The sequence below is a fragment of the Phalacrocorax aristotelis genome, chromosome 4 (assembly GCF_949628215.1).
Source record: "Phalacrocorax aristotelis chromosome 4, bGulAri2.1, whole genome shotgun sequence".
Taxonomy (NCBI): domain Eukaryota; kingdom Metazoa; phylum Chordata; class Aves; order Suliformes; family Phalacrocoracidae; genus Phalacrocorax; species Phalacrocorax aristotelis.
In genome coordinates, this window is record NC_134279.1 from 64126259 (window position 1) to 64692964 (window position 566706).

General features: G+C 40.9%; 2 protein-coding genes across 3 annotated transcripts; both read left to right on the forward strand.

The window, feature by feature from the left end:
* Positions 1-14556: 14556 nt before the first annotated feature.
* DHX15 (DEAH-box helicase 15) lies at positions 14557-63740 on the forward strand. Its single transcript, XM_075091754.1, has 14 exons — positions 14557-14832; positions 20825-21173; positions 25623-25816; positions 26943-27102; positions 27511-27729; positions 41581-41748; positions 45789-45875; positions 47388-47537; positions 47714-47822; positions 48967-49158; positions 52184-52306; positions 54610-54800; positions 61789-61958; positions 63175-63740. The coding sequence occupies exons 1-14, from the start codon at positions 14765-14767 to the stop codon at positions 63290-63292; spliced, it is 2298 nt and encodes a 765-aa protein (XP_074947855.1). The 5' UTR covers positions 14557-14764; the 3' UTR covers positions 63293-63740.
* A 13839-nt stretch (positions 63741-77579) lies between these two features.
* On the forward strand, positions 77580-445193 carry PPARGC1A (PPARG coactivator 1 alpha). Of its 2 annotated transcripts, none has more exons than XM_075091755.1 (13): positions 77580-77879; positions 386683-386862; positions 416307-416501; positions 417456-417578; positions 418500-418704; positions 422797-422842; positions 422951-423024; positions 430796-431708; positions 432263-432367; positions 432504-432624; positions 441324-441445; positions 441800-441951; positions 444744-445193. In XM_075091755.1, exons 1-13 carry the CDS (start codon positions 77793-77795, stop codon positions 444845-444847), a joined length of 2427 nt encoding a protein of 808 aa, XP_074947856.1. In that variant the 5' UTR covers positions 77580-77792; the 3' UTR covers positions 444848-445193. The 2 variants fall into 2 exon arrangements, with proteins under 2 accessions (XP_074947856.1, XP_074947857.1); XM_075091756.1 differs by lacking the exon at positions 77580-77879 and adding an exon at positions 381435-381609.
* Positions 445194-566706: the final 121513 nt, after the last annotated feature.

A 566706-nucleotide genomic window follows, 5' to 3' on the forward strand; every position in this document is an offset into this window, starting at 1 on the left:
AATCCCTCTGGCAGCAGAGTGCAGGCCACAGTTTGCTTTTACTTGGAGGGGTGCCCAGTACACCTGGAATCGACTGCCCCAGGGGTGGAAACACAGCCCTACCATTTGCCATGGACTGATCCATAATGCTCTGGAACAAGGTGGAGCTCCCGAATACCTACAATACATTGATGACATCATCGTGTGGGGCAATACAGCACAAGTTTTTGAGAAAGGGAAGAAAATAGTCCAAATCCTTCTGAAAGCTGGTTTTGCCATAAAATAAAGTTAAGGGACTTGCAGAAGACATCCAGTTCTTAGGAACCAAATGGCAAGATGGCCGTCGTCAGATTCCAATGGATGTGATCAACAAAATAGCAGCCATGTCTCCACCAACTAGCAAAAAGGAAACACAAGTGTTTTTGGGCGTTGTGGGTTTTTGGAGAATGCATATTCCAGATTTCAGTCTGATCGTAAGCCCTCTCTATCAAGTCACCTGGAGGAAGAATGCTTTAAAATGGGGCCCTGAGCAACAACAAGCCTTTGAACAAATTAAACAGGAGAGAGTTCTGCAGTAGCCCTTGGGCCAGTCCGGGCAGGACAAGATGTAAATAATGTGCTCTACACCACAGCCAGGGAGAATGGCCCTACCTGGAGCCTCTGGCAGAAAGCGCCAGGGGAGACCCGAGGTCGACCCCTAGGGTTCTGGAGTCATGGATACAGAGGGTCTGAAGCCCGCTATACTCCAACTGAAAAAGAGATATTGGCAGCATATGAAGGGGTTCGAGCTGCTTCAGAAGTGGTTGGTACTGAGGCACAGTTCCTCCTGGCACCCCGACTGCTGGTGCTGGGCTGGATGTTCGAAGGAAACGTCCCCTCCACACACCATGCAACTGATGCTACGTGGAGTAAATGGGTTGCACTGATCACCCAGCGGGCTCGAGTAGGAAACCCCAGTCGCCCAGGAATCTTGGAAGTGATTATGGACTGGCCAGAAGGTAAAGACTTTGGAATATCACCAGAAGAGGAGGTGACACGTGCTGAAGAAGCCCCACTGTATAACACACTGCCAGAAAATGAGAAGCAATATGCCCTGTTCACTGATGGGTCCTGTCGCCTTGTGGGAAAGCACCGGAGATGGAAGGCTGCTGTATGGAGTCCTACATGACAAGTAGCAGAAACTGCTGAAGGAGAAGGTGAATCGAGCCAGTTTGCAGAGGTAAAGGCCATCCAGCTGGCCTTAGACATTGCTGAATGGGTACAGTGGCCAGTGCTCTATCTTTATACTGACTCCTGGATGGTGGCAAATGCCTGTGGGGCTGGCTGCAGCAGTGGAAGCAAAGCAACTGGCAGCACAGAGGCAAACCCATCTGGGCCGCTGCATTGTGGCGAGATATTGCTGCCCGGGTAGAAAACCTGATTGTAAAAGTATGTCATGTGGATGCTCATGTCCCCAAGAGTCGGGCCACTGAAGAACATCGAAACAACCAGCAGGTAGATCAGGCTGCCAAGACTGAAGTGGCTGAGGTGGATCTGGACTGGCAACATAAGGGTGAATTATTTCTAGCTCGGTGGGCCCATGACACCTCAGGCCATCAAGGAAGAGATGCAACATACAGATGGGCTCGTGATCGAGGGCTGGACTTGACCATGGATGCTGTTGCGCAGGCTATCCACAAATGTGAAACGTGCGCTGCAATCAAGCAAGCAAAGCGGGTAAAGCCTCTGCAGTATGGGGACGATGGCTGAAATACAGATACGGGGAGGCCTGGCAGATTGACTATATCACACTCCCACAAACCCGTCAAGGCAAGCGCCATGTGCTTACAATGGCGGAAGCAACCACCGGCTGGCTGGAAACATATCCTGTCCCCCACGCCACTGCCCGGAACACTATCCTGGGTCTCCAAAAACAAGTCCTGTGGTGACATGGCACCCCAGAGAGAACGGAGTCAGACAACAAGACTCATTTCCGAAACAACCTTATAGACACTTCGGCCAAAGAGCACGGCATTGAGTGGGTGTATCACATCCCCTATCACGCACCAGCCTCTGGGAAAATCGAAAGATACAATGGACTATTAAAGACTACACTGAGAGCAATGGGGGGATGGAACATTCAAACATTGGGATACACATTTAGCAAAAGCCACCTGGTTAGTCAACACGAGGGGATCTGCCAGGCGAGCCGGCCCTGCCCAATCAGAACCCTTATGTACTGTGGAAGGGGATAAAGTCCCTGTAGTGCACATAAACAATATGTTGGGGAAAACAGTCTGGGTTCTTCCTGCCTCAGGCAAAGGCAAACCCATTCTTGGGATTGCTTTTGCTCAAGGGCCTGGGTGCACTTGGTGGGTGATGTGGGAGGATGGAGGAGTCCAGTGTGTACCTCAAGGGGATTTGCTTTTGGGTAAAAACAGCCAATGAACTGAACGGTATGCTGTTAATTACTGTATAATGTTGTATGTCATCACTGCTATGGTTGCTATACGCCATATCAGTGGTATCATGGTGGGAATCTCCCAAATTAACAAAAAATTAACTTTCATTGAAGAAGAACTAACAGTGCAGCAGTGATGGAACCAGGACTGACTTCAGCACGCAACAATCCAACACCACACACAGCACCTCTCTGAAAGACTTGTACAATAGATGGAACCCAAAGTCATGGACTAAATGAACTCAATGGACATTTCACAGGCATTTTACAGGGGTGGTCCATACACTAGGGGATTGATAAATGAAATCTGTATATTCTGTTAAAGGATGAGAAGGCGGGTAGGGGTTATTGAAATTGTATTGGATAGTATGGGACCTGAGCATGATGTAAATGATATGGAATAAGGGGTGGATACTGTCATGGTTTTAGCTGGGATAGAGTTAATTTTCTTCACGGCAGCTGGCATAGTGCTGTGTTTTGGACTTAGTATGAAAACAATGTTGATAACACACATGTTTTAGTTGTTGCTGGGTAGTGCATGTACTAGTCAAGGACTTTTCCAGCTTCCCATGCTCTGCTGGGTGCACAAGAAGCCGGGAGGGGAGGGGGCACAGCTAAGAGAGCGGATCCAAACTGGCCAAAGGGATATTCCATATCATGTAACGTCATGCCCCGTATGTTAACTGGGAGGAGCTGGCTGGGGGAGGGAGACAGCAATCATGCCTCAGGGACAGGCAGCATTGGTCAGCGGGTGGTTAGCAGTTGTATCGTTTGTGTTTGGTTTTTTTTTCTTTTTTTCCCCTTTTCCATTTTATTATATTATTATTATTGTTGTTATTATTATTAAAATTGTAATTATTAAACTGTTCTTATCTCAACCCACAAGTTGTTTTTTTTTTGTGCTTTTGCTCTTCCTATTCTCTCCCCCATCCCACAGGGGTGGGGGGAGTGAGCGAGCAGCTGCGTGGTGTTTAGTTGCCGACTGAGGCTGAACCACGACAGAGATCATGTGGTCTAACCTCCGGTGTGACTTGGGACTCTTGCCAGTGCTAGATCAGATCAGCCATGGCTTTATCCATGTGAGTCTTGAAAAGCCCAAGGATGGACTTTTCATTGTCTCCCTGGGGAAACAACAGTATGAACCTGTTCCAGTGCTGCACTGGCCTCCTAGTGAGTCCAAACTTTGCAAACTGAAATTTGTGCCCATTGCCCCTTGTTACACTGTCTGTTACTACAGAGAAGTGTTTTGCTCTGTCACCTTTATGACTCCCCTTCAAGCATTGTAGGCTGCTAATAAATTGCTGCTTAGCTCTTCTTTGCCAGGCTTTAACAAGCCCAGCTCCCTCTTTGCTCACTGATGGCCAATGACCAACCACTCCTCCTTGATGCCCCAACTGTCCTGGTGGCCCTCAGATGGACCCTCTCCAGTTTCTCCATATCCCCTTCCAATTTGGACACAAACTCCAGATATGCCCTGGCCAGCACACCTCACCGACAGTAAATGAATCACAATCTTCACAGCTGACTTAAGAAAACAGGTACTGTTTAATACTGTCAGCTACTGAGTTCTTGCAGTACTTTTCCTGTATTAGGACTTTGAACAATCAAGATCTATAGTTCTTAGAGAACTATTGTGGAATACATAACTTCTGGTACAGTCTTGGCTTTGCTTCTTGACTGTACTGGGGCTGCTTACAGTCTTCAAGAAAATCATTCCTGTAGGAAGTTCACCTGGTAGCATGAATACATTGCCTTTATTCCTCCTTCAGCCTAAGAGGAGAAGGTAGCAGAGTCAATTTGCAGGCCAAGGCACCATCACTTGAGCACACTTCAAATAAATATCAAGTAAAAATACAGTCTTTTGCTCTGTTGTTTTGATAGAGATGGGAAAGAGCTGGAGGTTTGGGGAATTTGGAGGGAGGGTGGGTTGTAATGCTAGTTTCAAGAGCTAAATTTAATAATGTGGTAAATTTTTTTGCCACATAATATGTACATATTTCTGTCAGTTAAGACCTACCCAGAAATACAGAATCCACACTGTGAGGGAGTCTTAATGTTGAAGGTATAAGAACACTGTAATAAGTGATAAAGAAACCCTTACTTATCTCCTCCTCAAAATTAGAAGCCCTTGTTAATATTCCAGCACAGACCTGGTTTATGCAGCTGCAGATCTATAGCAGCAGATCTATATGAATCGAAATGAAAGCTGACAAAAGAAATAAAAAACACAGTGCAGCAGCCCAGTGCTGATAACCATGTATGGTACACACCACATTGAGAAATGGGCAGGAAGGAAGAGGCACTAAAAGTAGCATCAGTGCAGACTGGGCTGTATTGCATCACACATGTCTTGAAAGAAAATATGATGAAACTCAGAAAGCTGCATTCACTGAACAGCAGCAAGGTCAGAATTTAGGCTAATGCTTAGTTCTGATGTTGACTTAGTGTAGGGTAATTAGATTTATGTGGCATTTAGCACTAGGGTTTTTTCTCTTCCTGTTCCTTCTTTCTTTCTTATTCTCACCTGCCTCAGTGACAAAGTCCCAGTTGCATTCCACATAGCATCCGGGCTCATCTCCTGGGAGATCTCCAACATTGAACCTAGAACACATGGCCACTTTGTGCGTTCCCCGACCAAAGTTTCACCTGCAGTCTTCTCTCTTAATTTGTTCTATATTCTTCTTTTTCTTCCAATGAAGTATTAGCTCTGCTTCTCTCTCCTTTGTGGTTTAGAGTTGATTTCTCAACGTCGGTAACTTGCAAATTATTTTTAATTGAAAGTAAATGTTGGTGCGTGGGAGTACATAGACAGCCTATGCAAGCCCGTGCGTGCGTGCAGCACGGAGGAAGACTGCTGAGGACAGGCAGGGCTGTGTAGCCACAAGCTGTACATATTTTAGAACATTAGGATAAAGGGGGAACAATGGGTAATAATGAGGTCTGAAGTTTGCGATTTCGTACTAATGTGCTGGTGAAAAGACACAAGCTTGCACATTAAATGTTTGATGGAGGCTTTAAGCCAAAAGAAGGTAATACCCTTCCTTTTCCTTAAGTAATTTATATTTCAGTCTTACTTCCTGTGACCCTTCCATCTTCACTTTAAAACTTTATCCGTTTAGAAAGTCTGAGAAGAGGCTCTGTTCCTAAGGCTGAATTTGTCTTCATCCTTATTCTGTTTCTGCTTCTCTTTCTCTTGTAACTGTCAGCTCTTATGCTCTTCTGTTCCTTTACCACTACTGGCTTTTTCCTTGGCATTTTCATCTTTTATACACCCTGTTCTTTTTCCTTCCCCCACAGGGGAACACAATGTTGGGGCTGAGATAAACCTAAAGAAGTAGTATTTCTCCAGGGAACATCCAGATGATAGGCGTGAGCAGAACTGGATGATTTTGTGAATGCAAGAGTGCATAGGACAAACTATAGCTCAAAAACCTCATGCTGGAATAAATTAGCATTCTTCATACTGACCCTATGAAACAGCACAATTTTCAGATCAAGTCAGCAGATGTTTTTTAAAGCATTGACACCAATCTCAAGCTTAACTATTGTAGAGTCAGTATAGGAAAGCGATTTGTTGTTAAGATATGACAAAGCAGATTATGAACATAGCTATTTCTTAGTATTAACTACTGGGAACATTTTAATTCAATAGTATTAATCACCATGGCATTAGCCAGGGGCGCCATTTACTCTCAGGCAGAATAGAGATGGGAGATGATGTGGTCACAGATAAAGCTACCATAGACCACCTACACAATCTGTACTGGTTATTGTTCAGTGGTAGCCTTAAAGCACAAAGCAGCAAACCTCTCCTAGATCCATCCCTGCAATTACAAGACATTATTACCCTCAACTTCCTAGCAATGTCCCTCTGCTGGACTGTTAATACTTCCCTGCTACCCTAATCTTCCAAGAAAGCAATTTATGTAAGTGCTTCCTAACTCATTTCTGTCCAAATGAGAAAGGTTAACTTAAAACCGTTCAAAAATCAGTTCTTTGCTAATGCGGCGTATTTGACAAAAGAAGATCAGAAAGCTTATAAAAACTACACCTATGGGAGAATTTTAGAGTTAAAGGATGTGTAGGAGGGATGTTAGAGCTTTCTGTTTTATGAATGTCTATCAACAGACAGGCAACAGAGCTACTTAAGTCTTGTTCTGGTTATTTTATTTTCACGTGTCCAAATAGATACACTGTTAAAAAGATGAGCACATAAGAGTCTAATTTGATTTAACATCCTCCACAAGGTCCACAGTGTTTCAGCTATGTCTTGAAGGACTTGAACTATATTTGTCGTCTTTACTGTTCCAGCAGACCAACATGCTTCACTGCAGAATACTGCATGCTTTTCATAGAATATGAAAGCTTTTCAGAAAATATTTGTGCTGAAGATTTAGTCTCTCCCCGTGACTCTCCCACACAGGGTGCTAAGCAGCACTGCCTTCTTTTAAAGGAAAGAAAATTCTCTAGGATTCTCCAGTCTAAAATTGCTCCAATGCATTAATTAATTTCCACTAGAATCTATGGAAAAATAAAGCTTATGTCAAATATATGAATATTTCTGCAAAAAATGCTGAATAAGTGTTATTCTAAGAAGAGCTAATATTATTCATGTTGATCCAAATCAATCAGGATGTCACTTCAGTGCAGGATCAGTCATCTGGTACATAAAAATGCATATTAAAAAATAGCTTATACAAGAAAACACAAAATTCTTTGCTCCTGATCTTCCAAATAGATATTCAAGTACTGAACATTATTCACTATGAACAGCGTCAGGCTGTTACGTCATGGATTTCTTTCAGGCAATCTGGCAGCTGACACAGTGTCCCGTCTCCAGTTGCTTGTCTGATGTCCTCATTAGGAAACCAAACAGGCTAAGAAACTGCTTTTATGATGTTGTTGCTAGGCTGTATTTTTAGCCATATCAGTTTCACAACCATGCCACAGCAGGGAAGAGGGTACTGCAGAGATGGGACTGAGCACTCAGGATTGGGAAGGTCAGGGCCAGCTTAGGCAGCGCTGCAGCACAATCTTGAAAAACCTCATTTACTCCCATGGAACTACTTGCTGCATGTTAAATAGAACATAAGACTGGACTGTGTGTTACATATTTCACATATAATTTTGTGGACAGAAGGTACTTAAAAAATGTTAAAATTGCAGAAGAAAGCACTTCTTTACCTGTGATAACTTTAATTCTGCCTCCCTTATTAATATAATAATATTACAGTAATAGTACAGTACTGCTATAATAGTATTACACGGTCATATAGTATATGAAAATACTATACACAATGCTATGCACAATACAGTAATATTTCATATTCATAGAAGACAAAAAGAAGTTTGAACGAGCATTGCTTTATTTAGGCCATGTAAGCTGCATAACACCCAACAAGCACAGATGAGTCCCAGCCATTCTCTTTCCTGGAGGCATCTCCTACAACAAGGAAATAATGACATGATGCAAGATGGGGCCCAAGAAAACAAAGCCTGAAAGCAAGCTGCAGCCTTCAGAACAAGTTAGCTGCTTTGCAGTCTAGGTCCAAAGAGTCTGAGCAAGACTATGGCAATGACATGCTCCTCACTATCCTCTTTCCCAGTACTTTCCAGATCTGGGCAGAAAAGCAGCCCTAACTTACACAATAAATCCAACCTGCACATGTATAGATCAACTATCCTATGTACCTAGGGCAGGCCCAGTTGTTAGACAAGAAAGAGGCCATGCATATGGTTCATCTTTGGAAAGGCAGAATTGTGTATAAGACAAGGACATCACTATTTTAAATACAAAAATGAGCCTCAAGGCACATGAGACAGTTGTCTATATTAACCTAGATAGGGCTGTTACAATTTTTTAAAATGCTGCAACTAAAGCATTCTCCTGTTTTCAGTTGAAGGACAAGTTGCTCTATCTCTACAAAGAAGGTCACCCACCAGAATATTGTTATCGGTTCTTTTGTTTTTACAAGAAGCAGCAGTTTTAGCAGCACCCTCTCCTTTCCTTTCGGGAACAGTCTTGCTCATTAGAGAGGAGAATATCATTACAGAACATGCAATGTAATATAATACTGCGTTAATCCCCACCCCCCAAAAAGCCCTCCCCAAACTTCTTTCAGCTCTTAGAGCTCTCATACTGGTCTTCAGGTTATACTAAGGTTGTTACTCCCACCTGTGAGCTGAGGGTAGAATGACACACACTAACAAATAACCTCACATCTACAAGGCTGGGGCCTTATGGTAATAAGTGGTCAAGAGGGAGGTTACACAGCTGCAGAAGTTTAAATCTGCTTTCAGTGTTTTCATTAGCTGCTGTGGATTTTTCTGCAAGTGGTCTTTTAATACAATTGGGAGAAAAAAGCTTTGATCATCTGGGGAAAGAATAAGGAAAACTGTTGCTTAAAAAATTGGGTCCAGCTGGGAAAGGTATGATTGTTAACGCTTATGGTTTGTTACAAACTATTTCTAGAATATGATGGCTTTTTAGTCTGTATTTTCTACCGTTATTATTTTGTTAAGTAGTCTGGAACTTATTATGAAGATAAGGATTAGTACCTACCATGTTAGATGTTAGCAGCCCATGAAGTAGAGGTTATTAGATCAACTACTTCACTGCTCACTAGCTTCTTCTGTCATCTTAGCTTGTTGAAACTGTGTATGCTCTATATAGACAGCAGAAACTAAGCAAATAGATTTTCTAATACTTGTGATGTACCACTGGTAGGTCCAGCATGCCTAATCTTAGGCATGAATATGAATGTTTTATAGATTGTATGGAGAGGACTTTAAAAAAAAAGTCTTAAGGAGCTAATGCAGTAGTGAATAAGAGATGATTGTACTCAATATAAAAGGAATGAAAAATATATACCACTGTAGTACATTTTTTTCCTTCTGCTCATGTGAAAAATTTGCAAAGAAAATGCAAGAAAGAATCAGACCTTGTATTTGCTCTTCTTCCAATATTCTAGCACAAGATCAAACAACAAGCTTGAAATTGTGGTTTTCTCTAACTTTAAACAGTTCCCTGTGAAATCGTTACTATTCTCTAAAAACACCTTATACTTAGGGAGCTTCTCCCAAGATTTCAGACTTGGCCTAGAAAGCAATCAGATTGTAAGGAGCTTAAAAGATAAACTGCCTTCACATACAACACATTAGCCTGTAGTTTCAGACGTTTCCAAACATGGAAGGCATTAAAACAATGCCACTTTAACTACAAAGATCTAGAGGTTACCAGAACAATATGTAAATTCAGTGTATAATAACTGTAAATTAGACGTATAACCTAATTTACTTGGGGTGATATTTTGTATTTACATTGTCTCTCCAAATTCTATTCAAAGTACATAATGAATACTTGCTCTTGCGAGGTTTCTCAGAGGGTACTACAGGTTACCATAAGGCCTTAGCAGGTGACTGAGGGGCAGCTGGTTGTCTACAGTAATGTATTTCCTTCTAGGGAATGGGGTTTGTTTTAAAAAAGTGATTTGTCACTCTGGTTAATGTTCTAGTACATACAATAACTGCAATCTCTCTCTCCTCTCCTCTCTCTCTCTTCTTCTTCTTTATTAAACTTTACCAAAACCATTCAGACCTTTCTGACCTGCAGACTCAGTTACAGTGGCATGGTCTATATGGAATAATGTTTAATAACCATTCACAAGATCCAGATAGTGCCTGTATACCTGATAAAGTATGCTGTCATAGCAATACTGCTGTTGCCATGCTGGCTTCCTGCAGTGTACTTCCTAGAGCAATTCAAAGTGTTGATTTATATATATTTGAAGTGTTGCAAAGTTTAGCTTCTGTAATTACAGAGAAGCTGCCTCTTTTCTTCACTGCAGAAATTGAGATTCGTTCATGTATTCATCTTCATATTTTTAAATATGAAAAATGTGGAAGTCTGACATTTTTAAACATACTCTGATTGTGGGTTCTTGTCTCAAGTATTCTTTCTCTGATGATATGTCAGAACATGAGGATAAGATCCATTTATTTACATGGGCTTGGTGGGGGAGGACAGAATGAGAGCTTGTCTGTGATAAGCATTTGCATTTAAGGCTGCTGTGTAATTTTTGAAGGGTATTACCCATTTTTTATATATATACACACACACATATATTTGTTTAAAACAGTACTTGCAATGGTAATGATCAGAAATACTTTGAGTTTTAATACCTTTAAATTAGTTTGCAGGAAATTATTTAATATGTTTTGTAGATTAATAAAAATAGGCGTTAGACTTGTTTGTAAAAAGCAAACTATTAAACATATTAGCAGCACAAGTGTGGCCATAGCATTGGGAGCATACAGACTACAGCTTAGGGTCTATGGCCAGCCAGCCATAAAAGAAATATGCAGTACAGAGGTTTTAGAGCTCTAACACATAAGCTTTAGCAGATTTAACTTCCCCTAGCTGTCTGTCTTACAGCTCTGCTCATTATTGTGGCTTCCATTACAGCTGTGGTTTGTGGTTTAACTTCACCATCCCCTGTTCTAGCTTAAGCCAGTGAAGAATCTGTGTTTCAGCCAAGATGGGATAGATTTCATTTTTCTGCCCTTTATAGACTTTGTAATCTCTAGCAAAGGGGTGAAGATCAATTAGCTACAGGCAATAATATCCTAAACTGTGACACTAGACTTCTCTATCAGAAACCTCACCTGATCCAGGGTGGGTCTTTGAATCACAGCTTGTCTGAGACCTATGTTTATTTTTGGGGGGAGAAGGCAATGCACAATCATTAAAAAAAAATAATATTTTAAAGACAATGTTATTCTTCTAAGCCATTGTTTCAGTTTTAAATGTTAATGCTCCTTTCAATCCAAAGAGACTAGTAAATATTATGCCCACACCACAAGCAGAGAAATACTCCCTGGAAATTGGCTAAAAGGATTTTTATACCATTGAGTACACTTTTAAAAACTAGGGTAAGAAATGGAGAGTAGATGAGTAGATAGCCAAATGGCAACTGATATAAATGTCTCCTGTTTCAGTAATCTGAGATTTTCATTTTTATAGATGGATATAAAAAAACTTGGTGGTGGAGGAATATAAAAACCTCTTATTTAACAAATGCCTCTGAAAAAGCAGAAAATATGCTTAAATATGCCCTATTTTACACATTCCTTTCATCCTTTAGGCTTTTGATGTAATGCTTATCACTTTGTCATTATGTCAATTTGTGCTTACCAATCTTTTTTTCTCTTGTCTCGTCTTATATTTAGGCTGTAATCCTGAGAATACTTACCTACGTGCTTAGTTTTGCTACTCTTAGTAATCCCTTTGAAGTTAAAAGGATTATTTGCATTAGTAAAATAAGGCATGTGTGTACTTGCAGGACAAAGGCCTTACATTGTGAACTCTTTGGGATGGGACCAGATTGTTTGTTATGTAGTCCTACAGCTCAAAGCACAGTTGGGTGTCAGATGAGTTCAGGAGTTTGCAAGGTATTGTTAACAGAGTGAACTAGTATGTGGGACACCAGTCTGGGGCACAGCACTCAAGTAGCTGCTCACCCCAACTAACACACAATCTTCTTCCCTTCTTTTTTGCAGGTATAGCCTAAGATCTCATGCCTGCCGAGATACTGGCTCCTTTTTTCCTACCTCCTAAAGCAGAAACTTCCCTGGTGTTGGCCATGTAGGAACCTGGAATAAGACCATAAGTAGCTTTATGTTGCTGTGGTCAGGAAGAGGCAATCAAGGTCTGGAATGTACAGCTGCAGAGCTCTCCGGGCTCCTGATGTTGGACAGTTGCTGCCTTCCGAGAACCGCACAGCAGTAGCTGCTCATCCCAACTAATGCATGTAAAGCTTTTATCTTCTTCCCCTGTTTTTGCACTTTCCAGGGATACCTAGCCACTATTTTTTTTCTCCCTTCTCTGAAAACCAAACAGTCTATTTCAATAATAATTTGTTTTTAAGACAGCCATCATTTAAAATCCACTTGGGAAGATGTGTAGGAAGCCTTCCCTTAGCTGCATTCTGAGAATGCAGCTCTATGTATGCTACCACAGCATCAGAAATAATAAGCTTGATATTTGGGATAGAGAGAGACACCCTGTAACACTGATCCTCTGGTTGCTTCTGACAAAGATATTCCAGTGGTTTTTTTGTACTATAACTTGAAAAATTAATTCCAGTTTCACATGGAAAGCTCAAAATCCAGTTTTCCAGGAATATTTGTTTCAGTTGGAAACTCTAAGCAGACAAATGTTATTTTCATTACAATAGCATTTAGAACTCTGCAGTTGAGCAGTGGGTGCCATTTTGTTATATCACCTAAATTAGGGACAGAAATGCTCTTCTACTAAAGAGCATACTCTAAGGACTTGTCTTCATGAAATACTTTAATAGTTATACTGATATAATCCCAGAAAATCTTTGGAACATGAAGCTATGGCCAAACACCCACTTGCTGAGCTGGCTGTACTTGTGGAACAGGTCACTGCTGCTAGATGATCTTTCCTGGCCACTTTTGCATTGGTTAGCTGAGCCATTTATGTGAATGCTCCCTTGCTCCCACAGTCAGACTTAACAAAAATTTGCTATTTAAAACATCTGAACTAACCCAATTCCTTTGACCAAAATGTTTAGGCAGCAAGTGCTCATGCAAGTAGCTGAGTAAAGGTTGTGGTAATCTCTGGCAGAAGGGCTGTGACAGGGAGCAAGCCTCGCAAAGTGCATGTTTTCAGCAAATGTACGTAGATGAAGACAGACACTGATATGATGGTAGTGCTTTTAATGTCTACCTTAAAACTACTTGTCTATGATATGAATTTAAATCACTACAGTGGTGCTGAAGGAACGTGAAATACACTGGGAATGGAGAGTAGACTGGGAATGGAGAGGAGAGGAATAGACAGCAGAATGCCTGATGATGGTTGATGTTCTCCAAATAGCTGTCAGAAATATAAGGAACAGTGCCTCTTGCTTTTCCAGAAGCTCTTAGAGACTGGCTTTTATAAGCTGTGCTGAAGTATCAAGTGACTGCACTGGAAAGTGAGGCAGCTGCTGAGACTTAGTGCTGGGAAGGAGCAGAAAAGGCTGAAGAGTGTTGCGTGAGAGCAGAGGCTGGTCATTTGAGCACTAAGTGTGCTTCTGACCTGAAGACACGGTCATTAGAGGCATCTTACTGCCCAACTTCGTCTTCTGCCCAGGCTAATCTGTGCCTTCAGTTAGAGGACAAGTTCTGTCTGTGTGGATGGTTAACCCAGTTCTTAAAAGGTGCTGGGGGAAGGTAGGAGATGGGGAACGCAGCTCAGGGGTACAAGAAACAACTCTGAGGACCAGCTCCTCTGGACCAGGCTTCTGCTGGCAGTCATGCTGGTTGGAAGTGTGAAAAATAACTAATTACAGCTGTAACTGTTCAAGCAAAACCTAACTGCAGTAAGGAAACGTCACTTGAACACGTTTTGTTTCACTTCACGAATTGTGTTACTAAGTGCCACTATAGCCATGCTCACACTTCAAAGACTTTGATGTGGCAGAACTAAACAGGCCTGCTGGTGTTTGTGCTATGAACGTGAGCTTCCCTTGTACTGGTAATCTTACATATGCACGGTAGGCAACCTACAAGAGAAACTGTCAAAAACTGGTAACTGCATTTCTGGGTCTTTGAAAGACAGTTAAATTTTTTCTTCATGAAATATACTGCCATGAATACTGTTGTTGACGCTTGAGTAGTTAAAGGCTGCATGTGGTTATACACCACGTGGCACTAACATCCCTGGTTTTCTAATATTTTTGCTCCTACAGGTGCAAGACTACCCTTTTCTGCACGCACGGCTAGCATACCCAGGGAAACCTGTCACAGCCCCGAAACGGGGTTGCCATGACAGTTACCCTGGTTTAACCCCCTCTGTGCAGGCTCCAGTGCACGCGTGCCCGGCGGGACAGACAGGCCGCTGGGAAGGGGCTTTTCTTGCAGGGCATCAGCGGAGGCGGCCGGGCCCTTGCTGGGCAGGAAAGCGATGAAGCTCCTCGAGTACCCCCGTCCCTCGGGCTCCTACCGGCTGCCCCACCCTCCGCCATCATGGCTGGCCCCTCGGGCGCGCGCCGACGGATGGCTTTGGCGGGCGGACCCACGCGCTCCGCGATCGCGCTCCGCCCTCTTCCCCTTTCCCGGCGCGCGCGCCAGCGTCTCGCGCACCTCCGGCGCTTCCTTCCGGCCGCCATTTTAATCGTTGTACTTGGCCTCGCGGCGCCGCCGCTGCCGCTGCTGGAGGAGCGGAGAGCGCGACCCGCCGCGCCCGGCCCGGACCCACCCACCCACCCACCCACCCATCGACCGACCCACCACCTCACCGAGCGGCTGCTTGCCGCCGTCCCGCCCGCCGCCGCCATGTCCAAGCGCCACCGCCTAGATCTGGGGGACGATTACAGCTCCAGCAAGAAACGCACCACCGAAGGGTAAGGGACGGCTCGGTGCGGGGAGCGCGGCCTGCCGGGGTGGGGGTGGGGGCATCGTGGCGGCTGCCGCGCAATCCGCTCTCCGCCCAGTCTTGCTCACCGCCCCGGGCTCTGGCCGCCCCCCCGCGGGGCTGCTCCGGGCTGGGCCTCCTCGGGGAGCGGGGTGGCGGGGCGGGAGGAGGGGGTTGGAGCGGGCGAAGCCCCAGCGGCGCCGCCTCGGCGGCGAGGCTCCGGCGCCTCCCTGGAGTGCTAGGCCTAGGCCCGGGATCGGCCCTTCTGGCAGGGCCGGGCCCACCGGTGGGGGCGGAGGCGGCGGATGGCGGCAGCGCGGTGGCGGGGAGCGGGCGGGTAGGGCCTCGTGCGTCGGGGTGGGGGCAGGGGGGGAAGCCGCCGGGCTCGCCGTTTGGGCGAGCCGGGCCGGGCCGGACCCCCCCATCGCGGCGGAGCCGGGTGCGGCGCGCTGCTCGGCCCGGTCCCCCGCGCCCGGCTTTGTCTGCGGCTCTTCGTTCTTTATCTTCTTCTTGCTTTCTTTTTTTCTTTTTCCTTCCTTCCTTTTTTGTTTGTTTTCTTCTCCTCCTCTCTACCTTGAGAGGTCTGGCAAATGTGGTCCTGGAGGTCAGTGTGAGGCTTGTTCCGCCTGCATAATTAGTGCCTAGCCCGGTAGGAACGTTATTCCTTTGTTAACGTCTTTCACTCAGTGACCGGCAGGGATATGCCTGACTTGAATTGGGAAGCGATGGTGAAGTAAGAATCGATGGTGAGGTGGCTTTTGGAGTAGGGGTCAGGGGAGGGGTTGTGTTTTTCCCTTAGTTTTGCAAAGGTTAAATTTTAGGCCTGTAGTGCTTTAGGAGACTGTCATAAAGGTTAATGGAATTGCGGGAGCACAGACGATACACTGGTGTTGTCCTTTTATACACAGTTGTCTTAGAGCTTTCTCTGTATAATTTCTTAGCCTCTAATTGAGGGGGGACACGTGGGTGGCTTTAAACTAGATTTCTGAAATCTAAAGGAACACAGATAAATACTGTGGTTATCTAGTCTGTCCTTTTTGGCGCAGCACAAAAGAATTCTGTGAATTAACCAATTTCTAAAGTCCAACAGCATTGTTTTGAACTGGAGTATTTATCTAAGAACAACATTGAGCCTTGTTCTCAAAGCTTGCAATAACTAGCAGTCTACTATAGCAGCTAGTGTTCACTGATAAACAGTCTTGGCAAAACTTGTGGTTTTTTTTTAAAGGTGAGCTTGTATAGCTTTAGTTTTTAGCCCCTAGAGTTCAATACAGTTTTCTGTGCTAAACAAAAGTGATTGTTTATTATTGAACGTAATTTTCCTGTATGTAGGATCACCCTAATAATATTTTTTTAAAATAAATGTATTGAGCTATTTGCCGCCTCTAATACATTTTTGCAGATTCTCCAGAAGTTGAAATAGCTTTTCTGTCTATACAGAAAAGTTTTACATACGCAGCTTTTTTTTGTACGTAGAGATTTTTGTAAAACTTTCAAATGGCTATGCCAAAACTGGGCATTACTTAAATGTGGTACAGCTGTTAAGGTTGATAGTAAAGATAATCACAAGTCAGCATTTCCTTGTTTGTATGTTGGTGGATTTTGTAGTTTTGGTATGGTTGCATTTGGCATTGCTTTTACTGATTATCTACCGTCATCCTGAACTCTTAGTCTTACCATTTTGTATATACTGTAATGAGGTCCCATCAGTGATAAAACTTCTTAACCAGAAGTCTTTGACGTTTATGGCACCTAAAAACTGTACAAGTGCTGGTCTCCTGCCCCTTCTTTGTCCCCTCCTCCTCTGCCAGTAAAAGCATTAAATGGCATATGACTGAGAACAAGTCACTCTAAGCAGAATTATTGAGTGTGATTATTTCTAATATTACTTGAAATCCCAATTCGTGTAGCACAAGCCATACTAATGTTACATCGTCTTGATTTATTTTAGGGTAGTTTGGTTTTACAGCTTATGGAAGGCTGTAAGGAAGATGCAGAGAGAGATTCTTGTTAATAGCATGTATGTATGTGCCTTACTCTGTGCGACAGTGCCTTTATGCATGGTTTTGGAGCTGGATTAAGCCAACTAGCTCCTTGGATGGTTACCACTTCACATGCACAATAGTAGTTTCATTCAAACTGGATCAAACTGGATTGCCTGACTAATTATGAAAGTTGTCTCAAGTTACCCTGTGATTTTTTAGCTGCTTTTTAATGGAGGCCTGTGTTAGTGTGTGTGGCTCTACATGGCAATGATGCTAGGACAACACGCTTGTAATTATTGATGTAACCTTAAGCATCAGCATGACATTCGTTTTCTTTCAGTCTTGAAGTATCATCTATGAAGTAAAAAACTTTTTTGGAAAAAGGGGAATTGCATGGAAGGGTTTTGGTTATGTGTTTGTGTGAATTGCACGTACTTTTTAAAACCTGTTAACTTTTTCCAAACATACTTCAGTTATGGTTGTGTAACATCACAGTTACTGTGACAGTAATGGAGAAATAACACTGATATTCTTAGATGTACTTAGACTTTCACTGTGATGATCAGTGGTTTTACTTTGTGCCCTTTGTTTCATTTTTGTATGCTTTTCATCCTCTGACTTAGTGATTGCTACAGCATTTCTTTTGTATCTGTGTGTGTATATATGTGTGGGCGTAAGGAGGTAAAAACAGATAGCAGACTGGACTACTTCACTTGAAAAACAAAGCAAAAAAACCTCAACCCTCTTCTGATTATGGAGGCGGTTAGGGCATTCAGGCACAAGACAAATGTGATTAAGTTATGATTCTTTTATTGTTCATTTCTGGGTTTGAGATGAATTTTCTCTGTGCAGTAATGAAAAGTAACTTAAATGTGACAGTTTATAAATGAAGAACTGCCAAGTTGCAGTTTTAGAAAGCTTAGTAAATTCATACGGCAACACAACTGTCATTCCTCTTCACTCTTGTTGACCAAAGGAGTCTGGTTGTGTCTGCTAAGTTTCAGTATTAATAGGAGACTGGGAAATATTTTTTTGGTCGGGGAATTCTGGGGGTGTGGCGGGGAAAGTGCTGCTATAAAATGATAATATTAGAGAGTGAGTTCAAGGGCATATGTTATGTCTTTTTTTATGCCAAGATCTGGTTGCCCTGTCTCTTTTTTTTTTTTTTAAACAAGAGAGTCACAACTTGCTTGATTAACCTCTAATTAGGTTTTTTTACTTCTGAAATGTAGGTAGAATTTGATAGGTTTGTTTTCTTATTTGCATGATTAAACAGCACTAAGAGTTCAGTGAAGAAACTGAGAAACGGGGGATTAACAGGACTTCCCATTCTGGATGGTATTTGTAGTCCTCTTAATCCACTGTCTTGTTCTTGAGGTTGTATTTTTATCTATGCTTTAAGCCCACACAAATTGCTACCAACACAGAAGAAGACAGCGCTGCCGTCTCCCTTGTGCTGCAAGTGAGTGTTTGGGAGACCAGATCAGAGAACTGATCTGATCTAGAATTAGTGTTGGTGGAGGGGGTCTAGGGAGGCCTTGTTCTTCACAAGGCCTTGTACCAAGACACAGGAAGGGTTGGCAACAGTGTGGGTCTGTTCATCTTAGCAGTAGTGCTGGTTTACGTGAAGCTGAAGCATACCTGAAGATATACTTGATGATCTGCGATGTAGAAACTTCTGACATCGTACTGTTTAAGTAAATGGTAATGGAATAGTTTTTGTTCGGGTGGTTTTTTACACTTTGACTAGATACCAGTGAATAAACAAGTGCAGGCACACAAAAACCAAACCAAAACTCAAACCAACACCCCACCCCCTCCACCCCCCGTTAGTAGTGTGTCTTATTCTTCCCTTCAGTGAAGTGTGCATGGTTACCAGGTTGTTGCATTTTACCCTGGCTTTACCATTTTAAAATTGCTTTTATACCTTTGTTTTCTTATTAATGATGTTACTGTCTGACCATGCACTCATTTATCCCAACACCTGCAGATATTTAAATATCTGATTGTGAACAGCTTGTTAACTACAAGTCCAAAGCTTCATTCCTCTTTGATACATGCTATTAGACTCTTTTATCATTAAGTGTAACATAATGGAGCCTAGTTCCCTACCTTTGTAACAGGGGTAACTTTTCTATACCAGAGAATATGAACCTATTAGGTCCTGTGGTATTTGCCTGCCATTTTACAGTAAGAAGAGATTTCTAGCTTGTATAATATTTGACCATGTTAGAAGTAATGTTGAAACTGTGGTATCTCAGATTTTAGAAAATGGTCTAAAAGGGCCTTAATTTTCAGACAGTTCAGCTTTCAAAGGTTTAGGAAAATCTATAGAGAAGTGAGTTAGGTAAGTGACGGTGAAGTGTATGTTTTGTAATCCTTTATTTTCAATGGGTCTGTATTAAAAGAAGTCTTTAAAAAAAACTTACTGTGACAATGTCTGAAGCTATAATATGTTGAAGTATTAATGGGAAAAAACACGGCCTGCATAATTACATTCATTTATATAAGAACAAGAATGGTGGTTGTCTCCAATGTGCGGCACATTTTGAATTAAAAGTTATAGAATCTACTAATATAGTCTTACTTACTTCATCTTTCCTGTAGGTAGGAATTTGCTTATTACTTCACCAGTTACATTTGAATGTAGCTGCATGTTTTAAAAGGAAAAAAAAAGCTGTGGAGAGGAGTGTTGGCCAACAGTTTTCTTTAGAAATGCTCTCTACACTTTCAGGCATGCCTGAGTGCTGGTAAAGAAGAGGGGGAAGTTTTGGTTTTCCCTTAATGACTATTCCTGAAAATGTTTATATGAACATTTACTATAAAGCTGGTGTTGACTTAGCTTGTTGCTTTGCCTTTTTGATGGGATTCCAATTAACATAACGCATGAAATAAGCTGAGGATACCCTCAGTTTTTAGGCAAAGATGCCACTAACTTTTTGACTTACACTAGTTTAAAATGTGATGGGGTATTTTTCTAAAGTTGGGCTTATTTTAAAGTGCTGAATTAGGGTAAGTTTGGGTTTTTTATTAAAAGCACGTAGCTATAGTTCTTTGCCTCAAACTGGGGATTTCTTTGCAAGCGTCTCTGTTTGCAAGGAGAGTGAGATTATGTGCAAGAACAAATGTGTGGATTTGCAAAAAGGCTGAGGCCAGAGACTGAAATTTGAGTGGATAGCTATGGTTGAAAATAATTCTGTTTTTCTTTTGCAAGTGCAAGGAACTTTTTTACTTAATATTTGGAACAAATAGGAATACTTAAATGCTGGTGGTTTTAAGTTTGTAGTATGAGGTGATACCTGAGAAGATGGTACAACTTGGCAGCATTAGGTTAACAGTTGGACTTGGTGATCTTAAGGGTCTTTTCCAACAGAAATGATTCTGTGAGCTGTAGTGGCTCATTTTAAGTCTAAGTTCCAGACTTAAAAACCTGTATATCAAAGTTGATTGAGTCAGAATTGTATAGAAGACTTTGGACAGGAAAAAAGAAGTTACAAAGTAATTGTGGGATGTTAAACTTTTCTTCCAGGGCTTGCTTATTATCTTGAGGTAGTTTTTTGCTGGTTAGCATAATTCCCTTGCTAGGTAGGCAAAACGACTATTTAGTGTTCTCTTATTTTTCTGCAGCAGCAGCTAGTAGTGATGGGAAGAATTGTGGAAAAAGTCTAGAATGTACAGCTCATTCTTGAAAATCATTAAATGGAGATGATGCTCTCTGTGATGGCTGCCTTCAGTATTGCCTATAGTGAGAGGAACTGTGCCAGTGCTTATGTACCCTGAGTGTAACTGTGTGTGCTTAATTATTCAGTATGTATCATATACTGTTACTCTTTGATGCTTATTCTTCCAGGTAGCTGTTTGCAAAGATTTTGAAAAGATTTGGTTTATAGCCACATTGTACTAGGTACTTTTAAAGTTGCTTTGTATTTAAATTACTACTCTGCATTTAAATATTCAAGTATTTAATTTTCTGCTGTGTCTCTTAACTTATTTTAGGAAAGATCGTGACCGGGACAGGGACCGTGATGACCGTTCTAAAGATCGTGACAGGGATCGTGACAGAGATAGAGATCGTGACAGAGAACGGGACAAGGAAAAAGATTTGCGACCTACATCTAACTCTACGTATTATGCAGCTGCTGGGTTACCAACTATAAAACCAGCAATGATTCCACACAGTATCAACCCTTTCACAAATCTACCACACACACCACGATATTACGACATCCTGAAAAAAAGGTTACAGCTTCCTGTCTGGGAATATAAAGAAAGATTCACAGATATTTTGATTAGGCATCAGTCATTTGTGCTGGTTGGAGAGACTGGGTCTGGTAAAACAACACAGGTGAGTTCTTATCTATATGATACTGCAGTTTATTTTTCAGGTTGAGACGGTTCCTATGTGTGTGCATGTGTGACACTTCCTTTGGTTTCTTGAAATTCATTGTGTAAGAACACCTCACAAATTGTGAGAAAACTAGTTTGATCAATGTTTTGTTTGCTTAATGAATATGACAGTGAGAAGACTATTTCAGCATCTTCCCCTTTCATGATGCAGTTCTGTCCCCTACTTCTGTTAGGCTTTATGATTGGTAGTTATCTTTTTTGGTAAAGGAAGATCAGAGGTTTTGGTGGCTAGACAGAAGTGTACTAATCCACAAACCGAGGTGATAGTTCCAAATTTACATTTGCAGTTTATTTAGCTGTTTGTGTAGATATCAGCTGGAAAGTGGGAAAAAATTACTGAAATAGTGACTTGTAGCACTAAATTTCATAAGGCACTAACAAATACTAACTTAAAGGGAATTGAAATGTCAGATACAATCCTGACATGACCTGATCAGATGAAGTGTTTTGGTGATTTTCAGACTTAAGAGAAAGTGCTTGTGTTTCCTTTGTACTGAAACTTCTCAGAGGTCATATAGCTTTCCAGTGCTGCAGTTAAAAGCAGGTGGGTTTTTTTGTAGATTCATGGCTTTAAAAAGCTTCCTCAGTGGTAGAGATCTGCAGAGCTTCCTTAACCCATAAGAACAACTTTGGGGACCAGTAAACAGGGAATATGTAAGATATAAGGAACACCACTATGTATTGATAGCAGGACAAACTTGCTCAAAACTTTAATCTGTCCTCTGGTTTGCTGTTTAAAATCTGTGTGGAAAAGTGATGTAAAAAGGTTCTTTGTTCTGTAGCCTGATAAATGCCTTTTATCTAGGCAGAAAATAAAAACTGAAGGATATTTTAGTCTTTATAAAATGGATTATAGCTAACTTACAGTAAGTCTTGCAGAAATAAATTTTTAGTCATAAAATAAAATTCAGATGTCTAGAAAACGTGAAGGACATTGTAGTACATTGGATACCTTTTATAGCTGTACCTGTACTACTTGAAGTTATATGCCATTCTTGCTGCAAATTTTAGGAACCAATGTCTTGTTCAGAAAGTACCTTACTGCATTACCTGTATTGCTTTTTTGACATGTATAAGCTGAGACCAGGATTTTATAGAATTCTGCAGAAAAGTTTATGTAGTTACTCTGAACATTATGTAAAAAAAAATGGTACTTATATACGAAGACAAGATTTCTCGTTGCATGATCTGAGAATTTGAAGACTTAAAGGGTGTGTGTTCTTAATATCGATGACTTCTACTTCAAATACATCTCACTATCAAGTCATTCCTCGGGCATAAAGCTTTTCTTGAATTCTCTTACTACTTTACCCCTTATTTTCTGGAAGGGCTTAAGAAACCTAAGGCATCTTCCCTAAAAATGAGATTTAAGCTACCAAAAGCACATCAGCTGTCTTGGAAGCCTCACTGCTTCCTCTGAATTCTCTCCCTTGGAGACTGCAGATATGTTCTGAAACAATTAAGAATGTCTCTGTAGGAACATATCACTGAAAATGATCCTGCTGCCGCCTAATGAAAACCTTGTTTTGCGTATGATGGTGTCGCATCCTTTTTGATCAAATACTGTCTTAAAACCACTTGGGGGGTGGTTGTTTTTCTTCTTGCATTCATTGATGAGACACAAAAAGTCATTGTCTGTGGTTAAGAAACCCTCTAATACTCAAACTGAAGGTGTACGTGAACTATTGATGCTTGCTTTTATTGGTATGAAGTTGGCATTATTTGAGATGTGTAATGAATTGTTCTTCCAAAATCATTATCTTCCCTTTCTTGGTGATAGTAGAAGGCTATGTAGTAGTAGGTAATCTTTTTGAGCTGCTGCCTCTCAAGTCCCTTCTGTGATATTATGTGCACATTTTTCCTTCAGTCTGGTAGAGCACCCAGGTTTGGGAATACTTGGCTTTGACAATGGAAACAACAGGAGATAAAACTCTTCTGAAAGTCTTGTTCCACATAGATATAAAAAATCCCAGAGCACTGAAGAAGTATTTTGGAAGCCAAGACCACTAATTTTCAAGCCTTTAGTATTTGCAATGGCTTTATTTGTAATTTAAACTTAGAAGGTTAACTGTTTTCTTTAAATGCTCTCAGAATATGCTCAGTGGTGGAACGGGTGTGCTGAATTTTTTAGAAAGAGGTTAAGTACTTGCTGTAATAGCAACGTGTGCTCTCTTTTAAATGTGGGATCATATGTGGTGCTGGTATAATAAACTTCTTCCGTAGATGGAATAGTAAGTAGAGTAGCATCTGCTTTCAATTGGGAGTCTTAACTATACAGGGCAGGATGTTTGTTGACAATAATATAAGAGATGTTGCTTTATCAGCAAGTTTTCTTGGCAGGTGAAGTTCAGAAGCAAGGTGATTCTGAGTATAGCTCCATTTCCTGCTGTCTTTGCAGTCCACAATAGAATTGGTATGGGTAAAAGTCTGGCTCCTCTTCAACTAATGAAAATTCTGAGGATTCTACCATATAACTTCTAACAGAGAAGGTGCTTTTCCCTCTCTTACCCTGCATCCCTTCGAAAACATGACTTTCCTTTGACTTTTGAATAGTCTTTGACAGCCCTCAGAGCATTTATCTTTGATCTTAGAGGCTCCTGTATGTGTAGACCCTATGTCCTCATATTCATGGCACTTATATTTGAAAATCTCTCTTTATTGAGAAAGTCCTTGAGGTTAAGGGGACTGCTAACCAAAGCTATTCCTCATGCTTTGATATTGATAAGAGTGTTGTTTTTATGGTTTTTTTAAGGAAAGTCAAGAGTTTTGGTGATTTGTAGGGTTTTTGCATCAAGTGGAGTTGAGTTAACTTTGTTGGTCTTTGCAAGAACTAGGTAAGAAGTGTTCAGTATAAGCCCAGTCATACTGAAGGAGAAAATGTAGTATGGCACAGTTCTTTTCCCTACTGTTTGTATTTTTTTTAAAGCTGGACATGAAAAGTATTCTGGTGGTCATCTAAATCAGCTTCACACATTGAAGTCTAGGCAGCCCTTTTGTTTAATTTGACACCTGTGCTGTTTTACTGTTTACTGGAACCCACTTCTAAATTTGTTTTCATGCTCTGTGGTCCAACAGACCTCCTATTTTAAAGTTTATTTTAGGACTTGCTCAGTTTAAAGTCAAGAAACCTCACCTAATATGCTTAGAGTTGAGTTTTTATTAGTGACTTGGGAAGCAAATTCCTTTCTCTACACTGCACAGTAGAATGTGTATGTTCATGTCTTTAGTGTTCAAGAACAGCTATTATTTTTAGTTTTGACTAGGATTTCCAGAAATTTGAGTTCTTTTCTTAGCAGTCTATTAGTCTCCTGTCATCTTCATAGTCTTGCTTTCTTTTTTCTGTCTTTATAATGTAAGTATGCTCCCCATTTAAAGAAGTCATTACAGTCAACACTTGTCTGCTTGTGGGTGTATTCAGTGTTCAGTTATGTCCATTTTGCTGTGGAAATACAGTATTTTAGAAGAAAAATTTCCCTGGTTTAAATTGTACTGCTTTTCCTGTTCTGCATTAGTGCAACGTACAAATGTTCTTTTTCCTCTGTAAACGTGAGCTTTCTTTTAAGAGTGCTTTGGAAAGCAGTTACTGAGGAGGAATGGATTTTATTTGATCTGTAGACTTGGAACTAGTTGTGCCTGGAGATGTCTCCTCCTGAAACATCATACTGAGAACATGTTAAGAGTATTCGGTGTTCATCAGACTGTTACTGACCTTAGAAATTCTTCTGAATTGAGCTTCTCGTTTTAGGTGATTCTTGCTGTTCCCAGATTCCTAACAGGAGCAGAAAACTGCTGACTGACAAATAAAATGAGTGCTAACATAGGAAGGAAAACATAAGTGTTTCACATGTGGTTGATAAAATTTCAAAAGAGCAATTATTAACCAAATAAACATAACTATTTTTAATCTTATTTGTTGTTATTCCTGGCTAAGACAATTTTTTATATCACTAAAATATTTTTTCTTAAGGTATTAATAAGCAATAGTTTTTAAAGCCACAAAGTATAATCTGCTTACTCTAAAACTTAAAACAACAAACTGTGCTGCAGATCTCAAAATTCTGAGTAATAACTTCAGTTTTGGTTGCTTTGGAGCATTTTGGCTGCTGTTAGATATCTGTATAAGGTACTGATCTAACAGTGCTTAAGGGTACCGTGAGCCTATGTATCTCCTTGATAACTTCAAAGCTAGTTATGTACATGCTTGATGTGAGCATGCTTTATTTAGTGGTATTGGGTCCAACTAGCCTACCTGTTCACATGCTTTTGATATTTTTGTGCATGCAGTTGGCATCTCAGTGGTATCATAACTAACTTTGATGTGATACAAAGGCTACTGATCACATCTGGCCATTTGAAGTGTGTTAAAACTGAATTTTATTTTTGTCAGATCCCTCAGTGGTGCGTTGACTACATGCGCTCCCTACCTGGCCCAAAGAGGGGAGTAGCGTGTACCCAGCCTAGGAGAGTAGCAGCAATGAGTGTGGCACAGCGGGTTGCTGATGAGATGGATGTCATGCTGGGCCAGGAGGTTGGTTACTCTATTCGATTTGAAGACTGCAGTAGTGCAAAAACCATTTTGAAGTAAGTATGGCAACTGCCAGGTAGAGATGTAACACAGCTGCTAGGAGGTGGGGGGGAATCATGGGGTGGTAAAGGGTGCGAGCAGAGATGTGAAAGGAGTAACGAAAAGGGGAATGAATCTGTGAACAGGCATTTTCTGTGTCTGAGTGGAGAAGAGAGGCAGGAGCATGAGCTGAGAGAAACCTGGGGTGTGGGGCTTGAGCAGAATTGAAGATCAGTCATTCCTCCTAAAGAAATCTCTGCACCCTATGGAAATTAGAATTAAGTGATCCATAAAGAAGAGGGTGGTCTGAGGAACTATTCTAATGATTAAGGTGCTATTCAGAGTAAAGCCCTTTAGTATTCAGTTTCTCTTAGTGTTACGCATTCAGCTGACTTCTTCTGTAGTATCTTCCTCCCCAGGGTAATCCTGGTGAAGTTCAGTAGCTTATCTCAGTAAGGAGAACTACCAGAGCTTCAAAACTGGCCATACCTGACTCTGGGACACATAATTCATAGTGTTTTAATTGTCAAGTGCTCTAGGTTCTTGTGCTGTGTAGGTGGAACCAGGCCCACTTATTACATCATTTGCAGGTGACATTAAGGATGCTCAGTTAAAAAGGGTTGGATCAAGGAGTAGTGATTTTCTATCACAAAGATGTCTTGTCTTTTGCTCATACCAGTAGTTGAAGGCTGAGAATAAAGTTAACGTGTAAAGAAATTGAAGTGAGACGGAAAAAGCAAAAAGCGAACAGATCATCTGCAAACAGAAAAGGGGAGAAACAATTGCAGAAGTAATATTTTTAGGATTCTGGAGGGTTTTCCCCCTTTTTTCCTGTCTCTGTAGACCTGGAAGTCTGCCAGTAATAGTCTACAAACTAGTTACAAATGTTGCTAAACCTTGTTTCCCCTTCCATTTTTTTTAAGCTTTCCTCCCCACTCCCACATTTAGTTATACTCTGCTGTAATTTATATTTGAAAACTTAAAATGAGCTGCTTAACCTTGTTGGAAAGTTTACTGATGTTTCTATTTTTGAAAAAAATTGATGAAAAGCTTAGTTCAAGCAACCTAGTGAATGATACGGAAGAGTCTGTATCAGACTCCATAAATAAAATTTGTGTTTAAATTGCTTTTGTCTCTATTCAGGTATATGACTGATGGTATGTTACTTCGTGAAGCAATGAATGATCCTTTGCTGGAGCGCTATGGTGTTATAATTCTTGATGAGGCCCATGAGAGAACACTGGCTACTGATATTTTGATGGGAGTTTTGAAGGAAGTTGTAAGACAAAGATCTGATTTGAAGGTCAGTAATGCTGAAGTTCAACAACATCTCCTTTCTAGTTGCAGGCATATGAAATAAGGTATCTCTGTGCTTACTGTTAGCCGATTTTTATAATGAACTGAAGTAGATTAAGTGTTTTTTCATCTAATGATAATCTGGATTGGAAAGATAACCATAAGAAATTCTTGATGCAGTTTGTATTGAGGAACGTACTAGAAACAGCATAACTGTGGCTTAACCTTTTCATATTTGACTAAGATTTTTCTTGGACCTTTGTAACAAAGGTACTGTATTTAGGTGATAAAAACATGCTTAAATCACAGCCAACATTTCAGTTTAGTTTCTTATTGCTACATACTGTATCCACAACATTTCACAAATTCTTGTTAACCTTTGGAGTAACTCTTTTTTTGTCCTCCAAACCTCCAGGTTATAGTTATGAGTGCTACTTTAGATGCTGGGAAGTTTCAGATCTATTTTGATAACTGTCCTCTTCTAACTATCCCGGGTCGCACCCACCCTGTGGAGATATTCTATACTCCGGAACCAGAAAGGGACTACCTTGAGGCTGCCATTCGAACAGTCATCCAGATTCACATGTGTGAAGAAGAGGAAGGAGATCTCTTACTCTTTCTTACTGGGCAGGAGGTACTTTTTTCATATTTTTTTTTCTTCCATCCATTGTTCCATATAGAAACTGTTTTAAAGTGGCTTGTGTAGACTGAAATGTTCAGTTTCCTTTTCTAGTTCACCATTTGAATGGCCTGAGGTTCTCTACCTGCCATACACTTCAGGCCCTTAATCATTTTATGTATCTGTAATATGCATGTGCTGTGCAAGCCCTCTCTAAAATGAAAATTCTAATCTTAACTCATGTACTTCTAAAATAGAAGCCTATAGTATAAACACTAGCTTTGTACTGATGTGAACTCAGAAGTTCTGAGTACCCGGTAGCGTCCATGTTTTGACTGAAAACGTAGTTCTGTGCGTTTCTGGATGTGTATTGTACAACTTATCTGAAGAATAATGCTTTGGTTCTGCTACTCAGCTGACTGTAGGAGTTCTACTAAAAATGTTTGGATTTTGTTTTTATGAATAGGTTTGAGTGTTAGTTTGTATTCTTTCTGTACCATGAATACTGGGAGTTACATCTCAGAAGTGGACTTGGTGCCTTGCAAGAGGATTGTACAAAAACTCATAAGCTAAACTACATCAGGAAATAAGAAATTTCTGGAAATCTTAAATCCTTTGCTTGAAATGAACTGGGTTTTTTGTAGTCCTACTCTTTGCTTTGACCCTCTTCTGAGTGTCCTGTTAGATTGAGATGGAGAAGAGGTAAAAAAGCCCATAAGCATTGTGAAAGTTTGCTTGACTGGATCAACCTAAAACTAATATTTGGGGGGGTGGGGAACACAGCTAGCAAAAAATGTTTTTCTGACTCATTCTTTTTGCAGTCACTCCTTGAAGAAATACCCTTCAGAGGATGTGGTACAATTCAGTGTCTTTAATCTCATCATGCCTAGTCTTAACTATGCTGAGGGGGGGAAAATGGTACAAATACCATGTGATGCTAAAGGTACACAGGCTTCTTATGTAGATTTGCCAGTCATAAAGATGTGTTGCCTCTTAGATGATTTTTAAAAGATTTGGTTAAAATGTCTTTTGGCAGGTTGTCTCCTCCCTTAGAAAACCAAAACAATGACTGTCCTGGTATAAGCAGATATTCTGGCCTTTGCATTTGTAATTCTTTGTTTGCAGTATTGCTGTGTGTTCAAGTATAGGTAGGGGAAAAAACTTTAACAATTGTGGCTTTGAAACCTGCCTGTTTGGTTTTAGTTTTAAGTTCTAGTTCAGACTAGTCTGGCAGGTAAATGTGAGAATTTGTGAAATAACTGTTGCAAGTGGGTAAATGAACCAGTGGCAACAGAAAAGACGGCTTCTTCCTTTCTTGTGTGCAGCTGTTTCAGACTTTGTTTTCTTATCAGCAAGCTAAATCAGGCTGGTCTTCAACCTTTCATGAATAATAAATACTTGCCTTTCTAATTATCAATTAAAACATACATCCTTGCTGCATCAGCTGCTATGTATTTTTTCTAAATAATCTATTAATGGGAGTTGGGGGCAGGGGGGTGGGACTGCCTTCAGATGTTGCCACTCACATTTGGCAAGTGGCTCTAGACCCAGCTGGTCTCGTACTAGCCAGTGCTACAGAGGTACTGTGTTCTATTGTATGAACAAGTTCTTTGATTTCCACTGGGTTGATTCACAGGACAAAGTATTATAAACAAATTTTTAATAAAATCATGTACATAATACATGTTCATATGTACAGATATTATATGCATAAATGCATCTAACAATATCCCTCTATTGCCTTACTGAATCACTTATGTTGGTAAGCTACCATCCTCTGTTTTGTCTGGAGTTCTCCAGTCCATGTATCCATGTATGATACTGTTTGGGGGCACTGGAGGAGTGGCTCTGCCTGGAGCTACTCTGAATTTAGCTAGCTAGCATGAAGTTGAAGTCTGGTTTAGCCCCTATAGAGGCACTTTGAACTGTTGTGTCCATTTCGATTCACCATGCTTTAGGGCCTCTGAGGTCAATCGCTGAGCCTCGTAATACAGTCTATGTGTGTACTACTGCTGAATCTAGAGTGATTGGACCTACTGTAATCTCAAGAACTGGAAAGTGCGCTCTAGGCTCCACTAGTGCTATGTGTTTTGGGTTTGGTAGGCTTAGTGGCTTGGGTCTTACCATTGATATTTTTTTTTGCTGGCTCAGGGTAGAAATGATTTGCAGTTGTTTTGCATTCTGGAAAACAATATGAACAAGGGTGCAGGATGATTTGATTTTCTTGTCAGAAAGATGAATTTATAAAGCCAGATGAAGTTATATAAAGGGTTTTAGGTGGAACCATGCAAGTGTGAACTATTTTGAGTTTGAGTCTTCAGTTGAGTAATTGCAGTGGTCTGAGGCAGAATGAAGGTCCTTACTAACTACTGCCTTCAGTTCCCACTGAATTTGAAGTAATTTTAAATGGGTAATAAGTTAATTAGTACAGATTATTTAAGATATAAGGTTGATGATGGAACCTGGAGATACTAGGGAAGATTCTGTGGTGTCAGGCCCAAAAATAAAAAGAGGTTTAAATATATTTGGAGACCAAAGGAATCTTAATTGTGTAAGCCTGTTACTGGATGAAGATAAAATTGTTGTTAACGGTGCAGAAAAGAGTGTTCAATTAAAACTTCCTGAGTTCTGAAAGGAGCAGAAGTATATGATTGTTTTGTATGAGCTGCTTTGTGGTCTGTTAGTAACAAAGGAGGATGTTTTAAAAACAACATCTATTAGGAATAAACATTTTGAAACAGGACTTGTATCCCACACTCCCTGTAACGAGGAGAGCTAATCTGTTGACTTTGAAAACAAAGAAAAATCCACTGTGGTATATCAGGGAGATTCCAGAAGATGGAAATAATGTTTGTGTTGTGCCAATATTCAAAAAAGAGATGACCTGGATAACAGTAAGCCAGCTTGCCTGTCATCAGTCACAGGCAAAATTGGAAACTGACATGGAATTCTGTTCACGAGGAAATAGTATAATTACCTTTCAGTCAATGTACCTTTCTTAGACAATAGGTTTTGTCAAACTTGTTCTCGGTCATTGAGATTACGGATTTGGTAGTCTAGTTGTGTAGATACACATTTGTTAAGCTTGACGTTAAATGTCACAGGACTTGATCACCTGGAGGTCTGAGGCAGATGGCTTATTGTCTACTGGAGTTCTGCTAAGACAGTATTAGATTTCACACTCCATTAAGATCAGTAATCTGCGAGAGTAGGTGTAAAATCCTTACAGATTAAACGTATGGGGTGGGGGAGATGGAAATAATGACACAGAAACTATAGATCTGTCTGCATATCTTGCAGTGCAGGCACTTATGAATGCAAAGTATGTTCTCTGGCACCCGACACCCTTTTCTCCATAAAGCCAAATGCATCGTTACAGATTCAGGAGGAAGAATCAAGGCTGCATCTGGAAATTTGAAGTGTAGATCAGTGCTGCTGTTCTTCATTGTAGATAAATACACTAAAAGATATTGTTGTGAAGTTCTAGTGTCAGTGTTCCGGACAGGTTTAAGATGCAGTGTTGGCTACAGGCTGCCTGACCAGGCAGACAGAGTGGATGAGGCCCTCTGTAGACAAACAGGAGCAGCCTCATGTTCACAAGCCCTGGTCCTCATGGGGGACTTCAACCACCCCAATATCTGTTGGAGGGACAACACAGCAGGGCATAAACAATCCAGATTTCTGGAATGCATTGATGATTGAAAACTTTCTTTTCCAAGCAATAGAGGAGCCAACAAGGAGAGCTGCTACGCTGGACCTTGCTGTCACCAAAAAGAAGGGGCTGGAGGGGAACATGACGCTCAAGGGCAGCTTTGGCTGCAGTGACCATGAAATGGTGGAGTTCAGGATCCTTAGGGCACTGAGGAGGGTGCACGGTAAGCTCACTGCCCTGGGCTTCAGGAGAGCTGACTTTGGCCTCTTCAGGGATCTGCTTGGTAGAGTACCATAGGATAAAGCCCAGGAGGGAAGGGGCCCAAGAAAGCTGGTTAATATTCCAGGATCACCTCCTCCAAGCACAGGAGCAAAGAGGAAGTCAAGCAAAAATGCCAGGAGGCCTGCATGGATGAACAAGATACTCCGGGACAACCTCAAACATATGAAGCCTACAGAGGGTGGAAGCCAGGACAGGTAGCCTGGGAGGAATACAGGGAAATTGTCCAAGCAGCCAAGGATAAGGTTAGGAAGGCTAAAGCCCTGATAGAACTGAATCTGACCAGAGATGTCAGGGGCAAGAAGGAAAGCTTTTAGAGGTCTGCCGGTGATAGAGACTAGTGAAAAGGTGGGCCCTCTCCAGAGGGAAATAGGTGACCCAGTTACCCAGGATACGGAGAAGGCTGAGGTACTCAATTACTTTTTTTGCCTCAGTTTTTACCAGCAAGTGCTCAAGCCACACAGCCCAAGTTGCAGAAGGCAAAGGCAGGGATGGGGAGAATGAAGACCTGCCCACTGTAGGGGATGATCAGGTTTGAGACCACCTAAGGAACCTGAAGGTCCACAAGTCCATGGGACCTGATGAGATGCATCCATGGGCCCTGATGGAACTGGTGGATGAAATTGCTAATCCACTGTCAGTCATATTTGAGAAGTTGTGGTAGTCTAGTAAAGTTCCCAGTGACTGGAAAAGGGGAAAAATAAGCCCCATTTTAAAAAAGGGAAAAAAAAGGAAGAACTGGGGAACTACAGGCCAGTCAGTGTCCCCTTTGTGCTGGGTAAGATCATGGAGCAGATCCTCCTGGAAACTATGATAAGGCACACAGAAAATAAGGAGGTGATTGGTGACAGCCAGCATGGCTTCACTAGTGCCTGACAAATTTGGTGGCCTTCTCTAACAGGGTTACAGCATTGGCGGATAAGGGAAGAGCAACTGATATCATCTACCTGGACTTGTGCAAAGCATCTGACACTGTTCCGCACCACATCCTTGTCTCTAAATTGGAGAGATGTGGATTTGACAGATGGACCACTTGGCGGATAAGGAATTGCCTGGATGGTTGCACTCAGAGTTGTGGTCAACGGCTTGATGTACAGGTGGAGACCAGTGATCAGTGGCATTTCTCAAGGGCCAGTATTGGGACTGGTGCTGTTTAACGTCTTTGGCAACATGGGCAGTGGGATTGAGTGCACCCTCAGCAAGTTTGCTGATGACACCAAGCTGTGTGGTGTGGTCAACACACTGGAGGGAAGGGATGCCATCCAGAGGGGCCTTGACAGGCTTGAGAGGTGAGCCGATGCAAACCTCATGAAGATCAACAAGGCCAAGTGCAAGATCTTGCACATGGGTTAGAGCAATCCAAGCACAAATACAGGCTGGATGGAGAACTGATTGAGAGGAGCCCTGAGGAGAAGACCTTTGGGGGGGGGTTGGTTGATGAGAAGCTCAACGTGGCCTGGCAATGTGCGCTTGCAGGCCAGAAAGCCAACTATCCTGGGCTGCATCAAAAGAAGCATGACCAGCAGGTTGGGGGAAGTGATTCTCCCTCTCTACTCCTCTCTTGTGAGACCTCACCTGAAGTAGTGCGTTTGGCTCTGGGGCACCCAACATAAAAAGGATGTGGACCTGTTTGAGCAAGTCCAGAGGAGGGCCACAAAGATGACCAGAGGGCTGGAGCACCTCTCCTATGAGGACAGGCTGAGAGAGTTGGGGTTGGTCAGCCTGGAGAAAAGAAGGCTCCAGGGAGACCTTATTGCAGCCTTCCAGTACCAGAAGGTGCATGAAAGCTGGAGAGGGACATTTTACAAGGCCATGTAGTGACAGGACAAGGGGTGATGGCTTTAAACTGAAAGAGGGTAGATTCAGATGAGATACAAGGAAGAAATTCTGCACTCTGAGGGTGGTGAGGCACTGCAACAGGTTGCCCAGGGAAGTTGTGGATGCCCCATCTGTGGCAGTGTTCAAGGCCAGGTTGGATGGGGCTTTGAGCCACCTGGTCAGGTGGAAGGTGTCCCTGCCCCCACGGTGGGGGGGGGGGGTTGGCGAAGATGGCCTTTAAGGTCCCTTCTAATGCAAACCATTCTGTGATTCTATGAAAAGAGTTGCAAAATACTTCTGAGGTTTTGGTAGAACGTTTTGTAAATGAGGATTTATTTTAAAGGTACACTTTTTTCCTCACAGTGAGGCTTGTTAAGCACTGGAGCTGAAAGAAAGTAGCAGAGACTTTCTTAAGAGGAAACTGAAGTAAAAATCAACAACTGTCTTAGACTTAGCGGTAATGATTGGGTGAGGTTAAGGCAGTAGTGTACTGGGCTGCAATGAACACAGGCTGTGTCTTGTTTAGCCTTGCATAGAAAGTATTGAGGGGTTGGGGAATATAAATCAGAAGAATAATATTAATTGCATTCAGATGCTAAAAAGGGAGGAAGCTTTTTTGCTTTTAATTCATTCAAGATAATGGCAATATTAAATTTTACGAATAGACTGGGTCATAAAGATTCCGAATATAGGAATCATGATGAGACAAATTCAGTTTTGGCTGAAGTCAAGATCAGTTCTCAGTTATGGTCAAGTGTTGACTTGTTCCATGGATGACTTCTTTTGTCTAAGTACCTCATTTTACAAAGCTTTGTTTCTCTGAATTTGTATTCAGAGCATCTCCTGAAATGGTGCAGCTCTTAAGGCTAGTTCTCATTAATGTTGTTTCCTCATTTTAGCTTGTAGCAGGTTGCTTTTATTCCTGGAGGAAGAAAGGGAAATTAGTGAAGTTCCATGTGGCTTTAAGGACAAATACAAAATTTCTAGAAGGTTCATGCCATCAAAACCAGGTGTGGCTGGCAGTGCCCCCTGTCTGTGATAGGAACTTGAAAGAGAAAGGGGAAGGTTAAGGTGTCTTGCAGATACTTCTGGTTTGGGGAGTCCTTTTTATTTATGCACTTAGTTTTTCCCCTGCATAGTCATTTTACACAAGGTAAACTGCCTTATACTTTTGGTTTTATTCTTAGTTTCGTTCAGGGTTTAACAGTTATGCCTACTTGACTCATTTATCCAAGGTGAAGCTAAATCTAACTGTATAGTGTAGCAACTGATCTGCTGTAGGTAAGACTGTCATCTCCTATTTAAGAGTTTTAAGTATGTTCTAACTGGAGCAGTCTTAAAGTTTTGCCCACCTCATGAGAGTTCTTTTAAGTGGTCCAAATACAGGGTCAGCTGAAGAAAGAGTTTCTGAAATAATGTTCCAAGGACCATGTTTACAAAAGCACTGAATTCAGTTTTGCATGCCAAGTTCTTGAATTATTCCATTAAGTGTGCTTAAAGTGACATCTCTAGTCAACATCTTTTTGTAGAAACAGTTTTCTAAGGATAATGGAATACAGTTTAGATCTTGAGTGGAGCCTGACCAGCAAGTTAAACGGATGTTTATATATACCAGTTTGGCCTGTGAGCCAGAATGAATGCCAGCACTTGAAGTACGTTGGTGGCTCGGGGTAACTTGCGGTCAGTCACTGAGTAACTGCTGTTTGGTATCAGCATAATTTCAAGCCTCATCCATGGCACCACAGATGGGTCCTGCACACAGACAAAATGGAAGGGAATTCAGGTTATTGGATTGTTAGCTTAGTGGGAGCAATTTCACTCAGTAACTTCGTTGCTGCTGGTCTTCCTGGATTTCTTTTTGTCTGAGTTTTTGACTACCATTGAATGGAACTTTTTTAATGCAAGAATCTTGACAGTATTTATTTAGCACAAACTTCCTTCTTAAAGGTGTGGTTCACTAACTCAATATATGTAACTGCTTCTATAATTCTTTTCTGTATCGTTTCTTGCTAACAGTAACCTTTTCAGTATGAGCACCTTACGTTTTACTGCAGAAATACCATCGGGGAAGAAATGAAAGTGAATTTCTACTGAGCATTGAATTTGAATAGTGTAATAAAGACTTTATTTTCAACAGCAGATAAAGGAAAAAATATGGTACATGGTAAGATGCAAAATTGGTCTCTTCTGTGGTTAATTTTGTACAGCTCCTTTTAGATGAACTGCTAATGATATGTTCAAATCCTTAGTTTTTAATGCGGAGCTAGGGAATATTAAGTATTGGAGTACTGAAATGATAAACAAGCAGTGGAGATAGGGTGTTGGAGGCAGCTGATGAGGTACTGGTTTGTGGTTCATTTATTTCTGAGTCTCTCTGTGTGTGTTCTGACACAGCCCAAGGAACCACCATGTTTCTAAATTAAACTGGCACAGACCACCTTTAAAAGTCATACCTAGAAGATTTTCTGTGATAAGGCTTTCAAAAATGAGATCTTATAGGAAAAAAAAGTTGATATTACTAAGTATGACCTAGTAATACTAAGTCCTGTTCATGTTTTCAGTCTTGTAGTATTTACTAATGCAAATCAAAGAGGGGGAGGTTGGGTGGGATTTAAGCATTAGTCCCATTTGTGGTACTCTTGAAGAAAAGCCATAGGAAAACTATGAATTCTGTCCCTCCTAGTTTCAAACGCTGACAGCTTTTCATCATGTCTTCCCAGATACTTTCTGTCAAGTTAAAGAAACAGGGTTCTTCAGGAGACTCTCCTTTTGTGCCCATCCCATGCTATCCTTTGAACAATGTGGAAGGTTTTATATTTACTTTCTGCAATTGGGGACAGAAAGGAAACTTTAGCACTGTTACAGTGATAGAATAAAAAAGGATTTAGTTTTACAAATAAGAGGGGTAGGAGTTCAACTCTACCCTCTGTGTTTTGTTCTAGCTACGTAGTTTTTTCTGCGTGTTCTGGGGAGAGGGATGCAAGCAGTACTGGGAGACAGAAGGACAGACTGTGAAAAGAGAATCTTGAGCATTAAAGAAACCTGCAGCCAGTGCTTTCTGTGGTGAGTTTAACTGTTGCAAAGGAGTAAGACGCTGTTGACTAGAGAGCAGCCATTCAATACTTGCAGTACAAACAGTAAATGCAGCCAGGTCTGTTTCCACGGTTTCAGTCCAGCAATTTTAGCTGTGAAGTATCTTGAGGTGACACTGAATACGTTTATCTCACTGAATGGTTAGAAGTTCTCAAGTACATAATTTTGATGACAACCTGAAGCATTAAATATGCATGCTTCCTTTCTGCCTGAAAAGCACCTATAGCTCTTCAGTGTTCTTCATTGAAACTGTAAGATGCACACATTTTGAAAAAGGTTATACATTTTGTGTACTGTTACTATAGTATTTAACACTGTTTGGGGCAGGCGTGACTTGGGACTGCTGTTCCCGCTTTTGAGTACTTGCATGTATAGTTATACATGCTTAGATGAAGTCTTCTCACTGTATTTCAATGGAGCTGGAGCAAAAGTTCTGCTCTGTGTTAGCTTGAATAATATAACATAACCAGTTATTTCACTTGTTGCTGTATAGATCTGCCATGAGAAGGGGAAAAGCAAGGAAAGCACTGTGCTTCTAAGTTGTTGAGAGCTTCATATGAATAGTAGGTGTTGCTGTCCCCATCCAGAGAATGCTAAAATCAAATATAGGCAGCAGTCCTGGCATTCTGAGAATTCAGGGCTCCTTTTGTCAACACGCTTCAAACTCAGAGCTTCCCTCTGGTCTGGTGGATCTTTGCATTTCTAGCTGCACAGGAAGACAGCTTCAGTGAGAGGAATAAAAATTACTGCACCCAAGGGTGGTTTGGTTTTTTATTAGGCACTGGTCATCAGCCTGCCTTTCTTTGGAAAAGTGGGTTAAGATGGAGTAAAAATCCTGTCAGATTCAGGAGGCATAAGTAACCTACTTACTGTTATGTGAAAATATAGTTGGCTGCACTACTGTTTCCAGTGAATTAGAGGGAAACTATACACCCTGTTCTTGCTTCGTTTTCTAAACAAGACACTGCTGAGCATTGGTTCCCATACAGACTTAGGTGTTGCTGAAATCAGTGGCACAATGGAAGTTTCTCTTGAAATCCTGAAGGTTTTTGGTGTCTCAGAATTGCTTTCTGATGCTTAAACTCCTGAAATCTACCTAATTTGGTAGGTATTCTAAATATTGCCTGTTGTCTACCAGTTGGTTGAAAACAAAGCAGCATGCTCAGGATTGTGTGTAGAACCAGCCTTAATCACACCAATTTCCTGGAAGGAATACCATTTAAATTAGCTTAAATTTGATGTAATAGTAATCTTGTTCAAATTATTCTCCAGTTACTGCATTTTCTTCCTTTCGGAAACTGTCTTTATTTAGATGTGGGTACAAAATAAAAATTATTAACTTCCTCACTTGGATGTTTAGATGACTTTGTTTCTCCTGGTTGAAAAAGATTCACCACCCCATTACCTCCTTTATCACTAGTATGTCCTTAAAAAGAAATATTTTCTCTTTGCTAATTCTTGCCTGTCTTTGGATCTCTTCCAAGGAGAATTGGTTACGGTGACTATGGTGTAGAAGAATGTTGAGGACTCTATTGATATTTGAAGTGTACTCTTACGGAGTTCTTCACTGCTTCTTGACTCTAGTTTCCATAGCATTTCAGCTGAACTATAGATACTGTACAAATATTGTTAACTCATTTTGATTGGATCAAGCAAGAAACTTTTGGGAATTTTGAAGTACATAATATACTGTCTGGGACAATTCTGTTGACTAGACATTGTGAAGCATAGATGTGTTGAAGTATAGATATGTTGAGTGTATGTGGCACTCCTGGCTTGAGATGAGCATTTTAGCTAGTGTGTAACATCTCCTCTCCTTGTGGTCTGTTCGCTAACTATGTTTTGGTAGTTGGCTCTTTTTAGAATGAGACAATTTAATTGACTGCAATTTTACTGAGGATTGTTTCTCAAATGATACTCCTAAGAAGTCTTCAGTTTTGTGAGGAACTAGGATCGAGTTCAATCTAGTAACTTCAGCATTGCCTGAGGCTCACGCTTCTTGCATGTTAGGCCTGATTTCTTCTTTGATTAATTCTGAAGTAGGTCTTTGCTGTTGCACTGGGCAGTCACCGGCCTAACTGTGGCTTCTCTGATCCTGCATCTGTTCCTGCTTCCAGTGCCCTGGTATCTGCTATCTCAGGTAGTCAGTGTGATAGTCAGGGCTCTGGGGAGTTTCTCAGGCATAATCTAAATGCAAGGCAAGTTGCGCTTTACCTGCCCTCTCTTCCTTCCCTCCAAGAAGGAATAAACTCCTCTTACATGTGAGTTGATGGAATAATTGCTTTTCAAGGGGTTTTGTAATGGATTTGGAGTAGATGGTGTGCAAATATTTAAGTGTGTGTGTTTTTTTTAAAAAAAACCTTTCATACTTGTCAGGACTATTGAATTAGACTTGCTGAATCTTCAGAGGATTAAAGTTAGGATTGTGCCTTCAACTGTATCTCTTCTATCTCCGGACTTAAATGTTTTCATGTGACACAAATGAATCTCTAACACTTAAATGAATCCTTAATACTTTCAGATTACTTACTCTTACTACACATATGCCTTCTAGATTATGTACCTTGGGAGACCAGTTTTCGTCTTCTGCTGGAATTGGAGGGTAGTTGTGGATACAGCAGAAGTACAGAAATAGTTTTCTGCCAGTGTGCTTAAAAAAAACCACAACCTTTTTCCTTTTTTCCCCCCTCTTCTTTTATTTCTTTAAACAATTCAGTACTAAAGAACTCTTACAGTATTTAGATGAGTGGCAGTGGTTCTTGGTGAATTACATCCTTCTTTCAGCAGTTTATGATGAGAGTTCCATAGTTACCTCTGCAAATCTGTGGAGAATAATGGTTATATATGCACTTGCCATCTCTATGTTGAAGTATCTTAATGAGTCCTGATTGGGGATACTTTGAAACTACATTGGGAAACTGTAGGGAGAAACAACACTTATCTCTTCTGAAAGATTATAGGTGGCTGTGAACACACATGGCCTGAAGAGAGTAGTGCTTTCATTTATCACTGCTTGCTTGTATTTTACTATCTCTGAAGTATAAAACTGTCCTGGAGTCTCTAGTCATTACTGTTGAAGATTAAGCATCCTGACCAGCATGGGAGCTTTCCCAATTACACAGTGTAATCTGCTCAAATTCCATGAAACCATGTAGTGACCTTCAGATCAGGAGCTAAGGTCTGTGCTGTATTTTTGTTTTAGCATTTGGCTCATGGTTTTTCAAAAGATACAATCTATATTAAATATTTAACAGGCCCAAGTATCAGCTTGTCAAGGCTTTTAAATAGGTGCAAATTTGAGAGGGAGTGTTGCTGCCTAGTTAGTCAACTATTTACTTTTAACATGTTGTCTTTTTACATAAACACCATTATTAAATTATTAATTTACTGAGCTACTATGTATGATCTGTCAGTTCAGTTAGGTTTTTCCTTTTCACTGGGAGGCTGTTACTGAGCTTAGAAATGGTGCTTATTGGCAGAACACCAGATATTGACATCTGTGCAAAGAAATTCATTCTGTATTAATAAACCGGTAGGGGGCATTCCAGCTCAGTTTCTTGTATGCCCCTTGTATTTTATGAAGGGTCTATTGGATTTGTTGGCAGAGTGCACCTTTGTTTAAAAGGTTTTTTTGAAAATATCTGCAGTACATTCAAATTGGCAAGATACTGCCAGAAAGCATTAGGCTTGCTATTAAAGGGTTCCTTGTCATCAAAGAGGAGGAGCCTTCATTTTGCCATGGTTACGTTAATTATAAATGCTGATCAATACAGACCATGAGTATTGTATTATCTGTGCTTCTTTAAAACATACTCAATTCAGTTGTGCTGGAAAATTACAAGTCTCTTTAAGAAGAAAAAAAAAGACCCAGATTTGTTCCACGATATATCTGAACTTAGAGTTTCTGAAAAGGAGGTTGCTTTTGCTTTTCTAACTATAGTTTAAAGCAGTGATTTTACACTTAACCTGTTCTCTATATTTGCTTGAGGGTCTTAACTCACCAGCTTGAAGCTGAAGTGACGCTTATTTGTGGTAAGGGAGGTCTGGCCTCTTTTCTCAGAGTAAGTTGTAGCCATTTTTTGCTTTTGCCTACTGTTGCTTCTTGTCATGATGACTTAATTGGTTCATCAGATGTTCTAGTGGAATATCGGTAGTCGGTAAGTGTGCCTCTTACTTATACCAGTGGAGGCTCTGTTGTACCTTTTAAGTTGAAGTTAATGAATTGTGTTATTCATTGACCTAAAATTCTGTGCACTTTAATCTTCATTAAATTTTCTGTTAACTAGAGGTCACTTAGCTGACTTAAGTGTAGTTGTTTTAAAATGAAATGGAATTATAAATGATGGGGGTGTGCTGGACTTTCTTGTATGGTAACCTAGTCAGAAAATAGGCTAGCAAATACTGCAGAAAATACTATGGTAAAAAAGGCATGAAAAATCTTTCTCATCTTCAGAGTATTTCACTAACTTATTCTTAAGCTTGGATGGGATTTCAGTTAAAGTAAAACCTGAAACACTGGATTGAGAGGTTTGGTTTTGAGCATCCATGTTTATACTGTAAAGGTGTTTGTTCTCATTAGGTACAATGAAGCAAATCTTCCATATAATTGCATTAGTGATATGTGACATTAAAGCTTAATTGGCTTATTTTAAATATCTTGCACATCAATTTCTTCTAGATTGTGAAAATTGAAAAGGTCATGAGTGCAGTTTAATATTCCAGGGTGAGAGATTTCAATTTTAGTACAATTTGTAGAGAATTAATTAGGAAACATGGCTAAAAGAAAAAGGATGTTGAATGCAAATTAGGCTGTTCATTAGAGTATAGAAGCTGAAGCATCTTGAAGTATTGTGGAAATTGGATTGCAAATTCAGTAAGCACCTTTTAAAAAATTACTTTTTAAGTTAGAAGTTACTGTAATTGTTCTTCAGGGTGTAGGCTTAATATTATTGTCATAAGGCACTCTAAATAAAGTGTGCTGCCTTTTTCATGGAGGTCCCTTAACCAGTATTTCTGTTTTGCAGGAGATTGATGAAGCCTGCAAGAGGATAAAACGTGAAATTGATGACTTAGGCCCTGAAGTTGGTGACATCAAAATCATTCCATTGTATTCCACCCTTCCTCCGCAGCAACAGCAAAGGATTTTTGAGCCTCCCCCACCAAAAAAACAAAATGGAGCAATTGGAAGAAAGGTACATAGTATGCTGGTTTAGTATGCTGTTCAGTAACTGGATACTCACAGTTGTGTGGGCAATTAAATATGAGTTTCAGCTGTTCTAAGTGTATTTGGACAGCAACAAGTAGCAGGGTTTTTTGTTAAATCCTTAATAACCCAGTATTTTATCACATTTCAATTTTTCGATAACTTGGAGTTTGTTTCTCAGAGCAATTAAAAATTCTGGCTTCCATCTAGAAGACCAGAATGTTCTAATAACAATTTGATTTGACTGGCATTTGTTTAGGTTTCTAATGAGAAATACAATAAGTGAGATTGAATACTGAATTTGACAACCACATGATTTACGTGGCGGGATGGGATTTTTCCCCCCATTATTCTGAGACATACCTTTTTTTTTTTTGAAACAAAAAAGAATTCTCTTCAACGGACCTTATCAGGCAGGTTTTGTCCGTTCCTCAAGGTTAATGAGAAAGTGCAAGTTAAAAGAGGTATGTTGAAGCTGGAGGTTCGTGTTTTCTGTAGTAGTAAGCAAGGAATTCTTTTATTGAGCAAAATGGATTGAGAAACAAAAAAAACCTTGAAATGGCACCAGTGAATGTTCTTCATAAAATTAGTATTGGTTTATGTGAGCATTGAGAAATTGAACATTAGAAACTAGGTGGTTGATTCTCCAAAACTGAACATTTTGAAGGAGTCTTAATAGAGCTTCCCCAAGTTAAAGTAATGCTCTATGAAACTGAAGCCATCAGAGTCAAGATTTTGAAGGTCAAAGCTGAACCATACTATCTGCTCTAGGCAGGATTTGTTCCTTGATTATTTGCTCTTTTTGTGCAGTACAGTGCATGTGGAATGCTAGTGACAACTTTCTAGTGTTCTGGAAGAATAAATCACTTAATAAATTTAGTGAATTGATCCTCTTTCCTATTGAAGTTGATTGCAGAAAGCATTCAGTCTGAAATCATGAAACTAATGCTGCAACAAGATTGTATTAGCAAATGACTTAAATGAATGAAATTGGCTTTTCAGTGATGAACGAGTGATAGCTGTGTATTGCATTAAATTTTCATTCATGCTTAAAACTGCACTTCAAAATAGGCAGTTTCTGGTTTTCTTGATAGGAGGATAATGGATGCAGTGTGTAACTTTCATTATGTTGAGCTGACAAAGCTAGTACCAGTGTCTAAAAGGAAGACACTCTTCATGTCGCACTATTTCACTACAAGAAATATTGCCACACTGGTAAGATACCAACTGTAGGCAAAAGGCGCAAAATACATAAGCAACAGATTTAGACATGTAAAGCCATTATGGATTTGGTTTTGGATAACTTTTTTTTAAGACCACATTTCTTCTTTGGCTGAAATGTTCTGGCTTCCCTGTTTTGTTTTTTATCTCCATAATAAATCTAGCAGTGAATGAAAGTGTGTTGGTGTGTGTTGTAAACTTGTTTAAATGTTGGTTTGGTTTCATTTAGTCTTACTGATCAAGATAAGTGAAGTAGGACTATGGGTTGCTGGGCCTCCACTGTCTTGGAAAATGTCTGCTTTCATGCATTTTCGGTGGGAGCTAAACCTACTTTTTAGAACTGCTGAATAGAGAGCTAGCAGGTGGTCTGAATCTTTTCAAAGGCTCTAATGGCCATAAAAACTAAGGGAAGTGCTTTCAGGATCTGAATAACTATCTCCTGAGCTGTAATTTTGTGAAAGAAAAGTAAGATACTGGAAGTTGTGTGGCATCTTGTAGTAGCAGCAGTGATGGTACGAGCTAGTACTGATACAGCTTCATAACTTAGCACTTTTTTGTGCTCTTAGGTGTGCTAGGCAAGATAAGCTTTCTTACAACAATAGCTGAAGATTAAAGATGAAAAAAACCCCCTGCTTTTACTAGTTAAGAGTTAATCAGTGTGTTTCACTTGCACTGTGGAGGAAGATGAAGATGACTTAACATCAAGCCTTTCTGCTCCTTTCCTATCTTATCTCTCCTTTCCAAACTGCATTCTGTTTTCTGTTTCAGGAGTCTTAAGCATTACTAGTTAATACATATGCAGTATAGATATATTTTTATATATAGATAATATGTGTTTTATTTAAAGTAATGTGTTTAAATTAATCTTTAAGACTCTTTGGTATATCAAACTGTAACTCTGATATTTAAAAACATTTTTAACATTTCAGTAGTTGAAAAACTGCAGTTAAAGCTAATTGGGTATTATTTATTTATTTATGTAGCTTACCACTGATTTAATTTGTTTGATTTCCAAGTAACTTTGTACTTTGATTTAGGCTTGAAAGATGTGGAATAACTTCAAGTTTTTTCTTAAATTTCTCATGTTTTTACATTCATTATGGCTTTTAAGCAATGTGACATTAACAAATGGGATCTCTACATGCAACACAATCCACTGTGTTTTTTCCTTCCACCTTTGGAAGATTCGGTTCAAATATAAGTTCAATAAATTTGAGTTTCATTGCTGAGCCTTGTGGACTAAGCATATGAACAGTACTGAGTTATTAGTATTGAAGTGTCTTAATAGAAATTGGTGATTAAAACCAGGACCGAAACCTTTTGACACTGCTCTGTAATTGGTATTTGAAGATTCTGGGTATGGATGCTTCCATAGGTTAGTAGGTCTGGAAAAAACTGAGACTTTTTAGTTAAAGTACGCTCTGTAATATAATAGCAAGCTCAATGTGGATTGACTAGGCTTTTAACATGGGAGTGCTGGTTTAATTTGCATATTTAATGACTTGCAAATTTTTATGAAAATGTATTCTGCTTTTGCATCAGAACTTAATTGCATTGATGTTTGTGGCTTTTCTCTCTGACTAGTCTGTGCAGGTTACTGGTGAATGAAAGGTATATGGGTTTTTTGTGGTTTTTCTTTTTTTTTTTTGAGGGGTTCTAAGTGGCATATCATTTCAGAGTGGAACACCATAATTCCAAATTAATTACAATTTTTTTCCCACCAAAGTATTGTTTTCAATATAGAGTAGTATTTGGGCAAGCTTAGACCTTAAGTCTTCTTAAGAAGAGACAAGCTGAGAGTAATAAGTAGCTGATTGGCAAAGTGATCAGCCAGGAGGAAGAGAAATCAGCAGGATTATCAGTCTAGTCCAGTCACTGGCATCACTGTAATTCAGAAGAAATTGTTAGGGGTCTCCCAAATTCTTATTGCTAAACTGAAAGCAGTGGTGATGGAATGCTCTGAAATGAAGAGGTGAAAGGTAAGTAGTTTTAGTGACGTGCTGAACGCGTTTTGTTTTTTTTCTGAGGTAGCTGATTAAATTTGCTAATAACATGTAATTTAATGTAGTCACTCTTTGGATAAGAGCTGATGGTATCTATAGACTATTACAGTGTTTCTCTGGACATAAAATTTGAATGATGGCAAATCAAGCCTCAGAACTTGGATATCTTCTTTGCTTTAATTTTCGCATGAGACTTAACCTCCAGAAAGTTTATAGAAATTTAAGAATGTAACCTTAAAATATGAAAGATGTTTGAATAACTTATTAATTTAAAAAGACAAAGTTGAAATTAAATATAGTGTTCAGGATTTTAGCTGGAATGTATTGATAACTGCTTTATTCGAAACAAAGAACATAGTGTGCTGGTACAGTTATATAACTTTTGTTTTAATATTATTTGGTTTACCCTGTTTAGGCTTAAAAAAAAAAGGTTAAAAAGCTGGAATTAAGAGATGATGTTAAAGGGACCCAGTGTAACTTGTAATTTTGTACTGGAGATGAGAGAAATTTTGAACAGCTGTTTCAGAAGTAAAATATTTGCTCTTCTATTTCTTTTTCTCAAAAATAACATTTGTTATGTTGTTAATAGAGACACGGGGGAGCAGAAACAGTGGACAAAAATTGCTCTGATTTCAGTAGAAGTTTATCTGGTTGATTACAGGTCAGCCTGTAAAAGTGTTGGAGCACAGCTCTGGTAGTGATGAAGTGAAGGAAAGTTTGCTGGAAATTCTTGGTTCAGAGCTGGAATCAGAGCTCTTCATCTTTAGAACAAAGTAATTACATACACTGTCTTATTTTTTGACAGGTGGTTGTGTCCACTAATATTGCTGAGACGTCATTAACAATAGATGGTGTTGTGTTTGTGATTGATCCTGGCTTTGCAAAGCAGAAGGTAAATATTACTTTTTCTCTTTCTTTATAGTAGGAAAGATACTGGAATACAGTTTGATCAGGTAGCTCTTCCCTTTGTAAACACTGATGGGAGTTTTCCCAGTTGAAAGCTTGACCTTGGTTGTTTTAGATTTGATTTGTTTTTAACTTCAGTAACTTAGTCTGCAAACTTTAGATATCTAGAGTAGTCTAAAACAGTGTAGTGCAGAAGAATTTTATTTAAAAAAAAAAAAAAAAGAGTATTTTGAGTTAGGCCTGGAGTATGGATTTCCTAGATACTTCAGGAAGGGTGGTTTTGTACTGTGTGTCTATGCTTGAGAATGCTCAAGAAATACCAAGAAATCATGTGAAAGTAAACAAAAAAGTGCTAGAAGCCACCTCTTTTTAAGTCACACAGTGCTAAAGTGAGAGAAATGATATCTAGGGTAGTGCTGTTTCTTGTCAGTTCTTAGCATGTACTGTCGCAGCCCTGATTGTCATTGAGCTTCTGTTATGCTTCTTTGGAACATCATGGGATATTGAGAGGAATTGAAGTAGCTTGCCTACTTTAGCTTTTTTGCTAACTATAACTGTCCTTATATCTTTGGTTCTTAGCCTTCCTTTAATACTTACACACCTTGTTAGCCTTTTAAACCTCTGGAAAATGAGAGGTACAGCAGAATGTAAGTGCAGTCAATGTATCTTCACACAGAAGTTTCAATCACCATTTAGGCTGATGTTTTTTCACAAGTGGTTCTTATTACAGAAAGTATTCTTCCAGTATAAGAAATCAAGTTTTTGTACATGTTTTATACCAGTTCGCACCAGGAGGATGTTAAAACGTGGACCAAAGGACATCTTCGTCTGAAACTACTATCTGACTACTGGTTTTTTTTTCCCCACAGTATGTTCTTTTCCATGAGCCTTAATGAGGTGGCAAGGCTGCTGTTTATGTATGGCTGCAATGGAAATTTTACAGTGAAATCCAGCATCTATTTTCTACTGTGACAGTCTGCATGAACCCTTGAAATACAATCTTGCTTTGTCATTGGTCTGATTTTTACAGTTGCATTCAACCTTCGTGTTAGATTTTTCTGATCTCTAGAATGTGATTATTCAACCTTATAATTGTATCAAGACAACTTTTTCATGGAATTATTTGAGCATCAAGAGTGTGTTTAGCACTCTATAGAACAAATTGGACACATTCCTTCTGCCATGAAAATCTTATCTAAAAATACACACATTTAAGGAGGACAAGAGAGCCTGGCAGGAGTTGTTGTTAACAAATGAATAAAAAGTAAATGCTGTTCTCTAGGCAGTTGTATTTGAAGCTTTTTGTCACTGATCCAAATGCATTTGTGGCCAATTTCTTTTTTCTCCTTTCAGATACATACAACTTGTGATTTCCTAGTCAGGAGCTGTGTTTGAAAATAAGTTTAAAGCAGTCTTTATTTTGTTTAGATAGTTGTCTTATCCATGAGCGTTGTTCATTCCTTTACTTCTTTCCTCCTCTGATTCCACTTCCAAATAGGTATACAATCCTCGAATCAGAGTGGAGTCTCTCCTGGTGACTGCAATTAGTAAAGCTTCCGCTCAGCAGCGAGCTGGCCGTGCTGGTCGTACTAGACCAGGCAAGTGCTTCAGGCTTTATACAGAGAAGGCTTACAAAACTGAAATGCAGGTAAGATTACTTTTTTAGATTGCATATTTAAGAACATCTGATTGATACAGGTAGTCAAGTGCCGTGCTACCAAACAATCAGAATTTGAATGCTTGTGTAGTTTAAAGTTTTTGGAGGAACAAGAGTTCTGAATTTTCTTTTTTCTCTTCCCCCCCCCCCCACCCCCCCAATCCAAGGACAACACATACCCTGAAATTTTGAGGTCTAACTTAGGATCTGTAGTATTGCAGCTCAAGAAGCTTGGTATAGATGATTTGGTGCACTTTGATTTTATGGATCCGCCAGGTATCTATTTCTGTTTTATCTTGTCTACTGAGTGTGTTATGTTTTGACTTTGAAATATTTATTTTGGTGTATATTTTAGAACAAAAACATGGGGTAGACTCTTCTATGGTTTTCCACTGTTTTTATTGTAATCCGTAAGGAGTGTCTTGTTTATCCTGAAATTTAGTGCTCTGTATTTTACCAGAGTAAGCTTTTTATGTTGCTGTCTGCGTAACAGCTTTTAATGGAACTAAGGAATTTACTGAATGCCCCTTACCTGCAGAGGATAAGACAAAATTATGAGCACTAAAAAATCTGTTACTTGATGAGGTTTTTTACCTATCACCTTGATTGCACATTCTAATTGTGCATCAGTTAAGAACTGTATGTAAGTAAAATTGGCTAGCGTTTTTAAAGCTGAATATGTGTTTTTGCCTCAAACTATAAAGTTAATGTGCATCTCCTTTCTAGCAGTGTTAAAAGTTCATATATACTTTAAAAAAAACCAGGTTATTTTGCTAACCTAAAACTTATATCAGCTATATGTAAATACGTCAAAGTTTTTTCCTCCTAAAACAAAATTGTAGTTTATAATTGTAAGCTTTTAAATAGTTCTACAGAACAAATTGAATTTTTTGTGCTATGCAGCATGTATGATATAGTTCAGCAGAAAGGCTTTTGGATTTCCTTTGTGGATGTAATGCACACTTGTTATGAGGAGTGCAGGATTAAGAGAATATTCTTACAGGCTCAGATTTGTGAAAGACTATAGATATCTGAAGTTAGACATGGCTGAGATTTGAGGGCTGTATCAATGTATTTTGTATGGAACAAGGGAAAACGCATCAGTGCATTGCGGGGAAGTGATATTACTATGAAAATGAATATTTCACAATGCCACTGCTGTCTGAATTTTGAAAAGCAGTAATCTTGAAATATTCAAGCTTTTGATCCAGCTAAAAGCTCTTCTAAATAAGTGATTCCTCCCCCAATTCATTTATGTCTGGATGTACGTAACTGTATTTGGTGACAATTCTGTATTTGGAAGTCAGTTGAATGGAGAATGAAAAATGAGATGGCTTATAATAGTCTGGGCTTCTTCATTTTTTTTCTCATTCAGAGGAGTTTGATTGATGTGCCTACCTAAATATTTTTTTTCTTTCAGCTCCTGAAACTCTGATGAGAGCCTTAGAGCTTTTGAATTATCTGGCTGCTTTAAATGATGATGGAGACTTGACTGAGTTGGGATCCATGATGGCTGAATTTCCATTGGACCCACAACTGGCTAAAATGGTTATTGCAAGTTGTGACTACAACTGTTCTAATGAGGTCCTATCTATTACTGCCATGTTGTCAGGTAATAGCAAGGGAAGAGACACTAAACAAAATGCAGATCTTCAGTTTGGGGGAAAAAAGTTTTCCATACCAAAACCATAATAATTTCTAATAAAATGAGAATTGGGTTTTTTTAAACTTCATATAGGGGTTTAATCAATCATTACGGGTTGATGTTGAGACCTTGAAACTAATGAATAGCAACTATAAGAAATGAACATGCATAAAATGGCCAAACAGTTTACTCCTAATTTCAGTTAAAAGCGTATACGTTTGAGTTGATAGAGGGGAAAAAGTCAGGCTAGTGGAGCAGAATTTTCTCTTTAGGCTCATAGTCAGGACTGGAAATGTCAGCTCAACCACTCTTTTTAAGGTAGTGAAATTTATTTTGTATCGTGCATTCTTCTGCACTTTGATAAATCCCAGTATTTCCAAAAGGATTATGGTGTAATTTATATTAAAACATAAGCTTGTACATGAAATGATGATACATTTTCGGTCACTAAGTTGCAAAGCTGGAGAACAGTCATTACTTTTAAAGGGAGGAAACAGACTCTGGGGGAGGATGTATATTTGTGAGAGTGTGTGCACAGCTGTACTTCGCTGCTGTGTTATGTGAATAGCACTGCATCAGAGCAGAGCTGCTTGTCAAGAGAGCTTGGTGAGAGAAAAACGTTATCAATCAAGCCTTGCATTTCATTTCCCAGTTAATGTAGAACTGACTTCGTTTTACAGTTAGTTGTCACAGGACAAGCAGCAAGATTTAGTCTATTACAAAAATGGGAGTGTTCTTAATCATAACTACTCTTCTGTCTTTTGGGTGTGCTATTTTACCAGGCTCTTCACAATGCAGGTGTACTGGTTACATGCTTAACTTCATTGAATAGAGAAGAAAAAGAAAAAAAAAAAAATGTTCTGGTTAAGTGTAAAATCTGTTGCTGCAGTTCAGTCTTATGGTATATTTATATGAAAGTTTTTTAAGAACAAGCTAAAATGTTTGTTGCAGAGTTATGATTGCTCAGACTCAGAGCAGATGGGCAGGGCAGAATTGTAATAATTTTTTTTAATTAAATGGTAGGCTTAATTGCGGAGGTGGTGGTAGGTTGGCGCCTGCCTTTCTCTTCCCTTTCCCCTTCCCCCCAGTCTCTACTACAGAACAGTAAGTCTAGTGTTTTTGTCTGTGGTCTTCAACTGATTTGTCTTACTCCTTTTTCTATTTGCCTTTTCCCAGACCAGGATACTTTTTTTGCTATAAGGCACAATTAATGTCATGATAAAAAGGGGGCTTTCTTAAAAAAAAAAAAAAGAGGAAGGTTGAAGCTAGTTAACGTAGGGGCTGTAACTAAAATTCTGCTCTTAAAGAACCCATAGTCCAAGTATTTGTGAGGACTATTTCCCAAAGTAACACTTTTTTTAAACCAGCAGCATGACTGTATGTTATGGTGCTTTAAGTCCACATAAAGATTGTCAGGCTCCGGATAGCAATCTGTGTATTAATAGTTTGGACTGAGAGGAAAACAATGTACCAGAAAAGAGCAGAGAACAGCATTGAATAAATGAGCAGATCAAATGATTGTACTTCATTTTACATGAGCTGTGGTCTTGCTGCGGGGTAGAAAGTGCTATTATTTATTCAAAACAGTGAGTTAAGCCAGTGATAAATAACACAGAATTTGGTTTTATTAGCCTGAGTTTGAAATTAAAATACACTTTCTTATCTGTTTTCAAATGCAGGACCCAAAATACAAGCTGTTTATTTTGCACCTGCATTTCCATTTCCTTTAATGCATTGGTATTTCTGATTTGTTACCATGTGATTCACTGTTGCAGTATCTATTTTTTTTCTTCCTCGAGTTCTATCCAGTATTCAATTCAACTTATTTTTGAGAAGTAGTGTTTTGGGGCTTTTATGAGAATTTAAGAATAAAATAAAGGAAAAGCACATAATGCCCTACAAAAAGGCTCTCATCTGTTAGGGACAGATGAGACTCAATGAGGTGTTCTCATGAGATTGGTGGGCTTCAGTTATGAGAAGGCTAATGTAGTGCCAAGTAGCTGGAGACAGATAAGGGATTTGTAGCATCTTACTTAGTATGAATTTTATTGAAATTTAACCTCTTAAAAATTATATCTACTTAAAACCAAACTGATTTTTTTCTCCTGTACCTCTCTATAAAGTGAACATCTCTAACTGCTTTCAACATTTTATGAATTAGCATCGATATTACAAACCTATAAGAATGTTGACAGACCATGAATTAAGTTGGCTGCAATACTGTTTGTGGTCTCTGGTAGCCTGTAGTTGGAAAGGGAATGTTAAAGCACGATTTCTGGAGTCAAGTCAGATTTATGTAAGAATGTAATTATAGAGAAAGCTCATCACATTGTGGTTTGGTTTTTTTTTAAAATTTTTAGTGCCAAAGGACGGTTTAACCTTCCACCACTACCGCTACCATCACAACCTTTAGACTTATTAATAACTTCATTCACATGTTTCTGTATACCAGTGCTGATAACAATACCATCTGGGGAAGAGGACTTTACTAGTGTGTTCTGTCTAGTAGCAGACTTGTGATAAAGATCATGTTTGTTTAGACTGTGCTAGTGCAGTACAGTTTCAGAACTACCTTCTTTACTCTGTCCACAGAGGTTTTCTGAGAAAGCAAATTTGCCATTAATGTGTTCTGTTACATGGGGTGCTAGCTCCTGGTAGAGCTATCAGCACTGGGTCTTGAACTAAGATCTGTTTAGCCTTCCAGTATACATAGGCAATCTTGATGGCCTTCAGACTAGAGATTTTTATGCCTACATATAGTTCTATTAAAATAATCAGGTACTCTGTAGCTTTGAAACCCTCTTGTCTTACAGATGTGGTTAGGTGTTGATGTACCAAATCAAGGTAGTAAACAGTCCAAGATGCAGTTGGAGGCCATCCTGCCCTGCCCTATGCTCTGTGAACTGACCTAGCTAGGCCTTGTTCCTCTATCTGTGAATGCGTGACTCATCGATATGGGCGTTTGTGTTGGGCCCATACCAACCTTGTTTAGTCCCACAGTGTTTTGTTCGCCCCACGGAAGCAAAGAAAGCAGCAGATGAAGCCAAGATGAGGTTTGCCCACATAGATGGAGATCATTTGACATTGCTGAATGTCTACCACGCTTTCAAACAAAGTAAGTGTGCACCTGTTTTAGCAAAATTATTTGTAATCCTCTGGTGCCAGCCTTTGTTCCTGGGTTCCAAGGACAGTTGAAAGGCTTGGGCCTGCTTTTTGAGCCGTACTGTTATGATCCCTGTTAGGTTTGGTTTTTTTAAAGTATATAACAGAGCTGTTTAAGTGCTGCTTTCCTTTGGGGTGGGGGTTGGGTAGAAAAACAAAAAACTAGCCAAGAGATCATGTAATAAACTGATGAGTATGGAGACAAGCCAGGCTCTTCAATCAATGCTGAGTAACCTTGGACAGAAGGAAGTATGTGTAGCTATAATTAAGAAATATTGGAAGTTTGTTATCTGACATTAATTATAGAAAAATCTGCTTAATTGCTTAGTAATTTTTCAGGGAGTGCAGTACAGAAAATACACTGAATTTGTAGAAGGATATGTTCCTACAACCAAAACCTTTTTAATCCTAACTTTTTAATATAGTTAGGTATTCTGTAATAAGGCCTTGGGGTGGATTGAGAAGCAAAGGGGTGACGCATCAACAAGAAGTAATTTAGAGCCATACGATAAATTTATTTCATTGACCTCATTTCTGTGCATAGATTTTAGGGAAAGTATATGGTCCTCCTTAGCATAGCTGAAGTGTATTTTAGCAGCTTGAAAAAGACGGGAAGGAACAGGTGAAGCTTAGGAGCTCTCTTGCAAAATGACTACCTAAGCGGCACCCTAGTTTAACAGTGACTTTCCCTGGTGGTAAGTAAAAAGATTGCTCTTAACTGCCAGCCAGGTTAAATTAGGTGATCTGGTTGCATTTTTCCTGTAAGCAGACAAAAAAGTAAGTCGTCTACCCTGAAGTAAAAAACCCCAGGACTTGGTGCCCTTTTCTGTAGCTGCTTTGATTTAGAAATTTTGTATTGAAACATTCTAACACTGTATCATTATGTGGCAGTCCAAAATAAAGGTATCTTCAGAGTAGAAGCCCAAACAAAAGTATTGAAAACCGATTAAAACAATAGCTGAGAAATGTCTACTAAATACTTGTGAATTGGAGACATCTGTTGCTTGTTTTTTCTGTTAGCTTTTTAGTTAACAGGCTCCAGTATGTTGTGCAGACATTTTGTGTGTGTGTGTTTCTGGAAGCCACTGCTTTCATGGTCAGGGATGGAATTACCTAGGGATGGAATTATTTGCAGGATGGTTGTTCGTTCCGTTTCACTGTGAAATTGAGAAGGATTTCTGGGATTTAGGATCAGAAGGCAAAATGCTGCTAATGTTTGTATCTAGAACAATATAAAACAGTTGTGTCATCTAAAATGTACAGTTCAAATGGCATAGAAAGTAACATACGGTATTTCAGTTATTCTACTGTATGGTGTGCGAGAGCTTCAGCATTCGTGCTTCATTTTAGATATATTCTGTAAGGTAAAGCATAGAAACAGCTTTCCTCAAATTATGTAACCTTTCCTCTTTTCAATGCAAATTGAGAATAGCCTGTCTCTGTACAAGAGATACTTTTAAATTTTAAGGCTGGCTTTGTTGGATTATTAAACTGACAAAAATTAGAAGAGAATCACTTGAAAAGTAACAGAACTGGTAGGGAGAACTGGGTTTCTTGATGTTAAGCATACAGGTTTTTATCCTGACAGAATGGCTTAGGCTTGCTGTCTTAACAGATTTCGTATTAGAGCTATCAGCTATAGAAACAGTAGCTTATGAGTACTGAGTTCTGTTCCTGATGCTGTATTTTACCAGTCACCTACACTTACTTAAACTGCTGTGAGGTACATCGTGCTTAGTATTAGGTTAGTCTGTTTGTATAGCTCTTACCTGTTACTCGACTACCTGATTTAAGGAGGGTTTGGTTTCTCAAATACAATATAATTATGTACAATCTTCCTGTATGTTCACACTACAGTTAAAGATTGTCCAGTGTTCCTTATGTTTGGTTAAGTCTTACACTGCAGGTTTGGAAGGTGATTTTTGTAGTTGCGGGGCATGATTTGTGACATGTGCAAAATTTATCAGTGTGGTATTTTCAGCAAAAGATTGGTGATTGTGTGTATATTATGTTGGTGAGGGGGTTAAAGCTGATTTTCTTCTGTCCTGACCACGTGCTTCCTGAATAGAAAACAATTTGGAAACGTTATCTGATGCAAGAAATCAACTGAATAAACTAAGAGCTGTTGTCATTTATAAAAGTTTATGGATATTTTTTCTGGTTCATCTGACCGATCAATTGGTTAGTTGCTGTTTTATTTACTTGTTATAATTGGATGAAATACTCATTTTTGATTCATGTGTTTTAATGTTGCAGATCATGAGTCGGTTCAGTGGTGTTATGACAACTTCATTAACTACAGGTCCCTGATGTCTGCAGACAATGTACGCCAACAGCTGTCACGAATCATGGATAGATTTAATTTGCCTCGTAGAAGCACAGACTTTACCAGCCGAGACTATTACATCAACATAAGAAAGGCATTAGTTACTGGGTATTTCATGCAGGTATGTGTGCATTCTTGTAGGGAACATAGTTCAATGTTTACATGGTTTTTAATATTACTGAGGTGGTTATAATTTTTCAAAACTTTATGAATGTTACTTAAATTATATATGGCTAACTATTATCACTTAGTCAGGTCGCTTGGTTATTACTTCAGTCAAACCTTATTCGGAAGAGAAGTTGTAGGCAGTCTTACTAGTATCAAAACACTGTTTCTGGCATGACCAGTCAGGAATTGACGACTAACTCCTGAATAGCTGAGGAAGTAACTTCATAAAACGTTTCAAAGTAACTACAGAATATGTAGTTGTCAAATTATTTGTAATCTGATACAAACAGGGGAAGTAAAATTGTATATAAATAATTCTATGTAATCCTTACAGAAGGGGAGTATTTTCTTTCACATACTTTTCCATATTTATATTTCACTTCTAAATTATGTGAATTACAAGTACTAGAGCAGGTCTGTAATCTTAAGGTGTATGCAGTTTAACTCATTTGCCTCTTGAACGAGGATGGTATGGAAGCAGTTCGCCACTGCTACCTCCTGGGTGCTTTGCATTTCATGGTAAGCACGCCTCCAAGCTAGAATGCAGGCTGTGCTCTGTGTGGGGATTGGTGGGGTTTTTGGGGGGTTTGTTTGGGTCTCCTTGGCATAGTCCCTATAAGCTGTGGGTTTTCCTCAGCATTCATCCCTGGGGCTAGAAGAGTCCCTTCGCTGGCTCTTACAGACTCAGGGGTACAGAACCTTTAATGGGGGTGAGTTTCCATCCTCTGGACTGTAGTGATAATCCCTTAGTGATAATAGCCTTAAGAGGCTGATCAGTGCCCATGGCATTTCCTAATTTTTCGCCTGTGCTGTGCTCTAGTGGTATTTGAGCACAACAGCTTACCAGTTGAAATAAGAACCACTGGTTAGCGCTGTGCAGTTTAGAACGGCAGGCAGCTTGACAGGCACGTGCTTAGCACATCCTGACTGGGGCACAGACTTGGATACCATGTATGTTTAACACCAGCCCCCACCGTCCCCCGGGCAACAGTGCTTTCCCCAGGACTCAGCCAGCCAGTCTGTAGAAGAAACATGTTTCTGGGTTTTCCAAACACAGGAATATGTATGTCAGCAACTGCATTTCACTGTAATGCAAATGGGACATTAAGGCTGCTGGCTGCTTTTAAATATTAAAATGGTTCTAAAGACTGACTTGCCATAACACTTCAGACAAGCAGGCTGGTCAGTGTGTTCAGTCCTTGCTTTTGGGACATGTTTTCTTCATTTGTCTTGGACACTCTAGTACACATTCCCACCTACACCTTTAATTCTGTACATCTTTTGCAAGACAAAGAACAGCCTGTGTTGGGCCCCAGCTGGTTGAGGCAGGTCTGATTGTCACAGCTGTATGTTTGGCAGAGTACCCTATGGCTTCCTTTATGTGCTTGGACCTATAGGAGGTCCTGGCCTTTGAAGTTTGCACTGTTAGTTTGTTTAATGTTACTCAGAGTGAAAAATCTTCCTCTAATAAATGTTTTCCTGCCATGGATGTAGACCTGTGCTGTTTGTGTCGCTAGCTTTTTGGTCTCTAATGCTCAGGAGTTGAAGATCGGACTTCATATTTTTGCTGTGTAGAGCAGTAGTTTCACATAGATGAAAACCTTTCCAGAAGTCTCCTCGGGCTTCCGTGGTCAATAGGTTGCTTACTGCCCCCTTCACCCAAAATGCTAATTGAATTTTTGGGCTGAATCAAGAGATAACTGTGGCAGACCTATTGAAGGCATTTGGAGTGGAAGTAATTTCAACAGTTTCTCTTCTCCTTTGTGTTTAGGTCCATTTTATTTTGAGTTCCTTTGAATCTTAAACCTCTATGACAGTGTGATACCCATTTCACCTTGACTCTGAACATTCTCACATGAATTCTATTTTGCTTTGAGTAACCTTCAGTAGAAAACTTAGGAATACTTATAACATCTCTTAAGTAATTGTAAGTTTTTGTTTGCCAGCAGCTGAAATACTTAAATCTGTAGCCTGTATGCACATTGTGCCCTCTCTAAGCAGGTACTCGGGCTCTGGCATTTGGGGGGCTCTTGTTCAGGAAACCCAAGTAATGAAATGTCTTTGTCCTCTTAGTACAGAACACGTGTTGAATTCTAAATCTGAGCCCTTGCAAAGTCTGTGCACAGACAGTAGAAAGTCTGGGTGTGTAAAGTAGTGAGGTCTATGGGCAACACATGGCAGAAGTTCAAGTTTAAAAATGCAGTGTGAAGTGGAAAAAAACAGTAGCAGCCATTCTTCTGAAATAGTTCTCATTGACTGCGTTGTTTTGTACTTCGGTACTTGCCTGTTGTCCTAAAAATAATCATAAAATGCTACTGCAGAAACTTCTTTACTAATCAAGACCCGTGGTTGATGTCAGACTGTGCGGGCCTGTATTAACTATTGAAATAGTACTAATTGTAGAATTAGTGCTAAGTACTGTAAATTTGCCTGCCTTCACTTGGGTGCCAGTGACTGAGAAACGTGGAATTTCTCCTGGTGACGAATCATCTTTTTATCCTTCAAATTTAAACACAAAGTTGAATTACAGTAAATCTGCCATAGACGAGCAAAGGGAATAGTAAAATAGTTTAAAACTGCCAACAATTCTGTGTGTAGAAAAGCTTCTGGAAGGATAGCTATTGGCAAGAGGTCTTATAAAATTTTTGTGCGATGTTCCCGGTTTCTTGTTTTTGTAATGGAAAACTTTTATTGGCTTTTTTCAGTAACTATTTTTATATCACACATCAGAACATGCAAAGTATACATAAAATAGAGCAAGAGTGGCTGCAAAATCACTAAGAAATTGCTCATTGAAAGTAAAATACATCAGAGAAGTACTACTTTCTCAATACCTTTAGTGCTAGACACATCCTGTCTTAAGGGAGAGGGATTGGAAAACAGTACAACTTAAACACAACCTTAATTTGGCAATAGAACTCCAGAACTAGGTATAGATGATTATTTACTTAAGCTTAGTTTTCATACTTCTGTTATTTTTAAAGTGCTAATAAACATGTAGCTGAAATAACTGTGGTAAAGACTAAGCAAAAAATACTTGTACTACAGGAAGTAAGCTAAGGAAGCTGTTAAAATTTTATTGGAAAAGACAAGGAAATACCAAACTATCTTGAAGATGGGTCATGTTCCTCTTAGCAAATATTTTTTTTGAGACTGGTATTACTGGGTGCCTTTAAGAACTTAGGGTTTTTTAATTGTGTTTCCAATCTAGTAGTGAAGGCAGAATGAGAATTGGTAGTTGAAAATTTAAATCAAAATTTAAAGGTGGAGCAAAGTACTGCAGTATGGGGTAGAACCACCACAGTCCTTTGGTGTCTTCAAATCAATCATGAACCCTTCTTGGAAGACGTGGCTTAGTCAAACAGGGTATATCAGGGTCACTACAGAGGATGAAATTAAATGACCTGTGCTATGCAGGAGGTTATGTGTCAGATGATTGGACTGCTAATCAAAATCTCATTTTTACTGCTACTCGGTCTTTGGGGCTGTTTTGTGTATAGAATGTTGTATATTTTGAAGTCTACTTAATCAAGCCCCTACAATAATAGAATGGTAATAAATTAAACCTATGACATGAAGATGGTCACCAGTGCATTTAATGGTATTCATTTTGCCCTTTGAGAATGCATGAGAACAGTTTAAAACTTTTTAATAGCTTCAGAAACACTATTGCATGCTCTGCAAGCTGAAATTGCAGAAATCCAGCCAACTGACTTTGCTCCTTCAGTGCATCCTAGCATTCTGTGTTCAAAAAGACAAGAAACAATCACTCCTCTAACCAGTCTGTCAAGACTAGCTTGCCAAAGTTTGTAGCCTTAAATCCAAAAAGGTTGGATCTTGTGACGCTATTCCTGCATTTGCCCTTTTACATGCATTTGGATTTACAGTGTTTGCCATCTTTGATTAAAGACCCCTGGTTGAGCCCCTCTAGGTTCAGTGACATGGTAAGTAATACATAAGCCGTAGCACACTTACAATTGCAGATGATGGTATGTCATTCTTAATAAAATTGTGATATCCTTGAAACCTCCATTATGAGAACTTGAACTAAAACCTTTTCTATGGTGGCATGTGCGATGGTGGCCACTGTTTCCATGTGGGTTTGTCATGTTGATGTTTGTCATGTTGATGTCATGTTGATGAAGGTGCTATAATTGTCTCTAAATCATCAGCAGGTGGGCTTTCTCAGCCTGCAGAGTGACCTCTTACAGAGGTGCATGGGCTGGCTTGGCTGTCTGACCCTTTTAGTGTCATGTCTGTGTAGCCCCTTATGTTGGATAGATAGTCAGTGGTGTTAATAGCTCTTCTCTCCCATTTACAGCCCTTTTCTTTGTCCAGGTGGCTGAATTCACAAGTGTTTTATAACAGATGACAAATCCCTTAGTGATCTCAGGGTTCAAGTGTGTTCCCCAGTACCTTGCTTACTACCGCTGCTTATTGGAGAATGAGCCCATTTCATAGACATGCTTTGTATGATTCTGTGGTTTCTATGGAAGCTCGTGCCTTTTGTACTCTGAAAAAATAACCATAATAACGGTTGAGGTTGGAAGGGTCCTCTGGAGGACATCTGGCCCAACCACCCCTATGCTGTATTTTACAGGCACTGGAATTGTTTGCGATAAGTGTATATGCTGCCTCCCGTGTGTCCTTGTTCGTGCCCTTGTGTCAACCTTGGTGCTTGCCCGAGCCCATTCTAAATTCTTCCAGCATAGTGATCTGGCAAGCCACTTACACCTTCAGAGAAGCAGCAGAATTGGCTCTGTCAGCTGTGCTGAAACAGCTCAGGCCAGGGGGGAGCAGGAAAATGTAGCGGCCGACAGTTAGATTGTCATTGCTTGCTGGGGAGCCACAGCTTCGCTGTGCATGTTTCATTATAGAGTGTTGCCATTACTGGACCTGAAATTCTTTACCAATCTGTGTGCTAACAAGCATCCTTAATAGAAACATCTAAAAAGGATAAATACTGTGGCTCAATGTTAGCTCAGGATCGAAATAAATCACAATAGTGTGTAACCACTTAACGGTGACTTATCCCTGATGTTTCCTTGGAACATGGATATTTTTTTCTTAATTGGGGTTATTCTAGTCCCTGGCCTTCCCTGGAAATGACAAGCTGACTGTACTTTTCTGTAGTGTCTCTTCTTTTGAGTATGCTTCATTCGTTACTTCAGAATCATTTTACTTAGTTTGAAATCAATCAAAGAAGAAATACAACTCTTTGCTATCATTATAAATGAAATGGAAAAGGAAGTTGTATGTATTTGGGAAAGCTAGATGGTAAAACTTAACTGTTTTAATAGAGCTGAGTGAGACTGAGGTGCTAAAGGTAAACTATTGATTTAAATTTAACAGCACGCTGTTCTCTAGAATGAAAACTAAAGAAATTGTTCTGTCCTTTTAGAGGAAGAACAGAAACTGATAGCACCCAAATATTGTATGCATGCTTTACTTTTGATCTGAAAAATGAAATTGTTTAAAAAAAAAAAAAAAAGGGGCATAATCCCACAGCAACATATGTGCTGCGGTTGTGCTAGATCTGTGACAGGTGAGTTTCTGGTCTAGGCTGGTTTGCAGCTATACTGCTATTTAATTTTGCAAATGTTGGATTGAGTTGGATGAAATTAAGCCTAAATTATTACAGACAGTGCACTGTTAATCTCTGTTAAAAGAACCTCTGTTGGCTCCCCAGACTTGAAATAAAGTAGCAGTGTAATCTCTCAAATCTTGGGTGATTTTATTATATTATATTATATGACACATAATGTCATATTAATGTTATAAAATAAGAGAGAAGCACACTACTCAATAAGTAATCTGTTTCTAAGGAGATATTCTGACTTTTGAGGTAGCTGTTGCTTTAGAAATCCTGGGATTTTAATCTAATAGATGGAATTTACCTTTGACTAGGCAGAAAAAAAGATGCGCTATACCTAGAATTAAGAAAATGAGGAAGTACACAGTCTGTTAGAGGAAAGCAGCTAACGATCTAATTAAAAACGTGTCTTTCAGAGATATTTCAGCCATTGTCCGTCCTGCTTAATCTTTTTATAGTATTTTTGTGTGTGTATGTAATAAGATAAGTACTGAGGTCATCTTGAATTACCATTATCAAAAGGTTAATTTTAGTTACTTGTTCTGTTAGATTATCTGTTCTTACAGAGGATATCCCTCTAAGGATAACTGTCTGCTTTACCAAGTCTTACTGAGCTAGGTATCTGAGCATCTCGGCAAGGTAGACATTATTCCCTTTCATGGAGCAAGAAGGTTGGTCAGAGAGAGGTTAATTGATTTTTCACCAAGGTCGCAGCAGAACCAAGGTGTTGCTGAACCTACATTTTCCGGCTCTGAAGCTCATGCTGTAACAAGACTGTTCCTACTTCTGACATACTAAACTCCCCCTTCTTACTGGACTGACACATTTTTTTCAGGCCTAGTGTGTGAGAGGACTTGCAGAATAATACGTGCATCAGTAAAATCACTGCTGAAACACTGCGCTAATGCAAACTCGAAAGGAAACATTATTGAAAGGATAATGTTGCGGCTTACCGGTCCTACAGTAGCTCCTGCAATGACGTGCTTGAGGCAGAGGAGTCTGTAGTAGATCACAGCTGGCTTTGTGTGATGTTACAAACCCATACAGTATTCCCTGCCAATGCATTTGTTTGCTGCTGTTCTAATAATGATCCTTCTCTTTGGGTGATAACTACTTTTGTATGTTGCTTGAATTGTATGTTACAATATGCATGTACTATGGCAGTTAGCAAAATGTCTGTGTCTTGATTGTCTATTAAAAAGCCTGAACAGCTGAAGTGGTCAAGTAATGCGCCAAGTTCAGATAAGGTGTGAGAGTTGGTGTTACGTTTTGTATAGAACACTTAACAGCTTGAAATCACTTCATTGTAAAATTGCCTGTGGTAATGAAAGAATGTCTTCTTATTTAGGTGGCACATTTGGAACGAACAGGGCATTACTTAACAGTAAAAGATAACCAGGTGGTGCAGTTGCATCCTTCCACTGTTCTTGATCATAAACCAGAATGGGTGCTGTATAATGAGTTTGTCCTTACCACAAAGAATTACATCCGGACATGTACAGACATCAAGCCAGAATGGTAAGCCAAAAGTCTTCAAACAGTCGTGATCTACTGTAAAGCTCTTGTTTTTCTTTTTCCTTTCTTAAACTCGGGTAATTCCTTCCACTTCTCATGAAGCTAATATTGTTAAAATGGTTTGGGGAATGGCAACGGCATGGACTTGAGCTCTTGCAGATCACTAAAAGTTTTCTTTGTGGATACTTGTTTGTCTTTGTGGGAGTTGTGTGTGAAGCTTGGATGCCTGGGCTCTGTGCGCAGAGATATACTTGATGTAAACCCAGGTACTTTAGTAAGCCTGTTGGGAAGGAGCTCTTGGAGGTGCTAGGTTTGGGGATGTGCCCTAGCACCTGCTTGGGTACCGAAGTTGAGATGGTGGTAGATGCCTCTGTTCTCAAGACCTAGGGCCTCTCTTGGCGGTAGGTGTCTGTAATTTTTCCAGAAGGATCTGAACAGGAGTCAATGCTTCAATATATGAAGGAAAGAGATGGTAATATTGGTACAACCTGCCTCCTCATGATACCTGTTAGTCAATAGGGTGCCTACTGAGGAAGTCAGAGGCCTGATCCTCTGCAGACATGTGGAGATCAGCGTTATCTTGCCCATTTTTAAACGGCCAAGTTGTAAGCTTTGGGGACGTGGGAGGCTCTTCAACTGTTATTGAAACTGTGCTGCAGTTCAGACAAAGTGTAAAGATTGGTAAGCTGGAAAACATAGCGTATGCAGATTATATATATTCTGTAGTATTTTAATGGAAAATGTGTTTGAATCTGCCCTCTCGAAATCTTTTTCTGACCAAGTACTGTATAGCCTACAGCAGAGTCCTGTGGTCTTGGTTGCATTTCTAAGCGTAAAACGGCTAAGGCTGAGCTGTCCTCTTGCACAAAGGGATGCGCAGGGGGACCTCTGTGGCTTGTGGGCTCTGACATTAGGCAGCGGCTGTGACTGTGTGGGCTCCTGTGGCGTGTGCTGAAGCTGCAGCATGGGTCTGTAAGGATTGTCTGGCTGAACAGGAGTGTCTCGCTGGACTCCAGGGCCTGCTTTTGGCTTTGGACCTGGGCACCTGCACAGCCTGGGAACGAGATGTCAATGTGTGCGCATGTGTGTGATCTTCCATTAACCTTGGAATCGCAGAATGAGCAGAAATGGATAACCTTTGTTTCCCTCGGCTGTAGAATTTCTGTAGGATGCATCTTAAGGTTCGCGTGTTAGTAACAAACTTTTCCTTTTTTGACAGGCTGGTGAAAATTGCCCCTCAATATTATGACATGAGCAATTTTCCACAGTGTGAAGCAAAGAGACAGTTGGATCGCATCATTGCCAAACTTCAGTCCAAGGAGTACTCGCAGTACTGAATTTATGCTTTGAACTGAAGTTATTCAGAGGACAGCTTTAAGAGATGAGAGGATTCAAAGTTCAAGTTGTGCTCTTCACTTTGGTTCAATAATGGCCTTTATTTGAAAGCTTTTTAATTTTTCTTTACAGTAAATATTCCATTCTGATTTCATAAATTAAACATTTATGCCTCCCTTTTGTGTTGACACTGTAGCTCATACTGGAAAAGCTGATCAATGTTTTGCAGTTTATTGAAAGTAGTTCTATATATAACAATGTTATAAGCATTTCTTTAGAAATGGTTGAAAATGCTTCTAAAAATGTGATTATCGACCATGGTATGCATGATCGTTGTAATTGTTGACATTCCTTTTAGAAGTTGTGAAATGTTACAACTTGTGCTTATGTAGACACAATCTTCAGCTTCAGTACAAAGGTACTGACTTCAATAAAGTCTATTTATACTAATTTTTTGCCACAGTATGTCAGTATTTCTGTTTTAATCAAAATGTGAGAAGCCAGTTAGTCTCCCGTTAAACTGCTGTTTTATAGATATGGCAGTAGTTTAGTTTAATATTTTAATATCAAAAGTTCAGATGCTTAAGCCACTGCAGGTATGGTGACATCAGTGATACATACAATGTTGATCCCTTGCAAACTTGTTTAAATTATGCAAGAAGTTGTTTGAAAAATGAAATGCATTCAGAATTTCTTGGAGACCTTTTTTCAGACATATGCCTGGATATTTCTTGGACCAAACTGTAGTGACAAGTCCTGTAAAGTGAAGTGTCTGTGGCCAGTTAGAGATTATTCTGCTGGGTGATTGTTCAGGTACAGCTTAAGATCAACACAAATAATACTTCAGTGACACTGTAGGTCAAATTACATTGCACGATTGTAATCTTGTGGTGATTTTTAGTGAAATACAACTTGACAGCATTTTCAATTTGGGAAAGCTAATCCCATGTGGAATTTATGCTAAGATTTGACCAGAGGGCTGGAGCACCTCTCCTATGAGGACAGGCTGAGAGAGTTGGGGTTGGTCAGCCTGGAGAAAAGAAGGCTCCAGGGAGACCTTATTGCAGCCTTCCAGTACCAGAAGGTGCATGAAAGCTGGAGAGGGGCTTTTTACAAGGCCATGTAGTGACAGGACAAGGGGTGATGGCTTTAAACTGAAAGAGGGTAGATTCAGATGAGATACAAGGAAGAAATTCTGCACTCTGAGGGTGGTGAGGCACTGCAACAGGTTGCCCAGGGAAGTTGTGGATGCCCCATCTGTGGCAGTGTTCAAGGCCAGGTTGGATGGGGCTTTGAGCCACCTGGTCAGGTGGAAGGTGTCCCTGCCCCCATGGTGGGGAGGGGTTGGCGAAGATGGCCTTTAAGGTCTCTTCAAGCCCAAACTGTTCTGTGAGTCTGATTTCACATCTTTGGTCAGATTTCAGTTTTTCCGCTCCCTAGAATACACAGAGATTTAGTCCTTGTGGCAAAGAGGAGCTGGAGCAGCTCTTGCTGAAACGGGTTCCCCTAGAATGGGAACTGTGTGCTGTCACGCTGTAAGGCTGAACCAAAACCAGGTTATGTTTGGAGTGCTGGCAGCTAACCTCAGTTACAAGACTAATCTTAAGCACTGATGTTTGGGGTATCCTATATAAATTGTAGCAGTTGGCTATAAAATTACTTGGAATCAAGAAACTTGAGGTTTCTCTTCTAGTTACAACTTCTTTTCTAAAATGCTGTTTGTATGAGGGGGAGTAGAGTTCTGAAAACAACTTTTTTGGTTAGTAATGAAAACAGTATTGTGAAAGAACCACATGTGAGGATGAAAGTTTGGGTGAATTTATAGTACCCAGTGGGACTCATGAGTCTGCCCAAAGTTTGACAAGCGAGGGAGTGGGGCGTCTGCCTGTCCTCAGGCATTGCAGGATGGCTCTGGGCTTTGCTGCCCTGGGATGTCTTCAGTCGGAAGGAGGGAGGTCAACTCTTCATAAAATGTTGAACTGAATTAAGTTTTCTGACTGTAGTTACAAGAGTTTCTTTAAAATGTGGGGATCCTGAGTTTAAATGGTTTGATTTCAGACTGGTATTCTTAAACGTACAAATGTTTGTTTTACAAGCTCCTGCTGTAGGGTAACTGGGGTTCAGGATGTGGGGTGTCATGATGGCTTGCTTGTCGCCCTTCGGGGGGTGGGGGAGCTGCTTTGTGGAATGCTGAGAAACGGCTGCTTCCCAGGTAAGAATTCTTCTAGCGTTGGTGTGCAGCCTTCAGCTAATTGGTGTAGAACCACCTTCTGTGTGACTTTTCCCAGGTATGGCAAGGTCCATGAACACAGCCAGTTCTCAGCATGAAACCCCTTGAGGACACCACAACCAGCTGGCAGGAGCTGCAGTAGCTGGTACTTGCAAACGTGGGAGCAGATGGCTACGGCTGTGAGTGGAGCTTGACACGGGGGAGACTTTGGCCTGGTTTGTTTTTTTTTTTTCTTTTAATTGTCATACCCACAAACTCAGCCTGGGCCTTGACGGCCAGCCTGGGATCTTTCATCCTCCTCTGTCTTTGCTACCAGGAATGCAAATACTCCAGGCCAAATTGATGTCCTCTGGCAGCTGTGTAACCCTCCCATCTTCCAATTAAGTCTGACACCTGTGCAGTCCACCTAAAGGCACTGGGAGCACTCCTGTCACCAACTTAATTGGAAGGCTGTCTGGTGTCCCAGCTGTCAGCAGGGACAGAGCAGGCCAGGTGCCCTCTCCCCTCTTGGCTGTGGGAGTGTGAGCTGTGGGAAGCAGCTTGGCTCCTGGGATCCCACTGGGATCTGGGAGCGAGCACATCGAGGAGGTACTGAAGCTCGAGTGTCTTGGGAACCGAGTGGATTTGATGCTTGTGTGACATTTGTCTGTCACTGCAGTTCCCTGGAAAATACTTTTCTGGCAGAAGAACTGACAAGCAAAGTGCTTGCAATGCTTTAGGACTGAAGCATTTCCTCATACAGGGCTGTGTGGGCAAAGAACGTGGCCGTGCCTTTGCTAGCAGTCGTGCAGTGGAGGAGGGCCCTCAGGTTGGAGTCGGGAGGTCCCCAGCTGCGCAAGCCTGATTTCTAGCAACTCAGGGTACCTAAGGGTTTGGGGCAGTAATGTACAGACTCGCTTAAATCACTGTGGGCTCCTTAGAGTTACTGCAGGTTTTTAGGATGCTGTTCTGGAGCCATGTAGCAGTGGGGAGGGAGCAAGCTATCTGAGAAGTGGCCCTCTCTGAAGGAGTTACAAGAGGGCCAGCATGGCTTCTTAAACATTTTCTAGGACCTTAGTGGAGACTGGATCAGGAACCCTCTTCTTAACTAGGGCTGTCTCAGCTATGACAGATGCATGCAGAAGAACTGGCTTTGGAGAATAGCCCTCATTTTTCCTAAGTTAAGTGTTGAAAGGTAAAACCTTGTTCCCATTTTTCTCATGGAAAAACTGTCAAAAAAGGCTGCCCAGAGAAACAAAAGGAGCCCATGAAGGAGGTGCAGGAAAGAGGCCACTTCACTAGTGGGCGTATGAAGGTCGCTGCCTTCCTCCTAGAACAGTTAAGAACACCCGCAGTACTGCTTGTCATCAGAGCTTTGGTTTTGGCTGCTTGTACCACAGGCTGCAGTAAATGAGGGCCTGAGTTGGAAATTGCAAAATATACAGGAGTTTGCTAAGATCCAGTAGAAATTCTGCTTCCCATGCATTTTGTTCTGGGAAATGCCAGAGCTGACTGAGAGACCCTGTGGCTCTTCCCGCTGGCCTGCAGAGCGAGGGATGCAGGGTGAAGTAGGCCAGCTGCCCTGGCCGGCTCCAGCTGTTGGGTGTTCCCTGCCTCCCTGGTGTCGCTTCGGAGCTGAGTCCAGGCTGCTGGGGAGGGTGTAAGCGTGCTTGTTGTGGAGTACTGAGGAACTGCGCCCTTGGGATTAGTTGGTTGCCTGCTCTGGAACAATCTGAAAGGAAGAGCAGTGCTTTGTTTACTTAGAGTGGGTTTTTACCAGAATTCTGGTTGTTTTTGAAAATAGGTGGTTTGTATAAAATTATTTATAGTACGGGACTTTTGAAAATATAGAATTGATTAGGTGATAGGAAAATAGTGCTAAGTGAAAGGAGTACATTTTTTTGATAAGAGTCTTCCATCTTAATTGCGCTTCTGTATAATACCTCAAAGCAGTAAAGGGCTAATGTTGATGTGAGGTCATAACTGTGCTTGGGTGTGTTAGAGAAGTAGTTACTGATGGCTGGGTACGTAAAGCTGTGTTTAGGTGCATAGCTAGTGACGTGATGGGGGCATAAAGAAGTGACCACTTACACTGTGTTTAGATTTATAGGGATTTTCTAGCACTTAGAAATTTTGTCAGAGAAAAGAATAGATGGTGACTTCATGCTTCCCTGTGTCTTGATGTCATAAACCCCCCTGACCTTTGCTTTTGGGAGCTCTGTATATACACCAGTGCAAAAGGCAGGCGCTGAAGCAGGAATGGGTTCGCTTGCTGTACCTGCACTCACTCACTGATGTCCAGGTGCTGCTGGTACCGGCCAGTCCGTGTTGCTGCGCTCTGTACTGGTGGGGTCAGCTTTGCCTGAGAGAGCAATGCCGTGATTTCTGATCACCGCCTCCCTGTTTGGATCAGGGCTTGTGAAACGCTGTTAACTCCTATGCTGCCTGCACAGTCCGTACTGGAACCAGCTAATGATTTGCCATAAGAAATGCAGCGTAAAGAAAAAATGCTGAAATTAGCTTTTGGTATGTCATTTAAAAAGAAGCCTTAAAAAAAGTTGAAGGGCAAATAGTTTTCCTTCCTTACAGTCAACCTACAATTATTAAATGGTAATCAGATTGCTGGAGTTCGCTTCATTTTTGGACAACTTAAAAATAAAAAGCCATCCCACACCATGATACTAGGAAGCAGAGAGTTGTATTCTAAAGTACGTGAGTTTATTCACTTACTGTAATTTGTGAGGACTAGCTGTTTACCTTGCTTTTAGAACAGCTGAATGTTTTAATAATAAACGTCTTTTACTATTAGAAGTATAACCTTGTATTGGTACTCTGTTGACATTTTAAAATTATTTAACTTCAGGACTATGTATGTGAAGCAGAGAGGGGAAAAATTATCTGCTTGGCCAACCTGGTTTGTTTTTTCTACTCATTCATCTCACACTGGTAGCTTGCTTTTGCAGTTTGCTTCCTAGAACTGTTCTGATGCAAAACTGGGCACCGGTCCCTGGTAATACAAACATTAGATAGTTCTGAGCTTTAAAACTGGGACAAAACCATTATGTGAGAGCATTTGCCCCCTTTCGCTTTCCCTTTCGCAAATGCCAGGCTTGGGCAGCCTCTGATTTGCACGGATGCATTGGAGACAAGTGGTTGGCATCAAGGAGATCCCGGCTGCCAGTGTCAAGGGATTAAGCTAAATATGGCAACAGCAGTGAAGTCCTGTTCCTGTGGCAGCAGTAATGGGCTGCTGCTGCTGGCGGGAGGTGTTCTAGTTTTGCAGTTTTGACTCGGATGCGGTACCTTCTCAGGAACAGACTGTATGTCGGACAGATGATGGAATAATTCTCATTTGTGTACATCTCGGCTCTGAGTGATTCTTTAAGCTTTTTCCAGCTGTGAAAGCTATGCAGTAGTTATGTTGTATAGAAATATAAAACGTAGCACAAATTAATGTTGATAATAAATATTTTCTGTGGCTCTAAACATTTATTATTTTGGGTTGGTCTTATTCTTTTAGCTAAAGTAGGCTCTTGCCTTCCATTTGAATTCAGCGTGTATTTTGTAAGCGTATCGCTGTATTGCATTAATGTGCCCGGCCTCATTGCTTCCAGCAGCAGAAACGATAAACACTTAAAGCATCGAGCGCTTACCGGGCTCCGTGGAGTGGAGGGCTGCTGGGGGACCTACTTCCTGACTGCTTTCTATATTTAAATACTCAGCCGTGTAGTGAAACTGCTTCTGCTTATCTTAGTAACCAGTTTTATCCTCAAAAATATGGACCTTTTCAGCTCTATGAGGATGCTAGTGTTTACTATCAAAATTCATGTGTGATTTTAAAGAGTTACAGACTAAACTCGGCCTTTCAAACCTTAGAATGATATCTCTGCGGTTGCTTTATTTTGCGTGTTGATTAACAAGTAACTGATAAGCCTTTTACTGTGACAGGGGTAGTATCGTTCTTTTAAAAAATGCAGTGCACTGCGAACCTTTCCTGAAAGGCTTGCAGAGCGTACGGCAGCAGAAGGTTAAACGCAGCATGATTCGTGAAGTGTTTCTGTGAGCAGCTAGCTGTCCGGGAGGATACTGGCTGCTTTCTTCCAATGAGTTGCTGGGTTATGCAATATAATGGAAGTGAACTTAAATGACTGCTATTTTTACATACTTTAAAAAAATAATTTGATTAAGAGCAGAAATCAAAGATAAGAACTGGCAAGAATTTAAAATTCCAGTCTTAGTGTTCAAAATAATACATACCCTCTCCGGTGAAAACAGTCATTTAATTTTTAGTAAACTTATGGACAGTGAGCGGCTTCTCCCCATAAGCAAACCAGTGTTAAGGAAAAATCCATACAGGAATGGAAACAAGAACCTTAGAACACTTACTCCATTTTGGATGTTAGATCGGGGCTGTGCTTTGCACCTTTAGCGGTGAGTCCAACAAGGAGCTTCAGAGCAATGTAAATCCAAACACCCCGTTCCAATGCTGGCTCTCCGCATTCTTGAGCGCAGTCAAACGTGGCTGACTGCTGACGTGGTGCTAGAGTTGGGATTTTTCTGCAGCCCAGAGAAATCCTGTTTGTTCTGGAGGAGAATTATGGGAGGAAAAGTGAATAAGAAAATATTCAATTATATTAAATGGTAATGGCCTACTTCATGATCTCTTTCATAATCATATTCTCCACACAATAATTGCCTACAATGAATATTATTTTTGCAAGTAAAGCTTAAGAATCCAACCGTTTGTAGTCTACTGGCTTGATAGGAGACTAATGTTTAGATCTCCCATTAGGTACAGTGAGGTTTCAGAAATTAATTTGCTTTTTTTAGCAGTCCCTTGATCAAACTAATCTGATTATAAAAACAACTTTATCAATGCTGGGCTGTCTAGACTCAGAACAGAGCTTCCTAAATTAGAAACAAAGTCAGCAGCACATCTTTGTTCTTACTCCTTCCAAAACTTCGACATGAAAAAAGTAAAAATTTGCAGAGACATTTTAATGGCCTTGCATTGCACTCGCTCTAACCTGCCTTAAGAAAAACAGTTATTCTTTCCCTTGATTTCGGGCAATATGCCACAGAAGGCACATGTGCTTGTGTGCTGCAATACCATGCCTGGTACAAAGGCCTGCCGAGCTCAGAGTAGGTCTTCTCCTTGTGAGGTTTGTTTATATTAATGCATCAAATAGGATGATGTCACTGAAGAAATACAAAGTTAATGATCTGTCAAATCCCTTTGAAATATCTATCAATTATTTCTGAGTGTTTGCTGCCTCTTTGTGGTATTTCTTGTGTAAAAATGGAATTCTGTTCGATCAAAGCTTTTCTTGGGATTATGCAAAAGACAGTTAAATGCAGTTTCTCTGAGTTCTACAGCATGTGACTGGGAGTCTTCAGTCTTCCTCCCCCCTCCACATTCCTCCCCACATGGCATGGCGTATAGTGCCAAAGGGGTAGCCAAATATTTTTTTGAATGTCTGTAATATACTTTGAGGTGCTACTGCTTTATCAAGAAGCTTTGAATAACGTGCTGCATGGCGAAGCCTCTTATCTTTTTCATCATCTGAGCAATGACAAGAGATCTCGCTGTACCTTTCAGTACATTCATTCTTAGATGACATCTTTACTGTGATCGGTAAAATAGTGGCGAATCTACTCCGCTTATTAGCAAACCACAGGGTGATATGATCTGAACGTACCCGGGGCAGGCAGAGTAGCTGTGGGGTTGTTCTCAGATGTAGCGGCAGAGACTCACGAGAGGCCAACCATCTTGATTCCTGCTAATTTGGGTTATTCTAGGATTTTTCTCCACTTTGATTAGTTACCTCATATAGTTACTTCATAACTATAATCAGAGAAATCACAGAAACATAATCACAGAAATGTTATTTTAGGGAAGTTATAATCTGATAGGGCTTTAGTAATGTATTTACGTTGTTAATTGGTGGTGAGACTATAGAAGATGTGAACTACCTTGTAAGTTCATGCCTGCCTACATTTGAATGGCACGTATTCACTGGTTGATATTTATAATTTTGGGGGTATTGAACCGATGGAGATTACTCATGTTGAAAAGCTGCTGAAGGCCTGAACCAGGAATTAAATTATCATAGTGGCTTCATTTTGTTAACAGTCTCATTGAAAATATCTTGCTTGCAGGACAATCAAACTCATCAGTGTTCTGCTCTTCCCCTTCAGTAGACAAAGTTTTAATCAGTGGCACACTTGATCTTGCAGAATTCAAGGAAAATAATTTCCTGCATTTTTGAGATGAGCAAAAATTCATGTAATCTAGCTTTTAAACTCCTGGCACTTTTTTTTTTCTTTCTTTTTGAATAATCAGCTTCACTTCAGTCAGTGCCTATTTCACACAACTTCAATTACCAGGATGACCCAATGCTTAGATGGGATTAGCTCGTGGATGAAGAGCAAGGAACTGAATTTGAACTTGGGCAGGACAAATAATAGCCTGATGGTGAGATCAAAACATTTTGAAAAATGTTCCATTTTCTCTAAGTTGTCTATCTGCAACTGGTCTTTGTATTTAGATGGCTTTAGAGAATCTTGTTCTTCATTTCTGATGGGTCTTACGTAGCAGCATTTACAAAAAAATACTTTTCTACTGTTCTCTCTTTCTTGGAGCTGCCATCCTATCTTAGCCGTCAGCCATCTAACGTATATTACCTCTCTGTTTTTTGGATGAAGCACAACGGATGCTATCTTCACCATCTAGTGAACTTATGAGTTATATTCCAGGTCTTGGTTTTTTCCCTCAAGACTCTTAAGAGCCTGGACTCAGCTCTGGGTTGAAGACCATGAGTGCCAAAGCTGGTGCCAGTTATTTCTTTGGTGTAACTGAACTTTCTGAAACAAGGGTTTAACTTGTCTGTGCCGTAAGCATGCAGTAACTGTAAGCACAAGACGGTGTAATAAATTTCAACAGTAATTAATAATCATCTCAAATCTCACTACCTTGTGCCTTAATTGTAAGAACCATTTCTTCTGTCACCGTATACAGCGAAGACTCCAACACAATACTGCTGCCTTTTTGATGAGAGGAGGAACGAGCAGATATTAGTCACCTAGTTTAGTGTGCTCTTTGAAAGTGTTCAGATGCTACAGTGATAGATACAATCATAAGTATAACAGAACTTTAGAAAAGCTGGCTCTGATAAATTCCAATACCACCACCATTCAGTGGGTGGAAAGCATCTGTTTTCTGTATTTTGATCAATGACATTCAGTTTTCTGAATGCAATTTTCTTTCAGCAGAACCTTGCATTTTTTTGAACCGTGACAGGTAATTGAAGTTTGGGAGTGTTTTTCCAGGATATCTCAGGAAAGCTGTATTTTGATTAACCTTGATCGGTTATGCCAATATTGGAAAATCTGCACAGGTAGCTCTTGTGGTTGAGGCCGATGAATCCAATGTGTGGAAACTGTTCTGGGAACTCCAGGTCTCTCGGGTAGCTCAGAACAGGGCTGTCTAGCCACATGAGGGTGAAAAAAGCCATCTGGATTTCGGCTAGAATACAGTGAGAAGCCAGTGAAAAAAAGTACAACACTGAAATAATGCTTTAAAGGTGAATGTGGCTGCTGTGTTCTCATTTGCTGGTGGTTTCATTCTCAGTTGTGCCTAATGTTACATTTTTGTATTAAAGGCATGAGTTATCTTGAAAGTTAAATAGAAACCTAAACACTCTGGAATCTCCACTTATTTCTGCTGTAAGTAGGTTTTTGCTCCTCTGGGCCTAATTGCTTTTATATAAACATTGTCTAATGATGTTGCTTGACTTTTCCAAGGGTCTAGTACTTAAACTGTTGATCTTCTCAAATATTAAAAGGATGTAATACCTAGCTCCAGAGATGTTCATAAAGCAAAATGAAATAATTTGACAGAAGGTGCTAAGGAAGCTTTAAAGTATTAGCCTAATAGAAAACCTATCAGTGGACTTTTTAAAGCCTTTCCTCTTCAATTTTTATGGACTGTCTTAATTGACTTTAAAAGGCTTTTATGCACTTATGAATGGGCTAAGTAGAAATACTTTTTTTTTTTACCTGCAAGTAAGATACAGGGACAGCTTCTAACTTTGTTTTAGAATATCTGATCTTATAGGTTTTTGCCCTGTGAGAAAGGATTTTGAACTAATGAAGTCTAGCAAAGTCAGGAATATAAAAAAAGTACGTGTCTGCTAACGGTGACAACTTGAAGAAAAAAAAAAAGTGACAATGGTGAATGAAAGAACAGTACCCATAAAATATTTTGAGGTATTTATGATCACAAGCTTTAAAATTAGTGGGGACTGCAGCACTCAGTTTAAATGCTACACTGATTATTAGAGGGACGCTAAACTACCTAAACAAAATGTACAGCCATAGAGTCTCACTTTGTGTTGTAGAATCTTAATTTAGAAGCTACAGCTGAGTTGAATCCTGATCCTCTTGGGACTGTTCTGATACAAATCTGCCTGCTTACATGGAACATACAAGTTGAAGATGAATTTTTTTTCTATCCCAAATTCTCCATATGCTTCTCAAACCAAAGGCCTCTAGAAGCCTTGCTTTTCAGTGAATTCCTCAAGAGATCACTCTGCGTAAAGAAAGGAAAGATGCATTCCTGATGTTCTGGCTTTTGCCTGCAGCAATAGTGTACTTTACTCTTTGAGAAGTGTCTCCCAAAACTTGACACTTGGTGGTACCAGATCTGTTGCTGGCTCAAACAGCAGTCCCTGGCCTTAGTCTTGTCTGTGTGCACCAGCCTCAGGGGAATGAGGATGTGCTGTCTGTGAGAAGACAGGACCAGCCTCAGTTTCAAATCTTCACCCTGGTTCACCTTATTCCCATACCAGACAGGCTTTGCAGGTAAAAAAAAAAAAACTCAAATGCACACATACACAAAAGAAAACAGTTTCTAGTTTATCTAATAGACTTTGAAAGTCTTTAAGCTGCAAACATGGAAGCAAAGACCAAACCAAATTAAATTCTAGACTGCATTGAACAAGGTGCCTTTCTAGCTGCTTCCTAGCTGCCTAGTACTCTGGCACATCCTAACTGTGCAGTATTATGCTGTGTGCGCCTCTGAAGAGATTTGAATAGTTTTCTCTGTTCCACCTGCACCAGGCCTCTTTCAGCACAGATGGAGTATTAATGGTTATCCTGAGGTTACTTCTGTTATTCAAACATCTCCTGGATTTTGCTGTTTCCTGCACACTGCATTAATCCATTTATTCTAAGTTCTTTACAAGAGTTTATTTTATTTTATCTCCACTTTACTCCTTCCTGCCCATGGGACTGAGTACACCTTAGCATCTATTCTATGAGCTGTTAGCCGACAGGGATATCAGACAACGGTTGTTTGTAGATTTTATGGTGTTTGGTTACACACTTCTAGTAATAGAAGTAACATACAAAGGTTTTTGCTTCATCACCAACATCACAGTAACAATGATGTTAGTGTGCTAAATCGTGCGATAGACAACTAAATTATCAGCCGTATCGGTAATGGCTGGTTGACTGAAAACATCTACAGCTGGTCTGGAGGAGCAGTACATAATGCTATCAGTAAGTTTTCAGATGTTGCTTTGCTGCTAGCACAAGTGTGCTCTGCTGAGGCTTCAAATAGGTTCTGAGTAGTTCACAGCTGTACAAAAAGAGTCCAGGTGGATCTCCATTAGTGACTGATCATGGTGCAATTAAGCTTAACCTCCTACCAGTCATGCTCCCCCAGGGGCAGCTCTCTGAACTTCCCATGAAGAGATTTTGAGCTAGAGCAAATGGTTAACAGCAGGATGAGGAACAATGAAGGGAAAAGATAAGAAAACCCCCAAACATTTAAGAACCCATAATCTGTTTTAAGGCTTTTAAAGATCATTGCATTGGAGGGGCAGATAGTATGTGCGTCGCTAGAGCAGAGGAAATAGGGTAAATGCCACCTACTGAAGTGTACAAAAACATCAGATATTGGGGGGGGGGGACGACAGGAAAAGAAAAACAAAAAAGAAAAGGAGAAGAGAAAGGAGAAGCATCCAAACTGTAGGATTTTCAGTTCAAAATGTAGGAACTTTGGTTCAAACCATAGAATCTTAGTGCAAACTTTACCTGAACAGCATAAATAGCTTAGAGGTCAGGCTATGCTGGAGTACAAGTTCAGGATGGAATGCACTAAGACTTAGTACAAAGATGAAACGTGCAATGTCAAGTTGCTTGCAATTTTAGAAGCGAGATGCTTTAAACGCTGACCGCTCAGAGGGAAAAGAACAATTCAAGAAGGATGGTGAAATAGAAAGGAATTTTATGCCTTAATTGTTGCTGTCTGAAAAGTTGAAATAAATTCTTAAAGCACGTGAAGTTTTGTGGGCCACTGATGAGCAGCCTTGACTGGCTGGAGTCTCTCAGAAGGAAAATTTGAAAGTGAAAATTTGAAAAAATAAAGCAATTTGAGAAACAAAACATTGTGGACATAGGGAACACCTTGGTTCTGATGTAGTTTCCATATTGTTGCTGGGATCCTTTCCTCTGTATTTTTACCTAGTTTAGGGCAGGACGAAAGGCTCTTTGACCTTGTGTGGAACAGAGCTGCCTGTCACAAAGGTTCCTCTGGATGATGAATTCAAGTACTCTTGGCTAGCCTTCCTTCAGACAAAGTCAACTCACATAAAAAAGCTTAGTTTCCACTACACTCGGGTATGCTTCATGGTATTCTGTTCTTATGCCACATTTGGAGACTGAATAAAATAAGATTTCCTCAACAAGTAGAATGGACAAAGGGTTCCATGGGTATTCCTAAATGGTGGTTTCTTCCTTAAAGTATCAGGCGAGGGGAAGCGAGGAGTTTCAGTAGGCTTTTGATCAAGAGTTGTGGCAGAAAAGAGTTTCTAGCCTTCTCCATTGACGGCTATGGGTGGTAATGAATGTGCTGGGTGCTGCTCTGCAAGCCACTGGCCTTCCCAGTTATAATTTGGAAGCAAAAATGTTACTTTTTAAAAAATGAAAACCATATATTCTTATATGAAATAGAACAATTATTCTGAAAAAAACTGCCATCTAGATAATTTACTTTCCATTTGTAATTATCTGAATTTTGTGATATTGATATTAGCTGATGAGGAAAATGTTCCCCTTGTCAGATGACCGCACTTGAGGTGCTGGGTGTGCAGTCAGGATAAGCAGCACGGTCAACGTAATCTAATCGATTTCCGCTAATTGTTTGGCAAACACTTTGGTATCATTGCATTCAGTGTGACTTCACTGTGTCCGATGAACAACATGAGGACGGCTTAGGGGCCGTCAGTTTCACTTTTCCTTGCGACCAGGCGGGCTCCCTCCTGAGTTGGGCGCCTTTGTCACCGCGGCGGCGGCGGCGGGCGACTGGATACAGCGGCGCGGCCGGGAGGGAAGCCGCGGTGCCGGCGCCGCTTCCGTGGCCGCTGACACGCTTAAGAAAAAAAAAATTAAGTTACTCCGCGTTTCTCCCGCTCTTTGAAAAGGGGGTGCTGAGGAAAATGCCCCACCGGAAAAGGAGAGAGCGGGGGAAATTGTACCTGAGGGAGGGGGACTCGGGGACGACTCTGAGGAGAAGTTTCCCGCGGGCGGGAGGGAGGTGGCGCCCCGCCCCCTCCGGCGCCGTCGCGGGGCGGCCCGGCCCGGGCTGCGGGGCAGGGGCCGCGCCTGTCACCGCACATCCCTCGCCGGCCACGGGTCGCGTGCGGGAAAGCCAGCCCCAACTTTCTAGGCTCGGCACGGCTGGGCTGGGCGCGGGGCGGGGCGGGGAGGCCGGTCCGCGGGCGGGAGGGCGGGCCCGCCCCTGGCGGCGCTGCCCCGGCGCGGCGGGGGAGGAGGCGCCTCGCCGCTTGCCCGCTCCTTCCCCGCCGCGGTGCGGCGGCGGGTCCTGCAGGCACCCCCAGCGTTTCCCTGCGCAGGCTGCGCTGCCGGGGAGGGCCGGGGGCGGGCGGGGATGGAGAGGCGGCCTGGCGCTGGCGGTTCAGCGCCGGGCTCTGTAGCGCAGCCCGTCCCCGCCGGCGGCGGCGGCGGCGGCGGAGTGAGCGCGCGCACGTGACGCCGGCTCCGGCCCCTCGGTGCCGCCACAAACAGCCGCGCACACACACACGCACACGCGTCCCGCTCGCCTCCCTCCAGCCTCCCTCGCTGCGCGGCCGCTCGCTCCCTCTCGCACGCACCGCCAGGGCGAAGCCGTCGGCACGCTCCGCGGCGGCGGCACCGGCACCGATCGCGCAAGAGGCAAGAGTTTGCGAAGGCGGCCGCGTGCCTTCCCGAAGAGGCTTTGCGCCCAGAGGATGGCTGGCTGCGGGCTGTCGGAAGACGCTTGCTTCTCCTCCTTCTTTTACAACTACACCTCCTCCTGGGAGACCTCCTTCAACCAGGTAAGAGGCGGCCGGTGCTGCGAGGCGCGCTCGCCGCCGCTGCGCTCCTCGGGGGAGGCGAAGGTGGTGCCTGTGCGTGCAGGAAGGAGCTGGAGGTGTTTCTGTTCGCCTCGCGGGGGTGGGGGGGGAAATCAGCCGAGGAAAGAAATGAGAGAAAAGAGCCTTTTCCCGCTGTGCTTTTTCAGCCCCTTTCCCTCCCCCTCCGCCCCTCTCGTGAGGAAGAGGAGCGGGAGGAGGGTCGAGGAGCGGAGGGCTGCGCGCCACCCGGGAGCAACTCGGGGCACAAGGCGGCAAGTCGAGCGGAGCCCCCCGCCGAGGGGGCAGCCGCAGCCCCCGCCGAGGGCAGCCAGGCCGGTTTGCCGGGCGGGTTGGGGGGTGCAGGCGTGCGAGTGGCAGGCTGGCTGCCAGAGGACCCCGCACACCCCTTTCCCTGTCCTCAGAAATGGCTGCGTGTGCTTCGTAATTTCGGATCCTGCCTAGGTGGAAACAGTTCGGCTCAGATCCCCCCGTCCCCCCCACACCGTCCCCTTTGCACGTACTTAACTTTGATGACTGTGCAATGCGGAGCGGGCAGCCGGATAACGCCGGCTCCTCCGGCCGGCTCGGTCTCTCCCACCCGCGCCCGTGGGTCGGGCCGCGGAGGGTGGCCGGCGGCGGCGAGCGGGGAGAAACCAGAAATCGCGCCTCAGAGGTGGAGAGCTATTCTGGGAGCCTCCAAAACGTCTTTAATTAAATAACTGTTGTAGTCTGCTGCCCCCGCTGCTTGTTTGGTGAAAGTCTACAGGCAACTGTCATTTATAAACTACATCGGGGTGTGTGCGAGTGCGTGCGTGCGTGCGGACGGCGGTTTCTCGTGCTGGCGTGACAGGAAAAGTTGGGCAGCGGGTGGGAGCGGGCGGGCGAGGGGCAGCCCCGAGCCGCGGCGGCGGGGGGCAGCGGGGGGGCGCGGGGGTCCCCCCTCCTTCCCTCCCCGCCCGCGGGGGGCAGAACCCGCTGAGCTCATGGAAAAACGCGCAGCCCCGGTTTCCAGGAAACTGAAATCCCCACAAACTGGCAGTTGCCGGTTTAAGGTTACACCTCGCAGCCGAGGGATCGAGAAACTGGGCGCTCCCCGCTGCCTCCGGGGGTTGATGACACCGAGCGGCGGGGAGCGGGGCCCCCCCGCCTCCGGCAGCAGCCGGCCGGCGACGGGGTTCGGGGGCCGGGCCGTCCCTTGCGGCAGCCGAATAAATACTGATCTGCGGTGCCCCGGCGGGCCCGCCTCGGGGAGGGGTGGGCAGTGAAGCTGCCGGCCCGGCGGGGAGCCAGTCGGCCTGCCCCGAGGGGAGGGGGGGTGTTGGCGGGGGAGCGGGCGCACGGAGGCGCGCCCCAAGCCCGGAGCCGCCGCCGAACTGCCGCCTCCGGGAGCGCCGGAGCCGCCGCCGGCTCCGCGAAGCCGTCAGGTGTCGCCGCCCGAGAGCCGCCGCTCGGGGCCGGGGTGCGGGGGGGTGCCCCCGAATTCGGGGTGCCGGCCCTCGGCAGCACGGCGTCCCCGCCGGCCCCGCGGCGGGAGTTTGCTCCGCGCTTAGGGCGGGCGGCGGCTGGGGGCGGCCGGTGCGGCTCAGCCCCGGCCGGCCTGTGTTTCCCCGCACGTCCGAGCGCACGCACGGGTGCCGGTGTGGCTATACGCGCAGAGAACGTACGTTATTATCCTGCTAAACAGGAGCCCACGCAAGTAACTGAGGTTTAAGAAGGGCTTGTGCCTGGTATAAAAGGCAGGCAGTCGTACGAAGACTCCTTTGAAACCATCGGAGAAAATGGTTAGGAACGCAGGCAATAAAATCAGGTTTAAACCAGTTCCTCTGTCTAAAGTTAGTTTCATTCCGTAGCGAAACAGTTCCGTGGAAGGATGGCATCGTGGAACGATAGGCTCCCTTACATTTCTTTTCGGGAGGGCCAGCCCGTATCGCGATGTAAGCAGGATGAATTGCCTACAAATCCAGAGTTGATCTAAATACCGATGTTGAACTGCATCTAAGGGAAAGCAAGGGACATAATTCAGGATGCAGAAGCTCTATTTTTAGAAGGGCTATATAAACTGTAGGATATATGCACAAAGTTGAATTAAATATGCATGATTAGGAAAGGAGTTTAGAAGGAGAAAGCGTAATCATTATATAGCATTACAACGGGAACAGATGAGCTTGCAAGACCTTCCAGGGTGAAGATGGGAAGAATTTTTGAGATACGTATGCTTTCTGATGCTCAAGGCTCCGTTCTATTTCCATCTTTTGCGTATTACGTTAGCATTTACATCAGTCAAATTCACCATCTGAGGATTAGCACTAGATGTTAGTCTGAATATGAAATCAAAATGAATACGGGATTTTGCTGCAAATAGATTTTTCTTACAAGTTTTAACACTTAAAAAGGGAAAGTTGGCTTAAATTTGACAGTCAGCCATATTCATGTTTGTTTTTACCTGAATTGCATCCAAAGGAGCAAAAAAAAAGCTTGCAAACCATTTCTTCTTGCTAAATATAGCAACGTAGCTGAAATAGAATTTGTTCTGTATACTCTGTTTAAAACAGAACAGCAAACAGAAAAACTTTAAAGTGCTGAGATGAGAAGATGGGTTGACTACTGGAAGAATAGGTTTTTATTCCTAGATCAATATGATGCACTCTTAACATCTAGTACAAGGTAAAAGGATCCCTTGTATAATATCAATAGTGGTTCAGCCATAGCTTACTGAAAGAATCTTTTCCTGGCATCTCAATACTTTAATGAGAGTATAAGTAATCAAAATAAGACTCAATAATGGAACCAGTCAGGTTAAAGAGAACAGTGACTTCTTCTAGAAGCGTGATATCCTATCTGACAGTTTTGAAAGCAGAGATGGGACATTTGCTTTATAATTCATGAGGGTTGAGAGATGCGTTTCAACTTTTAGATTTTTGAGGCATTATTGCAGTTCATTTTTAAACACAAGACTATGTGCGTGATTTGTTGGTAATATTCTTGGAAGGAACTTTTCCATTGCATATTAAATTCCAAAGTGCATCACAGAAAAGCTTGTATCAGAAAAATTATATATAGAAACCTTATGAAGTCTGTTTTGAATCCATTTCTGAGACAGTCTTCCAGAAAATAAAACACTGTAATAGTTATAGCTAAGACTTTGCATTACTAAGGAGAACTCCAAAAAGGTTGACTATTTTCCTGAAGTTTGATATAATTTTTTTTGTTTCTCTCCCCCCCGTTATTTTAGTACAGGACTTAGCCATTATGCTAAATTCTAGATGAGGAAAAACTTGCAGACTTAAATCCTGAGAACTATGAACTGTGGTTGGGTAAACTTACCTGTGTTGTCTTGCCAATGCGTTTAAACCTGAGGTGAAGGAATATCCAGGAGATTTCCTGTTGATTCATTTTGTGAAATGCATTTTATGACCCTCGACAAACATCCTACTTTTAGTTCTTTATTTTGTGAATATGTGTTAGCTGGAAAATTCTTGAGCGTACCTTCTGACTTACTGAAATTCTCTTTACATCTATTTCTTAATTAGTAGTCATGAGGGAAGAACAGCTATTTCTGAGTACTGCAAAGGGGGTATTCAGCCTTGCAAGAGCAGTAATATTCTTGGGCATAACCTGTCCATGCTGAACTGGCAGCATTATTTGTATTAATTATTTTTCACTCTCCAGTCCAGAACCGGATACGTTGTTGTGTTACTAATCTATATGGTTGGGAAGTGCTTGAAAATAATTTGAAATGTAGTTCATGAATGAAATCCTATGACTAAGGCATAAATCTGTGTGCTTATTTTAATTCAACCTCAAGAAAATCCCTGCAGTTTAGAAGTTAACATGAGAGTATGCTGCCTGATTATTGTCATTATTGCAGATATTTTTCCCTGCAACGCGCAGCTGAGGGCTTGTTACCTGGCACCATCTCTCTGTCCTGTGTTTTCAAATGTGGCAGTACTTTATGCAGCGCGCTTCCACAGGATGCATTCAGTGGATATAAGTCAGTCAGTGAAGGATTAAACTAAGAGCCGGCTTTGTGGCTTGGCTCTTCTCTTCGTATGCAGGGAGAAAAGTACCCCAATGCAGTCAGAGCTTTTTGCCAGTATTTTTGGGGTGCTGGACTGAATGAATGTAGTATATTGCTTTTATGTGTTTTCTTCTTTTAACTAGAGTAGGTCCAACGGCCATTTCTATTTTGGTCCATAGCCAGTGAGACTTTGACTTATTTTTGTTTCCATGGTTTTTGGATTTTTTTTTTTTAATAGTAGAACTCAGAGTCTATGCAGCTTTGGAAATAAGTTAGATGAGTTTGTGTTAATGCACTGCACATGTATAGAATATACTAAGTATGTATGTGTATGAGGATGTTGAATGAGAGATACCATATCAATCTCTGCACAAGATTGGGCCATGCACTTTATGATTTTGTAGACCTTTTTCTTTAATGGAAAAAGACTCAATCGATAGTTGTACGTTATTTGGCTGTGAAAACCAATGGAATAAAAGCACCATTCAACTTCAGTTATATTTTAGCAAAGCCTGTAACATCTCTGCAAATTGAAAGGACACTCAAAAGTTAAGAAAAAGCAGCAATCCTGGTTTAGTATTAACAGAAAAGACTTGGTAATTAAAAAAGAAAAAAGTTAATCCTGGATTTGAGATTTTCTTGACTTTTCTATATCCAAGGGGTGTTTTATGCTGGTGCACAAAGCCAGGAAAATTAAACACTGCAAGAATGAAAGCGAAACTGAAGAGACCTCTTGGCATCCCAGCAAAAGATAAACGAAAGGGTAATGAGGAAGAGATAGTTTAATAAAACAGGTAATAGACTTCTAAAGCCATGTTCTTTCAGAGGTGAATGTCTTAATTGGTCATTCAACACAGTAACTTTGAAAAGTTGCAGTGACCAGTAGTGAATGCTACCATTTGTTTTCATGGGTGTCAGTGCCATTACACAGCATCTAGAGAGTAGGTTTCAAAACATACTTTCTGTCCACTTCCTGTGCTGTTATTCTGGTTGTTGTTTAATAAATCTGTCCACTGACTGGATGAAAAAACAGCGTATCCTGATGGCAGTGCATGTCTGGCACATACCCCGCCACCCTCCCCCTGTTTAAACTCGGTACAAACTGTTTCCTCCTGCCCCAGAGCAAAACAGCTAAATAGTGATACATTAGAGCACAATAATGTGAGTTTAAGGCACATGCAGAATATGGGCAAGATGCTATTTTGTATCTTAGTTTAGAAGAAAAGCTTACGTGCAAATTGTAAGTTGCAGTTATGGCCATGATGAACTAATGCATTTTAGTGCTTTATACAAAAGATGGGATTCTCAAAGATACAGTTGTGTTCAGGAGAAAACGTCAGTAGTTCTAGCAATGTGTTCTGTAGGAAGAGGGCAGGGAGTTCTTAGCTGGTCAAATGTTCGTGTGGTCTAAGCAGAAATGTAAAAGTGCAGGGTTTGCATTGGAATGAGAATGGGGTCATCCACCCTTTGTACTCATCATCAGGGAAGCAGAACCTTCTTCCAGAGAGACCATAGGAAATCAATGAGTACACTTTGCTAGTGTAGAGATAAATGTGTACTGCAGAAGGGTATTAAATATAAAAGGGCAGCAGCAAAATGATTTACTATGTGAAGCAGTGGAACTTTCTTTTGGTCACCTAAAAGGCAATTTCCAATTTTTGATAACATAATTGTATTTCTTTAATACTAATAACTGAAAAAAAGCTGGCAAATAAACTCTTGAAGGGACTTGAGGTATATAAGGTAAGCTAGGAGAGGGTTGTTTACAAACGGCAGCTTATTTAGAAATATACACGTTTTTGAACGTATTATCTGGCATTTATCATTTAGATTATAATCATCTGATCTGACTTAGCAAAAGTTAATGGGTTTTTTAATGTTTTTTCCTGAGGCAGTGTGGATGCTTGCGATCCAGTTTGTCTCGCCATGACCAGAAGGTATCACTGAGGGATACCAGCACAACGGATGCACATAGGAGAGAACCTGATGTACTTTTAGGTGTAGAGGCTTAATGAAATGTGGAAGAGCAGGTGCACAGTCCTAATGTGTTGGTGGTTTTTTATTTCCTCTGATGTGTCTGTTTGCTGTGTAAACAAATCTCCTTGTATGTTTAAACCCTATAGGACTGTAAAATTGCTAAAAAGGATGGAGAACCAATACTTCCACAACATTTTTGTCTTAGGCTCCATGTTCTGTACAAGTGGCAATTGAGATTTCCGTTCTGCTAAGTAGCTCTGTGTTATTGTCTCTACTCTAAAGGTAAAATCAAGGTGAAGAGAGATTAATAGCAGAGTGACCCTTGATGTGGATGTGGCGCTTTGACACTGTGGTCCTAATTTTGGAAGGAGAAATTAGGCACTCTTGGTTCCATATGAACTCACTGGGGCCTGAAATGACAAGAGCTGTGTCTACACTAGCACTTCTCTTGGGAGCAGGGGTGTGCTGCATTCATTCGGCCTCTGCTGTGCTTTGTGTAATGTTGTAGATTGGTCTTGTTGCAAACGAACAGCATTCCTTTAGTATAGAACTGAACTGGGAGGTGTGTTCCCTCGTGCATTTGAGCTCCAAACTGACATTAAACTGATGAAATGAGCCCAGATCTAGGATGAAGTTAAATAATCAAACCAACCACACCCTGAAGTACATGGTGCAAAATATATAGCGTAGATGTCAGGCCCTCAGCACCAGCTGTCTGGCTCTCCCAGTCTTACAGTTCTGTATTACTTGCTTGTGTTAGACAGCCTCTGCGCATAGTTCAGTTTACCGAGCAGGGAGCGCTTGAAAGCCTGTATTCGGGAAGCTGGTTGGAGGCTCGTGGGTACAACAGTCACCTGACATGCATCCTTATGTTGCAATCATAAGACCATTATTCTTTCCCTCAAAAAGGGGTAGTTTGTGTTGGGCATGAAGAGGAAAGGTTCGTTTGCTCACTTGTAATATAACACGTGAGCGAGTAAGAGGCACGGGTACTTCGGCTCACAAAAGCCCTCCACGTTTTTAACCCATTTTATTATTTGCAAGAGCAATTTAGTTCCTAATGTTAACAATGAGTGATTATGATTCTGTACTTCCGTTTACAGCATAAATTAGCATTTTGTTTCCATTACAGCTTTTGAATGAGGAATTATAATGTATAATTTGCTGCAAATAGATGTTATCATCTCTTTGGATGTGAACAACCACATAAACTTGAGCAAATGATAAAAATGGAATCAATTACTTCTCAAATGGAAGTAGTTTACAAACCTTCACATACAAAATGGCAATAGTAGCTGGTTATTATAACAAATAATTAGGTTTTTTTAAAACAACATTTATTGAATTCCATTGACAATTAATTGTTTATAGAATATTTCACCATCCCTCTCACAAAATACATGCCACATAATATATGCATTTTTTTTAAACTGCAGATTGCTTTTCTAGTCCTTGTGTGAAGCTTTACTCATGTATATTCACCTGCACCAATATGCCAGAAGGGGAACACTGAGCCAGAAATCACACTGATGATGATGACGATTAGAGCTTCACAGTATTCTGGAATTAGTAGATCGGGATTGAAATTGTAGAGGAGAGAAGAATGAAGAGTATGTTCTGTAGGCTGTATCCAAAGCCTGCTGAAAGTGATGTGATTTTTTCTGCCACTTTTGAACTTATGATCTAGGTTCTGGTTATTAGAAGGATAAAGAAGAGGAAGAGGTGTTACTGTACTTGCTTGAATGAGTGAAGGTTATAAGTCTCTCCTGGAGGGGAAGGTAATATCTTTTACTTTAATGAGTTTACTAGTTTGAATTTCACAAAACAAGTTTTCACTGTCAGTGCTACAGCATGTTTCTGTATTATACAGGAGTCATTCATGCTTGGAAAAATACCATTCCACAGCCAAAATGAACGTGAGAAACAGTCTAAAATCCCACTCATTCTCTTCCCCTTGCAGAGAATTCCTTCATATCACTAAAGGACATAATCCAAGCATCACTTCCAATCCCTTCCTTTCAAGGATGCTGTCTAAATTCTAATGACTTTCTATATATTGCTTTGCCTGTATGTTTATTTCTGATCCTCCAAAGCTCTGACCATAAAGCCACCACTTACATTACCTCCTGTCAGCCTGGATTCACCGGCCTTTTTCTCACTGTCTTCCCTGCTAACCCCATTGCATTCCATCCATTCTGTATGCAGTGTGAGCCCCGGTTGAACATCCTGTCTTGATTGCCCCCCACCTTCTGTCTTACCCTTACTTGAAAAGTCAAAGTCCATACTTTGCCTAATTTAGTGCTTTAGATTTTCGACTTCTTGTTGTCCTTTTAAAGCCTTTGTATAATGTAGTTTTTTCTTATTTAGTCTTACTGCCACCTCCTTCTGTTTAGGACTGATGCTAGAGTTGGTGCTTGCTGGGTTGTTTCTCCTAACCAGCACTTCTTTGCTATCCCCACACTTTCCCCTTTTTCTTAGTGAGGTCATGAGCCTGTTGAGGAAGATCATCTAAGCTTTCCTATACTTACTTGGTCTCTTGAAAGCCATTGTTGCCTAATTATTAAAAATGGATAAACTTATTTTGTGCTTGGAAAACTATGGAACAAACTGACCAAAACGTGCTCATCACCCTGACTGCTGCGTTTCACTGTGTTCATCTCTTGCTTGTTTCTGTAGGTTGGTATCTGCTGCCATATTTTGCTCAGTCTCTAGATCAGATAAACAATAGCTTTTTATTCTTCTAAAAATAAAAAAAAAAACAAACCAACCAAACCTTAATGATGTCTTGTTCTCATTTGCTCCACTCTAACAAACATTAGAAGTGAAATAATTAAGGGAGTGATAAAATGGGAATAGCATAACCTGCAATTCAGGATGCTGTGTTCAGCCTCAGAGCCGCCTTTTGTGACCGTGGAGCTGATTGCTTAGGATGGAGCTTTCTCGTAATTTTGTTTTTGAGGCAGCTGTTGGTTGTGAACATTTACTTGTTACCTCATTTTGATTAAAAGTCTGGTCGGTTGGTGTTTTTTGTTGTTTAACTTTCTGAACGAACTGTCTTGGACTGAGGCAGGAGGTGAATGTTACAACACTGCGTATTTGCAGTGAGACTTTTTGAAGCTCAGACCAGTTTTCTATGGTAGTAATGATTCCTGACGGGCTGCTGGAACTTGGTTTTAGAAACGTGTGCATGGCTGCAAAAATGTATCCACAGCTGTCATGGGGTCCCTGGACATAGCAATTTACAACGTCAGAAGTGTATTTGGATTGTAAAAACTCACTCTGACGAGATAACTCGCTTCAAGCGTTTTTTTTTTTTTTTCTGTCTAGTCAAACAGCACATTGTGACTTGATGCATCTGCTAAACTTTGACTTTTTATTAATGAAGCATCTTATTATATCTGTCTGCTGCCTCTTTAGGCTGATAGTTTGCTTAGGCCATGATCCAGCAGACCACTTAACTGCTCAACTGAAGTCAAGGGAACTGCTTACAGGTTTAAAAGGAGTGTGTGGTGTGTTGGATTGGGGCCTTAGACAGCTGTATCTTAAGGGCAGAGAACTTTGCTTCCTTCTTGTTTGTCAAGTGCTTGCTATAATTCCAGTACATCAGAAGTGCTGATGGTAATTATGGCAGTGGGAGCAAGAAAGCAATGAGGAGATCAAGGAAACCTGGTAAGGTTTACAGTATTGTTCATTGGCAGTTCAGTCTCTTCCTTTGCTAAATGGATTTGCAAGTAGAAGATGATTCCTCTTCTTCTCCCAAGCAAAAAGCCTTGTGATGAAATGAATAGGTAGTGCATTAAAATGCAAAATTATGTGCAGTAAGAGAAAGCCATGCATGAAGGATACTTAAGGACAGGAAACTCCTTTTGGATTGTAAGCAGGGTTTAAAAAAAAACGGTGATGGCTGAAAATGTGTAATGGTAAAACCAAAACATTGTTAAGTAGGACATGCACACACTTAAATATTTAAGCAATGTGAAACAACGAGTAGATGAACTACTGACCAAATAAATTAGCAAAACAAAAGTAAGGTTGCACCTCTAGCCTTTTTTATTTTCCTCCAAAGACTGCTAATTGCTGGAGGATTAAAATAATTCATACTCAAGGATGGAAAGTGATAATAGTGTGCAGAAGCTTGGATGCTCCAGCTATACAAGAAGCAGTGAAAGGAATACTTTTCTCTTTGTGTGATGTCAAAGCCAAAAAGGGGGGGCTGGGAAGGGAGAGGGTTGTGGCTTTTTGATGTCACTTTCAGAATAAAAATAATGCTGTAAAAGAAATAGCATAATCTTTTTCTATTTATCTAAGTCCTTTTTTCCTAAAGAGTTAGGGCAGCACTGTTAATTGATTTTTCTGACACTCGTAATAGCAGTTGTATTAAAAATAAGATACAAAGGATTTTTTTTTTCCAGAAGCTGAGCCCCGCAGAATCTGTTGTAGGAAAGTGGGTAGAGAGTGGATTATTGTACATCACTGTTCTCACGTAATTATAATCTGCTTGATTGGTGAAATGTGTGTTGTGCTTTTACATTGTCCATTTCAACCAGTGGTGTCTTTCCAGTAAGATTTGCTGGTTTAGGAGTAATAGCGTCAGGACGTCTCATGCCCTTTCAGTATAAATAAAGGTTGTCCTAACAGCTGCTCAGATTGTGCTGGCAAAGTATCCATCTTTGCTGGAGTGCCAGTTTTTGGCTAGAGTATTTTAACACTCTGGAGCTTTTCTCTGGTTACCAATGGTTGAATCATTTCCAGCTGTGAAAACAGATGTGTGGCTTTTTTGGGAAGTGAAGTTAATTAGGGGAGGTTTATGAATTTTTTTTTTTTTTTTTATTATTATGGGTTTGGAGGATGCCTTTAGAAAAGAAGCCGTTTTTTTGAGCATGAAGTTGGACAGATTGTCAGCACATACAGCATTATAAGGAAAATTTTGGGCATACCTGTGACAAAAAGGGCCTGCCTGTTGCCTCGTTACCTCCTAAAACCATGTTAAAATGAAAGGAAGAAATAATTACCAAATAATTGATAACTAATAAAGTTGAGACAAAATTGGCAAGTAAAGTGTCTAGTTTATCTTAGTGCATGTTGTGTATTAATATCGCTATTTGGCCATTCTGTAAGACAGCTTACAGTAATTTAAAATCTGTGTGGGCCAACACTTCACGCGTCTCATTAAAGTTTTTGTTTTCTTTTGTCTTTGAAAGGAATTTTCTAGGTGAAAACTCTGGAAAATATTTGCCATGTTTCAGACATACTTTTTCCTTTTTGTGTTTAGCATAGTGATTTGTACCTTTAACACTGATGCCTATATTTAAGTCTGCTGGCGGGCACCACACAGTTGTTACGGAATAAGGAACTTTTTGTGTGATGAAACTCATTAGTTCTGTGATTTCTTTTTTACTCTTTTTATTATTAATTGTTACATAAAATACATGGCAAATGATGAAAAAAACTGCAGCAACTTGTTTATTTTTTGTTATTCTTGTTGTGACTAAGTGTCATATGAAATGGAGAGCTGTTAGAGCATCCTGAAACAAGGATGATATTCGTGTGCATGTTGTGCGTATGCTGGGGCTGCACAGTGTACTGCACGCTAAAACTCCAGATGTACAGAAGTATCTCTAGAATTATCACTAAACCTTCATGTCTAAATGAACTATAAACTATCACTGAGCAGCATTCGGCTTTTCTAAGGCTACTACAACTGTAAGCGACCAATGCAAATGGAAAAGATTGTTTAGACATGTATTTTGCATTTTTTTTCCCCCTATGGGAAAAAAATGAGTATTTGGAAAAATCATGGAGAGGCTAGTATTAAAAAACAACAAACCAAACTTGTGGAAATCACAAACATACGTATCCATGAAAACAAAGAACTTTTCTTCTCCTATTAGTAGGTTGAAATATGCTGTCGACTGTAGGACATATTTGGTGCCTTGGATGCATTCCCTTCTGGAGAGTCTCAATGAAAAGCTTTGCATGTTCGGAAGAATATGTTGTCTATCCGGGATTTGCAGAGAATGAGGAGAGGATGTACTTCTCCCATTTTAAAAGCCTGGGTAGCTGGCAGTGGGTTTGGGTGTTCTCTGTACAGGACATTGCTCACTACTTAAGCAGAATGACTATCTGCCTTTGGATTAGTAGTTGCCCAGGATAAAGAATAGATGTAGCAGTGCTATGTGCAGTGCAAGTTTCTAAGGCATTACTGTGTTAGATTCCTATTTTTGGATATAATTTTGCCAAATATTAACTGTGTGAACTGTGTTTTGCCCTGGTTTTATGTCTCAAGCTAGGGTTTTGTGTTTTTTATTAATGCAGGTATCAGTAAACGTGATTTTCCTGTCTTCAGGAATGCTATTAGATTAAAAAAATGCAAAATTTTGTACTACTGTGATGTATAATTAAATCTTGTCACCAGGGAAGGCAGCGTAAAGTGTGGATCTGTTTTTTTCAATAGAAGATTTGTTGGGTTTGTTAGTGTGTTTTTCTTTTAATTTTTTTTTAAATGAAGAGTTATAAAGTATAAGACAAAAAGCAGACAAGAGAATAAAAGGGCTGGCATATTGAGAAATATTTTATTAAAATATTAATTCTTTTGTAGTTTGGAAGATGTAAAACAAAGTGGCTGCAGAAGTCAGAGCTGTATTTGATTAGAAATCAAAAGGTTATTAATAGTTCTGATTACTTCAGCTTAGTTACGTCTGCTCTAGTATTACTCTTATTTGTTTGCAACACTAATCAAGCTCACTGTAAGCCCTTATCTTTGACCAGCCAGAAGAAATCATAAAAGGAAATAATTGTTTAGTGAGAAAGACTTTGATAACAGCATGACTCATGTGTGGGAGACAAGGAGATAACACTGAATGAAATGATATAACCAAGGTAGCTAAGGTGATAAATTCTTCAGTTGTCTTGTCCTCAGCAGTAAAATATACAGCAAATTAAAGATGTCTTTTCAAGAACGATCTTCAGAACTGATGGTATTTCTAATTTGCATGTGTAGAGGAAAGGGCTGAGATTTGGTGTTGAGAAGAATAATATTTTGTAAAGCCACAGATTTACCCACGGAGTTTGACCAGTGAATTCAGCCATTGCTTATTATCCAGTTATCTCTCCATTGAATTGAAAACAGTGGTTAATGTTTCAGTTTTATTTGATCAAAATATCTTCCAAAATTTAAGGATTTATCTGAAGGAAGGCATAAAGTATTCGGTAAAGCTTTTGATACTTATTGTACTGGTTAATCATTCTCATTGTTGGCGTTCTTTAGAAAGTCCTGTTTTTCATTAGGGTTGTTCAGAGTTAATTGTCTAGGCAGAGATTCTCTTTATGACTTGACCTGGTAGGTTGGGAAGCCCTTCAGTATCTTTTTGTTTCTCCTTCTGAAAAATACTTCCACTCAAGACACTGCTGTGTCGTCTTTTTGTTAAGCTAATCAGAGTGACCTCTTTAAGACTCTTACTGGAGGACATTTTTTTTGCAGACTTCAAGTACACTTGCATAACTTTTCTGTTTTCCTTCCAATTTCTTGATTTCCCTTCAGGAAGATCAGATGGCAGAAGCATGAGATGGTATTTCAGTACTGGGATCTCCAATGCTCTCAGTACTACAAAGAATTATTCACGTACCTGCTTCTTTTCATTACATGCAACGTTCAAATTAATTCTTTTTGCCTCAATACCACAATGAGAGTTCACAGTGAGTAACTTGTGTGCTTCAGTACTTGCTCTCTTAACCGAGTCATGGTTATCCAAGATATACTCTACCATTCTGTACATACGATCCATTTTCTGTTTATTGGTCTGCACTTTAGTACTTTGTTCTACCCAAACATACTTTGTTAAATGAACCCCTTTTCATCTTCATGACTTTTTGCCGATCTTATTTCTGTCTACTAATTTTATCATAATTTTATGTGCTGAAATGTTGACTAGTGTGAAGCCTAGAACAATCCTTGCTGAAACCCGGGAGAAACATCTATGCTAATTCCTTGTATTTTTTGATATCTCGCCTAGCCCCCTTTTAATGCACTTAATATACTCTTATATAGTATCTTCTTAATTTTTGAATCTGAAAATCATGCTGTAATAAATCAGCTGTGTTGCTGTCTTCTACAGATGCATAGTTACCGAACAAGTGGTGTAATCAAATATTTGAGTTAAAATGCTGGATATTTTTAGCGATGAGATGCCAGTCCTCTAGTTAAGTTATACACGTAGTAGTGTTATGTTACTTAATACAGCTTTCCCTGTTACTTAATCTACCTTTCCTGGGAGGAGCAAGAACTTTCACATTCACAGTGTGTAAATGAGCATTTTTTAATAACTTTGGATCTGTAGGGACTGTACCTTAGTTTTTATATGGTTACGCTTGTGCCTGCGCCAAAGAGAGAATGGTAACAGCATCATGTGGGAGCAAGACTTTATGTATGATGTATACTACTAGTGTGTCTGTGTGCCAGCATGTTGTGTGCACCCTGGATAGCTTTAGAATGCTTCCATCTTCTTCTAGATAATACTTGAATAACTAGAAATATACTCAGAATTGGTCTAGGCAGGGGACAGTCTCCTACCCCACCACAAAATAAAGCTTTAGGATATTCTTGGCTCCTTAGTTTAATGCAAAAGTAAAAAAAAAAGAAAAAAGAAATGAAATATACTAACTCCTGATCAATTTTGAAGAAGCCAGTGTGTGTCAGGGCTCAATTTATTACTGTATATCTGAAAATGAACTGGATGTGTTACTTCTCTGATATGCTGTAGTTCATTCTCCGTAAACTTCTTCAGCCAGGACTGCTTCTGAAGGAGATGGCCCTGGTGGCCTCATCTCCCATCTTGCCTCCTGCATTTATACTGGTGCAAGTGTTCCACATTCAAGTTCACTCACCTCCTGCATGTGGCTCACCTTTTGGCTACGCAAACACTGGCCACGGCATAAAGGAGGGGCCGCAGAGGCTCAAGAGCAAGCAAGCAAGGAAAAGGCAAACCTATGTATTTTGGCATCAGAGATGGCCTATAGTGGTTTCATTCTGGTGTAAGTCTGCAGTCAGCTGTGCTAAGGGAGTTACCGTGCCAGTTGTTCACCTCTACTGCCCCACTCTGTTAGTGTGGCCTTTGTGACAGAACGCCCTCCATCCAAATTTGCAAGCTTAACTGCGTGTGCAATTGCTCCCTCACCTGGTTCTTTACAAATGCCCTAAATTAATATATACACCTACTCTTACAAATCTTAACAACCACAAGCAAACCTACCCTTATTTTGAAAGAACTTGGGTACGGTACAGCACTGATGTGCTGTCGTGCTGGGCGATCATCAGGAAGTGATGACGAGCAACCAGAGGTCTGTAGGGGCAGTAGCCTGGGTCAGCTGCAGCCTCCAGAGACAACTGAATTCAGCCTACATTTGCTGTAAAAGCACTAAACAGGGACAGGTACTAAGTGTGTAAGGATTAAGTGCCTTTTCTAGGAAAGATTTGAGATGAAAACAGTGGGAGCTTCTCGTTTTCAGTAGGTCTGGATTTTTCCTCCCTGAAGAGCTATGGGTAAATGAATGCACTTTTCTGTAGGCGTGTATTGAGTATGTGATTTTTATTTTTTCCCCCTCTCCCTTCAGTGATTTTGAGCGTCCAGCTTTTTGAAGGCTCCGCTTCAGACATCATAAATAGGGCTGACTTTCAGCAGCTAATTGTTTAGCGTTTACCAAATTTTTGGGCTTTTTGAGCAACCGAATCTTAAACAACAAGAATCAATGTCTCTTGACATGCGTGTCTCTAGTGTTTAATGCGTGAAGACAGCTTGCAGCCACATTGCAGGGAAAGCTGTGTGGAAACCTTGCTAGGCTGGATTTTGCAGAGAATTACCAGTAGTCACAGAAATTGATTACTGTAACTGATGTCTCTTTCTCTTTAATAATGTATTCTTATTATGTTTGTTAATCACAGATGGGACTTTGAAGGCCAGCTGTAGAAGTTTTTTAAAATAAGCCTAGCATGCTCAGTCTTTTATGTAGTTGCACAGTGCAGGGCTCTGAACTTCATGCAGGCTCTAGAGCCTTAATGCCCATGTGTTTCCCTAGAAAATAAGATTTGATGACGTATATTTTGCTTACAGATTTTTGTAACTGAAGTTGAAGACTGGAACAGGCCTGTCCTGATATCTGTGCCAAACTTATGTGAGATAAAACACAGCCTGAAATAATTCCCTGTGAACTGTCGTCAACCACCAAGAGTTTTGATTTGGCAGTGATGACTGAATTTAGAGCTGAGTTCAGGGGACTTAGAGTAACATTTGTCAAAGGTGCTGAGTCTTGTTTTCTGAAGGCACGTGGGTGTGAGAAGAAGGTGCCTTTCAGTAAGGCTTTGGGCGAGCTCTCCTAAAATATGCAGTGTTGTGTAGGAATATTTGAGATAGTTTAAAATTAACTAGCTCAGATAACAAAGGTGACAGAGCTAGGTGGCACTTCAGTCTTCTAGTGGATTAGTTACTACAGGTAGGCAAGCATGCCAGTGGATCTTCATTTTGTCTGGGAAGGCTATGTTGGATATCTCCATTCAGCATTTCACTTCCTATACAGTGGAGGTATACTTTAAACTGATGTAAGTAGCAACTGAACATGAAATGAGGGGGATTCTGAATATTTTATTCTTTGGAGACTTAAGAAATCTCTGTCAAGACAGACTTAAAAGATGATACCTGAAGTTCAGGTTGAAAAGTTTAGGACTAATATTATCTGAAGGTAAAAGGGTCGTTCACGGGTTGGTGTGTGTTTTGTTTTTTTTTTAATCTAACTTAAAACCAAAATAAAAGTGCACATTGAAATGCCTGATTTTATGCTAATTTAGATGTGTCTGTCTGAAAACCCTAAATACTCTGCTGCCAAGCAGTAAAAATTCCATCCACATAACATTTCTAAACTACGTTTTATATATGTGCCTTAATTAAATTCCTAATGTGAGAGGTGTAACTACATTTGTGGTGCAAAGTACTGGTTTCAAATGAGCAAAAAGTACTTCATACTCTGAAACAGAAGAGGTGTGCTTCATAAAAGCATCTCGCTCAAAGTGAACTTTGAGTGTTTAAAACGGAGACATGTATAGCCAGTTGTGTGGCAGGAGAGAGAGCGTGCAGAAATTTCCATTTTTACAAGTGAAACTCTGATGAAAGTTTTAAGCATTGTCCTGCTGTTTCTGTATTTAATGTTCTCCTCAGCACCTTCCTGTTAAGGGGTAGCACAAAGTGTGGCATTTAGCGTGTGTTTAATCTCTGTTTTGTTTTTAAACAGATCTTCTTCAACTGGTAGCAGCTTTAAGAATTACGTGAGTAGAATTGTAGTAATAAAAGCAATTGAGAGAAGACAATGTAATGATGCTTTATACTTATTTACCAGTTTTCTTTCATTTGGAAACTCAGGGGCTATTGCTGTTGGTTGCCAAATGTTAGGCTGATTGCTTTCAAGGTGAAGCTGTACTATGCTGCTTTGAACTGATACTGCATGATTAAGGTAGTAAGTAAGTGCCACTTAATTGGAACAGGCCTGATCAGAAGACATTCCAGGTAACTGATGTAAGCCAAACAATACTTAATTGCAGTGACTGTTGCTTAATGGGGATGGTAATTATGTGCATTGGGGATACCTTCAAATGATTCATTGGTGGTTGGGTCTTTTGTGTCTCCCTCACTGTTGGCTCTTTTTCCTGTTATTCAAAACAGCTTTCAGTGTCTTCATAAATAGCCATGATTAATTTGGAAAGCAGATAAACCATTGCTGGTGGTTGGCTTTTAATAATTCTGTGCCAGAGCTTTAAAATCAGCTTGCTTAAAATCATGATGCCTCTAATGATTTTTGAGGACCTTTTTATTTGCTTTCAGGATTTTGAACTGCTGGCTTTGCTTTCGCACTTTTCTATGCGATCAGGAATGTTAGAAATTGAAATAAGAAAAGACATACCACAAAATTTCTTGGCTTCTGGATCAGGGCAGGCTCTAACATCATGAGACTTACTAAATCATAGAAGTTGATATGTTCTCTGCCCTTGGCAAATCATTGACTTGGTTTAGCTCTCTCATATTTTCTTCGCCAGGATTGCCTGTTTTCTTCTGTATGAATCCACCTGATCGCTTACACAATACATTTTACAACTGAGGAACCCCACTTTGTAGATAAAACTGGGTCCTTTCCCCACTTTTCTCAAACTTTAGCCTGTAAATGCACATGTTTGCACCTTCGTAATATAGCCTTGCTCTGCCCACCCTCTCTGCTGCTTTATCATACTGTCAGTATGCATTGCTGATGTTTTCAGCTTCAATTCCTTTATGTCTGTCTGCTTTTTCCATACCCATTTTCACACCTACACTGCATCTTTTAAATAGGTGAATATATCGAGTATTGTGGAGGGATGTAGTGTTTTCTGAGTTAACCCAGCAGATGAGTTTGCTCCTGATGCTAATGTTACAATTCTTTTCTAATTCCAGAAATCTCATACTTCCATATTTTTCAGTTTTCTGTCTTGTTTACAGAGTGAATGTGTTGGATTAACATAAGTAAGTGTGCCTCAGTTTAAAAGACTTAGATTTTTTCAGTTTATTATTTCTAGAATAGCTAGTTCTTTTATGTCCTCTTTTCCCCCTCTTATTACATCTAGCACTTGGCATGTGGGTAGATCTTGACAATAGCTCCTGCAAGAAGTGATTTTCAGTGACAGGGACATGTTTAAGACATTTTCATTATTTAAAAACTAGACATGTTTCTCTGTCAGCAAATCCACTGCAAATATGAAAGCAGGACAGTGTTTTCATCATGAACTGCAGAACGAGACTGTATTACCTTTTTCAGAAATGAAAGGACAATCCAGGGTTTGTAGAATTACACTTCCCTCTGTTATTCCATTTCTCTTTATCTCTACCCTTTACAAATATTTAAGAAATAAATCAAGTGACACATACAGAAGGTGGCACAGGAGATTTTGTTGGCAAAACCAGAACTACACATCTCCAGAGTGCCAAAGTTGTCTGACTCCAGCTGCAAGCAGTCTACATATTGCATCATATCTCTTTATTTGAATCAGTTGAGAATATTTAACGCCATTTACTTTGTAGGAAAAAATATTGAAGATATGAAGCATTATCTTTATCTGTATTTTCCATATAGATGTTTATGGGGAAGTCGAGAAGCTCTCATATATTGTCTAGACTACCTAATTCATTAGCTAGTGTTTCACAGAAGGGATAGTTAATAACTTTTGTGGAGTTTTTTTTTTTTCTTCCTTTCTTCCTCTGGGCCTTTAAAATGGTGGACAGCACTTTCAAAATGTCTCTCAATTTTGGTGCCTTTATTATGCTTCCACCCCACTTTAAGATTCACTAAAGGACCTGATCTGCAGTGGGTCGGGATATGGTACTTTCAGAAAGTCTAGGCTTCTTTAAGGGGTCTAAAGGTTGGCTCCATTTACCAGTAGAATTAAAAGTTAAAGCAGAATTATTTGAAATACACTTGCAAGCCCACTTTGCTCAGTAGATTAAGTGTTTTTAAAGCATATTAGTGAGATCCAGACCCTTGTTTTGCTAGGCGTTGTACTTACTAATACAATCTCTTTTAAGTCAAGGACTTATATTAAAAAAACCTAAACAAGTAAATTAATAAATAAGAAAATCATAAATCTAACATCGCCCATGTAATAGCCAATTATTCTAGTTCTCTGATGTATAAAGAAATACACGTTTTATCACAGCATGACTTACACTTCAGTGCAAAATACATGCAATTCTTTCATCAGTAATTTCCACATAAACACAAATCTTGAAGTAAAACAATTATAAAATGCAGCTGAGTTAAATCTGTTGACCAGTCTATAGAACATATATACATTTTTGTGAGTAGATGGTTTTATAGATTTTCCATTAAATGCTGCACTAAATATTGTTTTTAAGGAGAGCAGTAATTGTAAATATTTCAAGTAAAATAAGGAATAATTACAATGCTTCTCATTAAGTAACATCTTTTAAAATGAAGGTCACAATTGTTAGAGGGTTAAAAAGTAAAATAGATTGTTTTAAGCTAGCAGAACTAGTAGATAGGTTGTAATGAGTTGCAAATTTGATGGTTAGGCCAGAGTACAGTTGATGTAGGTGGAGGTGGCTGACTTCTGCTGGGGGCGTGTCCTGCTGTCTGTACTGACAGTAAGAGTTCCTTCACTTGTGGGTGAGTAGTGGAGCTATTTGGATGAAATACTGAGATTTGTTTTTTTAAAGGTTTTCAGACTCTAAATCAAAGCCTGTCCCTTATTGGTTGGAATATCTGTTGAGATTGGATGTTATCTGGCTCAGCCTGATGGGTGTGCCTTCTTGTGTAAGGACAAAAGAGAGAAATAACATAGGATGCCTGCAGCTGTGTCACAAGTTCGGTCACATAGGAAACGCGTTCTTTGCCTAGCTGTCACTATTTGTAAAGGGTCCTCTTGGCTCTCACTCAAAAGGAGTGTGCTCCTGTCTCCAGCTTCTTATCTTCCTCCTACGCCTGGGGATTTGATCACTCAAGGGGTGATGTGGGGGAATGCCGGCAGCCACAGCTGCTGTCCGTTGGGGCTGGAGCAGAGGTGCTGTTTTGATCACCATGCTCTATCTTTTGTCCTATGATGCGGGCGAGAGTGCAGAGTGCTTCTCACTTCCGCTGTTGCTGATGTGATTGTTCTCGGATCTGAAGCCTTTCATTTTTTCATAGCCTTCATAACCTTTCTTTTTTTATCCTCCCTTGGCATCTCACAGTTCAGGAAGGAAGAGTCGGTGCCCAGAGGACCTTGCAGTGTGATTGGTATGTGTGATTTGTGTAGCATACTGCAGAGCTAGGAGGTGGGGAAAGCAAGTGAGTTACCATGACTTGCATACCTTGACTGAGTCCCCTTACTCAAGAGGAGAGGTAACTGCATATTTTCATGGGGGGGGGATGGGGGTGGGGGTGGGGTGGAGGGGCAAGAGCAGACAATTTAGCAGGCTTTCTATATTAGGTTACCTTGTTTACTGTGGGAATTGTAGCTGAAGAGAGCCTTTTGAAAGCTGTGTTACATGAGAGGAGATAAGTGCCCTCATGAAACACAAGCAAGTATGTAAGAAAAGACACAGAGGGCCGTGTGGAAAAAACGGACAAATGGGCCATCTGTAATGTTAGAGACACTACTACTAGATGCTGGTACTGCTTCTAAAGTCATAAATTGATAATGTTATTAGTGTTAGATGCCAGAACTGCTGCTGGTGTCCCAACAGCAGGAGTGATTTTCCCGCTGGGAGAGTGAGTCATGCTGTCCCTGTAGAGAGATGTGTATTAAAAACATGGAAACTGGTGAATTATGTTATTTTTTGGAAAATACTGAAATAGCTCTTATACAATGCCTGCATTGTTGCATTTCAAATAGGTTCATATATGAAACCTAGAGCAAAACAGGAGAGTGTATGGGATTGGTTTGTGTTAGGCGGTAAGATGGTATATAGAAGTGCATAAGAAGGAAGGGAGAGGCCAGAGACAAAGGATTTAAGGTGAAGAGAGATAAAGAAAAATTAGAGCTGGCTTTCCATCAGTGATGTCACCCCTCAAGTAGGAGAATGCAAGAAGTGTCTTCTCCTTCAAGGTAGAAGTTGGTGGCAGGAATAGAATTTGAACTGAATTGCCTAATGGTGGGTGTCATGTAGCAGAACAATTCGAATGTTGTACTTCTGTTTAAGAATTATGGAGTCATTGGTGTCAGTAACAGGAAGAGCTGAAGTTTGGAGTCCCCCAGAATACTAGCATTATCAATTTTTCAACTGTGGCAGTGCTTAGCTGCCCTATCAAGGTGGGAGACTGTGGAGCTACGTGTCAGGGTGTGGCAGGGGCTGCTGCTCCCTGTGGGTGAAGGAGCCAGGAGCTGAATTGGGTAGCATGGCCAGCAGGGCAAGGACCTTGCCAGCCAAAGCTGATCCTGCCACCCCCAGCAAGGCAGCAGGGCAGCTGATGACAGTCCAGCATCCCCATTGCCTGGCAAGTCCATGGTGATGAGGTAAGTCCAAGGTCAAGTTGGGAAGTCAGTCTGTGGGTCAGGGTCTGTGTCAGGATCAATGGGACCCATGGCCTGCAGGTACAGTGATGTGTCTGGGGTTGTAGCTCAGGTGCAGACGGGACCAAGCAGCAGAGTACCAGCTTAAAGCAGTCCTTACAAGAAGAGGGTCAGTGCTGGCTGAGGCATCCCAGCAGTGCTGTTTGGGAGCCTTTCCCTCCAGCAGGAAGGGGCCACCCCATAGCTGCACTGTCTCCAAGCTGGCTCTGAGCCCAGGCAGCCAAACCTCCAGGAGGGGGATGCTCTCAAGATGCTGGCACTTCACTAACCACAGCTGCCCGCAGTCTCTCACTTGCAGCATGCCCTTTTTCAAAATCTTAAAATCTACTGGGTGTGACATAACTGGTAAATGAGACAAACGAGGGTGTGGAGGGAGGAGCAAAGTAACAGAGCAAAAGTGCTTTCTGCAGGCAGTGGCTGTGTACACAATTTGTAGCCAAACTGAAGCAGTCTCCCTAATGACAACTTGGTGCTAGTTGTTTATTGTGTTACTTACATACTGGTCTAACAGGAAAAAAGTCTCAAATGTTTTATCAGAAGTAGTAAAAAGAAATGTTGCGGTCTTTGACATGAAAAATCAAGAGAGAGAATTTGGAGGAGAACTTGAAAAACCAAAGGGGAAAAAATGATGCTGTGGGCATGGGGACGGTAAGTGACATGGTGATATGGCATGACCTCTCAGAGACCCTCAAGGGCCAGAAGGAATTTAATAACACTGGAGTGGATGAGACACCATGGGTGGCAGAGCTGCTGTCATTTTTGCCAGACTGGGAGAACAGCTTGTGATTGGTTTAAAGTAAGGGCAGTATAAGGTTGTGCATGAGTCATGGCAAGGGAAGACTGTATCTAACTCAACTCTGCTTAGCAGTATTCCTTTCTTTATCATTGCAGTAGCAGCCCCAGTCATACATGGGCACCCTGTTAAAATAGGTTATGTACAAACGCCGAATGAAAGATAGTATCTGCCTTATAGAGCTTAGCCTGCAAATATAATAGAAGATATATATGATAGGTGAGTGCAGGTGGGTGGGGAGGTGCAAGGAGACTTTGAAACAGTTGTCTGTAATTTCTGTATGTACTAGTGTACTGATCTGACTGTGAAAACAGATAGGGCAGAGACCTGTTCTGAGGACCTGATGCCTCTTATGGCAGTTGTTTTCTCTTTGGCATAAGCAGGGTCGTTTTGGGAACATGTTGTAGCTGCATGAGCCTCTTTTAGAAGAGACATCTGATAGAGTTGTGAGGGAGCCATGTGACTAAGTCAGCACCTACTAGTACCAGTGGTACAACTCAGACTTGTACCAATATAACGAATGCCTCAGTAAGGCAAGTCGAGTTGGAGAGATGCCATAGGACCACAGGTGAAGTAACTGCCTGAGGTCTCTGTACTCCTAGAAAAGTATTACTTCAGTGACTGCAGTAATGATTTGGTTATGGTTATACAACTTAGTTCAGCTTCAGAGCAATGAGTCAGAGCATTCCACAAACAGTGCGATTTAAGTGTAGGGTATCCCTTTGCAGCTTGAACTTAACTTTCATGTTCTTCTAAAAGGATGTGTCTAACTTTACACAAGGTGCCTTATATATGCTAACAATTGTGTACTGAAGGAATTCTGCCTGGCTCCCAAGAAAGCCGTTTTTACTAAATCAGACACCAGAAAGTCACCTGGGGTCATCAACTATGTTGCAAAACATAAAATCAGTCTGACTTTTCCAAAAGTTTTTGTATACAAAAAAGTAACAAGGTAAGGAAGTCAATGTATTTGATTCAATTTCAGACTTTTGTAAACAAATAAACTGCAATCCCAGTCTGATAGTACGCAAACAAGCATGATGGCATGCAGCTTTCTCTTTTTTTTTTTTTTTTCTTCCTGATTAGGGGCAAAGATCTTGATTTTATTTGTGTTTACATCAGGTAGGCTCTGCATTATGAGCCTTACAGTGCAGTGTTACACAAAGAACCAAGTTCATTTTGGGACATTCTCACACTAAAAAAGGGTGAAAATATTGTGTGTTTGACAGTAGATAATTTGGTGACATTTGGGTAACTTTGTTTACCACTCAGGAGGACAGTGCAGGCATTCAACCAGTTGGTTACATGTAGGAATCAGTAGATCCCGTGTGGCTAAATGATGGTGACAGAGTGTTGCAGATTGGACCTTATTTTTCATTTCCTACTTTTAGAGTAGTTTCATTCAAATCCTTTCTCATTTAGGATTTGATGTATTGCAATCCATGTGTTTGGAAGTTACATCGATGACTATCCATGAAAATTAGGTATGAGCAAATCAAGTGGAAAAGATTTGGAAAATGTGAAGTGGTTTTTAGATTCACAGGATTCATTAACCTTTTGGAAAATTTTTTACTTCTAAGAATAAGCACTATATTATGTCCAAGAAACATCAGTTGTGGCAGGGAATGGGGGAGTAAAGGGGAGAAGAGTGGTTTTATCTGAATAAAAGTTCTGTGCAAATGCTGAAGAAAACCAGAGATGACGTTGCATGGCAGAATTCATCTGTTCCAGCAAGTGTATATGCTGTAGATGGAGTAGCAGCTGAATTGCTGTAGAAATTAATTTTTCCCACACAGAATAAGCTGAATAATTTACTAGAATAAACACACAGGGCCATGATGGGAAGCCATCTATTCAGTGTGTCTATAAGGAGACAAAAAAATGAAAGTAATCTTGTAACTTGCTCTTTGCAAGCAGAGAGGGAAGATATAAAAACATTTCCTGGGCTATATGTATGACAGGATGGAGAAGCAGGATGGAGAGAAGCCACTCTGCCCACTGCCATCATACTGAGCAAATATGGATACCAAGAAGAATGGACTCACCAACTCTTTCACCTGACAATACAAAGGAGGAGTCTTTAGTGTTGCTCCTCATATCAGCACGTTTCTTTCGTCTGGAGGAAGGAAGAACTAGCATCTTAAGAAATCTGTCCCTGGAGCAATGCAGCTGCATACTGTTCTTTACATGGGACCTGTGACAGTTGCATCTGGTTCTTCTATGATGGCTGCAAAGCTTGTATGGTTATGGCCAGTAATATGGTGGTGGAGGATGATGATAAATTAGTTAGAATAATTTACAAAGGAAAAAATGTATGGTCTGATTTTATTTTCCTTCACAGCAAAGTAACAGGATGTCCGTGGTCTCCAGCAGGAGAAACCTGACAGACAGGGAGTGCACTCCTCGCGTAGATATGTGCGTACAATCTGTGAAATTCGGCCTTTGCCTGCCATCCTGACTGGGGCAGGTGCTGTGTACCTAGTGCATGCACAGCCAGTGGAACCAGGGGACACAGGTGTTAGCATGCTGGAGAGCAGTGGCTGTGTTAGCACTCTATCAGGCTCCCTTTGACAGGCAAGCCACAAGCTTCCGTGTGTCGGTTGTGGAGTGTGTTGTGCTTACATCTGATGTTTAAGAGTAGTATAAGGCAAGATGGAAAGTGTTAAGTTAAACAAGGTACTCATGAAAATAGACAAAATATGGTGAAATAAAACATAGTTGTGTCTTGCAAGCAGCTGGGAAATGTCAGCCTTGGTGCTAAATCTGAATTTTTGTTGCATAGATAAAACATAATCAGAAGGAAACTATTTAATCCTTCTCCTTACATGAGGAAGAAGCAAAAAAGGTACAAATCCACTGTTTGTTTTTGCACATCCACTGTTGTTTCTGACTTCTCTAGGCTTTTGTCTAGAGGAGAGAAAACTGTAGTGGTTTTTTATTTGGTCTGTTTCAGAAGATGCTTGTGTCACAATATTGATGTTATTGATTGCATATTGAATGGTTAATTTCCATTGAGACCAATTATATCAGTACATTGTTTAGGAGTCTTTCTGACTTCTTTTGCTATGGCCTCATGTCACATCAATAAACACCCATGCAGCTATTCCCTGGTTTTGCCCAAAACATTATGGAAGTGTTATACTGGGTTTGGCTGTCCATGTAAAACATACCCTGTAAGATGAAAAGTTTGTGTTCCTATTGGAGAGCAGGCAGCTTGAATTTGGTGAAGTATACACCTTGAGGTAAACACTTCTATGTACTTGAGGTAAAATGCATCTTAGGCAGCGTTAACCAGTAGTTCCTACAGAGTTGTCTGGGCTCCCTTAGTAGCTTAAGAACAGACATGTGTCCATAGGGTGATTGACCCTCAGCCAGTGGTTGAATTTTTAATGCACTTGTTTAAATGCATTACTACTAGATGGCTGAAGGTGACATAAATTTTGTCTTTACTGGTGTGATAGCAAATGGCTTGGTCATAGTGAGTAGTTGAACTGGGAACTGCTGTGTCACGTAAGCATGTTTGCCTTAAGACACAGTATAGCTGGTGTATTAGAGATAACAGCTGCTTATTACCACTATCCGACTGCATGCTAGGAGTGTTGGCAGAAACACTCTCTAAAGTTATAGAAAGGTCTTTGTTAATGATCGCAGTCTGGCTTTCTGACTTCATAACGTTTCCCACCATACCAAGTCTTTTGGAATATGGGCTTGCGTGTGGGCGGGTGAAATAGGTGGCTGTAAGTTGGCAAAAGGAATACTTTGGTATCCAGGGCTTCAGTATTCAGTAATGTAGCTGTGTGCCATTCTCCTTCTGCTTGTTTCGCTATTGAAAGAGGAATGGCCAGATTTCTTCTGCTGCTGATGCCTATAAAATTTTGACTCACAGAACTGCTTCTCTAACCACTGCTGGGAAATGAGTTCAGTGGGGTGGTTGATGGAGCAGCTGCTCCCTGTGCCTTGCCCAGCTGAGAAGATTATTCTGCTGTCAGTTGATTTGCCTTTCCTGCCTACCCAAAGTTCTTCCACTGTCCTCACATGGATCATCTTCTGGTGAATTTGTGAAGCCTTATTCCTGGATCCATTAGTGAAGCAGACTTTCTTGTGCACACTTAATTCGTTGTGCTCTCATGAGAACAGTTTTGTGCTACCCAAGGCTTATGATTAGTCTGGCTTTTGAAGGCTGATTCAGCAGACATATCTCCTATAGCTGTCTCAAGTGCAGCAAGTATTATGCATATCTGCTGTATCAAATTCCATGGAGCTTGTGGGTGGTTTGGAAATAATGTAAGCTAAGCATTTTCTGAGCACAGCTTGTTTCTGTAGATGAAGGCACTATAGCTTCTACAAAGTGCGGCTTTTAAATTTTTTTGTCATGTTCACTACACAAGAGCTTAGAAGTGAGAAGTTTCAGTGAGAATCATTCTTTCTTCACGATTTGGGTGAACTGGGAGAACCCAATTCGCAGTGTTCAGTAATTTCTGGAAAACAGGTGAGTAGAAGTCCATAAAGATTGAAAGGCAGTGCCCTGACAGAGATGTACAGCAAGTTCTGCTAATTTTATGTGTGCATGGATCTACACATGTATAGTGATTCCACTCTATATCATTAAGAGATGCGGCACACAAGAGACTTGATTCACATTGGACTCCTAAGGCTTGTCTCAGGTTATACTGAGCTTCTCAAGAAAGCTGGTAGCCCTGGGTAGTGAAGAAATTCCTGCAAATGATTTTTAAAAAAAATTTATTTTAATATGAGGAATGATGACACCTTTTCTTGGTAAGATCACTGGCTCTACAAAACTGTGCTTGTATTTTTATCCTAAGTGCGTGTACACAATTTAAAAACTACAAATGCAAATTTACATTCTATTTTAAGGTCAGACTTGTAGTTTTAGAAGGGGTACTGCTGCCATTTAACTCTGTTCTCTCCACTAGCATTTGCTGCTGGAGGGATGCTGTTTATTGTGTCCTTCCCTGTCTTTATACTTTTGAAAAGGGAAAGCTTCATGTGCAGATAACATGTTGTTCTCTTCCGTGGGAGCAGGAGTAGATATGCACACTAGGCCTTCATGTGGAACCTCTGAACAAATGCCAGCGGCAGGAAGGGCACAGCTCCCAGTAGTATGACAGGGACTTGTTCTACAGCCTCCCTGTGATCTGAATTCAATAAACAGGGGGTGGGGGGAAGCAGCATGGCTAGGGAATCCTTGTAATTTTTCCTAATCTTACAAGTCCATTAGCTCCATAGCTGCTGGGTCCAAGGCAATCTTTTGCAGGAGGAGCTGAAGGCATGGTGTAGCCTGGGTGGTGTTGCTGAAGGGAGGAGGCACACTGCCGGTACTCAGTTCTGTGCAGAGCTCTCTGTTGCTGTGTTGCTAAATGCACTAGTTTGCACAGACCACTTTGTGCTCCTTCAAAGATTCATCGCTTAAGAATTCTCCTTAACAATTCCCCGTGTTACCTGTGCTTCCAGCTGTAGATGCATCAGCCTTTCTGTGGAAAAACACAGAATCTGGAGATAGCAGAGGGCAGAATTGCAAGCTAGCTTGTTTTATAATCCAGTTGGTTAGTAATGCTTCTCTGTAACGAGCTGATATTTCTTCTTTGAGAAAGTGTTTGACTGGAGTTTGACTTCTTTGCTTTTGCTGATCCTGACATCTGGCATTGCCACTGGTCCCTGTTTCCTGATGGTGTCCCTTTGATGCTCTTAGAAAAATCACTGAGTTGCTTCTCATACGCACCATTTTTTGTGAATCTGACATCTCTTTTTTTTCCCCTCAGGTAGGGTGGACTTGTGAGAAGAGGCTGTTCTTTTAGCACAGGGGATGCAAGTTCAGAGGAGTGTGTGTTCTGGCGGTATTGTAAATGTGTCAATGGGCAGTTCTTAGGAGCAGCAGGGCAGTAAATTGCCAGTAGAACAACAGGTGATAAAGCACATGTTAAAGAGGAGGAACCACTTTGGTTCTTAACAGAATCTGCCGATATTTGAGGGATCAGAACTGTAGTCTTGATACCAAATATCACATTACAGGCATGGCCCATGTAACCTAGGAGCAGCACCATGCACTTTAACATGTGCCCTAATCCTAAAATCAGTTGCCTCTTTGAATGCCAAAGGACAGCATACTGGCAGAAGAATTATTTCAGTATATATAACTGAGGCACCTCGGTAGTGTTAGGAACAATATTACTTCATGCAGAAGATGGCTGAACCAGCAGACCAGCAGCTGGCAAGACAGTCCAGGAAAGGCTGATACCTGTGTCTGAAGGAGAGGCAAGTACTATGTTGCAGTGAAAACAGCTCAACCTATTTCTAGGCATTAGAGGCAAATCCCTGTAGATAGAGGTCTTTATAATCTTAGCAAACAAGGGCCTGGCAGTAGCACTGTATGAGCGTAAACATCAAGTCTTTGTAGTGATGTTAGCAGTTTACTATTCTAGGTGCTTCTGAATTTGTTGTCTTTTGCTTATTTTCTGTTTTGTTGAAAAGACATTTCCACTTAAGTTTCTTAAGGATCTTCGGCTTTGTAGAGTAAGTTCTTTCTGAACTAAGCAAAGTGTATTGGCAGTGCCTAACTGCTACATTAATTTGGAGGTGGTGGTTATTTCCATATTCTGATGAGTCAGGTTGTGGTGATCTGCATCAGTCTAGCCCAGATGCCTCAGTTACCTAAATGTCAGAGCTGATCACTATGGTTTGACGTGAAAATAAAAGTCTTCAAGTGTTGGTGTACTGGTTATACTCTCAGCACATAAATCTTTCCCTGCATTGGCAGATAAATGAACTCGGTGACCTGCTAGGTCTTTTCCATCTCTCTCTTACAGGATTGTCCGTGTTGAAGCCCTAGAGCATCACTGTTGTTGCCTCCTTCTGAGCCAGCTGGCCTCAGGGAAAGAATCTGTCAGTGACAAGGAGAGCTCGCCAACTGGCTGTGAGTTGTGTGCTGGCTCAGGAGACCCCTCCTTCATACTTTTATAGCCTGCAGAAATGGGCCTCTCTTATCTGAACCTGTGATTGTTTGGAGATTGCTGGGCTTTGTGACGACCCGGGGATAATAGCCTTGTGCTTTATAGTGTTCTGCTGCCCTTTAAATTTGAACTGTAGTGAGAGCAAAGTGTGGCAGTTCTTGAAATAGCATGGAAGTGGAGCCAGCCTGGGGCCTCTGTGGAGAAATAAAGCAAGCAGGGTGCAGCCAGCATAGCTACCATACTACTGGACTAGTGTATCCCTTTGTAGCCCCCCGAGTTCTTCACAGTAACCTAAATTTGCCCTGTCCTACTGCAACGAAAGGGGAAAGATAACTGTGGCATTATAGCTGGCATTTTGTCCGTGAGATGGATCCTGTGTGTAGCACGAGGCTTTCAGGCGGAGGGAGCACATGTCTCCCTGTGTCTCTTGGTACACTGAGATTAAGATAGTGTGTAACTCATGAGCTGGGAGTGTGAGTTACCACTGTATGAATCTTCCTCCTTCGCTCCTCTAGGCCCAACATAACAATGGCTTCTAGAACATTACTACAGTGGAGGAAGAAGCCTTTGAATCCAAAATATCTTTTCTTTTTGGTATATACACAGACTTCCAGGTGTTGCAGAGGAAAGAGTATATGTGTGAAGAGATGATTCTCCCTTAAAAGGGTGAACAAAAATGATAATTGGGTTGGTTGAACAAGAGGATAGCAGATGTAGTAGGACAAACAGATCCAAAATATATGAAGACAGTGAAGAGAGAAGCTGGTATCTGGAGAAACGGACACATTCTCAAAAATGTCTAGGAATTTTGGGACCCCCCCCAATCTCACTTTATTTCTGGGAATCTAAGCCAGTATTAGAAGAGCTTTTTAGATTAATGAATGACTTTTGACAGTTTTCAAAATTTTATCCCGAGTCTGACATACTAGGAAAAGCTCCTCTTTGTCACTTAAACTATACAATATTGGGAAATACAGGAAGTAGTTGTGAAGGTGTCCTGTATGCTACCCATGTAGGATGCTGAGGGAAGTGAGAGGAAGGTGCGCTGACAGTATAGAGCCAGGTGGGACGTGATGTCCTTTTCCACTTCCATGGAAGGAATAGTGTTGAGTTTTGGAGCATCTGGTTGTAAAAGTGTAACAGACAAAGTAGCTGTGTGGAGTCAAAATAAAGGTTTATTCAGCCTTGTACGAAGATCTTGGGATCTAATTTAAAAAATACGTATTTATTCCCCCGCCTCCTATGGCCAGTGTAAGATTTCTTCTGTCAGAAGGTGCTCTGAGAATATGCTTCTGTGTCTGGTGAGCGACAAAAAGCTGATATGTCTTATGTGCCACAATAATATCTAGACTTACAGTGATATAAAGTACCTTTGGATGTTGAGTTCATATGCAAGGAAAATCACAAAGTCAGCCTACATCAGGGTATGTGTAGTGTAAGACTGTGTCTTTGAATAGATAATTCCTATGCACCACACTCTGCACTGCCCTGATACCTGGTGATTAAATAGCATTCTTTAAAGTGGTACCAATATTGTGCATCTTCTGGCAGAAGTTCTTAAAATCTGCGCTGATTGTAGCTGTTCAGTAAAAAGGTAAGTGTGCCCCTTAGGAGAGCTGGAAGGGAAAAGAGCTTATCAACACACACCTGAAACTGGAAGAGACAATTCACAGGAACTTAATTTGCTGCATGCTGGAAAGACTAATGATGATTCTGCATTCCATTGGCAAAGAAATGAGGTAGATGGCAAAAAAAGGTCTTATTATAGTGCCTGGGTAGTAGAAATTTATGAGAAGCTTGTTCTGCTTTCGCAACCTGTGACGTCATTTCAAAATCTTGCTGTAAGGATTTTAGGGGGAAGGCTGCAATACTGTAATCTAGAGAAAAACTACACCTGCACAAAATCTGACAATAACTTAATTTCTGTCACATCCTAACTACTGCAAGTGTACTGTTGCTTTAGAAGAGCAATTTAGTGTTATTTGCAATGTTTTCATAGTAAAAGGTTGTAGAGTGGGAAGAGGAAGGAAAACCACTAGGAGAAGCAGCGATTTCATGTTATACTGGTATAATACTGACAGTGAGGAAACAATAAAATGACTTCTGTCATGTCTCGTCTCTACTTTTTCTTCCAGCAGCTCTTCCTGTTCAGTGGAACTTAGCTATGATGTTGATCAGAAGGCGAAGTAGCTAGAACAGGTATGGTATTGACATGTATGATGGGGTGCTAGCTGAATTGCAGGAATTTGGAAGAGACTGTCCGTTTCTGTAAAACATACCTCTTCAGTAAGGGGCATAGGGAAGACCATAAAGACACTGCCTAGAGCTTGTTGTAGGCAGTATCTTGTTTCAGCTGATAACCAATAGCAAAGGCCAGTGGTGAAAGGAGAGTAGGAACTAGGAAACCCATTCTGGTACTTCACCTGTATATTCTGATTTCCAGTTGACTGGGACTTCCTTAGCTGGAGGTTTTTAAATAGAATAGTTCTGCATGCCCTTTTTAAATTTTATTTTTACATTTTCTTCCCATGTTTTGGTCCAATTGAACTTTTAACACCCATGAATACTTTTGGCATAAACTTCCATCCTCTGGCAGTGGATGACACAGCTTGGCTACATTTTGTAGGAAAAAAACCACTTTGTTTCTGAGCCTTCCACCTGCTAATTTCACTTGATGACCTCTTTCTTTTGGAGGAAATCCTGAAAAATTATACGTTATTTACTTCCTTCGCTTTTGATTTTGTAGACATCTATGGCACTTGTCATAAACTCTCCAGTTACTTCTTTGCCAGGCTGAAGTTTTTAGTCATTCCTGACACAGCAGCTGATCCATGCTTTTCATCAGGGTGATTGTCCTCCTTGTTTTCTGGTTCTGTTGTCTTTTCTGAGAAGAGGCAGCCATACCTGTGCACAGTGTTCAAGATGCAGATGAAAGTCTCATTTATGTTGTGGCATTGTTACTCTATTTATTTTTCTTTCCTAAAAATTTCTAAAATTGCATTTGCATGTTTGACGAGGGCTGAGCACTGAGCTTAGATTTCATAAGGTTTTTACTATAACCTCAAAATTTGTGTGGTGTCAGCTATTTCAGATCCCATCCATGTGTATGTCATGTAGAATTGTAAGCAATTGTTAAGAACGGATTTAATCTGTCATTTTGTCATGATATTGTTAGTCATCTGTAACTCTTGTCAGATAGTTTTTGGTTTTACTTACTTGAATAATTTGGTGACATCTACAAACCTTGATGTTTCACTTTAAAATAAGGGTCATTTCACCCTTTTCCTGGATCATTTGGTAATATGTTGGACAGCAACAGCTATAGATCTAGAACAGGTCCCTGCAGGACTTCACTGAATCCTTCCTTTGAAAAAACTAACCTCTTATTTTTCTTCTGTTATTCCCTCCCCGCCCCAGTCAGGTCACTTCCAGTCTTCACCCGTATCAGTGTCAGTGAGGGAATTTTCTTGAATTAAAGTAGGCTTTATCACAATGATCTCTCATGCCTGCATGCTCAGCGATTTCTTCAGAGAACTCTCATATATGAGAGGCACATTTCCTTCTACAAAAGCTATGTTGATCTTTCTGCAGAAAGAGAGGTCATTAGATTGTTGGCAGTAAGGGGCATTCAAAAGCTCCAAATTCAATGGCAATTAAAAACTAAGGCTAATTAAAACCTAGTTGTGAAACTGAATTTTTTACTTTCTTGTTACCAAGCTGTGGCTTTAAGAAACACACCAAATACTGGGGTGTTGACAATAAGGACTGTCAGTTAATGTCAAATGCTTATTTTAAAATGGTTTGGTTTGTGATTTAGTGGAAAACATGCTTCTTATGCAGACTTTATTTGAATGCCAAGTCTGAAATTCCAGCACGAAGCCATTTTCTAGTTGTTCAGCCTTCTGGCAGAAGCAGTGGTTACATTACTTTCATAACTTCTATGTATCTGAGGATTTTTGCCAAAAGATTGCATTGCCAAAAAAGCTCTGTACTAGGGGGCAGAAGAAGCATAGAACCTCTGAATCTGCTGTAGCAGATGATAGCATATCATCATCAATAGATACTTCCCCCCCCCCCCCCCCAAATTTTGCAACTACAAGAGCTACATGGGATTGATGTGTCCATTCAGCAGCTGTTAGAGACAGTAATATTGTGGTTTCTCCATGTTGTTTTTAAGTAGTTCTGGGGGAACTGCTGCGAGAAATATGAGACTATTCAATCCATAGGTTTTCTGTTTCAAAAGTCAGGAGGTACCTCCCTCCATTCTTTCTCAGGTGCTGATGACATTTTACAAAAAAACAGGACTGACAGATAGACCAGATCTACTTAAAGATGATATTTAGCTGCCTGGCCCTGTTTGTTGAACTACTGACCTGGAGGTCAAAGACCTCAGTGGTCCTTTGAGCTGTCTGTCCCCTGTGGATGGAGCAACTGGTATTGGTAGCCATGGTTGGCATGCAGCATAATTTTTTGATGAGAAACTACTGTACAGTGAAAAACAACCCTATGGAAATGCATTCCATGGTAGCAGAGCAGCAATTAAGTCCTATCTTTCCCCCTTGGAAGATGACTAATATTTCAGTTATTGCCAAACTTTTAATACAAAATAAAAAGCAAACCCGTTCCAAGAGACTGAGGCTCTGATGAGCTTTCTTGTTAAATGAAACTTTTTTAATATATATAGGAAGTTGTTTTAATTATTTCTGTACCTGGAATCATAAGCAATGCCACGAGGCTACTGTAACATTTGGAATGGAGATGTATTCAGCATTTCTGGCGTTCCAATGCATTGGCATGTGACTGGCCATGCTGTGCATCAAGGCTGTGCTGGACGATAGGTGGCTGACTAGGTGGCTTGAGGGGTCATTATGCAAGCTAACTTGCTTCTGTGTTGTTTTGACAATAGAGGTGTTATAAAAATCAGTAGTAAGCTATTTGGGAACTGGGGCTTTGCCAGATGAAAAGAATTAACAGCTTCTTGAATATCAGCAGTAGAAATTGGGTCATCTGAGGAGTTAGCCATGTGCTCAGAAATAGATGGGAACTGGAATTTATTTAATAAGAGATTTTAAGATGATTGTGAAGAAGGCTGTGGGGAGTGAACATACATCTTTGCAATTATAGAGAAAGGATTAATATATGTTTTTCAGGGAACAAATTGGCTGTCTGCTCCATCTTAAGCATAGGAATGTTTTCTGTTACCTGAATCGTTCTCCTTTTTAGCTTCCTTATTTTATACAACACGTTTTTTCAATAACTTATCTCTTACTCTGGCTACATCTGAAGTACTCCACTGGCTTCCTCAACTTTTGAAGAGATATATAGTCCTTGCTGGTGAAATTGCTTCAGGTTTATAAAGAGAGCAGTCTTATGCTCCAAATCATACTGAAACTTGGTATCTTGTTTTAAAAAAAACTAAATGGGAAATTAATTGATTGTTCCTTAGAGATTCATCTCATCAGAATAATCCAGAACAAGAAAAACCCCATGATTTCTTTTAACAGTAGGAGAACAAAATGGTAAGGTATATGTGAATTGCAGTTTGAACTACTGTTGCTTATATTAGAGGGAAGCTGCAACAGAAGAGTAAGTTTTATGTATATAGAAGTTTTGGAGAAACTGTTGGGCACGCTGAGTTCTGTTTGTCAGCAGTCAAAAGCCTTTTTAACGGCTACATTTCCAGAGAAGTGGGCTGTGTGGTCCAGCAGCTAGAGCAATAACTGATTTTTGCTGAGCCATTCTGCTTTTCTCTCTTGTAATTTCCTTGTGTCCTTGTTTATCTGTTATCACGCTCACATTTGTGAACTGGTTTGTAATAATTGATGTAGCAAAAAAAAAAGTTTTAAGCATTGCTGTATTTTGCAGAAGGCCTGAGGGATGTGAAAAGCCCCAGAAACAGGTGAGAGAAATCTTAGAGAAGTTTTAGTGCAAATGTGGATTGTATATTTGTACATGTACTTTGTAGACTCTCTGTGCTGTTCTCTTTGATTATGTTTGAATAGGTAATTCTGTGATTTTTGTTAAGAGGTAGTGAGAAGTATCAGTGTGAGCTTTGGAACTGTTCATGACCTGTAATCACAGATGGTGAGAAAGGGTTTTTCCTCATAAATTCATAGGCATGCAGATGCCAGACCTTTCCTTCTGGAAGAAAGGATGAACTTTACATAGCTTCACTGTATGTCTTCCTTTCAAGAATATATTTGGCCAGGTTTTAAAAGAGCTCAGCTCACATTTGGGCACCTAAATTAAATGGCTGGATTTGCAAAAGTGTTTAGCACCCAGCACCTATTTTTATTCCCACATATGTACCCAAATGGGAGATGAGCTGTTCTGACAGTGTGGCCCATTATTTGTCAAATTGGTTGTGATTAAGACTCTGAGCATTCTGGAAACACTCTATTAAAATACTTGTAGAGCAGACAACCTTATGGGGCCATTTATAAAGCCATACCACTGGGCCAATAGAAATGAAATTCTGAAGTTGTGCAGCCACATCCTGTAAATAAAAGTAGAGAGGGTGAATGGCTGGTGCTTGTTCTTTTCCCCTGTTCAGAGAATGCAGCTGAAAATGAGGGGAAACTCAACCAGCTGCAGCCCAAGAAAGAAAACACTGAGCATTCACAGAGCAGTAACCATTAAGGTCTGTGGAATTATCAGTCTGTGTTAGGTAAGCAGGGAGTATAAATGCAAGGAGTATCCTTCAGGAACAGTGCACAGTTGAACAACATACATCTAAGACATTTGTCATGTTCTTGGGATCTTGACAGGAGAATAATCTGAGGAATCACAGAATTCTGTGGAATTCAGTAACAGAAGACTCTTAAATAGGCTCCTGTGATAGCAGCCAGGAGTTTCATTCATGATCATGAGAGTTTATCCAGTTAGGGCCTTTAGAGGCATTTCAGTGCTGATCTATTAACCTTTACAGTGGTCAGTGGAAAGGCTCAGTGTCTCACATTTTTTTACTGGAAGTGGATCAGATCCTTACTGAGAGAAAGTGCTCTTTCTGAGAGGTTGTGGTTTCAGATAGCAGTAGCGCTGGGGAAAGCAGTAGTGAGGAATTCTGCAGAGTGGCTAAACAGTGAAATATGTTAAAATGTGTGTACAATATAAGGGGCTGTTGTTTCTCTTGAGGGGATGTGGGAAGTGAGTGTGCCAACATCCATACAACCTGTGTTGTCTTAAAATTGTTTCGGCACACTGGACTTGATAGTTTCCTCTTTCAGTGCAGCACTACTAGTCAAGGTATGTATTTTTTAGATCATTATAAAGCTGCCTGGTGGGATAACGTTGGAGAGGGAGAAATCCATGCGTGCAAGCTAGCCTTCTAACAGTGTGAGTGTTTATGGCAAGATTGCATTACTTACTTCCTAGCTATGGAACTGCTGTGAGCATCATACCATGCCTAAGCTATAATATATAGTTTAAAGTCACTACTGGTCATTATCTGATAGTTAATGCCTGAGGAAACTATACATTATTGCTATTATGAATTGTTTGGGTTTTTTTTTTTTAACTGTTTTCGGTTTCCCATTTTACTGAATAGCTGCTGACAACACCGTCCGAGTCTGTCCAAGCTGGATTACAGTGGTTGACACAGAGGACAATTTTGTGGCTTCATTGTACATGTGTATGTTTTAGAAGAATGTGTGTATATCTACTGCATTTGTGTATTGCAAAAAAGTTCAAACACAATAGGAACTTTTCCATTATATTACAACTTTAACTACTGATGCACTTTTGGAAATATCTTAAGATAAAAAAGAGTAATTGAAACTAATTTTTCTGGATTGTTTTTAGCAATCGGTTATTTGTGACTCTCAGTGATAGTCATATGAAATGTGCATCATATCAAAAGCTCTATGAAAAGAAAGCATTTTAAAGCTGTGATTTTTTTTTTTTGTAGTTGTATAGCTCTTTCCTTAAGTACTGTACATTTTGTTCATCAGATTTTCAAAATTTGTTTCTGGAAGTTACTTATCTCTGCTCTACAGTTTTAAAACTGCAAGCAATATAATGTGTTGAAATTTGGTTGTTTATTATATATTCTAATTTTTGATATGAAAGAATTGCTCACAAAATAGAGATAAGGGAAAAATGGAAGAACATAATGATTTGCTTCCAGATGTGAATTCTTTTTCCCCTCAAGGTATAGGCATGAAATGATAGATACTCAGCTGAACAGTGGATAAAAAGGTCTTAATATTAAAACCAAAATGTGACAGGAAATATACCTTACAAGCATAGTCTCTTGGATACTCATCCTCACTTCATTTGCCACCCTGAATTAATATTTTAACGTAATAATATCTGCAAGGGAGTTGTGTAGCGTTTTTCATTTGTCTTCATGTACTGCAGCACTGCTGTATAGAAAGCTATATTAACGTTTGTAACAGGCAATTTTGTCAAGAATTACTGTATAATATAAATCTGCATTAATTATTGCCCTTGTTAAAAGAGTAACAATAAAACATCGTAAATCTCTGTCTGTTTGTTTATATATCTGTTGGACAACTGGTAACTATGGCCAGGTTGCTCTGTGTGTATGTGAAATAAAAAAACCCAGAGCCCAAACACATACTCAGCTTTATTATGAAGTAAAGGACAGTGGGTGACTTAGATGAACTTCAGCATATAAAAGGCTTTGCTCCCACTACAAAAGAAGAGCAATTTCATGATGATTATTGGTGTGGTCCAGCTATAGCATAATAGCCCCAGCTAGCCATAATGTATATAATCATGATATGTCTCTCATAATCTCTATTATCATAATAAATTTTTCTTCCACAAGAGAAATTAGATGGGTAGTGCTCTGTGGCTCACGATTCTGCCATTTTAAAGAGATGCTTAGTATTTGAGTGATGGTTGAATCACCTATTTTATACTTAAGTACATAATCCCAAGAAGGTTTAAATCAATGTGTTAATTGGTAAGTGATACTGTAATTATATGTATAATCATGGAAATTTTGAATCCAGATTATTTACTTGCTCTCAGGAAATTAATCTACAGAGGTCATATATTAGATTGCTTGTTTATTAAGTGGAACCCCTGTAGTTACAAAGTACTGATTGGCTGTAAGCTGAATGAAGCATTCTTATAGCTGTATCCAGCAGGTGTCAACAGTTCAAATCTTTGAGTGCGTATTGATCCAGATTCAAACAGTTCATTAATCTAAGCACACATTATATAGATTTTTCAATGCAGTTTTGAAAGAGTTGAAAAATTGTATTGAATGATGAGAGATGATACTCAAATTATGTTTTTATGGCAAATCTCCCTTGTGCTTGTGACATACTCAGATGGGGTTGGGTGCTAAAACTGACACTGTCTTGATTTTTATTTCCAGATGTACTTTTCTCGTTTGAGAGTAGCTTCAGTGGGTGAAGTAATCTTTGTTTGCTGGCAGTCCAAACCATCTGTTTTTCTAGCATCAGGTTTGTCACATACAACCCTTGCTTCCTTTTCATTTCCTTTCCTGGAAACAGTGTTGGTCCCATTTAAAAATCCCAGAGACATCTGGATATGCCTTGTTTTGTTTTCTTCTCCTTGGTTTTGATCCTTCAATCCTCTGGCGAGGCCATTCAGCACAGGTTTAAATGGGATGGCTCTAATGAAATAATTTGAGCAGCTAACTGTTAAAGCTAAAGCATGTGCTTAGGTGCTTTTTTTTAATGGGGAAGAATGCTGTGGAGAGTCTGCTAGGAGATGCAATCAAAGGTATTTGGCTGGATTTTCCCCTCATTCACACGGGTGTACCTGAGAACAGAAATCAGCTGGTCGTTCAGATTACTTGTCAAATACTTTATTCTCACATCTGAGGTTCGTGAAGAGAAACACTATATTCTCTGTGAATCCTGACAGAGCTCTATCAGTTGGTGCACCTATAGGATTTTAGTTTGGCAGTTATGAGATTTTACTCCCTTTCTCTTCTCTGCTAATTGCTAGTATCTTTCTTGAAGTAGAAAACAAAGAAAAGAAAAAAAGAAGAGATGTTTCTGCTATTAGTGAGACAAACGGGAAGATTGTTCAATTTTAAAGGAAAAATGCAATATATCAAAACAGAGCAAGATTTTCAGGAGTTCTTTATATTTTTCCATTACTGTCATGCTCAAGCTAAAGAAATATTTCAGGCCTGCTGACCGATTCTCATTAGATTGCCTCGTACCATGTATTAGGGTAGCAGGAATGCCTACATAATAATCTACAAATGATAAGAAGTTTTTATTCTTTTATTTTTCTGACTCCTTCCAGTGCTCAGATTTTTTTTTGGGGGGGCAATATTGTGGAGGTTGTGATACCTCTCTGGGACACTTGGAATATGCATAATATGAATTGCAAAGCTGCAAAGTAGGTAACAATTGTGCAATAGATTGTTGTAAATCTGATGCAATAAAGATACTGTATGCAATCTGACCCAATTATCTTACAGTTCATGCTTCTTTTATACTGACAATGCTATTTTTATTTCCTACTACTAATAATTAACTTTACGTTATGTTTAATTTCATAAAGTACAACTTGTATTGTACAGCTTGTGTATCTAATAAAAAAATGCAAAATTGCACTAAAGCTTATAAAATAATGGATAGGAATTTTTCAGAAGAGTTGACATGCCTGTCAAGATAATGCTGATAGAATTTCATACATCTGCAGTAGGATACAAAATTAATTACCAACGAAACTGACATTGTTAGTCCTTTTTATTCAGTTATATGATAGCTTCAGTGCTCTGGAAAAAAAATAATCAAAGCAGAATTTAAAACTGTTCTCAGAATGGCAGGTTTTAATCTAGAAATGTTAATGTATGTTGAACTTTAATTAAAAAGAATGCATATTATATCTTAACCTTTTTTTAATATAACATAATTATCTATGGTACAGATCCTATTTGAAGGTATATTATTTTATTGAAAATCCTACTTTAATGTAAAGGATTTGTGGTTTTCAGCGAATTATTGTTGTCTTGTAATTTTGGAGCGGGGCGTACACACAATGGTGCGGTCAGCAGTCTTCCGTAAAGTCCAGGGGTATAATTCAGTCACAAAGACCGGTGACATTTCCAACATGAAATGTAGATTGAGTACTTCATACAAATATAAAATACCAAGGTCCCTTTCTAACCTTTATGTTTTTAAAGACATTTTATCCAGATATCACTACCTTGTTGGCACATGAGTGCGTGTAAATTGCTGCGTTCAAAGACCCGTTTTTGCATGAAGCTGCCTTTACTGTGCCACTCCTGATTCCCGCAGAGGCTTGCATGGAGATACCGTCTCCTTTCTTCTTCTTTCCTCCCGAACGTGAGGCACCCGGGATGCCACAAGCAGAAGTTACTCCCAGCAGTAGTGATGTGTTGGAGGACAGGCTCTTGGTGCCCAGATGTGTGGTGTCCCCGCGCAGCTGGTGTGCGGAGCCCGCCGAGGCGCTGGGCACTAGGTGTCACTGTTCCTCCACGGCCGAACCGCTGCCTGTGCATTTTTTGGGCTGTGAGTGTAAAGTAGCTGTAGGTGACAAAGGTTTGTGAATTTAGTTTCTATAGTACCACTTTAGATCGTATGGTCATGAACTTTGAGACAAACAGCGGCTGGATTACTAAGCGTTTTCTCATGTAGTTCAAACATCAAGCATGTAGTTGAGAGAGGGGCATCAGCAAGCCATTTTTAGCTGGATTGGTGTGAGCCAACTGCGGTCTGCTATTTTTGAACCACTGAAACCTTAACGCACAGGGAAAAAAGCAGATTGCTGATCTCCATTTTATTTATCAGCAAAGGGATATCTGTCTTTTGTAGCCACTAGCTGGAAGAACTGGATGAAAACTTTATTAGAAGTTGATAGGTGAGGTTGGTTAGGTAGTGTATGCCATAATTTATCTCTTCAGTCACTCACTGAAGGTCTCTCCTTTTTCTTTTAAAATACCTAAATACAGGTTTCACTGTTATTTAAGCTGAAACTAATGGCCAAAGGTAGAGAAATAAAGGGGAAAACGCAGGGCTAGTGCTGGCAATATGCTTTTATGCCTGCATTTAGACCAGAATTTATGTGAGAAGTACCAGTGACAAAGGTGAGTACAGAAGTTGGTCTTTGGTGCTGCATATATTAAATTAAAAGCTTAGCAGTAGCCTCATGTCATGGTTTAACCCCAGCTGGCAGCTAAACCCCACGCAGCCACTTGCTCACTCCCCTCCATGGGATGGGGGAGAGAATCAGGAGAGTAAAAGAGAAAACTCATGGGTTGAGGTAAAGACAGTTTAATGGGTAAACTAAAAGCCAGGCACACAAGCAAAGCAAACCAAGGAATTCGTTCACTGCTCCCCATGGGCAGGCAAGTGCTCAGCCATCGCCAGGAAAGCAGGGCTCCGTCACGCGTAACGGTTACTTGGGAAGACAAACGCCATCACTCTGAATGTCCCTCCTTTCCTTCTTCTTCCCCCAGCTTTATATGCTGAATGTGACGTTCTATGGTATGGAACATCCCTTGGGTCAGTTGGGGTCAGCTGTCCCAGCTGTGCCCCCTCCCAGCTTCTTTGGTACCCCCAGCTCACTCAGTGGGGTGGGGTGAGAAGCAAAACAGGCCTTGAGTCTGTGTAAGCCCTGCTCAGCAGTAACTAAAACATCCCTGTGTTATCAACATTGTTTCCAGCAGAAATCCAAACCATAGCCCCACACTAGCTACTCTGAGGAAAATTAACTTTATCCCAGCTGAAACCAGCATACCTCAATAACCTACAAAATTTATCTTGGTGTGGAGGCCTCTCCCTCTCTGTATTTAGAAGGTATTTTCTCCAGGTCTGTCCTTCCTTCTATCAGGAGAGGAATTCTATAGGAGGGAGTTCTTCAGTCTGGAAATTAAGATGTAGCTCTTAACATCCAGTGGGTAGTAGCTGAAGTTAGAACACTGTAACTAGTTGTGCCATATTTTTACGTATCAATTTATCAGCAAATCTAATTACTTCATCACGTATTGACTCCGGTGTCAGCTGACATCTGTAAATCAAGACAAAATGTTTTCTAAAAGGTACCTTGCAAGTAACTTAGAAGGTATGGGCTTTGTGCAGGAATTACCGGCTGAGTTTTTGTGGACTCATACATGAGACCTAAGGCTTTGAATCTGTCTCATGGCTTCATCTCCAGATAATGTTAGATGGATGTGCTGGTGTGTGACCTCTGTACTTTTTCTGTTCTTCTGAGTAGAAAATCTGGGATTGTATCCTGGCAGGATGGAAAAGACTGAAAATTAGTCATCTAATGTGGCTAAAACTTCAATCGTTTTTATGGTGTTTGTCTTCAGAAGGGTAATACTCTATAAATAGAACCTGATTTCTTGTTTGTTGTCCCAATGAGTTGTGTACAACAGCTACTTGGTTTACAATAATATTTTCGTAATGTTGAATTTGGCAAATGAAACTTGGGTTTGTTCTTTTTAACATTTCTTCCCAGTTTGTAAGATCTGAGCAGACAGATCCATTCAACCCATTGTGGGTTTGCACAGAGGTAACTGATTTTGGTTTAGCAAGCTGTTCTGGTGATAACCGAAAAGTTGAAATGAGTTGAATTCACTCAGCTTTTCAGAGCTTGGAGGAGCAAAAGGCAAGTGGAAACATTTTATCATTAACATGACAAACAGGACTGTATAGTAACAGGATATATAATTGTGGTAATGTTATTCATGTGTAGATGATGTGCATCTTCAAGCAGCAAGGATGTAGGTGACAAAACTTAGTTAAGTACAGGTTATGTAGCTCAGCAGGTCTCTGTTTGACATTTAATGGATTGCTATAGGGATCCTGTTATAAACTAGAAGGGGGTTGTGTTCCCCGTAGACGTTTTTTAGAAATAAAAGTACAATGTTTTATCCAATTAAATCAGGCCAATAGACCCTCTCTAAGTTTAGCTTTTGTATCTAAGGTCTTACTATGTTACAAACTGTATATATAGAGATTATCCATTGACCACTGAATTTTGGCCCACTGGGGGTTGGAGTGATCTGTCCTCAGTGCTGCTAATGCTCTGTTGGAGGAAGAACAGATTCAAGATGAAAACTAAATGCTGCAGTGACAGAAGCTGGAAATTGGCTAGACCTCCTCTCAGAAGGGTGGTGTAAACTTCTCCTGTTGTGCGAATATATTTTAAACTCAAAGGTGTTTGTGGTGTGACCACCCATGCTGCCATTTCACTGGTAGATCAGCTGCTGTCCTGTGTGATAAGGGGATGCCCATGCTGTGAGCTGCATTGCTAAAATCTTCATATGGCTGAGATCCATAAGATGCCTGTCAGTGGAACCAGCAAAACCGGCCTTATTGGTCTTGCCCAGCCTCGTTTCCTCCCATAGCCAGGGATGCTGGTTGGTCAGTGGCCCTTGCAGCAGCGCGGAACTCCATACCAAAGTCACAGGTAGAACGCTTATGATGCCTATGACTTGGAAGCCACAGATAAGCTGTTACTGGTGCACAGTTGTGCTTTATCTGGAGAGGGCATCATCTATATCCTTTTGCAAGATGTTGCAGTTCAATGACTGTATTCTCTCTCTCATCCTTCCATGGAGGACTGTAGGTTTGGGGCAATATTAGAAGCAAAGAACAAGTTTTTTTAAGAGTATGCCTTGGCCCTCAATTTTTGTCCCCAGTTTCCAAGCCTGGTGAAGAGCAGACTGCAACTTAATAGGCTCAGAGGTGTTATAATTTTCTGCCCTGTATCCGTAAACAGACAAATTTTGTTGCAGTAATTTTAGGTAGTGCAAGTCAGAGAAGGGTTATTCCAGGAGCATGATCCTGCAAGAACCTTTTCTTTTCCTTTGGGGTTGGACTTTGAAAAAGCATAAAGGAATGTCTGTGTGGATTCCTCAAGCCTGCAGTCAATCCTTTGAGATCAGCAAATTCTGGGTTCAGAAACTCTCACTTCTTCCACATAGGCAAGTCCTGCTCCATGCTTCCTGACTGACCTGAGGTTAGCTGAGCTGACACATGGCATTTCCTCTCTTGCACGAAGGTTTTTTTCCCATTTAGAGACCTGAAGGTCAGAAGGAAAGAGGAGTGTAGCATTCCAAGTGTGGGGAATAAAAATGCTGCTGCTACTTATGTGTTGCTAGAGTGGCTAGGAACCACCGAGCTGTGAGATAACAATCCAGGGACCAACTTCACTCAAGCACTTGCATTTTATTTAACATTTATTTAAATAGTGAAACTCTTTGATTGTTAAATTATCATTAAAGCAGGCTGGAAGCTAGTTTACAGTCTCTGGAAAGCAGCCACACATCATCAGTGTCATAAATTATGTCCTTTCTTACCAAGATATTGGCTGCCAGCTGAAAGGTTAGAAATAACTTATTTTATTTTCAAATGCAATTTGCAGTTTATCCACGGAGAGAAATGAGCAAAATGGATGCAGCTGTGTTTTAGATTAACCCCATAGAGTCGTCAGGCTTGGAGTTCCCAGAGAAGTGCAATGCTTTCAGTATTACCCCTACACAACACTGCAGCAAACCCCACCTCTTTGTGGCATCTGAGTGTTAGGGGTGGAGGTACGTGTGCCTGTATTGGCAGAAGGCCCAGATTGTTGTAAGGACAGAGACCCAGAAGAAAGCAATGGAGTAACTCTCAGGACATCGGTTTAACAGTAGAGTGATGTGTTTAGGTGATGCAAACACAGTTTGATGATGTAAGGGTGTGTGTGTGTAATGATTTTTAAAAGCCTTTTTTAGTGCTGATGAACAGCGTCAAATTTTATTTCTCTGGTTAAGGTGTGCTATCTTACTTCAGTCTTTGAGGTAATTTAATCTTTTAAAGAAAAGGCCCTTCTGTTTTGGAAACTGTTGTGCCTTATGCAAGTGCCAAAGATATGATTATCTGAAGAACTCCCATGAATTGGGGAGGTTATGGCATTTTTTCAATTTATTTTGTGTTTAGTTTTTTTCAGTGCAGTTTGTACATTTCTGCAAGTCAGTTTGTCAGGGCAAACTGTAACACAGGAGAGTAAATCTTAAATTAATAGATCCAGTGGCTTAGCATTCATGTCAGGTTACCTAAAGTTATTTTATAATGATATATAAAATGATTTTTAAAAACAGTGAGCCCCCTAGGTTGTTTAATTTTCAAATCCATCACTCAAGCTGAGATGGTTTACAGTGCATGTGACATAGCAGAAGAAGGATTACAGTACGTGTGAAGCATGAGGACAAAGATTACTGAGGAAATACTAGAGTCAGATGTGGCTGGGAATCATCATTTTGTGTATAGGAGGTGTTATTTATTTACAGTATAACTCCCTTTGATTTGACAATGAGACTGGGTCCTACACTGTGCATACAAGTTAAGTCTGAAATACAATCTATGTGGCATAGATGCATGTTTTGTTTTTTATTCTTTTGTCACACAGCTGCATCGTTATTAACAGTGACATTTTATGTGTAGAACTGCTGTGGTCACTTACTTCTTAAAATACTTTCCTGTAGCATGTGCCTTTTTAATGTTCAAAGAAAACTTGTGCAGTATCTGCTATCTTGATGTCTTGTGACCTGGGAATGGAGCTTATTGTATGAAAACAGCAAGCAGAAACTGGAGCCTTGCGGTGAGAATGTGCAGTTCATTTCAAGTCCAGTTGGATGAATCATTGTTGAGATTTTTTTATAAGGTCACTTATTGCTGCAGATTTTTAAAGGGAAAATACAAAATCATACAGTCACTCCTGAAACAACTTCCCTGCACGTTAATGGTATATTCCTTGTGCTCAGGAAATCAATGTTGGTGATGTAATGGGAATTTCTACATCATACTGGTATGTCATTCACACGAAAAGAGCATCGTGGGAGCTGGTGAGATTGATGTCCTTTCTAAGAATAGCACTGATTATAGAACAGATTTTCCCATATACAGAGCCATTTTTAATTCACTGCCTACTGCAGCTGCCAGCCTGCGGAGATAATTCCTTCTAGCAGAATAGCTCTAGATTATTATAGGGAAATCAAATTTGCATAAAAGCATTTTATCTCTCTCCTTTTTTTCATGTCAAAGTTACCAAACATTCACTGTCAGTTACTTTTTTGTGTGTAGGAAGAACTTTGTTAGAATTACATCTTCAGTAAATTTTGTTAAGGTCTTTCTGACTCTCTGTGATTTTAGAATGGATACTAAACACCTGCAAATAATTACTCTTAGGAGACAGGTAAGCTTTTTAAAAAGAAAAAACTAAAACCCAAGAGCTGGTTTTGTATACCTTAAGGAGCCCAAGTAGCTCCATTCATGTCTATTTAATTACATGGGCCCTGTGACCTGGATAAAGCTTGCAGGATGGGTCCCTATGGTCTGAAAGTGCGGTGTAGCCAACCACTGACCAAAGTGCTGTGCAAATCTGAGTAGGCTTCCTCTTTTACTGTTGCGGAAACGGAAGCGCGGGTAAATGGCTTGCTATGGGGTACAAACAGATAGCAGAATAGACTTACAGTCTTCTGAATTGCAAGTGGTTGCCCGTGTGGTTGGACTGTTCTCCACATCATTATGTTCTAAAGCACTCATTCAAACTGATTTTTGAGGTTCAACAGTGAGAGTAAGTTTGTTGTTTTTTGGGATGATATTTTTAATTCACTTTTATACTTCAACATGGCTAAGTGCAGTACTGGGTACCTTAGAATCTGTGTATAAACTGCTTTTTCAAAGGTCAAGGAAAATATTGTAGTGAGGTCTTAAAGCAGAGAAAGACATTTTCCTCCCATTTTGAAATCTGGGCTTGAAATTTTTCTTGATTTGTCTTTGCTTCAGCCTTGTTCCTAGGTCAATGGAGTACCATTTAAAAGTATTCATGAAATGTGTCTCCTCACCTGTTAAGGTCCCTAGTGTGACTCGCAGAATTCTGAAACTACTGCAGAAGCTAAATATTGAAAGGCATCATTCAGTTGCCTGAAATGAGGTGGCTAATGCCATTTGATACATGCAAGGACAGTCTCTACCTGCTAGTCCAGAGGGTGCAAGCATTGCATAGATGTTGTGTTGGATCCAGCCTTGTGTAGATGCTATCAGATGCCTTTGCTTAGGCAACTGAAATGAGATCCCAGATTGACTGCAGAGCTAAATACATTTTTTAAAAAAATGAGACATAACAGCAAGACCGTGGCCTAACCATCTGACCATGACGGTAAAATGGTGGCTCATACCTACGTGAAAGCAGTCAGAAGTCCATTCAGTACATTAGGGTAGTTTCAGATTCAGAATCTGCCACCTTATTCCTTTGAAAAACTCTTTGAAGAATGGTAAGTATGAGTATGCAGTTAGACCCTGGCCGCACCTGGGAATTGCTTGGTACAGCAGGGCAAAGAGGCTATATGGGAATTGATTTCTATGCTTCACCTTCCTCAAATCCAGTCCTTAGGCAGATTGGAGGCATCTGGAGCTTAAGCTTACCTGTCATTGTCCTGGTGGGACCTTCTATGAATTAAAAGCTGCTGAAGTGCTGAATGCTCCAAGAAGGTCCTTTGTGATCTTCTAGCACATGCTCTGTAGGAGGTCGCAGCAGTTTGGGTTGGAGTAGCCAGGAGTGAAATGAATATTTATTTTGGTTGTTACGAGATCATGAACTATTACACAGAAAGAATTAGTGACCGCCATGCCTCTTCCGGCTTCATTGATTTCAGTAGATGGGGCTTGTAGAGGTCTTGGCCACTGTGTGCTCTATCAGCAGTAGAAATTATGATTTCCCTTAACAGTGTGCAGAGTTATATTTTTCCCAGGAACTGTGATAGCCTGCTTAAGTACTGTGCTCTCTCTGCTATCAGCTGCTAACGCAGAGTTTATGGTTGTAACAGGCAAAATGACTTTGGAGGATTGTGCTGTAACCTGATAGTTTTTCCCCTACCCTCAGCGTTATAACATGATTTGGTCTTGCCTGTGGACGGAAGTAAATCATATTTTACCCTCACTGCTAAATTGTATTATGGCCCTGACCTTTATAGGTGAGACAAAACTGCATTATAATGTGGTTATAGGACTGCTGTGTTATACAGGGAAAACGTGGTTATCTGAGGGTCTCATGGGAGTGTCCTAAACCAGAAGATAATCAGGAGCTTGGATAACCAGGAATTTCAGCCTCACAGATGCTTTAAGCTAAATCAAAGTTCCACTGCTGAAGCTGGAGGACAAACACGAGTCCAGTAAATATGCATTAAAATGTAACATAATATTCAACGCGATGAAATGGAGTGGAGCAGGCCCTCAGCTGCTGTGAGTTGTCATGACAGTGAAGTGAAGCTATGACAACTAACACCATCTGGGATCTTCCTGTCTTTCCAGATTGGCCCTCCAGTGTGTTTTTCCTAGTATGATTCCTTCTAAAACTAGAAAAATTAGAAAAGTCAAGCCAACAGGCAATATAAGGTCCCATTAGACAGGAAAGTGGAGGTAAAAAAAACCATCCTGCTAACAACAGCTGGGCTGGGTATGTGGTTACAGTATGTTAGTTGAAATGCTGTTTTGGTATGCCGTGGTTTCAAGCAGTGCAGTGGAGAACCCCGTTGAGAAGAATATGCTAGAAAATATATAGCACCGCAAATTCCCTGAAGATCATAGCTGATATGCAGTACTTCCTTCTGAATGAGCGTCTGTCGATTCTGTCCGAAAGGGTGGTCACGGACACTTTGCAGAGACTGCAGCTGGCTGCACTCGCTGCCTCCGTGCAGGAGCACTGCCTGCAGACACGTCTCTGGGCAGCCTTGGTGACCCCTCGCCACTAGAAACAGAGTCAGTGGGAGGCTGCGTTGGGGCTGGACTGGGAACACGGGTCTGGTCTGTCCTATTTCTCTGATCTTCTCCAAGAGTCTGAGCAAAACCTTCAAATCTAGGTGTGCACCTCCAGACCCTGATAGTTCACAACTAAAGACTGGTTTACCTTGAGCGTTTCTTGCACCTTCTATCTAAGGGTGAGCCTTCGCTTTATGTGATATAGAGCTGTGCAAAGCACTCTGCAGGATGCTGTGATGATTGCTTACCTAATGTATTCAAGTTACTAAATGAAGTCTAAAATTAATTGGAATGCTCACAGCATCTTCAGGGATAAGGTTTTAACCGTGCGCAGACCTTAAACTGTTTGCACAGTTGTGCCTTACAGAAAGGGTGTGTAATGTTAGCAAATATCTTCACATTCCCTCTTACAGACAGCTTCTGTTTCCCTGCTGCGTAAGCCTGACAATGGGACAACCATCCTTCAGTCTTTTACAGATTGCACTTCACTGGGTGAAAAGCGTGTATGTGTGTGAGTGTGTGGTTGCTCTGTGTGTGTATGTATAGAAAGGGAGAGAATGAGTATACACATAGTACTATTTACATCCTACAACTGCATTTCAGATTTCAGTTTAAAAAGAAACAAAGTAATTCTTTATGCCAAGGAATTTTCTTGCCCAGCCCTCAACACTAGGGCCATTTCTACTCTGATGGGTTTCCTGTTCATTGGAGCTGAGTGTACAAGTGGATGAAAAGATGATTTCACAGGCCCACAAATAAAGTGTATTTCATTTTTAGTGTATGCTTAGGATTGGACATTGGTATCCAGTTCTGGGTTTCTCCTTCGTAACAAAGAGGGATGGATGCCTTTTCCTAACACTGAAGTTTAGTTTCTAGGGAACCTTGGTAGTGTATGAGATGATGGAGCATCAGATTCTTGGGCAGTATTTTTTGTTGATGTGAATGAGGCTACCCAGGGTTACAGAGGATCTAGCTCTGCAAATCCTTCGAACTTAAAATTTGCTACACTGAGTGATTTCTGTTGCTTTATCTCATAAGTCATAAGAAATGCCATGATGATTTTTTTTTTCCCCTCTAACATTTGAAGCCCAAAATACAAACTTATCTATCACTCAAAAACTAGGCAGGTGACCATGTGAGTGAAATGTAAAATAATATCATGTAATCAGAATAAATTCCTTATGGGCAAGTCAGCCCCCCCATCATGTTGTCTAGCATAATAGAGCTTACAGTTGTATGACTACAATTTTGATATGTTTCCAGCAGACATCAAAATTTATTATGTCAAAGTTGTTAAAAGAAAAAAAATGCTGTAAGGAAGCATAATTACTGCCTTTCTGCAGACTCTATAAGCTTGCATATGATCATTAGCTGTAAATAAAAAACATGTTTTGATGGATTTTATTAAGAAAAGACTGAATTTCGTTTGGGCTTTTACTATCTTGTGTACATGACAATCTTGACAACTGGGTACCAATCGTTAACGTTCTTGTAACAGTCAGATAAGAGACTGATCAATTGAAGACATAATAAATTAAGGGTATAATAATGTTGCTTGTCAAGCCTTTGCTAACTAAATAAGACCTGGCTTGCAATTTTTCTAGTGTATTTATATTAAGTGGGAGTTAAACTTAAAGATTTGTATTTTTGGCTTTCTTTGCAGTTTTGTTAAATTTTAAATTGTCTGTTACTTGCTGTAAATAACAATGATTAGTTTGGTTCAGGTGTAGCATGAGGGAACCAACAAACTGGAACAAGAACCCTGTCAGATGAGCAGCACCATCAACCTTTACAGTCTATGCTGGCAGTTAAATGACAAGCTTTTCTGTTCCCAATAGAGAGTTCCTCTTTGGGTTTCCAGTAGAGAGTTGCTGTGTTCTTAGTGATGTACGTTTAAGCTTGCCATTATCAGCAGTTTACTGAAGCAGCTGTACAACACACAATGTTCTTCTGCATAAGCATTTTGCAGGGAAGGTTACAGAAGCATCAGAGCCACTCATGAGGAAGCTAACCTTAGGCTAAAGTAAAAGAAGGGCAAAAGTGTTTTTTTATTGATGATGCACTAACCCATTGGGTTTAGAACTGTGCCTTCTGGTTGACTACTTGCTGTATTTGAAGCCCAGAAGACGAAACTCACTGACCAAACATAATGGTAATCTAGCAGTGAGAAAGATGAATAAAATATGCAGAGTTTTTATACTTGAGCACTTCCTTGAGCTCCTTGTTGGAGCTTTAGCTAACGAGCTTTGCACAATCTGAACAGGTGTCAATATTGGAAGAAATATATGGAATCAGAACAGCGGATATGTTTTTTTTGGAGAGGAGTCAACTACTGTTGCAGGCGTAAGTTTTGAAAAATCTAAACAAGAAGCGGAGTCCGCGTAACTGTACCATCAATTAAGTTGGTTTAATAGCATTTCAACTTGTTGTTAATAAAGCAGACATTTACTAATCTTATCTCTTGTAAGCAGGAAGGAAGTTAAAGTGCACAGTAATGCACATTGCTGTCAGGAAAAGTGGTTTATAATATCATATGGTATAATTTGCAGTGAAGCAAAACCAGCAAATGGCTATGTGGGAGCACTCTTTATCCTCTTGATTTAACTTCTTCCCCTCCCTTCCCCTTTTGTAGCTTCAACGTTGTTGTTCATTTCCCTAGTTTTGTGTTCATGCATCCTTAGCATTTCCTGCTGTAATCTGCTTGGATAGCAACAGCCTGGCTGTGCAAAGGTCGTACTACTGGAGAACAGATGAAATGAGGGATAAATGGTGTGAAATCTCCTTCCCTCAGGTTTTTCTTTGCCTTCTCCCTGGATTGAACTCCTTTGAGAAGCGATCAATGTGATCGTTTAATTGTACTCCAAGGAATGGTCTGGTATCATCGACTGACAGATGATGGTCTGAGGAGTGAAGGCACTTGCTGAAAAATATAATTTATCTGTCACTTTTAAAAAGGTGAATATTACTGGTTGATAATGAAACAAACATTTATTTTCCTGTCTCATGTGGCTTATTTTTCCCATTTTGCCCTCAGTACTACCCAGTGAGAGGATGACTCTTCTTTGCTTTTAAGAAAAGTCTAAATCTTGACTAAATGTAGGTTCTTAAGACCATGTTAAGCTTCCTAAATAAGCAAACTTCCTGGAGCTGTTACCTGCTCAGCACTTTACAAGTCAGCCTGCTGATATTTGATAATTTTGGGCTTCTGTTAAAAATAATAGCCATAAGCGTGCGGGAGGAGCTTGGAGTGCTGGAGTTGCAATTGTTGCAGTGTCCCGCTGGTGTTGTGTTGAAGAGAATGAATTGCTGATTAATTCTATAGTTTTGCGTGCAATACTGATTTCTGAAAACACTCCCTACCTCCTTTGTCTGGAAACGATCCCATAGTCTGCTGACATTTGAAAGAATATATAGCTTATCTGTTGTGAAGTCCACTGAAAAATAATTTACTATTCACATGTTAAATATAGGGGCAGTTGGTCTTTTTATACTACGGCAATAGTACTATGAGGAAAATTTCAATGATGAAACTGAAAAAAAGTTAAAGTAGTCATAATTTACTGCTTTAGTCTGCAGGGCAGCTGTTTTCTGCCTCTATCTGTATTCTAATAAGTCTTTTAAATGAAGAGATTTATGAGATTATTTTAATTTTGATGTCTTTTTAATGCTTCATGCATTTTAAATACAACCTTTTAATAGTTTTTGAGATTGGAGGATTTAATTTTATTTTATACTGCAGAAATAAATGTATTCTCAGGAGACTGCACCATTATTACAGCCTTTTTTTTTTTTTAAATCCAACATATCTGGCATATACAACTATAGTACCAACCAGCAATGTTACGCTTAGCATCAAAGGCATCATTAGAGTTTGAGAGACAATCTGGCTAGTAAGGGTACTTAAAAGACAAACCAACAAAAGTCTGCTTGCTGTGGGCAATAACCTTCTGTTGATAGAGTTGCACAGAAAGCTCATGCTGCAAAGGTAAGATTCAAAATGTTCTGAATGCAGCAAAACAGGTGTGGTCCGGCTGTGTAAGGTACCTCCGCCTCCCTACTGTCTGCTTGTGCAGCAAGTGTGTGAGGGCAAGCCCCGGAGTGTGGTGCGTGGGTCTGTAATGGAACAGCCCTAGCCAGCTGCCTGGTGTGATCTCAGGTGTTGGCTATGCAGAAGTCTGATTCTTCCTTAACTCATACAAACTCCTCTTTCCAAATCTTGGTGCTTGTGCTTTTGCTTTGGTTGCAAGTTGTTAATAAGAGGCACATATTTTATTTAAGAGCAGAAGAAAATGGACAAAAGGCTTTAATGAAGTAGAAGGAGCAGCAGACTCTCACCTAATTTTAGCCATGCAAAAAAGAAGTATTTAGCTAGTACTAGATCTTTTCAGAGCTTAGGTGATGGGCCTTGCTTGGAAGGGCATGGTGCATGTTTTAAATGTGGTTGGAAATTTAAAGGTGAAGACTGGCAGCAAGAAGAGAGTGGCAGGTAATGCAGAGGCTGGCAGGGCATGCAGACGGTGCAGTTCTCAGTGGCAGGTCTGACTAGCTAGTCCTACCTCTGCACTGTTAAAAGCAGTAGCAGGAGTGGCTCTCTGCAGCTGGAACCTGTTCCAGTAGTCCTGGGTATTACAGTGGTTGGCATGTTTAACTCCTACATATTAAAAACCAGCTTTGTAAAAGTGTTTGAGAAGATGTGGCGTGTGCTTTTCAGGCTCCATCAGTTCCGTTAGCTGCAGAGAGCATGGGACTTTGCTTAGCTCCGTGCTGGCCCCATGCTTAGCTAACCTCTTTGTAGGTACCTGGGAAACATGTGAATGCAGCACTTGGAGCCACTGTTGGTGTAGTGACTCATGTGAATGCCCTTAAGTCAGCAGCCATAAGCACTGCTCTCTCATCCTCCTAAAGTAGTTTGGATGACATTCATCAAGGTCCGAGCTATTAGGCACATGAGGGATCAGGGAAGAACCCTAAGTATTTTGAGAGAACATCTTCCAGATCTTACTTTCTACCTTACCTTTCAGAAAAGCTTGAAATGGTCTTAAGGAAGTGATTGGGATGTTCCCATACACTGTGAGAGTCTCATCAGCTCTTAAAATGGTGAGGCCACACCTGGAGTACTATGTCCAGTTCTGGGCTCTCTAGTAGAAGAGAAACATGGACATAATGAAGAGAGTCCAGTGAAGGGCCACTGAGATGATGAAGGGACTGGAGTGTCTCTCCTACAAGGAAAGGCTGAGAGAGCTGAAACTGTTCAGCCTGGAGAAGAGAAGGCTCAGGGGGGGACCTCATCAGTGATCAATACCTGAAGGAAGGGTGCAAAGAAGATGGAGCTGGGCTCTTTTCAGTGGTGCCCAGTGACATGACCAGAGGCAAGGGGCACAAACTGAAACACAGGAGGTTCCTTCTCACCATCAGGAAACACTGTTTCACTGTGAGGGTCACTGAGCATAGGTTGACCAGGGAGGTTGTGGAGTCTTTATCCTTGGAGATATTAAAAAGCTGTCTGGATATGGTCCTGGGCAATGGCCTCTGAGTGACCCTGCTTAAACAGGGGGGTTGGACCAGATGACTTCAGGAGGTCCCTTCCAACCTCAACCATTCTGTGAATTTTTACTTTAACTTTGATTTGCGTAAGACAGAGGTTTCATAGAGGGAGTTAAAGAGACAATATTAATGGAATGACATATATGGACTTAAATGAATTAAAATATTTTGGGAGGAAACACAAACACTAGAATTGGAATATAAAGCCAAGAAGATGGGGTGAGCGAAGCAAAGATTATGTTGTTCAAGGAGAGAACTGAATGGGAACTTAGGAGACTCATTGGGATTTAATAAATTAAGCAACGCCATCAAGTTCAGGAAGTGCTCTGAAGTGCAAATGTTAGAAACTCTCAGAGGAAGGGAGGAAAGGCCATATATTCTTCCAAAGGGCACCCACATCTGGCCACTGTTGGAATGAGATTAGATAGTCACTTGGCCTGAAGTAATAGGCTGGCCTTCTGTGCCATTCTTATGAGTAGTCTCATTACTCTAAGATGGCTTTTAGGCTGTTAAGTCAATACCATGCAAGGTTAGAAGAGTGAAGATCAGCAATGGGAACTCGTATTTGCATGAGTAAAATCTGACAGAAAGATGTATTAACTCTGTGGTCACGTTCCAGAAGTGGAAATTTCTGCAGGTCTAGGTGCTGACAGCGTGTGGATGACTGGCTTGGCATGCATCTGCCCTGTGACAGCAGTTACCTGGATCAATTAGTGATGACAAATGCACAAAAAATTTACATGTTTTTATCAGTTTTAGCAGTTTTAATACAACTGCTAAGTCGCTCAGTCAACTGAATGTCCCTGTTCTGGTGCTTATTCCTCTACTGCAGTATTCCGGGCTTCCGAGATTTCTATAAGGCTTAGAAAAAGTAATCTGGTAATTATCAGAGATGGAACAAAACAGGAAGTGAGTGAAAGCAGGCAAGAGTCAGTATCTGTCTTTCCAGCTGGTTCTACTTTTTTTGAGCATTTCTGCCTTGATCTGCCTCGTGTTAGTCAGACTAAAGCAACAATATTTGCTGTGCATGCATGTGAGATTTCAACTACCACACTTTAGGTTTGTAATTAAGAAATTAATTAAAATACTATACAGTTTACTGCACAGTCTATCAAGAGAAGGGCAGTTTACAAGATTTTCCACGTGTGTGCTATAAATTCAGTGATACAGATATACAAAATCATATTCACACTGACATTAAAAGTTATCCTCCTCCTGCAGAGGAGTATCACGAAAAATTATTGTGAAGGACTGGTTATAAAGTAATTGTCTCAGCAGAAACCGAACAAGTAAGAATGAAAATTTTAACACTGAAAGACTAACATAGAATCTGAAGTGAGAGGAGAAAGAGATGTAAAAAAACAAACCAAACAAAAAAACCCCCAAACTTCTGAATTTGCTTGCAGTTCTCTGAGGTTACTGATGAGCTTTTGTCAAACTTCTCTTGATGCTTATTTAATAGCAATATGCCAGAATTCAAAAATACAAGCCTGAAAGTTGTAATTCAGTTCTGCACCATTACCAGATCCAGAGCCTGGATTTCAGGTGGTCTGGTTTGGTTTTGATCTATGTGATGTAACTCCAGCAATTCACTGTCCGCAGAATTGAGATTAACATAGCTGAAGGCACTTAGAAAGATACACTTTTTTTTAACAGATTCTAGGCGGAGACTGATTTCACTTTCAGTAAAATTGTGGCTTTCCTGCTTTTATGTGTTACCAGGCAAATAAAGGAGAAATACTTGCTTATTTAAAAAGTGCCTCAAAATGTTTAAGGTGGATTGCTGGAAAACAATGTGCATAAAAATGTTGACATAAAACTCTTAACTTCCCATCTTTCAGTAATGAAGGTTTAAAAAAAAAAAAAGGAGGGAAAAGGGGATTTGTATAATAAAACTAGTACATAATGGTATTAGCAAAACATTTATCTCAGTTACTCTATTAAAAATGGCAGGTGTTACCTGCTGGGAGTTATTGCCAGAAGTTATGCAGCAAAGGCCATAGAAAAAGCTAAACAAGGTAGTACCGGTAGGAAGATTTAAAAACAGAGTGTGGCAGGCAAAATCAAACATTTTCCTTCTGTATCTTGTTATCAACAGGAATTGCATTAAATTTTGCAACATAGCAAATTATTGATCTCTCTTTCAAGGAAGTTTCATTAAGGTGTTGAAGCTTTTCCAGATTTGTCAAGAAATGCTAAGCAGTCAATATGGATTGTGATGATCACTTCTTCAAATACGAGGTGGCACCTACCTTCCCACTGTAGCTCAGTAGCAATACAGTTAAGTTGGGTAGTACCAGTCAGTATGGGCTGTCCTGGAGAGTGCACTGGAGGAAGCTGATAGATTGTTGTAGGAAGGGCATTGGTGTTGAACTGAAATCTGCCATCAGTGTGTGCCATCAAGCAAGGAACACTATTTTTTGTGAATTAGAGCAGTATACCCCAGGGCAGATTTTTACCTTCTGAGTGACACCATGTTGCAATCAAAAACCCTTTCTGACTCCCTGAAAATGCCCCCTAGACTGTCTGGGAATTGTGCTACTGTCAATGCTGTGGCATAAAATATCCTAAAACAGTCAGGCAGATTGCAGCACCCAAGTCGGGGATTCTCTACCTGCTGGCATAGTCTGTGTTTGTTGATGTGACATTGATACGTAACTTGTGCAGAGGGGAATTGAGAGTTCCTTCTGTGAGGACCTTCCAGTGGATACTAGGCACAGCCAGATGCCAGAGTTGGTTGTTTTATTTGATTGTTCTTTATTTCTACTTGAATATTGAGCTTTTACAGTTTCAGAGGTTTTGTAAGTGAGCATGTAATATTCACTGTTACAGCTCTCTTCCATGCACCACTGTGATTTCGGTTAATGCTAGGGGACACATGGAAAGGAAAGAAGCAATAAAATGTGAGGTAGGATACCTTAGCTTAGACTGCACAGAGAGTTAGGAGGAAATAGGAATTGTGTGGAATAGCCCATTTTGGGTCCAGAACTATTGCTCCTTCTCTCCTAGGAGCAGGTATAGAAGGAGAGATGGCTTGTAGGCAGAATCTCATTTTTTTTCCTTAAATGTTAGGAGATGCAAACTGGCTCAAGTATCTTCATTGGCCCTTAGAACCTGAGGGGAAGTAAGGAGGAAGGACATCAAGGCTCATATTGCTTCTGATGCATGATTCTTACTGGGACAATGCCTTGATTGCTGAAGACTGCATCTGATTTATTGTTATATTCATGTATGAAATGTAAAATGCAGCAAATGGTAGAATACAGTGTGTTGTCTGCAACTTGCAAAGCCCTAAGTGCCTGATTCAAGAAACTACCTTTCTTCCTCTGTCTCACTATTTATTTGGATCAGTAGGACCCTTGGCTTGCTGTGAAGGGAGTAAAGGTCTAAATGACAAAGTGATGTCTTCATGAGTCTCTTTATTTTGAAATATTTTTGCTTTCCACCAGGGCTCTTACCGGCTCAGGTGGTTGGTCATTAAGTGGCAAAAGAGAGAGAATTTGTCAGGGTTCCTTCACAGTGCATCTTCTACTGTGGTTGGGCTTGATGATCTTGGAGGTCTTTTCCAAGCTTAATGATTCTATGTTTCTATGAATATGATTCAGAGACTCCCCTTTGGGTTTGATGAACTTCTTTTTGGAGCTTTTATAAGACTAAAATACTCCCAAGCAAATTAAATGTCATCCTAGATGATGAAATATAAATGAACATGTTGAGCATCAGAAACTTGATAGCTATTTTTGAAACCATCAAGGAGCCTTTGGTAAGTACTACTCTCTCCACTACAGTGAGGCGTATTTATTTCATGTGCATTTAGTAATGCAGTACAGATGATGCCTGAAACACTGAAGTACAATGAGGAATCACTGGTTTTCTGCAAGCAAGGTAAAGGCACTATGTATGATTGCCACAGAAGATATGCAAGATACAGAAAATGAAATAAATAAAAAGTGGCAGATGACCGGTTTCTGGGCATTGCTAGGTGAATTTATTAATTGCTAATAGAGCACCAAGCCGTGAATTACTCAGTCATTGCCATTGTTTCAATTTTATGACTCTCCTCTTAAATACAGATTCGTTAGGAAGGAATCAAATGTCACTGGGCAGTGAATTATACAGAAACAAATTTATGCTGGTGAATGCTGATTTCCCATAATAAGTTACGACTTTAAAAGGACACCGCCAAGGTATTTTTCATAGTTTCAGCATGACTTTTCTTTGCTGCTCTCTATGATAACCCCTTGTGCTCAGGATAAGGAAAGCTGTCATATCCATTTCTTCTGTTTGTTTGATCGTGTGTGAAAGAAGTTTGTCATTGTAGGTTTTCATACCATAAAGTTCCTATATTTCAGTAAAATAGCAATAAAATATTTTGCTTTAAAATATTTATGTTAGAATTACCTACATGGGTAGCCAGATACAACTACATTTTGGCCACCTTAAGCATGTCCTGTTTTTGAGAAAGGCTTACCTTGGAATCCTCAGTGTATCTATTGCTCTTAAACGCTGTCCTGCTATAATCATGGAGCTTGCTAGATCCTATCTGGCCTGTCAGAATGAGCTTCATGCTCTGATGGGCTTTCTGAAGTGATTCTTGTGCTTGTGGGTTCTTGCCTTGTATTCCATGTTTGATCACTAAAATACAGTTTATAATGGTTTGAAACATAAACTAATGAAGAAAACCAAGAAACTGCTTGTAGCTCCAAGAACTGGCGTGTATGTGAAAATACCTCCAGCCCCTTTGGTTTCATGTGGAAGGTCACTCTTATTTCACTATGTTGAGAGGAAAATAAAGCTGAGTCTAAAATAAATTTTCTGGATTAGTCGTGGCAGCTTTTCAAGCAAAAAATGGGTGTGTCTCCATGGGACCAGGCATGGTAAAGCTGGGAACGAGGTACACCTTCCAAATTTTGTGTTAATACTTGTTTTTCAGAACTGTGTGCAGAAAACAGTGTCGTGGGTCTTGGCATGCTGTTGTGTATGTTTCTAATACGGGTTTTCATTTGAACATGATACTCCGTTGGTTGCTTAATCTGCAGTGTCATAAATTGCAAGATTTTCCTTTTGATTTAGTTTTTCGTGCTGTGATCGGGAGCTTAAAATATAAAGCATTTGTAAATGTAAAGAAAAGATTTTCTACTTTGTTCTTTCTGTATCTGTTTAGTTTCTTTTTGGGCATGCTCATATTTCTCGAATATTGCTATTTATGCTATCTAGATGTTTGTAGACTTTTTAACACCATTCACAGTGCCGATGTTAGTCCTTGAGCAGCTGAACCGTATGTGACTAACTCTTTCATGTTCCCTTTGTATTTCATATCCTAATGCCAACATAAGGGCAAAGTGTGTTCTTTTCTTTAGGGTCCCAGTTGGGTTGAGAGAACTGTCTGCCCTGCCATCAGTCTATTGTCTTCTTGCAGCAAAAAGTGTGTTATAAATCCTGGCCTCCTTTGTGCCAGGCTGTACCTTGGTAGCCACGGGGAGCCCCACTGAGTTGATGAGCTCTGAGTTGTTGCCCAGAAGCCCAGTACGTCTCTGGGAACAGATGGATATTAAAGGCCAAATTTGTAAAGGCATGCGGCACCTACGAGTGCTCTGAGGCACCTCACAGGAGTTGAGGGAAAGGGCGTACGGATCCTAAGGCACCTAAATAGATGGTCTCTGTCTGTAAGGTGCTGTCTCCACATCTTTCATGGCCCAAATCAGAGCCAAGTACATGACGAAGAGCCAGAGCATACCTCTCCCCAGTGTCTGTGCGAAACGGGAGTGTTGTGGAATTTGCTACTTCAGTAGAACTATTTAAATGAATGAACATATAGCCTCAGCTGGGGAGTCCCAGTTGTGTGTGGAACATGACCAGCTTGGAGATTAATAGGACTGAACTTTGGGAAATATGACTAGTATACAAATTTTTATATGAGGGAGACATAAAACACCAGGTGGGGTCCATTACATCAGGGGCTTGGCAAATGCATACCACGCTGTCTGAGTTACCTTACCTTACTGTTTCCTTTTGTTGGATCTTTTTGGGTGAAATACTGAATTACAATATTGAATTGCCATTGTGGTCAAGGCAAGCTGCTCTTCAGCAGCTGTATAAGGCACTTCTCCAAGCTAATTTTGGGATGGAGAAGTTCCTTTTTCAGCAGTCAATTCTTTTTCCGTGATCAGCTGAAAAACTGATGAGAAAAGGAGAGCCAGTAGGTATGGAGTGTAGGCAGAAGCACCGTCTATACAGAAGAGCACAGGAGTAACATGCAGCTCTCAGAGAAGACGTGAATAAAGCTTTACAGGAATGACATTACAGAAAGATATTTCTTTCAAGATTAGTTAAGTGCTTATAACTTTTTAATGTAGCACTTTGGGCTTAAATGTAACTTTTTTTCTTAAGCAAATTGCAGCTGAAATGCCATGCAAACAGTACATTACAGTGCAGTAACTCACTGTGGAAAGGTGCTGTGTAATTACCGACAAGAATGCCTTCACAGGCTGTGGTTGTCTGCGTCAGAAATAATCTGTCAGCCTCTCCAATGCACACCACCTAAGTTTATACAGACAGTTGATCTGTCCCTGCACTGTGGGAAACTGCTGTGGACAAGCTACTGGATGCTTTGAAAACATGTTTAACCTTGGTGGTTTTTTTGGTTTAAAGAAGGTGGGTGTGTGCTGAAGATTTTGCGATCTGGAAGCTTTATCATATAAAACCCCCTATGTTTAGCCAAGTCAGTTTTTTTAATCACTACGTTAGTCATCCGGGTGATTACATAAGGAGCCCTGTAGGAGCGTTTCACATACCATCAGCCGTTGGCACTGGAATAACAATGAGGGTGAAGTATTAAAACTGTGTACTCACAAAGACAAACACGGTTGGATTGTTACATATAGAGATCATCTCGGTATTTGCTGTTGACTATATCTTTACATTAATTCAGCTCATTTCTGAGACAACACACTGGAAGAAAACATAATTTGAATTAATTATTTGTGCATATGGCATATGCCTGATGTCAGCTAATGTTGCATTAAGGATAGACATGCTGGGCACACATTAAATAATAGAGTAAATATTTGTATTGTTTATGATAAACTAGTTCTTTCTGCAGATCTTTGTTTGTGCCATTGGGCTCATTTACTGTGATTCATATAGTGCAGTATGTTAAGTGTTATAAAAAGTGTGTGTTTAAGCCTAAATTCTACTGCAAGGCCTCGCTGTGTTTTCAGAGCAATTGATGGTTTAGTGACACTTTAAAATAACACTGAAATCATTATGGCACCTTATTATTATATGGAATGTTTTGTTAGCATTAATCACGAAGGTTCATTTTGTGTCAGAAATGCTTCTGTAGAAGTTCCATTGTAAACTAACTGTAATGAAACGTACATTTATCTCAATGTGTTTTGAAATATTTATGTCAAGTGATTATTTTGGGAAAGAGAATTAGATGCCCTCAAGTTGTGCAGCCGTTGAAGAAAGGATTGTAAAAAACCCAAAAAAACCCAAACCAACCAAAAACCCTAAAAAAAGGGAAAAGAAATGCTAAGATCAAGGACACTCCATAAGACATTTAGGCACAAACCCTTACCTTAGGTTTAGGTGAACATAAAAAATGTGTAAGAACAAATTCTGTAGTTTTAGAGGATGGGAGAAAGCAAGAGCAGAGGAAATCCAGAAAGTCAGTTAAATTTGGGGAGAATTCTTATGTTGCGCTTTGTTTTTCTACTGCTGTTGAGTCCTTAAGGAGGTCTAATACCAGAATGGAGGGGCTTGAACCATATAGGTTGGCATGTGGTTTTTACACTTGATCTGTCCCAGCTGCAGAGGATTCTTCCAAGGTATGATTTAGGTTGACCTTCCAGTGTTGGTAAGCCTGACACCATTCTCAGGTGCATCCTTGGGTCGATGTTCTGCATGTGTGGCAGCTGATCTGCCTATGCTTGTGAAGTCTGATGTGCTGGACTTAGAAAATGCTCATGTTGACTCATTGTCCCATCTGAGATAGCTGTGATCTATTGTGTTGTAGAGTTGCTCTATACAGGGGCAGTAGCCATTTGTCAAGGATTTCCCAAACTACCAGACATCCAGAAATCTGGTGAATGACCAAAACTGAAAGGAGGTAAGTCATTACTAAAGGTAAGTGTCTTTTCCACACGTTGGTAAGCCAGGTAGATGTGCTGGAATAGATTAGTAGGGGTGGTATACACTTTCTGATCTGCCTTTTCAAGTGTTCTTCCTCAGCTCAGTAAATGTGTGCAGCAGAGGGTCGGTGTACCAGTGTCTGATGTCTGTCTTGAGAACGGCTCATGAGGAAAGAAACAGAGGAATCCGGGGGAGGCCTGTAGTTTTCAGGGAAAGGGGCGGGTGTCAAATCTGTGGCTACAAGACAAATAGGTAGATGTATTCACAGCTCTTGTCCTCCTGAATATCATGATATTGAGTGCGTGGATGTTTATATATGTGTAAACTCAGGTATAATCATGCCTTCATTAATCCCTCATATTTTCAAATGTGTACCACCTTGAAATATGTTTATCAGAAAACACCACCTGGAAGAACATGTGTCTACATGTGTCTAGATACTGCAACAAAATAACAAAAATGACAATTACCAATTTCTGGATGACTGTTGAAACAGAACAGAAATAAATCCAACAGTATCATTTACATACTAAGAAAAGAACAGGCACTACAACAAGGCTTTAAAATAGGAGCAGTGCTATGATAAGCCTGACTGCAGACTCTGCAGTCCAGCCTTGTAAGTCATTTTTAGAAGCAATATAACCACTGAGAGAATGCGTGATGGAACGGAAGTCCTAAAATGTATAGATGTATAGACTGCAGGCTTCCCCTTTTCCATTATTGTGTCCCTGGTTTTCCCAGGCTGGTACTCTCGGTATATTAACATCATCATCACACGTGCCTAAGATCTCCCACATTCCCAAAAAGCAGTATAGCCGTTAGACTTCCAGTTAATACGGGTAACAAAAGGTCCCTGATAAGCAGTTTGGTTTTCATTTTAGAGGCAGAACGAGGACAGGTGTAAGGAGAGGTTAGTGATGTTTACTGCTATTCAGATATGCTGCAGTGAGAAAGAATTCTGCATTTGGGAGACAATTAAACTACAGTGGCCAAGGTGGAGTGTTAATCATTCCATTTTCCCAACAGGTTTTGAGTCTGTTCAAGATCCACAGCACACATTAGGCAAGGCAGACGTAGTTCTAAACCACGTCTGCACCCTGAATTTTGGAAGATGGGATCACTGTTGCAGTCTGAAGCGGTCTCCAGAAGGCTGTGTGTGATGGCTCTTCTGAATCTGCTGCTGCCAAAAGTGGGGGAATAGGAAAAAGCAACTCATATCTGGGCATGAGAGTAGGGAGTTCTAGGTATGGAAGAGGATGACTGTCCTTGAGAGCCAGAGGGTCATCCAGATCTAGGGTAAGTGAAGAACCGTGACTGATACGCCACGTAGAAAAAGCATTCTCTGTTTCTCTATTTGATCTGTGAAGAAGTTTATTATTTTCAAGAAGTTGATTCTTTTCCAATTTTTTGATACTTAGCCATGGCTGGTATAAGCCTGACAGTTGTGTTGGCTTCCATAATTTGGTAATTATCTCGAAAATGCAATGCAAACAAAACAGGCTTTGCCCAGAACCTTGCTAAAAATCACCAAGGAAGTTTGGAAATATGTGTCCTTACTTTAACAATGCATAAAAAAAATTAGGGTAGGGTCTCATAGTGAAATGCTAATAGGCAGTTCTGTACGTGGAGACATTAAATGTAAAGCAGTATGTGTGACTGACCTGACAAAGCACTGATGTGGATAGCCCCTGGTTTCAGCCAGGCACTACAGCTCCTCCTGCCCACTTGCTTACCTTGCTCACTAATCGGCTACAGTGTGTGGCCTGCAGAATAGGTACCTCATCAGTTTGTAAAGGAATTGCGGGTTTGTTATTTAGGGGGAAATGGGGATTAAAATAAAAAAGATTGATTTTTTTTTTTTTTTTTAAACGTGTCATTTGGAACTGGCTTATAATAAGATCCTGCTGCATTAGACAGTCTTTACTTCGATTCTTGGCAGCACTAGTTGGATTAGGAGTGTCTAGCATGCAACTGAAATCCGGAGATATGTGCCAGCTGTTAAATAGTGGCGTAAACCTAGTGAAAAGTGGGAAGGGTCTTTTTAATAAGTGACTTGTAATTTTCTTCAAAACGCAGGAATACATTTTGTTGATTGAGGTCTGGATGTGTTTATGTGTTTTCAGTTGAGATTAAATGATTTTACAAAATAATTCTCCTAACACATCAGAAATATAGGCAATCAATTTGTATTAAAATATCGCAAGTTAAGGCTCTTCTTAATGTTATAAATTACCTGTCCTTGGAATATTTTCAACTAGTTCTTGAATTAAAAAAAAATCCTTCTGGGTTATTCCTGATTGGTATGTCTTGATTGGCTAGTCTTGGTTGGGATATACAACTCCCAAAACATGTATTTAGGGGCCATCATACAGTATGTGCTGTTGCTCATTTTCATCTAGATTGTAATGGATTAAAATTTAGTAATTTTTCTCCCTGCTGCAATTCTGCGCTCACTTCATGCGTGCATCCAGAACGTTGCATTCTGGTTCAGGTAATGGCTAGCAGCTAAGTGCAGCAGCAGAAATGGTGATGCACAGCAGAGATGTTGACATGCCAATTTTGTGACCCAGCTGGTGACTGATTTGGCCTCTAGGATAAATTTGGGAGATTGCAGGCTGTCTTCAATTCATTCCTGCTCTAATGGCCTCGTATGGGCACTTTCTGCCAACCCACATTTACTGGAGAGTGATACACTGTGCCTGTTCCTGCTTTACGCCTGAGATCCCAGTGAAGGGCTGCACCAGTCTTGTTATCCCCTCAGTGCGCTACAGGCATCTGAACCGAGCAAGTGGGCTGGGAAATACAATGGCAGACTTTCCAGGGAGCGTGATGGTTTTTAAGACAATCAGAAGTGTCTGTATCAAAGCCAACCATTATGGAAAAAAAATATTTGTAGCTATTTTTAAAAACGGAGAACACGACAGTGAATATAACGCAGTAAAAAAGAATAGGAGGAGGCGGCTGTGGGCTTCTTCCTTGCAGAACAAATGTATGCTTGATGACCGCGGAGCTCTTTGCATGAAGCCGTCACATGCAGGAGCACTTTAGGATGATTTCTGAATTTTGGAAGAAAAGGAGAAATGTAATCTTGTTGAAGTTTAGCAATTATGTACCATAGTTAATTAATCATATAATTAAGTAAAATGAGACCATATTTCTTGAAATGTGTCAGATAATTATGATACATTTTGGTAATTACGTGTAATAAAATTAATTAAACATATAATTCAAAGAATCAGGAAAATCATTACTTGAAATGATTTATCCCATCTGTAGGTCAGAGAGATCTGTTTTATTTTTCTTGTGCTCAGTCATAACTTTATAATCTGGTCTTTTCTGTTTTTGAAGATATTGCAGATTTCCAGTATTAGCTTTTTGCCTTAATATTAGTTCTTGGTCAGAATTTTTCTTGTGATTCTTTAATCCTTATAACAGTATTGGTTACTCAGTATGAAAATCCTTGGATTTCTCTTGGTAGATCGTTACTCAGAAAATAGATGCAACTGTTATATTGTGCTGAGTCTTGCTTCATCGCTGTGAAGTTGTGCAGGGTATTTGTAAAAGAAGAGAAAGGAAAAGGAGACAAGAGGGAAACAAATATTACCCAGGTGTAAGCCAGCATGCTCAGAGCTTGGAGGTGTTTTAATATGTTTTATTGGCATTTGCCTGAAGCGTCAAGCACACAAATACTCTCCCTTGGTATTGAGGGCTAAACTGACCTCCCTTTCAAGTTGCAACATTTTTTATAGTTAGTTCTCATTTTCATTACTGCTGGGAGGAAATTCTGCCGCCACTGCAGACGAGATACTCTAAGAAGGGGAAGTGGTGTTAAGAAAACCCTATAAAATCACGCTTGTGATATTAATTTTCTTACCTCAGGCTTAATAATAATTTTATGGTCATTTTTGAGAAGTTTTTCAGCCATAATGTTTTATCTATCTTTATGGTCTCTTATGCTGTATTTAACCAGTGTAATTATAGAAGTATAATTAAATATAATGTTCCTTAGTTCTTAAGATTTTAGCACTATTGCTGTTAATGTAGCTAAAAAAACCCCTTTTAAATCCTGGTGCCCACAGAAAGCAAAATACTGGTGCAGTATGTTTGATATGCCATTAAAAAGGAAATGGAGGTGCGGTTTTGTTAGTATGGCAGCACACATCCTAATTCATTTGTTCATTGGTGGTTGAAGAGACTTCTCAGCAGCATGAAATCAACTGAAACAAAAGAGACTCGTTCTTTTTAGGATGTCTCAGATTTCTAAGAAACAGCATAGGCCCTGATTTAGAAGACCACTTAGGTATATGATTAAATCCACCTTTAGTTAAAAGTAGGGTTCTTGAGTGCTTGTATTTATGTTACAGGTTAATGTGGCCACATGGGCTGGCTTGGCTGTTTTTGTGTATCTTGTCATATGTTTGGGAAAGCAGGCCTCTGATCTGATGCCAGTTGAGGTCTCCAGGTCAGTGGAAACTTACTGGACATATATCCTTCTGGAATTATATTGTTTGATACAAAGATGTTGTATAAAGGGCCGTGTAAAAAGCCATGTTAAGTCACGTATAAAGCCATGCACCATCTTCTGCAGTTGAAAAAAACCCACATCTTAGAGCTTGCTGTGCAACTGGTTTCTTTCACGTTAAGTGAAGTCTGACCATTGGATTTCTATATTGGAGCACAGAAGTTGTGGCACACGTTTCCTGTTATCAGGCAGACTTTTCTGTAGCTGGTATGATCCATGTTAGTTTTGTTTAAATTGAGGTAAAAGACTCCTACGTAGGAAGAGGTTGGGGTAAACAGGGGGTGTGTGTGTGTATGTTTTAGTGCTGCTCACACTTCCTTGGGATGCTCCTGTGAACACGATGCAGGATGAATATACAAATTTTACTCTCAGTATATTCTTTTGTCCATTAAAGTTTGTTCTTGACTTTCCATCAGGGGGACAACTTCTACCCTTCTGAAAGGTTAGGCACTGCTCTACTATAATAAGCATCTCAGCTTCTTCTATCTATTTTCAAATAAATGGAAGCTAGTATTAGGATATTTTAGTGTCCTATAAAGATCAAGAGTATGTTCGGTTTGATACCAGCACAATATATGCACTATATATTTTTACTATATATGCACTAATTAATGCGCACTAATTGTCAAGCTTGTTAGTCTGCTCAGAGGACAGCCAATACTGAATGTGCTCAAAGCATGAGCTTCACTCTCATCCTTTCTAGCTCAGAGCTGAGGCTTGTTGGCAAGGCTGAGTAAAGAAGAGGCCTTAATTTTGTCATGCAGCGTCACTTGTCTCTACTCCTCCACAGTATCTGTCAATTAGACACCTCCGCAATCACCATCCTTGCCAGTCCTCTGGGGAGTTCTGGGATCAGCTTTTTAGTGTAGCCCCAGTCATGTCAAAAATTGTGTGTGTGCTTTCTGATGGTGGATGGTCCCATGTTTTGCACATGCAAGTGTCAACCATGCAGGTTTGGACCGTAGATTGGCACCAGGCTATCTACTTTGGGATAAAGTGGGATAATAATCTTCACTCATGCTATCTTGTTAGCACTAAGCTGTATTTACAGTTCCAGTAGCCAATGTAACAGTGATTTAGAATGGATCTACCATGCAAACACAAAAGTTAAAAAAGTAAAATCATGTTGCGTATTAATAGCCTGGCAGTGAGAGCAGATGCCTTTGAGAAAAAAATGAGGAAACATACACTAAAAAATTCTATAAACTAGATGATTCTTGATTGTGAATTTCAGATATGAGTGGCTGTCACTGGTGAGGGTATGGTGCCATATTCAGGTTCCCTCTAGAAAACTTCCAGAACCTGCTTCCTGAGGAAAGGAGCATGGGATTTAGGCCGTGTTTCCACCAGTGGAGTTGAGGGGTCTGAGCTCATTCTGGGGTGGAGAGTTGCACACTGCCTTGTAAAGGAAATATAAAACTTCCCTCCTGTCTTCTTGCTCATTAGAGGATTCATTTTACAAACTAAAACTATTTTCCATTTCATTTTCCAACAGGAAATGAGTCTTCTGTGGGGGAAAATGCCTCTTTTGTGGGGAGCCTAAATACAGCCTGTGTATCACCTGAATGCTGCCTCTGCTTCATGTGGCAGTGATATGAAATACTTCTTGGGGTTTTCATCATACTGATACCAAGCGAAATATCATGGTAGTACAGTGTAGGAGAGTAGTACTACCTTGATTTGAAAAGTGTTGCAAGACAGTATGCAGGGTGGGGATGGTCAGGGTTTTATGTAACTCATCATATTAAATGCCTTTTTTTCTGCTTATCCTTGCCAGAAGAGAAGGAACAGCAGAGCTGGGAAGCGCTCAGCCATATCCTAAGTGATTTTAAAGGAGATGAGCAGCTGCTACTCTTCTTCCTGGAAGACTCCTAGCACATTCCCCTGTGCCCCATTACAACTGCTGCTACTTCCCTCTTGGTGCAGCTTCATGGGTTAAGTTGGGCATAGGAGCATCAGTAATCTTGGAAGAGGTGAACAAGGTCTGAAAAGCATACAGCAGTACTCAAAGGTGGCTTTTAAGAAGCAAAGGAGCTGCCAAAAGTGTAGAAGTATCAATATGTAGTACTTGTAGCATGTATTACAGTGGTCATTTACGATTCATGGCATCAAGTACACATTCCTTTACTACCTTGGAGATATAAATGTTGCATCTGCCTTGTAACAGTGCTCTGCACAAAAGTAAATTGATTTTGGTGTCTCCATTTCCATGGGATTAAGCCAGAGTTTATAGGACTGTATATTTAGAACTCCTTAGATTTAGATTCAGGGTTCCTTGGCTAATATCCCAAGATGTTTTCCAAATGTCCCTGTAGTTACTGCTGTGGTACATGTGCAACTTAAGTACTGCTGCTTCTCTTCACATTTCAGTGAAATACAAGATGGCAGCTTCACATAGATTACTATTCTTGAAATAAAATGTTTATGACTTCATTTGTTGCTTAGGAAGTCACTAGTGCTGGATGTTTTGTTGGTGGACTCATGAGGAAGACATTGGATAGTTCTGGATGGTATTAGAACTTTAGTGAGTGGAAAACATGTTAGAAGCTGTATTTCACATTTAGGATATGAACAGAGGCTATTAGTTTGCCTCTTCGCCCCCTTCAAGTAATTAGTTCCTTAGAATATAAAGGATTCTTTGGCTTAAATGAGTTTCTTTTACAGCACATAAGGGAATTTCTTAAAAAACTACAACAAAACCAGGCTAGCTAATGAAAGAAGCGATTTTTAAAATACCAGGTAATTCTTCGATAGCTGAGTTACTAGCGTGCTTAGCAAAGGTGTAATAATGAAACAGCTTTTAATTATAAATAAAAGTATTGGTAAGCAAGATGAATTTCTGCCAAGTAGAGATCTTAGCCCAGCTTTGACTTTCAGCAGAACCCTGTAGCCCCTTCTCACTTTTACTAGTGTGGTTCGTTTTAATAATGTGCTTTGTTTTTCGGTGAGTGGACAGAAGGAGCATTAAGAACACTATAGCAATTCATTAATATGGCTTGCATTTTGGAAACTATTGGGTAGTGAAGTCCATTAAAAAACAGTTAAGATCCAATGAAATGCAGTAATTTAGTTCTCCGGGGGCATCATGTGAAGGGGACTACCATTACAAGTTGTTGTTGTTGGTGTAATGGCACCAGAACCCTTGCAGCTACAACCACGTTTTTTTCTCTTTTCATACCTGGCTGTCTCTGATCGAGGTAGCTTCTCATGTGAGCGGTTAAATACATTTTGGAATACATAGGTTGGTGTTGTATCTGTTCTCTGAAAACCCCTTAACAGAGAGCAGAGAATCTTAGCTCATGACACTGGATTCAAGAAAGGAAAGTAGCTCTCCTTGTAGACTAGGGAGACTTCTCTGGGCAACTCTGTAATCTGTGTGGGTTCAAAAACCTCGTACCTAGCACAGTTTCTCTGCACCATTTGCTCCCTCCCTGCAGTGTTTAAAGGTGCGTATATTCTTAGGCTATTGCCATTCTCTTATGTAGCTTCAGGCTCAGGACTTCATTCGTTCTGCTTATGATGAGCACTGGAGAAGATGTAATGGATATTCCTATGGGTTTCTTCCATTCAGCCTATGGTCTTATCCCTTTTAAATCATCACTATTTATCTCCATCAGTCTTTGTGGGCAAAAAGTTAGCTCCCCATTTTCTGTCCTAGAATTTTGTCCCTTTTTTTGCCCAGTCATTCGGTAGATCTTTTTCTCCTTACTGCTTTTCAGAAGCAGCTCACCTGCCTTTCCAGTAGGATCTAATCACTGCTCAGAACATGTTGGTACAATGATCCAGACGCTGCCCGTAAACATTAATTCCTTTGAGCATTACTCGGCATTTATCTTCTTTTTTCCCATGAAGCTGTCTTTTCTTACATTCTCCTACCTGCCTGTCTGCTCATCACGCAAGCCATTCTCAGGACTGGCTTCTTGCCCCATAATGGCTATTAAAACATGGGTGCTGTTCTGTAGTTTCTCACCCCACTGCTTTACCTCCTTGGTAAATCTCCCACTCTCCTGCTTGGCTGCTTGCCTCTCCAAAATTCACTGCATTCAGCTGAGATGCTGTCTTACATACAAAGGATGGCTTCTTGAATGATGTGGCCTTCATAACAATCTTGGAAGGTGAAAGGTTGTGATAGATGGGCACTGTGAAAAAAGATTATTCCCCCCCCCACCAGAAAGCAGGAGCATGTTTTTACTGTGCTGTCTCTACTGGTCCATTTACCACTGAGAGAAGAAAGAAGTGGAGATTAGAAGCTGTTCTGGTAAATTAACCCTAGCTGGTCTCAGGTGATTAGTCACTAATACATTTTTGCATGAACACCTTGGGTTGACAAATTCTGATGCCTAGCACCAGGTGGCTAAGAGCTTTCCTACAGAAATACGTGAGCATAAAGTAAAATCTATTGGTGAATACTTTTTTTAGTTAATGCGAACTGGCATCTTCTGCCATCAACTGTAATTCAAGTAAATGATACTCTTTGTGACAGAAGAAATTAAGGTATGTTGTACAGCACGTGACCCCAACACAAATTCATGTTTTTCAACATCCTAAATTATACAAGCAACATCTTTACAGTCAAGTTTTTAAAGGCAGATTAATTGTTCATGTCAATGCATACTTTTTGAGATCTTTGTGCTTTCATTATCCAGTTTTTCTTACCTCTCCAGCACCACAGAGAGAGGTAGAAATAAGTTCTGAATTTCTTACCTGGTGTCTGATTTGGGAAATTCCTGCATGCTCAGCAGTTTGGAAAGTCAGGTGCCTCAGTAAGGAATTGGAAGACTATTTTTAGATGGCCATGTTTTGGAAGTCTTGCCTGTAATTTTCTTTCAGAATAAAATATGGTCAATTTAATCTGTTCTGCATAATTTCCAATCATGATACTACTCCTTTTGCATAAATAATTGGCTAGGATGAGGTCATTTATATCTTTTGCTCCACCGAACGAATGACATAATGACCACTACTCAGGATTAGGGACAAGACGGTCTTAAAGTTTTAATGTTGCTGTATGTTGTTAGCTGACCTAAACCAATGGTTTGCTAACCTGTAGAGACAACTTAAGATGTTGAAAATAATGCCAGCCAGAGTTGTGCAGTGGTCTAAAACCTCTGCCCAGAAGGTGCTGTGCTAACTGGACACTGGAACAGCCTGCTTTAATGAAGCCCTTTGGCAGTTTAGGCCTTTATTGCTTTTGTTCCTCCTTTTCCACTTGCAAAATGGGACAACCAGTATTTATGTGCTTGACAGGGATGCTGTAGAGAGTAAGGAATGCCTGCGAAGTGCTTTGCAGTGGCAAGGCACAGCAGAGTAACACTTCTATGAATAATATTTTCTGCTCCATTTTTCATGATAGCCAATTAATGTATCAAAAAGAGTATAACTTTCAGGATCACGGTGGTTGATGGAAATGCACAGAATGTTTATCTTTAAGATGTAAGAAAGAGAAGTAACTGATGAATACGGCAAAAATCACTTGGAAGAGAAGTGTGTGAGTGAGTGTTCATCTTCCCAAATCAATCAACAGCTTGCTTAAGATGGAAGATTTGACTGTTTCAGCTTCACTTGTCGTAACCAAGCTATCAGCCAGGTTTCAGTATCTAGAAGTGGTTTTTAATTAATTTTCCCCTACACTTTAAACTGGAGGAAAATGTATTACTTTGTGGCGTTAGCAGTATGTAAAACCACCCCTGTATCTTTCAGTTACAAGACTTAACCAAATGCAGCATGGTGGGCACTTAGATGGATCATGTTTCTTCTTTTATTCTATTGGGTAGGTAGAACTGAAATGATTCCAGGTCTGCAGACAAAGAACCATACAACTCTGAGCAAGTCTTTACAACTCAGCAGTATAAAACCCCCTGTAAATGCTATTATCAGCTCTGTATCTTCTAATGCCAGTTTCTGAAAGGCAGTGTGGAAACAAAAAAATCTTAATTGAGCCCCATGGACAGAGGTAATTTTGATTTAAATTTCTTTTTTTCTCAGCTGTAAGTGGGAGAAAGGTTAGTGTATTTTTATATGAGTACCACTAAGTAAAACCCACTAGATCATTGATTAACCCTGTACGACATTTTTTGATGCAATTTTTCTTCTAATCCAGACTAGGTTGACGAGGTGACATAGAAAGGCTTAGCCATATATTAGGTTTTTATCTACTTAGCTCTTAAAAATTCCAGAAGAGTTAAGGAAATGTTTAACTTAGAAATTTTCAAAATAAAGTATCTAAATCTTTTCAGTGCTGGAGTGATTTTTGGTTTTGATATACAAGATTTTTGGCAGTTACTTAAAACGGAGGTGTAGTATTTGAGGCCAGACTGTTTCATCCTCAATCTGAAGGTTATTTTCTCACTTTTTTGTTCTCAAAATTCTTTGAATAATATTCCTGGTTTAAGCTGAAAAAAAAAATTCTTACTGAAGAAGATACTTTCTGTTACTGATAGTTGGGTTTTTTTTTTAACAGACTGAAAAATCTGTTATTTACCTACCACAATTGTTTAAATTTGCCATACTTAGAAATTTGTGGGAACTTTCTAGTCTCGAACAAGGAAATCAGTAGATCTGAATGTCTTTCATGAACTCTAGATTTAACCATTTCAGATCAGTTTTGCTGTTGAGTCAGGTGACAGGCCCATTGCAGACACAAGAATTTTTGTGTCGTTCTCATGATCAGTATGCATAAATGTGTATGTATGTGTATGTCTATTATCTTTGTGTGCTTAAGCATATAATTTATTTATTTGGCAGTTCAATTTGTAGTGGGATTGTTAAGAACTTCAAGCTTGGTATGTGTTGGGTTCAGTAATTTTAATATAAATTATTCCTAGGTTGAAACTAGCTGTCACTTTCCATTGGGAAAGTAATAGTATCACCAATTTAAAGAATTAGCCTAGGGTTATACATACCAGAGGAGTCAAACTGTTGAGGAATCACTGTGTTCACCATTGCAAAGTGATGCTTTCTATTGGGGGACAGATTCAAAAGGAGCAATAGGTTGACAAATCAAGTCAAACTGAAGTGGCCTTTTTAATGCTTTCAGCTTCAAAGTCTCACTCCTTAAAATCTTTGATGATACCAGTTTGATCACACTGGTTCCCATTTTTGTACCAGTTTTGGTCTTTCTTGCTCTCACACTGGCAGTAGTGTTGTCGTTTTACTGATACCAGCTGAGAATGTCCTCTCTGCCAAATTTGTATTCTTATATTTAGAAGTTTGACATCATTGGTGTCAAATCTTGGTTCCCAAGCTAGATTCAACTGCAGAGTAAACTCTGTGATTCCTATGATGTTTTTTCAATATCTAATTTCATTTAAAAAAACCCCACTGACAAAAAATGTTAAAATTTTTAGATCTCATGCCAACTGAGGAAACCTTCATTAAGTGAACTAATTGCAATATAGTGACTTTTACCTGCCAAGATACCTGGGACATTAATTCCAGAAGCAAGTGATAATTCTTTGTGTGCCAGTATTAATGACATTATTGCCTATGTTTTTAGGAAATAGAAATCAGAAAAGTATTTAATATGAGAATTGGAAATAAAGAGTCAAAGGGGAGAAAGAATGAGCAAGGAAACATAGAGAAGAAAAGTAAACAAAAACAAAGAATAAAGAAAAGGGAGTAAATGCATAGCTCAGCCTTCCAAAAAGGAGTATATTTTCTTCGGAAGTGGTGCAGCAGCAATGCGGGTGAGGACAGGACAGGTTGCGCAGCAGATTCCAATACTCTTGAGGCAAGCACAGGGAACAGAAGCATTCAGGGATAAAAGTGGAGAAAATCTGAACTTTTTTGAAAATAAGGCTTGTTCTGTAGGGCCTACTTTTGATGTGCTCAGGGGATTTGGGACACCATTGCAAACCACTCATGCATAGGTGGGTAAGCCAAATGTTTTCCTGGGTTTATAAATTGCCCTGATAAGGGAGGAAAGGCACAGAAGGCAGTGGGTGAAAACAGACAACTTTGTGCCAATGGAGAGTTGTTTTCTAGGAGAGGGAGCACTTGCACAGCTTCGTCGTTGCTGGGTCACTACTTCTGCAGGTCAGAGAAAATCCACATTTGTACACTCTGTCATAGATTTTAACTGTCCGGACTTTTTTTGAGATAGGTGGAAACTTTAGAGTTTTGAATGTAGTTGAATGACAGGAATGAAGGTAAAATAGGGGCAAGATGTTTACTTCTCAGAGATCTTCCGTGGAACAGTGGTTTTAAAAAAAGAGAATGTGTTTAAAAAGAAAAGACATTCTGTTTCAGTGTCATGATGTGTATTATGAAACTTGAAAACCATTAGACTAAAGTGCTAAAGAAATTAAAAATTAAAGACGGCATTTAATCTTTAAGCTATTACTAATAGAAAGTAGTGTATCACAGGGGAATAAAGTAAGTAAAACGTGTGAATAAAATTTTGAGTTTTCTGGATTTTATGATTTTTCTATCCTGTGTCTTGTGATCTGGAGCATTATTTGACTATATATAAAAATTTCCAGTTCAGGAATGAGCCTGTGTTGTGAGCATATACAAGGTTCCAGCATTTGACAATGCAAAACTTAATGATCCACAGCAAGAAAAGTTAGGGAAAGCAAACAATAACACATGGCAGTGAATTTACTCATTTCTTCATCATAAAGATAATCATGGTTCTGAAATGCAGTGAAACAGGATGATTCTGAGATGATCTGGTTAATGGGGGCCATATAAAACTGAAGTAGATGGAAGAGAACAGATGGAAACTTGAGGATGGGAAATGGCCTGTCCAGAATTCCGCTAACTGCTGTTGTTTCAAATCCATAGGGTTTGGTGCTATATAGAAATTTATTTCCTTGGATTTCCAGGCACTTGGATGCAATAAATGGGCTCCTTCACCATGTTGTAATTACGACAGAAAAAAGAATTACTAATAGGATCATAGGATAATTTGGTCTGAAAGAGCCTTCAGGAGGTCTCCTTTCCAGCCTCACACAGTGTGGCCAGGTGAGACCAGGTTGCTCGGGAGTTGATCCAGTTGGATCTTCAAAGCCTCCAAGGATGGAGACTGAACAGCCTCTCAGGACAGTCGATTCCACTGCTGGAATGTCCTTATGGCGAAAGGCTTTTACCATATATCCAGTCTCAACCTCTGTTATTTCACCTTAGGCCTGTTGTCTTTTGTCCCATCATGCTCTGATGTGAAGACTCTGACTTCATCTCCTCAGTGACCCTCCCCATAGGTGCTAGGGGACTGTTGTTAGGTGTTCCCAAAGCCATCTCTTCTCCAGGATGAAACATGCCTGGTTCCTTCAGCCTCTCCTCACAGGGCAGGTGCTCCAGACCCCAACCAGTCTGGAGACCCTCTGCTAAAGTTGCCTCAGTTTATCGATGAGTTTCTTGTATTTGCGGGAGGGGGTCATAGTATTCTGTATGTGGTCTGATGAGTGCTGAGCAGAGGGGAGATCGTCCCTTCTCTCTGTCTCCTGGCTATACTCCTGTTCACACAGCTGAGAAAGCTGTTGGCTGCCTTTGCTGCCAAGGCACGCTGCTGGCCAATGTACAGCTTGCTATGCACCAAGACTGTTTCTACCGGCCTGCTTCCCAGCCAGGTCCCAGCCTGTACTATGTATTCCTTCCCAAGTGCAGGACAGGGCATTTGTCCTTGCTGAATTTCAGGAGATTCCTGTTGGTTCTGTCTGAAGACAGGTGCAAGATTTGCCTTCCTCCACTTCTTGGGGACTTATCCTGCTCCCCAAGACTTTCGAGAGGTGGCAGAGTGGCCTTAACAAGAGCAGCAACCAATGCTGTGAGCAGCCTTGGATGCAGCCTGTCAGGTCCCATGGACACCTATGGGCTGAGTTCTCTTGAAATCCCTGACTTAATCCTCTCCTACTACTGGTCTCCTGCCCCAAGCCGTGTCTCTCACCGCTGAGGCCTGGGGGACATTGTTGGGGAAGACTGGGGCAAAGAAGGCATGGAGTACCTCAGCCTTACCTGTGTCTGTGGTCATTAAATCACCTGCCTCTGTTGCTGTGTTCTCTAAAAACTAGATAATTGGTTTAAACATTCTAATTAAAAGCATGGGCACTGTCCTGTGAACAAAGGGCAAGGTCTTCCTGGCCTGGTATCTTGTTTCTGTTGTTGGGTATTCTGTGCTACTTCAGAGGACGCAGACTGGCATGAACGGCAATGGAACAATCTGTCCGCAAGGAAACTTTCAGCTGCTTTAGTTAGGGACCCCCTTCTTCTGTAAAGCGGGAGGATTTTTATCCTTGATGTCCTTTGGACTATTTTTTCATGTCCTTCTTGACAGAGGTAATACATTCAAGGGGCAATGTATTCAATGTATATGCCATTAATTTACAGTGATGGCAATATAAATGGCAGTATATTAATATTTTTCATATTCTGTATTCCCTTCTCAATACATCGTAACATCCTGTTCACTTTTTTGACCCCTCATGTGTATTGAGCAAATGTCTTCATTGAAGTGCCCATGATGAATCTTGCATCTTTTTCCTGAGAGGTTATAACTAATTCAGAACCCATCAGTATGTACAAGTGGCTTTAAATTTGTTCCTTCTAGTGTACCCTACTCTGCACTTTTTTTTTTACAGTGAATTTCATCTGCTGTCAGGTTGTCCAATTACCTAGTTTTTTAAAGGTCCTTCTGGAGTTCCTCACAATCCTTTGTAGTCTTGACTACCCTAAATAGCTCTCTGTAGTCAGCAAATTTCACATTCTTATTACTTACAGCATGTCAGCTTTCAGTTATTAGTAAATATGAATAACTATGCAATTCATAGTATTGATCCTTTGGACATGCTTTCTTCCTGCACTAGTTATTTTTTTTTTGTCCTATTCCTATATCCAGTCATTCATTTGGTCTTTTTGTCCATTTCAGGAATGCATCCGTAAATGTGCGGGTCACACTGAATACTCACAAAGACTCAAGTCAGTTATCAGGGCTGGTCTCCAAGGTGTTGTCTACAGTCAATGAAGTGAAGTTGCCTTTGAGACCAGAATGTAATCTTGGGTTCTCTGAATTCCCTTGGAAGACTATTTGGCCTTCATGACTCTGTGTCCAAGTTTTCCAAGTAAATTCATACCAAGAAGCTTCTAGAAAGTCTGTATAATGTTCCTTTGCACTCTCTTTTCTTGACTCAAACTGTTATGGATGGGTTCTCAGGGAACTCCCAGCGGGATGAGGCCACCCTTCTTCTCATGAGAAATTCTGTTACACTCCATATGTGTTTTGTGACTCTTTACCTCTGTTGTAAGTAATAACCAATGCTCTTTCTGGTTGAAGAGTAAAAATTGTGTGCCTCTAATTATGTGGATTGTGCACAACTTCTCACCTTTATCCTTGAAGTTGGAAATATAATAACATGTTTGTGTTACTAGCTCAGTTCTCTTGATCCTTGCTTCTTTCAGAACTTGGATCAGTGTTTCACAGCCCACCTTAAGGGTTGGGAACTGCTCAGCTTACGATACTGTTTAGGAAACAATTGTCATGAAAACTTGACAGAGGAGGTTTTGTATACAAAAGGTTTACATTGGTTCAGGGTTATACTGAGTGACTAATTGGAAGAGAAATCTGTTGAGAGTAACAAATAGGGAAATGGTATCAAGAACAGGAAATTCCATCAACTGGAAATAGCCAGGGTGGGGAGTGGACTTTAGAGGGGGCAGGTATCATATATTTGTGCCCAGTTCTGGCTTTCCTAGAGATTGAGCACTGAGGACACGGTTGGAGACATGTACGAGCTCACCTGGGCTTTGAAGCAGCCTGGCTGTTCTTATATTCTTAGAAATGGTGAAACTATAAAACCAACCTTTATGCAGTATACAGAGCATGTAATATTAGAACATTCAAAATAGGATCTTTTTCTTCTACTTGACCTTCAAATATAGTCTCTGATTCTGCTGTGAGAGTCATATGATGACAGATGTGCTATAAGTGGGGTCAAATTTTCAAAAGGTTTTGAACCTGAGGAAGACTTTTGGTCTTGAAGGGAGTAAACAATTGAATTTATTGAATTTCACCCTCTTTAATCATCCTGTCTCTGACAACACCAGTATGACAGAGAATTGTCCATCTCAAGTATTATTAATTGTCATGGATAATGATTCCAAGAAAGATTTTAGCTTTCTGGCCATTTGGTTTAATTCAACTGTTGATACTCAGGTGGCCTAATAGGCACGCAGTTCCTGCTGGAAGTTGTTCTTACAGAACCTCTTACTTGTATGGTGTATTTAGCTGTTTTGGGGATTTTCTTCACCCTTATAGTATCTTTTTTTTATACTTTATATGATAAAGTTTGTTTTTACCTATTGGCTTCTCATGGCTTAGGATTTTTGTGCTTTATTATTTAGCTATACTATTTCGTTCTTGACTTTTTATTTACTTTTTTTGGGGTGATATATAAACCTGCTGTGACTCTAATAAGGTATTTCTTAGTAGATTTCCATGGATTTTAATATCCTAAGTCCCCGCTTTAGGCTCTAAAACTAATTTCCTCGTTTAGGAAAAAAAAAAGCCTTTCTCTTCAAGTTTAGTGTCATAGCAGTGCCTCTTGTTATGATGACCCCGAGAGGAGATCCAATTTAATTACACTGTGACCACTGCTACGTAATGGCTGAATTTCACTTACTTCCTGAGCCAGTTCCACTGTGTTACAAGAAGCACATTTTGTGACTTTGTGTGCTCCACAGTGAATTTCCATAGAAAGAAATAAGTTTATGGTATTAAGAATGTTTTTCTTCACTCTCTAACCTAATGTGACAGTCAGCCAGTTGGCAGTCGGGTAGCTGAGGATATCCATTCTGTCTATTGTAATTAATACTGTGTGTGGGCGCACATGGCTGCCAAACACATTTGCATGCCGGTTCTGGCTTCCCCTCCCAATCGAAGGGGAGTGCAGGGGCAAGATTTTCCCACATCAGGCCAATGGTGGCTTTGTTCCTCTTGTCGCCTACATGGGGAGGACAAGATGTGAAGTTGGTGTCACAGTACTCTTGCTCTTTATATCAAGCCGATTTCCTTTCCCTCTTGTGCTTAGAAAAGAGAGGTCTGGTGCCCAGGACTCAGATGCCAAGTCTTTCTTCTGCTCTGCATCAGGGCTGGTGTCTTTCAAGATGGGGACCTTGTGCAGGTAAAACAGGTTTGTTATTTCCAAAACCTGGGATAAAAATTTACAAAAGGATCTCAAATATCTGGATGATGCTCTTAGTCATATGGTTTAGTTTAGGTAGTCCTGCAAAGAACAGGGAGGATGATCTCTGTTCGTCCCTTCCAACTTGAGATATTATGTGAGATATAGATCCCAATTTCAGATTTCTTCATTTTCTATTACTACCCTGGTGGCCTTCTAAATGGGAAGGTACTCTTGATTCCACAAAAGAAAATTCTGTATTCCGGTAGAGTGTTTCACCCAGCCTATGTATATTTTGTCCACATCTGAGAAGACAGTGGGGCCCTTTCTTTCCAAGAAGCTTCTTTACTGCTTGCCTTGATCTCTTAAAACGTAATCACCCTGATAAAACACATTGCTTTTTACAGTGGCTGTTACATTGTGATGAACTCTTGACTGTTGCAGTACTTGCTGATGCTTACTTGGGTTTCTGATCTTCTATACAAGAAAAAGACTAGGAAAGCCGATGGTCCACATGACAGTTGGGCAGTGTGAGCCTTCAGTGCAAAAATAGGACAGTGTACCAGCAGATGAATTTCATAATTCCACTCCTTTCCTTTCCCCTTTTTCATAAACCCCAGTGCTATACAATAGTATTTATTAGGTCAGTTGATGTACTTTGCTCCAAAACATTCATATGGAAAAAAATGAACAATTGTGATTAAAATTGATTTTTTCCCTTTGGGAAGTTAGAATAAAAAATGGTTACCTGCTCATTTATGAAACAGATTTATTCTGTTGACATGGAGGCTTGTTTGAAATGTAATTGCATTTCTGTTACCTAATGGAAAGTGACAGTTAACAGTATTTATTTTCCATTTGTGTCTCAGTAGATAACATAACACAATTTTGATTTGTAGTTAGCTTTGGAATCTGAGATTGTTCTATCTCTGTAATTGAAAAGATGGGAGCGTGATGGCCTAATACAATTCTGGTTTTGTTTTTTTACACCAGTAAAGGCAACATTAATACAGTAAACAGCATCTATTCTGGCTTAATAGTTAGACTGAGATGTTATTTTTGCATCGTGCCTTTCTCATTAGAAACTGCCACATCATGATCTGGATTGATAATTCTTCCATTTAGACACTCTCTGTGGCAGCTAATTTCTATGATCAATGCCTCCCTTTCCTTGCCCACCTCAAAATAACTTTTTTTACCTTGCAGCTAGAACACCTTTCTTAGTCACATAATTACAATTACATTTCTTATAATATTTTTTCACAATGTGCATCGTGCTCACTTTGTACGGAAAGACATTACTTCATCATTAATGTTAAAAACAATGGATAATGACTTGGTTCTTACATCGTTATATGCCTTATGCTGCTATTCCCCTGCCACTTTTTAGAATTCTGCCTACTCCAAAATAATTATCTCTAGGCAGCCTGTTCCCACAAAGGAAGTTATCTGTCTTCGAAGCCAGGCTCTACCCATTGCTACCTGTACCCTGAAGTCTGGTGGCCCTGAAGAAGAAACACTGTTTTTGGAGAGGCAATTGTCTGTTCTTTCCTTTGTCATGGTGAAACCTTTGCTGCACTGTAGCTAACTGCATCTATGAAAAAATATTTAGTGCTCCTAATAACACACTAAGGTAAGTATTAATGCATAGAATCACAGGATCACAGCATTGAAGCATAGAACCATTTAGGTTGGAAAAAGACCCTTAAGACCATTGAGTCCAACAGTAAACCTAATATTGCCAAGTCCATCACTAAACCATGTCCCTAATTGCATAAGAAGAATAATCAAGCAGATTAAGTGTTTAATCTTAGATGATACAAGATGGTGCTTGTTCAGAGCAAGAAGGTGGCTGTCACAGTACAGCCTCCATTCACCCACCCTGCTTTCCAGATGGCCCAGAAACAGGCCACTACGCACTCATATGGGTTTATGAGATTTCACTGCCAGTTTTGCTGCACTGTTTTAAACTAGTAGTTTTTAAACCTGTAGTTGTGTGCTGTCCCGTTAGAGTGTTTGGGAAAGGGTATTATTCAGAAGATATTTTTGGTATACTAAGGTGTTGTGTGCTCACAAAGTCAAACTTTTTATAGTGTATCAGATATCACAACTATTAATTACTCTACCACCAGATTTTTTTCTTTATGCTGATGAATAAATTAAGAAGTCAGGTTTTCAGGAGCTACCTTGACTCTTAAGTTGATTCAGAAATAGAAAATAGAAACGTATTTTCTAAAATGGAAGCTGAGACGAGTTTTTATACATGAATAGCATACTATCATGAAGGATTGTTTCACTGTGATTATTTAAGGGATTGTGTGTGCATGAAAACTACAGAAAATGGATACAGATTTTTGAAAATCCAGGTATAGTTCCTGAAACATAGTCAAGCAGTATGTTTTATAGCTCCTGCCTTTAGGTTTTTAGCTTTTAATTCACACAAAAATCTGTGTGTTTTCCAACTGCATTTCATTAAAACCTCAGTGATTTCTGATATGAGCTTCACAGAAGTGGAATTTATCTATTCAATAAATAGATGAAATAATAAATAATAACAATGCATAAGATCGCCTAAATTGACAAAAAACCAAACTAATCTGAGCCAGGAGACTTGCTGCATTGAATATGAAGAAAAAGTATTACTTCTTATTAGAAGCATGAAATGTGTAGTATTTTCAAAGCAGCCTTGAGCTGCTCTGTGGTATTCACAAACCACAGATTTCATCCTTGTCCCTTGGTTGGCCTAAAATATTAATAATTTCAGAATTCCCCTAATTTAAGACCTAATAATGTACACTTATTTCATGAACTGGTTTTAATCGTACTACTGAATGTGTAAATATGCAGTTTCAAGTGATGTATATCCAAGCCTGTAAGGACTAAATATTTCAGTACATTTTAATCAGACCTGCAGTGGAGATTTCAATGGGTGCTTCTGTGCATCCTTCTTTACATATGCAAAAATACATGTATGCAAAGGTACACATGTATATGTGCCTGTGTGTACGCATATAAACATATATATATTTATAAAATGTGTCTTGTGTGCATGCATAAATCAGGAAGCCTGTTACAACATTAGTTATCAAATATAATGATAACCAATGCATGAGCATGTATATTTTCAGTGGTATATAGTATATGGGTGAGAGAACTTTTTCACAAATGCAAAAGCTCAATGTCCTATACTGTTTTGTGCTGAAAACATTAAAGTTAACGCAAAACGTAGTTTGTTAAACTTTCAAGGTTTAGAGGTCTCCCACTTTTTTTTTTCCTCTCCAGATCCATAGATACTCAGCAGTCTCTGGCAGACAGGTTGTCCATATTTGTTCTTTTTTAACGCTAAATTATGGCTGTGTGCTGACATTTATTGTAATCTCTTACATGCCCTATTCTGATTATTCAGTGTGGGAGAGAGTTTCTAGTAATTTCATTAATAGCTGGAACATAAATAACAGTTAACACAGCATTTTGTGGAATAAGCAATCTTTTGCTGGAAGGGTGGTATTTGAGTAGGCTTTATGTGGAAGACTTTGGGTACGAAAGACAGCAGTACTCTGTGTGAGAAGGAAATACAGGGTATAGGTACGCTGTCTCGTCAGTTCTTTATGTTCAGTTGGTACATTCCTGCTGAAGCATGCTGATCTCTGTTGGTCAGTGTGTAAAACAGCAGTTTTAGTCATAAATGCGTGCTTCAAAATAGTTAGCTGTACAGCAGAAATGAAAAGATGTTTTAGAACTAACCAAAGCTGTGGAATGACTTCCAATAGAGAGAAATGAAGAAGCTGGTATTACTTTGTTTTGAGCAGAGATTAATGGTAGAGGTTGTAGGAAATAATGGTACAAGAAAAGCCGGTGAGATTCCTTACTCACCTTTCTTCATCATGTAAGAACAGTGAGAGGAGGTAAGCATCCTACTTGAATTAACTTATTTGTCTGCATATTTATCCATCAGTGTACAGTTTGACTTCTCAGTCTGTTAATGGTTTTATTTTTTTACTACAGTTGAGAGAAGGGTATGTAGTGTACACAGACATCTTTGAGTTCTTGCAGTAGGGCGGGTAGCACTGAAAACCTATTATGGCTCAAGATCTTCCTGGAGGGTGCTGAGCTCTTTTCCTTGCATGCATCCGTGGTTCTCTGCTGGGTCTTCTCCCATGCACTGGGTTTTCAGGGAGTTAATCATGGTGAAGATTGCTCAATCAGTGACGTGTTGAATTGCATTAATAAAATATCAAATTTTATCTGGATTACTTATTAAATTGAGAATATTATCTATATTGTATCCACCATAGATGGGAAAAAAACCTGCATATGGATGAACTTAATCTGCTCATTTGTTTACGGACATGTTGTCCTCGGAGTGTGTTACAATCCACAGGATGTCCCTTAGTGCAGGGTTTTGTACTTAGGCCTGTGTGTAGGCTGCAGAAGTAGAAGTGGAAGAATTCCTTTTGACAAAGTGATTGATGGGGCTTGTGTGTGTGTTGTTCCCTCTAGCAGATACATGGAATCTATTGTGTTTTGGACACGTACATCTGATGGAGAGAGGCAAGAATGTGGCCCACCAGCTAAAATATCAGTTCCTTTCACTTCTGTCCTGTTTACTGTGAACAGCTTTGTCAGTGATAACATTTTCAAGAGTCAGATGAACTGGACTGGGGATGAGGTTATTTGGAGATGATGCCAAGCCCCCAGCCCATGGATACATCCCAGTCCAGCCAGTGGGAAGCGCAGCTCTCCTTGTCCTAAGCTGCCTTCTCATTTGTCAGCCTCCTATGTCATTTCCCCCTCCTGACCCACCTCACACATCATGGCAAACTGAAACAGAGGAGGATAAGCTCAAAGGTTAGAATGGATTTGCTTCCTCCTTCCTACTCTTCTCCTGTCTACAAGAGGGCTGCCATCCTCCCAGCTTCCCTCATCTTCCCTGCAAAGGTTAATACTACTTTTCAGAGTAATGCAACTGTTGTTATATCTTTTTAGTTCAGAGTTCAAGAGCTTCAGCCTTTTAGCAAAACACCCACAAAGCCCATGTATATAAACATGCAGACATCCAAAAGTTGCCCTTTTGTGTTGTCCTAAAAGTGGCTCAGCTTTCATGCTTGAGAAAATTGGAGATAGGGATTCCTGTCTGAGATCTTGCCTGTTAAAACATCTGCTTTTCTATTTGGAAACTACATAAGGATATGCATGAAATGAAGGAAAATTTCTGGAAAGGTTTACTAAAGGCATTTAAAATACTAAGTTCTTGTACATGTAAATGCGTTTGATTGCAGAGGTTTCGGTTATGACTGTGTACAGGTAGGGCTTTGAAACACAGTGGTAAGACGTCCTCTGACAGGGCCTGAAGTTTCTACGTACGTTACATTTTTTCTCTGTAATTTTTATTATAAGCTCAGCAGCATAAAAGTAGTGGTGGATGCCAGCTCCAGCTTTGATGTGCTCTGGTGAGCTGCAAAGAGGTTTGTAGAGGGAGACTTCACTTAACTCTGCTCGGACTGGAAAGCAAAACTGGTGCTCTCCAAGTGTTGCGTCCAAATCAGCCAGAGTTTTGGAGGAGAAATGAGGAACTAAGGAGTGGAAATCTCCTTCCAAAAAACCCCACAACACAGACCCCAAACAAACAAAAAGCTGGTTGTGGACATCACTGTGAGTACTCCAGCTAGACAGTTTTGAAAACTAGAGAATCTGGAGGAATGGAGATAAATGTTGGGAAGTATTAGGAGTAATAATATAATTATAGGGAATTCTAAGTAGCGGCATTCAAACTCTTTCCTCCTTTCAGTGAACTTTCTGATGGTTTTAAAATAAAATGATGTGTATTTCATCCCAAACAGCCCTATTTTATATGTCTGCAATGCTTTTGAAATACTTTCATTACATATTCCCTTATCAAATGTATGTGCTAAAATGTCCTTTATTTTCTGCTGAAATCCAAAATTATATACTTGGAGGGTGTTTCCTTAATAGCTGTAAACTGCTAAAAATTGCATCTGGGATTGATATACTTTTTAGATTTTTTTTGTATTAAAGGTTTACTTACTATAAGGCCAACACGAGCTATATGAGGCACCACATTGAGTTTATTGGCCCAGCACAAAGTGTGGGGAGTGACAGTTGTTGAGTCTTATCATTTTTATATTTTAAAAATGGTATATTTATTTTTTAAGTTGCATGCCTGCATGTGTTTGCAGGAGGGACTTTAATTATCAAAGTATAAGGAAGTTACCGTAGTTATATAGAATTTTTGATTGTAACTACATGTAATATTGTTTGTGAAACATTACCTGTAGCTACAATGACATGTCTTGGTAGGACAAAACCCATAAGTATTGCTAGCAATCACTTTTCTTTCAGCTGAGAAAGAAAAGATGTGGTTGAAGGCATGTATTTTTGTTTGAGACCTCTGGTGCCTCAGACCATGAAAATGGCAAAATATTTCTGATAGCTTTTTTAACTATATAATTGAATGTAGTTATTTTTTCAATACAGGAATGAAAGCAAGAAAAAGAATACTGGGTAAAATAAAAAGGATACTAGAATAATGTGATTTAATTTTGACAGTGTATCATCATTTGCAGCTGATAATGCTAATGAAAACTTTGGAGACACTATTCTGCCTACAGAGTAATAGAAAATGAGAACAAATATGTGCTTCTGGCTAATTGCAGTGCTGGTAATTCTGTGATTCCATATAGCAGGAGAGAGTACACTGCATGTCATTCACCAGCTGCTTTTAAAAGTGTGTAAGAACAGTTTTCAGTTGCTTTTCTATGTGACTAGAGAGTTTCAAAATTACAGGAGATATGTCTGTTTGCCAACCTTTGATATAAGCTACCCTTCACTTAAAGAGTTGAGGACACGTTCTTAGGTTATAAATGCAACTGTTATTTGAAAACACGTTGCAGCAAAACCAAATAGAGAAAAGGGATTTAATTCATTAGTGTACATGGGGGAGCTCTCAAATACCTGTCTCACATTTTTATTCTGGCAAACAGAACTACCTTAACTTGATTCAGTAACTTTGTCTGCAAATACGTGAATTTTTCCTAAACATTATCAATAGTGAAATTTGACGGAAGATGCATTTGTTTGAATGAAAAAAAGCTTTGTACTGACAGATTCAGTAGTTGTGTTTGTACTTCAAGTCTCGATATCAAGGAACAGTTAAATATTCAGCCTTCAGATCTGATGTCTCTCAAATTCTTACAATTCACAGAGATTATTGTGTCAGCAAATACAGCAGTGAATAATATGTATCCTGTGTGTAGGTAGACTTGAACAGATGGGAAAAGAATGGTAAATGCTCCTTCCAGTAAGAGCTACGTTCAGATTAAAATGTTTCTACCTATGAAGGGATTTATGAATCAACCAAAACAAGAGAGGTGCATTAAAATTTATAATAGTTGCCATTTAGAAGAACAAAGCAAAGGTTATTAGAATTAAATTGTTCATTTGAAAGTAGTAGAGTGAACAGTAATCTCAAAGTGACCGTGTCCATCGTTGCAGCTGGAGGGAAGCCTGGTGATGCGGGATGGGTGGTGATGGCCACCAGGAAGCCCTGCACCTGCCGTGACATCCGTGTGCCACAGGCCCAGGTTTCGCCTGTCCAATATTCCTGGCTGAAGCAACAGTTTTAGTTGTGGTGGTTTGAGATTAATGCAAAATGAGTACTTGGTCACGTTGTTACCGGATGGATGTCAAATGATGTTTAACAAAGCTAAACCTGTAGTATTTTCTCACCAGGTAAAATTAAATTTGTATGACTATTAGAAATCAGTCTGCTGAGTGAGGGGTCAGTAGGCTAGGAGTTTCAGATTTGTCTGTTCGTTTTCTCTGGCTTCCACATGCTGACAAATGGGATGTGGCCCTTCCAGCTTAATATTAAGTACAGTATCTGAGCGTTGTGATAACTGCCTTTTTTTATCTAGGGAGGCAGGCAAAAAGCCATGCCTGTTGATAGGCAGCTGAACTACATTTCTATCAGCAATGTAATGCCTGCGTTCCCAGTCTGCCTTGGTCCTCTGCGGGTAGCACCTGGCAAACAGTTTTCATTGGCTCCCTCATTTCATTCCTTGCTACATCCCTCATCTTTTGGTAAGTGTTTTGGGGTCTGAAAGCCAGACCTGGGCTTGGAAGTGTCCCAGTAGCGGTTGGGCACCCATGGGGTGCTTAGATGCTGCCTGCACTCTTTGGTCCTGTCTTTGGTTACTTGTGCACTCTTCAGATAGTCCCACAGGTGCATAACCAGTAGGAATAGCTTATGGGAAACTGGTGTAACTGGCTGGGTGGTTGGGAGAAGGGTCACTGGCTGATGTAAAATCTCTAATTTTCAGGAACTTCTGCTGTAAACCGCTCTCTTCTCATCCTCTGTGTTGTACAGATTGCTAAGACGTGGATAAGAAGTGGTGTTTTTAAAGCAGAAGGTAGTTTGGCTCTTTTTTTTCCCCCCAAGTAAAAAGTGAAGTCAAAACCGGAAACATTTTTTGTGAAAACATGTTCTTCACTAAAAAGTAAAGTATCCAGGTTTGGTTGCACAGAAGAACTTTTGGGATTACCTTTCAATTTTGACTTGCTCTACATGTGTATGACTGTGTGTTCCTGTACACGTAGCAGTGTACGATCTTACAGGGTTAAGTATATAACTATGAAGAACTGTGTCCCAGACTACAATATGATGCTCTTCGTATTTTTGGTGAAGTATTTGCAGCATTAAATTACTTGGCATGTTTGTTTAGAATTTTTAATTAAAACCCATCAACACAAGGCTTTGTTAAAGCAGAAGCAAGTCTTTTCTGTAGCAAATCAGTGGTGCAAAAATAAAAAGTTTTAATGAAAAAGGGCAGTTCAGTAACACTCAGGTATCCACTTAACACAAAAGGCTGATCATGTAGTGGTCAGATGGTATCTGGCCGTTTAAGCATTCAAAGCTGACTTGCATTTTGGGATAGCAATATATTGTTAGTGCTCTGACAGTGGATTTCTTCCCCCTGAGAACACCAACCATTGGTGAATATGAATATACCAGGATGTTTGTTTTAAATGGTATAGATATCCAAATTAAAAAAAAAAAAAAAATGGACTAGCATCCTTAAACAGAATATTTTTCATTCTGAAAAGAGCCCATGTTGGTTTTCCCCTAGGGAAAAAATAACTTACTTTCTTATTTTAAGCAAACTGGGTTTGTTTATCTGTATGTCTGTTCCAAAACTCTTGACCTGAGCTGTGCTGTCCTGAGATTCAGGACAGCCTGCAGCATTCATGAAGGAAAACCTTGGAAAATGTTCAAACAATGAGAGCACATAAATTAAGCTTACTGTGAAGAGTTTAAAGGACACATTTTATGTGTGTGAACGTATCGATTGCTCATATGTTAGCTGTCATTAAGGCTTCACAAGTCAGTACCATTCATTGAGTAGAACTTGTAATTTTGGTTTTATTTTGAACTTATATTGAGAAAGAAAGGGTAAATGATGTAGTGATTGGTTTATTTCCTAGCCAGATGGACTTGATCTTGTGAGACACTTAGCACCTACCTGTCCCATTGATCTTGTAGGTGACACACATGCTTCTTGAAATTGTTAGCAATTGAGAGGATATGCTGTATTCTTGCAGTTACTTATACTGAAGTCAATTGGATCTTCTGGCTGCTCAGTACTTTTTGAAATCAGGTCACATCTTTAGATTTCTAAATCAGGATTTTCAAAAGGACCTTGGCTTCATGACTCTCCAGGTCACAGTCCAAATCTGTTATTCCTTTCTCAGCAGCTTTGAGCATCCTTTCCTTTTTTTTTTTTTTTTTTTTTTCCTCCCCATTTGCCTCCCTCAGTTTCTGGTGAGATCAGCCAATGGCAGCCAAACCATCACAGGACAAAAGATGTAAGGATCTGTCCACCCCTTGTACAACAGTGCCTCTCAGTTCTGTTATTTCCTTGCTCTTTCATTTCACTTTTCATATTTGCCCGTGTACAGCAATCTTACTTGTCACTGCATGTTCGTAAAACACTCAATGCGCTGCTTAAATTGCCCTCCGTCAGGATCCAATTCTCAAATGCTAAAAATAATCATTCTTGAGACTGTTTTTAGGTAGGAAGCCATATAAATGGAAGTGCTGTTTAATATAGCGGATGGATTGGTTAAAATCTTCTCCTTATCATACATTGCTCCTACCTCTTTTGAAAGATTGAGTCATTTTTGCTTTAGCTAACTGCTCTGAACTCCCACTGAATACCAGTACATAGCTGAATAACGTAAACGAACACCTTTTTCTTGCAATCAGGATGTAAAATTCCACAAGTGAGAGTCGACTTTTGAAGATAAACCTGTGCCCCAGTATCATCAGAGTTGTGAAATACTAATTATCTGTGTGTGCGTGTGCGGGTCAGATATCTGTGCGTGCACATCTGGTATTTGCATGCATAAGTTAGGTTTGCCCAATTGCACATGCCTGACTTGGAAAATCTGCCCTGTAGCTATTAGAAGATGTCATACATTTTTTCTGGCATGTTATGAAATGCAGGGGAATGAACTCTTCCCCCCAAGACACAAGCACAGACACACACATGCTCCAGAGGTTTGTGTCTACAAAGGAGGAGTGCTTTATTTTCTTTATAAGTGTTTGCCATTTGGGGAGGGAAGGGGTTGAGAGCAGGTGTGAGATATCAGGTAGGTTTTGGCTGCCTTTACCACAGACACAAGAAACAGATGGCTTAGGTCGGTGCTTGCTGAACATATGGAGCGAACACAGTAGTTACCAAGCTAGAACCTCAGCTGCACTAGCCAGTGCTTTCTGCTTGCCATTTAGCTGTGAATGCCCGTTATGTATTTAGAATATCACATCCTTTATTCATTTTGTGTTCTTTCAATGCCCTTTTCCCTTTGGTTCTCTTTCCTCCTCTATCTTACACTCTCTGCTTTACTGCAGCCTTCTTCATTATTTTGCTCCTCATCTAAATGAATGCTTAATTTTTGACTGTAGGGATCATGTGGCCAAGTTGCTAACAAAAAGGAGCATGCCTCAAGTTTGCATTCATGTCAGCTTCTAAGGCAAAAGGAGCAAAAAAACCCCCAAGAAATAAAAAGCATAATAAGCATACCCACTAATATTTGGAACTTAGATGCAGGTGTACCAGAGTACACTAGATAGAATCATAAATCTTTCTCTTAAAAGTGATATGAACATTTTAACTTATCAGCCATTGGGGGAGGAGGGAAGTAAAAAGAGCAAAAACATTTATATAGCCAGTAGAAAAGAAGAAAATTATTTGAGCTGTGAACTCAAACTCATTGACTGAATTCTGTTGTAAGTCCACATCTAGAAAATCTAACGATGTGATAGGATTTTGGGGCAATCCGTTAGCTTCGGTGGGAGTTCCTTGGCCCTCAGCACCACTTACTGTAAATCAGTCTGATTGATTGGAGTGTGAACCATGAATATAAGTGCTTGAGGCAGCCATTGATGAAAAAGCTGGACTAGGTTATTACTGGCTATTTCTCTGTTGAAGTAATGTTGCAATTGGTATGTTGGTGCAAGGGATCGGGCAAGATGTTCTCCTGAGGTCCCTGCCTTTCTGCAATCTTTAAATATTTGAGAGAGAGAGGAGAGTAGGAGAGAGTGGCCTCAGGCCATAGTGTAGCAATTCATGGGATGCATTTGGCCCTTGGGCCATATTCGCCTGTTTGTTTTTACTTAAAAGAAAAACCCTAGCAAATCTGGCTATTAATGAATGTCTTAAAAGCAAATGAGAAAAAAAGCTGGCAAGGACATATTGAAGCAGTGACAGTTTTGAGCACTACTCTCCCCCAGCAGCTCTAAATTCTGGAGTGTTTCCCATGGGGAAGGGCTGATGAGTGTGCAGGAGCTGAGCTCGTCAAGGGCTGGCTTTGTGGGTGCAGAACTGCACGCCTTCAGCTCGTACGCCACCGTTTGCTCCTCCAAGGGCTGGCTCGCATGTACAGCGTTATCTTTCCGACTGTTAGAGTGGCCCGATGTACTGTGCACATATGCTGGAGACCTGATTTATAATTAAGAGCAGCTGGCCATGCTGCTGTCCAAAATAATTTCCCCTAGTGAAGGATCAGTGGAGAAAAATGCAGACGGGTTTTAGCCTTTTGTTGAAAGAAAGAAGAGGAGCCTTCATGCTGTGCACAGCCGGGGGAAGTTTATTGCTTGCCTGAAGAACCAAGAGCTGGGGATCTTCCATTTTATGAGTCCCTCCTGTGCTGAACCTGTGGTGAAAAAAAGAAGTTGCCTAAAGGCAGCTTATGGGGATTCCCCATATAGCTTATTTGATGTGTGCTGGGGTCTGCTTCTGCCTTCGTAGTCTTCAGAAAAGCAAACAGCAGAAAGATGGTGAATAAACCCCAAACAAACAAAAAAAGGCTCCCATTACCTCCCTTTACCCCCCTTTTTCCCAGTTGTGCTTGGCACTTCTCTAGTATGTCTAGTAACTTAATAACATAAGGGTTATTTTCATAGGGCTCATGGAAAGATTTTGCATTGAGTGTGGTATGGCTAACTGGACTCAAATGGAGTCCATGCATAATGTTGGTTTTTAATAAGGGAAGTTGATCTTATATTATGATTTTTCCCCCTCAAATATGTATTTTTAGAGTGAGTAAAGCTGATAAAATAGTGACATGTCTAGAAACGTCTTTGGGTAGTCCACATGGAACGGCTCCTGTTGCAATGTTAATGTCCCTGAGGGGTGGTGGGAGTGCAAAGCCCTACCTTGTCAGTTCTCTGCCGCTTTCCTAGTTGTGTTTAGAAGAACATTTCTGCCTTGCTGTCTCTGAACCAGTACAGCAGACGGGAAGAGGATGAGGCTGGCAGGGTCCAGCTCCTCCAGGGGAAGAGTCCTTCTCCAGGGTAGTTGGAGGAGAAGGCAGTGCTGGTGGCTGTTGGACTTCTTTGCACCCTTGCCCACGCCTCCGTTGAGTGACTACCATGATCCTGGAGACCATGCTTTTTGGCCTTCTGCTTCTTAGCTAACACAAAGCCTGCCACAGGGTATGCGAGCACAGGAGTGGCAGAGGGAACTCCTCCTGCCGTGGGGCTGGTTACTTCATGGCTTCAGGGAGGCAGCAGCACAAGGCCTGTGGCCGTTAGGGGCTGGGGGAGGATGTGAGGGGGCATCATAGGAGGGCAAGTACTTGACAAGCCCTTGACCTCCTGAAGGAAGATAATGATAAGCTAGTTTTTAAGAGAAACCTTAGGAACATATTCATAGGGAGAAGGAGGCAGCATCTCTCTAATCAGCAGTTCTGTGGGGTGTGTGTTTCTGTGTAAGGAATTGCAGGTTTTTGGAGAAAACAGAGAGGAAGAATTATCTAATTGTCACTCTGTGACTTGTCTTGGACAGCAGCCTTTCCTCTTCTTCTGAGATATTTTACTGTAAGTAAGTACTATTGCAAGTGAGGTGCAATTGTTAAACTCAACCAGCCATATCCTGTGCCCTCAAACACCATGACACCATTAAGGGCAGGAACGGTGACCAGCTTCTGCCTTTGTGGCCTGGACTTCCAAGCAGGGGAGTTTTATCCACTCTGTAACTGGGTCCACCTAAGCACACATCCGAACAAATCAGCCGAATGAGGTAATTACATTTTCATAGCAACCTTAGTCAGTACAACTTTTCACTGACAGTGAATTATGTGTCTAAGTGAAGGAATTTGACTACTCAACAGGGTTAAACCTATATATATGTATATATATGGTTTTATACATATATATATTTTTGTTGTTGTTGCATGTGCCATTGATGCTCCTTATGTGACTTCTGGTAGTCGCCCGAGCATGATGGCCAGTGGCTGTGCCTGGTCTGCTGAATGCCAGGTGGAGGCTGAAAGCTTGGACTGTAGCACAACTCAAGCAATAAGGTTATGCATTTACTGTAACATGATTTATGTAGGCCTCCATGGTGGGTATTAAGTTGGCTAAGAACGGATGCTGTCCTTTTTCTGGGCATCCAGCTCTGCCATATAAATATGCTATTCAGGTCTACTAAGTTTTTATAAAATGCTGTTTCTGCCAGAATAGCTAACAGGGCTTATCCAGCAGTGACACTTCAATAGCAAAATGTTTTGTGAATGATTTTAGCCTATTTGTTGTTCTCTCCTGCTGTGATCCTAAATATTTTTACAAAACTATGTTTGAGAGATGTATTCACTTGGAAGGGCTTAGAAAAGGCAAATTAAGAGGTAAATTTGATATTCACTGATGTAGTCTATTTTCACTAACTTGAAAGTTATGATGCATGTATGACTGTTTGTATTGAAATCACATGTTCACAAATACTGCTATAAAGCTCAATTCTGTAATCCAGCTAAAAAAAGGAGTTGTTAAAGGTGGCTGATGAGGAGGCAGCAGTTTGTCTACCAGTTATATGCTGCTGTGCTGTTGAGCTAATAGCATTAACAGAAGGAGCATTTTCAGCTCGCAGATCTGATGTAAAATACTAGATTTGCTGATAATTTGATTCTGAAACAAACAGTCCAATTACTAAGGCACTGTAGCTTCTGTTCATGTGATGGGCAGGCAACAGTTCTTGCTTGTACCTGTCCCTAACGATTATTATTATGCATACTTAAAGTTCCTCTTTATTTTTCCCATTTTCATAACAACTGCATTATGATGTGCCATGTCTTTTCCAGATATTTTGCTTGAATAAATAAGTAGGATATTAAATTCAACCAGGGTATTAGATTATAAATTAGTTCTGTAACAGGCGTCATAATGTTATTTAGATTTTCAGTTTACACAGACCTTGTAGCAACTCCCAAGAGCTATGCTACAGAATTAGGGGAAGATGTGAGTTGATGTAAGAAAATTGGTTTTGGTAATATGCTGATGTCAGTAGAGTTTTGCTGTGTGGAAAGATATTTAAATTAGCATTTTTACTTACTCCATTGTACAAACTAAAGATTGGTAATGATTTCAAATTACTGATGGGTTGGCGTTTGGACTCTGCAAACATGACCATAAATGTCTTTTCCCTAGTAGGGCGATATTTATATCATGAGTTTGTGTATGGGTTTGATTTTTTTAACAGAGTAACGTATTCCAATCTCCCCTGTAACATAAGCATTTCATTTCATGTCGGAAGAATAAAAAAATTTAAGGGCATTTTTAGATGAAAAAACCCAGGCTGGCTAACAGGTACAGAGCTGTCTGTGTCAAGGCAGAAAGCACAGACTTACAGTGCTGGTCTTGAATAATTGTAACATGATTAGCAAGCACAGTGACACCGTATCGGTGAGAGAGATGTGAAAACATGCGCATTTATAAGTACATTTATTAGTCAGATGGATGGTAATGGTAACCTGAAGAGAGAGCTTCTAAGTAAAAAGATTTATAGCTGCTTACATAGGTATTCTGTAAATATGGGAATCCATACCCACTGTGATGTTTTATATATCCAGTGCAAGAGTAAAGGTGAAAAATAACTGCGAAAGGAAGTAGATGTCCTCCTGAGCCATTTTCTGAGATGATGGACAGCAATATTGGTAGGGGTCTTAATTAACATCAAACCAAACAAAAACCACCCTGGCTGCTTTTAATAATGAGGAGTACCCAAGTAAGGGAACAGATTATCTCTTTCTCCAGAGAAAATTGGCAGATGGAGAAAATGTATGTGCAGGTATCAGCAAGACTGCCTTGAAACCCCCTCTGCTGCCTGTCACTGCGGTGCCATTTCAGTGTCTTCCATCAGGGCTGCGGTGAGGCAGTTCAGTACCCAGGGCTGAAGGCGGATTTTGTGCCTCTTCTCCCCTTTTGCCTCCTCCCAACCCCTGCTGCAACAGCCCAAAGTGGAAGTCCGTGCTGAGTGGGATGTTGTTCAGGAAGCCTCTCCCCTTCACCTGTTTGAACATCAGATAACAATAGCCAAGTTTTTGTTTCTTGCAAAATACTGTGTCTTCCCCAGGAAGAGGGGATGGTAATGGAGCTGTACATCGGTTTTTGTCCCCAGCTGTAGTTGTGCATACACCTCCCATAGCCTTGGGAGCTATCAGCCCCAGCTTACTGCATTCCTAAACTGGGCATGTGGTGCCAAATAACAAAATTGGTATAAATTGGGAGTAATTCTGGTGTGAAAGGGCTTAGGGTGTTTTGAAGTAGGAATGAGAGTAGGGTCAGGCTTGACATTTTGCTTTACAGGTCCTTCGCGTTTCATCTGCCTGCTGCCAGAAATATGGATGTCTTATGCTGTGGGCTCTTACAGGTGTCCCAGGCTGTGAGGGCCTTTTCCCGCACCTCTTATCTTGCCTTTTGAGGTCAGTCTTCCTTCACCAGAAAGCCACTCCCCTCTTGTTGGCTGACCACCATGATTTTATAGATGGATGCAAAAACTTAGCTTCTGCTCACATATGGTATGTGTGGTCTTTCTTTGCTTTGGTGCCTGCTAAAATTCACTCTCTGCACATAGACAGATAGTAAGGTTAATGGGTGCTGCCAGCTACATGACCTTTAATGACTGGGTTGCTTATTTAGGTGTCTTAAATCTGAATATAGGAGCCAAGAATAATTTGGTATTTAAAAAAAAATAAATGTCAGAAGTGTATCCTAATGCTGCACATCAGTTGATAATGTAGGCGTGCTCCTATCTAGTGTTTCTGTGCAAGTTCATGACTCTGGACATGTTTTTATATGCAAAACGTGTCTGGAGCCCATATTCCTCGTCACATCACAGACATGCGATGTACATCCACTATTTGGAATGTGATTTGTCATCTAAATGTAGCTGGTGTTAGAGTCTGAATGTCTCGTCACTGTGAAACATTTTGCTGCTCTAAAACAACTTGAACAAAGAGAGCACTTCATACTGCACTTTGATGTGTGTCTTTATTGAAAAAGCTCCTCTCCATCGCTGAGGCACTGAAGCATTTGCGTTAAGTGATACAGGAGATGCCATAGCAATTTCATGAGAATTACCCTTCGCAATGAATGTTAGATTAACCATCTAAGTAAAATCCCTTGAAAGTGGCCAGAAGATAAATTAGAGCAGAGCTGTACCTAGGCACAGTTAAATTATGTACCTTCTTCTAAAAATTGTTTTTAATTGATTTGGTGCATACTCTTTAGTTAGTTTAAGTGAGTGTTGTACCTGTGGCTATATGCTCACTCATGTGAGTTAGATTTACAGCACTAAGAAACTCCCTTTATCAAAGAAAACAATTTCATAAAGGGGCCGTCCCCTCTCACCGCTCTGTTGCTAATACTGTGTCTGGACTGTTTTCTGATTAGTGCTCCAGTCTTACACTAATATTGAAGATGTTCTTTAGGAGATAAATGTAGGGTTATCACATCATTTTAGCAACCTAATTTGTTCCTTGCTTGCACACTACAGCAACTTCCATGTCTCAAACCCCTCCTCTCCATTAGAGCTTCTGCAGCACTGCAAAAATGAAGCTAGGAGGGAGATGAGTATTGGAGGAGAAGAGGACAAAGATGCAGGATACAAAAATATGGAGGAAGAAGTTGCAAGTAGCTGGAAATTTTGCCAGGACAGAAGTTTCTCGTACTTTACTTCTGAGGAAGCTTGACTGTAAATGATCCTTATAACTCCCAATGTAGCTGATAAGAACGACAGAACTTCAGTACCAATCTAAACTGAAATCTAAGAGAAGAATTTTCAAAGCACAGTATCTGAAGTTAGACACCTGTATTTGGAAATGTTGGGATGATCAACATAGAGAAAGGGTCTTTCCTTAGCATGGGATGCAGGTACCACAGATCAAGAGAAAAAAAGAGGTGCAGAACCTGGGAAGAGAGGAAGGGTCTGAGGTGGGGACCCATCGTTTCCTGAGGGAGGACTTGGGTGAGCGGAGGATAAGACAGGCCCTCAAGAAGCCAGCTGCAGCCTGAGGCTGCCATTGCTGAGCCTCTTCCAAGTAGTTTTCTTTACAGAAATCTTCTAAGAGGTCACAGTGGCAAGAAGGTGTCCTTGAGGTTGCTGTGGTTACTAATCGTGATGACTAATTCTGGTTACAAGCTTCTGAGCTGTAAGCGGGATGGCCCATCCTGCAGATTGGGCAAGGAGAGGATTCCTCTTTGTTTGGGGAAATCTTCTTAAGGGTTTTCTCTCATAACCCTGCTTGGATAGCCCTGTATATGAGCACTGCCTCAAATCCCCATTTGGGCTCAATGAGGACACGTTTCTTGTCTTCATTTCCTCTTGGATTTTAAAAAAAAGCCTTCAAGTTACACATTTAAAAATTTTTCAGATAATGATCTCAACCTCTAAAAGGAGAATCTAAATAAAAAAAAAAAATCCACCTAAGAGATAGCTAATGTTTGCATAATTTTAATTATCACACATTGCAATTATTTCTAATTCATTTCAATATACAAATCACTATTTTATATATGGCATGTTGTTAATGTTTACTACTATAATTACTAATTTGCAATATAAGGCAGAAATTTTATAGTTATTCAGTTATGTATAATTATTATGTCAAATAGGAGATGGCAATTAACACTGAAATGTATTAGAAATGATTGTACTAAAATCAGTCTAAGAATATTTGACACGTACTTGTCATGTAGTGGAAGATGGACTGCATTTTCCTGGTCTTTTCCCCCTAACCACACTTTTAGACAATGTATTTATTTGAGATCCCAAAGGACTTAATCCTGCAGAAATTAATATTTCACCATCACATTGACCAAAGAGTTAGAGCTAGATCCGGGGGGCCTTTTGTATCTAAATCTTGTGAGAGGTTTCAGAGTTTAGGAGCCTTGTTCTACATAAGCATTTCAGAAGGTCCCTGCTGCAGTGGCTGCTTAAAAAGGAGATGTTTAAGTGCTGCTGCTGCTCACAGCTCCAAGTCTTTTAAAAGAGATGTTCAGAGAGAGTTTTGAGCTGTAACACTGGCGCAATGCCTTAGCAGTAAGGTGCCAAACGAGCCGTGAGCCTGCAGCTGGCATCCCTGGGTGCTGTGTGGAGCTGAGCAGCCGGGGAGTTGACCCTGTGTGGTGGCAGAAGGAATCAGGGTGAAGAAGACAGTACCAAAGCTGTTCACGGTGACCCACAGCACAACACGTACATTCCTCTGAGACCACCCAAAGCACAGAGTACTATGCATTGCATCTTCAAAAATATAGTGGTACTGGTGCGTGAAAACTTGACCGGAAGGTGGGAAAGCTGAGGTCTGCGTCCCCTTCCAGAAGGAGGGAATTGGAGAGGTATCTCCTGTCCCATGGGAATAAACCCTAGTGCAGGCTCTAGTTAGAAGTTATCTTAAATTCCTTTGCTGAAGATGGGCTGCCATGCTGTCAAGTGCCAGAGCTGGGAGCCAGGAGGAAGTACATATCTGAGGGGTTGTGGCGCTTCTGGGATGGGAGAGACTTGACCTGGCATGGGTTTAGGAGCTCCTCGCTCCACAGATAGGCCCACTGAAGTGCAAAAGGTGGAACAAAGCTCTTCGTAATATATAAAAAATTACAGCCTTAAATCCTTAAAGAGGGGGAAAAAATCCTGATTCACAGATAATCTAAATTAATGCTATCACTTAAACAAACTTTGTGGCAAAATAGTTCTCTGTGACAATTCCTTCTTTTGCCAGGGATTTAAAATGTGGGCAGCCCTAAGCCCTGCTAAACAAAATTCATGGCTGTACATCTTAATAAAGCAAAGAAGAGCGCACAGTGTGTCAAACAAATTCTCCTCCTTCCTTGGTTTAAATGTAAGGCTGCTATAATGGCACATGGCAGGGGGAGATCCAGATAGGATCCTTGGTGTGTTAACAGAGCACATTGACTCATATCAGTCCTTTTGCCTGGTTTAAAATTGATCCCCTTAGAAAAGTTAAATATCACCTATGTTTGTAGATTGCTAGACAGCTATTAAGATAATGCTTTTATAAATACAGATGGTGCCCTTATCAAAATTACATGGCAGTAAATAGATGCCAGTAGAAATAATATGACACTTTGATTAGCTAATAAAATGAAGCACAAATAGAATGGGGATGCTAAGTTTCTCTGGCAGTTTTCATACATTTTCATATATTTATTGCTTATTTAGCTCTGATAAGTTTCTATTAGAGTTCTTGCTTCTTAAGCAATTCCTTTGAACTTCTAATTTTTAACCAGTAATCTGTATTTTATTGACTTGGGTGGAAAATCCTCATTGTCAATAAGCTCTTCATCATGACAGTAAATGTTATCATTCTTTTTAAAGTAAATTGATAGGCCAAATTGCATGCTGTAAGTTATGGAGATAAAAGTGGCAAAGGATGCCAATTAATATGTTACATGAAAATTATTGATTAGAGCAGATTATTGCTGGAAGTTTGGCACGCAATATTGGTTCACTGATGTGGCAGCTTTTTATGCCATGGGAGATACAGTCAGAGTCTTATATCAGTACATTGACTGACAACAGGACAATTGTACAGGTGGACTATTACACTTTGGGGACTTACGCTACAGCCTAAGTACTTAGGGCGGTGTCTCAGTTGTTCAAAACTGGTGTAACTCCATCGGCTTCAGGAGGATTGAGACGTGGTCTGGTCACTTTTAAATCTGCTGATAAGATATATAAGGGAAATACTGCCTGACATTTGAGGCATATCGGAAGAACGTGCTCATTGATGCAATGGCTCTTGGGATTGTTAATGGCAGTGATAATCAAGAAGCAGAGAGAGCCGGTGAGAAGAGTACAAATAGTATGTGGGTCATTAACGTGCTCTCATCAACATAATGCTGACCAATATTTCTGCCGTTTTGGTACCTAACAAAACTTGACTTAGTAGTGTGAAAGCAGAAAATGATTATAACTTGCTACATGTTTTAAAATCTTCTCAGAAACTTTTGCCCCTGCTTTCTCAGAGAGTACAAAATTCAGTTTTGGTCTTCTGGTGCAACCTGTTGCCATTAATAAGCCTGTGGCGTAGCAGTGCTCCCAGTAAATGGGGTGAGCTAGATCTCCTCTTCCACTTCTACAGAGAAAGGTCTTCATGCCCGTGTTCCTTGTGCAGTGTTTTCCTCTGCACCTTGTGAATCAGCGGTACTGTGGCTAAACATGGCATGCAGTTCTCCTCAGTCTTACTCAGCAATTGCTGCTCTGACATGATCACTCTGCCTGTAGCCAGCAGTTTGGCACAACCTCCAGGGGACCAACCGTCAACCAGATGGGGAGAAGGGAGCAAGCGCCCCAGCTGCCGTGCTCTTCTGGAGCCACACTGTCTGAGCTCAGATTTCTAGAGCCCAGCTATGGCTCCACAGCCCTTAAGCACAGTAGTATTTTCTTTCTGTATAGGCCCTGCCTACTGCCAGGGCTGGGCTTGGGGAACAAAAATTTATCATCTCACATTTAGACCATTGGTGTGAGGATGTGCAACTTGTGTAAAGACTCTGGGCTGCATGGGAAGTTTCCACCTGTGCTTCCTCACTGTGAAATGTCAATGGAAAAGGTAAAGGCGTCTTTTAGGTTATTTCTTAGGTCCCCTGACATCAAGGTTCCTTGCAAAGGGGTTTGGTTTAGGACTATGAGAACATTTTGCCCCGATTAATCCTATAGATTTAGCCCAAATGTTGCAAATAGCTCATTGGCAGAGAGCACGTGGGACACATATTTAGATGCCAGACGAAAAAATCCTTTTAGGTGTCCAGGCCATACCTGTGTGGGACTAATGGAATCACATTGCCGTTCATACTTTCACCTTTTGTTATACAAAATTAAAAACCTATTTTCCAAATAAATAAATTTAAGAAATCCCAAACCATAAGAAAAAAACCCTTCAGATTTCACATCGTTGTGGCTATATTGTCAACTTGATGCATGAGGTTTTAGCTGTGCAAATCCCTTTAATGCAAGTGGGAGTTGTACAGCTGAAGATTTATACATTGACTTTAGAATAATATTCCTTCATCTCTCTTTCTCTCTCCTTTTTCTTTTCCTTTACCCCTATTGATTCGCTTTCCAGATTTTCCCCTTTGCTCTTTAATGAAAACCAGAGGGTAGTTCGGTGCTTCCCTTTCTGTAGCAAGACATAGGCATGATGATCGCTTCCTACTCACTGAACAGGCTTTAAGTCCGAGGGAGTGATATGTGAAGGTAGTGATAATATGTGATTATTAAAGTGATAGTGAAAATCCTTGATCTCATCAGTGATTCCTACCCAAAAAAGAAGTGTGAAACCGTCAATACTGTGGAACCCCATCCCAGTGAAAAGACTTTTTTTTAAAAAAACAAAACAGTTTTCTTCAGGATGACTCTGTCAGCCTTTCTGGCTACAGTTTCCTTCACTGCATATAAGTAATGTGGTTGATCCAAACAGATGTACATAAATCTAACATTTCAAGGAAGATCATGCCATATCCTATCTGTATGACAGGGCAGAATTTGAACAGTCTTGTGCTAGCCTGTGGGCATAATGCAAATTCCCTGGGCTGGAGAGACTTGCTTTTGCTCCAGAATTTCAATTGGTTGTCACTTCATTTTTTAAAAATAGGCTCACTCTACATGGCTGGGTTATAGAGGTTTCCGTCTTTGTATTAGGGGGGGACGACTGACCTAAGCATTGAATCCTTTGGGACTGTGAACAATAAAACCCCCTTCACCCCCAATTTATATCTGAAAGTGCAGTCTCTCCATCTTCTTTTGTCCAGAGATTTTGCATTGCTTCCTGGTATGCAACTTGGGAACAGTTTATTGTCTGTGTAGCAGGATATGCAGTTAGGTGTTTTCTTCTTTGAATCCAAGGGAAAAGGCAGGAATTGTCACCCTTCTGGGTGGGGTGATAATTCTACACGGCCCCAGTCCCTGTCAAGGCGAGAGCGCAGCCCAGGTGGAATTCAGAATACCATAAGGGAGGCATTTTGCCAAAATGTTTGTCTACAGAATGGGAGAGATTAAAGCCCTTCTAGCTCTGATTGGATTACCATGGACCAGAAGCACTTTAATCTCTACCACTGTGGTTTTGGGGGAAGCCAGTGATTGAGACGTGTGGCAGGACCATGCTGAAGAAACGGATGACTGCACTTCACTCTTTAATCTTCTAGTCCTGTGGCTGTAGTAGAAAGATATTTAACTGTTGCAGCAGAGAGAGAGAAATAGGTAGTGAGTAGTTATTTTACCTTTTACTCTGCGAAGAAAATACAAATTGTACTTTCTCCCTCCCCCAGAGGTGTGGAAGCAGTCAATGTGCGATAGCCCGACTCAGAGCAGCCTGAGCCCCTGCTCAAAACACAATATCGGGTAAGCTGGTGGTTGAGATTAGTGTAAGCACATAATAGCCAATACTGCAAATCAAAGGTCTCTATAACCTAGTACCATGTCTCAGAGCAGCAGCAGATGCCGGTGGAAGGGTATTAAGACAGAGTATATTTAAAGTGACTTTTTTTTTCCCCCAAGACTGATAATAGCCAGTATTTTCCGGACACTTCTTGAAAAATTTATGTTTAAATGCTATATTTTGTGCATAAAAGTGGCTGCAAACAGAGCTATTCAAGAATGATTCCAAGTATAAGAATGCCCTTTTGGAGAAGGGAGGAACACAGAAGCATGGAATACTAAAACCCAACTTCGGATGATATGCAGGTCAATAAAGAGATAGGAATAACAGTGGAAAATAAATAAGGCTCTGAGCAAGTTCTCTTGCTCAAGTCTCAGTCAGGAAAGGACGCGTTCAGTAAAGAAAATAAGATAGGGTGAGGTGGTGAAAACCGTCACGAGAGATGTGAAATGCCCATTTAGTGCCTGACCTAGAGCGTGCTGTCTGCCCAGTGGGATGCAGGACACTGTGGGATCCGAAAGGTGTCTTCACTTACGTAAGGGTCCCCAACACAACTTCAGCTTTGTGCACCTGCTGAAGTTATATTGGTGTTTCTACAACAGACTACCCCCAGTCTCCCAAGAAAGAAGCTGGGGGATGCAGTCAGACTGATGTAGTCTCCAAAACCTGCTAGTAAGGTTGGGCATTTATTAAGCAGCAAATGGCTCCACATAAAGAAAGAACCATCCTGGCTGCAGTTTCTTGAGCTTCAGCATGAGCAAAAACCTCACCTCTCTTGTCCGGCTTGTGCTCGAGTGGCAGGGCTGAAGGGGAAGCAGGGGGATTCACCTGTATTGGTGATGGGAATCGAATTCTCTCTGCAAGGCGGAGATGGGCTGTGCTCAAACAGGCAGGAAAGTCATGGGGCTGTTAGCTTCAGTGGAGCATAGGTCACCAGGAAAACACAACACCCAAAAGCAGAAGATGTCTTAATTCCCGTTCTCATTTAGCATTAGGAGTCTGGTCCTTCAGTGAACTGGCTCCGCGTTCAGCTGTCGTAAAAATACAGACAACTTCAGTTGGAAGCGTGTCTAATATCGTGTAGACATCTTTAATTTTTAAGGGATCCTTCAGACTAGGAGGGTAAAGCTGTGTAATCCTTATGTTTTATCTGCTATTGTGCCAGCCTTTCATGGTGAGAAGCTAAATATTTTTGTCATTTTAGTTAGTTTATATATGCTGTTCTTGGTTTGCTGGCAAAGTGAAGTGTCTGATGTGTCCCACCCCTGATGTCTGCATTTGGATTCAGGATGAAGTGAAATGAACCCTATAAGCCAAACGCTGAGTTCCTTTCCATGCTTTTATTAGCTTTTACTTGGCAAATTCTGGTGGCTTTTGTATAGAGAACATAACATTGTAAAAACTGTGGACGTTTATGGAAGGCACAGCATAACTTAATAAATACAGTATACATGTTACGAGAATGGATGCTCTTTCGCTAACTACAGAAGCTACATATGGTGCTGATAGCAAGTGCCATATGTTTGTAGAAGAGGCTACATTTGTATAGTGCCTTTTTCTGAGACCTACTAATCTGTGAAAAATAACAATTCTGTTTAATACTGCTGTTTGTGGCCCCTTGGTTTTGTCTTTTAACTTCTATGAAATGTACCAAATTGGAATGGACTTGGACGCATACGTCTGCGCTCCTCTTCAAGACCACTTACTCCTAACAGTGGCCATCTGGAAGATTCAGTGTGCCCCCTACCCTAATCATGGTGCTACAAAATTAGACTGCTGCTTACATTACTCTTCCTGGTGCTCCAAATCCTGAGTGCCTAGCTCCCCAGTGACACAGCTTCCAAAGGAAAGTACTCATCGCCAGTGTTGCCTATGGCCTGCTGGCAATGGTGCTGTCATAGCAGGCACGCGCTTAAATCTGGGCTCTCAGGCTGGGAAGAGATGGGAATCCAGGTGTCCCACCTTTCTGTTGCCCTAACCACCAGTGTATGGCGTAACGGGTACTGACAATATCTCCTCTGCTAGATGATGCTGTAGGGAGCTGCTGCTGCTTTCAAAGAACAGAAGTAGGCACTTACACTCAGGAGAGGGTTCTGGGCTGTGGATGGAGACAACCACCCAATGCCTAGTCTCAGGGAATTTTGGAAGGGGGCAAGAGTTCGAATATGCTCAGTGGTAAGCTTTCATCTTTGGCTATGTGGCCATGTGTTCAATGAGTCTTCTGAGGTTTCTCATCTTCCATCACACTCCTGAGGCTGGCTTCTGTATACCCTTGGGGCCTATATATCTACTTCTGCATTTCAAATTCCCTTTTAGGACCAATTTTCAAAAAATGTATGGCTTGAAATGCCTAACTTTGAGGTGCCCAAGCCCTTCATGGGATCCAGCCTGCAGCATAAACCTGCTTTGTTAGAGACCTGTTTAGATAGCAGCCATTCCTCATATGGTCAGTGCTTCTGGGAATGTCCCTGGCTTTTTAATCTAGAGAGGTTTGGATTAACTAGATCTTTCTCTGAATGTACCATGCATAACTAATACACAGCTGCTAGCAATTCTTGGCATTTTAAAATTAGTATTTTTATTTGTACATTGAAGAACAGCATTTGGAAACAGTTGTGTAACTTGGCTGGGCAGGCTTTTTAGCACTAGGCAACAGAGAGTTAATTCTGGGTGTTGTCAGCTGCTTTCAGTTTTGAGCATGTTTCAGTTTCAGAAGACAGCCATATAGAAAAGAATGTTATGTTAATGTGACAGCAATCACAGACACTGCTATTGAAAACTCACTGTTGCTCTCCCCTCCAAAATTAACATCATAACCTTATGTCAGTGACTCGCTATTATCCTAATACCTGTTTTTGGATTCTGTCCAGTCCCATTAGATACCCCCGTGTTGATTGCTCTGTTACTGGTGAATGTTAATTGCCTCCAAATCTCAGTGGAGTTCAAAAGCTTGGGGAGAAAGTACTGACTGGTAAAGCTGCTAGTTTTATTACCAGGCAAGTAAATAATAAATCTCTTCAGAGATTTGAGTGAAGTGCCTGAGACATGAGATATAAACAGCTGATCTCGCACCTTTCTTTGCATGTCTGTCATATGTTAGTAATGAGACAGCAGAGTAAGCCATACTGACTTTGAACATTTAAATGGTATCAGTAGTGCCTGTCCATGACCAGTATACTTTAAGAGGTAATCAGGCTCCATGTCCTTCCCGTTCGGATTCTCGTCTGCTTGGTGTTAAATGATGCTTTTAGAGTGCTTTTAAGATGCTTTTTAGAGTTAGTGGGACTATTTAATTGAAATGATGATGTCAAAATATGGTTATAGCAAGGCTTGTCACATGTCATTTAATATTTTTTTCTTCCTCCTGCTAATTCATATTTATGATTTTTTTATAGCAAAACTGCTCTTTTGCTTTGCTTTAAAGGAGAACTGAGATCTTTATTACTTGCCTGCTTTCTTTTGTTTGTTTTAATCAGAGTTTTACACAAAAGCTCTGTGTGCTCTTCCTTTTCCACACCAGAAACCTCTAGATGGAATAACCTCAGTATAATCCCATTGTGGGTTTGCTTTTTGTAGCATATTTTCTGGTTTAGGTACCTCTTTTAGTAGTTTTTAGTTTGTAAAAAATGTTGGTAGCACTTACAGAGCTGAAATAAGTGATGAGAAGAATATATTGTAATCACGTACTGCAGAATAATTACATATTTTATATCACTGGTTTTCAGTTGGTAGATAATATTTAATCTCCTAGTAGAGATCTGTAATGACTCATTTTAGACACTGACCCTCTTAACTTCATTTCAGGAATAAAATATTTCCACATCCAGTGATGTCTGTCTATACCATCATGTCATGTAGATAAAGAAAAGCAACTCCAGGCACCCACTGCTAGATTGCTTAACAAAAATAAATGTCAGCAGGTGAATTGCTTGTCGAATGCTAGGCTGAAGGCAAACGTGAGCTGAACATGTGTTATGGCAGTGTAAAAACTGTATTACAGCAGGTGAAGTGAAGTTGCTGTTTTTGTTATTTAAGTGATTGTTAGGCTGATATAATGAAAAGCATACTCAACCTTTACTTGAATTACATTGACCTGATAGGCATAGTGTGTCCAGATTAACATGTGTTTTTTAAGCAGTGTAGAAGTGATTCAGTAACCGCGCCAGTGGTGAAAATGTGAACGGAAGCCAAGAACTTCATTGTGCGACTTACTCCAGAGAAACCAAACCAGAACAAAGAAGGTGAGAGAGAGAAGCAGAATAAGTAAGAGCTTTTTTTTTTTTGTGGAAATGAGTTTGATAGGCAAGTAGTGTTTATTATTATTAAAATACTTGCGAACGTTTGACCCTTGTCCATGTTTTCACCAGATGTAGTAAAAAATACATATAGAAAATGAGCACAGTGCGAAACACTGTGCGTTTGGGAGGTCTCTAAAGTAAAGATGGTGGGTGATTGAAATAAGCTTGTTTAGCCACACTGAAGCACGTAAGTAGCTGCCAGGATTTCACAGCTTCTGAGCATTAAGAATGTCCCATTCATTTCCATGCCGAGAATGTTGGTCACGATCTTCTCTAGCTGGTCGGTGTCTCGCTGCGAAGATATGCTTGTCCTATGAAGCCCTGTTTCACAGCACCCCTCCACTTCTCTTCACAAAGAATTTCAGCAAAAGGAAGGAATCCCCATGTTATATTTTATAAGCAATTTTAAATTTCATTTTTCATTTTTAGAGTCCACAATAACACAGACTGTATGCCAAGGCACGAAAAAAGAGAATGAATAAAAGATTACTGACTGTTTATTTATGTTTACCAAGTTAGTATTTTGCTTTGTATATGTATAAATGTATTCATGTTTATTATTAAATCATATCTCTGTAGTTGTCCTGTAGCCCTGAAGCCTGTGCTTGTCCCTGAAGTCAGAGGAATTTTATTTCTGTAAGTGGCATAGAGTGGGGCTGCGTATGTTTATTGTAGGTTTTGCCATCGCAGCTTTAGTTTCTGTTTTCCCTCCTGGATTCAAACAGCCCTGACATCTCTGTCTTTCCCTGTGCTCTGCTACTGAAAGGTTCCTGGCTGAAAAGAATTTCCCGTTTCTGCCATGGCTGCACTGGCCGAAGGAGGAAGCCGTGTGTGCCTGTGTGTGCAGCAGGGAGGGTAACAAGGAGTTACTGCCCACCTCTGCCTGCATTCTCTTGTCATCTCTGCTGGTAGGTGTTAGCTCAAGCCAGGGCAAGGAAAAGCTTGCCCTAGGCTGAAAGACAGGAAGGTAGTGTGTGCTACTTGACTGCCATTAGGGCATGGAGATGTAATCTGAGTTTGTTCAGTAGGAGTACGTACTTTGTTGTTGATGCTTAGAAATCTTATACTTTCTGCCAAGTTCAAGCACCCTGCAGTGCTGCAAACACTTGACTCAGTTCTAAAAATGAGACAAAACTCCAGGTACGGTAGTTTGGTATGGGTCAAATTCACCTTAGGTGTAAACATCACCCTGTATTTGCATAAATTATAAGAGTTTATGCTAGGGATTAATTTGGCCCAGTGATTCTGTAAAGATTAAATTCTTTGTGTGCTTGTGGATTATGGTGTCAAGAGAGGGGATCACTGCTGCTAAAGAGTGTCTAGAAGAAATAGGCCAAAAATAGAATAATTTCCATAGCTCAGGAAAAAACCCCATAGAATCATAAAAAGTAATCAGCTGTTGGAAAGGAGGAATTTTGTGCTCCTAATTTGCAGAAATCCCAGCAGTTGTTACTGTGCCGAACCACTCACTAATACAATAAAATATAATTACATAATTAAATACAGTATAGGATTTCCATAATAGGGAACTTTATTTCCTTGTCACAATATGTGAGTTGCTGCAGTTGAAGCTCATAGTTCAGCACTGTAACTATTATTAGATGCTAACGTATCATATGCTAGGCAGGATTCTCCTACAGTGGTACTTCCCAGTCTGGGCGAAAATTGTTTGCCGTAGACAGTGGAAGCTGTATAGGAGGTTGCCTAAGATGCACCTTTTGTATGGAGAAGTATCTTACTAACAGTGTTTTGTTTTGTTAACTGTTTCCCATTGCTGTTTGTTTGACCTGATGAAATCTGTCTGCTGCTAAGCCTGGGACTTGCTGGAAGCTTAAATTCAAGCAAATGAATGACTTGTTGGGGTAGAAATTTTCTTAGAACCTGATTCCCCATTGCTGATGCTAGTGGAAACGTGAATAATTAGAATTGCAGAAACAGGCATTTAAACTTAGGTACAATAGAGTGTCTGTTTAGGTTAGTACTGTCTGTTGTGATACAGAAGCATTAATCCTAGTTTTATTGTCTCATTTCCATTTGGATAGTCATTTGTGTGAAATTCTGCAGTATATGGGATTAGTTTGTCGCCAGGAATTACCTGGCCTTTTAGGATGTTGTGGTTTTTTGTTGTTGTTGTTGTTTTTTTGTTTGTTTGGTTTGGTTTGGTTTTTTTTTTTTTTGGTAAGGTATGTTCATAAGGGGAAAGAATGAGAATTAGATTTCGGAGGGAAAAAGTGAAGCCATGTGAGCTGTAATACAGTGTCCAAATAATCAGGTACGTAACATATACGGGTCTTTTTGTGTTCAACCAGATTCACATAAAGGCAACCATGAAGTTCTAAGTTGAGATACAAGAACCATTTTGGTTATCTGCAGCTCAGACACTGGTGACAGTAATGATTGCTTCTGTTTTTGCTCTCATTTTCTCTTCCAATCCCTTTGTTTCACCAAAGCTTCTGCTCTTGCCCCCTTTCCACTCTCGTCTGCTTGCCTTCATTTATTGCAGTTCATCAGTGGCCTAGTCCTCATCTCATTAAAATCAATGGCAAAGCTATTACTGACCTCAGTGAGGCAGGAAAAATCCCAGGTCTACAATTCCTCGCTTATCCTAATCAGTCAGATCATCATCATTAATTTAACGTTTCTTAATATCCATCAAAACACAGCATACTTTTAGTTTACCTGCTCACACATGAAGTGCATAACGCTGAGCCTTCAAAGCAGAAGCTGTGTGATGAGTTTCTCCCTAGCCGAGCAGTTGCCTTGCTTGTATTTTAGCTTTTCTGAACATAAGAGTTTGAAGAACTGTAAAGACCTTGGGGTTGGCGTGTTCTGTTTGTAGGCTACAGAATCTACTGACTTTTGAGTAATCTGTGTAGATGTGCGTGTAGAGTACTTTCACAGTCATAATCTTGAATAGTTCAAATTTAATTATGATGAGAGATCCTGTATTTAATTTATATGTAAAATTAAAAGAAAATATGCAGAAGCTAATCCTATTCTGAGACTGACTCCAAATATTTCTGAGCTAAACTGTTTGTAACATAGAAATCTTATTAAAATTCCTATTTCTACACATTTTAGTAGTAATTTGGTTTAAAAATTGCAAGACTGTAGTTTCATTTGACTGAGAGAAGAATTATGAGACTGTAGACAGACTAACTGCAGTTTTAACAATGCTAAAATCCATCATAAATCAGAAAAGGAGGGAAAAAGTACACATGCCATAATAATAAGTTATTTGACGGTGCTATTGAATATACATACAGCTCACAGATTATGTGTTTCTAGTATACTAAGAATAAGAAGGCTAAGCACAGGAGCATTATTTTTAATATGAGGATACAGTGCTAAGGAGGAGAGAAGTTTTTGGAGTGATAATCAGGCTGACGGAGCACCATGTTGTACTGGCTCCTGGTTACACAGCCTCCTGCACCAAAAGACACAAAAAAGCTAAGAAGGCAATGCAATGGTCATCTCCATGTTTTGTTTTTTTTTTTTTTCATATTCTTATTATGGAGATTCCCCCAGACTTCAGAAGTGCTTATTGCACTGTGGCTTTTCAAAGTCCAGTGTCAGAAATGCTAAGCTCCAGGATGGATTAGTAAATGTGTGGTGGCTTGGCTGTCCCCTGCTGGTATGCTTTGGTGGGCTGGGGAGTGAGTGGCTGTATGATTGCTGCTTGTCAAATCTGAAGAGTGAAAATGTAGCTATTAGCCTGTCCTCTGTATTCCCCAAAGGTCACTAAAATCCCAGTGGTCACTACTGGGATTTATTTTGGGAAGCAGACTTTGCATCAGGGCTTAGAAATACAGCTGTGATGCTCAGTCTAGATAGGTAAGGCTATAGGGGTTTCAGATGTATGGGAACATGAGTTTGGTCTTTTTGGTGTCCTTATGAAGTGGATTTACAATATTTGTTTGAGCTTTCCTTTTAGCCATCAGTGATAGTGCATTTCTACTGATAATACGCTTCTTGTTGTAGTCCTTTTTCAGGCAAAACTCTCATTCTGAACTATTAATCTTAGCAATATTGCAGTTACGGATAAGGGTATGATGGGGTTTTCTCTGAATGAGTTGCTCAGGGTTAGGCACAAAGTCTGGTCAAGGTACGGGTTTAGCTGGCTTCTTTATCTGTATTTACAAATTCCGTTTAATAGGAGCAATAATAAGTAGCAGCCAAAAGATAATTGTGCTCATAGTTCAGTTGAAATCGCTTGTCCTGAAGGACTGTGCTTTGTAATACTGGTCTGTGCTCTAACTCCTCAGAAATGCATTGTTGTGTGTTATTGCCTAATTGGTGAACTGTAATTGCCTATATTGAGAACTGATCTTAAAAGTTAATCTATGCTGGAGTCAGGAAGATTAATTGGGGCAATCACTACCCCATAGATTTCTAGTAAAGTGACACCCCCTTAAAATGGTTTGCTGCAAGTGTGGTGTAGTCCGAAATGAAAGACGGACAACACGTGCCTTCTGAGTGTGCTCTCTCTTGTCCGAAGGCTTGTGTGTAAATCAGCACAACTTCAGCAAGTACTCTGGACACCAGATTTTAGAGGGATTGTGGCTGAGAAAAGGCACAGATGATCTGAATTACACTACTTTAGGCAAAATCTGTGATTGCATTGATGGGAGGCTACGGCTTGTGTCCCTTTCAGATTTGCTTTAAACATGCATTTTGATTTGAGGGTGGTTCTGTTGGCTGGTCTACAGCCCGTGGGACCAAGATCCAGCCATGCTTCCACCTAGCTGCGTTCCTGGAGTGTCTCGGTGGTGAACTGGTGACCACCTTGGGCCAGTTGGCCCGACAGTGCTCGGTGTAGTTCAAGTTGATGAGCACTGCCCCTAAAATACCTCTTTATGTGTTCAGTCAAGTGCCTTTTGATGCTCCAAAGTTGGCCACATAGGTTCCTCCAGATGCCTCATGACTTGCCTGCATGAGCTGAGTAGTGCAAGTGGTGTGGGCAAGCAGTGCACCCTCCTCTCACACTGCGCTGTGACCACCTGCTGTTAGCACCACTACAATGCAAAGGTCACAGTTAAAGCTTGGATGTAAAACAGTTTCTGAACACACGCTGAAAATTTTACATAGATGGGAGGCTGCCTTTACATGATTTGAAATCCAGCCCTACTACGTGCTTTCACTGTGGCAGCTGAACCATGGAGACGGAAAGCTAAAAGATGTTGGATCATGTGGCGTCGGGAGGAGATGGACTCAGTGTACTGTAGTGAAATGTCACGTTCCAGGAGGTCCTGAAATTAATAGTCTCCGTGTCACACCACGCTACAGTCTCTGTTCACATGATACAAGTCCTGTTTATGTGATCTATCACAAAGAAAGAGAGCCGTTTGCTTTATTTATGAAGGTTGTGCTGCCATCACAGTGTAGAGTGGAACATCATTTGATCACCTCAGTGTGCATTCACTACCTGCTCCTCAGCAGAGCAAAAATCTTTACCTGACATACTGAGCTGACCATGCAAAGACTTGGAGTAGCCTCTTGTGCTGGCTTGGGGGCTGCTAATATGTAACATGATCCAGCGGCTGGACTTCATAAGGTTTCTATTTCTAACTTCAACTGTTTTTCATTCTTCAGAACAACTCTGGCCTCACTCCAGAGGTGACAGGATGTAACTGAATATCAGGAAGTAAGGCGCAGTCCGAGCCTGGCTGGGGAAAGTTAGAGACGTGGGGATGGCTGGCAGAGATGCCACTCGGTGTTACAGGAGCGGTTAGTGTTCCTGGCCTGTATCTTAGTGCACAAGGCCCATCGTCAGACCTGTCATCAGGCAGACATGTCACCTCCATTGCGCGTCCATGGGAATTTCTGCTTGTGATAGGAATTCAGCGAAGGATAAGGGCAATATCCATGTTTGATAAGATACTACAGGTTTCAGGTATTTTCTTCTCTTCTCTTTGTTGAGGGTCTGATTCTTGCTCTCCTGGAAGTTCGTGAGCAATTGGAAGTTATGGTAGAAGAAAGTTTGCATGTAGATCCATGTGGCTGGATGTAGATCCATGTGGCTGGACGTAGATTCAGATGGCTGGATGTAGATCCAGATGGCTGGAAGGATCACTGTGGCCATCTGGTTTGCTCCATAATGTAAACACACTACTTGAGTTCACCAGAATCAGTTCATCGTTGCACTAGAGCCTCTGTCAGGGGAAATGTCTGATACTGAAACTGCTCATGACAGGCAGTGTACCGCAGCCAGTGGTAATCGCTCCAGCAGCTAATTACCCACAAAATCTAGTCTGATTTTGTGTGGCTTCAACCTCCTGCCATTAGATCTTCCTTCTGTTTTACTTGCAAAGGTAGCCTTTGCATCCCAGCCACAGATCACCGCTGGACAAAGCCACAGTGTGTGCCGTGGGCATTGGGAGGGAGAGGGAGAATAGTGTGGATGGCCAGGGATTGGGTGGAAATGAGCCTGGCCTGAACTCAGGAGACAAAAACTTGTGCATTTTGTGTTGCCACTGTTCAAACTTTGAATTTTGTGTTGCATTATCTCTGTACTGACTGCTGGCTTAGGTCTGTCTCTAGCTGTTGAAAGGGACATCTTGGAATACAGGCCTGTTGGCATGTGCGCATATACCTTCGGCTTTAACTTAAAGTCTCGGTTAAGTGTACATTTTATTACAGGGTCACAAACAATATTTCTCAATTACCATTTATTCGTTCTTATGAAGGAAAAGTGAATTTCATTTCAGGGGAAAAAGAAGACAGTTAGTTTTCCAGGTTTACATTAAACCTAAATCAAAAATCCAATACTGTTCTTGGTGCAAAGAGTAAAAATTGTACGGGAGCAGCCTGTGTTTGGAGCTCTGTTCCTCTGCTTCACAGGAACAGCAGAGGCTGCAGACCACAACTCCATAGCTCAGTGTCTGGCCTCTTACTGGTCACACAGCTTGTTCCAAGCAGGGATGGTGTTGGCTGGGAACTGTACCTGGGGCTCTCCAAAAGCAAATGTTGGGATTTGCCCATCCTGACTGGTCCATGTGGGTTCCTGACCCTGTGCAGAGGCAGCGATGTTACTTACAACCACAGCTCACCACTGGTGGGTGCATCCTCAGGGGCTCTGCCAGCCAGTGGAGCTCAGAGAAGGGGCAGCCCAGAGGGAATGAGAGCAAACCACTGACTTCTACAAGTAAGCCAGTAAATGAGTAAAAAGAAAGAAGAATGGTGTAGTCCTTGCAGCCTGTTGCGATCCAAGGCACGAAGAAGTAATGGAGGTTCTCCTGTGCAATGGTCTATGACTTACTATGCAGCCACCACTGCTCCACGTGTTGGTGTGCTTCATTCAGCTCTTAAAAAAAATAAAGACCAGTGAGCAGGCTGCAACCTCCCTGCCAGATTTCAGTCTGACAGAGAAGTGCTGCTGTCCAGAGGAGAAAGGAAAATGAAATAATTAAGTAACTGCAGAAAGGCTGAGCCATAGGTTACAGACCAATTCAGTAAGAAAATTTAATGGTCAAGGGTCTACACTCAAGAAGCCTTCCCTGGGTCCAATTCATTTTGCTCATCCGAGAGAAAACAAGGGCACCCCGACCGCTCTCAATTGCTATATGGAATATAGGGTGAAAGACAATCTTGAGAGTGGCTTGCTGCTAGGTTACTAAGGATATTGTATCTAATGAGACCTTGTACTTGCAAGACCTTGAAATGCACTACTGCCTTGCTTGCTGACTGCCAATGCAAGGTGGGGAGGTCTGCATTATCCAGGTTTTCATTTTTCACTTTGATTCTTGTTATAAAGGCACTGAAAGGAGAGCTCTGTGTATCTGTAGCTCATTTTTTTAGACCAAGTGAGCTTAATCAGTTCCATGGGCTTCCATAAACTCATACGGTTGTGGTACAAGTTGTGTGATCAACCATAACAAGATTATCGCTTGTCTTGAGGTGTATTTAGATTGACTTTTTAGGCAACTCGGATGTTACGTTTTGATTTTTTTCCGAGTTGTATTGTCAGGAGAAAAATTTATCTTGAACAGCTGGTTGAAATGAAACTATCATCCATTAAAATGAAAATGATAATTTCTGAATAAAAGTGACTTTTAAGCTTGCTCCTGGCACTGTAGTAAGAGATCAGTTTATTTCTGTCATGAACAGCAGTTTTCTATTAGGAGGCTATGTAATCTAATGTACATTTAACCCATTATAGACCCTTCCAGGTGTCTCACAAGTCATATAATTCCAATATTATGACTCTGGCATAAAATGTTTTGATCTAGATACATAAAGGACTGCATATTTCTTGCTCCTACTTTCCTATGCTGGCAGATATTTTGGAATGGAAGTGTCATGCTGCTGGCTTTCTCTAAAAGCAAGAGAGCTTGCTGGTGTCCTAAAACTGATGGACCACTGTCAGGTTGGACTTTTTAACTGATGAGTGCAAAATTGTGGTTTTTACCAGGTTTTGATGGTACTAGCAAGTATACGTAAAGGGGGTATAAAATTAATCAGCTGCTGTTCAATAAAAAAGCATAATGTTTACCTCAGCCTTGTACCTACTTTGCCCTCCTACAGGGGCTATTTTAGCTAGCAGCATGAATTTTAGATAGTTTAATTTACTTTTGTGATTGTGTAAAAATATGCTTGTGGAAGGGTTTATTTATAAACTACCCAGGTACTTAGCAGTAACATTTCAGCAGCATCTGTAAAAGCAGGGTGTCTCATAAACCACAACTTTTTTTTCTTCTTTTTGCTCTTCTTTAGCCTTTCCAACAGGGTAGTTACTGGGGTGTCTTATTTTGTTGCTGCTCTTCGCTGGTGACAGCGGAGTGAAGCAAAGTGAGGATCAGATAATTAAATGAAAAAATAAACATTTACTCAGCTGTCTTCTCTGAGGGATTCTTCTGTGTAAAACACTAATAATCATGCCATATGTTTCAATGGTGACTTTCATTCAAGCAGACCATGGTAGACTCTACAGACTTCAGGATTCATTCATCTGCTGATTGAAATCACAGCAGAGCTTCTGTAGACTTCAGTATTTGTAGCACTGACTGATAAATGCCACGTGGCTGCAGTTCTGGACCTTTTTGTGTTACACTGCTGTTCTACGGAGCTGATAATGTGTAATGTCTTACAGAGTCAAGCCTAGGTAAACTCCGTTGTTACGTGCTTGCATAACCGGTATACTTCCAGTGAGATTCTTGCCCAGGAAATGTGAGCAAGGGTTTGAGTACTTAGACTGACACAGACATTATTTTTTCTATAATTGAACAAGTCCCTTCCTGTGTTTGAAATACCACAAATACCATTGTATTAGTAACTGGGTTTAAATTTTGTAATTAAACTAGGAAATCTATGAAGAATTTCCTTGGGATCTAGTTATACCATGCACAAATACATTTAACTCATAAAGCTTTAGCTTTGTTTGTACAGTGAGTAGAAGGAACATTGTATATGGATGGAACTATCTTTGAAGTGTTTGCAGGGAGTCACGAATGCAAGAAGCTGATGGATCAGGTACTTAGACTCATGTAGTACATATAAGACTGGATTCCAGAGATCTTGCGTATGCAAAACTCTCACTGATCTGTATGAAACTTCGTCTGAGGAAAGACTAGATAAATGCATTGAAATACTTCAGGAAATGGAGCCACCTATGAAGTTCAGAATTCTGAGTAGTGAATGCCAGCATTCCTGGTGCAGAAAGACACTTCCAACAGGGAGCATTTGGTAGATGTCTGGAAAGCAAGATTTGGGGTTTGAGAATGTTCTCTGCAAGACTCCAAGTGGAAAGTTTTGAAAACTGGTTCAGCCATTAAACAATTAGACTAAGCAAGTGTTCCATCACTGTAATTTCCTGACAGAACATTACATACATATGGTGACCCTTTCAAGAGGACAAATCAAGAAGTTACAAAGAATAAGAAACTCCCTTTGAATTTCCTAGTTTTAAAAATTGGATTTAAAACTGTGTCCTGCAAAGACATAATCCCCAAATGAACATGATGTCAGTATATAAACAGCCTTTTCTGGATGGGGCTCACAGTTAATACTCTGTAATGGATGAATGACGTAACTTATCCTCAGTTTCCATTTGCCTTGCTCTTCCTACAAGTTAGGACGATGGTTTATTAATAAATGAGATATTTGGATGTTTATTTAAACATTTAAGTCTCTTTTTAAAAACAGACTGTTTTTCTCATGAAAGCGACATAGCATGGACAATACTGTGGTTCCTGCTGTTAGAAAAGAGTAATTACTTACAGCTACTCTTATAATATGCTTGCTTGCTAAATGCATAAATCTAATAATGCAACAATACAATGCTACAATGAGCTTCATGAATTGGAAAAAGATAGAATTTAAATGCTTTTGGCACCTGACATACATTTCTCACAGAAGGTCTATAATTTCCTGTATCCTTTAATGAATGCAGCTGGAAAGAAGAGTAAAGGATGTTTTGAGATTCATGTGTTTAGTACTTAGTCTACTAGGTACCATTTTGCTTGTTACTTTTGGTTTTAAAGCTATTAACCTTATTTGGGCAGTTTATCCTTTTTGTGGGGAGAGAATGGAAGCAAAGGATGGCAAATTATGTTTGGAAATTAAGACTCAATAACGCAAGGTTAAAATCCGTGTCCCCGTCCATTGTTGTTGGAAGTGTATTCCAAATGCCTCAGTATCACTTATATGCACTTTGAGTCTGTGTTTGTAAATGTTAATGTGTGCTTGCCTGGCTCACTCTGCATTTACAAAAAAGCAATAGATGATATTGTAGCTCTCTGTGGTTTCTTTGACCTAAGCATCAGCCATGAAAGTTTAATGTAATCTTCTCTAGTGTACCCAGCAGTCATACAGGTGTAAGCACGAGTTGTCATTCCTGCAAGGATCTGTTCAGCACTGATGTGGGTCTTTCTCATTCCAGACAGAGGTTTGGTTTACAGAAGCAGCATCAATGATAAAATAAGGAGCACTATATCTTCACCAACACCACTGAAACAATTTTAGAGAGCACTGGAAAAATGCAGTATTTTAAAGCTAAATCCGATGCTAAAGCTGGCCATAGAAGGGAGGTCAGAGTATGTGGTTCTGGGGATAGGATTAAGATACTTGGAGAACAAATTCAGCCATTTTGGAAATGCATTTTGCTGGATTGGTCTTTTTTTAAGGCTATGCTTGTGATAAGAGGAAGCTATCTAGTTCTCTGCTAGATGACACTGTGATCTGTACAAGAGAGCAAGCTTTTTGTTCCCCAGAGGATGTCCAGCACGTGGGCTGCTCCCCTCTGACCTGAGCTGAACACACCACTGTCCGAAACGGTGCTCTTGGTTATTTCATGTTTGCTGTTGCTGAAGGGAAGCTAGTGGAGGGTAAGTAAGAGGAGCTGGCTGCTGACGGAGCTGAGGCTTGACAAGGCAGAAACATTCGGTGCAAATGTATCAAAGCAATGCACATCATCTCTTTCTGAGAAAACTGCCGTGTTTCACAGATCTGTATTTCACAGCCTTCTCCAATTTGAATCGTCCCTAAATCGATCCGAACCTGTGTTCCTGAAGTGTTGAAAACCTGAGTCTTGTGGAAAAGCTTTTCAGGAAAGTCATAATAATCTTAGGAGTAAAACCTTCTCCTTTCCTTTTGACATTGGCTGTCCTTCAGGTGCAGAGGTCGTGTCAGTCCTCTGGCCCAATCAAGACAAATGACTTACATATTTTACAAGCTGAGTACCCTTTTGTCTTGACCCATTCCATGCAAGCTATCAAATGATTCTGCCTCACTTTTGCCCTTCGTCTGATTTTATTAGATACAAGTCTACATAAAATTCAGTCCAACTAGTCTCTCAGTGTAAGTTGTGGTTTCTCTTTTTGGCTTACTCTCTACTTCTTCTGTGATTGAAGCTGTGGAGTCTTGTAATTCATTTTGTTCCACCATTATTGATTTGGTGGCAACAGTCCAAATGTTGAAAAATATTTTCCAGGTTGTTGTTGCCCTTGATTTCCAAAGACATTGCATACAATGAAGCATGTGGATCAGGAATTGACGTATCCATAGTGTCACCAGGGTTTGAGGCTGCATTTTCAATTGTAAAAGCAGTCTATTGTTAATTAGAGAGACTTCCAAGGGCATCATGATGTCCCGATAGTCTGTGAAGAGTACCTTTGGTAGACTCTGGGAGGGGTTGCCAAGACCATCACTTGCGTAAGTCCTGAATGATTCCCTGCTGAAGAAGAGTTGTTGGAGTATCCAGGCTACAGTTAGAATAAGATTAATATTAAATTTTAAATTCTGCTCTTTTATAGGTGAATTTTGCTTTTTGGTTCTTGTTAAAGAAAAAATCCAAACCTAAGTGCTCACCAAATCTTAACAGACCCACATGCCAGTCCTTTGTAGCCACTGTGCAATGAAAGTAGCTGTGTTTCAGTGGCAATGCACAATTCAAGCATATTTCTTTAGTTAATTTGATGGTTAGAGTGTGTTAGCCTTCCTCTGAGATACGTTTGGATGGCATGCAGTATGACTATCTAGTGAAAGGTTATGGAATTGGATCATTTTGTATTTTTTCTCCTGCTTTAATACCTGCTGCCTTATTAACATGTTAAAAAGTTGTGGCTAGAAAAACCAGTGACTTACCTTTACAGCCAAATACTTAATCTGTCACTCTGCTGTTAGATGTCTACAGAGGTCCCAGAGAATATCTTTCTGGGGACCCTCTACTGGGTTACATGAGAATGCAGTGGCATGGAGAAGAGTCCATCTTCTTCAGTGTCTGGACTATATTTCACAGTACATGCTTTGATGACCAGTTTAAATTGGTGTAAAATTACACGGTTCTCCATTTTAGAAGTCCGATCTTTCTTTTTTTTTAATAAAGGAAGGAGGTGCTACAAATTAGTGTTTATATTTGCCTGTCTATGCTTGTATGTAAAAGATTATCTTTATGAAGTCTTTTTCTTGTATCTCTGCCAATGCTGCTTTGTTATAATGGAATGACGAACTGTAAATAGAATTGACTTAGAGGCTGAATCAGTTGTTAGTATTTCGTTAATAATAATACGAGCTGCCCCCCATCAGGTAGCGCGAATATAAATTCTGAGTTGTTACGAATGCCAGATAACTTTGTGAAGATTACTATCTCAATTCATCATATCTGCTTTTTAATACATCAGCCATTTTGACCTGCTGTATGATGAGATGTATTTTTATTAACTAACCTTGCTGTCTGTTGTACGGACATGAGTGTCTTTTTAAAATCAAGACAAGGTCTGGACAGTTTGTCCTGCATTGTGCCTGCAGATACTTGCGCTGTTTATTTCGTAAGCTAGCGAACACCCTCTATAGTTCTCCTGTGCTTTATTTTTGAGGAATCTCTTAGAATAGGAATAGCTTAGCGGAGAGTTACCCAGCTCAGGTGCTAACCTGTACTAGCTTTGTGCAGAGCATACTCCTCTGCTGCTTCTGCCATTACATTGCCCTTTAGTTATGTGCTGGACTGAGTTTTAAATCCTGATCCTGACATTCATTGGATTATATGGATCAGGTCTTTCACGGAATCATGGAATCACAGAATCACAGAATTGTAGGGGTTAGAAGGGACCTCTGGAGATCATCTTGTCCAACACCCCTGCTTGAGCAGGCACACCCAGAGCAGGGGGCACAGGAACGCATCTAGGCGGGTTTTGAATGTCTCCAGGGAAGGAGACTCCACAACCTCCCTGGGCAGCCTGTGCCACTGCTCTGGCACCCTCACAGGAAAGAAGTTTCTTCTCATATTGAGGTGGAACTTCTTGTGTTCCAACTCATGCCCACTGCCCCTTGTCCTGTCGTTGGGCACCACTGAAAAGAGCCCAGTCCCATCATCCTGACACCCACTCTTTAGATATTGATAAGTATTGATGAGATCCTCTCTCAGTCTTCTCTTCTGCAGGCTGAACAAACCCAAGTCTCTCAGCCTTTCCTCATAAGGGAGATGCTCCAGTCCCCTGATCATCTTGGTAGCTCTCTGCTGGACTTGCTCTAGGAGTTCCACATCCTTCTTAAACTGGGGGGCCCAGAACTGGACACAGTACTCCAGATGTGGCCTCACTAGGGTGGAGTGGGGGGGGCGGGGAGGATAACCTCTCTCGACGTGCTGGCCACACTCCTTTTAATGCAGCCCAGGATACTACTGGCCTTCTTGGCCACAAGGGCACATTGTTGGCTCATGGTCAGCTTGTTGTCCACCAGCACTCCCAGGTCCTTCTCAACAGAGCCTCTTTCCAGTAGTTCAGCCCCCAGCCTGTGCTGGTGCCTGGGGTTGTTCCTCCCCAGGTGCAGGACCTTGCACTTGCTTTTGTTGAATTTCGTGAGGTTCCCCTCTGCCCAGCTCTCCAGCCTGTCGGGGTCTCGCTGGGTGGCAGCACAGCCTTCTGGTGTATCAGCCACTCCTCCCAGCTTGGTGTCATTAAGGAACTTGCTGAGGTTACACTCTATCCCTTTGTCCAGGTCACTGATGGATATGTTGAACAGGACTGGACCCAGCACCAACCCCTGGGGAGCGCCACTAGTGACAGGCCTCCATCCAGACTCCGTTCCATTGATCACAACCCTCTGAGTTCTTTTGTTGAGCCAGTTCTCTATCCACCTCACTGTCCACTCACCCAACCCACACTTCCTTAGCTTGTCTGTGAGGAGGCTATGGGAGACAGTGTTGAATGCCTTATTGAAGTCAGGATAGACAAAATCCGCTGCTCTGCCTTTGTTGACGCAGCCAGTCTCACCATCACAGAAGGCTATCAGGTTGGTCAAGCATGATATTCCCTTGGTGAATCCATGCTGACTGATTCTGATAACCTTCTTTCCTCTACATGCCTGGAGATGACCTCCAGGATGAACTGCTCCATCACCTTTCCAGTGTTGGAGGTGAGGCTGACTGCCTGTAGTTCTCCAGGTCCTCCTTCTTGCCCTTTTTGAAGATTTGAGTGACATTTGCTGTCCTCCAGTCCTCGGGCACCTTTCCTGTCCTCCACGACCTTTCAAAGATGATGGAGAGTGGCTCCATCTTTCCTGGCTTTCTGATTTACCAAACTATTAAACTCGGGGCCTTCATCACTCCTATGTCAGGCCAGATTTTGGTCAGTCATGAGCATTTAGGTCAGATGTGTTTGAATTCCACTGCTGATTGTATTCCCTCAGTTTTGTAATGCTGTCCCTGTTGAGCTGTTTGATTAAAAAAAAAAAAAAAAGAAATGGGATTATCACTCCCTTTTTTGAGGGGGAGTTAGGGTTTTTTTTGTTTTGTTTCATCTGGAGGGAATTGAAAGGGAATATTTACAGATTGAGGAGGGGCTGAAACATTTTTGCTTTGAAGATGTTTTGTCTGTTCATCAGAGCAGGCCTTTCTCTTCAAAGCAGCGAAATCAGGTGTCGTATTGTCTTTTCTGCTAGTTGTGGCTGGCACGCTTTGCTCCCCGCAGTCGTCCACACAGTCCTGGCAAGCTGGGGCAATGGTTGGTGGGACATGCTTGGGTGTGGGCAGCTCATAAGTCTTCATGCCAAGAGGCAGGTATGAACAGCCTTTGTAGAGGTGTGCACCTAGTCTGGGAAGAGCTTGGTGCTGGAAGGAGTGAGCCACTGCTAGCCCCCATTCAGGGCAGGAGCATTGAAAGGATGTGGTAGACGCTAGGAGAGGCTGAGTAAGTCATTGGATGATTTTTCAGGCTTTTCATCATAACTTGGTGAAGATGCTCTGAAGTAGTGGATCCTTATGGTTCTGTGAAAAACCTGTGCTTTGGGAAAGAGAAAATGAGTAGAGTGACAGCGTGAGGAGGAAAGTCAGATCTATTATACTTTTATAGTCATACATATTCATTAATTTCTTTCCATAGTGGTTTAAATGAGAACTGTCAGGTCTTAGTGGGTAACTTAGTTTTTAAGTACACAGGGAACTGATAATTAACCTTCTCCATGTCTCCTCAGTTTCTCTTTCCAGTTCTCGCATCTTGGTGGCTCACAAGACCCCATATTACAACTTTAAAAAGTTGATCTGTAGTCTCCCTTCTGGCTGTAAATGAAAAGGCTAAGGATTTGTTGGGTCCTCATCCTCACTGCGAGCATTAAGCAATAGTGTACATGGCAAAAGCTGGTCTTGAGACCATGCGTGGACTGACTTTGGTTGGTCTGGTTTGTTGTGAAAGCTCATTTCTCATTGAAACTAAAATGCTCTCAGACTTAGACCACCAACTGGTAGTAAGTGGGGCTTTTGTTTGTTTAAAAGAGATTAGACATACTATTTTTACCCAGATTAGATCAAGATGTTAACATGAAGTAATAACACGACTGTCATTTTGCATCTGTCTTAAGAAATAACACTTCCTTCTCTTAATTAATGAAAGTGGATTTGCTGAATGGTCTGCTTATTGATTACAGCAGTTACTGAATTTTTATGTGCTACATCTGCATGTTCTTATTTGGGTTATCAAATATTCAAAAACCATTTGATCGATCCCCCCCCACCCCAAGGCAAAGTATTTCTGTCTCTCATTAGACTGACTGACACTGTATTAAGATAAGTCACTGTGGTCCTGAGGGGAATGCTAGGCATGTATTTTTAATGGCGTTATGGAATTACGGGTGTACTAGGTTATAGTACAGGAATGGGAGTAGTCTCTGCTTGGTTCATCTACTGAGATAATTTTGGCATATGGAGCAACACAGGTACTGTAATTCCAGCTGGTCAATAAACTTTTGAGCCCTTGGGACCATCATAAGCTTTTTTTCTTCAGTTTTGCAGGCAAGTTAAAAGGTAGCAGTGACCATGCCAGAACTGGGGCCCCTGGAAAGGTGCAGTTAGTGTTCTTCTGTAGCGTATGGTTTTGGAGTGAATTTTATTCTAAAAGAAGGAATCAGAATGGTGGAGACAGCGAGAGTTGAGCTAATGGTGGGAGGCAGGGTTTAGCTGACACTTCACAAATGTAGAAAAATCTGTTTTGCTGTATTTCAGGTACTGGCTGAAACCTCTGGCCCGTGACTCGTAGTAAGGATTGTCTTTGCTCTCCTGTGCTTACGTGAAATGCCTAATGGGGTGGTAGAGTCTGCTTGATGTCATGATACATTATTGCTCCCTTTGCAGAGTCCACAGAAGTTCTGGACTATTTTTCCAAACTACACGATCGTGATTTCTTAGTTATTGCAATCATATGGTAGAAAAAACTGTTTTTTATTTTCAGCAGTGTTTGTCTTACTCTGTCTTTTACTGGTACACACTGGCTGTCACAAGTCTTTGTAGTACTTTACAGATACACCTACTTGGAACATTTTCTTTGTCTTTTTGTGTTTTACTGTAGAGCAGAATACAAAACTTTTAAATAATCACTTCCGTTTTTCAATGTTGATTACATTGTTTTATGGCTATAATGTCTCAAAATAACCAATGCCAATATTCCCTTTAAAAGAAAACCAAATAACTGAGTGCTGATATATCCAAGAAAAGGAGGGCATTATTTTCAGCATTTTGGCATCATTCTTTTGTGCTTTTCAGTTTGTTTTAATTCTGTCATGCTTCCTTTCTAACGTTGTATACTAATTTAAATAATAGAACTTGTATATAAATATACAGTCATGCAAGAATGACTAAGGATGATAAAATTGGAACAGTGATGCTAAGTGCAGCATTGCAATCAATAGGACTGCAATGGTAATAACACCAATATGTCTAGTTAAAGAGATGTAAATTGCTCTTAATCTGAAAGAAGGTTAGAACCACAGTGGAGCAAGAAAATGAGTAAGCTGCAGCACCAGAGCTAGCAAAGATGTCTCTGCCCACTCAGAATATGTCTTGCTTCATAAAAAGCAACCTCAGGGGGCCTTCAAGGGATTGCTATAAAGTGAGCAGAAGCTCCAGAGAACAGAGGAGATGTCCTACGCAGCAGAAAAGCCCTGCTACTAGCAAAGAAATATTAGAGCAAACTAGTAGGAGGATTTTTCAGGACTGATTCAACTTAAGCTTGGGAATGATGTGCCTCGTTCTGCCACCTGAACTCCTCCTGTGAGCTCAGTGGGGCAAATCACAAAGCACAGCAGTGCTTCTTGCAAGCAAAAGATGTGGAAACAGGCGCAAGATGGATCAGCCAAGGCAGACCGGACAATCTGCTGTCCTCTCAGCTCCTTCTAAGGCCTGTACCCCATGATGTTCCCACAGCAGACCATTACATTCCTGTGTAAAATTAACCCTGTGCAAGAAAGGGATCTCAAAGACAAATGTTCAGTGGACAAATGCCTGAGCGCTCTGAGCATTGCTGCCCTTGCAGCTTAATTTGCCTTATTGCATCCACTCAAGGTATTTCAGTTCACTTCATACGCAGAAACACTCATTGTTCAAAGATCCCTGCAGATGACTAGGAACCGTGAAGGTGCATTAAGGTTAGAGCTTTTATCTTAGCTCTGAATTCCTCTGCTGGGCTGGTGTCAGATCTCCAGTGTTGTTCTTACATTTCTTCCAATTTCTTGTGCTTGTTTATTTTTAGTGGTGTCTTAGAAATAAGAAAATGAGGGCACCCTTTCCTTTCTCTCCATTGGCCATTTAGGTTGAAATTTTTAATTAGAATTTGGAAAGTTGGGTTGCTTGAGAACCATATTTAGCTTATGAAATGACCTGCTTCCTATGAATAAATACATCTGAAAAAGGATCACCAGGTTTTTATGAGGTTTTGACTCCCTAGGGCGGTGTTTTCCTAACTGTTGTGCTACTCTAGGTCGGAAAAAGGAGGTCAGGATTTGGTCCCTTGCATGCAGTGCTGTTTAATGCCTCAGTGCAGGACTAAGTAGGGAATAAGTGAGGACTTAATGGGCAGTAACGTTAATTTTGGATGAGAGACTAGAAGGTTGTGGTTCACAATAGTTGGAAAAAACATATTTAATGCAAGAAATAGAGATATCACTGAAGTTGCTGATTCTCATGTAAGGAACTGAAGATTTCCTATGTAAGTGGGACATAAGCAGTGATTTAGACTTCTGCACAGAGGTCTTTGTCTTACAAATGTTATTATCCAGCAGTCTGTGCTCAAAGCTTACAGCTTCAGTCTCAGTAATATGTGAAAAACAATTCATGGGCCAGATATTAATAGATGTCTACTGACATAAGCCCTTGAAAACAATTAAGATCTAACTTCTTCTTGTTTCGTCCTATAGAGTGCAATGCGGTCCCAAAAACCAGATGGATTTTATATGTTATAATGAACACATATTCTAAATACCATTTTTTGCTAAAGAAAAAAAATCTTTACTGCATGTCCTGTGCAGATGGTAACTTTTGAGCCCTTTATTCTCTGCTCTGGCAAAAATTTTGCTTTAGCAGCCATTCACAGAAACCTGCTGTCTATGGAGAGGCTACATGATTTTGTAAGAGACAATTAGGTTTTGTCCTGAAGGTTTTTATCATACTATTGGAAGAACATATCCTTCTAAGAAGATGATCAAATGCTTATATTTTATGTCTGTAAAATAATGTTAAAAATTTGAAAGGTTTGTGTGGAGATTCATGCCAATTTTCCAGGCTATTTTGTAAAGTTTTAATATATAAGCCAAGGTGATGAATCATACACAAAGTTCCAGTTCATTATGAATGGACTGGCACAGGTATAATACTGTTTTATTACAGTTACTACAAAGCATCTGCTGTTGGAGTTAAGTATCTGTAACCCTTAAGAGAGGTTCATCGTGCACAAAAGTAGCAGTTAGTAGTAGCTGTTCAGCCTTGATGATAGGCGACAACTCTGTTGCTCACTTGAACAGAAATGAGAAGGAAGGGAAACTATTTTAGTCGCTGAGTTTTACCAGCTGAGTTGTTTGTCTGCGCTTGGATTCTTGAGTGGGCTTCTTTTCAAGGACTTCAATTTTTTAAAGAACATAAACTCTTATTACTATAAAGTTACATCTGGGTCCTTGAATAGTGTACAGCCAAAGGAACATAAAATAGATCCATATTTCTGAAGTCAAAAAAGCAGGATTTTTGCTTGAGGAGCCGGTTCTATGCGTACTGAAGCAATACACAGAAGTTATCACTCCGAAGAAATTAATTTAATTTTTCTCCCCAAACAATGTACTTTCTTTTTGCTTTTAACCTTGATCGTTGCATTAATAGATGATAGAGGCAGTGATGAGAAGAGCATAAGGAAAGTGCTGAGATGCTGGAATACAGTGATCTGAGGACACTTATATCACAGAGCAGATAACCTCTTTGCTTTTATTTGTGAGCTTTCGACCATGAATGTAGAAATGGCACTCCATGATTATCGATCAGCTTACCCCACTGTCTGCCATTAGACAGTGCTTCACTTAGACCTACTGCCAAGCACAGGACATTGCAAACAGATGCTACGGAAAACATGCCTTACGTATTGCTTGCTCACTGAGCTAGAATATTGTATTAACTTTGCAAGGCTTCTAATATTTCAAGAATTACAAGTTAAGTGATTTTAAAAATCTCTCGCACAACAGCATTATCATGGAAGGGCTATTTATGGTATCTGCATGAGTAAACTGATAGCAGCCTGGTTGCTTATTGTGGTCCTCCAAATTAATTTTCCTAATAGCTTATTGGAAACTTCGGTGGGGACAGTGCTGTTGTGTGGTGTCTCATCATTCCTCATACAACCAGCTTTCAAATAATTAAAGCTGCTTCTTTCTATCAGAAGGTGCAGCTCAACCCAATATTTTACAGTCATTATGCAGCCTTCAGTTTTGCAACAAGGCGAGTATGTTACTGGGATTTGGAGGAGTAAATGCTGTACTGGTCTTGTATCATAGATCTTAGATTGGACATCATAAGATGATGTGGCAAAAGCACTGTAGAAGGGAAAGAGATCAAGGACGGAGAGGCTGCAGTAGCCTGGATTAAAACAAGATGCCAAGGCAGAGAGAGCAAAGGCCTGGAAGAATTTTGATTGTACAGACCTACAAGAAAAGGACTCACAAATGAGGGTGCATCTTACGGTGCAAATTTCCTGCTCCTGAAGTCCAGTCATCTGTCCGTGTACCCACAAATTCATGGTGGATGTAGCTAGAATCAATGTTTTTAAGCTGAACGTAGACCTTCCCTTGCCCTGTTCCCAGCTTTGGCTGTGACTGATATTTCCCAACCCTTAGGAAAATAATTTGAAATAATGCTGTTGTTTTCAGACAAGCATGTCATTTGTTTTACCGGTCTGTAGTTGATTAATTTGCAAATGATATTCCCAATAAAGTGCTTAGAAGTAGATAATTACAACTATATTAACAGTTACCGGGGAAGCAGATGGTATTCTGAGGAGCTGCCATGTAGAATTAGTGCTGATGCTCTACTGTAATGTACCATATACCCCAGCAACCCACAAACAACAAACTAAAATCCTGCTGATATTCCAGATTGTAAGTAAATTGTGCTATTGCTTGGCATTCGGTTCTTCTCTCAATTTTTATGTGTGTTTTCTAGATAGCTACAGTGCTCAGTGAGCTGCTCCTTTTTATGTTCAGTCACATAACTCTCCATGTCTGTGTCTTGTATTTTCTTGGTATTAGACCCACTAAAATGAAGTGTCTAGGCTGTGTGTCAGTGTTTTGTCCACCCTGCTGCTAGATACTCCAAAGCACAGGTTAACTCTGTACAATGAGGGACTTTTAATTCACTAAATTGTTTGAAACAAAATTCCCCATGAGGTGCTGAGTTAAGGAAGCTTGGAAACAAACCCGTGCCATTTCATGCACCCACCCATGCCCATGGTCTCCCTCTCCCCTGCTTCTTTCGTTAACCTCCCGACTTCATCATGCTTCCTGATAAAATGTGACCCTTTTTATGTTTCTAGCAATCGAGAAAAAGGCCATAATGTCACTGCAGTTCCTCTTACACCTCTAACCTTTTGTTTTAAGCAGGCTGGAGTTATGCAAGCAATGATAAAACGCACCTGGTCTGAAGGTTGCAGCACAGTTGAGGTTCCTGTGCGGGGCCGGCTGAGTGCCGCCAGCATCCAAACACCATTCACCACAGCCAAGCGGCCAGGAGCCTGTCTAGCACGGTTTTATTTCTTTATTTAATGTATTTGTCATCTACATGTTTAAATAGGACTGAGGCTCTGCCTTTTTTTTTTTTAAATGACTGTTTAAAAACACTGGAAATATTGACTAAACATATTTAGTTGGTTTCTCCCTCCCTCCCTCCCCCCCAAGTGAATTTCTTTGGTGTAACTGTCTCTAAAACAAGCACAGAGCAGCATGTCTATGGTGTAAGTCCCTGTACATAGGCACCTTTTAGGTAGAGGATCAGACAAGAAACTTGTGACATTTTGACTAAGTCATGTTGCTTATTGCCTCGTTGGAAATACCTGGGTTCTGTGGAGCTGAACAGGGCCCAGACTGATGTTATTTTATCCCAGGCTTACGATGCAACCTGGAGGGAGCTGGTGGATGTGGTGTCTCTTTTTTTCAGCCAAGGAAAAGGAATTTTTCAGAAGCGCATTTTAAGATAGTCTGAGTCAGAACCTCCTTAAAAATACATAGCATTTTGCAGCCAAGTGCAAATCTAAATGGCTGCGTGTTGTTTTGCTGGTCTGGCGTGACAGAAGTGTGCACGTTTCTGTGCTCAGAAGTGTACAAGTCTACATGAGGAGAAGCAGCTCAGGCATAACGAAAAACAGCGGTGGAAAAGCAGGGCAGCTGGAGCAGTGTTTGAAATGTAATTCTGAGGGAAAGCTTAAAAAACCCCAACCCACAGAAACAAAAGACTTCTTAGTATGATCAAAGGCCCAAAGGAAGGTCTTGGGCTACAGAAGTAGGAAAATAGTTCATTGTTACTAGGGAGTATCTTGTACACTACCCTTGATAAAACAGGATTGCTTTCAAGCTGTACCCGATTCCCCAAGCAATATATTTTTTAATGGAAACTGCAGTTGGATCCTGAATATTAGTTAATTGCTTCAGTCAAAATAGGAAACACTGCTGCCTGCCATCCTGCGTCTGTAGGTAAAATGAGCGGAATTAGCATTGCTGACTTCTGGGGCATCTTCATGAAAATGGGAGAAAGAGGACTTTGTCCAGTAAGGTCTCCTGACTCTCTAGTACTCTTTCCCCAGTATGCATCAAAGTATGTCTCTGGCTTCTTTCATGGCTTTGCTTCTCTTGGCTGAAATGAGAAGTTACTGGATTTATTATAAGGAGGTCGAGGGTGTGACATGACAGGTTGTTTTTAAGGCTGTCTAACATGTCTTTCTAAAGGATCCCCTTTTCCCCTGCTTAAAGCTTCAACCATTTTGCCAAAAAAACTTTCCAGCAGAATTTATTTTCAAATACCGTATAAAGTTAGCAACTTTCTGAAAATGAAGTGTTGAAAAACATGCTGTTCTGCTCTTTTTAAGAAACACTTCAGACTTCTTGAACAGCTTGTGCTTTGGAGCAGTGGTTTGGTAACTGGCAGGGAGGTAGTTGTCTTTGTCGAGGATGCTCCTTTTGCGCTCATGAAATCAAGCCCCATTTTTGAGCAGTTTATGCATCTTAAAGGAGAAAAAGACTGGGATGTGTCCTTTCAAGATTTTATTAGTTGTTTTTTTTTTTTTTTTTTTAAATGTTATAGTTTAATCTCTCTGCCTATGCTTGGGCTTGATTAGAAGCCTTAGTGTCTGCATGAGGAGTTGGAAGTGAGTAACTGGTGGAGGGCGAGTGAGTCTCAGGTGGACCTTACCTATTCAGGCTGCACCAGGCCTGGCTGGCCCTGGGTTTCAGAGGTGAGGAGAGACAAGTTGGCTATGTGAGATAGTGCAGAAAAGAAAACCAATGGAAGTGCAAAAGGAGCAAAAAGCTAGACCTCAGTAAATGGGTGGGGGAAGAGGTGGGAAGATGGGGTAATTGCCCAGGGACTTTGGCAGAATGTGACTGGAATGAAACAGAAACCTAATAGGGAGTTGGAGGATGATGCTGGGACTGAGTTGATTAAGAACATGAAAAAAAATGGAGGGGTAAGACTAGTAGTGGGGGTGCTGGGTGAGAAAGGGGAATCCCATATCCAAACAGTTACACATGAGCCTGGAACTGGGAGCCCGGTAGGGTCATGCAGATGAACGGGGAGCTACCTTTCCTCTAAGAGGAACGTGGGGGACTGGTAACACTGGAATTGGCTGGGAAAGGAAAGTGGAGAAGGGGAAGAGATGATTTTGTAAAGGGCCTGGTGTGAGGTAGGAGGTTCTCTGAACATGTTCAAAAGCGCTGGAGAGGCTGAAACTGGGAGATTCTGGTAGTGGGGAGTGTTAAAAGGGAGAGAGGAGAGAGGTCACACAGTGGCTTGGGAGGACATTACAGGGTCTGGTCAGATAAAACAGGTGAGTCGGGGAATGGGGAAGGGAAAAGACGAATAACTGGATGTGAAAAGATTTGGGGGTTGGAGTGCGAGGACAAAGAGGGTGGTTAGTCCTAGCAAGGAGACTGGGGTTGCTTTGAGATTCGTAAGGAATGTAAACTGGGAAGGTCATACTCATCTGTCTTCCGCTGTTCCCAAATACCTCTAAATTGTCCTGGTAAGAGTATTTGTCATCCAGTTTCAAGTGTTTGTCCACATCGGTGAGGATAATATATTACTGCTGTCAGTTACTCTACAAGCTGCAGAAGTCTATGTGGTATATCTTAACACTTAAAACTCTTGTTGAGTAAGTGGGAGGATAGCCACATGATGCTGCAGTTCTTGTGTTTTCTGCTTTTTGAGGGGAGAAAAAAAAGAAAACCCCATGTAAAAATCTGTAATAAAATGATGAGCTTTTGAATTATTAGGAAATAGGGGAGTTGAGGTTATTCATGCAGTGCTAATTTGCTCCTTACACGTTGTAGTAGTCTTGCACCCATGATGCCACTTTGTTCCCCTGGGATTTAAGCCTCACCGATTGTGGAGGGCAGATGATGGTAGGTGGACAAGCTGGGATTGTTGTCAATAGGACTGTGTTGTCCCTTGGAAGAAGTGGAAGAGGTTGGTGGTGAATGGCAGCGACATAAGGAGCTGGCTAGCCTTCTGGTTAGTTACCAGGCCCCTGAAATTAGATTCTGTCTCTCATTCTGTCACAGACTTCACCGTGACGCTAAGCCCCTTAAAACAGACTTTTTAAAGACTATTGCTAATTGCGTGTTTCACATATTTCTGGAAGCCCAACCTCAGCCCTAGGGCCTGTTTTGCAGAAGAGCATAGCTGTGACTGAAATCAGTGAGACTCATGCTTTGAAGATACAAAGTACAGCATAATGTTAAAGATTCTGAAAAATCATGGCCTGGACATCTTAAGGCAGGCTTTCCTAAATTAGTGGGTACTTTGGCTTTAATTTATCTGTGCCTAAGCTCCCCATGTACAAAACAGAATAATAGTTCCCTCAACTAGTAGGGATTTGGTGAAGATTAGTGAAGTGTCTGTGAAGCCCTCACTTACTTTAGTGATGAGTGCTATAGAAAAGCCCATAAGGGAATTAATAATTTTGTCTTCAGAGCACAATTTGAATAGTTAGCAGGAAACAAGCCGTAAGGCCGTACCCTGAACAATGATAAGACAAAATATTGAATAGTTGCTTTATTAATTCAACGCCATCCATCCTGTGCTGTGAAAAACTGCACTTAAAAAAATGTTAAAAAAATTAGACTGTATGATAATGTATACACAAAGGATACCAAATTAAGTTTGCATCAGCAGCCATAATTCTTTCATTGCCTAATGTTGGAGGCTTGATTTCATAGCCTGAAGAGTGTTCTCTTTAACACAGAGCAATTTTTTTGTGTGTGATGCAGTATTTTAATGGGAATGTGACTTCTAGATATTTTTAGGAATTGTTTTACTCAATGCATAATTCAATTTTTAAATATTTCTTGCTTCTTTAAGATGTGGGGAATTTCTAGCAATAACGTTTTGGTATCCTTTTTTCCCCTCTGCTAAAGGTCCTACCTTGTAGTGTTCATTCATGGCCAGTAGCATTTACTAACACAGCTGAAAGCACTGGGCATGCTTGAATGAGGGAGGATGGCAGAATCATGCCCTCCATTTTTCATGCAATTATAAGGAGGTATCTTACAACCCATATTGACTTTTCCAAAGATCAGAAAGCTCTTTGTGGGGGAGGGAGGGAAAAGCACAGAGGGTGAATTCAGCCACAACAAGGTTAATGTACTTACACAAAATTATACATGAAGCCATGAGAGAGCCAATAATAGTAGCACCCGCAAATCCTGCCGAGGAGGTTGATCTGTGAAGTGATGCCCTTCTTGCAAGGTGCCGATCCTCTGGAAGTTGTTCAGTTTAGAGGGCACTTAGCCCCCAGCGGGATCAGTCTCTTGTTTCCTGCTGTATCTATCTGAGTCTTGATCTTACTCGGTTTTACACCTGTAAAGTTGTCCTAGCGCCATTCTAGGAACTAGCCTCAACTTCCTGGGGATTTTTCCTGACCCGTGGCTCTTTTTTAATGCTCGCCAGTTCCAGAGAGCAAACATCCGTGGGGGTCTGTCGGGGAGATGAGCAGAAGCCCCGGTGCCATGGCTGCTCTGCATCGATACCATTTGGACCCAGAAAGGGAAGAGCTCACTGCCGCCGGAGCACCGTTTTGCGGTGGTTTAGCTGCTGCCTTTGTTAGATATAAAATACTGTCAGGTGAAAAAATTGCTACTTTTTGTTACACAAGAAATATTTGAAATTTGTAACTGTGGTATTAGTATCTGCGTAGGTGCTGCTGACTGTCTGAAATTTCAGTAGTTATCATTCGAAAGATTCATAAAAATTCGGAGGGAGGTGTTAGCCTGCCCCTCTTTCCATTTCTGTCTGAAAATACTCATTTTTCTGTAGATGAACATGTCTCGCTGAGAAAAATTCTCCATAAAGACCAAGAAGTTAAAGGACGTGGAATAAAGTATCTATTTACTTCTTTTCATGGGCGCAGGAAGCTAAATTTGCAACCTCTCAGTTCAGAAATATTGTTTTTAATATCTGGATCAGGAGGTTTTGATCTAGTCTGTATTTGGAAAATCCTGATATAAGCAAGGCTGTAGTCTGTTGCTGAAGTGCTTAGCCACAAATTGTTCCAGCTGTTCCAGTCTGATAGCAGACTTCTGATGGATCGTACAATATGGAGATCATGGCTAATTTTATCTTCGTGTGGTTCATTGCCGTTGGACTGTAGGGCTGCATGAGGCAGATGACAGGGGTGAGGCTGCATGGGAAAGGCCCTTGGACATACTGTACTTCCACCTGTCAAATGCAGCTTTTTAGATCTGTGGAGTTGCTGTTAGTAAAGCTTGTGGTACAGCACATATCTAGAATGCATTTTTTTTTTAAAAAGATGTCACAATATATAGGTAAATGGGAACAGTTACAGTGGAATAGCCTCTTGCTCCTCTGTGATGGTAGATTTTAACCAGCAATGGTCAAGGCCAGCTGCTTTGTAATACTCCAGTCTTTCTTCCTTTCAGCTGCAAAGCAACTCTTTGCAATTTTGATATGCTCTTAGTGAGTCTCCTCAAATTGATCTGTACTGAAGCACATCAGTTTTCCACCTTACTATATTTTTTTTTGCCTGAGCAATATCCTGCACCATCCAGTTCCACGGATGAATTAAATGTTGTACAGACACTTTTTGCTCTCTCTTTCTCTGTCAGATAATGCCTGAAATCCTGATCCATATGTCTGCGCAGCCGTATGGCCTCCCTAGTATGACCCGTCTCTGCCAGAAACATCAGAAAACGGCTGGGAAGCTGGCTCCCTTGCACTGCTGGGTCCGGGAGTAGGAGGAGGTGAAGTGGCAAGCCGGCTGCCCTCTGTTCAGCCCTTTTCCATGTGGAAAGCAGCCTTGGAGCTCTGTCTCCATTAGGAGCAGGCTGCTGATGCAGCTATACCCACACGCTGCAACAGCAAAGCAGTCTTGGGTGGACTGCTGGAAATAGCTTGTCCTGGCAAAACCGTGCTTTTTGACAAGATAGGTTATTACAGCAGCCCCCACCCTTCCCCTGCAGAAGAAGCAGCACCAGCAAAAGCAGAGCTCTGGCAGCCCGGCTGCCTGCGTGCCGCTGCCCTTCCCTGTGTGGGGATTGTTCGCCTCGTAGACACAGGGCAAGACCCTGTGTGCCTCAGGGGGACCTTGTTAGCGGTTCATCCCCAGCACCATCGGACCTTTGCTGGCAGCGAAGGCATGCTCAGAGCACAGTATGAGCCACTTAACTTTAATACATATTCACTCGGCTTCTTTCCTGTACGTTGCCTCTTAATTTCTTGATTTTCCCCTCTTCCTTTTCCAGCTTGTACAGTGTTCTTTTTAGGTGCAGCTCTCCCCTTTCATTTCCAAAGGAATGAGCTCTTGCCAGCAGAATGGCCCTCTTGCTCAGCAGGGGTAACCCAACAGGCCTCATCGCAGAGGTGTCAGTGCAGCAGCAAACAAGGGCTCGGTGCTGGTCCTTGCCTGGATGCTGTGCTCCCTCTTTCCAGCAGTCCTGACGTCTTTACCTGGGCATGGTTTACTCCACTTGCTTAGTTCATCTTCTATTTTGATACGGCTCTGTTTTTCCTTTGTCTGATATTCTATCTGAATGATTGCAATGTAGGTTCTCTCTGGCAAATGAATACATTTTGAAAATCAGGTTGTAGGCTGGAATGTATGACCACAGGATATTCCCACAAGTGTAGTGTTTGGCTTAGAAGACCAAATGGGAGTTTCCCTTGCAAGGTTTGCACTTTACATAGAAGCACAAGAAATGCTCTCCAAGGTCAGACCTGTGGGCGGCCTAGCCCGGTAGTCTGCCTCTGATGGTGGCAAAAAGAGATGCTGGAAGGATTTGAATAGGAGCCTGGCCAGTCTCTGCCATCCATTCCCCTCATCTCCATCTGCCCCAGCTCCCAGGCACCCTTTGGATGAAGAGTGTTAGGCAGGAGCCGGGATTGTGCCTGGGAAGCACACAGGCTGCGGGATTCATTGGCGAATAAACAGAGGGCAGTATGCATGCTTGTGGGGAAAGGTTTTTGAACTGCTGTCGAAAATGTAAAATTTTCTGCCCCACCTTGCCTCCTTTGGGGTGTGAGAGGAGAGGACTTGCTTCAGATCAATGGGTGTGTAAACACCTGTATGATACATTGCTGCAACAGCACATGGAGGAATAGGCCAACCGCAAGGACTTGCTAAAACAGTATTTACAGGGTTTTTTTCTTCCCTCCCAGAATAACTCCTTATTTCTGTGCAGTAGCAGGAGAGGATGTTTTTTATGTGGTTCTTTTTCCATGGATGGGCAGGTCAGAGTTTTCCCTTGATATGTTTGCTTGTTGCAGAAGTGGTATCCAGCTTTCTCTCTTTTTCCAGATTCTGAGATTCAAAGATAATGTTTGTCAGTCCAGTGGGATAAAAGTAGCGTACCTTTATCACCGTCATCATCACCGATTATGGGAATCACTAAGGCATCTGTCACCATGGTAGAGAGGTACTACAATATGCCTGTAAAGCATCTGGTTCCTTCAAGAGAAGGAACTAGTTCTAATTCCCTCTGCTTCAGTTATACATCTTTTGCTTATGGGTACTTGAATTCATGTAGTTTAATTCAGGATTACACTCCTGGGGCCATTCCACTGTTCAGTATTTAGCAATGTAGAAGATCCACTGCCAGCTTTGAATTGCAGTCTGATAGTTTTAGTATTTGTGCTCAACCTCATCTCCTCGCTGAGAGTGAATTCCAGAGGGGGAGACCACTGGAGATGCAAGGTCTCTGGCCCAGTGAGTTCAGCTGTAGTCTCCGTCAGGTTTTTATGGCCTTGTTGTATGTAGGTGCCCCTTCTCTAGTGCACAGGAATAGGTGGAGCGGTTCAGAGTTTCAGCTAGATTCCGGGAGTTCGTCATGTATCCATTCATGTCCCTGTCTTTCAGATGCCTACATGGTGCATGCTGCTTGCCTCACTGGATATCGTAAATACTGGAAGTTATAATAAAATTAGGAGCACAGATGTTCCTCTTACAAGCAGTGCACCCTGTATACAATAATAATAATGAAATAGATCCATTGCTGTTCTCTGAGGTACTAAATTTTCTCCAGTGAGGCATCTTGCTTTAATAATAAAACCACATTTTCTTAAACTAGGGAGTATCAGATTTACATTGGCAGTAAGTCACTGTTTTCAAATAGCATTAAGAGATATCCAAGATAACCGTAAGACACTCTAGGACAGCTGACTGTGCATGGAAACTGCAGCCAGGTGGAGTGGTCTACTAGGTCCACTATTAGTCTTAATTTCTTTCCTTCATCAAAGCAATTAATGGAAGAATACTGTCGGCCTAAAGGCTCGCTCTCTGCTGCCAGAGAGGAACTGCCTTTGTTGGAACGCTAGGCAAGGTTTAAAACAATCTTTTGCAAACTGATGAAGTTTTTATTTTCCAGCCGTGGTTGTAGCCAAAGGTTCTGGCCAGGTAGCTTTCCTCCGTTAACCTGTAATGGAAAGCAGATTGCTCTGGGGAGGTGAAGATAGGTGTGGGCTTACGAGACTGTCATCAATGGGCATAACTTTGCATACATTTTGTTTTAATATTTTTTCTTCAAGGAATATGGAAATAATACTAGTGTGGTGCTATAAAGCCCTACATAAGTATCTGCTGGCTTTAGCCTGGCCTATCCTCTCTTGCTTCATAAAAGTGGTCCTTTTGAGTCCTTTGGGTGAGTTTGCAGAATTGTTTCCCTGCTGCCCTGCCCCCTTAATTACCCAGAAGGAGAAAAATGCTATGGTGATGAGGGCATGGCTGCAGTAAATGTTATCGTTCCAGGTGGAAAAGGGGTCAGACCATGGTGAAAGAGGCAGAAAAATATAGGAAAAGGATGACAAAATACTGTAGGGAAAAAACAGAATGAAAAATACAGGAGCAAAATCTTCACCACTAATAATTCTCACCAATTCGACTTTTCCCTAGTAACGTACCATTCATTTACACTGTCTGCATTAAATTTATCATCTCCAGGCTAGCTGGAAAATGGAGGTCAAATTTCGTTTTGGCCTGCAACTTGATAAAAATGACCTGCAAAAGGTAGATGACAGGCTGTTATTTTATGCACTGGAAAATAGCAAAGATCAGATCCTGCGTGTCGTCTTTTCCCTGCATGTCTGATGCTAGCTCTTATCCGTAATGTATCACCGGCGAGTGCCCTGATTTGTTGGATGGCTGGTCAAGGTTTAAAACAAGAACGATCTGTTTGGAACTGGCAATCTCAATCAGCGTGGGTTGATGAGGCACCTTTTGCCATCTGAAATCTCCACTGAGTCACTAACAAGTCATAAAAATACCAAGTGCATTGATGTGACAGTCAAAAAAACTACTTGTTATAGTTCATTTAATCTCCAAAGTTGTCTATTAATAGTAATTAATGATTCCTCAGCAGTTGCATTTACCGTGTCTCAACAACTTTCAGGAGGCAGGAAAAATCCATTTAAAAGGACAGTGTGCCAACGGAGCTTGTGGATAGCAGGAGGGTGTAAAAGTTAAACTCTATACAGGAGGCAAAAAAACCCCAAACAAGTGTTTCTGTAGCGCTTGGAATATTTGGGGATCTACACCAAATAGAGGCTGTAAAGGATTAGTCTGGGATTAAGAATTCTTTAAACTTATGAAGTGCTTAACCTTCACTGTGCCTGCTTCTTACACTGTTTGCAATATTGCTCTGCCACTTTTGCAGGGGAACTAGTAGCAGAGCGGTAGTGCTGCAATGCAGCCTTCTCCACGTTGGGTCTTTTATGATTCAGTACTACTTTTGGTTTGCTTTGTAAAGATCATTGCAAGGGCTTATCTTGTGTAATTGTTTTACTGCCATCTGCATTACAGTATAATTACCTTTCAAAAATGGTAGATCTCTTTCGCTAATGTTTAAAGGCAAATAATAGGCAACTAAATTGCAAGGTCTTTGGATGTAGCAGCACATAGGTGGTAATAAAATCTATGCTATATTTACGGCATATACTTCTGTCTCTCTCATTTGTTCTGCTTTTCTTTTTTTTCTTCATCTCTCCCCCCGCCCCGGAATGGTAGATGGTGGTTATGGTTTTCTCTTCCACTTATTTTTTCCCCTTGCCTGTCCTCTTTTTACATAGTGTTAATCATAACTCATGAGAGATTTTTTTTTAGAATTTGTTCTGATCCTTATCTGATAGCTGTCCTACAGTTCAGGAAGGATGGATATTCTGGTATTTTCCTCAACTATAATGACAAACAGAAACATGGCAAATAAATCTTAACAGAGATTGAAAGAAGTATTTTTTTTAAAAAAAAGGAGATGTAGCTATTCCTTATAAATAATCACTCCTAGCTTTTTTAAAGTTTTAAGATGTAGAAATACAACTGTAAATCTATCTGTCTGTCTGTCTGTTTTCTCCTTGTAGTCTATAAATGCCCTTAGGCTTATATGATAAACTGCTTGTCTGATAATATCTTTAAGTTTTCTGTTCCCTGCAATTATGTACTAGGAATTACAGGAGGTGCCTTTAGTTATATGTGAATGCCTGTTCCCTGCTTGCCGCTCTAAATCCTGTACTACCTGAAAGGTTAAAATATGGAGGTGAGGACATTAAAAACACGTCCAGAAAATGTAAGTGACAGCAAAAAAAGAAAATACAGCGACAGAGGGGAAATACCATAGATAAAATGATAAGGCAGAGAAATAAAGCATGACAAGACCATGATAGTTTGCATAAGTAATGAGAATTGAATTCGTGGTTTTTTAATTGCTGTTTAAATTCCTATTTGCATGTTTATCAGAAATCTTCTTTGCTTAAGTAAAACTGGCCTATATACATTTTTAAAATTCATGTATAGCCCTGATTTTGTTAAATGGAGGAGTCCGATCCAGTTAGACAGACGCATGTGTACGATACTATTTTAAGAGTGGCAGTGTGCATAGGTCAGTGGCAGCTGTTTAAAATGGGCTCCATGAAGGGCTGATCCCTGCTTTCCCCAAAGTCAATGGGGAAATGTGTTATCTTCGTTAACAGCAGGATTGAGTCCTTAGTGACTTGCAGAGAACCCCAGGAATGAGCACACACAGCCTTGAGTCTTCTGGAGTTTTGTAGTCCTCTGATGTTTGCAAACTGGTAGGGAAAGCCCCTTCTGCAGTACTCTGAACACCTTTTGCCAAGGTTTGGTGGCCTCAGCTCCCAGGTCAAAGGTGCTTAGAGGACTCAGTCCTGGTTTTGTCTTTTGTGCTGCTGATCTTTCCTAGTTACCTGTGATTAATTGCGTTGGCCACTGGGTGCCCCTGATTCCTCAGATAAATGTAAGTGCAAGACCATAATTTTGGTACTTAAAAAACTGCACTTTTCATGATGGAATATTGGACTGCTTCACCTCTGCAATTCATACATGCATGAATTTGGCTGTCTTTGTGTGTGTTCCCTGTATGCTTGTGGCATTACCTCTGTGCTTGGGTACCTTCCTTCTGCACCTTCCACATGTGTCCCAGCCATCTCCTGCAGACTCCCAGCCTGCTCTCCGAACACCCGCCGGCTGGTGAACGAACCGTGGTGGCTTCTCTGGAAGGTCACCTGGACACTCTGGAGTTGAGCATCGTCCCAAAAGACACTGAACACCTCAGAGAGGGTCCTGATCATCTGATAGTGATTGGTGGCACTTTCAGGGGATGGAGGAACTCTGGGGTGCGCAAGAGACAATGAATGTGCTTCTGAATAGGCCCTCCAGCACGTAGAAACCCAGAGCAGGCAAGGGCAGCCCTTTCCTACTCTTCTGGAGCAGTCCTGGGAAATGTCTCTTGCTGGACTGTACAGTCCTTTGAATGCTACAGTGACTTGTGGGGGGAATGGAGCCACTGCAGATCCGAGTCATGTGCCTGCTCCTGATATGCATTCTTATGGCATCTCTGAAACAGATGCAAATTGAATTTCAAACAAAAGATATCACCACGGCTGCTACGGTGGTGAATGACCTAGTGTTTGAAAACTGACACTGCCATACACGTTTGCAGGTGTACACCCTGTGCTGATAGGCTTTGGGTAGCATGTAGAATTCCTAGCAGAAAAAGAATCATTGAAGAGCTGCTGTTAAAAAAACAAAAAATCTTCTTTTTCTCTTTCCCAAAATGCATGTATACGTATTTTTGGTTATAGAATCGAATGAAACGTCCTGGCCTTTTTCACATATGCTACCTCTTTAATTAATCTATATATCTCTCCTGAATTTCTGTTTTCTAATATACTGGTACTCTGGAAAAGTCGTATGTTTAATTTACATGTCCAAATTAGTTTCAACTTAGTTATATTGAATGATAATAGATTTCTTTTTCATATAATTAATGTTGTCTGCAAACGTAACGTGGATTAAATTTATCATTGTAAAGATCTTAAGATTTTAATATTTTTGCAGAGGCATAAATACAGGGTAGCTGTAATTATTTCATTATGTATGTATAAAAATAGGATACGGGGAAAAGTGCATGCTTTCCTTCACTGATTACTCTTAATGTCTCCCAAATTTCCTGATTTACAATATTCTCCAAGGATGTAGATTTTTCTAATTGAAGTACAGTAATTTGCATATTTTTAGACCTTGTGACACAGTTAATTGATATGTCATTACTTATACGGCACTGAATATATTTTACACATTCACTGCAGAGCAGGCGTAACTTGAGATGCAGTGGCACTTTGCAAAGAACTTGAAACTATTGCATTCAGTTTAATCTTTTCCTTTCCTTCCTTACCCTTTCTTTATAAAGGCTAAGCAAAAATGGATGATGTAGTAATTGGTGTAGTTCCTGTTCAAATGTATTCGTTAAAATAATGTTACTGTGTAAATGACAGGATGAGAAAAGTAAGAGCAAGTAAACAAAGAAGGGAAGAATAATGGGAGAGACAAGGACAAAGAAGATAAGGTTAAGGCTGGGGGGGAGCTAAATGTCAATAGTATCAGTGCTGGGTGTTTGAAAACCAAATTGTTCTGTTTTCTTTTACGCTATTCAGTATAAACTTGTTAAATGTTCACTGTGTCTAGGAATATTTTAAATGGGTCTTTTAAATTTAGGAGCAGTATATTTGTCATGGTGCCTAATAGCGCTCCAACATTCAATAAGGGGCAGAGTTTCTCTAGTGGCAACATATTTATTTCTCCTGGTGCATACCCCCACAGAACTGAGTGCTTTTGGTCTTTATTTGCTAACCAGGAAGGTGGCTCAGTTGTGTAAAAAGGACTGAAGGGATTATGAGTTTATTTTTCCAGGGTTCTGGTTAGAGATACGGCTCATTGGCAATAGCATCCTCATCTCTGGTGGATTTATTATTACTATTGACTGTTACTTACACAGTGGTAAGGGTGAATGGGCGGCTTTACTACAGGGTAAGAAGATAGGATTCTGCTCCTTGCCGTGTAAAGAAGATGGGCTGTATTACAGCAGGCGAAGGTGAACAGCAATGGAGACGTGGGAAGAGTTGGGTTGTAATGGGTCGGGGCACAGGTGCGAATCAGGAGGGCTGCTGACGTTTCTCTAGATCATCTCCTGAGAGGGAGGCTTACGCACTGTGTCCTCGGGCAGTGTCTGAAGGTGCAGCAAGAAGCAGGATGGTGCAAGTTCCTGAGGTGGATGTGGTGCATTCCTGCGCGCTTGCCTCTCCCTCAGGTGAATTGCTTTTCTTCCTGGCCCTGCAATGTATGTGATGCCCAGAATGTATGACTTGTGCCCGTGTTTATGCCACCTGGATTTTGCCCTTTGGGACTTGCGCTGTGAGTTGCTTATGAGCTTTGTTATTTAAGGAATGCTTTACATGCTCTTATTCTCTTTTCTGTTTTGGGAGGATAAGGTTGGGTGTGAAAGCAGAAAATGTCACTGGAGTGAGAGTTAATAAGGAAAGCTATTGCATTTTCTTAAGAAGTGTGGTATCTTGACAGGAGTTTCTTCTAAGGCAGCAATAAAGAATAAATATAAAACCACTGAGCACATTTTTAAAAACACTTGTACACTAGGGGCTTCTCGCTTCAAGATACTTCTTGTTGAATCAAGCTCCAGAGACAAATATGTATTCTGAATCCTGGCTACAAAAGTAGAATTCACTCTCATATCAGCTCGCTTTTTCACCACCCACTGCCCCTCCCCGCACACCCCCCCACCAGAAGGGGTGAAGAAAGGGGAAAAAGGCCAAAATAGTGTCCTGTCTCCTCTCTCTGAATTTGGGGTTCCTACTCTCATCTCAGACCAGAACACTCAAGGAGCTGCAGAAGATGAAAATGATGGTAGAGCAGCAGCTCAGAAATGTATGTGGGGCTCTCCCCAAGTTAGCATTTCATTTGGATCTGATCTTGCTGCAGCCCCAAACCTGCCTGAACTCTCTCTCTATGCAAGCGGACCATTCTCCTGTCACAAGGGCATGTTTTACTGCTCCGTGAGAAAAAAACATCTTTAGGGAGCTGTAGAAACCGAAGTTGTTGAATTTGAGGAAATTTTCATTTGGCATATTGTATGGTTTGTTTGGGTTATTTAATTGAAACAAGCTATGGTGGGCTTCGCCAGGTAACAAACATTAAATAGTAAAAAGTCTTTATTCTTGCAGAACCAGAGCATGGCAAGAGGGTTTAGGTTTTTTAGGATAGCATTAACTTCATATGCTTGTCAACCATCTATGAGACAGCTGTTCATGGTAAGCCAACTGTTTAGGCACTGTGTTATTGGGGAGGGAGAGAGAGGGGCATCTCCGGGACATATTTGCCACCAGTCTTTGATGCCAGACTGAGGATGTGACAAATTATATATGTGAGAAAATCAGAAAAAGAATTCAGGAGATTTTGCTGTGCTGTAAGAACAGCTTTCTCTGAAGATGCAGTTTCAGGATGGTCTGAACGTAGGATAGTTAGAAGTGTTTTCTCTATTTTATTAAAGATAAATTTAACACCAAGAACAAAATAAAAATACACAACATTTTCATTTTTTGTTTCTGCCCCTTTTTAAAATGGTCCCATTTTCTGCTTGAACTTTTTAGTAGCGGTCCAGCAAAGAAGTGTAGCATTTATGAATATTAAATTATAATATGCTCTGTATGATTAATAATAATAATTAATAAAGACATTCCTTGATGATTGTATTAAATGAGGTGATTGATTTTGCACTGGAGAGCATCTTTCCTTACAGGATACTTTTAACTACCCTGAGAAAAGATCTTTAAAATGAAAATATGCAGCACTTAAATATTTTATCAGTTCAGAACAGTTCTAAGCATCAATAAATTTATACTATAAACCACTAATTCTTAAAAAGCGACACGAAGTCTTTGGATGTTTTTACATCGTCGCATTTCTCACTTTGCTGGTCGTGCAACTCGCAGGTTTTACTGCCCTTGAAAAAGAACGCACTTAGGCATTGATTGTGTACATACGGAGTGCTGTAATTTCATAGACGAGTACATAAGGCGCTGCTGTGTTACAGCTGAGCAACGTGTGTGTGAGTGGTGCTAATCTCCTGTTCTCTGGGAAGATTTCTGAAGGTTACTGTGCAAATACTAACAACCTGTAGGCTTTTGCTTCATTAATGGGAAGGGAAACCTGTTAACACTTGTCTCTCCAAGGAAAGAACTTGGATTTTGCTTTTCCATATTTTGTCTTAACGTTCACAGATCTCATGTTAACTTTACTGCAGTTTCCTTTTCAAGAGCGTTGCTGCAGGTTCCTCTATCTCCGAGCTAACGTTTCCTCCCTCTGAGACCAGCGTGCCTCGTAACCCGCCCAGGGAGAGATCCTTTGCGCATCACTGAGGTGCTGCTGCTTCTGCGATAGTCCCCTGTAGCTTCGCGTCTTTGCGGGTCCATCAGGAAGGGACGTGGAGGTTAACTTCTCCAAGTGAAACTTCAAAGGAATTTTAAGAGGGCAGAACCAGAACATAATTACGTGAGCTGAAAATTTGCCAAGACACAGGTTGAAATTCCCACTCTGGAGAGTTTTCTATTAAAACTACTAGTCTGGATAAATCCTGGACCTTTAGAAGTCAGTGGTAGTTGTCCCCTGGATTTTGCCCTGTGAATCACCTTCAGCCTCGTTAAGTCACGTCTCAACTTGCAGTCCTTGACTGTGCAAAGCTGCTGGTGTCGTCGGGGTGAGCTGTGTATAAATTTGAGGTATGTGCATGAAATTGATCTGCAAATAAGGATGAGGAACAGCCTGTGTATAGCTGGAAAAAGGATGGGGAAACATGCAGTGGAAAGTAATGCTAGGTGAAGATGAGGGGTGGCAGCTTTTTGGTCTGGCTGGCAAAACCACAAAGAAATCCAGTGGCTGGAATTTGAAATTTGGCAAATTCAGCCTTGAAACAACACAAATTAATTGTGCGTAATGAGAGCAGTTAAACGCTATGTTTGCTATGAGGTGCAGGGTGGGACTTGCCATGGCTTGTGCTTTTTGAGGTGAAGTTGAATGTCCTTTTGGAAGAAGTTACTTTCACCGGTAGGAGTTTCTGTGGCCCTTTGGTGACGGTGAGGTGCGGGTGTGTTTTCCTTCAGCTCTGTGCTCAGTGCACCTCTTACCCTTTTTCCTTTGCATGCTGTGGGCAGAACTGGGTTGCCTTCGCTGCTTTCAGCACATCCATCACCCTTAAAGTCCCACCTCAGGAAAGTGATTATAATAAACATCTTGTGTGTCAGGACTCCAGCAAGACACCTGCAAGGAGCAGGATATTTTTTTCACTCCCACAATTAACTGGATTTATTCTTTGGTTAATAACCAGTTACTTCTAAAGCCCGATGTATTCCACACTTGCAAGTGGGGCTCTGAAACAGGGGCATACCTTGCTCACTCCTGAGCCGCCTTATTTGTGTTTGACTGACGTGGACGTAGTCTTGTGCATCATCATGTGGAGGTGGGAAGAAGTCTGTCAGGTCAGATGGATGTGAATGTGTAGTCACCTTTCCCAGGCTGTTTTTCTCCTGCCAGGATCTTACCTGCTTACCTCCTATTTGCAGGGTCTCTGGTATTTGACGGAGCTTTAGTTTCTGTTTATTGAGTGTTTAACTCTGGTCATCTGAGAGCTGAACTACTGTAATTTAACTGAAATTTTGGATTGAATGTGGAGCTACTGCGAAATGTGATAGCCTGTGGGGTAACAGAGATCGCGTTGCGTAATGTCGTGGTCTGTTCTGTGTAGAAACTTGAAAACTATCTCCCTTCACTTTAATTGTCCAGATATTTTGATGAACAGATTTCAGTCTAATCTCTTACAGAGAATTAGAATGAAAGTGAAATCTTTGTGCTCTTTGGGCATTAAGTATTTGTGTTATTAACTGGTCTATAAGCATAAACCTCTTAAAATACTTGCGGAGAGGCCATGACCGCCAAAAACTTTGTCTTGTGTATCATACACACACACACACACATATGCACATGAGCACACCACTTTGGCATGATCCTTTTTAACAGAAGAGTAAGTGGAAAGACCAGGAGAGCTTTTCAAGTGCGAGGCTACAGGAGAAGAAACTGTCAGTGCTTGCTGCTACTGCGATATATTTACAAATGTGAATGATCAGTGGAGTACCTTACCCCAGGAAGGCAAACATCGCCTTCTTTTGAGCCCTCCAAATATGTTTTTAATGTTGTCTTTCAAAAGTTAAAAAATAAAGGTCAAACCTTAAAGACTAAGAGGGGAGGGTAGGTCCATCACTAGAAGCTTATCTATCTTTAGAGTTGCTGACAGATGTTCTGTCTGTCCTACTGGATGAAATAAATTCTTTTTTCTCATGTGTATGAAAATTCTAATAGAAATTAATTATCCTGAAAGCCAATATTCCTGATAATGGTATTTCCATACCATTAGAATTGCAAAAATCTGAAAGTGATATATGTCAATTAATATGAAATGTACAAACAAGTCTTACCAAACCCCATATTTTTCTAATCTCTCAATTGTTTTAAAAAACATTTATTTTTATTAACTAACAAACTTGCTTTGTTGGGCAGTTCATTAGCTGTAGAAAGATTTTATTATTTGCACCAAAAGTCTGTAATAAAATTCTAGCAGTATCATTTGAAGCTGATTTTTTCATAAAGCATTATGTTGCAGGTAAATAGTCTGAATGTAAATGACTACTTTAGGGAGGGTTCATTAACAGGTAGAAAAGATGCAATTTTGTCTAGGAATGAAAACTAAAACAATGAACTATTTTGTGACATAAAAATAATCTAGTATTTCGAACTGGCTTGTACCAAACCCTTAAGATCCTTAATTTTAGATGTAGCTACCATTATTTTTACCCTACAGTGGACCAGAGTAAGCCAGAGTATAGTTTACAATATTCAATATTATACAGGCATATAGTGCTGAACAGTAGATCTTACTCAGCCATAAAACTAAAATGCTTGCTGATTTTAAGATCTGCACCATGAAATGGCAGCAGGTCAGGGCTCTTTCTCCAGTGAATGTGTGTATAAACTGGGACTCAGTTAATTCACTATGTAGATTGGCTCCTAAGTTTTCATGGCAAAGATCAGGTACTGATGGGTAGCAAATGAAACCATTGATCTATTTCTCTCCAGTGCTTGAATAATTGTTATTAATTGTAATTATACCTTCTATTTACATGCAGCTATGTATTCATAAGTTTCCTAGATCGTGCAGCAAACAAAAGAAAAACCCCTGTCCTTACTACTCTCCAAGCAGATCCTTTGACTCAGGTGGCATCTCATGTCCGTGACACATATGCAACAGATTTTTATGCTGGTGTTTTTTTATGAGGAGCTGATCAGCCTTTATTTTAAACTCAGAGAAATATTTGATTTGGTATGAAATGCCTCTGTACCATCTAATATCATGGCAAATGCAGCCAAAGGCTAGAGATGACATTTATATGAGATTTCCAGCACTTGACTGCCAGAGTAAAATAGCTGGGGTAAGTATAAACTGACTAAAGTGTTTTTCTTCCATTTTCTGCTGCATAGGAGTAGTTGGATATCCCAGAAGGTAGAATAATTTGTTCTGTGTTCTTAGTTTCCTTCTTTATGCAATTAAAGCTTAATCTCTTGTGTCATATGGGGCAGACGCTTATCCTTGAGACTGGTAAGTAGTATTGCCCTCCTTTTGCAGATGGGGAGTCTGGGGCACCTAAGATGGCTTTCTGAAAGCCATCAAGTTCTAGTGCAACACGAATCCTAGGACCAGGAGAGATGAGAGAGGAATGTAGGAGTTCTGGTCCTTAAGCCTCTGCTCACCTCTGGTGGTTTTTTTCTCCATGAAGTATGTGTGTGTCTCTATAAAATACAAAATGCCCCAGTAGAGGACTGAAAACCTTGCTGATACTCCCACTCAAACCCGTAGAGACAAAGGACTTCAAAAGCTTTTTGCAAAATTTGCTTTGTGCTGCAACCTGAGCATATGTTCAGCTTGCCTGTTGGGAGAGAACTTTCTCCAGAAATTCAGAAACTTTGATTACTTATTCTCTGAGTTGAAGAGGTGTCAAAGGTAGAGAGGTGGACCAGATTTAGGATCTGTCCGCCATCCTGCAGTTTAAGCCTCCTTCTATACCCAGGTGGGTTTAAATCCCCATTCTCAGCATGTCAGTAGTTCAGGTGAATGTGGCCTGTTGGCGATAATATATAACCAGGGAGAACAAGGAGGAAAATAACCTTTACAATGTCCACTGTACAAATCCAGCAACTTTTATCAAAGTGTGCTAACCCTTTTGTTAGGGTTGTCGTGCGTAGACCAACATGGCTCCCAAGGAGATAGTCTATTTTCTGGGTGAAAGAATATATTTCCCTTCTCCCATCTTCTCATCATTACTTCACAGAGCAAAACAGATCCTTGGGATCTGCTACAGTCTGTTGGGTAAAGGGTATGTTTCCTAATTTCGTTGCAACTCAGTAGTGAAGCTTGTGAAATAATTATATATATACTGAAGGCACAGTGGGGGACTGCAGTGAAGCAGTAGTTACTTCTCATAAAGTTTTTTAATAGGACGTGAGCTTCAGGATTCAAGGGAGAGAACATTAATGTCCTTTTCAGAACGTCGTGGAAAATAAATCCTGTGCAGCACCAATCTCTTGGAAGTTTCAAAGAATGTCTGAAGAGGATGATTATGAGACCATTTATGATGAGAACATGACTCCATTGCAAGTCTTTGGAGTCTCTGCTGGGATGTTGTTCCTACTACTTGAGATTAGGAGAGGAAAGCAATTTCAGTAGAAGTCTGTGGAGACCGTGTGGCAATTACATTGCTGACAATATCAGTATGATTTTAGTATTAGTCTCTGGAGACCCTAACTTCTCAGTGAAGTGAAATGCATCATGCCCATACAAATTATACTATTGTTTGAAATAAACCAGATTAAGTTAAAGCTAAACAAATGCTGGAATAATAGGAGCATTCAAATCGATAAGGCTTGTGGCAACTTAGGCAAGAAATGTACCCACAGCCTTGCTGTGGCCCTCTGCAGTGGTCCTTCACCCCTGCATGCCTGGGACGATATGTGGGTGATGATTTCTCTGGAAATCCCAAACGGAAAGACTGGTTTATTCAGGCATCTGTGCGGTTAACGACCAGTTTAGAGAAGGAATTGTACAACTGGGTTGTTTTACAGAGCTCCTGCTCTACCGGTAGTGATTTGTGGGGTCTGGAAATTGCGGCAGGTGAAGCTATTAGTGGCAGCAGTCTCTCAAAAAGAGACTAAGGAAGGACCCGGGGTGAAAAATGTAGTGATGAATGAGTACGGCTTTTGGCCTCATGGCAGTGGTAGAATGATGAGTGGTTAAAACCATCTGGCTTGGACAGTGGTTGAAGTCTGTTGAGGTCAGAGAAGCAGTTTCCAGGCTTTGCTTTTCTGAAAGTACACCAAGACTGCTCTTGCTCTTGCTGACATTTTGCAGAGCCTGCTCCTTGGGAGGCTATCACAGTGCACTGCTGGCTCCTGAAGGATCAGAGTACCAGCAAACAAAGATACTCATGCGTCCTTTGCTGCTGGCTGGGAGCTTAGCAAGCCCCCCTGCTTTTCCCCCCCATCAGTCAGCCAGGACCTCTCTTTCCTCTTCCCTTGAACTACTTTATATAGGCTGTGAAGGGAGAGCTGCAGCATTTCCAGGGCTGGAGGAAGGCAGTGTGAAGCAGCTGGGGTAAAGTGCAGCGTTTGCATTTTATTGATTCTTACCTATTGATTCCAATGGGATGAAGCGTCTGTGAAAGAGGAGTGAGACTGGCAGGCAGACAGGAGCTCCGGCATCAGAGGCAGGCCGGCCCCGCATGTCAAGAGCAAAATTATATAAACAAACACCCCAGATATTTCCTAGGTTGAATCTAAGAAGAACCAAAAAAAAAAGAAAGGAGCACTGTTCCTAGGGAGGGATGAGATTTACGGAAAGAAGTTTAGTTTGCATTTGATCACCTCTGCAGATAAAACAGAGCAAGGCAAATACGTGAGCATTTTGTGACAGATTGCCTTGTGTCATCTAGGATGCAGGAGCTGGAGGGTGACAAAATGTAAATGTACATCTCCTCACACAGGAGGTGATTCTTGTTGGGTGACTCACATGTGGGAATGAAGAGATATGCCATAGCTTGACCCACCAGGTAGGAAGATGTCTGAAGGGCTACTGAATATCCAAAATACATATTGAGCACAGAGCCCGTGCTTTTACTCAGTATGCTTTATATGAATCATTTTATTGGGAAGACTAAGCAGATACAGAGGAAAATGTGCTCAATAAGAGTATTGATCTTATTAAGGCTTTTTCTGCAGATGTATATATATATAATCTCAAAGCTGCTCTTCTGATTGTGGCTATTTTATTACTGGCTCGTTAAAAAACATTCCTCTGTGCTCTATCTTTTGTATGCGGTTTAGAGAGGAGGGTGATACTGAATCATGTCTTGGGCGCTCTGGGTCCTGGGAGTCAAAAATGTAACTCTCAGTCCTCACTCGAATCCTGGTGGCCATCCCTGTGCAGCATCCCCTGTGGCCCCAGACTTGGTGGCCAGTGATGGGCACCTTCCTCTCTGGGCACACAGCTCTTCCCACGCCTTCAGGGAAGGAAAGGGCTGAGCTGGCACGTCTGATGGGGAGCCCTAGTCCAAGGCGTTAGCACCTTGAAAAAAACGCATGATAAAAGTGATGTTGTGAAGCCTGTTGTGTGTGGTGCCTGTGCTGCACCCAGCAAACAAACCTTGACAAATGATCGTGCTTCATTTTGTGCCTCATAATTAATTGTTGAGCTCCCAAATAAAATCAGTCAAGCACCAGGGCAGTGACTTTCTGTACGACCCTGCAAAAAACATGGCCTGAACCCGTGGGGATCCCCAGCAATAGCTGTCAGTGGTGCTCCCCCTGTCAATGTGTACTAGGCTCCAGCTCTGTCCATTGCTTCTTCCGTGGGAATAATAACCCAGCAGTGCCCCCAGTGCCTTTGTTTCCCCTTTTGCTCCTCATCTCCCAGCACAGATTTCCCCACAGTTATTCTTCTGACTGCCAAATACGTCCTTTTATGTACATTTTGCAGAAGCAGCGACCTCCTCCCTGCCCCTCACTTATCTCTAAATCTACCTCTCCTGTCTCTTAAATGACTCACCATTTCAGACACGGTGGGATTTTGAACGTGGAAGTGGATCTGATTGTAAACAAAAGGGTAGCTGACTTCAGTGTGTGAAAAAGAAATGCAAAATATTATAAAAAGATAAAAGAGGGAAAAGGAAGATGGGCTTTTTTCTTCCAATTGAAGTGATGTTAATCAAAGGACTATGAGTAACAGAATAAATTAATTAATTTGATTGGTATGTTCCATTCATCCTGCAAAGGCTTCTGTGCTTAAATTTAAGGCTATATTAAATTTTATTAGATACTGACACAAACTCTTTGTGGGGAAAGATGCTCAAACACTGGTTTTTAATTTCTTAATTTATTTCTTCAAACTCTTAAATTCCCCTTTTATTCCTGCTTGTGGATTTCCCTTGCTCACTGGTTTATAGGTTTACTGGAAGAGAAAATAATGTAAAATTTGCAAACCATGGCCTTGTTTCTGTTCATACCATAGAAGCAAAAAGCAGAAAGAAAAAGTGAAATAATTTATTCTGCTTCTTCTGCCTCTCCTTTCCGTGAGCAGACGGTAGAGGAGACAATAATGAGACAGCATGGTGGAGTGGTAGATTGCTTGGCCAGGAGAGGTCTGCGCTGCTTCCCCCTGCTGGGGTTGCTGATCTGGTTTGCTTGGACGTCACCTGGTAGGACACAGCATGTGACTAACAGTGGTGGTGGAGACCACGGGGCTGCCGCGACTGCCAGCCTTGCTGCTGCGTGTCCCGCGGGTCCCTAACAGACACCACAGACTCGGGGGTCTGCCTCCCTGCTTTGACCATCCTGGGGTGTGTGTGGGCTTAGCATGGGGGCGGCTCTACCTCCCGCCTCTCTGCCCAGCTCTGTGCCCCCCTTTCTGCTCCCACTTAGGGGACACCCCATGGGTTTCTGCTTGCACCCAGTCCCTCCACATCCTAGAAATGCCAGCTAACATCTGACCCGGCCTTGCCTCCCATCTTGAGTGGTGGTGTCACCGAATGAATGATAGTGTCGCTTGTTTCCAGCCACCATCGAGAAACGGGATGAGTTGTGTCTTCTGTCTTGTACAGAAAGAAGTGTACTTAGCGTGCTTCTCAGCTTTAACCAGCAATGTGTTTCCAGCAGGGACACTGATCTGCGTGATTTTCAGCTATAAACCTAAGAGGTCCTGCTCTTCCTACAACCACGTGACCCAGCATCCAAGGGTGAAATCCTGCCTACATAGTAAGACATTGAAGTAAAGGATATGCAATTTGAAAACACTGTTGCTTCTAATTTTGGCTTTCTTGTTATCCTGCGTTCATTTTGAATGCTCTTAAGTCATTGTGGCTTTTTTGCTTAACCTATTGAAAGAAAACAATAGGCCTATCGTTAGGTTTAAATGCAAGATGCAATTAAAAGCTCACATCTCTGATGTGGCACTTTAAAAATCCCTCTGTAGATGGAAGGAGGTTTCTTTTCCATTGGGAACTCTGCATTATTTAGTAGATTTGCCTTGCAGGACAGATCGTTTCAAGGCTTTACGATTACATAAAGGATCAAACATTTCTGTGGCCTGAATTAAAGCAAAATAATCACCAGCTCCACAAAACTTTGTGGTTTCCTGAACAGGCTTTTTTCTTTCCTTACCTTCTTGTCCCTGAGCAGGTTCTTTTTCCTAAACCCTCTTTATTTGACACGTTTTCTCTTCCTGGAGTACATCTTTGATTGGTTCCCTAGTGAAACAGCTCAGCCAACTCAAAGAAAATGACAGTTTCAGTTGGCTGTTCCACTGCCTCCTGTCGTGAGCACCGAGGTGTCTACACCCCAAAACCTTGGCTGCCAGAAACCAGAGAACCTCTTTCTTCTATTTGAATAAGAGAACCAGTTAATTTCACCCTGTGCTGTTCGTATTCTTCCACTGCTCGTTAACATATCTCCTTTAGGTCAAACTCTGTAAATTTAGAACTACTTCCCTTTTGTTGTTTATTTTTCTTTGGTTGGTTTTGCTACTGGCCTTTGTCCCTCCAGCTGAGCAGCACTTTTCTAATACATCTTCAGTCTTCTTGAAAGGATCAAGCACTCAGTGCTTGTATTGGTCCCTGGGGTGAAGAGGTATGTCTCAAACTGACATTGAAAAAATAAGTTATTTCAGGGGGGAGCAAAACATTGTGCATTTTACATCTCCTTTAATACACAGAGCATTTTGGCATATGCTGGACCTTTTGGTTTGAAAGAGAATATTCATACTGAACAAAAAGGTTTCATTTCTGCAGTGACTGAAACTTTCCAAAAGTGGTAGTTCTTTATAAAGTACTTCTCCCCCCAGTTTTTTTTCAGTGAGATTCTGAACTGTGGCTGCCGATTGCTGTTTCTGGTGGTGGGATGCTCCCTAAGCCAGGGCGGGCTTGGTGGCAGCCTCACATCCACATGCTGTAAATGATGTATGAGATGCAAAATCCTCACTTGGCCCGCACGCTGCGGGGAGGGAGGTGGATGCTTTGCTGCTGCTGGTTCTCTGTTCTCTTAGCTGAAACTTCTCAGTGGAAAATCATTAAAAAATAAATACAATGTTAAAGAAAAAGATATGGCAGCTGGAAGACATTGCAAAACTGCAGAACAAACAAACAAACAGGAGAGCCAGTTAAGGCCACCTACCACTGCCCGTGGCTGGCTACACGAAATGACTGCCAAGCACTCTCCTTTCTTCTCTGAATTGATTCTTTTTATTTTCCTGAGGAACTGTGCTTCGTATCAGCCATAGCACCTGGTTGAATCCATCTATTTATCTTTTCTTTTAATTAAGAAATAATGTCAGTGGGATGAAAATAAAACCTGACAGGATGAAGATCTCCTACTGTATTATAAAAACAACGTGAAGGTGAAACGGAGATGTTTATTTTTGAAAGCAAGAAATCATCTTCTAGTGGCACGATCCTATTACTGGGAGCTTATTGTTGTTATATTAATGAATGAAAAATACATATGATGAAGTGAACAATGGGAGATCTGACCAGACAACCAGAAACTAAGCTCCTCACACAAGCGATGGTGTGACTGAGGCTAGTAGTTGACTGCTATTTTTGTCCTGGCTGGCTCAGAGAGTATTTTGTTCTGAGTTAACTGGCCTGAAGAATTGCTAGAGACCCCTAGTAAGTGGTGGGAGTGTCAGGTCCTTAATGCTCTTAGCTCCTGTTGACTGCAGTGGAGTTGACAATGGATAAGAAGGCAGCGTGGACATCTCTAAGGTCTCTGGAGTTGAACCCAGGGATGTCTGTTGGGTATCAAAGGCAATGAAGCACAACCAGGTTTTCTTGGTGTTGCCTACCGAGGGTTGGTTGCTCGACAGTGGGAACCAAAACCTCCCAGCCTCCTGAGAAGAAACACACCTGCATACTCAGCTGCTTACTACAATAGGAGATGCAGAGGAAAAGTGTTTTCCTCTTAATTTTGCCTTTCAGACTATTTACTGATAGCTGCAGGGAAGGACCTCGATCCACTCGAGTTCTACAGCCCTTTCCTCTTTCCTCAAGGCGGGCACTTGTACCTTTCTTTGGACAAATTGATCTGGACGGGTTTTTTTGCTTTAGAGGACAGCTGAACAAAATATCTCCCCTTCTGCAGCATGGCTGAGTGGTCAGAAGGTTTGACCGTGGTGAGACGTTCGAGGGTTTGAATTGTCTTTTTTTTCCTGAGGGGATTCCCACCAGTAGGCCCACTCTCAGGAGCGTGGCCGCAGGAGTGGGCTGCTGGCTGGTCTCAGGGCCACATGGGCAGTGCACCAGAGACCTTCCACACCCTTCACATCCACACTGAGCTGAAGGGCTGCCCAAAACTTCACCAGAGCTGGGCAGACAGCCAGTGGGGCATAGAGACAGGCAGCGATTAGAGCAGCCGGGTAGGGAACTGTGTGTTCCTGCTCCCAGGAATATGTCTGTATTTCTAATTTAAATCACTCTCAGATACAATGAAGAATAAAGCATTTTGATCAGAGTTAGCGATGACCTATTTAACATTTAAACTGGTTGGCACTTATTTCAGCTCATTTATGAGTCCTTAATGAGTTTAATGAGTTCTCTTGGATGTCAGCATTTACTACTAGTGTAGCTTTATGGCCCTGGATTCAGGAGATGTGAGTGGCTGGTTTTGTGACCTTGGGCAATTCCCTGAATGTGGTGCTTCCTCAGTTTCCCATAAGTAGGGTGATTCGAGGTACCTTTCACGGCTGCTTGCACTGCGAACTATATGGGACAATTATTTAATTACATTTTGTTTGCATAATACCCAGTGTTATGGGCACCTGGCTTTCCATAAGGCCTCTAAATGATGCTATTTTAAAAATTAAATATGATCGTTAAGAAATGCAACGTAGCATGACAGGGACACACATATATATGTATGGTCTTTCTTAAAGAAGACAGAAAAATAGCAGTGTCTATTAGTCAAAGTGATGCAGTCCCAAGACACCACAGCAATTATTTCATTTGTATTACTCTCTGCCCATGTGAGAACCCATACCTGCTTTCCAGATTTTCAAACAGATAAGCAATTTTTTAATTGATGCTTAGTCTGAATATATCTAATGTCAGCCAACTGTTGTTAATAGGAGCTACTATAACATAAAAGTGCTGATATTTTAAATGTGGTTGGTCAATCCCAGCAGGACTATACATTCAAGCCTCTTCTACAAGGTTGTATTAGTCATTTGACACTGGTGCTGAATTTATGTTGTCAGATCCATGCCAGCTATTGAAACTTGACGACTAATTCTGGATAAAACTGATTGGAATTGATAAACACTCTTTTATTTTGGGGCGAAAAATTGGAACTGGCTGCTAGTGCAAATAGAATCTCTTATCTAGTATGGCACGATGGCATTTAATGAAAAACATTCAAACAAAGCTACTCTTGGATTGCCCTGAAGATAGAGAGTTCCAGAGCTGGATGCAATTCCAATCAGTAGTTCTTTATTTTGCATAACTTTGGGGCATGCTGAGACATTTCATCAGTACCTGATGTCATTAACTCTGGCGACCACCACCTAAATGTCTGCTTCTCGTGTGTATGAAACATTATATTATTAGAGGAATGCTTGGAAGATAAGAAAATGTGTGTTTGTTTCGTATGCCTTGCATGTGCTTATAATGACACCTTAAGTTATTAGGACTGAAACACATTTTAAATGTGAATGTCATTTTGCTGTGTATGAAAACCATTACCTTGGGCTTGCAGTATTGCAGAGACTCTGAGGTTGAGAATTTGTTTATTTTTAAACACTGGCTGTAGTTTGGCTCCTTATGTTTTCCATGCAATACCCCAAAACAAGCTGAAAAGCTGCACAGAAGGTGGTGTGCACTCCAAGGCCAGCTCCTCCTGCTGCAGCTCTGCTTGTCGCCCTGGAGCTGCATTACCATCAGGTTATGGCCACACATGAGGATTAGTCTGCACCTAGCTCTGTGACAAGATGCCTAGATGGCCGTGGCACTGGCTTTTATCTGTGCCTTGCTGCCATGTTGTACAGGCAGAGCTGGTGCCAGCATGTCTGTCCCTGCTTTGTGGTTGATTCCCGGGGAGCACGGGAGGACCAGAGATCAGAAGCCAACTCAAGCTCTGTTGGCAGTTTTAAAAATAGGATATCAGGGATATGAGCGGGGCTTGACAGTGTCATCTTCAGCTCCCTCGTGACTGTGCAGCACTGTGGTACATGTGGTGCTGTGGGGCTGCATTGTCTTTTCCAAGCAGTGCTCCCTTTTCGAGGACTGCCCAACTTTGCAGGGGGAACGGGCTTTTACAGGGTTGGCTTTTTTTAATTTTGGCTTTCCAGTGTGATTTCCATCATTCTTCAGTGCTGCATATTTGAGTCATTATTTCCTCTTGTAAATACAGGTAAGGCATTGATTGCCTCAGATGCTGACATGTGGTGAACGTTCAGTGGACTAACTTCCAAGCAGCTGTGATTCCACTCTCCCAGCCACGCCTATGTTGTTCTAGTAGCAGCAAACTCAAACCAATGTAATTTTAATTTGCATGTAGAAACTAAGCTATGGAGAGAAATCAAGCTTTTATCAGGTAATAAAGCACAGACCCAATCTCGTACCCAGTGCTTCCAAGCAGGATGTCTCTGAAGGCATCTCCACGGGGATAGAGAGGACCCCAGAGAGGTTCAAAAGTGGGGGCAGCCAGTGGGAAACCACCGGAATAGGAATGTAGGTGGGGTTTAGGCAGGCTGAGCTTAAGCTTAGGAGAGTAACTCAGCTTCTGGGGTGGCCTTCAGATAGGGGAATTGCCTGGGGCTGAGCAGCATGTCGCGTCTTTCAGCCTGGCTCATCCTTCCCTCTCTGAGACCTCCGTCACTCATAGTGACAATTTGGCCGCTGTCCCATTTCCCCAAACCTTGGCAGTGAAGGTGCATCTCTCAGAAACTGCAGGTGAGCTATCGCTGTGTCCCTCCAGCCTGGCCCTCACCCTCTATTTTGCCTACCGGAGTGCAAGGGAGAAGTGTTTGACAAATTGTTGTCCACCCAAAGGTTCCCAAGTTCTTTTGCCTCACTCCTATTTTTAGACTGAGTCCCTTTGGTTTTTTTTTTTTCATTGTGCTACATTTTACCAGATTTCTGCCCAGAGGAAATTTTTATAGCTCAATTTTAAAGCCCTTGCAATTGAGGATTTATCCTGGGAATGACACAATCCAACTGGAGTAGCACAAATGGCACAGCACTGAAATAAAAGGTTATCAAGACTGTAATTTATTTGTTTAGGCCACTCAGAGTACAAAAATGCCTCTCATTTCTTCAGCTCCCTGAGTGGGTTGCAGCACGGTGGATGCTTTCAGACTGTCTTGCTCTCTCTGTCAGTCATTTTCTCTACAGCAGCATTTTTCAGGAAGTGCAATTAAAGAGCTGTTTCCCGATACGCCCTCCCCCTGCCTCCATCCCTTCCCTTCCCCCTGAAAATCCCCGCTCGGGCACAGGTTGTTTCCTCCTTTCTCATCCAGGTGGCTCGGGGGTGACAAAGGGTAATGAACTCTCTTCATGTCTTGTTATATGGCAAAAGACTGAAATAGCAAAGTGGCAGGCTTAATCTCCAGCAGTTAGGGTGAAAAAGAGAGGCAGGATGTGAAACCCACTTAAAATATGTTTCCATGTTCTAATATACATTTTGAATGTATAGAGAATTGACTCGTGCCATTTGTTCAAAGCCAGAAAATGCATGTGGTCTGCAGCTGAACTTATCACACTGTAATAATGTGCCAGGCAGTTTTCAGGAGTGATGGATACTGTTTTTCACAAGTCCTTTCTGCTGAACTGGTTCAAGGCCAACCACAATAAAACTGGTGATGGTCATTAGCAGTGCCCCCTGCAAAGCTATTCAGTTAGGAGCTCACAGGTTAAGGTAGGAAGTGTTTTTGTGACTCCCCCTTTCTGGCAACTCGTTGGACTTAACCACAGAAGATGGCATGCCCCTGGAGGGTAAGGTGGCAAGGAGAGGTTAGTCTCTAATTGGAAGGCAACTGAAGGGCTGTAGGGAGTGACAAAGAGCAGTGATAGTTCCTTGCTAAGCATAAGGAAATTGTGGTGTGCTCCAGGTAAAGTCACACAAGAGGGGGTGATAATCCAGCTCCCCGGTGCGCATGGAACGCAACAGTGCCATCAAGGACTTCCGAAGAATATCTCATTTCCTCCCGGTAGGGAACAGCACATGCTAGCTGGGCTGCCCTTGTCAGGAGACGGAGATGCAGGCAGCGCGCTGTGGTGCCTGGGTGGGGGCAGACGTGCTGCCTGCTCTCGGGTAGGAAAAGGAATCGGGGGAGCAGACTGGAGGTGGAGGTGTGGGGGAGAGTGGGTTCCTGGCAGGGCACACTTCAGCAGGAAGGTTTCATCTCCCCTTGGCTCTCTCTGCAGCAAATGAGTTTGGTAGCACCATCTGTGCCACAAACTGGAAGCTCCAACGCCATAAGCACAAGCCTGGCCTGGTGCTGTGCCTGCACAGTGGCGCGGTGGCTGGTACGGGGCACAGGGTGCTAGGACGTGCTGAGACGTCACCTCCCGAATGCTGGTGGGTTTGTGATGGAGAGCCTTCTCTACTTAATCACTGGGAGACCACTCAGAGAGTGGGGATGAAAAGGGACTTTGGATGACAAAGAATCTAGGTTTTGCCTTGGAAAACGAGCGTGGTGATTAATGTGCCACTTTTTGACAAATGGGTATTTGGAACAACTGGAATCAAGTGAGTCAGGGGCCCTTCACCTCTGCCAGTGTGGGGTGTTGGCAGCTGGGAGACCGCCCAAAGGGAGATCTTCATCTTCTGTCTACAGCTCTCAGCCCACGCTGCAGCTGGTTGAAGGCAGAAGGTCTAGACCCCCAGCATTTCTGGTTTTTCTTAAAAAAAAAAGAAGCTATTTTAGATGATGTGATTCTCTGGACTTCTAGTTTGGTTGTCTTGAATCAGGCTGAAAGAGTTGAGGGGGGTCTCATGGATCAGGCAGCTCTGGTTGAGCCCTGTGGCCCAGGCTCCTGTGCAGATGCACGATGGGTATATCTTTTTTGTATAAGCATCTGTTAAAATTCTTTCCCACTTTCTACCACTCCTGGAATAGACCTATTTCATGTGCTATCTAATATTTTAAAAATCTCTCCACATAGCCTCCTGGCATTTTTCTTTCCTCTGATGTAAATTTGTAACCAAAAACCTAGTCCAATGCATCAAATATAGAAATAGATACACTTTCTTTTCAGTTTGTCTGTTGTTCTGTACATGCTAATGAATAGTCCAAATCAGAACCTTCCATTGAAAAATGCTTTATCCCACAAGTAGCTCCCTCCTCACCCCCTCCCCACTGCATGACTGATTAGGAGGGAGGGTATCAAGAGTCTGTTTCAGCATGGTTTAGGCAACCACCGCCATGCTTGCACAGACTGCTTGTTTGCCCTGTGTCAGGTGAAGCGATGATCCTTGCAGGCTGTCGCACCAGCATCAGGCTTTTCCCACATGAGCAGGTACCACCACCACCATCTGTGAAAGTCCTAACCACGTAGGATGAGTGCATAGAGGAACCAGAATATCAGAGAGAGATCTGCTGTAGGGGTCCTAGCAGGAATTTCCTTCTCTCTTTGCAGCCCACAAATCAGTTCACAGCTGCTGTGCTTATACAGGCATGCCCAGTAGCCAACTATGTAAGATACTTGGGAAACACCACATTTATCAGACTAGTGTTTGGCTCTTATGGCCACTGATCTTATTCCCTTAACAAGAGGCAGAGCATGAGTATCGACGCTTAGAGACACAGCAAATAAATAATAAAAGGACTCTTCAGCTACCCTGCATTTTTAAGAAGTAATAGTGGCTGAAGTCTGTGAGAATATGATAAGTATCAAACACTTATTTTTCCAACAGAATGACAAATGCGTCTGGTTAAAAAAGGGTAATTGGGTAATGTGGAGTACAATAATATCTCAGCGGTCTCCCATTTCTTTTTAAAGAAAAGTACAAACGGTAATGCATGCAAGCAGGGAAAATGACTCTTTCTCAAAACATATGCTGGCTCCTAACTAGTGTCTGGTAGAAATATTTGGGCAACTAAAAAGCAAATGTAAAATCTCGGTTCAGTTCCTTTGCTAAGCGCACCAATCATTTTATCTTGCTCCAATTTTTAAAGGGTTTGGGATTTTTCACTACTTTTAAGATGCTGTGCAGATTACAGAACTATATTCTGTATGTACTAATATAGTAATTTGAAAATAAGTTCTAAAGATATTAATGCTGTTGTCATTTCTGCCACCAGAATAGCTGGTCGATCTCCATCCCAGTGCTGGGAGACCTTCACTCGCTGGGCTGGGGAGTTTCTCAGTCTCCAAATGTGCGTACTGCGTACTCCAGAAGGGTGACCTAAACATTGCAGCAGAAGGAAGCTGGGATTCCCACATGTAGCAAAGCAGTGCTGTGTGGTATTACAGAGTAGGACTATAAACGAGTGTCCTGTACCTGCCTGCTAAGGAGTCCTATAGTGCCCCTTCTGATCTGCATGAATTTGTCTCTTCCCTTCAAATTTTTATGTGGATATCGCACAACAAAGGTTCTGAATTTTACTGCTATGGATTTAGCTACAAGTAGGGTTTCCTCTTGTATATTTGTATTCGTGGGATAAGGACAGGGAGCTGGGTTTGCACTAGTTTTGTGTATCATTTCTTGGACAGAGATATGGGCACGGGGGTACGCAGGTGGCCTGCACATGCTCCAGAACCATTTGCTTGGGACTTCCTGACATCCGTGTCTGTGGCTGTAGAGATTTGTACATCTGAGACATCTGGCCAAATTCCTCTTTCTTCACCTGGAAATAAACTTTCAGGTGAAGAGAGAGGTCTTGCCTGGGGAAGCTGGGACTAACAGCAGCCCTAGATGTAGGTTAAATTGTACGATTTGAAAAAAAATCCTATTGCTTGCAGAAGTGCTACATAAATCCCCACTGCATAAAAATCTGCCTATGTGCTTTTTAGAGGTGGGGGTGTGTGTGGGGGTGTGTGTGTGTGTGTGTGAAAATCTGCACTTTGTTTGCTATGACATTTTCCATAGCCCATACGCAGAAGTTTCTCAAAAAAACCCCAACAAAACAAACAAACAAACAAAAAAAAACCAAAAAGGGATATACCTACTGCTCTGTTCAGTCAGTGTTCCTGTGTGGGTCTGGGGTCTCACACAGCACTTTTATGTGTATACGTGAAAAATATTGACATTAACATTGAGGTGGGAGAGAGGTACCGGTGATTACAGGTTAGTAGTGTCACCCAGGCCATCTAAGGACCCTACCCTCCCAACTTGCTTTCCCTGCCTCTCAGTTCCCATGCATCCAATACTAGTAATGAATACAGAACAGAAAACTCAGGCTTGCTGCAGGTTTCTGGGGCTCCATGTGGGCAAAAGTAACACTTCTGAGATCCATCTGCAAAGAGTACCATACAAAAGCGAGGGCTGTATGGTATTTGACAGTCTGGCAATGTCAAAGGCAATCAGAGCTCATAGAGTACCGATATATAAATATTGGGGACAAAAATGTTCTGTATGATTTCTCTGCAGTCACTCACCCTGTACCAATGCATATAGACAAAAAAAAAAGGGTTTCTCCCTTCTATAAAATGCTTTTGGATACTGAAAAAAATGATGGCTGTGCAATTGCCTGAGTAATATCGTGTGTCAAGATCCATCTTCCTCTTGCTTTGCAGAGAGGGATGATTTTTCCTCCCATCCAAGAGGGATCCATCTCTCCTCCACTTTGCAAAGTGGGAGATTGTTCCTTTTTCTGTGCAATGGCTGAAGTCTTTAATACATTTGCTTTCTATCACTTGAATCAAGCCCATTTTTGCTGATATAGTGGTTTTAAAATATTTTCCTAAGTTATTCTAAATGCAAAACAGCATATTGATTTTTAAAGCATTATATTGTCATTTTTCTGTTTTATTAAAAAACAAAACCAACAGCAGCTTAACATATTTCACAGCTTGCATCCTGGGCTTGAAAGCTCTGCAGATACAAATATGATCACAAAAGAGAAAAAAATGTATTGAAATGCAAAGGATTGGTATTACTAGATGAGTAGAAAATTAGCATGGTAACTATTTTACTGCTAAAACTACCTTGCCCAGTATATTTCTTACTCTTTGATTGAAGATGAAATAAAGGTCTCTCATCTTGTTTGTGTTGCTGATTTGTTGGATATTTATCGATTTACGGATCATAATGCACTATTTTTTTCCCATCCAAAGTAAGAATATTCTGTATCTGTCATGCTTTCTATGAGTAACTGATTTTCTGTGATCTGTAAAACTGGTTTGTACCAATAGTCACTAGTCATCAGCATTTCCAAAGGCTTTCTTGAAAGATATTCATTCATTCTGCTAGGAATCAATGAATTACAACTGAGCACTAGTATTGCACCATCAGATTTTCTGTGAAACATGAAGAAATAGATTTAGATGCAGGTAAGTTTCTATGGAATACATAAACATCTTTTATATCTATTGTATGACTTAATTGTACTTCCTGGAAAAATCAAAACACCAGATCTTATGGGAAGAAAATGAGCTATTAATTGTCGTGTTTAGCCCTTGTGCTCTTGGGAGTGATAACATCACTGGGGTTATTTCTGCCCTCTGTTATGAGCTTGAACAGTTCTTGATGGTCCAACTCGGTTGAAAAGGGCCTAGAGTCAAAGTAGTATCTGGCAACACAATCTGTCCAGAAAACAGAGTTTTGACACATCAGGGCTATAGGTTGTGACTGCAGCTTCACTACTTAATTTATCCATCCCTTTGTATGTAAAGAGAGGCAGCAACAAATGTGCCCCTAAGTCGTTTCTGGGTTTCTTGTGATTTGGGTAGTTCCTGCGCTTGCCCAGAGCTGACTTCAGATGATCTGAATTTTGTTTGAGCCCTGACCTTAGGAGCTGTTAGTAGGAAACGCACAGTGTAGAACATCGTCCTTACCTTCATGTACTTAATATGCTGGGGGAACAGAGGTGGTTGCAGCTATTTATTGCCTGAGAAATCTCGTTATGCAGGAGATATCCCCGAGGTTGAGGTCTGCTGTCTTTAAGCATCTTTATGCTACAAGAGCAACAGAAGAGGCCTTAGGGCACCAGAAAAAATTTGGTCCGCTCTGTTTAGAAGAGCTGCTGTACAGCATCTTAGTAGCCATAGTTAAAGTCTTTGCTGAAGTCTACTAATGCTCTTTTATCAATGATGCTATTGACAGCTCAATTAAGTATTGCACCAATCTGTTTCAGTTTATCTTCAAACAATGCTAAATCTGTGGAAAAGATGCTGACACTTACTATGGCATAATTTGTAACTAAAATTTTGATGATTTTTATGACCTGACAAGGCTATGGTTTTTAATTTAGCTGAAGAAGACACCTATGGCTACGAGTGCGGGGTGTTCATCTTAAATGACTTTTCTTTAATAGGTTTTCTAATCGTGAGTGCAGAAATGCATTCTTGTAGATGCTTACAAGGTGCAGTAAACCAGCAAACTGAAATTAATGCCAGGTTCCAGCCTCTGCATTTGTATGACTTCAGTTCCACATGTCTCTCTAAAACTTTCCTAATAACAGCCGAATTTTTCTCTAAATGAGTAAGAAGCATTATTAGCAAATGCCTTCTTGTAACAGTCTTCTATTGGATTTTTTCATTCTGTACAATGGTCATTTCAGGACAGTGCTAAACTGAATCATTAATATCTTCCTTGAAGTGTTTCAGATCTGGCTGAGGCATTTGCTTTTCTGTATATTGTTTCAGAAGATAGTGTACTGATAGTGAGTCATTTAAATTCTTAAAACCCTCAGAGCTCAAAACTCCCTGTTCCCATCACCTAGCACTTGATGGGTTTCAGTTAAAGGACTTAATCCTGGCAGGCACCGAGCTCAGTACCCCGCAGCAGGAGGTCATCCTATATCTTTACAAGGTCTTAGCTGATTAGGTAAAGATTTGGTCTAAAGGTGGTTCATGTTTTTTTTCCCTGGATTTTTGTCTTTTTTTGGAATGTTATTAAAAAGTTTCATACTGTTGAAGGACTTTGAGGAGGGGTGGGGTGCACGAGGAGGGAGGGTGTGCTGCTCGTGAAGGAGAGGAAGAAGGTGCAACAGAGAGATGTGAAGGGATGTTGATAGGGAATGGTGGCTATGCAAGGTGCTGGGAAGATGTACCAGCAACCAGGACATCAGTGCACAGGCAGGGTCAAAACTGCACAGCTTTTGGAGCAAAGATGAATTGCTTCAACTTAATGTGGAAGGGAGACAAGAGAGGAGATCTCAGTAAGAGAGGAGCATCAGGGATATTAGAAATGGGTTTTGTTTTGTTCCCCTAGGTGACTTCACTTCTTATCCCTTTTTCATTATTTCAGGTAATTGGCTATCAAATAATCTCCTCAGTTTTGGGACAGTCTAATTTGTTATGACAGCTGTGAGTGTGTGATTCACCTCCTCCATTTTAAGGCTTTGGAAATGTTCACATACTTCGGTTTTATATTCACTTGTAACTGGCTTTGTCGGAATAGTAGCTCAGTGTTCAGATCTATTAGTCCATCTCCTCCTCTGTAATACCCATCTACTCATCAGGTCTTTCCCTGGTGCTTCCTGGACGGCATCCTACAACTTATCCCTCTACACAAGACTTGTATTCATTTTAAATATTTTTGAATGAAATGTTCACCTTTTAAAGGCTGTTTTACTGGTGTAATGTTGATGTAGCAGCCTGCAAAAAAAGGGGACATGTTTTCTGTCAAATTTCTCTGGTCCTCTAATGTCTTTTCCCCCTTGAGCTGTCTAACAGCTTCCTGGCTCAGCATCTTCTAGCGCCTGTAATGGCACATCCAAAGGAAAAACAGCAGCCCATCTTGCTCTGGATAGATTATAGAAAGTAGTGTTAAGCAGCAGCAGTTTGCTTTCTTTCCAGAAGATTGCATCAGTCACCGGGATAAGCTTTCTTGCCACAGTTGTTCCAAGAATTAATGCATCAATGACCAGGGGTGTGCAAATTCCATGGGTATTTTTTCATTCTCAATACTTGCATTACGTAAAATGCGTAAAATATACCGTTAGTCAGCCAGTCGTATAGAGTGTCCTGCTCATGATGCAGCTTTTTGCTAGAGCCGGGTCCTGGCAATTTCTTGTGGAGTTTAAGGTCCTTTTTTGGGATTGTTAAGCTTCTCTATGAATATCTTCCTGATAGATCTGTGTCTCCTTTCCAGTTTTTTAAATTAAATAATACGTCTCAGGAAAGTAAAATCGCAAGAGTATGTACAGGGGTGGACCATGTGAGAGTAGGCATTGAACTACACTGTCTCAGATGAATTTTACATGGCTCCTCTGCCTGGGTTTCATAAGGAAGTCCAGGTTCCTCATTGCTTTTTAACCAAGAGAATGCTGTATTCTGCTCACAGTATTCATGGGGTGTTGTTGAAATGACACAGTGTTGTCTCAGCAGATCTAAAGTAATCCTGTTGAAGAAAATTAGTTAAATAATGTAGGGGAGTAAGATAGGTGAAGGCAGAAGATGGTCTAAATATTTTCATACCTAGTCTTTCGTGTTAATAAGGCTGAAAGATATCAATGCCGAAGAGGTTAAAATGGCATGTGGGTTACCTTTGGGTTTTGCTTCCCCCTCTCCCCAGAATTTTCCCCACTTCCCTCTAATAATCAGTGTATTGACAAAAAGACCTGGATTACCTGGCAGCTACAGAAACCATTTTGATTCCTTTTATCATACAGAGAATTAGGATGCAATAGTTAAAGTCTCCACACCATCATGGTTTTGCTAGGTTACATTGTCATTCATACAGTGTGTCTTTGGTTATTTTACATAACATAACTAATTGGTAATAAACCGATATTGGAATGTAGCAATTGTTTACAGAGTTCATTAGACAGTAAGACAGAGCAATAAAAAGAGAGCCTTATAACCTACTGTAAAAAATGTAGTGTTAGCCTGGTTACTTTTTTTTTTTATTGTTACCTAATGCTTTTCCAGGAGGACAGAATTACTCCGAGGAAAAGCAGTTACTCCCTAACACTTGCCAGTGAAACTTAGGACAAGTGACAGATTTCCCTCAGCAGATTCAAGTGTACATCCAAGAACATAAAAAAAGTTAAGAGGTGCTGGACAGAGGCCATGTAGTACCTTGTAGGTTAAAAGAGCAATTCTAAAATCAATACTTTTGTTTAACTGGCAACCAAGGTAGTAGTTTCAGACTGGGTGAAATATGTGAAGAGGAAACCCTTTTCACAAGGAGCATTTTCAGGTTATCTGCACTGGAGTGCTGTGCAAGGTTGCGTTGGACATGCACGATGCCTGGGAATTGCAAATAAACTCATCTTGATGTGACAAAATCATGCATAATTATTTTGAAACCCAAGGGAGGCTGAAATGGCCCCAACTCGGTGATGTCCCGTCAGTGATAGACAGGCAGCTGCAGAATTTATAATGGCTCATTTTCCTAGAAGATGAGAAGGAAACTTAAAATAACCTCCTCTGCTGCAGCTCTCATACATTGGCACTTCTAATTGAGGGACTTTGAATGGGACAGAGCAATGGCAAGCCCCTCGAAGCAGAGGGCAGGCACTGCCTCTGGCCCATGCATAGCCAGGCTTTGCTCTTCCTTGGGTGGTATGCACCAGCCTCCTGACTGGTAGAATCACAGCAAGCATCTGTGCCAGTGTGGGCATTACCTGGAGGTAAGGGGAAGCCTCCCATGAGGTTTGCAGGTCTTCGTTGTCCTGCTATTATTTTTATTATTAAAATTACTAGACTAAACCACAGATCCCTCAGGGAACAGTTGTCTAGAACTGCCATCAAACAAATAGTTGACAACCAGCTCTGAAATAATGTAATTGGTTGAGGAGGACTGTTTCCCACTCTAGCTTCCTGTTCCTAGGGAAAGCGCTTTCCTCCTCTCAGTAGTTCTCTGAATTTTTACTGTCTGGAAAAAGAATCCAGTTACACCCTGATAAGGATATACAACATACACACACCCACACACCCACCCCCAAAAATCAATATATTGAGCTCCTTAGCATATACCAAATTCAAAGTGATCAGTCAAAACACAGGAGATAAATCAGTGAGCTCAGTTGCAATTCGTTGGCTTTAGACAGAACTAGATATTTTTGCGGTCTTATAACGGGAGACACTGTTTTTATTGCGTGAGGCAAAAAGTAGGAAAAATCTTCGTAACAATTCTTGTGTAAGAAAGTGAGAAAGCAAGAAATCCGTCACATGAGGTCAGGAAGCAGCAAAAATAAAATAAATTCAAAGTAGAATTTCTTGATTTTAATCATATATACCAGGAAAGATTAACCACCAAGCAAGAAGAGAAAAACGTCCTTAATTGTTATCCGATACTAAACATAAAGGAAAAGGTTGCAGATCATCTTCGTCTTCAGCCAAGGCAATTTCTGCTGCTTGGTATGTGCCATCAGCCTGGTTATTGACTGGTGTGAACTCAGTTTACTTCAGAGATTACCAAGGTTTTCACAACTGAGGCTCTGACTGCTGAGGTTCAGGTACCCCTGTCTTCCACCATCGCACCTGGGTGCTGTGTTTGCCTTTGCATGTAATGCACTTGTTCCATTGCACAACTGGGAATCATATCAGTGTCTGAGCAGTCGGACATTTAATGTGAGCAGGCAGGAGAAGAAAAAACATATTTTTTCTTGTTTGAAGTGGGAATATGGTTGAGGAAAGGAGAGAGGAAAAAAGGAAGCTAGGTGGGTAGATAGTTCTGGGAAATGGTAAAAATGCTCCTGTTTAAAGATCAGAGAAATAATGGCAAGTGTCTTAAAAGCCGTTGCAGTTTTGGTGCTTGGTAGCCTAAGACAAAAAGTTCCATTTTCTGAAAATTGCCTTGGCTCAGCTCCCCAAGTCACCAAAATTGGAACTCCTTAAACCTCTCACTGCTTCTGAAAACCTGACCCTTTTTATTCAGGTGGCATCAAAAGAAGTGAAATAGAGGAACATAAAAAAGCGTGGTAACACGCAGAAAAACATAAGACCAAAAAAAAAAAAAAAAAAAGCTGAACAAAAAGATCTCAACATATCTGCTTGACATACTAAAATAGTTCTGTTTTCTTGAAAATGTTTATTGGAAAATGCATTACAAAACCTTGTAACAGCTGGAATATGGTGATCTAATTGCTGTTTCAATAGCGCTGTGAACATGCAAACATATTTCCTATGCAAAATGTCAAAAAGGCAGCAATCAAAGTGAGGCTTTAAGCTTCAAAACAAAGACACAATGAGCTGATTTGTAAACATTTATTTCTAAGGTTACATTTAAAACCAAAATAGAACAGCATAGGTTTGGAGGCAGTGCAACAAATCTTTCTACAAAACACAAGATCTGGAGAGAAGAGAGGTTTACTGGCTAAAAAATGCCTGGGCTGCATCAAGATTTCATTCCCAGTGGTGCTGCAGCTCCCTGAAACCATGTATTTCTTCCCATTCAAATGAGGAGCAAATCTTTTGGTGAGGGAACGGAAGATTTGCAACTAGAAGGATGCAGAGAGACCTGGAGATCCTTCCTCTGCAGAACAGAAGTCACCATTTACCTTCATTTGCACTGCTACGCCCTTTCTGTAGACATCATTGGCTTGCCTTTGGACTCGCATCAGTGATGATGTTGACTTTTACTACAGGTGTTGAGTGAGGCAGGTTTGGAGGCAGTGCTGAGGGCAGTCGCAGGGTTTGGGGTGACCTGGCAGTCCTGTACTGTTCCTGGGACAAATGGGTTCAGGGGCTGGTTTTTGCTCACTTTGGTTGTCTTCTGGCAGGACGGATGGTAACTTCAAGGTACAGTGTGAGCTGGTTGTAGTTGTAGCAACCAAGCACAGCGAGCGACTGCAGTATAACACAAATATTGAAGCCCAAGGGTACTGTGCAGGGTACTGTGTATGACCTGGGAGCCATATGCAATGGTCCTTCTTGCCAAAAGAATGCTGTTGATTTTCCTGTGACTAACACCGGTTGGTTAGCGTAACACCACGGGCACTGCTGGACTCACACGAGTGTGAAATCAGAACCAGTTAAAATGTACGCACCTGCTCTGCACCAAACTCTGCCAGTAGCATACAATGAAAATCCTCTTAAATATATACTTGATAAAGAAGTAAATCAGCTTGAGGAGTAAATTTACTTTTCACCAAGGCCATCCATTTGTAAGAGTCTTACTGTATTGTGCTTGCAAATAACATTTATTTCTGTAGTGTAAATATGCAAGAGTTCATTTTAATAAAAAGTAAGCCCTAAAATAAGATAAACCCCATGACTAGACTTGCATTGAAGATTTAAAGTGCATTCATCTGCTGTTTTTCTATATAAATATTCATTGGTTTAGTGCTCTCAGGTGTTAGAACTTTTAATCTGCATTCAGATGGAGGTACTTTAATCAGAGAGTTCATAAAAGTCTCTAACTTTTTTCATAAAAAATAAAGTTGTAGATATAACAGAGGGTTGCAAAAGCTTAAAAAAAAAAAGCTAAACTGCAGCTCTAGGAGGGGAAAAAAAAAGTAAACACCAAATGGCATTTTGTGCCATAATATCAATATTCTATTAAAAATAAATCTCTCACTGTTAGACCGAAGAGTCTCAAACAACCTGTCACTTTACTGCAGTCTTCAGAGATGACTGATAATGGGTAAAAAATCCCATAGCATCTGTTTACCATGTACTCACACAAACTGTTAGGAATGTTTTTAAATGTCAGCAGTAATGTATGCATGTATTAGCTATCACAGAGCAACAGCTCAACAAAGACAGCATCACTGCCACACTGGGGGCTCGCGCTCTAAATTAGGGAGGTCAAGTGGCGGAGATAGGAGCTGAGTGCATTTGAAACCATATTGTTTGCCTTCTGAAAATTGGAAGAAATTGTGCAGTCAGCTGCAGTAACAGTGCCGACGTACAGAGTTTGTACACTTTGAAAATATCTAAGTGGGATTATGGTAAATCTTTCAATTGCGAGAAGGTTAATCGTGAAAGGCACCGAATTTAAGGTCAGTAGGATGCGCGTGGCGGGGGGGTAATGTGGTTTAGGCTGTCTTTTGCATTAGCGAGGTATCGCATTTCATTTGGGAACCAAAGTATTCATCAAGTGTGGAGTGTCATATAGGTGCAGTTGCTGACTAAACAGTGTCTGTGTGACAGCGTTGTTAGCAGCGCTGTATTACTTGACAATTCTGCACTACTTACTTAACTATGGAGATATGTTACAGGGTATGTTGTCCGGGCAAAGCCATCGTGCTACAAACCACTTTTCATGCTCAATTTCATAAATCAGTTCCCCCCCTCCCCTGTTACTCCATAATTGAAATATCTCTTTTCTTTTTAGTATGCGCACGTTTTTTCTTGTTTGCCACCAAGAGCGTACGTTGTTGAACGTTGTCTGCAGTCAAAATGTGTGAAGAGGGTTTCGCTAAATCATGAAGTAAATACATTTCTGTGCCATAAGCTTGCGTCCTCTCAGAACGCGGTAATCCTGGGCCTGTCTTGAAAGTTGTGTGTGGGTGCTGGGTATTAAGCAAAGTGACAGTCAAAGCCAACTGCAGAGATAAATGAATTCATACTGCTGCCTTTTGCAGTCCCACCCTGACAAGTAGCTGTTTCAGCAGGCACTGGTGTAGCCACCAATGCACCGCTGAATTCAGTGGGAGTCCGTGGAGATCGTGGTGCCTCCGATTGCATGGCCAGGCCCCCACACGAGGCATGTGAAGCCGGCGGGAGAGCGTACTGCAGGTACAGCGATGCACATGCTTAAGGTTAACCAGGGGGAGCGGGTCAGAGCGATGGCTGTGTGAATGCAGAGTGCACTTGCCACATTTTGGAGCTGCCCTATACAGTATATGGCCTTTCGTGGGTGAAGGGAACTCTACTGAGCATTCGTTAAGAGAGTCTCCTGTCCTGACACTTCTTTTATGTAGGTATGGTCCATGATGGCCGATAGGCAGTTTCTGTAGAGTTGTGGTGGCCTTTAAATCTGGCAGTTAAAAAAAAAAGAAGCCAAAAAATAGCAGAGATAGATCAAGGACATAATGTTCTTGATGAAATAGACTGAAATCCCTGAACAACAAAGAGAGGTTTTTTTCTTCTTTAATTATCTAGATCATTTGGCCAGCTGTGAGCCATGAACCCAGCTGGTCAGCCGTGGGTGTGAAAGGGGGGTCCGCTGGGCTGTTTAGTTAGTGTAACTCTTCAGACCACATTAAAAACTAAACATAAATATTTCCTTCATTGCAAAAATTATTCCTTAGGCTCAGAGACAAGGTATCTGGGATGCGCAGGCGGAAGAGTCCGTTAGGAGATAGTCTCGCCGCATGGATCAGCAAGGTCCTGATTCACTGTAGCAAGGGAAGCGGCTCTGGGGGCTGGCCAGCTTCTCGGTCGGGTGGTTTAGCTGGATCTTAGCAGAGCCGCTATCCAATTCTCTAGCTTCCGCAGTGGGTAATTGCAGTTGAATTAGAGCCTCAAGAAAGTAATTATGAGAGGCATTGTGGAACACCCTGCTAACCCAGCAGTAAATTAAACCACAGACTGGGAAGAACTGGAGATAGTGAGATTAGAGCTTGCTTTTGAAATTTTTTTTTACTTCTGCTAAGTGTATGTCTGTCTTTTTTCCACTTCTAAGGCTGAATGTTGGCCCTTGGAACAGTAGGCTAGAGTCGCTCCTGTGATCAGCTGGGAGGAGACACTGTGTGGTTAGAAAAAGGTTCTGAAGCTAGACAGGAGAAAATGTGTTGGTTTTAATGCTGGCAAAAAGTCCTGTAAAGCAGGTAGGAGAGACCCGAAGTTGAACACACAGTGGAAGACTTGGTTTGAAAAACTCTGCAAGTTTCTTTGCCTGCCTTATTTTATATATATGTATAAAAACATTTCATAATACAGAGACTTAAGAGTAAGGACTTAAAGTTAGAATATTGCAAGACAGAAGAACCTGATTTCAGAAAAACTGCTTTAAATTAATTAGTTGTGCACAAGCAAGCCTTGAAGGAGAGCTGTGAAACACTTAATAGTGGGAGTAAACAGCCATTTCAGACGGCCAATTTCTGCAACTTTTGTTCATGTAGCTGGTTCAGAAGGTATTGACAGGCTTTTTCATTTTTTACTGTTAAATGTTTAATTCACAACCAGCTCAAAGGTACTCTTCTAAGGCGTCAAAGCAGATACCACTGCAAAATTACGGTTGAGTTATTTCTCCAAATAATGCATCATTTTTGAATATTGTGCAAAATATATTCTAAGGAGCAGAGAGCTGTCTTTTGACCTTTTAGAAAACTATAACTTTTGTATGCCTTTCTTTATTAATGCCCTAATAAAATACAGACTATACTGTTATCTTCATATGAATTTTAACCCATCCCATGCTTGGCTCTTACACTGATGCACTGATTTTCCCCAGCTGAGGATCTGATCCAGCTCAGACTCAGCTTTTTTTAGGCAATTGTGCCATTTGTGAAATTGTTCCTAATTTGAATTCTCAGCTGTAATTTCGGAATAAGGAGATGTCCGCATTTGGCAGATGAAGAGCCCCTGATAAAGCCCAAGTAGGAACATGGTACATCAGTGAGCAAAGCAGAAAATGGGGCTCCTCCTTGCTTCTTGGAATTAGAATAGCATCCCTGAAACAGCAGAATTCTGTTGGGATATCAGAGCAATTTACATGTCCTTTCAGCTTTACTGCAGGCTCTTCATGTCTGGCCAGTCCTTCATTGTGAGCCCCTTGAGTTTGGAAAGTCCCTTAGACCAAATCAGAAATAACTGCCGCTAATATAGATGTTCCTATATTTGGGTTTTCAGCACAGCTCTCTTCTCAGGGCATGTCTGCACAGCAGTGATAAATTGTAGACAGCCTCCTTTCCCACAACACACTCTTCTTTCTTGCTTGCATTAATGTATTTGCAGCTGAACAGAAGTCTGGAATGTGTAAGTAGTGATAACTCTTTATGTTACTTTAAAACATTTTCCTTGGCCTCTCATCTGGATATTTGAGATGGTCATAACTCTAATTCCAGAAAGAGATGAGAGTAACCAAACGCTCAGAGGCAAATCTTATTTTGTGCTGGTTTCCCTAGCACTTACCTGCTCCGTGAGAGTCTGCATGAGAGACAGCAGGGAAAGGGTGCTCTGTCCCCTGCAGATTGTCCTCACCGCATTTTTTACTTACATAGACTGAGCACAAGACCATACACATAACTCATATGCATGCACATGTAGGTATGTGTAGGTACCATATGAATTGATGAAGTGGGAAGAATCTGTGACACAGTCTGGGATTGCAGATACTGCCTTTGGGCTGGAATTTGGGACATACGTTAATCCCCCCACTGGGTGCTCGGTTTTGCCTCCTGATGTTTTGTAACAGCTCCTGATGTGTGTTTGACAATGACTGTTGTCCCTTAACATTAGTTTTCAGGGAGTGAAGCGAATGCATAAGCCACTCTGTTTCTTCATCTACCCCTTGCTTTATGAGGCTTCTGTGTAGTTCTCGAGCGTCTTCCATCCAAGGTCCTTTTCAGGCAGAAATGAATTAAACATCTTGCCGGCCATATAGTGGTATCCTGCTTTTGTACAGGGATAGGAAGAGTAGGGCAGAAGAAGCTGAGTCACGCAGGTGATTGCAAAAGCGTTCCTCTGTATTTTGGCCCAAAGGCAAACAAAACAGTTACTGAAAATTTGATGTGTTTTGGAAACTGGAATTACGTTCCTCAGGTGCTCCTGAAAACATGGTCTTGTATGAGTTTCCCATGGTCACTATAAACACTGAGTATTTTTTCTGTGGCAAGTATAGCACCTAACACTGTATTATCTAACTGCTGATTAACACACTGAGAGCCTCTGTTTCATCGTTCTTGGTTGTAAGTTTCAACCAAAAGACTGATTTCATATTCCTTTCCTACAAAAGCAAACACTTTGGAATTATCTTGGATTTTATATGCTCCTTTGGATGGTTCCAAGAGGAACACTTAAATCACCCCCAATATTTGGCCAAAGCTTTGTACAGCATGATACCATTTCACAAGAGCTGCCTGTAAGTTGTATTACTCAACATACATTTTTAAAAGGAAGTGAAACCTACTTTGGAGAGCAGACATTCAGAGAGGCACGTAAGAAGTGTAACAATGGAAGTAATTGCAATCCTCTAGAATTAGGCATGGTAAGAGACCTCTGAATACACAAGACATCATTGTCTTGAAAATAAATGTCTCAGAGTTAGTTATCTGTGCTTTACTTTTGGCCTAGTCACTGGTAAGTTGTGTAGCCCTGTAGAGTTTGCCAGTTTACACCTCTATATCACCATGTCCTGATTGGACATTGTTACCTGCCTCTCCCTCGGGACTCCTCCAGCCTCTATCAGCTATTGTAGCTGATATAAATCCACAGTACTTTGCCTGACCTCTTGGGAGTTTGTCTGGATTTTATATTTCATTGTTGATAGTCTTCTCTAAGCAAAACCAGAAGTATATAAGCAGTCTGTTTTGGCTTAGACCTTGCTTTCTTCTCCTCTCCTTTTACTTCAAATGTAGGACATGAACTTGAGTTCACTGAGAGTTGGCACCACCCAACTTTCTGGAGGCACATTTCTTCATCTCCAATCTATGTTTCTATCTATCGCCATGTAACATATGGTGCTGATTCTTACTACATAACAGTGATTTACAGTTTGTAAATGTCTAGCTTAATTCTACGTTATTTAGAAATCGATACTTAATTTGAATTGGTTATATTTCTACACTATTAGATTTATTTTTTTTTAATTAAGAAAAAGGCTGACTGGCATTGGTAGATGATGATCAAACTTCTCCACTAAAAAACGTTGGAAGTCTTCCTCTGGTTGTCCACATGCAATGATAGCCCCATTCTAAAATGCTCGTGTTTCCTCATTATTAGAATAAAACATTGTGGTTTTGATATTGCTGGCGGTAATTTGACTGATGCAATGCTAATGACTCCGACGGGTATACTTCTGATTTGCATTGAGATTGCGGAAAAGCAGGACTGGTCCCAGATGGAGGAAAATTAAAAGTCTGGAGCTCAGTTCTTGCCTGCTTTGCATAATGTATGGTCGCTTGCAGGATGGGTGCAAAACTTAAGATTCAAGAGAGTGGGCAGTCAGATTTTTCTGTTTTTTTTTTTTAAAAATGAGATGGTGGGTGGGTGAGGAGTAGCTACTCAAGCTTCATCCCCAGCTTTGCCTGTGGTGTCCCTGGAGACTATGGCATTTTCATTTCCAGTCTGCAAAATAGGGTGAATAATACAACATGCTTAAATCAAAGTGTTGTTGAAAAGATTAATTATTTCTAAGTACGCTGAAGCTAAATGCAAGTACTAATAACTAGAATATATAAAATGTTAGTTTTAGAGCCCTGTGGATGTGTAGTTGATTGATTGGCACTGAACAGACAAGTATTGAGAGATCTGGAAGTTCTTTCCTGTTAAGATAACGACCATTGTCATGAAGGACTAAAGAAATTTGGTGTTGTCAAGTACAAAGGAAAATTTCATGATTTGGTGAAGCCAGAGGATGGTTTTCATACTTTCAGGGTAGGAACATAAAGAATTTACATAAAGTAATCGCAGGAAGAAAGTTTTAATAAGTTTGCCGTTCCCAGCACCTTTTGTCATTGTGGTGTGAAGCACAAGGTCTCTTGGGTATATCCTAGTCTGAGATTGCTGGTGCCCTTCTTATGCAAAAGAGCCCCTGTAATCTGGGTGCCCAGCACCCCATCTTCCTAGCTCTGCCCACTTCAGCCACAGAGTAATGGTCCCCTTCATGGACTGTATAAGCAAGAAAGACACCAGTTAACCCTTGCCTCGGACCCATGGCTTCCTTTTTTTCCTTTTGAGAATGCTGAGTTAATGTCCTCTGGTTAGAAGCCTTTCTTGTCCCCTCAGCCTGATTCTCTTCTACAATTTTTCCATCTTCTTTTGCTTTCAGTAAGAAAAATCCCTAGCATCAGCCCTGCCTATTGGTTTCTGGATGGAGAACCATTAAGAGGCAATGAAGCTACTTGCAGGAACACAGGAAAAAACAGAATTTCTGATTTCTCTGTTGTTATCTGTAGCAGGCAGAAATGCACTCTTACAAAATGGGGGTTCTACTTCACAGAGCAAGCTCTGATGCAACATGATAAAATACATGTTGTCTACCAGATAACAGGCATTTCACATTCAGATAAGGGCATGTTTGCAATGTGTCACAAACACACCTAACAGAAATACTAAAGATGCACTGACTGAAATTTTTTTTATAGATGTGGATACATGTGGCTCAAAACTTGGACTGATTAATGAAAATCCTGCTCTTAATTTGGTGTGTGATATTTATATATATTATACTAACATGAGGCAGCTGAAATGAGAGATGTACACTTAAATTTTTCATATTCTCTAAGATGGTAATGCTGTGAGAGTATTGAGGAACAACTAAAGACTGTATTGGTACCTTCACTTTATAATGCCTTATCTGGAACTATTAGTAGAGAGGAAGAAATTGTATTGAGTGACAAAGTAAGAACACTTATATAAAATAACCTGATGCTAAGACCTTTCTAAGGTTTTTTTGCAGCGTTCTAAAATACCTGGTTTTGTCCCTTTTTACCCCTATATGTTTATTTGTCAGTGTTTCTGTTGTTGCTCTGGATTACTGAATATCTTGAAAGAGACTTACTTGTGATATTTTAAAAAAAAAAATTGAAGCAGAAAATGTAAGAAATAGCACAAAAAGGCCCCTTCTCACACAAGGTTTCCTCTAAGTTTGTATGGATTCAAAGGGTTTCGTTTGCTCAGATGGCATTTGCGTTCTTTGGTGACCGGTGATCAAGCCAAAGCTCAGTTCTGAGCTCTGGAGCTGCTCTTCTCTTCTCAGCACTTACTTTTCTCAATATGCTTGTTTCTTCTGCAACTTCCTACGGCATTTTGTTTTAAGGATGCAAGTAATTTTAGAACCACATGTTTGTCTGAAATAGGCGGTTGAGTGCAAAAGCAGAAGAATAAACCCATTCTTAAAATTCTGGAAGCACAGCACTGTCTGTTCTTTCTTCAGTGAATCCACAGGACAACTCCTAAATTTACCCAGAGTCTGGCACCAGAAACTTAGTATGTTGTCACATTTGTCTAAATATTAAGTTCAGTGTCATAGATAACGTCTTATTTATAATGAAGATGTGAGGAGATATTTCAGTGATGAGCTAAGGGGTGTGGTGAACTTCTCAGTTTCTGAAAACATTTCATGACATTTTTTTTCCTTCAGGAAAGGGAGTATCTGGTGGCCAAAGACATAGGGAGGACATGTTCACAAATACTGCTACAGGAATAAATCTGCTGTAATATTTCCTTTAAAAAGTATTATCTAAAGATCCTGTTATTAAACTAAAAACAACCTGAATGATTTTATGACAAAGTTACAGCCATATTAAATTATGTACTGTATGCATCTATTTAAGTTAAAGCAAATGCAGTTAAATCCTTCATAAATGCATACCTGATAAAGGCATACATTGACTGTAAAGTGCTACACTCTTGATAGGTCATCACTCCTGCTACATGAGATACACCTTTTAGGAAGAGCAGGACATGGGGAGGACAAGGGGAAATGGACACAAGTTGCTCTTGGGTTGATTCCGATTGGACACCAGAGGGAAATTTTTCACACTGAGGACAGTCACCCATTGGAATAATCTCCCCAGGGAAGTGGTTGACTCGGGCACGTTGGACACCTTTAAGAGTCATCTGGACAGGGTGCTGGGGCCATCTTGCCTAGCCTGTGCTCTTCCTAGAAAGGTTGGACTAGATGATCCCTGAGGTCCCTTCCAACCTGGGATTCTGGGATTCTGTGAAATACTTTCTTGTTTATCTTGGATATTTTTACCCCAAGTGGCCATTTTCTGTGTTAGGAGCCAGTATTCCTGGCATGTTAGGCAACAGAACTGAGTGAAAACATACTATGTTGGCATGACTTCCATTTAATCTGTCACATAAAAGTGTGTGTGTTTGTGTGGGCAGAGTTCTGTTGATTACCCACCTTATATTTGTCGATGGTTGCTGAAGCAGTATCAACTCTGAATTGAAAAAGAGATTTTGCCAGTTTTTATATAAGTAAATGGTATGTCTTGGGATGACATGCAAGACAGGTTGAACTCCAAGGCAGTTCACCTCGGAGGTGCAGGTTTACCAGAATGTCATGGCCTAGACAAGGTGAAAACCCCGCAGTGCTGTGGATGTCAGGTACCAGCTGTGTGTGTTGGTCTGCTGTTGGGTGTTTGGCCTGGACTGCTGGAGCAGCATAGTTTTGGAGTTGGCTTGGTTTGAAGCTACCAAGGCAGAGATGTGAGCACAACTGAAGAATAGCATAGTCTTAAAAGCATGAAGAGGACCTTTAAATTTCAAGCACTTTGACTATTGTAAGCATTAACCCAATGAAACTCAGCACTTAGCTTGTTTTCTGGTTTTCTGTGTGATCCACAGTGCCCCTTTGCTCTCTGAACCTTTTATACTGGTACAAGATTTTCAGCTGTGTAGAGCCCCAGGCTAATGGGCTCCCTTATGGGCATTTCATACAAGTGTAGCCCTTGCATAAGAAAAGCTGTATACATAAAAGGAAAATAAACCCCTCTGGTTTCTGTCATTGACTTCTTGTTAAATGCATGTATGCTATGTGGAGGCTAATTTCTTCCAGGCTGCCGGCATTATTGGGGTGCCCTGTATCTGGCCATAGCTAAGCAGTAGCAACCCAGTTCCAGCAGAGTGAACAGTAATACTCATTAATCTCTTTTCAGCAGTTACTGGGTCTTTGAAAGACAACAGTGATGCAAGAATAAAAAATAGCTCAAAGACAATATCTTATGGGGGGAAAAAAAGAGATGTAACATAAATAACCTCGGTGAAATATAAGGACTATTATCCTGAGTCAGATTCCAACTGGAAGTGAGTCAAAAGAGTTTGACAAAATGCAGCTGCATCTCTATGCAGGGAAGTTCAGAGATGTTCCAGTCAGATTTGTGGCCCAGTGTATGTCTAGGCATGCCTCTCCAAGATGATACTCTGGGAATGAGATTGTAATGCCAATTGTCTGGATATGAAATGACAATATTTGACATCACTTCTGCTAATATTGCCTGCCAGAAAGGGACATCGGGGAATGATCTCTCTATCTATCTAGAGCTAGAATCAAAATCCTAATATTGATCATCCTTGCTCCCCTTGTCATTTCTGTTAGCTGCCCTTAGAGTTTACGTCTCCCTCATACTTGATTTCGTAGGTTGCTATTTGATCTTAAGTGTTAAATTTAGCATTTTACTATGACTTTATGACCACAGAGGCCCCCTGACTATGCTGGGAGCTCCCACAGCCACCACGCTATGGAGTCTTGAAAAAATGTGGTGAATATTGCTTGTATAACTTTGTCTGCTGAAGGTCTGTTTTTTGAACGGGGAAAAAGTTAATTTAAGAAAAACATGGCTTTATTTTCACCCACTTTTTGCCAGTTTCCTAATGGGATTTTTCTAATAGCCTGACTCATGCCTATAGCTGTAGAATGAAAATGGGATGTTGAGCAAGCAGTCATGAGGATTTGGTTCTTTCAGGAGTCATTTTCCTTCTTTGGAAGTAACACATGGGCCTTGTGCACTTCCCTGGCAAAGCTGTGGGTTCATAACTGTGTAATCTGAGTTTAGTCACTAGAGAATTTTACAAAGAAACGTAACACAAAACTCTCAGGGTTCGAGGTCTCCACATTTTGTTGTAATTTCATAAAACTTTCTGAATTTTGAGGAGACATGCAAAAAGCAAGGCTTTGTGGGGTTTTATTATGCATACCCATCAAAATAGGCCACGTAGGTTTGCCATAAACAGTTAATTTTTTTAATTTTTTTTTTTTTTACATTCAATAAACTGGGAAAAACAAAAAAATGAGGCAACATTTTTGTGGAGGGTTAATATTCTTTTATTAGATCAACCGATTTAGCTAGGAAAAAAAAACAGATGATCTCTCTCGGGTATGAAGAAGAATTGGCACCCATTAAGCGTGTCTCAGTGTAACTTAGGAAAATTCCCTTTGAGAAAAATGCACAATTTGTACAAAAGAGGAAATAGGTGATAGAGAAGTCGTTTGTGCACGTGGAAATAGGAACATAGAGATGAATGTTGAATCCAGTACACTGCTATTTCTCAAACTGTCTCATGTAATTTCTGCCATAGTTCTTCCATTATGGTGATCAAATTCCATGTTAAAACCATTTACATTTTCCACCCATGTTATTTTTGTCGGAATTCCGTTCTGGAGTGCTGTATTACGAAGCTTACAAGCCTTCTTGTTTCCAGGTAAAATAGTACTTGACTACTTTCTACGGTAGTTATTTTCTGTATAATAATGCTGTCCTAGCAGTCCTCTTCTGCACCCTCTGAGGTTTGTATCCATCTCTGGAGCCAGCAGCTGGAGCTGTGCTTGGGCGTCCAGAGGAGGTCTCACCAGAGCCACGTACGAGCCTTCTTGCCCTTCCCTCTGATTGGCTTCTTGCTTCCCTTACAGTTAGTCTCTTAAACCCACCTTCTCTGCTTTAACTAAAGGTTTCCCACGTAGACGATAAATACTTTCCCAGAGTCCAGAGAGATAAGGTCGCTACATTATCTTGAAAATTAATCATACCAAAGGAAGCTATTAGTTTGGTTTAGTCTGCTCTTGATAAATCCATGTTGATTTTCATGTCGTTTTGCATTTGTCTACACCTCTTTTAGGTATTTCCTCATGGAAGAGTTGTTCTAAATCCTTACATGCCAGTAAAATCGGATGAATAGGCTCATATTTGCATGAATCATTTTCCCCTTTCTGAAGTAAGTCATTTTATCTGCTAATCTTCAGCCATATAGTTCCACCCTGGCTTAATCATTTGTTCAGATGCCCAACCTATAATTTGGTGTGCCAGTTCTTTCAGAAGTCGGAAGCTGTGATCATCTTGTTCTCCTGACTTGAAGGAATTACGGAAATGGAGTTTTGCTTCCACTTGGGATTTGATTATTTCCATTTTTATACCCATAACTGCTTTTGCCCGCATCACCATCAGCGCCAACATCTTTATTGTAATTTAATTTCTGTGGCACAGTTTGCTACTCTTTCATCTCCCCCTGTTGCCACTGCATCGTTGCCCAGCCTAGTCCAACATGTTTAATGAAATTTACCATTGAAGGTGGAATCCTAAAAAAAAGCTATTAGTTAACCCATTTTCATGAAAACCAGTGGTAAAACTCTCCACGTGCTTCCACTGAAATTTTGCATAAACCTTACACTGCTTTCTGAGGGAAAAACGTGACAGAGGTGATGGACGTAACATTTCAGTTGGTCTTTTAAAATAGAGCAGGCTTCAAATTTATAGTGCCCCAAATAATAATTCAATTTTTCTGCAAAAATACATGTTGCCATCTTTTTTTGTTTTGTCGGTTTGGGGTTTTTTGAGGGGAGAAAAACAAGAGCTGGTATTTTTAGAGGAAAAAATTCCACCCAGACAACGTTGGCCTGCTTGTGGAATGATGGAAGCTGCAGATTGCATAAATACGTACTGCTTGTCAACGTAAGAGATTGTTTCACTGTAAACCTCTGCTTAAATGGCTGCATTTTGCAGATGATATTTAAAGTATCTGCATTCTGAGGCTGGAAATATGCACTTAAACTATTAGCTCTGTGAAACCAGAGTCAAATCTTTACATCCCTTACCTGGGACTGATTGCGTAACGCTTGCAGGACTGGTCCCTCAGCTTGCAGAGGTACATGCTTTGAACTCTCTCTTCATTAGCAAACACAGAATTTACCTGGCAATAAAAGGTATCTTTGTATCATGTATAGTCACAACAATGTTTATTTAAATATTATCTGATTCCCTTGGCACTTTTATTATTTACCAATAGAAAAAATTGCACCATTACTTTCCTTCTGATTTTTTAAAAATTACAATAGTGCAATTAAATTACTGAATTCATTTATATTTAATTGTACATTTGGTTTTAATGTGCTGTTGGAGGACGTTGCTTTCTGTGACTGTTAGTTTTCCATGCAACATAAGAAAATCTAAAGCTATATTAAGGAAATATATTACATGGCCAAGACAAAGTCTCATTAGTGTTATTTATGGCATGCTGAAACCTCATTAGGAGAAGGTATGCTGGATTCAAAAATGCATTACTGAGAATGGTTTTTTTGGGGGGGTTAGGAGAGAAATTGCTTTTATTGTGTTTCTTTATCACATACAGAGTGGTTAGTGGACATGCTGGTTTCCTAAAGCATAAAATAAATTAAGATAGAAGAAAAAGAGTAATTAATCTAAGTAGTAAGTATAACCTCATTACAGATTGGGAATAATAGCCTGCACATGGTCACAAGGAGTTTCTGTTTACTGTTCACCTTAGTTTCAACTAACCATTAATTTTTAACTTCTTTCACTGGAGGTAAAAAGTGATATTTTTCAGCATAGTAGTTTGCATCTTAAGCAGTAATAATGTGCTTTTAGTGCACTTCAGACCAGGGATGAGTGAAACTCGAGGTGCAGAGTCACAAATAGCCCAATTTAGGTAGTAGTATTTGCTCTAATGAGAGCTATATATCCAGTCCTGCGTAAATATTGTTTGGTAGGCATGCAAGGAAACCATTATTTGCAAGTAAATGAGAACAAAAGGAGAGTCCCTGAATTGTCAGTCTTGGATGGGAAAGTCATTCTGCATGGGCAGTATCCTTCCCCAGGCTGGAGCTGCTGCTGTCATGTCCCAGGGAATCAAGCAGCCCCAAAATGAAATCCCTCTGTTCCTGCAGCCCTCCATCCCCGCTGCCACCAGTGCAGACCAGATGCGAGCAGTTAGTTCCCCTCGTCTGCTCCCTCCTGCCTCTGGTCACTGTCACCGCTGCTACACAGCTGACAAACTCCCTTACGCTGGCACTTCACCGGGCTGCCTCTTGACAGCGGCGTTACCTGCTAGCCACGCACATTGTTTTGACTTCTTCCGCCAAATCCACTTAATGCCAACGCTGCACACAACTGCTCTGATGGCTGTGGGTATTCAGGCTCCCTACGCTATGCCTGTTGCTAAAACGTGACTACCTGCGGGGCTCTTGAATAATAAAACACCTATTCTTCTACTAATAGTTCTTCTTACAGCCACTCCACATGTGGCATCTGTGGTGGCATATGTAACATTTATGAATGTGGCTTGTGTGGTTTGTGATAGAAGCTGGGAATACATGCTAATTTACCACCAAGGCTGGATTAGCCCAGCAAACGCAAAAATGCTGCACACCTGCTCTCCCTGGAGGTTTTTTTCTGCAGTATGCCACCTTCAGGTTCTTCAGAGCCCCTTAGATGTCAAGGGATAACTTTATGATAAAGTCATATAATATTCATAAGCATAGTTATATATCAGTTGGCAGGTGACTAATGCTAGGATTTTCCTGTGGGCCAAATCCGTACTTTCAAAGGATTTACAAAGACCTAATAGTTGAACTAGATGCTGTCCCTTTTCCCCATCCCTTCTTTACCTAGTCACCTTTTTGTCTTCTCCTTATGGTTGCAGTGGACATAGTATTACGTTACTGCAGCACCTGCAAACTACATCTGAAATGATGACCCTATAGAATTTTTCCCTGTAGTAGTAGGAAGTCATAAGTAGTCTTTGTTTAAAAGTGATCTGTTTATACAGACAAAGCAGATTGGGAAGGTATGGAAAGAAAGCATGCAGGCAAAACAAAGAAAGTGATGATATTTAGTAAGTATATGAAAGCTACCTTCTTTTTCTGTTAGTTTTCTTCTTTTAAAAGGTTTTTGAGAGAAGATGAGAGAAGGAGGGCATCTTGCTATGAGGATAAAGAGAGATGAGAAGGCTGGAAGGGACTCAGGAAGAAGTAAAAGAAACTGAAGAAAATGGACTTTGGGGAATGGTTCAGCAGGTTAGTGGTCAGTAGCAGAGGACGTTTGCAGTAAGGCCATAGAAAGTGACTGGTTACGTCTGATACTGTCGTCGTGCCAAGGGCCCAGCTACAGCTGACGCACTTGTCCTGCAGTAGCACCAGAAAGTGCTGCCTGTCAAAATGAGGCCAGTTGGCTGTCAACATGCATATGTGTGTGATCTCAGCTCACTCCTGGTCCTTGCTGTAAGTCTGCTTCCTTTGGAGGAAAAGGTACAAAAAAGAGGAACAAAGGAACAGCCCGAGAAGGTAAAGACAAGTTGAGTTCACCCAGGAAAAACAAAACGCAACATAACAGGGTATTTCAAATAAAGGAAAAAATGAGAGGAGTAGATAAAAGCGAGGAATGGATGAGTATCCCCTGGCTGTTTTCAGGAATGTCTTTCTACTCAGATTCACATAGATGAAGGAGAACAAGGGAGATGATGATATACTTGTGCCTTAGGGAGATCAAAGCCGTGGGTCTGAGGGTTGCTGGAGCATGTGGAATAAACAATCTCAGTCTTTCTTCTTCCATCTCTATCACAGCTATCTTGTGCTGTGTGAAAAGGGAGCTATGACAAGGTCTCACCCTCCCTCCTCCATCCCTACCCTGCGTACTGTCTCCATATTGCTGTGATGGTGACGAATACTTATATTTTCTCCTTTGCCAGCCTGCTCTGTGCTCTAGCTTACCACATAGATTGGCCAATGCTACCTCTTCTGTGACACAAAAGAACGAAGAAGCCTTACCGAAGACACTACTACCCCACATTCACACCCTTGTTCTGATGGATTCCCAGCAGTCGTGATGCCACACTGGGTAGTGAGCATGTCCAAAGATGCACAAACTAGTGGGCAAGAGCTGGAAATATTCCTGTATAACAAATCCAGGCCTAGCCCTGAAAATTATTCTGGTTTGAGGGCTTCTTATCTGTAAGCACCTTTGTAGAGCAGAGCTGTGTTAGGCAGGGGGTTTGAGCCACCCCTCATGTCTGAGCTGGAAGACAGTTTGTGTTAGTGGCGTCGACTTGCAAGGTGAAAGAGGAGGCCTGATGGCTGTGGGAGAGGGCAGGGTGGCAAGTACCTCAGCGTTATCTCTATCTGTGAGTAAGCCTCACGTGTGATTAGGCAAATTACTTAAGAACTCGTTATCTCCCTCAAGTCCATGTAGGTCTTGGGGGGTTGACTTCATAATTTTTGAAAGTTCCATTTATTCTCTGTCATTTGTGATGATACTGGTAACTTCCTTGACATGGGGAATGTTAGTCCTTCCTTCTTTCATGTTTTTGATACGTGGAGTTACCATTATAATCATCATTTTAAAACATGCCTTTAATGATAGTCCTTAATGGCCCTACAATGTAAGGGTAGTGCATGCTAAAGACAGAAGACTCCAGATGCGTTTGTGATGAGCCTAGGAAAGGTTTGTGTTATTAAGATGAATACTTCTGTTAGAGCCACTTGTTTTTACATGTATTACTGTGAAAGGGGTAAGCAAAGAAATCACATGAACCAGTCAGAGTGCTCTCACTGCTCGCTGGATTTTACTTTTGGGGGAAAAGGGGCAAGCCAAGATTCCTTTTCCGTTCATTTTCGAAGCATTTGCATCATCAACTAAGAAAAAAAGGAGTAATTTTCAAGTGTGGCCAAATTCCTGGCAGACCGTGACACTTCCACAATAATCATCATGTTGAAGGCTGGTGTCATGTGGAGATTTACTGGCAGTACTTGTGCAGAGGCCTACTTTGGAAAGAAAAGCAGGCAAATTTCATTCCAGTTCCACTCTGAAGAGGACATGAGAAAAAATGACAATGAATTTGATTTTTGCTTTCTTTGCTTTTCACAAAATGAGGGTGTCTCCTACAGCAGTACACAAAGACTGCAAGAACTTGCATCTGTCACTAGGAAACCTGCCTCAAGATTTGATGGAATATATTGCTTGAAAGATTTATACCATTTTCCCTTCATCTGTTCTGTACATTGTTAGTGTTACTAATCTTCTATTATCAGGAATAGAGCAGGCTATTTGTTGCTCAAGTGTCCGTGATGATATGTGAGAAATTAATCTGAAGACACTTGGAAGTTCTCCACCACGTCAGCATTGATCAGGTGGAGAAACTGGAGATTATTAGTTTGCAGGAATGCCTGCTTTTTATCATAATGCCTAAATAAAAGCAGCATAATAAATGAGAGAGGAAGAGCATGTGTGAAAGACAAGGCTCTGCCTTGAACACAGCACAGCAGTCGTTGCCCTTTTATAAATGGGAAATGAAAAATAGCCATTGGTGACCTTACTGAGCTCTGCAAGTTTGCTCAACAGAAAGTGGTTGTGTTGCAGCCAAACACCTTTCTTCCTTACTGTAATTTTTATTTTGAAAAAGAGTTTTCAAAGAATTTAAGAGAAGTCTAAGCTCAGCCAAGCATTTGGGGAAAAGAACAGGGCAGTAAAAAAGCCACGCTGTGGCTCCCGTGAAGCACCATGCTCTCTGGGGACATCCAGGTGAAAAAGGTGAACCTACCCCAGAGAATGAGGGGGAGTAGATTGATCTGATCAAAATAAAGCTTGAATACTTGGCCAGTGATGCAAAATTGATATTTACTCCCTGGAAAATAAATGTTATGGATCGAAGACCATCTTTTTGAAAACTCCTAGCCTTTTCACCATGGATCCGATGGCAGTTGCAGGGCGGTTGAGGAGGGGTTGTCCTCCTTCGGAAGGGTTGGATTTGCTTGTTGCCCTTGGCATGTCAGAGCCAGCACAAACCAAGACCAGTCTGCAGGTCCCAGTGGGCCCCCACTGAGCACCAGGCGTGCCAACCTGTGCTGCTCCTCACCATAGCCGATAATTATTTCATTGTTAAATCCAGGCAGCATGCCTGTTAGACCTGCAGAGATGAGCAGTGACTTCATAAGAAAGATGCAGAGAGGGTTTTTTGGTAATTAATGGTTTGCCATAGCATTTGCAGCTTATTTTCTCTATTTTCAGTAGCTGTATGACCTAAAATTATGAAGTAGGGAAAAAAAAAACCCCAAATGGTTTTTTCTTTACTCTCTTCCTATTAGCTAAGTAGATCCTGCACTCAGGTCTTCTAATTTGTATGGAATCATAAAAATTAGAAATGAGAGAGACCTGTTAGTCCTTCTAGTGAAGGATTGTTCTTTCCTTATACATCATTATTTTTGTAGCCTAGTTTTATATGACTCAGTTGATAAGACCAGGAATATTCAACAGAATATTGCTTCTGATATATAATTTTAAAGGTGAGCATATAGATGGTCACAATATCAAAGGTCAGTGTCATTTATTTGTCTTCCAAAGGTCCCAGTGCCAGCACTCTTCATTTAAATCCTGAAGTGGATCTGAGTATATAATGCATTTAGTTGCCTATAATGTATTTAGAAACAATTTTGTACTGGTTTTGAAGGGGCTTAGTTGAGGTGGACATCTCAGGTCCCTCACTACATCTGCTGATGGTTCCTGAAGTCTGTGGCTGTTGCAGGTTAGGCACTGCAACAGAGAAGCTCCTCTTAGGACATGTTATTTAGTAATGTAATATCCTATACAAAGGCGAGTTATTCAAGCTGTAAATGGAAGAGCCAAATTGCCCCATAAATTTGAGGCTTATTGATGTGAGTTGCTTCTAATATTTCTATAGGGAAAAACCCACTTATTGATCACTGGGGGCACTGTCTTACTTCTGACATTAATTTAGTTGTAGATTAGGTTGGAATGTATTACTTTCATAAAGATCCTGAGTGGTTGGAGTCAGGCAGTGAAACTGAAGCACAAATACCAGCAGACTGTATGGCTCGTGTCACTGTCTGAAATAGCAAGCAGCACCAGTGAACTGGCACGCTTTCAGTTCTGTTTCCACTGAGAAGGCTTATTACAATAACAAACAACAGGTAGGGCTTTAATGAAATAGATCTCCCATTTGAGCTGCTCAGGGATCATCCTCAAAAGTCTCCCTCTAGGTGCTTTAGGATGAATAAGGAGGCTTCAGCAAAGGATTCAGGCTAGTTTATGTCCAGCACTGGAATAGATGTCACAAGGGATTAACCGAGCAAGTGCGTGAAGCCAACTATAATCTTAGTGGGAAGTATTAGCATTGCCCAGAAATGGTACTGGTGGCAGGACAAATCTCCTGAGAGAGGTCAGGAAAGGGCAGAGTGAGATTAAGGCCATTTTGCTGCATTAGCCGGAAACTGTGGCCGTGCTAGGGTGGCAGGAGTGGCGAGTGGACTGCTCCTGCATTTGGTCAGCCTCTCCTAAATCTTTATGACAAATGTGCTTTGCTAGAGTCATCTGAGAAATACTGATGAGTGTTCTCAACGTAGCAGTGGGTGCCAGCATCCTCTTTTGTATTCCCTGTACTGGCTCTGGTTTACTGAGAAATGAGGCAGCACCTTTGGCTTGATCCATCCTGCCCACGCAAAGGAAGGGCAGAGCTCCCAGAGTCCACTGCAGCATGATGGACGGCACATACTCCCATTCCCCTCTGATGATGAGGGGTTCCTCTCTTCACAAATGGAAAACATTACCTTCTGCTCTCTGGAGTTGATCCCGTTAGCTCTGCTGTTCCTAACAGAAGTCCTCCAAGTCCTCCCAGAGCAGGATCATGGACTTGAAGGCAATTGCATGGGCTTGTGGTCAGCTTCTTTTGGCAGAATCTGAGATTTTGGGATCTGTCTTGCTTGCAGATTGCAAAGATGTAACTGGCAGATAATAAATGGAGATGCTGTTTAGGTGAAAAAGACACAAACAAAGAAGGAAGATTAATTTCTGATGTTTACCTTTCAGTCTGTGTGCACTGAGGGTTATAAATGCAATAAAGCTATAACTGTTGTAAACCCTGGGAGTGCTCTAACTCTGAGCTGGCATCTTTTCTCCAATATAGGTAACATCAAGAACAATTGCTGCCTACCCAGGTAAAGCAGTAGGGTCCAGCAATGATCTGTAAGGCCACCGCAATTGCTACACCTCTGCAGCTCTCTAATGCATCTAGACTGGATGGAGCCTAGTCTCTGAAAGTGGCCAGCACCAGGTGTTTCCAGCAAAGGGTAGAGAGAGGTTGGGTGAGCATCAGAGCAGTCAGATGTGCCAGTCTTGCCTTATGTCAAACGTGAATCTTCAGCTCTGGAGGCTGGCATATACTGTGAAGCACGTATCTTTGTTAGTGGTGTCTGCTTTAAGCTTGAAATTCTTACTACTACAGCTGCACTAACACTTGTAGAAAGTTGATACATTCTTTCCCTCAGGCACTTCTTTCAGCACTGAGTTCCACTCTCTAATTACATATTTCGCAAAAGGCATTTGATTTTGTTGGTTTGAATCTGCCACCTTTGGCTTTCATTTTGTGTCCTTAGCTTGTTTTGAGAGCCAGAAGGAATGGACCTGATGCCTTTTTACCATTCCTTCCTTTAGAAAATTGTATCATGTCCTGTGCTAATAATTTTTCTTCCTTAAATTAAAAAAAAAAAAAGAAAAAAAACCAACCAATTTTTTTCTGTCACTTTTCATAGGAGGGATTTTCCGTGTTCTATTTCCATTGCCCTTCTTTGACCTACTTCTGCAAATGGGAGTGAGGAGTACTGTATACAGTCTTCAACAGGAGGCTGGAAGACATATATATGTTTCCATTATCTGTGATCTCAGATTTCTTCTGCATGCATCCTAGCATGTATGGACTTCCTTCATCATTAAAAGAAAAGGATAATGCCTACGTGGCCGGAAGTAATTGGTGTGTGGCTGCATGTTACAATGTGGCTTTTACAAACAGGGGCCCATTAAGAGCAGAATTACATGCCTTGATGAAGTGATGCGCTGCATTAAGGGCAGATCCACAGCTGCTACTGTGTATCCAAAGCTTTGAGTGTTAACCTAACTCTTCTGTTTTCTATTCTACCACTGTGACTGTGCAACAGTGTTCATATCTGGTGCCTGGTCTAGCATGCTACAGAAAGTGGAATCCAGAACCACAAAGGCAAAATATCTATAAAATCATTAAACTGTTCAGGCCACTACCCCATGCTGGTTCCTTACAAGGAGGTGGAAGGACCTCTGGAATACACAGAATGCATCCTCAGTTGGTGATAAGGGATTTAGTATACTTTTAACTATTCCTGGTTTTAGTATTGGTATTATATTACTCTCTGGGCATCCAAATCAAAGTCAGAGCACAGTGCAAAGATGTTACAGAAAGATGGCCACCGGCTTTTTGACTCAAGCCCAGAAAATGAAGGGAATTCAGGATGAAGAGGAACATGTTTGAGTTAATATTTGATTCTCATCTGTGTCAAAGCAATTTAGTTGTTCTCTTCCTACTCCTCCTTTCTGTCCCCCTCTTCCTCAGTGGTGCTGTTTAAGGACAGAGCTTCCAGCCTTAACCCTGAATTACCTTCCTTTGGGGTTTCAAGCAAGAGGCTGGATATTGCTTTAACACAGGGGTTTTTGTAGTTTAATTTATTTTGGTTGGTAGAGAATATTCATCACTCATTTAATTCAGAGGTATTTATTGATTCCTTTCTCCTCATTTGGTATTTTCTGACATTTTATAGTACTTGCTATTGATTTATACAAAATCCGTAGTCCGAACATCCCAAGGAGTGCTTTATTCACTTGTCATTTGCTGTTTTTCTTAACTAATAAATTTAACAGCCATGTACATCCAGTCTGTTAACATCTCGTGGCTCTACTTTCAAAGAGATGACAGTCTGGCACTAACAAATGAGTAATTCTTTCAGGCAGGAGCTTAGAAGTTGCAAGATAGGCAAGAGAGAGAAACAAGCCCCTCCTTGGCTGGTTGGCAAGACAAAGCAAGCTCCTCTACTCAAAGGATGCTTAGGTTAAGGTAAGGAATCCCAGAATCCCAGGTTGGAAGGGACCTCAGGGATCATCTAGGTCAACCTTTCTAGGAAGAGCACAGGCTAGGCAAGATGGCCCAGCACCCTGTCCAGATGACTCTTAAAGGTGTCCAACGTGCCCGGGTCAACCACTTCCCTGGGGAGATTATTCCAATGGGTGACTGTCCTCAGTATGAAAAATTTCCCTCTGGTGTCCAATCGGAATCAACCCAAGAGCAACTTGTGTCCATTCCCCCTTGCCCTCTCCATGTGACTCCTTGTATAAAGGGAGTCTCCATGTTCTTTGTAGCCATCCCTTAAGTACTGGTACATGGTGATGAGATCCCCTCTGAGCCTCCTTTTCTCAAGGCTGAACAAACCCGGTTCTCCCAGCCTGTCCTCGTATGGCAGCTTCCCAGTCCTTTGGTCATCTTGGTGGCCCTTCTCTGGACCCCTTCCAGCCTGTCCACATCCTTTTTGCAGAGCGGGGACCAGAACTGAACACAGTACTCCAGGTGTGGCCTGACAGGCACTGAGTAGAGCGGGATAATGACTTCTTTCTCTCTGCTGGTGATGCCCTTTTTGATGCAACCCAGCATCGTGTTGGCCGCCTTGGCCGCAGCAGCACACTGTTCACTCATGTTGAGCTTTCTGTCCACCAGGACCCCCAGGTCCCTTTCCACAGAGCTGCTCTCCAGCCAGGTGGATCCCAGTCTGTGCTGCACTCCCGGATTATGTCTTCCCAGGTGCATGATCTTACACTTCTCCTTGTTGAACTTCATAAGGTTCTTGCTGGCCCACTCTTCCAGCCTATCCGATCTCCCTGCAGAGCAGCTCCCCCTTCTGGAGTGTCTACTTCCCCACTCAACTTGGTGTCATCTGCAGACTTCATCAGGCTATCCTTGATGCTGTTATCCAGATCACTTATAAAGATGTTGAATAACATTGGGCCCAATATCGATCCCTGGGGGACCCCACTAGTGACAGGTTGCCACTTGGAAAAGGAGCTATTTACCACCACTCTTTGGGTGCGGCTTGTCAGCCAGTTCCCCACCCGCTGCACAGCTCAGCTTCAGCCTGTTGAATGTCGCACATTGTGGTGCTCTAGTGGCAACTTTATAGCTGGTCAACAGGTAATCAATTTAAGCGGCACATGCAACAATACATACGAGAGCACATATGTCTGAACTACGCTGATCTGCCATGCCGTCAGCTTGCTGGGTGCTATAGTTCTGCAGGGCTGCAGCAGAGTGCAGGGACTCCGTTAGGAGGATGGTACCTCCTGGCATCAGCAACCTCCACTAGGGGTAACAGTCTAAACTGTACTTCCAGAAGTGATCAGGGGTTTTCATGAGCCCAAGTCTCACTGAAGGTCAATGGGATTAGGTCTCCTTCATCACTGGTACCTTCTAAACTATCTTTTAAGTTTGGGAATGATGTATGAGCTTTGTGTGATCTCAGATGTATGGGAGAAGATTCGGGAATCTTTTCGAGCAGGGGACAGAGGGAAGCAGGATCTGCAGAACTCTGAGTGCTTAGGAGGTGCCCAAACACACTCTTACTTGCACTATGGCCACATGTACTGCACTGCATGGGGATGATGTTTAGCGAGACAAGGTGCCTGCAAGCTCCGTCCAGAAAAATGTTGACTTTGCATGGAACCAGGGGAGGGAGAGTATTCTGCACGACTTGGCCACTTGGGCATTAGGTATGTAAGTCTGAGAGTCACCTTCAGTTCCTCCCACCATCAGCAAAGGCATGTCCATAGGGTGGGGGTTTGTGTCAGCCTAAGGTGAGTACCTGAGCTGAAGTCAGATGACCTGACTCTACAAGTGCCTTCCTTCTCTCTCCTTTACTAAAGGGACTCAGGTATGGACAGGTGACACTCAGGTTCCAAAAAGCAGGTGAAATGAGTGTCATCACCAGAAACTGCCCTTGCGTCACTGTGTTTGGGATATATCCTGAGTGCAGCAAGTTTGACAATGGTTCCCTGTGGACTGCTCTTTCCTACTGCTGGCCTGTTGATACAGGCTCCTAAAAGGGAGCCTCGTTGATGAATATGAAGCACTGTGTGAATAGCTTTAATATAGGCTGTGTAGGAAATTATGTAGCTATGGCTTAGATTTAGTTCAGGGGCAACTTACATTTTACCCTCAGTAACGACTGTATAGTTAAATGTTAAGATGTACTTCAAAATTTTTCCCTTTCATGTCTTATCATGCAGTGCTCCTTGATCTGGGTTGTACTTGAAGACATTTATAAGCTCTTCCTCTTCAGCCTTTTAGAAAGTGCTAGAGGGACGTTTTTGGTATAGATCTCGTGCCTGCACGAGTTAAGGTGCCACCCATGAGTCTGGCACTGAAAACACACTATGTGCTGAAGACTTGTGATCCAAGAGGCAGAAATGCCTAAAGATGTTCTGCACTGAGAGATCCCAAGGATCCCTTAGTAAGTTTACTAGTTCACACCATCATCCTCTGATGAGAAAACTCAAAGATGAAGGTTATTTTGAGGCTGTAATGGGTACGCATGGCAGGAAAACAAAATGGTAGCAAGAATTTGATGCATACCAGGTACTAGACTTCAGTGATTAATTCATGTGGAACTGGTAACAGCGATTAGAGTACAACATTTGGTTAGGGAGAAGAAAATGAAAGGTGGGCATATTTAGGGCCGTTAGCTTTGAAAGAAATCTGTTGAAATGTGATGCGCCCATGCTGTGCTGTGTCCAAGCTGACTTCACCATAGCTTTTGAAGGAGATGGTGAAAATTGCGTATTTTGCATCCCTCCCACAACCATATCAGTTAGTCTACTGGTATCCAGCATGATGCTGGGTCTCCTCAGAGGGGAGTTCAGTGCTCCACTAAAGACCCTTTGTAGCACTGAGGTCACCGGAACCCTTTTCTGCTTCATTGTCATTCCTGATCGAGCCATTAGAGAGCAGGTGGCTGACCAGGAGCTCCGGGCAACCTTGCTGAGGTGCAGATGTATCCTCCTGACCATATCCCACATAGGTAACACTACTGTGCTTGGGCGGATAGGCATGTAAGGGCTGCGTGAGTGTGAGAAGCCAGTCCTTACCCAGAAGCAGCACCCGTTTCACAGTTCAAGTGTTTTGAAAAATTGGGATGTGCTTAGGTAGCGTTCAGTATTCAAAAAAACCTTGTGTTTTTCTCACTTTGTTTCTTCACACCTCTGGCAGCTATGTGGTGGTATCACAGTAATAAATTGTGGATATATTAAAAAAAAAATTAGTCTTCTGTTGCAGTCGAATCTGATCCTCAGGATGGACTTCTGAAGCATCCTTGTTACCTTGTGCAGATAAATCCGTTCTCACACTAGCACTTTTCTCACTATTGGAGATGGAATTGCAGTGAAAGCCTTTTAGACACAGAGCTGTTATATCCAGAGATGTTTTGTTTAGAGTAGTGTGAAACCAAGTATGTTGTATGAACTTCAAGCAAGGTACATTTGAACTGAGTACTGAATTACGGAGAATAATGTATGGAGCTTCTTTAACTGTGTGGAGTGAGATTTGATTCTTAGCAAATAAGTGACAGATTCATATGTAGGGGAAAATTGAAGTTCTCATCTATATATTGTTTTTATTATGTTTTCTTTGCTTCAGGCTTTAACATATCAAAGACACTGTGGGTGAAAGAAGTAGTTTGATTTCCATCAAGAAATGTCTTTATATTCTTGCAGCTCATACACAATTTGGGCTATTTCATGGTGGTGAAAAAGACAAGGGAAAGTCACGAAAAAATTCATTGCAATCCAGAGCAGCTTAGATTGGAAGCATTGCTAATATTTACAATTATCACCAAGCCCTTTCCGTGCACTATCTGTCTTAGATTTAGAATTATGCTCCTGGCCCAGAACAAATATGTCGGTACATTGGTTTGCATCTGTCTTTGCCATATGCAGAGTAAGACAAGAATTCCTCCTGCTTTGTTTTTAATTTTTTTTATTGTACCCCTCCAAAATCAGACCAGCTGTTGCCTAGATGCTGCCGTTCGCGAATGACAGCATTCTTAAAAAGCGGGCTTATCTCATCTCAAGGATTTGTCATCGGTGGCGTTAAATTTTGTTACTATATGGGAGGTAGGATTCCGTACTGGCAGTACTGCTGGCCCTTTGTCACCCTGCTAATGTGGTTCAAGCACTCCGTTGCTGCCAGACAGTGGGTGGGTAGCATTAGGGATGGGGTGCATTCTGCCAGGGCCAGGTCAGTGTCTTTGGGTTACCTTTGCCTGGTGCCTCTGTTTCATGTAAGTAAAAATGGTTGTTTTTTTTTTCACCCAGAAAGCAGAATTCTGATAAGTAATTTCTGAATGAAAAGTCCCTTTGCGTCTCTTTTGTTGCCAGCCTGATGCGCCCCTCTGTGTCTGTGCAAGCATCTGGCTCCTTCTGGCATTTGTACTGCTTTACCTCGTGGTCCCTGGGTCTAAAAATAAAATATCCATATGTGTAAGAGGAGCCGGTGTTAACGCGCGCTCCCACTGTGTAACACAAGTCCTAAAGTCACACTGAGCACAGCAGAGAGCTGCACCACCCAAGCTCCTCTGATTATTTAACTAAAAGGAGGAGGGGGAGGAAAACAAACCCACAGAGGAGGAATTCGGATCTGCAGGAACGAGGCTCACAATGTAGCCACGATGCGGAGCAGCTTCCGCTGAGAACCGCTCAGCACATTTAGTTTCATGGCGAGGACATTGTCAAGCTGTGCAAGGCCCAAAATTTGTGACAATACATGTTTGTGAAACTTGAGGAAAATGGAAATGTTTTGCAGCAGTCTAGAAGAAAGGTGCAAAGGAAGGGGCTTTTGTTTGTATTTCAGCAGCCCTGTGCAGAGGTCTGACTCAACCCAGGGAGGATGGCTGGGGGTCTGCAAATGAAAATCCCCAGGAGAAAAAAAAGAACCTAAAAATTAATCCCATTTTTTTTGTCTGTTTAGTAAATAAACAACGTGAATGGTGACTAGTCAAAACTTAAAAAAAAAATCTCATCCTAATAGTCGTAAACTTTATGAATTTTAAAGAAATAACAGTATAATTTTTTTACAAGAAAGAGTTGTTTCAGCTGAAAGCATGCTTAAAAATTAATCTTTTGGTTTTATACTGAAGCAGTACTTCCAAACAAGTATATTCTTTGTCCCTGCCTGAAACCGTGATTTCCTAAATGCCGTGAGTTCAGCATTCTCAGCTAATCTTTGATAAATGCTATGATGAAGTAGCAGGATAGACTCTCTCGGGTTTGGGGCTTTTTTTTTTTTTGTTTTGGATTTGGTTTGGTTTTTTTAGTTTGGTAAAAAAAGCCAGATGATGTTTTAAGAAGTTGGTGGGGAGACTGAACTGTCTCTCGGTGGGGTGAAAGATGGTGGTGCTCGGTTAAGGAGTGATAAAGAACATCATAAAGAAAGCCTGGCCATGCTCAGGGTATGTGGCAGGCATCTCTAGGTGCGATGCACAGAGAGAAAGCTCAAGCAATTTTTTAAAAAAATGTCTTACATTGAGACTAATTTTTTCTGGTTTGGGGTTGGAATACTTATGTCCCGCTGAACCCATTTCTGCATTGCTGAACCTGAGCTCTGAAAGAGCTCAGCAGCGAGTATGGTAATGAGCCCATTTCTATCAAAATGGCCTGTATTATTATTCATGTTTATTGGCTGCAGAGCGGTTCAGGAAGCACTTTTCAAACAGATACACTGAAATATTTTCTTTTAAGCAGACCCAGCAGCTATTTGTATTTCCTTCGCTTGAATCCACCCCACCCCCACCCCCTCAGTGCAGACTTAATTATAATGACACCAAATGAGACAATTTTTGCAATATGTGAAAAAAACACTTTAGGGAAAGGCGTATGAGAATACTTTGGATAGTATTAGCAGTTCTACTATACTTTACATCTAATTAGGGCTGTTCCACAGTGTCACCAACCCTCTGTCATTACCCTGCGAACTCACTGGCTGCAGCGATGCATTTGCTGGACCAGCGGGAACGTGTCAGACCGCAGTCACACTTCCCCAAATCTTTTCACGTGTGGATCCTTCGTGTCGACCCTTTCCTTCCCCTCCCTTCCCCTCTCCCCCTTCGCCTCCCCCCCCCACCCGTGGTGTGACATTTTCTTCATGACAGTCTGTCTCCGAACTGCACTTGCTGCTGCCTCGGTAAAGGCTTACAAAGAGAGTGTATCAGCCAGTGGCCAATCGAGTTTGTGCAAGCTCCATCAGCTATGGATGAAACATCCACGAGAGAGAATAAGGACTTAGAAGAAAACTGGATAAAAGGGCTGCGACGGGAAGCTAGCTGGCAGGTTAGTGATACAAAGACGTATGCTTGCAAGCGGATTAAATCTCAACCCTAAAAATCTCTGAACTTTTTAACCTTAGCATAGGTGAAACATGTATGTTTATTTGTAGCAATGCCTGAAAGCATATTCCTATGAGAGCAGTTATCATTAGCTTCTTATTTTCTTGGAAAGAATAGTTGTGAGATTCCAAAGCCATCTATTCCAAATTGTAGGACAAGTAAATAGTTTTATAAATCTCCAGACATTACTAAATGTACACTTGCTTAATAAAGATCCTTGCAATAACAAGTTACAGGTGCATGCTGTAATATCAAAGGAAATACGTAGCTCATGTCTGTATATATGCAAGTTTATTATGTTAAAAATATAACACCTGTCACCCTGTTACTTAATTGTGTCATAGTAACTGTAACAAGGGGTTTCTTTTAGCCTCTTTTAATGAGGCAACATCTTTAAAAGCACAGTGCTTGTTTTCTTTATTCTACTGGACTCACAATAGATGTGTATGCAATCCAATCCAAAGGCACGCAGTTTTCATTAAAGTGTGCAGAGCAATAATGTTTACATTATGCAGTACCTTTCTGGAGTTTGCAGAATTAGATACCATATCAGACCTGCTAAGCCCCACTGAGTGGTTGTGATTGCTCTTTACATTACATCCTAAGCATCGTCTCTGCACTTTTTTCTGCTCTATTGCATTTTAATTAGTCAATCAACAATATTCAAGAGATGTGTCACCAAGTTATTTCTTTTTTTCCCTTGCTGCTTCTTACAAGGGATTTAAAAAGAAATTATTATTATTATTATTATTACTACTATTATTATTATTTTAGTGGTGCCATTATACAAAATTCAGATAAAGTGGCGATTTGATTGGTTCCTCTCAGGTGTAGCTGCACAAGGGTCCCAGCTTGGTACGAGCCACTGCAGAAGTCCAAATGCTACAAGGCATGCTCCCTTCCCCCGGAAGAATAGCTGGTTTACTTTGGTTCCCTCCCCATAACTTTGCCCTAGAGAAGGAAAAACAAGTCTCTTTTTAGAAGAGCTTGACACTCAGTGTAATACAGCTTGTGGCTTTTGTTGTGGTGCTTTTCCAATCATGCCTGTATCACTGATGAAAACAAATATAAAACGGGGTGTTGTGAATATAGAAGCCAAATGATCCCTCCTCTCTATGTCGCTGTGGAAGCAAGTGAGTGGAGGTGGTGGAGAGGAGATGGTCATTGTGCGGACACAGCATGGGAGATCACCACTGCCCTAAAGAACTGGGCTCTACAAAGGGGTGAAGGAGTGGAATACCTGGAGGAGATGAGGGAAAGGCAGTAGGAGAGCATCTGCAGCTAGTCTGTACACCCATTAAGTGACCTGGAAATCTGTTCTTCTGCTTCCCTGGTTTGTGCTGTTTCTGCCAGGTCAGATGAGCGAAGAGTGAGTTGGGAAAACATGGAAGCAATTTTCCTGTAGTACCTAGCTGGAAAACAAGCATGCTGTGGCAAGAATAAATTTCCAGTCAGCAGCTTCTGCCTCCTTTTTGGGTGAGGGAGTGTTGCACCATTAGAGGATAGCAGTGGCAGCATGGTGAGGGAAGAAGTCTCACGTGCTGTAGGTGCCATACCTACAGCCCTGAGAGGTATAAAGGTGGGACCTTATCTCTGAGGAGACAGTGTGCCCTGGTACCCCTGCGTGTGTCCACTGCTGTTCTGCTCTTTCCCAGACAGAGATACGATCTCAATCATATGGAGAACGGGGATGGTGGCTGTAGATGTTTTGCTCTGGGACTGTTACATGTGAGTGAGATTTTCAGAAAAGCCCCTGGGAAAGGGTTATCCAATTTTTACTCATATTGTAACTCATCCCATATTTATTCACTCTGTAAGGTCTTCGGAAGTCCCAGGGTAGGGCAACGCATCAGTCCTAAAAGGAGCTGATTTATAGTGAGCGCTGCAGAACCAGAGCTCCTCTTCGGTCCTGTCTGCTGGGGAGCTCCAAGGTGATGGCGTACATCCTTTCTTCTTAAATGGGCCAAGTTTTTTTAGCGCTAGGCCCTTATATCCATATTTAGTCTCCTAAATAAGTGTCCTGATTTTCCGAAGTGCTGAGTATTCTGGGAAGCCAACTGACATTTCAGTTTTCTTGGGCTTCAACTTGTGAGAATTGTGGTCCAGGCTCTGTGGTGGGGGGTACCTGTTGCGTGGTCCTGGGCTAGGAGGCAGGCTGTGGTGCTTGGCTGCAGCTAGAGGTTGTGATGGCTGTGAACTGCCTTTGAGGACTAATTAACGCACCTTGGAGCTGCCGTAGGGTCACAGCCTCGGCTGTATGTGGTTGGCGGGCTGAGGGACCTGCTGACCCATGGTGGCACGCACAGGGGGCCGCAGAGCAGGAGAGCGGCCCCGGCGCCAAGCGGCAAACGCAGCAGAGTGGCCAGCCACGCGAGTCTCCCTCTCGTAGGGAGAAACTTGGCAATTCTGACTTCGCACTTTGAAAAATCAGGCCGCTTATTTAGCAGGCTAAATATAGGTTAAGCAGCCAAGCTTGAGCATCCTGCTTTAAAAATTCTGGCGATAGTCATCTCCTATCCTACCTTTCAGCCAGCGCACTCATCATGCTGTGAGAGGTCTGTGCGGTAGCCCCATGCACATGAATAAACATCAGCTTGCAAGTAAAAGAAGGAAGAAGCTTATAGTATTTCTTTCAAGGGGATGTACAGTTTGGAAAATGGATTGCATTCTGTCTCTAAAAGGAGTCAGTTTTTGATTAAGTTAAAAAAAAAAGTGCTAAAATTATAATTCTGTTTTTATCAGTTAGCTTTACTTTTTATCTTCTATTGTTCTCATCGTCTCAGTCTTTGCTGTAGTGCTCTGTACCTATTTTTGATTTTTCATGGAGAAAGGTGGGCTTTCTTGCTCCTCTTAGCAGACCCTCAGAACAGGTTTTCAAAACCACCTATAATCCCTTTTCCTGGTGTTTCCTTGGGAACAGCTTCTGACATCCGACAGATCTATAGCTGTCACAAAGCTGGCACAGTTTTACCACAGGCCAGGCACATATTTGGGTGACCACGACTGTGTGGATAGACTAAAGGTTAAGAAATCTATAAGGGTGTGGATGTCAATATTTAACGAAAAAAGTCCTGCATATTTATACAGACAAATGGATTTTCCTTCGCATTTACACATCCAGGGAAATTTGTGCTCTCAGAGATGCCAGAGTAACTCCAGTTGATTTAGAAGATAATTTTTCTTCTGCAAATGAGAGGAAACAGTAATCCAAAATGTCCTGAAAAAGGAGCAGTGCACCGATCACAGCAACTTCTTGGAGTCGTGAATCCCTTTGCTGACATGCTGAGATCTTGAAAGCCACAATTTTCTTCCTAATTGATGGTTCAATCAGAGTACGGTCTCTGTCTCAAGCGTACTGTAGGCTTCGTCCTTGGTATGCTGAGTTACTGTGTAGCCTAAAATACACTGCCTGTATTGCAGAGTGAGGGGTAAAGAGCAAGAAATGTTTAAGTCATTCCAGAATCATTTGGGATCTTTCATCAAGATAGGCATGCAGTGGATGAAAAATAGGCATTTTGTCAGAGCCTTCAGCAGTTTGATGATAATTTCCTACAGAATAATAAAAGCAGACATGTCGTGCCATTTTCATTTAATTTTTAGGTCTCATATACATTTGTGGGGAGTGGGAGTAATTTGGCTGAAATGAGATCTTATCAGGCTCAGGAAAGCCAGGAACACAGCAACTCAGGGTATAAAGTGCAAGAGACAAAATAACCTGTCTTCTCCTTTGCAGTATGGTCCCCCTGAGTTAATATTAATTGGAGAAGAACACTGGGTAACCACTCTATAGATGAGTTATATGTACAGGCATGTATCTGTCCATCTGGGTGGGCACGTGCATGCAGTGTGTTCACATCTTCAAGGTATGGTAGGGCTGAAAATTGTGGAAAGGGAGATTCAGAAATCCCTGCCTGAAGTAATATGTAAAATTTTCATGTTATTTCCTGTTCTGACTAGAGTAACCATTCTTAAACCTTGTAAAATTTCCAATTCCTAATTTAAGAATTTGGGTAAGTATTTAGCTCTCTCAAATCTACTAAAACAATGCAAAATTTTAAGCTGTCAAAATTTTGGGGTTTTGTTCCTTCCTTTTTTCACAAGGACATCAATGCCATTCTGTGATGATGGAAACACAACTGAAAAAACCTGCAGTTTTAAAATTTTTTTTTTAAATATTTGTTTTGACTGATCACAGTGCTGATGGCAGCATCCTACTATGTTGGTGATAGCCAAAACAGGGCTATTAAACACCTGGTGATCCAGGTGTGGAATATAATCTACTACTTGTATTACTTGTATTAATCCACAAGTCTTCTCTGTGTTCCTCCACAATACTGGATGTGAAAATACTGGAAAATTTGACATTGTTGCTCAAAGCATGCAAGATTCAGGTGTGTATCCAGTAGCACCATTGTACTGCATTTGCTGTGAACACTGAGTTCCTTGAAATAGTGAAGCTGATGAAGTTTTGTGTGTGTGTGTTTTTTTGGGTGTGGTGGTTTTTTTGTTTTGTTTTGTTTTGTTTTTGCTTAAGGGAGGAGCATTCACAATTCACAATTCAGTTAACAGGATAACTGAATGGTAACTCCTGAAACTCTTATGTTTTATTGTTCCCCTGCGCTTTGTATTTTCAGGACACTCATCATAAAAAGATCTACTGCTGGATTAATTTTTAACCTCACAAACGTATTTTGTTGCCAATTTCAATATTTAAGGTGTGAAGTTCATGGCTGCAGGGCTCTGCAACCACACAGCAAGCTCCCCAGGTGTGGGTGGGCTGGCTGGACCTCCATCTTCTGGGTTACTGTGGGTGCCCTTGAAAGAGATTCTGGAGGCTTCACAAAATGATTGGCAACCAAATAGAGGCATATTGGAACAGGAAGTTCTTTATCAGTTCTGCCTACGGTAGCTGTTTTGATTGTCGTTTGATTTGATTTCATTTATTTAATACCTATGTCTGGTGCTTCAAAGTGTGATACTAACATAGGAAACTTATCTAGGAGTATTTGGGAGAAAATGCAGCTTACTTATAGAGTAGAGGCTGTTAATGAATGGCAGCGCAGTTATGTCTTGGGGTTGTTAGACTCTGGTGCTGGTATTCAGCCATGTGTGATATCGGCTGGGCATTTTCTGACCTTTGTTCAACTTGCCACGTTAGAGCGCTGTTAGGCACCGGCGTTTGAGAGGGACAGGCATGTTGTTCCCTCTTCAGAGTGCTGGCAGTGATTAGTCCATCCTCGGGTTTGAGGGGTAGGCCCTGTACCACGAGGACAAAATGATTTGCCTTATTTTCATCACACCTGAGGAAATATTCTTTCCTTGATGCTGCTCATCAAGTGTAATGGAAGGGGAATATTCCCTCGCGAGACAAGACGGTGTCAGTCCTTCTGAAAGCTGGGATCAGGCACATAGCAGTGAGAAAAGAGACATAGATGCACCAGGATAGTACGAGGTGTCTTTTTGATAAAAAAATACCTAATTAGTGTAAAGAGAAATAGGACCAATGTGTGATATTGTATGGACTGTAGTTTTAGAAATCAAACGCCTGAAGTCTAAACCGAGGGAGAGGATCTACCAACCTCGGTTATTTAATACCCTGTGAAATGCACTGCGCATGCTGTGCTTAGCTTGCCGCTGCTCAGTACTTTAAGCCTGTTCATAACCATTCACAGCACTTAAGATCTAAAGATACACTCATCCTTTGATAGGACAAGGTCAATTATTCTCAATTTATTGCCAGTACCAAAGTGTTTATGCAGTTTTATTTATAAGCTAGGTTTATGTTTTTCTAACATTAAAGACATTTGGTAGTAAAAAAGGGCATTTCGTGTGAAGATTACTTGTTCTGTGACATATTTATATTAAAAAATGTGCATGTGTGTATTCATATAAATGATATAAAACCTATCTTTTGGTTTCCCCAAGACACCTCTTAGCTTCTTTTTAACCTGATAAATAGATGTTGTGCTATCCTGAATTACGTATGTGAAGTGTACTGATGTGCAGGCAGCTGGGTCTGAGAATTATGTTATTTAACTACCAGCCTTTTTTCACCTGGTAATTGGTTTTGGTCTTTGGTATAAGCTTTGTGTTTCTCTACTACGCTACCAGGACGAGCACCCAAAGCCACTTCTAATGCTTTAATCCTTTAATAACAGTACTGTGCCACCACTAACTCTAGAAGAAAGGCTCCATTTCTGCAAAGCCTGGGGAGACATGTAAGTCCATCCCTGTGTAAGGAACCACTTAAGCCTGTACAGGCTCAAGCAGGGGGTTGGACAAGATGATCTCCAGAGGTCCCTTCCAACCCCTGCCATTCTGTGATTCTGTGATTCTGTACCTAATACAAGCCTGTGTTAACTGTCTGGCCTGATAAAAGTGAGCTACTGGTTTGCTGATGGAAACCTGTGTGCTCCCTGGCTCGCACTCTGCTGGAGGTTTCATTCTGTACCTACTCGGATCTTCTAAAACTTTTTATTTTTGGCAAAGGGTTTTTTTGACAAATGACAAAAATAACAAATAACATTTTTGACTGTGCTGTTTGAATTACTTCTCTATTTATTATTATCTCAAAATCTTTATTTTTTTAATCTGGATAATCTTAAATTTATCTTAAAATCTGGATGAAGAAGGTATTTCTCAGACATAAATGTTTTACATTGAAACCATATTTACTAATTCATATGAAAGTGCTAGTTGCCATCACATACCCGCCTCTCTGGTGTTTTCACAGTTTAAACGTTCCCTGAAGGCTTTGCACTATGACTGGTTTGCTTTGTGTCAGACTCTGGGCAATTATTTTCCAGCTCTGGAGGCGGGTAGTTGGTGCCTTAAAAGAAATGTTCATCTCCCTCTTCCCAGGTTATCCCAGGCAGAGGTTAGCCTGTTTACATCTCTTTGCTAATTTAACCCCTTACTTGCATAGAAAATTACTCCTGGGCATGCTTGAAAGAGGTGGACAAATTATTTTCAAATGAAAATTAGTTTTGTGACTGGTCTTTAAAATATGTTCCAGCATATTTCAGATAGTCATGAAGACTGTACGGCACGGAATTCAGCAATCGTCTTGCTGTGGCTATTGGCTCATCCTTTCTGTTTTGCTGGGGGAGTTTCACAAGCCCTGAATCTCACTCTGAGCTGGGAAGGAGAGCAGTTGGTCAGCAAGGCACATTGGCATCTGTTCCTCCTTCCAGCAGATCCCAGTGTGCCACCGTCGGCTGCACCGCCCAGCCCTCATCCACCCCTGGGCCTGGTGCTCCGGGAGGGCAGTGAGTGCCACCTGGCACAGCTCAGCCACCACCAAAGTGACTAGTAGCTAGGGGCCCCTCCAGATGCCTCCACTTCATCCTTCCTTCTCCCTACCCACCTTTTCTCAGATACTAGAAAACTATAAGCTTGGCTCTTCTGATTCCAGGAAGAATCCTCTTTTCTAGTACAAAGCACAGCACTATGCCGGCTAGAGTGAAGAAAATTAACTCTATCCCAGCTAAAACCATGACATAGGGATAGTCACCAGTTGGCACCAGAAATGTCATGACTAAGCAATCATGTCCTACTCAGCCCTTGGTCTTCAATAGCAGTGCTGCACAGCGGTCGTACGTGAGCTGTTGGAGACTTCCTTGATCGCTTTAATCAGAGGACAGAAGGCCTTCAACATGTTAAATAGCTGACAGAAGGATCTGTTCTCAACCCCTTCCATCTAGCTAACCCTGTGATGTGTCAACCCCATCTCCAGGACACAGACAGTGCTGTACTTTTGACCTTTTACCATACTATCTGCTCTGCTTTGTCCTAAGCTGCTTTTCTGCAAAATGAGCTAGATTTTCCTTCTTGGCAAAATCACTATGGAGAGCTGAAAAATCCAAATGAGTTGATAAGTCTTTTGTTAGAGCTATTATACTGCTGAGCAATTTTTTTTTTTTTTTTTTTGGACGCTCATAATCGAGGCGCAGTTGTGTATTCTGTCTGTTTGGTTTTTATGGTAAAGTCATCAAATAGTGCATCTCTTTACATCTTGATTTAGAATTCACTCCAAAATACCGTAGTGAAGGAGGTGATACTTCATAGTCCACATTTTGATTTTTTAATCGGAAATGAAAAATATTTGGGAAATTGATTTTTCAACTAATAACGTGAATTCTAGGAGCTGATAAATGTGAGATTAATAGCTAAGAAAGCAGTCATTTCAGATGGATAATTTAGATTTTTATCATTTATTAATCATAAAAAGTAAACCTGCTGTATAACTAATTTTAGTTTTATCAAGAAGATGAATTGTTCCAGCTAATGAATGTATAGATATTCTACGCCAAAGGCATTCGTAGGAATCTGTTAATCATTTAACTGTGTCATGGCATATGCTTTGTCTTCATAAACCAATTAAAACACATAACTTCCTGCACTGAAATGTGTGTTGGTCTTCAGTGCCTACAGCAAATTAGAACAGCATTTGTCTTAAAATACGCTTCAGTATTGCAGATACAAAAATTTAATGGGGATAGTGTCTCCAGGTAGGGAGCATTCCTCAGCTGTATAAACATGTGAAAGTGTGGCTTAAATCCAGGACTGTCTTGATGGAGAAAACTGTTGGCAGTGGCAAACATCAGTGGTTGTTTAGAGCAGGTCAAGGAGATCAACTTAGACCTGAGGATGGTCATCTCAAGAGAGATATGACTGCTTCTTTTGGGGGGTTGGACTGTAGCAATGGGAAGAAAAGCACTTTGTTGGGAGGTGTTTGTGGTGCAGGTCTACACGCACCTGAGTGGTGCTCAAGCGGGATTGGAAAGCACACTCGGAAGACCTGTTTTTCCTGAAAATATGGGGGGTAGTTTTCAACCTTATCCTCATGAAATATTTGCTTTATTCTTTGCTTTATTCTTTGCTTTCTTCTGATTTTGGAAAGCCTGTGATTGCGGTTTTGCAGACTCTTCCTGTTCGACAGCTCAGCAGCATCTCAGGCTTTCTAACCCCTGGTGGAAGCCCACGCTGCTGCTGAATGCTGTCTTGTCTCCTTTCTTGCAGCTCCCTCAAAGAGCACATCATGGCCTGTAGGACAGGCAGCAGCCTGTGGGAGAGGTGGTTTCCTGTAGTGAAGGTGATGATGCACTGCTGAGAATCATGGAATGGTTTGTCTTGGAACGGACTTTTGAAAACCATGCAGTCCAACCCCTCTGCCACGGGCAGGGACATCTTCCAGTAGACCACATTGCTCAAAGCCCCATCCAACCTGACCTTGAACACTTCCAATGACAGGGCGTCCCCCACTTCTCTGGGCAACCTGTTCCAGTGTCTCACCACCCGCACCATAAAAAATTTCTTCCATACGTCCAATCTAAATCTGCCCTCGTCCAACGTAATTGCAGTAGTTTTGCCAGACCTGCTTCTTTCAGCTGTGCAGAGCATTCTGCTTTCACAGGGCTGCTGCTGGCACTTTCAAGAAGGGGGAATTAAACTGTGACATCCAGCATGATTTCTGCACAGTCTAACCTGGGATTTCACTGTGCCTCAGGTCCCTCCATGCCAAGTGGAGCTCCCCCCTTCCCACCCCTTGCTTTTCCCTCTCATGTATTTAGGGCAATCTCTTTTCCATGTAAAATCTTTGAGATGGGGACTATCTGTTACGTTAGACCTGTGTAAGAATCTACCTCACTTGGACTTACTCTTGGCAAGGGTTTAGAGATGCTGCTGTAATACAGATAACACCGCTGATTGCTGCCGGAGATTTTCCTGAGGATGGCATATGCAGTTGAACCAAAGCTAGAGGTTACAGGGTAATAATTGCACTCACGGTTATTTTTAGTCCATCCTAGAAGAGACAGAGAATTTTCTAAAATAGATTTTTATATTTAAGGAAATTACAGCTTTCTGGAAAAACTTCACAGCTGTGACAAAAAATGCGAAGCAAGAGGGTGTTTAAATTCGAGGGCTGGATTTCTATACTCTAGTCATTCAAAGCTGTTTGTTTTGTCTCCTTTCGTCCTCCCAGTGAGGTGAATAAAAGAAAAGTGTGAATGTGTTTAGGTTTTATTCACAGCATTGTCGTAACATCAAAGCAAATACAGACAGAGACAGACAGGAATCTGAGGGTGGAGAAATCAAAAGGCAGCAGACACTCAAATAGCCAGTTCTAGCTAATCCAACACATTTTGTTTGGCTGGTTAAAAACCTATATATTGTTGTACCACCTGTACTGTGTTATTTTATTTATATCTTTAATACATTGTCTGTAGGCGACATTATGGGCAAAGCACTGTTGCTAAAAGAGAAGGAAAAATTATAGTTATTGCTATAATAAACAGCTTGAGAATATCTTTTTAAGAAGATTGCAGTAATACAAAAGGAAATAGCATTAGATTGCAACATCAATTATTTAGAACAACATCGTTATAGTCATTTTTTACCCTATTTCTTTTCTCAGAGATAATGTTCAGTCTTTCCAGCATCAGGTTTCTGGAGCCACGAAATGCCTGCTTGGGGCAAAAGTCCATAACTTTCTGATGAACCAGGTCTTGAGGCTAAGTGGGAGTGTGTCCTGGAATGGATGAGGCGGAGGTCCTCCAAAGGTGGAGGTGAGAGGGTGCCTGAGCACTCCCAGCATCGCTCTCGCACGGCTCATGCAGCTACAGCTCTGCTATAAGGGAGAGGTGCCAGTGGCCTTAGGTTTTCTGGGACTTTGAGGAAAATAGTAATTTTAGGCTATCTCGCCCTAGTTTTAGCAGGCTTCTGGGAATAAGAAAGGGAAAATGGATCTTTGTAAAGACTTAAAGAATGTTGCTGAGAGGGAGGGGGTGAAATCAGGTCCTTATGGAGCACTGAACCTGGTTTATAAATGGAGTGAGGAAATGTAAGTCATTGTGCACTTCTAAATTTGGGGCTTTTGTATGGATATTACTTACTTAAATGAAGACAGAAACCTTTCCTGAAAAAGAAAATGCAGTTGTGCCAGGCAGGTAGGATCGCTCAGGTTTCATTAGAAGCAAAGGCAAAGGCAAGAAGTAATCAAAAGAATAAAAACATTTTCTTCCCCCCCTTTTTTTCCCTTTCTTTTTAATTCTGTCCACCTGTAAGTATTATTTCATGAAATAAAGTAAGTACGTACTAGAAAGCACGTGGGTTGAGAACTTCACGCTTCTCGGTTATATTAATGTTTAGAAACAATGCTATGAACAACCCACTCAGCAATAGTTTTTTCAGTGCAAGTAAAATCTTCAGTGGCACAAACGTCGTAAAAATAAACGATATTTTATATAAATGCTGAGTGAATACACATAAGCTGTGACTACAGCTAGGATAGCTGCCACTGCTTAAAGGTCAGTAAAGCATAGCATTAAATGGCACATTTTGTGCTCCCAGACACGTAACCCATGATAAATTTTATGCAGTACATTTCTGAAATATCTACAGACACATTTTCTTCAATAATTCACAATCCTTTAAAAGCTTTTTTTTCCTTTTGACAATCAATAGCAGGACGTAGCGTCTATAAAAGTTGCTGGTACTGGACTTCCACGGTCAGTTTAATTGGAGGACAGATGATGTTAAACTCCCATAGCAGCTGACCTGTCCCCGAGTCCTTCCAGCTAAACTCACGACAGGCAAGCCTGGGCTGCAGGATACATGCTGGACCTTTAGCCTAGTGTTTGAACCGTTTTGTCTGGGGGAGGTTTTTATTTCTATTTTTTGTCTGCTTTTGCAAGGTGATGGGTTTCTAAAGCAAGTGGAGGAGGACTCAGAATGCATATTAGTACAAGATATTTAGTGGGAAATGTCGTCCCTACGACACGACTTTTTCCTGCTTCTGTTTGCTAGTGTAAAGTCAGCAGAAGTAAATTAGCTGGCAGATTTCAATGGAGACTGTTACTGGCATCCTCTGCCAGATAGCGTGCGGAGTGCCAAATTAGAATTGATTTCTCAATAAAATTTAGTTCAGCCTCCTCAACATAATCTAAGAAAGAACGACAAAATCTCTCTCAATCACTTTTTAATTTTATTATTTTTGGTCAGTTTTGTTCTTGGATATTTTTGCTGCCCTAATTGCTTGTTATTATCTTCTTCCTCAAATCTTTTCCCTTGTCCAGGAGAGCAAAACCTAATCTCCTTTTATAAGCACTTCAGGAGTAAAGTAGAAGGGAAAGGACATCTTCGCATCGCCTCCCTCACCTCTCCTCGCACTCTGAAGACTCTTCTGGCAGCAGAGCCAGGAGCACAAGTTCCCTCTCCGTGCTGTGACTCAGAGGCTGAGAGCACAACAAGCTGTTTACAGTCCCATCCTCATTTCTCCTTCCCACTCACAGCACGTTGCTTTGGGAACCACCAACCAACCTAATTAAAACAAATTTTTCCTATTGCGGGAGCAATTCCCCAAATGCTCTGCCTCGCCAGAATCATGCTGTGTCTGCTCAGTTTGCTACCTCCATCCAGCTCCCGAAGAGGCTCATCTTACAGTAAAGAAAATCAATGCCTTCTAATGTGGCCTTAATTCTTAAATTCAGTGCATTTATCACACATACTTCTAGAGAACCTTATGTAATATATGGAGATGAAAAAAATATCTTCTTTTTAAAAGACGTGCATAGTAAGGGACTTCTGAAACGATAGCAAAGCCTGTTACATGACCCGGTAAGAGAGCTATTCAGAGTTAGATAAAGCAGGATTTTAAGTGGGGAGGCGCAGGTGGAAACACAAGATGGCAGCACTGGGAGCCCTGCAAAAGACCTGGAAGTCTGATCACCACCTGGAGTTTGCTGGTTTGATTTCTGTTGCAGACAAGGCTTTACACCTAGTCGTTATGCCTAGCCCAGCCACATAGGCTTGCAAGGACAGCAAGATTTCAAGGTGTCGTGATAGCTGTCCTCTTTCTCCAATGACTGGGACCCATTTCTCACCCCATGTGAACTCTGGCAGCAGAGGTTAGTGAGGTTGGAAAGCTCTGACTGTTCATGTCAGTTTTCCAGAGCACTGAAGTCTTTCATCCTTCAGCTCATTCTCTGGAAACCAAAATATAACATGGCTTCTGAAAGCACCTTCAGTGCTATTGGAAGTACCTGTGTTTGAAAGTGTTCATCTGGAGTCACTTGGGTGCCTGTAGTTTCTAGGGTTAAAAGGCATACGATTATGCCAACCCTGTTTTTTTAAAGGCAGAGTTTCTGAGGAGTGCTGAGCAACATGATAGGTCTGTGGCAGCACTCAAAATACTTCTCTTTTCAGCTTTTTTTCCTGACTTCTAGTTCCACCACTTTCTAACTTTCTCCTTCCATCAGGATGCCTGGACCACTGTCTTTACATCTCCTTTGTCTGTTTTTGGAGAGCATCATACATGTTCTCCCTGGCTGTAGGAGTGAGAACAGGACTCCAGACCCTTTTTTTTTTTCTTTTCCATGTGACATTGGTAGTTTTTGGAGTATTCACAGTGTCCTTCCTGTTCTTTTAATTCTCCAAACCAGTGGAGTATCTAGCTGCCTCCCATGCTAGGTTACCGTTTCTTTTTCCCTTTCCCTCTTTATTTGCTGTGGTTCTAGGTGTCTGTTCCCACCTGTATTCTGCTTATCTCTCTCTCTGCATGACCACGCCTAGAGCATAAATCCTGCTTTACAGTGTTTACTACTAAATCTTTGAAAGAACTGGAAATACATGACACAGTGCTACAGTTTTACTTATTTGTGAAACTGAGGTTTTTCTCGTATAAGCCAGAAGTAAACTCCGTTGACATCATGTGGTGCAACATAGGTATCAAGCCACCAAGTGGCTGCCAAAACCTATGGAGAGAGTAAGTGCTCAGGCTATGAGCTTACAGGCACCTGAGAGCACTGGCTCTGTTCCAGCAAAACACTGGACCATATGCTTAATTTTAAGCATGTAAACAATCTAGTAAAAATGGGTTGGACTAGTAATATACTTTTTCTTCAGCGTATTCTTGACTGCCCATAGGTTGGTGGAACATTGGAGTTGCTTGCACTCCCAACCCAAAAGCTGTGATGGAGTAGGAAGCGGGATAACTGAAATATTGACTAACTAAATGAAACACCTTTACTGGAGGGGAGACTGCTGTTTCCAGCTGTTTCTAGCTGCTTCCAGCTGCAGAATGTGGGAGTGAGAATTTCATTCAAAGGGGTGGTTGCCTTTCCTGAGTGCACGTGCAGACTGGCTGGTGGGTCATGTTCGGTGATGGTTGTGCTTTCTAGGGTTGGTGCTGGTCGTGAATGAGATCGTCATTTCAGGTGAAAGGACTGGGACATGAGAGTCCTCATCCACCTCTGGATGATCCTGTAGCACACACTTTTATGCTTCCAAGCTCCTATCAGTTACGTCTTGTCCAAGATCTCCCTTAATTGGTTTAGTCAAAGGCTAGGAGGGACCAAGTGTTAGTGTAGTATCCATTAGCAGGCTCAGAGGTCCCATCATCCCAATGGATTTGGTCCTGAGATCTCTCCTGAATACCAGCACAGGTTTCAGACTTGCCCTGCTTTCATTCTTGCCTCTTTGGCTGGAGAGAATAAATGGATTAACTAACACTTTCAAGAGGAGTCTTCCTGGCAGTTGCTGAGTCTCAGAATGTTGGTTCTCAAGGCTGTCTTCGCAAGGGAGTTAGTCCTATATTTTGGCAGTGGGTTGAAATTACCCTCTATATTTATCGTATTAAAAAAAAAAAAAAGAGGAAAAAAAGAACAGAAAAAAATCAGGAGAACAGGGATTTGTAAAGGTGGGGTTTGGTGCCTGAGAACTTATCCCATAGAGAGTATATAGTGGGATGTGTAGGATACAGCAACAGAGAAAAAGTGCTAGGTCATCCTGTCCTCTTCTCAGGCATATGCATATCCCCTTGGTAGCACAGGTTTATTTGCAGGAATGCTTTGTCCCTGAGTCACGCTGGTTGGGGAGAGGCTGTTACATATGCAAAAAGAAAAAGAAAATATACTTGGGTGCTTTGTCTTCTAGAATTTTCACTATTTCCCCAAACTAGCTATTTTTGGTGAGTAGGTTTGAACATGTCAAGCAGTATATACACCATGTGCTAAGCATTATTATTATTTAGTGTTTTATTTACTATTAATGTATTTTTTAGTAAGCATTGGGACTTTCAACCCTTCCTTTGGGAAGCTATTGTACATTCTCATAGATTTCACTGTCAGAGTTTTTACTGATAGCTTATATTTTCCTTTCCTTAATTGCTGCCTGTTACTTCTTCTTGTGTCCTCTTGTACCTAATTATAAGTGTTACAACATCAATTTAGGAAAAATATCAGGGGAGGTTTCACAAGGGTCAGTGCTGATCACAATATTGTTTAATACTTTCCTGAACAATATATACAGAGCAATACAATTTGCAGATGATGCGAAATTAAGAGGGATCATAAACACAGTGGAAGGCAGAGAGAGAGAGATAACAAAAGGATGTTGAGAGTTTAAAGAACTGTGCAAAAATTAACAAGATGAGGTTTAATTTAGATAAAATACAAGGTCATACACTTCGGGAGAAAAATACCAACTACAAAATGGAAGATGCTGGTTAGAAGGCAGCAATAATGGTGATATATTTTACATTTATGTAGCTTCTTTCATCTTACAGAGTCCCAAAGAGCTTTACAAATTAAATAAATTAATATAGAAGCTACACGTAAGGATTATTTTATTCTCCACAGAGACACCTCCTATGTTGGTGCAGAATATGACAGCTAGTCAACTGAACTCTGCAGTGGTGTGCAACAGTTCAGGACAAAATATTACAGGTCCCCTTGAAATGGCAGTAAAAGTTAACGGAAGCCAGCGTTTGTGCAGCAGGGCACTGCTTAAAACTGTTCCTCCGATGAGAACTGCCAGAGGTTTGTTTTTTTTTTTTAAACTGCAGATGATCAAATCTCGGTTTTACATCTGTCTTTACCTTTACAGCAGTAATGCAGAGACGAGCCTACTGAGTCGGGGTGGACACCGGCTACATGAGATCTCATTGTGTGAGACAGTTGGGAAAAAAGCTGGGTTGGGTTAGTTTGGGGGGTTTTTTTTTTTTGCTTTTTGGTGTTTTTTTTTTTGGTGTGGTTTTTTTTTTTTTTTTACTGGAATAGACAAATATATATGACCTATTTATTAAAAAGTATGTAACATTATCTGTACTATATAAGGCTGTTCATTTTTACATGGACGGGAAAGTTTAACTGGAGGGTGGATAAAACAAGTGATGGGAAAGGAAGGCACGTGGTGCTGAATTGGTGGTTGACAGAAAGGGTGAGATGAAGAGGATGGAAGTCATAAATGAAGATGCAGCAGAAGGACAAGATGGGTCAGGATGAATAACACAGGAAGGGTGATGGCAGAGGAAAGGCTAGGGATAGTTTCCTCTCATGTTGCCCACCGTGACTGTATTCTTCAGTGAATATTCTTTAAGTGGTGGCATTTCAGAAGGATGCAGCAGATTCATACTGCTTTGCTTGTTTCCCCCATCCTTCTAACTCTAGGCAACATTATGAGGGTAGACACAGGGTTTGAATTTACTCACCTATAGATATACACGTCTTGTGATGGAGGCACATCGCAGGTTGTGCATGGGGCATCAAAGGTGGCTCCTTAGAAGCCAATGTAATGTTCTTTTCTGAAGGTCCTGATGCATCATGGAGTGGCCAGCTGCACAGCGCAGCCGGTGTGATGGAGGGGCCTGCGCTTTCAGTGCTGAGGGGATCCCCAGAGGGACAGGTGCTAAGGAGGGTGTGACTTGGAGGTGGCTGCTGCATGCAGCGCAGTCATCCTGCTCTCCAGGGAACCAGAAGTTTTTGCAGTATCCAGGTCTGATACCTCTGATGCAAACTGCATAAACTCAGGTCATTCCCTGGGGGTCAACAGGTTGCATATGTCCTATCAAACGGATGGCTCTCTAATTAGGGATGACTCAGAGCCATTTCAGGCATCACTTCAAAGCACCATTTGCCCTACCAGGAGGGCTTTTCTGTTAGCTGTTCTCTGTGTGTGTGTGTGTGTGTCCCTCTGAATATAGGTTTAGTGCTTTTACCTGCTGCGCCAAACTGAGAGTTCATTTGTCAGATTTGCCTCTTTGCTATGTTTCTCTCTGCAATGGCACATGGAAACGTGTGGCTAAAACTTAAAGGAATTAGAAAGGGCAATTTTCTGAGAAGATTTTGCGGTACCTGTTTGAGCCTGTGCTTCTTGAATCTGCTATTTTTGATGTTTCTTCTCTAGTCGGCAAATAAAAGAGTAGAATTTGTTCTCTTCTTCCCCTCCACCCTGCCAAGTATTTTCTGAGCTCAGTTGGCGAGGGGAAGTTCCTACATTCATTTGACTACTTTGAGGTCCAGCTAAGTGCTTGGATTTGTAACTGCCATATAACCATGCAAAGTGAATTTAGGTTGACATCTTAATTTTGGAGTTTTTTTACATTTGGATTCCAGCAGTTGCTTAGTATTTTTTGGTGAGTATCACTAGCGTGGCCTCTTACATAGGGGCCATCCACTACCACAGACTTATCTAGAGGGTGGAATTCACGGGGCCTGATTTTCCAGCAGCCTGCCGCTTGTGTCACTACTCACAGCTGTGCAAAATGCCACCGTTGTTCTTCAGCAGCAGTTTTGCATCCATTTTTCACAGGGATGAGTGACTATAGAGGATGCAAGCCAGTGGAAAATTCACCCTGTGTTCTGTGTTCCATCTTAACCGAGGCACGAACCAGCACCCTCGTGGTCTGTTGACTGTAAATCTCGTACTTTTAGATGAGCTAAGAAGGAGCCTTGCCATGGCTAAGCTAGTGTGAATCACAGGAAGCTTACTTCAGCTAAAATAAACTCCCTTTTTCCTTCTGGATACAGCCCTCCTCCTTCCGTGTGGCTGGGTGTGTGGTTGCGTGCAGTGTCACAGCCACCCCATGCCACCGGGCTCCACAAGGTTTGGCAGAATTGTGCTTTGGGGTTACTGCTCCCAGGGAAAAAGAATTCAAAATGGTGTGTTTCAAATTAGTGATCTCAGGCAGAAGGGGCTGGGTCTAGTCTGTTATGCTTTAAAAGTATATTAGCTCTGTATTGAAAATTCTTTCCCCTATGCCTGTCTACAGTGTAGCTCAAGGTTTGTTCAGTTTTGGAGAGAGCAAGCAATGCCCTTAAAAACTAAAACCTACTCTAGAAGATCTTTTGAGGGAGCTGTCAAGCTAGCATCTCATTTGCTTTTTATTATGACTGAGCAGTAGTTAAAACTGGAAAGGGAAGAAACCAGGCAGTTGAAGGACAGGCATTCTCTCCCCCGGTGCCGTAGAAGTGCCTGCTTCAGTCTGCTGCCATTTTGCTTGAGAGAGCTGGAGCACTTGAGTTATGGTGACATCTATTAGAATTCAATTAGTGGTAGTTCACTGACCCAAATTAACATTCTTTGTTAAGCTCAAGTCAGTGTATATGTATGCTATTTCCAGGCCAAACGGACCTGCATAGAAAAGAGGCTCCGAATCTCTGAGCTTGTTGGCAGTGTCTTAGTAACTGGATTCAGAGCACAAGCTTATCTAATGCCAGCGCTTTAGGCTGGCTAATAGAATTGCACGTCTGTGGTTTGTAATTAAACTGTGCAGAGCTCTGACTTGAGCTGAACGGGAAGAAGGAGGACGATGGAGGACATGTCAGGGGCTTCCCTGCAGCCTCCTGGCTCCTCCTGTCCATCCTGGGGCAGAGGCGGCTGCTGGGACATGTTGGAGGTGGTGGATCTCCACTGGGAAAGGCATCCTGGCATGGTGGGTTGGAATATTTCACCCTCACTTTGCTTCTTATTTCAAGCCTTCCACAGGCTCCTGACCACATCAAATTTGCCCGGGTTCTAGATTTGATGTGGTTGGCTTTGGTTTTGGGGCTACATTAACCCACCCTTTTCATCCACTCAACCTTTCAGGTGCCCAATCCATGCCTTTCTGGGTTTGTCCATGTAACTTGGGCAGTGCCTAGCATAGCCGGGCATAGATGTGGTACCACTGCAGTCAGTAATGCGATTCAGCATCAGGAGACGAAACCGAAGGGAATTCTGACTTTGTTGCTTTACTACAGTCTGTCTGTCTGGTGACTTGAAATACTCTAGAGCTGTCCATGTGGTTGTGGTTTGCCAATTTTTTTGTTAAAAAAAAACCCACTGCATGGTATTTACCCATGTCTGCAGCTTGGCGGGGTGGGGGGCAGGTGATTTTGTTCTTCAGTGGCTTTATCCCCCTAGGAATGAGTGAAATGTTGGCTATGACCAACTATGATTTCATTTGAAAAGAAAACATGACTTATTAGCAAACAGTTTTTAATGATTAATTTTAAAACAGAAAAAAAAAGTCTGTTTAAGGTATTTTTTCACAGACTCTACTTCCAACTGACATTTACACTAAGGCAGTGGGTAGAGACATGTTAGTCTGGATCTGTTCCCATGTGTCACTTCAACTAGTTTAAACTGTCACCGAGCATCTTAGAATAGTCAGCTTCATGTGTCTTGTGGATATCAGTCATTATATTTCACATTTTAATTTTAATGGCGACTGATGTAGATGTCAGGAAGTGTTGAGGCATTTGGGCATTGTACTTTTGGATATTTTTTTCTTACTTAATAGGGTTTTGTGTCAAGATGCAGTTAACTATTATAAGACTAAATTCACTCCTGGTGCAAGTGAATGTTTCGTGCGTGTGTGGATTTGAATTTGACCCATAGAGAGCAAGTGCTTTTTGGGACGCAGTGGTTTTCCTTCATTATCTGTGCCAGTTTTCTGTTTGGTAACTTAGATGTACACATTTTAAATTTAAATACACCAATCCCTACCAAAAAAGCAGCTAAATACACGTCAGCTTCCATAGAGAAGATTTTTCTGATGCTGACTGTGCCTGCACAAGGTAAAACTTCAGAAAATCTGTTTCAAATATACTTGAAGGCATTTACTTATCAGCAGCACAGATGGCACTTGAAATGCTGAATAATAATTGTTAAGAGCCAAGGTAAACGATGGCGCAAACGTAAAAGCAGACACAGGAGTTCGAGTCTGTGTGGATTGCACCTCTTGTATAGACAGGTGATAAAATTTGCATGTGCTAACTCTGCTTTACTACTGAAAAAATCAGCTAATGTGCTTATTTCCCTAGCGGGCCTTGGGAGCAGAGGATAGGGCAGCTGGCTGCAGAGGTGAGGAATGAAGTCTCCAAGCCATACTATAAACTCAAAGTCCTGCTGGCCCTACTTGGAAGTGGCAAGTACTATGCTTTGTAGCCACGTACGCTCCAACCTTTAAGGCACTAAAATTTAGCTACTTTTTGGTTGCTTCAAGCCTTACCTGTATGGGCTGCACAATCTCTGTCATCCTCACAACAGTTTCTTCAGCTTTCATAAGACTTTTGCAGGTTCTAGTGGCACACTGTAGTTTGGGGACAGCACACCTTTGGTTGGAAAATATGCCCAACCCAAATCAGTATTGAATTCAGCATCAAGTTATACGACACTCTGACCATTCCCCTGCGTGTGCTTTTTTTTTTTTTATATATATATGTGGATATTTCAATAAAACCTCTGCATCTGATTTGTCATAAAGCCACTCCTGAAAAGTGTAAACACTGCAAGGTTTGCAAGTGCTGTTGGATAGTGATCAGGGAGACTCACAGCAGCAGGTGACAGGGGCTACGTGGGATCTAGCACTGGGCAAGGGGGCTGCGGGAGGTCTGCCCACCTGCTCAGTCTCTTCAGGGTCCTCTTGGAGCTCTTGTTGGAGATTTGGGCCGCAGTCATACCAAGGCACATCAGGGACTGAATGCCTCTGTGGGCCTTGCTGCCTGCCCATAGACTCTGCAGGCATTGCCCCAGGTAGCAAGAGGAGACAAGAAGCGGAGGGAAGGATATGGAAGTATGAGGAAGCTGTAAACATGTGGGGAAGCAATAAGCATCTTGGGAAACATGATGGATGGCTGTATCAGTTCATTAGCAGCTTCACTCTTGCCGTTAGTTTTGTAGGCATTGTAGGAAAGGGGAGTTTTAAGTGATAATGTTGTGCTGGTACTTGTCACAGACTGAATCTCTGTCAATGCTGTACGCTGCATCAACTCAGAGAGACTTTGCTGGAACCTTAACTTTACAAAAACCCACAATGTTAATGAGCAATTTAAAATTTTTTTTCCTGGTATCAAACGGTCATATTTCTGGCCATCTTTTTAGATTAAAGGACAGGTCTTGCTGCAAAGACAGCATCATTCAAAGTCTGTAGCTGACCATTGCACTCAGCAGCATCACTTTAACTCTCCCATCTTCACATCTCTGTTTCTTCTGAGATTGGCCAAGCTGTGAAAGCGTCCTTCTCTTGTTTCAGCTCTTTCCTAGCTGTTCATTTCTTTACTGCTGCCACCTGATATAGGACCCCTTTCACCTGCGGATTCCCCATCTCTCTCCTGGTCAGTGCTAGCAGCCAAAATTCAAATCTACAGTTGGACATTTTATTCCTCCTGCTGTCCTCCCTCCTCTTCTGAAACGAAGAAGGATGGTACCTGGTAATGCTCCATGCCATAGGGTTCTGTTGCTTGACCTACACATAGATCCTTGGCTAGTGGCGTGGCTGTGGTGCTGTAACAGAACTTGACTGTAATATGAAGGCATTTGGAAAGCCTTGAAAATGTTTCTGTTGAAGAGTTTATTTGCAAACATTTTGTTTTTCATGTTATGGTTGGATTAGGGATGAAGTTTGCTTTCTTTACTTCATAAATGAAACATCTCTAATATGCTTTTGTCTCCTTTTCTCATACCTCTGCATATTCCCATCAATAGAGAAGAAGATGGTAATTTGAACTAGTAGAATTAGTGCTGTTTGCAGGATATTTCTGCTCTTAGTTTCAGGCCAGTCTGGAATGTGCAATAATAAAGGAAACAGACCTTCTGTAGCAGAATATCTTTTTTGTTAGATTTACATGTGATATTAAAAAAATCAGTGTCCATAGAATAGATGAAATAACATTTTAGTACTCTGTTGGCTACATTCTCTTCAGGGGTCGATACAGAGTGGCATTTGCTCTGTGATGCAGAAAATAATCTGTTAAAAAAATAAGATACGTACATCTGTAACCTACACTTTTAAAAAAAGTCTTTAGACTGGCGAAGAACAATAGTATGGATGTGACATTGAGACTGGAGAAGAGTTAATAAAACGTTGAGAAAGTTCTAAATTAAAAGTAAAATAAGGGAAAAGCATTCAGCTTCCTTCATCATCAAAAAACCCAACGATAATGAAATAGTTCTTGCGTTTTGTTGCTTTACTTGCTTTGAAAGATCTCTTGAGAATTTTGTTTTTGCACCAAAATTCGACAGCCTCAAGAGCGTGTTAATGCCTTGTGTTGGAGTAATTAGTCTGCATTTTAAGTTTATTAGTGGACTGACTAATGTACTCTTAAAAGGCTTTATTTGGGAAAAAGTCAATATATGAAGCCAATAGAGCTCTTGAGAGTTTGTGCCACGTACGGATTCACACATAGAAAATCATGTTATCAATTTTCATTTGACTTTTAATCAATTACAGTGACAAAGAGATGATTTGAAGTCAATTTTCTGTTGGTGCTGAATTGGGTTTGATCACAGATGTTTACTCTGGTGACTATTTTCTTTTGCAGGAAGTCTTGTAGAACTAGGTTGCAGAGACTGATGCTTCTCATTTTCAGGTGATTAGCAGGTTTTTCTCTATTTTGCTGCTTTTAGCAGCATGAGGGATGTGCTGCTGCTGGGCTACGACTGTGTAGGAACCTCTTAAGATAAACATGGAATTTAGTAATGAAGCCTGGCATTGACTTAGAAGTGCGGCTCTTTGAATGGAGATGCTCCTTCTCAGTCATCCAGCGCTAAATCAGTTCTCAGAACAACAGACTCCTTCAATCCCATCTGTTTAGATTTGTAAAATATATGCTAACAATAGCTTTTGACCAAAAGAACATTTTGATTCCTACTTATTATTAAGGAAGAAAAGAACATTTTGCTTCCTACTTGTTTTTAAGAAACAGAATACAAAAGAAGAAAAGAAGGAAAATCTGTAAAAATAAATGGGAAAAATAAGATGCGAGGATTTGCAAGAGAGTGAGAGAATCAATTCTGAAAGCATTTTTTTTTTATTATGCCCCTTCTTTATTTATCAGCTGTTTAAAATACATAGGCCAAGACTTTTCATTCTCTATTCATAGGAGAGCGATTCCTGAGACCACATAGCAGGTATGTATAGAAAACTACTCTGTTTTCTTTTGGATTCCCCGGTTGGGATTCAGAATGTTGTTCTGATGTTCAAAATCACATAAACCCAAGCTTAAGACCAGATTTTGAAGTGGTCAGTGCCCTCAAATGCCGCCAGATTTTCTAACAGCACAGTTCTTATTTAAATTCTAGTATGGGTTGCCAGACAGCAGGTGCTAAATGCTTGGATTTTTTATTGTTTGAAATCTGTGTGTTGTACTAAGAGATGCAGGACACTGAACGTTGCTGAGAATCCAGCCATAGAAAAATACTGCATAAAATGCAAACCATAACACACACAACCCAAACCCATCATATAAATCAGCCTAAATCATCAAAGCGATAGATCAAACAAATGCCTCAAAATTCAATTCTCTCTCTCCTGTCATTCTCCCCAAATGCTTTGCATAATACCCTGAAGATCAGCAAACAGATTTTGCCTGCTATGCAGTAAAGTGAGGAATGCATTTTACTGAGGGACTGTGGAATAAAATGACCCACCAGGAGCCTTGGCTGTGCTAAACTGGGATTGTAAACCAGTGGCATTGCAAAAAGAAAATACAGGGTTTTTTTCAGTTAGACTTTGGTCATTGATTGTTAACTGTACTTAAAGTTCACTGATTTAACACAGCCTCTTCCACTGCTAATCCCCAAATCATGACTGTATAGGTTGAAAACCGTCGGTTACATTCAGAGTCTACAGCTGCCTGAAAACTGATAGATAGTTCTGATAAGTAAATTCATAATGCCTCATAGCAAAATTTCTACTTCATGAAAATATTAAAGGGTTAAGTCCCCAAAATTGCCAGCCCCAGAAAAAGTATTTCAGCTTGTATTCTTTGGGATTTGTGTTCCTTTCCCCTCTTACAACCAAGAGTGCTGACGAAAACAGAAAAGTAGGAAACAAAGCAGGAGAAGGGACCATTTGCTCATTTCTTGATGAAAGGTTAGAAAAATTCTACACAACTGGTAATTACTTGCTTTCTTTCATTGAGGCAACACCCTTTTTTTACCAATATTTACCAGAAATTTTGCATCAGTAATACTGGGATTTGGTATCAGAGAAAGGCTGTGGTTTTCTGCCGAGCTGCTCGCGTGCCAAGACGGTGAAGCATCTGGTTGCTATATCCAGATGTGTCCTGCAACCTACACCAGCTTTTCAGAAAGGAGATGGAGTACCGCAGGGAGATAAGAAAAGTGGCTGAACTCCCCTGTTTGCCCTGCTGTGTGTAAGAGGTGGGCAAACTCCGCGCTGACAGTAGTGGGAAGGTTAATGTCTGTTAAACCCAGTTTTCCCTCGGCTGTGCTGGAGGAGTGCGAGTGACCCCAGGGCAGCATGGTGCAGGTGCTTAGTCTCGGCGGTGGAGGCTTTGCAGCCCGCAGTGCCGCACGCCAGGACTCACGGGAACCGGCTCTGTCTAATTTCAAACTCCTAATTTCAGAAAACCTGAATTTATATCTCTGCATGCTACATGATGAAAGAATGAAGGAGGGATCTAGCAGGGAGTCTGTGGGGGCTGTAGCCCCCTCCCTCTGTCAGTAGCAGTAGGTTTGGTGCTTGTGCTGGCGTGCCATGGTGTGCCCATGGCGTCGGCTCGCCCGTGCGGGCTGAGGGTTCATCCAGTGCAAAGCACTTCATGCAAGTAAACTACATTAGCTCCCTTACATAGAGAACTGTTGTGACCCTGGATAGCAATGCCAAATCTGCATCTGCAGCTATAGCCCAGCCGTTTGCACCCTGACCAGTACATAGACCCTTCTTAGAAATGTGCCCACATGACCTCTAAATCCAGTACATTAACATATGCAAATTACCTGCTTGCATACAATTTGCTTTTTTCAAGTCATTCATAAAAAGTCATCTCAGTGAATGGTGACAGCAAAGTCCAATATTTAAAAGATGGTGTCTTCAGAATGCAAGAGGTGGAAAAACATTGCTTTGGCTGTTTCTGTGCCTTGGTTGTCTAAGAATAGAAGCTGGGGAGCTAATCAGATCTTTGTGCAATGCTGGTTTTATTTTACAAGCCTCCCTTTCAATGCAAGCCCAACATGCTATACTTACCTCTTCTATTACACTGTTTTCTTACAGCATTTTACTGGGGTTTTGCATTTAATGGGATAATCTGAGGATCTGATTCACTCCCGCATGACATGAATACCTCTCTCTTGATTTTTAATCTCACTTTCTATTCAAGTAAATAAGAATTATTTGTATCTCAGGAGGAGAATTGGAACCTGGATTAGTGAGGTTTTTTTGGCTCCAGTTCTATTTACAGGTTAATGTATCTTTCTGGAATTATCATACGTGGCGACTCTGTCTCCAATAATTGTTCAGTAGAAGACAACTCTTCTAGTACTAAATGGAGTCTGCTTGTGGGCTGAGATTTTTCTGCAAGAGTGGATATAATCTGCTTGCCTTGTCTTGCTTTGTTTCTTCTACTTTATGACAGGAGGGAGTGCTCCCAGTGATGTCCAGAAGGGCTTTTTTTTCACCATCCTTTCTTCTGTTTTCCATTTGTCAGTTTTGGACTAGAACAAAAAAAATGAATTAGGCAGTCAGGGTGAATCTGCTCTATTGGGAAGGGCCTGGGTAAGTCCAGAGATAACGAAGGGTTTTGTAAAACTTTGAAAAAAATGTCATCATGCATTAACCTATAAATCTGTAAGTATCAAGTGAGCTTTATATATAGTGTCACTTAGCAGAAAAGAAAGGACATTTAAATACTGTCAGATATTAATGATGGGGGATGCCTGGAAAGCTTCACGACAGAAAGGTATGGCATTCTTTGCTGCTTTACCTTTGTATTGGAATAAATATTCAAGCTAAAGTTAGCCAGTATGATTTGGAGGCAGTATGGCTTCAGCATTTCCATCAGGACTGACCCTTTCCAGCTGGCCTTGTTGCTGGAATCATTAGTCAGGTGACGAGCCACTCACTGCGTGCAGGAAGCCAGCCAGGGACAGAGGGACAGACAGCCACCGCAGGGAAAGGGGCTGGTTACAGGAGTGACCAGGAGCGGCCCAGAGCTCCTCTGTGGCGCAGCTCTGGATGCTTGTTTCCTCCGTGGCTTGTGTTATCACCTGCCTTTCCAGCAGGTGGTGGTGGACTCTTCGTGGCAATCAGGTTTGTAGTGAGGCTTCTGCCTGCCTGACTCTCTTAGCAGTCTGGCACTTAAGAAGGGGATATTTAACTTGAAAAATGGTTTATTTTATAGAAGTTCCAACCAGCGTAATGTTTATTAAAACAGCCATAAAATTCCCCACGTACCACATGAAATTCAGCTTGATAATGATAGCACTGCTATTGTGATTATGTAAGCACACAGCAGCTGGTTTAACAAAGAAATAAATTAAAATAACACATTCCCAACCTGCGGCCATGCAAGAAATACAGGTCTTGAAAGCCAGTGCTGGAGTTGGTACGGGGATCAGCAACGGACTGCACAACTTTCAGCTTGAAGTTCCTCATCTGAATTCAAGCTGAACCAGTTACCATGATCTGATGGCTTTGTAGCAGTTTGGATAAAATGAAATGATGGTCATAAATCTGTTTCCTCCTGTACCTGTAGCACCAGCGAGGCATCCTTCAGGGGGAGCCTTGGAAGGGAGGTTTAGCATGGAATGGGCATGGGGCTGAGTTTCCTGCCTTGCCACAGGGACATTATTTCCAGCCACAGGAAGAGGCTTCTGATCAGTGCTGCGTAGGTTCCCTGGGTACATCTGGGATGTGAGACCTAGGGTTGCCCTTCCCACTGGGAGCCAGAAAGCTGTGAGCCCAGGTGGGAAGGGTTGAAATGGCAATGGGGAAGATTACCAGTGGATATTCAAACAATGGGTGGTACAGCTAGTGATTGAGACTGGAGATATTAAATGCTTTAAAAATGACCATTTCACATTTTTAGTGCCATTTTATAGTGTTTTCATTAGAAAAATAAAAGGTCAGTATCCTGGCAGGACATTACATTGCCAGTCCTAGGCTCTTCAGGGCTCCATCTCTAGCTATTTATTGCTTTCAGTTTTGTCTCCTGCTGAAATTCATGTGAGAGAGAGCAAATAGACACATCCTGGGTAAAAGTTAGAGGTAGCACATGCCAGAGTGAATGGATGCCTTTTAATTTGGGAGATTACATCAATCACATGAACGTTATTTGGATTAGCATGCATGTTTGGAGCAAGCAGGCCATGAATATTTAAAAGAACAGACCGCAGATGAGCCATCAGGAGGGTGACAGTCTAACAGGTATTTGCACATATCACACCATTTCCACAGAAATACCGCAATTGAACCAGTAGCCACCCTCATAAGTCAAATGAGTTGCGTTAGATTAGTTGTGTGCAAATATTACACAGCCTTTGGTTCTTGAGCCCGGTTTATTAACACCCCGGTCTTAATCTTCACTCTTATTCTGCTATTAAACCTACTTGCTTTCTACCTGCACAGAAAGAAGTCCGCCCAGGTGCAAACATAGGGTAAATACATGGCTGAGGCTTAGGTTCAGAGCAGAAGCTGCCTGCTTTGCTGGGCAGGGGCCAGCCGCAGTCCCTGAGGACCATCGAATGCCCAGCTCTATGCCACCATTTTTCTGGGGGACATGCAAGTTGCTTTGTGGTTGGCACAGTCATCAGGGGAGGAGTCTTACTGTGTCTTGGCACAAAAATCAATGAGATGTGCTTCCACATGGCCTTGAGCAGAGGTTTGGAGCATCAAGGCACGGCAAAATAGCTACAAGTGTGCAGCTGGAGAGCTCACACCAGAGCTGTGCTATGAAGCTCAGACCTGGTTGCCAACCTCCCGGGGTTGACCTCAACATTAGACATAGCCCAGATGGCTCAGTCCAGCAGAATCTTTGCTTGGACCAACGGTATGAGCTCTCCTCAAGTGCAAGATAGTGCTTTTTTTTTTGTCTGTGTAATCTTAAGCATCCCAATCCCAGGGCTTCCTTGCTTTCCTCTTTTTTTTTTTTTTTCTTTAACAACATTTTTATGACTAGTTAGTTTTGCCTTCCTTCGTTTTTGCTGAACCACTGCTTCAACCACTACTTCGTCGTGTACCATCTGCACTGTATTTTTCTTAGCTGCTTTGCCTGTAACTATGCACAGGAAAAAATATCCATCTGTTAAAGGCTGAGGTATTAGACAGAGGGAGAGACAGTTTTACATAGGTATTACAGGCACGTCAGACTAAGTTAAACAGAGAAGATTAGACAAAAAATGTCCCAGGAAATCTGGGTGGCATTTTATTCTCATCAAAACATGAAAAATGATCAGAAGAGGGGTAGAAGGAAAAGGCTGTTTAATCTGAGAATCTTCCATTCTAGTTAGATTTCTGTTGTACTCCCAAAATACAATGATCTAACCATGACATGAAGATGATGATGTGCAGTCGACTGTATCAACGGTTTCGTAGATGTTTATTTGAAGTTTAATGTTAATGAAATGCAGAGATGTGCCTTGTACATTTTTTTTTTCTTTTTGCTCTCTTCAAGTCCCAGTTTTCATGTTTGGACATTTTAATAGTGGAATTAATTTATCTCATTCAGTACCTGAAGAACAACAATCTTCAGAAAGTGATTTTGTGAATGACCGTGGTAGGAGTCCTGTGTTTAAGAGGAGCCAGGATGGAAGTTCTCTATTGGGGTCTATAGGAAAACCTTATGCTGCAGCTTATAGCCTGGCAAGTTTAAACTCCCTTGTCACCAGGACTGAATTTATCGTGACTAAAAGTACCAAGTAACATGTCATTGCCTTTGTAGCTGTGAGAGATAATTGCAGGCTCCATACTTTAAGGAAACAAACTGAGGAAAAGACTATTTACATACACTAGGAACATGCACAGATTAGCTTCAGCTGGCCTGTTTATACTGTCAGCCTGTATTATATTGGAGATTAGATAAATGTACATAAATGTTAGGCATAACAAATATTTGGCAGCATTTCTCCGTCCTTGCATTATGCTCCATGTGCCCATTGCAGGACTTGCCTGAGAAGGTTGGGGACACAGAGGTGTTTAACTCCTTCAGGTCACTTGGGGTGAGAGACCGCCCAAGCAGAACAGTTTCTTAATAAGCCACAATTTTTGATTTATTATTGCCATCTGAATATTCAGGTTGGAAACTGCTGCAGCTACAGACTACGGATCAGGAGGAAGCATTGTCAGGATATTATTCCGTTATTGCTGTTGTTTTATTTGTAGTTACCAGTTTGCATTGCCAAGTTAAGACCATTTGGTTTCTTGTCTTTTGCAAGTAACCAATCCATTAACGCTGTGAACCGGGAATAATAAAACCTTAAATATCTTAGTGGTCACCACTGTCTATTTAAATATTTAGCATTATATTTTGTAATTTCCTTCTCTGTATTTTTGTATTTAATTGTATTGATTTTTCTTCTTTTTTAATGACATCAGAAGAAAAACAAATGTGTAGAAATACAGAGTATGTTTGTCTAAGTGGCTGAGTATGAGAGCTGGCAGCCTGGAGACAGCAGGGACAGATTCTTCTATCTCTCCCTGGGACTCCAGGTGTCTCCTGCTCAGAAGGAACATCCTCAGGGCCTTGGTGGAGTAAGGCACTGGTAAGCTAGAACAGGGCTAGGAGGTCTGGGCATCTTTTCCCTTTTTTGTTTCTCAGGGTTTCTCCTGTGTAAGGTGATGATGATTGCTCATCATGAAATATACAGTTTAAAATGTGATATGTGTCTGGTTTTCCATCCACAGATTTCAAAATGGATTACATAAGTTTATGTATTATTAGCTCATGCAAACTAGTGCACAGAAAGTTAGACTTTGTTATAGAAAAAATGGCCTGTATTTTTGGCTCTCCAGTTGTCGACATCTGTTGCAGCTTTTTCAGAGACCTAGAGGTGCCTCAGCTGCTATTGTTTCAACAGTCAACACTTACAATAATAAATACAATTTTATTAACCCAATACTTCATCTGGTGTCTGGCCCACGAAATGAGTCCCAGGCTCTCAGAGTCGTGCTGTGAAACCCCCATGATCTGTGGGGAATTCTTTGGAGTCCGGGAGCACCGGCTTCACAAGCACAGTTGCAGGGTGATGGCCTGGAGAAATATACCTCATGAAGAAAGAAAAGCAAGAAATTATTGAGAAAATGAGATTCCAGAGAGCTGAGAATATAATTTCAGGTGCTGTGTTTGGACAGACTTGTCTGACTATTTGCAAGTCAAAATGAACGAGTAAACAGATTCGTGAATTTTAGACCTTGATAGTCTTCAGCCATCCTGGATATGAAGACCTGGGAAATATTTCTACTGGATATATTAACCTCCATATAGAAAGCTTAAGACCACAACTAGTAGTCTCATTTGGTAGTAATCGTTCCTAAACTTAGAAATGGAGACTGAGAGGGATCTGTGGACCACAGATTGCAAAGCACTGTTTCAAGCGCTCTGGCTAATTACAGAGCTGGCAACTGCCGAATCTCTAGAAATATTTCTAATTGGGAAACTTCAGATTGCATAAATAAACAATAAATACATCTGAGCTGCATAAGGGATTTCTTGTGGGAGCTGTGGGACTATCCTTGTTGCCATACACTATGAAAAGCTCAGTGGCTTTTTATTCATTTACCAGGAAAGAGAGCTGATTTGAAGCTGGAGTGAACCCTCCTCCTTGGTCCTGCAGTCTGGATGCGGCCATCATCTGTCTGGTTGTCTGGTTGTTCTCCCTTGCCGGGCCATGTTACATGTCCCTCATCCATCCCATTCCTCCCTCTAGCTTCCCTTCTTCATTTGTCTCCTTTCCTGACTCCCACTGTACCTAATAACTGTACAATGAAAAAAAAAGTGGTATGAGGTTCCATGATGTAAATCGGGGCTTTTAATATAATTTCCCTGTTGAGGCTTCTTTTGTTTGTTTACTTGCACTGTGTCTTTATTGAGCGTGTTCTTTTTCTGGAGATTGTCCAAGTAGGTTTTTCTCCTGACTATTAGAGTTTTGCTCTACGTTTTTATATACATTTTAAAGTGCAAGACACGAAGCATACAGAGCTTTAACTGGGATTACCTCATCAATAGTTGATTCTGAACCTTCAGAAATGGGGTATTTTGTCTTGTCATGTTAGCAGCTTGTCACTGTAGATAAGGAGGATGACCCATGCTGTGATCATCCAAAAGAGATAATGGAAGGATCTGCTGAAGATGATGTCAATACCCCCGATGTTATTTTCATAGGGATTCCAAAATGGACAGTGTGATATATTTCTCTGAATACAATTACGCTTCTGCTATCCAAATACGAGGCAGAGAAATACATGCCCAAGTGTATGTGTGCTCACCTACTGCTTCTCAAAGGGAGTAGAAGGATGAGGCAACTAGTGACAGTGAAAAATTCAGTTACTGAGGCATGAAAGGAGAGTCTGAAGGTAAATGCTGTTAGTGCACGGAGCAGACTTTTGGGAATCATGAGATCATGGCCTGTTTTCACTGCCTCATGAACCCGGTGGAAGGACAGACCTTGAAATGTGGGTGTCTTGACATGTTTTTGTAATATAGAAGGATATGCTAAACTTGCTAAATGGGATTTTTGGGGACAGAGAGTGCAGAATATTGAAGTGTCAGGTAAATAACAGCTTCTACAGGTGTTTCCATTTGTACTGTATCTGTAAAATCCAGAAGCTGTTACTGACTGTAAAATTAATAATAGGCAAAGTCGATGCTAAATGGCCTCAAGAAAAAAGGCACAAAAATCTTATAAAAAGTCAGGATCGATAGGATACCTCTTGCAGTACAATATTGAGCCTTCTTTCCCCTTCCCCCAAAATAACATTGTCAGTTATACAGCAAATCTTTTACTTACTTCTGGTAATGGAAAACTGTGATAACGATCTTTGAATAATAGGGGTTTAGAAATAGCAGCTCCTGGGTCCTTATACCAGCTTTAGCAGTCAATACTGTAGTTTTCTTTCGAGAGGCAGCAGTTCTGGAGGCTGGGAAGGAATCGGTGCCACCCAGTGTATCTTGAAGGATTTTTAGGTGGGGTTTTTTTTGCACCTCAGATGAATTATTAAATGCAAATTCAGCAGTGCAAGGGAGGAAAAAACAGATTATTTTCCTTTTGAGTTTGCTGATTAGTCAATTGCTTAGTTCATGGAGGATGCCACTTGTGTCAAGTTTCTGTATACTTTCATAGAACTGGAGCACGATACTTGCTGTACCTCAAGTGAATGATTTTTCAATTAGCTTGCAGCTCCTTGGCTGTACTCCCTTTGCAGTCCTACGTGGGTGATGTAGAGCAAAGGTTTAAGAGGTTTTGGACAATTTATGATGTTTGGAGAGGCTATTTGTCAAGAAACAATATCTGCAACAACTTTTATGTTCAATTTTAGTCCTGGGTCTTTTGTTTATTTTTACGGCACTATTTTCTGAGGTGTTAAAGCTAACTTGAAGGTATTGTTTAAAATGGGGGGGGGGGGGGCAGGAAAGAGGGAAAAAAGCGAGCGTTAAAAGATCGAGATAGCAGGGGGCACCTGACTGTTTTTATGATGGAGCTGCAGATGGGAGTGCACTGCGAATTGGTTTACTCTGCCAGCCAAACCAGGGAAAGAAGGGAAAGATCAGAAACATTTGAAAATGAGATCATACGGCATGTGAACTATACAGACATCTCGCCCATGTTTTTTTTATGAGAAGTCTTACTGACATTTGAGAAGTAGGGACCTGTTCCCTAGTCTTAAGGTTGACTGACATTTAAGGGCAGCGTAAGGCATGATTTCCTTCCCCTCTTCTTAAATTGAAGTTTTCATAAATCAGGGTGAGAGAGAAACCCGGTTACATCTTGCAAAGCGTTAAGATCTGTGTAGAAATACGAAAAAAGTAACCCATGACATTTTAAACACTTTGCTGAGTCTTGTTTTGTTCTACATCTATAGAGGCATGGATATGGAGCTCTACCGTGATGGGGAGGGAGAGAACCTGAAAATGATTTAATTTCAGGTATTTATCTCCGCAGCTCAAACACAATTGCACAAAGTTATCAAAATCAGGGGAATTTGGGGTAGTCTAAAAGTACTGCTGAAGAAGCTGCTACTCTGTAAGACAAGGGCCGCATGTTTTTATCTTCGTCCCAAATGCAAGCAGGCAGCCAGGCTTGCACCAGGGACAGATTCAGGTGCGGCTGCAATTGCTGGCGTGCTGGGCAATACCAGCACTGGCGAAGGGCCCTCAGTGCATGTCACTGAGATCTGGAGAGCAAGCGCCTTCCTTTGATCACTGAGCCGGTACCATCGCTTACAAAACATCCATCTTCCTCTGATTTTCTTTGCTAATGTATTTCTCGGCTCTAAGAGGCACGGGGCACTTCCCTGAAAGGCCAGTATCACGGGGTAATTTATAAAGCTACCCATATTTCCTAGCGTCTTTGCTGAGACTGAGCATCAGTCACAAAAAGCTTAAGCGGCTTCTGTATTTACCCCTCAGCTGTGTTTCTTCCTTCCAGCAAAGTCTGAGCTGCAGTTTCACGGTACTCATAATTATAGAAATGAAACCTGCTTGTGAGGTGTTAAAGCCATTCTCAGAAGTATCTTCTTTCTTTGACCCTCAAGCCAACCGAAAGTGGTCATGTAAGAACTTAACAAAGGGCTTGATCCAGACATCCCAGGTAATCAAAGGCAAGGTCTTGTGGAATTGCGTAGGCTGGGAGCTAGCAAAATGTTGCGTGGTGGTTTGAAATGAGTTTCTGGGAGAGCAGCATTGCTCAGTAGCTGGTCCTGCTTTTGTGGGTGATGATGGCCAGATGTTGCAGTCAGGCACTGAAGCCAGCTTAGGACAATTGTTTTATAAAGGGTAATAAAGAGCATCAGTGGAGGACATTAATATTTAGGTGGGCTCCTTCTAAAACTATCTAAAGAGGAGTGATATAAAGTGACATAAAAATTCCCGTATGGTAATTCGAGTAGCATAGAAGAGTGACTAATGAACTGCGTTGCTTTTATAGCTAAATGGACTGAGGATAAGACTGGTTCTAATACATCCCCACTACACAATTATCATGGGAAGAATTTATATAACTTCTTGTATTTCCTTTGCAGCATCATATATTGCATTTGTGCGTGTGCATGTGTGAATACTGGCTTCTTGTGTGCTGAGGAACAAAAGCTGAGCAGTTCAGTTTAATATTAATTGTGTATATTTATCTCTTTCTAATCTAGAAATCTTTCTATTAATATATTTTAAAAGCACCTGTTAACAACTTAGTAAGCCTTTTTCTCCAGCACAAATAATTTGCATATTTCTGTTGCTATTACCTTTTAAAAATAAACACCAGAAATACAGGGCAAGCTTCTCTGCTGCTCCAGCATTACCCAGCACACAGTGAGAGGACCATCAGGGAGCTATTTGTGACACCTGGCTACCTGAGCGATTACTGCTCAGGACACCAGATAAATGGTCATAGCTTCAGGGTTTCTCTAATGTAAGAGCAGCCAGCTGCAGTCCTAGTGGAGACCATCAATGTGCAATATCCAGGGACACCCTTCCCCTCCTTCACCCCCATGTTTTCCCTCTCCTTACTGCTCCCAGGTTTCATTCATCTTTCCGTCATGTAGGAGTTTCCTCCTTTTCTTTGAAGCAGTTGAGGTCCATTTAGGGACATGTGTTAGCCTAATACTGCCTCTGTCCACTATACCTTTCATGTGCTTATTGTCAGGCATATCACTTCCTCTTGTAAATAACTCCATGGAGGATGCTTACAGCGGCATCCACAGAGCAAGAGTAAGTCCGGACACAGCAGGACTGAGCTGTGAGGCGGATGGCCTCAAGGTGCCTCAGCTGGCCAGCTCCCTTGTCTCCCGGAGCGGTGATGAAGCCAGAGGATGTGATAGCTCTGTGGTAGATCTCTCTCATCTCTATGCCATTTCTTAACCATAGTGTAAGAGTTGGGGTTCCAGTCTGGAAATGTTTTCCAGGTTTCTAGTGAGTATTTAATGATGTTTGACCATGTGGGTCAGTATTAGTAAGAGTCTCAAGAACAAGAAACATCCAATGCCTTAGGGTCTGTGTTCAAAACCTAGCAAGCAGAGAAAAATATTCTGGATCTCGCACCTTTTTTGTGAGTGCTTTAAACCTTAAGTCCTTGACCTCATCTTCTTCTGGAAGTTTTATGACCCTTCAGTTCCTCGGGAGAGTCCTTTTTTCCTCTTTTCTCATGACTGGGTTGTAAGACTTTAAAATAACTGCTTTGCTTGTAGAAGGCGGCTGCTTAGAAAGAGAAGATTTTGTCCCATGGAAATACAGCAACAGTGACAAGCAAATCTCTTAAGGCTTTTGCTAGACAAAAAGGACAGTGGGTAATCCAGTAACTGTGTGAAAGAGATTTATTCTGGAACAAACTTGCATTGCAGAAGAAAGCATCCAGCTTCCTCCATCCACCTTGAGTTGTGAAAATATAAAATGAAGGGAGAACTGAGCCCAGGGTGTCCATTCTTGCTGCCTGAGCAGTGGCTCTGGGGCTTGCCACAGCCCCACAGGGCTGCCATGGCACTGTGAAAGCTGGAGAAGAAAGCCTATTGCAGTGGAGAGATGAATCCCACCTCCAGTATTCATGTGTGTCTTCCTCTAAGGCATGTGTCTCTTCCCCTGCTTTAATGTGAGCAATGACTGAGGCACACCTCTAACCTCCAGCTTAGAGGAGATAACTTCATGAGGTTTGAAAGGGAAGTTCATCCCTGGTTCATCCCGCCATTGAGCAGACTTTGGCTCCCTGAGTAGTCAATGGACAGAAGGTGGTACCTGTAGAAGTGCCTTTTGGTCTTTGGAAAGAATCACACTCTGCAGTTGCCTCTCCTTGGCTTAGTGGGAGCCTCCTGTCCTGACTCAGGTAGGTCAGCAGAGTCCTCAGGTTGAGGGGATGAAGCGAGGCCTCAGAGACATGGATGAGATGCTGGGGTAAAAAGCAAATGAATCAGCAAAACTTTGTCGACTCCAGTGAAACTTCTGCCGTGCCTACTTCCACTCTTCTTTTCTTGACTAATATTTGGACTTACTTCTTCCGTACTGTTACACTGGTGGTACTGAGTTATGATGAGAAAACACTTGGTCCATCACCAAACACTAATTTTCAGATAATTAATACTTGGCACTGGAGTAGCACTTAACAACCATGACTGGAAGATGACTGACGAAAAGTCCAGGCATGGCATCATCTAATTATTGCTTCTTTCGTATGTGCCAAGGACTTAATAATTTGTTACTTTTTCTAGGGGAAGGGGAAGTAATTACAAGTGTATTATGGGAAGCAGAGGTACCACTGGGCTACCATTAGCAGTGCCATGGTTATGAGGGGCAAATTAAGCTTGGTGATTCTGCCAGCCTTATGTTCACCAAAGCCAGGCTCAGAATTTATAAATATTATTCTCTGGTGACAGATGTAAGTGGCCATCTTAACAACAAGCCTGTCTGTATTTTCTGCCCTTCTGCCTTTGTCCTTCACATCAGTTCTGCCTCTTAATGTTTGTGCCAGGACACCCTGGTAGTTCCTTCTCAGCTGAACTCACTGAGTCCGTTACTTCCTTCATTTCAGTCTCCTCCTTGGTGTTCAACTCTATTGCTGCATTACCAAAAGGAAAAAAGACTGCTCACCAGATGGGTTATCCCAGTCTCTCACTGCACTAAATTTAATCCACGTTTTTAATACAAATCAGCCGAGAAAAACTGAGCACATGTGACACCATGGCTCAGTCACTGGCATGCTCGCCCCTAAGCTAGACGGTTGCACTTTTCATTAGTCCCAGGATGTGGCTCATCCCCTGTGCTGCAACTGGGTGTTGTGCTACTTGAGGAGTTGCACTCTGGATGAAATGCTGCATTGAAGCACCTTGTGCTGGTGGCTGGTGGCCAGGTAGAAGTGGAAATATCCCAGAGAATGACTTAGTTTTGTCTTTTTTCTTTTTTTTTTTTTTTTTTTTTTGTTTTTGTTTTAATGAAGAAGGTATAATCCTGTTGTCCTGGTAGTATTTCCTCTTTCTCCAGGGCAAGTACAAATGTCAAGGTCTGTGCGTAAGAGCCACTGGTAAGCACATAGTGGCTTCTCTGTTCCGGCAAATGGTCACTACCTTGACAGTTTAGTAAAAGGTATTTAGAGTACCACACATCTGAGAGGCAAATTATAAAACCAAGCTGTATTCTCAAATATAAGGAAGCATTGAAACAAAAAGCAAAGTGCTGGGTTTCATACTGGATAGCTCATTAACTTAAAAACAGACTACGAATGTAAATTATAACCCTTGTTATTACTCATAACTACAGTTCAGACGATAACTTGGCAGTTTGCCCACGACTCTTTCATAAACCAGTAACCTCCGGAATAAATTATACATCATACGTAATACATAATTGTCCTTAAAAAGGCAATAATTGTTCTAAAAGGTACAGTTTGCAGCATTTCACATGATACTTATGCCACAAAACCAGCCTGGTTGCTCAGGCTCCAGGTTCCTGGATAACCTGTGTGCTTGGCAGTACTGGAGCACCAAGTTCTTGCCCCAAACCTGCTGTGTCCCAGTATGGGGCTATTTCACAAACCCAGTACGTGTCGTCTTCTTGCATTCTCCTCTGCCAGGTGTTTCTGTGCTTCCTCCAGCTTGGGCTATGGCAGGTGCCCTCACCTTTCTTTTGATTTATTCTTGATAAATCCTGATGTATACAGCATGCGTCATCCTGGAAGGGCTGATATCCTGGGCTAATCAGTGGACTTAAAAGAGAGTCTCACTTCTGTGCAGTCAATTGAAATCCTTCATTCTGCCAGGACAGACCACTCAGTAGTGCTCTGAAGGGGACATCAGGACAAAGCCAACAGCAGAAGCACATACCGCGAGAAGCATCCTCTCCCCAGACTCAACACCTCTTCATGTACACAAGATTCTGTGTACATGTAGGCTTTTTCTACTCTTATTATGATATTCGGGTGAAAAAGTAATGCACCAAAAGTACCATACTAGGATGAGTTTTGGTGTTTGTCCGGCTAATGGCCTGCTTATCTGTTCAGAGCTACTTGTTATTTTTATTGAGAATCGTATTATCTTGGTGCTAGTCAGATGCTTTTAATAACACGTGTTTAGCAAAAAACTCATTTATAGCATTTTGTGCCCCCCCACCCCCCCCACCCCAAATCCTTTTTGGAAAACAAGCTTCTTCGTGGTTTTTTCTTCAGATTTTTTCAGTTTGCAGTTTTATAATGTTTGTGTTGGGTTGCCAGCGCAAGGCTTGCTTTCTACGATCAAACTTCCAATTAATTCTCTTTGCTTGTAGGTATTTTTGTAAGATAGACAGCAAGAAGGTTATGTGTACTTTGTCTTTTTTTTCCCCCCCTGTGTTTATTTGTCTGCACAAGACACTTTACAGGAAACCTTTCACACGGGAGTTGCCATGTCACTGTAATAATTGATACTGGAAAGTTATGTGAAGGTCTTATTGTGCTAAGTAAAGTAGCTTTTTCTCAGAATGAAGAGATAAATGGCGGGACCTAAAAAAGAAAACCCTTTAAAAATTACCTACAGTGTAAGATATATAAACTACGGGAAAAGTACCCACATATTTTTATCATTGGAAAGAAAGGTCGCTATTTTTCTGCCACAGTAACAGAATAATAATACAGTTAGCAAAGACTCATACAAGTAAATGTTAAGATGCTAATAGATGTTGCAAGCCAGAACCTGAACAGAGAATTCTCCTTTCCTAATGTGGGTTTGCTGCCCTTCAAATTATTAGATTCTGTCAGTCAAAGACTGTTTTCACATATAAAGCTATTATAGCCTGATCTTCCTCATTTCTGAAGGGCAACCAAACTTGAATGCTCTCAGTGATAAAATACTGGTTGCTTTATGCCCTGATTTTATAGATGGGTGTTAAAACAAATTTAGTCTTAAACTTTCTGTGGAAATAATTTGAAATGCAATTTGCTATGCATGTATTAATCTTCTCTCCTCTTGCTCTTCAGATTTTTCCGCTGATATATTGATCATAGCGGATAAAAAAGATTATCTCACACCGTTTTCCACCATGGCCCATCTCACCATCCAGTCTTCCAGCTGAGCTTACTCTAACCTATCTAAATGAAGAGTCTGCAAGAAAACACATTTTTGCTCCTGAGCTAGCAGCCTAAATGTAGTGTAGGTAAGAGTGGTCTTAGAACCGGGTTACTCCGGCTGTATCGGGCTTGTAGGCTGCCTGCATCTATACTGTCCTGCTAGCCCAGCTCTCAAAGTGACTCAGAAGTCCTAACGCTTTGATGGTCAGCACTGCCTCCCCCATTCTGGCTCTGAGGTGACGAAGCCAGCTGGCACTGCATTCATGGAAATTTCCTCGCACTAAGGGGAGACAAAGTGGGAGGGGACCCTGGGGACCGAATGCCATGGCAGCCCTGCCCCACGGGCAGCCCATCTCCCCACAGCTGCTTGGGTTGGGGCTTTCACTAGGGATCACTGTGGTGCATCCATGGGACGTGGCAGCGAAGGTGTAGTTGATGGAGACAGCTGAAGAACCCCAATCAAAGCACACACAAAAATCCCTGAGACTGAATAATTTTAAGCAAACTTTAGTTAAAATCTCAGTTTTTTCTGGTACACTGTTGTGCTTTTTCTATGTAAAACACTGGATGATAATAAGGTTCTTGTGTCAACCTGTGGTAGTGCCTGTTGAGATTTCTTAATGATGCTTATTAATTTAATTAAAGAAAGAGAATTTAAAGGTGTAAGCACAGAGACAAAAGTAAGATTGAAGTATCTATTCAAGCTGTGTGTTTCGTGCCTTTTTGAGCACTTGATTTCAACATTCTGGTTACAACAACACGACCAGTATTTCTGGGAGTTGTGTGTGTTTTTGGCAGATAATTATGGATACCTCAGGCATTGTTCTTGCTCCCTCAGATCCAAAATTCTTGTTGACTTTGGTGGTGCAATGCCAAGTGTCTCATCTTTTGGGGGTAGGCCACTATTTCAGGGTAGAAGTAACAGTTACCTGATGAGGTTATTGTAGGGTTTACATCAACAGTGATACAAATGGGATAGACCACTGCACTCTAGTCACCTAAAACTTCCTCTTTCTAAACATGTCCATCAAACTTTCCTGCTAAAATATTGCTGAAAAGGTAAGAGAAAAGGTTGCAGACATGGCTAGACAAAGTCCACTTATTCTTCAAAATAATAGTCATGGCTTTTAGCCTGCTTTTGTCAACGGTGGGTGTCTGGGACCACATATCGTTCCGGGTTGTTGACTGGGAGGCTAGATGAACCTTTTGGCAGGCTGGATGCAGGGCAGCCTTACAGCCCACCCTGTACCTTACTCTAAATTTACCTAAGCGCTGGAAAATTGGGCAAAACTTTCCTCTCGGATGCATCCTCCTTCTGGCTAGCCTAATCTGAAGTTAGATGGCTTGTGTGCTCCTGGCAGAGGCATCTCGCTCCTCCCAGTCCCGTGCTGGTTGGTTTGCCTTGCTGTCTCATTTATCTCAGCTCCCATATTCCCCCTGTGATACGTAACTCCAGACAACTGCCTCTTTGATTTTCCCCCCAAAGCTTTGTTTTCTGCCTTCTCTCCCTCCACATCTCTTTTGCAGAAAACTCTGCATATCAGGGCTTCTTAACATACAGTGTGGCGGGATGCTTAACTGCCTGCTCTGACGCTGTTCCCTTCCCAGAGGTACATTCGCAAGTGCCAGTTATCATGTGCTTGTCAGCCAGAAGATGTCAAATAATAACTAGCTTTCACCCGTGCAGCACGGTGCTTCCCAAACAGCATGGGACAAGTAATTAGAAACAACTTGGCTTTTCCTTGCTTCGGCTGTGAGGCAATCCCACCCCCCGCCCCAGGTTAGCCCATGATTTTAATCTTGCTCTGTCTTGCGGCAGAGCCTGGCTTTACTGACGGTATCGCTCCCGTCAGGTTGTAATAGAGTTATGAAATCTCCTTCCCTTGCATGGAGTGCCCCATGTTTGTGTGCCGCATGCTCATTAAGGGCTGATACCCAGCCGAAGTAGTTTGCATTTCTTTAACGGCTTTTATGGTGTTGTCGCGTGGAGTTCGGTCTGTCTGAAGACAGCCAGGAGTTTAGAGCAGTTAAGGCTTTTGGAGGAGATTACCATAATTACAAGTGATCAACATTCAGTGCTTTCTCTCTTCCACCCTCCCTCCACGCTCAGCCGTTCCCCAGCACAGCTTATCGCGGGGCAGGCTGCAGAGAGGCAGCTCGGAGAAAGTGGCTTTATGGCGACAACCATGTATGGACACCATGCCCAAAGGGTGATGTTGCTGCCTATCTGCGAGACCATCAGGTTTAGGTTGTTGCTGTATTTCCACCAAAGGCAACTGCATCAGCATTGTGCTTAGTAGTGCTGTTACTGATACTCCTTACCTTCATCTGTTCGTTTGCATTTTAATCATAACCTCATTATTTACGTAATTGTGATTCTTGCTTTGTTTAAGTGGTATTTCCCATGGTATTGTGTAAGAACACACGTAGAATCATAGAATATCTCAAATTGGAAGGGAGCCATAAGGATCGTTGAGTCCAGGTCCCTGCTCCCCACAGGTCTATCTAAAACTCAAGCATATGACTCCAAGCGTTGTCCTGACGGCTCTTGAATTCTGACAGGCAGAAATCTTACTTAGCAGTCTTCCCTCAGTTACGTTCCTTCCTTGCTAAAGTTTTGAGGTAGTAGCCAAAAGTCACGGTAGTGAAAAAGGAGTTAAAAGCAAGGAATACAAGTACATCCTGGATAGATGAATCCATTTTTCCAATAATTAATAGCATACTCCTAACAATGGAAAGCTATTAAAACATGAAGGTATGTTTTGTGAATCACATTTATCAACCACTATACATGCTGAAGTTCCATTATTTATTCTGTATTTTTAACGTAGCATATGGATTTTTTCATTCAAATGTAGAAAGTAGCAACAAAAAAAACCATTTTTTTGCCTCCATTTAAGTATATATTCATGCAAAAGCGAAAATGTAATAAGAACAGTACATTTTTATGTCAACAGTAACCTTTATATGGTGTTCTTTGGATAAAACTGTGAATATTGGAAAAGAAAAAAAGATAAGTGCTTCCCATATTCATCTTAGTCCAAAATCTTTTTACCCACTGCTGGTTGCTGGCATTGTTTGATGATGTGACACAGTTACGGAGTATCAGATTATCAGAAAAGGAGATTCCCAATTTAATAGTTACTTGCAGAAATCAAAGTATTTTTTCCTTTATCTTAACATCTCAAAAATAAGTAGCTGTTAAATTTCAAATCGTGTAGTCTTCCTGATTTATCATCATATCGTGGATGCACTTGGCTGTCTAACATCAGGGAATCCAATAAGTCCCGTCACATAAGAAGAAAAGAGAAAATCCTATTGGATAATGGTTTACATTCTCCCCTACAGTGATTTATTTCAGTCACAAGACTTAATTTTATCACGAGGCAGATGCTCCATCTATATCAATGCAATACATTCCTGCATCCATTTGTTTCACACCAAAATTGTACCTGATCTATTTTCCAATGCAGTTTGGCTTATTTAGTACACGGAGTGATTCGATGGTATTTAATCACATGTGTAATTTCCAGTTTTCATAATTCTCAAGCGTAATAAAGCAAGGGCCATGTGAAGAAGCATAATATTAAATTAAATTGCAGAGAGTAGCAGTTAGAGATGCAGCTGGTGTTAACGTTTCGATCTCCAGCATGTCACGGCAGAGCATGTCAAGTGGAATAAGCTGAGCTTACTCAGGTGATCAGGTGATCAACCTGAGGAGCGTGTGCCAAACTTTGCCTTGCATTAATTTCGCCCAGGCTATAATGAAAAAAATAGTCATGGCACCTTCTCCTTCGAAATCTGCGGCTCCTCCAAGTGCAGAAAGCCTATCCAGCAGGTTTTAACGAGAAATGCGTGTCCTATCAACACTTCCCCCCACCCCCCCATCTGCCACTTAATACAGATTATACTCTCCTCAATAATCATCTTTATTCAGCAGGGCAGCTGAGGTCCACAGGTTGGGTTCCTCTGCCAAGTGTCATTACACCGTGGGAGTGGGCTGCAGCTGCTTAGCTGCCCTGATCCATGCCGCTGCCGGCCGGGAGAGCTGAGCCGCCTCCCCGGGACGCCGAGCAGTCCTGGGGAAAGGCTGTCAGACCGCTGAACCTCTCAGTCGGCGGAGGATATATGTGATTCCTATTTTGACATTCTGCCTGGAGGACCATCTATTGTCAGCTGCCATTGACAAGTGACAGCAGAGCTGTGACTTCGTGGAAGTTTATTTTCTTCTTCTCCCTCTTTCTACGCTTCCCTTCTCTTTTTATAAATAAGCCTTGACCAGCCACCCCTTCCTTCAGTATGGAGCATGGACGAGTGAAGGTAGGAGCAATGGAAAGTCTCCCAAATTTACAATTTAGTGGTAGCACTGCAAGGGAATGAATAGATGGGGAAAGAGAGCGAGTTAATGACAATTCTCTAAACAGCTGTTGTACGATTCAGCTTCACTACTTCAGTTAATTAATCAGCACCTTGCTGGCAACTCTAGGGGAGATACTCGTTAGATACTGGTAGCAAACAGACAATGCTTTCATATCAAATATGTTCAACAACATCTAATACAGCGATAACTTCCACAAAAGAGGGCAGGGAATACAGAAGCTCGTAAAGGCGCTCACGAAGCAGCGTTTAATATCCTGGTACACATGGATGTGCTACATATGCTGCTTACTTTGTTATTGCTGTCTGGCTTAGAACACTGTGGACTAACAATTGCAAACTTTCATGTGTTCACTAGAGGTATTTCTTTAAGATAATGTTCCTTTATAGAAGTTTTTATAAGTACTGTGTATGAGTGTATACCATATATTGCTGCATTTGTATATGATTTCAGAGCAGACCGTGTGTTCTAAATGAAACTACTCTGTATTTTGCCACAGGATGAAAAACTGGCAAACTCAAATCCTTCATGCAAATATATCTTACAGAAAGTCAAAATGTGATTAAGATCAAAAAACTCAGTCGGGAGAGTGCTGAGTCTACACTTCAGGTTGGAAAATGGCTGTTGTCTCAGAGATTGCCCTCTTTCCTCTTCGGCTTTAAAAAGGACATACTTTGCATCCTACCTACTAAGTCGATAACAGCATTCATATTTTATGAGGAATAATGCACAGAAACCTTAAACCAATGAAATTACATCTCTACATTTGTAGTATATTTTATATTTTAGTACAGTCCTAAAATTGCCATTAATGAATGTTAGCTTCAAGTTCAAGACAAAACTGGCTTTAGAAAAGATGTTACAGCCTTGCTATGACAAAAGTTTTCTTCTGCCATGCTGATTTAGTGATAAATTGCAGTTCAGTGCACTGTAGTTCCTTTTCTGAGACCTCTTCTCTTGCTTTATTCACTTTTCCGATTTAACCCTCTTGTAGAGTAGACAGTAAATTGCAATGAAAATGACAGTGCTTAAGAGACCAAAATATATTTGCTGTCAAATGTTCCATACATGCTCAGTTTAATTTTTCAGTTGACTTTATTGATTTATTAAGAATGATGATAGCCTGGATATCACTTCATATACATAATTGTCACATAAATCTTCAAAATTACTGGCATGTAATTGCGTCCACCATGGAATGTAGTGAACAGGCTTAAATGTTTAATGTGGTGTTATTTGTGGAGTTCGGCACCGGGTGGTTTCATGGGGTTTGGGGTGGTTCCATGTCCATCCTGTGGAGCTGCAGGTAGTGGCATAACCTCAGGTAGGACTCACTGATGTAATTGTAGGAGTCACCAGTGCTCTGGAACAGGATACAGTTATATTAAGCAATTTATGTGGACAATTTATCCAGTCTGCTGCTATGTACTGATGTAGACAATTATAGCTCCAGCTCCTTAATGAAACGTACATTATTGTAGAAAGAATATCATAGCTTCTATTATACTCAAGGGAACTATAAAGAGAAATGTCCTTTTTTAAATTAGCTTTACGGCACTGAAACTTTTATGTATTTACATGCGAGTACACTATTAACCCAAACTACTTGTTTTGAACTCTCTCTGTTGTCAGCTCTGGGGAAGTGACACAGGCTCGTACAAAAACTTCTATTGTGCCTCCCCTAAAACACCGCTGGCCTTTCATGCTAATGGGGAGCCTGCTAAAACTTCCACTTTGCCGCAGTCGCTCGCGCGGCAGTGAGAGCAGGATGCTTTCTTAATCCTCCCTAATCTGTAGCAAAAACCTGAGATAAAGAAGGACTTTTGTCTAATCCGGCTTCTCAGGTATCGTTTACTTTAGATTTGAGCTATAAATATATTTCTTTACTATGTTCTTCTGAGAAGCAAACTGTTGAAAATGGGGCACAGAGTCATTCTTCAGCTGCCCGTTTGAGAAAGAGAGAAAGACCATTTCTAATTTGGAAAAGAGAAAAATAGAAACAAGTTTTTTGGTGTGTGTCTTCCGTTTGGTGAATGCACTTGGGAGCAAACTGTGTTGCAGAGCTGCCTTGTTGCTTTATTAACCTCCTGGGCAGCTGTGGGCCCGGGGCACCCAGCGCTGAATGCTGTCGCGCATCGGGAAGGTTCAGCCTCTGTTTTCAAGGGTTGAAGACAGGTCCATCTGTACCTGAAGGAATTGTCTCCGTAAACCTTGGTTTTAACATTTTGAAAATATATCATCGCACTCACACTTACTCATTCTTATATGCTAAAAATAAAAATCGCACTGTCAAGTGGAGAGATGGGGTGGGGGAGAGGCTGTATGCTTGGAATGAAATAAAGTAACAGTTTTGCCATTGACTTCCGTCAATATTTCATCTGCATTTTCTCTATTTATATACCCTACATGTCTCAGATATCCTTCAATCACCATTGTTCTTCAAATGCAGGCCAGTCCAAACAGAAGTGAACTCAACAGAGTGTTTTCCTTGGTTGCCTGTAATGAAAGTAGATGAAATACCGGCTTCACTGCAGTCCAGTTTCATAGTACTGTTTCTTGTCTGAGGACAAAATTTGGAAAGGAGGAAGAGTTAAAAAGTGAATTAAAGGCCTGAGAAATTAATTGGAATGACTTGATACAAGGGGGTATAAAATTAAGGGACTGTCTGAAGGCTTTCAATTATTCCTGTTTTGTTTGAAAACTTGTTTTTTGCGGGGTGGGGGAGTGTTACAAATGGATATAAGAAAATTGCTTGATGCACAAAACCAGGCTTCAACAAGACTTTTTGTAAATCATTATTCCCTGGTAACAGTGTTATGATCATCTCTATACCTGGATGGGAGCATCTGTTTAAGGTTGTCACTGAGCTAAAAAGAAAGTACATTAATGTCATCTACCTGGGTATGGATTTTGCACATCATTTTCCACACAGCCCCAAATCTTCATCATAGCAATCCCTGAATGTCTTCGTCCAGTCTGAATCAATTTTCCTTTCCTTCACTTTGAAAATCTACTGAAAAAAACTCCTCTTGAGAAAAAAAAAAAAGAGTGTCAGTGCCCTGCAAATAGGATAATTCTGAAATCTGTAGTGTTTTCCATGTACTTAATGCAAGGGAAAAGTAAAGGGTGGATTTTATAATCCCTTGAAACCATGTGTGTATATCATAGACATAAAATGTATATAAAATTAGAGAGAAAAGGTTGAATTTGGATCTATAGTCATTCGGAGTCAAAGATTAACGATGACAATGTCATCTGGTAATGAGGGGCTAATGGGGCTAAACTTCATCAATTAAATCCTTTCTCTTTTATAGATTCATAGATTATAATGCCAGAAGGGAATACTGTGATAAGCTAGTCTGACCTCGTTTTATAACATATACTATCAAACTTCGCTGAAATAATTCTTGTTTGAACAAGAGCATTTCTTTCAGAAATAAAGCATCCAACCTTGATTTAAAATTGCCGTGATTGGAAATGCCTGAGAAACCTTGATAAATTGTTTGAATGGTTAATTATATCTCTGTTAAAGGGGCACACTGTTTCTCTCCTCTGATTTTTTCTCTCTTCAGGGGGACCTGGAGAAGCTGTGTCTTTGTGTGCTGTGGATGTGATGTGATGTAGGTTGCTTGGGGGTTTCTCATCCTCAAAGGGCACTTACACGTGGTTGAGAGAAGAGAGGGTGAGCTGGAGCCTGCTAAACATGGTACGGGTGTGTGCCTCAGCCTGCTTCCAGGGGGCAGAGGCAGCAGGTGCAGGCTTGCTCAGCACAGGGGCACTCCCCATGGGCATCCTTGCAGTGTTCTGCAGTGCTTGAGATCCAGGTGCTCCCCATGGGCATCCTTGCAGCGCTTGGGATGTGGACACTCCCCATGGGCATCCTCGCAGCGCTGTGCAGCGCTCAGGATGCAGGCACTCTCTATGGGCATCCTTGCAGTGCTTGGGATGCAGGCCCTCCCCATGGGCATCCTTGCAGTGCTCCGCAGTGCTCAGGATGTGGGCTTTCCCTGTCAGCTACCTGGAGCAGGGAGTGTTATGTGCCATGCATGGTTTTTAGCGTCCTGAGCCTTCCTGTGCCTTGGTAGGGAGCTACTGTTGTTCAAGCACACCTTTTATTTGGGGACATCAGCTGTCCCTGAATATCTGCATGTGTTGCTGTCAACTAGGTACCAGCCAGTGAGTTGTTCCTTGGTGTAAAGGACACAGTTTGCTTCCTGGGACCTACCGATGCTTCATGGGCTTGCCAGTGTTAGTTATAGGGGCAAAACTCTCTTGGAGCAGATACTGTTCAGAGCTGCTTTACCTTACCATCTTTCTCCTGGCATACTGTCTGCCTCTGCTGCTCTCCTCTTTGCTTGGAGAACCAGTTTTAGAGTGGGAGCTAGAGCAGGGATGGAATGGAGAGATGCTGTCTGAGTCCAGAGGGACTTGACTTGCCTGTGCCGCTCTGTTCCTAACCCTGTCACTTCCTCACTGTCACCTCCTCGCACTTTACCCCAGCAGTTTCCCTGCCAGCTGGCATCCTTAGGATGTGGCTGGGATGCCGTGAGCGCTCAATGATAGCAGGGAGCACTGAGAAGAGAATGAATGGGCAAGCTAGCTTCATGACATGCTCAGCGCTGTCCTCAACTCCGCTGCTTTTGCCCACTGCTGCTTTGGAGGAGGAAGGAACAAGATGCGCTTCAGGCCCCTGTTGGAAGTGAAGAAGGGGATGTCAGTGCGGGGATGTAGGAAAGCTTTGTCCTCCACTTTAAACCTTTCTCCTCAGCCCAGCCTGTGCCTGAGCTGGCCCCAGCCCCAGCGTGTTCCTGCTGGGGGGTGCAGTGCCCATTTAAGAAGTGCTCATCTAGAAAATGGAAGTAGAAAGATTTTCTGAGAGACCCAGAAGAAAAATTACTTTAGTTAGTAATTAATGGTTATGCACATGTCTAGCATTTTAATATCATGCAAGGTTTTACATGCACTGGAAAGTCCTGCACTGATGATTTGGATGTCTTGCAAATGAGGGACATAAAAATAACTGGAATCACATGTGGGGATGTGAGATGCTGGGATGGAGAACCTGGCTCTCCAGGTCAAGAGGCACATTTCTTACCAGTATTACTTTCCTAGATTTTTGTGTGGATCATCCCAGTGTCTCTCCACATTCTGTACATTTTCTGCAAGGAGAAAGGCTTTTGTATTTAGGAAAATGTTTTTCCAGTAAAATTTTGTGAAACATAGTTGTTACTTTTCCAATCAGGGAAACTTCAGAAGTACATTTAATTAGCAGGCCAATAGCACTGTGAATGTACTCTCTGTGGGATCAAGATTCTCCAGTTCGTGCAGTGAGAAACAAAGACCCTCTGTTTGGTGGCCGAAGACACTCAGTTCAGTCCCACAAGGGCTGGCCTGTCAGACAACAGTCTGCCATTGCATTTTTCCTGAGAACAGGAATTCTGAGGGAATAAGGATTGCTTCTGGCCAGGAGTTAGGGCAGGCCTCAAAACTGGTCAAACAAGGATTTTCAGTTTACATTATAAGCCAAATGAATATTTATGGTTTTTTTTTCTCTAAGCTGAAAAGCCCTGAGTATCTCAGGAGGAGTTTATGGCCTTTCATCATCTTCATTGATCAGGATCAGCATTAATCAGGTAAATTAATCAGAAAATGCCTTTGCCTTTCACCATCACAAAGCAAAGCTCCTCCTGTCCTGTCTCCAGCATTTTTATTTTATTTTTTTTGGCTGAGAACCAAAGTTCACACTTCCGAGAACCCAGAAGTGCCAGGCATCCACAGCTCCCACGTGGGACTGCTCCGTGGGCAAACGTTTCCTGAAGAGCTTCCCATGTTGGTGGTGCCTACACAGCTCCAAAGAGGCAGCATCACCAAAACACTGGCCCGTGAACCTCTGATGTTCCTGAAATGCTAGTGCTGCTCCTCAGCAGGAGCTCTGCCTCCAGAGAGGCCAGCTGTGCTCCTGCTGCTCTGAATGGCAGATAAATGCAGTTCTTGAAGGCAGATGGCAGTTTCTTATGGATAATATAGTATTCCAGTAATTACTTTAGGAAAATGATGTAACCTAATGTGTATTAGTTCTGCTTACTATAATCTAAAATGTATTAATATTGTGGCAGTACTATTCTGTTTAATGGTTGCATTAATACATATGCCGTGGATGTTACGGTACACTTGCATTTATATCACATACTTTACTGCAGTATTTACAACAGTATCACTTTCAAAATTATGGACAAGTTGCCTCATTTCATGGGTGGGTCCTGCCACAAATAGTAGATTTCGTGGCTTGTTAGAGATTATTAGGAAAGTCATATGCGGGAATCATGTGTATAGCTTAACTAGTTATCAATACAAATTTTATTAACAATAAAAGAAAACACCAGTCTTTCAACAGTAAAGCTATCAGGATACATATTACAGCATTTGAACAGTGGCTTCTGACCACTTACTTGCTCCTAGGTATCAAGTTCAGTCGGTTGTGAGAGCGCTCAGATACTCAAAGCTGGACTGAGCAACATACGTTCCACGAGGACCTGGGCAGAATAGCACAAGTACCTTCTTGCCAATAAAAACAGACCAAAACATGAAAGAAAATAGCCCTTTTAAGTTATGTCCAAAAATACCATTATGAATCAACCCATGGTTCATGCGTTGTGCTTCCATATACCAGAGGTATAGTATGTTGTTACAGCTCTCTGCCCAACTCTCGGGGAAGTAAAGCAGTCCCAGGCCTCTCAAATATTAGGATCTTTGGCTTGATTTGTCACATGCGTGTAAGTCTTTGATTTCCAGTTCTTCAGCCTTCAAGATACTCATTACACAGACTCCTGTGAGTCCTTCCCCGCCAGCAGCCACTCCAGATAACAGTGACACTGAAGGGACAGTCCAGCCTGCAATGCGGGGAGGCCTTCAATTTGCTTACCCACAATTTCAGAGGGATAACATGAACTGCACTGGGAGAAGACAAATCCATCCATAATTCTTATTGCTATTTTCTGATCTCTCCATTTATTTTTCTGTTACCTAGAACTATATTGCGTATTTTAGGCCATAACACTGTCAGGATCTGTTTAAAGAATTAAAATGCAAAATTTAAGCTTGCATGGGAGTATAATTTTACATGATTTACTGTCTGGCTTTTGCCAAGCACTCCACTGTCACCAGCATAACATTTGGTAAATAACTGAATTTAAGGAGTGTGCTAGCCACAAGGTATTATCCGCACCAATCTTTTTCTTTATCTGCTTTGAAGCAGATGTTTTGTATATTGGAAATTTGTTAACGAACAGAATAAGGCTTATACAAAAGGACTTAGCATTTAACATTTTCACATGCTACTGAAATGTTAAACTTCAAAGATTTTTTTCTTCTGATTGCTAAGCCTTAATTAAAGCAGATTGCAAAATATTAAGTGTACAGTGAGAGATTTACAGGAGATATTTGGAATCATAACATCTCAGAGATGGTTTAGTTATATTTTCTTCTGACCTCTGAGCACAGAAGTTACCCCAGCTGAGGCTTTGAGAGTAAATCCTGGCAGCATTAAAGCCAGTAGCAAATTCACTCAATCTCTGGAAAATAGGCCCTACAATTACAGACTTAAGACGCTCAATCTACTTACTTTGTCCAAGAGGAGGATGTGAGATGATGGGATGATGGTCTACAAGGTATTACCTGAAGATGATAGCTTCGAAAGCAGATAGCTCTTTAATCTAGGCGAAAAAGGCAAGCTGAAATGCCAGGGTTAAAAGATGATCCCAACACTTTTCGGAGGAGAAATTCGCCACACTTCCTCAGGAGTTGGATCACTAGCGCCTGCAGTGAGTTGCTGGGGAGCGGGATGCATTCCCTGCTGGGAGCTTTTAAGGCAGATTGCAACTTCTGAGGCCTCTTCCCCCTGGGGAGTGGAGGACCCTACTGGCACCCCTGGTGCCAGGACCTGTGGAAAGTCTCCCTGCACTAAGTGCAATCGGAAGTTTGCTCCCAAAGAGTTTTATCAATTTGGGCCTTGCAGCTTACAGCCCCGTCAAGCCTTACCCAGGCAGTGCTGTTCCCACCAGTTGCACCATGGATGTGTGGGTATGTGTTGCACATGCTAGTGATGAGAGAAGTGACAGGGAGTAGCTGCAAAATCAAACTTCAAAAGCATGTGGGTGTTACCAGCCTGTCCTAGGCTGCCAAAAGCTTGATGGTCCCAACAGCTACCTGTCAGGGGCCAGCAGACAGCACCTATCGCACTTTGCTGAGTGACACATCGCTTCTGCAAGAAAGAAATTAGATTTCCTCCAAAATTAGAATCTCCTCCCCAAAGCTTGTTTGGAGGGTGTGGGGGCTAGTACTTTCCATCCAGTCCCTCCCCATCCTTCACTGCTGAGAAACACACTGTCCGCCCCGTGCCCCATCGGGGATGTGAGGGCCGGGCTCCCCACACTGCTTCTCCCATGTTACCTGGGACTCGACATGGCTCCCCGGGACTGGAGCGGGAATGGGATGAGGGAAAGTTATCCTGGCATACAACCTAATTTGCAGTAAAAATGGTTTTCTGTACTGGTGGAGGTTATTATTCAGAAGATACAAGGGAAGGAGGATTAAGATTTGGTCATAATTGCCTGTTTGGTGTTGTGTGTGCTGTACGCAGAAGGATGATGTACCTAACTTATGTATCCCCAAAGCCTCCCTGACAAATTGTCGTGGTTTAGCCCCAGTCAGCAACCAAGCACGATGCAGCAGCTCGCTCCCCCACCCCGGTGGGATGGGTGGGAAGGGTAAAAGTCAGAAAACTTGTGGGTTGAGATAAAGACAGTTTAACAGGTAAAGCAAAAGCTGTGCATACAAGCAAAGCAAAGCGAGGATTCATTCATGAATTCCCATGGGTGGGCAGCTGCTCAGCCATCCCCAGGGAAGCAGGGCTCCATCGTGCGTAACGGTTACTTGGGAAGACATCACTCCAAACGTCCCCCAGCTTTATATACTGAGCATGACGTCATATGGTATGGAATATCCCTTGGGTCAGTTGGGATCAGCTGTCCCAGCGGTGTCCCCTCCCAGCTCCTTGTGCACCTGGCAGAGCACGGGGAGCTGAAAAAGGCCTTGACTGGTGTAAGCACGCCTTAGCAACAACTAAAACACCTCCGCATTATCATACTGTTTTCTGCACAAATCCAAACCACAGCCCTATACTAGCTACTGTGAAGAAAATTAACTCCACGCCAGCTGAAACCAGGACACAAATACTCCGTGAGAGCCTCCAAGAGAAGAAAAAAACCCCAAACCCAGTGTCCTCTAAACCTGCCATTAAATGACCAATCCTGTAAGTTCTATTTTGTTAAAAATAGTTCTGGGGTATTTCATCAATAGTTCTGGGGTTTTCTCAGACCTTGGGGTTCTTTGCAACGGACTTTAATTCTGAGAACCTAAGTCAAAAAGTCATTTTATTTAAAGACTGAGTGGTGTGGATAGCTATAAGGAAAACTATTGTGAATACCCCCCTCTTTTTTTTCTTGTCCAAGCTCTATTCATCTCATGTAAATGTTTCAGAAGCATTTTTACTGTGCCTTAAGGCATTTCAATTAATGCTCAGATACATGCTGATAAAAGCTTTACCTTATGGTTGTTTACTCTAAATTCCCTAGTATTCATCAGCAGGTTTAGGACATCAATAGCTAGCAATGACTAACATGAAAAAGTGAATTAAATCTTTTTCTCTTGAGAGACCTCACATTTCCTACGTTGTTTTAGGAAGGCTGTGCTCCTTCCTCACTGGCAGAGATAGGTCTCTTACAGGGGCTCAACAGGATTTCCCACAGGAGTATTAACCGTGTCTGTAGCTTGACAGTGGTCATGCCCAGAATGATATCTACATTTTAATGACATCATGGTTATCATTAAAACTGGGAGCAAGACTGTTCTTAACTCATCCTGATACACCAAGGTGTTGCAGTAGTATTTATGATATGTAGGGGTATTCAGAAAGCGGCTGTGATACCCTGTAAGCGGAGTTTGCAGCTGACAGCACTGACCTAATGGGCGTAAAGCTCCGGGTTAAGATCGTTTAAATAGACTTTTACTTATTGCAATTATTCAGTGCTGAAACTGTACGATTAATTGTAAATCCCTTGGATTACTCCCTTCCTTCTCTGAGAGAGAACAAAAAACTTTTCATGGCCTTGTAGGTTTCTGCTGTTTATCTTAACACTTAAAAGATCATTTTAAAATTACATGACATGCATTGATGGCTTTCATGTGATATGAAAAGTTGGTTTTATCATTGATTCCTTTTAATAAGTTAAAAGTAATACTTATCCAGTTTGTATTTGTGGAGCCAAGTCTGGTCTAGTTGATTGGAGAAGAGGCTTTGGATGTGCAGCACTACAGGCAGAGGGAGAATTTTCTGTAATACTTCTGTAGTACTGTAGCAATACTACTGTATATTCTGAAATACTGATATGTTCACATAGATTCTTCCAATAATACCAGGGTCAGTCTTCCCCACAAGCAATCCAGTAGACTGACTAACACTTCTAAGTGTGGAACAATCTGCACAGGTTGGTGGTATTTGGAAGTAGAAAAAGAGTGTAAGAAAAACCTGAATCCCAAGCAAACATAGCTTAATGATTTTCTGCAGTGGTTTCACAGTCTCTCAGTGTTCTCCAGTTGTCTTTTTTCTGCTTTCTAGTCTAGTGTGCTACTTCTAGGCTGAAGTAGATGTTACTGATTTGCATGCGGTATCATTTTATTAGTAGAATAATAATATGGACGTATATACTATATTGCTGAGCAGTAGTCTGATCTGGAAAGAGGGGAAGAAAAATTCATCCTGAAACCTATGACAGAGTACGTTATATGAACCTGAGGAAAATATCAAGATTATATCTCACCCTCCTGATTTAGGCACATAGTGAACCAGTCCCCCTGAAGTAAATACCTACATTGTGAATAGAGAGAGGTCCGCATAATTTAGGTTCCTAATCCCAAATTAATTAGATTCCGAATCCAGATCTCCCCGTCAGCAGGCTTTCAAAGGCACCTACTTCTCTTTGTTGATTACAGAGGAAATTTCCACCCTCATCTCCATAAACGTAATGGAGTAGGTTGAGCCGTGGTGGTGACGAAAGCCTGGAAACAGGAATGACTGGGAGCAATAGGATGAAATGTGATTTAAAATATGGAGCATGGAAATTATGCAGAAGTGTGTGTGTATGGATTTTTGATGGAAAGGGTAGACTTTTTGGAAGCAGCAGAAAGAAGAAAAAGAAAGGGAGCATTTCCACGCTCGGATTGCACAAGGCTGTTTATAACCATCACTCGTACGGCGCTCACTTCAGTGGAGCTACTGCCTGATAATTTTACTGTGCTGCCTATTTTCAGTGGAACTTTTAAGACCTAATCAGTGTTTCCGGACCATTGAAAGTTTAGAGGCAGAAAACTTTCTCAAAAATGGTCTGTACTAAAGCTAACCGAGTCCTGCAGAACAGCAGTGGCTTCAAAACTCCAAACTCCAAGAGCCTGGGTCCTGCCTGGATTCCCGGTCTGCTGGGAATCCAGTTAGCTAATAAAAAATGTGCAACATTTTCTCTTGCCTAAGTGTAGCAGCTATGTAAATATCAAACTGTTATTCTGGGTAATCAAACAATGGGAAAGTTGTTTGTGTGTACTGCATTATTGTTAATTAATTTACATCCAGAAGTACTTGAAATGTATATGCAAACATACATTAATAATGTTTTAAAGGCAAATGTGGGAAGAGCAAAGCTTGTAAGAGTAGCCATGTAGATTTAAAAACCGTTAATGTTTCCGATGCCCTGTGGTAGGAAGAAATATATTAAAAATTGATTTTTGGTTTCTGCCTTTTTCTTGGTAACATTTACAATAAAGGATCTAGCAGCAAGTAGCCTTTAAATTGATATTTCAAAGCTTTTTATGTTTGGGTTATGTTTTTCCGTATTGTTAATGGGTTTATATAGCAGAGTAAAAAGGTCAGCTTCTGAATATGACGGGTTTATTCTTCTATTAAAAAAAACAGATGAGTTTAGCATTCATGAATTATTTAAATATCAACCAAAATATTTGGCACGCTGCTGCAGTAAGCGGTATTCTTAAAACAAGGCTCAGAAAAGTGTGCTGTCCTTTGAACATAACGTGAATGCAGTGCAAGAAGGTGTGTAACATTAACTCTCTCTTGGCTTGTAGCAAGGTGTTGCTTGCTGCTGTATCTGCACGCTGCGTGCGGTGAGTGGTGAGATGTGTATTTATGGTACTTTCACCGCCGGGATTCAATCTTCACTCGTTTACACTTTTGTAATTGAAGAGCCTCTCCACCCAAGAAAAACGAACTGTAATGCGTTTCCTAGCTTCTCCCAGTTTATAGCCACACTGTATTGAGCAAGCAGCCCTGTCAGATTGTTTTCTTTTAATAAGATGCTTTGGAAAATAGCAGTCCTTCCGAGGCTTTAAGGTACATCTGAAACGCGACTCTTAGGAACCGCAGCAGTGTGGAGTTGCTCTAGACACAGTCTCATTAATCAAATGCTGGCTCTAATACTTTTTTTTTTTTTTAGCTTTTGCAAATAATATGCATTTTTGAAGAATTTCATAAAAGTAGTGTTGTCAGGTGGTAAGATTTACAGCGTTTTGTTCTAATTCAGCAGAACTCTTCAGGGATATGGTTCTGTATTTTTTTACAAGTATTTTTTAAACCTTCAATACAGTCATAATGTTTTGAAGTGCTAATTGCCAAACCTCCTAAAGCGTATAAAGAATGACATTTCATGCAGCATCATTGATCATATTTTTAGGGAGTCCGTTGATGGATTAATAAACCGTCGTAACCTTCTGTGCAAAAAAAATGTTGATAATAAATGGACTGTAATCTAAAAAGCCTACTGCTAAATGAATTGAAGTTGCAGCAGTAACTGAAAATCTGAATAATTATAATATCATGGTGATGAAACCCTAATGTGGAAGTTTACTTTCCCAGTTAAGTTTTTGCAAAGAGCTACTCACGGAGGTCGGGGCACTTTGTCCTCTGGCCGTCCTCATCACTCAGCTTGCCGGTGGGGCAGGTGGGATGGGTGGCAGTGTGTCCAGGCGGCCCGTCTGACTTGGAAAGAACCTTTCTACAAATATTTACTGAAAATGTGATAACTGATGCCATTCAATGCACCATTGTAAAATGTTTAGTGCCTTTTGAATGTTGGCTTAGCAACTGTAATACATGAAAAGTGAAAATTTACATGGTAGGTAGGTAATAAGTAATTTAAAATCAGGCATTGAACATAAAGGTGTCATTTAGCACTGGTTTATATTTTTACAAACTTAGAGTCTTGTTCCTTGAAGTTTGATTACCACAAAAACAGATGGATTCATTTTAACATATTTAATTGTGATGAAAATAACTCATTTTTATTTGCATTTCTATTTAATGAGTACAAGTCAGATAGCAGGTTGAAGACAGAGAGACAGGGTTACGATACAGGCCTTTAACGCATGCAGGCTAGGGGCAGGTCAACTTTCTCCTCAAGCCATAACTCACTAGGACATTTTCCCCCCTTTTACCTCCCAGCTTGTGCCTCATCACACATGCAAGGGGTATTTTTGGAGGGGGTTTCAAGCCATTGCTCTCACACAGGACGTACCTGGCCTGGGCTGTCAGTGAGATGCTACATCCCCATATTAAATACCTCAGACAGCCTTCCCATGACAGTTCTGCATCTGCCTTATTTTTCACACTTATTTTTCATGTTTTTAAAAAATAACATTACGCTGTAGAGTGGTATTGCTAATGTAATTCAGTGTCAGCACATGATGTAGAACCGCCAAAATAGCTATCTGGACCCTCGATATATATATACACATATATGCATACACGTGTATATATACATATTAATATACATACAGGTGTATGTAAAGGTTCTGCATTCTGCTCCCACCCTGTAGTACCATTGGGCAAGTGTACCCACGTCAGTCCTTTTTTACCATGTTATGCTGGGAGAAAGGGCCAGATCCCGCCAGTACCTCCCTCCTAGTACGCTGGCCTCCATAGCACTGCTCTCCCCCGTCCTGCCATGGAGGATCTTGGGCTGGCTGGGATGAATGTGGGTCAGTGGGATACAGCCCGCAGGTTTGCTGTCACAACTCGTCACTGTTTACAACCCCTGTTGTGGGTGATGGTACTGACCCCATCATGAACATACGTAGTGACTTCAGATTTTCCGAACTGGGACTTCTCCGTGAAAGGAAGGACACAGGGCAAACCGTGATTTTTACACCCTTTCTTTTATCATAATTGATGTTTCCATCTTATTCTTCTGATCCTCTAAGTTATGACATTGTGTCCAGAACGACATTATGATATTCCCTCAAAATGTCATGGCATGAATGAGTAATTTCTGGTGAGCGAATCCCCAAAGGGACAGTTTGAACTCTCTCTGCTCCTGCTATTGAATCCCATTCAATTAAATGTGGAAATCCACAGTCAGTTAAATGTGGAAGAGGAACGTTTCACGGGATCTTCCCTGAAAGGCAGCTGTTAGCGGTGGGAAAACATTGAAGTCAGCACTCTTCAGTGGTGTTTCTTTTGTGAGCCATACATTAAAAGAGCTGAAATCTCTTGAGATGCTTCTGATAAGCACTGATATTAAATGCCACGGCCCTATCATGCTTCTTTAAAGGTGAGCTTTATTAATAGAGTACTGTCTTTCCATTGTGCTTCAGCTGTCTTAATTCTTTGGTTTCCCTCAGTTACTTTGCCAACTGCTGTGTCCAATGTACCTGTTTTCTGAAATCAGAGTAGCTATCTCTTCATGCAGAAGTAGCTCTCCCCTTCTTCACTTAAAAAGAAATCAACTCCTCCACTTCAGTATTAGATGGCTTTGGTTCCTTTAGTATCTATTCTGTATTAAATAATTAATTCAGTGGTGGTGGTGCTGCTGTTATTATCTTTATCATCGTTGCCATCATCACAATCACCGCCATCATCATCATCACCATCATCATCATCCTGGGACCTGGTGGTGGCCGGCTGTACTGCAAGGCCTTTACGTTAGAACTTTTCTGAAAGCCATCTGTGTTCTGCGCTTTCGTGGCTGAAGCCTGTATATCTTTTCTAAGCCCTTCTTCATCTTTATCAAAGCTGGCCTAATCCCAGCCAGCCTTCACACAGTTTTCATATGCATGTTGTTCGAAACAATCCTCGTTTTCAGACCCTCAGCACTCTAAATAGGGAATTTTTTTTTCTGTTTTTTTTCTGCATCGCTTCCTCTAGAGCTCTGCTCTGACCACTGCAATTCTCTGTGCCGTGCCCCAGTTGCTTCAGTGTAAGCCTTGCAAAGAGCAGGTAAAGGCTTGGTTGAGCACCTCACTCAGGAGATCAAAATGCTATCAGTTGAAATTATTGGTTCATTGTTCAGCATTTCCACATGCAATCAATAATAGCTCTTGTTTTCAAACAAAACTGCAAAGTAACACTGCCATGTCTCATTTCTAGTGAGCTGTGGAAAATCTGTAGTGAATTCCACTTCAGCTGAAAAACTGAGACTGTTAGAAGAAGAGTATCTTTGGTGGCCTACCGGTGCTGGTCACCAGCTTGTGTTTAGCCATGAACACTTCACACTTCCATGTGTTCTGTTTCCGTAAAGCATTCCCTGAAGTCTCTGTATCAAGTAGGTAAGTGCCGGTATTATAATTTTGATAAATTATAATTTATCAAAAGCTTCAGCTGAGAGAAACCTTCAACCTTAGATTTTATATTTACAAGGGTAGACCAAAGCGAGGGCCAGTGTTTCAGTTATTCAGCTAAACCGTCCTGACTTCCCATGGTAGCAAATTAAGCGGCGGTGCTTTACATAGATGGAGCACGCACTTTCACCTGAGAGAATGTATGTTGGGGAAGGTTGCATTTACATTCAATTAAGGCAGAAATGTTTCATGGCTTACAGGTGGATATTTTCATCTGGGTGGAGTTTACTGAGTTACTAAAATGTATGTGAAATTTTACTGTGTAGTGAGAATGCAGTTTTGCTCAACCAAAGAAAAGGGTGCATGAAATTTTAGTATAGACTGTTGGCTTTATCTTTAAGGAACATTAAAATGGACATCAAAAAATATAGTAATGTAGCGGGTTTAAAAAAAATTAGCAAGGAGAAGCACGCGAATTTGTGTGACAACCAATTTCATAGCAAAAACTTTGCAAGAAAAAATTATGTATGTCCAATACTGATAAGACGTTGTGAGTGTACATTTTCAAATGCAGTTCTCTCAGTATTCCACCCATCCACGACAGCACTCCAAATATAGTAAGCACAGTCTTCAGCCTTCTCTCCATGAAAGGGAAATATATCTAGGGCATGAAACAAAACTTTGGTATACAGAACTGCCACTGCAAAGTTAAGGACCTGACATTGAAAGGAATTTGTAAAATTCCTTTCCCTGGCTCATCTCCCCACTGACAAGCCTTGTCCTGCTGCATGCCGTTTCAGTTTCCAGTGGCGTACATATCTGCTGTCTCTTCTTCGATGCTGCTAGACCTCAATGCACAAGCTGGTCAGCAGTGAGTCAAAATATGGCTATCTACAGCAGCCACTGATGACTGCTCGTCTTAAATTCATTTCTTGGGCACAGTGTATTTAAATTTTAGCAAAGGTGCTTTTTTATCACAGAACTTTGAGTTCCCTGCCTGAGATGCAGCTGTTGGCGAGGGCCAGCAGAAATACAAGTCAGGCACATAGTTGGTGGCATGAAAGAGAGAAGAGCTGGGCCTTGGAGTTGTTTCTGATGGCAGCACATCCTAAGCAGCTGCAGTGTGTTTCAGCCGAGCCGTGGCCTGCCATTATCCAGGGCTCCTTCCAACAGCACCAGTCTGAGAGAAGTCAAGGCAAAATATTATTTCTCAGTGTAGTTGCTGGATTTTTCCCTGGAATGACAACCCAGCCTTGCTCTTGCACAAGTTATTTCTCACATCTTTTAAAGAACAGCCTTTAATAACATGCATTTGCATGTAGGTAGACAGAGTGATTTTGAGAAGGGTTTTCCCGAGTGTTTATTTTAGATGTAGGCTTAGTTATGACATTCTCGTGTGACATTCCTGGAGGCTTGATATTTGTGATCTTCACATAGTAATAGTGTTCACTGTGGTAGGTAAAACGTAACTATGATAATTACGCTGTACTGATGTTTGATGACAGGATGTTGTTTCCTTTTGTTTCCAAATAAAATCATGAGGAAAGAAAAGAAGAGCGGTACCCTGCTGCCAGAGAGGGAAGGAGCGCCTGGCATGGCCCAGGCTGGCTGTGGCGAGGAGGCCAGCCCATGGCTGCTGCTTCTTTGCTGAGAATGGATTTTTGTGCTGAACATGCTGTCAAAAGCCTGCCGAAAACAACCTGGGAGCCCCTATTTCTGTGGCAGCAGGCCCTATATCTATAAAGCATGCAATATGCAGACAGATGCGGGGATCGGTGACAGCATCATTCTTTTTACAGTCTTCATATGCATAGAAAGAAGGCAGGGCGGGAAACTAATTACTTTTTATTTAATGGCTTCTTGATATTGGGGGCTTATAGGAACACAGAAGCAAAAAGTGTTAAAATCCCATGGACTGAAACCATCACTTCTTTATGACCTGCCCTTTCATACCGACCCCGTCCACAGGTGTTATGTGCACGGGTACATATTCAGAGCCACCCCTCCCCTCACATGGCATTTCATTTTATTGAGATGTAGATAAATGTGCAGGGGGAGAGTATTCTGTTTTTTCAGGCCCTTCCTTAATACTATTAAATAATAGTGTAATTAAAGGCTCCAGCAATTTGCCATCTCTTTTCACATAGAATTACTTCAGATGTCTGGCATACACACTCACCCTGTTGTTCGAAGCCATTAGAGTCCATACAGTCAATAATCTGCAAATTAAAAATTCAATAAGTAGACGCATTAAAAATTGCATGGTTCCAATTCAGTCCATACTCCCAATTCAGGCTGCTGAGTGCTGGAAGGGGGTTTCTGAGAAGCCGGAGATGGTGCCACTGTTGCAGGGTGCCTCGGCTCATCCTCAGCGCACGCGTAGCCATGTCATAACTGCAGAACAAGAGCTTGCTTGCATGCAGGCTGCGGTCAATCTATAGCTATAATATGAATAGAGAACATGATAAATGGGTGTACGTGGTGATTTCTCTCCTAAAACCAAGCTATCCAAGTAGGCAGGCATGCTGGTGAGGTTGGTGCTAGTCCACGCATAAACCTAAGGGGAAGCACTGGGTGTTCCCGAAGCGGGCTTCCCTGCTAAGGCGGCTCCAGCCCAGCCTCCCTGATCACAGTCGGGAAGCGATGTGGCTGAAAGCCATCCATTCTGAGAATCATTCACCAGGGATTATTAAAGGAGACTGAAGTTAAATCTCCATAGACTCTTCTGCTTGCGTGTTTGTTTGTTTGTTTTAATTCAGCCTGTCATGATGGGTTGCGGGGAGAGTGGTAGGAAGGTTGCAGACCATCATGCTTAATGTTCTTGCTTCCAGTTGTTTTGCTGGTGTTTCAAGACCTGGTTTCTAGTGGTTTTTTTTTTTTTTTGTATGAAACCCCAAACCTATCAGTCTTGAAAATGTTGCTTTTCAGTAAATAGACCTCACTAGCAAGAGGCCACTGTAATTAAAAATTTTTTGTTTTCAAAACATCTCGGAGCTTACCCCTAGTGGGAAAAGCTTGTTGCCTTTGCAGCAGTGGGGTTGTTAACGCTGAGCACAGTAAAGGTAGTTTTCCTTTCAAACAAAATCCGTGACTACGAACTAGCTAATACGCCTTAGCTACACTCTGGGGGCTCTGTGTTGTGCGCAGTCTTCGGGAGCAGTTCCTTAGGCATGGGTTGCTTGTCCCCTGTTAAAGGACATTTAAAGCTGGCAGAATGATTGCTCCCCAAAAATATAAGATCCTGTTGTGGAAAGCCTTTGTCTTCAATGGGTTCCTGTTCTACCCACCAGAAATGTTATTTTCCACAGCTTTCTCTGTCCCCACCATTTTCCATGATGCGAAAGGAGCTTCTTCACTGCAGCAATTGTGTCTCCTTTGAATCCCTGTCAGTCTATGCCTTTTACGCAGGAGATGCCATCAGACTGCACAGCATGCTTGGGAAGATGTAAAGCCCCAGATGGCTGTGCCCAGCACAGGCTTGACTTGACAGCAAAGGTAAAAAAAAAAAAAACAAACAAAAAACCAAAACCAAAGCTACCAGATTACATTAGTTTTAATCATGAATGATCAATGCAAAAATATTTTAGACCTTTACTCACACATGATATTAAGGGCAGTTTTATCTCTAATTCTGATTGATCAGAGCAGTGTTACACAAATGCTTTACATGTGTCTTTCTTGTATCTCTAGTGAAAAATTTATAGGGTGATTTTCTTTTTTTCTCTCGCCATCGTGGCGGAAGACAAAAAGACCACGAAACAGGAATTTCCTCCTGGTGCCGGGATGCAGGGGGCAAGGCAGTCACAAGCCTGGTGACAGAGGGGACTGTGGCCCTGTGCTTGGAGGGGCAGGGACCCTCGCCGGGCTCTGTGCGCCATACCTGTATGCTGTGTTTCTCCCCCAGCTGTACATGAGGATGAGCAGGCTTGGGGATGCCTGGAAAATAAATTGCATCAGCCTACTATGCATAATAAGCAATAAAGTGGGAGTAAAATTTTTACCTAGGGTTGGGGAAGGGGTAGGGATGATGAATTTTAGCTCCAGTAAGTTTGAACCTGAGCAGAACTGATATTTTGGAGGCTAAGAGGTGTTGGATCTGATAAGGATGCACAACGCTACAGCATGCTGCTGTACAGGTCCTGGGTTCCTCTCCCAAGTGCATTTAGCCAAGCAGAACTTAGCCTGTTTATCCTGATAATTAGAATCTAGTTTTCTATTTAATATTTACTAATAACACCATGCACTTACAGGGCCTTCCATCCAAGCACTTGACAAACCTTAATGGAATAAGCCTTATAGCACTCTGGGGAGGGAAGTGAATACCATTTTGTTTATCATGCTGAAATAGTAAGATGATGTAATTGTACCTCCCTGAGTTTATTTATTTCTTTTCTTCCATTATCTGTCTGATAAAAACCACTAACTAGCAAAAAAAAATCTATTGTTTTAGAAATCCTTCTGGTAGTTTAACTATAATATAAGATTAGTAACCAATTTAGACAGGAGCATAATTAGCGTAAATGTTTCCAGTAACTCCCTCTGATGAATGCCACTGCATTTGGATATTCACTTGTAGGACATGAAGCTGAATAATAAAGAGGTTTTCTCTACACACAGTATGTGAGCAGTGTCTGTGAATGGAAAAAGACTTCACTGGGACTTTCTGAGCTTTCCCAAGACCAACTGTTGGTGAGCAGAGGCAGAGCCACATCAAGCATAGGTTGAGTGGGGCACCAAGAGTGCACAAGGCGATGCCGTAGGGCCCTGTGAGGGATGCTGCAGAAGATGTGAGCAGCCCAGAGAGATCAAGCGTTGGGTGGAAAATGTCGAGGTCACCAAAACGTCACACTGTGGTTCTGACTGGGAGGATAAGGAGGGAGTCATTAGAAGGTTGTACGTGCAGTGGCAGTGGGGGGATCTCTATGAGGCACTCCTCGTGTGGTCAGCTTTATCAATAAGCCAGAGAATTCCTAAAAAAGGCAGGAAGCAACCTGTTTGGGCGATGCATATTTTTGATGTGAGCTGGGCAGACAAAGAAAAAATGCAGACTTTTCTCCAATTTTGATACATGCTGGGCTTTAGTTAGAGATTGGAAGTACTTATCATACCCACAAAGTCTGTCATCTGCCTGTGGCACTGACCATGCAATTGCTGGAATTAACACTGTGCTTTATGCAATTAAAAAAAATACTTGTTATTTTATATCAGGCCGGGACAGGACTTCATTAGTCCTAATTTGAAGGTAATGCACTAGTGGCAGTTATTTGTCAGATGGGTTTTTGCAGTATGAAAGCTAGTAGGAACTGTGGGAAAACAATCCAGGACGACGATTTGAGCTTGTTTCCACGTTCCAGCCTAGAGTGCCTTCTGATACAGCACAACAGCTGAAATGTGTAAGGGAAACACATTTTACTTCTTCTGGCTCAGAAAAGCAGCAGCAATTTGGCGAAAGGGCCCACCATTCACATCCTGGTGCATTTTAAATGACCAGGTGTCCACTCACTTTCCTGCCTCGTTTGTTGTCAAAAAAAGGAGCTTCTCGCTCGCTGCAGAGTTCATTCCAAGTGACCGCATGGTGTGTGATACCTCCCCTTCAATCGATGCGATGGCATTTACATTTCCTCTCTGATCAGACAGTGAAGGAAGACTTCTTCATATTGCAAAGGATCCTGTTTTTTTCCTTCCAGTCGCCCTGCCCAACAGATACTGCCAATATTGGGCCATGTGGTACAGCAGTTTGGGGTTTTGGATAAATCCCTGCAACAGACTGGTTAGGTGTCTTCTCATTAGAGCTCCTGAGATTTCTGCACAACCCCTATGTTTGAGATAAAAATGCCTTTACGTTTGCATTTCAGCCGAAAAATCGGCCGTCTTTTAAAACCTATTTTTAAATATCCACATATGAATGAAAGTGTTGCAGTAAAACATTACATCAGTTAGAAAAATGTATTTTCTCTCTCCTTCTCTTTTTCTCTTTCTTACAAATGACTTTATCTGCTTCAGAGGGGAAAGCCTAGCCAGCATGCTGGACTATCTATTAATTATAGGGATTATATTTAGACTGCTGCATTCAAGATTTAACTCTGATCTAGCAATACATATATATTTTCCTGTGATAGAAATATGTCAGTACTCTTAAAAATGCCATTATAGAATTTAAGCTCAATCACCTTGTCTTTTGGTTCGGTCCTAATAGCGTATATGAAATATTTGTTGAGACACCTTTAACTTTTGTAGGCATTGGTTCAGAGCCAAAATGAGACAACTTGAAGGATTTCTGCTTTTTTTGCACCACTATTTGTATTATTATAATAATAATAGTAATGATAATTATAAGAACAGTAGTAAAAACAACTAATCTAGGATATGCTTTAAAATACCTCCCCTGGACATTAAAAAATGCTAAGTATAATTTACTTTGATATTTTTATTCCATCATAAGTAATTTTTATTCATTGTAAACACATTTCTAGTTGTATAAATCAGTTTTGTTTAGTATTCACTGCAGATAAGAAAATGTATTTCCAAAGGTTTTCAGGTGTAAAAAAATAAGCAATTTGTAATAGAAACAGAAGTGTTGTCTAGTGTTTTCGATACAATTAGAAAGTATCAGCAAAAAATCCTAGCCTTGGATTTGCTTCCCATTTCAGATAATATATTACAAGCACTCGCTAATAAATTTAGCAGTTGGAAATTGATTTATGCTGAACCTTTGTGGTATTAACATTCTTGTTTTATAATTACGAGCAAAAGGAGCATAACCTTTTCCTAATATATGGAAAAGAGAGATGTAATGTTTCAGGAAAAATCATATGTCACTGTTTTTACTTTTCTCTCTCTCTCTCTCGTTAGCCATGCTCTCGGTTCTTCAGCTAACGCTGATGCACAGTGACACATAGTGAGAGTACCAGACTGCAGCAAAACTGTATGCTTCTGTCTCGTTGTTGGGAATACAATGCATGGTCTCTTGGCACACTCCCTAAATATTGAAGTAGCTTACCAATCCTTCCAGGCTTCTTTATTAGTACAAAAATGACAAAACCCTTCATACCCTTTGCTTTAAATTGTTGACAGAGACAAATAAGGCCTGATTTTAAACTACCCTGGGTAGCAGTGTTTTTTCAGGACCACTTTCAACATGATAATTCTCATGATGAAAAATGAAGTATATTATGATAAAGGATTTTTACATAGCATTATGTCTGTGAAAAGTACAAAGTACATAGTGTTGTTTTACAATAGTTCTGATGCTGAAGAAATGTCAGATCAAAAATGGCTTTATCTCCATATCAGTGGTATCTCTTTATACCTTAAATTCCCATTAATATAGTTAGAGATGTTGACACTTAAATCCTCGCACAACCTACACGCAGCTGTGCTGCCTATTTAAAGGGCAGCTCCTCTCCCTGGCTCCATCCTGCCTGCCTGGGCTGCCGAGGTCTGCACAAGTGGAGCTCTGTAACAGAGCTGCTGTGTGGGATCAGGAAACAAAAGCTGGTCAGGAAATAGTTTAGAGTTGTTATTCTGTCTTAAGGCAATTAAAAAAGCTTCTTTATTTTATATTTTTTTAAATACTCCCAAGACCTGAAAATCAGAACATGGGCAAGGTTTTCCTCTTAATAGCAGATGGGCTTTTTTTGCCTTTCCTTGGCAAAATACCACCTCCCCATCCCAAAATTATTAAAAAGCATCAGTTACCAAACCATGAAGTGAGGAGCTTTTGGAGAAGAATGTTTTTGCTCTGGAGAAAATATGAGTTGAAAAGAGAGATTTCTGATCAATAAGTCTATTGCTAAAAATAGGATGACTTTCTATCAATACATTTCTTAGTAGGTTTTAAAAATACCCACCCTGGTTCTCTAAGAGGCACCCATCTCAGTACTGGAAAGCAGCTGCAGTTTCCCATTGATGTTAAAAGAGATCGTTTATCTCACCTGGGTGCTGTATGAGGTCCTGGAAAAACCTAAAGGTGCCTCACCCTCCTCTCCCACATCCCCTCTGCAGTTTGGGAGCCCCTACAGAGACAGACTGTGCACCGTGCGTAAGGGCTCAAATCCAGACGAGCATTTAATTCAAGTGTGTGAATAATCCTATTGAAGTAATTTAAAGTAATCACATGCTTAAAGTTAAGTGTGTGCTTAACAGCTTTGCTAGGCTGGGGCATGGCCTGCCCCTCTCCCCTAGACACCACAACAAAATCAAATCTGTGGCCAAGAGATCTACTGCATCAAGCAGGATTGCCTCCTATGTCTTCTGAACTTGATTTTCAACAGCTAATTTATAGCTGCTGGTATTTCCTGCTACACAAAATACCCCAAAATATTGAAGGGAAGGTTCTCAAGAGGTTAAAAAACATGAAATGTGAAAGACATAGTAAGTGAAAATTGCAAATATGACACAATTGCTAAAAAAGTAATTAAAGAAATTATTAATGCTAAAACCAAATATGTTGTGTGTTATACAAGCATATGCCTGGGACTTGCCTATTAACAAAACTGCAATACACAGAAAGAGTGAAAATCCCTGTACATTACTAAACTGCTGGAGTGGAAAAATTAAACATGCTTTTTCTTTTTTTTTTTTTTTTTCTGTCCACATTCAGTATAGTCAGTTTGTTCTAAAGACCATCTTTTTTCTTGTTCTAGTGTCCTACGTTCCTTGGTTTTGGGTTTGATTGCAATTTTTGAGGAAGTAATGTCCTGGATAGAGTTTGACAGAAGATATTATCCCGTGGATAATATACGTCACATTGAGAAGCTGATAAAATGGACTCGGATTTCCCTTGCTCCGCCGCAGTATTGATGATGCTTCAGAAAATGTCATATAAAGGGACTTTCGATCTTTTAATAATTTCAGATATTTAAGACCACTGTCAAAACCTGGTTTTGAATGAATGTATGGTTGTTAGCAACGTGCATGATACTAACTCCTCTCTCTTCCCTGTGCTGCAAGAGAAACAGGCCGTGTCATACCACAGTTTGGGAACTACAGTTTATATTTTTGAAATGCTATTATTTGACTGGTTAATTCAGTTTCAACTGTCCATTCAATTTCAAAATATAAGTGAGTTCTGTTTACCCAGTTTTTTACTAGTGGATGTTGTGGTATATGCCGAGTATATTTATGGTTTAAAAGAATGATGATTCAGCAAATTTACTGCATAATAATCCTTACTTCATTGTTATACTGTAAGTGGTTAAAGCCAAGTGTACATGAATATATAATGTGTTCCTCCAGTTTTGTAGTATAGTAATACATTATACTGGTGAGCTACTGAGACATTTGTTCCAAAGGAAATGCAGAGAGTGATTTAGAAATGCCAATAACAATAATGCAATTACAGTTGCAAAACATCTTAGTTGACCAAACAAATCTTTTCTAAATGCACGTAGAGTATTTCTTTAGCACATTTAATTAAGTATATATTCAGCATATTTAGTTTAGGACCCAATTAAGCACCAAAAGCATAGAGGTGTAAAATACGGCGCTTGCCTTCCAGGCACTCCAGCTTGAATTCAGCAACAGTTGCGTTTGGAGCTATAATGCTGCTGCAAAGAGTGGAAAGGCAATACGAGCACAAGAGGCCCTGTTGTAGACTGGCAGTGGTATCTAAAGTAATTATAGCAATCATTCAGATGTTGTAGCAGTCGATACAGCTGGACTTTAGATAGGTTGCAGCTCTTAATTTATTAATGCAGTATTTTTTCTTCATGAATTTCTCAAGTCAATCTCTTCCTTGCACGTATGCAATCAGTTGTGTTAGGTTCTCTTCAGCTTTGTAGGAATGGATCTTAGTGCCGTATTTACAGCCATCTTTGAGTCTCTGTTTGTATGTCAAGGTGTCAAGATGTCCCAGAGGCAAAGAGCAGAACACATGGAGCGAAAGTGACGGTGACATGAAGTTACATCACTCCAAACAGTAAATCATGATTCTGAGGAAGCGGAAGACATTGACAATAAGGTCTAAACAGAAGGACATTTTGACCTACAGCATAACACCAGATTAATGACTAGCTGATACTAACCAGCCCTATTTCCACTGGCCGATAAAAAGCTGCTATTGACGTTTGTCCAGCTCGTACCCTGTGCAGTGTGCGTGCTGGGCAGGACGAGGCGAGGAGCCGTGCTCAGCATGCCTACCAGGCGGGAGTGACTCTCACTTGGGTGGACAAGGGGCACCATCCAGCTTCCCTTCCAGCAGGGGTCCCACACTCACATGCTTCACCAGCTACCAGGCAATGTTCATACTGGTACTTTCCCAGGCGTTTGCACATATGCCAGGAAATCACTTGTCTCCTCCTGTAAAGTAGCACTGCGTGTGCCTGGCTGTGTGTTTCTGTCTGGCTGCCCTCGCTCACGGTCCAGTAGAGCAGTTCCTCGAGCACGGGGATTTTCACAGCTTCATCTTCCCCTTGCATAGCTGTGGCTAGTAAAGCTATCGGTTTACTGATGCTGTCCTTGATCTGGTGTAAAGCTATATATCAGCGTTAAAGAAGCAAGGTGCCTTTGTGGCAGGTGGTGCCCACAGAAGTAAGGACCTTCTAGTACTGATGGGAGGACTATCGCTCAAGTTCACGAGCAGGTGCAAACACTGTGCGTGGTGTAACTAACAGCAGTGGATCTGCCACATAAACAGATCCCGCGAAGATACCTTGTACGAGTACCGTAATTTGTGTGTGTTTTCAAGATGGGCATATGGTAACATCTCTCAGATTTTTTTCGTTGCTGACTGATGGTTCCCGTTACAGCAGCATGTCCTTAAACTCGGTGTATGCTTGAGGTTTAGGTTAGGCAAACAATGGAAAAATGCTAAAAGGAAAAACCTCTGAATGTCTCATAAAAGATTTCTTGCCCTTGAAAAACTGATAGGCTGTCATTTAACCCTGTGGCACTTCTTCAAGCTGTCAATCAGATGCTGAACATTTGAGACTTGTGAAGTATGATATGGAGTAACAAAATGGTATCTGCTCCTTCAAAATGGTGAGTATTGGATTAATCTCTTGAAGTATGTTGATAACAGATGGAATAAAAGATCACATGGCACACAGCTCACGTAGATTAAGGTTAACCTCAATGTCCTGGTCAGTGTCCCTTTTCTCGTTTAATGCCACTGCTAATTAACTGGCACAAGTGTTTGCAGCCATATGTGGGATGTTGCTGAAAGCCTGCTGACTGTTGGCATACCTCAATACAATCACTACCTGTATGGCACTCCTCAGTTTAGTTTAGTTTAGTTTTGTGCTGGGGGCCCTTAGCAACGGGCTCTTATATTTACCCATTTCCTGTGGGCCTGCTTGCAAGTGGGGAGGTTCAGTTGCCTCATCAGAAAGTTGGTGAGCTGCTTGGGTTTTGGTCTCTGTGTCTGCTTCTCCAGCAGCAGCAGGACTGGTCTGCTCGAGCTGAAAAGATACAGCAACTAACATGGAGACGCTGGTCATCTCCCCATGTTTGCCTTTAAATTTTGCACATCATGCAGGTACTTATATTTGTCGTGGCTGGAAAGAGGAACTGCAGCACAGGGCCCTTCCTTTGTTACAAACAGGAAGATGGTATTTCACGGGAGCGCAGCTCTGGTTTGAGTTCAGCAGGTTGCATAGTAAACTTTTTCCTCTGAAGTTACATTTAGGTTCAGGGTAAAACGTTTTTTTCCCTTGCTAAGCGAAGGAAAAGCTTCCTGTCTTTGTTTGTCTAAACACTTATATTTTAATATATTTATGTCTTTATTTTGAGTCAGTAAGTGCCAAGTGCACTAGTGATTCTATGTATCCAAGAATAATAGATATAGATTAATAGATAGTAGAATTAGAATGACTAGATATAGATTATGTCCCATATCTCTTCCGCTTATGGTATTTGCATGGCATATTCAGTGATGTGAGCCCATCAAAAATACCATGTACAATTCAGGTCATCTGTGTGCACAAACGGTAAATCCAGTTTAGAATGGGTACTGAGAAGACCAGAGGAATGGAGAGCCTGTCTTGTGAGAGGAGACTTAAAGAGCTTGGCTTGGGTAGCCTAGCAAAACAAAGGCAGAGAGAGGATCTGATTGCTTACCATAAATACTTCAGAGGGATAAACACTAGGGAGGGAAAGGACTGTTGAAGCTACATGACAATGTTGCCACAAGAATACATGGGTATAAACCAGCCATGAGTAAAGTTAGGCTGAAAATTAGAGGAAGAAGTTCAGGGCATGAACAGGGTGAGGTTCTGGAAGAGCCTGCTGCTGAGGGTAGCAGGGGAGATCCCCTACGGGAGCTGGTGATTGCTTTCCAAGAGGAACCGCACCACCACATTGTAGCCTGTGACACCAGGGGCCTGGATTTGACAACTGAGAAGATCATTTCTGTTCCCAAGTCCCTGTAGCCCTATTTAATGCAAGGTTTGTCTTGTACAGATACGCTGGCAGGGCTCCTTTCCCCCCCCTTCCATCTAGGAGAGGTAGATACTAGGCTGTGACTTGCTTTTCTCTCTGAGCATCATGCTGCTGAGATTAGAATCAGGACTTAAAAGAAGATAGAAGAATAAGTAACGCTGTGATCTTTCAGAGGATGTTTTATTTTCATCTCTATTTTCTTCCTCACATGCGTATGATGCAGGGAGATTTTGCTCCTTTGTTCATCAATGCTATTTTTCTGTCAGCTTTTTGGCATGCAAAATTAAGGAAGAAATTGTCCTAGCGTTAAACTAGAGACCTAGGGACTGGGAAATACTCCTGCTCTCTCCGTGTAGCAGCACAAGGCTATTCTTCAACCTGAAGGGGCTATAGAAGGCAACACATTATGTTGGCAATTGTTGCAGTGAACGCTGCATCGTCTGGCAAGAGGCTCAGCTTGATGTGGTCAAAAAGTGAATTTCTCCTTTGTGCCTACATCCTTAGCTCCCTCATGATGAAAATAGAACCTGCTTTAATCTTCCCGAGGCTGACGGAAAGATATCTTGCAGACTGCAAGTCAGCAGTTGCCCACACAATTGTTTGGCAAAATCTATTTTTAAAAGTCCATAAATTCCTCAACTAGACAAACCAGGATCTAACAAAAAATATTGTCGCTAATGTACTACCCTTTTAAAGAAAGACAATACTCTCCCCTTTCCTTCTTCTCTCTTGTGGAAGAGCTGCCTCTTTTAAAATGTGAGTGCAAAGTGCTTCTGAAGAGTCGTGGCAGGCCAGATGCTGCCCCTCCGCTCTTGCCTCAGCAGTGCTTTGCTACTGAAAGGTAGCAAAGGGAAAGGTGCGGGAGCGTGGCGGTGGGGGACTGCTGGCGCCGAGGTCCCTGCAGCAACACCTCTGCAGATCGCATGCGAGCGACCTTCTTGGGCGTGCGTCAGCAGGGCTGGAAATACAAACTAGGAAATCAGGTTAAGCCTCTTCTCGGTTGTCGTTCCCCTGCGCATACCCTTCTTTCCTGCTCACTGGAGTGCACTACGTGGGAAGCTTTTGCTGACTGTGGAGTCTGCCTCGTAATTTTTTTCCACTTATTAAAGTTACAGACTCAGAATGAGTTAAAATTGCTTGTCCCTACCGCTGTTCAAAACCTGGAAGATGTAAGAACACGTTGTGCACACAAGTCACCTACACTAAGTACCCTTTGGAAATGTAGCCTTGGGCTTTGATGCACAGGCTTGTATTATTTTTCCTATATTTTAAATCATTCATAAGTGGTTTTCAGGCTGACCTGCTGGTCTTTTATGCAGAAAATTGTACAGATTACCTGAAGTGAATCTGTAGTGTAGAAGTTTGTTTAACTCTCTAGCTTTACACCTAAGAATTTCATATATGAAAGGGTTATTTGTGCATGAATGAGCTTGCACTCCAAACATAAGTTGTTTGTGTAAATATCCAAATCTTACTGTAAATCTTCAGTGAGGAAGCCTCCCTTTTGAATTAACGTCCCTGCCCCCCCAAAAAAACCCCTAAACCCAACAACCTGAAATAAGAAGTGATTATGATAGAATTATGGTTTTCAACGTGTATTATTATATGTGCCTACATTTAGATTCCCAAAGGGACCAATTTACTAATATTAAGTATTCTTGCAATAAATGGGATGTGGTAAAGAGAGAGCTGCATTTTTTTAAAAAAAAACTTAAGAGTTGAATTTCAAATTAATAATAGTAGCACCGGAGTTCCAAACGAATGGGACTTTTTCCTAAACCTCTTATTAATTAAGAATTATCATAAGGCAAAATATCTGCATTAATTTGCCAAAGGGAGAATAAAGATTGGTGTATTGCAGTACTCACAAACTTATTCTGGTAGTGCTGCAATGCACAAAACTTCTAATAAATTGGGGAAAATGATGAATTTGACAACAGGCAATTAATGCTAATCTTTCCCTTTGCAGGGGTACATTTTATGCTGGTGTTGTAAGAGCAGAATTATTAGCTCTTCTACTTCGCTTTCAGCCATACTGCATGCAGCATTCTGCAGTATGTTGTAGTAGTCTGTAAAATGCCTCCTCAAAACAATGCTTGTGGCTCACAAATGGCAAGAAGCTGAACTTGGGGATGATCCTGTAGACAGCAGACAGTAAGACTGCTTGGCTACTTCTGCCATTCCCTTTGTAAAATCCTTGTCTTCAGCAATAGAAGACGCTTTCAAAATAGGTTGCATTGTATTCGTGAGCAGCTCATTGTTGTGAGCCTGAAATTTGGATGGATGTGATTCATTTAGTGAGGAAAAGAGCTAAACACTTACTGAAGCAAATGGCAGTTTTTTATAAAGCTAATTATTCAAATTTTTCTTCATATATAATTAAAATCATGTTAAACTATTGCAGGAAAAAAAAGCGCCCTATAATTTCTTGTGGTTATAATGGTGTCTGGTTAGCAAACTCTTGTTCTGCCGAATACCCAGTGCATGTAATAGAGCATGGAACACATTCAGAGTATTTGTGAAAGTCTCTTGAAGCAGAGCTGACACATATCACAAAAATAAATAGCTTCATGTGTCTGTATGCATTTTGAGTGAGGATTTGATTTTTTGAAGTCCTTATTGTTCCTATTTTTAATTTCTGAGCTGTTTCAGACTGGAATAGACCCAGGCACATGGGACACTGTAATAATATTTAGGCATTGAATATTTGCAACTTTGGTTTAATTTCTATTGCCAGTTCATTTCAGTTGGCAGAAGAAAAGATATGCATATATAAGTATCAGATTTTCTTTTCCCTCCCTCCCTCCCTCCCTCCCTCCCTCCCTCCCTTCCTTCCTTCCTTCCTTCCTTCCTTCCTTCCTTCCTTCCTTCCTTCCTTCCTTCCTTCCTTCCTTCCTTCCTTCCTTCCTTCCTTCCTTCCTTCCTTCCTTCCTTCCTTCCTTCCTTCCTTCCTTCCTTCCTTCCTTCCTTCCTTCCTTCCTTCCTTCCTTCCTTCCCTCCCTCCTTCCTTCCCTCCCTCCTTCCTTCCCTCCCTCCTTCCTTCCCTCCCTCCTTCCTTCCCTCCCTCCTTCCTTCCCTCCCTCCTTCCCTCCCTCCTTCCTTCCCTCCCTCCTTACCCCTTTCCTCCCTCTACTCCCATCACCCAGTGGTCACTGGACCAGGTACAGGATATCATGCTCTTGTGCTTCTGGTCTAGCCCAAATAGCTGAGCTGGGCCCAAGGGATCTTGGTGTGGACAGCAAGAAGAGGGAACTGCCTGTAGCAGGCTGGAGAGAAGGAAAAAGTCTGTATTCTGGGCATGAGCTTTTCAGTGAGGGAATAGGAAGATTTTAAAGGTGTAAGAGGCAGACACAGCCCATTAGGTCTCCCTAGATGAGTAGTTTTCCTTGCAGTACACTGAAGTGACTGAGGGAGGAGAGTGGAGATTTCTGTAGCAAATCAGAGAGTTTCTCTGCCAGCAGCTAAATCCCATATGGGAGCATCAGCTGCACTTCCAGACAGGAGTGGAGTCCTGTGGCTGCTGGAGAGACAGCGTTAGTTCCAGCCTTAAGATTGCTGAAACTCCCCACAGGGCTTTCCAACCAAGAATAAATCTGCTATTCCCTGACACAAACTGCTGAAGCTGGGTCTTCCCCATCTGCACAGTGCCCCTTTTTCCCCTGAACAGAAATAAGGCATCTTTTGCCTTCCAGAGCTCCTATGGTTCAAGCAGGAACTGGTATTTTCCACCAGCTTAGGTTCTGTGAGCTCTGCATATTCTTTTTACCGTATTTTGCTCTGCAGAACTGCTCAGAACGTGGGGGACATTCCTTCCACCTGGACTTTGCATACGTATAGTAGGGTCCAGGACTGCTTGTTGAGTTTTCACCCGCAATGTTACTTCGCATTTGTTAGCACTCTATGATTTGTGCTGCATCTTAAAAATCACTGCAGTGCTCACTGTGAAGGTGCCCCATAGACGTTGATACTGCAATTTTTAAGGAGCAAAGATCATTACGTTTTTAAACGTTCATTTAGGATTCTGATTTAAAGCCAGAAGAAAAGCAAAAAAAAAATTTAAGTTAAAGCAGAAATAGCACCATGCTAGAATAGCTGCAAATGGTAAATCGTACACTTAATTACGTTTGATTGAGAGCGTTTATTGCTCACGTGAGCAAAATGTCTAGCCCCAGGCACTGTGCGGGTAGTTACTGCACAAGCATACCACCTGCAGCCATGCCAGAGTACCAGAAACCCCTGATACCAGAGCGTTCGCTGTCCTGAATAGGAATTGGAGGTAATGCCAGATTGCGTTGCTGTGCAGTGAAGTGGACTAGAAAGAGGCCACCCACCTCATTTGCACTTGTGCCTTACAGTAATCAGTGCTTGAATGTCAGTGGGTGGTGATAAAAGGCTAATTTACTAACCCCCAGTGCTGTGCGTACCCCTTTTCTGCACGTGCGGTGGTGATCATGAAGTCGGCAAGATTGCCCGCTGTACTGAGGCCTCCACGTTATTTTTACATCTTTTTTTTTTTTTTTTTTAATTTAATCTTGTATGCTCCAGTTGAGCTACATTAATGGATTAGAATACAGCGTGATCTTAGGAGAATTCCACTACAATAGATAGATAGTTGGATGGACGGACAGACAGATGCAAGTTTAAAGCACAAGAGGATTTGCATATTTAGTTCTGCTTTACAGCCTCCTTTAGAGAGTGGGATTAATGATCTGCTAAATTATCACAGTTGAGAGTCTTCAGCATTAGTGTGAATGTGTATCCTGCTACAGCTAGTTTTACAACTTTTCAAGAGACATTTACAAATCTTACTGGGGGCAAGGCAGGGAGGGGAGGGGAGGGGGGGATATCTGATTGTTGCTAAAGGAGTTGACGAGTAAAGGAGAAAAGGAGAAAAATCAGAAAATCATTCCTTTTCTGGCAGGTCTAAGAGCCTTTCCATCACCCGCTGCATGCATTTATAGTGAGAGAAGGAAGAGTGTTCTCCAAGGACTGTTTGCTGTTCGAGTACCCGAGATGCTATGTTAAGCACTTACTGCAAGTTGGCTTAGAGAAATGTCTTCCAAAAATATTTATCTGGACGGGGGAAAAAAAGCTCATGAAGGCAAGTGAACTTAAGATGCCTAGCACACCTTTTGGTCCCCGATTTTAAAGATTTTAAAACAGCATGCTTGAGCAAGGTGTGCTGCAGAGGATCTGGGGCAAATGCCACTACTGACTGAGCCAGCACCAGCCTCATAAACTTCCCTCTGATCTAGCCATTAAAGGAAAGAACATTACTTGGCATATTTCTTGGTTACACATATTGCATTCCTTGGTCCCATTAAATAATAATGAATAATAAATGGCATAGTTTGGAACAAAATTCTGCACAGCTCAGTAAGAGAAGAGGGCTAACATACCTTCCGCCTCTCTCATGGAGGGAGATGTGAGTGCATCCCAGAGCCCTGCCTAGGGTTAGAGGTCTTAAAAAAACAGGGAGCTGTTTCCAGCCATTGCACTCTTGTGTAACACTGGTTTTGACGTGTCAGTAGCAGAGAAAACATGCTCAGGCTGCAATTAGGTAGGAAAAAAGGGTGCTGGCTCCTGAGATGACACCAGGTAGTCTCCCCACAGTATCCAGACTATATCCTAGAGGTGATTCTTCACAAGAAAAATGCAGGAACTGGGGCTACCTAATTTTAGGTAACAAGCTTATGCTTCTAGATTTATCCCACTTAACTTAAGGACCTCAGTGCGTGGTGGTTTTTGGTTCCCTGTGCAGTGAAAAGAATAAGGCAGATATGTCCATAAAGTGATTCTGGTTTCAATGGAGCCCAGAGGTGCCTATTTACATCCAATAACTGTAGGCAGCCAAGCCTCTGTATGTAAGTCTTAACGTGAGCACCCCTTTCCTCTCGTCCTTCAGCATAATACCCAAGAGAGCAGGTATTAACATAATACCCAAGAGACCAGCAAATGCCAGGGAAGGAGTGTCTTTCTGTTGTGCAGTTCTTTCTTAGCTGAGGGTGTCTTGCTGAGTGAGTGAGAGACAGATCATCATTCTTGGCAAGCCAGGGCTTGATCCAGCCGCCCCTTTCCGTTATCTTCAGGACAAGGTCTGGCTGAGCAGCCTCTTGCAGCCGGCCCGAGCTGACTGCTGGCAGATGGGTATCAAACACTTGGCCTTTGCTCCCTTTCATTTTGAATGCCCTGGCTTCACCGAGCCTGGCACCATTCTTTCTGGTTTAATGGGGGGCTAATATGGGGATATGTTAGGCGCCCAGTGGCAGTTTAATGTTACAGAGTTTAGTGTTCGCTGGACACTTCGCAGGAAGATTCAAAATCCAGATCCTCCTCCTCAGGGGGCAAAACTTGCTGTTTTGGGAGGTGCAGAAGGAGTGTGCTGCAGTTCATAAGGACAGAGATAATTCAGGAAAGTAAAGCAAAATAAATTTTGGTGCTATTTTTCCATTTTCTTTTAACTTCTCTTTAATGTTGTGTTTCTCTTTCATATATTTTGCCTTTGTTTCACTCATTTTCCTGTTTTCCCTTGAATTCCCTTCCTTCATACAGCAATCCCTTTCTGCATTTCCTTTTCCTAGCCTTGCCCTCTCCCCAGGCTGATCCTCTGCCCTAGCCTTGCACAGCTCTTCTCATTTCTTGGCGGTCCAGCTGTCCCCCCTGCCTTCTCTGGAGAGCTGCTCCACACCACGCAACCAGGCTGGCAGCTGCCAGAGCTTCGCCATATTGCTGAGGTGCGCTCTAGGAGAGCCCAAGAGTAGAGCTGTAGGACACGAGCAGTTTTGTACCACTGGAGCTCCGGCAGGATAACATGATACTTGTCAAGAAGGATGTCTTCACATCTCTTGTAGCTCTGCGACACATTTCCTTTCATGTCTTGCTTAAACAAGGTATTTGTACCATTTCCCTGGTTTGCTCAGCACCAGCTCATAGCCTGCTGCTGGACTGGGCTAGGTGTTATTAATTATTTCTATTTATTTAGCATCCCGGAACACCAAGGCACCATTGTGCAGGAAACTTTACACCCAAAACAAAAAAGGCAGCTCCCTTGCCTGAAAAAAAAAAGTATAAAACAGTAGACAGCTATATGGGGAGATCATATTAACTCCCCCTGAACTGAGCTAGCCTCTTGGTGGGTACAAGTTGTGGTTCACAGGGTATAGAGGAGGTTGTTCCCTGTCTCTGGGGCTGGCCATGGGCATCTTGTGAGTGGGTTCAGAATAGCCTAGGCATTTGTAGCTGGAGCTCGTGACTTTTGTTACATTTTCATTGTTTTGGTCTCTCTCAAGGCCTGCAACAACCAGTTCTGTCTCTTTTTTTTTTTAACTTGCACCAGTTTCTCTGTTTCTAACATTTCCTTTCCTTCTTTTCACCACTACAATTTGCCCTTTTTTGCCCTCCCTGCTGCAGATCCTCCCAGCCTTGCCGCCTTTCCTCATGGCACCCACTCCCCTCCCTTGCTCCCCTCCTGCTCCCCAGCTAGGGTGCCTCCTCCTGCCTCGCCTCTCCCCTGCCTCTCTGCTCCTCCGTTTGGCCCAGGGTAGCTCACACCTCCCTGCAGTGCCAGAGGCAGGAAGCATTGGTCAAAAAAGGAAAAGTCACCCCACGTGCCCCCTGCCAGAATTGCTTCTCTCACCCTGGAGCCAGCTTATAAAAATGGAGTGGGTGTCCAGAGACTGCCCCTGGCAGCCAAACGTCCCTTCTGCAGAGGATGGGCTGCAGGGTGCTTGGGGGACAGGAGGTTTTTCACTGCAGGTGCAGGAAAGCAGCCTGTAACGCCAGCACACCTTGTGCTGCTGTAAAATTATCTAAGCCAAAGTTCAGGTGAAGGGCAGCCATGTAGCCAGAAAGTCATGTGGCTCTCATGTTGGTTAGTATGTCACTTTGAACAGCTCTTATCTGATATTATTATGACTAACCCAGTGCTGACAGCATGGAACAGATTACAGGAGCCATGTGATGATTATTTAAGGCATCGCTGAGTATAACACGTGGCTAATATTAACCCATTCTTTCCAGGGCAGCTGTCTGTGAGCAACACCCGCAGCAGGCACCCTGCCCTGCCCAGGAGCGCTCTGTCACTGAGCTTACCTTGGGTGACTGTTTTTTAATCATTCCTCTGTTTTAATGTGGACTTACAATTCAGAGCTGTTCTGCAGGGTATGATTGCTTTTTTTTATTTTCTTTGATTTTTTCTCCTTTTTCTATTTAAAAAAAAAAAAAGGATCAGTTGTGACAGGTGCCCGCATTTCGTATTTCTTGTGGCAGCACGTGCCAATAAAATTCAGAAGCCTTTTTGTTTTCTTATGGTTGATCTTTAAAGTTATTGAGAATGGCGCTGAAGTCATAGCTGGCAAAATAGACCTCACTGTTCTACATAAATGTCAGCAGCGCCAAGGCGATACTTTCTGAGAGGTAATGATTCGTGCGCTGACGGGGAAGGCAAGGCAAGCACACATATTGTACCCTTAAACAGGCTGACACCTGCGCGGGGCATTTCGAAAACAATGCCAAAAATGTGGCGTTATATAAAGCATGACAGTGGCCCTGAATGTTAAACCACTTTGACAGATGTGTTAAACGCTGTGTATGAGGATACCGGGCAAAAAGGCTTGGGCTCCCGGTGAAGCATGGCGTGCCGGCCCCAGGGCTGAGGGGGCTGTGGTGTCTGTCCCTCGTGAGGTAGCATCAAAAGTGCGAAGAATTTAAATTTCACTCCTGGAAACTCTGGTCACATGCATAGCGTTACTCGTGTGGTAACCCGGAGGGTTATGTTACAGCAGCGATCTCTGGAGTGAAAAGTGAAATGCTGGTGGGATGGGTGCCATGGCTTGCCTCCTCACGTGAGCCCACCCGCTGGCTGGGTGGGAGGCACCCACTGTCTCCCCTTGGGGGCTGCCTGCAGCCTGCCCTGTGCCCCCAGCAGCGTCCGTGGGCAGGGAGCAGGGTGACAGAAAGTTTAGGTATTGGGATTAGCTTCCCTTTGCTTGAAGGGAAGATGTGGGAGTGTGAAATCAGCATTACTGGGGGTGTGAACACCTTGCCCGGGGCTGTGAAGCCAGAGGAGGTTTGGCCGCTGGCTTGGTCAGGAACGGGGAGAAAGCCCAACAGAAAGGTGTTGTGTGGAGGAGAAGTCGTGCCCCTCCCCTGGCCCTATACTCATGACCATATTTCTCTTCCTCTCACATCTGCAAAACCTCAGCCTCAGGAAAAAAAGAGATGAGGGAGAAAGGTTGAGAAAGTCTGGAGCAGGAACACACAGTTGGTACCAACCCTTCCCTCCATTTTAAACTCCAGGCCAAGCCCAGCTGCAATCACAATGATTAAGGACTACAAAACATGGTTGAGACTAATTACAAGTGGGACTCGAAAGGCCCAGAAGCTTTTGGAAAGGGGCTCAAAAATCCCTCAGATGGGGCCCTGAGCAGCCTTTGTTTGAATAAAAAAAAAAAGGGGGGGGAAACAAAGGGAAACAAAACCCCTCTTGGTTCTACTGACAGCACATGCACAAGTGAGATTGTTCGCATAGAGCATCCATGTGGGATTTGTATTGCTTCGGGGGGAAACTGCAAAAGCACAAGGATGTCCATGCTGGTGTGAGGCTTTGGTTCCTCCTCCAGCGAAACTGCAAAAGGTAGAGCCACCGGGGTAGGAAATAACTACTGATGCAATGGTGCAATAGTAATAGTCATAGAACAGCCATAGTACTAATTCCCTGTGAGCTTTGGTCAGGACTTGAGCCCGGCTCTCAACACACTCAGGCATGCTGGTCAGGTCACCCTGCCTATGTATAGCGTAGTTGCTCCATCTGTAAAATATGACTGATAAATTGCTAATGTGCAGATTTGTGATGAGCTCCGATCATTAATATTTTGCATTGCTTAGACATCCTTGATTAGAAAGTGCACAGAAGCCTAAACCATTGCTTTCATCTTTTCTTGAGCTGAATTACTCACGTATGGAAAACCCTATTTTCTGCAGAGGCTCTATGAAATGTCTGTCCTAATGCTCTTTTATCGTGAGTGGCACTGATGGAACGGGTGCTGGTATGAAGCATATGTATCTGTGTAATAGTTTACTTTGATGGCTCCTTTAAGAGCCTTCATAATCTTTATATTTTACCAGTGGGTTTGGAATTTTATGCTCCTTTAACAGGTGTATTACTATGATCAGATGTTTTCATTTTAAACTATTGACTTACGAGCACATGGCCTGCAGGGATTGATGTGCAGCAAATTGATTCCTTTTAAAAGATTTATTCTTATATTCTCTTTTTATTTAGTGTAGGAGTTCACTAGAAAATATAAATTATTGATAATGACAGTTCATGAGTAAAAATGAAAGTGTCCCCCAATTAAAACCTTTGTTTCCCTTAGTTTAAAAGCACATGTGTAGGAAGAAATCAGTAAGGAAGGGAATACGCGTAGAAAAAGCCAATCTAAAATCAGACAGGGTCTAGTTTTCTGGGTTAACATTTAACAAAACCAGCTTTTCAAACATTTCTTTTCCACTCACAGCCACTATTGTTTTTGTGCTCTTTTATCATTCAAAGAGTTCAAGCTATTTGAAAAGGATGTGTACAAAGATTACCTTAAAATGACTCATTGTAAAAGCTCCCTACCCGATGAATTTGTCCTATCAGAACCAACATCCATTTTAACAGAATCCACTAAAAAAGCTTAATCTGTTCAGTCTGTGAGATGGAATGCAGCAGCAGAGTCCTGCCATGAAAATAGCTTGTGTAATCAGTGGAATATAAATGGCAACAGCATCTTGTACTCCCTTTTATGATGGTGGAAAGAGAAGGAATCCAGTGGGCAGCCATATGACCAGGTCCTGCATGACTGAGAAGCTCACATTTTTGCATTGCGCTGTGGCACAGGATCTCATGTGTCCAAGAGGAGGTAAATTGTTCCCATACCTTGTGACCAGAATCTGTATCTGGAGGAAGAAGCAGAATAAAGGACCATTATTTTAGCAAAGGCATTAGAAATCTGTGTGACTGCTGGAAGCATTAATTAAGAAAATATTTTCTCATAATTGCTAGCATCCTTCTGAAAATAAGAGTGGGGAAGCTGCTTGAAATAAAAAATTGCATATATGTCTGGGCAGCTTATAGTTTTAAAGCACTGCCTATGCCGACAGAAGAGGCAAGGACATGACAATTACCGAAGGTTTAATACAAGGATAAATTTAAAGCAACTTTACATTTGAGCCTCCTACATGAATGCATGATTTGTGTTGGTGCCAACGTGGGTGGCATTTGTTAGAGTCTGTTTGGAGTCCAGTCTGTGTTGCTGCATGAAACGAGTGTGATGGGGTCAGGTCAGTCCTCTCTGAATGATAATCCACATCATAAAGCTACTGTAAATGATTCAGCATGGTTTAGCATTCTTTTCAGCCAGTGCCCAGGAGAGGCCAGGACTGAGCTAGCATTAAGAATGAATTGTCCATGCCTCCCACTCTTATATAACTGCGGGTTCAGGTCACGGAGAAGTACATCAGGAAAATGAGTGCAGCCTCCTTCTGTAGTGTAGATTGCTTGTCTTCCTTAAGCAAAGGTTGTGAACCAGGGTGGAGGGGCTGGACAGGGGCTGCATATGTGTTTGGTTTTCAGAAAGCACCTCAGAGCTTCCCAGAGAAATTGAGTCAGATTCTGCAAGTTCCTAGGACTTTTAGGAAAGGTGATGAATACCCTGTACTTCCACAGTGACCAGGGACATTTCCCCCATTTTTGTAAGCGGTTGGCATGTTGATTTTCCACCTTTCATTTCTAAGTGGATATAATGTGTTAACTTAAAGCCAACAATGCAGTTGCAGGCAGATTACCACTGCAATTGGTGGCCATTGTGATTTTTTTACTGCTTGGTTCTTCTTTGATCTCTTACTAAGGCGCCTTTGCAACATTAATTCAATTAAATCATTGTTTGAGGTCATACCAAATTGCCATTTTCTGCTATTGTCATTCTCAAAAGGGTCTGAATAAGTTACCTACAACCTATAAGTTATCTACAATCCTAGGTAGTTTTTTAAGTGATTGTAGAAGGCTACAAAGAAGCAGGCTGGGATGCAGGACTTCAGAAAGGGACAGACCAGAAGGAAAGAGAGAAAATTCACAAAAAGCAGGAACTATAATTCCTAATGGTCTAAACTTCATTTTGGAGCAGCTACATTTAGGCTGGACTGATGGCGATATGATTGCTCTGTTTCATTGAGTAAAACACGTGAATATTGCAGAGTTTTACTTATGTACCAGGAAAAAAAATAAAGGAGAGCTCTGTGTGCTTCAGACTTGGCTAGCGAGTCCAGCTGAGAACAGATGGAAACTCTGCCAAGGCCTTTTTCATTGAGGAGTTTTCTTCAAGCTTTAAGAGGTGAAGATCAGAGCACTGCAGACAAAATAGCTGATTCCTGCTCAGGGCACTACTCTCTTCCCTGCACTTAGGACCATCCTGCAAATGTGGGCTGGGTGTCTGGCAGACCTAGGCTGAGTTCAGTCGCTGCGTTTGTGAGTGCTGCCCAGGCACAAGGACCATTTGATTAGGACTGAGATTAAGCAAAATCTGCTGGATTTTGCTTAATGTATTTTTAGGAGTTTTGAAACGATGTTTTGCGTTGCTGCAAATGGGCGGTTTCAGCCTGTCCCTGAGATCCCATGTAGAAGGCTCAGTGGTGTTCATGTGACTATCTCATGATGGCACTTATGCTATCAGCTATGACGTCGTACTAGTGCAGGCCCCACACCTGGGCTTTTCTTGCCTTGTAGAAATGTCAATATAATTTTTTTTCCTAGTTCTTCAGCAGTTACATTGTCCTTCCAAGTACAAATATGCTCCTTTTCTTACAGACTTTTCTCTCCTTTAGGACTGTACAATCCCATTACTTCAGAGGGGACTGTGTCCTAAAACAGTAGAAAAAATGTGGTTTTTTTCTGGTTTGGGTCTTTTTTCACTCTTATATATAAAGAAATGCCATGAAAAACCCATGGAGATGGAGTTCATTATGTTAATCCCATCTCTAAAAACACTGCCATGCTGCGGGCCTTTGTTGTCAATAAAATGTCAAGCAATGGCATGTAAAGCATGTTGTGCAGACTTGAAAATGCCGCAGCTGTAGGAATGTGCTGTGTTTTCTACGCAAGAGCTGAGAAATATGGGAGGGATTAATATCAGGTGCAAGCCCAAGTGTTAATACCAAAACCAAACCAGAAAAAAAAACCACACAACCTTACAAAGAGCATATTTGTAAAAATTGGTTGTCATTCTTCATACTCTGAAAGACGTCTGTTCACGTTTCATAGCTTACCCCTAGTTTACGGAAGAAAGCTGGTATACTAGTGTGCTTTCTCAAAGGGGCAATATCTTTCCAAGTGTTTAATGCCAGTGTACAGCCTAGAAGTTTCAAAGAAGGGCAACATCTAAAAAATTGGGACCTTTTGGTGCTATAACGTAATTACAGCCACTAATTTATCACACTTGTGATAATATGGGGCCAGGTAAAATACCAGAAAGCAAATTGCCCTTTTGATACCAAGAAAAGGGTTTTTTTCATCAGCACTGACCTGTTTTATTAAATTCTGGATTTTGTGTTGTAAAGGACCTGATGCACAACTGTGACCAGTTTGGAGGGCTCCAGTCCTGTTGTGGGCCTGCCTGGCTCCAGGATGGTGAGCCAAATACATTAATAATATGACCCTCACCAGCAGAAAGCAGCAGGGAAAATATTACTTTTCTGGAGATGTGTTTTTATAGGTGTGGTAGAAAGGCTGAAGGACAGTGCCATTTTTCATTCTCCTAAGCACTAAAACAGGAAACTTTGCCAGAGTCTGGGCATGGGCTAGGGAGGGTATTGACTGTGAGCAGGTAAACTACTTTTACCCTAACTCTGAAATAAGTATCGTGCCTTGTTTCTCAGACATAAGCTTCTGAAAATTTTCCTGTTTTACTGGAGGACTATCACCATCTCTTTATTTTCACACAGCACTGACACCGTGCTAGCCACTGGTGTGCATTAATACCAGGTCTGCGTTATGGACACAGTTTCTACTGATTTTCAAGAAGAACTAAATACATTGGGATGAAGACTGGCCATACTATGCTAGTAAATCAAGCTCAGTGATTTACTGATTTACTCAGGACACAAGAGGGATGAGGGTTGTCGTGTGGAAGTAAGAGGGGTGAGGGATGGCGGCTGTCATTTCAGGTCATGTAGAAAGCTCTAGCCTAATCCATGACCATAGCATTTTCATCTCCATGCCGCTTTCGCACTGATTTCAGTGACCGGATGGCAGAAAGAGAGACATATTACTATTATTATTTGATATGTGTGAGCCCCTGTGGCCTTCCCACTGCACTTGCCTGGATCAAGCTTTGCCTTCTGCGCGGGGGGCCAGGCACTCTGCTGTGCAACTCCATCCACCTCTCCCTGGAGCAGCTTTGTTAGGTTTCATATAATTACGGTTGATGTCTCTCAAAGAATATTGCCTGTTATGTTTTATGTTCCTTTTTGACACCTCGTGATAGGGTTTCTTTCAGCAAATCACCATGTGCAAAATGTGGAAAGACTGCAGCTGTAAAATTAATTTCATTTGTATTTAGCCAGGTGTGGGTATTAAGAGACAACCAAAATCTGGCATCATAAATCCTCTTCCAGGAAAAAAAAAAAAAAAGGTTAGTATCTGCATTCTGGGCTTCTCTTGTCTTCCAAGCTCTTTTTTGTTGTTTCACTGAACATGCTGGTGATGCCAAGTTCCTTAGAGCTGTTCTCATTTTGTCTGCTGCTGGTTTGTGTGCTGATTCAGTAGGTACAGTAGTGTGCCCTCCTTCCCTCCTAGCATCCTTCTTTCCCTTCTGTCTCTCCTTCCTTCTTCTCCTTATCCAGTATGGGGGCAGACAACCTGAAAAACACGTTCATCAGTACATAAAAAGGTTACACTTGCAACCAGCTCTGCATCTCGTGATTCTGTGACAAACTTTTTTATCAAACCTCATTTTTTTCAGTGCGGAGGCATCTCTTTGTATGTGTAATATCAAAAGAGATGCTCTCTTTATGTACGGTTTTGGGATGTTACAGGTAGCTCCAAAACAACCTGCATCTCCAGAAAAGTAATTCTCTGCTCAGAGGAGGATCTGGGTTTAGCATGGGGAGCCGGGGCTGTTGTCAGGGCTTTGGTGAGTGGTGTGGTCTGCTGAGCTAAGTTAGGCAGCAGCGTGGGACTTTCTGGGAGTGGGTATGAGGATGAAGAGGTGCTGCTGTTGCATAGAGCCCTTGTGACTCTACTGACATTTCTACTTGGAAGAATCCCCTTTTTACGGGTGAGAAATAGTTTAGTTTGTCTGCTGGGCCCTCTATGATATGTTCCTACCTCATGCTAATGCCAGTCGATCAGATAGTTCTAATTATAAACGTGACAGCTCTGAGAATTTGGATTTTTAAATCCTGGGTTTTTTCATGTGATATGTTGCAACCCCAAACCAGAAAAACTAGTGCCGTGGCCACAAAACCACCTAGTCCGCACCTGGATTTGAGCCAGGGAGTACATCTGCTATGTATCTCCGAGAGAAAAACAAAAGTATCCTATGCCATGAGATTGGTATCAGCAGGGTCCCCTGTTTCCAACCATGCACATTTGTTCGAAATCATGAAATTAATTAATGGAGAAAATTTCTTGTAAAATAGAGCAGTGGTTCTGATTTACATGACTTCTGTGCATTTGCAAGTATTTTTTCCCCCTATGGCTAGAGCTGTATTAATAGGTTTTGTTCCGATAAACGAACTTACACGCATGTGTTAGGCTGAGATCTCAGGGATCCAGTCTCTGGAACAACTTTGTTTATTTTCACTGATCCAGATGCCCCCTCTCTATGCCGTCTTGCCCCCCCCCCCCCCAGCCTAGCTACTAAGCAACCTCTTCGGTCGCTGCAGTGAATCAGCACTTCTGGCAAGCTCGTCCCTTCCGCGCTGCCTCCTAGCACGACCGGTGCGGCACACAGACCCCTCTTGGTCTCGTTCACCGCCGAAGGAGCCCGGCTCGGCCCTTAAGGCAGAAGTTTGCTTGCAGTTTTTCAAAATAGCAAGTAGTAGATCAAAAAGTCGTGCTGGCTTTTACTTTATTTTAGGAGGACAAGGTTTTTGCTGATGGTGATCCAGGGGATATTTCCAGCCTCGTTTAAAGCACTGTGTGGGCATTCAGATAGTTTGTAGTAAGTGTAATAAATATACTAAGAAATAAAATAAATTGAAATTAGACACATTGCACTTGGAAAAGATGGACCTTGTAAGATTCACAGATCTTTGAAAATTTGGGAAAGCTCTCTGAAATAACTGCAGAAAATAAACAAAAATCCAAGAAACACATGAGCTCTCTCCCCTCTCCAAGCTTGTTTGCAGATCCTTTTTTAGGTCATGCTGCTTGCAAAAGAAAGGAAAAGAAGGGACTTTTTCTGTTTATTTCATTATCAAAGAAGATTTTCAAACCCAGGAAGGTCTCTCACTCCAGGGAAAACCCCCCAGAAGATACTCAGTTTCTCTCTGGGCCTTTGGAAATGTTCCCAAAATTATTCATATCTTCTTTGGTCTGGCAATACAGAGCAAGAGGGTGTTTGTAACAGACTCTTTGCTTGGAATGAATAATACTTGAAACCACAGCTAATCTCACTGAGCTAGTTGGTGAATAAGGTGTTATTGAATTAAAGGCTCAGAGCACGGCCCGCAGGAAAGGATAAATCCTGCTTTGCCGGAATCTGTGGCAAGGCTGTTGTTGATGGGGTTGCAGAAGGGCAGGATCAGGCTCTGTGTTTTGCTTTGAATGCATTTTTCTGAAATGGTAAGGGGAATGAAAATAATTTGCTTTCAAAAAAAGTTTTCTCATAACATACAGTACCAATATGCAGCAGGATTTGGAGGCCTGAGCTGTATTGTTGTTCTTTTATTGTTGAATAGTTTTTTCTCCTCATACCTGCAAATCTGAACTCAAATCTTGGCTTAAATCCTTCATGTGTGTTTTCATGTGTGGTTTTGTAAGCATTGTTTTCCTTAACTTCCATTGATGTAAATGGTTAAATAACTGAGGGAACTGGAATCATCGAGTATTACTCCTGTTCATCAGATAATTGGCGCTTTGCAGGCCTAATATGCAATATGTTGATTAGTGCTTTAGTTATATTAAGGAGTTTGTTTTTACCGTACGCCAAATCTCCTGTAGATTAGTCTCCTGTATGCAGTCCATTAAATGTCTTGGATGAGGTTTCCAGAGTGATGTCAACCTTGCCTCTACTTGGGAAGTCGGTCCTGCAGAAAATCATGATACAATATATGCATGCAATGCCTGTCATCTCAAGTGAAACTCTAGGGACCTCCAGAGTTCAAAACACAAGCTTCTGGTGTTGGCTCTGAAGTGCCAAAGCTCCCTGGGTGGTCTCAAACAGAGTCGCCTCCTTCTGTAAGCTGTGCATAGAGACTGCTCCACAAGATAACGTTGTTCAGCGGATCGCCGCACATCTCTGATGGCATCCGTATGTGTCGTTTCGTACCTTGTATGCTGAAGTGTTCTTGCCTCTGCTGTGCAGTGAGTTGTATGAAAGAACGTATGCAGGTGTTGGCCCAGAGGGATGCATGAATATAAATGGAGTCTGTATTTTCAAAAGTGGTCCATTGTCTTGGGGATTAATCAGAAACTTGATCATCCGGTTATTGCCTGCAACTGCCTACCTCGTGAATACACCAAGTATTCCATGTCTAGTGGTATGGGTTTGTGTTCTTTAAGGTGATGGTTTTGGAGGGGATTATCTTTTTTTCTGTTTACTTTATTAAGCCAATTAGAAATGTCCAAGACTAGGAGGTGTTTTTCCAGGTCTTATGATCCCATTAGTTAAACAACGGAGGGATAAGTGAAGAAGGAAAACAGACTACAGAATAAGTTGTTTAAATAAAATACAGTAACTAACTTCTGATCTGGTATAATCTTGCTGAGCAGCCTGATTATTGACTACGCAGCCGGTTCTGCTGATAGAACCAACATAAATTTGTCTTTGGTGCTTTTTTACTGATGCTAATGCCAAAGAACCAGAGGAGCTCTAGGAAGGGAGAGCTGGATTCAATTCTGGTTCATGAATCACATATTGAATTGTCAGGAAAGGAACAAATTCTGCCCCAATTGCCACTATAACTATGATAGGTTGTACTCGTGTGTCTCAGGGCAGAATATTGTCTGAAATGAAATAGATGAGGTCAAAATCTGTTTTCATTCATCACAGAGAAGGCAGTGAAGCTGTAGAGGCAAATGTGACAGCAAAATATTGTCAGCAAGGCCATTCCTCTTGCCAGCAATGCATCATGGCAAAAAGAAGGCTGTTTGATTTTCAACCTCCATGATGTGTTGGTTGGGTTGATAAAAAAAATAATCTTTCTGTAAGCAGGCAAATTGAACTGAAAGTAAGACATAGTGATTGACACTGGCTTGCAAGACACTGTTTATATACAGCCTTTTTGCATGGAAACAACCCCATCCGGGAGGCATTTTGTTTTTGCTGGAGAAAGTATTAATTGATTTTTTTAAACTTATATTTTTAGAGTATTACAAAAGGGAGACCAGGAATGTGATTCCAGGAATAATCTCCTTTTATTCCATCGTATATTCTGCAGCCCATTCCATAAAGATGACAATAATAAAAAAGCAAGGGGTGCAATATGAGAAGCAACTTTCTGTTAGGGCGGATGGCTTTATAGAATAGATACTGAAGCAGCAAAGAACTGAAAGTGGTTTCTGAGAAGTGTTGACCTCCTTTCGTGCCACTTACTGTGAATTAAAGCTGTGAGTGAGAACTAGTTTGGGCATGTGGTACAGCACTTACAGCAACTGCTGCCAAGGAACAAGATTTGTGTTTCTAAGGAAATGCAACAAAAGAAAATGGTTTAAGAGGCAGTGGCTGTCACTGTGTAAAAAAAGTATCTACGTACAGACAGGAAAGAAAGGCCGAATTGGGTTATTCTGCACGCAGGTTAGTGTATGTGTGAATTCTTGTAACGTGAGATTCCAAATCAAACGACTGTGGATTGTGCAGGGTTTAGCATATCTCACACTGTTGGAGTTTACAAAGTCGAGCTAGCTAAAGTCGTGACCTGCTCTGTGCCTGTGATTGACTGTTGTTTGTCATTCTTGCAGGCATTATTAGTAACAGTGACCTGCTGTAGGAAAGGGATACATTTAGAGCAAGGAAACTGGGGTTTGTGGCTTCTTGGAACGCCTTTCTTAGCAAACCAAAAGGCAAAAATCTTCAGCATTTCTAAACCAAGGCTGCCAAACAGTATCACTTACCACTACCTTTAGGGTTATAAATATCTTAGGACGTGACATCTACTCACTGATTTGTAGCAAAGATGTTATGAGAATTGTTCATGCACTGAAGTTTCATTAAGGGATGAAAACCGTAGCAAAACACCGAGGAAAAAATATTGCTATATTTACACAGTGTCTTAACTCCTTTTTTTCCCCCTCCCGGGTTGGAAAGGGAACCACCTGTCTCCTTTGCTGATGTCAGACTGCTCCCTGGAGACACGGTGCTATTAGAAAGCACATGATACTGTACATATTTACACCAAGCCCGTATCTGATTGAGATTGGGCTACGAGACCTGTGAGTTCACAAGTTTCTTCATCATACTCTCATGCATTAAACATGTGTTTGAACTCTGGCTTGAAAGCCGTGTGATATTATGATAGACGTATTTATGTAATAGTTAAATGAATGCTCATGCGCTCTCCAGTTCCTTTTCCATGCAAATGCAGAGGAAATTGAATATTATAATATTTCAGTGAGATGTCCTCAATAACAAATTACTGTTTAAAATAACCAATATTTGTATGTATATCAATTGCCTAGCAGTTATTTTTGTCTGCTATTTGCATGATATGGAAAAGACTTTCTCTAGCAAACGTTTTAAGCTACTTGGTGCTGCTTGCCTTTTGGAATGATCACAAGGGTGCACATTTAGGGACGTATTTTCCATCTGTTTTTTTGAAGCTGGCAAAGCACATAATTTGGAATAGAAAAGAAGTTTGAAAGTAGCCAGATTTCAACTGGTATGTGTTTGAGCCATTCTAGGAATTCTTATTCTATAGCAGTTGGTAAAAGTGAAGGACTATATGGTGCCCTTGGATGCAATATACAGGCAGTGCTCAAGGCCAGCAGGAGCCCTATGAGAATGGCCAGGGGCACATTGGGGCCCCTGAGAGCCTTACTGCTCTGTTACCGATGCAGAACCTGAAATAATCAGGAGGGCTCTGTGAACCCCAGCTGTTCGACGTGGTTCTGGGATGTACAGGCTTGTTTGAGGTGGGTCAGGGTCCTTTTTCAAAGTCCTGGGCTTGTGCATCTCCTCATACAGCCTTGAAGGATGTGCCTGCTGGAGTGACCCACTGAGTCTTCTGTGTCCTGTAGTGGTGGGCATGGACCTCCTAGTGCAACCAGGCTGCGGGCTTGCTCAAACGTCCCTGTGACTTTTGCAGAACATGGGATCTTTGTAAGCCAAAGTCAAGCTTTGCTACAGCTCTGTGACCCGTGTACGGCTTGAGGCCTGAGCTTTCATGCAGAGCAGCACGGGCATAAGGCTGCTTCTTTTCAGAGTGGGGATCTTCCCCTGGTGAGCCACAGCTCACCCACACTCCCTCTGCTCATCCAGAAGTATTGCCTTAACTCCTCACACCAGCTCACCCTTTTCATGGGACTGCTTGTTGCACATGGTGAATAAGGATGACAGCATCAGGCCCTGTTGCTCTGGCAGTGGTTGGATCAAGCTGGGTGTGGTTCAGTGCAATCATTTCTCATAGGTGGTCATTCTGAAAGCACCAAAATACTTGGGGACACTAGTTCTTCTCCATCAATGGGACTGCAAGCAGCTTTGAGAAAAAGGCTCCAAGAAATGTGAACTGCCCGTGAACCTTGCTACAAAACCTCTCTTAACTATGGAGAGTAGAGCAGATTTTGACACTTTGAGTTAGGAGTGTGCCTGGGGTCTCAGGTTGCCCAGATTAAGCCCTGGAAAAAGAACTGCATTTCTTTTTGCCATGATCTGAAGTAGGATGGCCACACCACAGCTGTTGAGCTGCTTATGTCTCCTGAGCAGTTCAAGTGCAGTTCTTGGGCTGTGGAGACGTGTTTTTACTCACAATGGGATTTTCTTTTGGCTGGGGGCTGGTACGTCCCAGTGGAAAAACCATACCTGTGGGTGTTGCTGAAGACAGCACTGCTGCGATGTAGCTTAATGCCAGTGTGTGCCCAACTCACGGTGGTACAGAGGGATCTATCAGCATCTCATGTTCCAAGATCATCTTCCTCTCGTTTTTTTTTAGGATAAGCGATATATTTAGTGTCATTCTTGGCTGTATGTTATGGATTTTTTTAAATGGAGATTGAAGGGTAAGTTAAAACTGGCCATCCCTATCTTAGAGACAGAGAAGTTACAGTTAGAATTGAATTCTTGGGTCATCTGTTTCATTCTCATGTGCTAGCACCATTATATTTTTTTTGTATACTAAACCACACAGTATTGTAATATATGATTGATATTAATTAGGTTTCTGCAAAGTACTGCACTCCTTAACTTGAACTGAACCAGAAATAAATATATTGCCATATATTAACATTTTATTAGCTGAGAAGAAGAACAGGATGAAGGCACCTATGTGAAATCCAAAGTATGAGCTTCAGATTGAATTAATGCCAGCAGCGCCTTGAGATTAATTTGGTTACTATGGGTACAGAATAAGAAATAGTATACCATAATGTAACTATGTTTACTGATTCATTTCTGGCATTAAAAACTAAAACCACATTATATATGCAACAACAGTCTTTTCTTCCTTGGAAGAAGAAGGTGGGTACATTTTCATAATTAAAGTGAATGTTGCCCTCTGAAAAGTGCCAGTACTCTACTGGAAGAAGAGCTGCTGTTCTTTTACAGGATCTGCCCCATCACAAGCAGCAGAGCTGCAGTATACCAAAAGAGACCTAAAAAACAGAGAAAATACTACCACCCCAGGAAGCTTCCGATCTTCTACATCTTCTCATTAAATCTCTCTTGTAACACAATAACATCTGTTTCATGTACTGTTCAACTGTATTGGTCAAATGACAGTTTTCTATCCTCGTGCCACTTCATATCTCATCAGTATGTAGGAGAGGGAGCAAGTTTTGCATCTTAAGATGTTGAAAGCTGGGTAATAATAAAATAATGCAATGGAAATACCATATATTCAGAATGCGATTATTTTAAGGGGTTTCAGTTTTGACATGGCTAGATTAAGTATGAAGCTTTTTGGTTTTTATACTTGCTGTCAAGAATGTTGTTAAATACTGATACCACCTCCTAAGAGAACAACTTTTAAATACCAAAATGAAAAGGATAAGCATTAAATATTTTGGTAGATATATTGTGCCATAATGTCTACTGCCTTGTTCTTAATACAAAGCACAGTAGGGCTTAATTAAAAAGTGATTGTACGATCTATCACAAACCTGCATTAGGGATATGGATGCCAAGAAAATTAAGTTGAATAGGTGGTGATAATGAAATCGATATTTTATTGAATAGTTTTTATTCCTGTGCCTTTGTTTGCCTAGTCTTGCGTCCCCGTCAGCAGGTAAGACATTTTCCATCCAAAACTCTTTGAAAGGAATCATTTTGTCTGTTGCTGCTTTGTTGTGTTGTTAGATCAGTGTAAGATATTTTGTTCATTTTTTGACAGAGTAAAATGCCTTGATAAACTTTTGAGTCTGTTGGAGCAGAGCATGACAGTAAACAAAGAAAAACAAGTCCTTTCAAGCTTGCTCCTGCTAGCAGTAGCTAGCTAACAACCGGTACAAGGGTGATTTTCTATTTTGTGTAAGCAAGAGTCACAATCACTCAAAGCCTTCAGGGCAGGCCCACAACCTGGTTTAGTACAGATTTCTCCTGTTCCAGCTCCTAGTGTGGCTTCAGGAGCTGCTAAGCAGAGTGTTTAGCAGTAGAGGACATGGAAATATATTCACTGAAGCGTAATACCCAGTGAAGAATATATACAATAGAAGTAAGTGTTTGTACAGCCTGGGCCAAAACCACCCTTGTTATAACTTCATCAACTTAAATGCTATTGATTTTTCAGGTACCACTGACGTGAAGTTGCTGGGATTGTGCTTGGGATGAATTTGACCTGTGCTGTTAAGGCCAACCAGAATCACAATTTAGAAAGTGCAATGCAAAGAAATAGTTACCGTGTATTCTGCTGTCTTGTAATTCTACACCAGTCATTCGGAGTTCAGTGCACTGTTGGAAAGTCTCGTCTTCAAATGGGTAGAAGTGTGTCTGCAAGCGCTGTAGCAAACAATAAGACAAAAGAGCTTATTGTTCCCCTTCATATTTTTAAGAGTGGTATGTTGAAAACCAGACAGCTTACTTTTTCTGAGCAGAGCTGCTGGGTCAGCCAGCACAGCCTTATTTTCACATCCTCACTTACTAGGTTCAATGTTACTGGTGTCCTTTTTGTGGTGAACTCAAACAGCCAACAGGGGAAGGCTGGTTTTGATGATCTTGCCGCATGTCCTGAATGAACACGTATCACACAGTGCAATGCGCTGCACATTGTGACTTGCAGCTCATCTCGCGCCTGGGTGCGACGTGCAACGTGGGATAATGTGCTAGAGGAGAAGACAGGCACAGCACAAGGCTCTGAAAGCCATGAGAGGCACTGAAAGCTTGCGTTTCTGGTATGCAGCAGTATAGATATTTGAAAGGTTAGGTTTGGTCTATTTTTAGGTAGCCATCACATTGGGACTGATCTAAAAATGAAGGTGATATAAAAATTGTACGTGCCTCTCCTGATTTTTCAGAGATTTTTGACAAAATGCATAAAAAAGGCTGTTCTCTAAATCAGAGAGATTTTTTTCTGAAGTAAAGCTGTGCCTCTTACTTAGAAGAGGAGTCTTTATATTCTTGATTAAAATGCCAGTGCTGTCCATTTCACTCCAAGATCAGCATTTTCAGATTTTAGCAAAGTTGAAGAAATATGACTTCCCCACTTATTGTTTTGGAAGATTTATTCACTTGTGTAAATGAATTTTAAAAAATTGGCAAGGCCTTTTATCTCGTATAAAATAAATCTGAAGATAAATGATCTTTTCCGCTAACATCACCTATCATTAAAGTAGCTAAATGAAAATCAAAATGTGTTGCTATTTAGTGCCTGCTCGCCTTTTCACGGGAGATGAAATTGAGCATGTTTACTGGGCAGGAATTGTCAGCGATGCCTCGATTTATAGCATTGTCCAGGATACGAATTACCAACCACCGTGAGTTTCCCTCGCTCTCCCTGGAAGATGGTAGTTCTGTCTCCCCAAAGTGTATGTCTCCAGCCATGTACGCTCCTACCCTGCCTTAAAGAAAACCTGCAAACAATGTAAAATTGTGTTGCATTGAACTGAAGCACAAACATTTTTCCGTGCCTTTGTAAACAGGAGTGCATGAGAGAATGAAACAGCTGGAGGTCTACCTCCAGAAAACCCCTGGGGATGTGTCACACTCATTTCTCCAGTCTATGCAATCTTGGTTTAATAAATTGGTAATAATATTATGATGTAGTGCTCTTTGGTGTTGGTTTGCTGTTTTTTCAGAGGGTTTTTTTTGCGTAGCAACTTGCAACATAAATTAAAATAATCTTCTGTTCAGACAGTTTCCTATTTTCACTTGGTTCTTTGTTCCTCAGAGAGGAAGAGGGAGCCTGTAATGGGCAAAAGGGAAAGGTGCACTCCAGTGAAGTCTCTATTTCAGTGCAAATCCTACATGGTCCTTTCAGTGCTTTTGGTTAAATGCATTGCCCTGGCTTGCTGTTCTGCATGTGGAGTTCAACAGAGCAGAGGTGACAAATAATGTTTCAATTAAACATTATTTGTTAAATTTGTTAAATTAAATGTTATGTCAGATTGTTGGGGACTTTTATGACAATAGAGAGCCATTAGGGACAAACAGGAAAGTAGGAAGCTTGTCTGATCTGTTCATTGGCATGAAGTAATGAAAGTATGGTCATAGCTCTTTCTGGGAGGAGGTACAAATCTTCAGTGGTACCCACTTCTAAAATAATTATGAGACTAACCAGTGCCTCAGGGCAGAGGATGTTCAGCAAATACTAAATTTCTTGGGAACCAAGATATCCAAAATGGTTATAGCTGATGCAATCTCAGCGCTTCATCCCTGTTCCATTCACAAGGGAAAGCTGGGGAAGCCTGAGTAGTACGAAAAAAAAAAAAGGTGGAAATGTGTGGAGGAGTTTCTGCTTTGAACTGTCTTGGTCCCATCTTCTGTGATAAGGTCTGACTCAAAGCCTGCCTAAATCCTTTTAAAAATTCCCATTCCCTTCCAAAGGATTTAGAGCAGTCCCCCTTCCAGCCACTTTTACTTTCTGTATTTTCTTTTACAGGTATGCAGGCAAGTGATTTGGGTAGAATAACATAAAATAATGTAAAATAAAAGAGTAACTCAGCGCAAACCTTTCTATGGCTAGCAGTTCTCCCATTCCATCTCTGTACTAGTTTGTTTGCCCCTGAGTCAAAGGTGGAAGTTCTGACAAATTTCTCGTCAAAAGCATCACTGGAGGAGGGTCAGCCTCCACAGGTTTACAGCTGCACTTGGTACAGTTAATAACCCCTGGGCTAAATGCTTATCTTCCTTTATTTCAGTTATCTGAATTGGGGATGGAGGGAGGATGACATCTCTTGCCATTTGTGCAACTTTTTTAGATTAATATTGCAGCTCCAAGAAAAATGAATAATTGGACTTATGAGCAGAGAGTGGAACCGCAAAACCCATAGGGATTCCTCTAGCACTAGTCACTAGTTTGCATATTGCAAGTTAACTGCAATTCATGAAGGGTTCTGGATAAAAATAACTTCAGGGATCAGTTTTGGCTGGCAGGAACTACTAGTTAAGAGGTCAGGGGAAGCTGATCCTTCAGGAGCCTTGTCTGTGTAAGACTGTGTTGGCTGTTGTGGTGAGGGGACCCCATCTCCTCTTGGGCTGTCCTTGGCTGCCTCGGGAAAATGGGGTGCAGGGGCTATGGGCAGCAGGGGAGGGGGACATTTGCTGCGTTCCAGAACCGTCAGAGGCCAAGCAGTGAGTGCTGGCTGCTGTAAACGTGAAGCTCTGCCACCCACCGACAGCAGTCTCCGCAGGAGCTCGCCCTCCTCCGCAGCCAGGCATAACCCTATAAAGGGCAACTTGGTGCATAAGCAGATTAAAAAAAAAAAAAAACAACCAACCCAGAACAAAACACCTCCAGTTCTTCTGTGTGATATCTTCGTTTTATTTTGTTTGCCTAAAATTGTAGCAGAGCAAATCTGCGGCCTGTGTTACTAAAATCTGATCAGATGACTACAGTTCAGAATTATTTCCACATTATACTTTGTTTTAATATGAAAAATGCCAAGAGCTAGGCCCAAGAAAAAAGGCTGACTCAGTTCCACTGAGCTCTGTCTGAAGAAAGTCTTATTTGAAGATGAGAGATGTGTTGGTAAGGCTGTCTGTCATCTCTAGTTTATTAAAAAAAATTGCTAGGAGGCACTAAAGCTGTCCACTGCCTTTCCCTCTGTTCCTTCACTCAAAGGTGCTTCATTCACATCGACTTTACCATAGTGGTTTTGTGTAAAACAAGATTTGATTTTAGAGTATTTAAAGGTTGCTGTTCTCTCCAGTGCTGCGCTGCAGACTTGTGTGTGCTCCACTGCAGTTGCCTTCCCAGCCATTTTAGAGAGCAGATAGGCTATGGTATGGAAATACGGGATTTTTTTCTTCCACTAGCTTCCGCGAGCCTGGGCATGGATCTGGCGGGGAGTGTGCTCTCTTGCTGTGGCAGCCCGGGCATCACGGCTTCCCTCCAAGCTGGGAGGTCCTGGCTTGATGGCTGAATGGCCAGGTGGCAAAGCAAGCCCCCAGCGCAGTGTGACAGCGGGTGGCAGGCTCAGCGAGGGATGGTAGCTTTGGAACCACCTTGGCTTCCACCACATTGCTTACGGTTGTATCAAGGAATCTTTTCTCTACCCTAAGATATCAAATCCATGGTGGTTGTTCCTGGGATCATCCTCTTCAGATTGCTCTCAGAAAAAGTCGGTAAAAACTAGATCGGCATTAGCGATAACTAGATCGGCATTAGCGATAACTAGATTGGTATTAATGATGAACGAGTCGGGGAAACAAAGGCTCCAGGGTAATTCTTTAGGTGCCCCAGGGAAGATGGTGCAAGGTGGATGGCACTAGGGGTAATGGGTGGGGTTTTCCAGGGACCTGCAGAGAGTTAAAAATACAAAGTGTATCCCTGAAGCTTCCCAGGCTCTACCCTTTGTGGTTGAAGCTGGAGAAGACAATTGCCCGTCCCCAGGGTGGGGGAGAGCATTCCAGTGAGGCTGGGAGGGGGGAGAGGAAGGGCACAGCTTCTGAGCGGGGGGAATGCCCCCAGATGCTGAACAGGAATGCCAGAAGCCATTCCCTGGCTGATAATGTCAGACGTGAGCAGGTTTTGGTTGTGTGGAACAATAAGGGGGAAAAAAGAAATTTATTATTTCTTTTGTTCCAAGGAAATATCAGCAGTGCGGTGAGTAAAGGACAGATGATGAAGATCCGCAACGGTCTGCGATTTTGATGTGGTCCTGCTGCTCTGCCAATGTGCAAGAAGTTGCAGAACAGGAGTGCGTCTCTTTGGCTTGCCTGGGCATCTGCGCTCAAACAGCACCACAGCCTCCCCTGGAAATGGATGGGTTTACATGGCTCCGTTTCTCAAACATATAGGGGCAATAAATTTAAATGTAGATGCTCTTTTGCAGATTAGTCTCTCTGTGAAACAGTAACACCCGAGGGAAAGACATTGTTCATGCTGCTTTTAACAGGCCTGGCAAGCTGGGTTTTCCTGCAAGTCATAGCAAACATGGGTCCTGGAGAACGTACGCTCTAAATGTTGGGGGAAACAAGTGACGAATGTGGCTTTTATGTAATTGGCTGGAGTGGATTTGCTATTCTTGTTTTAATAATGAGTAAGTGAAATATGCTTGTGAAGAGGGAGATGTTCAGAGAGGTATGAGAAAATTAGGGAAGATTTCTTGTAGTGGATACCTGTGCTCCTGCTTCACTTAGGCACTCCTGGAAGATTTTACTACAAGCACCGAGTTACAAAGAGTTGCATGCCTGCAAGCCTGGTTAACACTGATAATCAGCTAATCTGCACTAATAGTGAATATTCACAGTCAGGTCTATTCACATGCGAACAAGCAAGTGATTTCCCCTGACATTCAGTGCTGTTTATTTGAGCCCTCAGTCTGTGGAGGCAGATGTGGCAAAATCCAGCCCGGTGTCAGTAATGTCAGTAACGCATCGCTGTTCGGAGAAAGTTATTTTGGACTCTCTAATACCCAGCTCCTCAGGCAGCAGCCTGTGGCCCAGAGCTGGGCCAGGAATTAATTTGGCCCAGATCTCTTGAGTTTTTCAGAGAGCTGGTACAGAGCACCATCATGGTTTTCCTCTCTTAAAAACCCAAAAATCTCAGTTCATAACTGCCCTAGCAAAATTGGAGAGGGCACACTGCTTTATTTCATTGTACAATTACTGCACCAATGAACCCAGAAGTTCAAGGATTTTGACTCACTGGCTTATGCTATTGAGGGTGTATTCTGGGTAGGATGAAATAAGGGAAAGACGCTGAGAAGGAAAAAAAAAATCAGCAAACAAATAAGAAGTGGAACAGAAAGAATGGACTGGAAAACAAATACAGGACTGTGCAAAAATAAGAGTAAAGATGCACAGAAGGAAGATTTCTAATAAAAAATTAATAAGGTACATATACTTTATATAGAACACCGTGCACGCCTAACAGACCTTTGGAGTGCAGTTTGCTCTTTTATATACAGCATTGGCTGATCTTCTGCTGTAAGGCCATTCACTCTTGGAGGGTTGAGCGGAAGGAGTTGAACAGGTGTGAGAACTGGTTTGCAAACCTCAGCTTGCTGAAACTCCACCACTGTTTTTATGTACAAGTTTGGTTGTCCTTACTCCACTGGAAAAGTAGCAAAGTTTGCTGAGAATAACATAGTCTTGGGAGCAAGGAAAGAAGTTCTTTCTTCCACGGTGCCATGATGAAGGGACTAAGTTTTGGATTCCAAAATCACAGGGGCTCCAAAATCAGTAGCTCCTCTGAGAAATCTAAATTACAGGGAATAAAAACATGACCATAGTTAGAGAATGTGGGTGAAAGGAGAGGAGGAAGACATAAAATGAATGCTGAATCCAGGAAAGGGTCAAGGACAGAGGGCTTGGAGGCTTCAGTCTTTGAATTTGTTGCAGGCAGCCGTATCTTCCAGTCCTGTTAAAAAATGTATCAGGATTTGGGAATTTGTGCCCAAATGCTGTTGGAAGGCTTGCCAGAACTTTCTTGAATTATGGCCCTTGAAGAAGAAAAGGCAAAAATTGGGAATTGCTGAGACTAGGTATAGAGTAACCTGAAAACTGGAAACACGGCGACTGGGGAGGTGGTCTGATGACAGACATTTTGGCAGGGCAGATTGGGTCAAACGACCGCAGACTTTACCAGCTAAAAGAGGGTTTTTCTTTGTATGTGTTTGTTATGGAACCAAATAAAGTGTGTGTGCTCAGATATTGCCTCAGGAAAGATGTTTGTGCAATTCTTTCCTGTTGTCAAAACACAAGGGGAGAGCATTGCTAAAGCTACTAGAGAATGTTCAGAAGACAAGGTTTCCTTTGAGGAGAGCAGATTAGGTGCTGGCCGGGTTTCACAGGCTTCATTTACATATGCCGAGGCTGCACTGTTTCCAAACTACACCAGCACTGCAACTGCCTTCCTTGCTTTTCTCCTCTTACAGGCACTATGCTGGAAAAGCCACATTAAAACATGTGAAAAACACATTAAAATGTGAAAAAAGTGAGTAAATTTATGCTATGACTGGGGTTAGACACTTCAATTTTTAAAAATGAAATCCTTCCCAAACAATGGGGAACCCTTGTTGAGACCTCGCAGTCTTTTGTAGTTGGAATCGTGCTTGGCATCCCTTCCAGGTAACGCTGGAACTGCCAGCAAAGTTCAAGCCGTAACGTGGACAGGGCCATAGGAAAGCTCTGGGGGACTCCGTTGTTATTACCTATTGCTTGCACTGTCTACAGCGCACTAAGAAAGTTCTCCAATCTCTAACGCTTGTATGGTGAGAGCACCACTAAGGTCACAGTTTATATTTATCAGTTAACTTGCTAATTTGAAGGGAAAGCAGTGAAGTGGAAATGTAGAAAATAGAAACAACATGAGCAGGTCAAAATATCCAAAACAGTAATATGAAATGTTCCAGTGTAAATACATTTCTATAAAAGGTGTGAATGAAACTTCAAAAAAACCAGATGATGGATTCGGCACAGTCAATGAACACAATTATAAGTAGGTATTGAAGGAGAATATTCCACCAGCCGTGGATCCACAGATAATAATAAGAACTGACTCCACTCCAGGCAGGCAGGTGCCCAGCATTATTTCACAGTTGACTGTTCGGGGGGTAGAGGTACTCACCTTTGCCCCAGATCTTAATAATTTACGGCAGTTTTATCGTTAAATCAGCATATAATTGGGAAGGAAATTAGGTTTTATTCATCGTGAGAGCGAAGCAATACCGTTAATTTAATCATTCTTAGGAAAGGCTTTCTGTAGTCATTCGGTATTTTGCTGTGGTTTTTTTTAATTAAGTAAAGTAAAAACAATGCCATTTTTGTCATCTGTGCTTGGTGAAAATATGACAGTGTGATGTGATTTGCAACTTAAGCACAAGCCGGGAAAACTGCATTTTATCAGGACTGGCAATAATGAATTACAAGGGAACACAAATACGCTAAGAAAATATCTGAGACCTCCTACCATTTCTGAAGTTTCCCATGTCTGCGGGAAAAAGGCTTTTTCAAGAATTGTACTTCTTTTTTATTTATTTTTTTCTCTCAGCAAAATCGCCGTAGCCTAGTATAATAATTGAATTCATTTAGTCTTTAGAATACTCAAGTTTGCAAATAACAATGAAAATGAATATTTTATGACAAGGAGGATGATCAATTATAGTTTTGTGACTTTGACTGGTAGCCCAGCGTGACGGAGCCAGCGCTTACATCTCGTGAGACTTTTTGCACCCAGCTATTTAAAAAACCTGCAACTTAAGACAATAAGCAGGCAGGTGGGGATAATTAAACAAGACCTTTATTTGTTTGTTTCCCCCCTGTTGTGGGCAATGTTTTGCTGTTCAGTTTGGTACCTGGAGTTTGTTGTGTATGCAGCGCGAAGGGCATCATAAACCAGTTGCACCTGCAGCAGCCCCTATTGTCTGGGAAAGGCTTTGACAAGGAGACGCTTCTGTTAACAGCATGCCTGGGTTTTCACGGGACAAGACGGTTCTGTTTGTTTGTTTTCAGCGCGAAAACGCTGGGTCCGGGTCAGAGGGGCTGGTGCACGGTGTTTATTCAGAAATGCACCCTGAGCCACCGGTGTTTATATGAAAAAGCAGGGAGGGGGGGTCTGAGCAGTTTATGAGCAGGACTGTGGCAGTTGCCTATAACGACCTTAGTTCCTCGGGGGAGTACATTGAGACAGGGAAATTATTAAAGAGCAGCTGAGAAATACTGTAGTCTAGCTGGGAACAGGGTCAGACTCCCTCTTGTAGCAGGTGAGATGATAACTGTATGAATGTTTTTTATAGATGCTTACTCCATTCCTGGGAAATGCGGGGCTGGCGGGGGAGGGGGCGTTGCTGATGCATTTGGTGTGGAAAAACTAACCTGAGTTGCAGTTATTGATGAGAAACGGTTAACCTAACCAAAATACTTGGTGAGATGCAAAATCCCCAAGTTAAAAAAAAATTTCGAAGGTGTTGTAACTTTTGCTGAACTCTGGGATAGCCTCTCCAAAGAAAGCAGCGCTGGGGAGCCAGTGCGGGCGCTGCAAAGGTTAGGCTTGGGCTATTTAGAGCACACAGGCTGTAGCTTGGCTTGGAGTTACTTCACTTTTTCTTTATAATAAACACAGCTCTGCCTGTTGTTTGCTTGGGGGAGAGGGGAGAAAGGAAGCATGCCAAGAAATTAAAAAAGATGGGGCGAGATGCGAGCTATTCTACGGCCGGAGCAGAGTTTCGGGGGTGTGGTGTGGAAATCTGCTTTGAATCACAGCGTGGTGCCGCGGCCACTGAGGTCTGAGCGGGTTTTGCAAAGATTTACTTCACTTCAGGCTGGGTCTGCCCCTGGGTGACGTCACGGGCTGGAGCAGCGGCACCAGAAGGCTGGATGAGTGACAGCCCAGCCTACTTTTTAATAGCTTTGTCATGTGACAGGGAACAGTAGTAAGACAGGTGCCTTCGGTTCACTCTCAGAGAGGGTCTCGTTGCCTGCATGAGTGTCTGCTGCCTGCCTGCCTGGCTCTGGACCGTAGTTTGCCAGCTTTCCTGCCGTCGCTCCGCAGCTGGATGGCGTGGGACATGTGCAACCACGACTCTGTATGGAGTGATCTTGAGGTGAGGGGTGCGCAGCGTGGGCGGCGCGTGGGGTGCAGGCGTTCGGCGGGGACAGTGGGCTTGTCAGGGAACCGGCAGGACGGCCGAGGCGGCATACTTTGCAAACAAGTCCGAATCTTATCTTAACTCCAGTAAGTTTGCTATTTTAAGGTTTCTCTGCGATGCCTTGAGCAAATCAAAGCTGAGCTCCTGTCATCAGTATCTCCTGCAGTTGGAAACTATTTTCATGTGCCTCTGGCTCGCTTTCCCGTCATATGCAATATTTATGCTCTAAGATATTGATATGAATCTGTGTCTGAAGTCTTTCCAGTGGCGTTTAGTGGCCTGGTTGGAAAAATGCCATGTTTATTTAGAATAAGATTAACATTTAACAAAAAAAAAAAAAAAAAAAAAAAAGTTAAAATTAACCAATGGCTTCATATTTTAATTGCTTGTTTCACTGTGCTCTGTCGAAGGTTTTTTCCTTGTTTGTCAGCTGCAGAATTCAAACACGCACACAAGAATGAATACCCTGTTGTTTGGCTTTAGATGCTTTTAAAAGAGATTTCTGGAAGGAGACGTTTCCCTGCTTCTTGTGGTATTGGAATAATGATGCTGTAGCTAATGTCCCATAGAGCAGGGTTCTCAGTCAATCCGAGTAGTCCAACAAATGGTTAAGTCTCACTGTACAGCAGAGACAACAGGATGAACCATGAGAATAGAGTTTATGCAGGACTGTGTGAACTGCTGCTGCTGCTGCTGCTGCTGCCGCGCCGCTGCTGCTTGTGTAAAAATAGACGGCAATACATCAAATCCACAGCTTCTGCTGGCTACAATTCATAAAGGGAAAAAAAAAAAGGCAAGCAGCTCCCTGGTAATCTCTGGAGTATAAAGTGAGGTTTGAGGATTTCTGCATGTTTGCATTCGGCAAAATGGAGCATTACCTCAAAGTTCGGGCAACTTGCGAAGCAAGGCAAACTTTCTTTGGACCCCATGGAGAGGAATCCCAAATACAGACCTGCTCAAAGGAACTAACCCTCTGGCTGCGAGCTTGGAATAAGCGCTTAAAATGCTCCCCTCGGGCAACGGGGGAGGGGAAAACAGGTTACAGGCGATGCTTTTTAAATAACATGTTCATGCTGTAAAGAGCTACCATCTAAAGGAAAAACGTACCGTGTTCTCCAGTATATTTTTCCTATCTGGTGGAGCATGTGTGCAGATTCTCAAGTCTTTTTGTCATGTTTTAAATACTTGCAGCTTGCCATTGTATCTGCTGATTTCTGTTTGCATATTGTAATTGCTCTTATCTTGTTTTGATTTCTTGGTAAAGTGGAATAGATATGGATAATTCATATGTCCTGTAGCTATTATGAGTCAAGGCTGTAAGTGGATGACTTTCTGGCTCCAAAGTCCTAATTGTTTCTGAGTAGCTGGAGTATCCTGTGGGTTGTTGTCTGGCTTGTAGCATGGGTCTCAGCTGCCGTCGCTTCATTTTTCCATCATGTATTATTCCTAATGCTGCTAGGAGCTGATTGAGGAACCAGCTTATATGGAAATACTGAAGATTTATTTTAATCACTAGAGTTCCTGCAGTAATTTCAAGCTAGTAACAGAACAGATAATTTATGTCAATTACTTTTCCATAGTGCAGAAAGAAAAAAAGAACGGAAAAAAAAAAGGTTTGATCTTAATATTAATTGTGTGGTGGATGGATTAACTGTGGGTAGGATTTTACCAACGTGCTCCTGCATTGCACTTCCTGTAGCAATACAGGCGTCTGCGTGCTGCCTTGGCTCGGGGGATCACCTTTACTGATCTAAAATATCGCAGGCGGCAGGTACTGGAGGCAGCTTTCATTTTTTGAATCATTAATGCTTGCTGTCGACGTAAGATGTATTATATTCTCGCTCACATAATGACAGGACAGCGTGTTGCTTAATAAAGGCCTGCATCACTGTAGCTGATCAGCGTCCCCAGTGCTTCACAGTTTAATGAAGGTGATGTACAGTAAGGTTGCAAAGATTGATAGAGAGAATCCACATGACACACATTCTGTCAAGTCTCTCTTTCTTTCCTGACTTCATCCCCTTGGCTGTTTCAAAAACTTGTTAAAAATAAAACGCAGATTATTTTTTCATTAATATAATTAATATGGCACAAGTCCAGTCTCCTCTTTTTTTTTTTTTTTTTTTCCATATTTACCTTCAAAGGCACAAAAACGTCCAAAAGGTTAATGGAGAATTATACTTAATTATAATGATTCATTATCGTCAGTGCAGTTAAGCTAATTTATTGTTTGCGCCTGAAATAAGAGAAAAAAAAGCCTGTTGGAGTGAAATAACGCACAGTAATTAGCCTTTTGTGTTTAGTTGCTGCTTTATACTCCTAAATGTTACTATAAAATTAAGGCTATAGTTATAGAATAACTATCATATCAAATAACGGCGGGAAGACAGTAAAATGTATGCTAGCAATGCAGCTGCACCTGTTACAGATGTATAGGCAAACAGTAAATATCAGCGTGTCAGATGAGGACAGTTTTAGGACTTGGAGTGTTAAATCTGGCATCATCCAAAGGCCAAATATAAATTAATAACAGGAACACTTGCTACTAATGTGTCTCAGATTAGAAGCATAATGTCATATTCAGAAACATTGATTTTATTATCATGTCAACACTGGCAAGAGCATATATACTTCATTTCAGCAATTACATTTTTTAGGTGACATTGCAGTCACTGTAGGCAAATGAAAGCTGCAAAGAGCAGGATTTTTTTTTTTTAATACAATTGTTTATGTTGCTTCAAAAGCCCATCGTAGGAACTTAAAAATGCAGATTACTAAGAGTAAACATGTTTAAGTAGGTGGTTCACAGAGTGAAGCTATTTTTACAAACGAAAGCAGTAACAGATCAGCAGGATACTTCAGAAGTCTACAGCATCAGTTATAAGCTACTGACCTCCACAACACAAACCTGAGAATGATGCTGAGAATCTACCTTTTCAGTCAAAAACTCGATTATCCTTTAATGAGATCAGAGATTTCGGCCAAGCATCAAAAAAGGTCATCTCTGCATTATAAGATTGCTGCTGGAAGGTTGTGTCTCGCACTAAAGAAGAGGGAACTCTTTAATTTTTTTCTTTAGGTTTTTTTTTTCCCTATGACCAAAATAATGGTAAAAAATTGTGTGCGGTGAAAATCACTTAAGTGAGGTTTTGACTTCTTAAAGTTCTGCAGCCCCTTAAATAATAGGAAGGAAAGCAACTGCTATTTCAGAGCCTCATTTTGCAGCCTCTCAGCCCCCTTGCCCCTTGGCCTATTCCATGATTATCTCATACTGTCCTGGTAGAAGTAGAAGTTGTCTGGTAAATTATAGCTCGCACCAGCTGCACCGAGTCTTTGTGCCAACGGACAGAAGCTTTGCTCGTGGCTGCGCTGCTGCATCCAGCCCGCGCACTGCAGACGCACCGAGGTTCCCAGGGACAAAACCTCAATGAAATGCACCTTCAGCAGCGCTCGCTTGCATTATTGTAAAAGGCGGTCCTTGTGAGAGTGACATAACCGGTATTGAGCAATTCACATCAATGGACACTGTGTTAGTGCCCTCCAGATCTGTTTTTGGAAAGGGGCACTTTTCTGGGTTGACTTCAGTCCAAATAGAAGTTGGGAAATCATTCAAACCACCCAGTCAACTGGCGGGAGACGAGAAGGACCTGCTGTTGGCCATCCATAACACAACGCTAGAAATACTCAGGATGGAAGCCCTTAGACTCAGTTGACTTTAAATGGCTTTTAACCATTCAGCACCTGGTGCCTTTGCAGTTTTATGTGTGCTTTGCAGTGTACCCATATCAAAGAGGATGTTTGGAGATGAGTTGCAAGGGGACATGGTACAATGCAGGAAGAATTGCTTCACTGAGCGGCATTGACGTATGGGACTCCACTATTTGCCAAGCTGTTACTACATGTTTTCCATAATTAGGAAATGGTTTTGGTGGATACTCTACCATTTCAATTACCATGCTAAAGTGGATGCATGTTATTAATTTTTTTTCTTGCTTAGTAGGTCAGTCAATACCCTATCTAGCTTCATACTAGATATAAAAGGACACTTATTCCTGGTTTGTTTGTATTTATCACTACTCTCTTTGTAAGTCATGGAGACAAAAACATTTTGCACTGCTGAAGAGGACCTATGCAGACTAGACTGTTTGCTCCCTCAACCAAAATGTTTCACAGACCCTCTACATTAGGATTATTGAATCAGAGGCTGCCAGAGGAGGAAAATCCATTTGGTTCCCTCACTGCAGCCGCTATCTGGGAACATTTAGGAAGCTGACTGGGACAATATACGTGTTCACACCAAGCAGGTGGAAGGCTGTATGAACTAACCATGCCTGTCACCCAAAGGTGAATATAGGGATATTTCTGAATGCACTTTGGTTGCCAGGACCCTGACGTGTAACTGGGTGGCTGTGCTCTGTGCATCATTGAGTGCATCAGGGAAAGGGCACAGCAGCATCACTGACCTGTACTTTTTTATGCCCATATGGTAGCCACCATCATGACTGACCTCCAGAATTATGGTAAGGATCTGTAGAAGTGAAAGTGTGACTGTCTCCAGCTTGAGCTAGCCTCCAGGGCTGAAGGCTGTAACAGGCTGTGCCTCTTTAACCTGAATGCGTCAGGAAATGCGTGACAGACCTTGCCCAGAGGTATTCATCTGTAACTTCTACCTGCACTGGTTTGCTCTGAAGCAGGAGAATAAGGCCATGCTTTGGCCTCTGCTGTTGGATTTAATAAAGCTTTGAACACAATTGTTATCAAATAGTATAGGGAGGAGGAAAGTTGTTGCCCCTGGACAGAGATGAGAGAGAAGGCAGCTTATGCCCTCCTGCTTCCCCCTCTCCCTTGCATACCTGTGTAGAGCTAACAGTGATGTAATGCTTAGTGGTTTTTTTTCCCAGAAAACAAAGTCAATTCTAGTGACCCTGTGCCATAGCTTAATCGAGGCATAATTCTTATCACATGATATTAAAGTTAATAGATTCCTGGTAATTAATGAAACTATTTGTGTGTTGCTGTTTCCTGCAGTGTGCTGCTCTGGTTGGCGAAGACCAGCCTCTTTGCCCAGATCTCCCAGAACTTGACCTCTCCGAACTAGATGTGAACGACCTAGATGCAGACAGCTTTCTGGGGGGACTCAAGTGGTACAGTGACCAGTCAGAGATCATCTCCAATCAGTACAACAATGAACCCACCAATATATTCGAGGTAAGGCAAAGTGATGCAAGTGCATGTTGCAAAGTCCTTGCTTGCTTTCTCTTCTTTTTTTTTTTGTTTTGTTTTGTTTTGTTTTGTTTTGTTGTTGTTGTTGTTTTTTTTAGCCTGGTGGACAACAGTTTTACTATTTTTCCCGTTAAGAGACAGCAAAAGTGGTGATGTGTATTATGGGTTCTGACTGGCACCTCTAATCCTCATGATCAAAACCGGGCCTGCAATCTGGACAAAGGAGGGGGAAAAGTCTTGAAAGAAATTAAATAGAACTTTGGATTTTTTAAAAGGAAGTTACTAAAGAGAGCCTAGAGCGCACTGCCCTGTGGTGTCATGGCGAGGTGTAGCACAGTCATCAGCTACAAAGAAAAACAAGACAAAATGTGTTTGCTGTCTTCCACTTGCATTCCCCAGCAAGAAGCAGCGTGCAGCACAACAGCTAGCTGATGGGTAGCTGGAGCTGGGGCATTTCTAGTAAAAGGTTTTTACCACTCAGAGCGTTACTGTGCAAGGCATTCTGCACACATATTGAGAGGTCCTCACAGTTAATGTATAGGGAGGAAAAAGGGTGGATGTGGCAGAGGAGGCAGTGAGGGCTGTCAGTAGCTCAGGAGCCAGCACATTGCGTGGGATGTTTCATATATCTCTCGATGGAGAGCAGTCTTAAAGTAAGAGCTGAAGGGTGGTAGGAGAGATTTAAATGTTTTCTTCAAAATACTGCCTTGAGGATCAGGGTGTACGAGGGGAGGGTTATGGTCTCTTTGTCTCTGGTCTTCTTTCTTCTGTATCGTAAAGCCTTTGTGATTCTCCATCCCATGGTTATGGGGCAGCCGTGCTGCTTGTGAACCCTAACCTCCTTCCCTCTTTGATGATAGGAAATGCCATAGATCATCCACTGACTGGGAAATTGGACAATAAATTGATTAGCTGGCAGGAAGACCTTGTGCAACAGCAAGCTACGGGTGCTGCCTCTCACCCGGCAGGTACCGCAGCTCCAGGAAGTAAGGCTGGCCCACTGGCTCAGAGAAGCCCCGAATTATCACGGTGGAGTTTAAAGGCTGGAAAAGATTAACTGAAAAGTATAGTAAAATGCTTACCTAAGGTGGCCTGAATGAGATTCTTCTTTTTTGTGTACACCTCTAAACCCACAGTGATGTCTCTGAGGCAGGTGAAGTTACTCTGGATTTATACCAGTGTAACTGGTAGCAGAAACTGGTCCTCTCTATTCAATTTCTACCATTTACACCCAAGTAACTTGGAATTAATTTTATTCAAATGAAAATGAAATTAGCCTTGAAAAGCCCTGTGCTTAGGCCCTCTTTTTTCATTAGCTGTATAATGTTCCATGCCTTGTTTTACAAAGTTTCTAAACCCCATCTTGTTCTTGAATTGCAGTTGTACCGCCTCAGCCAGGGTACAGTGTGTTGGAGTGCAGGTTTGGATGGTCAGTAGCAGGGAGGCAGGCAGGCAGGGGACACATTTGCAGCTAGCATGGTAGAGAGTGGCTTTGCCTTTTTTATAACCAAGGAGACGTATTTTTCCACATTCATCAAAAGCCAAATGCAGAGGCATTTTCCTTTTGAAAAAATCAGTTGAAGAAGCAGACTTCCAAAGCGTAAGTTCCAGATAAGTAATATAATTACGGATCTACCAACTCTAAGCACAGAAATTGTTCCAGTAAAACCAGTGGCACTTGACCACAGGCTCGTTCCTTCCCTATGTGTAACTGCCTGGCTGCATGGGTGGCCACAGCTGCCAAGTACAAAGTTGTCTCAGATGGGTAGTGACAATTCCCCTACATGCCTTGTATAGGAATTGTCACTTCCTAATGAGACAACACCCATCCTGAAAATCGAAGCATGTTGCAAACAGCAAGACAACCTGATGAGCTTGTACTTAACCTCACTGGGAGATACCTCACGCGTAACCTCTCACGGGAACGTTTGGGTGCGTCTGAGGATGAGCAGCCTCAGTGTGAAGAAAGAGGTGTTACGCAGCTGGAGGAATGCATCTAGGCAGCAACTAATAGGTTAGAAATAATAGTTTGGAAAAGAAATATGCTGCTTCTTTCCTAACAGGCAAATTCTGTTGTCCTCTTTGCAAACGCCTGGATTCCCTCACACGTACCAGCTTCAGCTGCAGCCTGATCGCTGTCTCTGACAGCACAGCTTGGCCAATACTTACCTGTAGGGATAAATGGTACTCTAATAGCATTTTGCAATACTGCAGTGCAAAATGAGACTATTTTCAGCTTTGTAGTGTGTTATACTTATATTTCTTGGTTGCTTGGCCTAGGAAGACGGGAATGAAACAGTTATTTTTCTCCTCCCATACATTAACCCTGTCCCCATTCTCCATCGTGCAGCTGGCTACCTTGCACTATTTCTCGCCTCTGCCGCTCTGTAATGTGACGACTGGGGGTGCTCAAGAACAGAAGAAGATGTCTTCTTCCTCCAGAGACTATCTCACATACTCTGCAAGGATCTATTTGTTTTAGCTGAGAGAATGGAAGTTTTATGCAGTTTCCCCGTTGGTAACCTCTAGATTTTTCCACATTGATCTGCACTGGCTTTTCTTTTTAAAGAAAATAATTTTTTTTCTTTTTTTTTTCTCATATCATCATGGGAGTAGTATGTTTTATCAAACTTACGCTACCAGATGAGGCCTTGTCATCCAAAAATAGAAATACAGTCTGTTTGAGGTGGAAAGGGAAGAACCACAATGGCAAAGGAATGTTGGGAAGTACTACAGCAGCGTTAATTGCACAAGCTGTATAGTGTTAATTGCCAAACCTAACCTTGAATGAAGCACACTCTCCTTTGAGGTATTAGTGCAGTACACGTGGCATTGTCTAGGTGAGGGCCGGTGTTCAAAAGACCATGACAGAGTTCCTGGTTGTCTGAAGATGGTGCATGTTTTTTCAGGAAGGCTTGTATTTCAGAAAGTGAATTTTCAGGCTTTCTGCAAATCCTGTTCCTGGAAGCTCATTTGAGCCAAGCACCCACAAGCAGTGCCACTGGGAGTCTCACGGTCTAGAAATTATTAATAGTTATGGTAGCAACCAGGAGCCAAGTGAGATAAAGGTCCAATTAGTCTAGATAGTATGTAACTGTTGAGTATAAATCCCTGCTCTTATCTGCTTAGGTGTGATGAGATTCTGGCCTTCACCCTAGTATTAAAACACTCCAGTATCTTCTAGATGCACCTAATTCATCCCTTCGTTATCCTATTCGCCTGCCAGTGTAACTGATACTAGTCCCGAATCAAGCCTGTACCGTCTGCCCCAGAGTGGAGGCTCTTCTTATCAATGTATGTACATATGCATATTATGAATTAGTTGATTTCTTTCTACTCACAGCTTGATCACTTCTGTTTTTCACCTAGTTTTCTTTGCCCGTATTTCTGACTACTGGATACATAAAATGCAGGAGTTCTTGCCCCTCAGGGCACTGTCTATTGACACAAGTTCATGCAAGTAAATAGTTAACAAGTCACCCAAGACAAGTTATTTAGATGGTTCACTGCATCATTCACTTTCATTATTTGCTTTTGTGAAGAACTAGACTTTAAAAAATGTATTTGTGAAAAATTGATCTGGCTACTTTTAGAAAATCAGAATGATTAGTTTTTTGTTCTCAAAGCCAATGCTATGTGAAAATGTGAACAATACAACTTAAGGTGCACGAGCGAGAAGGCTTTTTGTTCACAAAATCTGTTGTCCCCTGAGGCTTCTTCAAATATACCATACCCTATCGTGTAAGGTTAGTCATATTTAAAATTATTTGTGACCCATGCCTAGCATTATGGAGAGAGAAGACATCTATGGTGGATATATCTCTTTGTTGGCATCGCTTACAAATAACTCAACCGATGTTAAGAGAAAACACAGCCCATAGCTGGCAAATAACCTGTTAAAGTGTAATGAACTTCTGTAAAAACGTAAAGATTTGTAAGTGTGATAGTCTCATGCTTGGCAAAACACTTTTTTTAGCCTTTAAAAAGACTTCAGAGAGACCACATTGCTTGCCCTTGTGCAGATTCCATTTATTTACATAATTCGGTATTCCAGAAAGACGCTCAAGGTATTTGAGGACTTCATTTTTTAATTGTTTTGCATAGGTGTAGCCCAGGTTACTTTTCAAGACCGTGCTATGTGCCATGTATTTGGAAAGCCTAAATAGACTACTATGTTTTATTGTAGGCTGCCAAAAAATGCTCTATTACAAGCAATGAGAGTATGGGGTGAAAAAGAGGTGCACAATGAAATGCATACTGTCTTGCCCCTGGCAGCAGGGAAATTCATGGAGATAAATGATTTCTTATTTATTTGGAAGGGTTTGCATCAGGAAAACGATGAGGGTAGAGGAGAGCCTTAAACATCACCAGAGTAATTTGCATTGGTTCAGATTATAAACCCCCTCGTGTTCTGTGGTGCTGCCAGTCCCTTTCACTATTTCAGGTTATTCATTCAAGGTTTGCAGCCGGATTGATTAATGAATTACCAGATCTTGCATAAAATGACTTGGCCTGACTTTTAAACAACCATCAATGTTTTCTTTGCCAGTCTTGTGACTGGTGTTAATGGGTTTCCAGAGAGCTGAGCCTATACAGACTTTCTGTACTGGCCTCCCCTAGCATTTTTTCCACTTTTTAATTTTCTCCAAAACTAGTAGCCCAGGGCAGGCAGTTCAAGGAGATATAATCTCAGGGAGAAAAAGACATAGTAGTCAAATCCTTGATGGCTGATGCCCTTCAGTGCCAAATCAGCATGATTTATCATAGCCATCTATTCAGCACAACAGAGGCTGGAGGTGAGCTGCATGGTGTACCTCACACAATATGCATAACTAGAGCTCTGAACTTTGAAGGAAAGCCTCAGAGCTATTTGCAAAGTGCTGGTGCTTAGTGAATACTAAATTACATTTAGGAAATAGTCTACTGCTACCAGTTATACTTCATTTTTATTCTTGACACAGACACCTAAATCAGAGAACAGTAACATTTCAGAGATTATGGTAGCAGTTTGGGTATGTTCCAACACTATAATAGGATCAGAATTTTAAGGCCTTTTTTATTATTACCAATAGTCGCTTAGTTTCTACTGCAGCGTACTTTGTAGGGAATTACAGCTTTTACTAAAAAGATTAAAATGCTATTATGCAAATGATTGCAGTATGTTATTATGTTTACAAATTAACATCCATGGCTCAACACACAAATTAACTAACTATTCCATCTATATTATTAAGGGTTTAATAAAGTAACTGTTGATAAAAATGAGGAGCTTGGAACAGTTAATAGGAACTGATTGTGATTTAACATAGAACTTACACATTGTGTTTAATGTTCTAGATGGTATAATGGCAGAATAAAGCTTATCAAAGTGCTTAAAAGACCTGAGATTGTGTGAACAGCATGGCAGCATGTCTGAGGCCTCAGAGAGCACAAACTAAGTAGCTCTGGGCAGTAACTCAGAGCAGGCAGCGTATCGGTGAATCTGAAGGTAGCACAGGACCATGTCATATCAACGTGTGGTTTCCAGCTCCAGTAAGTAGGTTTCTTGAAATTCAGATTCATACACATTGAATGTTTTACATGATAAGCACACGTAGGCTACTTGGGAACCTGTGTCCCTCTAAAATGCATCCTGTAATGAAATGCTTCTATGGCAAATGGGATTTCGCTGCAGAGAGTATCGCTGTATGACAAAAGGGGAAGGCTGAGTTCAGGTTGAGATGACTTTACAAACAGCGCTGCAAATTGCTATTCCTAGCAGTTCATAAGAGATCATAAAAGCAAACAGATAAGAGCTACTAAGGTCCTAGAGAAGTGAATGTACAGTATGTGGTTACGGGATAGATTTAGTAGGGAAACAGACAACATTGTAGGTTTAATACAACAATAAACATAAAAGGCAAAAAATGCAGATTTGGGATAGGAAACTTTATAAGAACAATAAAAGGTAACAATGTATCATAAAAAACGGCTTGTGAGACTAGGAGAAAGACCCTCAGTTCCAAGGAAAGAAAATAGCGGAGGCTGTGCGAAAGTACCAGAATTTTTATATTCCTAATGGAGCAATGTCATGTTTCTTGTGTGTTCGAATGCGTTACCTTTTCCAATATCTCTGGCCAGACTCAGGTTTCTGCATCTGCTAAATAGGAGACCAGCACAATAACATTACATCTATGGGGGTGACGTATGTAAACTATAATCCATGACTAGCTATGCTGGCATTTAAAAAGGCTAAAGCAGTAAGTGCAATTTATTTTACTCCAAGCAGCCGCTATGTAATTGGGAAGAGTTTATGCAAATGCTCTGTGTTTAGTGTTAGCAAGGTGTGCTGCTGCTCCCTTTTCCTTCCTGCTTGGACAAACTACAAACTGTCGAAACGTGCCTCTGTTTTAATGCAAGAACCTTGCATGTTGGTTGATGCCTTCAGGCAGGAAAGAAGTCCCAAATGAGCAAAAAACAATTGCTTTGAGAGCTTATTGTTTGATGTATGAGGCCACCAAGACCGTTCCCCAGGCACACGATCAAGAAAATGCAACTGATCCCCTTTGCAGTCCCATTAAGGAGATATTTCACCTGGAGCAGCCGTGGCTTGAGATGCTCACCGTGGCTCTGCTCTGCTGAGCACCTGTCCTTTTTGCAAGAGGGAAGACTAACGCTCACCAGTAGTAAGCTAATTAGGTCATTAGACAAATGTCTTGGCCCGTGTTAAAACCAGCCCTTGAGGACACCGTGTTACACTCTGTTCCCACTGGCTACGTATCTAAATACAAGCTGGTGTCAGCTGCCATACAGACAAAAATGTAATAGCCTCCTTTCACAGAGGTCATCTTAAATCCACTTTGGTCACAGTCACACTCCACATCTGTTTTAGTGAGATGCAGCTTCTTAAGGTGGCGTTTGGACTTCATAAGCACACAAACAGCCCAGCTATAAATTGCTACTGCTGGACTTATTTTGAATAAGTGTATACTGTTTCATATTTATAATGGTGAGGCTTCATAATATTCGCAGTGAATATATAACACAGATCAGTTCAACAAGCATGAAATTGTATGTTGTCAACTTGTCACATAAATAGAGCCATATTCTAGCTTACGATAATGTTGAACTAAATATTTTCTCCCTAGAACTGCAGAGAGGGTCGCAAAAAAATGGGACAGTGGCTCTGTCTTTTGTTAGAAAAACACTCACGGAGACATTGCTAGTGTGAAGTAAATGTTTCTGATAAGATTTTTCTGTTTTTTTCTTCCCCGTTTGCTTCACAACAGCAACAGAAAGTTTGCCTTTCTTAGACAAATGCTAATTGGCTAAACTGTTAAATTTATTTCCCGTAATGGTTTTGTTTCTAGTGTAACCTCTTTTCTTTTTTTTTTTTTTATTGTTGCTATTTTTGCACTGTGCATCATTGCTAATTGCTACTAAATGCTCCATCTTAACCCTGGCATGCTCTTTCCCTGCTGCCCCATCCCACTTAACATTAACGCAGTCCCATGCCATTACAGAAGGATAAAATCATAGTGAGGCTTAATTTAGGAATTTTTTTTTTCTTCGTGCTACTAACCTATTGTGCATTTGTAGGTCAGGAAGAGGAAATTGCAGGGAGAGTTTTGGTATTGAATCATGTCAAACTTTTTTTCTCCACGAGTAGAAAAAATGCAAGCAAAAGCATGTGTGTGTGTACGTCTGTCTGTGAAAACATATCCACTTGTAGCTCTTGTTATACTGCAGTGGTTAATACTCAGATGCACCAGAAATTTGCAGTCTTTCTGGAGGAGTGCTCCCTGTCAGCTTCTTGGGCCTTTTTTTCTCCAGTGTCTGATATTTACTTCGGTATCTTGGTGCAGGTGCGTACGGGATCCTAATGCCTATGTTTGCGAGCGGTGGACGGCAGCACTGGCATACACAAGGATCTGACTGTGTGTGCACGCACGCTCAGCCATGGAGGCTGGTTTTAGGTCTCAGTGGAAATTAGCCCCTTTGCCACGCGTAGTTGGTGGCTTTGCTGAGTTTTCCGTTCTGACACAATGGAGCAACAGCCGTGCTTCGTAATGATTGAGAAATTAATTAGCACTTTGTGGTGGTGATGAGTCTGAAGGGCCATGATTGGCGTTTGCTTTTCACCACATGCAGTAATCACTGGGTTTTGTTTATGAAAGCACAAAACCAAAACCTATTGAGATTTTGGTGTTGTCATGAAGCCTGAGCTGTCTGATGCACTGGCATCATACCTCCATTTTCTCACACACATCTGTGCTTTTGTGCCTTCCTGTGAGTAGCACAATGGGGTGCTGGTCTGTAAAGGGTACTTCTATAATCAGAAGAACTGAGTATTTTCTGTTAGGAGCCACGGTGGCAGCCTTGGGCAAGTGTTGTCGACTTGCTAATTTATGACAGCTTTGAGTTGCCTGAACTGCTCCCAGACATCTAGCTCATCAAGTGAAGTTCAGGACAATCTGCCTTTCCAAGCAAGTTACGGGGTGAGAGGTGTCAGACGGGCAGAGAGAACTTCCTGCACCTCTACACTTCTGTCTGCTGCCATATCTGCTCCTTGAGGGCTCAGCAATATTAAATCTTCATAGGGATTTGGAGGGGCAGTCCATCAAATGGTCTGATGGACTGCACACCTCTCCTCCAGGAGGTACACTTGCCTGCAAATAGAGGTGCTGGGTGGAAAACTTGTTTCTCACCCAAGGGATTACTTGCAAGGCGGTGGTGATAACGGTTATCTGGAGGATTTGTTTGGTCAGAGGAACGTTCTGCTTCCCCGCAAGCTACCAGAAGAAACAGTGAGTGTTTTCTCCTGGAATCGTAGTTTCCTCCAGAGGGAACCCAAAATTGTTTCTGAAAGTACCCCTAAATCTTTGTGAAAAAAACCAATTGTTCTACAAAGTTGCTGTTTAAGCAGTGTCATAATGATTCAGGAATTACATCAGAGAGCGCAGGTAATAAACGTTACGGAAGTGAGACTGCTCACTGGGGTTTTGACTTTGGTGAGAACGCTGTGGGCTTGCACATTTCCCCAGAGCAGTCAGTGACTCTCAGTGAGGAGCAGGTGTGATGAGAGTTTTAAAAGTCTTCTAGAATTCAGGATTATTTTTTTTTAATACGTATCAGTTGAGTAGCTGCATCTAGTTATAATGTGCTCTGCTCTGCCGGGCCCTGTGGGCTGAGACTGAATGAAGAGGATCGTTTCTATCGTCTCCACTTCAGGAAGGCTTGTTGGGGAGGTGTGGGCAGCTGGATAGTGCAGGTGACAGTGTGGCTGGTAAAGGATGAAGAACGGACTTGGAGGAGGGGAGGGCTTTGCCGAATCACAGAATGGTTGAAGTGGGAAGGGACCCCAGGAGGCCATTTGGTCCAACCCCACCCGCTCAGGCAGGGCCACCTAGAGCAGGAAGTTGAGGAATTACTTTGTGTTCCTCTGCTGCTGCTTGTCCACCCTTAAAATGATACTTTATTAGGACTGGCAATGAGTTTCTAATCCCATTTAGAAGATCTTGCACTATAGTCTTTAGCAGCTATGGATTCTCCAGGAGGCATGTCTGTACGTAGCAAGAAGCCCATCCTGGCCAAATCCTAGTTTTCAGAGGAAGATGGGTGACAAGAGTGTTCTCAGTCTGGCCTCAGTTTTCATGGCAAATTTTCATAGAAGGAACCCTACCTGCTGGGCTGGTCTTAGCTTCCACAGATCCTTAGCTTGTCCATTTTTTGTTGTCAGACTAGTGAAATCTTAAAGTTGTCAGGTAAAAAAGGATATATATGCAATAATTTTAATATTATTTTAATAAACAAAAACTTAAGTGCATGCTTATTGACAGCTGATTGGATGTACCCTGTAAAGCATTTGACCCTCCAGGCATGCACAAAAGGGGAAGGATTTCTATCTGTCTGAGAGAAACTTATGCATTTTTTACATTCTTTTTCTGGTTCGTGTTTGCTTTACCTTTTTCCCCCCACCAGGACTGGTGTGGATTTTCTTGGCTGTACTGATTACCCTTAAAAGCCCAACAAGCACTCTTCACACTAGTATGAAGATATCAGGGAAAACGTAACCAATTGTCACCTCAATTACATCTGGAGAAAAGCCAGAAAAAACTTGTGGGTTTTTTTTCAAAGGCATAGGAACATATCGCACAGTCCTTAACACTACAGAGACATTCATCCATTTACAGTGAAAGGGTGTCAAACTGCTTCTGCTTGTATGTGATGGGAGTGTTGCCATCTCTTGTCATTTTCTTTGCTGTTGATCCCACTCTCATATAGGAAGGGTCAGGTCAAATGCCTCTCTGGAGACCAAGTCTCCCATTTGCAGCAGGAAATCTCTCGGGTGGAGAGGATAACGTTACAAAACAGAGGCTAACATTACAAAACAGCTCTGCTGCCTCTGGCACAGTCTAGAGCATCACAGACCAATAACGCCTATCATGTCACTCTTGCAGCACCTTATTATCTATGTTTTTCTGTAAATCCGATTCGAGACTGTCATTACCAGTTTCAGGTAGGTGAACACCATCTGGGTGAAATAACCATGTGCCAGTGATGGGCTGGAGGGGGCTTTTGTTAGTTAATCATCCCTACCTTCCCTTTGATGAGTTAATTTGTCTGTTGAGCCATGGAGGAGCCCCCAAGAGCTCCCAGAAGCCCCTTGTTAAAATTCTGCCGACAAATGGGAAGATAGGGATGATTTCACTCTTTTTGCTGGAGCCTGTGCTATCTGTGATATTGCTAAATCATCCATAAGGCATAACTTTCTGTGCAATCTTTTTGTTACAGTTCTGGCAGCACATTACTTCTTTGTGCATTTACTTTTTAAGTGTTGCCACTGGATACCTAACCCTCCTGAAAATCTCATCCCATAAATTCAGGTTAATTGTAGTACTTCCATGTGGCCTTTTAGTAGCTGCCATACCAGGTTCCTTGGCTGTGATGCTGGACTATAATCTTTTTTTGTTTTTTTCTTCCTCCCCAGTTACTAAACACAGTCTTTATTTACTTGCCTCGTGGTAATGCCTAAAAACCCTGTAGCAGGGTGATAGTCTCTTTGTAAGTACTAATGACCAGCCCATCCCTGTTTTATGGTGTGCGCTTTGAAGTCCTTAGAAGGAGCAAAGGTAGTGAAAGAAGAAAAGAGCTGGTCCTTGGGGCTTGTGAGTGAAGATAGACTCCTGTAGAGGCCTGGGAGCACTCCTGTCTAACTAGGCTGCTCTTCCTCCCAGCCATGTGGAGGCAGTTACAGCCTGCTTATCTCACCCAACCCAGGGAATAAAGTTCTAACCTACAACATAGCTAGGAGATGCTAGCTTGAAGTTGCAGTTGTGTCAACAAGATTTGGGACTACCAAACCTGGGGAGAAGCTGCCTTAAGTAGTAAATCCCACCATGGAGACTTGCTTATCTCCAGCCCTAAGAAGAAAAAGAATTTATTTAAAAAAAAAATCCAAAAACCAAACAGAACACCCCAAAAGACTAGGAAGGTAAGAAGTACTGTCATTTGGAAGATGCTCTGCTCCCTTTTTAATGAGTCAGACAGGACTTGTTAGCTTTGATATACTGCTCTTACGGCCAGATCAGGGCTACCTCTTGCAAGGCCATAAGTATGTCTCTGCATAGTGCTGACAGATGCTATGGGTGGATTTATTAGCTTTTGCTCAATATTGATGTTTCTCCTAGGCTCTGTTCTGAGAGAGGGTGAACCCCTCCTGCAGGAGCCAGGGAAAATGATGGAGGGACACTAGAGTAAATCTGAAAGAGTCAGCTGGGATTCTACAGGCTTTTGAGCTCTGTCTAGAGCTGACCATGATGCACCATGCAGGTTCCTGCAGAGTTAGTTGGTGTCTCTGTATTGTGTTTTCAGATCTGGGTTGGGAAGGGCTACTTGGCTGTGTCCTGTACAGATCTAAATGGTGTCCAAGAAGCTGTGCTCTGCTGCAACTGCCCAGGGAGCTTCCCCAGAGTGCCAGGGAGCAGGAATCTTCTGTAGATACTCAGGGTCTCCACGCTGAGTCAGTTCAAGTCCAGTATGGTCAGAGCTATTAGGCCATGGAGGGCTAATTCTCTGCTGGACCATCAGCATTGCCTTATACCCCACTCCTGGCACTTGCAGCTCTCTGAATACAGTCTGGATGCACTTGAAGTGCCTCTCTGTGGACCCCATCTGGACCCAAGAGGGCTTGTTAGGGGCAGCCCCATGCTGTATGTAGGTGGTTGTTCTCTTTCTGGATCTCTCACAAGATTAGAGGTTTGAAACTTTGATTTGTAGAGCCAAAGCTAAAATAGGAAAAAGACCTAAACGTCAACCTGTAATAGTTCTTATTTCCTAAACCCTATTTTTGAAAATTATGTATATATATTCTTAAAGATGTGCCTTGGCCCAGAAGGCATGTCAGAAACTTTTTAGAAAATAGCTTTTGTGGGTACTGGGCTTTTCTGTCAGTCCAGCTTGAAACATCCAGGAATTCTGCCTTCTCCAGCCTGTTCCTCCAAGTTGCATCACACGTTTAGCAGGAACCTTGAACTGGACCCTTCCACTTACTCTCCCGTTATTCCCTCCTACGCCATCATTCCTGCTCGCTCTCCATCACTGTAATGTTAGCTATCTGCCACAGCTTCCATCAGCTTGCTTTTTTCCCTGACCAGAATTCATAGGGATGAACAAAAATCCACTTATGTCTTTTGTCCTTCCCTGCACCTGCTTCTAGGAGTGCAATGACAGATACCAGTTTTATTGTGTGCCAATGTTACCACTCTGTTTACAGCAGATTTAAGAGTTTACATTAGGCCACAGCGTTATCTTCCAGTTTTCCTAATTCTATCTGCTGGCAATCCCAGCTATGCGGTTGGGGTGGCTGCCCCTGTCCTAAAGGAATTTGTGTCAATTTCTGTGGGGACAAATCCTCCCTGTGCTAAACCGCTTTGCAGTATTTGCTCAAACTCAAATTTTGACAAAGACGTTCTGTCCACATCCACCAAAAGAGATTGCCTTTTTTTTTTTTTCAGATGCACTTGGAGGTAGATGCATTGGAAGCTGCCTGTACCTGGCTGATAACTGAGACTGAGCATCTATGTAGCACGATCCATGCCCTTTTCTAATTTGTCTTTGAATGACAAATGTGTCTTCACTGAGTCAGCAAAAGAAGAGATCCTACAGTAGAACTCATTGCCCTTCTATCACTTTTAGCTGAGCAGCTAGGTTGTCCCAATTCCTACCCAAAATCACTCTTTAAAAAAGCTCTTATAAAGACATCCTTCAAATGTATTGTCCAGCACTGCATTATATTCTCTAGTCATTTCTGATCAAGACTCATAATGTGCTGCTATTTCTTTAGAATGCCTCCCTAACCATACTGGTATATTCCCAATTAAAAGAAGAATTCACATCTTTGTGAAAGTCGAAGTTGCTGGGATTTGGAGATAGTCCACATTAGTCCTCACCACTGTTGCCCCTAGAGAGTCAAATGTAAGACTTGAGTGTGGATAACCTCAAAAAAGAAAAGCAAATTTTATTGCAAACTTCTGCATTTCACGCAGGAGCCATGTACAAGTTAGCTGACGTTCGCGTGAGAGGCTTTAGGGTGAGAAATCGGTCAAATTTGCATGGCTTTAGTTTTCATTGCAAGTGCTCTGTTCAGTTCTAAAACGATACCTTTTTTAACTTTGAAACTGCTAACTGGTAAGTCAGCCCTTTCCCATAGGAGAGGCCTTAGCAAAATAACTGTCTGTGAGGAAGATGGTGGAACAGTAGTGTGGTGTAATAACATGCTTGTGTTCAATAGCAAAGGAGTCAAAATGCTCATAGACTTGGAACGAAAACCTACAAAACATTGCTGACTGCTATTTAAATGTCTGATTCCATCTGAATTTTTTCTGTGCAAAGATGTGTCTCCCAGTGCCAAATTTCTACACTCCAAAATTCCTGGAGATGTCTACCTTCTACTTCTTGAATACTAGTACCTTTGGATTTGTGCAGGTGTCCTTTCTGGTCCTGAATGCTGCTAAGCTAATGAAGGATCAGGGCCACTACACGTGATGTTCTCCCTCTCTGGAATCCAATAATTGTTTTGTATCAGGGTGTAATTGTACCTGTAGGTATTAGACGAACCTGCTAAATCAGGCTTTGTAACTCTTGAGTATCTTCCCAAATTGCATTCCATGATTTGGTTAGATTATATCTTATCTCTAACCTTCTCGCTTCAATAAACACGCAATATCTAGCCTGCCTTCTCCCACCTTATACACAAGGAAAATCATCAGGACCTAATCTGTTGCTGGCGTTAATGGCACAATTCCTCATCCTAATTTCCATTCACTCTGCCTGATATCCCACAAATGTCTTTGAGAAAGTATTTTATCCCTGATCTGTACCTGTAAAGACACTTTCTTCCTCCATCACTGCTGTCTGACTTCCTACAGACTTTGTAATGACCTTTCTAGGCTGCGATGGATGACACAGTCTTACATACAAAATTCCACAAACAAGTGCCACATCTCAGGTTGTCATTTCAGCTCAGAAGGTCCCTCACAGCAGATCCCTGATCTTGAGCTGTTACTATAGCCAGAAAGTGTAGTCTCTTCACTAGCAAAGAAAATAATGGAAAAAATATACAGTAAAAAAGGGGGCAGCAACACAACAGCTTGCTTTCTTTTCTGTCCGGAGGGTGGCTGGACATTGCAATAAAGTTGCCATCATGGCAGCCTGATGGGGGCGAATAGGGGTTGCTTTTGTGAATATTTTTGTTTCTAAGTACCACCCAAATTCTAAAGTAAAATATTTTCCTACTTGGCTTATAGTAATTTGAGAATGTTTGAGATGAAGCTCTGCTGAACCCTCAGTTCACGTTCTCCTATTTATCTTTCCTTGGGGCAAACCGGCGAACCTATCTGTGTGACTATCTGTACAGGTAATGACTTACCCAACCGGCTTTGGATGTTTTCTGGTTTTTATCTTCCCAAAGTAAGTTACACAAAGAGAGGGCCCCACTTAAACATAGGTTTTCTGGACCCTTTGTTTTTCCAAGACACTTGTAAGCCTCTTCCTGCTGTGTTATGTAGGGTTGGCCCAGCTTTTCATGCTCTTTTGAAGTCAGTCATGACCGTGTTCCTTCCCGCTGGTCCAAACTTGTCCAAACTAGTCTAAACTTGTCTCTTTAGCTGTAGCACGTTGATGTTCTCCCTAGCATCTGCTACGTCATACAGGTATCCTGTGGCTTTCTGGTATGGAGGTACATCTGACACACTATCCTTGTTCTGTTGTGGCCATGCACTACTGTCTCTGTGTTAACTTTCTCTGGTAAACTCCATTCTGGAATGCCAGTAATAAGTGAGCAAATACGATGGGGACTTTTTCTGTACAAAAATTGGCAAAATCACCAAGTTGCATGAAAGCACAAAATGAGTCTCCCCTTAGTTATGTTGCTGTGACCCCAATGCTCTTGACAACCATTTTTCAGTTCTCTTCTGTCAGCTGGCAGCTTGGCTGAAAGTGCTTTGGGACAGGGACTGTGTGCACTGTTGGCATCCATGAAATATTGTCCCCTGCTTAGAAGGGGAGACTGGTGTTGCTGGTTGGAGCCCTGTCCTCCACCATGCCCGTGGGCACGCTGGCCTGGACAATGTGATTAATCTCTGTGCATCAAATCCCCTGCTATAAAGCAAGGATTATAATCCTCCTTTCTTGGTCTTGCTGTTTGAACTGTGAGTACTTTCTGCAGATACTTTCCCTTACGATGTGATTGGAGATTGTTCAGTGCAATAGGTCTGTTGTCTTGGTAGTGCTAGAGTAACACTTAACCAGGAGATATTGAAATTGCAGGAGATGGACTGTAACGTTAATCATCATAATGAAGATGGGCATTATTTTTGCTGCGTGACTGTGGAAGGAAAGGCTGAGAAATCGATGGCTAAAATCACTGGGTGTATACTTTCAAAGATAGGGCTTGCTAAGCAGCCAGGTGACAACAGACATGTTGCTTTTTTGACAGAGAGGGACTGAACTTAACTGCCAACTCAAAAAGAAAACGTGCTTCCCAAATGAAGACATATGGAGGGTTTTAATGGCAGTTGCAAGGCATGTGGCTAGGTTATGTGTTTATGTGTGATCTTATAAAGGGACTGGGTATATATCTGGTGAGGGAGTCTGTGAATTCCACCACTATTTAAGAGTGAAAACATTTCTCACCCTGAAAAGAGAGTCAACAAAAAATTGTGTCTGAGAGGACAGGCTCTGCTAGCTCCATGGCTGTTGGATGCAATGCCTGCCCAATACGGGAAGGAACTTCTGTTCAGCTGCATGGTTGGGTTTTAGCCTGGCCTTGCTCAGAATTTGTCTCTAGAAGTTGGCCTTACTCAAGGTGGGGGTTTTAAATTGTATTAAAAGAGTCTCATACTAAAAAGTTGTGGTAAAAACCAGGGAAAGAAAAAATATCAGAAGACATGTTAAAATACGAGTCTGAATCTGTGTGCATTTGGTACTCTTGTTACGGCAATCATCCGGGTGCCAAGACTGGTGTAGTACCTGGGACATTGTGTGGAAGGCAGTGGGCAGGAATCAGTGTGCAGGGGTGCTTGCTGCTTGAATCCTGTGGTGTTCCCGGTCTGAGCTCATACAGCGAGTCCCCATCACGGTGTTACCTGCAGAAGTGCGGGCAGTTGAGGCAATAACAGCAGCAGGTATGTTACACCACATGACTGATTTCTGTGGTGGTGTCTTTCAGACTGGCTGTAGCATGAGTAAAATGTATGTAAGGACAGAGACTATTTGTGCTTTGCTTTGGAGTGTCTTTGTTTTGATATCTTGTCATGGTTTTCAGTGAGTAACAGATGAACTGGTATCCTGCTTAAGACCACTTGAAGAGAACTGCTGTAGCCTTAAAAAAAAAGCAGCTCATGTGTTTTAAAGATGAAAGATGGAGTCATTAAAGACTGTAGGGTCTTGCAGTTTTACCTCAAAGGAAAAACACTCATAGCTCCACAGTTCAGCTGGCAGGGAACCATGTCAGACTGTGGAGCCTTGCCCATATGTGCGAGTCCTCTTACGGTACCAGAAATCATTTTGTTTTCTTCTAAAGTCCTGGACAGCAAGATAAAAATGTCTCGCTCAGATATGCATTTTGGAATTTCAGAATTAAATGTAATAAAGCAGATTTTTATTTTTACTCTCTTTTGATGAGACATGCAATGTGAGAGTGAGGGTGCGGTGTTAGAGTATCTTTTGATTTGCTATTTGCTATGTGTTAAACATTTATATTTCAAAGAAGTGTTTGTACCTATACCGAGCGTTTAGCAAATCCAACAGCTCATTAGATGTTAGCAATAGCAACACTGCTAAATACAAAGGATTCATAGGCAAAGTACCCCTCAGGCTATATCTCTGAGAGAAAAAGTGGCAAATAGAATCAGAAACTAATTAAATAGTCAGCTAAAGCGAGCGTAACTTTAAAAAGCTCTAAAACTACCAAAAATGGAAACATATTACAGTTATCTGCATTCACAGTGCAGAACAAGTTTGGTAGTATTTAAGATAATTCTCTAGTGCCTGCTATTTTTAGTCCAAGGGTAAGCTTCTGTAAGAGCCTTTCAGCGTTGCATCCCTTTAACCTGGCCTAACAAGCTAAGCCAGTAAGCTGTCTGATTTCCGTCTTACAGGAGGCAGAGAGATAGCTAAAACAAACCATTTGTGGTGAAAATGCTTGGCCTATCTTGTCTTAAGAGCTTTCTTTGTATAGATTTTTTTTTTTAAAGTCCCAATATCAAGCATTGCTTGTCAGAGACCAAAATGTCAAACTTTGCTGTTTGGAAGTCGTAGAAGCGCAGGAATGAAAGGAGGATTTTATAGACCCAGCCTAATGGAAATAAACATCCCTGCATTGCCACCAGTGAAACCCAATCAGGGCAGTTTAAGCTATTGCTATCGATGTGTCTGAGGAAAGAGGAACATATTTAGTTTTTCTTGGGGAAGGAAGGGCAGACATAAAGGGCCTGATTTGCTTCTCACTTACACGTAATCTGTCCTGGTTTAACTCCATTGACTTTACCAGGTGACGCTTGCTTTGTGCTGCTTTAATCCAAGGGAGAGTCAAGCTGGGGTTGGCGTTATGCTGCCTGTGCCGCCAGCACTCGGGTTTGGGGCACCCTTTGCTGTCGAAACAGGGGGCAAGCATTGAAACTCACAGTGCTCATTGCACACTGGTGATTTGGAGTGCTTCAGGTGGATAAAACTTGGCAACATTACTCACTTACTTATTGGAAATATTATGTGGGTGTGTTGCCCCCCCTCCCCCCGGTTAATAGGATTAAGTGCAACTGTATTTACTTTCTTCTGTCTTTCCCCTTCCCCCCGTCTCTCTCTTTTCTTCACCCCTCTCTCTGACGATGTGTAATTCTTACGTATGTTTATAAAACAGGATTTTATTGCTACCTAAACACGGGTGGTCCTACCTGCTCCTCTCATCCAGCTGAGCAAGACTTAAGTGCAGCACCCTGTCCTCTGTCTGAAATAGTTAGAAACAGAGGTCATGCTGCCTGGATTAATGATAGTAGCTCCAGCTTTCTGCCCCCAGAAATGTCACTTAAACAGGATTTCCCTTCCCCAAACACTGGATCAGGAATGTGTCTCTCTCATCTCGGGCTGTTTCCAGTCTGCAGCTCCCTTCCCCTCTTTCTTCCCCCTCATTTTGGGTGCTGATAGAACAGGACAAACTGTCTCCATACAAAGGGAGGCCATCTGAGCCGAGAAAACCTAGGCTGTGTTGAAGCCGGTGACCTGGAGGGTCCCACCTCTGATTTAGTATTCAAATGGCTGCACTTCTTATTCCTGGGGTTAGGCACATCCCGTGGGGTTTTGGCTGTGCATCTAGCAGCTACATAGGCTTGAATTATAACTTCTGTTGATTTCAGTGGGGGTAACTTTTAAACTGAAGATGCACTTGACATGAACAAAAAGATACGTGCATTTCCAGCAGGAAATTACATTTGTGAGCAGTGTCTACTGCATTGTAGGCAAGACGCACCCAAGCCACTTCTAAATTCATCTGCTTAGTTGTAGCAATATAATGCTCAGCTGCAAAACTCACTTGATAAGTAGGAAGAATTAGCCCTTACTGGCCGTGGGCTGGACTGCTGTTAGTCCTGGGCCAGGCTGGTACAGACAAAGTACACAGGAGCTGCTTCTCTCAGCTTCAGAATCAACAAACCTGAAGACCAGAGGACCAGGTCCCCAGCTAGTATAAATCTGCATAACTCCCTTAAAACCTGTGGAGAGGCCCTAATTTATGGCGGCTGAACATCTGGGCCCAAGTTCTTTTTCTTTTGGTTACTAGCAGGATTAAACAGAAGTATCCAAAATTATTTATTATATATGCTGTGGCAACATCTCAAAGCCCAATTGTAAATCAGGACACCATTGTGAAAGGGGTTGTGTGAACACATAACAAAAAGACAGTCCCTGCCTAAAGGAACTCACGGCCTAATTAATAATGATACTTAGTGCATTAGCAGGTACAGCTGGACTTGACTGCCTGTTATGGGTCATTTTTAAAGATGTAGGGCAAAAAAAAATGGCCAGGTTCATTTTCACCATTTCTGATTAAAAAGGGACTGGTTAATATCAGTGTCTCACAAAGAAAAATACTATCTTTTACATTGTACAGATGGAGGGCTGGAATTCAAGAACGGGCACTTTTAAAAGACTAGCAGACAACGAGCAATATATTCAGTTATGACTAAGAAATAAATAGAAGAGAGGCCACTGCGGTGGGAACTGTAGCGTGCATCACAGTATGCATGTGCTACATAACTCTGTTTGTCTGGTTGAGGATAAATGAACAAGGTAGCTTTAGTGTAAACTAGCAAATCAGTTTTACATTTTAGTGTCAATCCCATTTTATCAACATTATTTGTGAAGACTAGTGAGGTCCAGGAAACTTAGAAACAAGCCAACAGTGGACATGCTCTAGAGGAAGCTTTGCAACAGATAACTTTTCTGTGATTTTTTTTAAATGTTTTCTGTTTTAAAATAATCTCTAGTTTATTATTCTATTCACATACACAAAATTACATTGAAAGAACATTAAAGTCTCAGCACCTAGTGACAAATCAAGGAAATACATAGTTAAGGATATTATGAGACATCTGAATGAATCCAAATGCTTAACTGGCGGAAAATTCAGACACATCTCCTCATCCCGAAGAGTGTCCTCGGTGGTTATAGAGGTTTACCAGGGTACACTGTTCAGTTGCTGCTTTTTGAGGCGAGGGCTTATTTGCCTGCTGGGACAAGCTTACATTTTGTTTTCATGGGGCTGTAAAAGCGAACTGAAACATCCTGGCAAAATGCAGCTGTGATCTGTGCCGTGTTAAACCCAGTTAGCACCTTCCTCACTGTGGCATCTCCACATTCTTACTTGGTGCTTCATTATAAAGGAGCCTTTCGTTGCTTTCAGCCTAGGACGCTCACAGTATCGGTACCCGGGGTGTTCTCTCAGCTGAGAATCTCCTTAGATATGGGAACACCAATGAGGTTTTCTGAAACTTTTTTAACCTGGTAAGAGTAGAGCGCACATATCTAAAGATACCTTTTTTCCCTCTTCATTATTTCCTCAGGTTGTTTTACGGCTAATGCCTGCTATCTTTGTTTATGTTATCTAGCTAAACCACCTCTCTAAATGGTGTGTGTGTTACTCAACATGTCTGCTGGTACATACCAGGAGGATGTTGGAGCCATTGCCGTGACATATAAAGACTGGAGTGTAGCTACATAGGTAAAACATATGAAGTAAATGCATCTTTAGTGCTGCAAATGAGTTTTTGTGTTGTGTCTGAATAAACTCCTTTAGCCAGCGCAGGCCAGATGGCAGCCTTCCAGTTAGATCCCAATAAGATTTGTTGGGAAGCCCAGAAGTATTAATGATGTACTGATCCATTCATGCTGCAGCTTTAAGGAAAACCAGTGTTTTTTTTCCTGTGAGACATGACTTGTGTTTGTCATACCTGTTCGACAGGCATGGTGGTAGGTTTGATGAAGCTGAACATGCTGAAAAATTAAAATATCATAAAAAGCATTTAATGAAGTTGGTACTTTACAAATGCTAATTTCCTGGTCATATTAAATTCCAATTTTCTAACAGTAAAAGCACCAGATAAAGTGTCTTATTTTGCTGTTTAAAAAGGAATTTTTGAGTGTGCGTTCTGTTCGCACAAAACCCAGTCTCCACATAATTGAAAAAAATTAAAAAAATATGTAAACTTTTTTCTGCTATATTGTATATAATTTATATCCTGAAATTTATATTTGTGTAGAGTCATAAATCTCTGGAAAGAAGTAGGGATTATGATAGACACCCTGATACATCCAATATAATTAAAACTAAAACAAATGCAACAGTGAAATAGGGAATGAACAAAAGCAACAAGATTATGCTTCACAGTTTGCAAAGAAAGGGCCTATACTACCACTCAAGTGCATTTTTTAGAGATGTCTGCCATTATCAAGAGGAAAAAGAAGTTTTTAGATCAATTACATGTGTGAAGTAATCACTGCAAAATATATGCAGCTCTTTTTTTCCCAAAACATGCCATGCTGCCTAACAAAGGTATATGAATGTTGAAAAATTTTATGTCAGTGCGTAGGGAGATTAGTGTGGGCATGTACCATAAATCAAGTAAATAAATAAATCTGAGCAAGCAGTGTTTGAATATTTGGACTGAAATACTGCTGACACCATCACTGAAAAATGTGCAATAGGGAGAGTCCTAAACATCTTCCCTACCTGATGCTGTAGCCTGTAGCCTTCCTCCCCCGCCTCTCTCTTACTGCAGTACTCATTCCCCATTTGAGCTTGTCTGAATTGGGACCCTTGGTCAGGAACTGTGACTCTCTACCCCCCAGTATATTTTAGGTGCATAGTAATAATTAAAAATCTCTGTCTGGGTTGTTGCTCAGGTCCTTATCATGTGCATGAATGATTGTCTGTAAAAGGGGAAGGGGCGATGGGTAAGAGGTGCCGTGTGCTGCTCCGGGGGGAAGGTGCTGGGTGGTGGGCTCAGAGGGCAGCCTGCATACCCTCTTGCACCCCAGGCAGTGAGCTACTCGTGCACGTCGGGCTGCCTGTCCTGCATCCCCCCTCCCCAGTGGCAGCTCACCTGCTCCTCTCACCCCTGCTTCCCCACCAGTGCTGGCAGCAAGCATACTTCAGCTCCCTCTTTCCTTTTCTGGCCGTCTTGTACAGTGAAGGGAAACTCCCAGCCTTTCTTTTTCTTGTGGTTCTTCATCAGGCTCTTTCTCCCCTTCGCACTTCTGCCCTTTCCCTGCTCTTGTAGAGTTTTGTGCTTTGATGAGGAGCTCTGCCCAAACCTAGCCCACTACGGCCTGGACAAGACATGCCAGGTCTTCTCCCGCTGCAGTTCCCCACCAGTGAAGACCAGGTGGTCTTCCCTGACACTGGGCAAGACAGCGTGATAGTATGTCCACAGCGTGCCTCAGCGTTGCAGACATGTGGTTCCTGGTAACAGGTTTGGTAATGCTTTTACAATGTCAAGTCCTATACAAGTTAAAAAAGCCCTCTGGTGAGCTAACCTGGTCCAAAACACAGGTAATGCGTTTATTTAGTAATCAGCAAATTAGCCTATGTAGTCAGTAAATGTTGAGGCCCAAACTGCTGATAAGATGATTTGCTTTCAGGTGTTTTCTCAATATTGTGCTCAGCATCAAGTATAAATTGAATAGAGTGACCTTTTGATACTGAGTCAAATTGACTGCATTTCCAAAGATTCTGTGGTTTCAATTACCATAAATTTTTGATATTGGGTCTACCACCGGTGCACCAATTCCAGCACAGCAATATCTTATCATTGGTCCCCTTAACACCGTCAACAGCACGATAGCTTGCTCTCAGATGATTTTTTGTTTTTTCTTTTCCCCAGAATCAAAGATTACTATCATAGAGGGGAAGGATGCAGTTTACACAAATGAAATTGGAATGGCTTGCAAAATGTGAATGAATTTTGGTCAGAAGATGTAAAACGGTTTACAGGTTGCTAGCTGGATCCTCAGTTTGTGAGATGAATAAGTCAATTAGTAGCTCTTCAGTTTATTAGAAACTTAATTGCCAGGCTGTAATGGAAACTTCTGAACTGCAACAACTCGTTAGAAGCAATAAAAAAAAGTGACTTTGTGACAGAGGAATATTTAGTAGGCTCTTTTAAACTGACATGTTTAGCTTAGAGCAGAAAGGTTAGATTTTTCACCTGAAAATATAGTCCATCTCACAGGAGCTATGGCAGCATTACTTTGGACAATCAAGGGCACGATCTTATAGAAAACCCTATTCGCAAATGGCCCGTGCTGTGGTTTTGCATTGTTTAATCCCAGATACTTGTCAATTTTACAGTGTCAGGTGAGCATGTCTCAGAGAGAAAGTAACCTGAGTTCAGTTACCAAACATGAGAAGTTTTTGAGACTAGGAATATAAACCATGTTGTGTATATGAATAATAATAAATATTGTTACTTTTATGTTGTTATACTGTGGAGAAGGGAGGGGAGAAATGGATGCTGCAGGTGCTCCAGTCTCCTTCAGCCTGTGGACCTTGCGCAGGTCCTTCTTGCGGTGCCGTAATGTCCCTGGGAGCGATGCTGGAAGTTTGTTCCGCTCCAGGGACCTAGCTCTGGAAGTTAAGCCTTGCAGTGCTTGCATCGTGTATAATTACCCTGTTTATTTAACATCGTTTTGGGGGTGAGTGGGATGGCAGAGCATGTTGCTGCAGGTCTGTACAATATCTCCAGAAATCCAGCTGGAGTGAAGCTTTTACATAAATACGGGGATGTGGTCGGTCCTACAGATGAGATACACAGTCCATATGTTGAGCACTGGGGCTGCTGAAATCAGAAGGCAAGCTCTGGATTCAAGTGGTCTTTGCCTACAAGTGCATATGAGGAGTGTGAGTATAGGTGTCTCCTTCAAGAAGAGATCTCTTGTTTCCTTCCCATACCCTAAAGGCATTTGCACAGGGGTGGTGATAATTAATCCCCACATTTCTACTACATGTAAAGAAACCTGGCTGTAATTTTCTCCTTGTGGAACTCCATTTTGTTTTTAAAGATAATTGATAGCTCTGGACTTAAGCATTTCAATTATGGGAGTGTCTCTTGGGGACCAGACTAACAGACCTTGGAAAAACGTTCTAATGCAAATGCATCATGTGGATTTTTACTGTAAGACAACACAGGACACCTAAGGATTTGCAAAGCGGTTGAACAGTAAAATAAAAGCTGAAATATTTCTCAAATTATATAATGGCATGGGACTGGCTGTTAGCAGGTAGGGTGGAACAAGTGGTTCTCCACTTGGACCACCAATTCCTCTTTGGCCGTGGGAGAAAATAGCTGCCAGGTATGGCCAGCTCTAAGTTGAGGAGAAGGAGGCACTTGCCTTGGACAGCACATTGAGAAGGCAGCAAAATCACCATGACAGTACTGTCTGTGCCAGCATCCTGGCAGGTTGGCTCCTTCCACTCCAGAGAAGGGAAAACTTGGGCTGTAATTCTTCTCTTTCACCATCCGTGACCTCAGCTCTCATTTTTCACTGTCAGGAGCAGGAAGACCAGCCTGGATCCTAATCCCTCCCCTCCTCCTATCTTCCCTCTGCTTCTGCCCAGCCTGTGGCTCCTTATCCTCAAGTGGCAAAGCTTGGTTTGTGGGGCCAGAGCTGAGATAGCATCTGCCCCTACTCCTGCATGTTTGTTGACAGGAGGTGCTCAGGGCTGGGGTGGTGTTGGTGAGCTTTTCAGTGCCTCTGCACCCCTATGTGCAAAAAGGGGCAAATCTGTACCCCTCATTTCTCATAGCGGTGTGAATCTTAAGGATGTTCTTATTCCAAAATATATTATTAAGGAACTAAATCCTGTTGGAAGTCCCAGATGTGCTCACAAGTAATTTTTGTGCTTTTGAAAGCAGTGCCATAATGTATTAGTATTTTTAGATCACTCGGATATTTTCTTTTGTTTTCTTTGTTAATTGTGCAGTGAATAGATCTTAGGCTACTGAGGAGAAATGAGTCAATTTGTTGAAATGGTGATCCCTCATGAGTTCAGGTGTACACCTGGCTGCTGTGAATTGCTTACCGACCTGGGCTGCTGGAGCAGTGACAGCTTCTACCAGCTGCGGATCTGTCCCAAAGTTTCCTGGGCTTTTTACAAACGTGTGGCAAGCTGTCACTACTCCCAGCTCCTCGGGGCTGTGGATTAATACCGCAGTTTAGAGCCTGATCTTTCAGTATGAATCAAGATGGGCCCCCACACTGTTCAAATTATCAGTGAAGAAACTTCAGAGCAGCAGCATCATTCATTAGCTGATTTCTCTCCTTGAGATACAGTAAGCAAAAGCTGTGCATGTAATAATCACAAATGAAAGGTGGAGGGAATCAACCAGAGGGAAAATGTTGGAAGATACTAATAAAATCATAGAATCATACTATTAACATTTGGAAAAGATTTTCTGAATGATGGGCTTGACCCTTTTCTGGGGTAAATCAGCATACCCAAGCTGGCTGCAAGAGAACGACAGTGGAGTCCTGTGTCTGGACTTCTGCACACTGGCTTCAAGGCTTTCAAGAATGGATTGGTGCATGGAAAGGACAAGGTTGCCGAGTCTCCGTTACAGCTCAGTCTTAGGCATCTGCAATGGGATTGCTGACAAGTAACATGTATTATAGACATAAAATGCTAACCACAAGGTGAACCTGGCTCCATCAATAGGCAGAATAAGCAAAGAAGAAAGAATTATCAGGGGTAGAGGATTTAAATACCTTTGTGTGGGCAAATTATCAACTCATTTCTTATAGCTTTTCACTGGCCAAAGAAAGACTATCTCTGGAGACGTTCTACCGAAGGCAGAAACCCAATTAGAATAAGATTGCTACAAAAATAATAAAGTGTTTTCAGAAAGAATTATTTTTAGTGCTGTAGAAATATTAAAGCATTAGAGCCAAACATCTAAAAGCAGAGAAGGGCAAGTCAGAAACTTTTCATGGTCTTTAGGCTCCTAGATCACTCATTTTTGACGTTCAGTTGGTGTTCTGGCAGTTTACAGAAGTAGCCAGCTTTCCCCATTGCATTCGCTCATGCACAGTGACACCAGTGCCAGGTCTTACTTCTTTTCAGAGCTAATGCCGTGCTGGATATGCTAGAAACTTTTTCTGTCAGAAATGTGGAAGCGCATGCATTCAGTGAGATACTCTGGTTCCTTGCCTCCTTCAGCTGGGTGGAAATTTACAGGGGTCAAAAAACCTCTGGCCCTGATGTCCTAATGTTAAACTAACAACCAAGGATACTAAGAAGTTCATGCGGTGTGGCTGGGAAGTGATGCATAACTGCTTCTGCATTAAAAAGACCTATTAGTTAGCAAGATGCGGTCATTATAAATTGTTTTCCTAAGTGTTTATTAATTGCGTGTATTTGCTGTGCATCTTTATGCTTGAGATTATCCTCCTCCCCTTTCTCTTACACACTGTAGTTCATTTAGGTGGTCTAAATACTTAGGATCTCCTCCTTTAGACAGAAGCAAACCCTTTCAGTGTGACCCTGCTTGGAAGTTAGGGACATGGCAAAGCAAGTTCCTGAGAGTGCACAGCACTTCCTCTGACCTCGGCAGAGATCGAAGTTGCTCAGCTCTCCTGATTCACCGAGCCTGTGTGATGTGCAGGTTGGATGCCAGTCTGAAACATGAACTGCTCTGGTGACAGTGCTGAAACCGTGAAAGAGCCTGCGTTTGGCCATGGCGTTGCTTCTCCCCAGTGCTGTCAACACCAAGACTCAGGTTGCAATAGCAAAGCAGAAAGCTGCTGCTTCAGTGATTATTGCTCAGACGTTGATGTACCGGACCATCTCTCCCTCTGCATCTCCCCTCAGCACTACTTCTGCTGTATCTAATAATTGTGTTTCTTTATAAACAGTAATTTAGGACAATTAGGAGCAATAGTATAGTTAAACCTTTAAAAGGTTATCTCACAATGTCATTTTCTTGACTAATGTGTTCTTGCTGCCATGTCGTTTGTGAATAGACATGTGTTAGCCAGCTAGTGTGCTTCATCTGTGGTGACTTTGATTTATTTGCTCTGTAAATTGGGACTGAAGCAATAATGGAAAGTGACATTAATTGTTTAACAGAGTCCTCTTTGTCACATCCTGTGCTTTCTCTGGGGTGTTTGAATGTTGAAACTTGTACAAAACTAATTGAAATTGCTGTGATGAGGACCAGTGTCCACTCAACTTTCTGTTCTTGAATGTCAGCACACTTGAGTGTCTGTTTAAAGCATGAGAGCTGAGCAGCTAACAGCAAATATCAGGGTTTCTCCTGGCATGCTATTATTAAAGAAGGCATTCCCCATTAGAAAGAGTAAACCTTCCAGCTTTGTTGTCGGCTTTATAAGCTGCAAGGCTCAGTAAGGGGGGGCAGTGGTGTGCCCTACCACCTAGACTTGCTGGAGAAGTTCCTGGTGTGGGGCTGAGGGGCTGGCAGCCAGAGCCCCCGCGGCCACTCTGGGGCTGAGGGCTGGCTCTCACCACCATTCATCCCACTGCCTGCAAGGGGTTTGCAACGCCACTGGGAGAAAAAGTCAGCACTTTGTTACAATGCAAAGTGCTTTTTGCCTGATGACACCTTTTCATACTTTTCTAGAAATGAGACCATAATTTTCCTCTTTGCTTCTCAAAAAGTGGCTGTGAAAAGCTGCATTTAAAGCACAGTTTTGTTCACACGGCGGCTTCTTTCTACTTACTTCCATCCTCTGCACACTGAATTGTCACAACACTGTGCATGTGTCTGTTTGGTATGGTGGAAATCACCATATACCAAGACTTAGACTCTTTTTCTCAGTGGCCAAGCCCCTTTTGGTCTTTTAAGTAAATGCGTTAGCTTTGCCTGAGCGTTTATTTGTTTCTTGGGGATGATGCTGTGAGCACCAGAACAGTCTGTGCTCTGCCGTAGCCTTCTAGCTCAAAGACAGAGCTTTTTTGTAAGAAGCCATGAGGTGTGATTTGGCAGAGAAGCCTGGCAGGAGCAATTGTCTGTGTGGTTTATGAGCGTCTCTATTCAGAATCTGGTAGATACAGTATTGCTGAAAAAAAATCATACTAAGGGGATACCCAGATTCACTTCTTTTTTTGTTCTTTTCTGAGGTGTTACTGGCAACGTTTTATTGTTGACTTTTTACACTTCTTTTTCTTTTATCAAAGGGAGAGCTTTTGTTTGCCTTACTGGAGTATTCCTTGCTAGTCCACTTATAAACTATAAGATTTGAACTCAGCTGAAATCTCTTTGCCGTGTGAACCTGGAGCATGATGAACCACTCTGAAGTTGGTGGGAAAACTCCCAATTTGATATCCTTGGAATCAGTGAAAGGCTTTTCATTTATTTTATAATAGCACTAGGATCAGCCTAGGAATCCTAGATAATTGATCTGTCAAGATTAATTTCCAATCTTTCTGAAAAATAAATGTAATGATTCTTACACAATTCTATTCTTCATAACACTCAGTCCTCCAAAAATCTGTACTTTAATATACAGTAGGGACTAAATTTCATTAAAAAATCAGAAGGCATTTAAATTTACTCAATTTGACAAAAAGAAGTCTTGTTGCTGAAATAAGATATCTAATATAAATTAACATTACAGCCACATCTGATTAGGAATTAATCTACTTTTTATAATTGCTGTCTGAATTAGATAAATGCATACAATAGTCACATTGAGCACTCAAACGACGTAATTTGAAAGGGCGACTTCAAAGGCAACCTGCTTAATACATGTCTTTAAAAGAAACCCAAAGAGCCTGCCATCTACAGTATGAGTCCTGATGGCTAGTTTTATGCCAAAATGCTCAGGAATCAGAAGGTTTTTGCTTGGTTTTGGAGCAAGGATTTCCAGAAGTATGGAAGGGAAAAACTTTCTCTCTTACACCAGGCCACGTACGTGAACAAGGTTTTGCAGATTTCACTGGTGATTCATTTTGGTTTTCTGATTAGCTGTCTTATTCTCTGATTCTTGTAATTTTGTCAGGTCAATTAGCTGATGTTCAGCATTGGAAAGAGAAAGAAACAGACAGCCTGGGCTGACACCATCATTAAGTGTCAGCAGCTTAGGCACATCCTGTAATACAATCCCTGGCTGATTACTTCTCGTTGTTAACACGGGTAAAAGAAAAAGAATTGTGGAAGAAAAGTAAGCTAGAGCAATACAGTGCGAGTGCAAAGAGATTTCTCTTGAACACAGAGACAGATAATTTTATTGCACTTGATTACATCTTCTGAGACACCGTTGCAGGTTATTGTTTCAAGGGCTGGTTTAACTGTGTTTTGACTGCTTTTTCACATACAGAGGCATTGTTTTGTTCCTTTTCTCTTCTCACCTGGTTCTGCTTTTTGTGTTGTCCCCTCCCACAGAAGATAGACGAAGAGAGCGAGGCAAACTTGCTAGCCGTTCTCACTGAAACACTGGACAGCATCCCTGTGGATGAGGATGGATTGCCTTCATTTGATGCACTGACAGATGGAGATGTGACCAATGAAAATGCCGCTAGCCCTTCCCCAATGCCCGACGGCACCCCTCCATCTCAGGAGGCAGAAGAGCCGTCTCTAGTAAGAACCCTTCCTACTGTTTAACAGGAATTGGATGTGCCTCTGGCTACCCGCTGCATGGGTATGATGTAGTCACAGTAAGGTCTGGACTTTTCATTTAGACTGGAAAGGAAAATCAAATAAAGAACTGAAAATTAAGTGGGGAAAAAAACCCACCAAATAGCCATAGGATGACTAATAAGGCAATCTATTAAAAAGTGTGTTGAAGAGATTGTTTTTGAGATTCTTGTGCCACTGGCTGACACTTTTGCTTATCCTTCTGTTCAAATAAGTCAGGGTTTTAATTAATATTTTATTTCTTGGGGCTCTTTTTATATGTGTGTTTAGACATCACTTTTCCTTATCTGTAAAGAAAGGCCCATTGAGTCTGGTGGGATGTGGGGCTAATTTTGTGCCTTTAACATTGATTTGACCAGTAAGCACCAGCTGAGTGCTAATCAAGGCAAAACTGAACCCTGGGTGAGGATGTGAGTGAAACCTTATATGCATTTTGCTCAGTAAAACCAGTCTGAGATACGATTCTGTTTCTGTTGAAAGCCCCTTATCACTGGCTTTTGTGGAAACAGAGCCAGGTACCTGCATCTTGATGCTGTATCCATTAGTCTGTTAAAGTTAATGTCTCTGTTTAGATCAGAGGCCTCTTCTGACAAACACATTGCCGAGAATTTCATTTTGCCATGGATTCAGAAATCCAAGACCCCTGTAATTTCTGCTTGCCCCACAGTATACTGCCGTAAAGGGAGCAGAAATACACTGCCAAGCCAGAAGAAGATGAAATCTGTTTGTTCTGGGGAATATTGAGCCCTTCTTTCTGTTTTCTTGTACTTTGCTTGCTGAAATTGATATAGCTAACTTTAAGTAACTATGCAAAAATGTAGATAAGTCATTTTAGTCCATAAAGATGCATAACTTTACTCTTTTCCTTCTACCTCCCTTTCCCTGATGTGTTTGTAGCTTAAGAAGCTCTTGCTGGCTCCAGCCAACACTCAGCTAAATTACAATGAATGCAGTGGTCTCAGCACGCAAAACCATGCAAACACTAATCACAGGATCAGAACAAGCCCTGTGGTTGTTAAGGTACAAACTTAATCTTTGTAATAAGGAAAAAAAAAGAAAAAAAAAAAAGGAAAAAAAAAAAGAAAAAGTGTAACAAGGTCTTTTATGCTTTCAGCAACCAAGCAAGCAGTAGATCTATATGTATTGTATTAATCTCCTAGCTTGCAACTGCTTTTAAAAAAAAACCACATGAGCAGATTATAGACTGGGTTCCAGAAAATCACCTGAGCTCCTTTATGCTCTGAATATTTCATTTATGCTTTTTCTCTTGGCAGAGTTCAGTTGTAGTCCCACCGTCTGTTACTCTCGCTTACTTTATTGATACACAGAGTAGTAGGGGGTACGATAAAATGTGCTGATGGGCTGAAGTTGTTTATGAGTGACTTCAGGATGCGGGACTGCCATTTTACCAGCTGCCTGAGCTAAGAAAAATGACACTGGATTCTTGGCAAAAGATGTATATCAGCCATTAATTGGATAGAATGGGGGCTCTGACGTAATTCTGTTAGCAGGCAGTATTAAACAATGTTTGTCTTGCCGTTCACTGTAACTGAAAACAGCGCGTTTAGGGGTACTTAAGAGAGTTGTGAATACTGGGCTCAAGCAATCAGCAGCAAATTAAGGTTTAAACCAGCTTATTTTTTTGTTCACAGTAAAGGCGCTGTAGGGTCTTGTTAGTTACATGTTGCTGAGTAGGAACATTGAAATGTAGGAGAAATGAAATAAAAAGCTGCATAAATGTCATTTAGGAATTTTAAATGTAATTTCCTTTCCTTGTTCTGCAAACAATTATTCACAGCTCATAGATCTAGTACACTTAGACTGAACACTTCATTGAAAGTCTCATCTCTTCAGAAAACCTATATCCATTCTGATAAGGTTCAGCTCACTAATTTTAGGGTTTTTTTATTTTGTTTTATTTTATTATGCCCTGTTTTTAAGACTGAGAATTCATGGAGCAATAAAGCGAAGAGCATTTGTCAACAGCAAAAGCCTCAAAGACGTCCCTGCTCTGAACTTCTCAAATATCTGACTACAAATGATGACCCTCCTCAGACCAAACCAGCAGAGAACAGGAACAGCAGCAAAGAGAAATGCACCTCCAAAAGGAAGCCCCATCTGCAGTCTCAGACAAATCATCTGCAAGGTAGGTGTGGGACCACGGAACACAGCTTTGGTGCCGGCAGTAACGCAGGGAAGCTGAAATACTGCGGTTGTGAATACCCTCTATACGTCTTCTGTTCTTTGGATCAGTTTTATAAATCCAGCATCTCTTCTGTGTAGGGAGAATCCTAAAACAGTATGATGATGTTAGAATTAGTTAGCTAGATTTAGCTTTTAAACAGTTTTAGTCCTGTCTCTATTGCCCTCAGCCTTAACAAAGAATCTCAGGAAAAAAAGTTTAACAAATACTGCAAGTTAATATACCAAGCTAGCTGGAGATACTTACTCACAGAGTACTGTAACACTAAGAAATCATTATACCCCTGAACAAGCTGGGCAGGCCAGTTCATCAGTGAGCTTCTTTCTTTTTTGCTAGTGTAAAACTGAAGGCACTGTTAACCTGCCACATAGTCCTTAAGAGACAATAAATAGCGCTGTCACTGCTACAGAGAAAGCAGTAAACGTGTCATTCCTGTTAAAGCTGGAATACCGGTTTGTAATTTTATTTTGTAAATAGTTGAAAGTTTAGCTGCCATCCTGATCTTTCTCTTTTTTTAGGTTATTTGTGGCCAAAACTAAATACTTGTGTTGACTTTTAGTATCCCCTAATGCATAAAGAACTTGTCTATATCACAGGTAGCTTCTACAACAGATGCAAGAACTTAAAGCCCCCTCTCTCACTCTCTCTACCCCTCTTCCCCTGCCTGTTTTCCCAAGATAAAGGAAAGCTGTAAAAGCTTACGAGCCCAAAGGGAGCTTTTTTTTAAGTTACTGTTACTTCAAAATACATCTATGTGTATGTATTGGCCTGGCATCTAGAAGGGCAGGTGCCTATCTCAGTCGCATCAGTGCAAATCCTGGATGACTCCACTAAAGTCAATGGAAGTTATCTGGCTGCAACAGAAATCAGGATATGAGCCTAAATATGTTGTTCTGGTATTTTTAAAGCAACAATTGTAAACTGTACATGTTTTTGCTTCTTTTCACCTCCCTCCTCCCTGCTTTTTCAGCCCCCGTCAAATCTAATTTGTCATTCTTCCCTAGGAAGTATAAGCAAACTTAATAAAAATAATCGTCCCTTCTTGCCACTAAATACCCTTCTTCCAGCTGTACATTCTGACGTCCTAAGTATAGTTTTCCCCATTATGGTCTCAAATTCTCTGAACAGCGTTTCGTGTAAAAAAGAAATCCAACTGCCCCTAGAGCTTCTTGGATGCCAACTGCCACTCCTTCTGGATGGCTTCAGCAGTCTGCTTCACAGCAAAATCCAGACTGAAATGTACGTGTAAAACCTGGGTCTCTTACTGCAATGGTACTGAAACATAGACCTGCCAGAAGTTACAGGGGGCTTTACTAACACCATTGGGTGTTATGGTGATAAGTGGTAAGGTATATCATGTATAATGTGCTTTATGCACATCTATGTTATACACATACATAGATGTATGCGCACACACAGGTAAATACGGATTATAAAATCTTCCTATTCACATCAGAGCTGCATTTTTTCCTGAGCTGAGGCAATTGTGTAGATTCAGTGCAAATTATGTAGATTCAGCAGGGCACATTGTGTTGTGGAAACAGCGCAGAAGGAGAGGTTAGGAAAGTCCAACAGGACGTATCGCTAACTTACCAGTGTTTAACAGATGACTGCGACTTTGGTGGTGTTGCATGTGAAATTGCAGGCATGGAGAAATTACTCTCTTCTTTAATTCCTGTAGTTTAATTTACAGGCCTCTGAAATGTTGTTTTTTCATAAATTTTGCCTCATACACCAATATATGACTTCAATGTCAATGCATTTGCATACAACACAAATACATGAATATAATGCTTTCAGCTTGGACAGTCAATTCATGCAGAATCAACCTTGCAAATTTAACTGATATTTGCAGACCTGCAGTCATTTGGTCATATATTTAATCAAAGGTACAGGAAAATTGGTTCCTTCTGTTTTAAAAAATAATCAGGGTCTGATATTTTCTTTCAAAGTTAGGGAAAGCTCACAAAGGATAAGTAAAAGAGTATTTTCCTTTAGGGTTACTGTTGCAAACATATTGCAAACCCACGGGAATGTCCACAAACCCGTTCATGCCAAAGATCGTCTGTGGTTTTACATTGAAATTTGCCCATGAGGAAACTTAGTTCTTTTGAACCTGAATGTTTTCAATTTACAGGGACGAGAAACTTCATGTGAACCCTTTTTAATAAAGAAAAACACACCACAGTAGACCTTGAAACTCTAATAAACAGGCACTATGGAGAATGATAGTGTCTTGGATAAATATTTACACTATCAATAGCTGTATGTGAGGACAGATCCTTTGCAGAAATACTGTTTGGTCAAGCCCTTGCCTAGAAATAAGAAAACTGATGGGTGTTTTGGTAAGCAAATTTCTCAGTGGGAGAGCTCGGTGATATCTGCCTAAAATGAATACATACGAGTGTGAGATAACACCTTGGTTCTGTGCCCATCTCTGGCAGATCTGCACTGTGTCTTAGTGCTGCAGAATTTTATATGCATATATTCTGATGTGGGACTATTCTGTGGGACTAATGAGAACTATAATGAGACTTTTTACAGGCTTAAATAGCTCTTACAGGTTCAACTTCCTTAGAAAGCCTAAATTGGGTAAGAGTATGTAGGTTTTTATCCTCTAAAAAAAAGTGGAATCCTTTGTACAAAACTTTATTCCAGAGCTATACTGTAAGGTGTGGGGTTTTTAAAGCCATTTTTACCGCCAGTAGCCACTAGCAAACACTAGTATCCCTAGATGTATATAAAATACACACAAAGATGTGTCAGGTTACATTCAGTTTTACCGCACCTGGTTTTATGCGCAAATCAGCAGCAGTGCTGGATCAGACAAATAACTCGTTGAGGTGCGTCTCCTCACTCTGGCGGTGATTCTGAGGAAGGTGAACCCGAGGTGAACACCTGAGCTTCCGTTGCTAACTTTCATATGGGGAGGAGGAGAAACAGTATGCAGCTTTTGAGAATTGAGTTAATTTTTTAAAAAATGTAATATTACTTCAGGAATGCTCTAGAGCTTATAAAAGTAATCAATTTGCATATAAAATCCTTTAATGTTGATGGGAGCTCCAAGCCTGGAATGAATACGAAGTATGCAGTAGTGACACTCTGGACAAAAGATCTGCAGTGCAGGAGTGTTCAAGGGGAACATTTTGTCTTAAGTAATTAATTTGCAGAAGAGATCCCCTGCTGTTGTTCTTGGTACAATGCTCTCTGTGTTTAAACATCAATCTAACTTCTGAAAAGTAACATTTGCAAGTAATATTATTTTTACTTTTCATACATTTTACTGGCAATTAAAGGAATCTTAGTTGTATTACAATATCCTAGTTCTTGGCTTGCTTTGGGAAAACACAAGTTTGCATGAATAAAAGCTACAAGGACTTGTATTTTTATAGCTAGAGCTTTGTTTTTTGCATATGTTGGGATTGTAGTGCTGAGAGCTTCAACCCCATTTTTAACCATCTGTGACTATGTCCGTGGCTTGTCATAGTTTGCAGGATAATTTGCAGAAATTTGGACTATAACTGGTTGGACTCTGGCCTCATAGAAGCAGCCTATTCTCAATGCTATATATAAAAATTGTATATTGTAGAAGTAAAATTAACTGAATATTCATAACGTTCTGTTACTTCGTAGTTATTCTGCTGCTCCTGTTTCCAAATAAAACGTGAACTGTAGTCTAAATTAACTCTAAGAGAAATAACATTTTCACAGTGTATCCTGTAGAGTCCTTCACTGATTTTTAACATGTACCACTCTTCTGAAAGTTTCTTGGCATTTGGGTTGTGTACTGTATTTCAGAGGTACAGTAATTGATGTAAATGATTGTTGAAATTCAGGTGCCCTTTTGGTACAAGTATTAAGGAATCAGGATGAGTCTGCTTATTTATCTAAGATACACTGAAATGGCTATTGAACTATCAGAACTCAGCCCTAACTGACTAACATGGGATTCCAGCACCAAAATAAAAAGAAATTTCTTTGGTAGTGTTTAGAAGTGTTTGAATATTCCATAATCATTTTCTTTTTTCCCTTTAGCCAAACCAACAAGTTTATCACTTCCATTGACGCCCGAGTCACCAAAGTAAGTACTAAAAAGTGCAAACATTTATAAAAGGGAGGGGGGTTCAATAGATTTTGGCTACAGCAACTCCATTTCAGCTTGTTTTTATAAATGTGCCCTGTCTTCCAGTGATCCCAAGGGTTCCCCATTTGAGAACAAGAATATTGAACAAACCTTAAGTGTGGAACTCTCTGGAACTGCAGGTGAGAAATGGGGAGTGCTGGCTCTTCCTTTAAGCATGGCTCATGTGTGTGTTCTAATATACCACGTGTACACCGAGATCTCGCAGAGGTCTTCAGTAGATTAACTTCAGTGCAGTTTAGCACTGACTTTTTATCCAGTTACCTGAGAAGGAATGTGTTTGAAAATATGGCTCCAAACCTACACAAGAGAGCATAATTTCTGGGAAAATATGAATGAAACCATTTATCTGTTATACTTCCCCATTTCCCCGTAGATTTGTGTACTGCTGAGCACCATCTTTCAAAGACAAACCCCCACAGCACAGTGTAATAGATGTTACAGATGGAAAAGTTATGTCATCCAGTCTGTCTCCAGGCCGGTCTAGGGCTGTACGTGACTGCATGTTTCAGTGCTTTGTCAATTCTAGATTAATATGTCACAAATAACAGCTTTCTCCTCTACCACTGAAAATCTACTCCATAGCTTAGAGGTAATTTTTTAAATTGGTGTTCATTTTATATTCTTGCCTTCTCTTTATTTCTTCCATTAGCACACTTCACACAACGTCCCTTTATCCTCCTCCTGCTTTCAGATCCCTGGTGTTTGTACCTTCTGAAGATTTGTAGATATTTTTTGTCATGTGCTTGTTTAGTTCATGCATCACCCACTGCACTCATGTAATTCATCTGCTCTTCTTTCTGTGAAAGTCAATTCCTTCAGACTCAGATCTGTTTTATTGCTTTCCTCTGAACTCTGTTTTGCCTCTGTTTTCCTGAAGTGTTGAGACATGAACGCAAGAGCACACGTTGAGCTCCACCTGAGCTATTGCCAAGACTGTTTCTTTATCAGTTGTGTAATATTGAAAAATAAGACATGTCATTGGCATGTGTTTCTCTCAGGATAACAGTGGATTGTAAATTACATGATCTCTAGCATTTTGGGGGGCATCCATGTATCAGCTTGGTGCCCCTAAATTCAGTGGCAGCTTTACAAAAGAGCAGGCCCAAGCACTAGATTTGTGAATGTACTTTGGGCTTTCACCTCCTCAAAACCATCATTTCACTTTTTCAGGACCTTCTTCATTAGTTCAGCATTAAAGCATATACACTTTCCTCTGCAATCTTAATCATTCCTCTAGTGACAAAAGGAAGCATCCTTCCAATGTACCTTCTTTTTGCAAAACCAACACAAACATGGCAAAATTCACTGCATGCAGCAGGATAATCCCATTCCGTGCCAGTAGGCCTGAAGCATGGAGAAACCTCTTTTATCATTACTGGAGAGCAAATCTGCACAAGGGTGCCCATTTGTACGCACACTGGTAAGTCAGTGCTTAGTGCTGCCAACTGAAAGGGGCAGATGAGGTGACTACAGCAGAGCAGTACAAGCAGCCGTTGAAATCACTGAAGGGAGCAGTGTTCTCTCCCAGCCAGAAAGTCAGCAGCCTGCTCTTCCCATCAGCTGACGAGACAGAAGCTGGGAGTCGGTCTGACCCCTGGATAGTCCTCTAGCATTGCCTCCATAATGGCAACGGGAGTGGTCTTGGTATTACCAGATTCATTCCGCTCCATCAGCTCTGCACAGAGGAGGAAACAAAACAGCTCTGTAGTTGTCTTAGACAATATAACCAGGAAAACTAGCACATTAAAAAATACATCAGAAGCTGTGAAACAGCACAACTGGATGAATATGTGAACAGGACCATTGTACTATGAAAACATGATTTCTTTACCCTCTGGAGGTAAATAGAGTCTAGGTGGAAAATAAACTGATTATAATAATCAGGAAGAATAAGAGTTGGTGGAGTGTGTGTGGCCAGGGAGTTGGGGCAGTGTTACCAAGCTGCATACATGATGTTGGCTCTTGGTCTTCATGTTGCACTTGCTCTTGTCTTCACAAAGCCTGGTCAGGAGGTTTCAGGAAATTATATTTCATCACTTGTATGTATTAATCTCTGCCTTCACATACACATAGGTTTTATTTTTATATTCATATGTATGTAAATCTATAAAAAGATGAATGGTTGTGCATGTCTAACTCATTTGTATTGCAGTGGTGTCTTGTGTCATGAGTCTGCTTGTGCTCGAAGCAGACAAGTACATAACAGAAACTGCCTCAAGTACTGAAGAAGTTAGTGTATGTGAGTAAATCATGGCAGAACTGGGACCCACTTCAGTTAAAAAAAAAAAAAAAAAAAAAGGAAAAAAATAGTGGCAGTAGTGATTAATAATACCTTGGAGTTCTTTAGTGAGACCCTGGCAACTCCAAATTATATCCAGATAACCGCATTGCTCATTGTCCTTATATAGGGCAGCTTGCACTGTACAAGCACTATTTATTATGATTTAAATAGGAGTTGCCTTGATCTCACTGCCGAATAGAAAAGACCATTAGCAGTGCTGCTCGCACTATCGAAGCACAAAGTATTTTAATATAAATAGCAGCTCTCTTGATCTCTCTGCTGAAAACAACATTGGTTCCCTCACTGATGAATTAACTATAGAGTAGAAAAATAAATAAATAAAAGCATTTCCCACATGAGCCATCAATCTTCGTCACACACACGTTTTGGATTCATGTATCTAAAGTCAAACTGAAACCATTCTCTTGCTGATGCTATGTCTTGCTTTACAATATTTTTGTTGGTAGTCACGAATGTAACTTTGTCCTCCCTAAAACCATCGAAACACTGATTTATCAAATTATAAGGGACAAATATTTTTTTAAAGTGTTTTCAAGCCACACATAAGAATTCTTTGATTGCACTTTAAAGAAGTGGCCTGTGATAGAGGAATAAGTCCAATGCTATCTAAAATACCAAATTCTGCAGCTGATTTCTGGTGCTATTTTAAGGAAAATGGACCAGAACATCATGATATGGAGGGAATCCTAGGTGACGATAATGTAGTGGATGAAATTTCCATATAAGGTGAGTCTCATTCTGAGTAAGAGGCTTGTAAAAGGTTCTTCTCCCTTTGTTTCCACAGCTAGCTGCATTGCCAATGCCTTGCTAAGAGTCTGTGGGCTTGGATCTCTCTAATGTCTTCCAGGAACATGGGACGCTTCTGTGTCACTGCAAGACCTCTTCCCTCTTCATTACTGGTCAGGTTGAGGGGACATCTGCAGGCTCAGGGGCTAGGAGAGGGACTCACCGTCTGGAGACCGTGTGTCTCTTGGTGATCGAGGGCTCCTCAATGATTGTCTTAGACTTTCTGCTGGCCTTCTAAATCCCAGAAGTTAGATGGCAGGGCTCCTAAATGTTTGAAATTAATCTGTCTCTGTTCTCTCAGTGTCTTTTTAAACTTTCATCCTAAATAATCAAAGCCATCATATAAGTGCATGAAGTTAGTTTACAAGCTTAAGGCTCAATCAGTCACTGGCAGGCTATTTCCACCCTCTTATCTACAACAGGTGACTTGGTGAAAAGTCTCTCATTTGCACACAGGTCCCTGTAGTTTACCTGAGCATAAAACTCCTCATCAGTCTTTCTGGGGAGCAAAATTTGATTTCTCCAAAAAGATGACAGAAAAAGCTGTATGAACACTATCAGCTTGAACTTGGATTTGAAATTCAAGAGCATCCTTGAGGAAACTTATACCCTGCTATTTGCCCACCTCTAGATCTGTGTTACCTCTTAGTTGTCAGAACAAATACTTAAAATATATAAGAATTTGTTTGACCTCAGAATGATTTCTGATGAGATGTGAGATGCAGAGAGTTGTCTAGAAGGAATAAAATCTAGTAAATTATTTGATATTTTCAGGCTTCTGTGTTTATCTGCTGCAGCACTGACAACCGGATTAACCTGAATACTCAACAAGCATGTAGTTTTTTATTATATGATGGCTATTTAATTTTATTATATTTTCCTGGCTTCTGCATTCTTGTATGACACAAAAGCTCTTCTGATTCTTTCACTGAATTGAGCTGTTATCTTGTGTTCAGTGTTTTAAGTGGCCTTAAATAATGTCTCCCTTGACAATCCATTTTCAAACGTAGAAGATATAAAAGAATTCATTTTCAATGCCTCTAAAAAGCCCAGTGTACATGTAGGAAGGTTCCAGGGCTTCATTTCCCAAAAGACACTAATTCTCAACCTGCTCAAAGCACAACAAACATCAGCAAACATTAAAATGCTAACGGGTACAGTAGAGTTTTAGAAAGATCGGTGTCTGCGTAAAACAGCATTGCAAATCAGTCCTAAAAAGTCAAGATGTCACATTTTATGCAAAGGCACTTCCCTAATTCCTGCTTACCAACCTAGCTGAGCTAAATGAATTACTAAAAGGCTTTTTAGTAGAGTTTTGGAATATATCAGAAGTAGTTTGACTTTCCCAGAGACTTTCTTGAAAGAAGTTGCTCAGCCAACGTGCAAACACCTTTTGTTGCACAGACGTGGGGAGGGCAGTGCTGCTTCGGCAGCAGTGCTGGCAAATTGATGTACGCTATTTTCAAGCACAAGATCACCAATTGTGTTCATAGTGTACAGACAGAGCAAGGCAAAGTGCAAACGTACCATTTACCGAAGCCATTCAATTAAAGAAAAGTCCCTACAAAGAAAATGGTTTTATAGCATGTCATGAAAAAATACTTGCCTTTTACTTTAAAAAGAAAAAAGACTGTTTAACGGGGATGATTGTAGAGTATGTACCACTTCTAACAGATTTGCTGTGCAGAAGTACATAAGTGTGAGTGATGTAGAGGTACTTGTTTATTATAGAGCACATTTCAATGCAGTAATCATAAATATTGCTAAGGTTGTGCTCTGTTGAAATATGACCTACATACTCTTGATTGTTTGTGTTACGTGATTTGTCTGACACCCATTACATTCTGGGTAATGGCAGCCATTTGTTGCTGTGCACAGCAGGCTCTTTTGACAAAAGAAAATAGGCAGCAATAAAAAAGCTATAGTCTGAATTACATTCTGCACAGCGCTGCACTGCTGAGAGTTTGTGCAAGTGTGTTAACAATGCTCTGAACTGCCTCTTGTCAGCCTTCAGCCCGTAATGGCCATCTGTCCTTCCATAAATCTGTCAAAACCTGCTAAGTTCAAGAGAGAGCACAGAATATACCTTGTACTGTCAACGCTAAAATGTACATATTGGTGGAGAAATTGGTGCGTATGAAGTAATCCAATGGTTATAGAATATTGTAATGCCGTTGATGTGGGATCATAGCCCTCAGTGAAGATTACGAGGGATTAGTGTGAAGACGAGCAAGTGTGCAGCCAACAGTTTTCTCAAAGCTCACAGTTTGGAGGTTGGTCATGGGACATGCTGAAGGTGGGCTCCATAGTAGTGACGTGAATTCAAAACTTCACTCCCTCCTCCATCCCCAGTGGAGGTTTGTTCAAAAGTTAAATGAACGTTTTCCAGCTTTTATCTGTTTCTACTTGCCTGTGCACTTCCTGCTTCTGCTGAAAACCAGGAAAAAAGCCAAAATGCCACGAGGAAGCCCTTTCTTAGGCTGTCCCCAGCCCAGTTCTGCCAGCAAGAGAAGTGCCAGTAAATTTAGCTCAGTCTGTACTTTTGCAAGGGTTTTTTTTGGTAGGGTTTTCTTTTTCCCCTCCTCTAAAGATTGTTGGACTCCTTGTCAGGCTTCTGGAAATCATTGTGCTCTGTGTTTAGCTTGCTTCCTGCCGGGGCTAGCTTTAAAGAAGTAGAAATTGAAACCATATTTTATTTTGAATATTGGATTATCTCTAGGGTTTCTTTGCCTGAAATTCTTAAATATGCATGCTCATTGTGGAGTGGTTGCATGTCTGCTTCGTTCTTCCTTTAAAACTACATCCAAAAAATCAGTAACTAACCCCAGAGCTTCTCATGGGCTGTATAAAAGTGACAGTTCTAAATTTTTTATCTAGAAAACAGTCTTTGCTTACTCAGATCTTTGTTTAATCTGAGCCTGATGTTTTAATGTGGAAATTATTACTGCAGGATTTTGAAGTGGACTGTTCTCTTCATTTTACCAAAAACTGATTTGGTAGTCAAAAATATTTGTTAGTGAGGAGGTGGATAAGGTGTGAAATACATACTGCTGACTCAAGTGAATTTTTGGGAATGAAGAAGAAATCGAGGGCTCAAACTAGAGGAAATAGTTTAACAGTGATGACTTTGCACAAAACTTTTTCACTATTAAATTAAAATCTGAGGTAACTTGAGTTTTAGGTGTCATTATCTTTGCCTCAGTTTCCCTGACTTCTGTAGCATCAGGCAAAGTATTCATATAGCCACAGGTAACTCATAACCATTTTTTCCCAATGTTCAGACAAAATCAAGCTTCTATCTCACATCAACCATTCATGCCTTGGTATTTCTATCATCTTTTTTTCTGGAGCAAATTCATTGCAGCTAATGCAATGGGACTCCCAGTCTCCATTTATGCTCCTTAGGGAGTACTGTGCATTGATGGACACTTTTTCTTCTTTACAGCAAAACACTATAAAACATGTTCCATTTGCATTGATCTGCTGAGATCTGTTGCATGGTTAAAAATACAGAACAAAACTCTACAGCCGTGTTTGAAATACACATTTCCTGTAAGTGTGTCTGCATCTCTTTTTGTTCTTGCTCAGGAAGTAACGGAAAGCTCATTACTTGGGCTAGAAGAAGAAATCTTGGGAAGTATCAGCCTCAGGAGTGCTTAAGGATGATCTAGATTATCTAGGAAAGCTCCCTAATCTCAGTCTAATTTGTTTAATTTTAAGCATATATACTTCTAAAGTACATTAGGGTCAGTTGGAAGAAAATTTTCCAAACATAAATACCTTCCTGAAGAGTAATTATTTCCTGAACAGTGGCTGCAGTTGGCTGTTACTCTGCCCTGGTGTCCTGGGTTATCCTTTTGTAAAGTCTGAAGAGATTCTATGATTTCCACAGAAAATATTGAGAGTTACATTCTACCCTTATAAAAATGATTGGAAGATGCTGCTTTCGTTCCCAGGTTTTACTGGAATGGGCTGTAGTCCTTCCTGCAGTTTTGTCTCACTGGAGTGATATAATCTATTACAGTTATGTGAACAATCCTGGTAGTTGGTGGTATCTTCAGTCTTTGAATACTTATCTGTTTCATTTCAACTCCCTACTTCATGACTCTCACTAATATTTAGTTCTAAATGCAATGGTTTATTACAGTTGAAGTTGTCCTATTGTTCACTTGGGTTTCAGTTGCAGAACCACATTTCAGGCAAAATGTATTAGTTATGCTTACAAGAATGTGTTATACGTGCATTAGCAATGGTTTAGTAAGTTAATGAACTGTGGAGACAGAGTCATTGCAGTTGAGTTGTAGAGTTGCTGTAATTCCTTGCATTCAAGTTCTGCGTCCTACCGAGGTTCCTTTAGTAGCACTCATTTATTTTTCTCGGGCTTGCTTTTCTTCAGGTTTTTGTCTGCTAATTTCTTTAGGTTTTTTTGACAGTGCCAGTCTTTTGACTTTTGATTTTTTTATCAAAATCTTTTTTATTTTTAACAAAAAGTCTTGTGGGTTTTATCTCTTGATTTTCTCTGTCAAAATCTACAGAGAGAGAGAGGCAGATGTCATGGAGGAAGGGGAGGGGCAGAAATGATGCTGAAGATTAATGGCAATGCATTACTACTGTTGCTGCTGTTGTTACCAGACCTTTGGTGTCTCACACCCTAAATACTCTTATTCCCAGTATTAGTAGTGTTAAAGTGACATAGAATGGGCCTTGCATTGTATCTGTTTTAAAGAAGCACATGAGCTGCCTTTATAAACGTTGTATGTGTGCTTAAAAATATTCTGTTCATCCTATTTTTTTCCCTTTAGGCCTAACTCCACCTACGACCCCTCCTCATAAAGCCAACCAGGATAATCCTTTTAGGACTTCACCTAAGCCGAAGTCATCATGCAAGACTGTTGTACCACCTTCAAAAAAGCCCCGCTATAGTGAGCCTTCCGATTCTCAAGGAAATAACCCAATAAAGAAGGGTCCAGAACAGTCTGAGCTGTACGCACAGCTTAGCAAGACTACAGTACTGTCCAGTGGACATGAGGAGAGAAAGACAAAACGGCCCAGTTTGCGGCTGTTTGGTGACCATGACTACTGTCAATCTGTGAATTTGAAATCGGAAATACACATTAAAATATCCCAGGAACTTCAGGACTCCAGACAACTAGAATTTAAGGATTCTTCACCTGGGTGGCAGTGTCAGATTTGTTCTTCTTTAGAACAAGACCAGTATTTCAAGAAAGAGACTTTACAGACAAGTAAGCAGGGATCCCACAGTAATAACAGAAAACAGCTCCAAGACCAGGAAATTCGGGCTGAACTGAATAAGCATTTTGGTCACCCCAGCCAAGCTGTTTTTGATGAAGAAGCAGATAAGACCAGAGAACTAAGGGACAGTGATTACAGTAATGAACAATTCTCCAAACTACCTATGTTTATAAATTCAGGACTAGCAATGGATGGTCTCTTTGATGACAGTGAAGATGAAAGTGATAAACTATGCTACCCTTGGGATGGGACACAAGCCTATTCACTATTTGATGTATCGCCTTCTTGCTCTTCCTTTAACTCTCCATGCAGAGATTCAGTGTCTCCACCCAAATCCTTATTTTCTCAAAGATCCCAAAGGACGCGCTCTAGATCGAGGTCCTTTCCTCAACGCAGGTCTTGTTCCCGTTCTCCATATTCCCGATCGAGATCAAGGTCGCCCTGTAGTAGATCCTCTTCCAGGTACAGTACAGCATATTCACGTATCATCATCATAGTTACTAAGAAGGAAAACAGCAAAAATATAAAGCAATTTAAAGGAAAGAAAGAAAAACCAAGAAATAACTTAATCCAGTGCAACTTTTTCTATTGCTCCTGAGCTGATTAACTCTGAAGGTCACAGGGTTGCTACAGAAACACTTGTTGCCATTATCCTTTAAATTTGCCAAGTTTACACTTACTGAGTGGAGACAGTCAGGTCAGCAGCAGAGCAATTGGTGAGAGATGTACACAACTTTCCCATCATCTGCGAGCTGCCCGGTGCCAATCTAGCTGCAGTCCCTATCAGATGAAGTTGACAGTGGCTGACTCTCTGTGTGAGCCTCAATAAGGAACATTACAGAAGGGCAGGGGGGAAATCACTTGAGGCCCCTTAGTTGGCTAGGAGATCGCAAACTGTCACTGGAAAATCTCACTGGTTGCTTAGAAGAAATTCTAAGTTCGGGGAAGAGGTAGAAAATGGTGTCAGTAGATTCAGACTGAATGACAGAGGTGAATCTGTTTCTTCCTGCCTGCAGATCTTGTTGCTGTTATGAGTCCAGCCACTGTAGACACCGAGCATACAGAAGTTCTCCCTTACGTGCAAGATCGCGATCCAGATCACCATACAGTCGTAGACCCAGGTAGTGCATTTTGCCTGCATTTGGTTTGCTTTGCATCTGGGTCTCATGAGATAATGAAGCATTCCAGAAATTGTATCACTAATTTTACATTTACAAATGCAGGTGCTTGATTTAATGACTAAGTTATGTTTCCTAGATATGACAGCTATGAGGAATATCAGCATGAAAGGCTGAAGAGGGAAGAATACCGCAAAGAGTATGAAAAACGGGAATCTGAAAGGGCCAAACAAAGGGAAAGACAGAGGCAGAAAGCAATTGTAAGCACTGTGAAGATAACTTTCATTTTGAAATAGATTTCTGTTTCTTTTCAAAGATTTCTAAAGCTAGAACTCAGACTTTATTTTCTTTCATTTCATAAAAGAAAAAAAATACAAAAATCTGCTTACGTGTATTTCTTAGTGTTTTGACTTTTAGGCAAGTATGTGTTTTCATAACAATTTCTGTTTTGGTGTTACAATACTGATTTTTTCAGGTCCTGTAAATTGCAACTCTCCAAGTTTTTCACAGGCAGAAGATACAAAGGACTTACTAGAAAAAGAGTTCATCCCAGACAATAGACAATTAGAAGTGAACTAGTCTATTTCTTATACAGATCTATCAGTGAACATGCATTTTATACTATATATCATCTACCAGAATGCCAGTAATCAATGTCTATTTTCTATATTTCTGGCTTTTTGCATAAGCAATATACGGAGTCACCTTACAAACCAATCACTGGACTTTAATAGTAGCTGTAATTGTCTACAGAGGGTGCAGATAACAGAATCCAAAATGGGGATCCCATGGCATGAGGTTGTTTGGTTTTCTATTCCTGTCTATGACTTGGTTAACTTTTAAGTTATTTTTAGCAAAATAGATCTGAAGGCAAGATGCCATTTGAAAATGTCACTTAACACTGGCCCTTTTGTAATGAATATGAATTATTTAATTATTTTTTTAATCAATATTCCATGTGAAACAACTGGAATACCTGAGGTGAAGGAAATACTCATCTGGGCATGAGTAGCTCTCTTGGCTGTTGTAGTAGTAGGACAGAAGAATGGCTATTAAATGGACAGGTGGCTTTTGCCCTTTTTTAGTTCCCCATTGGCCACTGCATGATGGTTTTGATAAATAAAATTGGGAGCTTCTGTGAATCTGGACTCTTCTTATAGTTGCTAAGCCTGTTTGGTGGCTCACCGTAACATTTTCTGCCTGGTTTTCCAAGTCCTGCTCTTTCCATTCATTTGTACGTTCACTGCTGTTCTGGCTGTGCTCTGGCTCTTGCATGAACTGGTGCAGACTGGGACACTTCGTCTTAATTTCCAGATTTTTCCCTTAGTGCTCTGTCCAGGGCTCACCAAAATGAATAGGTCTTTTTTCAAGTGCCTTTAGTGGACTTTGTAGTAAAAGGTTATTTGTCACACGCTTGGCAGCATTTCTCCTAATACTTAGACCTACAGAATTGCGAGTGTGTAGAGATTGTCAGAGACTCATGTAGTCTACAGCAACGAGAAGTTATGGGAGGGAATTGTCACCTTTCTTTTCTGATTTTTGTCTCTGCCACTGTTGTTCTTAGTGAGCTGCATCAAATCATGTCACCTTTCTCTGCTTCAGGTGCCCTATCTACAAAGTGTGGACGATAGGTGTATTTTGTAAAGCAGGAGATTTAGAGCTATAACATGCTCTGCTGTGCTGGTCTGAAACTCAGTGAAGGCAATGGAATGATTGTGCTTGGCTTCAGACAGGGCTGTATTTAAGTCAATTGTTGCAGTTAGTTTTAAAATATCTGGCTTCCATCTGCTTAGAGATGAACACTCCCTTCCAGCAATCGTAACTTACACTGGCTGTTCTCTCTCAGATCTAACACAAATTAGAGATTCAAGTAGACCTCTGTCATGGGTGCATCTTGCTACTTCTCAATTACTGTACCTTACCGGTATAAATAAACATGAATCCTGCTGAGAAGGTAGAAAATTTGATTTAGTTTAAAACAAACAAATATTTGGCAAGTAGCTAATCAAGAGGAAAGGAAAAAGGAAAAAAAGAAACTTTTAAAGCTGCAGCTATGCTGCATCGTAACTTCCTAAGTTAAAATTTTAGACATTTCAAAACCAAGATTGAATTTATTTTCTTTCTAACTGAGCACTGTCACAATAATTAACTTCATTAATGAAATTATTTATTAATAAACATAAATAAATCATAAAAATAAATATCAATAAACAGAACATGGCAACAAACTAAAATCCAGTCACCTGTGTAAGAGCTGCAGATGTAGATGAAATCCTATTAACTCCTTTATCCAAAGTCTATCAGCACTTTTACTTTAAAAATCTGCATTGAATCATACCAGTTTATTCCCTGTGCAAATAGGTAGGGGTTAGGGGAAGGGAAGCCCTGATCCCATGAAGTCAGTGATAAAATTTGTGTTATTTGTAGCATTCTCTGCTCCTTTTCTTATTCTTTTTGGCTTATGGGTCTCTTCTGTGTTATTCTCTCCTTGAGGGACTAAACTTATTTATTGTTCAGCCACAAGAATCTCCTCTCTCTTTCCTTGAACTCTTTCTACAGTCCCATAAATTTAGATTTCTTTGCTCTCTGCATTGGGGATTTTAAAATTTTCTTTCTAGACCATTCTTGTGCTGCCAGAACTGATTCATAGCCACATACCTCCAGATACTGTTAAAAAAGCCTCCCAAAGATTGGGCAGTACTAATGCCTCAGGTGTTACACAGGGCAGGGTGGCTTTTTTTCATGAGAAGCACTGTGCTATGATCTCAGGAGTTAGTTGTAGAAAGGATGCACAATGGAAAGGGAACAGAAGTTATGACTGAGCTAAAAGCCATCAGGTATTATTGGTTCAATATCTAGAATTAGTCTCCATGTGATGACGAGAGTGGGAAACCTAGGAAAAAGAAATTAGAAAAAAATTCACATATTTTAATCTGTCAAAACCATATGTGCAGCAATGCCCTCTGATTGAGCAGGCAGCTTGTATTTTGGCAGACGTGAAGGCATATTGGCAGAACGCTGAGGAGGCTTGTTTTAGAAGCCTGTGCTCATGCTATGTGGTGGAGGCGTGTTTAAATGGCTGCCCGTTCAGTCCTGCACACACCACCTTCACTGCTGTAGCTTCAGGTCAGCTAGAAGCCTGGCCTAACATTTCCTCATGTGGATTCCTGAATTCCTATCTAGACTTACAGCTATATACAGGTGGCCTGACTTCAAAAAGTACTGTATTATTCTCCTCCTCTTCCTTTTCTTCTTTTCCCCTCGCCAGTTACTGGAGATTCAGTGCCTTTTTTGTGGATTGGGGTCTTAATTTTGAGCAGTTATGCTTGAAAAATACGGGCTGAGCCCACAAGATATTTTCCAGTTAGTAAGAAAAATATTTTTGTCATTCATTCATTCGTTCACTTAATTATACTTTTGATTATGATGCCTTTGCTAACTAAGCAAATGTTGGCATAGTTTAGTTTGATCTTGATCTGATTTATTTCACTGGGTCCCCATTTTGGTTTAGAATGGGTCCTCATTGAATATAAGGATGGTCTACCACCAAGACTTACTTACCCTTATAATGCTAACGAGATCATAGTGGAGACACATTCATCATGAAACTTGAGGAGCAACTGCAGGACAGGACAGTCTACTTAGGGCTTTGTAGAAAATGGGATCCAACCCCCAGGCAAGACAGATCACCGTGATTTGCCCTTTTTTGTTCTGATGCACCCCAGGAAATTTCTAAGTTATGTGGGCTTTTACTCCAGCAGCTCATTAGACCATGTGGCAAATACTTTGTAAGGCATGGTGTCAGAAATGCAGTTAGCACATTTCAGTTCTGGAGTCACTGGTTCATAGTTCCCCATTGACATGGTGCACCAGGGCTGGGAAGTTAAACCCTCTGATGAGCAGCCTGGTGTTCTGGATCTCTGCTGCTCTGCTGCTCTGGCCACAATACTGACTTACGGTCAGACCCTCCCTGCAGCTCATTTACTGCGTGCACTGGCTGCTGCCAGGAGGTATAACAAAATCAGCTTTTATACCTGGGTAGAAAATTACTATTAACGTTACTACTTTTCAATTCTAAGTGTTGACAGCCTCCATGAGACAAGAATCAAGAGTCCTTGTCCCAGAGAGCTTACAGACATAAGAAGATAATGCGCTGTGAGGCCACTGCAGCGGAAAGAAACACATGGTTTCAAAGAAAATAAATTGTTCTCCAACAGGAAGGCAGGAGAAATGTGGTTTCATAAATGAGTGCTTGGCTTCTCTGAAGTCTAAAACCAGAGTCAGCCTATAATGGAGTGCATTTTCACTAATGAAGGATCCAAAGTACGTTGTATATTTAGTTTGGATTTTTTGGTCGTCGCTTATCTTCATGGCCTTGATCCTAGGCACTCTAACGTTGCTGTATGAGTTGCTGAAAATACATCAAATGGATTACCTAAATCTTGAGGTTTACTGTCCATCATTATTTTTCTGGCAGTCATAATGGAGTGTGGCTGAACTGTTTCAGTCCTCAGTTAGCCACACAGCAGCACTTGACAATTCTGTGCAATGTTCTTTCTTTTTTTTCCAGTTTTTGCGATTCTTCCTTTTGCCATTCATACTTGCCCACAGGCCATACTTATTCTTTAATACAGTATCTAAGGAAATTTTTTCGTATTATTTTTATGTCAGAATCTTAAGCTTTAATGGCTTTTTTCCATCCATAACATCTCTATTTTTTAAACTCCATCCAACCATTCCCATTGCACTTTCAAAATAGTATTTGGCTTCCAGCTCTAAGGATAAAAGTCTTCATGGCTTTCTACTGGAAGAGAAGAGAAGTCAGTTTGCATGGAAGGCAACGCAGCCAGGGACCTGTGCTGGAGGAAGCAGCAGAGCCTTTGACAAGTCCATGTCAGACCCCAGTTTTGAAATGCCCCAGGATTTCTTCTCTCATCTTCACATAAAGCATTACCTGGATCTTAGAGAACTAGGTATGCACCACAGATGTGCAGACAAAAAGCGGTAGGGAAAATGGGGACAGCAGCACTATGCGGTGTTACCTCTGGAGTGGTTGTCTTCAGTTCCCACAGACCCTGCTTAGCAGCACTACGGGCAGGCAAAGCAAGCAAATGCTGCGTGAAGAAGTCTAGTACGAAAAAACCATACAAAAACTAATGCATCTAATGGTTTGAGCTTTAATTCCTTGTGAAATAAAGGATGGAAAATGAAGAAGGGAAAGCAAAATGAAGTTTTGTAGGAAGGGAAAAAGATCCTTAGAATGAGTGAACATTTTGCAGGATGAGTGGTCCCTTTACTCACCCTTAGATGTGTAAAGGTATATCCTGGTCCTGTTCTCGCAACTTTTGGTGTTCTAATGCTTTAGTATTTTCATTTGAGGCTTGAAATACTGCTTTTCAGTCTGAGATTTTCTGCCACATCTGCCTATTCAAATGTTTTTACTGCAAGGAAGAGAGAGCAAGATTATGAAGAAGGAGCTTTAGACAAACATAAAGCAGACAGACATGTTGGGCTGAGGATGTTGGCTGAACTCTTCTTTCTTCATTTTTTTACCTGGCAAAGCAATGTACTACACTTAAAACTTATGATGCAAAACAAATCATCTGCCCTTTTGGAAAGGAAATATGAACAGTATCTTCTGGAGTTTCCTGCAGGTTCCCTCTGCCCACATTAAATTGAAAACAAAAGCTTTTCTCTGCTGTTCTGTAGGTTTCCAAGTCACATATCATCTCCTCTAACAAGTGCAGTAAAAAGCATACTTATTATGCACATATGGAGTTATGCATGTAACTTATTATAAAATAAAGGTCTTCAACATTTAAAGGTATGTTGTAATCTTGTTAGGCTTGTATAGCTCTTATTATTAGTGGGAATAAAAGGCAGGTGTCTCTCTGAATACAAATACATTCTTCATAGTTGCTTTAAATAAACCAAAGCTAACCGAGACAAAGACAGTGCTGTATGAATCCTGTGTTCTCCAGTATCTTATACCGTCATGGTACTCTGCTTATAAAAAATACTTGAACGCATCTCCTCATGTATGCACACTGGAAGACATATGGTGCATTTCAGCTTTAAATTTTAATTTCCTTAATTTTGCAGGTTTAACGTATTCCCTTAATGATAGTTTAACAGGCTTTTTTTAAATTGTTCAGTTTTGTTTTATTACAGTTGTGTTAAAGGGATATTAGAGAGATAAAGGTTATTAGAGGGATAGAAGAATGAAAAATTGCGCAGGCATGCACACAGACTTATGGAAGAGCATGCAATAGTTATTTCCATCACACTGTAATATAACAATCTCCATGTCAGTGAGTGAAACATTATGTTTTTTCAGTCGAGATGTATTATCTCAGATAAAGTATATTAGACAGTCTGCTATGTTATGTTCTGCTCCATCTGGTCAGTCATTTAGGTTCAATAGCAAGTATCAATGGAATTGTTTCTTATCAAGTGTTTCAGTGCTGTTAAATCCTTGATTTGGTAAAACAATCTGAAAAAGTAATTACTGTGCATATGCAGATCTTCCTGGTTTTGAAGTTTATGGCACCCAACCATACTGAAAGTAAGCAGAATTAGAATGGCGAAAATGGAAGAAATGCAGATTTTGGTTGCTTGCACTCTACAGTCCCTAGTTCGCAGAAGCCCTACCCGAAGTCCTCTGTCAGGAGGGTCAGGGCTCTAGCCTGGGACACAGTAGAGACAGAGGTAACAAGCAGCATTTGTCTGTAAAGCACCTCTCTCCCCTAAATTTATGGCCACCCATGAGCACACTTGTCCTTCTTTTAGCCATGCTAGCTTCTCCAAACTGCACTGCTAGGGCAGAGAACAAGGGCAGCTTTTGGACCGTGCACTTTGGAAGGCATAACATTTAAAAATGAAAGTGTCTGTCCCAGCAGGGTTATGGAGGACTACCAAGGCAGTCACCCTGGTTCCATATAGAATCAAAAGAGGCAGTAGTTTCAAGCATTTAAATGAGATACTCACCTGATCCCATTGATTAAGGAGAGTATACACATACCTTGGCAGAGCAAGCAGGGACTCCACTGGGCTGACCAGGGAGCGATAAAGGACCGAGGTGATTCCAGTGGTCACTTCTTGTGCCATACCTTAGTGGGTATGGCTTTTGGGTAGGAGTGTTTGATTCTTAGATCTCTGTTTTCTGGAGCTTTAATCTCACTTTCCTTACTCAGGAGCTTAGATTAACTGGATATGAGTCCCTGAGATTTCTGAGGCCAGGAAAAGAGTCAGTGAAAATAGTTGACTGACTATGCTAGTGAAAAAGAGTTTCTGTTGGGAGACAGATATATTAGTTTCAGCTTCCTGATGCAGGAATTATTTGTTTTGCATTAAACAGTTCGTGGGAGCAGAATGCTCTCCTGGGAACAGGGAGCCAAGATTTTGGGCCCCCATAGCTAAGAGTTCTGATGGTCACTTTATCTCAAATGGGTGCTCAGACAAGTAAAGAAGAGGCACCAGGATCATTTCTGTTTCTACATGTGTTTTGGTCAAATGTCAATCCTATTGTCCATGGTCCAAGAATGACTAGTGCCTTATGCCTCTGTGGAGACTCAGGGAAAAGATGTATTTCATGCTGTATCTGAATTGTAACACTATAAGCTACCTGTCTTTTCAAGCTAGGATGTTTCTGAGCAGGAAAGCAAGTCTATGTTTAGGTCCCTAGAGCCTTGCATTGCACAGTTGAGGTGCCATTAGCCGTTAGGCACCTCCAGGTTACACTAGTCATGAATTCTCAGCAGTCAGTATAGCTTTTTCGGCATTCGGCACCTAAATTCTGCACAAGTCTTAGGTGCCAAGGCTGATAGTTTAAACTGACATTGCTACGCTGACTGACAGATTTATGCCAGCTGAGAATGTGGTGGTGGTGGTTCTATCTATGGGACAAATGTGCAGGTGTGTAAGGGATGAGCAGTCTGGCCAGTAGTGCCAGAGTTCTTTAGGCCAGAGGCAATCTGAGACTGGAAGGCTGAGCACCCAAGCCATTTGTAGAGGGTGCTGCTTTGCCCTGATTACCTTAAGGTCTCTAAATAGCTCTACCCCCAGTGAAGTGTTCATCCAGAAATTCAAAAAGTGACCCTCACAGGGTTCCTGAGTCCTTCAGTCCTCTGGCTTTCTGCTGAGCATTTCCACTCAGGAAGGAAGGATATGATGGTGACTCAATTGTTTTAAAAGTATCTTCAATGCTTTGCTCCAAGTGTCGAACGAACATGCAAATGACACCCTAGCCTGTAAAAATCAGGGGCTTCAGTCAGGTCTTTCGTCCAAAGAAACCAAAAAGTAATGGTGATCACAGGATACATTTTCTTGTCCTGCCTTCTCCCCAGAAAAAAGTTATTTTCATGAATATCACCTTCTGGACCCCTAACAGTTTTCCCTCTATTTTAAGGTATGGATTATGGTGGAACAGCTGATTGCAAGATGAATCAGCTATTGAATCAGTTTGTAATGTTATGTTTGTAATACATTCTGTTATGTCTGTGGTACAGTTATGCAGTTATTGTGATACTTCATACTACTCCACAACTAAGATGGGTTTTGCCCAGTACTGTATAGATGACAAGAGAAAGGGAGCCCCTCATTTGGAAGAGTTTATGATCTTGGAAGGGAAGTGGTAGAAAGGGTGGAAGGGAAGAAGCTGCAGTAGGATACAAAGGGAGCTGTCTGTCAGTGCATAGGAGAACAGTGACAGCAAGCAGTGAAACCTTCCACAAACACACCGCCTGACAAATGTACTGTCATTCCAATCCCTGAGATGCTTTCCAGGAGAGAACTACTTCACTTGCTAGGAAGATGCAGTGGGTCTTTCGCAAGAGTCTATTACTATAATCATGCATCCTCTGCACATCCATGTGTGTGTATTTGCATGCGTATATGTATATGCTCATCTCTATTACACATTTGTTAAAAATACGCCTTCCCTGTTGCTGTTTCTCAACAGGAAGAACGTCGTGTGATTTATCTCGGTAAAATCAGACCTGACACAACCCGAACAGAACTGAGGGACCGGTTTGAAGTTTTTGGTGAAATTGAGGAGTGCACAGTAAATTTGCAGGATGATGGGTAAGAACTTTTGAGATTACTTCTTGTTTGGGAACTGCCGTATGTAAAAAATTATGGCACTAAGATTACTGGTATGGGAGTTACCAATGTAAGTACTGTGACAGATGACATGCTGAGTTAAAAACCTTATTTATTTTCTTTCATCTTTATTTATTAATCTTACTAGTTGAGATTTCCTGTCCCAGAAATAAGTATTTAGCTGCATGACAGGACAATCATGCTGATAAATGGATGCAGTACTTCTGGCATTTCCACTGCTGGATCTCCTGCAAGTTCTTGCTTTCGGGAAGTGGTTGCACTAATGTGCGCTAACTCTTTTCAGCTTTTGTTCACAACTTTATTTTTGAATTGCAGAGACAGCTATGGTTTCATCACCTACCGCTATACTTGTGATGCCTTTGCTGCTCTTGAAAACGGATACACTTTACGCAGGTCAAATGAACCTGACTTTGAGCTATACTTCTGTGGACGCAAGCAATTTTGCAAGTCTAACTATGCAGACCTAGGTAGGTATTTTGCTCTATGTGAATTAAAGTACATAACTGGAACCTCGTAACTCAGGAGAATTTAGGGTTTGCTTTCTTTTGTTTGGTGCTTAAATTAGTAAATGATTGGGGGGGGTTAAAGGAAGTGGTTGTCACTTGCTGCAAGAAGTTTAGAAGTCTACTAATCTGAGCTCTAATCTGAGCTGGCTTCTTTCAGATATTTCAGACTGTGAAAATTCTTTTAAAGCCCATTTCCATCATTGTCAGAAATAAGTGCCAATAATATATTTCCGTATTGAAACGAAAGCACCACAGAAACCTCCTGCATGCTTTACTATTCATTGCTGTGCTATGACTGCTTGGTTCTAATACCTCATTTATTTATATGAGCAAGAAACAGAGAACAAAATAAATGCTTCACATAAAAAAAATTCATTATTATTCTTACTTTTCCATGAGTTGTGCTGCAGAGGTGTAGAGCTTGTCAGAGACACTCTTTAAACACAATTCATAGTTTCTCAGGTTTGAAAGCTAGAAGTGCTTGTGACCAAATCTGACTCTTAGTATAGCAAAGGTCACAGATCTCAACTTGTGCTTCTCAAATCATGCATAAGCGTCTAAGTATGAAGGCGTCTCCTGGCAGGGACTTCCAGTCATGATGTAAGAGGCTCCAGCCTGTGGAGAGCTTAGCAAATCTCTTGGTGTTTGCTGTCCCACCGACATGGGGCAGTATGGATACCAGTCTCCAGACCCCAGTATCATCTGGGTCTGTCCTCATCGTCCCTCGGCAAAGATGTATGGTTCTGTCCTGTGCTCTGGGTCAGGCTGTAACGCTTCCACTTGAAAGGATGTTTGGAGATGTTAAAAGTCTTACAGCAGGACCACTGATGTTAAGTATATGCATGAAGAGACCATGCAGGCTATCAAAACATCCTCTGTAATATCATAATATATTATAAACTCACCTCTTATTTAATTAGCTTTTAAAATGTAAAGTATTCATTAAATGTTAAACCTTTCCTAATACCTGTATAAATAGACTAAAGGTATGGGAGATACTATTTTCTGAATAACTTAGCAAGGGACATTTCGCTGTTGAATCTATATTAATCAGATATTGTGGGTTTTTATGAATAAATGACCATAGTCATTAAAATCTCTCATAACCCTGTAACGCAGTGCTAATGAAATCTTGTGTGTGCTGCCCTCGGCTTTATACAATGCAGGAAGAGAATACAGATATATTTTTTCTAACCAATTGATGTCTTTTCAGAATAAATGATAAAGATGGTATGCATTGTTCACAATGAATATGCTATAATTCACTTCAGTGGCTAAACAGATAATGTATAGCTAAGAAAAGGCAATTGACTGCTGAAGAGATATAGGGTTGATGTTGAAAATATAAAAGGTAGCAAGGCATTTGTTGAAGCGTAAGCTGATAAAAACAGTAAAAACAGATTGAAGTCTTGACTTGATTTGACTTATCTTCAGCAGTTGAAGCTAGGGTCATCTCTGTATCTCAGAAAATCTGGGGTTTAAAGTTGTCTGAAGGGAACCCTCTTGAACATTATTCATCACTGGGAGTATTCCCTGGCAGGTATCTCCATACAGAGCGGGATTCCCAGAGTATCTGTGAGCAGAGTATTTTCACTTTGTCCTGCTGACAGCTTGAGCTTCTGTACTTCAGACTTCATTCCCTGCATTTTGCAGAGTATCTGACAGAGCTACATAAGGAAATGGCAGGATGAACTTTAAAATTCATGAGCTAGTACAAGGACAGAGAGAATTAATCAGCCTTGGGTTGAGTACAGAAGAAAGAAAACACTTGAAAATAGTAGTCAGAAGTTTAACACCTCTCCTCTGTGAGAAGATATTGTCTTAACAGAACTTGTAATGAACATTTAATGCACAGCGTGTCAATGGGGAGTTCTGATTAATTCAACACAAGAAATGGCAAGAAAAGGGCACTCTCATAAAGGAGCTGTGACACAGGAACCGGGGAGAGTCAGAGTTAAGCAGGGATGACTCCAAAAGGAAATTCAGTGCTTGCAGCCATGTCAATAATTGCCGTACTGGAGCTGTATGGCCATAAACGTACAATCCCATCTCTGCGCTAGGAACAGACCGATGTCTGAATCTGAGCAACTAGCAAAGCTGGAGCAGGTGTCGCAGGTCACAGGAGCTAGACCATTACTGCTGCCATGACTTATCACATATGCTGCAAAAAGCTGAGGAGCCCACCTGAGATTGCTTGTAGAGCGGTGCAGAGGCCCTGCCCTGAATTGCTCACACTCTAAACAAGCAAACCCCCAAAAAAATCAGAGTGGAAGAAAAAACAGAGATTCAGGGAGGTGTAGTGACTTGTGCAAGACCCTGAGGCAGGGCAGGCAGAAGCAGCAGTGTCCCCTGCGTGCTGCCGGCAGGCTGCCCTGGCTTTCTGCAGAACCATCCCCCTACTACCTTTCTCAGGAGAAGTGAGTCTTGGGTATTGCATGTTGCAAAACAACAGTTGCAAAATGATGCGGGAGTTTGGGGTAAAGCATCTGTCAAGTTTATCTGGACTACTTTTGAGTCCTATACACAGCAGTGTGTCTGTGCTCAAGTCCTTGGAGAAGCTGTTTTGAGTTTATCTGCTCTATATATACGCGCAGTTTATGGTTCTTCCCCACTGGTCATGGCGTGTACTACTTTTGTTACGTGTGTTGTAAGTGGGTTGTTTCTGCAGTGTTTGTGCTGTTTGCACAGAGGAAATAGTATCACTCACTAGTGATTCTTGCCTCTTATCTAAACTTGCATCCTTTGGGTTTCAGATTCAAACTCAGATGATTTTGATCCTGCTTCCACTAAAAGCAAGTATGACTCCATGGATTTTGATAGTTTACTTAAAGAGGCACAGCGGAGCCTGCGTAGGTAACATGCATCACACCTGAGGAAAACGGAGGGATGGCGAATACCTCACGGACATCACGTCCTTCAATAATGGACAATTAAAAAGTCATACTTAGGAATTTCTCCTACTTTACACTCTCTGTTCAGAACCATGGTTTACATGAACACAGCTGCTCGACGAGGGGAGAAGCAGGATGGCTGTCCAGTAAGCACATGCATGTCCATGGGTGTCAGCTTTGCTTTCGCGGGTGATCGGTGGCAGGGGAGCTGGGCGTTCCTTGCGAGTTCAATGCAAACCACGAGACATGGCAGCAGTTCCACAGAGATACACGTACAACGATGAACTGCGAAATCTGTACATACTGCATTTTAACAAAAAAAGAACAAAAACAAACGAACAAAAAAAATTTTGAGAACTATGGCTGCTGATGTCTGGGACTCAGACACTGCTTTTTTTTTTTTTAAAAAACGAAGCTTCTTCTCACAACACAGTGATAATATGACAATCCAGAAGAAACCACAGGTCCCAGAAGCCTACAATCTGTTTTAGCTTTGTTTTAAGATTTTTCTTTTCTTTGGATTTTTTTTTTGTGGTTTTTTTTTTCAGTCCCTGTAGCAGAGAAAATGAAAGACTCAAGCTTCCCTAACATTTTGAAGTTTCATCTTTTAATTCTGACACCCATGTAAATGTCTACAACGTTGATCTTCCACAGCAAAATTTTCAAAGCCTTGTTAATGGTCAAATGTGCAGCTTGTTCAGCGATTTATTCTAATGAGCGGACGTGGTGTTACATTATTAATGAGAGTTGGATATGACTATCTGGATGTGTGCACAGATAGTTTATTTGCTACATTCTCTAAAGTAGTTGAGTATTTACGAATGTTAAATGGAGTATTTTTATTTATGTACATACTGTATGATGACGTTCTTTTTTGTTACAGCTATGCACTACAAATGCAGCCTTCTTTTCAAAAACTGCTGAATTTTTCTTAAGAATACTCAAATGTAATTATATGAGGTGAAACAATTACTGTACACTAACATATGTAGAAAGCTGAACTTAACGCTTATATATATTTGATTGTAAAAAAAAGAGAGAAAAGCGTGTGGGTGAGGGTGTGCGTGTGTTTATGTGCGCGCGCGTGTGTCTGAGTGCAAAAATGCTTTACACACATTCATCCCTTCTTTGGTGAGCTTATATAAGAGTTTTGTCAAGAATTGTCCTAGCCCAAAAGGTATTAACCACTTCTGCAGTATTTTTCCGCATTTTTCTCATTGCTTGATTTTCTTTTGCAGTTTTATACACTGAATTTGTTAGGGGAATGAAATTTTCTCATCTAAATTTTTCTAGGAGATACCATAATTTTATGTAAAGTCTCTCAAAAGGGTAATCATTAAGAAATGTTTTTATTTTATGTATCAACAGTAGTTTTGGAACTAGAGGTCAAAAATCTTTTTAAAATGCTATTTTGTTTTAATTTTTGTGATTTTAATTTGATAAAAATGTGCTGAGGTACTAAGTACAGTATGATTTTTACAGTAATTCTGTGTCTAAACACTGTTCTTGAAGCCAGTAATCTTTTCATTGGCAGAGTTTAATGATGGTATTTATCTATATTTTTTACAGTTATGCATCCTGTATAAAGACCGATCCTTCATTCCTTTGTTTACTAAAGAGACATATTTATCAGTTACAATTATCCTATTTATTATAAATTATGAGATGACTAAAATAATAAAAAGGCCAGTGGAAATTTTATACCTAGGGTGCATGACGGTTGTCAGTTTGGAGTAAGCGCTTCGTTTGGAAATTCAGCTTTTGCAGAAGCAGTGGGTTGTGTTTTTTTTTTTCTTTTTTTACTATGCACTAGCATGGCCTCAGATGTGCCCATGACATTGTTGCTGATGACATTGCTTCTGCTAAATTAAATAGGAACTTCAGGAAAGAAAAAAACCACAAGAGTAAACTACTGCTATTCTGAGCATCAGAATTTCATCTGAACTCGGAGTCTCTAGACTGAATCAGCAAAGTTTGGAATTTGCTTGCGAATGTATAGATTTGGTATTCTATTACTGTTTGGCATTCATGACTCCTCTTAAAGGTATGGCACACCTAACTATTTAATCTCCTTTCCCACTCCCAATCTTAGAAAACCGATTCCACCCCCATGCCAGTGCAGTTGATTTTGATGGCTGCATTCATTTTATCACCAGCATATTGTGTTCTGAGAGATTCCACTGTCTGTCCTGTCGGATGCTTGCTTGATTTTTTGGCTTCTTCTTTCTCAGTAGATAGATAGCAATAAAAAATAAAAAAAAAAAGAACTTTTTCAGAGGTTCTGTGTTACGACTGTAACATTCTTTAATCTGCATAATTCTTGTTGTTGCTCTGTAGGTTAAAAATGCAGGTATTTTAACTTTGTGTGAATGCCAAACTAAAAGTTTACAATTTTCATTTCTGGATTTTGAGTATCTTCTGTTGTAAAGAAAAATATTAAAAGCAATAAATTATTTTTAAGAAATCAATATTTAGTATATCATATTATGTGTTCAAGGACCAGATGCATTGCCTATTTTGCCTTTAAATTTCTGTGATTAATTTTTACATACATTCTCTTTTGCCCTAGATGGCTGACATGAATAAATTGGTATGGGGTTTTTGGGGGGAGGGGGCCTTATTTATTTTTCACCAAGCAGGCATAGTGACATGAGTCAATTTTTTTTTTTTCACTGGCCTGGCAAGCATTCTCATCTTGAAGATGGCTTTCCTCTGTGGATTTACAAATTACGTATGAAATTAATAGAGCTACGATTGCTGAATAAAGCTATGTGTATCCTTTGTAGACACTGTAGTAACCAACCCATCGAAATATAAACTCGGTGTTTCCTTTTCTTTTTTTCTCCCCCAAGAACATTTCAAATTAGCACGTGTGCCCGTTGCCATCGGAGGCAAATTGCAGCATAGCTCTATGTGTCTTTTAGATGAAGATTGTACTGTTGCTTTCATGCTGTGGTAAGTACCACATCTGCAATACAGGTAACAGAACTGGTACTTAGAAACTGTCGTCTTTCCTAGAGCTGTAAGGAAGTAATTCCTACAGAATGTAAAATGATCCAAATCCAAACAGGGAGCCTAAAATTGAAGAAAAATACATTTGCTAAACTAGTCTGAAAAGCAGTTGGGCTGCCATCACCAAGAGCAGCACTGAGAGGAAAGTTTGTGCTTCTGGGGTATAATACTTGGGTCAGCGGGAAAAAAAAACAACCACACCTCCTTCTCATCCCTTTAGGTGTAAGTTTACACTAGGTAATGATTATGTGTCCTTTTGATGGCTGTAATGAGAACTTCAATCACTGTAGTATAAGATCTGATCTATAAATGACCTAGAATAGCCATGTAATATAATGTGATGATTCTAAATTTGTACCTATGTGACAGACATTTTCAATAATGTGAACCACTGACCTGATGGAGCTACTGTAAGATTTGTACAGTAGGTGAACATGTAAAGCTATTGGATGGACTATGCTGAACAGGGAAAGCAAGATATTAGTTAAGCCCAAGCTGGGCTATTTTCCACCTGCCAATTCTACATGTACTTTTGTGGTTTAATTCATTGTATGAAAATTCCTGTGATTTTTTTTTTTTTAATGTGCAGTACACATCAGCCTCACTGAGCAAATAAAGGGAAACGAATGTTTCAAATCCACTTCTGTTTCTCTTTTTTATCATAAGTGACAGGTTTGTGCACTAGGTACAGTGTACGAGGTTTTCTGTTATTCTTTCTAACAGTTGTAATTGATTTCAGATAGTACTCCAGATCATGCCCGCGTTACTGCACTCTGGGCAGAGGACAGAACCACCTGTTTTAATATATTTAATGGTAGAAAGGTGCTATCTGCTTTTCTGCCCTGAGTACCCAAGGCTGTTGAATGGCTGACATAAACTGTGTAGGAAAACTTTTGAAAAAAATGCTCAGTGGAGTTTTAAGAGTTGCTGGCTCGAGTTAGGAGGGGGTGGGAAATGTAAGGGCTTGACTATGTGGCCATCCAAGCATCCAGAAAGGTTGGTATCTTCCATCCTGAGATGATAAACACCTGTACTAGGAAAAAGCACCATCATGAGAGTCCTTTACCAGCCTCCATGTCTCAGCAGACAGGCTAGGAGGATCGGGCAGGTAGGTGGTTGGATGAGCATGGGTTTTCTGAATCCTTCCTGGAGGGTACAGGGTGCAGTGTGGTGGGCTTCAGCACCGGCATTGCCACTGGGCAGGCAACAGCTAGGCAAGGGGCTGGCAAAGGGTATTCAGAGCCCTGTCCTTTACATGCATGTAAAAAGGGGAAGCAATTGCTTTGCTTTGGTCTGCCCAGGGTTCATTAATAGGTAGCCAATGAACCGCTGTAGGCGTATCCTGTTGTGTCTACAGCCTTCCCTGGGGGTTAACAGTACATCTCATCTTGATATGTGCCTCAGAAGGTATGCGAGGCCTGATGCAAGGAGCAGCGCAGGTCAGCCTACGCAGCTGGTGGGCAGCCTGGTTTTGGTCTTTAGGTAGAGAGGACTACAGAATTCACTTGAAAAAATTGCCTTTCTCAAGATGACTAGCCTCCACCTCATCTCCGTTCCTGACGTTGCTGTTTATTTTATGCTCTATAATGATATTTTTTTACTTGCAAAAATGTTTAGCTTTTGCATTTTTACCATTTATTAGTCCAAACTGTTGTGCTTGGTGCTCACAATGGTAGTAGAATGAAGTTCTTCGCTGCATGGGATTTGCCTTGTTGACGTACTGCTCCTGCTCAAAATAATGCTCAAATCATAATGGGCCAAATCCGTCCCTGATGTACTTCATCAGTGTTGCTGCTGTTCCACAGGGCATGAATTTAGCCTGATATTTCTTCACTTACTAGGCTTTTTAATTTGATTTGTTTATTCATTTCCAATTTTTGCATAGCACTTGGATGCTTGCAAAAAACCACTCCATTAGATCTCCAGAAGAGTTGCTTTTTGCCTCCTGTCCCCTCATTTTATGTTATTAAGGTTTATTGCATAAAATCAGGATCTCATTTATTAAGAAATCATCCCTACCACTGCCTGTTCTCCTGGGTTACCATTTTCCCCCACGGTGAATGCTGCAAGCTGAGCACCTGAAATCAGATTCAGGCGCCTCAATGAGTGGCCTGATTTTCAGAAACGCTGAGCACCTCGCAGCTCCCATTGACTTCAATTAGACCTGCGGGCTCTCAGCACTTTGAAAATCAAGCCACATATTTAGAGCCCCAATTCAGCACAGCATTTGCATTTGTGCTTAAGTCCATCCTGATTCAGCAAAGCACTTAAGCACGAGTGTTTTCAGATCCATTGAAGTCAAGTGCTCGGCTGCTTTGAATAAAAATAGACTCCTGGATTGGGGCCTAAGAATCCAAATACAGACACCAACGCCTAATTTTAGGCTCCATTTGGAAAACTTCAGCCTTGCCTACCACCTTTAACCTTTAATGCTTATGGAAAACAGAAAACCACCCATCAGGTCATAAGGGGAAGAGGGGGACGTTTAGGGAAGAGGAATGGAAGCGATGGACAAAATTCTTCCTTGAGGAAAAGGTTTTGAAAACTTTAAATCCAACTCTTGCAAGATGCCTTGGTTCATTGGTATTATTTCACGTTACACTTCCAGAATCTCATTCAAGATTAAAATGCAGTTATTCTATTGTCCTTCACCATTAATTAATAAACAGCTATATTAAACTTTAACCAATGCCAACTTCCCCGGCTTTTCCGCAGATCACACTCTCACCATTGATATTCCATGTTCACAAGCAAACTAAACTATAAATCAATTTTCTCTACTTTATCAAACAGCAGAAAGTAATAAAGAAGGTCACAAATAGTACAGTAGTTCCTTGGAGGTTTGTAACATCATAATTTAAAGCTCAGAAAGATTGAATCAAAAGTTGAATTAATCCCTAAGGGAAAAGATTCTATATAGATTCTATTGATAGACATAGGGCAGCCTGTCTTCATCGGGAGCTGGTATATTTGTTAATACTTCAGGACAAAGGAGACTAGTCTTCTCAGCCAAGAAGAAAATGAAATCCTCCATGAGAGGAAGTGAATATATCCTCTGCGCTTCCCATCGCTGTGCTCTCCTTACACTGCTCTGCTGAAAAAAAGAGAAAGCCAACTCATCTTTTGCTACACGACGTGCTCTGCTGAACGGCCGCTGTCTGCGCAGTGCAATTGCGGAACCTGCAGCTGCATGGAATACATATATAAATCGTAAATGTGGCACTTGATCGGTGTTCATTCCTCGACTGATTTTTTTTAGTCGAACAACCTCAGCCCAACATCTTAGCAGTCTATGAACCCAAAGCAAAATGAAAGTTTAGGTTTTTCAGTGACAAATTTTGGTGAAGTTACATTTATTCTGCAGCTGGAAATATATTCCTCAAAACATGTTTAGCTTTTGAGGTTCCTTTGAATTATTGCAGCTTCCTTTCAACACCCTTCTGAAATCATAGTGTTACAAAGGCATTTCTGATGCTCTTTCATTTAAAAAATCTATAACCTTCATGGCAGGACTGGATCTGATGAATTAAGCTCTTCCAAATTCAAATGGAATTAATGGGGGAAAAAAGACCATATAAATAGAAAGGATTTCCCATATAAAGGAAAACAATTAAAATAAAATTCAGTAGTGGCCTCAGTTGGAAAAGTTGTACACACAGGTGTGGTAAACGGTGAGATCTGAGATGAACGTACCTTTTTGGAATGCATGCATGGTGAAGTACAAGGTGATAGAAAGGTTTGTGCTTGCATACTTACTATTTTCTTACGGTATTTGCTAGTAGAGAGGAACTGAGGTGCTCTGTGACAAAGGCAGCTGAACAGAAAACAGGTACAATTCCAGCCTCTCCAAAATCAGTGACTAAACTCCAACTCTCATCAGCCTTTTGCATTAACCCCAGCTTGCGTAAATAGTGGACAGTAATCTCATGTGCCTTATTTACACAGTGATAGATTGTAAGCCAGATGTAGCATAAATAAAGCCAAAGCTAAGTATGAAGAAAACCAAGTCCTAAAGAGTACCACATGTAAATTGCTATTAGGACTCTTAATCAAATAAAATATTTGCTACAATTTATTTTTGACAATATGTATTCCATTCTCTATTAAATTAGTGCTTGATAAAGTAATAAAATTATTACAGCCATAAAGTTACTGTGCTATACCTTCTAGGCAAGGCATTCAAGAGATCTTCTCATTGTCCTCGGATTATTGACTTTGGCATTATAAAAAACGCACATTGGTGCCTTATACTAATTCTTTCCTACTGCATTTGCAACTTGGGCCTATGCTTATTCATGCAATGTGTTGGCAATACATTTATTAAAAAAAGAAAGAAAATCAGCCACACACTTGAAAACTAATGGAGTGCCTTCTTTTTTTTAACCATTTATTGGAACAATACCACAGCTAACTGTAGTTTTCTGTTGCATGAATAATGTATTGTTGCAGCTAGGCATGCCCTCAGTTATACACTCCCGCCAGCAAGTAGTGGAGTGGTGAGTGCTGTTGCTGAATAATGATTAATTACTCGCCCTTCTGAAGGAGCCTGGTTTTGTAAACTGGTCACACAGCCTGTTACGTGGATTGTGTCTGCTACACAAAAGGTTACTTGCAATCACATAATGAGACATAATGATGCACATCACAACAATTCTTTGGTACAAATCTGCACACAATGGAATTTAGATAGAAACCCATTTATTTACATATCGTGTTTGCCAGAGGGTACAAAACTTCACTGCATTGCTGCAGTGCTGCCATTGCTCCTTCTGCAATGCTGACATTTTGGGTGAAAACAGTGTGATGCCTTGTTCAGGAACCTCCAGCCGCGGCTTCACAGAATTGCCCCGTGACAGTCTGCTGGCAAACCCTGGGAGGGACTCGGCTCTCGCTGCACGACAGTTGTGTGAATGGGATGCTTTGCAGATGCCTGTCCAAAGTCTTGGTGGGAAGCTGGGATGCAGCTCCTCACTGCAAGGTGAAGAGTTCGCCTGCAGTATGGGGTGAGCATACCCACATATGCTCATACCTGTCTGACCTAGGAAGGGCGAGCAGGGAATCCAAGTTTTGCAATATATTGTACTTCATTGCATGGTCAAAGGAGGAAAGGCATTCAGAAGTACTGTTCTACACCTGCAGCCACAGCTTTTCTGAACCTTAGGAGGAAAAAGATCAAGTTGTTCTCAGCTCCTGCTCTCTGGAAAACAGAAAGTGCTTGGCCAGGGCTGTTCCAGGATTGCTGGGACCACTGCAGGCAGCCCCGATGGCAGAGCAGTGACGTCTAGTCCTGCCTGGTCTCAGCAGGGGGCATTTGGTTGCCCAGGCAGGATCTGTCCGCTCCTTTGAAACTGCTTGTGTGCCACTAAGGCCCTGTTGGTCGAGCTCATCAACCGAGCTGCAGAAGTTTGAGTTGCTAGAGATGTGTCATGGGGCTTGGTAGGCGATGGGCCTTCTCTTGCTCTGGAGAGGACAGGAAGGACTGGACATGCATCTCTGTCCCACAACACAGCAAAGTTGGCTACAGCAGCCCGTGCCATTTTCTTTCCTTGTGTAGTGACCTGGATTGCCCAGCAGCCCCACAAAAGCACTGCCCTGATCTGGTCAGGTAGGATGGTTTGGGCACAGGAGCCACATTTGAACAGGCAAGGGTGTGTGTGGTTTGCCAACCACACTTTGGACACTCCTACACTAGTGTTGCGTGTCCCAGGGTTCAGGAACTCCTTGGCATCTTTTAGTCAAACTGCTTATTTTGCCCATTGTGGTCTCAAGAAGGAGAAAATGTTATAGCATTGTTTAAACATCAGCATGACTGTGGTAGAAGGTTACGTACCCTATAAAACTTATTTTCCTATAAATGAGGTGGACTTTGCTTATGCGGTATGAGCTTCTACTCCATATATGCAGCAATGAATTAACTGCCTCCTATGATCAGATCATCAGTAGTCTCTAATGCATTGTGTCCTGACATGGAGTTAGAGAAGGCTCTTGGGGGTAAGACCAGCAAACGGCACCGTGCTACGACCAACATGGCAGATATTTCTCCCGACATTTCCCACAGCCCTCAGCTTTGTCCGCTAGCAATGTCATGGCCTCAGCCACCGCTTTGCCCTCTGATACATGACAGTTATGCAAACCATGACAGAGTGCTATGCGCCCTTTCAGTGAGCACAAGGCAACCATGAGACTCTTTGTGGGGTGCCAGGGCCCCAGCGGAGCGTGCTGACACCCCAGCGGGAGGGTGGCCATAGGACTGTGGGGGGACACTGTCGTACACCAAGCCAACAGCTGGCATAATTCTTCAGCTAACAAATATAATTTTTCTTCCACAAATAGTTTCTTGAGCAGTAGATCATGCACAGGCTGATTTACTGCAGCACTCTCCCGTGCGGATTCTCTGATTTGTAATAATCTCGCTGAGGTGGCTCTGCAGCTTTTCCCTCCATAGTGGCCATAACAGAGAACGTCTCTGCCTCCACCTCTGCCGCTGGTTTCATGAAATAAAATGTGGCATGCTAGACTGCAGTATGCTGAAGGCTTCTACCCCGCTACCAAATTTTGCTGAAATGGACCAACGTGGTGAGCAGTTACTGGGGAATGGGAGCCAGGAGGAAGCAGCGCAGGCAGGAGGAGCAGGCGGGCGTTAGGACATGGTGGAAACAGCATGGGCAGGAGGCAGAAACGCCTGAGTCTCACCCCCTCAAGAAATGAGGGGAGAAAACCGCAGTGGAATCCTCCACTTTGATGGCAGAACAGTAACAGTATTATCTCCTAGCTACCCAGACGTTGTCCATCTAACTAATAAGGTGTCAGTAGTTTCAGATTCAGGCTTTTGCATATTTACTGCTGGGCAACTGTAGCGAGATTTTTGTGGAAACCTTAATGAGAGTGGACAGACGCTGGACATGAAGCATCGAGCATGAAACCTCATAGCTCTGAAGCAGCACAGAGAGGCTTATCAGACATATATCACAATCCCACCAGCTCTTGCTTGTGCTGTTACTAAGCTGTTGACATTGTATGAAAGCTGATATATAATTGAAGAACCTATGTATTCATTCAACAATGGAAAAAGCAAAGCAATAATAAGACTGCTCCATAGTGAGCCTCCTAGGATGCCTCTTCCTAGCAGAAGAAACTTTGAAGGCAGTTATTTATGCTTTTACTCTGAATCTCATGGCACTGGTCTTGCTCTACAATGTTGGGTCTGATGAGATCGGATGAGGTTAAGCTGCCATGAATAGCTGCTGAGTGGTAGTTTATTCCCTCGCTTGCTCAACAATGCCAGACTCACTATATGTCTGGGAGGCAAAGAATACAGTTAGGCTAGACAAATGGAATAGGAACCAACAACAAAGTGAATCCTGCACTGTCATATACATTTTTTATTCACATTGCACATAAATCTCATCCAAGCTCATGGGAGAACTTTAGCATCCCCTTAAATTCCCATTTATTCTCCATCCTTCTCATTCTTTGCACTATTAAGAAACAGATTTATTTTCTGAAAACTACTCTTAATCATTGTGCAAATTGCAATGGAACATTTATACTCAAAGTAATAAATAGATGATTCGCATCTTAATATCAGACTGGAGATTATTCTGACTTATTTGTGGTTATTGCATCTAACACACAGATGCTATTCTCACTGCCTAATAGAAATGTTAATTATGGGATTTCATTATTCTTATTTAGATTTAGGGTTGGCTTTTTCTGTGTCACAATGTGCATGGGACACTTCTAGAAGACATGGAATAAAGATGGTCAGCGCTCCAAAATGCTAAAGATAGAGAAAAAAAAAATTAGGTTTAACTGGACAGGGCAATAACCTGAAGATCTGAGTAACAGAGATCATGGAAATCCATCCCTTATTACGCTGGTTAGTGATGAATCTCTAGAAGAATGAGTCATAACTTTCAATGGTAAAGATACATAGTAAAGATATGGTCAGCTCCAGAGTTTATGTCCTTTGCTACAGAACTAAAATTGTCAATTCAAGTACCTCTGAATATGGGAAAGTGGATTGTAAAGTCCTGTTAGAGTGGCTTTTCTTGGATGAATAGGAAATGTTTTCTCTTTCTCCTGGTTATGTCTGCCTTTATTACTTTATACTGCCAAGGGCAGTATCTGGCCCTTGGAACTATTTATTTCTTGTGTGCAGAGAGAAATATTACACAGTATTTTCATTGCTCCATGTTGCTCACACGGGTTCAGGTAATGCCAAAGAAACTATTCCTTTGGCCAAATTGAAAGTCTCACAGATCTTCGGTTGCTTTACCAGGGCTGTAGGACTTGTTTAACATTTAACCTTTTAAGGTATGTTTAATCTTCAGTAACCTGCTGGCATGCCTGTTCTTCAGCCAACATATGCTCACACCTGCACGTACACCAAATAAGCATGTTTATATGTGTGTATATATGCATATATACATATCAATACCCCAATATATAAAATATGTATGTGCATGTAGACTCCTCAGCTGGGATACGTCACTGAGAAACTCATCTGCTACAATAAAACATAAACTCCAATAATAGTTTTCTCTCCAAACAAGGCTGTAGGCTGTATCTACATCCTATGTTGCGGAAGAATTACTTCCTGCAGGCCAGCAAGAAGCTCTGATTCCACTTGCACCCTGGCTGACATTATTGCAAAAAGCCTTCCTGCCTGGGTCAGGATGGAGTTAAAGGGAATGCCCTCTGCTCTGTGTTGTTTGTGAACTGGTCAGGAGATATGCGGGACCTGCCTAACTCATGGTAATTTGAACATTTCTAATAATTCATCTCAAATCTGTTCTCTATATTTTTGCAGTCTTACTAATTGAATTCAAGGCCATCTAAAAAAGAAATAGGGTTCCTTAAGCTGTTATTTAGAAACAGATTTATGTGCTCTATAAGCTGTTGGTAATGGGCAGACTCAGACCCTCTGAGTTTAACCCAATAAGCCCACGAACCGGTAAAAGATGGAAGGCAGCAGTACCTGTTTTTTACTCACACTGAACTAGCATCTATTGAAATTTCTCTGCAGGTACCCTGTGTCCCCAAGACTGTAGGGTCCAAAGTGCTTCCACACCACCTTGGTTCTTTCCCAGGCGTGGAAACAGGCCTGGGGACCCAAAGAGTCCCAGGCTTGGCACTGTGCAGCTACAATCAGGGACCACTTCAACTTGAAGAAAATTGTGATTTACTTAAATCTGGGATGGTGTATCAGCCAGTCCAAGATATATGAACTGGTAATAGATACTTTTAGCTAATAAACTCCTACAAACCCCTTTCCCCATTAATATAGGGCCATATCTGGCAACTGAACAGGAGTTTGATTTTTCCCCCCTATTTCCATATGTTCATTTTATGATTAAATTCATAGCTGGCTGCAGTCTTTAAAATGTCATTTCCAATCCCTGGTCATAAACCAGAAAACAGTCTCCTTCAACACATTCAGTTCACAGTGATGAGAATGTAAGCATTTGTTCCAGCTCCTATATTTAAGAATGCATTTATTTATTTGTTTATTTATTTATCACAGCACACTTTGGTACTTTTCAATAGCATCTCTAAACTGAAATAGTTAATGTTAGATGCAACACCAGGTGGCTTCTCATCAGCCTTCCCAGATCACCTCAAATTGCTACAGCTGTGCAGAAAATGATGGGAGCACATTGGCTTCTGCAGGAGTGCCTAGGACACTCACACCAACTGTTACTCCAACGTCTGAGTTTTGTACTGTGTTGCATACAGGCTCAGTGTTCAAAAATCCCACTCTATTTTTGAGTGTTACTACCATGGCTCTTCAAGGGTAAGTAGAAAATGTAATTTCTTTTGATTATATCTGGCTTTGTATTTACAGTATGTGGCACTAACTTTTATTTAATAAGATCTATCTACTTCCATTTAAGAAATCTTTCTATTCAGGTCTGTAAAGGGAAGTAATTGCTCAGTTCTACTGGATGTCTATTATTAAGGGAAAAAGTATTTAAAAATTTGAAGATACCCCTGCTGCACCCTTTAACGGCTTTACAATTGCTTTCTTGTGTTTTTATCACTTCAGCATTGCACTAGCTTTCCTTTAGCTTTTGATGAAATCACCTCCTTGATGAAATCACTGGAAACCCAGGCTCTGGGAAAGTGCTTTATCTGAGATCCCAAAGACAAGTTTGTTCCAAAGATGTTCATGCTTTACAGTCTTCACATTTAGACCTCTCTGGTGGTACTACAAAGTCTTTGCAAATGCTCGTATTGTTTCTCCAAGCTTTGGGTTCCTTTCCTAAAGAGATGTTCCTTTGTGAGTTAAGTGCTCTTTGAGGATAAAATGTTCATCAGAAGTCTTCAGAGTTACAATATCACCACTTTCATCATATTACATTGAAAAAAATTAATTTATATAATTTATTTTACCTGTTTTCCTGGGGCATATGTAACAAAAGGCTTTTCCTGCCTCCTCATGAAACTTCATAGCAATCATGTAATGGGGCAGAGCAGAGCCTCCAGCCAGCCCATCCGGCTGGATATCTGAAATGAAAAACCTCTCGTGGATTAATTTTTGGCATCCTTTCGTAGTCATACATTGTTCTACTTTGTCTCTTTGTAATTTCTTTATTATGTGGTGCTCCCTTCTGACAATATGTAGATAAAATGCAGATATATAAATGCAGGCAATTAACAAAGAAATTAATAATGAAACTACTGCTGTCTAGTGGTATATACTAGCAGTGTGTCTATATATACGTATATATAAACATATGCATATGTGTATATATATCTGTACACTGAAAATATTCCCAGCTCGAATAGGGAGAACAAATTCTGAAAGGAGCTGCATAATATCTTCCACAGGCACAACCCCAGCTGACCCTGAAGGATGGTCTGATAGATATGAATTGCTGCTAGCATGATGCTGTTGGAGAAATATGGCTACTTTGCCAAAAATAAAAAATTACTCCATTTAGTCATAAACACTACAGCTAAGTTGATTCAGGGTTTATCTAAAAAAGCCCAGCAGGTTTGGTGCAAAATGAAAGGCAGAATGTTAATTTGGATGGCAATTGTTTTTCAATAATGCTAATTTGCACTAAACATTCTGATTTACATAAGCAAACAAAGGCCAAATATTAGCCCAAGGAGCACAATCTAAAGTTGAGTTCAGTTATGGGCGAAATCAGACTGCTGGAAACACAATTCACTAAAACCAGCTTTTTCAGCTTTTGCCAACTTTGAGTCCCTAAGCATTTTCCAGTGGAGGTGTGGACACCTCCGTCATGAAACTTAACCCAGTATATTTACACATACTTTCCTTAATCGCTCTTCATAGATCCATTGAAAGTAACGGGGGGGGTTTCCTGAAACACAGGCTGAAAAACCCTTCAGTGCTCCCTCTGTGCACTTCTCCCTCACTTTCTCCTTGGTTCTGCTGTTTCCTGTATGACAGCCATCTCCATCTTTGCGTCATAAGAGCTTCTTATTCACCCTGGTATTGGCCTAGATATGCCTACGAGCACTTTGCTGCTCTCATCTAATGCTCCTCTTTTGACCCATCTTGTAACACAGCCCCTGATGGAGCGGGGCGGGGGGGGATTACTTCTCCTGAAGAACAGGCAGATTTCACAATCTGGTCCAACTTGGGTCACTGGTCCTGGGTCAGACTCCTGGATTCGTTTTGTTCCTTAAGCCAGGAACTGAACTGATACCACCGATGGATAAAAATTTTCACTGTGAGCTTGTGCATTTGGGCATATCTGTGTTGAGAGTTATGCAAAGGTCTTCCCAAGAGAAACCCCCACCATCGCTGATAGACCTGTAGGGCTCTGCTCCTCCCCAGCCCTGCAGCTCCAGTTACCACAAGCCTTGCTTCTGTCAGTCTCGTGGTCAAAACAGATGCCTAAAGGCAGTCCATCATCTGATTTCTTGAATCTCTCTCTTCCCAGCCAAAAAAAATGGAAACTTTCATTTGAAAAACCAGCTTTTCTCCTCTGTTTTTTGAGTGCTTGGTGTGGTAAAAACTGGAAGTCTGGAGGAGGCAAATTGAAAATCAGCTATTACCTCAATGAAACATTTTTCTTTAATGAAAGAAAAGTGAAATAATCTTTAAAGCAATATTTAAAATTATGTTACTGCTATTTCAGTGAGATTCATAAAAATGCAACCTACAGCTAATACCTATTCACAATGAAGTTGCTTAATTCAATTTCTTGAATTAAGCAACTATAATTCCCATGTTTCAAATTTTTTGGTCTTGGCAGTGAATTAAGGATATATACAATATAATCCTGATTTTCTAGGCTTATTTTCTAGAAATCTGAGTTTCCCCTGCATCACTTATTATTATATATTACATCTTTACTACATTACATCGTTGTCATCTATTAACATCCTCTCTAAAGCCTAGCGTATACAGAACTTGTGATTATGGTAACAATATTAGTTCCTTTTTTATCAAAATATAGTTTCTCATTTGAAGGAATGGATGGCTATACACTTCAGGAGTGTATAGTCTGTACGCTGTATTTCACCTGGCCTTAGCTGTACAAGAATTAGTCTAGTTGTGTACCCACACTTGCCCCCAGTCAGTGGACTTCTTGTGCCGTTTCCCGACCCTTGCAGCTGGTGCAGCTTGTACAGTGGTTAGGAGGGAATGGTTGCCACTTGAGCTGTCGATTTCTCTTCATTAACTGTGTAGGGAACAGAGAGGCTGATTTAGAGACCTAAAATTTGGACAGATGAAATCAGATGCAATGAGACCTGCTCTTGCAGTATACCACACCTCAGCCCCTAGCAGTAGGTGTGTTTGTCAGACCTGAAGTGAAGAACACATGCTCATTTATTTCATAAACATATGTATAAGTCCTCTATGTGCTGAATAAATTGCACTCAATAGCCTGCCCTTTCTTAAAGAAGCAAAGGAAGTTTAGTTTCAATAAGCAGAGAGCCAGTGAAGGCATTACTCTTTCTCCTCAAATTTCCTTCCCAGTCTCTCTGAGAGGAATGACAGCTCTTCCTTGTACGTTTAGCATTCAGCAATGTAGGCACAGAGTCGGTGCTTTGAGCAAACTGCAGCTGGCTTCCTGCAGCAAAAAATCTTGTGGTTGAAAGAGTTTGAAATACATAAATGCAGTCCTAAGTCCTCTCTTCAGCCCAGAATCCAACATAGGCTTTAGTTTTTACATTGCACTGGGCTACAATGCAGATTTGTGACAGAAAGCTAAATAAATTTTTTAAATCTCCCCAAAATCCCAGGCACTCCTTTGCAGTCATATGGAGGTGCAAAAATCCATGCAAATTTTTTCTCTAGTCATCTGTGACAGAACAGAATTAATGTACGTGATGTTTTACTATCTCTGAAGAGACACGTCCTTTTTATTTTTAAGCCTAAGCAAAAAAAGCTTCAAAGTGCAAATTCTTTTAAAAAAAAATAGATTTCTGACTCTAGCAAAATAAAAGTCAGACTTTCAAAAGAAAAGCAGATGTTTCTTAAATTAATTAGACAAAAACTTGCTACCACCGGCACAGGTTAACATCCTATAAATCACACTCCTGTATTATTTTACCTTATCTTTGTACTTGCCACTGAGATCAAGGCTAAAATATATATACATTATGTAACAAACCATTCAGACTTTCTAACCTTGTTGCGCTCTACCGTTCTTGCTTATTGAACAGCAATAAAATTAGCCAAAGGGAGCTGAGGTTATACTAGTAACTCTGTCAGAGAAAAGCAGTTGCTGCGCAGTCCATTTCTTGCTCAGGCTATGTGTCCTTTTCCCACTGGCAATCATACACTGCACTGTGACCCCAAAGACTGTTTGCTCTTTCTTTTTCACACATGCCTATGCAGGAGCATGGATTCTCTAAAGTGGGCTTTAGTTTGCCCCTGGCCTTTTAGGCATTCTGTCAAAACCTGCTCTTGCAATAGTAACCAATTAAACTAGTTGCTAAGAAAGAAGCATGTTTCAGCACTTAAGTTAATTGAACTGTTACAAACCAAATATGATTCCAAATTGTTTCTGTATTCCAAATCACTTCATGCATGCAGATAAAATGAAAAAATTACTAAATCGTTTTGAAATGTGCAAATCAGGCATACAGTACTGACATTTAGATCTGTGACCTGATCACAATGTAGTAAGTACCTTTGAAAACTTTGCGGATTTTAAAGCTGTCATATGAAACCCTTGAACCACTGCTTGATGTGATATTCAATAAGTGGAAGTCAGGCTGCAATCAAATTGTGGAACTGTCTGCATCAGGGTTTTACTACCAATTTACCCAGAAAATAATCTTTCCCTGATTCATTTCACGGGCCAAGTAAGAAAGGAGGAATGGCTTAATGTATAAAACACCATGCTTTATTCTTTGGGACCTTGGTTTGAGTTCAATCTGTGGTCCTAACTAAAATGAGCAGCTCAATCCCCAATGAACAGTAGTCCATATCGTTGAACTACCACACACAATTAGGCACAATTGGCCGTCTCTGCTTAGGAGAAGTTGAAGACTGATTTAGCATGGAGACTAAATCACTTCTTTCAGCTGTAAAGTGGGGTGGCCCTTGCTGGGAATCTGTGACAAAAAACCCTAAGCCATATTGTTTCTTTATTTCAACATTTCTTTAGTACAAGAAAAATAAGGGCTAGGAAAAGCCTCATTCTCTTATAATAAAAGCCAGATGGCAGCCCTAATTTGCAGCTATTCTCTTTTATTAAGAGGCTAGTAACTACCATAACTGGCAGAGTGATGGTGAAAATGCTGGTACAGGGAACAAATGGACGCTGCTAAAAAGAAAAGGCGAAAAAAGAGGATGAAGAAGAAAAGCAACGATGCTGGAAGCTGGTGAAAGCTTTCCTCTCTGAATCCTGGAGCAGGGGAAACGCTTGCTGGGTAATACATCTATCTAGTTACATGCCATACATGACCACAGTATTGAAGGGTTTAGCTGTCCTGGGATTTAAACGTGACGCTACTGGGATAAGCTGCACTTGTACAAAACAGAGTAGTGTAAACTATTTTGCCAATGGTATGAGTGGTGAAGCTCTAGCAAAGAGGTGATTTGAGAATATCAAGGCTTGCACTGTGGCACAGGGAGAAGAGGGCGATAGCTGGATGGGCTGCGTGAGCAGCAGAGAGAGCTCAGTGAGGGGTGAAGGGAGCTGCAGAACTGCTAAGCAGGGGATTGTAGGGAAGCTGAAGGGAAAAAAGAGCCTACATCAGTGTGGTGTAAAGAGAGAATTAAATTAAGTCACTGGTTCTATTTCACAATACACCGGCAGAGTATATTGGCTAGTACTATGGAAAAGAGAGATTTAGCACCCACCTAGAGCCTTCCTAAAATGTAAGGATCAGAATAAGTCTCTACTGTATTATTAGGTATAAACAGGCTGTATTTATTAAATGCTGGAAGACTACCAGTGTGGTGCTCCACTTTGAGAAACAGGTCACAGTAGATTGGCAGCAGGATGCATAGGCATGGCTGCACTGCTTTTGGTACCTGAGCTGGTGCAATCAGGGTTACCTCCCGAGCTCCAGCTGGTTGGGGCATCCCCATGTAGCACTTCACGGTGACATACAGATGGGAGGCATAGTGGGTAGCAGAGAAAGCTGTCAGCCCTTGCCATGCAAACTTTTGTTCAACTCTGTGTACTAACATTAGATCTCAGAGGAAATTCACAAGCTTTTATTTTTAACAGTGGTTTTTCAGCTGTTCTCAGGGATTCCATTAATTTTCATTATGAACTATACTTACGCCTTTCATCTCAGGAAGAAAAGACTGTGACTGGAAGTACACGGCAGCTCTCCCTTTTTAGCTGCTGGAAATAAGTTAATAAATGCAGTCACAATACGGGGTACCATTCTCATTCTTTATTGATACCAACTATACTCTAACAATGAATTTCAAAGTGCTGCTGATGTAAACTCTACCTGAAGCCTGTTTGATCTTAGATAAGCATCTTCATCCCATTCTTCATTTCAAGAAAAGAAAATCTTACTGCACAGCAACATATTCATCTGCTTTGGGTTCAGTTCAAGATAAGCCGTGCTTTGCAGAAAACCTAATTAATATCAATCACTAGGAAAACAGAAATTGGAAGGAAATGTTCTTTCATTTCTTGATAAACAGATCACCCATGATATGTACACAAATGGACATACCAATTTGCTTTATTATGGAAGTATCAGAAAAGAAACTGTCCCTGTAGGGAGGATTTTTAAAAATAATGTAGGGGTAGTTGCCCTCTTGTTCTGATGTAAATAAGAGTAACTTCATTCTGTTAAAGGGGAGTTGAATGGTGTAAGTCAGACCAGAATTACATCCTGCAGTGGTGGGTTTAGCAGCATTTAAAAGAGTGTTTACTCCCAACACTCAGAATGATAATTATTAAAGATAGGTCATAAATACCTTTTTTAAAGTTCCTATTATGTATTTAATGCATTTCTTTTCTCCTTTCTCCTCCCTCCTGCCAAAAGGAAAGCCATGGTTTATGACCTAAGAGACCTTACAGGCTCAGAATAGAACCTTTAGGGATAAATATTCGTACCTGGAAAAAATCTTGCAAAATTAGAGCAGCTAGCTTCTGCTACAAGTCCCCTTCACGAATAGTGTTTCAGCTGACCTTTGAGGCATTTTGCTGTTGACCAGCATGCTGTCCCACCCATGGATTTTGGTCTTGGGGCTGACCATACAACACTGACTATATAGCTACTTCCAATTAGCATAGGACTTGTTTTAGATCTGATTTCACAATTTATTTTTTTTTTTCACAAAGAAGAGTTCTGCTCTTCCCAGTACTGTGTGTCATTTTGGGAAAGGGATGGTTTGGAGGAAAGGTTGCTAATCTTTAGAGAGGTCCCTGCCTTGGCCATCAATCCACCTTTAAAGTCCTTGATGCTAACATTTCAAGTGACAGTATGGTATATACCAAGCTTAAGAAGAAATAGAAGCATCAGATGGTTTAGTTTTATTAAGGCATTGACTCAACAAAGAATTTATGTGTGTAAAATATCATTCCATTTAGCCCCAAGTGAATATAAAAAAAGAGATATTCCATTTTATTATTTCCTTTGAGCTTCCCAGTACTTATAGCTTTGTTCTAGCTTGCCCTCAGCTGTCTTCATACGATGCAATGTTTTTAGCTGCAACGTCACTAGGGTTTGCCCACACAAAAACAACAAAAGGACTGAATGGTTAATATACTAAATGTTTAAATGAAAGGTCCAAACACTGGATCCTTGGAATGGCTGGTACATGACAGCTGAGGAAGCCCCTCTTTCTCCCCTTAGCACTTGTTGATATGATGTATGTGTGCACATCCTTTTACATATTTCAGGTTATGTCCCTTCACAGCCTCTCCTCCATTTAGTGATACGTTGTGTTTGCCTTTGAGAATTATTTCCTTCTGGCATCTTGTGGCATTACTGAGGAAGTCTCTGATGCACTGAGTCACTTTGAGGACACAGAAATCTGCTGCCCACGCTGAAAGGACCGGTCCTTTCATTGCAAGAGGAAAAAGTAAAAGGAAATAAGAGCTGGAAAAGCCGCCTTTAACACCTTTGAAGGAGACATAAGCACAAATAACAGAAAGTGTTGGCTACAGGTGAAGCTCCAGACCTTGGACTAATCCCTGATTCAGCAAGTAAGCCATTAATGCACTGTTATTTAGCAACTGGTCCATAAACTGTTGGTGGTTCACACAAGTATTTCTTGTCATTGCTTGTTGGCAGACATCATTAGTGGACTGCAAACCAGTTCTTAGGTGTTTCTGAAAATCAATGTACCTCTAATGGGGGGAAGAAAGATTAAGAGGCTCCATATAGTTAATCTTGCTTTCTCTTAATTTTTTTTTTTATTTCTTAGTGTTTATCTGCACTGACACTAAGATATGACCTATCCAGTCTACCTTTAACTGCAGAGTCTGTCTAGCAGTCTAACTGCATCAGTGTCATCTTACTGCCAAAATACATCCTCAGATTCTCTGTTTCCTTGAACCCCTGCAAACATATTTACTGCTGAAGCTATCTTTCAGCTAGAGAAGCTAGGATATGTCTGTAGTTTGTCTGTAGTAATAAACCTTAGCTACAGCATGGACCTACTTCACAGAATGCATTTGGGTATTGTATTAAGCTGTAAATAATATGGGAAGTATACAGATAGATGGATTTATGTTGCTATTTTTCAAGTAACAGTGGCTTTGAGGCATAGTGCATGTATCTGTCAAAATAATACACACAGCTCTGCAGTTAACTATTTACAAAGGATTAAAGTTTAGCTCCTAATAAGATCTTCTCTCTGATGCTTTTGCATTTGCTACCTAATACCATGAGAAAAGTCTGTACAAATTATGAAGAGAATGTAGGAATTCACGCAGATCTGAAATATTCTGTTCAAAGGTGGATATCTGGGGTAGAAAAAACGGTCCAGAAAAAAAGCATTTCTTGCACGTTACAAGCAGCAAAATAGAAGCCAGCCTTTATTGAAGTTCAGGAGTGATTTAGATACATTTCTTTTTTTGGTTGCCTTTTCTGGAAGGCAAGAGAGCCATAAAGCAGTAATAGTGCAGCTCACGTTTCTCTCAGCACTTCAGATGAAACACTCTTGCCCTGCCAAAAAAAAATATGAGTTATCTAAGGAGAAAACTTTATTTGAAGGTTTTGACTATATAAAAACTACAAGGAATCTGTATGAAGTTTACAGGTAGATGTTTCCTATTTTCTTTTTTTTTTTTTTTTTTTTTTAATTTGTCCCTCCACTATTTTGAACGTTTCTTCTTCCCAGCCTCCTTTCAGCAGCATATGATTCTCTGAATGAGGTACAGCAGAGACTACATGGCTACTCCTCTGCAGCTGTGTTTCCAAGTTAGCTGCTGTTTAGTTTCTAATTGGGAACCACGTTAGCATATGGGCTCACCTTTGGTAAGCAATACTGTCATTCTGCACATATCCACAGAATAACGGGGATTTTGGAAGCAATGACGACTTCGTTAATAACAAAATGGAAAGAAAAAAAATGGCATTTAAAATTAGAAAGAATATAGGGGAGGTTTTAAATAAAGACTAAAGGAAATACTAAAATCTGTAGAAGATCACAGGTTTCTGGATGATATGTCCTTTCAGCTGAAATCATAGAGATGCTGTGTCCTCAGAGACAGAATATATTAGAAGCTGACAAAACTTGAAACAGCTAATAGTAAGGGCAGGGTGATCAAATTAGTTCCTGTTTAAACAGAACCCAGAAAAGTGGCAATTGGACTAAGGATTGGTACTGCTTTACAACTCTAGAAGCCTAAAAAGATAGGAGAACAGGCTTTGAACAAGGAGTTAACATATCATAAACTTGGTGGAAGAATAATCACTTAGAATCATGGAATTGTTTAGGTTGGAAAAGACCTTTAAGATCATCAAGTCCAACCACAAACCTAACACTGCCAAGTCCACCTCTAAACCATGTCCCTGAGTGCCACATCTACATCTCTCTTAAATCTCTCTTACATCTCTAGGGATGGTGATTCAACCACTTCCCTGGGCAGCCTGTTTCAATGCTTGATAACCCTTTCAGTGAAGAAATTTTTCCTAATAACCAATCTAAACTTCCCATGGTGCAGCTTGAGGCTGTTTCCTCTCCTCCTATAGCTTGTTACTTGGCAAGAGAGACTGACATCACTACAACCTCCTGTCAGGTAGTTGTAGAGAGCGATAAGGTCTCCCCTCAGCCTCCTTTTCTCCCGACTAAACAACCCCAATTCCCTCAGCTGTTCCTTGTAAGGCTAGACTATGTAATACCAGAGGGCAAAGTCTGCAGGAGACATAAAACATTTATTTGAGGGGAAGTAGTGGTGCAACATGTGACAGCATTTGAAGAGTTAATCTTTATGAATAATGTAAGCATATCAATAGATCGTATGGATTCTGTACAGATGGTAATTCTGTACCTACACGGAGAAATGATAGTACTACCTGTTGACATCAGCCACCCATTCAGGTTGGTTATAATAACTCATTGTGACAAACAGCATGATCAAAGAGGCTATTATGATAGGATACCTCAGTTGTAAATTAGGATGTAAATTAAGATGTCACAGACACAATATGATGCCAAGGTTAAGTTTTTTGATGTAATGAATGATTGTTTAATGGACAGACAGCCAGGAGTCCCAGAGGAGAAAAGCAGCTCTTTACTACCAGAAGGTCTGGGTCAAAATTTTGCTATCAATAAGCCAGCATAACAGTCCCTGTGATGTACCTATATTAAAAAACCTTTCATAAACAAGAAAATCCAACAGAAAGTGAAAATTAAAAGCGAATATTTCAAAAATGGAAACTTTACTTTTTTTTATTTAGATTTCTACTATTTTAGCTATGAATGCAACAGTAGGAACTCTTCTTGTTGCCCTTGATGTCCCTTGTAAACATTAACTCCAGGTGAGCTTTGACTTTCCTAACCTCATCCTTACACACCTAGGCCTTTCATGTGTCCTTCCATAGACTGAGAAACAAAGAGGAATAAGAAACAAGGGGAGTTCACAAGTGAATCTGTGGCAAAATGGGAAAATTGGTGGGGCCTATGATTCACAGCATATGCATAAAAGGTCTAGAAATTGTCTTGAACTGGCTGAGGATGCTAAGTTATTCAGTTTAAGGAAGACCAAAACAACAGCAGGCTGTTGCCAAGGGATTCTACAAAGCCAAGCTACTGAGCAATAAAATGGCAGATACAGTTGAAGTTTATAAATGCAGTTTGACATGTTTGGAAAAAATGATCTAGACATTATATTCATAATGTTATCTCAGTGCTCTGTACTGGTCAAACAAATAAGATGAATGGCAGGAAGCACTAAGAAGAAGATAGCAGCAGCTGTCATTGTTTGAACTACTATGACCACAACTTCAATATTACATACAGTTCTCTCTCTTCAGTCTTGAAAAGTATATCATAGCATTGAAAAGGATGGAAAGAGGAAGGATGATGAGAGAACCAGATTCTGTATGAAACATTACTAAAATGGACGAGAACTCTTCAGCCTGGAAAAGATAACTGAGAGGCAGATATGATGGACATGAAGAAAACATAAATGGAAAGAGAAGGCAGATATAAAATTATTATTCACTGAGTATTATAATACCACAAGTAAAGAACATCAGATCGAACTAAGACGTCTCAAACACAAAAAGGATTTTCAGTATGCTGTGAACAGTTAAACTGTGGACTTCATTGTCACAGGAGGTCAGGGTGGTAGATGCTAAATTTTACATGTGTTCAGAAATCAGCCTGACACACTCATGGAAAGAAAAATCCAGAATTATCAACACAAGGATACTCATGACAAGTCTAAGCTGCAGATCACTAGAATGTGAAAGACTTTACCTAGGGAAATAGCTCTGTCTAGATATTTTCATCTAGCTCACCCTCTTGTGACACTCCTCATGAGACTTTATATTAGACATGGAACACAGGACACACATACACAGGGGGTCAATCAGCTCTATGGTTGTGTGTGATGCCCTTATTCCATAGAACAGGAGCAATGCTCAGTCTTTCCAGGAGCCCCAGTTGGCCCACTGGGCCATAGAACAAACCTCCACTGATTTTATAACATGAAAGAGGCTAAATCAGGCACCAGGATAAAGAAAGATGTGTTCCTAATGGCCATTGGTCTGTCTGTCTTGAAATCAGCCCAGGATTGCTAAACATGTGGCTGGGGAGAAACAGAAATAAAAAATAGAGGGAAATTAGTTTTCAATTGCTCATTCAGAACTGCTAGTTTCAATCAATGACAATTTTAAGGCATTAAACACATACCAGAACAACTTGTCAAAAACACCCCAAACCCTGCAGTTGCTGACATTCTCAGGGGTTGTTTTTTTTTTAATAAGATCAGGATCAGTGATGGGAAATAAGCAGGAAGATGAATAGGATGTCAAAATTAAATCAAGTTCCAGAAGAGTTATCTTAAGCTCCCAGAAAAGTAGAAACTCATGAAACTTCGTCTAAAACTAAACGGGAGATGCGTGTTTTGGCTTAGAAGGTAGCGGGAAGGCTGATGACTGTCTTTAGAGGTATTAACAACCCATGCTATTTTAGCAGCTTGAAAAACACCTTCATCCTTTGAATTCTGGAACAGAGAAGGTTCCACTTATTTTAAATCCTAATGATTTGTGCTGCACCGAGCTCTTTCATTTCTATACAGGAAACCCAGATTAATTGTTTCAACCATCTGACTATCCATTACAATCAGAGGATATACTTCTTGTTAAAGTTTCAGAATTGTTGAATAAAATACCATTTTAACAACCCATATGTCTGTGTTTTTGTTTTGTTCTCTTTTGCTAAATGTTGTAGCACTTTGTCTTCTGGAGTGTAAATAAACTATTGGCCAGGCTGTCATTAATCATCATTGTTGTCAATGAACAAAAATCCAGTGAGAGAAAACAATTGAATGCCTAGGACTGCAGAACAGTTCAAGTTTCTGAATGACCATGCTGATTAATAATATTACTTTCATTGGGGAATTTGTCTATGCACCATTCATGAATTCTGCTCAGGTCTGTGGTCTTGCTATGTATTTATGCTATTGTTTAAGGTACTCTGTCTACCTGCTCCTTGGGCTCAAGAAGCCAGAATATTGGGTCTGAATAAGAACATTAAAACTGTTATTAAATGCAGTCAGCTCTTCTCCAGCCAAAATCGTGCAACGACTTCATCACAGGACAAGTTTTCTCTAGTTGTCTGTGGATGAAAACCTAGAGTTTTAAGGACCAGAAAACCCTTGCAACAAACAAACAGACCAATGAATGTATAAAGGCAGGCTAAGTAAAGAAAGGCTTGACAAGCAGGGAGTCACACAGGAACAGATTTTGCACTGAAGTTAAGGACGACCAAGCCAACAGGACCACGGGAGGAAGTGAAATAAAGCACAGCACAGCGTTTCAAGGACTCACCCTGAGCTGGGTAATGCAGTCCAGCAGGAGTGACCTGGAACTCAAAATGTCAGTAAGATCTTTGGGACTCTGAGGCAGAGGGTGGAGATGGAGGTGTTGCCTGTTTTACATAAAACTGTGCATCTCCTTGTCTGTGTGAAATAAACAAATATAATGTAGTAAATCCTGCCTATTTGCTTCAAGTAGCTTGAAAATGTTACACTAACAGTGAAATTGTCCTCAAGAATGAAGGTGTGGGAAAGGATGTTTTTAAGCTTTTTAGGAGCTGGCTTTTTGACGAGACTTTCTCCTATTTACAGATAAAGCAAGAAGCACATAATGTTGTATTTAATAAGAGTACTGAATGAGTTAGACCCAGAAATAATGGCTAGAGGCAACCCAGGGACAAGGGAGAGCTAACAAGTCCAGAGACCCACCTTGTAGGTACATCACGGCAACTTAGTGGAATGCAATGAACTGACTGGATGAGCTTCGTAAAAAAACATTCGAGCACATTTCTTAACCAAGTTCACAATAAAAATGTTAGGTCTTTTGTGACTTCTGCCGTTTTCCAACTACTGGCCTAACTGCACTGTTGCTAAAAGTACCTAGTAGATTGATTTTATAGTTACACTCATCTATATCAAATTAGTGCTGGTTTTCCCCTTCAAAACTTGGGATTTTCATTCAGGTTCTGTTCTTACCTGAAAACCAGCATTTTATGTCTCTTTAATCTACAATACAGTCTCTTAACTAAATGTCATTTCACACCTTCTTGGTTCTCCAATAAGGTGTTCTTGCCTTACTACTCTCTAAAAAGCGCTGTTGTAGGGACTTAGAGCATCATTAGTTTCTACGCTTAAACATGGAAAACGATATATAAGAACTAAGATTTAGTATTCTTAATGTTTTCATATGCTTGTAGGGACGTGAAAGTCCACAGGGGATAGAAATAAAAATGGAAATGTAGTAACATTTTACTAATATAGGAGTGGCTGTGAGAGAATGAATGTTATGCTCCTAAGCTCAGGGAATGCTCATACAGAAAAAGACTGACTCATCTGAAATCAGAAACTGGAGAGCACCTGCATGTGCTAGCTGGACATGTTGGAAAATGCTGGACTCCCTCACTATCTCTTCTTATACCTCTGAACATGAATCCCAGGACATGAGACTGCCCCTTTAATAATGCGAAACATGAACTCGGATGTATCAGGCTATATGACATATGTACGTGTGTGTGGGTAGTCGTGTATTTGGGTGTGGGTCCTCGTGCATCATGTCACACAATGAGGGACTGGGGGTGGGGTAAGACTGCTGGTGAGAAATGCACAGCTGCATTCATGGTCATGCTGGTCAGTGACTGCTGCTTCGTCAGGCTTGGGGGCAACCTGCTATTCCTCCTTTTTCCCCTGGACTGGGCTGCTAGTCTTCTCTTCCAGACTGAATGCAATGACGTAGTAATATCTGCGCAGAGTATATGTTTAAATATATATATAATTCTACCTCTATTTATATATATACATGATTCAGAGCTGTAGGCATCAGACTCGTACTTTGTATTGACTCTGGGTCTGATGGAATAAAGTATCAAAATGACTGATAAGTTTTCTGTGTTAACAGTTTTTAAAGAAAAGTTAGATATTCCGGGTCACTGTGCGGGAAGTTTATTTACCTCAGTAATTTGAAATCTAATCACTTTCATGGTTAATCCTGTTTCCTTTGCTGCTGCTTTATCTCTTTTGATAATGATGTAAGCTTAAATGTAAGTGTGAAGGGCATAAGTTTATACCTGGAAAATCACTGAAGTCCTCTATTTGATCATGCAGATCTGTCTCACAAAGACCTGAAACCTTGCGAGGGACTATGTGCTACATTCATTCCAGTGACAACATCCATTTCTTTCATGACGCTCTCATTGAAAATGAAAATTGCCTGCTTCTTAGTCCTAGAAATACATAATTTCCTCTATATTTCTTCCCCCTACTTATTTCAATCCCTTCTTCTAATCTAGCTCAGCATTATATGAATCAGCACTGCTGAGAATTCAAGGAAGTGAATTTAGAGTGGTTTGCTTCACTGAAGGCCTGACTCCTTCGCTGTTGACATCAGAGGCAAAATTCAATCATTTCATTAGTACATAGAAACTGCTATAAATAACTAAAGTCAGAATACAGAGAGTAATAATGGTCAAACTATGGGAAGAGATGGTTCAAGATACCTGAGCACAAATTTAAAAGAAAGTCCCATGAGGAATAGACAACTCTGGAGAAAACTGAAGTTCTTCAGTGTAGGTATATACTGATTTCTCAGGAAGTGTTCTCAGTGAAACATGGGTGTGATGAAGGGTTTCTCCATATTTCGCTATTCTCTTTGGCTCACGAATGTCAAGGACAGTTTGTGTTTGTTTCTGGGAATGAGAGGTCCTCAGAAGTAGCTGAGCCATATGACACAGCCATGACTCATTTCTTGACTCAACAGAGTTTAGAAAGAATAATGGAGGGGGATAGATAAAGATAGGGCACAAAATAGATCACCATTTCAGTTGGTTTGTTTGCTCTCTAAATGAAGTGGGCAAAATTCTGAATCTCAGAGAAAAAGTAGATTATGGTAGCAATTTGCATAAACACTGCAAAATCAAAATTTCTCTGTAAAGCTGTAAATAAAAGGAAAAAAGAATCATTTTTCACCCACTTAATAGCTTGCATGTAAATGAATAGAATTCCATTTTTTGTATTGTATTGCTTCTCTATTGAATTAAGTCTTTGTCCCATTTAAAAGCCCCATCTTGTTCTGTCAATCTCTGAAGCAGCTATTCAGCAGCCAACCAACACAACAGAATTTCTCTATGCTGAATGTTCTTTTTCGTTTTTGCATTGTATCTTAGTCTCTTATTATAATGGTGCTGCTAGCAGAACTATAGACAAGCGTGTGTCAATATTTCTATGCCAAACCCTGTTTTATTAGTAGATGTTTGTAACAAGACCATTATAATTTGTATAATCAAGATGAAGCTAAATACAGTTATTCTCCATCCTGACACTAATTTCCTCTAAAAATATGCTTTATTTTCTCAACCACTTTTAAAAGATGGACAATCAAAAGCTAAAAATGTGCTGAGGTTGCAAAACTCCATGTTGCTGGCTACTCCTCCTCAGGTAGAAGGGGACAAGAGAGAATATAAGAGCCCATGTAGACATTTAACTTGAGTATTTTGATACAAAACACTGGACACCAGGGAACTCCTCATCATGGCTGAAGGAATTTTTTCTCTTCAGAATGTTTATTTTGACCTTGGTCTACAAAGTAAGACACTACCTGTTGCTGCCGATGTGTTTTGTCTTCCATTTAAATAATTTTGTATGCAATCTGTATTTTACATTGTACACCATTTTGGGGTTTGGGTTTTGTTCTTTTTTTTATTTTTCCTCCTCGTGAGTGCAGAGAATATAAATGACAGTCATGTCTATGCCATGTCAATTTTCAGGAAAAGTGTCTGCTACTGACCATGGCTATGAGTGTAAAAGGAAAAGATGAGCTTGTAGAAAGTATGGCCTTATTTGCATACTATTTTTAGTAAAGACCGATTCTTTCATCTTTGTAATGACTTCCCTTCTTGCACAAGGTGAACTAAAAATAGAATTTGTTTCTCCCTTGGTAGTATACAGCAATGAACTGTACTGCAGCTGTCCAGCTTTCAGATCTGCCGAGTTTTGAAGTTCAGAGCTCTTGACATTTGCAGACCTCACAGGCTCTCTTAAAATAATCCTGAAAGTTCAACCGATCACCAAAAGATTGTTTGAATTCCACATAATACCGTGGTAGATTTTCAGAAAGCCAGGCGTTTTTCAATGCTGAAGTTAATAGTCTGAGGTAAATCATTAGTGTGGTTTTTAGCTTACAGTGGTGGCTATGAGTGTGAGCCTAACAGCTTGGTGCTACAAAAGCTCCCACCTGTCCTCTCTTCTGCCTCCTTTTCCCTCTCTTGTACCCATCTGCATTCACCCTGCCCTCTTCCTTGCACTAATTCAGATGGGTTTTGGCCTTTCCTGTGGGCTGATTTATCCACTGACTAAACAGGCAGATAACCACATTTCTGCTGACTTCGTTTTTTTCTTGAGCCAGTGAGCTGAGTCTGTTCAGACAAGCTCTGATGGTAAAGGGTGGGCGCACACAGCCAGGAGCATTGAGACAGGAGGAGGGGAGAGGGTGTTTAGGGAGGATCTCTCCTATCTGCTGGTAGTGAATTGTGAGATTGTCTCACCCTATTTCAATGAGCTGCACCCTGTGAAACCTGCAGTATAGCAAAAGTATAACTACTGCCATTTCCCCTACATACTGGGCCAGAACTGAGGTTCAGTGATCTTTCTGTAACAAGTATTTGAAATATTTTCTTGCTCAACATCATTGTTCAAGTTCATAGCCTGCTTGTGAAAGTGGCTTGTGGAACTGCCTCTCAGTGGAGCGCTGGGGCAGTCGGATTATCACCAAGCCATGCAACCTGGATGATACAGCTGGTGCCGCTCCTGGACCTGCACAGCTTAGCATCACATGCTATGATCACTTGTAGGCAGCTTGTTATGAAAAAAACTCAAATGGCTGCTCAAACCCTTGAGCTGGAGGAGCACATTAGACCTGCCAGACTAAATCTTCACCATTTTTTTTTTCAGTGGGCAGAAGAGGAGGGGGCTTACGCATCAAATTTCACCCCTGGATAAATGCACACCAGGTGGAATTTGCATTTATTCATATTTTTTATCTGAATTTTGCACTAAAAATCCCCAAATGAATATGAATATTGGCCTCTGTTCACAGGCTTGCTCTTTATGCTTTCCCGTGGTAGTAAATTTGACTCCTACTTACAGCAGGTGAAACTGCTCTTCATGGAATAAGAGATTGCTTAAAATCTTTAACTCTTTTCTTGATGGATTGGTGCAGCCATTTGTGAATGCGTATGTTTGAAGTTTCATTTAAATTTTTAGTTAATAAATCCATGTGATTTTTTTACTATATGGTGTTGCTTTACCACAAACAAAGTCCTCGCTTTGGTAGGCTGGTGAGGATGACCCCTCCCAGTCTTATGCCATTCCCCTGATGACAGTGACCCTTTTCTGCACCTGTTGTTATATGACTTCATTTTCTTGGCTGTGGATGTCTAGAAATGTAACTAACTTTCTGGATGACGATTTCCCAGAATTACATTTTGAATAAAATTAGGAAACAACTTTAAATCATGAAAGCTTTCCCATTTCTGACTCTATTTCTTTGGTTATGTCACGGGAACACATTTTTAGACATTAGTGCTGAAATACATTTCAGTGTTGGCTCATGAAGGCATATGTTCAGCAATATGGATACAGCCTTTTCTTCCCTTTTATTTGCAGAGGACACACTCGGAGTTTATGCATGGGTTCATGCAGTAAAAATCTGCTCTGCAGTAGTTTGTGATTTCTGTTGGTTTATTCCACCCAGAGCCCACTGTTCTGTCTCTGAGCTCATATTGCTCTGTGAGGGTATCATGTTCTGTCCCTTCCTAAGAAGACTGATTAAAAGTGCAGTGTGAAGTACACTTAGTGTGACTGAAGGTCCTGGATGTTTGTTATGTGCTTGACAGTGCAAAATGTTACCAAAATACCAAATGGAATCAGTAGCATATTTTATTCCCTACCTTTTAAACTGAAGTGTTTTTTTTATTTTGTGTATTTCGGTATTTCCAGTTGTGTCACACAATCTTTTTTAACGCCTAATGTCTCCGTAAATAAGATTTTCTTTCAAGGAGTTATTGTCCTCTCTTTTAAGTTAAAATTCAATGCTATATTGTATTAAATGTTCATTGCCACTTGGCAATTCCAATCAATCAAACTACATCTCTGTTCTGCTGTTGTACTCCCTACCAGTGGAAAAGTTTAAATACCCATTATTTTGGGTTGAAAATTGAGAATATAAACTCTGCAGAAGCAGCTGATTTATTGACATAGTGGAATGCTCTGTAATAAAAGAGTTTTTCCCAGGAAAAAAATAGTTAATCCTAAAATCACAAAATACATACATTAAAAAAAAATAAAAAAGAAGGAAATAGGTTAATTATCACACAATTACAGTAATGAAAAGAAAAAACCTAATCAGACATGAACAGCTTGTATAACCATTAACCAGGCTATGGTAAACCATTACTTAACTCTGACTTAAGAGATCCATCATGGGATTCATGGCAGCCAGTTAACTAATGCTTAAACAATTCCACAGTAATTTAAAGCTGTGGTAAATGGCATCACTCAACCAAGCAGTCACTCTCGGTCTCAACAGTTATTTTTAACTGGTATGAAGTTATGCTAACTCCCTCCCCCCTTTCCCTGCCTAAACTGCAAATGCTAACAAGTCTTTACTAGCTGTGTGACACAGTATGAAGTCCTTTACTGAAGTCCAGGCAGATGACATTCATTATTTGGTTTTCTTCTGGGAAAAAAAAAATTTCTTCGCTGAAGAGTAGTGTCAAATGAATCTGGCACAGTCTCCCCAGGCTGAAGCTGCATTTAATCTCTTTACAAAGATATAAATCTTTCTATTTATTTCCTCATCTTTAATTATTTTTTACTTTAAAAGTTGTTAAAAAAATGGTATATTATTAAGATCAATCTAACAGCTGGTAGCTATCCAATTCATTTTTTTCCTGCATTCTCACCGAATAATAATCAGTCAAACTAGGGGAGGGAGGTGAGTTGCGTAAGGTGGGTATAAAGTTGACTAAAGTGAACATGACTCTGGTGAGTGTTGAAGAGGTAGTGGCAGGCAGGAGTGAGGCTCCTGCTGGAGTGTTACAGTGGCTGAAAAAGGGCTCTGTATTTGTTTAGAATTTTTACTTCTAACCTGAGGATCAAAAGTGGGAGTGAACTGATAAACTATGCCAGTGACACAAAGCTGGGTGGCATTGCCTTTGCAGAGGAGGATCAAAATATCACACAGGAACAGCTGGATCACTGAGGACAGAAGTAAAAAGAAACGGATGAAATTTAATAGTACAAAGTTCAAGGTCATGCAGTCACGGCCCAACAAAAATTTTTGCCAAGAACTGGTAGCCTATATTTTGGAAACAGCTGAAGAGAAGGAAAAGACTTGAGGCTACTCTCTGGTTATAGGTGAGTAGGAAAATGAAATTCCTTCTGTGTTTTGTTTGGCACTAAAGCCACTTTCTGTGCCTTTCTTCCCACATCTCCCAAGGCATGCATTCCTGCCCCTGCACCACAGACTACCGCCTTCTTGCTGGTGCCAATGCAACAGGATCGCTCTGTAAAGTAGATGATGGGAAGAAAAGAAGTTGGAAGCTATTTCAGGTGAAGTAATTGCAAAATGTCCAGTGCATATAAGGGAGGCCATGCCATGGAGAGTGCTGTGTGCAGCCCTGGTTAAACATGTGCAAGAAAGATTAATGCAAAGTGGAAGAGGCGCCCGGAAAGATTATGAGGTGTATTTTGAGGCACAGAGCTCTTGTCTTACTAGAAGACCCAAAAACTTCCTGGCTAGTTTTGCTTAGCAAAACAGAGTCCCAGAAAGCCTCAATTGCCATAAATGTATGGGCACAGAGGAGAGAGGATAGATTAAAGGGAGAGAAAAACTATTTAAACTGTTGGAAAATGTTACTGTGACAACAAATAGATCCAAAATAGAATTTATTTAGCACGGGTATATTTTGCCTTGTGAATCAGAATGGGGTTCCTAACCACCAGGTCAGTAAATGGGAGAGCTCTGGTCCAGAACCATCTGCCTGGTGGAAAAAAAATCTATTATTATTGGACTTGAGATTGATTTGTTATGAAAAATTATATGATATGGAGCCCTTGATAGTCAGGGCATGAACTGTGTCTCAGGAGGCTTCCAGTCCTATATTCCTGGGCAGCAGAAAGCTTTTAATGTAGGCAATATGCAGAGGACTGATCTGTAACATGTACCTGACAGGCGCTTTTGTGCTTTAAAATTTAAAAGTTCAGAACTGGTTTTTGCTTTCAAATACACATATTTTTTGTGCAGACATTGTTTTATGCGACATGTGCCCAGGGAACAAGAACTGATTCTGTGAGAACCAGCTGAAATATTTAATATATGGCTGATTATAGGTGACATCGGTAAATAATGACACAATAATTTTCTCTATTCTGTTAATTTTTTTCCCCCCAGAACATCAGGTATTTAGAAAACCTGGAAAAGCAGTCAATTTAAACAAACTCTCTTCTACAAACAGCAAGGCAGCACAAAAGAACTTAGAAGGAGAAAATGAGACCTCTTGCACCGATTCTGGCACCCTGCTGCCTACCTCCCAGCCCCAGCTAGTGACTAGTGTCAGTGCTAACGAGGGGGAGACAGCAGCACGCCTCTCTTGTAGCCGCTCTGTCTTCTTGTAACACCACTGACAACCTCCCTGGAGCACATCTCTGAATAAGCAAGCTATTAGCGCGGAAGAACCCCCCTCATGTAGCAATTCTGGGGATTGCATCATGCCTTCCCTTGGACACCCGTGCTCCTGCTAACGAGGAAGAAAGTGGTAGACTTGGCCGTGCTGTCACATGGAAAAGGGAAGGGCTGGGAAGAGAGAGATGGAGAGGAAGCTGACAGTCTAGTGTTATTCCAGGAGGTGTGGTGTGTTGAGGGTCAGCATGTATAATTTTCTTGTTACATCTCAAGATTAAAGCGTTTGAAAATTAGTTTAAGACCAGTTATTGAATAGAAAGGGCTGCAAGGGAAAGTGTGTCATTCTTCATTACATAGGCTTGAGATGAGATCCAAATCAGACCTGCCACATATATTCTCTCAACTGCATATGCTTGTAGCCGGAAGAATGACAGCTTGATACCTACCTACGTGTCAGTCAGTCTCTTTACCCCAAATAAACTTTTGCTTCTATGGTATCCTTTGCTTCAAAGCAATGCTGACAAGGATTTATTGAATTAACCTAAATGGCTTTAAGCCCCAGTTCATGCTGGTACAGCATGTCTCTATCAGGGGTTTGCACTGGTATAACTAATTGATTTAGTTACAGATGGGAAAATTTTCTTAACAAGAGAAGGCCTAAACTGCTGGCCAGGCTGCCTTTGTTGTTTGCAAGTAATCTCCCTCAGCCCGTTGTTAGCATAAATCTGTTCTATTTTGGATTCCCATAGAGCTAATTTGCACAGGAGTTACACAATAGCATGGTTTACATTTCTTGCTCCTTTTCAAAATGGGACTGAAGGACTTGGAAAGAAAAAAGACTTTTCATGAGTTGTCTACATTTCTGTGAATATTTCATTGCATCTGTCTCAGTCCTCATGTCTCGTGTGGAAGAGCAATTCATTTGATAAATAATCTTTTTCTAGTTGGGCACAGAGGGCAGAGTATGTGGTTCTGCTCCTGGAATGGCTGGACTGGATGCACAGCACCCTTTGAATCACATTTCTAACACAAAGTGTTATATTAACAAATCTGACAGCTGCTTCCTTTGGCTATCCTGTAATACTTGATATGGATTTTCTCTTGTCGATCTCAGTGCTACGCTTATCTGCTACCACGTCCATATGAGCTCAGCTGAAAACCTGTGCACATGTGTGAAACCAACATGATGAAATCCAAGTTTGTATTCACAGAAAATATACATGTTCTCACCTGAATGAAATTAAATTGAAAATTAAAGCAACTTTTTTAGGGGTAATTAGATATGAGGTCTAAGTTCAGGTAAATCAGGTTTGGAGGCTTGTGTATAACCTGGGACAACCAGATCTTGGGCCTATTTATTTTAGATACACGTTTGTAACCATAATGAGTAACTGAAAGATTTCCTATTTATTTTAAAGACACTGGAATTTGGGTTCATTTTTTTTAGTTCGTTTATGGACTTTCACATTTAATACTCTTTTCAGGGGAACAGTGATGAAATCTGGAGACAGCGATACAACCTCCAGTAACCTCCAGCAATTGCTAGCACTCCTCAGAACAAAGAGTGTTTTAGGAAACTTTTTACATAGAGTAGCATGAAGCATTAACAGCTCATTTGGCTCTGATTGTTACCTCTCCAAAAGTTGGTTTTTTTCATTGTCAGCTTGATTCCTCTTCAGTTCTAGTCTGTTGTATGGCTCCAGTAATTATGAGGTAGAGGTGGTACAACTGAATGGGTCCGAATGATTCATATTAATTTAGGGAGTATATGAGCATTGAGCCTTTTTTACAGCAAGAACTGTATTTTCCTTGAGATCATTTAAGCTCTTTGTATATTTGAACAGTATCCATTTTGCAGTCTAATCCTATGAAGAAATGGTCAGAAAGTGGGGCATTACAGAAGCTGATAAAGAGAGATTTGTAGGTGATTACATTGTAGTAATATTTTGTTTGCCTAAATCATTAACCTATGTGTCTAAAATAGTTTTAAAATGTTCATAGAATTGAAAAATAAAGGGCTTTCAAAAGAAAAGAAACATGGATAGGAGATTTTTTACTATGCTAAGTAGTCATGTTGCTGCCTTTTTACTCAAACTAATTCAAAAGAAAACAGTGTTTCCATAGCAGGAACAAATAATTCCATTCTCTAGAGTATATTGTTATAGCCATATACTTTTTTTTTTTTCTTATTTATTGTAAAAAGACAGACATGAATAAGTAATGCAATTTTCAAGAAAAAGATGTGGCTGCAGCCCAGCAACAAAACATTGTATGTTTTATCATACAACTTTGTACAGTGCAAAGACTCTTGAAAATTAGCTAAAGGAATGGTTGATAGTTGGAGAAGGAATTGGGATGTATCTTGGCTCACTTACCAGATTGTAACTAAAAGCCCACATGTACCCTTTTCACACATACATCTCACACTATTGTTCAATTCTTATACTGCTTTTACAAAATAAATGTTAAACATTGTTTCTAAGTAGACTATAGAACAACTTCAGAATTTATTAATTTGCCAATTAAAATCTTCATATATATATATAGAGTGCTCAGAATTAAATTCTGTCTGCAAAGTCAGTCAAAAATGGCAGAAACTACTCACTTATGCGATCTGGATATAAACATGGATTTTATTTTTCATTGCAGGAAATGTCCTACCATTTCTAACAATGCTGATAATTTTTCAATGCTTGTGTGGTTTGTACGAGAGTTTTTTCTCTGTATTAGGAACAATCAATGCAGGGCTTAGTTGTGCAACAGCCAGAAGTCAGGCATGGGCTGAAGAAACAGAACTCATGGTAATAGGCATCAATGTTCCTTGTACACTACACAATGCAGCTAGTTAGGCTCCAAGGATGGGATTTGTATCAACGACCATGGTGTGGGGGGAAGATTTAAGCTAGGCAACAACATAAGCAGTTTCTCCATCCACCTTTTATGATACTAGGCCTTTTGCAGTTCTTATGTGTCTCAGCTATTTTAGTTTGCTGTTACTTCCTTAATTTTCCCTGATTCCTACAGTCTTTGTTCTCCCTAACTCCTCTGTTTTATATACTCAGTACTGAATAACACCATGAGGAGGAAACTTTGTTCCTATATATCTCCCAGGCTTTCCCTAAGCCCCCCCATTATATTATACAGCAGTGAAGTCTCATGCGAGCGAAAGGTCAACAGTCTCATGGACTCCATGAGAAGTGCTGCTTTCTGGATGCCCACATTTCTCTCTCACCCTTCTTTTCTGCTTTTTCTGCAGGAGAAACTCCTGGCATTTCCTCACCTAAAGGAGCACTAAGGTTAACTTTGCAGGTACCAGAAAGCACTTTAGGAGTGAAATCATGCTGGGATGCTTGCTACCCCTTAATGACCTACAGCCCCTCTGCCTCTGAAATAAGTTCTAGCCTCTGAGGATGTGCACAAAGAAGAAAATGGGGCTCAATAGGGAGAAGGCTGAAGGAAGCGGGAGCTAGAAGAGATCTTCCCTTTCTTTGGTGGAACACCCAAGGACAAGTTTCACACTTTCCTTAGGCCAGGGAAGCAGAGAGGAGACTCACTGATTTGTTACGTCATTGAGGACATCTGTGCCAGGATCTTAATTCACATTTTCAAAAGCCCACTGTAGTATCTGCTCCAATTCATCACACTTCCACATCTTTTCAGTGCAAAATAGATCCTCACACCTAAACTATGTGCTGTAGATCTCCTAACCTCTACAGCTCTGGACCCCCATATAATTGCTAAATAAATGAGGAATAGAGTCATTGTCACAATAACAATAACATTTGTTGACTACAGGAGTCAGACATATACTCTGGAGGTGGGTTTACCAAGGAGGCTATTGGTAGCTCCCATTCAGACATGCAGGCCTCACATCTAAATTGCACTAGCTCTAGCCACCATATCAATACATACCATATATTTTAATACACATTATATCTTCTACAATAAATATATATTGCATACGTTCTATAAAACGTAATGTGACATATTCTTTTTCAATAAACAAGGTAAAATGACACTAAAAGAAAAATAAAGGATTTATACTTGTTTAAACTTCACATAACGGCTGTGTCCTTGAGGAACCAATACTGAGTATATTGAAAAAGATTAATCCATTATTAAAATTGAAAGAATCCAGATGCATAAAGTACAGAAGACAGAGAGTGGCTCGCTGGAATCTAAGCTCACCTGCCCCTTTCTTACTTCTGATATCAGTTAACATGTGTAAATTAGGTTGCTGCTTTTTCATCATCTGTTTTCAGGTCAATGTCAAGGACTATTAATAATATCTCAGAACATGTTTTACAGTAGAAGTATCTGACCAATGTGGAAATGAAAAAGGACCCTCTTGGCACCTCAGGCATGTGTGGAGGGAGAGCACAAGAGTTTATAGAGTGATCTAAGCACACCAGCTGGTGAGTAAGTGGTTGGCTGAACAGCTGATGTGAGAAGAAGCCTTCACAGGAGCAAGTACGGGTCCTGGATGCCTGTGGAATGAGATGAGGGAATAATTTTCTTCATATACACACTCTCATCCTATGAAGACTTGTTTATGTATTAATTTCATGTCAATGAGTAGCCCTACTGACTTCATTAGGACTACTTATGTGTTTAAGATTAATCACATGCTTATGTTTTACCCTGCTGAAGATAAATTTTCAGGAAAGTTGTTCTTAGAACATTTTTCACCTTACATTAATGTACTGCCTCAGATCTGAGACCTATAGCATTGCTTACCAGTGTAAACACTGGTCACCCACAAATCATACAACAAATCACCCAGTATTGGACCTGCTTCATGGGAACTTGGTCAACACCTGGCCCTGCAGACCTTGGCTGAGATGGATCAGGACACACTGGAGCCAGGGAATGGCATAGGGCAAAGGTGAAAATAGCAGGAAACTGAAAAAACAGCAAAGGAAGGTTGCTTAGAATAGCTCCTGGGGGGCAAGGAGCCTTGAAAGAGTGGAGAAACACAGCAAGGCAGGTGTATATGTTATATTTAATGTTAGCTTTTTCAACAGGCAAAAATTAGCACTGGTGTAATATTGGAGCCATGTTATATTTGGTTCTACTGCATTAAAACACCAAACAGCTAATGCGCAGTGTGGCAACACAGAACTCTTTGTTACAGAAAACGCTACTCTGTTGCTTGAATTAGCAGAATTTTATCAGTTTATTTTCAATAGTATAAATATCTATAGATGCCAGCAGTCTCATTTCTAAGTGTCTGACCTCTGAGTAGGACCTAACCCCCTTGTAAGGATCTCACTTCCTTGTTCCCAAACAAGTCGAGCTGCAGTGGGTAGGAGGTACTGCTGGGAGTGTGACCTCTTCCCTCCTCTGGCTCCCACTGCTTCACCCCAAGTGATGGGCAAGTGCCTTCTTCCACTAGGGATCATAAACCTGGAACCCTCTCCTGACAGCAGTCTTCGGTAACGCTTGCTTCAAAGAATTGATCCCAGCTCTCTCTTCTCTTTTAACGTTCATGCAGGGAGAGGTGGTTTCCTCAATTCCTAATAGAGATCAGAGCACTCGCTGAGGAAGTGAGACACCCAAGCTCAATGCCTTCTGCAGTACAAAATGGTTCAAACACACATCTCTCTAATTAGTGGGCAATGTGCAAAGAAGCCTCTTGAAACTCTGAGAACTTCAGGGTTCAGCTGAAAGAGCCGTAGGGCACTTAGTGGAGGCAGTGTGGACTGTGTCCCCTGCAGGCCCTTGGCACAGGAGCCTGGCCGAGTGCTCTAACCAGCAGACTGTTTTGCAAATAGGATTTTCTAAGAAGAGGTGGGGTGTAGCTGGTGCTTTGGATTACCTCAAGCATTTGGTGTGAGATAAGCATTCATTGCCCCAGGACAGGCACTTACAAGCATATCTGGGAAAATAAATGCCTGGAGAATTTGCAGATGAAGTAGGGATATGTCTGATAATTCTGGGTCCTTCAATAGAACTTTGGTGGGTTTAAAGCCCCTAACTTAGAGATAAGATGTTGCTGGACTGGATCTTCCCAACATAAAGGTCAGATTGTCAGAAAAACTGACCAAATGCATTTAAATGAAAAACTTAAATGAAAATGTTTTCAATTCATTCCATCCTCTTCTCCTTCTTTCTTTTTTATGTCCTCTTATGAATTTGAACTCTTTCTCAGAATTTCTCTCTGGAGGGCTCCTCTATCTCACTCCTTAGGTGCCTCAGATTTAGAGAGAAATATAAAGACTATTTTTACTTCTACACTGGGATTAATAGAATCCAGCCTCTCTAGCTGCAGGGTAAATCAGCACAATTTCCCTCTATGCCAAATGCCAGTGGTTTGTCATAGATGTGCTTAAGCCCCATCATTAAATGTAGCTTGCAGTACATGCTGTGAGCTAGTAGTGGTTAGTTAGGGGGAAAAAGATACAAATGATGACCAAAAGGCTAAGTAAGACCCACTTCCAAACATCCTGTGAACATATCCCCAAACTGAGAGCAGATCTGCTTTGCTGATCATAAATGTTATATTATTTGGATGGACTTTTTAAACCCTGCCATTTTTGGCATTTAAAAATAAAAGGATAAACAAAAACACATCTGGTCTGCAAATGTGCATGCCATGTTTGAGCTTGATGCAATTTCAAATTAGTTGTTAAACAGTGAAAATCAGGGTTCATAAGGGAAATGCCTACTCAGCTGATTGTAGTGCAACTGGTGCAGCTATAATAGACACCAGACACTCCTGGAATAGCAGATAACTGTGTATGGCTACACAGGCATAGATGGAAAGAAAAGCCAGATGGTGTACTTAACTGCACTTAAAATCTGATTGTGTGTGTCAATAATGAATGCCCAAATCGGATTCCGCCATAAAAAACAACTATATGTGCATACTAGTAGAACAAATGCAGCCCTATAGAAAAAAAATGTGTGGATGCCATCACTGTAACAATGGTAATTATGATGATCAGTTGTTTTGTATTAGCTGTGGGTTTTTAAAGTCTTAAAATTAAATACATTACAACACAGTAACAAAAATAAGTAAAACATAGGGGTAATTCTGACAAATAGAAAACTATTATTTTTAGCCAGTTTTCTTAAAATCACAAACGGTGTCTGTTGCTCAGGTGGCTGGCAAAGGTTCCTGGATGCTACAGTCTTAAAATACATGCCTTTCTCGGACATCAGAATGAAATCCTGGTGGGGTCAGCTGAGGCCTTCATTATTTCAAGGTAGATTAAGTTGTTTATTATGGGTGAAAGTTAGGCCTGATGGAATAGACATTTCTTGTAAGACTTTAAAACAAAGAATTTTTACTTTTCTGTATGGAAATTAAGGTTCCCACTGTTACTCAGTCTTAGAAAAAGAATTTGCTTGGCTCAGTTAAATAAGAACAATTAAAGAATGTAATTCCCTGTAATTCCTCCATATGCTTGCTCCCCCTCTCTCTCACTTTTTCTGTAACGGAAAGATTCTGAACCCGTTACATTGAATGTATTTACTGGTAGCAGCTCCACTGCTTTCAGTAGAAAAGCTTTTGGAGTGGGATGCTAATCAGTTTGAGTAAAGTTAGCAAAAGCTGGCCATGAATAAGAACCAAATTCTGCCAAACTCAATCATATTAATCAGATTTGTCCCAATATCTTACCTGTATATGTTCAGATGGCACAGTATGCCATGATACTAGCTCAGACACGTTGACTAAGGCTAATTTAGTAAGTGTTTCCTCTCAGGGTGTTCTCTCTCTGCATGCCATGCAGACATACCGTCCTAATGCTTCCATTTCTGGAACTAGCAGAGTTTCCTCTAGCTGGAGTAATAGCAGCTAAGTTGCGATGACACTCATAGAGTTTAGGCTCTCAAATCTCTAAAGTACTTTTGAAAATTGCATGCAATATTTATTACCCCTTCAAACTGCAATTCAGTGGAGTAGCAGAAGAGAATCAGACTGGCTTTCATTACAGTTTCCTGACCTTTTATCTAATGTAAAAACCTATTTTTAATTGCTGGTATCTTTGCCAAACCTTAAGAATTGCCTTGTATGGCCTTAAATGAGCCCCAGTGGGTGTGAACATTATGACATTGTCTAATTACATGGTCACATTTGAATTTTGTTCTAAACTATTTGTGCTTCAGTCTGTGCACAGGACAGAAGGAGCTTAGCTCAAAAGCAAATATTCAATTTTAGTTCTCTTCCCATTGCTCAATATGTCCCCCATGCCTTATTTACTGCACAGTATCCAAACACTGCTATGAAGATAATGACTATGTCCCTTCCAGGTTTTTCTACGGTGCCTGTTGCCATAGTACCTGAACATTTTACAAACTTTAATGAATTTATATGCACAAAACCCCTCTGAGGTGAGGAGTAGTATTATTCCATTTTGCAGATGCTGAATTGAGACAGAGAGTTGAAAATACCCCCCCCACCCCCAGCCCTCTAATATGTCAGATTTGAGGTGATGAGGTCTGAATTTTTGGTGTGCTACTTTATATATTCAAAATTGCACTGTACCACTTGTATACCAGAGGTATCAAATCAGTCACTCAGAAAATCAGGAGTGAACAAATAGTGCAAACAGAAGACTTGAATAAATCACTTGCCCATTACATATGGCAGTGACATAAATCCAGCTTTCCAGACCATTGTTCCATTGTTTTAACTTGAAACTGTCTTTCTCTTCCTGAAATCCTTCCCCAAGCAACCACCGTTTACAGCAGAGAGGCATAGGTCCTATAGGCAACATGCTTCACTATACAGCAAGGCAGGTCTAAATCCTTCTCCCAGCAGAGCAGAAGGATACACTGCCAGCTCTGCAGGTCAGCTGGTGACGGGGTTATATAAGGAAAGCTCAGCCAGGGCAAGGCTGTGGTGGAGATGGTAAATAAGTGTTTTGCTCTGATGCTCACTGTAGGAAGACTGGGGCGAGCCCTAAGCCCTTTGAGAGGACTCAGCAAGCGATCATCTGAAACAGAAAAAACTGTGGAAGAAGTAATTGAATAAAGAGATAGAATAAACACTAAGAAATCACTGAGACTGTATTAGAATTAAAGGATTAAATAGTTGAATTATTAATGGTAGTGAGTAACCTTTCTCTTAAGGTTTCACTCATTCCTGAGGAAGGGAGAGTGGCGAATGCAGCACAAATTTTTAAAGGGGTTTCTAGGGAACATTTCCAAGCCTGTGAGCCTGATGTCTGCACTTGGTAAATCAAAAATCAACAGAAGCCATGATAAAAGATAGAATTAGTGGAAATCTGGATAAATCTGGCTTACTGGAAAGATAAAATATAGTTTTTATAAAGGTTAGTCCTGGCCTTCAAGTAAAATGGAATCCTCTTGAGGGGACAATGAGCAAGTCATTAAGGATGACCCTGTTGCTATAACCTGCCTGGATTTCCAGAATACTTTTGACAAAGTCCCTCATCATAGGATTTTAAGGGACTGAAGCTGCCATGGCATAAGAGAGGAAGTCCTAGCTTGGATAAATAATAGGGTCAGAAACATAAACAGACGGTAGAACTAAATGCTCAATTTTCAAAATGAAAGGAGGATTCCAGGGGTCTTCCAGGACCTTTGCTATACGTGTCTATAAATGATCTGGAAATCACAGCAAAGAGCAAGGTGAACACGCTGGCTGAGCTGAGGGAGTTGGGCCCTAGGCTGGCTATAAAAAATTGCAGAATGGGATTATGAGACTAGGAAGTAAAATGGCAGGTAAAATTCAATATAGATAAAGTGGTGCAGATGGGAAATAATAATCCTAAATTTACGTACTAAATTATTTCCTCTGACCTGCTTATTACAACTCAAGCATGAGACCTTAGGTCTTATCACAGAGAGCTCTAGAAAAACATCAACTCAGCGCTCAGCAACTATCAGAGAAACAAATTGGATTTTAGGGGGGAATTAGGAAAGGAATGGAAAGGAAAACAGGAAAACAGCATTACAGCTCCGGAGCTATGGTCCAACTGCACCCTTAATAGCCCATATCCTTCTTGACCCCTTGTTTCAGAAGTGTGTGGTAGGACAGAGAAAGATCTGAACAAGGGAATCCAGAGTGATCAGAGTCATGTGGAAGTGTCTGTATCAGGAAAAGTGAAACGCAGTGGGTTTCTTCTGGCTGGGAAAGAGAGGACCTGAGTGTGGGGGAGGAGATGTCTTCGAAGTCATGAATACTGTAGGAAAGGTGCAACTGGGATTTGACAGCTCACTGCTTCTTCCAGCACAGGAACCAAGGGGCCCTGACACGTTTTCACTCATAGGCTTCAGACCTGTAAAGCTCCTCACTGAAGGATGTTGTGTGCCTAAGAAGCTTCAAGAACAGATTGGGGAAGCACTTGGAAGAAGGATGTGTTGTGGGTGACAAACTAGAGGAACTACTGCAGGTGCGAGTTATGCTGAGTAACTTGCATTATATAGTGCAAGTGCATATAACCGTAAGTGCAGCGCTTATGGCTGAAAAGTGTCAGAGCTGAGAGACTGCTGGGGGAGAGGCTGGCTGTGCTTGCTCTGTGTGACACCCTGCCCAGGGTGTCTCTGCCTATGGCACCGCTGGAGGCAGAGTACCAGGCTGGCAGGACCTTTCTCCAGAGTTGCACAACTGCCCTGATGCCTTATCTTGCTGTGAAGAAAGCAACAGTCTCAGGTATATGGTCAGGTATCATAATGCATAATGCAAAGAAGCTGAATTAGGTCGTATCCTCTCCTCTGATTATAGGATAGAAGAACGACTGATTACAGCATCTTGGGACTGCTACAAAACAGGCTTGCAAAATCAATGCCTTGTTATGTTTTGAAAATTAACAGAAACTGAGAAATGGAACACACACATTTAGAGATGGTGAGGCTGATGAGAACATTTTCAATTTCTCCATTTGAAACAAATACAATGAAAGCTGGAGATCTGTTTAGGGATACTACCGCATTTGAGAAATGCTCACATCCACACTGCACACGGGGCGTCGTGAGGACAGACAAGGAGTAATCCAGAGCTGAGTTTCAAGTCAAGAGAGAAAATAGACATCAATCAGTAGCTGTAAGTAAATTGGACCTGGCACCTTAAGTGCCTTAAATGTTAGAAGTTAAACCTGAAATGGTATCCTGATTCTTAAAGGAAGATAGTAAATTACTTGCCAAACGAATGGGTGACATAATCAAAATGAGTAATGATGCTGAATCCTGAAGAAAGCATGGAGTCTGAGAGTAAGTAGCTAGGAGACAGGGCAGGAGTAGATTGCCGGTTTCCAAGTAAACATCACACACAACACAAGCTGCATAAGAAGCACAGTTGTAAAGAAGACACTTTTTGTTTTGGAACAGTCTTAGTTGAGCATAGTAAGTGAAATCACAATGCTCAGGCAACTCACCTGATATAAATTTTGCTATTATCACCAGTGTATGCAACAAAACCACAACCCAAATAACTAATAAAATAGAACAATCCTCCCTCCTAAAACTGAGATGAAATTAAACTAGATATATTTTCCTTTAAAAGAATCTCTTATTATTATCTTCAGAGTGTTTTTCTGATAGTGAAATGAGTGATAAGATGGTTCTAGATGAAAAGGAAAGCCTTTTAATTTACTAAGGAAAAACCCCAGAAGGCTGCTGTGACTAGCGATATTAAAGCTTACTCTTCTGTAATTGACTTGTGTCTAATCTAACTTATTTTCTCAGCATTAGTGTTGGTCATGACAGTGAAACAATATTACTCACTGCAAGAAATATCAGAGATCTAAGTTTTTCAGAAAATAAACTGGATGGCCGGGAGGTAGACATCCCACCTCTGGCAACAAAGAAGAATTTTGCTTGTACAAAGAGTAAACCAGCACGGATATTTTAAAGTCACTTTTGAGACTGACCTCAGGTTGCTCCACAGGAGGGCAATTGACCTCAATTTGGCAATTGACCTCAGGCTGCCCTCCTGTTCTGTGTGACAGTGTATGGCTGCACCAAAACAATTAATTTGCAATGAAGAGCTCTAACAAGAACTGGTCTGCAGATAGCTCATCTCTGCTTCTGGGCTTGTCCCTCCTCCTTGCACTACAAAAAAAATAAGAGGAAAAGAGCAGAATGGCCTGGTGTTGGGAGCAGGGAATTTTGGCACAGGTGCTGGCAGATATCATAGGATATCTGCCTGCAAGCTTGTACAGATTTGAGGTAGAGCAACTTGAAGCAGAGCTGACCTTGCACCTGGGGGGTTAGTCCCTCTTTGGTCACCAGGAACTGGATGAGTTGTTGTGGATAACTGGCTTTGGTAGACTTTAAGGAAGCTCTAAGATGGAGAGTCATTAGACATAGCCTAATGATATAGCTGAGATAACGATCCATCAGATATATTGACTACGAAGCCTGCTTTCTCTCACACCCGTCGTTGTGATATTCAGTCAGGTCTGTTGGAATCACATTTCCTGTCATATTGATTTATTTTGCATTCACCAAAGGAGACTAAGATTTTTAAATTACAAAAATTGGAAATATATTTTAATTTCACACTCAGGCATGAGAGTTACATCTTTTGTGAAGCTGAAATTTTGATAGCGGTGAATTTCCAGCTTCCTACTGGTAGTATCATTAGTTCACATTAATATTCTTTCTCCACTCAGTGAAGAGTATGTACACCAAGGACTGTGGTTCACATCACTTTATAATGTAGATAAACAAAAGCAGAACTGTAAACAGAGCATCAATTCTCATTGCTGTGGCTTTTGATTCAGGGCTGTGTGAAAGTTCTCCAAGCACTTCTGTTTTTCATATCTGTGACATTTATGAAGTGAATATCCACTTGCAGCAGTTTTTAGATAGTTTTCGTTTTTTCTTCTTGCCACTGTTATTCTATGTCAAGATTATGATAAGTAGTCCCTTTGCTGAATGTTGTAAAATCAGGTATAAAACTTATGCATTATATATTTATGCAAAGTGAAAGCTAATTTGGTCTAACACACTGCGAAGTATTATCCTCAAAACTTTACTTTTATTTCTCTAGTTTATTTCTTCTGTTTCTAAGAAAGATTTAGAGAACCTAGTTTTTTTAGATAAGTTGTTTGTCTTTATTACACTAATAACTTACCTATTTTTCTTATTTGATAGAAATCTTTATGCTTTTTTTCTGACCTAAAATAATATATCTCTGAGATGAAAAGTTCTTACGTATTAATGGGGATTAGGCTGTTTCAGAGCTTGCTTGGAAACCTTCAAATACCATTAAGGTGTTGCAGGGAGAATGTGTCTTTTTTTAATCAATGAGTGGTTCTTATTCAACTTCTACACAATGCTTTTGCAAGACATAATGGTTCTTGTAGAGGACAGACCCTAAAACAAAAGTCTTAATAAACTTGGACAAGACTCAGTTTCCACTGCATAGAAACATCAACAATTTGAACAGTATTTTAATTCCAGTTTAGACTGAAAATTTCAGTTTGACAAAATTGCTTTTTCTGATGTGAAGCTGTCTGGAAAAAACTTTTCATGATATTCATGGCTAGACTATCCAGACATTCTTCATTTCTGTTTGTAGCTGTTGTAATTACACTTTCATTCACCTGCAATGTGCTGAGTGAGAGAAAGCAAGCGAGGAAACTGAGGTTGCCTCTTTTGCACTAGTGGTGGAGTTGTGACACGGCTGCTCTAAATTTGCAGAGAGGAATTAGATACTTAATTCAAAGCAAGGGCCTGGATCTGAGGGTTGGAAGCAGAGATCATCACCTCCCATCATCCCAGAATTAGACACGGACGTATTCTTGCAGCTAGACCTTCACTTTTACTTTCTCCTTGACATAAACTATGTCTTGGACATCTTGTTGGCACTGAGAAATCCAGTGCGCCATTTATTCCTTTACATTTTACAGGGAGCCTAGAGGTTACAGCTGAAAGCTAAAGGTTACAACACCTGTTACAGAAAAAGCCCTACATAATTTGGGAGCTTGTTACAACTTCTGAAGTGACTTGGGCAACATCAGTCAGATCTTTAAAGGGATTAAAATGTCAAGGGCTTTTGATACCAAGGCATTTTAAAAATTCTTCTAAGTGTCCCTCTGTATCTTTAGCAATGGAAACACTTTTAAATCTAGCATGGATACCCTTAAAGATATAATTAGCTTGCACAGCAGGTAGGTGGTCTATGTCCAAGAGCTTAATTCACTTCTGAAAGTGGGCCCAAGTTTCCTAATACACTCACTTTTGAAATGTGATATTTTTTTGTTTCCTTCCAACTGTTCCTTGTACTTATCATGCTCTATGTATAAACTTAAAAATGAAAGAATTTATAGCACAGTTATAGCACAAGTCCAACTTGTTTGATTTCTAGCCTGCATGTAAAAGCTGAGTAACATTTCTAACATTTTGAGGTTGGGGTATGGGGATCACATTTTATTTATCTACCTGTGCTTTTTGAAGACCAGCTATTCCATTTTTATCGAAATACGTAATCTTAGCATGCCAGACATCAGTGCTATGAAATGTCATCTCTGCCCATTTCTTTATATTATAAATCCTTGCACATTGCAAAACCAGATAGATTAAAGAGTAGAAGCAGTTAAAAGACAATGAAGAAATTGTAAATTGTATATCTATATGTGTGGGCCTGATTGTCATTCATAACCTGACCTGTTCATAACGACAGAAAAACACGGTTCTCAACTAGGTGCAAGTGCATTTTGCAAGTAGTTCTGCCTCAATCTAAACTTGTATGAGCCTGCCTCTGTACTGCTACCAGCCATGAAGTTATGGTCTTAGGCTCTTTATATCAGTGAAATTATTTATATCAGTGTAACAAATAACATCAGTTCTTTACACAAATATAAAGGAGATTTAGATCTGTAAAGCTCCCATAAAATACATAAAGCTACCATATATCAAAAGTTTGTCTACATGGTACTTTGCAGGCAAGTAAAAACTCTTTCGTACTTTGTTCCCTTTACTCTTCCTCCAAATTATCTGGGAGCAGCACAAACTTGATTTGTGCAATATGAAGAATCAGCTATCTACCTGTAGTCAGAAGCAGGTTGTATAAACTTGGGCTTAGTGAATTCCTAACAATAGCTACTGGACAGACCAGCTGAGACCACTAACCCTTCCAGGCAAGATACCGCATGCACACACAAGGAGTAAATAAAAGTCATGCCTTATCTGCACAGAAACCTCCTCTAATTAATTTTTTATAGATCTGTCTCTGATATGAATTGCTGAGGTTAATTGCATTACATGGGTACAAGGTTTGTGTGAATGCATAAACTGGGCCCTATATGTTCGAAGTAGCATGTTTATTTAACTCATTCACTAATTGAACACAAAACAGATGCCATTACAATGGAAGGAGGAGTTGTTTCTATTACAACTTCATTTGGCCCTGCACCTGTTTAATTGGGAGGCTCCTACAAGCTCTTTTAAGGCATATTCATCTCATATTGACATCCTCCCTTTCCATATGTTTTTAGACGCTGCAATATGAATTATCCTTATTATGGAAATGACAGCCAAATCTATTTTGCTCCTACAAGTGATGTGCCAAGACAGCCTCTGTTCTGTCAGCAACCATTGCCAAAGTACAAATGCATATGGCAGCAAACCTTTTTCAAGTTAAAACAGAAATGCTAAAAACTGACTTCACTAATTTATCAAAACTGCTTCCTGGCTCTCCCGGGATTTCTTCTGGCGGCTGTAAGACATCATTCTCCAATGCAAGTGGAAACTTTTTGGAGCTAAGTCAATATTTTCATTCACAATTCATGTTAACACTGGACCTGAACATTGCAAGGTGCTGAATCTGTTGATGGGGAGGCAACCAGTACTTTCCAACAAAGAAATCATGGCCCTACTCTAGTGGTTTGTGGCCATTGCATTGGACTTTGTAAAATTACTTCTGGTTGTAAAAAATTTGTTTGAAATCCTACTAACTGAATATATGCATTTTATCCTCATTTTCCCCTCTTACTATATATATCTCTACACCTGTGATCTCAGGATAGAGAAAAATAAGTCCCAGCTCCTTCTCCTTCCACAGAATTTAAAACCTTATTACAGGAAACAGTGAGAATAGAGCCTTCCTCTCTGCTTTTCCTGCAGAAGCTCAGGTGCTTGGTAGTCCTCTGACAGTTTCAGTAGGCTTGGGCATGGTTCACCACACAGGAGAGCTGCTTTGCTCCTTTTCTTTTCCACACACGCTCACATCTACTCTCGTTTTGCTTGTGACAACTGGAGGGCCCCTTGCTGTTGTCCTTTAAGCAGTGGAGAAATATCACTCAGCAGTTCCATGTTTTATGAGCCTGACTTGGAAAGAGAGCTGCATGCTTTACATCTTCAGGAATTATGTACTATGTCGTTTGTTAACTCAATTCACTGATAAAGCTCTTCAGAGCCTTTAGACATTTATGAATGCTGCTGTCATGTTTCTTACCTTCGCTAGTTCTGCTCAGTATACAAAAGACCTATTCTTATAATCATTGTATTGGTTTCTTGTGTATAGCGAATCAATTAGTTAAACACACTTTCATTTTGTGTAGTGTAAGCACCCTGCTGGGTAAGGACTGTTTTTGAAGGTGAATGGATCCTGAATTTCTTCAGTGGAGTCACAGTGACACCTCTGATTGATAGACAATGACTCTGAAATCTCATGTAAGGGATGTTGTAACAGAGATTTCAGTTACTCTCTCTCTATTCTAAAGTTTCTTGCACAAGAATGGAAGAAGTCACTTTGGCCATTCAAAATATTAAATCTTTGTTTGACATTTTTAAAATGAATGCTTTTCAGGTACTACTGATTATAACCCAAATCCTTAGCTAATATAAATCATTATAGACCTAATTGGCTTCAAAGATTATACTGATTTACACTAGTTAAGTGTACAGACAGGCTCTGTAGGGCATAACCGTTACAAAAGAGCAAATGTCATAGAATCATAGAAATGTTTAGGTTGTAAACTTGGATGACCTTTAAGATCATCAAGTCCAAACATAAACCTAATACTGCCAAGTCCGCCACTAAACCATGACCCCAAGTATCACATCTACATGTCTTTTAAATACCTCTAGGGATTGTGATTCAACCACTTCCCTGGGCAGCCTGTTCCAATGTTTGATAACCCTTTCAGTGAAGAAATTTTTCCTAATAACCAGTCTAATCCTCCCCTGGTGCAACTTGAAGCTGTTTCCTCTCCTCCTATCACTTGTTATTTGGGAGAAGAGGCCGACACCAACCTCGTTACAACCTCTTTTCAGGTCGTTTTAGAGAGCGATAAAGTCTCCCCTCAGCCTCCCTTTCTCCAGACTAAACAATCCCAGTTCCCTTAGTTCCATGGTTTTTATTAATTTGGGTCATAAACTGGCAACTTTTTTTGTAAGTCACCTGAAAAATACCTCCCTGAGATCTAGCAGCTAGCAAAATTAGTCATAGTGGATCTCAGTACAGAAGTTCCTTCAGAGTGGCCAATCCCACCTATTTTTCACCTCCTTAGGAATCTGAGGTTACATACGTAATGACTTAGAGTGGCCTGTTTGTGGTTTTGTGGCTTGGGACTTCTAATATATGACAAGATCATGGATCTGGATTCAGACTAAACTATTCTTTGTTGTTTCTCAGCAAATCCAACCTTGAATTTTTTTTTCCTCATACGTTAAACTTCAAGCATGTCCTCTCTGAAATCAGTGTCAAAACTCTCCTTGGCATCAAGCAAGAGCAGGGCTGAGTCAGCTGATGGCTCTGTTTTGAGCTGCTCCTGCAGGAATGCAACGGATGAATACACACAGAGTTGTACCACTAGTTTGGAGAGTCCCTGAGTTGGATAGGTCTGCCCCTGTGTCTGGCCATCACTTGGCAGACATAACAGTGCTAAGTTTAGCTTTGTATCGATTGTAATTTGCTGTGGGATGCTGGGCAGGGAGGAAGATCTAGAAATGGAAGATTATAATGTATTATTGCATTTACAGTATTGATATTATTGCAAATCGTTCCCTAATTTCTACAGGAATATTTTGGGCACAGCCACATGAAAATACTAAAAATAACAGCCTTGTTCCGTTATTTGGAAAGCCAGAAAAGTGTTAGATTGCATACTGTGTAATAGAGTTAATTCCTTTCATAAGTTGGGAATTGTTTAAGATCTGTCTGCAATGAACCTTTTTCTAACTGCATTTTAGATTAACCAAAGTCTACACATTTGCAATAACAGATTTGGAAAGTGACTGCTGATAAGAAATGAAGAGTAACAAAGTGTCCACTTGAATGAAAAATCTGAAAATGCCTAAGTCCTTCACTTTCATTAAATAAAGAAAAAGTTTCCAAAGTCTAATGGAAAACAAGTATGTGTTTCTAGGCTTTCCAGCAACTCTATAGGTATACATCTGCACAGAGATTTTAATCAGTAGGTCTGGAAAGGCACAGGTATACCAATAGTGTATGAATGAGAAACTAGAGGTATCTGCTAAGGTTTATGAATCAGCTGAAGTCACCCAGGCTGAAAAGACCTACAAAGCAAGTCTTTGCAGGGGAAGGAACAACCAGCTTAGCATTTCCCTTTTATTTTGCTTAAAAGTGCAGAATTCCTTCTTCTGATTGGGGACCACCATCAGATGGCACACATCTGAAAATGTATGGGGATGACAACTGAAAACCATATTGAGTGCAGAGGGCTATGTGAAGTGCTTAGATATTGCTTCTTTGCCTGGACACATCACATCACAAAAACTGGGATAAATTTACCAAAGGTCCAAAATCACTTTACAATTCCTTTCCAAACAAAATATAAGAAGCTAAACTAAGTACAAATGAGTACCAGCCCTATTTAAACAATTTTCCGAACCATGTTTTGTGGTGTTTGTCAGACAACTAGCCGTAGACCCCGGTCAGAATCACTGTCCTTAACAGTCCCAGTTGACTACAAAGCAAGGAAGTCTAAGGCACTTGATGCTTCATGGACCCTGGATCACTGTCCATTTACCTGAAATGGTTTCAGCTGCTCCAACCCTCAGTACAAAGCAATACAACCACATCTGCACAATACTGGAAAGAGGGCATTTAGTCCTTTTGGCATTGGTCAGGCATGAGCTGCCCTTAATAAATTGATGCAGGCTGTTCCCACTCACCTTCTGGTCCTCCGTGTGTTTGGACATAACTTCCAGGAGATTTTGCTCCCAATGCTTTCCTGGAAACCGAGGTTTGGATGACTGCTCTGTTGTTCCTCAGATTCTCCTTCTTGCCCTTGTGAAAGAGACATGTTGTGTTTGCCTTATTCCAGACACCAGGAACTTCCGCTGAGTGCCACACCTTTTGAAGATGATAAAGTGACCTTGCAATGACATTGGCCAGCTCCCACAGCACCACTGGCACCCACAGCATCCCATCCCATAAATGTCCGATTTGTTAACATGGTCGCTAAGCCTATCTTTCTCTATTTCATGCAATGCCTCACTCCTGCGGTGTCTCACAAGGCTTAAAAAGCCAAGAGGTGTGTGTGCAGACTTTATCAGTAAAAGCTGAGGCAGGGAAAGCAATGAGTATGTCATAGTTTTTGCTGTCACTAGGGCCCAAGCCCCCACAATGTGCTTTTGTTTTCCTTTGCTGTACTTTTCCTGATAACATGCTCTAGAATATTTTCTTCTTGTCTTTCAGATAGCTTACTAGTTTCAACTTTGGCTGAGCTTTGGCCTTCCTAATTGCATCCCTGCAGGCTTGGGCAGTGCCTTGATACTCCACCTGGCTTGCTTACTCCCACCTCCACGTGGCATAGAACTTAGGACTTATGCAGCTAACCAAATTTAATGCTGTGCAGTGCAAAACTCCTTTTCCTCCCAATACCATTTGCTAGGATCAGCTCCAGTCATCTCTGGTCACCCTGTAAATCAGTTTAGTTGCTGCCATCTTGTGATCACTGCCACCTTGAGAGCAGCCTCTACAGAATGCCAGTTTTTAACCTCTTATGGTAGCCTAGAAACCAGGAGGTGGAGCCAAATTGTTGTTTTCCTTATGGTAAACAGAAAATGGCTAATTAGAAAATAATTGATTACTAGGACAACTGTACTGAATGAATGTGTGTTTTCTCTGCATGAGTTGTGGATCTTTTATCCAAACAGCTCTTGAAGATGCTTGGGTCAAACAATGCTTAGTTCTTCAGTTGCAAGAAGGCTAAGCTGGCACTCCCAAGAAAGGAAATATAAATGTGTACATCTAGCACGTTTACAACTGGGATTATACAGAATGGGACTGGCAGAACATACAGCATTCACCCTCCAGATGTAAATCATAGTAATGTGTTATACATAAAAAGGCTTTCTTTCCTCCTAATGGTGTTCAAGGTTATATAAGGAATCTTAAGTCTTACAAGCTACAATAATGGAAGCCCACTGTGTTATTCAGAAGGGATAAATAGACCAAGATGCCCATATATGAAGGTGAAAGAGAAGAAACCTTCAGAGATATAAATTAACTGAGGTTTGTGAAACATGGTTTTGAAATAGAACATTTCCACCCTCCCCCATATTTTTACAGGGTTTTTCCACTCAGATAATGTAGATGCTTAAGGTACAATTATAACATCTTTAGAAGATTGTTAGATTATATGAAAGAGGAAATAGTAATATACGCACAGAGAGATACTGAGAAAGAGGGTATGTGGTTTGAGTCAGAAATCCTCTGATCTCAAAAGAAGCAGATGATGCAGATAAAACACAAGCTTCACTGGCACAGCTAGCAGGGAACTTTTATGCGTACATAAAGCAATTATAAAAGGTGTTTGATTTTGCATTAAAGCAGCCAATTAGTTCCTTTTTTGACTAAAAATATATACTTCTACTTTTTGTATTTTCAGCAGAAAACAACCCAGAATGAAGCTTGGTAGAAGTCATTGACTAGAAGAAGCTTTTCATATATTTTAGTGCAGGAATTCTGATGGGAAAAGTCCCCGCTGCATCGAGACCCCTTTCTCACAAGCTATGTGCAGAGGCTTCCCAACAAAATTGGCATAAAGTTGGAAATTCAAAGGCAGAGCCAAGGCACTGTTTGCTGGGCAGCTCACATGAATGACATGCTGGCTATAGCTGTGGTGAACCCTTGCTGTAGGGTTATCCCATGTAGGGTTGGTTGTTGGTTTTGCAAGCGTATTTCTCTTGAAAACAGGAAGGGGTCAAGAAATGCCAGCAACAAGTAACTGACCATGACACAGAACAGAAAGCACTGGGGCTGCGATACCTGGGAGAGCACTGGAGTCTCTGTTTGTTTTTTGCTGTTATAATTGCACTGTTGTTTTACACAACGTATTTAGCTTTTGCTCGCATGTGCGAGCAGCTTTCAGGAAGGTTTCTGCAGCATAATAGCTTCCCATGAGGAATGATTTCAAAGGGCAACTCCAAGATATAGAAGTGAGAAAGCTTCTGATTTTAATGTGTTTTCATAGCAATTGTTTCAGAATAGCCATGTTTTAGAGTATTAACATTCATTTATTAAAGATAATTTACTTAGAAGTAAACACTTCGACCTGTCTAATATTCCTCCATTTCTTGTAGCTTCTCAAAAAACATTATTGTTATTTCCAGACATTATTTAAATATTTTCAAATAAAAATTATTAATATTGATAAAATATGATGGTTGAGACAAGATTAAATTGACTCATGGGGATGTGAAAAACTTGTATATAAAAAGTCTTGGAGGCTATTTTATGAGACCTGAGGATGAAGGTTGCTATCGTGGCACAGAATGAAAGGGACATGCCCAGTCACAGATATGTTTGGCAGAATTTTAAGGATTTGAGAATGCTTCATTCATATTCACAGGAGCACTGAAGAAGGTCAATCACCACTATGTGTCGTGCTCATGGAAAACAGCGGTAACAATGATTTTTCAGCTTTTCAGCTATTGTGAATCTGTCCACATTCACTGAGTAAGGAAGATGCCCCAAAGCTCACTTCAATTTTCAGTACGAAGCAATGACAGCTCTGTTATAAGATTTTTGAATGGATGGGGCTAACACTAAGATTTTAAGCCTCATGTGAACATCTTCAATTGGTTTTGATAAGACTTCCCTGAATCTTGTGTAATGCATTTGGAGCCATTATAAGCAGTTACTTTCTTGGGCAAGTTCCAGAAATCAAAGGACAATAGGACATATTCTTCTTCCTGGCCTTGATTATTACCAAGGGAAGAACTAATTTATTCTCAGCATAAGGTATGACTTTCGTACACTTTCACAATGTATTCTTCTGAAGGTAGCAGATGAGAGGAGAGGACACAAGCAATACTCTTGTTCATAACGTAGACCTTGCCTTTTCCATTCTGAACATAGGCTGCTAAATCAAATACATCTCTTGCAAGTATCCATTCAAGAATTTTTATGTATGCTGTTAACATGAACAACCTTGATAGCTTGTTACTCAGCTGTTTTTAAGAATTTCAGGTAGAAACAGCTCTGTAAAAAAAATTTTGGGGTGGTAAATTCAGAAGGCTTTCACTGCAGGACATGCTGTAAAAAGATATTTCAAAAATAACTTTATCTTAGAACTCTTAAGTAAAATATACCTTTATTGTTGGCAGAGGGTGCTGCAGTTAGCTGCTTACTGGTGTTTGGCATCTCTCTTTTCTGACTCTTCCCTTTTCTTTTTTGCCAAGGATGACTCTTTAAATCCAAAAAAGAAAAATAAGAAATTATATCTTGTAGAAGCAGAAAAGATCAACTGTTTTAGATAGACAACAAGGAAAACCTCTGCAAAGAAACAGTGTCTGCTGAAAAACACATTGAGAAGCTGAACTCTCTGAAAAGCAGAAAACTCTCCAAACTCATGATTAAGGTTTAAGGGGTGTTCCTTTGTATGGGAACAAGAAGGTCAGTTCTGAGTCATCCAGCTCCTGTATTACTCTGAACTTATGGACTTTTCTTCCACCTAAAAGAAAGCAGAAGAAAGCTGTATAAAGGTCAGTGTGGGCATCGGGAGGCTATTGGGAAGATATTTGAGCTAAGGAGGATTTTGCTCATGCAAATCATGCCTCTCTGTGATACAGAACAAATAACACTGTAATCAGAAGCATTTTTTTATCACCAGTCTACTAGTCAAAAGCAAGGAGAGCCTTATCTGCTGCTGTGAAATCATGAATTTCTGTTGCTGAGATTACAGTCTGTGGGACATACTAAGTGGGGTGTATACCAGGATGCTGATGTTAGCGGACTTCCCAGCTGAAGTGCCTTACACAGCAGCTAATCACCTGCTTCTGAGAAGGAGGAGGTACGGGGAGTTTGTTTTTCCTATAAATTGATCTCTGATCCTTTCATCCCTCAGTATAGCTGTACTTGTTTATTCTACAGAGGCCTCTTAGGGCTAACATGTAATGAACTACAATCGCATAAGGGTGTTCGTAGCCACAGCAGTGCTGTTAGCTGTGCTCTTTAATGGATTTGGATAAAACCTCACTCAGCAAATAGCATGCTGAAAACAAATATTCTCTTTGTTGTCTTAGGATATACTGTCCCCATTACTGTACTGCATTTGTTCTCAAAACAGACCCACACACAGTTGCATTTTGATCTTTGAACTTTGAGCTGACCAGTTGTCAGATGCTGATGCCTCAGTGTGAACCTTAGCACAAAAAAAGATCATTGGATTTGAAATAGCAGGAGAATGTGTGCTGCCCTGATGGGGAGGCCATGTGGTAGCTTCCTAATTTATTCATAATTTTACTAAAATCAGAGGTTGTATGAAAAAGTAAATTAAGTAAATACCCAGCTGAATGCAGTCTGTTTGAGCTGCTCCACGCTGTGCAGCCAACCGTGAGGGGGAAAAATACAGCCTTAGGACAGCAAAGCCTGTGAGTCCAAAAGCACCCAGCACGTTCTTGGGCTGTTTATAAAGATGGCAAAAATCATTAAATCCATTCCACTGCTGCTCACCAGACGCCACTGCAGAAATGAATTAATTGCGCACAGTGAGCCAAGTGGCGTTCCCCTTTCTGACACAGGGCTACGCCTTCGTTTGGACTGTGCAAGAAGGCAATGCAAGCCTTCACCTCTTGTGATCCCATCTTTGAGCATTAGGACTTTGACACCGAGGGCTATAACAAAAAAAGGTGACTAATTTCTCATTGAAATCAATAACAAATATGGAATTTGACACTTCCCTGCCATGCGTTTAGGGGCAAGCCAGATTCATCCTTCTTTCCCATCTGGAAGAGGGGAAAGGGCAGGACTTTGGTTTCGTTCTTCTTTTTGCAGGCTGAAGCGGTGTGGCCAGTGATGGGGTTTAGAAATTGCTCCCTCCCAAAAGCTGGGAGTCATACTGCTCCCCAGGCTACTAACTGGGACAGCCCAGGCCAGGCAGGGCCATTAGCTCAGGGCTGTGCCCAAAGCCACAGCCTCACCACCAGCCATCACCACCAGCAAGAGGAAACTCTTGCCTGGTGTGTTTGCCCCCCTGGATGGCAAACATATTCAGGAAAGGGTAGCAGGAGGGCACGTTCATTCAACAGGTGTGCCTTTGGTGTACTAGGTCGCAGACTGAAAAGGCATGACGGTGTAAATCAGAGGTTTAATATTTCACCAAAATGTCAAAGCTTAAAACGCCTGCCGGAGCAACGGAAATGCCTGTGTGAGGCTGAAGCGAAAGCACAAACCACTGTAAAATTCTTCTAGTGTTAATACCAATGTGATCATTAGTTATTCACTGTAGATATGGTTAGTGGTATGCAGGCAGCAGGTTTTTAGTTCTGTGGCATTTTGCTGACTTTACAGTAAAATGGTCTTCCTTTCTCAGATTTTAATGTGCTATCTCAGGGGTAAATTATATAATGGATGCCTGGGACTTTCTGTCTTGTGGTCTGATTCTATAACAAATTTCACCCTTCTTTTCCTCAGAGAGGGTAATTAATGGAGTGTACTATGATTTCCATATGAGATAATCTTCAGAGAAATTTTTTAGTTGTGTATGTATAGCCTTGTGAATCACTTGGCTTTAAAAGAAACTGCACTGTGCAAAGCTTAAGCAGTACTGACGGTATATTTTTCTGCAGTGGAACTCTTTAACATATTCAGGTTTCTGTTTCTTACTGAGGTGAAGTTTTGTATTTTTTTAGCATTTACCTAGCTGTATAGAGCTGTGCACAGCCCTTTGTAGTCAAATATGGTTTAATATTTATGTAGGTTCGAAGAACTAAGAAACTCTCCCATAGGTAGGAGTTGTAGGATCAAGTTAGTTAACTCTTTAGTTAATTTATTGTTAAGTGGTGCATGCTTCAGTTTCAGAGTGCAGATCAGTACAGGAAAAGCAGGTGTCTGTAAAGCAGCCACCTTATTGTTACACAGAAGAAAATCTGATGATGCTGATCTTAGCAAACTGAATTGACTTACGCTAGTCCTGAAGTTTTTTCTTTTTTTCTTTTTTTTTCTTTTTTTTTTTTTGGTCTGAAAGACATCATGGAGGACAGATCCAAGAAAGGGGAAAACATGAAAAAGAGGAATGAGAATTCTCTGCAGTTTTTTTGTCTTTGACAAATGATGATTTTACCACATACTCAGATAGGCAACTTTTACTACTGCAGATGAACAAAGAGGTAAACTTACTGTACACCAATGTTCTGCATTTAAAAGATCCCTAGCGCATTATGTACTATATAGTGTTCATAAAAAGTCATACTCAAGAGTCAAATATTCTTCCTTCTTCAATTACTGTAGTTTTCTACTGTCTCCAAGGATGGGCTATTAAACACTCAGTGTCAAGGCACACTACAGTGTACTTGTATGATGTATAATATATTCATTAGGTCATTTTAAAAAAACATTTCTGATTATATGTATGTATGATTATCATGGACTCCAAGACAAAAAACGAAAAAAGAAATAAAGAAAAAAGATAAAAGAAAAAAAGAAAAAAATAAAGCGATCCCCTGAAAGCCACGCAGTCAGTAGGCAGAGTGATTCTGGGGATCCTGTGCTTTAGTCCATGAAAGATTGAGGTCATTTTTGCTTGGACATTGCATAAAGTGGGACTGCCAGATTCAATATATATAATCCAGTGCCAAATGACTGAAATTAGGGTTTTACTGTTTGATCTTTCAGGCAAGTAAGCAAATTGTCACTTTCGTTTCTCAATAATTGCTGGGATAACAGATTTGGCTGTTATTTTTTCCAGTCTACACTATTAACCAAGTTTGGAGGAAGGAGTCTGATCAAAGGTAATTAATGATTCTGAACAAGATTTCATTGGGGTATTGGATCACAGTTCCTTTACACATGTCAAGGGGAGTATATCTGAAAAAAGGACAAGGCTGGTTAAATGGAAATGAAGCTTCCAGAGGAAGTTATGTTCTTTTAGAGGTAATATGCTAAAAGGCTGAGATTACAGAACTATTGCTGAAGGAGCAGCATGCTCTTACACGTTGCTAAGTGCCCCCAAGCTGACATCATCATTAGTTATTTATAGCACACTAATATCTAAAGGTCCTAGTCAGAAGCAAGGCCTCCTGATATCATCCTCTGTCCAAACTGGAAGAATATCCTCGCTCCCAAAAAACTCACAATGTAATTTAATCTCATTGATGTTGAAGGCAATCAGACTATCTAATAGGGGGGCTTCAAACTCCTACAAAGAAAAGGTTTTTGCAGGAACAGCATCTCAGAGAAACCTTTCTTGATGGGTAGATTGATAGTTCTATAATGAAATATTTTAATTAATTTTGCTTACACAGGCAAGTACTATGAATGGAATGACATGTAAGTCAAAATGATCATATACCACCCTTCTACAAACTAGCATAAATTCTAACATAATAAGGGCAAAATTTCTTTAAAGTTTTTAATAAAACAGTATCTTTCATGATCTAACAGTACACATAGACTCATAGTCAAGAAGAGAAGTAAGAAAGATGCAGGAACATATATATTTGTGTGTTGCAGTTTCTGCCAAGTAACTGATGGTGGAGAGAGCAATCTGAGAATTCAGAGTAGGGGCTGTACTCAAAATTGGAGGTTGTGGTAAAACATTTTTGAAGGTTGCCTATTTTAGACAGCATTTAAGGCAATAGAGCTGCTGTATCTGCCTTACAATAAATACATCATTTCTTACTGGAGAGTGAAGAAGTTCTGTTTTTCTATTTTTTAGAAAGCACTTTTTCAAATCTTACTAATCTGTATTCTGCAAACCCACCGCTAATGGCAGGTTTGTTGGAGTGTAAACCACTCTCTACTTTGCCTTGGGCTGTCTGGTTTGTTCAAGTTACCCTGGAACAGAAATAGCTGTAGTTTTGGCAGTATCAGTCCTACTTTACTATAGGGAATACATCACTATTTATCAGTGAGCATTTCCAAATGCAAATGACCCTCCAAATTAGGGATGTCCTGCCTCTTAGAACCACTACTAAAAGACCACCTGCATGTGTTCATATTCAAAGCTGGTCTACTCACCCATATGCATCTCCTCCAGTGTTTTATTCAACAATCTGTTTCAGCTTCGCAAGGGAGCTAGCAAATTATGTATTGCTCATTTTATCAAAGTCATCATTGATGACAATTCCGGCATCAAGAGGCTCATTTTGTTCTGCAGATGTTTTTTTTCAAATAGAAGATAAATAATGGTTTTCAGTATTTTCCTTTTCCTTTTCCTTTTCCTTTTCCTTTTCCTTTTCCTTTTCCTTTTCCTTTTCCTTTTCCTTTTCCTTTTCCTTTTCCTTTTCCTTTTCCTTTTCCTTTTCCTTTTCCTTTCTTTCTGAGAGTGAGGATACATGCTGTGGTGCTAGGAATAGGAGTGGGAACACATTAAAAAAATACAAAAAATATTGAACCTCAAGAGGAAATCCACTGCAAGCCCACAGAGCCCATTAGTATGTTATATTTAGCACTAGCAAAATGGACAGGAAAAAAATACCAAGTTGTTTATATAAAGGGAATGGTCTCATTCATATTGGATAACATCCCAAATTCCAAACCACGATTTACAGTCTCTGGCCAACCCACAGCTACTTTGTGACACAGGATTTCCCAAGTTTGTAGGGTGGCATCTTCAGATGAAAAGAACAAGTGACCTCAGGGGTAAGATGCTGTAAGAGACTCTTTTTACATTCTTTAAAAGTGCAGCTTGTCCAAGAGCTATACTTTATGCTGCGAAAGGAACACGCTTTACTGCCTGTCTCTTGAGGTTGGCAGCTATTGTTCTTAATTTCAGGGAATCCCATTCACAACAAATTCAGTTTTTCAAGAGCCCTCAGTTTTCATTGACAAATGACGTGATCATATTTTCCAAGAAAATACACCTCTCCATGTTCTGGTTATTTTTAGTAGAAACTGAAATTCCCTGAACTTTACTGGAAGGCATATTGTCCTCCACAGAATGTCTTAACTTTTTTGGTGGCCAGCTCCCTCAAATAATTTAGACATACTTTTCCATCTATTTGAAAAGAAATCACAGTATTCCTCCTCTGTAATTGGAAGTGACATGCCATGGGAGTCTCAAGGGGTGAGTGTATCAAGAAAACTAGACTTAAATGGCTGGTTAAGTCTCTCAGAGAAGGATAAATATGTTGCCTATGCACTGCAGCCCCCTTAAGGGAGTTGCCTGGAGAAGCGTATAGATACACAGTTCAAACGTGCAGGGATGGGTTAGAAAAATGAAAGCCCACTCAGAGTTGAATGTGGAAAGGGATATGAAGGGCAACAAGAAAGTTTTCTACAGGTCTATCAGCTGCAAAATGAGCATGAGGGAATATGTGTGTTCACTGCTGAGTAGGGTGGGTGACCTGGTGACAGGGGACAGGGAAAAGCCTGAGGTACTCAGTGCCTTCCTTCCTTCTGTCTTTACTGGGAAGACTGGTCTTCAGCAATCCCAGGTCCCTGAGACCAGAGAGAAAATCTGGAGCAAGGAAGACTTACCCTTAGTGGAGGAGGATCAGTTTAGGGAACATTTAAACAAACCATACATACACGCATTCATGGACCCGGATGGGTCCAGAGAAATGTAAGAAAAACATCTTTCTGCTGTAAGGGTGGCTAAACACTGGAAGAAGTTGCCCAGAGAGGTGTGGACCCTACATTCCTGGAGATATTCAAAACTCAACTGGGCACAGCTCTGATAAGCCTGCTCCACCTGACCCTGGTCTGAGCAGGGAGTTGGACTAAATGATGTCCAGAGGCGCCTTCCGACCTCAACCATCCTGTGATTCTGTGTGATTCTGTATGAATTTGTGAGACAGAAATAGCTGTGATTTAAGCGGCACTTAAATTCCTTCATTACCGTAGGGATTGTATTAATTTTCAGCAATACAGCATTTCAAATACAGAAAAATATGTTGGCCAAAGCAGAGTTTACCAATAAGACCCACATGTCAGTCAGCTGGGTTTTTTAAACCACATTCAATATTGAACACTTCTGGAAAATGTAACCATTTTATTTAAGATTTTTATTTCCACTTTTTGAAAAATCTGTCTTAAAAAACCCTAAGAAGCAGTATCATCTGGTGATTTAAGTGTACACAGGATATCTCAAAAATCAAAGCATTCTGGTAAAAATTATCTTCATCTAAAATTGTGACAGTTACACCAAAGAGCAGACCCACACAAATGTAGCTGATGTGGAAAGGAATTACTTCCAATAGGTGTTTAATGGGGAAAGTTTTAATCTGTTTTTCAAAGCTAGGAAACTTTATGTGGAAAATGCCCACTACACAGCATTCAACACAATTCTGCTAACAGCTTTTAGACATCTCCGGTGCTTGCTGTTGAAGCTTCAGTTTTATATTTTGGATGAATACTATGAGAAAATGATAAATATGTAGTTAGTAGATTTTCTATCCAGAACAGTCTTAGAGGACAGAGAACATGAGAATCCTGACCTCGTAGCAATTTAGAAGTGACAGCCAGCATCAACCAGGCTACCTTTATGCCAATTTAAGAGCAGAGGCTAAAAAGACCCTGGGATTAAATATTAGACAACTTGTAAGAAAGTCACAAAACCAGATGCTCATGTATGTCCTTTAGGAAAGACAGTCCATTTGCCTCTGAAGAACTCTGTAACTAATCTGTTGAAGACACCAGATGATGTTACACATAAAGGTAGCCATGTCATATTTTCAGACTGTCCAGAGCTGGAATGCTATGAAGCTGTTATGGAACAAACAAAAGCTGTTTGATATAGTGGCCAAACATGACAACTATTAATTTTGAAACCTGTTAGAATAGCAGCCCAAGAGACAAAAAAAAACCAAAACCAACAGACCGCAACTGATTATGAATCTAGAGTGAAGAAAAGCAGAGATAGGCCGTTTCACCATGAACCATCAATCTCATTAACACTGAAAACTCTTTAGGTCCTTGGGAATCAGACAAGCTGCTGGAAATCACTGCAGTGACCACCCCAAGTAGTTAGCATCTCACTCTACTTACCATCCCAGCTGATAATGGAACTTGGATGAGTTGGTAGAATGTGCCAAGGAATACGAAATTTTTCCATACTGCAACATCATTACATTGCTGCTACACAAATGGCAACGTCTGAGTGAGTCACTGTTGACATTGCTAAGATTTTATTGAAGAAAGTTGAAGAAACAAAGAAATTATTTTTTAATGGAGAAACAGTTCCATGGAATCTTAATCTTAAACACAATAACACCCAAGTATTTTAGCACATTCAGCAGGCGAAGTACTAAATCATGCAGTTATTGAAAAAAAAACCTGGACAAAAACCCATGAAACCTTTGCCCAAGCCAACCTCATTACTGCAAACAAGCCAAATTTCCTCAAACACTTCCTCCTTACAAAATGTGTACATGAAAACAAGTTACCTGTGCTGAACGGATGTATCCTATCAACAATGAGTGCAACACAAAAAATATGGACATATAGGGTGATAAAATATCTGTTCCATTGAGATTTGATGAAGAAGACTTGAAAAGAACAAAGTTTGACAAGTGGCTGAGTTATACAGGAATAGTTAATTGAAACAACTTATCTCCAAAAGAACCCAACTGCAAAGCAAACTTCTCAGGTTGGAGTGTCAGCAGAGTCCTCTTTCTTTCACAGAAGCCATGAAATACACTTACTTCATCTAAATAGTCAAGGGAGAAATAGCACTTTATTTTCTAATCATTCGCTTAGCAAGGTTTGATAAAATCAAAGTACATTGTTAAAACTTGGGCTACTACTCTAGCTTTTATATATGGATTTTAAAAAATTACTTTACTTTTATGTGAGTCACTGTAAAGGTTTGGGCAGAAAGATACAAAAATTCAAATAAGGGTTTAATAAGCTTTCACCAGATTGATGCAAAGAGATGGAAACCTGAAAGTGTGAAAATAACAAGAAAATAACAAGCTGCAGACTTGTCAGCAAATACAACCTTCCGACAGATCGGAAATATGAAAATTTTTTAAAACCTCATTTCAGTTAAGTTTTATTTTAATAATTTTATTTCTTTCTATTTGGAAACCAGTTAAGTTTTATTAATCTCCTGCAGCCTTTTGTAATTTTTTTGTGTGGCCCTCTTTTATTCCTTTCCCTTACAATGTAGTTTGCATATTGATTTTCAGGCACAGTTTACTCTTTCCTGCAAAGAGCAGAACTTGTATAACTAGCAGCTAGAGTTATCACACAAATAGATTAAGACAGATTGTAAAGTCCCTGATGATCCAGGACCTATATAATGCTGACTAACTCCAGCAGTGCCAGCAGAAATTTCATAAGCCAGTGCTTAGATTTCGGCAAGATCATTCCGTCCAGTTCTTTCCACCCGAGAAAAGGTTAAACCTGACTTGATTCCAGCCATAAGCACCACACTCCTCTCAACCTGGAAGGAATGTTTGGGTGGTTAGTGTCAAGTTGTTTCTCTGCAAACACCCCCCAAATTCCTGGCTGGAGTGGTGGTGGGCTGAGCACCTCCAAACACTTCAGACTGTGTTGGAGACATTTGCTCCTGGGGCACTCAGCACTTGGGTGGCTCAGGCTTCAGACGGGTAACAGAGCCGGACGCTGCAGTGCTGCTGAGAAATAGCTTTGGAGGTTGTTTAATCTGCAGTGGAAAACTGTTACTGAGTAAGAGGGGTTACATGAGGAGCTATTTCAGATGCTTCACATTCCTCTGACTTTACCCTGTCATAACTTACCCGCAGAGACAAGCCCTTATACATGAGGCATAAAAAGTAACAGAGGGACCCCTGCTATGACATGCTGAGTACTTCCAAGGGTTAAACCTGCTCAGCCCGAGAAATATGGGGAACAAAGTCACCCTCTTACTTTTCTGACTAGCTGCAAATAGGAATTAAGTATAAAAGTGATTTGGCTCCATCTTGGTGCTGATCTGATTGGCTAAGATAAGGGCTCAACGTATGTTTTTTCCAGCTGGACCCACATTATGCTGCAGTGTGTCTGGCTTCTCTTCCATTCCTGGGGAGTGAGCCTGGAAATTCTGCAACAGCTTCCTTTACATTTAAGAGAGGTATTTCCTGAATTGAGTAGCAGCATGAATAATAACATCAGGGCAGAGGCCCCTGTTCTATTTATTTTACTATAAAATTTAGTTTATTATGTGTTTTTCCCACATTTTTGGTCTTGGTCTTCAGTACGCTACAGATTTCTGCCCTGGTAGCAACCTATTGCATTACAGATGCTGTAGATAAGAGGAAACTGGTGGGTCTGGGACGCTCAGTCATAGGTTTGGGGCTTAATTGCATTAGCGAGCTTTTTCATTCAAAGCAATCAGACTGAAGTGTAAGCTATCTGTAAGGCTTCAGAGTTAACATCGATTGGGACGAACAGAACAATTCACACCTCTCAGAACTAATCTCTCAGCCTGAAAGTTTTGTTCACTGTTCTGGAAGGTCACTTAATTACCATGAGAAGTACAGACATAATCATATGATGAAGGTTAAACTCCAGTACATTATTCTGAGATAAGGAATGGAAAACCAAAGCAGATTCAGCAGGTATGGAGGCATGAAATACGTAGTCCATGTTTGTCGCTGTTTTGACCATGTCTCATTTTTCAAAATAGGCAGTAGGAATCTCATCACCAAATATACTTTGAGGTGCAAGGACGGGTTTTTTTTTTTTTGTATTAAATATGTTCCATTCACAGTCTGGTTTTATATGAGATGAGTTACTGAGGATTATTATCCATTGTAAATGCTAGTAGGAAAGTAGTCTTTTCTAGAGAATGGCATTGTGTTAAAAGATGAGTAAAGTTACACTGACATGAAGCATGGTTTAACAGCCCCAGTAGACAAAAAGTCTTTGGCATAAACAAAACCCTTTGATTTTGTGTCAGTTAGTTACTGTCAGTGGGAACGGGAGTGTAAGAGCACTGAAAAAGATATCCCATGTCACTGCATCTGCTCTCTGATAAGCAAACAGACAACATGAACCCTTTTTTAGGTGCTCTAAGATGAACTGAAGACTGCAGACATAATACAGCTGTCCTTCAGCTGTATTGGCAATTAGGCTTTACAAGCTCTGATGGTGGCACTTGTTTCTTCTGTATCATTAGCAGCTGTGTATGATCACTAAAACTTGTCCAAACAGTCCACAACTCTCTTGTGTAGATAAACCTGTAAAGTGCACTGAAATGAAGAGGACAATATTTAAACAATACCCCTGGGAGTCCTGGAACTAAAGAAACATGTTTTCCCATAATTTTTTATCTTGCCTTAATTATATATATAAAAAAATCTTTTAAATTTATAAACCGTGTGTCTTGTAGATTAGTCAGTGTCTAATGCATGTAAAGGATATGCATGCTCACATAGCAATTTTTCTTTCTCATGTGGGGAACACTTGCATGGGGTTTTTTCTTCGTGTGGTTATATAATTTGATAAAACTTACAGATTTATTTCATTAATTATCACATAATTATGTTAATTATTAATCAAATGCAGATTTAATTATTTTATAAATGAAGGGTAAAGGTACCCTTCAGTCAAATTTGGCTGAAATCAACTAATGAGGTCAAGAGTTATTAGCAGAGAGATAAAAACTGATAGACACAAATATGCACACACTGTGACCTCCTTGAGAGCATGACTTAAATAAGTGTCTTTTCATCCCAATTTACAGAAGCTGGAGTTGTAAAAGAGATTTCTGCTCTCTCCACTCTGGTACTTGCATTTTGGTACTACTGGTTCCTTTCGGCCAAATAACTCTGTATTACTCATCTCACGATTAAGATAACTATATTTGGAGTAGCACTACAAATCAACTTGTCAGCATCTGCTTGTGGTAAATGTGACGGTCCTGCGAGGAAAGACTTCAAGCAGTTGGTGCGAGGAATTGTGGGGGTGTCACAGGGAAGCTTGGTTGTATCTGCAGCATCTCTGTTCGCACGACTTACCATGGCAAGGCAGGAAAGCTTTAAAACATGGAGGACTTTCATGTTTTGACTCAGCAGGCAGTACGTGAGACACGTTGGCAACAGTCAGGCCACTGAGTCTCACAGTGAGAAACTGTCTGATTTGCAGGTAAACATCAGCTAAAAAGAAAACCAAAGAGGCAGTGTGAACGTAGCACTAGAAATGTCCTCTTACAAAATCACTGCCTTCTACAAAAACCCCTGCATGAGAATGAAAATATTGGAAATGGAAATTGAGCCTCTACCCGGAGATCAGCATGTTGGAATAGCACTGTCTCACTGGAAAAATATATTAAAAGTGCATCAGTGGTAAAATTTGGTATGTAATATATTTCCTATATGGAGTGACATTGTAGAGGAAGTTCTTTTTTCATCTGAATCTGAGAAACCTCAAGGAAGACAAACATTTCTGTAGCAGAGATGGGAACTCTGTTTCTGTAGCTGCTGAAATGCCCAGCATCAAATTAGTGACAGCTGGTTGTACAGAATAAGCATATAGGGTCGAAATACCTCGAAAGAAAAAAAAGGATATAGTCTGCAAGAGTCTACTAGAAGCATAAATTGTCTGTAAAGCAACCCAAAAAAACCACAAATAAAAGTGCTCAGCCTTATGAGCAGTCATTCAAGAGAAGTGGGGGAAAAAGGGTTATGTCCTAATCTCACTGTTACTGGAGAAAACAAAAATGGCAGTACATGCAGTGACTGAGAACAATGATTTCCAATACAGAGAATTCTGTCTGCAAAGTGACTTTGGCAAATTCAAAGGTATGTGCTGATTCAAATATATAAATACGCTACAGAAGAAGGCTGCTAACTGAAATCTGCCATACTGGTTGGGTTACTAAATAATCACCAGCCGATTGCTGCTTCAGTATGCTTCAGTCCAGCTGAATTGTGGAGCCAACAGCAGCACAGATCCAGCGCCACATGTAAGTGCTAATATCAGACTTCAGAAATATGCCAAAGGACTGATAATATCTAGCAAAATCTTCCTAAGGCCACTGGGCACATGCAGGTTGTCAGTAAGAAAACTCCTGAAACAGGCAATGTTATTGCTTGGAGTGTATAGCTGTTGACACAAAGGGGTACCAGTGGCTGCTGAGCAACAAGGCAGAGCAAGTCACGGAGCTCATCCCAGGACAGACTTACAACATCCAGAGAAAAACAGAGCATTTGTCTTGGGGTCTGTGAAGAATTTCAACCTAAGGACATATTTCAAGGACTGGACACACTGAAGGCAAAGTCAAAGTAGAAATGCATCCCTATTTGCAGCTGGGGGAACCTCTGAAAGGCAAAGTACCATTAGCTGTGATGAGGCCACTGAAGGAAGAACTGACAAGGCTGCAAACAAGAAGTATTATTATGCTCATTGAAACTTGCACAGAGTGAATCAGCAGCTGAAAAGTAGTTAGAAAGTCTTCAGGTAAACCAAGGATCTGCTCCAAGCCAAAACCACTGAGCAGAGTGCTTGGAAGAAGTCAGTATCTATTGCCACTTTCTGGAGACATGCTACTGTGATTTATTCATGGTTAAACTGCTTGTGACGTCAAGAACAGACTCTGGCATGTTAAGCTAGTGAGCCATCTCGCTTCTTGACAATCTTTGCCATAGCTATTGGCAGGTGTTTTGGGCATATGGGCATCCAAGCTAAGCCTGACATGGACTGAATATGGACTTTGAGATGTAAAGAGTATAGCTTATGACATAACTGTCATAGAAGAAGTGGTTGTTGAGGCTTTCTGCGTCCAAGAAGTCAAACAGAAGCAACTTCTTAGCAAATGCTGGCAGTAGAATATTCAACTACAAGCAGACAAACTAAGGTGAGAAGAGCTGAGTTTGTCTTTTACCATGTTTTCTGATGTTGTTTTCCACAACTGTGAGAACTGTGAAACTGTAAGAAAATGCCTAGGCTGGCAGACATGAAAGAAGAAGAAATTGTATAATTCTGAGTAAGATTTCACCTTCTGCACATGCCCTTCGGATACCTCTGAACCCTTAAGACAGACCACAATGATGCAGCATGGGATTTGTAGGAGAACCTGAAGTGGATATTTGAAAGAATAAATAAAATTGTAAGAAGGCATCAGCTTTAAGGTGCTAAGGTATTTAAGCAACAGCTGGAGCTACAACATGGTACCTCAGGAGGAGGCAAAGTGGCCTTTTGCAAAGCCCCCTATAACAGAACCCTTACAGACACAGGGAAGTGATGCATCAGATTGAAAAGGAAGTGCTAGCTCTGCTTCCTGTAGTGAAAGGTTTCTTGTGAGCACAAGGTAGAAATTCTGCTTAGACATAACAGAGCACTGTAGAAAGGCAATGCTGAAGGCAGATGAACGACTGGAGCTCACCCCTGAGGCTCCAGAGGCAAAAGATGGAGAAGGGGTGATGCCCAGAAAAGCAATTCTAGGCAGATAAATTGACCCAAGCACACTTTTAAACCAACTAAACAGAAAGATTATCCAGATAATCTTAAGGTCAAGGTTGTTGTCTTGGTATTATTATTATTATTATTATTATTATTATTATTAATAATAATAATAATAATTTCCCTAAAAGCAATCCAGGGAAGTTCTGTGTTGTATATGTCATTGGATAAACAATATCACTCATTTTCTAATCAATTTCTTATAAGCCCATGATCAATCTTAACAGCTACTTACCCTTATTGGTAAGAATTTTCTTCTTATGTTTTTTCAATCGTTATAAACAAGACAATTTTTAGAACAGCTGAGAAAATTACACTGTGCGATATCTAGATCTAAACTCCATTTAGAGATTTATAAATATTACAATTTCATAAATATTTCTAGGTATTTTCCAGACTGAAGGGTTCTTAAGAAGACTAGAGCTCCAGCCAAAGACCCGGGAGAGATGCTTTCAGTTTGCTGCTCCATCAAAGACCCCCTGTATGAGGGTGCCAGAGCAGTGGTACAGGCTGCCCAGGGAGGCTGTGGGGTCCCTTCCCTGGAGACATTCAAAACCCGCCAGGACGCGTCCCTGCGCCCCCTGCTCTGGGTGTGCCTGCTCAAGCAGGGGGTTGGACAAGATGATCTCCAGAGGTCCCTTCCCACCCCTGCCATTCTGTGATTCTGTGATATATATGCCATACCTATACATGCCTGCAGATATTTACTTTTTTTTTGTGAACACGTCTAGATGTTAAAGATTAAATAACATCCAATTAAGTACATAATGCTATTTACATAAACAAAGTTTAATCACATTCTCATTAGCAGCTTATTATAATAATTACTCATCATTTATATAGAAACCAGATGAATTAGCATTTTGTATGCATTGAGGATATGACCATATATGTATCTACTACCTACCTGCCCTTTTACATTGCAAACAGCTAATAATTTTATTAATTCATTAGTCCTTTTCTGCAAATTTCTGTATAATATCCAACAATAACACATTAATTCACGTTAAATGTATACTGGATGATTTGGGTAGTATTCCATTGGCTGAAACCAGTTACATCCTTCTTGCAATGCTTTCGTAAGATGCCCCAGTTAAAGATCTTTCTGTTTCACACAACAGAAACATATACTCCTCGCATATCATTCATTAGAAGCAATAATAACACTGATTTGCTAACTTCTTTATAATACGTATTTTAAAATTCAATAATTAATATTGCTGCACAAGAAAAACATGCTTATTAGACTTAGGTTTCATTCCTGCTAATGAAGTAAATATGAGAGTAGAATGAATTGGAAGCAAGAGATTTCAACTATAATCTCAAGAAAGATTAATATTTTGAGAAGGGTTGGACAAAAAAGTGAAAATTTAAAAATTCCATTCTCTATTCTAGTCTAACAGCACCTGACAAACCTGCAGGTGCTTTTATTGAAGTAAGTAAGCCATATCAAGGCAAAAGCATCAAGATCAAGCAGGACACTTGTTCTGGCTTCATCCTATGCATTAAATGTGCCAACCCCAAATCACTGCAACCCTCATTCATTACTTGCAACTTTGCCTCTCATGTGAGTAGCTGTTTCCTTGGAGAACAAAGAAAACAAGTGCCAGCCAGACTTTCTTTTCAAGACCATGGCAGAAAAAACCAGGCCACATGAAGGAAAGAAAAAGGGAAGGACCATAATTTTTTGTACGGTGTTCTCCCAGAGTCCCAGGAGAGTCACACGTGACAGGCTTTTTTTGTCTGCCTGAGAATGCAGAGTTGTTTTCCAGATGTACCCATTGCTTCTCCCTTCTTCTCCAAGGTGACAGTGGAGGCAGGCAGACAAAGCATTTGGCACCAGCTTCCTATCCATTTTTGACAGGAAAGTCTCAGGACCCATACAACTCCGATACATTTTCTCTTAAGACGTTATCCTTCTATAGTGGATTAGACTGCAACTGAAAACCTTTAACCTGACAAATGTCAACATGCAATCACAGAAAGAGGAATTTGCTGGTGACCTAGGGAGCCGGGTTGGCAAAAAGTTCAGCTTTTCCCCAAACAAAAAGTACTGTTTTTCTTGAGGGAAGGTAGTTTTGCTCTGATCAGATAATATCAAATCAAGCCTTCTCCTTTCAGCATGGGGTGGGGAAGCATAATGCTTCCTTTCAGTTTCATGATATTTTGTGTTAAACCCATTGCAAATTAAGTTGATTGCCTAGAGACTATAGCTACTGCTTATAGCTTGCAAGAGAGACAAGGCAGTGTAATGATCTGTGACTGCACACCGTACATGTAGACTACAGCCATCAGTCAACTACATAATCTTCAGCATCGAGATTCATTAAAGTCAGTGGGAGTCATGTTGTTAAAATGCTGTGTGCAATTTGGGAAACATAGGGGTTAATACTATAGAATCAAGTAACTGGGTAAAAAGAAAGGTGAAAAAGAAGCTGCTAGAGCAGAAGTTGACGCAGAGTGTAGTGCTTGTGGCTATAGATTACTCTTAGATTTTCGCCACATAAACATTTTGAACAGAAAACAAATGACAATCTATCATATCTTAGGAGGTGGTATTCTTTTCCTTTTTTGTTATACTCATCAAAATTACTGTTTCCATTTATTAAGAAATAGCATTTTTTTCAAAGTTATTGCACACTTATGAGCTTGTGTCACTGCACCCTCTTTCTTCTCAAATAACTAACTTTATTATACAAATAACTCACTTTATTTTGTGTGTCTTTGGGATCTGAAAGCACTAAAAAGGAAGTTAAACCTTAATTATGGGCTGTAAGCTGCTAAAGGGAGAATACTAGAGTGTAGCAATGACATCTGGACTGGTACTAGTGCACGTAATGCATATCTGTCACTGACAACTCACTGGGTTACATTTAATTCACAATCATCAGTCATGTCTTCTTTTCTAAGTAAAAAAAAGAAACTACACCAGCATCAGTAGTAGAAAGCACCCCTTCAGAGGACAGATTCTTCCATGTGTCATGATTCAGGTGGATGACCTTACAGATTTAAATGGAACAGACAAATAAATGTCAATAAATATAAAGTGACTGAGAGTTTCATATGCTGTGTTAACATTTAATCTACCATACCTAATGAAGTTTTGTAATTCTTTTCTTGCCCATACACTCTCAGTTTCTAAGTTTGATTCTCCTTTTTCTTTGGTTTTGGGGCAACGCCTCTATGCTCTCTCTATGTAAATCAGGGTACTGCTTGGATTTAGCAAAGCAAAATGAGAGCAGCATCCATCAGCCAAGAGGAAATAAGTGTCCTCCTTCTTCAAAATCTAAGCACCTGAAATGATTACAAGATCAGTCCGGAGGCTGGCTGAGCCTTTGTTGTGCATGGTTGCATATTTGTCTGTGGAATACGGAGTGCTGGAATAAGCAGTGTTGAACAGAAGTCAGTTTGAGTAAGAGCAGGTAAACTTTGGGCACAAAACCACTATCTTAAAGTGTTTAATTATAGACTCTTTTGTCATTGAAATGTGTAAGTAGCAACCCTCAGGTGCCTAGAAATGTTTCTCTTAAAACATGAAGCTGTTGCTTCCATGGCTCCACAACAAGAGGACATATGGACACAGCTGATTTTCACTTAACAACTCAGTAGAGGCAAAGAAAACAGCAGAAGCTATGGTAAATGCAGACCTCTGATCCCAAACTAAATGACAATTTTAGCACTAACACTTGTCCAGATGCTTTTGTTACAGATCAGAAAACCTGTTTGGCAAGCTCTCACTCATTTGGCTATAAGTATTTCAGTTGCCCTCCCACTAGATGTAGTCTCACCACGTAAGTCATGTTTCAAGACAGAGTGAACAGATGAGCTTGTCTTACTCAATCACTAATATTGATTCACACATTCACACAGAAAAAAATGCATCTTTGAATTGTCTTGGCAGAGCATACACCTTACACACGCACAATTAAAGATTAAAGAATTAGCAGGTACCCTAATCGAAGCCTTGCAGGGTGGGTTCTATGATTTGACCACACTTCATTATCTTTGCCCTCTGTGCTACAAAGTGACCTCTGACTAGGTGCACATTTTGCTGTGGTTTATGGCAATTACGATTCTTGTTCATAGTAGATTGACTAGAATCTCTTTGGATTATCTAGTGTATAATATTTCTTTATGTATTTCTACTATACTACGATATGCATTAGCACTGGCCCACGGGGTACCATTTTATTTTAGCTTTCATGTATACATTCTAATTTTTTTACTACTGTACTGCCATTGGACCTTAATGTTGAAAATAGAATCTACTTTTCACCGGGTCCACCACAGAATTACAACTCGTGACACCTTATGTTAGCTTTCACTAATAAATGTGAAACAATAGGGCACTTTGTAGTATGCTGAATACTAAATTAGCAAGTTTAAATTGCATAAAATAATCATATATATATACTATTCTGAAATAATTATGTATTAGAAGAAACCCCAGTCGTAATGGCATCATGTGTTTAAAACTAACATTTTATGGTATTATGACTTCTATGGTAAGCTATTGTTACTACTCATTGTTTGCATTATGGTAGCGGCTAAAGGTTTGGGTCCAGTTTTGCCAGACACCGAATAACAGTTTTATCTGTAGTTACATTCCTCCTGCCCTGCCTAAGTACCAGTCTTTCTCTGCTTGGTCAATTTCCAAAATCTGTCTTCTAAACACTCTTATAACTCTGTCACTTCCAAACGTTCCACTACCCACATGTCCCAGGAAATACCCTTAAAATCTTCTTTTCAACCTATTATTCATCTTACCTTCTAATAATGTCAAAAGAAGTGGCTGAATTCTGCATTTGCTAGTTCACACATCTCGGCATTCCCCTGTCTTTCCTCCACTAAATCAGTCCCAACAGCCAATGTCCTTGCTGTTGATGTGAACCTTTTCCACGACTGCTCTCACCAGGCTTGTAGGAAAATGACTGTTGAAGCTACTAAATTGGTCCTTTCTCTTTGTTGCCATTGCAGTCTTGGCCAATCAACACCCTGCCAGATGCCTTGGCTCCTCAATCAACAGTTCCAGAGTTGGTTCCCTTGCACAATGTGTTATCATTTGTTGCTGCTATAAAATGGCAACTAATTCTCTCCTTCCCACCACATCGTTCACAGAAATTGATAGGGGATTATATTTTAAGGGGCCCTTTTAAAAGCATACATCTAGCATTACGTTTTGAGGCAACAGTTGCCTTCAAACTGGGCAGTAGAGTGTTCCCTGTTCTTGCTAGTGTGTTCCTCCCTCAATCCTTGTTTCATACCGCACACACGTGGATGGCTTTTAATAAGAAAGCAGTGTAATAATGCCACCAATGCATAGTGACTCCTTTGCGTATTTGGAAAGAGAGCTGTTAATTCAACAAAGAGATAAATAATGGAAACAAAATAAAACCAATTGCTAAAGAACATCACCTAAAACGTGATGTTGTTTTTCAGAGTGGCAGAATGTTCTTGTATTAAGTATACTCCCAGACGAATTAGAAGGGTGCATTTTATACTGAGATTTGTGGCAAATCCGTTTTAGTATTCATAGGTGTGCCAGCATAATACAATTCATTTAGGAATATGACACATCTGTGTAATTTGTAGGTGTTGACTGTCTAACCTTCAGACAACTTGATGGAAAAAAATAATTCATCCATAACAGAGACCTTTATTTTTCAATCCATAACATTCTATTTAATGTATTAGAAGTACATGGAAAGAATGGAAAAACAGCAAAAGTAAAACAACAGGAAGAGAAAGAAATGCCTTACTGTACAGCATTTCAACAAAAAATGTAGAGATGGATTATTCCACATTTTCAAATCCTTTATAATGAAAGTTCTATCAGTCTTTCTATGGGTCTATCTTACTTATCTTTGTGATCAAGTAAGAGAAAAGAGATTGCAGTCCTATATAGATATGACATTTATTTTTCCAGCAATTCAGACAACTCAAACATGACAATAGCGAAGAATATGTTATGAATATTTTATCTCATGATTAGGATCATCTTCAAATATAATGCTCTACATTCACATGCCTTAGCTGTGGTGTGACATATACAGTTGTATAATATATGTACATCACAATCATTTTTATCAAAATAAAACAGAAGTTACAGATATTCAAGGAAGGACAATAAAAAGGATAGATATCCTGCTCCTGTAATTATATGTCTCTTCCATTTAAAATAAGATATTTAATTGCAAGAGAGTAAGTTTTGATTGCTCTGAATACTAAGACCTTTCACTTAAAAAGGCATGGTGCATTCTGGGGCATTTTGCCACTCATGAACGTCAGAGCACCAAGATGCTATTATCTGCAGCATATGAACTGGTTCACAACTATCCCAGAGCTAGTAATTTTGCATTTCAAGAAATGTAATTTATGGTCATATTACAGTTTTCATCTTCTTTGCACTAGGAGTATCTTCCAGGCATCCTTTGTAGACTATGGTCCCACCTGGATCAGGAATAGGTGATCATGAGCCTGGCTTTTCCGAGTGAACCTATCTTTTTTTCTTTTCTTTTCTTTTTTCTTTTCTTTTCTTTTCTTTTCTTTTCTTTTCTTTTCTTTTCTTTTCTTTTCTTTTCTTTTCTTTTCTTTTCTTTTCTTTTCTTTTCTTTTCTTTTCTTTTCTTTTTTTTCTTTTCTTTTCTTTTCTTTTCTTTTCTTTTCTTTTCTTTTCTTTTCTTTTCTTTTCTTTTCTTTTCTTTTCTTTTCTTTTCTTTTCTTTTCTTTTCTTTTCTTTTCTTTTTCTTTTCTCTTTTCTTTTCTTTTCTCTTTTCTTTTCTTTTCTTTTCTTTTCTTTTCTTTTCTTTTCTTTTCTTTTCTTTTCTTTTCTTTTCTTTTCTTTTCTTTTCTTTTCTTTTCTTTTCTTTTTTCTTTTCTTCTTTTTTACAATTTCCTGAAGTGTACACAGTACATAATTTACCTTTTCTTTGCTACATGAAAGAAGGTATTTTTGAAAGAGTTTTAAGTCAGACAATACTGTCCTGTGAAAGCATCCCCTAGGCCGAGCTCCCAGCTTTTTTCAGGACCCTGCTTGTGTCTGTCTTCCCCAGCAAACCCACAGCCATAACTTCTTCACCCAGGGCTTTGTTCCATTCTTCAGTCTCCAGCCCTACCACCCTCCACTTCTTTGGCCCATGTGGCCTTCGTCATGGCCTCAAGCTTCCTTCCCTTCTGCTGTGTGCTGGTATTTTTCTCTACAGGAGGGCTCAGATGATCCTGTTGGGTACAAAAGTGCTTTTAGTGGTCAGTAATTTGGAGTCAATAAACCTTTTTAGTAGCAGGGATTATTACTGAGGGAAACTGCCTAGTTCCATTTCCAGCCTACTTCCCAACCCCGTGTTTCTCTTTGCAGGAGAGGACAGCAGAGCCTAAGCATTTGCCAGTCATACAGTTAACTGCAATTGCTCCAGATAAAAACAGCTACATCATCATTACCAGGAGGGAGGAGTGAGTCTAACAAAACACATTGCATGAACAATCAGGTAATTGGATCCCTACTGGAAATGCAGCCTGAGTAATAATTTCAGATGGCACTGACGGTGTTATAACAGAAATTAAACCTCTGTTATCATATTCCAATGGATCCAGTTCTAACTGCAGGCAAATGGTTTAAAGGCACTGCTGCATCCGTGCGTACCTGACTTTTCAGGAAGGGCGAATCCACTTTGAAATTGATGCCAAATTGGCAAAATGCTCCAATCCTACTGAACTCAAAACTCTTTAGTTCAGGCACACAGGGAATGTGAGAAAGCAACCTTTTTCTAAAATGCACACAAGAAGGAAAAACCTCCTCTACCATCCAGTATATTGTACATCTCTTGGCTGGATGAGTGTGAAACATATTCTGGAGCGTGAAAGCGTGCACGGATGTGGTGTGCTACTTTTTTTTCAGTAATGAATTTTATGCCTGCCTGTTTCTATTCCTTTGTCTATTTTTAATTCAAATATGTAAAAGCTTTCTTAATACAGACTCCCAGGTGTCAGTTGCTGCCTGGAGTCCCTTTTCTTTCCTCTATTGTTCTCTTAATTGTTACTTCAAAACAATTAGCTGGGCATTCATATGCAAATGAATGCAAATGTACGGGGGATTGGGTGTGAGAGAATACCACCACTCGTTAATTTCCACTTCAAGGTCTGCTGGTAGGAACAACAAAATTGCTTAACAATGTATTTTTCCTGGGCCATAAAGGGTGAACTCGAGACGATTCCAGCCGTCCTGCTGGCTCGGCAATTGTTAAGATTCTGCTGTTTCTTGGTAAGATTTTTTTTTATTTATTTATTTATTTGAGTCTAGGGGTTGTGCTAGCCTTGTCATCCTAAATTGCCCTTGCCCTTGCTCATTTACGCTCAAGGACATCCCTAACAATTTGGATACAATCCCGATTAGGGTATAAGGTAAATTATTAATATTACTGCTATTAGCATGATCCATTAAAGGATAAAACCTCTCACTTGAAGGAATTCCTCATGTCTCTGACAAAATAAAAGTTTTAAAGAGTATGCTTTATTGCATTTAAGCCTTAGAAGAAAGATGCACTAATAGGCTGGGAATGGGGGTGAATCCTAGAGAGACTTGGCCAGTTGCTAAGGTAAATCTCATCTCTTTTGGAGCAGTTGTATTTACTGTATAAATCTGCATTCCCTTTCAGGCTCTGTAATAAAACACCTTATGAAAAATAGTTGGTTATTCAGCTGGTTTACAAACTGGTTTACAAAGATAAATACCTTAGCTTTTCAGATCCAATTAATATACAGAAACCAATTAAAAGACCAAATCCTGTAATCATTAGGCAGGAAAAATTCAGAACCACAAACTACCCTGAGCAGGAAAACCCACAGCACAGCTGGAGGACTCCATCACTCATATGTGGCACTCCTACCAGGATCCCCACCAGGGGAAAAGTTGCCTCTAGGAGGCGTAACTTTAGAAAGACATTTCTGAGGCTGTGAGAAGAAGTGATTAACTTTTAACTCCACAATTACTTCTTTTTTACATTACCTTAGTGTTCTCCACTTTTACCTCTGAAAATCATCTACAGAGCAATAAGGGACCACAGTATTTACCCCTTAGGGCAGGTAGCGCCTTTGTTACGCAGTGTGGTTCCATGTTTCATCAGATACATTCCTCATGGAAAAGAAAGACATCTGCTGGGTGGTGAGAGCTGGCTTGAATTTCCTTGCTCCCTTGTGGGATGACTGTTTAGGCCTGGACGGGCGATTGTGTTTAGATGTCTAAATGCCACTGGAATCAGTGGAAGTCAGATGTTTGTATGCCTTTATTCATCATCCTGTGCCCTGGCTTCCTACCTCCAAGATGGGGTAATAGCACTGCCCTCACAGTGCTGTTGCGAGAATAAACACATTTAAGACTGGGAGGAACTCAGGCACAGTAATGGTAGGGACCATCTAAATACCTCAGGCAAAGAGGCACTACTATTTATACTACAGTATAAATAAACAGTAACAAAGCAGCTATGACTGATCTGCGCAATTTGATCTGGGGACTCTGGCCCTATGAGTAACATGGGAACAAGGGACCATATTCAAATTGCTGCTAGCAATGCACACCAGAGGAGGAGACCTTGTACACCTGCAGAGGTGGCAGTGAGAAAGGGGGAGGCTCCTCTATCACCCCTCAGTCCCTCCATACAGAGCAGTGGATACTGCCAGAGGTAATTTGTGTGGCCACCTCCAAGGCTTCACAATGCGTTGTGTTTCAGGGGAAAGAGGGATGATGAGTCTTCTTACCTTCTTACCTGCCCTTCCTCTCTGTGTCCTCTGTGGCCAGTGCTCTATTTAAATAAGCATTTTTTTTTCTCTATTTTTTCCCCTCTCCATGGGCATATCCATTTATGATGATTTAGCGCTAAGCAAAGACTTAAGGGTTTTGTCCAAAACTAATACATAGATGCCAGAAAGGGTCTTTAACCATAATACTTCTATTTTTCCCTCCTTAAAACTTGGAGAAATTGAAATATCTGTCTTCATTACAACATAAGCACCTGTGGAAACTTGGAAGGTACTGGATATATCTCCTTACAGGAAGAATAAATGTCTCATCCCAGCAGACTGTGCCCTCTCTGCAACCTGTTCATACCTCACCAACCAATATATTTTATCTTCATATGTGGTTGAAATAGGGCAGATTTCTGGGACTTAAACAGGCAAATAAAACACATCCGTCTTCCAATAAGCACTCAGGAAGTTATTATTAGCCAGTGGGCTAATAGTAAAACACACTGAAATACAAGAAAAAGATGATTTAAACAGGTGAGACTTTAAAGCATGTTTTACCCTGAAGTTTCCACTAATGTTTTGTTCTTAACAAGTTGTCTGAGACCTTTGCCTTTTGCTTTATGAGGCCGACAGTTGCAACTTGAAAGTCCAAGGAATATTTTTAGTGGAAACAAGAGATAGATGCTAGCAGTGTGTTTTAACAATGACCTGTTTGTTTTGGTAACAAGATTCAAAGAATGCATTATTTATAATGCCCTGATATGCACATATGGCTCTGGTTGTATGCAGCAATATAATAGCAGAAGTGGTTTCTTATAACCTGTCTGCACAGCAGTCCCAGATGCCTGCTGCTGCTGGGGCCAGAATTTCACATGCAGTTTGAACCAGCAAAGCTGGTAGAAGTTCCTCCCCAGACTGCTCCTTCCCATCCCATGCACTCTCTCCCCTCTGCTGTCAGCATCAGTACTTATGCTAGGTTTTGAACCAGATCAAGCATCAATCCAGGTTAAAACTCACCTGGCAAAAAAATCCCCAACAAGTTTAACTGCTTATGTTGTTAAGCTTATGGTGCTATGGTCTGAGTGTCCCCCGTACTGTGTGTTCCTTTAGGGCACTTTATAATTGCCCTTCTTTTGCATAGTCCTTTAGTGTAAAACAAAAAAACCCCACCCTACTTGCTCTAATAATGCTACTACCATTGTTGGTCTTTACACACACCAACATCATTTTATATATCTACTTTAGTATATACATATATGTCAGTAGTATTATTATGTGGTATACGTTTACTGCATACATTATATAAAAAGTATCTACTATATTATATACATACATATTGAAGTATCTGAACACAGATATATGTACTATGTACTAAGATCAGAGCACACAGCAGAAATGTCAGTGTGCACAAATGGAAATATAACAGAGTGGTCCTTTGGCCCTTTTGATACTTTTGCTCTCCGATCTTACCACCTGAGCAATGGCTGATGGAATTTGAACAAAGACAATGGCCGCTATATTATCTCTTTCATCTATACTCTTCCTGCACTTTGGGGATTGATCAGATAGGGCCAAATTAAGATGCTGTAAATTCCAGTAAGCACCAAGTACCTAGTGTTTTCCACTAACTAGTGGAATCTTTAGGTCTTTAGAAATATCTAGGCAGTAGGAAATACTAACTCTGGGCTTCCTGAAAAGAGCCAATAAACTGACTGAGCTAGTGATCTGCTTTAGAGGTGGCTGATCCATCAAAACTCACTGCAGGAGCCCAGGGCTTTCATTACTAGGCAGCAATGCAGCCCTGGCTGCCATCTCAATGTGTTTCACAGCTGAGAAAAGAAGAAAAGAGCCTGGACCAGTCTCTTCCCAGTCCTGTACTTGGCTCTTCTGGTGGGGTCTAGAACAATGTTTCTTTATGTTCTTTGCTCTTTTCAGCAAACTATTGCCAGGTGCTCACAGGCAGATGTCCCACTTTAGCCCGTTTGAATTGCCTGGGACTTCAATATAAAGCATAAAGATGTTTTGCATAAATCTGGTCTCTTAGAGGCAGGTAGCTGTGATGAGGCTCCTGATGAGTAAAAAGGAATGGTAATAATTTGAAAGAGGAAGTATTCCTGTGTATCAAAGCCTTGGCTGTAACATAATATATATCTAACATGGTTTTATGCAGTATAGATAAATAGACAGAACACAAATACTGTAATCCCATTGCCAACATCAAAGCATGCAGATTTCAGAATGGGAAAGTATGATTAGAATGTGATTCAAGGTATAAAGCTTTTCATATCTCTGAAAAATGCATATATGTGTATATATTTATACTTAAATATATATTAATGAGGTTTTTTTTGCATAGTACAGTTTGTAAAGCTCAGATCTCTTGTCTTTAGTGTGTTCTAGTATCCTTTCTTTTATGTCTGATTTTCCCCATTAAGAACGTAATTCTTTTTTTTTTAGCAGATAAAATCCCCTACTAGCCTTTCTCCTTGATAATCTTTTTACATTTTTCCTTATCTCTTCCTTTGCGTCTATTGTCTGATTGTACCTCTTACACAGGCCTTCACTCAAGGTTAGTGAAATTAAACATTAGCTGGCTTAATAGGTAGGTAGTAACAGTAGTTTATCTACCAAGATAAGCTTCCAGACTTTGGATGTCTCAAATTTCTTCTTTTCCACTTTCATTATTTTAAGGCATTGTTATATGAGGAGTTAGTGACCCATCTCCTTTAATGTTGCTTACAAGCAGTTTCCCTATATAAGACCCTGTGATAATTTCTTCTCTGGCAGGTTGCAGCTAAGGTGGCTTTAATACATCACTTTCTGGAGCAAAAGGCTATGCTTATTTCAGAATGTTTCATATTCTTTAACTTCTAATAGCTTATACATACTGGGGATCCCATGTTCATCTCATGTGCTGCAAGATATTTATATTCTAAAATGTGCCCTAAGGGATCAAAGCAGCAGGACAAAATCGGGGACAATACTGTAGGCTATCGCTCTGCTAAGGCAGGGGAGAAAAAAAGTAGATTTGCTGTATCTTTAGGAAGAGAGCAAAAGCAGGAGGTTGCCAGAACATTTGGAGCTGAAGCATTATAAATGGAGGAAGGGATGCGAAGCCTGGTCAGAGGCCTCGTGGATTTGTATAATAAAGCTATACAGATGTCTGTGTTTTTCCACTAGTCTGTGTGCTATATGAAAGGGAGGATCAGACTGTGGTTCCTTCCCTTCCACATGGCAGTCTGAGGGGTAAGGCACAGGAGTTTTGTAGGACATAGCCTTCTGGGCTAGTTATTACAAAGAAAATTTATATTCCGGGCAAATCTAGAAATCTGTAATTTTTCCACAAAGAACACGTCTCAAATAGCCGGCGGCTGGACTTGTGCCTTGTGCTTTGTCTGAAACCCTCCTTTTGCAGGATTAGCTCAACCAGAGATTCACCAAGTTGAAAAGGAGCTTCTGCTATGATCCAGGGCTTCCAGATCCTGGCAGTCAAAGAAAAGACATGGACGTGACACCCAAGCACCTGGGAGAAACATGGCCTTCTTCAAAACAACAACCTTCTGCTACAATTACCTTGAGTTTGTTTAAACCCTGTTTAAGTAGGTTCAGTCCAGAGATAGTACTTGGGACAAAGTCTCCTTGTCTGAAAGAGTCTCTTCACTTGTGCACAGTCAATATGATCTGCAGACATCATTAGGATATTAGACATCTCTGATGAGATGTGACTGGTTACATTGTGTGAGGCAGACAGTCATGACTGCCATTTTCAGAAAGACTTTTCACGGCTCTGAGTGACCGACCTGCGGTGCCAGCAGCTCGCTGCCAGCCTTCTGCAGCACAGCAATCGAATAAACAAATCTGCCTCCCATGCTCCAGCTCCTATGGCTCGTAGCCCCACAAAAGGGCAGCTGGGGACTACTAGAACTGTCATGTCATGGGACATTGGCCTCTGCTACTGACTAATGATCTTTTACATACCGAAGTCAGTGCACTGCTTTGACGTACTCTGTAATTATTCTCCGTAAACCTCTCCTGTCTATTGCTGCTTAGCCATTGCAGATGAATATGTCAAAATCTTAGCAATGCTTTTTGGATACTTCTTCGCCTTTGGGTAATTTCTAGGTTCTGGTAGCTAGTCCAGGTGCTGCTAAAAGCTTGTTTGAATGCAGTGGGCTGGGGGCTTTCTGTACTCTACCCTGTGGACCTTAACAGCTGAAGCTGCCACCCTTTTTTCCCCACTGACACAGCTGGAATAGTCTCAGGTGATGCTAGCTTCTCATCCAAATGCTGTCCTGTGGTTTAATATATGCATAACTGGGATTTGGCAGCTAAACTATTCCCCCATTTCAGGTAAAATTTTCCAATATTATTTAACAGGCTGTTGTCAATCAATTCTGATTTAGTACTTTTTCCAGTACTTTTCTCTAGGTATAATTTTCACAGTCCATCTCCTTTCTCTTCAGTTGCTTTATAATGTACCTCATCAGCTATAGCCTTCTTCAATATCTCACCAATTTTGGGGCCTTCTCCAATCATTGTTTCTTATTCTACTCTGTTCCTGTTAGAATCCATTTTATGAACCTTTTCCTCCTACCAGCTAACACCTCAGCCCCTTTTTACAGTGATATTATCTGACACATTTTTCTGTTTCATGCAAATTGTTTCTTAGAACTGGATTGTTTCTGCAACCTGTAACTAGAAAGTAGCTACCCTTTATGCCACCCCATGACAGAATATACCCAGCTGAAGCTTCAAAGCGCAGGGGAAAGAAGACTGGGCAAAGATAAAGTGGGGCCTTTGTTAAACTGAGTGTTTCTGCATCCATCTTATTCCAGGCAAAAACTCTGATAATCCACAATACTATAGCTTTCATGTGCTGGGGCACAGTGCCAGTGTTGCAACTGCTGCAGAAGGTAAGAACAAAGAGGGAAGATAAGGAGTTGTGCTGTAGGGGGGAAGGGAGGAGTGGGGGAAAATTTTTTTTTTGCATTCCTGGAGTGATTGTGACAATCATAATAATTCAGAAATAATTATATTTGTTATCAGTCAACATAATTTCCTGCAGTTCTACAAACAATGTCATTTTCCTTTTCCAGCAGTCAGGCTGAACAAACGGTTCTGTTCTTGTTATTATTTTAGTACGAAGCAGAGTAATGTTGGTTGAACTAATAGTATAAACACAAGGATATCACTTAGAAATGCTTGAAGATTGGCATTTACCCTATTGTTTCCCAACATGATGCAACCATATTTGTTCATTTTCACTTTTTTCCTCATGTTTTGCAGTAAAATGCCATGGTGCTGCAGTATTGTAAGGACAAACACTGCAATATGGTTAAAGACTAACTCTTTCAGTTTAAGTTATTATCCAGAGCCCATTACTGCAGTATTGGAGTGCATAAGAGAGACTATTTAGTAGATGAAAGAAAAATAATACAAAACCAGTATCACGCTGTTTATTCAAATGCTGTAGGCTACAGCTCTGTGTATGACACATTTAAAATGACTGATGGATTTTAACTTACAGTTTAGGAGAGAGGATGCAGACCCCCCTGCTGGGGTATGGCTTTCTTCCACCAGACAGATCCCTGGCTCCCCAGAGGGACTGGTATGTCCTTGGAGAGGCAGGTCATGTTACCTTCAGTTTTCCTTCGAGACTGTCGGAGGCGGAGGGCAGCTTTAGCCTGGGCCATTCAATTCCCAGGAGTTTTGCCATAGGAGACGGAGCCTGTTCCCTGCCTTCAGCAGGCACTCTTCAAATGAGACTTCTAAGGTGCTGGCAGTTGTCTCTGGCATTCTCTATTGCTAGGTGTCTTGCACTTATACTTGTAGAAGCTCACATGAACCAAGAGAAAACTTCACACCATTTATGCTTTTGCTAATGTCTCTAGGCAGTATATTGATGTAAAAGGGAGTCCTGCTGGACAGGAGCACACAGCTCATTAATATAACGGGGTTATAATCTGGTCCTTTATGATTACTGTAGTTGCTTTACAATCTGCTTTTATTGTTGCTCAGATATTTCCCATTGTCATATAAAATGATTAATATATAAATGTGAGAGAAACAAAGACTCTAAAGGATCTTCAGTGAGTTTACTGGAAACTGTGTACAGGAAAATGAGGACTCAAAAATATACACAAATAAGGACAGGCTGATTTATAACAGTCAGAAAAAGAGGGAAACCAGTTCTAGCTCTTTTGTTCCTTCCCTCCCTACTATAGGTCAGTTAAGGTATTTACTCATATGCATCTCCAATTCAGTTTTCCATATGCAGTAGAAGGAAGTATGAAGCCCTTTTCGGAGATATTTTGAAAGATAACAGTGTAGGAGGTTACAAGAAGCATGATACAAGGATCTTTGTTAGACATAGACTCATACAACATTTTTACTAGCGATGTGGGAGCAGAAAAATAGCCTGCTGATGGAATTTGCAGGTTTTATTAAATCAGGGGACACAATGAATGCCAGTGCAGACAATTATGTAATGGAATCTCGAGAGGCTAAAAAGTGGCAAAATAAGGTTAAACTTGGCAAAAGTAATATGGGAAGAGTTTTTTAAAACAGCTACTTTGAGGTAAAATTCATCACAGAGTTTTAATGGATTTTGGGGCTTAAATGTTTATAAAGTATGATCTTTGAATTTATGGTATTTTGGACAGCTGCATCTATATGAAACCATTCAACTACACTGTTGACTCCTAACTCTGCAGTTTTCTTTAAAAATTCTGCTATGAAGACTTGGAGGAACGTGTAAGAGTAGTTTCTGTGCCAGCCAGCTTCTTTCCCTTTAGTCTCATTTCAAAGTCACATTGATGAGAACAAAGGAAGTTTCTTAAGCAAGAAGAACTGAAAACAAGCTAATGAGAGAGTTTTCTATTAGCCAAATTGGTTGCTTCTTTTCAGGGACATAGCTGCTTCCATGAAATAGACTCAATAGTATCAACTGCTAGGTATTATTTCTTTAATAATTGTCATTACACAAGCATAGATACGTAAATAGAAAGTGCAAGAAACATCTAAGGATGTCTAGCTACACATAGTTATAGATAAATTTTAAAAGTTTTTGTTGTTTGACTGGGGGAACTATAGCATTTCCTACAATTTATGCACTAATTACAGGCTTTTAATATTTTATCAAGCAATGGACATTCCACTTAGAGGCTGATTTAGAGACAGGCTTAGCACCCCATAGCTCCAACTGAACACAGTAGGACCTTGAGATCTCCACAAATCAGAGACCTTCCTCCTCTGATTTCTGAACTGGTGAGCACCAATGTCAGCAGCTCAGGCAGAAGAAGCAGCAGCACTTTTAGGCAGTGTGTAACCAACCAGTGGTGGAATCATTGCCGTGGAAATTGCTGAAGTAAGCCTTTTGGGAGGATTAAAAAGGGATGAGGTGTCCATATGAACAGGAACAACATTTTAAGTTTTGTAGCCTTACTACCAACGAGTTACAAGGGTAATGAAGCCTCATGCTTCAGAGCTTAAGTTGTTAATCTGTGGGCATCCATATAGATTGTCGTCTCTATTATAACACAGTCAACAGTTGAACTAGGTCATCACTCTTTTTCCTTGTATTTATAAGAAGCAGATCACTGAAGGTCATGAAGCAATGCTCTCCCCTAGTGTCTCAAGACACGTGTTTCTGTGAATGCAGATTTGTCCTCCTTTCTGTGATTCTCTTGGAATATGTCTTTACTGAGAGGACAGAAAGTGGGGTGGTCATACTCAGAGGAAGAAGAGTTGTGATGAACATGAATTTGCTCCTGATCTGCTAGTTTGCTCAGTACTACTCTAAATAAAACTTTGTTACTGAGTAGTTAAGATTTCATAGCCTAATAAACATCAAACAATATACCCTTGTAGCCACCCCTATATTTTTCTATGCAATACTTTTCTCAGTGTTTACCCATCCCCCATCCATTATTTCCAGCTCATACCGTTATGCACTGCCCTGCACTCAGCTGGTATCCATAGTCATCCCTGGCACTCATTAAGACTTTTCTCCTGTGCATGGAGACGGGCACATATACTAATTTTTCCATGCACTCAGGTTGGATTAGTAAGGCCCTTCATCTTCTCAGCTTAACAACCCCATGCATTTGCCTTTCTGTTGCATCTTGAGTAATATTTCAAGGATCATGCTGATGTGGCAAGTGGAGGGCAGCAGTTCTTACCAAGTTCCTTGAGGCACTGAAGGGACCCTCAGGCTTCAGGAGGAGCCCTTCTACTCTCTCAGTGAAAAGGGGCTTTAACGTACCAGCTGCTTCAGCACTGGGAAAAGGCAAGATACAGCTTAAAAGAGATCCACAGTAAAAGGGCCTTAGCTGGCTTAGAAAAAACAGAGATCAGGTTCCTTTCAAGGCACTGAAACTATTCTTGATAGCTGCTGTTTGCTGTTATGCCCTGCTTATATTAGCCATGTGCAGCAGCAGCAGGATCACAGGGAGGCAGAATCGTAGACACAAGACAGATTCCGTGTGGTGAGAAGGCCACAAGGCTCTCAGAAAGACCACATCAGCTATCTTCCTAATCAGCCATTTTTGTTTTAATTATACCCAATATAACTAATAGACCGTGAGTTCACCTCTGAACTGTTTGCCTTGCTTCCAAAGCCAGCTGTGGATTTCAGATGGAGCAATGAACTACTAGCAGCCAAGATAAAAGCCCGGAGAGGTGGAATAATTGCATGAATGCAGACAGCAAGACCCTGCAGAGAGATGGGTAGATCTACAGTACTTTAAAGCAGTAATTTAGAATGAAATTCTCCTTTTAGCTCTGAATCCTTTGGAAGGATGTGATACAGTATACCTGTAGTTTTGAAATAGATGCAAGAAAATTTAAAACTTGCTAAGTAAGAGGTTACTGACAGTTTGCAGGAGGAGCAGTAATGGCTAAGCCTCTAGAAACCTGAAGGGATGGCGCTGCAATTGGATTTTAGGAAAAAGGAAGAATTGCTAAGGCAACGAAGTACATGCTCTTAAATAAGAATTAAGGAGCACCCTCGCTAAAGGCTTGCCTTTGATATATGGACACTGTATCCTAACAATTGTTCCCTTTCAGATCTTGATAATTTAAGATTATTTTTATAATGCACCTTGTTGTAGCATGCAGATGATATAGTCCTGTGTGCAATTGTATTATACAACAAAGCAAAGACCATCTGAACTAAAATTAATGCACAGTATTAAATCAGGTACTTAATCACTCATTTTAGTTTGATTTACTGAAGCTATTGTGTTCTTGTTCTATATTACTGAAAAAATTTAATAAGACACAACATGTCTCTGAATACCACGATATGTAGGCTCACTTTAGGAAAAAATATAGATTGTTCTGATTCTTAAAAACCCAATAGCACCATTAGACTTGCATATTAAAATACCCGCTTTTCCTCTCAAACACACCCATATAATGCCCTGTCAAGTGTCAAGTGATGCATTAGTTTCCCATGTAAAAAGGCTATTAAGAGGACAGGAGAAATTAATTCCAGCTGGCTATAGCTGTTTTTAAAAAATACTAAAATACTTTTTCTGGATGACTTTTAAAAATCGGTCTGTGAAGAGGGCTGATTCATTTTGTGTATGCTACTGCTCTATCTTCATTTGGAGATAAATTATCACATTATACTCTTTGCTCTCCCACTTGCAAATTTAGTTGTCATTCAACAACTCATGAAGAGGCAAGCTCCAACAATCTATAAGAACAAATAATGCAGCTATTCTTTGTTTAAAAAATGTGCTTTTATATATGTATGGTTTTGTGATCTTTTCCCCCTCTATTCTTCGTACCTGACTACATATTGGCAAGATGCTTGTAATTTCTTTCCCTACTAGCTGGACACCATTAAAATCCTATTGATAGTAAAAACAATTATTTTTCCAGAAAAAAAAATCTATTTTCTAAGAGTTTACTTTAAAAAAAAATTTTTTTGCAAGAAAGTTTTGCTTGAACTAGTTTTCTCAGAAGATTGTAAGTTCCAGAAGAAAAAAGAAATAAAAAAGAAAATGGCTTTTCCAAATTAGTATGCTAAGAGAAAATCCAAAGCCCAGTGATGTATTTTGTTTTTATATCACCAAACCAAATTAATATTTTACAAATAATGATATTTTACAATAATGCAAAGTAAGTAGTTTTAGTGAAATTTTTCTATAAAACCTTCAGCTGGAATCTGGATGAAAACTCTGCTCTGGAAGTTTCTACATGAACTAGTGAAATTTGGCAGTTACCTCTTGAATTGCAGACATTTTTTTTCTATGTAAAAAGTTCTTAGGAACATTCATGTTTTCAGTAGAATTTATTTTTCATCAGACAGACTTGAAGAAATTAGATCTTTACCAGTACTTTTAGCTGAACAGCTCTCCAAGGCTTCTGCTCTCTTCTCAAGTTAAATTTCACAAGACAAATTCTTAAAACTAGTGGAAATCAGCAAATACAAGTACAGCAGAGTTACAGTCCCATATTTCACCTGAATTAAACAAGGTTTTGAAACTGAGTTAGGTATAAAGGAATATATCTCACTCATTATGTCAGTGCTAGACCAAGGCTGTGGTCTCGCTTCCTTACTGCTTGGTGAGTACAGTGCCTGTGGGGCTTGTGGAGCCAACTTTGCAGGAAATGAGAACAAAACATAGGCAAAAGTGATCCAGTATTTCTATTTTCAGCAAGTGTGAATGGTAGCATGCCACAATTTTGTCCAGATCACTTCCAGTCTTATATCTACAGTGACAGAGAGAAAAGCACCTGCGACTTTGGTAGTCTGCCATTATCCTGCGTATCAGTTACTAGTCCTGTGCTATATCTTCCCTAGCTCAGCAAATACAGAGTCAAATGTGCCTGATCAGCTGTCTCTGGAATAGGAGCTGTTTTCTTCCATGAAGACACCAGATGGGACCTGAATTTTGACTTTCTGATTAATATTTTATTTTTCTGTCTGTTATTCTGGCTTTCCTACAGCCTACTGATTTACCATGGTACCTGTCTCACAAGTACACAACTCTTCTCCCTTGACTCGTTTCCCACAGTTTTGTAGGTGCTTTTCCAGCTTGGGCTGGACACAAATGCCTGATACTAGAAATTCTGACTCTGACAAAACTGTGCCTTAAAAACTTAGTTGGGAGAAAGATACCAACCTGTTTCCCTATATTGCATAGAATTAGATGGAGGCTCATACTGCATGCCCAGTCAAGCACTTTGAAATTCCTTTTTCCTCAACTGCAATAGCTGGTAGGGAAAGCTGTCTGATTAGAGCTGATGCTTTCTCTGTGCAGGGGAGGTAAGGAAGAGAGGACAGAAAACCTGCAGAGGCTTGTTTTTGTCTTGCTGAGGTATGGCTTTGGAGAGCAGTGGTGGCATTCCCGGTAGACGCTGGGCAGGCGCAGACTGTGGCTCTCCCACACTGCAGACACTCCTTGACTTCTGCCCGGGGAAGCATATTGAACACCTTGCTTCATATGCATGACTTATGGCAAAGGTGTTGAGGAGCCTACAGCTTTTTTGGTGGTTTTTTTTTTTTGGTGTTGCTGAGAGGTTTAATGTCCTTATCCATGGCTGCAAAATAACATATAGCTGCATTGTTTGTAATTCTTGTTCCTAGAGGAATGCAGGGGAAAAGAGCTGTAATCAGCAAACAGACTCTACTGTCCAGGAACAGCAGATATTGGATAGATGAACACAGCTCTTTTTACAGGCTTACTCTAGAAGAGTATTTAGGTTTGTATTTATTGAAAAGGTAGACTACGTGGATCTTTTACATGTCAACAATAATAACCTCATGCCAGTAGGCAAATGGCTCTTTTACAGGATGAAATCTGATCACAATTTATCTGATCATAGTAGCCTGACTACACGTAGACCTCAGTATCTTCATGCAACAGGTCAGGAACTTCATCCTTATTTAACAGATGGGAAAACGGAGAGAAGGGAAACCAGGATATCTGCAAAGGAACCAACACCTCAGGCATCCGTTTGAGTGCCATGTTCTCCATGTCTGTTCTCTGACTCCCTAGGAGGACTGTGCAACAAAATTCTCTGTCTGACTTAATAAAAATTAAATCAGTCAGAGTCTAGCTATTATTCATAAGGCTAATCACACTATGTAGCCTTTTCTCCTGCAAAAACTCAGCAGAGCTCTTTTTTTTTTAATTTCACAATACAAAAAATAAACTGACAGAGAGTGTCTGCTAGTGGACTGCTCTGCAACAGCACTAAGTGCTAAAAACAACAAGTTTGCAGTGTAATATGATAGAGAAATTGTTCTGCAAGGTCTTGACTCTGACCTTACGTTACCTGTATCAAAATAGTGCAAAAAAGGAGGCAGAAGAAACCAGCCAAGTCCCCTTTAAAATTATCGCTGGCAACAGACCCACTGAGCGTAGATCATAGTATATTTCTATGAATAGAACTCAGAGGAGTTGTGGAAGACTTGAAGATCCTGTAATTTTGCAGCTGAAGCTGATGACTGGCAGCCCACTGTGGCTCTGGTGACTCAGGAGTGAGCAGGACGACTCCGAGCTGTCTGAGGGAGATCTACAAGTTGCAAGGTGCTTCAGTTCTTGGAAACTGCCTATCTTTCAAAAGCTTTTTGTTACATCAAAATAAATGTCAGGGAATACAAGCATGGCAACATTCTCCAGTTTATCAAGTGAAACCTCTAAAGAATCTTTTGAGTCTCTGTTTGCCAGTTGCACAAATCATCAGCCTGCTCTTGGACATGCTTACGGCCTTAGTGGGTATTACTTGTCCTAGAAAGTATCCGAAGGGTCAAGACCCATGAGTTATTATTCCTAGTGCAATGCCTAAGGGCACTAAACAAGAATTAGAATACAAGGCATCAAACAAGGCATTTAAGCATGTAGCAAAGAAGTTCTGGCAATCTGCAGTTTGAAGTAGACAGCAGTGAGTGTGTACCAGAGAAATAGGGAGAAGGGCATGAAAGAAGCCTAAAAGTAGTCAGATGTTAAATACCAGCACTATTTGATGAAGAAGTACTTATTAAAAGCAACGCCATACGGACGTTATACATATTGGCCAAAAGTTTATGTGCAAGGCAAAATACATATGTGCTGATAATAACTCTGTGTTTTAAGTGCAGAGGTTGGGTTTCCCTGTGCAGTGACATTACAGATGTCTACAAATTGTGTCTTACATCTACATTGTTTATAATGTGATGGCAAACAGCGAGTGTATTGTTTCAACATGGTTAATGTTTATGAGCTGCATTTTAGTTTATAGGTGCACACAGATTGCCTGGAAAAGTATGAGGCCATTCCTTTCTTAAGTTAGTGATGAAGAAAGATGAAAGTCTACGTAATCCCTTCCTGTGTAAAATCACACAAGGGGAACAAAATGAGTCCAAGAAGTCTACGACTGTTTGGGTCTTAAGTTTCTAGAAATTATCTCATGCCCTCCTTACATATGTGAGATTATCTAAGATTCCAAATAGGGCAATTTCAGGCCAAGAAAGGAAGAACATAAAGACTGGGAATCCATGAGAAATCAACACTGCAATGCTGTAAATTCTTAGCATAGACATGCAAAAAGACTTTTTCCAAAGGCTTTCCTCTGGCCACCACCAGAACTGTCAACAAAGTCCAGCTGGTTGCTGTACTGCTTTTGGCTCCATGACCCATGTGTGCACTCTGGGAAGAGGGGGCTCATGCAGTGTAAATGGATTTAATGCTGCTTCAAGCCACATTAACTGTACTCAACATTTACAGCATATGGTTCCCAGGTTTCCCAGTGGAAAATATCATTCAAACCTGCTGCTTCTGAGCTCTTTGTACATCCTTTACTATGCCTATTTCCCTATGACCTAAAAAACCACTTGGAGGTATCAGAGGGGAATAACACGCAAAGGGGAGAGGTAACATCAAATATTGCGTTCTTGGCTTCATTTTCCCCCCACTTCATTAGAAAAGAGGTAAAGCAGAAAAAATGGACACTCTAAATGTAAAGATATCAAACAATAAATGCCCTTTGTGTTTTACATTAGAAAATAGGGAAGAATGCAATTAAAACTTATTATAAACAGAATGATTATTTTTTTTTTCTTATTTTTACTTGTAATTTTTCTCCTACCTTTGGAAACTGCCTTTCTGGAAATTAATTACAGAAATACATAGGTAAGCAGCAGTGCATAGGTAGAATGGGGATGCACAGTTTACTAGTGTTATGTGTTTATAGCTTATAGAAGAGAGCAGTCACTGTATGGACTCTTCACATAAGCCTCCAGATCCCTCCAACTCCCCCAGCTGTGGAATGTGTGATGTTAGGTATTCTTTACGTAACTTTCCCTGAAGAGTAAGAGCTGCATTACTTAAGCTGCCAACTAGATCACACATTTTCACCTGCTCAGCTGTAAGAGTTAAAAGCGTGTCTTGCCAGGGGTGGCACTGAAAGGAGGTGTGCTGGGGAAGGAGCAGGACACCCCTCTTAAAAGCTGTGCATCTAATTTCTCATGCAGGGTTGTTTTCTCTCATTTTCCTGTTCTTCAGCACTTAATGATTTTTCTGTCATCAATGGACTTTTAATTGAGTGGGATTAGGGGTGGATTAAAGGATCTCATCAGAGCTCATACTCTCTGCATCCACTTCCTGTTAAGTCCTCTCAACAGAAGAGCTTTTGACATTAGAAAAGTGAAAAATACTTAAGACAGCGACACAGTGAGGGAGAACCCAATTGAAATGTAACCAGGGAGTTACAAGTATAAGGCAAGCATGTCATAAAATCTTGGAGATCAGACAAGGATGTGGTTTACATCATCACTTTGCCCACTCCTGGATTTCACCTGGCTGTATACAAGAGGGGTTTAAACTTTAGCAGACACAAAGACATCACTTCAACCCCTTCTTCAACTGCTTATGGATTTTTTAATGAAAGACACTTTCCATCATATAGCTGAATCAATATTAAAAATGTTGTAAAATTCACAACTCAGAAACCCAATGGATTTACATTTCATTCTGTATTTACGTTGGATTTAGAATCAAAACTACATTAGGAGCATAAACCCTTTCTTTCTCCTTTTATGCCATGGAGAAGTAGGATACCGAAATTATGTATTTATTTGGGTTAGTTCTCTTTTTACTTTCTTTTTTTGAAAATACTTTATCTTATCTAACCAGGAGAAAGAGGAGAGGGAATAGAGTCTCTGAGAATGAATCTGTGGAGTACTTAGCCAGACATGGGAGAAAATCCTGATCCAGCAAAGAAAAGAAAATACTTTCAGTGATTTCAGCAGGCACAGTTTCATATATTGCTTCCCACATAGAGCAAAAGCTTAGTTCTGCTCTTCATGTCCCACTTTAATCATCACAAGTTACACATGCGAATCCACAAGGTTGTAACTAGAACTTTTAAGACTAATCATACAGCTCTGGGAACAGTGACCAAATCTCATCACAAACAATTCTTCATCTTTTAGACACTATGAAATCTCCAGTAACAAAAATTTTCTCTCAGATATGCACAGCAGGTCTCAACTCTGATATGTTACTGACATTAATGGGATACATGTGTACAGTACGTATATACACATATGCAAGTCAAAATTTAACATGAGATTCTGTGAGGAAAATATTAGTAATGTTTTCTCTTCCACATCCGTACTTGAAAGAAACAGTGACATTTTAGTTTCTTGAAGGATGTTTCAGAGACAGTTCTAGATATAGCTCAGTTAGGTCCTTCAAAGTTGCACCTGTCCAAAGGGGTCCAAAATACTCTAGGCTAAAAATACTTTTAGGAAAATTCTGTAAAATGTGCTATCTGTAAATCTTACATTAAGCATAAATTGGTGGGGCCATTTCCCCTCCTCGAGGTTATCCCAGCTCCCCGTTAGCTTGCCTAACTAAAGGTGATTGAATGTATCAGTACTTTGGGGTGTGTGTGGTGTTATTATTTATTTAATGATTAATATTTATTTAATCAGAGTTACCACATGACTGGGGCATATCCTCTTCCAGATGACAACCTGCAAAGGATGAGAAGATATTCTTCATTTTTACAGAATAATTTTTTCTCAAGATGATATCACATCACTGTGATTTTGTTTGCTACTGAAATATGTAGTAACATGATTCTGGCTGTTGAATGCCTGTAACTCCTTACCAGTCAGCACACCCGCAGTGAACGTCTGGGATTTGTTGACATCTAGTAGCCTGGTTAGCTCCACTGTGTATGTATAGTAGCATTCAACCTTATAGGGTTACCAGGTGTCTACAAATTTGCAGAGAGGCTTCTGAGAGACCAACTGTATTTGCACTGCACAGCTGGTTTATGCATATGCAATAAATTCAACCAGTCTGCAAAAACATCAGAGTTACCTTGTAATGGCATCAGACTTACTTCACTGCACGTATGAAGATACTTCTCTCCTGGAAATCCCAGGCAAAGGTTGGTAGACCCGTACATAGGAGACTGGATTTCAGACAGATGCTTAGGGCTTGTCAAATGTTGCTATAACAAATCAAACTCACTGCTAACAGTTCACGTGAAAAGACATGTCAGAGAAAAAACGGGGTTCCAGGCCTGCATCTATCTGCAGTTGGAATATTATGGACTCAGTGAAGTGGAGCACAACTGCAAGGAGGCTGGGAATTGCTGTTGAAGGACAGGAGCCAATGGAGATACAATGAAGCACAGATAGAAATTAACTTAAAATACAGCTAGGAAAGGAAAACTTGAATTTACAGCAGGTGTTTCAAATTTCCACACCTATAAGGAGTATATGTTCACCCTAGTTTATTGTTCCAAGCATTAAGAACAAAGTATTAGTGAAGAAAACAGCTGCTAGAAATATAATCTCGTGTGTTACTTTATATTTGCTAAACACAGCATATCACAGGTACTTGACTACAATGCATTTCTTAGTAATTGATGGGTTTTTTTCCAAAAATACATGATTTTAAGCATGTGTCTTTGAGCCCAGGGTGTTTAAAACCAAATAGCATTGTGTAAATTACGTATAAACTGAAAATTATGATTAGAACAACTCAAGAGTCAAATTCAGACGCCTATTATATGCTGCTGAACTTCAGGTATAATTGGGTCTGTCTCATGTTGATGCTAAAAATAGGAATATTGTAAATGAAGTGGAAGAAAAATTATGGCACAGGATCCCATGAGTTAAAGCCTTCAGAACATCAGTCTGGTGATCAGACATAATCTAACATGGACAATAGATTCTCCTGAAGTGCTCCTTGCCATTATGAGGCAATTACTGAAAATAGGCAGAAGAGATGCTTTTAGCATCTTCCACAAAAGCAGGGAAATGAGAAAAGTAAAACTCATGAAAAGCTTTGGAGTTCTCTAAAGCAAAGGAGATCAACTCTAAGAGTGACTGAGAGCTGGTTGTGTCTGTGCTACCATTAACTTTTTTTCCTTTGAGAAAGAGAGTTGTAAGGCTGACCAGTCCTTCAAGATGCTGGGAAGGCGCTGTTATCGAGTTGAACCCGCAGCTGCTGGTGAAAAATAAGACTGGGAGAAACACAAGTGTACATACAGATCTCATCTTGTCCCTCATAAGGTTTTTTCCTTTAACATTTTCAATTTACTAGTTGTATTGAAATTTCATGGTTGCAAACTCGATCTTGGGCTTCTTATTAACTACAGCTGACAAATATTAGATTTACATTTATGTTTCAGGCAGTAAATTTATGAAACATTTCTGAATCATTCTGGATGAGTTATGCTTTAGATCATGGAAAAGAACTCAATTGCATCTGCTTTTGGTTACATTTGTTTTCTTTTTTGCAATCATTGTTCATATTTTCTGGAAACTAATTTTCTTACATTAACAGTAGATTCCTGTCCTGGGGTAGCTATTTCAAGAATACTGGCCATTTCTAGGTCTTTTACTAGCTCAGTTAACATGCTTCTAGTTCTTTCGACAGTAAGAGTTCAAGTTAAGCATGTAAAACTACCACCATAAGCAGAAGGAAATTGCCTTCCTCTATTTCCCTATGTTATACAGAACTGCATGATTTAAAAGTGTGATAGGACATTTATAGGTGAATGTGACCACTGCAAGAGTAGAATAACAAGTCAGATGGAGAAGAGGAGCAGATTTTCATATACTCAGGTAGATGCAATATTTTCATAAAATTTCATAGCTTGCACAACTTGTTGAAATGCTGTAAGAGACTGAGAAGCACACTCAGAACTTTGAATAAATTAGATGATATGATTTAGGTGTGTTGCAAAAAGCATCAGAAATCTGTATATAAAGAGGCTTTGTGGATCAAGGCTTTGAAATAAGCTGGATTTGTAATAACAAGGTTTTATAAAGCATCCAGTCTAGAGGAATGTACAGCTAAAATATTTCCAGGCTGAAGTTTTCCATAATAACAGAGAAAGGAAGCATTTCCTCATCTGAATCATATTTAATTCTGTGCCCAAGGACATGAGACTGACCCAAACTCTTCATAGATATAGGGAATTTGACATGACGACCTAACTCTCAGAATTCTGATGAAGTTTACTTTTCTCAGAGAAATTACAGGATACACGCTTCTTTGTTAGGCACATTAATGAGTCTGTGGCACAGAGCTGGAGGCAATGCTGTTTGTGCTTACCATCTAGAAAGTTTTCTATATTTAGATCTTGTGAGACACCCAGGTCTTGGCGTGTAGTTCATTGTTGTTCATTTGTAAGGAGAATACTAGAAAAGCAGGTCAACCCGCTTAGTCTATTATCATTTTTTGTTTGGATAACATGTACAACTTCAGTTGGGGAAATACAATGGGGGAGCAGCAACATACGCTGCAAAGTAATAGCCTTTTTTACTAACTTTGAAAAACTCCCAGGGAATTCATTGGGATCTATGTTAATCTAAAGTAGAAAGAGTTACTATAGTTACTAATACAATAGTTACTAAATATAATTCTGATGATATAAAGTGCACATTCTGGGATCCTATAAGTTGAAAAGATAAAAGATCTTTAATTACGTTTGCCATGGTAATAAATGATTGGCTTCCTATTATATAGTTCCACTGTAGACAGAGTGTGTGCATAACACTTTGAATGTTTTTAATGATTCAGCATCAGCCAGGAGTATTAGAGTTCTTGCTCCCTCTCCTTCTTTTTATTTAAAGGTTGGCAGTAATTTTTCATGTCAAGGTCATGATTGATGTGGGTTAACTTTCACTAAAAATCTTTTGAAACGCTTTGAGTAATGTTAAAAATTATGGCATGCAATACATCAAAATATTTTTCTAGGCTTCCTGCATAAGTAAATAAACACTAGGGAAATGTGGAAGGCATTCATGGTATTTTGTAAGCAAATTTCAAACTGCATGTTGCAGATTTATATGCTTCATAGCTTACGCTGCGATGCATGTTGCATTTTATTAAAATACACTGTGGGTGGGGAATAGATGGTCATCTACTACATTTGTGTGTTTGCCCACATCAATTTGAAATGGAGATCAATTCACTAAGAAACGTATCCAAGCATGGATTATGTAGCCTGTCCATCAAGTGTCAACGTCCTGGGGAAATACTAATAGCAAATCCTCAATCTTAGGCCAAATGTCAAGGCTGTAACGTCCAGCACTCTGAGTATGGAACATAGGATTACAAAAACATCTGCCATTGACAGGCAAATGCTAAAGCCACTGATCTTCAGCAGTCAAGATCTGAATAGCACAGAAAATCCCTCCAAGACATAATTCCAAAAGATAAGTAAAGTAAAACAAGATGAGGAACAGGTGAAGCAGCAGTATATTTTCCTAAAGGAAAAAGAAAGAGGGATGTCTACTGTCACTCAGTAATGTAGATTAATAAAAAAAGGTAGACAGGTCACTGGCAGGTATACAGTGTGGACTTTTTTTTTTAGTCAGTGTCTTCTCATTTACCCTCAATAGCAGACCATTGTAAAAACCTGGGGAACTGAAGACACCTGCCTTTTCTCACCTTGTTTAGGTATCTCAATGAGGTGCTCATGAGAGTTGTCTGGAATCCCTGCAGTCAGTCCATCCAGAATAGCTCAGACCACGCACACAAGGTGCCTACCTTTCTATTTTGACGTATCAAAAGCACAGGTCACAGGAAAAAGAAAGAGGGATGTCTACTGTCACTCAGTAATGTAGATTAATAAAAAAAGGTAGACAGGTCACTGGCAGGTATACAGTGTGGACTTTTTTTTTTAGTCAGTGTCTTCTCATTTACCCTCAATAGCAGACCATTGTAAAAACCTGGGGAACTGAAGACACCTGCCTTTTCTCACCTTGTTTAGGTATCTCAATGAGGTGCTCATGAGAGTTGTCTGGAATCCCTGCAGTCAGTCCATCCAGAATAGCTCAGACCACGCACACAAGGTGCCTACCTTTCTATTTTGACGTATCAAAAGCACAGGTCACTAAGCAAGGTATGGAGTTTACAGACTTATGAATGCAGCCTGTACAGCAAGAGCAAAGAAAATAGGCTCTTGCTTTGAGTGAAGTGGGATTCTGAGAAGACCACAACATGGCTAAGGAAAAGGTTCAGAGATGCTGGGAAACTATCCCAGATCAGTATCAGGAAATGTTACCCCATCACACCAATACCATCTTTACTCCTTCATATTTTCCTTTCTGCTTCAAACCCGTGTTAGGTACAATCTAAGCAAAAGGGAAGAACTGTTCTCTGAAAAAGCTTATTTTTCCCCTAAGATGTTTGCAAGAGACAACTAGTTTAGATTAGGACTGTAGAATCATGGAACCATAAAATAGTTTGGGTTGGAAGAGACCTTTAGAGGCCATCTAGTCCAACCACCCTGCAGTGAGAAGGGACATCTTTAAATAGAACAGGTTGCTTGGAGCCCTGTCCAACCTGACCTTGAATGTCTCTAGGGATGGGGCCTCTGCAGCCTCTCTGGGCAACTTGCTCCAACGCTTCACCACCTGCGTTGTAAAAATTTTTTCCTTATATCCAGTATAAATCTACTCTTCTTTAGTTTAAAACCATTACCCCTTGTCCTGTCACAGCAGGCCTTGCTAAAGAGATTGTCCCCATCCTTCCTATAGGCCCCCTTTATGTACTGAAACGTACCAGATTAGACATTGTATGATTTTATGCCATTAAACTTAGGTGAGTCCCGCATCTGATACTTATAGATAAATATGAGTAGTTAAAAAACATTTTAAGATCCCTTCAAATGCTGAGTTGGAGGTAGCCACCTTGGGAGGATATGCTTCAGTATTTCTGTATGTTCAAAATTACCTGAGTGAACGATGTCTTGGAAAGTTGTATGCCATTGGGAAGGTGACAGAAAATATCTGAGAATGTTTGAAATGCTGCCTTTAATATCATATATACCATACCCTGCTGAGGTGCGCAGTAAAGGAGCTAGAAAATTAGCTGTCAGCAAGTATTTACTCCTCTTTGCAAAAATTGTAGGATAACATTTACCATAACTGTCAAAGTTCAAACTATGTCATTTCAGTACAATTTTGACTTATCCAAATATTACTAATGTATTTTCATTGCTGTCTTGAAGTTAATAAAACAGACAATGGCTTATTTACCTTTTAACTGTATAGGAACCAACAACTACAAGATACTTTTCTGTATTTCCATGGCGTAAGGCACCAGGGAAAGAGATATAACCTTTCAACCAAGACTTTAATTGTTCCTAAACTGAAAGAAGACCAATATACTGCTGGCAATTTGTGGACCTTTTGTCCTACCAAGATATAGCTGTGCATAAATCTTGGAAAACTGTATTTAGCTTATTGCATCTCTATAAAAGAGTATGAATAATACAATATGCACTTCTGTTACTTTCCAGCAATCACATTGTTTTCTCTATTCCTACATTTCTTAGCAATAAAGGAAGGTTTCAAGAGTTTTGTTCTTAGAACCTAGGCTAGAAATTATTTTTATGATCTGCTCCATTTGCATGCTGTCTCACATCTTGACAGTCCACTATGAGCAATTGAGAAACTTCTTCCGCATAAATTACAGTAAGCCTTATGGCAATTATTGCTATCTTTACTGATCCATGCAAAACCATTTCTTTTCTCATTCCAGAAAGTGCAAAGCCTCTCCTTTTTAGGGAGTTGTTGACCATATTATGATTTTCAGCAGTATAGCTGTGCAAGTAGAAGTTAACCAGGCCCCTGAGAGGCCTGGTTAATTAGAAGTTTTGCTACGCGGCAGAAGTGAATGAATTGTGGGTGAGACAGTACATGTAGATTTTTACCCAGAAAGGGCAATTTTACTTTCAATTAATTAGGGAATAGACTATAAAAATAAGGTTATCTGTTATACTGGAGTGTAAAAAGGCCAAGTTCCAGAGTTGTTTTGATACTGGACATTTTTTAAAGACACCTGCAAGGTTAGACTATTAAAATAATAATCAATCATCGTAATGATGTTAATACAGAAGCGAAGGTAATCAATAAGATGGGGGGCACATGTTCAGGTATGGTTTAGGAAAATGAAGATGTGAAGTGAATGAACTGGGGAATATAAAGGCATATTTAAAAGACAACCTCTTTCGTCTGCTTTCTGGAGATGGCATCTTTGGTGACTGTTATTTGCCTTGTCCTGCCTGTTGAAGATTTTGTGGTACCAGCCTACTAAGAGGTTTTGCTTGTTTGTGTGTTTCTGTTGGTTTAGGAATGAAAAAGCTAGCTCAGGTCTTGTTTGACTTTTGCTGTGTGCATCTACAAAGAGGGAGGAATAATGTTTTTCTAATAATGTCTTCAGAGGCACAAAATGAATAAAGGAGCAGGTAGCCCTATCTTTATGAGACAGCTAGCAGGTTGTATCTTGATTTGTTGAAGGACTATTCCCTCAGGATTGCTGTCATGGCCATAAGCTGTGTACTGGGCTGTAATTCAGTCAATTAAAAGCGTATAAATAATGTTTAAATGCTACTTAAGACCATGCTCGCTCTCTGTTCTGTACCTATATGGAGCAGGCCAGTAGACACTAAATACCCATACAGCCAGTATTCAGCCTGTGATAAATCCATGGGACAAAGTAATCTTTAGATACCAAATAGTTTACTGTGCAGGATGCTGGTTGCTATTCTGGAAATGTGTCTCAAAACTGCCTTCTTCCTTTTCTGTAGCAGCTGATAGCATATCTATACAGATTCTGCAACTACGTCTTTTAGTCTCTTCTGGATTTAAAGGTGCTGCGTAACTGCTGTTACCTGAGTTCACTTGTAAAGCCTGGACTCCCTCACAAATGCCTTAGCTTCTCAGAACAGATCATCAGCACAGTGCAGCTAAGGCTCTTCAAGGATGGCCCACAGTCCAAAACCATATGACATGTTAAGCCTGTGACCTAACGAATGAGCAGACAGGAGGCAACTGTAGAGACTTTCTAGCCTGATCCCCTGCACACCGACCTCTGTTGAAATGGGGAAGGAATTGCAGGAATTGTGAGCTCAGAGCAAGGCTTTGAATTTTGGTTGCTTAATTCTTCAGGGCGGCTCAGAAAGAGGATTGCCATTTTTATGCTTTGATTTATATTGTCAAAAAACCCTAGCTTTTTTTCAGATTGAATTATTGCAGTGAAAGTAAGCAAAATCTGTCTAGTTTTGATTAATTCATTCAGCCTTTGTTGTACCCCTACCACAACTGAATGAACAAAGGGATATCTCTTAAAGTAAGTGATAGATAATAACCAGGGGGCATCAATTACAGTGGTGAAGGATGCTTGTTTGAAGTAAGAGATGGAGATTCACCCTAAGTTCTCTTGTTCATCAGCTAGAATGATGAGACTTTACGCTTGTCATTCACTGAGGATTTATATAGTTAGCCTTGAAAGCCTGACCACTTTGTTCTGAAAGTTTGCTTTTGCACTTTTGGGTCACTTATGAACAAAAAGAAATTATTGTAATGAGACTTATGGCCATTGTTTTTAGTCCCTTTCAATTCCTATCTAACACCAGAGAAGAAGCGATACTCACATTTCTGTGAACAAGCAATATTATAATTTTATTCAAGTGGCAGCAATATGTGAATTGTTATAGCATGTACACAGTGAATATATCAGTTATCTATGCAGTCAGGCATTTAGTAACTAAGATTCTGATCTGAATGTACTTCTACTTCATGAACGTGTTTATGTCCTGTTGAAGTCAAGGGGTTATAAACACTTTTTTGAGTGTAAGCATACGCCTGCCTGATTTTATATGTGGGAGTACAGCAGATGAACAGAACCAAATTGGAAATTTCTTTTCTTTTTGACCAGCATTTTCAAACTAGCAACCTCAAGTCAGAGTAGAACCTTGTAGTTGTAAAGTGTGCTTCATCTTACAGCTTTACAAGTGAAGAATAACACGTTGGCCAATGAGGCGTAGAAGGCATTGTTTGTATGATGTTGGTTGTAAACTCTGGGATACACAGGTAAAAGGAATTTCATAAGAATAATGACTTTTTATTGATGACTGCTCTGAACTGAAATTAATGTCTTCTCTCTGAAAACAAGAGACAATTTTAAAAGGAGAATAGAACATAATCAGTGAGTAGCAGATCTGTTTAATACAGAAAATTTTATGAAAACCCATGGCTAAGGTATGTGAAAGACTTGAGTGCTTGAGACCAATCTGTTATTTTTAAAGGATTTAAAAAATATTTTTAAAAGGATTTCTAAAGCATTTTTAGAAGTATTTTTATAAATACTGGAAAAAATATTTAGTAAAATGCAGGAAGATAGAACTAAGCATAACAGTGAAGCTGTGCAGAGAAAAAAGTAACCCAGATAAGCAGAAAAAGTTAATGATAAAATTCACTAAATTGTTAGAGAGTTTCCCAAGGAACATAGTAAAAGTCCCATTATTGACTGTGCAGAAGAATCATCTGTAATGTCTCCCTGGCAAAGGCTAATTTAGCTAATATAATGCTTTTCTGAATGCCATTTTAAAGTTTTTGAATGAAGAAAATATTAGTGAAAACCTTTGATTTGTCTGAGTTATCCCTGCACAAAAATGAAGATGATGTTAAGAAGTGAGCAAGGTAAGTACTGCGTGTATTTTTTTGAAACTAATCTATACTGCTCAGTTTGGGGCACTCTGTCCGGGTAAACAGATATTTACCAGCAATCCAAATCTTCCAGCGCATTGCTCCAGCAAACTGATGGAGATGATTAGGCTTCTAACATCGGATCACAGGTTAAAGCTATTGGATCACAGTGGAGGATTAGATCTAACATTGAAAACATTTGTCCAAAAATATTTGCATTAATTAGGAATTTATTAATTCTTTCATCAGTAAATAACTTGAATACCTAAAGGACAGCTATCAGCCAGATATGTGGACTGTCTTCTGTTCCTCTTGGAATTTAACAGCTCTGGGAATCAAAGATCAGGACTAAACTAGGGCACATTTAATTTCTATTCAAGGCACTGAATATACTTCAAACCATACTTATTTTGTTTTATGTGATTGCTTTGCTGGTGAACCTGTTACTAGCCAAGGCCTTCAATATCTCTGGCACAAATTACAAGTTTTAAATAAATAATTGGCAACTAACTCCGCACGTATCAAACAAAATTTTACCTCTGTCTCCAAGAGTACAATGAACATGGCTGTAATGTAATCATAAAATCATAGAATCGTTAAGGTTGGAAAAGACCCTTAAGAACATCGAGTTAATTCCTAGCATGTGCAGTTCTGCATGGGCTGTTTTCCCTCTTCTGATTTTGAAAAGAGTAGAGAGCACAGACGCAGTGCATAGACAGAAAACACTGGTACTAAAAGTCCTCGCAGGTCCCCAAAGGACCTGCTAAAGTACTTTATAGCATCAATTATATTATATATCATCATAGGAAACACTTAACTAATCTTGGGAAGCATACTTAAAAAAGCCACAGGGTCCAAAGAACATATTCTTTCACATATATCTATATCACAAGTATATCAATACTATTCTGGTGACAGCATCAAAATTTACTGACAGCTAAATGGATGCAAACCATTTTTTTTCACTTGTTGGGAAACACTTAGCAACTGGAAAAATACTTCCACCTTCTAAAGTGAATTAAAAAAATGCACTTAAAAGCTAAAAATATAATGTAAGGTTAAACTTGTGCTCAAATGTAAAAAACCCCCCATATTTTCAATAATCTCTCAAGTCCCAACAAGGTCTAACTAAACTCTTGGGACACAACCAACAAGGTAAATGGATTATTTTACCAATAGGAATAAAGTGGTAAAATACAGAGTTCATCAGGAATATAATAATTATGTGTACAGTTATATACAGTGTACAATTAACAAATGATTAATAATATTCTTTAATTTATCTAGAATATACTCAGAAAATTTATCCTAACGCTGTAGGCAGCTGTAGCAGTTTTATTAAAACAACAGTGTTTGTGTGGTACAGGTTACGTCATTAATTAGAATGTGAGCTTCCACCTTCAGCTAGCAGGAAAATTGCTAGCTTAATCAGTAGCAGGTGCCTGTATGTGATATATGTGATGCTATCACAGAATTTGGCAAGCAATTCTTAGGAAACCACATAATGGATTAATATACTTTAGCCTAGGTCTTCAGATACTGCAAATTGACCTTCCTTGCACAGAGCGTGGAGGGTGAGACCCTGCAGAGGTTGACAACTGCCAGGGTTGTCAGTAGGGAGATGCCTCAAGTCAGCGCATCCATCATGCAGCTGACCAGAGCACACGTATGGGAGAGCCTTGGACCGGCTCAGCCTGCCCTCTGAGGTGGGCAGAGGGGTGCCCTGACTCCCCCTCAAAGGGCTTATAATTCAGATTTCACTAGGTTAGGGAAGGTCCCCTAACCCTCCTCTTTAGCCTTTAAAGACAGCTTGTGCCCTGTCTACACAGCCATTTGGGTTCCCTCGGTAGTCGTTGGAGATAGGCTGGCGTGTCTGAGGCGGAGTCAGCCCAAGTCCATTTTACTCAGTAGACTCAGGATTAATGCATGAAAATGTACCTCCTTTTTGGACACCAGAGGCTGACAGAAAACACTTACCTTTTCATTCATAATAACAGGTAGTGTGACCTGGATGTCTTTCACTGTCGGCAAGAATGAACCTTGCAGCCCACTTACTAATAATTCCCTTAGTACAACCTCAGTGAAAATCTCTACTTATGATGTATTAATTTACTGAAATGCAATGTTGCAGACATTTAAACAAATGTTTTTGCGATTTCTTGCAGCATCTGGACGTTTATATTTAGTGATCTCTTACAGGTGGTATTTTGGTTATTTGTTATTTACTGCCAAACCTGATGGAAGTGTCCCATTTTTGCTCTCATCTGTGCATACAAGCTTTTCTCCACTAGTCTGTGAGGCCTAAGGAAAGCCTGTTTGTATCTTGGCAGGCACCAGTGCCATTTTCTAACATGAAGTATAAGATTTGATGCAACTTCCCCATCTTTCCTTTCCCATTATTTTTGTCCCTATGCACTGTGAAGATGATAACCCACAGCAATATATAAAAGCTGAAGTAATGTAAGGAGCTTCTCTTTATGTAAGGAGTTTCTCTTTCTCACACATCGTGTTCGTTGTAGTGCAGGAAGATCAGGATGGCCAACCCAAACTATTAAAAAAATGCAAGACAACTTCCAAGTATTATGAAATCGATGAAAAATAAGGCCCCTATGTGGGTAATCAGAAATAAATACACCTACATGTCAGATTATATAAAAATATATATTTACATACACATTTAATTTTTAATACACATTTACTTATTGTTAATAATTTTTGTTTTAGACTTGTAAATATATATATATGCATGTGTATATGAGAACCCTGACATTCGTCTTTCAGTTTTTCAATCTTTAGGCCACAGTCACTACCACTACACTATCTAAGACTTGTCAACCTAAAAATATACTGAATGATCAATAAAAGGTTCACCATTTGTCAATGGTCTGTTGTTCAATAGCTACAGAACCATGGAGGAAAGAGTCTTCTACATGGAAGCAACTAGATGTCTATAGATTTTCAAGCTTCGGAGAGTTTAAGGTGTTTTTTTTCCTCTATGTACAAAGAAAAACAGACAGAAAAATTTAGATACCAAAATACAAAAGGCAAAAATACCTACTTTGTTACTGTTATTTGTCCAGTTCTGTCTGGTACTATATTAGTATGAAAAAAATATTACTTTCCCAGAGAGAAAACCCCTTAATATTTGTAAAATGCTTAGATCCTGTTAGTGCTTAGACAGATGTATCTGCAACATCTGGCTGTAGATTTCACAGCCCAGTCAGAGGTCTGGCCTTGATGACTCTGTTTAATTATCTCTTGGCTAAGGAATGTATGTCTTTCCCTCTTATCTCTCATAATCCTACCGAGATCCCATCTGGGAAAAATATTGGGTAAGTGAAAACTTAGCCCAGGGAGTTGATGAGATGAGGTAAATCTCAAGCTGCCATATTCATGAATACCCAAAGTTTTAGCACATTTTTACAAGCTTTGGCAGAAGGACATCATTAATGTTTCAGAAGTTCTCCTGATCTCTCTTTATTGCTCTCTGGCTAGTGTCCCTGTAGTTTTCTAGTGTAGCAGTTTTTTATTGCTGGGACAAAGACAATACCTCTTGCCGGTAGGACACTTTTTCTTCTTTAATGAGTTGCAAAATAAAGCAGAATATAACTGTATAGGTAGCCTTAAACTTGGACATCAAAGTAGTACAACAATCCATCCTAGCAGGCGTTCAGCTCTCTCGAGCATTAACTTTATCATATTTCTGAATGTTCTGCTTTACTAATAAAGCATTTGTTACTATTAAGTGTGGGTAGAATATTATACCTTAGCTAAATCTGTCAAGGCGTAACATTTAGGTTCTGACACATGAGAGTCCTGAAGAAAGTTAATTACCATGACTCATTTCTTCCTAATTTCTACTGGTTTGGTAATTCTCTCTACAATGTTATTTTTTACAATCGAGCAAATATCTCTCAAGAAACTCTGACCTAATCTAAGTAGTGCATTTGATTCCACTGAGAAGCATCCAAACTATAGAAAGATATTCCGCAAAATACCATTGTATTAGATAGAACATATTTTTAAACCAAAAGGGAAGTAAATTTTGGCACTTAAAGCACATACTTGATCTAAGCAATGTTTTATATAAAAAGTTTTCTAGTATGGGCATGTTTTCCCTCATTTACCTTCCCTGTGATTTCTTGCACTTCCTTTGAGCACCTGGTATTTTTTTCTAGCCATATAAAATTTTAAAGATAAAATGTTTTGCTGAATTTTTGTTAAAAAACTTGAACACTGAAATTGACCATTACTTTTGGCAAATGGCAAATGCAAATGGCACCTTGCATTTTGATGGCGAATGAGCTGAACCAATGTGACTGCCTTGACTTTTGTTCCAAGGTTAATGGCTTGATGATTTTTTGGTGATACAATATTGATAGTACAAAAATAATAATCCTCACTTAAAAGTACTGTTTGTGTGCAGCATTTAAGCACAGAAATTTGAAAAGTTAGAGAAAGCCCTTTTGTAAAATAAATTGCCTTTTAACAAAGTAGCCTAAAATTGCATAGCTGGAGAAAGGACAGTATGTTTTCAGCTAAATGAAGCAAGATGGAACCATTGCTGATCAGAGCACCATTTATTCCAGGAATTTCTCTAAAGGAAGATAAAGTCAGGTCTATTCCTCTGTGAAGACTTGACCATTCCTTTGCTACTGAGGACTAAATGTCTTAAATACTAAGTTGCAAAAACATAATCTTATGTTTACTGAGATCTTGATCTGATTGAATCTGAATTCTGTAAATGTTTGAGACCCGTTAGGCTACCCTTGTCATTTAGAGTTCTTTTCTAGTTTTCCATGGGTCATTAGCAGAAGATTTACCCACAAGTGAACCTTAGTGACAGTTCAGTAAAGAGTGGAGGGCTACATTCTTTTCTGGTGTGACTCAAAACTCAGTCATTTTACATCCTTTTATACCTGCCAGCACTTTTAAAATGTGCAGTGTCATCAGAAGCTGGTGAATGTATAATTCAGGAGATAAAAACAGGATTTTATTTAGACAGAAAAGACCTCATTTTAACTTAATATGGGCTGCTGCCTATGGTTTCATGCTGTACATACTGCACTTGAAAAATCATCCACGTCAAAGGGCTTCCCCTTGTGCAGAGCACCAGCAGCCAGTACACTAGACAAAATCAATCCCTTAAAGCCTAATGCCTTCAGAATGAAAAACTTCTTCATGATCTGCTATATCAGTGACTAAAGAAATGACATAATGGCTTTTTTACTATATGGATTCAGTGAAGGCACAGGAGATCATATACCACAGTAAATCAAATAAAAAATATTTAAATACTGTTTAGTTCATAGATCAGTGATCAGGTAAACTGTAATGGATCTGATGGAAAAAATGCAAGTTACGTTCTGTTCATCTATTGGAAAACAAGAACCACGGTGAAGCTGCAATGGTCTACTGTGTCAAAGCCTGTGTGGAGCATTTTTTATTAACTATTCATCTGCTCATTAGTCAGGATTAATGCAGAAGGATCTATTGAGATCTACTGTCTCAAAGAGTATGTCATGCCAAGAGTCTGTAAAGGCTGAAGATATATTACCCAGCCACGGTACCACATTATAGACTGACAGAAAAATTGCATCCTTAAAAAATAAAGCTGGCTCTGAGTAATGCATGTGCAAGCAAATATCTTAAATCTTTTTTAAACTGCTATTTTTCCCAGTTCTGTAATTAATCAGAGGAGCATAATCTAAGGTTTTTTTCCCAAGTCTCCTAACACAATCATGTTTATCAGTTTCTGTAACATCATTTAAGAAATCCCAGTTATGCCACCCTGAAATACTACTTTATCATATTTTGTCCTCATAACCCTGAAGAATTCCAAAGCCAAATTATTTAGGGAGCTGAGTTTTTTGATGCAAACACTGGGAACTTGGTCTGTTCAGCCTTTAAAAGAGCAGGTGAAGGGGACACCTTATTGCTGTCTTCAGCCACCTGTATGGGAGATGTAGAGAAGATGGAGTAGTGCTCCTACTCTTCTTGTAGGAGCACTATGGCACAAGAGTCAAGAGATACAAGCTTCAGCAAGGTAAATTACAATTAAATATACAGATTTGTTTTTTAATGAGGGTCATCATCTACTGGAGCTATGTGCCCTGACAGGTTGAGGACCCTCCATTCTTGGTGGTGAAGGCTCAACTGTACATGTGCAAGGGCAGCTAGATCTAGCTGGACCTGCTATGAGCAGGTTTAAGAGCTATATGGCCTCCTGAGGCCCCTTACAACCTATGTTCTGTAATTCCATGATTCTGTAATTAGAAATCCAGACAGTCTCTGCCTTAAAGTTTTCAAATTTCATATTAATTTTAAAAATGTCTAAAACCTTAAACAATCGAAGTATAAATATTTGGAAGTATTTGCAAGAGGCCATTGCTCTTCTAACAATCTAAAAGCTCTTTGCTGAGCAACTGAGCTTTCATTTCTTAATTATTTTCTTTAACTACTGAATATGAATATGAAAGTACATTTATGTGTGTCTCCTCCCCATGCCACTCCAGAGGCCTTGAAATTATGCTACCTTATTTTGTGGTCTCAGATATTTCATAAAATGTAAGACATAATTTTCTTAAGAGGAGGCCTATTCTTGTGTCCTATCTGATGATCTTATTTCAAGAAAAAGATTGTGTGACATGGAAAAAATTGATTGGAGTGATCTCTGCAACAATCTGTGATGCACCTGAAACACAGGCTGTCTGAGAAGAAGCTGAATATGTTATTCCGCATTTTACTGTCTTTGTATTTTAGGACAAACTTTTGAGAAGATTTGCATGTTGAGATAAATCAACAAGTTCTGGATGTACATTAATGTGGCAAAAGCCATGGGTGAGATATGATTGCTTTCAGCAAAGATAGAAAATGTGTTGATATGTTACAGGAGGGGGGAGATAGATAAGAACCATATTCAAATTGAATTTTACGGCCTATAGTGTGTTTTTAGACAATTCATGATCACCTGTATTTGGAGAACGTGGCCCAGAACTTCAATCATCCTTTGATGATCTCAGCAGATTTTGGATGAAGTCATTCTCAATGGAGCAATGATCAGGAGTCATTTAAGCTTATTTATGCACTGTTTTTGAAGATAGAATAAAAAATTAGAAAGAGGATATTAAGGTGGTAAGGAGAGAAAGCTATCTCATTTCAGTATGTCACCTGTCCAGATTTACCAGCCATTACTGATATAGCTGCAAACTTTGAATACACTACTCAATATTCTGCTGAATCACACAGAATAATACCTCTTGCAAGATATGTCATTATGTATTTACAAATGTTCTGACTATATTTGGAAATGATATCTAGGTAAATAGCACTGTAAAGCACTTGATGAATTAAAGACTTGATAAGTTATCTTGTATCTTTGAACATAATAAAACATGTTCTACTTTTCTCACACTGTTGAACAGCCTTACTTGCCATATTAGGAAGTAGAAAGTGCGTCTGTTTTGTTTTTCCCCCAGAAGGACACATGTCAGCTTTCTCTTTCAGATCTGACTTTATAATCCTTCTTAAATTGAATACTTTCTCACATTTAAATAAAACTCCCTAAATCTGATATCTGATACTAGTTCAAAATGAGGCAATCGGCTAAGAAAAACTGAAAATAATTACTCAAAGAGCAAGGAAAAAATCAATAACATGACAAATCAGATTGAAATTTCTTTTGAAAAGAGCAACTGATCAAACCCTGCAGTCAATATTTTGATTTTTCTTTCTCACACTGCAGAGATTTTTATGAAGCTCACACCACAGTTACGATATACCTGCGATCTCAGCCTCACCTGCAGACCTCTGAGTACATATTCCTTCGCATTTCTATAGATGCAATGAAATAAAGAGTTTTTTAGGAGGACAGCTAATGAGTTCTAGTGCAAGAACTGTGCCTAAATCTTGCTATTTTTATTGTCCAGTGAGGTGCATGACAAAAAGCAGGCCTTAACAACTCCATAGTCCAGAGATGGTGAAAACCCAAATCTGGCAAGGTGTTCCCACTGAAGTGAGCCATGTTTTTTTCCTACAGAGATCAGTAGTTACTGAGATGGGTAGTACATAGCTGTACTCAGCATTTCAGGGGAAGCACACATGCATTTTCAAAGCGATTAGCACCGTGGTCAAGACTTCGCAGGTCAAAGATCTTTTTATTAGCTAAATCATTAGTGTTTGGTAATTCGTGTCAAATAAAGTATAGTGTAATTCTTGTACAGATCAGGTGAACGCTGCTTTTGACATATTTTAGCCAAATATGACAAGCTATGGCAATTGTAACATGGCAAGATTGTTGTGGTACTATCATTGAGTTTAACTCTTTTTTTCTCAGACATGCTGCCCAACCTTTGGTAAGTTTGCTCGTTGCACAGAGGCCCCCTTCTCCACCTTTAAACAGGGGTGCTAGTAGTGCGTTTCTCCCACTTGGTATCTGCTTTGTTTTGTTTTAAATCGTATTCAGGCAGACACGAACTGTCTTTTGCCTCATGTTTTTGTGGCAGAGTGTGATGGTGTGCCTGGGACTTTCTGAAATGTTAATAAGAAATAACTTCAGGAGCCTGGCTCACAGTTTAAGACCAAATGACAGTGTGGAGACTACATGGACTCAGACATCAAACCCCTTCAATGAGAGATACAGGAAATCAATGACTTAGGTGACCTCTCTGCTCCCTGCGAGAACTGTTGAATCATAGATACCCCAGGTTGTAACAGACCTCAAAAGATCATCTGGTCCACCTTTTGTGGGAAAGGGAGCCTAGATGAACTTATCTAGCACCCTGTCCAATTGCATGTTGAAATCTCCAGGAACTCTGGGGAGGTTGTTCCAGTGAATGATTGTTCTTACTGTAAAAAATTTCTTTCTTATGTTGAGATGAAACCTCTCCTAGTGCAATTTGTACCTGTTGCCCCTTGTCGTCTCCATGTGGCTCCTTGAGAAAAGAGAGCCTCTGTTCTCATTTTAGCTGGCCTTGAAGTGCTTGAATACTGTGATGAGATCCCCCCGAGCCTTCTATTCTACAGGGAGAAAGTATGTGACTCCTTCAGTCTTTCCTCATAGGGCAGGTTCTCTAGTCCTTTGATAATCTTCATGGCCCTGATGTGGAGGAAAGCCTAAAGGGCAGTGTGGGTACAGGGGTCACATTGTGGGTGATCTCAGGGCCAAGCTGGGGCATCCCCAGGCTCTCTGCCTGCTGACAGTCATTGGATCAGGTAGAAAACACCCTGTTCTTAGCTGGCTTTGGTCAAATTGCCATGACACCTGATGGTCGGCTGCCGCTGATGCTTTTGCTCACCACCTACCCCTCTCGAGGGTACTGTCAACACTTTCACAGTGTTTGGTGGGTTGTTTTCACTTAAAGTATTCCCCTGTGTTTGTAACTAAGCTATGGCCTTATCCTGTAGGGCTAACTGAAGCTTGTATGCCAACACCATGGTCACCAACACCAGGTCAGCTGACATCTGATGGGACACAACTTTCTCAAAAGGGGAAAAGGGGTTTTGCCCAGGAGCTAGCAGGACTGATTGACAGAGCTTTAAACTAGATTGGAAGGGAGAAAGAGGCAATACTAGACTAGTCAGTGACAGGCAATGGGAGGAGCTGTTGCCACTGTTGGGGGCAGAAAGGCCCTGCAGAGACATCTAGGCAAATTAGAGAGCTGGGCAATCACCAACCATATGAAGTTTAACAAGGGCTGGATTTTACACCTGAGGCACAGCAACCCTGGATGTACATACAGACTGGGGAATGAGAGGCTGGAGAGTGGCCCAGCAGAGAGGGATCTGGGGGTTCTGGTCGACACCAAGTTGAACATGAGCCAACGGTGTGTCCTGGCAGCCAAGAGGGCGAACCGAGTCCTGGGGTGCATCAAGTCCTGCATTGCAGCCAGTCGAGGGAGGTGATTGTCCTGCTCTGCTCTGTGCTGGTGCGGCCTCACCTCGAGTGCTGTGTGCAGTTTTGGGTGCCACAGTATATTAAGGATGTAAAGCTACTAGAGGGTGTCTAGAGGAGGGCCACGAAGTTGGTGAAGGGTTTAGAGGGGAAACCATATGAGGAGCAGCTCAAGTCACTTAGTTTGTTCAGCCTGGAGAAGAGGAGGCTGAGGGCAGACCTCATTGCAGACTACAGCTTCCTCACAAGGGGAGGAGGAGGGGCAGGCGCTGATCTCTCCTCTCTGGTGACCAATGACAGGACCCAAGGGAATGGCAGCAAGATGTGCCAGGATAGGTTTAGGGTGGATATTAGGAAAAGGCTCTTCATCCAGAGGGTGGTGGAGCCCTGGAACAGGCTCCCCAGGGAGGCATCATGGCACCAAGCCTGACATTATTTAAGTAGCACTTGGACAACGCCCTCAGACACATGGTGTGAATTTTGGGCTTGTCAACTCCTGGGACAGGAGTTGAACTTGACGGCCTTTGTGGGTCCCTTCTAACTCAGGACATTCTATGATTCTATGAACTGGGTCTAATTTATGGTACCTGCTAGGGTCTGCTTTAAGATTACCTCCATAATCTCAAAGCACCCTTTATGTACAAGCAGTTTCAGAACTTGACCTTCTTACCCATTGCCTACCTGAACAGTCATAGACTTGGCCACCTCAAAGCAATGTCAACAAAAAGGCCTGAGGAAACATCTTAAGGGAAGCGAGAAAGCATCATGGTCAGAGGCAAAACTGACACCCTAACATCAGAGCTAGTGATAGAAGGAGAAAAAATTTTGTTTTCTCTACTACAAGACTCTAAAGTACTTATCCAGCTCTGAGCTCAGTGAAGAGGAAGAGATAGTCCAAAAGACAGCAAAATGCTTCACATAAAAAGGTCTCACTATTAAGGAAGTGAGAGGCAAAAGAAATTTTTTTTGAAAGGAAAGGAAAAAGCTAGGCATTTATTCTATTCATCAAAGGGAAGGAAGAAGCAAATGAATCAGAAATCAAAGATTGACTATCATTGGTCTTGCTGACAAAGCAATCAGCAATACCCTCACAGCAAGTATAGGGTTTGTTGAACAAAGTGAAGGAATTTAAAAGTCTTGAACAAAATAGAGTCTTTCCATCTATAAAATTAGACATAATTTTAGAACAGCATTTTGATTTAGGAGCTCTAAAGAATTTCTGCATTAAAAATATATAAATCCCAATTTTGTGATGTACAATTAATAATGACTTTGTCCAAACCCTATCCAGCCTCCTTTGTAATTCTCTTAAGAAAGCATTAAATGAGGGCATTTTCACTTTAGTTGAAAATCAATGACACTTCAATGAAGCATGCATTTCCAAAATATTATGCAACTAAGAGGCATGTAATTCTGCAGCTAAGTCAAGAGGGCAGGACTTCCTAAGTAATAATGCTGATTTAGTGACAGAAATCTTGAAAAAAATCGCAGTCAACAGCTTCAAAATTTATAGGTGCCATTGTTAGTCCCCTAGAAGTCTCAGGGTAAACCCCTGGGGTTCCTCAATTTGAACTGAAAAAAGTAATGCTCAATCAACACAAAGCAAAGCAAAATGATATTTAAGGCTTCTTTTTCTGGAGTATTTCTTGAAAACATGAGGGTTTTTTTATACCCTTTTTTTGTGTGGATGGGAGGAAAGTGAGCAAGAGGAAAATGCAGGGAAGCAGCAAGAATCCAGAGCTTTATATCTGACAATGCCTCTGGGCGATCATAGAACCACAGCCAGGCACTTCCATCTTTTAGACAAACATCCTGCTCCTGTTTCTGTTTAGTCTGCACAGATTGTAATCTGCCTGTACCTTCAGTGTCTGTACCACCCCTAAGGACGGCTGAAATAGCTTTCAGCTAGGGTGTTAGAAGTAATGAATAAGGGTTTACCTGTACTGAACAAAAAGAGATCCAAAAGGGGAAGAAAAAGTAAAATAAATATCAGAGTTAGCCACTGCTGAATACCTCACTCCCATCATAGGCAGGAAAGAAACAGAAACTTCCAAAACAGAAACTTCCAAAACAGAAACCAGAAATCTGTGTTCCATGACACCACAAAGTGGATGTTGGAATCAGTTGACTCCAGTCCGTTCCTCTTCCAGCTCTTCCTTTCTGCCCACTAACTCTGTCCTATGGAAGCATATGGACTACTGTAGTTCTTCTGCTACTACTTTTCAAATTCTGGCTGTAGTTATGGAAAAAAGATAAGAAGTCAGCTGAGATCACTTCCATGAAGTGGCAAATTATCTAGTGGCTAAAGCCAAGTTTATGTTAAACATCTCATGTTATCTTATGGACCCGTTATATAATCCCTTATCAGCAAAACTTTTTGCATGTGTGTGAGCGTGTGTGTGCATGTGCATGCATCTGTGTTTAATAATAAAACCTCACATTAAAAAGGCCAAAAAGGAATTTATAATGAGAAGGGATGTGCCTGCTTTTGGAGGAATTAACTGCTCCAGTGAATTGCAAAGATAAAGCAGAAGAAATTATCCAATAATTTGTCTGTTGTAATTAGAGATGGGTCTGAGCTGCTAAATTCTTAGCCAGATCCAAATTATGGGGGCATCTGGAGCTGGGGTTATGGTTTTGGCTCATAGACTTTCAGTCAGGCTAATGTGAAGAGCAGATAAAAGCTGAGGGACTGGGTCCCCTGCCACAGCATACAAAAAACTGACGTGGACTTTAAAGGCAGTTACTCAAATCCTATGGCAGAAGATTAGGAGCCAATTTCTTTAGTGAGTCCATCCCATTCAAGATATTTTCCCTTTGGTCATAACACTGAAAACTATCCTATAACACTGCGACAATGGTAATTAATTACTTGCCTCCTGTGGTGGGAGAGCTGAGACCCACAGGTTTTCAAACTAAATTTCAACACAGACACCTGAAAAGCTCTCATTTTTCAGTAAAATTATCTTTCACTCCCATACTTTATATTTTAAATCTTTTCTTTACCTATCACAAATGTGTGGTGACATTCATAGGAAGGGATAGAAGTGGTAGTGCAACCATGACAGTACTTGAAGTTTTTGGTGAATTGACCTAACCAGCTAGTCACCCATTTATCAAAGAACAGGACTATTGGAAGATACTGAAGACCAAAGTGTAGCATGTAAGTGTATGGATACCTTGCATGATGGTGACTGAACAATATATTTCAGGTCCATAAGTCAGTCTCTGTTTGCCTTCAAGGGCCACGTGCTAACCTTGCAGACCAGGAGGCACATGGGGGCATACCACACCTTGCCCCCTTGCTCATGTGCTCCGTTTCAAAGGAAAGCTGAAACTCACACCCAGTTCTCTTATCAAGATGCTGTGATGATGTAGCCAAAGTAAGCCACAGTGCAGGCACAGTTGTTTATGACTGAGCCTGGATTTCTGCCTAGCAGACCATAAAAATTTATCAGTAGGTTCTGTTCGGTCACACCTGCAATGGGAGCTGACCAGGTACAATGGTACAAGTAACCCTCTCCTGGTGTTTGCCATTATTACTGAGGCATAAGAGGAAGGCACAAGGAAACAGAAGATGCTGTATGCAGATAACCTGTTAGGCAAGCAAAACATAGCAGCAGGCGAGATGATGGCTGAGATGAGCATATGTATATCTGAGGAGGAGCCCAGGAAGCAGAAATCCTCACCAGTGTTAAGGCAGTGATTTGATGGAAGGCCTCAGGGGAATGGGAACATTCCTGTGAGAGGATCCCCCTTGCTCTAGCAGCAAACAGAAGTGATGTTAAGAAAGATGTTTTGCAAGGTGGAAAGTTATCAACAGGTGAGAAATAGTAGTCCAGAAGTGCCAGCAAATTGATACTGACCTTCCAGGAAAGATGCTGCCACCATCAAACATCTGTCCTGAGCCAGTCCCACACAAACAACAGCAGGTATAATTGTATTGCTGATTCTGGTTACCACAAGTTCAAAAAGAGTGAGTAAAGCACACTATAAACATGAACATATTCCTGCTAATTAAGTAAAAACTAAACAAAAAACCAAAACAATTATCAAGCAAATGAAGGAAACTAAAATCAGCCCACACCCTATAAAATCTGCAGAAAAAAACAACTAAAAACATGACTAAAGCAGACCTCAAAGCACAGCAGCCATCTGTGCCAGCTAGGATCTAGTAATAATGCAACTTCTAATAGCAATGTGAATAATAAAAGTAAAACTCTCATGAGTTGCTACAGTTTTTTGCAGCAACAATAATAGATTTTTCTCTGTGGTCTCTGCTCTTTATGTATGGATCATTATAACCGTGTAAAATTTGCAAGGAGGATTCTCCTTTTTAGATGTAACTTGAAGCCATATTTGCATTCAGTGGGTTAAATCCAGCTCTGGGAGCACAATGCTGTACTCCAAGGATTTCTAGGAAGAATTCCTCCCCCTGCAGCCATGGAGCCCAGACTCCCACTGCTGTACGTTCTCTGTCAGGGATTCAGATCACAGCTGTTTCTAAGAAGATATTAAGCTAAGAGACAGTGTGGGTGTACATGGCTTCTTCACTCCATCAAAGGAAGAACATCTCTCCTTTCCTTTCTTTGCATTCCTGAATGCTCCAGAGATCCTCTTGCTCAACTTTGGTGAACTGAAAAGTTCAAGAAACAAGCAATTGCAGTGGAAGCAGCAGGACAGCTATTGCTTGATAGGGGAGTTTCAGTGGCTTCTGGCCTTATTGATAGTAGTTGGAGCAAGAGCAGCAAAATGGAAAGGCTGTCTCAGCTGGAGTCTTCTGAGAAGCTTGGGTTTTCGGAAGGATGATACAATTTGGGTGAGGATTCAGAAAGAGTGCTACAGAAAATGCTTCAAAGTGTGAAAAATACTGCCCACTTAGAGAGAATTACAGTAGTAATTTTACTCATCTTATCAAAGAAGCCAAAGGACAAGTTGATTAGCAATGCCTGGGGAAGATATATGGTACAGGAAGACCTTTTAAATGTAGAGATAAAGGTACAGAAGAAAACCCAAGTCTCAGGAGGTAGAAGCTGGCACTAGTCAAGACATCTCTGTGTTGTCTCTTCATTATCAACCTCATAGAAGTTTGTAAAAGTGGAAAAAGGAGATTACATAGAAGGGCTTTGATAATGGTAAAGGCTGAACAAGTCCAGTGGAGCCTAAACAGCACTTTAAAATGCCCCAACCATGGTAATAATGTGATCAGAGCTTTGTAAAACATGCATGACATTTATTCCAGGTCTTAATGAAGGAAGTGCTGCAAGAGTTTGACTACTTAACCAGAAAGGTCTTTTCTATGATTTTCCTTCCATGCTGTGGAAGTGGTCTGTCATAGCACTGGTTTTCTCACCTCTCTGTGAGGAGGAGGGAAGGGATGACAGAAAATGCCTATTTTCAGGAAAGGAGAAATAGGAACATTCAGCAAGGACATACAGTGGAAGGGGGGAAATAAAATTTATTAGAAAGATCACAACTATTTAGAAGAGAAGGATTTTGAAGTTTGGTTGGGTATTTTTTGAAACAATGTCCTGTGTTCTCTTTGTTTCTACAGACAGAAACGCCAATAAACAAATTTCACATTTGACATCTATAATGTTTTAACTTGTGTAACTTTTGAGAATGCAGATGTCTGGGCCTGCTTGGTGCAGGAGAGAACTGCTTTTCTGAGTGCAATTTCTACCTAGACCCCCCCTGTGGGAGAAGTACGGTTAATTTGAGGCAACAGCTTCCCAACAGAGATTGCCAAAGAATGAATTCCTTGTGCCCCCATTATGTCTGTTCCCAGCTGGAGAGCCTTTCAGCAGATACACTGTGTCTTCACAATTCTCTTCTAGGTGAATTTTCTGCCACCATGTTAAGCATTGTGCAATGTCCCCTGTGTAACATTGACTGAAATGTAGAAACGATCAAGTCATCTGAAAGGATATGGGGAGGTTTTAATTTCCTGAAATAGACCTGCTGTTCAGGCAGTATTGCCTTCTCTATAATAGGAAGTTCAGGAATATCAATTTCTAAATTTGTCTATTCAAATTAGTCCATTACCATTAATGACAACTCCATTGAAAAACCATGAGTCAGGCCCCCCAAAAACCATGAGAATTTAATGGTGTAGAAACATTGTCCTTTTTTCTTTGTCATCTGATTTTTTTAAGCCATTTGGAGACAGGTTTTCAAGTTCTTCTTCACAAAGGCAAGATCAGAAATTCACTTTTTTTCCCTCTCTG

Excerpts from the sequence above, each read along its gene's own strand:
- PPARGC1A (XM_075091755.1), top strand. The coding sequence starts at position 77,793 with ATGGCTGGCTGCGGGCTGTCGGAAGACGCTTGCTTCTCCTCCTTCTTT. Across the intron at positions 386,863-416,306 it reads AACCCACCAATATATTCGAG|AAGATAGACGAAGAGAGCGA; the intron begins GTAAGGCAAAGT and ends CCCCTCCCACAG. Across the intron at positions 416,502-417,455 it reads AGGCAGAAGAGCCGTCTCTA|CTTAAGAAGCTCTTGCTGGC; the intron begins GTAAGAACCCTT and ends ATGTGTTTGTAG.
- DHX15 (XM_075091754.1), top strand. The coding sequence starts at position 14,765 with ATGTCCAAGCGCCACCGCCTAGATCTGGGGGACGATTACAGCTCCAGC. Across the intron at positions 27,103-27,510 it reads GACAAAGATCTGATTTGAAG|GTTATAGTTATGAGTGCTAC; the intron begins GTCAGTAATGCT and ends CCAAACCTCCAG. Across the intron at positions 49,159-52,183 it reads TATTACTGCCATGTTGTCAG|TCCCACAGTGTTTTGTTCGC; the intron begins GTAATAGCAAGG and ends AACCTTGTTTAG.